The sequence below is a fragment of the Plectropomus leopardus genome, chromosome 19 (genome assembly GCF_026936395.1).
Source record: "Plectropomus leopardus strain MGB_pleo_1.0 chromosome 19, ASM2693639v1, whole genome shotgun sequence".
In the NCBI taxonomy this organism is placed as follows: Eukaryota; Metazoa; Chordata; class Actinopteri; order Perciformes; family Serranidae; genus Plectropomus; species Plectropomus leopardus.
In genome coordinates this window covers 9,841,678-10,394,427 of record NC_142194.1, presented here as the reverse complement: position 1 = coordinate 10,394,427, position 552,750 = coordinate 9,841,678, and the positions used below count along the sequence as shown (strand labels likewise).

General features: G+C 39.8%; 11 protein-coding genes across 20 annotated transcripts in view; 4 read left to right on the top strand and 7 right to left on the bottom strand.

Moving 5' to 3' along the window:
• Window positions 1–36,903: 36,903 nt before the first annotated feature.
• mmp21 (matrix metallopeptidase 21) lies at window positions 36,904–54,650 on the bottom strand. Of its 2 annotated transcripts, XR_015774949.1 has the most exons (9): window positions 54,272–54,650; window positions 53,295–54,198; window positions 52,372–52,511; window positions 52,153–52,294; window positions 50,824–51,081; window positions 50,553–50,725; window positions 48,922–49,516; window positions 46,127–46,261; window positions 36,904–37,786 (listed from the first exon to the last, which is right to left on the bottom strand). XR_015774949.1 is itself a non-coding variant. In XM_042508434.2 (7 exons), exons 1-7 carry the CDS (start codon window positions 54,422–54,424, stop codon window positions 49,211–49,213), a joined length of 2,076 nt encoding a protein of 691 aa, XP_042364368.2. In that variant the 5' UTR covers window positions 54,425–54,650; the 3' UTR covers window positions 48,738–49,210. The 2 variants fall into 2 exon arrangements, 1 of the variants encoding a protein (XP_042364368.2); XM_042508434.2 differs by lacking the exons at window positions 36,904–37,786; window positions 46,127–46,261 and having other exon boundaries at window positions 48,738–49,516.
• A 151-nt stretch (window positions 54,651–54,801) lies between these two features.
• uros (uroporphyrinogen III synthase) lies at window positions 54,802–58,941 on the bottom strand. The gene is made up of 10 exons (XM_042508118.2): window positions 58,727–58,941; window positions 58,179–58,253; window positions 57,975–58,058; window positions 57,782–57,878; window positions 56,878–56,952; window positions 56,411–56,485; window positions 56,229–56,312; window positions 56,012–56,097; window positions 55,836–55,934; window positions 54,802–55,196 (listed from the first exon to the last, which is right to left on the bottom strand). Exons 2-10 carry the CDS (start codon window positions 58,239–58,241, stop codon window positions 55,074–55,076), a joined length of 786 nt encoding a protein of 261 aa, XP_042364052.2. The 5' UTR covers window positions 58,242–58,253; window positions 58,727–58,941; the 3' UTR covers window positions 54,802–55,073.
• A 172-nt stretch (window positions 58,942–59,113) lies between these two features.
• On the top strand, window positions 59,114–62,244 carry bccip (BRCA2 and CDKN1A interacting protein). Its single transcript, XM_042508206.2, has 7 exons — window positions 59,114–59,292; window positions 59,690–59,764; window positions 59,871–59,951; window positions 60,038–60,124; window positions 60,217–60,404; window positions 60,642–60,810; window positions 61,507–62,244. The coding sequence occupies exons 1-7, from the start codon at window positions 59,152–59,154 to the stop codon at window positions 61,675–61,677; spliced, it is 912 nt and encodes a 303-aa protein (XP_042364140.1). The 5' UTR covers window positions 59,114–59,151; the 3' UTR covers window positions 61,678–62,244.
• A 435-nt stretch (window positions 62,245–62,679) lies between these two features.
• On the bottom strand, window positions 62,680–72,882 carry dhx32a (DEAH (Asp-Glu-Ala-His) box polypeptide 32a). Its single transcript, XM_042508205.2, has 11 exons — window positions 72,326–72,882; window positions 70,902–71,095; window positions 69,202–69,574; window positions 68,882–69,115; window positions 67,916–68,009; window positions 67,468–67,617; window positions 65,746–65,937; window positions 65,391–65,531; window positions 64,401–64,591; window positions 64,122–64,312; window positions 62,680–63,062 (listed from the first exon to the last, which is right to left on the bottom strand). The coding sequence occupies exons 1-11, from the start codon at window positions 72,566–72,568 to the stop codon at window positions 62,864–62,866; spliced, it is 2,202 nt and encodes a 733-aa protein (XP_042364139.2). The 5' UTR covers window positions 72,569–72,882; the 3' UTR covers window positions 62,680–62,863.
• A 2,163-nt stretch (window positions 72,883–75,045) lies between these two features.
• On the bottom strand, window positions 75,046–180,553 carry adam12a (ADAM metallopeptidase domain 12a). The gene is made up of 23 exons (XM_042508543.2): window positions 180,046–180,553; window positions 163,142–163,263; window positions 159,844–159,917; window positions 127,452–127,530; window positions 120,810–120,886; window positions 118,224–118,410; window positions 110,093–110,158; window positions 109,443–109,514; window positions 108,183–108,352; window positions 106,760–106,844; window positions 104,718–104,866; window positions 94,300–94,477; window positions 90,696–90,785; window positions 89,887–90,082; window positions 89,692–89,800; window positions 88,835–89,033; window positions 86,464–86,541; window positions 84,226–84,334; window positions 83,735–83,870; window positions 82,737–82,851; window positions 81,389–81,631; window positions 77,280–77,425; window positions 75,046–77,192 (listed from the first exon to the last, which is right to left on the bottom strand). Exons 1-23 carry the CDS (start codon window positions 180,137–180,139, stop codon window positions 77,123–77,125), a joined length of 2,844 nt encoding a protein of 947 aa, XP_042364477.1. The 5' UTR covers window positions 180,140–180,553; the 3' UTR covers window positions 75,046–77,122.
• Window positions 180,554–183,705: 3,152 nt separating this feature from the next.
• Window positions 183,706–210,111, bottom strand: c19h10orf90 (chromosome 19 C10orf90 homolog). Of its 2 annotated transcripts, XR_015775038.1 has the most exons (12): window positions 209,276–210,111; window positions 208,386–209,156; window positions 205,081–205,147; window positions 201,664–201,755; window positions 196,995–198,309; window positions 193,985–194,134; window positions 193,560–193,690; window positions 192,076–192,247; window positions 190,281–190,344; window positions 189,717–189,807; window positions 186,658–186,802; window positions 183,706–184,622 (listed from the first exon to the last, which is right to left on the bottom strand). XR_015775038.1 is itself a non-coding variant. In XM_088070300.1 (11 exons), the coding sequence occupies exons 2-11, from the start codon at window positions 208,977–208,979 to the stop codon at window positions 186,764–186,766; spliced, it is 2,715 nt and encodes a 904-aa protein (XP_087926426.1). In that variant the 5' UTR covers window positions 208,980–209,156; window positions 209,276–210,111; the 3' UTR covers window positions 183,706–186,763. The 2 variants fall into 2 exon arrangements, 1 of the variants encoding a protein (XP_087926426.1); XM_088070300.1 differs by having other exon boundaries at window positions 183,706–186,802.
• A 2,419-nt stretch (window positions 210,112–212,530) lies between these two features.
• Window positions 212,531–456,184, top strand: dock1 (dedicator of cytokinesis 1). Of its 3 annotated transcripts, XM_088070341.1 has the most exons (53): window positions 212,531–212,785; window positions 245,542–245,625; window positions 247,289–247,329; window positions 247,465–247,520; window positions 248,113–248,209; window positions 248,892–249,040; window positions 249,689–249,824; window positions 252,833–252,990; window positions 254,666–254,747; window positions 255,317–255,452; window positions 257,519–257,591; window positions 260,218–260,357; window positions 263,842–263,967; window positions 264,925–265,049; window positions 269,440–269,538; window positions 270,798–270,870; window positions 274,316–274,419; window positions 274,933–275,116; window positions 281,604–281,701; window positions 284,689–284,778; window positions 287,399–287,499; window positions 287,608–287,736; window positions 290,428–290,536; window positions 294,996–295,066; window positions 301,013–301,119; window positions 309,418–309,545; window positions 311,980–312,075; window positions 375,555–375,656; window positions 378,814–378,908; window positions 396,338–396,416; window positions 399,022–399,122; window positions 405,437–405,495; window positions 406,159–406,307; window positions 408,692–408,777; window positions 409,115–409,271; window positions 410,351–410,391; window positions 411,677–411,767; window positions 415,414–415,533; window positions 416,805–416,894; window positions 418,042–418,146; window positions 425,429–425,570; window positions 426,287–426,368; window positions 428,982–429,066; window positions 431,078–431,164; window positions 433,419–433,595; window positions 436,337–436,420; window positions 445,109–445,246; window positions 446,899–447,041; window positions 447,426–447,624; window positions 449,833–450,010; window positions 453,119–453,270; window positions 455,333–455,443; window positions 455,644–456,184. In XM_088070341.1, exons 1-52 carry the CDS (start codon window positions 212,743–212,745, stop codon window positions 455,426–455,428), a joined length of 5,673 nt encoding a protein of 1,890 aa, XP_087926467.1. In that variant the 5' UTR covers window positions 212,531–212,742; the 3' UTR covers window positions 455,429–455,443; window positions 455,644–456,184. The 3 variants fall into 3 exon arrangements, with proteins under 3 accessions (XP_087926467.1, XP_042363971.1, XP_087926466.1); XM_042508037.2 differs by having other exon boundaries at window positions 260,278–260,357; window positions 455,333–456,184; XM_088070340.1 differs by having other exon boundaries at window positions 455,333–456,184.
• On the bottom strand, window positions 312,448–358,902 carry insyn2a (inhibitory synaptic factor 2A). Of its 2 annotated transcripts, XM_088070342.1 has the most exons (5): window positions 356,400–358,902; window positions 342,608–343,844; window positions 339,212–339,325; window positions 333,573–333,644; window positions 312,448–321,842 (listed from the first exon to the last, which is right to left on the bottom strand). In XM_088070342.1, the coding sequence occupies exons 2-5, from the start codon at window positions 343,837–343,839 to the stop codon at window positions 321,659–321,661; spliced, it is 1,602 nt and encodes a 533-aa protein (XP_087926468.1). In that variant the 5' UTR covers window positions 343,840–343,844; window positions 356,400–358,902; the 3' UTR covers window positions 312,448–321,658. The 2 variants fall into 2 exon arrangements, with proteins under 2 accessions (XP_087926468.1, XP_087926469.1); XM_088070343.1 differs by lacking the exon at window positions 339,212–339,325 and having other exon boundaries at window positions 356,400–358,900.
• An 18,907-nt stretch (window positions 456,185–475,091) lies between the features above and the next one.
• Window positions 475,092–477,195, top strand: foxi1 (forkhead box i1). The gene is made up of 2 exons (XM_042508570.2): window positions 475,092–475,969; window positions 476,208–477,195. The coding sequence occupies exons 1-2, from the start codon at window positions 475,303–475,305 to the stop codon at window positions 476,735–476,737; spliced, it is 1,197 nt and encodes a 398-aa protein (XP_042364504.2). The 5' UTR covers window positions 475,092–475,302; the 3' UTR covers window positions 476,738–477,195.
• A 26,170-nt stretch (window positions 477,196–503,365) lies between these two features.
• clrn3 (clarin 3) lies at window positions 503,366–508,566 on the bottom strand. The gene is made up of 3 exons (XM_042507437.2): window positions 508,204–508,566; window positions 506,603–506,788; window positions 503,366–506,467 (listed from the first exon to the last, which is right to left on the bottom strand). Exons 1-3 carry the CDS (start codon window positions 508,433–508,435, stop codon window positions 506,196–506,198), a joined length of 690 nt encoding a protein of 229 aa, XP_042363371.1. The 5' UTR covers window positions 508,436–508,566; the 3' UTR covers window positions 503,366–506,195.
• A 1,352-nt stretch (window positions 508,567–509,918) lies between these two features.
• ptprea (protein tyrosine phosphatase receptor type Ea) overlaps window positions 509,919–552,750 on the top strand; it is an 80,989-nt gene continuing 38,157 nt past the window's right edge. For 2 of the 5 annotated variants that reach the window (XM_088069934.1, XM_088069930.1), the window contains exons 1-3: window positions 509,934–510,073; window positions 510,229–510,332; window positions 548,820–549,102. The gene's annotated coding sequence lies outside the window, so the exon portion shown is untranslated. Of the gene's footprint in view, window positions 510,074–510,228; window positions 510,333–538,188; window positions 538,347–545,955; window positions 546,211–548,819; window positions 549,103–552,750 lie in introns of those variants that run through there. The other 3 variants (XM_088069931.1, XM_088069933.1, XM_088069932.1) reach the window with 3 other exon arrangements.

Here is a 552,750-nt window from a genome sequence, read left to right as displayed (position 1 = left end):
TCTGTCTTAATTCAGTCTCACAGCTCTCATCAACATTGTAAAATCCCAGATAAACCCACTGCATGCTACCTGCCCAGCACCATACAGTGGAAAGACAAAGTTAAGGACTAACTGGTGAACATAAAAACAAGTCATGCAGATTTAAGCAGCACAAACGCATAATTTCATTCACCTCCTCTGTGCTGGAGCAGCATCAGAAACCCCAGAAACTTCTTTCAAAACCTGGGCACATAAAACCAAAAGTCCTCATGGACATATACCTCTGGAGAGTACTCTGAAATATGCAATTTGGTATTTTGGATGAAGTGACCTCTTTACTAATGACAAATTCTTACATGCCTGACACATGCGAGAAGTATGAAGATTAACTTTAGCTGTGTTGAATGGTGGCAGAAATATCTGAGATCTCAAAACCTGGACAAATAGAGCCAAAACTATCTGCACAACCAGATATAAGTAGGGCTAAATGAAAACAAATGTGTTGCATTTTTTGTAATTTGGCTGAACAGACACTTTAATAGGCTTATAATGTCCCCACATGGGATTATGTACATGTGTCACTGCTGCTCAAGTCTAAAGTTAATCTATAATTCATGGTTTTCTGTAGTACTCAGATGTTATAGAGGCCTGTATAGGCTTGTAATATCTGCGTTTCACCCTTTTATATTCTACATATAATTAATACTTTTCATTTGACCTGATCACAGTGGGAAGCTGCTGAATGAGCAGCTCATACAGTCAAGTGTGTAAGCCTTGTAGATGTAAGTAGAGTTGTCCTCACATTTTCTCTGTTTGGTAAGAACATATGTTAGGAGTTCATTTGATTTCCCTACAGGGATTATTCTGCAAGGGCAGACAATTTGATTCAACATTGCTAAATATAGTTTGACTGTGTTGCACATACTGGACCAACCCATGCATGATTGATTTGACGAGACTACGCAGCGAAAGCACGTGACCTTCCAGCGCTTTGTGAATGCATGGGGTCACGGATGACATCACATGATTGATATTTACTGTCCTTTTTTTTTTTTTCAAACTTGTTGCACAAAGAACAAGCATTGATCCACATCATTACATTAATCCATGAAGGGTTTTCCTCTCGCTCTTTGGAAGAGCGGCGCTGTGACAGATTCAAGTGACCATGGTGGCTTTCAACATTTTCATTTTCTGCCTCATTTCTGCACTTTGCGTGGTCACTCCGTGAGGTCAAGTAAATGACAGTAGATTGCGTGAAGTGCCAGTCAGGGTGCTCAGCGAGTTCAATTATCTATATCCCATTTTCCACTTTTCATTTCTATACTCTGCCTGGCCTCCATATGCTCCGATATTGATCTGTCCGTCAACGATTATCCACCTCCCGTCTGGTCACATGTGGGGGTGTGCAGTGTGGAGCACAAAAAGACAGCCCCATTGGTGGGATAATTATGCTGAAAATTGTTAGGGCAAAATTGTGTTTTTGAAAGTCGCAGCAATCATTTTATTGATGTTTAGGGTTGATTGCACATTGTATAAACAGAGTCAAGATCGGTGATTTCAGGCCTTCCGTGTTCACATTAGAAATCAAAAATATAGATAGTAATTATGTGAGGGCAACAACAACATTTAGGTGGCCTTTACAGCACTCTCTTTTTAACTGTATGTATTGTAAAAATAGTGTTGAGGAACACAAAAGCAGCTAATTTAACCTTTGTAAAGATAAAGGAAGAAATCTCTTTCACTCCAGCTACTCATATCCTCTCTGAGAATATTCTCAGTTTTCTTATAGGAACAGTGTATAAGAATTTGGGGGATTTAGTGGCATCTAGTGGTGAGGATTGCAGATTGCAGCCAGCTGAAACTTTCACCAGTAAGAGGTTTTTTTTTTTCTATTCGGGAGGTAAATTATCCACACAGGTCTCCTTCTCGCCAAAACAAATCCACCTGGTGATTGAAATGGGTAAAAACCCTAAATAAATCAGTTTTACGTGACACATAGGTATTTCTTTGACCCTGTATGGCACCTTGCATATGTGCAGCTAGCAAAGCACGTAGACTTCTGAGACGCCTTTATACCTGTGTCTATCGTGCATCTCCAGCTGAGCATTTGTTTTCAGATTTTGTTACTGCTCCGTGCACTGTTATTATGTCCACACTTAGCTATGACTCAGCTATTCTTGGGACATACGTTAGCAGTTGTGTCAGCAGAACTGGAAATACTGCTGTCAGCAGAATTCAAAATGTCCCTTTTCATAGGGCAAAATTAGAGATGATTACGCACCATTTCATCTAACTCAACATACAATGGGTAAGAGCATTAGCATACTGTCACCAAAACAACCACCACGTCCTGCACTGATGATGCGGTCCTTGTTGGGAGACACATCAGGCGGCATTAGCATATGATAAAATGCGTCCCAGATCACCTCAGAAAGTGTTTTGAAAGACTGGGATCAGAAAAGTGTTTTGGTGGCCATTTACACCTGTATTTACGATATCCAGTTGTCATCAGATCACCTGAGACGCATGCTGATGTCATGTCTAAAGAGGGCGCCGCTCTCGAAACAAACAGACCCAAACGAGAATGACCCCATCTAGAGCCAGTATTTGTTTTTTCCATTTTGATCTACTGTGGAAACATGGCAGTGAGACATGGCAATCTCCACTGACGAGGATACACTCCCAATGTAGATATAAACCTTCTTATTCTGTTCACTAAATAAAACATACTAATTTTCCACTTCTGCAAATATATTAACCTCAATCCTACATACTGAACCACAGTAGATCGCACAGATCTGAAGTTAAATCAAAATAGCAATAAACCTTCATAAATAATCTTATCCTTCCAAGGTAAAGAATCAACCTTTTCATCTCTGTTAAGCCAAATATCACAGACTTAATCAATTTTTTTTTACATGCAAAACCATAGCTCAGTGTGCCCTGAAGTCCATGTTCAATCCACTGCTGCATCAACATACAACATCTCGGTGGAGATGGAGATGAGCCTTGAGTATCGAATGGATTTCTGCCATAATAGAAGAGGAGGTGTGGGTCCAAAGCAGCGCCGTATCAGACCCTCTCATGTTGAACTCTGACCCCGATCTCCATACTGACAAATTCACGGGCCGAGTTCACAGCAAGTCTCTGTGGAAAGCTGAGCAACACTCTATCCACACTGCAGTCTCTGGGGACACACATCTATCAATCTCCAGATGAATTATTGAAGGCACATCACCCCCACCATGTTTCTTACATGGGCTGAAATTAGTGGCTGTTCCAGAAGTTCAAGGACCATGCTGCATTAGAATTCGAGGGCTGAATTTGTTCAAATTTTGATGTTTTGCTTGTGCCATGTGTGTGTGTGTGTGTGTAGCCTAGTCATTTTTCTGTTTGTCAATTCCCCTCTTATACTTTTTTTTTGCTGTCCCTTAGCACTCCTCTTCCAGCCTGCAGACTCTTATCAAAAGGATTTCCCTCCACATACTCAGCTGAGGCACTATTTGATGCACCGGCTCATCGCTACACTTTCCATTTCTTGGTAAACTACATCAGTTTAATTTCTCAGGTTGCAAAATGTCAATATTAGAATTACTATAGCTTTTATTTGATCTTTGTTTGGGTTTATTTGGTTTGCTGAGTTTCAGATATACCATGTCATGTTCTGTGTGTATCTTGTATATGTATATATAAATATACAGTATATATATATATATATATATATATATATATATATATATATATATATATATATATATACATATATAGATATATATATATATCTAATATCCAATAAATTACTCTTTCAGATAGTGGGCTGCCTGTCTTGGAACAACAAATTCTTATTCTTATATTATTCTTATATTTATATTTTAATTAATATATCTGGGGGACACTAAAAGCATATTTGAATCACTGACAATATATCTTATAATGACTGTCTTTTTGTTGACATTGTAATAATAGGTTAACAGAAAATACCATAGCATTATAGGACACAGAAACATGTAAAAAAAATAATTTTTTTAAAATCTATTTTTTAATCTTAAAAGAAAAAAAAATAGCATCAGTCTTCTTTGCTGTTGTCACAACGTGACCCAGTGATGCCCCTCACAATGTCGCAGCATTTGAGGTTGTTGCAGAGGTCAGTGTGCCACAATGATTTCACCCACCCTGCACTGAGGCTGAATCATGCCTTACATGCATGACGGCCGCGCGCACACACACACACACACACACAGTCGACCCTTTTTTGCTAATGAGGTGATGGGGCCTCACCGTGCAGGGATAAAGAGGGGTGGACGGCTCAGACCCCCAATGGGTCCGCTTGAACTTGTGAAATAGGATTGACACTGCACTCAAAATGAGCTCCCGCCACGTCGGAACAGCAGACTGAAGCCCCCCAGGAGGCTAAGTTGAATCAATTCTCCTAATGATGTTTGTAATTTAGGAGGCTAATGACATGCACTATGAACTGGAAGATTATGTCTAGGAGATGCCTCTCAGAGTCAAGTGTGAGAATAAATGCCTCACAGAATCACAAACCTGCACAGAAATCAAAGAGATAGCACTAGTGTACTGTTTACATGGTGTAATATAGGAAAATGTTTTATGTTTTATGCCAAGTCCAAGTCAAGTCTCGGGTCACAGAAGGAAAATCCAAGTAAAGTCACAATCCTTCATTAGCAAACTGCAAGTCTGCAAGTCTTTAAATGCTGGCCATGTAAGTTACATGAAACATTTGTCTTTTAATCATATTAGTCTAAGCTCGTAAACTCATTTCAATCCATAGGCCTAAAGATTTATCTGGGGATTTTAGTTTTTTTGTAAATAGTAAGCAGCTGTTTTGAGTAAAAAAGCTGTACAAAAACCACTGTATGATACCTGTTCAGCACCAAACAGCTGACACACATTTTGTGACTTACTAGCTGGTGAACATAGTGGTGCATCCAGCAAAGAGCCAGACATTTCTCTAGGGAACTGGTAGTGACCAAAGATAGAGCTAAAAGAGAGCGAGCGAGAGAGAGAAAAACATTAACACTCTGCCAAAAACATGACTCCAAATATTTGATAATGCTGCTCTGTAAATAATGGACATGTAAATTATAGCAACTGTTTGCTAACATTTCATTTCAACTTCAATGAGTTGTATAAAATTCAGAGAATATCTATGATCAGGGTCTGATTCAGGTTGTCTGCACACAGTTCTCAACATGGAGGTTAGCTAGTGACACACATGCTAGCAGCTAACGGTGCTAACAGCGCAAACAGTGCTAACAACAACAGTGGCAACAGTGTTGACCGAGCTAATGGTATTAACTTGGTGCTAATCGTAGGGAGGGCACTACGCTTTAGCAATAACTCTGTGGGTGAGTGTTATTAGCGGTAACCACTATATGAGTGCAGGACAGAGCAACAGAAATTAGCTTGCCAGTGGAATACACACAAATGCCACTGGACTGCCTACCACAACAAAAAACAGAGAAGCTCAGATTAAAACATACACAGTAGCCTGATTTAATTCTCTGGTTTGGGCAGGACACCATTACTCCACTGTATCTTCATATAGCAAATACACTGCTGTGTAAATGCTTAAAATGTCATAAACAGAACGTTGAAGGTATGCCAATGTTGCGCTCACAATTAGTTTCTGCTGCCACTAAAAAGTGACCAAAGTATCTGCTATTGAAAAGCAAAAAACTAGTCAAAAACAACTCAAGTTATTTTCTCAGACTTAATAAAGTTCCCTTTGTGACCCCGAAGGACCACAGCAGAATTTGCGCCACTTTCTGAGAAGTCTGAGAGGAAGTCTGACATGTTAAATTAGTCCAGTGCCCCTTAAAGTTTGACTAAAGTCCAAATCTCAAGTCTACATTTTTTGCATTTAAAGAAGTTTAGCTTCCAGGTTAAGGGCCATGGTCCCTAACTGGTCTAATCACCAGGCTCAGATTTCTCCTTGGTCATCAGTTCAAGGTCCATACATTATAAAAAACCACTTATTCAAATTAATTTCCCAAATTCACAAAGAATAGCCTTAATTGTGTTTTTACATACGTGACACAAGTCACTTCTGGACCTTGACCTACCAGTTGGAAACCACTGGGTTAAGGGAACTGCAATCTGTGTTAAAGGTTAAGCTATGGGATCTACCGGATGTCTTATATCCCCCTAGATTTGGCCCAAAGTACTCCAGAGCTGCTAATTTTGTATTTACCCTTTGGGTGTACTGAAGCCTGCTTCCTGTGGGATGAGAATGTCTTGTATTGTACAAGATGTTAAGTGCTGTGTGTATGTGGTGTTTCTGGATGAGTAAGTGTTCGTGTGCACCCTGCATGCTTATCTGTCTCATGTGCGGCAACAATACCGAACATTTTCGCGGGAGCAACCGCATTGGAGGCATGGCGACAGCACGCGGCATGATATGCATGCGCAACATGTTGATATGATTACTCCACAGGCTGCTCGCTGTGTTTTAGGCCGGTCATTAACAACCTATTTGAAGACTTTGTCAATAGGTGCCAAGACAACAAGAAGCTACACCGCCCCCTCCGTGCCCACCCCCCCCCCCCACCCCCCCTCCAACCACTTGCCTTTCTTTTCTCTCATTAATATGGAAATGAGTCGCTCATTGTTGTTAGTAGGGGAAGAAAGCTGTCATGTCTTTGGTGACAAGCTCAATGGATGTGTTTGGATTGCAGGGCTTGCTGTTTTCCGAGAGCATGTCTTATCTTTGTTTAGGCAGCGAATCAAAAATGTAAACATCACTTCATTAGCATCTGTCAGGAAGCTTAACGGTATGATTTTTAATACACGGCTAAACCCTCTGAATAGGCAAACAGGCCTCGTTATTCTGTCTCTTCTTTTATCTTCACTTTGTGTAGTAGTTAATTTCTCAAAGGGAAACTTACTTAATCCGCTGTGTTTGCCGGTGAAAGCCACATCTTGTAGCTCTGCTTTCTCCCTCTGCTTGAACATTACTTAGCAAAGCTGCTGTATTATACTTTTCCTGCTGGTTGGTGGTCACTTTTATATTTTTTTTTTCCTCATTTGCAGACCAAAAGAAATCACAGATTATTTTTTCAGTCAGATGAAAAGCAGCTTCCAAAAGAATTTTGGCTTTGGAAAAAGTCAGAAAATGAATAATACATAAATTACATGAACTATTCTTCACCTTTAAGAGAGATCAAAGAGACTTGTGTTCGAGCCAATCACTGGCACTGTCAGGATCACACTTCATCCACTTCATCAAGGCTTTCTCCACACCCAACATTTACTTCAAGTATACCTGCACATTGTGGGGTGATATCATAATTACTGGGACATGACCAAAAGCAGGCAAGATTAGTTAAATGCAGCTACTTATCTAAAGTAAGTGTTTTGTTTATATCTAGGTTTGCATGTTGCAGGGGTTTATGCACACCAGACATCAGGGGAGTCAGATTCTCTGTCTCTCAAAAGGATTTGAGCTCATCGTGGGCTCAGTAGGCATCATCAGTGGGCTGTTTTTGCAGCTGTCATCTCCTAGAGTTCATCTCTACACTGGAGCATCTCTCAGATTGGGTCATACTGCAGGCAAATATGTGCTAAAGGCTGAAGTTCTGTCAAAAAACAGAGGGCAGTTGTGGAGGAAGTAATCAGTTCATTTACTTAAGTAGAGGTACTAACACCACACTATAAAAATACTCTGTTACAAGCAAAAGTCTGATGTTAAAAATGTTGATTAGTAAAAGTAAGCGTAATCCGGAAAATTTACTTGATGTAGGAAAAGTGAAAGTACACTAATAAGAAAAATCTAATAAAAAAAAAATACTATTAAATTACTATTAAAAAGAAAGGAAAAAGAAAATAACTTAAATGCTTATTAAAATAATTTCCAAAGTACCCAATTCAGGAAAAATAAAAAGCACCCCAAAAAAGAAGAAAAAAAGAAAATGACTTTAGTGTTTATTAAGGTAGTTGCCAGTAACAAGTTCAGAAAAAAAACAAAAAAACAAAACCCATAACTATAAAATAGTTGCCAATTAATTAATTAGTCAATCAGCTAATTGATTAAGCAACTAATCATTTCAACTGTACTTGTATAAACTATTGGGTGGTTTAATTTGTAAACAACATCATATTTTATGCACTCTTCTCATGTTTTTTATTAAAATAATCATAATTTGTAAAGTAACTAGTGACTAAAACTTTCATACAAATGTAGTGCGGCAAAAAAAGTACATTTCCCTCTGAAATGTAGTGGAGTAAAGTATAAAGTGGGATTAAAAGGAAAAGACTCAAGTAAAGTAAATATACTTAGTTACATTCCACCACTGACAGACAGCGAGGCAGTGGCAGAGACTTGTGGAGGGGTACTGAGAGGATGTGATAGATTTAAGTGAGTAAATGTCAGCTGCTCCTTAGGGAGGTTTGTGGAATAAAAGCCTGTGATTTGAGCTGTGCACTCTTGTGTCAAAGCTTCGGGTCAATCTGTGAGTTTATCTCGAACAAACGGGACAAAGATCAATAGCCGTGTCTCCACAGCATGGTGCAGACTTGACTTTACTCACTTTCTCACTACCAGGTTCTTTTTCTCTTTGTTTTCCACTGCTGAAAAACTCCATCCTCCATCATGGATTCAAGCAAAGCTGCTGTTGAGCTGAGACCAGCCTCTCTCCCATTGTTGGCTGTTCATTGACCGCAGATTCTGTCCATCAGGTCAAACCAATTTCAGCTCTTCCTGTCCTGGTTGATGGCTCTATGATCGCTTATCAGTTTTTTAAACTTTTTCTACAAAATTGGAATGTCCTGTTAACAGTGTGCAGCCAATAGAGTCTCACTGGATCTTCTAAAACAAAACCCAAGCCCCCAGGAAGTGCGGCAGGCTTTGCAAATTTTCGTAGTGGCCAAACAACTGAATCACAATTGCAGAGTCCGTCATGTGACGCCATGGAGACGTCTGTAAAACAGTGAATACAGTTTTTGAGCATCACAACCACTGCAAAATGAACCGTTTCATTATGGGGATTTAAGCAAGCTGCACCTTGTTAACTAACCATGGTGTAGTTTTGCATGCTGCCATTTGTTTAAAATGCTTAAAATGTCAAACAGGTAAATGAAAAAAAGTGGTCTCTGTTGTCTGAACATTCAAAAATGGCAGGTTTCTACAGAACAATTTGTAAAGCAAGTGACGATTCTAATGATGATTCTCCCTGATGGCTCAGCTCGCTTACAACCTCGACTGAGACCGGTTACAAGGTAATATCTACAACTTTTTTTTCTGTTGGAAAACCAAAAAACAGCAAGTCCAATCGAGTCAAGCTGAGCTCTACCATGTAGTGGAAAAGGCGCAAATGATTACATTCTTCTGGCTGAAATGATACAGGTAAGTAGAAGGTGGAGGTGATGAAAGTGTCTTTCACCAAGTTTGATATTTTCAGGACATCTCAGAGTATTATCACGCTTTTAACAATTTATCACGGGAAAAAAGAGAAGCTTTGTTGAAATGCATCTTTTGAAAGTTTGTTTGTCATCTATTATATTCTTGGTTAATTCCGTTTCAGTGGTAAGCCGAAGTGAAAGCGGAGGAAATAAGACCTCATTCAAAAACACACTGACATTTATAACCTAAAAATAACTAAAATTCCATCCTTGGACTAAGCCGTCCTCAACAGCATGTCATATGATTTGCTTTAAATGCTTAGATAATGACAATAGTCTTTTTTTCACGCTATAAGATTTTGACAGAAAGCTGCCAGCCAATCAGGCACAAGTGTTATCCAAGGTAAACAGATTGATTGTAGGTGTTTGGGTGGAGGTTACACAACACTTACACAACCGAAGACAAATATAATTGTTGTCACTGTAATCAGAAATCCATGGCTTTGTCACCCTTAAACAAAGAATCGACAGCTTGGTCCACATTGATTAGCTGAGGCGAACATCCTGTGAAAATAATGCAACTCAGATGTAATTATGTACAAGAGTCCTCTCAGATAGATTTTTTCCCCCTTTTGAATCACTTCAGACTTTTGTTGCATTCCTAATTGTCTACTCAGAAGTTGTTCCAATTGCTGAAGTGCATTTATGTGAAACGAGGGGGAGACGACGAGGGGAGGCGATGAATGTGTGTGTAATGTTTTTGCATTTGTATTCCTCTATCCATCTCCCTTTTTTGTCAGAACAGTTTCATTTCCATGTCAATGATTTATGTAGGGAGATAGGAGAGAGCCTGTTAATGGGATATTTCTTTTGCTCTCCACATGAACAACAACATGTCAAAATAAAGATAAAAACCAAACCCAAATGCTTGCCGGGGGAACAAATTAGGTCTTGTGGCAATATTGAAAAAAAAAAAAAAGAGCTTTTCCATCATACCACTCTATACTCATAAACATCCAGGCATCTTAGATGTTGATGTGCATCTTCTCATTTAAAAACACTTGGCTGTAATTGAAACTTATGCCGTTTTAAACCAGAATATTTTACCTTGGAAACGCACTGTTCCCGATGAAGATGAAACAACAAACCATAATAGATTACAAAGCTATTTTTGGATATTGCCGACATCTAAATAGCTGCACAAAATACAATATATGGGTTTTGTTCTGCAAATAAGTCTAATTTTCATCTTTCCAAACAACTTAGGTCAATTTCCCTCAGGTTGTAAGGACGTTTGAATGTTTTTATGCCTTATATCTACAAATCTTTCACTTTGTGTCTTAAATTGTTAAGAACAGGCCAAATAGAAAAGAAAAAAGTCCTTACTTGACTAGTTTAAATCTTGATGTACCAGGGCTGTAGCCATGCAGTCAACATTTGGGCATACCCAAAGCAGTCAAGCAAGGTATTTTGCTGGGATGTAGCAATAGATGGATCACTGCAGGCGCAGGCCCAGGGGCCCAAAGTCTTAGGGCTCCACCCCCCGGCCTTCACCTGCAAAATGCCACTCAAACCAACACGCACTGAACAGGAAGAGACTCAAAATGACCACAATGAGATGCAAAGGAACTACAAAGACAAGTTCCTTTGCAGAGACAAAAAAGGGGCAAAAAGGGCAAAAAAAGAGATTCAAAATGACTACAAAGTGACACAAAACTAGAAAATTATCTGAAAGAGACAGAAACTAATCTTCATACAACACAAAATTATCACAAAGACATCCAAACGACAACAACAAACCCCCACAAAATCACCACAAAGAGATTTAAAGGAACTGCAATGGGGAACAAAATAACTACTAAAATGGGCAAAATAACCACATAGGAACACAAAATCACAACAAAATGATAAAACAAGACATCACTTCAAAGACACACAAAATCACCTCCATAGGAGAGGTGGTGGGGCTCTTTTCATTGTTGTGCCCAGGGGATAATTGTCATGTGATCCACCCATGTACGGGGACAACATTCACACAAATTGCACATGCAGAATTGTAGCACACTGTAATTCTAGAATCAGTAGCAATATTAATGGAAAGTTACAATTATGAGTATGTTTGGTAATTATATTAAGGAGTGGCTGTCTGTTGTTGTCATAATATACCAAATTTTGTTAAATTTATATTATATTTTGAAGGGAACATTTTCAGCATATCTGAAAATGGGGGGTGTCTTTAAATGGACTTTTATTGTTAGTTTTATTTTTCTTAGTATTTGTCTTTTGTTTGATTTCAGCTAGCACAAAGAGTTGGCATTTAAATAATCCAAATCAAGCCAATATTCTAGGATTATTTGAAAAATTCCTACAGGCAGGGATATGTATTTTTTAGGTTGTGTGAGTTTACTTTGGATGAAGAGAAAGAAATCACCCTGACCGACTGTGCGGCTGCCATCTTTTTTTTGCACTTTTCCTGAAGGTGGAGTGGAGTGCCTCGGATGACTGCGGGTGGTGCTGACAGAATCCGAAGTGGGTCGTCCACTAACCTCAGCCCCCCGGAGTACTGTGGGGTCTGGGCTGCAGCGGAAGGGAGCGGTGTCCTGCTGAGACGCAGAGTCTGGTCTGGAGGTAATGGGCAGAAGGGAAAAAAAGAGCCTTGCCTGTGGCGTGGCGCAAAATGAATTACTGCCATCTTTCTGCTCCTCTGCCTCACAGTGAGAGCAGAGTCTGGAGGGCCAGATAACAAGGGCACAGAACCACAAACTCCAGCAAAATGGAGAACTGCCCAAGAAAAAAAAAAAAGAAGAAGCTGTCTGGCAGAGTTAATATCATGTCATTTATGATGATTTGGCTGAACGTATGATGAGGTCATTCTCATTTTGGTGTTAATGTCGGCCCAGACAGTGGAGCGGGGTGGTGGCAACGACTGGAACATTTTCTTTTATTTCTCAGCTCCCTCTCTTCTCATTTAGAATAATGGTATGAGTCTTTTTTTCCAGTGGTGTGTTACAACACTCTTGGACCGGAGTGATAAGACTGTCATGGGCTAAAATTGCTGCAGAGAGCAGACGGAGCTGGATACAGGATGATAGCATGTCATACAACTTTCCTGTCTGGGCGTCATAAGTAGAATTTAAGTGTCTGAAATGCACCTTAGTTGCCAGAAGAAAATGCTGGCATTGTACATTTCTGCGAACCTCGGATATGTTACATATGTATGTTTTACCATACCAAGGCTTCTAAAGTGACGTGGTGGATAAGCTGACTTTGTCATTGGGAGGTGGAGGAGATACACCTGGCACGCTGCAGGTACCCTGTTCGAGATAAATAAACAACAAAGTTATTTTTTAGCGAGTCATTGCTGTGTTTTTTACTAAGACCTTGTTGCGTTTTCTGCTGGTATAGTACCACAAAGGTTGTTTTTTACGGTTGGTTTTGAATGTCCTGTCACTGTAGTTCAATGCCAGTTAAAGCAATTGTTTTTTTCACCAAGACATCACGGCATTTTCTTCTTGGAAAGTGTGAAGTAAAGCAATTATTTTTTAACCAAGACATCTCTGCATTTCCAACTGGGATAGCACCACAAAGTTTTTTTACTGAGATATTGCTGCATTTACTGCCAGGGTAATGCCACCAAAACTAATTGTTTTAAACAGAGACATTGCTACCTCCTCCTGCGGCTTTTTAACTAGCAAAAGAGGATGGTTTTTGGCAACCTGTCACTGTCTTTCCACAGGAGATATTACCATGAAAATTGGCTAATTTGTACAAAGACATCACTGTGTTTGCTGCTGTGATAGTACCATGTAAGACGGTTGTTGGTTACCGAAAGATTACTTTATTTCCGGCTAGGATAGCGCAACGGAAAGTGGTTGTATTTTAGGAAGACATTGCTTTGTTTCTTTCCGGGATAGTGCCACAAAAAACAGTTTCTTTTAATTGAGTACTTCTGCTTTTTCTGCCGGGATAGTACCACAAAGGTTGTTTTTTGCTTAGACATCGCTGCATTGTCCGCGTCTTTTTAGCTTGTAAATGTGGTTGGTTTTTAGCAACCCATCACAGAGTTTCCACTAGGGAAACTGTTTTTTACCAAGACATTGCTGACTTTTGCTGCCAGCAAAGTACTATGAAAAGCGGTTGTTGATTACTGAAACATCACTTTGTTTCATGCTCAGCTAGTGCAACTAAAAGCAGTAGTTTTTTACCGAGACATCACTGTGTTTCCTGCCAGGATAACAAATAAGAAAAGTGGTTGATTTTTTTCTGAGACATCACTACATTTCCTGCTGGGATAGTGCCACAAAAAGTGATTGTTGTTTACTGAAACAGTGCTGTGTTTCCTGCCAGAATAAAACCAAAACAACAGTTGTCATTTACAGAAACATTGTTACATTTCCTGCCAGGACAGTGCCATGAAAAGAGTTTGTTTTTTTACAATGACATTGCAGTGTTTCCTGATAGGATTGTGCCACAGAAACCACATATTTTAGGCCAAAGTGTGATCCTCTCGAACTATCACCAAGTTTTTTTCGTTACTAAACCTAACCACATTAATGGCAGCATTGTTTAAAAATTAAAGTTTCAACGTATCTGCCACATAATAACATACAAGAATAACATATCCGTGGTTTGCAGAAATGTTCAATGCCAACATTGTTCTGGTGATTGGGTTGTGAAATCTCTATTTATTCTGTCATATAAAGATCTTTAAGTAATTAAAATGACAAAGCCTCCAATTATTGTAACACATTCTCTCTTTTAGTGTCAAAGGTTTTGAGAAATAGAAGCTGCTTTGCTTCCTTACGCTGCAAAAGTACAAAGAATAAATCAGTGATCTACAACATCTTGTCACCAGTAGTTTATAGAGTAGATTTAATGTTACACGCATCAGTGTTTTCTCCCTTTGCACCATGCATGCGCACACGTTCATGTAGGTAGCTAAGCGTCTGTGGGGTGATCTAAGTAATTTCCTATAAACATGATTTAAATTTCCTCAGGGATCAATACTCCACCATCATGAATCTTGCCCTCTTTGATGCTCGTTTGGTTCACAGGAGTGTAGTCTGCTGCCCACAGGGTTTGTATGTTGTGGAAACCATGGTCGGGATGAGGATGTAAGACGATACGCCCAGCCTTAAGAGCATCCTGAAGAGGAAGTACTTACTAATACAGCCGATCGATAACGGAAAAGGTTTGTCTGGAGTTGTGGTTGAGAATTTCCTCTTGCAGATGTTTTAATACACTTTAAATCTTCCAGTAAATTCAATTGAAGTCAGCAAAACTACAGAGAAGCAGTGAATAAGCAGAGACATTTTTCATCAAAAACCAATCCTAGATGTGTTTGAATGAATATGACTAGCCAGTGAAAGAAGAATGGATGCATAATTAGGTCAAAGCATTAGGAAACTGTTGAGTTGCATTTTGATTCATCTCACCTTGCCCCGTTTGAACATGTCACCTGCATGCAAATGATTCCCTTTCTTGTCTACCCGAGAGAGGGGAAAAAAACTACTTGAATTCATTGATGCCATTGTCTGGTGTTAGATACAATCAATCTGGTGAGTGGGTGGGGAAGCAGGATGAGGGGCCCGCGGAGATTAAACAGAAGCCTCGGCATGTTCCAAAAACAAAATAAATCCATTCATCCAATTAGGAGCAGAGAAAAATAAAAATAAAAAATAAATGAAAAAAAAAAGAGTTGGACAAGCCTCTCTGCTAATTTACTGTCTGTTTCGATCTAAATATTGTAATAGACCGGACAAGATTACAGGCCACATCAAAGTCTGCAGGACTTAAAAACAAATAAGCCAGAGTGACTGGGTGGCACAGTGTATTAAAAGCAAGCCGAAAATATGCAAAACGGCAAAATCAGCTTGCATAATGAATCCTTGGACCACAGTTCATGTAGGACAACTGATTTTTCCCACGTTTTTTTTTTTTTTAACGCTATAATTATCCACGTCTTTATGTGACATTGTCTCATCATGCAATATTTTATTCGCAGATTTTCTATTCCCCCTTTTTTGCAGACAGAAGACGGAAGACAGAAGACGCAGCCTGCACTATTTCTCCCCTCCGATCCTTCTCTCTCCCTTTGGAATAAAATGAGTTTAGCTGTTCAACTTTGATTAACACCCAGCATTCCCCCCATCCTGCAGAGCAACTCCCTCTGTTTGATGAATCTGGCCCTGTTTGTTTCTCTGCTCCTCCTGGTGTGTGATGCATGACAGCACTCCCCCTCAAAATGCAGCTTTATTCCACACTGGGGAAAAAGGAGGCAGAGCAGGCAGCATTTTTTTTTCTCCCTGACTTCCTTCTCACAGAGCACCTGAAAACCTTGTGGAAAAGAAAGGAAGCATAGAGATGAATGCCCCTTTTTTTGCAGAGGAAGAAACGTGGTTTGCAGTAGCCATTCAATACCAATGTGATGCATATATGAGGAAGTAAACAAGAAAGGCATGTGTACTGCACCTCGGAGCTCTGGATAAACTCTTAACCCCTGCAGGTGAATTGCATCTGGTGGCCTTCACAGACACACACAATGCCACACAATATTAGACTCTCCACTCTGTCTTCTGTGAGCCATTTGATTTTATTTCGCCCACGGTTGGCTTATCTGCTGCTCCCTACCTGTCAAGGCAGTAATGGAAAGTGCTTTGTGATAAACATTGTTTATACAGGAAACCCTGTTGAGACCTGTGTCTCATTTACAATAGTTTCATGTTCATAGATGTGTTTTTGAAAATCAGATTAAAATGAATTGATGAAAGTACATGATGTTAAGGTTAATAAATACTTTGATAAAGGTGACTTCTGTTTATGAAAGCAATAAATAGTGAAAAAACAAATTAGAGATGCACTGATGATTCAGCCAAACATCCGCTATCGTAAATTAGGTAATATGCACCAATAGCAGGCTGATTTCATTTTTGTAAAGTGTCACTTCGATTTTCTGCAGGCTAAAAAGCGTGGCTCGACACTAACAGAGTCCTGCTGTCTCGTGAAAAATACAAAATGGAATAGGCATGAACAGAGATCTTCCCCAGGATGTAATGATGCAGTAAACTCATCAACAGGTCAAAAGACGCACACCATTTCTTCCATGATAATTCTATATTGTCAACCACAAATCTGTGTTTAAATTGGCAGGAGGAGAGCTAGTTAACATTAGCCCTTAGCTGTTAGCAGCCAGTGGCTGTAACTTACAGCTAATGAAGGTTGCACTGAGTTACATTATGATACTCTACTCACAAAAAATGAGTATTAGGCGAAGTCAAGGTATATCATAATGTTCTTATCATGTAGACTATGCTAAGGTTATGCTGAAAATTCCACAATCATCATTCCTAAAAACAACTGCAAAATGCAAATACTGAAATAAGAACAAGTTGAGTCAATCACTGCTGAAAGAAATGTGTCAAATGAAACAAGACTCTCTACTTTTACACCTTTTTGGAACGTATCCAAAAACTCCCACAAACCCCAACAACAATTACATTCATGTGGTATAATAATGAGGGTGTCCTTCCACCCGCAGAACTGGGGGGTAGTATATGTGTGTGTTTGTGTGTGTGTGTGTGAGGAGGGGGTCTTGGTGCACAATGAGCCCTCTGATGTCATGCTGCCGGTAATTTGTTCTGAAACAAGGGGGGAAATATTGCTGCGCTGTCACTGCAGTGTCAAGCCTCACACTGCAGGACAGATTTCGCTGACACACCGTATCCTCTGGAAAAGTCACAACTCAGTGCTATTCCCAACAGGGCTCAGACAACAGGGAGGAACGCACTTACTTACTGTACATCCGAGCAACAGTCACTAACTTTAACTCCCTGACTTGGCGCCGCATAAGCTGCCACCAGAATACAATAAGGCAATAAAGCAATTAGAATAAGCTGTGGCTGTGTCTCCAATGAGCAACCTCCCCTCTTCCCTGTAAAGGAGCCAAACACAGCCACCATCCAGAAATCAATGAAGCGCTCCTCATAAAGGGATTGTCAAATTCAAGTCTGTGCAATTTGTTTTGTGATAACTCTGCAGGCTCATGCATGGAATCAATATGAGGGCCTGTGGCGAAAAAAAAGAAGGAGAGAGGGGGGTTTAAATGTGTATTGATTCGTACTCAGAAGCATTAAAAGTACTGAATTCGGAAGTGTTAACCTTTGATTGTAGGTGCGTTCAGATCAGTTTTAAGGTTTATTTCGCTCTGGAGTGGAAGCGAATTTATTCTCCACAAGACAAAAAGAGGAAACAGCGATAAGTAGAGTTTTATAATACCGCCATCCACTCATTTGCCCTGCAGCTTGACCTTCTCGGACAACCACCCCACTGCCTTTTTGAGACACATAAATCACAGGGCAGACTCAGACGGCTAGCCTGTAATTGTGATTAAAAGCATAACCTGCAGAGCTGGCCTTATAAAAGCTGAAAGAACCACCAACAAACAACTTTGCAGGCAGGAGGTCATCGTCTAAATCTCCCGCTGAACTCACTTTGCCTGCTCCAGTTTGAATTTAATAACGACCCTTTGACTTCTCGCGTCCATCTGCTAAAATGTTAGGCCATAAACACAATTAGAGAATGAATAAAGAGCAGCTGAAGGTTGCCTTTACAACATTTACTCTATGGACTATCAGTACCAAAGGTGGGAGATTTAATTGACATGATTTGACTCAAGTCAGACTCAAGTCGCTAATTTGAGGACTTGAGATTTTCTTGACTAACACTGATAAGAGACCTGACTTGACTTTGACTTGGTAGCAGGGACTCAACTTGACTTGTTTGGTTCTCACCACAGTAATACCCCTTTTCCATCAAAATTAGCGCATGGATGCAGGTAATAAAAACACAGGTAAACTCAATAAAAAAGGCTAGACTGCTTTCCCATTGCCCAGAGAGCACAGCTGTGTACACAGTGATGCAGCAGGCAAAAATGTGTGTATGTGTAAGTTGTTTTGATAAAAACCTGTGTCTACTGCAGAGTCATTTCACCCGGGTGTGAATGCCGATTGTACACATTATCATTGCATTAAAAAGCCAGATGTTCGTGGGCGTTAGCATGTTTTATTTGCATTGGGGATGAGGCTTGAGACTTGTTTATGACTTGTGCATATGTGACTTATCCCCACCTCTGAAATGTCCCCTGTTGCACAGGCATCACAGCAAAGGTGTGTTTTGTGTTTTTTCCCCAGTAATTTGGAGATTATTAGTACACCATTTAACATTTCTGTTGTTACAGTTAATGTTGGGGCCAAATGCACATGCGCATAAGCAGGTTGGTCTGTGGGGCGTGTGGTAGCTCTGTCCTTGCGGCAGTGACTGTGGGTTCGATTCCAACCGTGGCTATTTGTTGAATGTCATCCCCTATCTCTCCTCCTTTCACACTAAAAAAGCTGTCCTAAAAATAAAAAAAATAATAATTTAAGAAAAAAGTGTTTTGGTTTATTATATTGTTATGACAAATCCTCCAACCCATATGACCGCTTGGGTCAGTTGTTCCTGCCCAATAGGACCCACAGGAGTGTTTCCTAAATTAGACTACTTGTGTACACGTACACAAGTTAATGTACTCTACGTACGTAACGTAAATTAAGTATTTTACATTACCTGATGTATGTAATAGCCAAATTAGTTTAACAAGGACACAAACAGCTCTCTCATTGGTCAAATTCCTGTTTTTGTTTAAACCATCCGTCCACCCTGACCTGTAGATTTTTAAACAGGACCAAACAAGAGTAACATTACACTGTCCCTGTGAGTGATTGTAGACAGCATGCTGGCATTGAGGAAGAAAAAGAGGTGTGACAAGGGTGACATCTAACACAACAGCAAGTCTCTAGTGTGACATAACATACACATCAGCAGCGCTTTTGTTCCCTGTTATGGCAGTTGATCTTGTCCTTTGCTCGGATAGTAAGGAGCTACCGCACCTTATTGGTTTTTCTAATTTGCAACCTTTCTTTCAGATGCTTTTCTCCTTCTTAGAGTTAGCTGCTAGCTTTTTAAATCTTCTGCCAGTTGGTTGCACACATAAGCTAACATGTCGTCAAAACGTCACACTCATCCTGTCCATGGTCCTGTCCTAACGGTTGTCCATTTTACACAAATGTTGATTCAGCACTATTACTACCTTAGCTGTTGGCTTAAAAGTGAGACCACTCTATTCCCTCAATCCATGATTGTATTTTTCATACAAAACAGCGAAGTGGAATAACGGCGGGATATCCCTACCTTGACCTATCCTTAGTAGCGGAAATGGCAAATGGTGGAACAACCAAACAGTGGAAAACAAAATGCAACATTCTGTGTTGTTGGTAGTTTCTTGGCTTTGAGAAAAACGGAAAGTGATCCAGTTGTCTTTGCGACACTGGCGCCAACAATAACACCACTTGGAAACGCTAGGGGGTAAAAGTTGAAAAGTTGTCTGTTTCCACTTAAAAAAAACTGCAATGAGAAATAGCAGACAGCCCTCCCTTTCGTGGAAAATCATTACACAATCTGAGAGAGAATAGAATATTCTGTGCCCAGGCTTGCCTCCTGTTATTGCACCATTAATAACTTTTGCTGCTGCCAACGAGACAACACCAAGCTTGGTTGGAGAGGAGCCGACTAATGCAGTCAGTAAATTAAAACCATCGGTGTTCGTTTTCATAAGACAGACCGATCCCTGTTGTCAGAGGTCTTTTTTTTCTCCTTTTTCTTTTTCTCTCATCCTCCTACCCAGTGCATCTATTTGTGTTGCACTATTTTCTTCTTTTTTTTTTGAAAGAATTACTGCGTTTCTCATTTCCCACAGAGCAAACAAACCCTTAAAACAGCACCAACATCAAACTACTGTATTTTACACTGCTGAAACTTCACCACAGGAATGAAAAGTTTTCAACAGTTGGAATTATAATGATTGTCTGACAAACACACATAAAATGCCTTTTTTAATGAAAATGAATTAACACCATGCAACCCTGTACACATTTATGTCAGGAATTACAATGAGATGGCAAACAAAAGCCTCGAGACAGTTAATCTTGCCAATCATCTCCACACGCTCATTAATTGCTGTTTCTCGGGCTTGATAAAAGAACCTTTTACAAAAGTTTTAACTTTGTAATTAAAAGCAAATGCCACAAAAGGCCTATATCCCATTAGCTTAGTATGTTCGCATACGTGCAATTTAATTATGTAGAGTCTCCTGCTTCATTATGATGTATGGTTGTTATAGAAACTACACTTGCTGTAGGAAGGTCTGGTTTATGGGAAATACAACAAACACAAAATGGCCTTCATAGACATTTGTGCATATTTTAAAGAGAGGACAGGTTAGATAAAAATAAATAAAGATTATATGTATTGCATGTATTTTCCCTTGTGTGTTATGTTGTTGTGTGCAGCATAAATTTAAGCTAGAAAAACATCAGGAGTGAAGCTAAATTTTGCAGAGACCACAACTCCTAATCTGTGAAATTGGATGAATTTAAGTTGCCTACCAAATGGGATTAAATTGTATTGGCTGCAGTTTGCTGAGAGGGGGGCATGTGTGAAAGGAATGGATACGGATGTTACGGTATTAAAGAAGGCCCCCATATATTCCAACCCAGCAAACACAGCGGTGAGGATCCAGTGGGAGTCAATGGGCTCAGGGAGGCTGAAGTGCCAGCTCAAGAGAGAAGGCTTAACAAAGGCTGTGTGGGAGGGCTTCTGTACAGTGTGTGCTCATGAAGTGGAGCATTGTCTCAAGTTTTCCCCCCAACTGCCAACCCACACGTGTAGTCACAAACCTACCACCCTAGATACACCTAATCACCATGAAACGGACTGCCTCCCCTGCACATCGGTAAAGCGTGTAATTTCACACATGTGGATAGTAAGATAATATGAACGTAACCTCGCTGAGTGCAAAAGGGCTTGAACTAAAACACTCAAAAGCACACTTTAAAAGGACGGAGCATTAATATGTTCTTGATTACTCAAAATAGTGGCATGTCTGGTGGTTCCAGATCTTGTTAGTTAGTGGTAATTTTTTGCAATTGCTGGCTGATGTTTGAAGGGGAAATTGATTTTTATAAATCAATATCACAATACTGGTGGGGAGTGCTGCTCAGCGTGTGAAAAAAGTTGTGAAATGTCTTCTGTGGCTCTCACGGAGCTTTGTTTAGTCTGAGAGAATAAAAGTTATCTAAGGGTTCTCAGTTTTAATAAAAGGCTTGTGTCACATATGTGTTTAACAGGCAGGGAGGGTTAAACACAGAGGCAAGACTCTATTGCATTATGGGAAGAGAAGGATCCAGTGTTTTTGGAGCTTGGCTCTAAGCCCTCAGGAATAGCACTAAGCTTTGAAGCTAATTTCACACAGTGGCCAAACCATGGAATTACAACTTCCAGGTCCATCGTTTGATGCCATTGGGCCCAAAAAGACTTTTCCCAAAGATTTACATTGTGACAGAGACATCTGTAAATAAATGGATACACTTTATTTTTAGCATCAGCCCCTGCAAAATTGTGAGTTTTCCTAATGGTCCGATAACATTAAAAGCCACACGCTGAAATAATTTTATCCCATTCACATTAGCGGAGTGCTAAAGTAAAAGTTAGCCGCTCAGCCAGCAGAAGTCTCCAATGGTCTATGGTCTCCAAAATGTGGATGATACGGGTAATTTTATACTCATTAGTCAAACCTTTTTTGCTTTATGCGCCACTGAACAACTTTAATTGAATGACTGAGGCCACGCCTCCAACACTGTATCCAGTTTTATCATCAATGCTTAACTCATACCATGAACTTACAGTTGGAATATTTCTTTTTAAAATGTCTTGAGAGTCTCCAAAGTTTAGTGTAAGTGCAAAGCCACTGCTCTTAAAATGGGTCAGCTCAAACAAATTATAAAACAATGCATTTTATTACCCAACCCCAGTGGTGTCTGGCTTTGTAGATTTTTACGGTTTAATGGCCCCAGGTTTTGAAATATACGCCTTTGCACCGTATAAGAGAGGGGAGGAGATACCTTAGATAATGTTGAATTTGCATCTTTCCTACAAAGATCACTGTGCTGTACTGTCTTGTCTTAAACTGATATTCAAGTGTTTACATCTAAGCCAACCTCTGGGGCTGAAAAATAAAAAAAAAAACTGCAATGCCCAACTTTACAACACCTGATACATAAAAGGGTTTTGCAATTCATGACAATTGTACAGGAGGTAATTTTTTAAAGCAATTCTCAAATGTACTTCCACATTAGCCAGCACCGAGTTTGAAAGACATGCTGGATAACTTATACATACAAAAAAGAAGTACTAGAGTAACATTTCTACTTGTCTCCATGTATCTTTCTACTGTTAACTAACCTTTTTTTTCTGGTGTGTTTGTAATGTCAAACTGAACAGTGAACTGGACCCCAAAGAAAAAAATGCAGAAAGGTATACTCGTCTACTGGCAATCAGAAAGAAGTCTATTGCCTCTTTTTAGCAGGTTTGCATTTGAAAAATCTGCATTTATGCACTACTTTTTTGTGGGAAAATGCCCCCCCTAGCTCCTTCACAGCTCTACACTCTGAAAATATGCTCACTTCTGGCTCCAAAAGTCCAAGATGGCGATGGCCATAATGCCAAACTCAATGCTTCAAATTACGAGTTCGCAAACCAATGGGTGATGTCACGGTAGCCACGTCCACTATTTTAGACAGTCCATGGTTTGAGCTCATGCTTTAGTGTCTTTTTAGGAAAATATTAACTGTAAATAAAATGTTAACCAAAAAAAGCAGCATGAACCCCCAACAACATTCACATATAAGGTGGGGCAGCTTTTTTGTGTAGGTGGTAAAAAACATGGCAAAAAAGTCTACAAAGCACTGAACTCTGTTGCCAAGCTTGATGCTTTTAGAGCACAATAATAACTGAAGGTGACTCAGATGAGTGCATGAACAGTTTTATCACGTCAGATCTTTTCTTATATGGACTTTGCTGGCTGTAAAATCAGAGAAACACTGTTTAGAAAGAATTTCAGAGAAGAAAATCAACCTTAAATTTCCACCCTCTGTGGCGGTGACATCCTGTGTAAGTCAGAAATTTCAAACCGTGGTTAATCAAAACAAAAACTATCTGAACGGCTAGATATTACTAGGAGTACATTGAATCAATTCATTTGGGTGAACCAGCCTTTTAATTAATCAAGAACACTCACTCCTCACACGCCTGACAAGTACCTTGACCAAAAGAAGCACCACATTCAATATGTTTTTTAAACCCCTATTCGCTTCTAAACACTGCAATGATTCAGGCTTTCATTCTGGGAGTAAGCAGCAGCTAATCCGAGCATCATAATTTGTAACACTCCATGCTTATTAGGTGGTATCTCAGGCATTATGGGCTGAAGTAATTAACTCGAGCCACCCAAGGGTAAAGGTGTTCATGGTACATATGAGGGCTAAGCCAGTCAAACTGGGGCTAATAATGAAATCAGATACAGTCCCTGTGGTGGGTCACGTGCTGCTCAGCCTGGTCACGGCTTGCATGAAATGCCCTGCTGTCAATTAAAACACGCATCAAATAGTGAAATAACCCAGCAGTAATTACTCCCTGCTCTTTAATGACACATACGGCACCGGATCATGAAAAGCATCGCTTTGTGTAGTTAATTCCACAAGCTGGAAAGTGAAAATATATAAATCATATTTTCTTCAGTGTAATTTTAACATGATTATTCCCACAATTAGCTAATGGTATTAAGAGATTTAAATCTCGACAAATGGACTTTGTCTGTTCCCTTCTTGTGTTATGTCAAAAAGAACACCAGCATGGGCATTGACTTCCAAAAATAATGAGTTTCTCTCCTGACTTGATAATTGAAGATATAATGAGAGGGAGAGAGAAAGATGAAGTGAGAGAAAGCAAGTGTGTGTGTGTGTGTCTGTGTGTGTGTGTGTGTGTGTGTGTGTGTGTGTGTGCTTGTGTGTGTATGTGTGTGTGTGTGTGTGTGTGTGTGAGAGAGAGAGAGTGCCCCATATTTTTTGTCATAGCCCTGGGGGCTGGGTACATACACCCCCAGCATTGCAACCTACTTTTTACACCCCTCCCTGGAAAAAAAAGGCCCAAAGTGTCCTGAGCCCAAATCCAATCTGTTTCTTGTGACACCATTGTCATTTCCACTCTGTGCCAACCCTAAGAGCAGCTCTGCCACTTCCCTAAATGTGCTCCGCTGCGCTGTTTGTCTTCATGTTCTAATGTTGACTGTGAGTACATAAATTACCACTAAGTAAACATGTAGACATGAAGCGAAGAGCAGATAAACAAATCATGAAACAAGGGGGCAGCTTAGTCATAGAGTCGGCGCATTTTGAAATTTCCTTATCTTTGAGCAGCGTCGGAAATGATTATTTTATGCCTCCACATGCATTCTTTAATACACTCGCTGATGCTGAATGGCTTTTTGTTTAAAATGAATGTTTTATCAGCTCGATTCATACGAGGGACATATAAAAGTGAAATTATGTTGCTTGTTTTTTTATTTTTTCCTGCCTTCCCTTTCTTGGGGATTAACCTCCGTCACACTTATCGGCTCTGTATCTGCATTGTAAATTAAATTGAACAAGGGCACAGCATTAGGATGCAAATTGAAGACCTTCAAAAAAGCATTCAAATAATGATAGGGAGTAGAAAACCAAGGGGGCGTTTAGAGAAGTATTGAAGTTTTGCTTGGCTGCCTTTATGAGGCCCTCGCAACCATATTGGAGGACTTCTGTCAACATGTTGATAAAATGTATTAGTCTCATTTACAAATGTCGTCCTCAGAGAGAAAAGTGTTGTTTCCGAGCAAATATTGTCTCATTTGAAATAATTGTTTGTGCCACGAATTGCTGGATTTAATCCACCGACATACATCAACTCCTCCTGCAGCAGATGATTTCCTGGGATTTTTTTGCACAAGATGACACTTACAATGGTTATATTTCCTACATTGTTCATTTTAGACACAATATAAAAACATATATATCATCTTTCATTATGGTCGATGTTTCTCATTCCTCTAAATGACGGTGCGTCTGCGTACTTGTCCATTTGATTTCCTTTCTGGTGAAGTGTTTCTCATGCACAGACATACAGATAGATAACTGAATCACAGTGTGATGAAGATATATCAGTTTTATGGATTGTTCACAGGTGTAATCTTGGCATCTTTTTATTGTGTTTGCACTCAGAGAGCCATTACATATCACTTTAAGCTTTGCACAAATATTGAGCTACTGCAACTTTAAATATTAGCTTTGCAGGGCTGAGATAATAGGTTTGATGATGTAATGCTGATACGTAATTAAAAATCTCAGTATAAATATGAACCCGGAGCTCTTTAGAAACAATTAAACACCAGTGATGAGCAGTTACAGGCAGAATAGATTCCTTTAATAACCTTATTATCTTAGACCTGTCTCCTAGAAATAGCGTTCATAAATAACTCATTTGAAACAGCAAATATGTTTTGAGTTATTCTAATGCTGAGTGAATTATGCTTTCTGGTAGCATTTCTGATTAAATGTTACTAGTTAACATTAAAGGTCACAAAAATGCTAATATCAAACATTTCAGCTAACAACATTGGCAACATATTTTAGTTGTTTTACGCTAAAGTAGGCACCCAAAGTGACTACAGCATTTTTTTCACCTTTTTTTAATTAACGTCTAACCAAAATCATGACAATTCCCTAGGCTTAACCAAACTGATTGTTGTATTGACAAAAGTCTTCATTAATATGTTTGTTGATCTTGACTAAACCTTAAAGGTCCAGTATGTAGGACATAATAATCACCTAAAAACAAGAATTATTGTGTTTTTGTTGCCTTAGAATGAGCCCTTTGTATCTACAAAGGGAGCGGGTCCTTCTGCACAGGGTCCACCATGTTGCACCACCATGTTTCTACAGTAACCCAGAATGGACAAACCAAACACTGGCTCTAGATGGGGCCATTCATGTTTTTCAGCCCTTCTGCGATGACGTCTGTGGATAATGCAGCTCCTGGTTAAAAGCTCCTCAATAATATAAACTGGAATTCTAACCAGAAAATTTTCAACTGGTTGCAATCTGCAGTCTTCACCACTAGATGTCACTTTATTCACCTATATCTTCCACTCGAGACCTTTAACTAAAGTGCTTGTGTCCTCCTAGTGAGGCTTGCACAATACGTGAGTGTAATGTTTCATTACCTGAAAGAAACGTTGTCTCTGAACATAATCCAGGGACAACAACATAATTAAGAAAGCACTTTAGTAACATACAAATATAATTTCCAGCAGACAGTGTTGATTATTTATATCTAAATCGCTTTTTATGACACGCCACGTCATGAGGGATCTGACAGTAATCCAATTCAAATGAGGCTCGGGGCAGCACGCTTTTTTCAGCGAGTTGTGATTTATTGTTTTCAAAAAACCCATTCCACGCTCATCTCTCTGTGTATATGCGGCACCTTTTGTTTACAGCAGCTATCATGTCTGTGTCAATCATGCCAGAGCTACGTTACTATCAGACAACACAATAAGCTCGAAAGAGAGTCAGCGAGAGAGAGACTAAATGTTTCTCTTCTTTCATCCGTTTTCTGTCTCCATCCATACCTCTCGGCACGCCGGTAATTGCTGCCAGCAGGTAACACATTCAATTAAACACCTTATTCTTGGATACAAGCAAAACATGTTTACTGCCTGATAGTACAGATGGAATTTGATGCATTTGAGGCACCATCCTGCATGTTTTGGAAGCTGCGTTAAGAGCATTCAAACAAAATTGAATCCCCCTTTTTTCTCCCTGCAGCAGCCGTGTACTTGCTTTAACAGTCAAGAGAAGCAATTAAAAGCTGGCAGAGGGTTAACTTACACCCAGTGGAGCAAAATCGATGAGCGGCATCCTGCTTGAACTAATCACAGTACTGAGGGTGAAGCCAGCCAGCAGACATGAAAAGTACAGGAAGCAATGACAGGGCTAATGGTTTGGAAAATGCTGCTGATGAATGAGGAGAGAAGGTTGTGACTCTGTCTTTACCCTCTTTTATTTACCTTGCTTCTGGGCACCTCAACAACTTGAGTCTGATACTAAAGCTTTCTTCTTGATAACATGGCTCACAGGATGTTTGGCTGGATAGATGGGTTCAAATGCTGCTATGAATGTCAGATACTTTTACTTTATACGTGTCACAACCAATGAAAGACTTGCCTGCACCAGATAAACAAACTGCCAGTTGCTTTTGCAGACATTAAGCCAAACTGTCATTTAGACAAAATGCTTCTATACCATTTTCTTTAATCTCTTCTCCGTAAATTACTACTTACAGCCTGTGAATTACTTTTTTTTTTCCTCCACCCGCCCCCAAGAGTAGCATCAGCTATCATTTTTGGAGCAACGAGCGAGCTAATGAAACCTCTCAGCATTAACAAATAGGACCACTGAAGAATGTTCTATTTGCATCAGGTCATTGTTTGATCCATAAAAGAAAAGGGAAAGAGAAAAAAAGATGAAGGCGCAGTAAAAGAAAAAAAAAAGAGTCTTTGCTTCCTATTGAAGACAGCACTCTTGGCAAAAGAGTAAACAATGCAGCACCGCATACAGCCTCGTGGAGCCATCGTCATGGCAACCCCATTTTCTAGTCATATCTTTAATGAAAAGGTAATGAGAGAAACATAACAGTCCCAACTTCATTACCGGAGTAAGATTCAGCAATAAAAAGTAAATCAGAGCGTCTGTCATTTGAGGGAGCAGCAGCAGCAGCAGCAGCAGCAGCAGCAGGTCTGCAGCCGTTATAAAAACACACTTTGGTCATTGAGCACAAGGAGACATATGCCGGGTCAGCTGCTGATCAGATGGCAGGTGTCTCATCTGAGAGTTCATCATGTCACATTTACTCACCCTTATAAAATCTTAGTTTTATGCCGTTTACTTATATTAACTTATAACAAAAATGCTTAATGATAATACTAGAGGTGGAAAGTGAATATTTCGGATTATACTTCATACTTTCAGCATACTATGTTTCCGGGGAAACAATGTACTTTTTATTCAACAACATTTACCTGACAGCTTTAGTACTTTGCAGGTTCAAATTTCATGTAAACTATAGTATTTAAATGTTGCAAAAAGTTAGAGGGGTAGTTCGTATTTTTTGGTAAGTAGGCTACCTATCCATATATAATAATTGTAGAATAAAATTGTATAATATATGATGTATATAATATGTATTATAATAATATAGTCAGTGTATTACCTTCATCAGCTGGCAACCAACCAATTGTAGAGGCAGGCAGGAGTAACAGAACAGGAGCTAAGCAATGGATGAGGACAGAGTAAAGGGACATATTTTCGCCACCTAAAGAAAGTCCCACCTAAACAAATAAATTTAAGCGTAATGTAAAGTATAAAGAGTCTATATTTAGTATTTTAGCATTTTACCTTGTCAGAAAAGCCTTTCTGACCGGGAACTGGAGCCATTTTATTGCTGTCTTCACAGCCACCAGACTCCTTGAACAAAAAGGGTAATTTTACCTCGCAGAACGCGGGAGTTGCTCGTCTGTTTCTGCCTTGATCAGTTAGTCTGTTTGCGATTTTGTGTGACTTTTGTGATTCTGAAATAACCTCTTAAACTGCAAAGTCACGCAATAGCACAAAGTAAAAACAAAGTAACTGACCTTTGGAGAGGGCTGTCTGACAGCAAGGAAAAAACTTTAACTGATAGATTTTTCTAATTTAGGTGGCTAAAATGCGTTTTGCTGCTGCCCCCATCCACAGCAGTACATTGCTCAGCGTCCGTGCTGTTACTCTTGCTGCCTCTCCAAAGTGGGGGCATGTTGCTGACTGCCATCTACTGTAGGTAATACACTGACTTCAGATATGCAACCCCATGTCAAAAAAATCTGAACTATTCCTTTAATGTGTAACAATCCAATAGAATAGAATAATTAACACAATATGACACCCATTCTGCTTTATAAGTACTTTTCTGTTTGATATTAAAACCTGCATTGGCTAATTTTTCTGGGCACAATGACATTAGGACATATTTCACTGGCACATTACATAACACTGAATACCTTTTAAATTGACATTGGCAAATTTGTTAGCAAACAGCCTATTTAAATATCCAGCAGATTCAGACAAACATTATCATTAATTGTAAGTCATGCTTATAGCCACCTGACGAATGATATACTCTCTCATTCTAGCTCTGATTTGTTCTCCACAAACTACTGAAGGCAATATGTGGCTCATAGGCTGCTTATGTTCCACTATCCCCACTAGTTAGTTGCAAGAGCTTGTCTGCTGAAAACAGCTGACTGTCCTGCAGAAAAATAAGGTTATCAAAAGCAGTAAAGTCGTGACTACAAAACCAAAACAATAAGCTAAAAGGACCCTGAAACACTCCATAGAGCTGAGAGGAAATGCGCTGCCCTTGTACATTACACATCATCATTTTACATATTATTATAAAAACATTGACTGATGCAACTTTAAGTAATGGGTCTGACTACTTCCTCCACCACTGTATAATCTAAAGGTAGCGTTTAGCCTCTAGGTTTGTATAAAATTCATTGCAGAAACATTCATTTCATATAAGCTGAGATGATTAAAGGTACAGTCAGTGAACAAAAGTCAAACAATCCGGATCACATTTCTTTCTCCATGAATACAGCTTTGAACATCCATCGAATGCAAGGCTGCTATGCAACCGCTAAAGACATGCTTTTTCTCTGGGCACTGTGTGTTAGCTCTCTTCACTTTCCCATTACATGCATATTTGACAAAGATTATATGTACATATATGAATGCAGGGAGGGAGAAAAGAGAATTTCAAATGATTAAATCCCGACGGACAGTGTTTGCATTTTTATACCAGGCTGGGGATCGCCTGTTTGCATTTTACACATGTAAGAGAATCCCACATTCCTCTTGTCTGCTTAATTGGATGTGACCTCTAGAAGGGGTCACCCTCCATAAAATGAGATCTGGCCACCCGTTTTCCAGCCCTATAAGGTAAATATGTGTCACATTTAAATCCACGTCTCACTGCACCAGTTTACCTCGTCGTCCTCTCCTCATTATCACAGTAACCTTGTGATCTGGCCAATTTGCCACTCGTAATGATGCATGATAATCTGAAAGCAATTTTAATCTGGAATGGGGAGATCCAGCTGCCAGGTATCAAAGTAGAGTTTGGCTGCCTTCAGCGGTGCACTCAAGCCACACAGAGCTCACCTCCTCCTCCCACAGCCCTCGGACATTTTCCATGCATAATTAAGTAGAGTCCACAGAGAATAGCAGAGATGTTTTTAAGATGAGGATTTAAAAGAAGCATATCTTAATGTTATATTATTGTTTAAAGGTGGCTCTGTTGGAGTCAAACACGCAGAGAGCCCATGTCATAAGATCAGCAAAATTTGGTATTTTGTCTGGCAGCGTTGAGATTTACTGTTACCATGCTAAGGGCTGTCACTTTTGATTAATTTTGCTGCTGACAGCCCAACACCCATTAAAGGGTAACTAAGCAGTTAATTTTTAGGATTAAAAAAAACCAAACAAAACTAACGTCTGGCACACTGCCTTTCAAAATGCTATCCATTTAGAGGTGGTGAAATTTTAGTGTTAGTGTTGCAAATGTCTTGCCTTTTATTTTAGTTTTTGTTGGGTTTGCCGACAGTAAGGAGGCTAGCTGGGTTAACACCACAGACTGTATACAAAGATGAACGACGCCTCCCCACTTACCCCAGCTATGCTTAAGTGAAGCTAAAGTATCCCATCTGACCAACTGTAAGCAGGGATATTGAATGCGAGCACATGGATTGGCTGTCACAGCAGTCAATCGTGGCAGGAAAGGGAGGGGCGGGCTTTATGACCTGTACTGCAGTCAGACACCAGGGGGCGATCCAGATTAAAACGTGACACTTTGAGGGAGCTGTCATATTGTCCATTTTAAATACAGTCAGTGGTCAAAACTTGTAAAGTCTGAGCTTCCACAAATTTTCCACTTACAAGATCTTACATACCACATAAGGGTGGCGTTCAAATAGACTCTTCTGGTGATCACTGTAAACACATCCCCATTTGAACACAGCATGTTTCTGTATGTTAACACAGCTTGCCATTTGTCACACCTTAGATCTAGGTGTTGTAGAGTACAGTAAACTGAAGGGTGGCAAAAGTACCCCACAGACATGCATATCTGGTCAAAAATACTCTCAGTGAACCATTGACATCCCCAACCTCGCTGCAATTTAATCTTAACAATCTCTCTTTGAGTACAAGCAAACAGGCAGAAAGGCTCGATGTTGTGATATCGGAGTGAGTTGAATGATAAGTCATGGCCAAATAAAAAAAAGAATGGTAAGAATGACACCCTGGGCTGCAGCCCAGATCTGCTATGAATACATTCAAGGATAATTGTGCGGAGTGACTGGACTACTGTGTTTACAAAGGCGCATTAACGCCAAAGCCAAGACAGTCCAGGAAGGAAGAATGTACAGAGCAGCAGAGGGGTCTGTCTGTATGAATACATTCTTTCCCTTATTGTCCTCTCAGACAGGAGGATCATTACTGGCTGGACACATGCTCTGGCAGCACCAGCCTTCATTATTATGCAGCAGTCGACACAGGTTTAACAAAGAGAAATTTGTCTAGCATTTGTTTATCTGGAAGAGCAGAGTCTGGCACAGTAACGCTGGCAGCAGCAGCAGCAGCAGGCCAAGGCGGATAGACACTCAAGTAAGTTGGCGGTCGCTCACAACCCTGCAGCCCACCCCACCCCCTTCTCTACCACCATCACCCTCTTATGCTCCCCACAGGTGCACAGTTTTTTCTACCTCCCACATCAAAGAGACGGCAGCAGAGTGAGAGACTGAAGTGCAGGGTGGCGCATAGTTTCATCTTCAATTGTATCCTGCATTCAAAAGAAGATGCTGTATTATTCAGTCTTGGTATATTTGGATTTTTATTCATGGGTGAAGTATTTGGATTTTGAAGGCCAAAACCAAAATTCAGCCAGCAGAAGTTTGATTGCATTCCCAAACAAAATCATTTCAGAAAAAACACTTAATTTAGTAGACAATCCCTTTTTTGTATTCATGACCCAAACAATTTTGTTATATAATGCCATGATCTTTTCGTGAACCTGAACCCAAAAGAAGTGTAAAGAGATCCACAAAATCAACAAGGTAAAGCAGCAATCGAATTGCCAAAAAGATTGCATGGCATTGTACATTTCTGAAAACCACGGATATGTTGAATGTTGTCCTTTTTTTGAGGAGTTATCTTAAAAATGTGTTGCTAGGTTTAGGCATAAAAACACTTGGTTATGGTTAGTGAAAGATCCTGTTTGGGGTTAGGAGGGTTAGATTCATATGAAATGCACAAATGTAAAGTATTGCCCAAATGTACAATGCCAACATTTTCCTCTGCCAAGTGGGCTGAAAGCAAAATATCAGAGTTGACTTTCTCCTCTCAGGAGTGGGTGTGTCAGCTCTGAGTTATTGACAGTTTTTTTCCCTCCTCACAAGCTTTGTTTCAGGAAGAGGGTGGGGCGTTTGGCTCGTCCTTGACCTTCCTGTGAACCAAATTCATCAGGAGTCTGTTGCTGAGGAGATTAAAATCATGCAACAATGGGACGTCGCAGAGGCAGACAAAAAAAAGGGCCAGGGTTTCATAAATACATGCAACACCAATCTAAAGCTGTCTGACAGTTTTGTCTGCACACAGTGGTGCTTTAATCTTATGTAAGATGCAGAATGTGCCTCTGTTGAGTTTTCTGTCAGGGCAACAAAGAGGGTCACTGTTGAGTCAGACTTTTTTTTTCTCTCGCTCTCTTGGAGGATTTATGGAGGAGATAAGAGATGTGTGCGCACTGTATCTCTTTGAGGCATCATCACAATCAGCCGCACCATCCCATCATACATCCAGGGAGCGCTGTGAGTGCTGCACCCTTGTCTTATTACAGACAGCAGGTGCAGATGGTTAAAGGCAGGTGCTTGGCGGAAAAAAAAGGAAAAGAAGAAGGGAAAAAAAGAACAAGCACCTGGTCTCTCTGTTGTAGCAGTCTGGGGCTGCTCTCAATATGATTAGCTTTGTTTCTCCAACAGAGCGCAGCGAGGAACAAGACCTACAACTTCATTAAGGTGGTGCACAGCTCCCCCCTTCTTTTGCTTTTGTCCTACACTTGACTGCACTACGTTAGAGGAGGATGGGGTGTTTGCAGAGATCGGGCTTTTATTAGGAGCTGCAGCTCTGTCACTGAAGTGCTGCCTCTCTGCGAGAAAGGAGGTATAACCTGATGTATGTTTCCAGTCACTACAAGCGAGCGTGGAAAAAGCACTGGCCTGATTTTCAGTGGTGGAAGAAGTATGCTGTTTTTTTACTTATGTAAAAGTACTAATACCATGTGGTGAAAATACTCTGTTACAAGTAAAAGTCCTGTGCTGAAAATATTACTTAAGTAGTACAAAGTATAAAAAATGTACTATGTAATATTAAAAGTAAAAGTACACAATGCAGAACAGGGCTATCAGTGTTAACACATTAATTGGGATGTGATTAAGGTCCGTAGTTCATTCATTTTTTTCATTCCTGTCTTTAAGAGGCTTTACCGGGCTTTTAAAAATAGAGATATGATACCGGTATCATATGAAACTAGAAGACCTGAAGAATGTCACACTAGCATCATAATAAGGGGGCGAAATAACACTCCAAAGTTAGGCTACATTTTGGCGATGGAAAAACAGCATGGTCATTTCACAGGGGTCCCTTGACCTCTGACCTCTAGATATCTGAATGGAAATAGGAATTATGGGTACCCATGTTTCTCTCCTTCATAGACATGTCCACTTTTTCATTTGATTCCCAATCATGAAAATCTGGTAAGAATTGCTTCATGTTGTTAGTACGGACTTCAAAACTGCTTTGTAATGCAAAACAATTGAACTGAAAACATGATTAAAAAATGCAATTACTCACGATTAAGTGTAGAAATTCTGCAATTAATCACGATTAAAAAATCTATCAGTTGACAGCCCAAAAATCCCTCAAAAATCCCCTCAAAATTATTGTATTTTTTTTTATCTAGAAAAGACATGTTTAGCAAAATCATTAGCAATTAATTTTCTGTCAGTTGACGAATTGATTAATCAACTAATCTTTTCAACTGTACTTGTGGAAAATATTTATTTCATAAATTTCTTATGTGTATTTTGCAGAAATCGTAACAAGTCAAGTAATTAAAGCCGTCAGGTAAATGTAGTGAAGTAAAAAGTACAATATTTCCCTCTGAAATGTATTTAAGTAAAAGAATAAAGTGGCATGAAAAGAACATACTCAAGTACAAATACCTGTAATTTGTACTTAAGTGCAGTACTTGAGTAAATGTACTTAGTTCTTGCAAAGAAAAGTCCTCCAGAGCCGACCTGACAAGCAGCAAGAAGTTCACTCCTACAAGAGTTTGGCTGAGATTCAGCGTGGCATCCTGACTGCCCCTCCTAACTTTGTTGTTTGAGCTCGAAAGTGCAGGTAGCGAGACTCTGTGCTCAGTGTGTAATCACCAACCCCGGCTCCAGCAGCGCTGCACTTTCAGGACGGTGTATCTTCAAGGACGAGCAGAGGAAATGAGTGCTAATAGTGTGTTTGTATTGTCAGAGCTCGTATGCCCACAGATTTGCTTTATTCATGGCCTCACTTCATCTGCCAGCCAACCATTGAATAATTGAAGGAATTATCAGGCTAGGGGATCCAAAGCCCCTCAGAAATGTGTCATGCCCCTGAGCAAAGCCTGCAGAAAAGAAAAAAAAAAGAGAGAGAGAAAGAGGGGCCTCCTAATTCAGAGCTGTGTGTGTACGGCCGCACAACACAACCCAGTAATGTTCCACCTACATACAAAGACACACATAGAAAGTTAAAACAGAGGTTGATGATGCCACAAATGGCAAGCTTTGACTGGCAGAATATCAATAGCTCATAACAGCGGGAGCCCATGCATGTCAGATAAATTTATGATTCTTTCCAAATGCTGCTCTCCTATTTTCCTCTGCATCAGAATGGGTGTTTTTGGAGTAGCAAGATTTCACCATGCAGTTTGGCTAGTGTCCCTCGTACAAAGAATGTGACTGACGCAACATTAATCTCCAAACAAAGAGACTGGCACAACTACTCCGCACAATTTCAGGGCTATGAGGTGGCAACGTCAGTCTCGATTTCTCACTGCTCCTTCACGAGCTGTTCCACTTTCTCCGAATTCTCATTTAGATCAAACAAAACACTCCAGAAAGGAGGTGAAACGGTACCGTTTAAATCCGTGACACACATGCACACTGGGGACCTCCTTCTCATTTTCTAAACAGAGTCATGGCAAGAACTTTTAAATTTGCCATAATAAGGTGTGACCTACATGGGAGAGAGCCAAAGCTCAAACTCCAGCTCGCAGCAAGATTCCTGCCTATTGAGTATTCCAAAATGTAATGCATGAACATTAAGGAGGAGAGAGCTTCCCCTCTAAAGACATAATTCTTTCACTTGGAGCATAGGTTAGAATGCATACCACATCCTTCAAGGTGAAAAGCGTGCAATATTTATTTTACTGATGTACTGTTTGGCACATTAAAAAAAAAACATTACCAGCACCAGCCAGAGGTGGTAACATAATATAATCTCTCTGACACTGACATATGAAATACATCCCGTAGCTGACATTCATGAATAATGGCAGCTGTTTGGAGACGAACAACTCCGAGGTCTATTTTCAAACAGGTTTCAGCTGCGGTGCTGCAAAACAACTACCCTGCTGGTTGTGTTGATGTCTGGAAATGCATCTTTCATGAACATGGGGTAGTGTATATTTAAGAAAAACATACACACTTACAGGAAGGAGACTTTTAGATTTGACTACACACTTCCTGACATATAAAGACATGAGTACTTCACATTGCAACATGTTTCGTCATGCATCGTATGATGGATGTTACATGATATTTTTTTGCAGGCAGCAGATGTGTCGAAGACTTGTAAGGCTTCCCCAGAATAGATTCTCAGGGGAGAGAGCGGCAGTCATTCACTCTGAGTCCAGTGTCAGTGTGAAAGGGTAGTCTATTCTCTGTGTGGGCTGGGGGCCTTGTTAAGGGTGGCAAGCATGCGGAGAGCTCCTACACAAAGTTCAGACAGAGCTGAAGCCTTCACAAGACCAAGTGAGGACAACACACCAGCACTTTCCACATGATTTCAAGGCATATTCATGTTCTTGTGGTAGTTTTTTAACATGGGAACATGACGGCATCACTAGAAAGATGTCTGATGCGGCAAGAAAAACGCCAATAAGTTAACAGTTTAGCGCAACAGGTATTCTCCGCAGAACGACAAACATTAGCGACACCTACCGACAGGACAACATCATTTGTTGGTGGCTTCCAGTACTGTTACAATCATAAGGAAATAAATCATACTTGTGATGTGAAAACACTATGGTAAAAAGGTTTGGTTAGGTTTTTGTCACAAAAGCATTAGAAAAAAATATGTTTTGGACTCTTAAAAAAGGACCACCTAAATCAATATCAGTTTCAGTGTATGCTATATTTTGAGTTTTTTCACCACTTTACTTTGCAGTCAGACAGGGAACTAACGCAGTTATAATGCAGACTCCTTTGACAAAAACAGTAATTTTACCTTGCAGAACACAAGTGCTGTTGGTCTACCACTGCCTTGAATGGTAAGCTTGTTTGTGTATGCCTTTTGAATCCAAATGTACACAGCAGTACATTGCTTAGCTTCAGAGCCAGTTAGAGGGTTAGAGGAATATCATTTGGAAGACTGATAACACACAATTCTCAAAAAAAGGTTTGGCTCAGTCACAAAAAAAAGCACATTAAGAGGAGCAGATATGAAGCAACATTATCATGCAGAAACCTACGGCAAGTCGTGGGAAAATGTTTTTAGAAGGGCTTGGGTAAATAGCATTATGACTCAAACACCTACTTTAACCATTGACATAAGCTAGTTACAATGAGCCCAGGTGCACACTATATACGAGATATGAGCACACACAGACACTAGTCAGCGAATATTGTATCGTCTTGACACAATAAAATAGTAACTTGACATTGAACAACATGATCCATAGGACAAAAATACCAAAGAAAATAAGAATATATATATATATATTGTTGTAGTTTTTATATCTTATGTTGAATAAACATGTAATTTTGTTACACATTGTTGAGGAGCCCACTCTCTCTGCCGCCCCAGTGCAACCGCACTGCCTGCAGAGTCTACATTTACACCCGACTTCCACCAAAATTTGAATGTTCAGAACTGAATACATAAGGAACACGACTAGGAAGACACAGAATAACTGATCAAATAAACGGATTCAAGTACTTACAGAGTCATGAGCAGGCAAGGGTTGAAACTGGGAAAGCAGTCCAAACAAATCCAGAAAGGCAGGAAATAAGTCCATGAATCTGTCAGATATAAGTCCAGGTTAAAGTTTGTGTTAATAAGATAACAGAGGGCTTGAAAACTTTAGCACATGACTGGAAAACAACGATTTAAACAAACTGGTGAGGAGCGTTAAGACAATGGCTGGATAGAATCTGCAGGGGCTGATGGGGAAAAAGGAAACAGGTGAGTGGGTAGGTGGGGTAATAAGGTGAAGAGGAAAGGAGGGAAAGTCTGAGGGCATCTACTGGAGGGAGGGAGAATGACAAAGGTTTCGTTTGGGGGAACAGAAATGTGGCTGAAGAGGAGGGACAAAGACACACACCAGGAAACCAAAATTGATCATCTGCAGGAAACTGGAAACAAACAGCAGTCTCCCTTATTGTTTTATTGTTTGTTTGGTTTTGGTTTTGGTTTTTAGGGGGTTTTTTTATAATTAAAACTATGGCCACCAGGAGGCTTTGTCACTTAAGTGTTTACAAATAGGTAAAACAAAAAATGAGTGCACCCGAAACATCTGCGATAATAACCCCTCACTGCACATAAAAACTGTTTATGTATGGTGCTTTAAAGTTAAACCAGGAAGTCTGTAATCTGTTGGGATAATTACAACTGACGTTTTTGGTAATAATTTTATTGTTTGTCTTAATTTTCTCTTCCATATTAGCTTGCCCTGAGTGCTCTATTTCTTGCTTTCTTATTAGCAATGTCCCCTCGGCGAGTACAATGTTGATATTACAATACTACAAAAACAAAGCCTGAGCTGTAACAAATCAGAATTATACTTGAAGTTTGCATAACATGCATTTTAGGTCCATGTGTCAAATCATTCTTGGATTATTTTATTTTTTTAACAAATGTTCCTACTACATAGCCCCTAAACTAACAAAGAAAAAAATAGATGGTGAAAAAAAATCTGATAGTGGAAAAAAGGTTGGTGGTGGGGGAAAAAAAAAGATTGTGAAAAAACAAAATATCTCTCAATAAAGTTTATTGTTCTCCTGAGAAAGTATCTCCCGTGAATTTTTTTTACCATCTAATTTTTTTTCCATTATCAACTTTTTTTCCAACATCTAATTTATTTTTCCCCCGTCTATCTTTTGTACCATCAAATTCATTTTTTTGACCATCTAATAATTTTTTTTTTACCATCTAATTCTTTTTCACCATCTATTTTCTCCCCATGTCCCTTTATTGTCTCCATATCCTACAGTCCAGAAGACCTATAATATATTTAAAAAATGTCTCCCAGACAAATTCAGGCTGAAAGTGAAACCTGGACACACACACAGATTGATGTATGTAACACAAAGTGTGACACCCTTCCCCCCAGTTAAGTAAGAACTGTTCATACCCTACCATCAAACCCCCCCCCTCCCCGAGTTAAACCCCATCTGTTCCTCTGGTAGAAAAGGCAAGAGAGAGGGTGGAGGGGAGAGAGGGATGGAGTGCTGAGGTGAGGAGAAAATCAGGGTGGGATCTGGAGACAGCCGTAGGAGAGAGATGGAGGAGATGGAGGAGGAGGAGGTGGAGGGGAGAGGAAGGACAGCCGATGATGGGGGTGGAGGGTGAGAGGAGAAACAGAAGCAAAGAGAGAGGAAAAAGAACCACTTGACGAATTCCTTGTTTGGTGCTCCTGAATGTACAAGTGGTCTCATAAGCAGGTGTGCCTCTGTGGCTCAGAAGGGAATAAAAAGGCTCATCAGATGAAGGCAAGACAGGTGGTAACAGCACCGTGCCATATTTGTGTGCATAAAGTTGGAAACAAATTGGGTGTGAAACTTTTCATTTTTGACAAAGCCTGCCACAGCGTTTCCTGTCACTTTCCCAGGCTTGAAACAGAGACAGCAACCGGGCAGTCTGTGTGGCCAAGCGTGGGGCAGCCTCCCCCCTCCCCCCCGTGACCTGCAGCTGCCACTCACACTGACATCACCAGAAAGCCCCTTGTTTTGTCTCTAAAACTCCTCCTCAGCCAAAGGTCAAGGTTCAGCTTGCGGCGGGTAGGAGAGATCCCTCCGCCACATATGGGGGCAAATTAGTGGGCCGATTGTTTGCGGTATGACTAACATTTCCCCTTTCACACCCACACTATTTCTTTATCAGCTATTTAGTCAATACATAAATGCTGCATAATGCATGAGGCTGCACAATACTTAATTACACTTGCATGATTTGGATTCCTCATTCAAATTAGTCTGTTTGATACATGGTCTATTCTCAAGAGAAGACATGTAATTACTGTACTATTTCCATTTGGCATTCTGACTCCTGCTTACATGTGGAACCAAGGAGGGATGTAAAGTCAAAGACACTTGTTCCATTGACAAAAAAAAACTGCTTTTTACCGCAGACTTACACATTTTTCCTGTCACACAAAGAGAGTTTCTCCTTCTTCACGGTTATAATGACGGCATGAAAGCTCGGGGTTTGTGAATTCCAAATCCTATTTACCTCTCCTCAACATTAAAGATCCTTAGTGAGGAGCACTTTGCTTGAAACTATTTGATGATAAAAGCTTTTGAAATATTGATTTGAATGTGAAATTGAGAGGCAGTCGTGAAGGCATCAGTCAGTGTTTTTCTCTTTTAATCCAAACTTCTTTATCTGAGGGCAAGAAGAGAAGCAGAGAGGAAGGGAGGGAGGGAGGGAAGGAGGGAGACACATGTGGGGGAACATCTGTGTGTGTGATTCTTGTACGAGCGCACATGCATTTGTGCAATCGTGGGCGTATGTTTGTGAGCGTGTGTGTATTCCCGTGTGTATTTTCCTGCATGTCTCTCACTGAGTGAGGTGAGAGACTGCTTGATTTTTGAACCACTGTAAACAAGCCAGAGCCTTGTTAACGATGCCACTCAGAGTTAATGCGCAAAACAACTTTCAACTCAAAATCCGCTTTTCAAGAAAGTCTGAATTCCTCGCTTATTACTGCAGAATAAATGCTGATCCGCGCTCTACCTCAGTATGGCGGCTGTGTCTTTGGCAGCAGTTACAAATTCCCTTTTAAACATAGTGAAACAGCACATAGAGCGTGTATACCCAGGTAAATGTATTTCCATAACCTGTCATTTCAGGATAAAAAACACACACACGTCAGAATTTCCACAGTAGGCCTTTGACAACAGGCGACATGTACAGAATGCAGAAACAATACTCCCCTTTCTTATTCTGCTCTCAAAATACACCTGACATATTCACAAACACACTGAAATGCAACAATGTAACTCAACATAAAACCACAAAGGTACACCCCAAAAAATACACATTAACCACCCAATATACTCTGATCTAAAATCCCTTATTTTTCATTCAAATGAAAAAAAAAACAGTACACATTGTGTTTAACAGTGTGTTTTTCATGTTGCAGCTCAGAACAATAGCTTAATCAAAATGTCAAAAACATTTGCTGGGTAAATAAAAAATGCAAAACATGTCTATAAACATGCGGAAAAAAATCAATACTTTGAAAAATGAGTACCAATGTGCCACAGAAAATACAGACTGATGATTATGGGTTAATACAGCAGGCCTGCGGACCAGTTGAACCATTGCTATGTGCTGAGGTTGCCCTCTACTGGTCCCCTTTTCTGCGGCATGAAATATTAGTTTACCTGCTTGAGGGCAGAATAATATTTATTCCTACATTTACATTTTAATACGGCAGTTAGAGCCCACTTCACAGATGCTAATGTATGGCCTGTCAAATGTGCAATGTAGCTTGATGCAGATAAAGTGATGATGTTTGTATAAATGGGTATGGAAGTACATGAAGGCTATATATGGAGGTATGAGAAGGTAATATTGTTTCCAATCTTCAGGATATTGTCTTTTCTGTTGTATTTGAGAATGTTTTAATATAATACTTTTTTTTTCATTTTTCTTGATGGTTAAGAAATGTCAAAAATTTTCAGATTATTAACCCTCTGAAACCTACAGTGAAATCACTTTACTTATGCTGCTTTCAAATGCCTTTTATCAGCATTTATAGCTTTGAATCCTGAGCATATTGGTGCTGTTTATTAAAAAAAAAAACAGGAAAAAAGGCAATGAGCAACTTGAGAAGAAATGTTTCATAAACTGTGAGAAATGTATGAATTTAGAAAATTATATTTTAAAAAGCTAGGGATAAATGTCTAGGAAAAAGAGAAAAAGGCTAAGGAAAGGTATATTTATTTTTAATTAATATAATTACACATTTAAAATTTAACGTAGTTACACATTTAAAAATGTGAAATGATTATAATTTAAAGCATTTTTTCTTTTTTTTTTAAATTAACTTTTTCATCTAATTTTAAAGTAATTTTCTTGAACTTTTTTTATAAAGTTGTAATGCTGGTTGCTCAGGTTGTTATTGCTTCTGTAGGTATGAACTTCTAACAATTCCACTCAAGGTCAAAATGCGAATCAAGATTTATCCAACTGTTGCTGTATACCACAACTTAAATTGCTTTAGACCCCATTAACGACAAGACATCAGAAAGATATATAGATTTAAATTTCAGCTGGTGGGTCATAATGAGTGAAGGATGAGGAAATATAAAGGTACGCCAGAGTGGGGTAGGGGAATGGGATGTAGGAAGCCGTTCCATCCTCATGAGTCCTCTCCATCCCACTGATCAATACTCCTAAAGTAATGGAATTGTTTATTCCTTTTCCTGATGAGGTTAGCACTTCACTCGCTCTGTTTCTACAAGGGCAGACAGGGCATGAAAGATTTTCACAGCGCTGCTGTGTGAATATTATGACATGTACAATGAACAATTTCTCAACTCAAGCGTACAGTAAATTGAAACTATTCAACATCCTTCCCACAAGACGTGACTCACAGAAGAAAATGCCATGATTTCTATCACAGGGGAAACTGTGGAAATGTTCTCTTTCTATGAGCATACTGAAAGTCATCCTTCCCATCATCCTTGAAGGCAACCCTGGAGAGGTGACAAGACACTAAGGATATCCTTGAGAGGCGGGAGCAAAACAACCAGAATCCTAAGAAAAGATTTAAATGCAACACATTATGCTATATCTACATGTCACAGTCTGTTAAAGGGATAGTTCACCCTAAAATCAAAAATTCATATTTTTTTTCTTTCCTGTAGTGTTATTTATCAATCCTGATTGTTTTGGCGTGAGTTGGCGAGTGTTGGAGATATCAGTCGCATATGTCTGCCTTCTCTCCAATATAATGGAAATAGATGGCAGTGCTCAAAGGATGTTCTCATGCACTGTTTATACGTACACCTACAAAAAGTAATGCACCAAAATCTATATATATCTCATGTAATCATGAGACAGTAATTCATATATAACCCACCTAATCAGGAAGCTGTGATCATTTGACCAACACGGAGTAAAAAAGGAAGCAGTGTAAACACCAAAGTTGCAGGGTTGGTGAATGGGTCAAACAACACAGCTTTCCCCTACAAGACTGGTATTTTTGTTTGAAAACATGTGAACTTACTATTGTAACCATGATTCTTTACCTAAACCTAACCTACATTACTTTATGTAAAGGATGTGACATCATCTATCAGGTGGTAATTCTTTAGATATTATACAAACCATTATATGTGCATTTTGTAAAACCTACAAACTACTGAATGACGATACATTACACAATAATCCCAGTTGATTATCTTGCATATATGGATCATGGTTTCTGTAAAGTGACACGGCTGTTTTGATTTTTAAATGTATGTTTAATTTTTTGGTGCTTTGAGCACTACAAGCCGAGTGCTATCTAGTTCCATTATATTGGAGAGAGGGCAAACATCTCTGTGGCTGATATCTCCAACACTTAGTAACTCAGAAAAAAAAACAATTTAGATTAATAAATAGTGCTACAAGTAAGAGAGAAAATATGTATGTATATATGTGATTTTCGGGGGTGAACTGTCCCTTTAAACTAATCCCATGGCACATACGTATATGCAATGTTTACTCCTCTGTTTTCACACTGCTCTGCGACAGAATGAGGCAACAGCTCTGCAAGTTATTTTCACGTCTTGGCAGAGTTTGGGAGATTTTGTTAAACGAATGTGCTGCAGGAGTTTGGTCCCATTCTCCTGTTTCTGAAGTGCCTCCCATGTGGATTCCTGTGCCATGACACAGGTTTTTGTATCTCTCCGAGGCTGCTGCGGCTTGGGCTCCATCAGCATGACTGATCTCATTTATCCCAGTCGCATCCAAAGAGGCCCGGGGTGTAGAGAAGGGAGCTTCAATAGCAGCACTGTTAGTGCAAAAAGCACAGATCATTGAGCTGTGCAGTGTGGCAGCCGGGGACTCGCATGTGTGAATAACAGTTTGTATTTAGGATTTCTCTGTATGGTTAACTCCAGGGTGCAGGAGATGTATGGTGCTTCATAATGGGATAAACAAACAGATCACAGGCCTCTGCTGCACTGCATCATCTTGTGCACTGGATTCAATATTAGTCTATCAATAATTCCTGCTGAGATGTCAACCACGCAGCAATGTACTGCAGCAACAAACATATGGCGTATTAGATTAAAACAAATGTGACTTCATGCTGAATTACAGCATGTTTATTAGTCCTCCTGGAGGGAAAGTATGACGGTAAATATTGTAATTAATAAAAAGAAATCTTTACATTTTTAGGTGGAGTGGAACCAAGAAACCAGAAATGATGACTGTTGCTATTTAGTTCTAAAAGTCCTATGAAAATTACAAGGAATATTATCTGAAGACAAGCACACATCAGCAGAAAAATATGAACAAGTGCTGTTACCGCCTTCACAAACAGAGAAGCTCATTGCCTGAGCGTACTCATCATCTCATGACATCTGTCTCTGTAGCCTCACTTACCATGACATTTCTTTTCTTTGCTTGTAATTGATTTCTACTTCAATTTATTAATATAGCCTATGGAGCGCCTGGAGCACAACGCTAGCTATCTGGGGCCCACCAGGAGCCTAATCTCCTAAAATGAGCAGAATTAATAAGAGTGTTCAAGTAACATATTGATTACAGAATCGATGTCTGTCTCTTTGCGCTGTGCTCAAAGATTACTAGAAAATGGAACAGTATTAAGTAATAAGGCGAGTCCCCTTTTTCAATCATTTCTTGCTTCTATTTCGGTAGGCTGTGTCTTGATTGATAATGTGTAAATCTTTAACCATACCTTTCATAACCGGGAGTAATTCAAAGAAAGATCACTGGATTGATGTTTTCCACCAACTCCAGGTTTTCATTGATAAAGCATGCGTTGTTTTGTTCCATGTCACCCCAGAAAGCTTGTTGCACTGCACGGGATGAATCATAACAGACTATTGAAGGGATTTTTGCAAAGCAGAAAATCATAGTTTCCAGCCCCTTGAGGCAAATTTGTGATTTGTGATACTCGGCTAAAACCGAGTTGACGTGATACTCTTTCCTGCCTGCAGGCTGCAGTTTCTGCAGGCAATTTAGTATGATTTCATACATTCAGTGCAGATGTGCAGTCAGACAGACAAGCTAATAAGAGGCCACGAGACCAAATGCCTCTACACTTCCATCATCATCACAGGATGAGTGGATCTGGCCATAATTTTGAATCCCTCCCTTCAACACACTGCACAAATAAACACTCTGAGGAATCTGGAAGAATACTATGATGATGACATACATCTAAATCATTATATACCATTTCTTTTTTTTTAAAAAAATCAAAAGATATAGGTTCAGTGTATCTTACATGAGATGTCACTCTATTGTCCTATATATGTATATTGTGACAACCCAATTGTGAGATGAAACTTGGAATTATACAGTTATGCAAGCCATGCAAACATTACATTAGCACATCACTATGTAGCATTTTTATGAAACTTTACATTTCTACAACACTGTGGTTAACGGGTGGTTAAATGTATGCACAAAATGTTATGGCTAAAATATATGGTTTTAGGGGCAAAAATCCATGCTGGAAACAGAGATGTCTCTGTAAAGAACATCTGCAATTTGAGGCACTATCCAGGTTTGAAAAAAGCTAAAGGGTCACCAAAAAACACCCATGTTTGGAGGCGTAAAGCCAGGAAAACATAGCAACAGGTCCATAAAAAAAACCATGAAAGGGGGCTGAATAGCCACATTACAAACAGTGATGGGTCCCTTAAAGACAACCATGATTAAGGGCTGAAAAGCCAGGAAAACACAGCAACAGATCCCTAAAAAGCACAGTTTTGTACACTGTGGACATAGGACCAATTGACTGTGATCATATATTTGGCTGCTATCACTGAATCACAGCTGTGATGATATACAACAGCACTCCCTCTTGTGTGATATTGCTCAAATACAACATGCACAAACTTTTTACATGAACTAGATAATTTTTTGGGTGAAAAATAAAAAACTGTAACACTTACAGAGTGTCGGCTCAGTCTTTACTAGTTTTGCTCTGCATTCTCCCTTCATGGCCTTTGGAAAGTGTACTTTGTAGAGTGGGTCTCCACCAGATGTTCTGGCTTGTGGTCAGTCAGCACATGGCAGCCAGGTAGAGCCTTGAACATAGACAATCAAAGATGTAAATAATGACAAACCTGACACATTTCACAAGATGTAAGGCTTGAAACACACTGCATGTATGAGTAGCACATGACGGCAACCTAGCTGAACTGCAGCGTCTTGCTCGCTCGCTTGTTCACACCAGCAGCGTTATTGCTGTGACGCTTCTGCGGGGCTGCCTGCTGCTATGAGTACTGTATTTCCACATTTATAAGCACATTTTCCACTCATTCATGACGTCATGCAAGCTCCTGCAATGTCAGTGACACAGTCCTGCAATAAAAAATATCTTGTGTCAACAACTGATGGGATTCTGTAAACAGAGACATTGTCACAAGACTTTTATTTTGAAATGTAAGCAGGGAAGTTTGAGGTGCAATAGATGTATTTGTATATCCTCATCTCTGTTACAGATGAAGACATTGAAACTGTAATAAAAGGTAGTACAGATTCAATGTAATAATCAAAACACCATTTTCGGTGTTTATTTCTGATGGGCGGCACAAGGAAAGAATCAGCAAGCCACTGTGTCTTTAGATGTGCTGTGGCTGAGACTCCTCTGAGACACATGTATTACAAGATTATATTCAAACATTATCTCAGAAACATACTGTACATTTAACGTTGTGTAATGGCATGTATCTGTGTGTATCACAAAATCATATTCAATACACACAGTGGCCAAACAATGCAGCTTAGTTGGATTTAGCAGTTAGTATTAGCTACTGGTAAATTAGCAGTTGGCATTAGCTACTGGTAAATTAGCAGATAGGATTAGCTACTGGTAAATTAGCAGTTAGCATTACCTACTGGTAAATTAGCAGTTAGCGTTAGCTACTGGTAAATTAGCAGTTAGCATTAGCTACTGGTAAATTAGGAATTAGTGTTAGCTACTGGTAAATTAGCAGCTAACATTAGCTACTGGTAAATTAGCGGTTAGCGTTAGGCTTATTAGCAATTAGCATTAGCTGGTAAATAGCAAGAGAAAAACACAGAAGAGTATTAAATACTTTCTTAAAAATACTCCCACGCCAGTTTCTGACTGGTATTGTCCCAGGTTAGTGAATCAGTCAGGTTAAAAATACTATCAAAAATAAAATTCAACGCCTCTGCTCTTTTGTCCTCATCAACTGGGAGTCCATGTAGAGACCTGTGCTCATCTTTACAGTTAAAAACAGAGCATTTAGTGTGCCTACCTCCTACGTTGGACATTGCATCTACCTAGTCAACTGAGATACATGGGGAAAAAAATGTTGTTCTGGGTACAGGTGTCCGGAAACTCTGGAGGCGGATCTCTTAGGGCGGTGACCTGGATCCTGATGTGACGTCGCATCGGGAGCAGTTTCTAAAACTGCCTGCTTTGGTACAGCTCCACAGAGCTGAATGGTTGGGTAGTCTTATGTCACAGTTTGTGTGTTACCAGGATCACTAAAATTCATACACACGCACTAATGTATTTTTCATAATAGGGCCCCTAAAACATCTGCAGTATTCATTGTCATTGCATTGTTATACAGCATATCGTTCAAAAGCTAGTTTCTCAAGGTGACATTAAAGTTTGACCATTTCAAGATACCCATCACCAAAGCAAACAAACTACAAACAAACCTATAAAGTGTTATTTTGACCCAAACATCCATTTTTGCTGCATTTTTTCCAACAGAGACACTGCTCATACAAAATGTCAGAGTGATCTAAATCCAGTGAAATATTTACTCCAATGTCATGGTCTTAGCTGAAGAGGGAAAGTTCTTGTAGTTTCAAGGTAGTAAAAGTGACAGCGACTAGTCGATCTCAGCTGAGGCTTATGGGTCTTGTAGTAAAGGACACTCTGAAGCACTGATGGAAATTTTTGCACCACAGACTGTTAGGCATGTATAGGAACGATTAACAAATAGCTCCTAGGTTGTTTTAAGGGGGGAAACAGTCTTTCTCATAAACTGAGGTTTTGTAGAAGGGCCTTTATATACAGTGAGCTCCTAAAGTGACATTTATGTATGTATGGATTTGTTTTTCCCTCATATTCACACATTCAGGGCATTGTTTTACTCTCTTTTTTTAAGCACCGGGGGTAGAAACCAAGAAAAGATGTGGGGAGAAAAAGGTTTATTTTGTGTGAATATTGTTATCTACTTTTAATTTGGACTATACAGACATTACACTATGGCCCCATTGGGTTTTTTTTTTCAAGCTAAAACCTCCCAGTTGTTGTCATCTGTAACATCTTCTCTAAAGATGATGCAGAACATGAAAAACATGAAACCAACATAAAAAAAAGATTTTGTTTCAGTGTGTTTAAACCGATATAACCCAATGAAAGTGGCTCATTCTGACTTTTGGGGAAAAAACTTGAACATGCATGTACAAAATGGGACCAAGAACATTTGTTAGTTTACTTTGGGTAAGCCTTAGATAGGAGTTTTAGGTGAATTTCAAAGCTGTATGGAAAAACGTTGATAAAATATACAAAACAACAATGTGGCGATTGGGTTTATTGTAAGGTTTGACATTATGTTATGTATTTGCATTAACATTCCCTTTTCTTTGTAAGTGTGCCATTTGAAAGCAATTTCTCAACAGTATAAGAAAAGGTGTCTGTATAAAGAACAAGAGAACATTATAAATGTAAGTAAATTCTCACTTAAGCTCCTAATACCTTTATCATAAGAGGTCCTCCAGGATTGTTTCCATGGCTGTATGCACTTGACACCTCGAAGTGAGAGACAGACAGTCAGCTTATATATAAATAACACACTTCACTAAAAGTAATCCAACAGAAATACAGAGTTGTTTTTGTCTTAAAGATTTTAAATAATTAAAACATTAACATAAAGTAGACAATGTATGCTACACAAATATGACAATATATAAATATACAACAGGTGAATCAGTGGACCCTATCAATACACATCAGTAGTGTTTAACGAATCTCTGCTTCAGCAAACTCAGCGGGTTAGTTTGAGTGCAGTGGGATGAACATTGCAGATGTCGAACCAGTGCTGATCCACCTCCTTGTGTGGCAGCAGGCCATTTCGTGGCAGAAAGGGCCGGCGCCAGCGATCGCGGCTGCCCACCACCTGCCAGAAGCGTGTGCCCTTGAGTAGAAAGATGGCATTGTGGGTGTAGGAGAAGTAGGCAGCGTCAATGTTGCCATCTGGATGGTCCCTGCTCACCACTGGAGGGAAAACATCTCTGATGTTTTTGGGGAAGCCTCTTGCCAAGCTGTTGGCTTCCACGTTGAATGCATACACCTGTTTGAACAGATAATTGTTTCCCCTCTTATATAGAAATCAATTCAATTACAGCAAGTAAACAAGCAAATCACAGAGGAAGTGTAGCAGGTTTGTTTGCATGAATATGTTCCCTCATAATGCTGAGAAACAATGAATTAGCCTGGGCTTTAGTCTCACCAGGACTTATGTATATATATATATATATAATAGTCTTTCTGTATTATGATTGTACCCTGTTACTTCTTGGTCACAGAGTATACGATTCATGGCAGCTTAATAATATGCACAGAAATGAACAAGTAGTCTTATGCTGTAATGAAGGCCTTGAGTGTGTCAGTGAGTTTGTAATTTAAAGCTGGGGTAGGTAGTTTTATTTTGGCGTCATAAATATACCTATAACCTTTAAATGTTTTCTAATTAAGACAGTCTGAGAGAGACTTCTGCACCTCTTTTTGGCTCTGTTTTCAGGCTTTTGGCCAATCACAGGTCATTTCAGGGAGAAGGCGCTCCTACAGTGAAAGAACGCAACACGCCATACCCTGGAAGCCACGGCCACCCGGGGGGATGGACTGTCGGCACGATAAAATGCCTAAAGCTTGCTAAAAACATTACATATCAGCTTGACAAAGGATTATTTCAGCATGTTATGGTCTACCAGAGAGGAAAAGTAATAGTTAGCCTTAACCGCTACGGTTTGTCTGGTCAGATTAAAAACATACTTGCTGCTAAGTGTCAGGATCCCACAGTGTTCCCCCATTCTCTCTGCTGACCCCTCACTATCCACTTTTCTCCTCTTAAAAGCTCAGTTCTTTGGTTTGACAGCTTGTAAATATTTTTTTTATATTGTTTTAAAAAAACTGTATTTTGTATTTTGTACTTTTTTTTGTTTTGTGCTAATTTTGGGTCATTTCTTTGCTCATTGCCTTCTTACCACATTTTTGAGCCAATTAAGCCAAATTGCTCATATTTCAAAAGGTTAATCTATTGCTGATTCTAAAAATAGCTAATATGTGTGTGTCATGTGTCAAAGAGAAGAGGAGGATGCAGTTCTCACAAGAGTGTTTCTGAAGAAGTAGATGCGAGAGTCCCTCCTGTCATAAAAGGCTGTGTCAATGGGACTGACCACCCCTGGGAAACCTTCAGAGATCAACTTCGGATAGCGGTGACCTTCAGGGTCCTGTCTATACGCCTGATCATTCTCATTGTCATACCTCCAGAAATGAGCACCTGCACATAAAAACAACATATATATCCAACTAAGTCTTCAGAGATATTCTATGTACATACAGTATTTATGTAATAGACTCATACTTTTTTAGGCCTACCTTTAAAGAAGTAAATGGCATCTCTTTTTCTGGACCACACATGCACATATGCATCCACTCCATCCATGGGAATTCCCCGCCAGCCAACCTGCAGTGCAACTGGGTCTCCATAACGTGTTCGGTTATTTCTGTTCTCATACAGCCAGTACCAGCCGTCCCTCATGAAATAGGTGTTAAAGCGAATGACAACCTCCCCGTAGGGCGTCTTCTCCTTTCTGATCCAATCAAATGCTGTGTTGAATCGACCCTTACAGCCCCCTGGGTTCAAACACAAGCACGTTATTTAAAGAAAACAAATAGGTTTTGTGAAAGTCTACTGCTGTAAGTGTTTCAGTGAACATGAATCAATGGGCCTCATGTAAGAAACGATATACAAGCAAATTTTCTTTTATTTTTTTCTTGTATCCACAATATGTTCTTATGTTGTTAGTACCCGTTAATTTTTGTGATTCACCAGTGTTTTGTTATTTTTGAGCATTTCATGACTGGTTAAGAGCACTCTTACCAGGATAAGAGAAAAACATCTTGTTTTCACAGACCACAGGTTGTTGCCCAGTGCAAGAAAAAATAAGTTTCACTTTTGAGTAACATTTACAAACTACATAAATGTCATTTAATCATATTTCGATATTGTTTTAGAGTAATTATAATAACTGCATTATTAATATACTATACTTGGAGCACTGATCCTAGTTACTGTACATCCCTCTGCTGACCAGAGCGAGAATGTAAATTTAGTACTGTACTGAAGTACAAATCTGAGGAACTTTTACAGTACTTGAGTATTTTAAAGTAATGCCACTTTCCACTTCCACCACACTGCACTTCAGAGGGAAATATTGTCCTTTTTACTTTACTACTATTAGAGAACTACTTTACAAATTAAGATGTTTGCACACAAATCATATGAAAGTATACAAGTGCAGCTAAAACAATTTGGCCATTAATTAGAAAATTACTTGACAACTGTTTTTATCTCATTATGTAAGTCATTGTGTAAGTTCATGCAAAAAACATTTCAAGGTTCCAGTTATATACAGTCTTTGCACAAGGCACAAAACCTGCCCTCATATGGTATTTAGGGAGCATTACCTGTGCTAATAGGTGACTTATAATCAAGTGGGATTCATCATTGAGCACACTGTGTAAGAGCTACTTTGGATGGTTAATAGCATTTGGTGCACCTGCAGTTGAATTCTCTTATATTTTGTCTTACCAGAAAATTGAGATAAAATATAAGAGAAATTTAAGAGAATGTTGCTGCATAAGGCTCTATGTCTCTCTGGGTCTGTGTGTATGTATCCACTAGATGGTGCTGTAAGCACGTACCGTAGAGGTGTTGTATGGCTTTCCTGTCCATCCAGTCCATCTCAAAGTCAGACTCCTGAGGCAGATAGCTGGGCTGCATTATAGAGCCTGATCTGTAGATGTGAGGAAGACCCAAAACATGGCCGATCTCATGAACTGCAACCTAACAGACAGATAAAATTGTTAGAATGAATTCTCTAATTATTCTTTTCCATCATAGATGTGATTTATTTTGCTTACTTTGAGGAGGCTGATCCCACTGCCAGCATTGGGAGCAGTGAAATGTTCATCGTCATCGAAGTGTATGTCACCCAGGAACCAGGCGTGGGCGAACTCTTGACCAGTGCCATCAAACCTCTGATTGCAACCCAGATGCCTTCCTGTGTGGAAAATATATTTTCACATGATTTTAAAAATGATATGATTGCACTGATTACTGTGGAAGCCCATTTCGACAAGTGTGATGAAAAAAATCCTATTAAGCCATTGTAATGAGGAGCTTTCTTGAAGTAATTAGTTAGTATCTCAAACTAAAAATAATAAAGAATAAAATAAATAAAAAATAATAAAGACTTTACTTAACTAAAAATAATGATATAGTTTCTGAAAATAATGAGAAACTTCCTCAAAATATTGTCTTAAAATATCTCAGCGATAGTGAAAAACTGTTTACTTTTTATTCTGAGAGTTTCTTATTATTTTTCAGATACTAACTCATTATTTTATGACTGTTTCTCATTATTGCAAAATACCAAGTCATTATTTTGAGAAACAGATTCATTATTTTTGACAAATGTTCTCATTATTTAGATATTAAGTCATTATTTTGGGTCAACACATAGTGAAATTATTACTTCACAAAATGGGCAGGTATAGTGAAAAAATAAAGCTTTTTTGTACAAAACCAACATATTTTTATGGAACATGAATGATGGCCATTACAGCTGAAATATTTGATTCCTTACATTAAATCTTTGAATTATAAAATGTTTGTGTATTTTCTGTAAATATCTGACCTGCCTCTATACTGTAATTTAGCTACTTTAAACTTCACAGAAAGTGATGTCATTTTGACACTCACATAATATGCAATATATAATATTACACATTTGCTCAAGAAAAAATTGTTATAATGAGTGCATTATGTATTGGTTCAGACCTACCTGTGCCAAAACCCAGCCTGATATCAATCTCCTCCAGCGGGGAACGTGTATCCTCCACAAAGTCCAGCGGAGACACCTCGCTCCACATCCTGAAGGCCATTCTGAAGATGTATCTCTGGTCTTCAATGGACAGCTGGCTGCTGTAACCTTCTCCTATCAGCCTCCATTTCAAAACCCTCTTAGAAAAGGCCATGTAGCCTGTTTCACTCAGATCTCTCTTGCGCCTGCTTTTGGACACAATAGTGGCGAGGTGGCGTTTCCTGCGTCGTACTGCTTCGCTCTGATGGGTGTTCACACTGATATTTACCATTTGACCATCTGTGTTGATATCATGTGAGCTGCTTGGAGAAGTGATATTGAAAATGGGATCATACAAGTCTGTGGAATTTCTGCTGGTGTCATTACCTGTGAGAATAGTTTCTGTGTCATTAACACTGAATATTTCATCGTCAAAGGAGTGAAGAGTACCAAAAGAGGTGTCATTGGTTGTATTACTTGCTGTGCTACTATCAGGCTGACTGAAAGTGTCATTTGTACTGTTTTCAGTATCTGAGGCAGTGCTGTTCTCAGGGGTGTCCAGGTCAATTTCGTTGTCAGGGACTCCACACCTTGGTTTGTTCATTGCCTCCTTGGTGGCCTCGTCAAACACGCCTGTGGCAGGCAGGCCTGATACCCTTTGAAACTCTTTAAGTGCTGAAATAAATGCTTGGCTCTCGGTTAGACTGTTGCGGTCATCTCGATCATCATCCAAATTGGCGTCCCTTGAGCGATGCACTGACGAACCTTCCTGGATTGTGTCTTTTAGGTCACCCAGGAAGTCATCATTAAAAGAAGCATCTGAATCTTCAAACTGGATCTCCTCCCAGTTCACTGGCTTAATGAATCCATATCTAGAGAGAAATAACTATAAAGACATCATAGATATTAAAGATAGTTTGAAAAACAGACAGAGATTTTAAAAATGGTCATGCTTTTACCTCTGCGGTGTGCTTGTCTGTTATAACCTTAGCTTGGTGAGAATTAAGCATCTGCACATCAGAATGGTCCCGATTATGGAAAAGTTTCTCCGCAATAGCTGAGCTAATGCTCGTCCAAAAAAGCAAAATCATCAGCTGGATGGAAGTCAGCATCGTGGTGTTGGTTTAGTCCTGTAACTGCATACAAGTAAGTAAGAAGCCGGGGAGCTTTAAAGGCAGATCCTGAGCTTCTCCACGCCTATCTAAAGGTGCGACTCTCTGGAGGTATCCCACTTTCCTCGGCTTTGTGTGAAAAGTAAACCCGTCTTTACTGTCCCCAACTCTTCAATCTGACTGAATTGTATTGATGTGTTATACATGCTCCATTGGTTTTAAATAGACTGTTGTTGACCTGTGGAAACAAGCAAAAAACATCTACTTTCATGTTGAAAATAACAATTAGGACAGTTACACCACCTATTCTGAACAGGACACACACACACACTTGAGTGTTTTACAATGATCAACCACTAATCAAAGCATCCACAATGTCCCACTTACTGAAGTTTATTTTCAAAAACAAACTCTATATTGACTTTCTGTAGCACACGGCTTAACATAAATAGCATTGCAATTATATTCACTTTGTTTTTTTAAACTTTTAAGCCAAAAAAAAGCTACCTTTTCCCCAGTGCAAATAGCTGATGTATGTACAAAAGTGGCACAAGAAAAACTGATAAATGACAATACATATAAATAATACAGAACATACAACAAGAGAAGAAGAAGGAGATGGATTTAAGAGCTTCAGCCTGCAGGTTGGTTACTGTAGAGCTTTGGCTATTGCTGCTGCCAGGTGTTCAGCTGTTGGCTTTTCTGCAGTGCAGCTGACACACAGGCCTTCTGCTATCATGGCATCTTGTGTAGTCGGTCCTATGGCTGCAAACTGGAAACAAAAGAAGTGACTGTCAGAGGCACTCAAGATTTGTTAAAGATTCAGCATGTAGGATTAAGGCAGATATATTGGACGAAACTGTATATAATCTGGGCTGCCCCCTGAAAGTCAGAGATTTGAATCATCAGTCGAGACTCCTCAGTCGACTGAGACAGCTTCAAGATGAGCATTTGTTTTTTTTCCTGCAAGTCAGCGTGCTGTGCATTGTGTTTCCTCGGGATGTGTTGGTCCCCTGACTTTGCTGCAGAGTGAGTGCTCTTGACTGTTATGCTACTCTTGGTAGAGGCTGTAGCGGACGCGATGCAGAGGCATCAAGATAACAGTATCTTCTCTCTTCTGCCGAGAAGTGGTGAATTTAGAACTCACAGCAACTTAATATGACACAGTCTCTGAATTTTGGTTTGATATCTAGTGTTAGCAAAAAATGTTGCGCATTTTGTGATCTGTTGTTCCCAGTAAAAAACCTCCTGAACAATGAACTCTGAAGTAATTCTAACTGGGAAAAGTTTCTGCTGGTTGCAATTTGCAAATCTCACCACTAGAAGCCACTTCTTCACCCTAAATCTTACACACTGATCCTTTGGGTATTGAAGATTTGTGCATTATTTTAGTGCCTATGTGGAGCCATACCTTTATTTGAGCCAGCTGTTCACCTGAAAGCCGCCGCACCACCTCCAGGCAAAACTTCACTCCTGATGGACTGAAGAAAGCAACACTGGCTGGCGTGCCCTGTTAACACAAACAAAATGAACACTTGCTACATTTAGAAAAGAATTACCTAAAATGCAGAAGGAGTAGAGTTTTACCAGCTCTGTGAAATAGTTCTTTAGATTTTTTTCCAGATCTGGATGTTCAGCTGTTTGATAGACAGTCAGCGTCTCTAGGGGCACTCCTGGAAACAAAGAAACAGATCCCCGCAGTGATAAAGGTAGCGCAATTATTATTTTATAATTAGTGTAGCCCCAGTGGGACTTTTATCACCTTGAGTCTTAATCTTGAGGCATAGTTGGGGAGAATGCTTACCATTTTCCCTTAAAGCCGTGGGCAAGACTTCTCTTTTGATTGAGCCACAGGGGAAAAAAAGTGGTGGGATATTTGTGTCCTCTCCTATGATGAGAAAGATAAGGTCATATTAGCTATCAGAACTGTAAATTATCTATTAAACAGAACTGTAAAGAAGGTTGGAGTTTAAAGTCATATCATACGTTCAATGATAAGACGTGATAGGACGTCTGCTGTCCCTGTGTCCTCGCCCAAAGGGTTCAGACCCAGACTTTGTACTGTGAAGGAAAAACCACAAAAATAAAAAGTAAAACACAAATTCCAAATAATTATAATGGCTAAATATACATCTCATAAAAAACTGACATTAAAGGGATCCACTGTCGCTAGAGAAAGCCGGTAAAGCACACAACAGGAAGGTGCTGCACCTGCTTGTTTTCTAAATACATTCAGTGAAAGTCACAGCAAACTGTCACTTGTGCACAACCTCTTTCCAAACGACTGAGGGTAGTAACATCACTTCACACACTTATGTAAGCACCAGGTGCCTGCCACACTCAGAATTAGTATTAACATAGCAAGGATTAATAAAAAGACCAATGCACTTTTTAAAATTTTATTTAGAAAATCTTTTTTAAGAGAAATTGGTTTTTATATGACAGTAACTCACCTAATGCAGCAGTTGCCTTCCCAACCACATAGATTGACTTGCTGTTCCATTTGTCTTTCACAGAGCTGTTCCATTCTGAGATAATAATTAAGAAAAAAGTCAGCATTTAATCAGGAAAATTGTTTCCAATCGCAGTTGGTAGTCCAGAAACACAGTACACTGGAGCTGCAATGATTATCTGATCAGTTGATAAATAAATTAAGAGCCAACTAATTGGTCAACCCTTTAAAACATGATCAAATTGGCTTGATTTTTTCAAAAACATAGCAAGAAGGTAATGAGAAATAAAATATCTTAATAATAATCTTGTAACATATTTTAAATATGTAATTATGCTTATTATAAATGTAGTTTTCCCCTCACGTTTTCCTTTTCCCTCGCTCTTTCAAAAACAAAAAAACTGAATCTAATAATTTCGTCCAATAAGTGGAACATTTCTTACCAAGTTAGTTATTGCCTTTTAACACGTTTTTGAAAGAAATCGTTCCAATTTGCTCAAGGCTCAGTGGTTTAAGTACTTGCGAAAAGCGTCCAAAAGCAGCACAAGAAAAGAGATATCACTCCAGAATTTATAGGGTTAATCGATTAATCATTTAGATTAATTTTTGAGAGAAAAAAAGTCAAAACAGTCTGATTCTAGCTTCTTAAATGTGAATATGTTATGGTTTCTTTAGTCCACTATAACAGTAAACTAAATATATTTAAGTAGTGGACAAAACAATATGAATTGAGAAAATGATCAACAGATCAATCAGAAATGAAATATATCATTAGTTTTAACTCTACAGTACATATAATTGATAGACATTTAACCAAACTCATGCATTTAAGGGATTTATCTGTGTAGGCACAGAGTGCAACAAGTATACTTATTTTGAAATACAATTCCTGTATATCCACTCACCTTCCCTTCTTTCTTGTGCTTCTAAGCACATCTTTACAGCCTCCACTGCTCTTGGACTGGTAAATATCAGACCCCCATGTTTTTCTGGTTGGAAAAGCTGTAACACGAAACAACACATGCATGACACAAATAGTAATGAATATGTAGATGAATAATACATGCACTCATTTAATACTGTAGCAATTAAATTTACCTTATCTGACAAGGTGTTTAATGCGACAAACTTAAAAGAAAGCACAGGAATAAGGGTTGCTTTATGTCCATGTGAAGCCAGCTCCTGTTAAATCAAAAGGAGAAATCCCTGTCAAAAATTGCAGCGAAATACAAAGCACTAAAAGTGGACAACTGCTGAGAATACATTTATAAACACAAAACCTTTACAAACAAGAGCATTTACCTTGATATAAGGATCAGGTCCAGACTCTCCATCTCTTGGCTCTTTGAGTAGCAGGACATGCATCTCGACAAAGACCTTACAATGTTGGATAAATAAAATAAATGGGAAAAGAATACAGTAGAACAAACTTGGGTTAAGTAAAAAGGCTGTTGTTAAAAGTGCAGCCAAAGACAGACACTCAAAACTGCAAAAACACTGAAGACAGAGGGTGTGAAGTCAAACAAGTTAAGCTACACCCTACAACTGCCATATGCAAACTGCTGATAAAAATAATGTTGAGTCACGGTTGTTGGGCTTTATGAATGCATGCAGTTTGTATATAGCATTAGCTAAAATGTGGTTAAAGTCTTTCCGTGTTATTGTTTACATTAGCAGGAGATACTAGATGACAGTTTAGCTAGCTAGTAACGTAAACCGCCCATTTAATGGAACCTGTCCGTAATGCCTAGTGATAATAAGCTGCTAATTTATCTTGCTTTTGTGATAAAATGCTATGAATTACGACGGTTATTTTGAAAAAGACAAAATATTACAAGAAATTCATGTACCTTAAGTTGTCACTACCGCTGAGAGCATAACGACTTTCAACCTCGGTCATGAAGGGGAGCGTTACATTGAATGAGTTGACCAGCCTCCCGAAAATCAAGTTAATTTAGACAAATTTCTATTTATTCCGACAAATCTTGTAATGATAATTCACTCTTTTATCGTAAACGCCTCTTCGTAACGAACTAACGGTCGTTTGGAAACACTTTAAATTACTTTACCCCTTTTTCTAAAATAGTTTATTCCATTTTCGTAACGGGCGACAAGCCAACATTGCGGCTCCGACGGTTGCTGTGGCAAATGGCAAGTCGTGTACATTTGGAGCCAAGATGGCGGCTTCAGACTTCCAGTTTCCTACCTCTGTGTAGCTGAACTTTAACATTTGCCCCGCCCACTCAGATGACACGCGTGTTGCCTGTTTGAAAGCATGGCTTCTTCTGCTAAGAGGAGAGCAGTGGGTTTGGGTGAAAATCCCGAGGAAAGCGACAACAGCTCCGATGAGAATCCGGAGGAGGAGGATGATTCCGGGGAGGAGGACAGCGAGGCATCGGAGGAGGAGATCAACGAGGTAAATAAACTAACATTTCATTGAATGCAAATAAATGCATGGCCTTGCTAGCAAGCTAGTAAGCTAGCAGCTGTCGGCTAATGTTATAGGAAGTTTATTTAGCATTTCTTAGTGTTACTGTCAGTAATGGAAATATTAGCCGAGTATTATGAGGAACTGATGTCAACAGTGTATTTAAGTGCTTATGGTCTTACGTGTGTATGACTAACTGTAGAAAGTATTTACAATTATTGCACGTTAAAAAATATACTGTAGTTGTAATATATATTTTATGAGGTCCTAAGATCACCCTTTAAAACCTAGATCGACATAAGTTTTCTTGAGCTGCAGTAAATTATTAAATACTTTCTTCACAGGCTTGTTGTGAACTGCTCTCTGCTTTGTTTTTGTTTGTTAGGAGGTCATGGTTGACTTTGAAGCCCACACTATTTCAGGCAACGACTTCAACGGTGTGAAGAAACTCTTACAACAGGTTTGAGGCACTATTTATATTTTGCATCTAATTTTCATGTCCATATTTTACATGCTGGGCTTAAGCATTGCCTCACTGGTGTCACTTCTGTTATGTTTGGGTACAGCTCTTCCTGAAGGCTCATGTAAACACATCAGAGATGACAGATCTCATAATTCAACAGAATCATGTTGGAAGTGTCATTAAGGTGAGTTACTCTTTAGTTCAACCACATCTCAGATTGCACAGGTGACTTTTCAGCTCTAACATGTATTCACCTTCACTCTGCTAAAGCAAGCTGAGGTGCCTGAAGACAGCGATGACGATGACCCAGATGAAGTGTTTGGCTTCATCACTATGCTCAACCTCACAGAGAGAAAGGTAACACCACCAGTGCACAACAAACTTACAGACTTAATTGGCTACTGTGGTCTCTGGGGAATTAACATGTGGAGTCATTTTCCGGTTGGCAGGGTGTGCAATGTGTGGAGGAGGTGAAGGAGCTGCTTGTGGATCAGTGTGAGAAGAACTCGACCCACAGCATGACAGAGCAGCTCGAGCAGATCCTCAATGACACCAGCAAGCCTGTGGGGCTGCTGCTGAGCGAGCGCTTCATCAACGTGCCGCCACAGATCGCCCTCCCGCTGCACAAACAGCTCCAGTGAGTTCTTCTGTCTAACATGAATACTTGACCTGATAGCGGTTTGCAAAAGGACAAATTAAATAGGTTAACTACGTTTTCTGAATGCGTTTAAATTTGGATTAGCTGAGTTTCTGTACTATCTCTGTTGGTTTGAATAGAAAAATAAAAAGCATCGTTGTTCAGGGTCAAATGTAAATCAGCCTTTTAAAAGTTTTGTGTACAGGAAAATAAACTGAATTTCTTTCTGTCCTCCAGGGATGAAATAGTCGAAGCTCAGAGGACAAATAAGCCAAGTGGGAGGTGTCACTATTGTCTTATGATCAGCAAGACCTGCAAAGAGGCAAGCAAGAGTATTCCAGCCAGAGGAGGAGCTCCAAAAGACGAATACATGTTCGTCAACGCAGAGGAGGAATTCTTCTATGAGGTAAAGTGACGTGAATGCAAACAGTCTAAGAAGCAAACAAATTGTTTCATAATGTTCAGGGAGCACTATACATACAGTATTAGCATAACATTAATATTATATCACTGTCTGAAACTAAAATAAAATAACCTCAGTAAGCGTTCCCACACATCGTTAAAAAGTCTTAAATGAATTCAGTAGTTTAAAAAAGGCCTTGATTGGTATTAAAATGTCTTAAATACATCTATCAAAAGTCTTAAAAATGCCAAGATGCCTGGAAGCCGGACTTATTTATATAATTGATGAAATGCCTCTCGCATCAACGTCACTCAGATCAGGATCGTTGAACCAACAAAACCCATTATTTTGTTTCCAAGCCAGCGGAGTGACACATGCAATGTAGGAAAAACGCATACACACATTTGGGTCAAAATTGTCCCTGACTCTAAATAATTTATTGGTTCATGTTTTTGTTTTTTTTTATTAAGTTTTAGTAATTGTCAAATAAGTCTTAAACATTATTTAAAGAGGTATCAAAAGTATTAAAAGGTCTTAAATCTAACTTCCTTAAGCTATAGGAACCCTGGGTTCAGACTGTATTGTTTACCTTCTAGTTATAGTTTTTAATGTATTCCCTTCAGATAAGAAACAAAGGTGGTGTGAAACATTGTCGAGATATTCTTGCTGATTTAAGCATCGTCTGTATTCTGTTTCCAGCAAGCCATCATGAAGTTCCACTACTCGGTCCAAGAGGAGGCAGACTCCTGTTTGAGCGGCAGGTGGTCGTTTGACGACGTTCCCATGAAACCTTTCAGGACAGTGATGCTGATACCGGCAGACAGAATGCCCGCTATTATGGACAAACTCAAAGAATACCTAACTGTGTGAATATCACAATAAACTCAGACACCTGTGCACACTGAAGACATTGGGGTTCATGGAAATGATTCAGTATAAGAAACTGTAGAAGAAAATGTTTTGGAACGGTGCGCTACTGTCAGTTTTTATAAATTCTTGGTTGACTTTAAGATACCCTGCTTACATATATAGAAATATATAACAGTTTTATCATGTGGAAATGAATAGAAATACAGCGTTTAGTTCTGTTTTTTTAAAGACTTTTTATAACAAGATTATGAATCAAGACAATTAAATATGATAAATCTTGTGTGGTTATGGAAATATGAGAGCTGAGAGTCTGCAGATGGAGGAGGGAGGGATGCATCATTGGTAATTCTGTTAAATTACTGAACTGTAAAGCTGTAGCAGATGCAGAGCTTTCCTTTGACAACTTCCTAGAAACCTGATTTTTACAAATTTGATCTGGATTGTTAACATGAAATTGAACATGCAGTATACATGTTTTATACATGCACCATTATAATGAGGATTTTCTTTTTAAACAGTTCTGTAGATCTCCAGCCACTGATTATAAATAAAAGTTATATATCTGCAGGCCTTGACAATCATTTCTTAATCTGGCAGCATGTGAACTCATACATAATGTTTCAGTCTCAAGATTAGATCTCTATATGTCTCATTATCCTGAAGAGAGTAGTATACCGACGCCTTAGAAAACAACAGATTTTCATAAGAAAGAACGGAAAAGAAGCACTTCTCCAGCAACTCGTACATGCATCAAAGTGTTGGACCATCTCTTTGAATCTGAATCTGAATGGTTTTGTGCGCAGGAGGTGTGATGGGATGTTTTTTGCTCCCTTTAAAGTACAGCAGCAGACAACATCCATCTGCAACCCCTCTGCTGCTCATTAAAATCTAAACAGCAGTCAAGATACTCGCATCTCCAGACAGGCAGTGTTGAAGGGGAAAGCAGAACGGGGATAAAGGTAAGAAACAAGACACTAGAATTCAGAAAAAGAGATGCACAGGCACGAGGAGGCTATAACTTGTATTAGACAACAACTAATATAGATTTTCATGAATTACTACATTTTGTGACATACTGTCATGACATGAGTTGATAATATTACAGTCGCTGGTTTGCGTTGACTACAAAACATTTAACATTTGGTGATTCGATTACAGCCCACATTTTCACGTGTATGATTCCAGATCACTGAATCACGCATCTGTCATAAGTCTGTGGCACAACCGCACAGCCGCTGTCTGCATCACTGGTGACTGTGATGGTTTTCTGTTTCTCATCTTCATGTTTTCTGTGTCTATCTGGGTCCAACATGTCTTGCAGTATGTCTTTGCTTTCACTGGGGGGCAGGTTGTAGAAGAAGTACAATGGTGCCATTTGAATGTACCTAAAATGAAAAAACGGAAATTATTTGAGAAAAAAAAAGATATTTCAGGGAGAATTGTTTTTTTATATCAAAGGTCCAGTGTGTAGGGTTTAGGGTTTGACATCTATTGGCAGGAATGTAATGTAAAATTTCTGTGTTCTTTAGTGTGTTACCAACTAAATAAAAGAATCATCGTGATTTGACACCTCAGAATGAGCTGTTTGTATGTACATAGGGTGCCGGTCCTCGTCTGTGGAGATCGAAAGCTTTTTACAGTCGCCCGAAAGGACATACCAAAGTCCCTAGATAGGGCCACTTAAGTTTTTGTGCCATTCACTATGGTTAGCACTGACAAATCACTGACAATAAACTTAATAAGGCAAGGTCCAAAAATTTGCCCAAAAAATAAAGGAATAACCTCACAAGAAAATAACCTGGAAACCCCAAAAATCAAACAAGAAAAAGACTTTAAACTAAAAAGTATATATGCATTTCTTCTTACCAAGTTGGTCATTGCCATTTTCCCCATGCTTTTATATGAAATCAATCCAATTCGCTCAGTTTTCAAAGGTTCTGAATGCAGCACAAGAAAACTGATGTTGATCCAGGTCTTAAAGGGTTAATAGGTGCTGGACCCTTTTCAGCATGCTAAACAGCATCAGAGAAATGCTGATTTGTTACGTGAAACTGCTTTATTCAGTGTTTTACCGGTTTAAATCACAGTGTCTGTTTGATTTGGGGAGGAGGAGAGCTCTGCAGATCATTTAGCTTCTCGTAAAAACATCCTAAACATTAAAAACTGAAGAAATTCTGACCAGGAGCAGTTTAAGCTTGCTGCAATTTGCAATCCTCACCACCAGATGACACTAAATCCCCCTAAATCTTACACACTGGACTTTTAAACAACAAAGACAGCTACAGTGAAGATTTTAAGAAGATTAATATATGACCAAATGGCTAATCTTTACTGTAATAACAATCAAAACATGTTTGTCTAACCAATATGGTGCATAAAAACATAATCCTAATCCGCTTGCACACGACATATTTGATAGTGAGCTGAAAAAGGGATGGACTTACACTTGAGGAGAAATTTCAGACACTATTCTCATGCAGTTATTCTCTGACAGGGTGTACTCGTGGAAAACGACCCACTCCGGCAGCCCCAGCTTGTGTGACTGAGCGCCGTAGCTGGAGAGCGGGTGCACCTGGGCCATGTGCTTGTGTGTCAGAATAAAGTAGTTTCCTGATCCGTCTACATCGCGAGCAATCTGCAAAAAGCAAAGACACTGCAAACTTTAATACAGCTGAATTGCTGGAGGTGAATTCATTAATGCTGACACTTTAGTTTCCATGTACCTGCATAAAGAAGCCAGCCAGCAGGGCTCTTTTGATGTTGTGGGTGTTGGTCTTGGTTCCAAAGGAGGGTTCAGAGATGGGAAGCTCGATCCTGTTCAGAGTGTCGGTCAATTCGGATCTAACGGCCTCAGCTCTCTTTAGGGCGCAATGATCCAGAAAATAGTCCTGGCACCATTTTTCAGCTGTGAAGTCTGATGAAAATGCATCCAATACAGTGAATTGTGGTCAAAAATAGGGCGAAAGTTTTGAGCTTCTTTAAAATTCTGAGATTAAAAACTTTATATTTAGATGCATGTTGGCACATAAAATAAAATGTTTTATTAAGTGTATTTCATGCATGCACCTTTTGGGCTTGCGCCCACATAGTTGAATGAACTTATTGGAAGTTGCTCAGGATAAAAGCATCAGCTAAACAAATGTGAAGTAATGTTAATGTTATGTTGAATGAAGTCCACAAGTGTCTCAACAACATTAAATCATATTTTTTTGTATCTTAATTTTCAAAACCCAACTAAAGACTATTGTGACTGGCTGAAAAAAAAAAATCTACTAGTATGTAAATTATTAATTCAACCCATCTTTTCAAGCAAAGTTACCCTAAAATTAATATTATTGTTATTTCAAAATTCTGACCTGCCAGAATCATGACTCAACCCCTGAACCCTAACCACTCAACAACTGACAAAACTCAAACAAATGTTCAATGGGTGCCTGGCACTAGGTTGCAGGTCACAGATTTGGATGGTTTTTAAAAAAATATCTCTCAAATTTTTTTTTTGTAATCCTGTTTCAAATTCCTCGTAAAAAGAAATGTAAAGCACTTTCAAAATGCCTAATTGCATGGATTTTCTTCTATACAGTAAATAAGCTTAACTTGACATGACGATACTTGAAGTATCAGGGTCAGTGCGGCACACTATATGGCCGTAACTTAAAAGATATATTACATAACTGTGAGTAGATTGGTTGTATTTACTTGCAGCGACTTACATTGTTCCCTCTGGCTTTGTTTGAAGGCGTTGTAGATGTTTATGAGGGTGAAGTGATCGCCTTCAGGATGCTGGAACTTCCTGCGACTCTGGATTGCCTCGTGGCTCATGCCAGCAGGTGGCTCCAGGAAGCAGCTTGATGCTAAAAGACAAGGAAACAACGAGGTCAACATCACTGAGACAAGCCCCTCTTACCAAACACCATCTGCTTCAGTGTCTGAGAGCAACTGCAGCCTTGTACATCTGCAAACGAACCACTACAACAATATATCCATATGGTGAATCTGCAAACCAGTTGAAGGAGCAAATCTTACTCTCAAAAGAGACTAAAGTTGGAAGACATGGCACATTCATACCTGAAAGCATTGCTGCGATGGTCAACATCTCGCTCACACAGTCAAACTCGCAGGATGCCAGCAGCGCTTTGGCCATCTGAGGGTCCAGAGGGATTTCAGACATTATGATGCCAATCTCAGACAAGTTTCCATCGTCATCTAAAGCTGCGAGGTAATCCAGCTCCTCCAATGCCTGCATGAGACCCTCGGGATCTGCAGCAAGGAATGACACAGCATGAGTTTGATATGAACTGATTTGAGTTTGAATACCATGAATGAAAATGAGAAAATCAGTACAAATAGTTAAGTGTCTCCTCTCTGCAGCAACTAATAGATTTTTTGGCTCTTGCTCAGTGTATGGTACTACAGTCTATGCTACATTTTTACATATTTTTACATATTTTACAGTTTTACCCTAAATTTTTGAAGAAAACCGACGCATACCTCTGGTGCACAAAGAATCCAAAAAAAGAAGAAAATTCTTGATGAATTAAAGTAAAAGGAGTCCGTCTTTAGCAACAGCAAAACACTACATCCAAATATCTGTTTATAAACTCGTGCAGTATAATCAGTATTAGTCTCACTTATCCAGGCATATGCTCAGTACTTCCCAAACAGACTGTGCTTTGTGATGAAAACTCAGCTAAAAGTAAAACTTACGTTTGTTCTCCTCAAAGCCAGACTCCATTGACAAGAATATTAATTTAACCTTGTTGAGTGCAGGAGCTGCTCTACCACTGCTCCGATCAGTTAGTTAGTTTGTATTTTAATTTTTGTCAATGGAGTCTGGCTTTAAAATTTCAATCGTAGCAAAAAGTATTTTTGATGCACTAAGCACACGACCAAGTAAAGGAGTCTTGCATTATACTACATGAGTTTTGTGAGAGTTTGTAAACAGATGTTTTGTGGAGTTTTGCGCTTCTTAAACATGGACCCTTTTACTTCAATTCATCAATATATTTCTCCGTTTTGGATTCTTCGGTCATTGTGGTGGCATACGAGAAAAACAAAGTTTTACTCATAAATTCAATGTAATACAGGGCGAGTAACTGATAAAGAAATGATCATTTAGGAATGAAGTATTCCTTTAAAGCCATTATATATGGAATTTAAAATTTCCCACTGGAAGGCTCCCAATGCCCCCAGTGGTAGTGTCCAAAAAGGACATGGTGGTGGACACTAAACAAAAACACCAGTTTTCACCAGAATTGCCTCATTTTTCTACCAACACAATAATTTTAAAGTTCCTCTAATGAAATAAAATCACAGCACTATAATCTTCCTAAATAAAGCTTAGAGAGAAAGCTACAAGAAAACATTGTGATGTTTGCATAACAAGGCAAGTAAGCTCCATGCGATATTCTGCAAGAATATGGAGATATTACAGTATATTTGGCCTGTACTTCCCCTCTATTGTACTCGTCTGGTGCTGCCCTAACGAGACATGTTGTGTAATCGTTAACGAGCTGGCCTCTTTTAGCCTGTTCTGTTCATGTTAGGGGTGGTTAGAGCTCAGACAATAGTTAGTCGCGGGGTCCTGTCAGCTCAGCTAAATCATGGCTGACTGAGCCCAAACAGCTACACTGAGCAAATTCATTTGTGCTTCCTCCGGCCAAAATAACCCTCCCGCGAACACCTCTCCGGCTGTGCTTTAGGGTGAGAGAGATGGTGTCTGTGGGAACCAATGAGATAAAAATGCTTGTTCAATGATGCCAAGCAATTTCCACTAGCAGGCTGAGTCACCTGGTCTGTCGATGAAATCGCACTGTCCGAGGCCGGCTATGTCCATTCTTTTTAGGAACAGGACTGTCGGGGTAATGTCGGACTCCAGGATTTGTGGGGAGTTCTCTGCAGGAAGCTGGCTGTCTTCTTGATATAGGCAGAAGCATTTACCTGGAAATAAATAAAGAAAAAAAGCCACTTAAATTATGCTTTTACATGACGCAGAATTTCGATTAACTCTGGCTACAACAACAGGATGTAGAACGATATTGTGACACTGGAATTTATCTAGTCCCTGCCTTTTTGGGGAATAGACTGAACTGTTGACAAAATGGCCACTTTTGAACGTGTTACATACAGAATAATGACAAGAGAAGTTATTTCTGAACAAATCTGGCCCTAATAGAGGGAATGTAGGGAATGCCTGACTAATGTGGCACCTGCTCTGATGAATTTGACTCAGACATACCTGTTGGCCCAGACAGCTGCTTGCGTATGTCAGCCTGACATTGGCTGATGGGTTGAAGCATCTCTGAGTTAGCTCTTATTCTTGGATTGTACACCTGCAAAGTACAAATCAAATGCTAATTAATATCATCCTATTACTTATTTATAGGAATTCTTCAGCCCCAAAATGTCCATTTGTGTATCATTTACCCCTACCCTGTGTTACACTGAATTTGTGAAGAAAACTGTTTTTCTTGCATGCCTCCACAATAAATGCAGAATCCCAAAACAGCAAAAATTATATCAAAACATCAGTTTACAAACTCTTGTACAATTTGTGCATTGTAATACAAGTCTCTTTCGTCCAGTCATATTCTTAGCACTTTCCAAACAGACAGCCCTTTTCGATGGGGAACAGATCTAAAAGTGCATGCTCTCTTCAAAACCACTGACCAAAACTTACCTGGCCTAACATGGGAGCTGCTGGTCTACCACTGCTTCAACCAGTTCTTTTGGGTTATTTTATGACTTTGGTGTTGTAAAGGGTTAGTTTGGATTCACCGAAATCACACAATATCACAAACTAACTACAAATCAAAGCAGTGATCAGCTCCAGTGTTCAGCAAAGCAAAGTGACTGTTTTTATTAATGGCGTCTGGCTTTGAAGAGAGCATAGATAAGTTTCACTGTTTGTTCAGTTCCCTGTTAGAAGGGCTGTGAACTACTGAATATACGAAATGAGCCTCTGGTTACACTGCATGAGTTGTTTTAGTGTAGTTTTGCTGTCGTTAAAAGTGGGTCCTTTATACTTAAAATTCATCAAGAATTTTGTCCATTTTTGGATTATATGTTCACCAGAGGCATGCGAGAAAAAGTTTTCTTCATGAATTCAACCTATCACAGGGCAAGGTATTGATAAACAGATGGTAATTTGGAATGTGAAGTATTCCTTCAAGATAGATATTTTGTGTTGAAAATAAATAAATACCATCTTTTTCTGGACTCCTGTATCAATGACAAAGTTGACAGACTCTGTGGCCCACCACATATCCTCCCCCTGTTTGGTAGAGAGGAAAACCCTCCTGCACCTCTCGGGTAGCTCACTGAGGGCGGGCAGGAGGCCTCCCCGGCGTGGACACAGGACCACAGGCACCATCTGGCCCAGCTCTGCTCCCAGCCTGGTGCCTTCTCTCTGGAGGATGCTGTGGGCACAATGAACCTCCTGCAGAAGATATTAGCAAAATAAATCTTTTAAAGCACTTTGGTCTGATTAAACCTCTCATTAAAAAAAAAAAAAAGATGACCTACCTCAGCCGAGGCAAAAAACACAACAGCATCTCCCTCCTCTTTGGTTCGATGGATCTCCAGCACCAGCCTCAGCGCCGAGAAGAAGTAGTCTTTGTTGCCGCTGCTGCTGTGGACCGCCTCAGCAGGAGACGAGGCCTCCAGACTGATGAGCGGGACGCCGTCGTAGTGGCTCAGCAGCTTGGCTGTCACGGGTGGGGTGGCGAGGACGACCACTCTGAGCTCAGGCCTCTGCAGCAGGATGTCCTTGAGGAGACCCAGTAATATGTCGGTGCTAACTGTCCTCTCGTGGGCCTGGTCGATGATAATGACCCCGAAGTGCTCCAGGAAAGGGTCTGACATCATCTCTCTCAGCAGCATGTCGTCTGTGCAGTACCTGAGCGATGAAAGCAAACGGAGGTGTCAACAGTGCTGAGCTGCAAACATAAGTGGCAACTTCAATATGATAACTATATTTCTACATTTCATCCACAACATGATGGAGGAACACCAACAAAGAACAGATTAAGACGAGGGATGTCCTGATCAAGTTCTTTTCCCCAAATCCCAGTCCGAGTCGTTTGATATTGCATATCTGCTGATACCAAGTCCCGATCCAATACTTGTCTTTACCAAACTTACTACAGCACAATGCACACTTGAAGTACTTTTAAGTTATTGAAATTGATCCACTGTGTAGCTTGAAAGTTTAATAGCTCTGCAATGCAATACAAGAAAATGTCTTTATTTTATTTTTACAAAATAAAGTAAACAAATTTAAAATATTTTAAATGTCTCTTATCGCAGTTCCGCTTGCAGCATTTGTTTTTTCAACAAAATAAAGTACAAAATCTAAAATGTGTCTTCAGAAATTGCTCTCAAATCAGCTTAGTGCAGCATCGCAGTTAAAGTACAGAACACTATAAATGAGTGATATAATCACAGTTTAACTTCACAGTAGTGTTATAGCTGAACTTTAACATTCCCAGTCAAAACAAATAAAAATCTGTCACAATTCTGCTCATTACAGCATTATAGTAAAACTAGCTGAAGATGAGATTTATTTTTGAAAAGTTGTATTTTACTTGGCAGATAACTTTATTCGGTTCTCTGATTTATTATATAAATACGTTAATTTCATCAATGCCAAATTCATACATTATATTGTTTAAGTTGCTCCTGCTATAAGTTAAAATAAGGAACTACTTTATGTGGTGCACCTTTCCTTTACAAGCAAAGATTGTAAAATCGCGGAGTGATATAAGAGATGCATCTTGTGTCTAGCTGAGTTGAGTTGTGGTCCTTCTGTTGCAGCGGACATTAAAAAATGACGATAACTGAGACGTCTCCGTGCTTTTCTTACCCACAACCTTTAAAGATAAGGCTGGAAGAAGGCGGCCTTACACTCATTCACGAAAAATGAACAACAGAAATTTCAATTACACTTAAAAGTGGTGTAGCAGCTTAAACTAAACATGAAAAAAGAATCAGTTTCTACTTATTGGAGAAGCAGCATTTCAATAAAAGCTTAATATCTGCTGCAACTTGTGCTTTCCATTTACAACACCTGTTTGGCAGTGGACATAAACAAAGGATCAGGTGGGGTGGATGCTTGAAATTACCAATCCCAATCACTTAAAAAATGTGTTGATCGGGACATCCCTAAGTGACAGAGATAGATGATATTAAACTGTCATTGAAGCTCGCTGCTGCTGTCAACAGACCTCAGAACAGTGTCGGAGGAGCAGCAGGTCTCCAGAGGGATGGTGTAGCCCACTTCATGGCCGATGTTGACGTCCATTTCATCGGCCACGCGTAAGGCCAGATCTACAGCCTGCTGTCTGTTGGTCTGTGTGCATACAACCATGCCGTGCTGATACTGGGCAGACAGACAGAACTCTGCACACCACTGAGGGATCTGAAAGAGAAAAATCATTAAATATTGTTCAACTTTCACTCTCCATTAAATGTCTTGAGCACCCTTTACTATTTACACAAACTCAGATTTAGTGGCTACCACCCCTGCAGGATTGTACCCAACAGCTTTTGTTTAAGCGCAAAGCAAAACAAACAGTGACAGGATATATCCTATGGTATTATCGCTAATAATGCAAAATTGCTTTGGCAGCATGAGGCGGCTCCAGCGGATCAGGGTTTAGCAGCAGGAGGTCCCCTAACACCCCTGCTGGAGCCTTTGTGAGGCATGACTGTCAGACTGGTGCTTGGACAGTCTGACGGTGACACAACAGCATCTGCTGAGCTGGCCGGCCTGTTCACACACGCTCACATAATGCTGCTCCCTCCATACGTGGGAAAAAAAATCCAAGGCAGAAATTTCTGAAAAACCTTAAAGTAACTGAGGATATTTTCAATGCGGTTGTTTGTTGTTGTTTGTCTTAAATTTTTTATTTTTTGTCATTTTTATTATTTTACTTATTTTTCTTATTTATTTATTATATTATTTGTTATTATTAAAATTAATGTTTAACATTAAGTTTTTTTTAGATAGGAGTAGGGTTCGATAAGAGTTCATGTCCTGCTCCTCCTTTTTGGATATTAAATAGTTCAACAGTTTGTTGAATATGTCTGCTGGGTATTCTTGTTTTGTTTGCTGACTTATATTTTTGCATTTTCAAAATAAATCTAAAATAAATTTTGACAAAAATAAAGACATTTCTAACAACAAATATATGCAGAAAAGGCTCAGACTGGTGGAGGATCCCCAGACCCCCATATGGGCCCCACTGTGTGTTTAAAACCAACGTACGCCCCTGAATCATGGCAAAGCTGTGCAGAAAAACAACTCCACATTTAAATCAAATTAAGGGAAGCAGAGCTCTCAGATCTGTTGTTGACTAAATGGGCTGGCCCGAGCACATGGCAATAAAACTAATGCAAGTCATACAAATTAGTTTTGGTTTGGTATTTGGCTTCAGACTGAAGGAAAATGTCTCTGAAAAGAGAAAAATACGGAAGTAAAGCGAAATGCAATATTCTTCTCAGATATGAATATGTCAATAAGGGCAATGTAAGCAGTTATTTCCATTTAAAATGAAGTTCAATGTAACTTTTCTTTAAAAAAAAAACTCTTAAAAATACACTTTCTTAACAAAACATGCATATTAATGACCATATAATGTGGTCTTACCTGTGTACTCCTCCCAGTCTTTGCTGTCCCGGACACAATAACCAGTTGGTTGTTTACCAGAGCATCTTCAAACTCACACCTGACCTTCCACACCGGCAGAGTCTTCCTCTCTTTCAGTAATTTGTAGTAACGCGAGGAAAATGGCAATCCATCAAACTGATTTAACTCTAGATCATCTCCAAATCCGAATGAATCCTCCGCAGGACTTTCAGTGTAAATGTCTGGCTCCGCTTCATCCGACATGACACATATATATTTTAAAACCGGACGAACGCACAAAGGTTTTCCTATAAGTCCATTTCGTTTTTTGTTTTTTTTAAATCGGAAATATTAAAAAAACAGCTTACAACATATCCTATATCCACAAACTTGGACGGAGCACGTGATAAGAGGCCAAAATCACCAATTTCGGCCTCTCACTTGCTAAACTAAACTCATGAAGCTGGTAAAAGTTCGGAGTTGTTCTGCTGTTTGGGGCTGGCGGACGCGCAGTGTGCGCACCGGCGCGTAATTGCTCCCCAGCGTGGCTTCACACGTGTTTTGATTTGCACAGAGCTTCACATTCACTACTGATCAGCGTCCACTGTCATAATCGCCTGATAATCCAAAGTAATCACGTGTAAAGTAGCGAGGGCTGTGATGATAATGCCCTCTAATATCCAATCCAAAATATCCGCTAAAATACCATCTATCTTCCCTTTCTAATGTCGTTTTTAGCAGAATAACGTGGGTGTTTTTCAGAAACTCCTTAATTATTATGCAGAATAATCTCTGCAGAAGAAAAGCATATTCCCCTAACTCAATGTAGGCTAGTGCACTCGTTACTATGTGTGTGTGTGTGTATAAATGATGATGTTTTACCAACCAGGTTTTCTTAGATTTTATGGTTTTGTATTGTGAAGCACTCTATAACTCTAGTTTAGAGAAACACGTAGAAATAAAGTTTATTATTATTATTATTATTATTATTATTATTATTATTATTATTATTATTATTAGTAGTAGTAGTAGTAGTATTACCATCATCATTATTATCATACTTGAATTTCAGTTCACCTGCTCATCTTTAGCAGGCTGCAGCCTCTCCACAGGGAGGAGCTGTTTTGTCAGTTCTATGCATGTTGACTTTTATGAATTGATCTTAACTGCTAGACATCAATGAAGCTTGTTAATGCAGTTGATCTTAAAAAGGCCCAAATGTCTCTATTCTGTTGTCTGTAAAATGTAGCCTACATGTCTGATAGTAACCAAGAACAAACAGATATAAATAATGTGGTTAAATAAATCAAGCATAAAACAAGTCAATCTAGGCCCACTATATCATGTTTAAATTGTTTTTAATTGCTTTTGGTCTTTACATCCCAGCCCCCCCCCTCATTTTTGCTGCAGAATAAAATCTGTCAGCAGCTAGGTCTTTGTAATTAGATGATTTGGGCTGAGGTTGTTTTCAGGAGCTTCTCATCAGTGACTGTGTGTCCTTGTGAACGTTGCTTCGATTTCTCATTAGCAATTAGACTTTTTTTCTGTGCTGTTGTTTTGAACATGGTTTTAATCACTCACTCACACACACACACACACACACACACACACACACACACACACACACACACACACACACACACACACACACACTTGACTCTATCGGTTTGGCACCAGTGAATCCTGATAGGCAACAGTAAACACACAATCCTGCACCCGTATTGATTGAAGCAGTATTTGTATCTCTTACTTCAACCTCAGCAAATTGCTTTTAAACAAAGACTCAGACTGCTGAAATGAGCCTCAAATGCCAGTGTTACATTGTTAAAAGCAATTTGAAAATTTGAAAAATACTGCTGTAAAATGTGAAATAACACTTATTAGGGTGTTCAATCTGGTGGCAATTTGGATTAAGCAAAAAAGAAATTTTACCAAAGGCTCTTGATGCAAAGGCTTCTTTTGTGTATAAAAGAAATGGTGGTTTTATCAGTATGAAATCTGTATTCTTACAAAGTAATACTGTTGGAGTGAAGTTACTTTCAAAGCACTTAATAAATACATTTGAAAAGCTCTTTCTTTTTCCATCAAACTACACCCGCCGCATCACACTGCAGGAGGTAAACAGTATCTGACCAAATATCTCTTGAGTTATGGTGTTGAATAATGGTCATAAAAGTGTATTTGCATAACAGTATGATGTCGCAGTGAAGGTTACTATTGACATTTAAATATAAAATGTCATCACTTTATCATTTTGTTCTTTTAGAAATTTGTGTGAAATTTAGTGATAATTAGTATAAATGAATGAGTTATGATTAAAAACTTGTTTTATGAGGTCACAGTGACCTTGACCTTTACAGAAAAAATTCTGAGCAGTTCACTCTGAGTGGATGTTTGTGCCACATTCGAGGAAACTCCCTCAAGGCCATCTTCAGATAATAGGACAGATGCAAAACCACAGTAACCTTGACCTCTGACCACCAAATTCATATCATTTTTTGCAAAGCCTAAGTAGATGTTTGTGCCAAATTTAAGGAAATTCCCCCAAGCCATAACTGAGATATCTGGTTCACGAGAATGAGCCTGATGCAAGGTAACAGTGACCTTTAACCACCAAAATGTTATCACGTCATTATTGAGTCCAAGTGGACGTTTGTGCCGAATTTGAAATTTCCGTCAAGGCGCTCTTGAGATATAGTGTTATATATATCCCGTTGTCACATATATCAATAACGAGAATGTTCTTAAGTGTTTGAAAAACTGTTTTACTAATACTGCATGAGTGTTAAAAATACCATGACTGGACACTGACACGTGTTTTCTTTACATATGATGATGTATCAAACAATCATTATATAAAAAAAGCATTCTCCATTGAAATGTGTTCACCTGTAACACAACATACGAAGAACATCTGGACATACGCACAGGTAACAGGACTCAAACACTGTCTATTAGTACATGGACACGTATGTAGCGCTGAAAAAGCAAAGTAAACAAAGCACTGAATGTAAAACTAGTGCATTATTAAAAAGATAACAGTATCAAAAGTAACAAAAGTCAGTTTTAAGCCATATTTGTGAACGAGAGCTGTAAATGAAATGTTACTCAGTGTGAATGAATATATGCTGCATTGCATTCCAGTAAAACAAAAAGAAGACACTGTTTAACGATTACAAATGATTCATGTAGGATTTTGTATCTGGCATGTTGATTTACGTAAAAAAAAAACTAATCTCCATAGCCAAATTAAAAAGGTACAAAAACTAGAAAATGAATATCTGCCACATAGTTTTGAATGAAACTTCACTTCAGTGACAGAAAGAGATCTAGAAATGTGTCCTTGTCACGTGAGTCTGTCCTTTTCCCATCGCAGAAAAACATGATTTAAAATCCACACATGAACACTGTGGCCAGACACTGGCGGTTTACTTGCGAGCGCCTCCATGACGCCTGCGTGGCTGCAGCTTAAAGAAAGTCCTCAGTGATTTTGTGATTTAATCACAGAGATCACACAGAGTCCTCAGTGTAGGCAGGCACATGGGGAAATACTGAAAAACACACACGACCTTTAGCAGAGCAATATTTCAGAGACGTTTACTCTCTCCGAGGATTGGACGCTTCCTTGATCTCGGCTCATTTTAGATCCGTGTTCAGTTCATACCTCAGTACCCAGATCCCTCAAGTGAGCCTCTTGGGTCTTGTTAATGAAAAAGAAATGGCAAATCAGTGACATTTCACAAATCGACTTGGTACCTTTCCGAAATATAAATGCAGAGGAAACAGACCTGAATTTCAGCTGTCTGTGAAACAAAAAAAAAAACTTCCCCAATTGCAGAACTCTTGCAGTAACACCACTTTTTCTTTTTCTGCAGTTGTTTCAAGCCTCATCAGATTGGCTCAAAGCGGCTACGGAGAGCGTTACCCCGCAAGAAACCCCCCACTGGGTTCCAAATTAACGACAGGGCCCAATCCCCTTTCTTAGTTTTACCCCTTGTTTTTGAGTGTCACTTTGCACCTCTGGACAGAGTTACAAAAAGTAGTCTTTGAAATTTTCCCCAATAAAAATAGCTGTTGAAGACTCTGATACAACATTGGTAGTCGTCAGTGTTGCCAGATGTACGATAATTATGATATTTGTTAAATAATTTTGCCCTCTGTACGAGCAATAATTCCAAATTTGCCATAACGTACGATAATTTGACCACTGTGACACTTAAAACAAGCACTTAGTTTAGTTTACACGTCTCATTTGAACTCATTTCCTGGCTCCACCTTCGAGGGTAAGTGGTTCACGCAAGGGAAATATTGGGATTGGGCCCAAGTATTGTCTGAAGTCATCTGTCATTGCACAAAACTCTTTTTCAACTCTTCCTTTGGCATACAGAACAAACCTGTAATATAAAGGGTTCCCTTCATTAAAACACATTTCACAAAAACATTTCCACAATCAGAATTTCACAGATTGCTTTTTTTTTTCTTCTAAATCTCCCGTCACTCTTCCTTGATAAAGAATCAGTCGATAAGAAATAAAATGGTGAAACTGATTCCAACGACAAATCCAAAAAATTGCTACCGTGTAGTAAAAGTGTCTGGCACAGTGCACTGCGTGGCAATAAATACAGAATATAAATACTTTACATGTACCTGAGCTCAGACTCGTAGCACCATTCAGGGACAGAGCACCAAAGGGACACGGCGCGTCTCCTGATTCAAAACTCAGAGAGGCCGCCACCTTCATGTTTAAGGTTTTCAGAGTTTTCATAGTGCAAAATTCTTTAGTGTCTTAACACAACATTGTCCCTTCCGGCCAAAGTCTCAGCTGCTGTATTTGACGTTGGCGATTATGCAAGGCTTTGGTAGTGTTGGAGGGTGCTTGGGACTGGGTCTAGAGGAGGAAAAAACGTGATGCAAATATGTTAAAACAGTCTCTGAGTGTTGTTAAAAAAGAAATCTGGTAGAGGTTTGAACTCACCTGTTGGGGCGTGGGACAGGGCGAACAGGTCTGGGTAAACCAGGTGCGACAGATGGCCCTTGGACTACAGAGGGAGTTCGAACCAGACGGGAGCTCCTTGGATCGGCAGGAAGGGGTTTCTGAGGAGGACTGGGCTTCTCCAACTCCTGTCAGAGATTGGACACATTAAGATAATACCAGAGAGTCTCCAGCAGGTGGCACTAACAGCTCAGGCCTGTTTGCCGTGTCCTCATCCTTCAGGCATCAGGGCAGCCCTGCCCGTGCATCTTACCAGGAGTGGGACAGTCATGTGGTTTTAATCTTCTGTAGAAGACTGAGATCATGATAAAGTCCTGTTACCTAGCCTCCATCTGGTCTCCATTCACCTCCTCCTCTTCTACTTTGTTGTAGAGAAGTCTCCTCAAACATGACAAAGGAGAGCTCAGACCTCACTCACCGGTCGAATCAGGTCTGCCGATTCAAAGCATCGTCCCTTTGTCAAAGTTAAATTATTAGATGTTTTCATTAAAAACTGTATGCTGCGCTCTGCATATGGACAATGTGACCTCTGATGAGAGATGTCTATCCAGGATCCTAAGAGCTGCCAGCAGGAAAGTCATAACAAGAAAGTGATTAAAACCAGCAACACCTACAGTGGATCAAAGCATTGATCATAAATGAAATCTTTAAGATGGAAAGCATTACTTTTGCTACTAGACTCCAACAGGACAAGTTCTAAAAAAAAGATGGGAAAGTTGGAAGGAGTATATTACACCTGTACGCTCTTCATTTATTTAAAGAGAATTTATTTTCATGTATTTTTGTATTTATCCATTTATTTCTTTAAATTATTTTAACGGTTTTAACACCCTTGTTTGTAAACTGACTAAAGCATCACGAGGACACACCCCAACACTCTGGTTCTCTTTATGAAGTGTACTGTTTAGCTGTAAAATGAGAACGCTGCTCCAGCTGGTCGGTCAGCTATGGCGGCTGGGTCACAATCTTTCTCATTTTACAGCTAAACAGTACACTAAAACATGTCTCTGAGAACATCTGAGGTGAGAAATAGGCAATGCAGTAACAGAATCTTGATTCATTTTCTATCAGCACTGCGTAGTTTGACAGTTTGATCGCAGTTATGGAGCAATGACTGAAATAGAGACTCCCGGCTCGTATTGGTTGTTTTCGTTGACATGCAGTGAGTTATTGCAAATATCATTAGAGGTAGTAGGAGGGACATCATTTTTACCATAGACCGTCTGTCTCAGCACCTCCTTTTCTTTTTAGACAATAGTGACAGCTTCACCACCGACGACTAAAAGTTATTGTAGCTTTTGACGAGCACAAACGTTACTGAGAATAACTTCAACCAAGTGTGTCTAAAAACTAACATCAGGTGAAGCTCTCCCATTGGACAACGCGTCCATGCCCCCAGCAGAGAGTGCTCACTGTGGGAGGAGGGAAAGGCTTTATCAACATCTCAAAGCTGCCAAACAGCTGCTAAAGATACTGTCGGTGGAGCCTGCTGCCAAAAGGCATCACTTTCAGTTTCACACTTTGACATTAAATAGCAGCAGCTGAGAGGGAAAATCTACTTCCTGAAGTCAAAACAGAGCCAAGAGCTGCTGCACTTCACCTGTTATACAGGTGCGTGACAGCCAAGAGCCTCTGTAAAACTAAAAGGAGTTCTGTCTTGAAAATGGCTCTGGGAGGTGGATATTTTTAAGCAAAGTACATAGTGAACTTTTTTAGAGAACAATTATTATTCATGCTGTACTCTGTTAATGTGTTACCAAGACTACTAATGTGCACTGACCCCAATAAATAAACAGTTAAGTAAGAAACATTACGAAAACAAACCTATCAGTGAAAATTGAAGGGGTAATTATGGGAGGCTCTTTATTTAATGCTGATATATTCCATCATATGCTGTCGTAACATTTATTAGCTCCAGAACAGAGTTTGCGTTTTAAAGCCAGACCTCCTCTGTGACCCCTCCATTAATCTGGACAAGACCAGAATGTCATTATCTGTTTAACACACCTCTAATTAGCCTGACACTGGCGTTGCACCGCTTTGACCTCAGCTCCCCCGTGGCGTCATTTTCAGAGCTGCCCTTAAAGGCTTTCTACAGTTAACTCAGGACTTGTTACATGCTGAAACTCATTGCTGATTTGTCTGCCCGCATCTCATTTTTCTTATCTAATTTCTTCTAATTTGTACTTCCTTTAAGGGCTGCAACAAATTATTATTTTTATGAGGGATTCATCTCTGAGTTCTTTTGTTGATTACCAAAAAAATGTCTGAAAATGTCAAAAATCACCGTCGCACTTTCCCCAGATGACATCTTCAGTTTACTTGTTTTATCCAAGAAACACTCCCAAACAAAAAAAACAGCTTACAATGAGGTAAAACAGAAAAAAGCAGCAAATCCAAACATTTGAGAGGCTGTAACTAGTGAAGACTTGCAGTTGCTTTGAAAATGACTTAAAGGTTCAGTGTGTGAGATTTATGGGCATCTAGTGGTGAGGACTGCAGATTGCAACCAGCTGAAACTTCTCCTGGTTAGAATTCTTCTATTTAGGTTTTTATGGGTAGCTGAATTATCCAAAGAGGTGTCTTCATCTCCAAAACAAACAGACAAGGTGATTCAAACCAGTAAAAACACTGAATAAAGCAGAAACATGTTATGAAATTATAGTTTTTGTGACACTGCATCACGGCAGGGCTGCTAATGTCCGCCTGTGTTTAGTTTATATATTCTGGGTTATTGCAGAAACATGGCAGTGTCACATGAAAAACTGTGGATGAGGACCTGCTGCTCATTCTAAGGTAACGATAATGCAACAATTCTTATTCTCAGGAGATTATAGAAAAAACACATACACACATTATATTCTATTCCATTTCTGACAATATATCCCTTAAATCCTACACACTGAACCTTTAAATATATTCATTTAAAGGTGGAGCCCTGCCATGGATTTACATACTTAATACAGTAATCTAATTCCTTTGCCGCATTAAGAATCATACATGTAAAATCATCCTCTCTCTGTATGCATACACACACACTAATTCCAAAACACTTTGTATTAGTATTCATCCTTTTTTTTCTAATTTGTACCTCTGTTCCACTCTGACCATTACGATCAATCTTTCAAGCTGAAGTGTTTTTTTTTATGTATTATTTAATTTCTTATATTTTATTCTATTTTCCCTAAACCATCTAGAAACAATATAGGTAAAAAAATATATTAAAAAGGTAAAATTGTGAATATGGTTGAATAAGTTGCTGATACTGAATTAAAAATGAGTAAAAATATAAAAAACACTTTAAAATTGTGAATATGATTAAATAAGTTGCAGAAACTGAATTAAAAAATGAGTAAAAAATTGAAAAGAAAAAAGACAAAAATTGTGAGTATGATTGAATAAGTTGCTGGAACTGAATTTAAAAAATAAGTAAAATTTTTAAGGACTTAAAACATGTATTGATTATCTTTGATGAAGCCACTGGCTCCCTCAAGCCTCCTTTTGTCTTTCTGTCTCTTGGACCCTCTCTCTCTTTCTCTTTGCCTCACTTGCCCACAGGGTACAAGTCAAACCGGATTAAAGCAAATAAGAGTCTTTGAGAATCACTGAGAGAGAGGGATTTAACACCGGGAACTTCTGGCTTTCTCTTCCGCTCAACTTTGACAGCCTGCGATGCCAGAACTAAACTCCATGGAATACCAGTGGCAGCAAATTTACCACCCTGTGATATTTGGACATAGCTGCTCACTCCACTTGCTGTTTCATCTTCCCTGTCTCCCCTCCCTCTGCAAGTCTGGCTCCGTTTTGATTATTTATGTGCTGGTTTGTACTGTAGAATTGAAGTTTCGCTTGGGTGACGCGAGCTCGCCGGCTAACCTCGTTATTTTACGGGACTGTGCGTAACTGTCAACATTCATATACTTTTATGGGGCGCAAAAGAGCCATGAAAACAGTCAACGTTGTGACACCCGTGTGAAGGTGCAGTGAACGACATCATTTCCCTGGTTTGGTATTATGGGCTGTAGTGGGGAGTAAAAGCTCCCAAGACCGAGCTGAGTAACATCATCAAATAAAAGAGGGAAGTCACTCACCATGACCATCCTGCAGGAGTTATGGCGTGACGTGGTGCGAAATGACGCCCCCCTTGGTGCGACATGGATGTGAGGTGGAGGCAACGGGGGTCTCGGCAGCCCGGGGCCGGGGGAGAGGGACAGGGTGAGAGACAGAGGGACAGGGTGGCTGAGGTGAACCGGAGGGCACTGGGGCAGTCTGCGCAGGCTGTGGGAGGGGTAGGGGGCCGGTGGGAGCACCGCCTCTGGCCCTCGATGAGGAGGCTGCGGAAAGATGAATATCAGATCCAAGAGAGTCAAAATACACTTTGTCTAAGAAGAAGACAGAAGAGAAACCGTCTGCTTCCTATCAGAAACAGCCATGTTAACGTCCTCCTCTTCCTGATGCTGTCAAAGATGAATAAATCAAACGCTCCCTCTTGCCTGCTCACTATCCCCTAACTCCTCTCCAGGTAACCCCTCAAAAGGGGAAGACTGTGCCATATTCTCCTTATTCGCTAAAGAGCCCACACACACTCCCATTGAGACGGATCAGACATAGAATAGAGCCAAAATATGAGTCTGCAGAGTATTTAGAGCTGGAAACATGTAACACACACAAATACACATGTGGCGGTTTAAACGCAGCTCCCAACAACTGGAAAATGACCTCACCTGCACTGTGCTTACATCAAACAGCCTTACATCCTTTCTCCTCTTACCCGTTGACCCCAAATGAAAACCACATGCTGCTAACTGAAAACACCAATCTCCCTGGAAATGCACTACAGCTTGCCTCGCTCGTGCTCGTGCGCCACCCCGCAAGCACAAATGTCACTGCGTGACACGGCTCCTCTTATCCCCGCACCCCCTGACTCGATCGATCACAGGGTCTCTTCCCATTACAAAGCATGTCGGGGCAGTAATGGAGTAGTTAAGGCATAAGTGGCCATGTAGACCCACGAGTCGCTACAGCAGAAATTCCTGCTCCGTCTTGCAATCATCAGCAACAGGATGACTTTGTATCTCAAGCCGCCGCATCAACATTCTTCATGTGAGAAAGGCGCAGATAAATCAATTTCTGCCTTTAACAGGCAGCTGTTAATGACAAGAAACGCGCCGTGAACACAGTGCGCACCGCAGACTCCATTATAACTATCTCCTCCACATGTCCACACGGAGAGGGATGATTTAATTGGATTTGAATGAGCTGCCATTTGTGTGAAAACAACACATCAATCCTTGAGAGAATTATTTGAGCTAACGAAACAGCTGCGGCATTCCTGGAAGAATACAGTGCGGATCATCTGCTGGTGATCCTCTGATTGTTGGACTCAGATACTGCAAAAAGATATGTGTGTGTGTGTGTGTGTGTTTGTGATTTAGTGACCTTGAAGATGGCGGTACTTTGAGGCAGAGGCGGGGCGGGTCGTGACGGAGATGTCGCGCTCAGAGAGGGAGGCTGGCTCGCGGTGGAGGGCCCGCTGATTGCAGCGCTTACTGATCTGGAATTTTAAAAAGGGAAATGATATATCTTTAATTATACACTGTATTATGTTAATCATACATCAGTTACAATGGTAATATATTTTAAATGATTAAATCAAAACAAATTACGCACAGCAATTGGCTACACAGTGTGACCAATTGTAAAAATGTTCCTACTCAGCAGGGTCTGACACCGATTTTTACCATTTAAAAACACATTAAAAATGTTAATGATAAGGGACTGCTTGTCATTTATGAGAGGAGGGAGTGGTGCAGAATTTAAAAAAAGATTTAAGAACTATGGAGGGAGTTATGTTTTATTATTTGGCTTAGGGGAGGAAAATTAAGCTTGAAATGGTCATATTTTGTATTTATTTAAATACCTTCAGAACCCAAAGTGGGTTTGAAAGACATGTTTTCCTGAATAAATACATTTTAAAAAGCCAAATTGGCACCAGCTGGCATAGTGAAAACAGAAATGATCATTTGACTTAAACATTTCCTGCAGTCTTTGACATATCTTGCATTATGAATTAATACTGTGCAATACAGAATATTATGCATTATTGTACATATGCTGATAGTTATTAAATTCAAGTCTCATTTTTTAAATAAATTTTATTCTATGTTTAAGGCTGCACTGAATCACTATAACAGGTGAATTTACCACTGTGTGTGGCTCAATAAAGGTTATCTTCTCTTGTAACTCTGATAACTCAAGCCTCTGTGCTGTCTGCTTGTTGCTTTGGCTCCATTCCTACATTTGGTGTGAACATATGGTTATTAATGGTAGAATGAACAACAAATAAAGAACAAAATTACACCCCAGCAACTTCTCTGATAAGTAAAGCACATGTCCCAAATCACAAAAAACTGAATTATCATGCTCTGCAAAAGCACCTGAGCTTCTCGACCGGGTTCTTTTTACTGGTGAAGAGCAGGCTCAGTAGAGTTTTCCTCTTGATGCAGATGATCAGACCGGCTCCCAGGACAGTGAGGAGCGCCACCAAGATGCCCACCGTCAGACTCCCACTGTCTGCTCAGAAACACACATGGAAATAATCACTCGTCTCAGAGACAAAAGTCCTCTAGTGCTGAAGACGACAGCCAGACTGTATTTGTCAACATTCCTGCAGACTTGATCAATTTTTAATGTTTGAAGTCTGAAATTCTCAGCAAATTTTATGCATCCAAAGGTTTTTTTTAAGCTTTTAAACTCCAGTATTTCCTGCCACAAAATGATGGTTTCCTGCAGAGAAAAAGTTTTAGGACTTGTTGTCATTGATATATTGCTGTTGAAACACACATACATTCCATGCCCAAAACTAAAAACATAACATGACCCCGGCAACAATAAATCAGCCGTTTGATGTACTTGAGTTGCAACTTACTTGTTAATCTGATGGGGCCACTGTCAACACTGCCTCCAAAACCTGCCTTGTCACAGAAGGGAGGCGCCCAGTGAGCCTCGCAGTGACAGTTCTTGTTGTTGTTGCACACCTGAAGTATATTAAAAGGACAATAAAGTGTTAGATGAGCCCAAAAATGCAGTCAACAGCTTGTCTTTTTCACGGTATGTTGGATTATTTGCCAAACACTATGCTCCTTTAAAAGGTAGCTTCAGCATTTTTTAGCCTGGACCCTATTTTCTCATGTTTTTCTTTCTTTTTTTTAATTGAATAACAAAGGCAAGAACTTTTTAAAATCTGACAAGTTGATCTTACTTCAAATAATCTTGGAAAAACAATTGCCTTGAAAAGTAACTATTAAATCGGATTAGTTTTACTCAGAATGTAGCTGTATTTACTTAAATCTGTGAAGTTGTTGCAACTTAAAAATAACAAGTGGAACTACTTTTTTGTCAGCAATGGTAAACCAAGTTAGAGATCGGCGAGTTTTGTTTTGTTAACATGTTTAAGAAAATACAAATATAACTGACTAGTTTGCAACCAGCAGAATATAGATAAATAGCACAGTAAATCTGGTTTACTGAAGCCGCTAAAACTTAGAAAGATTGATTTAATTAATCTTGTCATTTTTAAGTCACCACAACGTTACAAAATTAAGTAAATATAACTTCATTTTAAGTAAACATAACAATTAGATATAAAGTAAACATCACTTACTGCTTGCCTATTGTGTATGTGTTTCATGTTGTTTTAATTGCTATTTCCATCATTTGTGAAATTATTATTTGAAATTATTCCATGTAAATTGACATGAGCACTGATATAATAATATGAGATAAGAAATTCTCTCTTTGGCTCAATAAACAAGGTAAAAGGTGGATTTATTTTCAAATTATTTTATTATTTTATTTATTTATTTGAAACTACTTTAAAAAAATAAAATTCAAATTTGTACTTAAATCTTTAAAAGATTTAAAAGACATTTAAAGATATTTTTTGGGCATTTTTGCCTTTAACTGATGAGACAGCATAAGTAAGTGAGTCACTTTTACACAAAAACATGGGAAAATAGGGTCCAGGTTGAAAAATACTGAAGTTTACCTTTAATATGCAGGGCTACAGAGTGGGAAAAAAATGTCAGTTTACAAAGATATAAATCACAGTGAAGTTTTTTACTTCAAAAATGATTAAATGATTAATCAGTTATCAAAACTATTGTTAATTAATTTTCTGTCTGACTTGTTTCAGCAGACGCCACAGTCAACAGACTCTCTTGATGCAGATGCTCTATGTGCTGCATGGACAGAGTCGATCACCAGCCAGCACTGCTCCACATGGCAAACGTGTCTGGTATAAAAACCAGAACAGACTTTTAGCACATGGTTTTTATCTCTTCCTCTTGTCTGTCTGTCCTGCAGAGTGGAGCAATGGTACAATCTAAGAGGATTCCCCGGCAGGGTAATATGGAGCAGGTGAGGGCCTCTTTCCAAGGAAACATCTTGATCTAATCTGTGCACACAGAGGTCGCTCTGTCTCCTCCAGGAGCAACATCCTTTTATTTCTGCGAGTAAAACAGTCCTTAAGGCTTTATATACACGTCTTAATTGGAACTAGACAAACAAATATGACCGTGTAATATCTGGAGATGCTGCATTTTAAGAGATCATGAAAACTGTTTTCCTTTGATGAAGCTTTACCAGTCGGAGTCAAAGCCTTCGGGGACCTACCAGTGAATTTAAGGGTAATACCGCAAAGCCACATATTTCATCTCAAGCAGGACCACCCGTAGACGTTTGATGGGTGGCATTTTAGAAAAATCCAATATCCAAGCTACACAGCTCAAAGTCAAACTGCGTGTCATTGCTCCTAGCGTTTGACCAAATAAAGCCTGGCCTTAAGATTTCAACACAGTTTTTGGGACAAGGACGACTGCCTGAGACTATGATGAATGGCACTCAAAGCTGAGCATAAATGAAGCCATTATATCTAATTGATTGAACCTTTCAGCATCCAGAATGATTGATTGCAAGGCATGTAATGACTCCCTACGCACCGTATACAGGGCATTTTGAACATACCACAGCCAAAATGAGCTCCTGTGTGACGGAGGAATGGGATTTTAAGAACACAGCTAATCTGGGTGGGGGGCTGGTTTGAGATAGACAGCCATCACATCGGGTCTTTGTATCACCGGAACAGGATGAAAGGCGGCGTACTCACCCCTCGACCGCTGCACTTGGCTGAGCACTCATGCACACCAAAGACACTGACGTTCTGGCACTGACGATTCAGACACATCTGAAGCAGACAAAGACATTAAAAATTGACAATGTGAGCTCAAAGAGCAGATTCAGTATTATTCTCAAGCCTTTAATCTTTCAAGGGGAAAAAAAAAAACACATCCAGCTTTCTATTGCTTTTAATTTGCCACCGCTTCAGCTGTAAAACAGCATAGCATGAAATATATTTAAGTAAACACTGGGATTTTTCACGAATGTATTAAAGCAGCTGTTTAAAGTTGCATGATGTGGACTGTGGATTCCTTAAAGGCACCACGCCTAAATATATCCAGGCTGAATGTGAGGATGAACTCGGCAGCACTGGGTACAGAGAGCAATGCCAGAACCCCTGACAGATGAGGGCAGAGGCTGGATCCTCTCTAAGGGTGGAGGCTCTTGGAGAAGTAAATCACACTAAATGGAGTAACTGTATCATTGAAGTGACCAATGTCTGAATTGATGACCACTGAAGCTGCCAAATAGACTGAATAATGGTAAGTCAATTAAGTGTCTGAGCCTGTGCGAGTCTGAAATGACGAGACGACACACCCTGAAGAAGCTCTTAGAAAGTCTTAGTCATGGCCTGTCACTTCGCATCACTTTTTCCACTCTTATTTCCCAGCATTTGGGCAAATCGTTTATATTGTTTTCACACAGTCTTATGGATATCTACCATGGTTATTAAGCAGTGGTTTGAGGTCTTCAAATATTTCAAGTTACAATGTATGCCACTTTTTCAAGTCTGTCTTAAAACAATTCTCACTCACTCACACACACGCACACGCACACACACACACACACACACACACACACACACACACACACACACACACACACACACACACACACACACACACACACACACACACACACACACACTGAAACAGTTTTTGGTGTATGCATTCTGTCCCTCTTTGTGGCATTATCTCTACTCTGGAGCTCAATAAGAAATTACTGTCTGGAGATACACAAAGAGGGAATTTTGGACTAAAAAGAAGCTTTTAAAGGAATAGATTTGATTGCGAGTATAACGAGGAGGAATGATAACATCGACTAAAGAAAAAGGACACTTGGAAAGCACAAACCTGTAACATGGCCAACAGTCTAGCCTCATTTCCAGCAAGAAGTCTGGTTCGGTTCAGTTCACAGTAGAATGGCTATTTTTGCCTTTTCTTTGGTACTGATACAATGATTCTGGTTCTTACTGTTTTTTGCTCTGTTGAGGTTCCTAGCACCGTCCTCTGATACTAAACTGTGGAGAAACAGCAGAAAGCACTGCACCCTGTTCTTTTCTGTTCTGAAAATGTCAGCATGCAACCCTGTTCTGTGGATAATCGGCGTCGATACAGTGATGCGGCTTTTACTGTCCTGTAGCAACACCGTCTACATGTAAGAGCACTGTCTGCGGTAGGAAACACTGATTGGTTTAGGTACATGTCCATATGGTTACATACTTGTAGAAACACGGCTTATGATATGCAAATATGCAAGCACAACCTCTGTATCTGGAACTATTTTCAGAAAGACACCTGTTCACAATCAGTCAGGATTATTTCTTGTTTACATGAAGCTCAAAGTCCAAATTTTTTCTTACTATCTCTGATATTGCGGAGTCACATATTGATGTATCAGTATAATTGGTTGCATGATATGTGTGCATTTATGTTTTTGCAGCCATATTGCAGATCGAGTAAAAAAAGCTTTACAAGCGTAGTGGCGTGTTACAAATGTGCCTGTTCTCCCAATGAAACTCACTATCCCCGAGTGCTCCGAAACAAATTCTTTCGGTGTGAAGTGTACGAAACCCCATGTGTAGTCTAACAGAGGATTACTGGTACTGTTTTTTTATCTATTTTCTTTTTAATTTTTGGTTCACTGCGTGAAGAACAAAGTTTTCTTCACAAATTCATAGGGTGAATAACTGATATACAAATGATCTTTTTGGTCAAATTTGATCTTAAATCATTTTAAATTATCTTTTATCTTTGCACCTCTGATTAGCACCTTTGCTATCATTAAAGGTGATTTTTATTTTTTTAATAATTTAGTAATTTTACCTTTCATATTTTGTCTCTACTCTTCTATTGTAAATCTGTATCCTTCATTATGTTTTTATATTCTAATGCTCTGTAAAGCTCTTTGAATTGCCCTGTTGTATGAAATGTGCTACATAAATAAAGCTGCCTTGCCTTGCTTGCAGTATTCCTTTAATACTGTATTGAGGTACTTGAGTAAATGTACTCTGTTGAGAGCGATGAGTCAGTTGTGCTCTGGGTTGATTACTGTCTGTATTTAAGTGCCGCAGCTCTCACCAGTCCATCTCCACACTTGGTCCCAGTCAGGACCAGGCCGGGGTCGGGCATGTCATCACCCAAGTAGACATGCGTGCCTCTGCACAGTATCCTCCCTCCATCCTGCATGGGGATGTTTGTTTCTATGGAAACAGCGTTGGTGCCAATTACTGGGCGGTTAGCTCCTCCTTGACACTGGATTTTGCCACATTTAGCATCTCTGTAAACAGGCCAAACAACAGGGAGAATAACAATGTGATAATTGAATAACATGTCACTGTTTCCCAAATGTGTATATGCAATTATTTTTCCATTTCTATGTGTTCCTCTCGCTCTTGCCGTCCAATTAGAGGACGTGCAGAAGAGGCAGCTTGTTTGTGCTGCTTTCAGACCTCAACCTGAGAGATTTTGTCTGCATTTCACCACCGTATAACCTTCAATTAGGACTGTAGCTAATGAGTAATTCCATTGTTTCTCGTGTCAGTTAGATTTTGATGAACGCTTTAATCTTGGAAATGTCAGGAAAATTAGGAGGAAAGTACATCCCGAGCTGCAAAAACCCGGTGGAACATTTTTAAATTGCTTGTTTTATCTGATTATGTCAAATATCCAAAGATACGCAATTTACAATGATAAAAAGAAAATGGGACATGCAGCAAATTCTCACATTTCAGAGGCTGGGACCAATTTTTGGTCTTTAAACAACTAATTCATGAATCAACCGACTGTTTCAGCACTAGTCAATGACATCCATTCCAGTCTCTAGCATATAAACAGTCTTGTCATGTAAGACTGTTTACTTTTATGGCAGAGTAACTACATTATATGCTCTTTAGAGCATCCTGAAACTGACATATAATAAGAACACCGGGTCTTACCGTGCTTCACATTTAGCAAAAGACCCTTTAGAGTCCTTGCCACAGTTGCCATAAGGATCTCCTGCTGAGTTGACCCTTTGGAAACAGATGCCCGGAGCTGGCTTTGCCCCTACAAAACACAACGTAACACATGAAAAAGCTGGCGACCATCACTGGACCATTCAGTGCGAGCCAGCAAAGGGGCCCTCCACCCACCTTGGCCCCACAGTGTGATGCACTGCTGCTCGTGAGTCTGGCAGATGCCGTTGTAACAGTAGCCGTCCACGTTGTGGCAGGCGTGGCCGTCATGCAGGTAGACGTTGGAGGGGCAGTGAGGGCTGGTGCCGGTGCAGAACTCAGGCAGATCGCAGGAGTTACTGGATTCACGACATGGAGTTCCTGCTGGCTTCAGCTGCACTCAGATGTTAACATCAAGCAGCAATCATTAGGACAAAAAACTCAGAGTGAAGCTTCGATAAAATGAGGTGAGCTTTACGTTAAGATGAAAAAACTGTGTCATGGCTGGGTCATCAGTTTACATTAGGGGTCAACAGATTAATGGCCTGTCCGATTATTTGGGACCGATATTTGTCATTTTGCCAATTATCTGTAACTGCCTTTCATTTTAATGATCGTGGATAAAATGTTGAAAAAGTGCAAAGAAGTGCGTCAGCATGGGAGTAACTTTAACTTTGTAAAATCTCAGGATGTTATTTTTATTTATTCATTTTATTCAAATTTTCAATGAACTTTATTAAAAAAAGGTGCTGGGAACTTGCTGTATATAATGTTGAAATTTTCAGTTTTGATGAAAAAATTTGCTAAAGGCATTTAAACAAAGTTTTGTGTTGGAGTTTTTTATATTCCAAATGCTAAATGCTGACAGATAGATTTTCATTTTTGCTGAGGGCATATCGTGTATATCGATTCCAAATATCGGTTATTGGTCTCATTAATTACTAATATTTTGTATCTGTATCGACCCTGAAAAACCAGCATCGGCCGACTCCTGGTTTACATCGTACCTGACAGTCCTGGCAGCACTGTCCGTGTGCACAAACAGCATCCCCCTTCAGAGTGCAGGTGGTAGCATTGCAGCAGGGATTCACACATTCCTTCAAACAGAAAATAATGGAAAAAGAAGGCAGACGGGAAGTAAGTGAGGGGGAACAAAAGTAAAGAAGAATGAATTGAGCACAAAGAGATCATATTTCACCCCAGAGCAAACGCTCAGACTTTGTTATCAGAGGGGATGCAGCCCTCGTAGGACTGTTTACCGTAGAAACCTGGCAGAGGAAAAGAAACAGCAATTTCTAGTTGTCTAAAAACAACGTTTCCATCGGACAGGTCGTACATGTTCACAAAGACCCCTGAAACCATCAGCTGGATGGTGAGGGAAGTAAAAAGTGAGGAGGGGAAGAGAGAAGAGAAGAAGGACAGAGTGCAAAAAAACACAAACAAGCAAAATGTTGCACCATCTGGACAATTTGGCTGATATTAAAAAAATATATATTCTTTTGAATATAAATATCAAGCCATTATGTCAGATATTAAATGACCTTGAAATGAGTAAAAAAGTCTTGATATAACTAATGTAACCTCAGAAATTCAAAATGATGGTTTTGGAAAGTAGACAGTTTTTTTCTTTATTAAAATTTTAAGAAACATTAATAATTTGCAACTATTATGATATGCAAACATAAACGAGAGAAATAAAAACAATGTAATTAACTAAATAAAATGAAATGAAAATATTGCTTTGTAAACATGAATTAAAAATCATAAAAAATAAAATAAACATAAATGAATAATAATAATAATAATAATAATAATAATAATAATAATAATAATAATAATAATAATAATAATAATAACAATAATAATAACAATAATAATAATAATAATAATAATAATAATAATAATAATAATAATAATAATAATAATAATAATAAATACATATAAAACATATATTTAAAAAATTTAAATACTCCTCCTGGAGCTTGTAATCAAAAATGTCAAATTTCAGCTCGCCATATAGTCATTGGCATGCAAGTTCCATCCTGCCTCCAGCAGAGGAGCATATCAATCATCTTTAAATTTACTTAGCTCACCCTGTATACACTTTCCAAGTCTGTATGGTCTAGATAATTAATAAAAGTACCCTATACTTAAAAAAAAAAAATTGATGTTTTTTTTCTCAGAATAGGTTATTTTTTGTCTTTTTACATTTTCCATGATAGCGCTATCATCTGGTTTGTCTGCAACAGACAACGATCTAAAAGGATTTGCTCTTTCGTCCTTATTTTGTGTTCTTTTGGATAACAATCTAATGAGAAAAGGCACCGACGTTATTTGTATTGATAAAATCTCTATTATCATATATTTTGAACTAGACTATAGGAAACACTTCTGCTTTTTTACCTTGGGATGCTGATCTTCTCCAGTGGGTTTTAATGCACAAAAATATTTTCCCTCCTCTCCCCTGACTAATCACACAGCCTCTGTGCAGGTAGGAATAAGCCGTGCAGTGACTCTCGCAGTCGGGAATTAAACCCACACATGCTGCTCTGGCATAGCGTAAGGCTCAAATTATTTCAGAAATTTGCTAGAATCAAGTGTCCCTTTTCTTAATACCGGTGCAGCAGTCGGCTCAAGTCCAACCAGAGAGACACACACACACAGTATCTGTACCATCTCTGTAACATTTCCCATCTCACCGTGTAGGCCCATCTGTTTCATGTTAGCCTTTATCATGAGCCGAGCCCCGCACCAATCAGCAACTCTCTGCCTTTTGATACACATTGAAGCTCGCTTTTCAGACGCGGATCAGCGCATAAGATGTGTCTGCGTGTCTGCTTGATCACGTATGATCTCACACAGGGGCGCGCTGAACGGACCCTGGAGGGTCAGCCCTCTCCCTGAACACGCAACACAGCCGAGTCAGGAGGAAGTAGATGGACGGAGCTGGCAGGGGACTCAGCTGACATGATGGGCCTTCCAGAACTTCTTTCAGCCTGAAAACCATTAAGGGCCTTTCCCATGGTCACCAGGGCCAAAGGAGGCGGAGGAGTCGTGCTGAAAAGAAGTAGCCTGTGATTGTGAGGAATAGGACCCAGGCTTTTTAATGAGGCTTTTTAATGGCAGAGAGAGGTGCAGCCTGAGCACTCTGATCTGGCCTGGGGTTGGCATGACGCCGCTCAACTCTGTGGAGAGCTTTATTATCGCTGCTGGCTCAGGCCTGCGGGGCTTATGTCAGTTCTTTGTTTTGAAGGACAAGGCCACTTTGAGCCTGACCCTGGCTGAAGCCTGAACAGCTCGCAAAAAGCCTCACTGGGCATGAGGGTGTAAACAAACCGTGAGAGACATCACGGCATTCTCACAAATATATAATTCAAATAGTTCCTCCATCATGATAGATGTTTTTCATATTTCATAATTCTGCTTTTGTCAGCCTGCCTCTGCTGACTGTCAGCTGCATCATGATTAACTATTTTATCGTCGCAGCAGCGCGCCGCCATCACGTATGTGCACGCCAATGCAGATTCATTTAAATAATTCACCGGCTGACAGGGTGAAGCTGTCAGTGGTGTTTCCTCTCTGAGAATTGTATCAGACAACCCTCCTCCCAAACACCTCTTCAGTGCACAGAATGAATAAATTCACACTCATATCTCTAAGCTCATTTTCTGAAGACTGTTTGTATTACGGGAGCTCGGAGCCGTTTGCTTTGAGACCGGGGTGAACAATTTGTTTTTGCTTTGGGAGATGTTGGGTTGTGCTGTGCTTCTGTCAGGAAAGCTACAGAAACCAACACGAGAGCTTCTGGTTATTTTTAAAATAAGCATAATTAACAATGGTCCGTGGGCAGCAATTAAGACAGAGATTTGATTTGTGACAGACGGGGCAGAAAGCAAGACCGCTGACGAATTGCAGGAGATAAATACTTTGTTTGCACCAGTGGTTCCCAACTGTTGGGTTGTGGTCCAAAAGTGGGTCGCAGGTTCATTCTGAATGAAATGCAAGTGACTCGCATGGATTCCAGCACATAGCTTTAATTTTGAAGTGCAAATTCCTGCAGTTTTTTGAGAAAAGTAACTATTTAACTGCTGTGTTCTGGGTATTATTTGGTCTGTTAACATTTTGAGCCTTTGCACTGGTCTTGAAGCAATAAAAAGCAGTTTTTTTGTTGCAGTGTCCATCGGAAATTTGTAAATCCAACGATTATTTCTGTTTTTACAGTTTCTGGCAGCAATAACTGGTGTCATTTTGGCCATCTTCAATTTGGCAGTTTTTAGTGAAAAAAAAGCCCCCTTTTTTTTAAACAACAAAAAAAATTTAACGAAAAAGAAAAACAATATCTTAGGGGGAAAAAGTTGCCAAAACTTTTTTTTGAATTTACCAAAAATTTTTAAGGGAAAAAATTGCCAAAAACAAAAATATTGTTCCGATTGCAATATTATTGTTCATTGTGTTTTAAGCTCACATGTTATTTACATTTTATCAAATAAAAGTGAATATTATCATTTTTTCTTATGTGCGGACCCTGAAATAACGACTAAGGACAAATCTGGACCCAATAGCCGGACCAGTTGGAAACCACTTGTTTACAGTGACCTAAAGCACTCTCACCTCAAGTTCTCCACAGTCACATTCCTCTCCTTCCTCCACATAGCCGTTGCCACATTTCTGCCCACCGTAGAGCACCTTGACCTCAGGCATGTTGAACAAACACATCCCGACGCCTTTCTCGAAACTTGCCGTCAGGTCCTTCTTGCTGCAGCTGCTGAACACTGTGGGGAACGGATACCTGTAAGAAGATGTGTTCTGTCAGTGACACAAATGCAGAGAAAGGGAGAAGACAATTGAGATCCCCCCACAAGGGTCCTCTTCACTGTGATGTAATCAGCTCTAATTGCTGCTAATCACAAAATCAATTAACCACTAGAGCTCAGCAACCTTTCCAGGGCTCCATTAGCATGCGAGCAGCGCAGGGCCCCGGTGACGCCTGCCTCCGCAGAGAGGGAGGGATATCTGATAAGGCATATTTTACGAGAGAGGGAATCGTAAAAACTATAACCAAAAAGTGCTTCCCTCGCAAGACTTGCAACACCTATAAATTTGGGAGAAACGGGGGATGGTGTGTTTTTAATATTGTTTTTGGAGCGGACAGAGAGGGTGGTCTGCTCTGTGGGGAAAGCACACAGCCCAGGGCTCTGTCTGCCAAAAGCTTTGTTACAGACCTCACGTGGCTTTATTTCTCTGATAATATAGTGCCTCAGATAACACTGTGTGTGTGCATGAATATGTGCAGACTGTATCTTGTTCTCTGCGCGTCATGACAAAAAAGCACCATATGAGGTTTTTTATAACTCCACCTACACCATAAAACTCAGCCCAACAAGAGCAGAGTGGGTGAATATGTATGTTATATTCACACATTCAACTGTGCAAAGACAGCTGCATGTATGAGACATTATGTGGGAGATCCATCTCTTCTTAGATGCCCAAATGTGTCTTTAACAAGCACAACATGCTCAACAGTTGGGAGTCAGGACACGAAGACGCAGTAAAAACCCCATGTTTGCTTGTAAACCTTTGTAGGCAATAATTTTAATGATTTTCGATATAAATTGTGTCCGTTTCAGAGCCGTTTACAATTCAGAGCAGCAAGGAAAGTCCAGATAAGCAAACTGCCTACAGAGTAAATCAAACACATACCATATATTCAGTGCATAATGCATTTTCAAAATGACAGCAAGGGAAATTGGCTTGTAAGCCTGTGAAGTGTTTGAGGTTTAGAAAATGACAGTGTTGAAAGGACAGCAAACATCTCATCATGGTTGTAGCATAGCTGGTAACACCTGCAAATATTACAGTAAGCATATTTCAGGAGGAGCTCATGCATACGGCAATCAAAGGTCTATGGCCGGCTAGGCTGATTGTAGACTGTTGGTTGTATCTGGCCCCCTAGTTTTTGTAGAGTGTCCTGCACTGATGGCACCAGTCAGCCCTTGTCCACAGCTTTTTGACCAATTCTTTATGTAAGACTGTTTAGTTTTACACTTCCAACAAGAAGAGAAAGAGAAGCGAGAAAAGCAAACAAACAATTTGAGTCAAGTTGTCATCTGCCGAGGTTGAAAAGTAAAGCCAAAGCTGAAGTGTCAAAAACTGCAATCCATCAACTGGCCACTTGAGGCTGGCTTAAAAACAGCGTCATTCCCCATAGACCCCAGTGTTAAAATGCTAGACTTTACAGCAGAAATTAACATGTTTACAGCTTGGTACAAAAAATGACTTTCATCTTTAAAGCTAATGTCCACCTTCATGACAACTAGAGGTGAATTTTTCTTTTAACTTACTGGTTTGCATTGCATTAAGAACCAAGGTTACGCATATTTGAGGATGGACCACTTGATTGACTGGCTGTCTGCATCAGTTGCTGCAGTATGTGAGTCAGATCCACCCTTAACTCTTCCACAGCTCCACCCTCTCGTCCAAATATGGTTATTTCTGGCTCCAAGAAAACGAATATTATGACGACCAAAATGTCGGACTCAAGGCTTTAAAACAGCAGTCCACAAACCAATGGGGGATGTCACAGTATCTACGTCCATTATTAATACAGTCTATGTGCAGAACAAATATGCTAGTTGGCTGCTGGCTGTGGTCTTTGGGGTGTGTTCTAGTGCAACATTTTGGCAGAGACAAAGGTGATGTGAAGTTATGCAACAGTCTGCCTTCGTTTCCAAAAGTTCTTTGATGTTGTTTTGGTGTGTCTGGGCCTTGACCATCATGTAATGGTCCTTGGCAGCCTGAAAATGCAGTTCATTGAGGTGCTTCTATGAAAGATACATGAGTTTAAATGTGGTGGAGTTGTCAATTTGTTTTCAGCTTTAGGGCTGAGCCTTGAAGTCAGACCTATCGGCAGTATTGATGCAGGAGCTGTAAAATAACCACTTTCTTTTTGGAGTTTTTCATCTCAGAGAAGGAGTCATTCCTGTGTAGCTCAATGTCGACAAGTCTTTCAAACGGTGTTTTCTTTCTGATTGAGTTTCACATCTAATACGGCTCTAAATATGTCATGACATACTGTGAATGTTTTGACATGACCTCATTCTCGGCTTGTCTTTGATTCCCATCATGTGTGGAGGCGGCTTACATCAGCTCCTGCTGCTGACCCCCCTCCCCAAACACACAACCCGCTGCTCTCTAACGTCAATACTATCCAAAGGTTGTGTTAGGTGAAAGTGGTGTACCTCGAAGCAGATCTCTGCACACTTTCGATTAAAGCAAAAGATCAGAGTCGATTTTTTATGACATGAAAGTGCAAAAGGAAAGCGCTATACGGAGAGTTGTAATAACAGCCATTATTACGCCCTCTTTTCCCCTTCCTTCTTGCCGAGAGCCTCAGGGGATCTTACTATGATGAACAGCTGTCAAGGCTGCCGCTCTACAGGCAGACCACTTCCTTAGCAACTGCTGTTGTTGATTTCCTCTTTGCCCCCAAACCCTGTGCCAAAATTGCTTGCTCAAATTGCACCCCATACTTTGCTGCATTCATTCAATTTCCATGAACTCGGCCTTGTTCTTTAGTTACCGCTACGGCCCCGTGCAATCCATGACAAACACACACATCCCTGAGATACATGAGCGGCCCAGGATCCAGCTGTTCTTTATGAGACGCAATACAGAAATAATTGGTCTACCCTGCAACTGTGTGGGGGGTGGGAGGAAGGATAATAGCTATGCAAAGGCAGCGGTACCAATGAATTACAGAGGACGGCATTTAGCAGCTGCAGGCCCAAAGGCAAGTAAAACAGTGTCAGGGCCAGTCAGGGTGGGCACATCTGGGGCTCGTGGTGAACGAAAGACACTCCAGACAAATACTCATCCCATGGGAGTCTGGTCCACCTCCTCAAAACAGAAAAAGACTCAGCATGACTCTGTGACTTGTTCTCATCCGGCTTCATAAAGGAAGAGCCATGTTCACCTCTGCCTGGTTGCTATGACGGCTCTTTGTTTCGTCTCATACTGCTGCATTGTTTCCATCTGGTCCTGCTCCCACTTCCATTATAGGATCAATTCTTCTCTGTGTTCTTTGTTCGTTTCTAACCTACAGTCAGTGTTTGACACTCGGCTCCGAAGCTTCAGAGGTACTGCAGCTGATGGTTGATAGAGTGTACAAAGCAATCACTGCAACTAAGCTGCAGCAACAGCCAGACAAGGCTTTAATGGACCAATGGGAGGTCTGGTGATAAGGAATCATTCCCAGATCTATTACAGGCCCCTATGATCGGCCCCACACTGTGATAATGCAGTGCTGAAGGCTTTCAAACATCTCACAGCCCTGCTGCTTCAACAACAGAGTAGATTAACTGTGACAGGTAACCCAAATTTTTGTGTTGAGTTAGAGAAGTCATCAGCGAAGACATAAATAATGGATTAAATGGAATCTCTGACTATGCAAAACCACAACTGCATGCATTTCTTTTGGCTCTGTTCCTTTTATCTCATTGACCTGCTGTTTCTGTTCCTAGTACAATTATGTGGTTAATTAACAAAGAGTTCAGTGTTGATCATGCATATCCAAAAAGCTTTTACAAGGGTCGAAAAAACTGAAAGCAGAAATGAAGCAAAAAGCGAGATCAAAAGGTTGCTTTACTAAATTAAATTTCTTGAGAGCAGTATACTGGAGTCAATACAGTTTGCCTTCAGTGATGAAAAAACTTACATTTCTTGTTAACGGTTTAGTGGGTAGGATTTAGGGATATGTGTTGGCAGAAAGAGAATATAAGATTCATAACAATCTTTTCATTACTTTCTTATCACTTGAAAATGAGAATATTGTTTTTATTACTTTAGAATAGGCAGTTAATATCTACCTATGGACCAGGTCCTTCACTACAGAGTCTGCCATGGACTTCTACAGAAGTCCAACATGGACAAATCTTGTTCTACATACAGCCATTTGCATTTTCGAGTCAGCCACTAAAGATCTCCTACAAACTCGGTTCATGGGAGAAGTTTCGTGAGATGCCACTAAATCCTCCACAGTAAACCTTTAAATTGTTGCATGATCAACACATGAATGTCATGTTTTTATTTAATTTCACCTATTTCAACAGCCACTGGAATACTATTAAAGGGCCAGGTCACCCCAAAATCACAAATACACATTTGTATTCTTACCTGTAGTGATATTCATCAGTCTAGTCTGTTGGAGATACGGGCTGTAGAGATGTCTGCCTTCTCTCCAATATAAAGGAACTAGATGGCTCTCAGCTTGTGGTGCTCAAAGCGCCAATAAACATGTTTGAGAAACTCATCAGCAATGTCTCTTTCCAGAAATCATGGCCTGGTTGCTCAAGATAATCCACAGACCTTGTTGTGAGCAGTTTCATGTTGAAACTTCTTTCTTTTTACTGAACTACACACACAAATCCCATCAGTGTGAGAAAGGTAGTGTGCATCTACTGTTAGCTCACTGCTTTCAATGTTTAGTTGTCATAAGCACTGGAAGTGCACAGTGATACAGTTTATGGGTGTAGTAAAGAAAATAGTTCCTACATGAAACTGCTCACAACAAGATCTGTGGATTATCTAGAGTAACTGGGTCATGGTTTCTGCAAAAATGCATTGCTGTTGCCTCAAATGTATTTTTTTGGCACCTTGAGCACCATATGCCGAGTGCCATCTATTTCCATTATATGAAAGAGAAGGCAGACATCTCTATAGCTGATATCTCAAACACTCTGCAACTCACACCAAGACAATTTAAACTGATAAATGGCATTACAAGTTAGATGGAAAATTTGTATTTTTGATTTTGGGGTTAACTGTCCCTTCAAGGCAAAGCAGCACATCAATACACAGAGCCCTTTAACCCAAATTTAGCTGGGCAGGACTCTCTCCTCCCAGCCTGTCTGTCCTTGTGTCTCAGATCACACAGTACGCCGGGAAACCCATCCAGCACATCCTGCACAGCCAGTTTATGTCACATCTTTTCAGCCATAAAACACCGATCAGGCTATGAATCAGATCTGCCGGCTGTTCCAGTGACGCATCTGCCAAAACATTTTCCACCATCCTTGAGAACATTTTCAGAGAAAATATAAAATGTGCAAACACTGACTGTGGCCCTATCTTCATTCTGCTATCACAGTTTTATTGCATTTTGGAAGACCTTGATCTTCTGGCACGAATGTGAATAAAAGTTAATTCAAACCTGACTGTGACGACTGTAACTATGACAAATATGTCATACTTGCTTTAGTAATTCAAAACCACAGCTTCACTACACATTTAATATTAATTTTACGGCTTCCTTTGAGCATGTAGAGCCTGAGCTCTGGGCGATGACATTAGGTGATATGATCTGTTGCGGCCTTTGGTGCCTGGCAGTCTGGCCTACGTTGTAGATACTGAAAAGCATTTTCACATTGATTTCCCTATGGACCCAATTAAACAAGGCATACTAGAGAGTTCCTGTTCCTCAGCAGGGCACGGGTCACATTTCCATGGCATGCCTTTGACTCTGACTCACTTTCTGTGATTCCTGACTATTTTATGACAAGGGAAAAATATCAATGTCTTTCTGACATTGATGATGCCCTGCAGTCATCAGCTTACTAAGGTCTTGACCCATGAGTGAATTAAGTCTGTCTTCATAATGCTTCTTGTCAATCAACATCTTAGTTTGTGTGGCTGACTCAGATGGAGTCTGACTGCGTGTTTATTTTCATAGTAACATATGCATATGATATCACATATGGCATTTATAAAATTAGGATTAAGCATATTTTGATAACAAAGTAAACAATCATACCATGTTGTGCAAATGGTGTAACATCTTAACAACTTTTTGTGCAAATTGTAGTTCTGCCAGATACATAAAATACAGCATCATCTGCATACATCAGGAAACGAACTTCATAACACAATCGTTTTTTTCCCGAAGTCCTTGGTGCACATGTTTTAGCTGAATTATTCAAAAAGAATGCCATTTGTAACCTGAGTGGGAGAAAATTCATGTGCATTTATCAATGTTTGTTAACTTCTTTAACTTCTTTAAGCTGGGCTCCCTTGTCATGCTCATATGTCTCCACCAAAAGTCATCAGTCCCCCTATACCTCAAAAACAGGCACTGATCTTGTTTACTGGCAATGGTGGTAAACAGGCACACTTTCTAGGTGAAAGAACTCTAGGCAAGATGACTAACCAAGAGAAGAGGATCAGATACAGAACCCTGTGGAGTTCCTGTTTAAGTTTTTAAGGGCCCTGACACACCAAATTGACGCTCGGCCAGTGTTCAATGTCGGGCCATCTGTGAGTGCCTGTTACGCTAGTTTGTGCGGTGTATCTTGCACCTTTGGCATTAGTAGGCGTTATTTGGCATTAGCTGGCCCTTGTCTCCTTTTTTTTTGGCAAATTAATTATGCTGAGTCAGGCTCTGAGCTGGTAGAGCTGTTCAGTGAGTGAAATTCCTCTGATTTGCAGTTCAACAGAAGTGAGGACAGTAAAATAACAGCTTAAGTGAAGAGGGCATGACTTCGAAATAAACTCGTAACATGAGGTAATTATTAACCATTAGGTTCTGCAACAGAAACATTTAAAAAAATGTATTACTGTTTGTTATAGTGCACAGCAAATATCTGTTCTTCAACATCAGGTTTTGTAAGTAATGCGCTAACCAGCTAACTAGTGTCTTAAAAACGACCTGTCTGTGTTAAGGTTTCCTTGTTTGATTGGTTAAATACAGACTACTGTTGCCTGCTGGTATGAAGAGCTATTTCCTCAAATAATGGTGCAGAATGTAAATGCAAGTTGGCAGTTGGCTGTAGTCTTTGTGGTGTGTGTGCAGCAAGTGCAACCTTTAAGCCGAAACACAGGCAACACAACAGTCGGACTTCATTGCCACTAGTTATTTGATGTCAGTTTGAGGTGTCTGGGCCTTTAGAGAGACAGATCTCTTAGTATCATTGCGCACATTTATGAATGTTCCTCTGTCCATCGAGTACCTGGCAGCAGCTTAGTTGATGAGTGTGTTCCTGTGTGTTATAATCTCAAAGGATGGAGACACCAGCCTGTTCTAATTTAGAGCTAATAGAGGGGATAGTGGGATGGATGGAGAGGGAGACGTGACAATTGGCCGTGACCAATGTGAGCAGGAAACAAGCAGTGCTCTGTGCAGATGTCCAGCTGGCACTCGGACAGCTTGTAGTTTTACCGCCCCCCTCCACCTACCTCTAACCCCCCATCTGCAGACCAGTATAATCATGATGACCTGGCTCTAATTATCTTCAGTAGCAAGGCCAGCAAAGCTTGATGGGTATCCGTCTTTACATGTCAGTGACAATGAAGAAATCTCTGTACTCTACTTGATTAAAATGAAAGATCAATCAAAACAGAGACAACAAAACTCCAGGTACTCCTCACTGAGTGAGTGTAGGCGAGTTTTGCCAGTACTTTCAATTATTGAATGCAGTGGCTGGTAATCAGCAGGGCTTTTGTACCAACTCATCCAAGTCTCGGCCTTGTGAAGAGGCATTCTGTATAATCACATTGTGCTTTGAAAAGAGCTGGTCGCTTGCCTAGAAAAACATGGCAGTCAGTACTATAAACAAATAGCTGTAGCTGCTGGGTGATGAACAACATTCAGGTGACTGCAGCAGAGCCCGTGTGTGGCCACATGGCATTTTAAAGCATGGATCTACGAGGGGCTTGAGCTGGACTCATGGGAGATGTACCGCCTTTGGCAGAGTGTATGGTGCTGACCTCGGATTAACTAAGGAAGCAGAATGAGCCAATACAGAGTTCCTAAACATCCTTATTTAAATGTATTGCTTCCTTAATCCTGGATTAAATAGCAGAGCAGAAATATGGAGCAATAAGGAGGTGTAGAGGGGATTATTTCCAAACCAAGGGCAAGATCAGTTCTTTCTTTTGTCAGATGAATAAAAAAAAAGCAGTCTCTGTGGAGAGCAGAACAAAAAAAACTAAATATTCAGGTCTTTCTTTGTATTTCTTACTATGTTTGGTAAAAACAACATTCTTCCACATTTAGAGGTTCGTCACTGCTACATATGACTTCAGATAGAGTTATTTTAAGGGAGAGGTGATACGTTTTCCCTACATAAAAACTGTATAACAGACACTTTTCAGAGGTATTTAACTATTTATTTGGAGCTGCAGAGAGATTTTCAAGCATTAAAGTTGTATGTATGTCAAAGAATAGAATCACTCTGCTGTGAATAAGAAGGAAAAGGAGACAGCCAGGGGGGAGACAAGTAGGAGAAAGAAACAAGTATTTCTTGCTCTTTTTTTTTTAGTTCATCGTGTTGCCAATTTTTGGATAAAGTCCTTGACCAGGGATACCCTCAATCAGGGTTAAATATAAATCCTACATCTTGCTGCTGTGTTGTTTTATGGGGCTGTAATCAAGAATAGTGTTACCCTGTTTTTCATGGGTCCGCTCCAAACCAAATACAAAGCGGTGTTTCCAGGATAAACACCAACGGAGGCTCCCACAGACCGCTAGGCCTTGAGCTGGAAATGATACCCACTGCTTCAACCCAGAACATCTCTCTCCCTCTGCAGCATCTACTACAAGATATTAGACATATCACTCCATAATGAGCAACTATATAAGAACTTCACCTCTGTCTTTATATGTTGTTAGATGCAACGCAGTTGTGGAGACTTTATGTTTGCAGAACACATTGAAGGTCCAATGTGGAGGATTTAGGTGGATACATTGGCAGACAATAAGGATGTTTTCCTAAGTGTGTAATCACTTGAAAATAAGAGCCACCGTGTTTTTGTTACCTCAGAGTGAACCGCTTATATCTACATAAGGAGCGGGTCCACACCCATGGTGATTGCTATTTTTCTACAGTAGCTCATAAGGGACAAACCAAACACTGACTCTAGACAGGGCCAGTTGTGTTTTCATGTTGGCCACCATAGTGTCAGTCCTTTTAGCGACGAGCCAACAAAGCGTAAAAAAAAGGAAGAAAAAAGAAGAGTTTTTTTTTACGTGAAACTGCCTTATTCAGTGTTTTCACTGGTTTTAATCACCTTGTTCGTTTGTTTTGGAGAAAAGGAGATCTCTGCGGATAATTTATCTCCCCGTAAAAATCTCCTGAACATCTGGATCTTAAATTATCAGAGAAAAAAGGTGAGGACACAAAAGCAGGTGCTGGGCTGTGACAAGCCAAACACACAGGAGAAACACTGGCATGTAACATGAAACTGCTTTGCTCAGTGTTTTAACTGGTTTTAATCACTGGATGTTTGTTTTGGAAAGGAAGAGATCTGCAGATAATTCGGCTCCCGGTTAAAACCTCCTGAACAATGAACACTTAAGGAATCCTAACTGGGAGTTCATGCTTGGCACATTGGAGAAGTTTTAATGGTTGCAGTCTGTATTCTTCATCGCTAGATACCACTAAATTCTACACACTGCTCCTTTAAATGCAATATCTCATTCACAAACTATTTTCTTTCGTCGATTGGAGATAATCTACATTGTGTCAGGATAAGTCAGACTGTACTATTTTGGCCATGCACTGCCACTGAACCACTGACTTCCCATTCAGAATGAGTCATATTGCCTCAGGGCATTAGCACAGATGTTGAATCGGCCATAAACTTCACATCCCAGCAGTTCAATTGCGTTATTTGCTTACCGCTCAATAGACAATACATCACAAATGGTGAGCATGTGGAATAATGTTTACATATGATCACAATCTGCGCTCTCTTGAGCGACACTGCATTTAATAAGTGGCTGAATTAATGTAAACTTAATGATGGCTTGACATCATTATGATGCATTTCAGATGATTTTAGAGTTAGACGTCATTTATAAAGCCGAACCAAATGCAGCCTCACTGGAGCGCACTGAACCAGTGAATGATTGCATATGTCTTGAGGCTGATGAAGGCCAAATAGCTGAAATAAAACTCTTGGATATTCAGTCAGGAGTCAGCTATAGTCAGCTAAAGATCTATTAACTAATAATTGTCGAGACAGACTCTGGGACTCACCCTGTGGAGGGAGTCATGATGCAGCCTCCACGATCCACGGTCACCCTGCAGCCGCACCCCCTCTCTGGGGTGTCATGGTTCATTCCAAAGTTGTGTCCGAGCTCGTGGGCCAGAGTGACTGCAGCTCCCAGGGGGTTGTCCGAATGGTCCTGCAAAAAATAGATCAATCATGCAGAAACTGAGCCATTGTCTTTCACCAATAATGAATGAAAAACCTCTTTACCTGTATTTCAAGGCTAGACATGATGCTACAAGCCACGTCTCATAACAAAGTGTCCAGTTTACAGCTCTCTTGTAGCAAACAATAGCTAATTAAAAACAGCCGTTTCTGATTACATACTCTGAGGAAAATAACAAATAATAAAAAAACCTAATGCTAGCCAAATTGTACTTCCCCACAGGACCCACTGGAGAAACATTACTCAAAACAAGTGAGTGTAATTGCACGTTGCCAAGATTAAACAAACAAGGCTGTTGGATCTGTGCTTATCAGAGCATTTCCTCTGCTCGACGTTGTGGCACTGAAATGAGAAATGAAACCGCAGACTGCAGGCTGTCACCTTCAGCTTGCTCGGCAAACTTTGACAGAGCACAGATGTGCCGCTTCATCCTCACAAATTAAGACGCGGACCCTCCTCTGAGCAAAACTAGCAAACAGGGTGAAAAAAAAAAAAAAAAACTCCCAAAGGACAGCTTGAAAATCACACAACCAGTGCTGAGAAAAAAAATGTAAAAAGCAGACAGCGCTGGAGGATCCACTGTGAAGATGAAGCTACAGTGACACAGAGTGAAAGCTTTGCTGGCTGAGGCGCCCAAGATTTCCTGCAAGGTGTGTAAAACATGAACACATGAAGAGGGCGGATAAATAATGTAGCGGCAGCAGCTATCAGCTCTTCATGGATGCAGAGCTGTGCGTCAGAGCACCTTGCCTCTGGAGTCTCCCGTCACTGTGCATTATTCAGTAACGCCGTGCAAGTTGAGCTCAGACTGATGAACTGCTCTGCAGGGGGCTTTTGAAAGGAACGGTCATCAGCTGTCAGCACTCGCCGCGATCCAACTGCACTGCCTGGATTCATGCAAAAGATTTTGTTTCCTGGAAGACACCTTTACTGACTGGTGAAGTACTCAAACGGGCACTACACGCTGCTGTCTGTGCTCTGTTTCGCCACACCAATGAAATTAATGTAACGTTCAGGGCTGGTTAATGGATATTCCAGATGGTTTGAGATTTAACAGCCTAGAAAAATAACAATGACATCCATTGGGTTTGTTGGCTAATGAGTTCAAAGCGCTTTGTAAACGAAGGGAGACAACTGAGACAGTAGGGTCGTGATTTGCCCAGCAGAAGAGTCTGCGGTCGGAGACTAATCCTTTATGTCTCTGACCTGATGTATGTGCGCACTTCTATCATAATGACCCCACTTTACCATCTGGGAGGACAAGAGCGAAGAACCATCTGGGGACTCGCTGTAAACCTCACCGCCAGCCAACCAGACCGCAAGACAAACAGCCACTCAGGGACACGGAGTATAAAATAATAGCATGACTTGTGTTAATACAACATGACTTGTGCACATAGTGTACGGTTGCAGTTCTGTAATGGGTGATCATTTACGACGTGCCCCATTCAGGCGGGGGTTTGCAGTACCCTTGAATTTGCTCATTTGTTGCACTTCATTAAGAAGCACAGGTTTCCACTCGTGTAATCGATACACGCTCTGATTTATCAGCACTAAGTGGAGGGTACCATGCATACCAACTTTGGCCTTCCTGGAAAAAGATTCAGTGATGTGTGCGTCCTGAAGTTAATAGAAGTTAATATCAATGCTGGAATCCTTAGTTCAACCCTTACACAAGAGACGTAGAGGAGAAGTATGAGAGTATTATGTCAGACGTGAGGGAGGTGGAGGCAGAGGGAAATGATAAAATAAGTACATGGTCTCTTTTCTGGAGGTCACAGACACATCAAATATTTCTTTGTACTCTTTTTGCTTTAGGGCGGATTGAGGAGCATGTGTACATTCTGCAGTACATTTACATACCATGACGATTCCTCCAGACTGCTCTGCTGTGCACATACTCATGATGGGTGCCATGCCAATGGTGGTGCCCTGGAAATAAACCCCACTGAGGGGGAGGAATTAAGGTCAGTGGAGCTGAGCAATGTTTTTATGTCCGCAAAGGGTTGTAATGCAAATATGTGGTGGCTGCGAGTTTAATGTTAGCATTTCATTATTTAGGACTTTCTGACATGCACTGGAAACATTTGTTTTTTTAATGACTTAGTCTGCGCATCAAATCACCTTATGGGGTGCTTTGAGCTAAATGTTTTAACACATATGAGCAAAGTGGTAGCACAAAGGCAGAGTGAGTGACCAATTAATCTCAGAAGTGTCTGATGATAATTTGGGGTGACGATTCTGTAGGCAGTTTTTGGGGGTCCTGGTATGCTGATTTTTTATTCTGGCAAAGACATTAGAAGAAAGACTGTGAGGGTACGAATATCAGGCTAAATCAATCAGTGGAAGAGCAAGGTGGGTCATGGATTTGCCTAGAAAAAAAGAATTCTTGCAATACAGCCAGCGGATGTCAGCATGACGGATATCCCGTCAGAGATTTTCTCTTTCCGTAAGCCTGTCACTGTTTTCACAGTCTCAGAACCCATCCTCTATCATTATCGAGACAATTTAGCCCCTGGGCAATTTCTATTAACAGACATTTGAATGCAGATATATTTTTAAAGAAGCTAATAAAAACCTAAATTATTGTCAGAAAAGAGTCCACTGAAACCCTGTCTACCAGAATGCTACAAATACCAAAATATTGTCCCATTGCGTATAGATTCTGCATTCATGGGCACATATCTGTTTGTAGTGATTACTGACCGACAGAAAGACTGACTGACCAACCAACAAATAACTCTAAAAAAACTCCTGCCCCATCCTCCTCAGATGCTGTTCCACTAACATTTGCACATTAATAAGTTTGGCCTTTCTGTTAAAGTCAATACAATTATCTGATTTTGTCTGTCAAAATTCACAGGTATCTGCACTGGATAATAATCTTTTTACATGTTGTCACTATTTTTCGAGAGAAAGGTGTATTTTTTTGCTGCATTTCGTCAGGATCTCATGAGGCTTTCACAGCATGCACCTTCCTTGCATGGATTCAGAAAGGGTTTGCAAATGCTCTATGAGGTAAGAAGTCACATTTGTTTTGGTGAAACAAAACTGTCTGTTTGTTATGAAAAATCCACTCTGCAGGGCACCTTTGAGGGCGGGTAAAAAAAACAACAAAAAAAAAACCAACAACTCATACTCCAAAACATCATATTTCGTCACTCTGAAACTGCCATTCTCTTATTTGATGCTCTCAGTAACTTTGAAATAAAATCATACCTTTCAAACAGTGACGTGCATTTTGGAAGATAACTTTTTCATATGTATGCTACAATAGCAGATGTACCTGATAAGCTGTGCATTATCATGAGGCTTCTGAGGAAGCAGCTTGACTTTCCTCCAGTCTAGGAACTCATGCAAAGTGGTGAAGGGATCCTGGGTGATGGGACACTTGTCCACATCGCTCCACACCTCCAGGCCCACCAGGGCCACACGGATATTCAGAGCCCTGTAGAACTAAAGGTTGAGAGGAGAGAGCGATGAGTTATCAGGTTAAGGCAGGGATCCTACAGCTTAAGACAAGCGAGATTTAAGGCTTTTAAAGACTTTTGAAAACAAATAAACACAAACTGACATCAATTACTGAGGGTCAGGAAGAATATTGCCCAAATATTTATTGTTTAGTTTAGTTTGTTTCAGTCATTTTCCCACTCATACAACTACATAAAAGAAGAGAAAAATAACAAGAAATTATTTTTGAAGCAGTGACAAGCACGTTTTTCTGGCTGAAAATGTTTAAAAGGTCTGAGGCCTTAGCTAACTGCACCTACCCATTTTACATTAATAGTTTTATTCTGTTGTCTTGAAATTTCTACAATGAAAATGACAAGATAGATAGATAGATTCTTCAAAATTATTCCATAAATGAACTCCTATTACACACCGTTTCACATTCATTTTAATCTTTGTTTTTGTAAACATGCAGATTCATCTTGGTTTATACTGATTCTATAATTTTGTCACAAAAAACACGACTTTTTGGTGACATTAGTGAGAGAGGCATTTTGTAATTTTTTTTTTTTTAAAGTTACCATTTATTTTGAAATTTTACAATGCAAAGTTGAAAAAAAGTTTGAAAGATTGATTTTAAGACTTTTAACACCAATTAAGAACTTATTCTTATATATATAAATTCAATGCTTTTTAGGACTTTTTAAGGATCTGCGGGAACCCCAGGTTAATGACTTATGACCCATCCTTCTTTACATTTCTGCTCACTGAACATTACCTATAAAAACTCAAATGCTATACAATAGTCGCTTAAAAATGACAAGGGTCTCTAAACAAATCCTTTAACATGAATCAGTGTATGACTTTCCACATGAATAAATCATGTTTTGCTTCTGTTTTATTAAACTGCCACCCACAGCACGTTTTATTAAAGCGGCCTCTTCACAACACTCCTCGGCCGAGTTATGGAATTGATCATCCGTTCATAATCCAATCAGCCTCTGCTCGCAGGTCGACTAATTCTCAGCAGGCTCGATGTGACCTCTAATAAATCACACCGCCTGAACCACGTCCCCTCCGCTGATTTGATTGTTACCTTGTCCACGTAATTGGCGATCTCAGCCAGCCGCTGCTTGACCTTCTCCATGTCCTTGCCTTGCTTCTGAAACTGAGCAACACAAGCAGGCGGAATAAAGCAAGGAGAAAAAGAGGTGATCCGCCCTCTTGAATGTTTATCATCATCAAAGACATTATTTGGGGATGTATCAACACCGCGTCAGCTCTTGAAATGTTTTCGCAGGGTGTCGTGTTAATTCCAGCGGCGCTTCTGCTGCAGTTGCTATCATCAAAGAGCTCCTCAGTGGAGCTTCGGCGAAAGAGATAACCTCAACCACCTCGTCTTATATATCCAGCATTTATTCACTCTATAGCATGTGACATTGACCTATATGACTCCTGTCAGCAATAAACGCTTTCTTCTTCTTTGGTGTCTATAAGATCTTAAGTCTGAGATTTGAGATAAATCCGGGCGCACACAATGGAGAAGTCTAATTTGTGAGTCAAGTGGTACTGCAGAGAGCTGGACAGTGAAACAGACGAGTAAATCGCAACAATGGAGAGTTGGAGCCACTTTATCTACGTCTCAAGGGGACGGAGGGGCAGCTCAGCGTGTGATCTCTGAGCCCCTCTCCCGTGGGATTCAGTAGTAAAAGGTGAACAGGTCAAACCGGTGTGACCCCTGCTTACCTCTCTGTTGTCAGCCACAATGATCAGCTCCACATATTTGGTCGTAGACTGGACGTGGCGTTTATGCTGCGAGGGGTGAGTGGAAGGAGGTGGTGACGATGCGAGGAAACGGAGAGGGAACAAAGGGAGGTAATGACAAAGTGATAGAGATGAAGAGATATAAGAGAGAAGAGAGAGAGAAGAAAAAAAGGACATTAAGGAGGACACACTTAACCGGAGCTGTCTGGAAAAGGACAGCCTAAATTTAGCAGGTGGCCACTCAATATGGTTTCTCACCTGAACTACACTTTAAAAGGCTGCAGAATCAGCACAAAGCAATCAGCTGCACTTCACGTGTGACCGAATAACAGCCGCTAAGGTCACACGTATACCGATAACACTCTTACAGGAACCAGGTTATTAACTAATAAATCACTGTTTCTGGACAATGCTGCCTGCACTGCTGGCGGTCCACTGTGTAAAACACTACTACCCCGACTTTTCTTTCCAAAATTCAAAGAGCATGAGACATGCTCGGTATTGATTTATGTAAAAAACTTTGCAGCGACTCCACCAGCACACTTCCACAACGGAGAATGTGAGAGTGAGAGTATGTGTCAGGTTCACACTCAGAATGAAAAGTTTCTGAATCCTGTTTGTTTTTATATTTATCTCTTTATGCAAACATGCCAGTGCTAACATGCTGATGTCAACAGATCTGTTTTTCATGTTTACCATCTTTGGTTTAGCATGTTAGCATGCTAACATTTACTAATTGGAGCTAAACACAAAGTGCAGCTGAGGCTGGTGATTGCATATGTACTAATGGACTCTGGGAGGAGGTACAGGGCCCCTTTGTGTAAACACAAGCAGTACAATCACTCATTCATCCCTCTGTCAGTTAACTCTTTGTAACCTGAATCGACATCATTTGTATTCAGATGCTTTTCACAAGAATTTATGCCACTGCAACGTAAGCAAATTGGTTTGGCAAACTAAAGTAAAATATGACAGGAAAATGACCTGAAAATGAGCCAATAAATAGCGTACACAAGAGAGAATAATTTAAAAGATAAAAAAACTAGGGAAAAATATCAATAAAACTATATTTATAATTATATTTTTGCACTTGTATTTATTATTATCATTATTTCTATTTATTTTAGCACTTTTTAAGGTCTTTTTCCCCCTTTTTGTGCTAATTTTAGGCAATTTTCTTCTGACTTAATATTTTCTTGCTAAGTTTTAGAAATGTTTTGCCATTATTTGGATTCTGAACTCGACGTTTCGAGAGAAATGCATGAACATGGAATGTCAGGCCATCGTTTTTCTGCTTTTACGTGGACAGCAATGGAAAAAAAATGGAGCAAAGTCTCATTATGTTCCAGACGGGAACAGCAGCTGAGTCAAGTGCAAAACCGGGTGAAAAATTTTAGATTGCTTTAAAATTGAACCTGCTAGAAAATTTTTACTATTTAGGGGAGCACAGATGTCTGAAAACAGACAATTCCTAGGGCTACATTTCAAGCATGGCTAAAAATAAATTAACAACAAACGTTTACCATAAGTACAAAATTTAAAACAGAAGTTTGAAACAATTTAAAAAGTTAATAGGGAAAATAATAAAAGAGAGAGTATAGAGATGACATTGTTTTGGGGCTCTTCCAAACCAAGACAAATACAACCTCTGGCCATGGAGCAGAGGCTGCTCTCATACTGTGTGTGGGCAGCAGTTCACTTTCACCGCACGAGCGAGGGTCACACACACACACACACACAAAAGCTCAGTCTTTCTGCACACACAGATCCTATAGTACGCTGCTGGAGAAGAGTTCTGCCTCCACACTATGGCCCACTTTCAACCTGAGCCTCTTTATCCGTGCTGGCCTGGCCGCCTGGATCCTCTCTGCTCTTATCTGCCTCCTCCATAGATAAGCCAGGATGGGCAAGTGTGCTCTGAATGCACCCCGTGGTGATTACCGAGTCTCTGGGAGGTCACCGGAGAGGAGACGCACACAGGAACACGATCGTCAGTCAACTCAGTGAAGCACATCCCTGTTCTTGACTACAATCCAATGAGTTCCAGTTATAGACACCCACATGAAAATGGAAAGCATTGGTTTCAAAATCCACTTTTAACCCTGTGAAACCTTGATTGACGTAAGTTTTCTTGTGCTGCCTTTGGATGTGTTTCACAAACTGTTTAGCCCTTTGAAATCTGAGCAAATTGGTTTAATTTACTTTGAAAAAATGGTGGGGAAAAGCAATGACCGACTTGGCAAGAAATGTACCAACAATGGCAAGAAATTAATAAAAGGTGACAAGAAAAACTTAAAATTGAGTTTTAAAAAATGGGGAAGGATTATTAGAAAATTACCCCTAAAATATAGAAAATGTCCACAAAAAAACTGTATTCATAATTACAATATTTTTTAATTTAAAATTATGGTTCCACAAATTATACAGAATAATTGCAAATATTTATTTCAGGCCATTTTTTTTCTTTTGCAAATTTTTGGGCAATGTCTTGTTAAGTTTGCATTCTCTCCATGTTTTTTTTTTTAAGAGAAATCAAACCCATTTGCTCACATTTCAAAGGAATACTTCAAATATTTTTCTACAACCTCCTAAACATTTAAAAGCTTTATCTTCACACAAATGGCAAAAAATGAGCTAAATATTCTCCCTCCTCTTCCCTCAGCTCCCTTTTACACACCAATGCTGCTTCAACATCAGAGAATGAAGGTGAATAAAGAGGCCAGTATTCTTTTACAAATTTATATGATGAAGAGAATTTAAGAACAAAGGCCAGCTTACCAGCCTGAGAGCTTTCAAGCACGGTCTTCATTAGGCAAATGGAGCTGGCTCAGGTGTGGACGAAGATGAAAACTGTATAATTGAGCTCAGTGATTAGATTCTCTTCACCATCCACACTTTAGGCTGGCATCCAATACTTCATTTAATCCAAAGGTTTTTACAGCACACTTCAGAAATGATCCCTTCGGTCCCATTATTCTGTTTTTAGCCGTGACAGGGACGGCATTTTCAAAATGCCATTACATGTTGTGTTCGGGTTTGGACAGCGTTAGCTATTTGCAGGAACTGGTGTTGTTGACGTTCAGCTCCTGTCAGCTCGCCATCATATCTCTGTCCCCTTCTCCATCTGACTCTCATCATCCAGGGGCACTCTGCCAACACGCCTCTTTATCTTCAGACCCTCAAGCAGGGCACAGTGTAGCTTATCAAAGCAGCAGCAGCACACCTCGCTGCACTCGTGTAACAGGCTGAGGTGAGCTCGCTTGTATGCCACCGACAACCAGACTTTATGTTCTCACTCTTTTGTGTACCCCCTAACAAGACCTCTTGCTCCTCCGGTTGCAATTATTGTAAATATCCTTCACTATATTTCTATTTTTCATGTTGTTAATCACCTGAAGGATTCCCGTGTTTGACCACCTCCCTATAAACCACATCTGTTTTCACTTAGAGGTGTTTTCCCCTCTAACTCTGGCACCTCTTGCTGTGCTAGGAGGGGTAGGGAGGTAATATGTGAAATGAAACGAGACATTGTGATCAGATAAAACATATTAAAGTATGCTTAAACCATATTTTTCACACCAGTATAAATTATCAATATGAGCCTGGTTTTGTTATCTTGTTCCCTCCTGCGTTTCTGACAGCTGCTTGTGCTGTTGTCAGGATTTCTTTGCTGAATCTTTGCAGCCTTCTTAACAATAAGGACGTTGTTTGCCATTGACGCCTGCATTATAATCATCAACAGGAATCAAAAACAACAGTGAAAATATTAGAAAAACCCATTGCTGCATGAACAAATAAAAACTAACTATGTATAAAAGGGAATAATGTTTTAGCCAGCAGCCATATGTTTGGCGCGCTTCCTGAAAACACACTCAGTGTCAATATAACCATAGTGAAATGATTAAAGAGTTTTTGTTTTTGGAAGTTTTTATGTCATTCTGTAGAAGTTCCCAGAAGTCTTCCTTATGTATAAAAATTGTATTTTTTATTTTTTTATTTTAAATTTAATTTTTGGTTGAAGTTAGTTTGTTTTAGTGTCAAAAAGTTAGTTTCCAAGCCATTTTAAAAATGTTTTCCCACATGTCCTGTCATAGGTTTCTGCATGATGACATTGCAATATTTAAATCCCCTTGCCCAGGCATGTCCAAAGTCCAGCCCAGGGGCCAATCATGGCCCTTGGACACATTTTAAATGACCTGTTGCTCGTCTTTCAAAATATACTCTAAGTGACCCGAAACTCATTATGGGTTAATCAAGCAAGCTCGCTGAATCTTCTCCGTTTTTTGGCTCATAGCAGGACGATCATACAGTTGTAGACATACAGAACTAATGTGTTTTCATTAAGAGACGATAAAACGTTGTTCGACTGGCTGAGTGGGATGTGGGAGAAAGTAGAACATAGGTTCCTTCCAGACTTGCTAATTCTCATACGATGATAATGATCATGACGATTATTATTATTATTATTATTAAATTTACTTACTTTTTCTCATTTACTTACATGTTCTTTTACTATATTAGTACATGACACCTACATATATAATCGTCTTCAATATGTATTGTCTATTGTTTGGATTATGTATAAGTTTCAACTTTTTCAGTTATTTTTATACCGTCTTCTTTTGTCCTTCGTAGGAGCAAGTGAGTGATCTATGTAAACATATAAAAAACAAAGGTATATACACATTTTCTATCTGTTAGCTTAATTTTGTAAGTATCCTACTGTCACTTTCTCCTTCCTATCTGTACTGCTTGAGCTGCTGTGACAAGTGAATTTCCCCGGTGTGGTATCAATAAAGTTTTATCTTATCTTATATTAACACTGCTGTCTCTGGTGTCTGACGGAAACCAAAAAATAAATTTAAAATTGGAAGAAAAAAAAAGAGCAAATAAGCAAGCAAATATAGAAAGAAAGAGGCGTAACAGCTTCGACAGCAAAGGCTACCACTTTCAGGAGTGATGGAAAGTTTAATACTTTTTCAGTGGAAGATAAAGCAGCTGAATTTGTCTAATCTGTATGTGATATTTTTGAACTATATATTGTGGGAAGCAACTGCCCTCCCCTGAAATTTTTCACATTGTGTAATCCGGCCCCCTTTCAGAAAAGTTTGGACCCCCCTGCCCTAGCCCACCCTTGTACGTCGTTAGTGAGCCAAGCCTTCGCAAAGAACTGTGTGTTGCTGATCTTCTGATGAAGCTATATTCCTTGAACCCCCAAACTGACACAGAAGCTAAACAATGCCATGAAGGTCAGCCTGAGTTCAGTCAGGACCACTTTCTTTATCCTCCATTCATTCAATATTCTAACTCACTCCCTCTGCTTCTTCCAATCAGCTGATTATGACCATTCGCTCCTCCAGTTAAACCCATCAAACTTTGCCACGATCTCCCAATCAGCCGATCACGGACGTCAGCTTTTCCAATTAATCATTAATCAAGCAATCATGCTGCTACTGTCTACTGTTTAACTTTGAATCTCCTGTCTGCTGCCATCAGCTGTCATTTTAGGTGGAATCGTCACCTTCAGTCATCACCCAGCGCCCCGGTCGAACTCATCAAAAGTCCAATCCTCATCACATCCACATCACCTTATTCATCTCATCATCACCAAGCAGCAACCCCAGGTGCTGCAAACCGAAGCCAACAAAGAGGTGTAGTTCCTAAAATAGCCACTTGAGACTGGCTCCAAAAGTGAGTCAATCCCTATAGACCCCAATGTTAAAATACCCAACGTTACAGCAGAAAAAAAACATGCTTATAGCAAAAAAATTTTGGTCTCTGTAGCTACCTTCAAGATTTGTGCAACTGCACAGGAGGTGATTTTTTACACAGCTCAGCAGCTAACATTTTATTAAGGCTTAACATCACACATAATTAAGTCCCCGGCTTCTCAGTCAGATCCGGTCCTCGCTCCTCCACAGCACCAGCCTCTCACCCAAAAAAAGGTCACTTCAGACTCCAGGAAAACCACAATTGTGATGGTCAAAATGCTTAAATTGAGGCTTCAAAACAGGGGTCCACAAGCCAACGGGTGTCATTTTTACAGTCTATGATCACCACCGTCACCAGCGCTTAGACTCCATAGGGTGGTTTCCTTTTCTATTACGTCTTCACCAGCCCCCCCGAAAAATACTTCATACTGCACTTTTTACTGTGCAATTTGAGGTTACTTTTTTAAAGCAATTTCATTCCAAACTCCTAAAATATTCTCATTCATTTATTGACATTCTAGTGTCATCCTGGAACGTAAAGATGCACACATGCACACTCGAATGTTTGCATACACCCACCCACACACCCACACACACACACACACTTATAATTAGTCTTGATCTTTTTATTGTTTTTTGTTGACCCCATTGTATATTGCTCACATCAAAGTATTGTAATTTATTGTATTACTTGTATTAACCTTTGTTGAAGTATTTCTATAAGCCAATTTGGGTTTCTCACATTTCCGAAACCCTTGTTTTTTCTGTATTTTTTTTTACCTGATTTCTGTTACTGTTTTTAATGGTGCGAATAGATAAATCAAATGAAATCAAGATCAGATGGACAGGGATATCTAAAACATAATATTTAGACGCAAAAGTGAAGCTGCAATATGTGATGACTTGGGATGAGAATGTGTTGATGTTTCCGTTTGAGAAACCCAGAAAAGAACAGACAAGCCATTTAAAAACTTCCAATAACAACAATCAGCTTTAAGAAAATGGAAAGTCACCGACATTTATGCTGCATCACATCTCTGCGCCTTGTCTTTGTGGATCCTTGAACATCTATTTCATCTTTTACAGCGCCTATCTCTGTGTCTCTTTGTATTGACCTGATAAATCAGCCGTGTTCGTCCACTCCTGCCATCCTTCACCGGTCAGATAGAGATCACTGGAGTCTGTGTTTTCCACTTATCAGAGCTCATCATCTTTAAAGCTGTGTTCCCTCTGAGGAGAGAGACTCCCTGTGACCATGGCCCTGTGATTTACCCCGGCGCTCAGTGGGGTAGTAAGGATGCTGAGTGTAGGGTGAGGGATAGGGTGGAGGTTTCTAAAAAATAAGCTGTTTAATTCTGGATGGACGCTTGCTGAAGGCATGATGTACAAGCCTGCACTCTGATCTCGCTTTCAGAGCAAATGAACAGCCAATGTACTTTCCACAGGCGTTTATCAACCCCAGCTCTCCATACACTCCACATCACTAATGGACACCGTCAGATCAGATGGAAGGAATGAGTGAATAATTCAACAAGTAGTAGCCTCTGAAATATATAACAGGCCACTTACCGATATCTGCATCACAAATGACCTTTTTAAAGAGGGTTAGGTGAGCAATCTTTTATACTCTATCTGCGGTCAGAATCCAAATACAGGCTACAACAAGAAACATCATTTTTCACCTTAGCTGGCTGACCCCAGATTTTCTGACTTCTTTTTTTTCCTTTTAATATCACAGTGCGATTAAAACACCAACTCAAACATTCATGATGAAAACACAAAGAAAAGCAGAATCAAAAGGCTCAATGTGTTTTAAATGCAGGGAATCTGGGGAAACTTAAGGCTTGAGTCTAAAAACTTGGTAATTGGAAAATAATTGGAAATAAAAACATTCTTCCGCACACTTTTAAAGAGCAAACAGAGACGCTTTAAAGTTCCCATGAAATCAAATCCATTGTTTGGAAGGTTAGTTTTGAAATAGGTTACAGATCTCTAATTACCCTTTAAATATGTAATAAGTTATGACACTATTTTAATTACTTTATCGAAATCATGTAACTAACTACATTTGACAACCTTTTGATTATTTTTTTAAATAAATGTTTTAAACAGGCAATAAAGCTGAAAATGTCTAGAAACAGGCTTTATGGTGGTCTCATGCAGATTTGTATAGTAGTATAAATGTTATTTTCGCCTATTGTATTTTAAAAGTCCTGCATGATGGCACCCCAAAACAGAAAGTGCAAGCACCTACAAGCTGAGCATACAAAGCATATTTTTCAAAACAATAACAGAAAAGAAGGAAGAAATCTTGAGGATAGATGCGCTCTTTCACATGACATCGTCAGTACACAGTTTACTTATAGCTGGAGGTAAAATGCAGACAAGTTAATGATCCTTACCCTTGTGCTGAAAGCCCTGAACGGACTGCTGTCTGCATGATCAGTGGAATAGGATATGTTGAAATCATGGCCACAGGTGCCAGGAGCAAAACTGAGGTGTTCGGCTGTGTAGATCCAGTGAGTCCCATCGGTGTGATCAGCAGATGGTTCCAGTATGTAGGATTTGCCTTCAAGAGTTATGAAGCCCCTGCAGAGAGAGGAAATCTCTCAGAGGTTAGATGAGGTACCACGTTATATTCTATTCATTTTTCCAGAAGTCAAATACTGGAACTGCAGTGAAACACATTAGATATGCATAAAGAAACTAGAATGTTAATATTGATTTGGCTGAAATAAAAGGGATTCTGACTTTTGTGTGACTTTCTAGTGTTACACGAAAGATGATACATCGTCGTGATGAGTGCACTGAGGAGTTGTATCTGTTAAGTTTTTCCACTTTTCTCTTTTTCTTAACTTTTCTCATGTTTAAACAGTGGTCTCTGTAATTTAAAGTGACATCCTCATGCAGTGAGACTGGATAAAATGTGAGATTCTCACAAACCTTGCACAATATTCACAAACACATGAACTCACACTAACCCCCCCTCCCCGAGCACAAAGCCTGAATACTGCCAACCCAAACCACGAACAATTTGTCTTAGGTGAGCCAGGCAATGTGAAGCTCTCTGTCGAAAAAAGTTCTGTACATCTGTCATTGTGCAGAGACAGAAAAACTGAAATAAATAAATTAATATTAAAACCAAGGTCAACGGCAAGGGCTTAACAATCAGGTTAATCACTCGCCAAAGGGTGAAGACATTTGGCTGGTTTGTAAAAACATTCCTGATGGTGTCCAGTGATATTTCTGCAATCATCACTCCCGTCTGACATCTGCAAACAGCGTTTCCAACACTGGAATTCTTCACCCTTTCTGAGGCCATACAATATGTCAGGTTTACTGCTTTTCAACAGTACATGCAGGGTGTCATCTCAACATATTAATGTAGCAAAATTCATTACTTACTGAGGTCTGTTGACAAGCCATTCCTCACAGTTGTACACTCGAGACTTACGACTTGGCCTCAAGTCAGACTTAAAGGATAATTCGTTTTTATTACAACCTGGGTCTGATCATTATAATTTTAATAACCACTTTTATGGTTTTGATGACATTGTGCACACCAAAATAATTAATCAAGTTGTAAACAAGCCAACAGTTTACAGTCCCTCCAGGATTTTGCAATTTTGTCCTGAAATGCCTGATTTTAAAGCAGCTTTTCTAAAAAAAAAAAAAATTGTTGAAATGTTTATAGGGGTGTTTTTGCAATAAAATTGCAGGGCAAGATAAAACTGCAAAAATAGTTTTGATGTTGTCACAGATTATCGAGGATAATCAGCTTTTGCTGCCGTTCCGTCTCCTCCTGCTCTCTGCCCAATTTGCACAAGCTTACAAAAGCACATCGCGATCTCATCTCTGCTCATCATATTTTCCTGCTTGTGCAGAAGCCTTGAAGCAACGGTTATCACCCAACATCAAGCCATTAATCTCACATCTACACCCAAACAGCTTGACTCTGTCATTATAGCTCTTAATAACCGTTGGGTAACACTAGCTGCGTGATGCTTACAGTTAGCCCTGTAACTGTGTGTGTGTAACTCTGTCCCAGACACAGAGCTGCGATCCCGCAGCAGTAGTCTCATGATACAGAGAGAGAGGGGCTAAGTGGATCAATATGCATCACAAGCTTTAAAATAAAATGAGATCCATTCTAAATAGTCAAATTTGCAGTGAAGTTGTAGGGACTGGACAAAATTCACAGGGATTGGCTTCATTCGCATTAACTGTTGCCATCGCAACATCCTGGAGGGACTAAGTTTAGTCACATTACCTACATTGTTTTATTTGGAGGTAAAGTCAAAAGTGAGCACCAGAGATGTCACTTATAATCACTTTTTTGTCAGTGTTGTGGACTTGACTGCATTTTCACTTAGTCTTGTCTTGTTCTCAGATAAAGAGGACTCTGCATTTGATTTTAAGACCTCAGTTGCAGGGACATCACTAAATGGCCTGTGCAAAAAATGAGTGTTATATTAAGATGGTTAAGTTGATTTCAGCTTCTTGCTATTCACTTGTATTTGTTTGCTCATAGAAAACAAAGCAAAATTCCCACACATAAAATTCACCTCAGCAATATCTTTTGATTATTTTAAGATCTCTCATGGTATGCTTATATATACACACATACTGCATATATGGCAATAAAAGAGGTGAATAAAGAGTAATCTTAATTTGTTTTCTTTGGCTGTTTTTATAGGAATGTAGATCTTTTAGAGCAATTTAAGGAGTGCATGGTTTGCATGTTCCATGTTTTATAGTAAATGTGTCATGCAGTGTGGGACTCGCACTGGTCTTGGTCTTCACTTGTCTCAACTCCTCAAAGTCCTGTTCTTGTCTGTCTCTATAAATTGGCTTGTTGGTCTGGACTTGGTCTCAGTTTAGCCGGCTTAAAAAATGCTTCTTGTACAAGAAAAACACTACGCACTACACACAGTGCAGATATGACAAGTATTTGCTTTGTAACATGAAAACATCTCTAACACACTTACTTAATACCAGCACAGGTACTGAGGCTGACGTCTGAGTTGACATGACCCTCCACCTCACCGTGATAGTAGCAGTTTGCCTGAGGGAACACAGACAAAAAGACATAAGTATTTAAAATTCAACACAGGAGGAATGGGACCGGTGTGACTCCAAACATGTCTTTAGGTTTTACGCACAGATCAACAACAGCCGTCCCAGCAGATCACTGTGAAATATGAGCAAATTAACTCTTGGGGAATAGCCTTTTGCAGAGTTAGCAGCAGCCATTCACACTCATCACCACAGGCTGATGATGGCTGAAATCTGTGCGGAGTTTCCCATTTCCCAGAACAATCTTTGCATGCTGCCCTGTTCCCAGGTACCCGCTTTCACGGACCACCTGTCAAGCTGCAGCAGGGAGTAACGAAAGTGTATTAAGCCCATGTTTATTGAACCAGGCTTGGCAGCGTGAGGGCGGGGAGGAAGCGTCTGGTTTAGAGTGAAAACAGCCCCTCTGCTACAGTTTGACGGCCTCGCTCAGGTGAGGTCTGACCAACGGCTCCTTCTGCCACCCTGCTCTGGAAAACAAGGAAATGTGAGTTTTCCACCCCTCCTTGAATGCCTCTAAATATAGAGTGCAGGCAGTAAAACTCAACGTCCAGCCTCCTTCGAGGTGGCTACCCTTGAGAGGCTGCTGATTATGCATGTTGGGAGCCTGAATGAGTTTCTGGCATTAAAGAGGATCTTTGCTTCATCTTGCATCACAGCACTTCGTCACAGTAATTCTGCAATAAAACTATATTAATCAATTAAAGTTTTTTTTTCTTGCAGAGTCACAAGCCAGTTAAAACAGCATCGATTGGGTTATCCTTTTGTCAAATCTGGATATAGTATTGATCCCACTCACCGAACCCTTAAAGGGACAGTTCCTCCAATCAAAGATATGTTTGTACTACCCACCAACCTTAACATCACACAGGAAGAAGTGTGCATCTGCTCCTGGAAAGAATCATTACTGTTGAATTTTTCAAATGTTTTTTTGTCATTTTTTTTGGTACACCACAAGCCCAGAGTCATTTAGTTCCATTATATTTGAGAGAGGGCAGGCAGACATCTCAGTATCTCCAAAACTCTGTAACTCACACCAAAACAACAAATAGCACCACAGTTAAGAGGAAAAATATGTTTTTTATTACTTTTATTACTTTACCTATAAGGATCCCTTTAGTAAGATATTCCGTCAAATCCCTTTACTTTATGAAATGTGAAAAGGGTAGCTTAAAGTAATGAACCCTGAGAAAATGATCACCCAACTGTGTGTTTTAGCCTTGTTGAGGTTGAATTTGTTTTGGTTTTATGTCTCGCAACTTTAATTTCTTGGTTCTGTCTGCCAAAAAGTTAGTGACTCGTTGGTGAGCATCAAGGTTGGGTACTATCTGCATCTTAACCGATACCTGTATCACTTCTGGTACCTGGAATTTGGTACAGGTACCCAACGGTATCTTTTTACATAATTTAATTTCTCTGTAATAGCAAAAGTTTAATTTTTGCTTCGCAGGACTTCGGCCCCTTGTCTAAATCCTGATTCACTCTTGAGTTGGGTATCCAACCCTAGTCAGCATAGAGGAGCCAACACAAAAGACCAAAACAGAGCTAAAAGAGGAGTGATGGCTGGAATTACATTTAACAGTTCAAACAAGGACTGCACCTAAAGAAAATACTGGAGCACACAATTCATTTAAATATTTAATAAGGTGCAAACGACTAATGTTTCAATGCACACTGCGACTTCATGAAGTTAACACTTATCAAATATTTAAGTGAATCATGTACTGCAGCATTTTCTTCGAGTGCAGTCCTTTTGAAGTGGTCCATTAAACTGGTTGCTGTAATTCGTCCATTCTGTGAGCACCGACCTCCGCCTGTGGAGAGGCTGAAGTGACTAACATTTGTTGGACTGCCAAAAACATGACTCCAAAGGAATGATAATTTTTGCTTCACGTCCATTGGATGTGAAATAAGGCAACTGTCTGCTAATATATTTGCCATAACAACTTTAAACATTGATAATAGCGAGGCCAAAAAAAGAAACAAACAAAGAACAATAGTTAACATTCAAAGAACTAGAATGCAAATTTTGACATATCATATCTTTATTTAGTGAAATTAACAATTAATTATTTAGGTTTTTGTTGTTTGTTAACAAAAGAGTAGATACGAGATTGGGCAAGAGATTTGTTAAGATAGTTTACCAACTTGGAACTGCATCCAAAATTGCAACCCTGTCTCAGAAAATGTTTAAATACTACTAATGAAAGAAAATTGGACTACAAAAAAATGCTTCCAATAAACATAATCCATACAGGACTAACATTTCATCCAAATTGCATTTGGCAAAACACTAACATAGCATATAAACGTAATTCTTTAGAGACAGGGTTGAAAAATGGATTTGACTTTCGGAACCTAAACCTATGCCGTCGCAAAAAACAATATCTTATTCTGATGACATTCAAGAAGCGGACCCATAGCCTTGAAAGCCTTCATCTGTTTGGCTACTTTCCATATCTGTACCTGGAGGTGTACTGAAAGAGAACTATCCATTATAGCAAGGTAAAAAGGTGCAATGAAAGGACAGCCCATTACATGAAATATGAAATTTTAGTGTAGCAAGGAGGAGCAGGGCTGGATTTAGTGCACGGAGTTAATGCTACCACCTCATGTTTCTTTGATGAGATCATGACTGTGATGCATCGATATAAAGGATATGAATAGACTTTTTGTTTCTAAGGTTTCTGCAGAGAGAAATGAGAAAGGAAAAGTGCTTACATCTTCATATCTGCAATAAGAAAGATTAATATCTAATACCAAGATTATCGCGGGAGGCAACCCCGAGGTGTGAACATTACATTGTTTATCATATGCATTTATTATTCTAAGTTAACTCTTCAATACCCATGTTAGAGAGTCATATTCCCGGATGGCTTTTGTTTCAGCACATGGCACTCATTTATTGTATTGTATGAGAAAACAGAGAGGATGTAAAACAGACAAGAGGGAACTGAGGGAGGGCTGACTCACGCTGAAGTCACTCCCGGCAGTACCTTGCCTTTGACACACAACTGAACCCTCTAGATCCCTTGCCCAGATCACTATATCAGTCTCCTCCCTGCCGGCAGGACAAATAAATTAACTACGGATCAGTCTCAAAAGATCTGGCCCTTTCCAGTAAAAAAGACCCTCCCATGAAGAGTTAGCTGTGGTCATGAGAGAGGAATGAGAGGAGGGACAGAGGTCGAAAGATTACTTCAAACTCATTCTGAGCAGGTAGAAACAGGTTGTTGGCAGTGATACTCTGGTCCATCCATTCAATTTTTAATCCAGCCATCCATCAAGTGCAGAATTAATTAGCTGATTAATAAACCAGGTGCTTAACAGGAAATCATTAGGAAGTCATTTAATGCAAACATGAGGCAGAAATACCATACATTTGCTGGTTCGAGTTTCTCAAATGTTAGGATTCGCTGCTTTTCCTTGTTTTTTCACTTACATATTTTGGGCTGTTAATTGTAAAAAAAAAATAATTAAAAAAAGCAATGTAAGGGGCTAGGCTTGTTATAATAACTACTTTTGTTGGATGATATATCATCCAAGAAGTAATTACGATTAACGACATGGTTGCCACTTTGATTTCATTTTGCGCCACTGACATAATGATAATGTAATAGCATAATAATGCAGTACACCCTTTCAGAGAGCAATTAATAGTTCAATTTTAAGAATATTCAGACAACAGAATTGGAACAGAGCGCTGCAGTGACGACATTTTTCTGCAGGCCAAACTGTCAAATATTGATATTGAATAATCATATTGAACTGCCAAATCATTCGACTGGCCTAATTCTGAATCGGGTACAGCCCTACGTTAGTCCATATCGAGGCAGGCCTAATGAAAACATCATCCTGGGCTCTGGGAAATTGTGATGCCACTTTTCATTATCCTCAAATATTCTACAAACTTAATAATTAAATAAATGTATCTTGATTAGGAAAACAATCAGTTGCAGCAGCCCAAAAAAATCATTAATTCATCCACATAACCATCCATTCATGTGCTAGCTATCTGAGTTGTGGTCACCCTGTGCTGACCTGCTAAAACCCTTTCATTGTCTTTATGCTTTGGAATGGCAGCAATTCTGATGAGCTGGCCGAGCCCAGCCAACGACAGTCCAGCTCTGGTCTCACAGCAGGCTCAAGTGGAAAATATTGTTCATTTTACTGTGTGGGCTGACCATTATTGAATTATATTAATCTCCTCTTTGGTGGATTTCAGCATAAGTAGGCCAGCCATTTTGTACACAGACCTCACAGCATGTCTATTATTATGCTTTCTGGTTATCTGAACAAAAATTAGACGTTTAATTGCTTTCCAAACTGCAGATGATCAAATCACTGAAATCAGGCGAGCAGGTGGAAGCTCTGAGGCATGAAAAATGTTCCACATGGTGCAGCCATATCACACTCATTCATTACAGTGCAATGTACATGCAGTTTCCTAACAGCCTTTCTGTTTCTGAACCTCAAATAAAAATCCTTCAATATAGGGATATTTATGGATCCGTGGAACATGTTTTCAAAGAGCCATTGTATTTGAAAGCGGAACATATTTTGCTCGGGAAAAAAAAATAAAAAAACAACTAAAAAAAAAACAAACAACTGAGCTCAACGAAGATGATATTTAACACAGCACTGAAAGCAAATCATAAAACATTTAAAGAACACCAAAAACACAACCTTTTGTGAGGTAATTAACTCATAAACTACGATAAAGAAGATGTGATTAAAATTCAACCCACTGAAAGTAAATATTGGTAATATGTTACATTTCTATGTTACTGAGCTGCCGATATGTTGAAACTTTACGTTTCAAGGATGCTGTGGTTAATGTGTTTAGGCACAAAAAACCAATTGCCAATTGCTTTAACGAAAATACCCACTTTTGGTGGCTGAAAAGCAGCTGGAAACACACTCACGTCTCTATACATCTGTTTTTCATCCCAGCAGGTAATGCAGCAATGTCTCAGCAAAAATAAACTACTTTTCATCCCACTAAAAATGTGTGGTAGAAGATGCAGCGATGACTGTAAAAAACAACCACTTTTTCAAGCACTGATCCAGCAGGAAATGCAGTGATTTCTGGGTAAAAAACAATAACTTATGAAGCAATATTCTGGATGTAAACACAGCAATGACTCACTTAAAAATGTGGTCAAAATGTGGTCTGAAGCTGGGCAAGCGTCTTGCCTCGGTGCTACACCATCCATGATCATCAGTGACAAAGTCAGCTCATACACTACATCACTTTAGAAATGTTGACATTGATGAAACGTACAAATGTAACATAACCAATGCTGCAGAAACATACAATAGAGGTGTGCCATATCATATCATTCATGATAATACCAATATCATTTTTTATTCATATCGTGATAATGGAAATATTTTGACTTGTTGACATAATGGACATAATGAAAGTGAAACAGCTACTGCCTCCACAGTGGAGGTGTTAAGTCCCAGCTAACTTCGGTGGAGCAGAATGAGCGGCATCATTTGGCATGAGCATCCCGACATCTTTTAGCGCTTTATCGCTCAGAGTAAACTTAGTCAGAGGCTCTTCTGACAGCAGCACAGCGGGGGGTATTTCCTCTTTTTCTCTCTCTTCTTTCTGCGCATTTAGATGTGTAATTTGTGGTTGATCATATTTGTTGTAATCTTTACATTTTACACATAATCTGAATCTCACTGTGAGAGAGAAATGAGAGAATTTTTATTTATTTTATTTTAAGTTATGTTACTGTTACATTTATGTTGACAAATAAAACTGTTGCACTTATTTTGTTACAGTTGTATGTTTTTTAAATTAAATAAAATTAATCAAATATTCTCTCTTTTTGTCATACCATCGACAATATCTTTTGCAAAAATACCCTGAAATATCATAATACTATTTTAACATAAAAACACATACATTCTTCTTGTGTCTGGGCTGTTGTAATTATAAAGTAAAAAGTGCTGGCACTGCACGCTGTTGGAGGTGTGGTAAAAATATGTGCTTCTTGATGTGAACCCTCAGTCAGAATTAATGCAAAATCACACGTCATTTGAGAGACTTCACAGATGTATTTTAGACGGAGGCGCAATCTTAGTTTAACAAGTACGAGGCTCATGAATGCAATGACAGGTGCTGAATGTTTCGCAGTCAGTGTAACTTCTGAAGTGCACTTAGATGTATGTTCTTGCAGTCCTGCGTTACAAATCATTTTTGGGAGTGGTTTGAAGTTTATCCATTATAAAAGACTTGAGCTGTTCCCTAAAACTGAGTCTGACCTCTGTGCACCTTTTATTTCATCAAATATGAATCTGCTGGCAGGGAACGAAAATGGGCTCGCTCACCTATGCAGGCTTCTTTATGCATGAGACTACCCACTTCCAGGCAGTTTTAAAGTGGGTCTACCTGTGACATCAGTTTGTCTTTGCTTCCTCGCTGACTCTAAGAAGAGCACAGTGAAGCAGAACCAAGAGGAAGAAGGGCTGCACAGAAGATGAAGAATCGTGTAAGCCTTAATAATAATTTAAAAAAAGAAAATAAAGAGGTGTTAACATACCGTGAAGTTGTGAGGGCCTGTGACTGCAATGCCATCTTCCAGGTAATGGGTTTCTGTATAGTTACTTGCAAACAGCCCCCTGGAAAGGATAAACAAAGACAACAAACACTCAGGATTGACCCTAAGGGGCTTCTTCATTCTAAAAAAAAATCAATCGCAATGTCTCAAGTCAGACTTGCATGGAAGATAAACAGTCTGATGTGATTTAAAATGTAACCCTGCTTTAGTATAAATTGAATTGAGCAGCTGTAGGCACCAAGAAAGAAAGAAAATGTTTTCTATTAAGTTGCTTTCACACCACATGCATGCACCTTGAAGAAGCATTCAATACCAATCCATAACTCATTCCATGTGATACGGTAGAACAGTAATTAGTTTACACATTGCAGACAATAGCGAGTAACGAGCAGATGGACGTAATAGTCTGATCTGATAAGAACGGGAATGGGGAGCTTATGTTGACGGGAAAACAGTGAAGAAATCATTTTTAGTTACAGATGGGGATCAATAACACTATAAAGTGACTCTCTGAGGTTACCAAGTGATCCATTTACACTTTATATCTAGAAAGCACAAATAAATCAACAGTGAATCTCTGCTGCAGGCAGACAGAGGCATTATTCGCTCCTCTTTCCCTTCTTCTGTAAGAATTGATGAAAGAGAAGCATAAATTCAGGGGTCACTACCATTTAGAGCTGTGAAGATTACCACAATACCTGGGTAATGTGGCATCTTCTGCTTCCTCATTTATCTCCAAAGGGACCAAACTCACTTTTGTTATCACTGATTCACAATTAAAACTCTCCACTAGCAAACCACTGCAAAGCTTTTACTGTGAGGCAACAGCTCCCTGTGGGTGTTTTCACTTTAGGTGTGATTGTTTCAAACCGTGCCCCAGCTCCCCTCTACCCACTCCTCTACCACTCAGCTTTCATATTAGTATGTCATTTTGTGCTGGAGTACACTTGCGCATGTACACAGCCCGATACAGTGAGTGGCAGTATGCATGTAGTTGGTTTGCAATCTACCAGTGCTCACAAAAAAGAAGAAGCAACCACTCGCATCATCAGCTGGGCACATTTGATTATGTTCCTTGCGGAAAATGCACAGATACAAAGGTTTCAGAAGACAGTGTTGAGAAATGCCTTAACAACTCAACTCGCTTGTGGTTGTCCGTAAGGTGAGAAACAGACCAGTTGCTGACTAGAATCTTCTCTTTTGATTTCCACAGTGCATTTAAAAAAGCGTGGACAAGTTACCTAACCACTGACACAAGTTATGTTATAATTTCAGTGACTGCTGCACACATATACGGGCACGGTTGTTTTGACACCTCCTGTGGAACGTGCTCGAGTACACATGAATTGTGCCCGAGACCACCTTTTCAAGCAAACGCTGGCCTGTACACTTGTGTTTCGACTAATCAAACTAGCTGGACTTTGGGGTCAAGCCTTCTCAGATCCCGGCCCGGGTCCCTAATGTGAAACCACCCTTAAACAACAAGATGTTAGCGAGTGCTAACTCCTGTGTGTTTAAAGGTATGTCTTCTGTCAACAAAGATGTGGAACTTTAAGCATTTTTTCCCAGCAAAGATTTAAAAATGTTGAGGAGGAATGGGGAAAGAAAAAACAGCTACAGTAAACTCAAATATGTCATTAATACCATCATCAAGGTCTATATTGCTGATTACTTTCTGAATACATCAAACCACATCACATGGCCTTCTTCAGCTGAGGGAGTTGCTAAGTTGGCACAAAGATGGTTTAGATGATATCACATGACCGGAAAAAAAACAAGTAAGTTGGACCTTGAAAATGTATTTGTGTTTCAAAAGTCAAAGAATAAACCTTTAATATTTTGTCCACAAAGGAAACGCACTTGCAATTGTTGTACTTTTTTATGTGTCCATACTAAGCACAAATTATGCAAGTGAACAATGCTGCAAGATTTTAATGCATTCAGTTGTGCTGTGGCTCTGGGTCATCGATGGAATAGATTCAGCGGGTTTATATGTAAGTGTATGCAGCTGCTGTCCTCAAAAATGCTGCAAACTATTAACCTCACAGTCTCCTGTAGACTTTTTAAGCCTATAGGGGGATGATTTATTATGTGACACTCAAAAGATAGATTTTTGGTTGAGTATGCCACATAACCGTCGAACTGCGCTGACCTGTCACTGCAATGACAAAAAAAATCTTTACCGTCACAGCCATGTGACAATGATGGCTGCCCTTCTTGTCACCTAAGGAGGTTACTGAGCACTGCTCCTCTGTCTGGCGGAGGGAAGGACACTCAGCAGGGAGGAGAGGATAAACAGCGGAAATAGATCAACAAATGAGCACAGATCCGAAAGAGCCATGTGGACTCCTCCTGGGTTGATTATTAAAGCATGCGCATGTGTGTTTGTTTTCACGATTTTTACGAGTGTGGATGAGCGTCCGTGTATTGTCCATACAGCGAGTGCATGTACAGTATTACACTACAGGACACCAGCAGATGGTTGGCTGGTGCTAATCCACAGCAGAGGAACAAACCTCAGCAGGCAGCTGGATTCTCTTACTGACCTCACCGCTGACAACCCAGCTGGGAGTGTCAGCTGTAACAACCCGGGGAGGGGGGTTATTTTGTTTGGGAGCTGTCAGCATGAGACACAATGCCTCCCCGCCCTCTACTCCTCTGCAGAGCCAAAGACCTGGTAATAATCATCGGATCAAAGCGAGGCCAAAAAGTAGAGAGAGCCAAATAAAATGATGTGTTTCTTCAGTCTTAATTAGGTCTGCGCTCTCAACCTCAACATCTGCCCACAACAGACAATCCTGTGTGGTGAGTGTGTGTGCATGTGTCTGCCTCACTGCTAGCCTGTAACACTCTGGGAGGGTATTAAAGAACATACTGCACACACCCATGTGTCTGCAACACAGAACCAAGAAACACACCTTTGTGGGTCTGCAACATCAGACCAAGAAACCATTCCTTAGTCCACCTGAATAAGGTGGGCTTGGTTAAATGTATGTCAGTTTGGGTTAATTTTGCTTTCCATAAACCAGCGCCCATTAACCAGTAAATAAACAGGATATTTTTAAGAATATGCAAAAAGTCTTTTGTTCTACCACTGCTAGATTGGTGATTTATAGGCCTGTTTTAGTAATCCACTGGAAACGCGACTGATTTGGCTCGTAATTAGCATTCCATGGCTGCTAACTCACATGGTTAGTAGCTTCATAACATACCGCTTAAAGGGTGCCAAGATTAGATTGTTTCCTGGCAACGGCAGATAACCCTAGTGCATAATGAGGAAAGCCTCCCCGCCATCGATTACAAGCATAATAGGAAGGAATCTTTAAATGGTCAGTATGAACAGAAGGGATGATTGCAGCAATCAAAAGTTGTTCCAGCGTTCAAAGGGGCACCTGGCTATTGTTTTAAGACACACTTGAAAATAGGCTCAGGTGGTATGTATTGTATACCTTCATACCATCTTGAAATTTCACACATTATCATCGCTCCCCAGCAAGTGCGCTACTTGCTTTCAGCTCTTAGTCTAATAAATACACAATAGAAAGCCACACCTATTTTCCTTTTAATACAGTCTTTTCATGTAGGTTTTAGTATATTTATGATAACTGCTCATTTTAATATTTTATAGAACATAATCTATCCTAATATTGCTATATCATATAATTATGATGCACTGTAACACACTTTGGTGATGCACTTCATACTGTGGACTTTATATTGTTTCCACAATAGTATTGTATTGTGCTGGTCAAGGGGGCAAGAATCAAGAATTTTGCTCTTTTTATATTTTCAATATGAACAATAAAGTGAATCTCAATCTGAATCGGAAATACAACTTTCCCTCAGTCACTGAAGACTGACAAGGCTTAACTGCCTCACTAACTCAACGCACAACACACTTCATTCAAACTCGACAGAACCAAAATAAAACTCACCCAAACCTCCTTGGTTATTCTTGATAACAATCTAGATAATAAGCCCACTGTTCCCAAAATCACCAGCTCCAATCTGGTCGAAAAAAAAATCCATAATGCACCAAGTTAGATGTCTCTCTCCGTCGTTGATATTGGCTGGCCACCGGCTGTTTACAGTCGTGTATCTTATCCCTCCACAGCTACATGTTGCGGTGTCTGTCAGCTCAGCTGCATGTAGTAGACACCAGAGGTTGATGGTAGTGCGTGCTGTGCACTACATACAATAAGTTTATTATATGGGGAGCACCGGTATTTTTGACGGTTTAGAGAAACATACCTTGTGGATTTGTAAATACCCTGGTATACCGTAATACTGTGACAACACCCAAGCCTACTTCAAAAATTGTACCTATCCTTAACATGATGAACCACCAGATCAATACATTCATTCATTCAACATGCAAAAAAAAAAACTGTACAGCAGACAACATCAGTCAACAATGTGCAAAAACACAGCTACACGTATATAGAAAACCAATGCACATCACCCAGCTGCCAACACCTGTAGGTTCATCACAATCCAGCCACCAGACAACCACATCATGTGTCTAATTCCACAAGCCGCCCGCCCCGCCTGGCAGCAGCAGCTCACTGTTTATCAATCAGTGGGAAGTTAATGAGGCATGGGCGGAAGGGAGGGAACGGGGGTTGCGCCCCCATTTAAAATGCATTACCCATGGGACAGGCCACCAGCAGGGCTCCGTCTGACTGACAGGGAGTCTGCATCTGGAAGAGACACCATGAGACAACAGGAAGATGCCACAATCCGGCTGCTAATGCCACAGAAACCTGTCCCGAGTGTAGTCAGCCTGACACCCAAACAACCACAAAGACAGAAAGTGTGACACAACAAGAGGTAAATATCACAGAGATTTGTGCAACAGCTGCATGACCTCGACTTAAAACCCTGACAGAGAAATATTTGTTAACTTCTCTGCATTTGTTAGACAGGTGCAATACCTATTATTACGGTTGTGTTTACGTCTTGTCATGCTGTCTCCAGGCTGCAAAAGACAAAATAACTTTTTGAAAGAAAATATATTAGGTTGGGGGATAGAGTCAGATTAGTCTGTCAGTAGATTTGACAATGCAGACAGAAAGACAATGAAGTCACTTCAAGCTAATCCTGAATGCCAGCTACTAAATGCCACTTCTGTTCTTCCTGCATTAAATTAGAATATTTTTTCTGTTGTATCTCCGCTCAACATTGTCAGCCTCTTCTGTCTGTCTTTGTATAGGGAAATAACACCGGGATTTACCCAATGTCTTATCTAAATGGAATACTTTGACATACAGACATAAATGTCAAGGCTTACTATTTAAACACAAGCCATGTTGTTGAAGTTATAATTGAGAAAATACGGCCACACCGACCTTGGAAAATGAATCTCTTCTGTAATTTATCAATAAATTCCATCACCCTTTTACATGTGGTCTTCATTGTGAGTGTTTGTTCTGATTTAATGTGAGTAAAGCAAACGTTGCAGTGTGTGAGATGTATTAATTCTAACAGGCTTGATGAATTGGAGTTTAGTGCTTAATCAATCAACAGTAAACGGTGGTCTCATTTGTAGGTGTGTGCTGCATATGACCCAGAAGGAAAGGTCCTTTCCAGCATATAAACAGCTTTCATGTGCTGATGTCACAAAGGTTTTCTATTTATTATGACATACAAATGTACATCTTGCCATCTTTGTCGTGACTAAAAACTCCTGATGTTATTATGTCAAAAACCAAAAAGTGAAAGAAAAAAAACCCACATAAAAGGATAAAGACAGATGCTGAGCCAAAGTTATTCACAGGCTGTAAAAAGACATTCACAGTGGGAGAGAGGAGAGTTTAAAGTGTCTGGGACAGTTTTGAAAAAAGCTTGGCGGAATAACAAAACAGGGCATGTGACAGGAGAAAAAATAACTTTATTGTGAGAGTGACAGTGTTCTCTGCAAAATAGCTTGTCCATGCTGTAGGCATCAAACCCAATTGCCAGAATAAATTGCACATTTCTGCAAATCACAGCCACATTACATTTGTAGATTATTATGTTGTGGTTATGTTAGAACTTTACATTTCTTTGCATTTGAAACACTGTGGTTTGTGTGTGGTTAGGTTTAGACATAAATAACACTTGATTTTGGCTCGAAAAAAATATTGTTGTGGCACTATCCCAGCAGGAAACTCAGCGAAGTCTTGGTAAATAACAAATACTGTTTTATGGCACAGTCACTACATGAAATACATTGATGTTTCTGTAAAAATAAATAAATAAATAAATAAATAAATAAATAAATAAATAAATAAATAAATAAATAAATAAATAAATAAATTTTGCAGCATGATCCCAGCAGGAAACTCAGCAATGTCTCTAAAAAAAAGAACAGCGTGTTGTGGCACTGCAGTGATGTCATGTTCAAAAACAGCCACTTTTTGCTGCACTATCCCAGCTGAAATTGCAGCGAGGTTCCTGTAAAAGCAACAAGCTTTTTGAGGCATTATCCCCAGTGAAAACAGTGCCACTGGTTGCCAAAAAACACACGTTTGGTGACTAAAAAGTGGTTGGAAAAACAGTAATGACTCTCCAAGAATAACTGGTTTTGTTGTTTGTTGGTCTTGGCCATTGGTCCGCAGCTTGGTAGACATCTCACATAGGTGGCACTCCACCCACCATCCTCTCTACCTCCCAGTGACAAAAGTCAGCTCATATACTGCGTCACAAACGCTGATGATACGTTAGAAACGTACAGATGTAAAGTTTTTTTCGGTTTGCAGAAATGTTCAATGCAAACGTTTTTTTTGTGACAACTGGGCCGAGGAAATAAAGAGAAAGAGTTCTATTTGGCAGAATATGAAACAGTACATTTTTCAGTCAGTAGTCACAAATGGTTTTTCAACTTCAAGCTCTGCAGGACCCTCCCTTTTCTCTTGATAAGGTATCCAAGCAAACCATGTGTATAATCAGGTGAAGAAAACGTTAGTACTTACACATTCTGTGGCAAAAATGGAAATGCTTCAGTACATTAACTTCCTTTTTTGGAGTACATATAGTGAACATCCCTAATTGACTTGCTATGACCAGTGCACTGACACCACGGCCTTCATTACCATTGTTTGAATACAAGCTGAATCAATGTGCAGCAATTTCCCAGTCAAAGGCTCCGATATGTCTCATTAAACTCAGAAAACCTAATCAGGGACTCCTGGACAAATCCTACAGTTAACTATGATAAATGAGAAGCTAGGCATTAGGCCTTTGGAGAGCAAGTAGCTCTCTTGCACTTGTACGCCCTGTAACGGAAAAGTTATTTAGAACAGATGTAAATATAAACATTTAGAGCAGATGAAATCATCATCAAAGAAATACGGTTCTCGTAAAACCTAATCTAGGAGCTCCAATTAGTACACTACATTTCAATGGACAGACCCGTGAGGCAATGTGGTAGTAATAATGTCCCTTCGCTTTCATGTGGCGGGCGGCAAGAGCCCGGCTCTGCGTGGAAAAAGTGGGATCATGTGCGTGAAACCCTACAATAGTGCAAAGGCCCCCAAGCCAGAAAACCTTGTCTCAGTGTTAGTAACATTCTTTTTCCAGGCGCAAGGGAAGAGGGCCAGTCTTCCTGGCTGTGATCTGTCTGACATCAGGCAGTGTTGCAGGCCAGTGCCAAGTAGAGCAGAGAAGCAGAATTCCCCCTGCTTACCCTGAGCTCAATGCAACTCCCAGTCTTCACAAAGCATGTCATGAACAGAGCTGTTAGAGCATGCCAGCCAATGATTCCTGCTCAAGGAAGAGGGAGGAAGGGGGGAAAAAGTTGGGGCAGATGGTTTTGACTTTATTCATATAAGCTGCCATGTTCAGTAGCGAGCTAAGGTGCAGCTCAGTGGCGCCCCTGGCTCTAAGACCGAAACACTCAGTCCAGCAAGATAAAGCAAAAACACACAAAAGTTGGTCTTTGGCTTGTGTCAAGAAGGCCAGTTGTGTTGGAAATACAAAACTAAATTGAGACAGACGCAAGGTCACAGTGAACTTTAACCCCCAGAAAGTCTAAACAGCTCATTGTTGAGTCCAATGGAACGTTTGTGCCAAATTTTAAAAGAACCCCACAAGGTGATCTTAAAATATGACGTTCACAAGAATGAGACAGTCAAGGCCACAGACCGTGACCTCTGACCAACAAACTGTAATCACTACATCACTGACTCCAAGTGGACGTTTGTGCCAAATTTAAAGAAACTAAATGCCTCAAGGCATTCTTGAGATATTGAGATATCTCATTCATGAGAATGTGACGGACAGATGGACATCCCAAAAAGATAATGTCTCCAGCTTTGGCTGTTGCTGGCACAGCGGTATAAAAAACAAACAAACCAAAAAACCTTTTCATATTAGTCATTAGAGAAAGCAGGTTGGGCTTTATTGCGGTTTCAACTTATCATAAAAGCCTCATTATGATTCCTAACACCTGTGTGGTATCCGGGGTGGTTAATCGGTCAGCGAGATGGTCAAACAGAATAGCCATTAGCAGCATTGGCACGCAGTTATTGCAGTGACTGTCACCTAGAGATTGATGTGGTTAAGCCCAGGCATGCCCCGTGAAATCAATAAAGTGTCATCTCTGTGCAATGTCTGCGTGATGGATGACTCCACAGGATCCCAATTACAGAGACTGGATGATGAATGCTACTCCAACAATGGATAAGATAATTGGAATTTGGACAGAAATGCAACACTAATATTTGATAAAGTGTGAAGTTAATGATGCAGACGATACACATGTCTGTTAGTTACTATAAAAAAAAATAGATAATGTGTTTCAGTTTCTTGAAGGACAAAAAGTACATTTGAGGCGGTCCACTTACCAAAAGGAGTGCTGTTGTGTTTTTTTTAAAAATAACTCTACAGTTAGAATTCAGACATCCAAACTTGGATGGCTACATTTAGATGATCTCTAGTACAACTAAGAAAGCTGAGTATGTTCATCAAAAAAGGCAGTGTGAGCAGTGATTACCACAGTCATAAATGTGACCTAGTATTATGCTTATTTTCAAGCATTTTTGTAACATGTCTGCATGCTTTAATGTTTAAACACTTTAGTTTCCTCATACTGTCTGTACTGAAACATCTGTATTCTGTCTGAGATGCTTCGTTTTAGCCCCCATGTCCTTTAAAGTCCCCCTCCCGAAAAGTCCTGTCTGCTCTGATTTGTCAGCGTTTCCAGTTCTTCTCTATGTGCACTCTTGGCGTCTCTGCACTGTCGTTGTGGCCAGGGAATGACTGTAACAGAGTGTAGCGGCACTTTCTACCGCAAAAAATCCCCATTAAAAGTTCCTAAACCAAAATCTTCACAACTGGTAGGGATGGGAATCATGAACTGGTTCCAGATGAGAACGGGTTCCAAATTGTCCAATCCATTGGTACGGTATGCATCCAAGCTATTCAGTTCCTTTTAGCAGTGCTGGCATGTTTTTCTGACAGCTGCACATTGCAAGAAAAGTGAAGTCAAAGTCATGTGTCAATGCTGCTGGAAAGTTGCAACAAGAAGTATTCATGGTGAAGAGGAAGAAAATGGTTCATGAAGAAAGATGACAACAGTGCTGCTTATTATATCTTTAAAATGATATTAACAAGTAAGGTTGGGGATACCAGCAATATGCTGAAACATGTTTCTATGCAACAAGGGCTTAAACTCCAATTATGCCATTTCTTTGACACTATTCGCACAAACACCACTGTTTCCCATCCAAGCAGTGGCCATTAACGAGGGTAAATATCCTATTTTATATTAATGCTGAAAATCTGTGAAAGCCTGTTTTTCTTTTTCTTCTAAAGGTTGTACAAAAAGTTCACAAAAGCACACACATCCAATCGACCAGGGATCAATAAGGGAATCCATAAATAACTGGACGGATAAGCTTAATAGTATCTTTGGTATCAATAAAATCTTATGAGTTCCCATCCCTAACAACCAGACATGTTCCAGCAGGAATATGATCTGAAATTGGGCAACATCAGCAACCAAGATTACATTTTTCCCATGACGTTAGCATGTAGCTGTAGCAGTTAATCTAACCTCTTGCAGCAGTGTGCCTGGAGTACATGAGCATACAAAGAAATCAGTCAAAAGCTGACGTCATCTTGTTGTGAAAGTAGAAAAAATATTCAGCCCACCGGGATTACTTTTATCTTCATTTCCGTCATTTTTTGAAATTGTGGGTAAATTGAATACAATGATCTAACACTATAACATCATATATGGCAGAAAATAAGAAAAGGCACAATATGTCCCCTTTAAAAAGCAGTTTCAGTTGCTCTAACTTAATGAAACTTCAACGACAGTGGGGGCAGACCAGGATACATGCATTGCTTGGGTCATAAGGGTAATTTTTGCAAGGCGCGGACAAAACGTGTTATTTAGATATAAGTGGTTGTTTTCTCTCTCGACATAGTTGCATCCAGTGTCACATTAAGTACACATGCTGCTGCATCACCATATTATGGGAACACTTGTCTCTTGCTGCACCACAGTTCAGCATGGAGTGACACATAGGTCAGTGATTCCAGTCTGACAAGCACAATGAAACTTAATAAAATAATAAAAAGCCACATTTGTTTAACTTCTCACTGGCTGTCTGCTTAAACGAATTCTCTCCACATATGGGCGTGTTGCAAGTGACAAAAGCATAACTACAAACAGGGTAGCTACAGGAAAAGTGCAACTTTGAGTCAGATGTTTTCAAATAAAAGTGTCCGTTCCCTCTTTCGTTCCTTCGCCTGTTGTCATTTGTCGACATGCAACATCAAGTCACATCTGGCTCTCATGTGTTTTGCTTATAGCACAGTGTTTGTCACCCAAAAGCACACACGCCAAATGAAACAAATTGTGTCCTGCAAATCATGTCCTGCCCACTTCTGATTCACCGCAGTGCAAGCCTCTTTCATTTCTTCTAAAACGACATTATTATCACTTTATTGCTCATGATATCACAATCCCCAAACTCGAGAGAGAAAAGTAATCATATGGGACTTATCAAAGGCAGTTCATTGGCACAGTGTGATCCACTTCAGGTCAAGTGGAATATGAATATTTCTTATGCTTGCAATTAGACAAGTGATGGCAATTAAATCTAAATTGTAGGAAAACAAATAAAAACAGAGAAATCTTGGCAGTTTTTCGCAGGTGGGTTGTTTTTTTTTCTCTTTTCATTTCGTGGTACAGGCCAGTGACATTGTTATCTGAAACTAATTATACCGGGTGCTAAAGCAGCAGTCTCTCAAATCACCTTTGTTGCTGTGGATCACTGGAGGGGAGATCCTTCATCCTGCTTTCTACTCCTATCTGCCCCGGGGGCTCCTGCTCCTCTGTGGCAGAAAGCGTGCCTCAGCTCTGCCTCTTCATCTCCCCCAGGACGAGCTCCGCTTGTGTGTCAGTGCACGGGGGTGTGGGAGCGATGAATACAGAGAGTGTGTCACTGCTTGTGTGCGGGAATCACTGAAAATGTAGCTGGTAGCTTGGCTTGATTTATGCGTGTCTGTGTGGGAGCATGTGTGTGTGCTTGTACAAATGCAGGCATCGCTGCATGTGCTGTTTCCACAACGAGGGCTGTGTTTGTGCTCCACACACATCGCACTCATGGCTTATAGATCATGCAACACATTCTTTTCTTTCAACACTATCAGCAAACCACAACACTCCCAGGCTGTTTCCTAAACTACTTATTCAACCCTCAGTACATCCTGCATTGGAAAATCAGGAAGGCATTGAGGAACTGTAATGCTTTCCTGAAGTATTTTGCAAACTTGGAGACCAAATTTTAAAAGGGTCAGTTCATCCAAATTACAGTTAACAATTTCTAGCAGAACAACTTTCTAACAAAGAAATAGTCTCTATAAAATGTATTGACTGTAAGGTATTGAGGAAACATTTTTTTGGAATGAGATGATAAATTTAAATGTTCTTGTGTTTTGTTTTTTTTTTTACAATATGGCACCACAAACCTCTGCTGGTTGTAGCCAATCTAAAAGCCCATCAGCTTTGGTGTAGCCAACACGTATCATGAATGTATCATTAGATCTGGATACTGGACCCAAAGAAATATTTCTTTCTACCAAAGAAATAGTCCATATAAAGAAATATTCCCTATAAAATCTATTGACAATGAGGTAACAAGGACACAATTTTGGGAAAGAGATGTTAAATTTAAATGTTCTTGTTTTTCTTACAATATTGTGGGAACTAGGATCTTTGAGCATATGGCCAGTCTCAAAGCCCATCAGCTATTGGTCTGCCTCATTAAGCCTCTTGGAGTAACGTCCAATATTTCCAGGATTTTGGTCTAGCCAGTGGTCTCATGAATGTATAATTAAACCTGGATACTGGACCCAAAGATGGTGCCTATTCAGTCCAATGAGGATTGTTTGCCCGTGGCATTTTCCCTAAAAGGATTTAGCTCCTAGATTTACTTCCATGGTGTGCCATCCACTTATGATGTGCAGTAGTGCATCTCCCGCAGGCCATGCCCGCAAGTTCCCAATCAGCTCATAGACTTCACACTGTGATGACATCAAAGCTTGTCTTGGCTCAAGTCGAAATTGGTCTTGTTTGCAGTTTGGGGTGTCCTGTCAACAGTTTCACAGACATCTGTTTTATGATACTGGTTTATGGGGAAAGCGCTGGGAGTGTTATAGGAGATTTTTTTCCCCTGCAATACCACGAGTTGCCACTAAGAAAAACTGAAAGTAAGGCTGAAAGGGTCCTGGCATATATCCAGGCTTAGACTTCCTCTCCATGCACTGGTAATTTAGATATCTGTATATGAATTTAGATGAGCTTTAAAAAAATAAATAAAAGTTAAAATTTTCTGACGTAGCTGATGGGTTCTGAGATTGCTTGTCAGTCAAAGCATTCCACCTCTTTTGCCCTACACTGACTGTTTACCTGCCACTTAAACATGATTGGTAGTTACTGCTAAGAAATATGCGAATCAAATTGGATTTGGCTGTTCAGTACTAACATTCAACTATTTGTTCCTTTTTTCCATATGGAGTTTTAGTGTTTGACCAGGGTTAAGCGGGACGTTTTCAGTGACATTCACGTAATGTAGTAAAGAAACAAGCCCTCTGTGTTAATGTGAACTAACTATGTTGAAGACAGACTAGAAATGTGCAACAAAAGTTATTTTTGCTGACAATCGATGTCAAACAAAGTGAGGGACGCTCACTCTGCAGCAAAATCTGGGGGCCGAAACATCCCCCAGAAGTGAGCTGCACACAGAATGGAAAAAAAAGACTGCTCGACTTGGGACGTCTCCAACTGATAATTTAAAACCTTGATTTTCAGGGAGCAGCCCGACTACTCAGACTACAAAAGACTACAAACAGAAACCAGAATGCTTCCTATACCAAAATCTTATACCGCAGCCTGCAGATTCTTCATAAATATGCAGATTTCTGTTTATAGAGATTAGCTTCTAGCAAAATCAGGTAATACTGAAAGCCTGCAGATTAAAAATGACTACATTAAAGTCATATTCCTCTCTGTTGCTAGATACCAACAGTAGCTTTATGTGCCGCCTCAAAGGAATTAGTTGCATCACATCTTTCACATCATTTTTTATTTCTTTTTTTTTTTACATTATTATAAGGCTGAGAACGGGAGGACGTATCGAGGAGGGGTGAATGCAAAGTCATTTTCAGGACGGTTCATGCTAATACAACATCTTTGAGCTTTCCCATTAATTCAAATGGTTTGCAAAGAACTGGCCCAAGGCCCAAAGCTCATGCATCTATATTCATTGCAACCTCGTGCTTGAACTAATGAGCGACTGGGGAACTTCAGACAATCAGGGCTATCATTCTTTTCACAAGGTAAATTCACATGCAAAAAAACAGCAATTCAATTAATTAAATCTGTCTGTACTTGTGCGCCCTCCCCCCTTTTTTCTTGCCCTTCTCCCCCTTCATGCATGCCCTCTGGGAAATCAAACAATTAAGGGCTGAATACAAATTTACTCTCCCTCCTTTCATGTCTTTCACCCCTCTGATTATGTTAGTGAGGAGGTTGTCCTCCCTCTTTCTAGTAAAAGTCTACTTTTTATGTATAAGGTGGGTTTGGTTGTGTACCTTGACCCTGCGTTCTTGTATGGAGATGATTGACAGCAGAAGAAGGCTACGAGATTAGAGTTGGAGGAGACAGAACCAAAACAACTAAATTATTTAGAGAGAAATGAACTTTGGTGTAACGTGCAAGGTCAGAATCTTCATGCATTTGTAACAGGTGTGGTCCGAGCTAAGGCATGGAATTAAATGTCCAATTTATTAAGCAATAAAATACATTTCCCACCCCCATGAGCATTCGTAAATCTCTACCAGCTTTCATTAAAACCATTTTCTGCTGACAAAAGATTCTGTTATGTCATGCTTCTTTAAATCAGCTCCCGACATCATTTCACAGAGGTTTCTCAAGTTGGTGATTGATTTCCCAATAATGCACAACCAACTCATCGATCATCCGCGGTCCATTGATCCCTGGAAGGAATATAAGCTTGTGTTGTTCAGCTGATGCGCCCAAGAAGTGGAACATTATTGGCTTTTTCTAAGAGACTGTTTGTAAACATCATATCGTACATCAGAGCGTGCAGACGGAGCACACAGCTGGGACTCGTTCATTTTTATGACAATGATGACCCTTCGAGCAGAAAGAAAAGGTGAACGTGGCTGCTTTGCATTCACATCCATTTATTAATTTTCATCTGCATTTTGAACAAAATCAATTGGCAGACCAGAGCCAGAGTCAATAAAATTTGATGCCATGCGTCATGCACAACCCCCTAAACCCCTTTGGAACAAACGGATACCAAAAAACAAAGAGCCTGAAAACATTTTTAATTATTTGCATTTGTTATATTTTAAGCATTCAGTTAACTATTAAGTTGTATTTCCTATTAATTTTATATCTCAACATGAGGATCTGAATGCTGTTTCAAAGCTGCACACCTCTCTTGTGGGAAGATACTGAATATACTCAATTATTTATTTAATTATGAATTTATCGGCCAGTTTGAATATATTGAGACTAAAATACCTTTTAAAAATACATATATTTATTTGTCATTTTTGCTGAAACTGTTGCCATATTGTGTCTATAGTACATGAGACATATGATATATGGCAGAAATCAGCTTCTTCTGGCTCTTCTTTGTATTAATAAAAGCACTTGCAAGAATCAATTACAACTGAATAAACACAACCAATAAATGCCAAGAGTATGCTGCCACTCAGTGAGCTAAACATCTAGAAGTAGTGATACTCCTAGATCAGCTAGTACTAGAGTAGTATTTTCCAAAAATACGGAAACTTTCGGGATGGGGTTTGCAGGGATGACTGTCGCTGATTGGTAAAACACGCACAGCACGGCTGCTTCAAATCATGTACAGCTTCATTTATAAAACAAGGAAGTACTACAGTATCAATTAAGGACCATCTCAGGACGAGGTGAGAACGTTTGTCTTTGCTTGATATCATTAAAAGTAAAGTCAGGCTTTGCTGTCAGCTTTCGACTCATTTAACAAAAGACGGAGAATAGAGGAGAGAGAGATTGCACGAGCCAGCTGAGACACACAAAGAGAGAGAGAGAGTGCTGCGGTGCTCTGAATGAGAAAGCCACTAAGCGAGAGAAATAAAATTTTCTGATTGGTTTATTGTCTAAAGCAAAAATAAATAACCATCAAACACTCAACAGATGATTTACTGTGGAGACAGGCGCTCTTAGTTTCATTGTACTCCTCTGCATTTTATTCATTACATCGAATGTGCAGCTGTTAAAGTTGTTGCAGTGAGGGGTGCCTGGTACTTCGCCTGGTAGAGCGGGCACCCCATGAACAAAGGCTATTCTTGTCGCAGCAGCCACAGGTTGGATTCCAACCCCAGCCCTTAGTTGCATGTCAACCCCTTTCTCTTTCCCCATTTACTCTAATGCTGTCCTGTCAAATAAAGGTAAAATAGCCACAAAAAAAATCTTTGAAAAAAGTTCTTGCAGTGAGACGCAACCAATAGTTTCTATTTGTTCAAAAAAGGAGGAGGAAGTTTGACTTGTTATTTCTCATGTCAATAAGTCAAAACCAAAAAAATCCAAAGCACACTGTTTTACAAAAGTTAAAAAGTCTTTAATGAATGCCTACACATTTCAACATCGAGTCAGATATACCAGGGCTGATGTCAGGTGCCAGGCGATCAGAGGAGCACTGTAATTCTCACAGGTGCAATCAAGTGAGTGCACACACACTCAGGTTAACTTAAATGAACGTCAGTGTGCTAAAGACCAGCAAATTCATCACACATTCAACATCAGATACAAATTGATTTGTTCTTCGTTTTTTTTTGGGTGAAATGTGGGCACACTGAGGTGCAGGGTGCAAAGTGTGTTTATCCTGTGACCACCAGCCGTGGTCAATGTTGCTTTTTATATACGTCACTGATGACTCATTTGCCAAATTTAGACCTCATTGGAAAGGCAGACAACAATGGGCTGAATGCACTTTCCTGTAAAAGTAGTCAAATATTACCAGAAGCTTCTCGGTGGAAATGCGGCTGAAAAATGGAACCATTCCTTTAACTCCCCTCACCTTGCTAACCCCGCAAAATGTGCTGAAAAATATAGAAAACATGCCCTCAGTGTTCTCAATGGAGCTATGTTCCTGCATCAGACAACTGCATCTGCTCCCATCAACTGAATATATGCCTTGTTGTTTTTCAAGAAGGACAACTTAAAGCTTTCCCCTCAACTCGTGTGTCAACAAATGCAGTTTCCTGCTTAACCCTCTGTGAATTTACAACCTGCCCGTGACCCCGTCAAATGGAAACTTCGTTGATGATTTTAAGGCATCTGTGTCATGGACTCGGGCCTCGATTCCACCGAGTCCCTGCACCCCGAAGCACTCCACAGCCTCTTTATCAAAACCTGGCAGCTCCTATTGTTGTTGGCAGCTCGCTCCTGTCCCCAGTGCTGGAGGGATTAGGTGAGAGTGAGTGAGGAGAAATACGAGGGGCCGACCATAGAAGACCCTTCCGTGTCCCATATCCCAACGGGGAGTTACTAGAAGTTGCTGACGGTAAGAAAATACTAAAGGAGGGAGAGACATCCAGACAGGTAGACAGAGGAGGTGGAGGACTGCCTTCACACCTCATCTGACAAAGCAAAAACACCAGAAACCTCCAATGCAGTCATCACACATCCTCCCCCTGCCCTGTCTACTCCCTGTGTGTCCATCTCTCAGCACTGTGGGGCCTCAGACGCATAACCTTAATGACGAGTGGGATGGGAAACAAAAAGCATCTGCTTTCTGCATGACATGGATACAGAGGAAGAACTCCATGCTCCAGGTCCCTGACTTTCTCCGCACCATTTCCTTTTATCACTAAGCTAAATTTAGTGATGAAAGAGACATCTGAACTTTAACTCCTACACAGGTTTCCCACTGAGTAAGTTGCAGATTTGAGGATCAAATGAGTCAAAAGCAGAAACACACAAGGAAACTAGAATTAGTGCCTTGTGGTCATATGCCTCCGCGAACCAGTCAAGTTGCAGTTACAGTTAACATCCATGTCTGTCCAAAATATTATATAGCCATGAGAGCTGATAATGCTTCAAATATACATGTTGCTACAAAGAAACTTTATTCTAAAAGCTGGCAGCAACAAGCCCCCAGGAAGTGCACTAGGATCTGATGCAAACTTTACATAGTGGCCAAAAGTGGACCGTCCGGGTCCGTCACGTGATTCCCACTGGCCCAGAAAGACTTGACAGTGCGTATGCCTTATGAGCCAGTACATCTGGGTATTTTGTACCCGGAAAAAAAACCTTTTATTTTTCTTAGCTTGTGCTGTCATAGAAATGAATGAGGCCCAACCTCCATGGCTGTATCCAGACTTTCTTAATACATCCATGGGCAGCACAGAAGATCTACACAACCACCATAGTTTCAAGATGGCACCCACCCTTATCATTATTACTTCGGTATCTGTCTCTCCTTCAGTTCCTGAGTTATATAACTGAATAATGGCCATAAAAGTGTTTTCGTAGAACATTATGATCTCAGCGTGAAGTCATTGTTTTATTTCAGACATTTATGTGAAAGTATGTCATAATTAGGATATGAATTCTTGAGTTATGACCAAAAACATGCCTTGTAAGATCTCAACCTTTGACCACCAAAAGCTAATCATTTTATCCTTAATACTTATCGGACTTTTGTGACAAATTTGAAGAATTTCCTTCAAGGTGTTCCCAAAAAATTAGTTCACGAGAATGAGACAGATGAAGTCCCTGTGACCTTGATCTTTGACCAACAAATTACATCAGTTCATCCTTGAGTCCAGGTGGACATTTATGCCAAATTTGAGGAAATTCCCTCAAGACATTCTTGAGATGATGTGCTCAAGACAATAAGACAGATGAGGTCACAGTGACCTTGACCTTAAAAATCTAACCAGTTCATCCTCAAGTCCAAGTGGATGTTTGTGCCAAATCTGAGGAAATTTCCTAAAGTTGCTCTTGAGATATCACATTCACAAGAATGAGATACATGAAGTCCCAGGGACCTTTCACCACCAAAATCGTATCAGTTCATCCATGAGTCCAAGAGGACATTTGTGCCAAATCTGAAGAAATTTCCATTAAAGCTTTCTTGAGATATTGCGTTCACAAGAATGAGATGGAAAACCCCAAGACATATTGTCTTCAGCCACGGCAATCGCCAGCACGGCGATGAAAAGGTTCATCAGCAGAAATGCTACCTTATGGAGCAAGAAGGGGAAATGCTGCTGGAGATTTCTGCTGTGGTCGTCAACTGGAGCGGATGCTGTTTTTGCTTTCCATCCAGCATATTCATTTTCACAAGGACGCTGCTCTGCGTGAGCATGTGTCGGGCAACATAAGGGAGAAAAAACTCCTAGATCAGCTAAAAGAGACAGGCTTCCTTCAGCCCAAATCTGACCGTCTGACTGATGACCACGCGTGGCTTCTTCGCTCAGTCAGTGACCCCCACACACGGGGAGTGCTGGTCATAGGAAGGTCAGTGGACTGTGAGAACGGACAGAACAGGATGGAGGACATGTAGAGCGAGCATTCCCTCCCAGCCTAACTCACACTGTAACTCCGGCACGTCTATTTGTCTGTCTGTCAGAGGGAGGATGGGAGCCAGGACTGTGAGCCTGGACTGATTATCTTTATGGTCAGCAGCCGCAGAGGTCGAAAACTTTGGCTGCTTTTGTTTATTCCCTTTGGCACCCCAAAGCCTTGAGAAAATTAGATTTCACGACAATTTATGGAGACTGTTTGCTTAAATAGGTGAAAGGGAGAGATTGTGAGCCAGAATCCAAGACAGAGAGTCAAACAGTCTGATGGAAAGGAAGAAGAAGATAGACGGCCTTGGCTGACGAATGCTTAAAACTAACTTTTGTACTCAACTTCTAATAGAGCCACGTTTCCTAGCAATTGTCTGTCAATTCATTTTCGAATAAGTCCGTCTTACACTCCTGCTACTGTTTCTTGAGTGTAAAAACAATCCTTATGGGCATACAAGTCAAATATATAAAGAGAAAGTGTGTGTTTTTGCTCTACTTTCACAGCTGCATTTCAGTAGCACACGAGCCCCTGGAGATAGTCATTTTATTTTGCTTGCTTATTTCCCCCAAGTCTACAAACTACAACAACTATGACATTATTGCAGACATTTTGGGAAGACAACACGGTTACAATTTCGCTTCTCCAAGTTCAGTTACTGCTGTCATATATTAACAGTGAAAAATCCACATTAAAATTACAGTACTTTGTGATTTATCTTTTTAATTTCAAAAACAAAGCAGTGAACATAAAGAGGCATGCTTGTAAAATGTTATGTTTGTTTATTTATTTGTTAGATAAAAATGTTATGATCATAAAGACAAAACTTCTAATGTAAGTATGTACAGGAATATCCAGTATTTACACAAGTTAATGTTCCTGCAACAAGCCCAAGAAGAGAATGGGTGGTTTTATAGCTTTTTTTTTATTTTTATTTTTTTTTACAATCACTTGACTATTATGAAATTAGATTCAGATGGGGGGCAGAAAGTGATAAATCTGAAAACTGCATGAATTGGAAATAGAGGAATGTGACTGCATAAAAGGGTTGGATGAATCTGCAGGCAGCAGGTATTATCATAAAATTGAAACTGATATGTGATTCATTCAAAATGAAGAAAAACATTACTGATGTTAAATTTAACGCCGGGGCTGTCACCTTTTGGTTGGCTGGTTGATCGCTTGGTCAATATGCTCTTGTCCAACCAAATTCTCAATGGTTGGACAATCACTGGTGTTACTTTAATAAGGCCATGTGTCCACGTTTGTTTTCCCAGCTAAAAAAGTTGTTGTTCAGCACTTGCATTTGTCCCCTGTGGTAGTAGGTCTTTGTGGTATTTGTCCTGCCCCTTCTTCACTGTGATTGGACGACTCATGACAGTGATGATCGCAGCGTTTTCTCATTGTAAATGACATCGTCATATAGTGTCCAGTTTGTCATATTTTTCTCCTGTTCAACAGTGTTGAGACAGACTCTCACACTCAGCTCAGGTGGAAAAGTGTTACAGTGTGCAGTTTTCGGGATAATATTACAGTCATGATCACTTTTACTCTTTACTTGGGGCGTTCAACTTGTCTGAACACAGTTTAAACAGTTAAAGTGTTAATGTCGAGTCCTGTGACAGAAGAAAAAAGGGCTTTGGTGGACCCATTTTCATTGACCAAACGAATGGTTTAAAAGTAAGTAGAATTTCAGTCGCCCAAGATTTTCTTGGGTCGACTACATAGTCTACCAGATGAAAGCGTTCAAGAGTCTCAAGGACTACAACTTTGTTGTATGCGATTAGGTCCATGACTACAACTTTTTTTTAGTTATCACCTTTATGTCCTACTATATTCGGGACATCAGGTGCCCTCAGTTGTCTGATTTATTAAAACATACACATAAACAGAGGAAATCATAAGCATTTGTGCAGTGAGTGTAGTCTTTGCCTCCAGTTGTCCTCTATCTGGACAGCGTATGAATTTATGATGTCATATGCAAAAAAGCTACCGTGCTAATGTGAAAGGCAACAGTATCATAAGAGATCTAAAGATGACACTTTCAATATAGTTGTGGTGTGAAATTATTCCAGTATTCTGTATTCATAGTTCAAAAGCAACATTCATAATAGTGTTCAGAAATAGACATTTAGTACCTCTTCCGTCTGATTTAGTGGAGTCAAGAGCAGACATGTATAAAACATGAGGTCACGCTCTTATTCCAAGGATTTTTTCTTAACACATTCACAAGATGGATGGAGAGCTGGAAATAAAGGAATTAATACGTGCTTATACTTTATCAGCTGTCTGGAACATGTTAAAAAGTGCAATAAATATTCTTGCGGATAAAGCCTTGGATTATGCTCCATTAAATGTTACAAAGACGTTACATGAAGGTCTGAAAATTAAAAATATGGCCTGGTCTACCTTCAAAATCCCCTCTGTTCATATTTTTTAATGCAAACTTGCTTTACAAGATGCATAGGCGCCTGTTTAAAATGACACACTGGCTTTTATTGTTCTGACTTTGAATTGCTACTGTGTCTCTAACATTGTACACCGGGTTCATAATAATGCAAGGAAGGGCTCTTAACAGATGACTCATATGAAAGATGAAAAACAACAGGGGTGAGGGCTGTCTGGTTGTCTCTGTTTGCCAGTGTGTATTCCATAACTCTGATGTTTGTTCAAGTGATTGTTTTTATAAGTTTGGTCTTAATGAGTCATTTAATTCTACAAAAAGGTGATTTTTTTTTGCCATGATTGACAGCTGTATATGCCAATCCATGCATTCGCCTCCAATGGCTCTGCTTGCAACTGGTCAGACGGTTGTTTTGGCAGGAACTTCCCCACCATTGAGATTGCTGCTGAGCAGAATCTGGCACCGAATGACGTTACCAGTGCAAGATGGCAGCGGCCGTATCACAGATATTTTTGCTTCACTTAAGCATAGTGGGGGAAAGTGGTGGCGTGTCGTCCATCTTTATTATACAGTCTATATTGGTGATAATTACCAAATAAGCAGCACCACTAACTAGCTCTCACCAGACCCAGATGCACAGTGTAGCAAATAGCAAAATAACCTAATAACGACAAAAATATTATCGGTGGTCAACCAATTAACGGATAACAGTCAACATCCCTTTGTCAAATTGTATTGTTTTAAATGCATATATATATTAGACTGCTAAATGCAGCCTCAACAACACACTCTATCATAAAAACAGGGCATTTTGTATCTGCAGGACTCTCCGTAAGCTCTTCGGTGAAGGTAAGTAATGAGCGATGGCTCGTCCCCCAGAGAGAAACTGCTGCTTACAGCAGGTTTCATTTGGCCGTGTTCTTTGTGGAGAACGGAGGGAAGCTGACGAATAGATCTACCAGCTGGAGTCCTGAGACCCCTGTGGTCCGTCTGGTAAAAGGCTCAGGGTGGAGAGGGGAAGACCCCTATCACTGCACACAATGTCTTTTTTAACAAGCTACTGAGTCTGATACTCAATCTTCATTTTCTTCAGTTTTATACTTAAAAGTCCCCCTCCACTCAAGTGAATATGACTTTACTTGTTTGACCTTCACTGTGCAGAATGATGTATGTGCAGGATTTTACACTACAAGGTTTTCACATTATCTGCTGAGGAGGAAAAGTTTGTCTGTGCTCATGTTAAATCTGTGTTTAGGGTAGGTATGATTTTGTGATAAGACTAGTTTGGGAGAAAAATCCTGAAACATGAAGCCTGCTGTGAACAAACACTGAGAATGGACTTTTTAGTGAGGGGGTAGGCCTTACGTCCAGAGGTTAAATTTAAAATATTTGCATTTTACAGCGTACCCACCTATGAGCCAAAACGCCATTGGAATATGTAGGAGAGTATACCCACTTTCTTCTTGGTAACCTACCAGTCTCTCTAGTAGTACATCTACCTCGTCAACTATCTGCCGATCCAATGCAAGCATGGGTTGTGCACATACTTATAAAGGTTATAAAATATTAACACGGAGGCCCCGTAGTTTGAGCAAAAATGGCAAACACATTGTCAACAGCAACCAGCTCCACTTTATCCGTTACAAATGTAGGCCTATATGTGAAACAAAAAAAGGCAATTTATTCATTCATTTTCGGCATTAAAAAATATGCTCTGCTGGTGCAGCAGCCACCTTGGCCACTGCGTCAAAAAGTTAATTTCGGACACAAGCATGTCTATAGGGGAACAAAATATCAAATTTAGGTGAGATAGTTTTCAGTTTTCTTATGTCAAGCACATGACAACATCTTGGGAAAAAATGCCCATAAAATACTAGTTCATTTATATCAAAAGAACAGGGGAAGGACTGGAAAGCTAGACTAAAAAAAAGTGACACCAGGTGAGCAGGCTGAGTTGTTTTCAGGCTTTGAAGTAAGCTTGAAGGTTGGGTCGAGGAGTTTCTAACAATAAAAATTCCTTTATAAGACACATACATACAGGAACATTAAAAGGACACTGTGAATGTGCATCTCATTCTTCTTCATCCTGAAAGAAGGGACAAGCTGTTCTTAGAGCTTCCAAGTGTTAACTGGGCGCCTCCTAATTAATTAGGAACATGTAGTGGCGAGTCCACCTTATTAATTACTGCTCTAAGCTTGAAAATAATTGGAGCTTCTGAGAAGGCGATTCAAAAGAGGGAAGCTTCCTCCAAAAAATTCCCTTTTGAAAGAAGTAGTTGAAAGGCGTGGGCTCTGGACAGAGACGAGCCCATTTCCAAGGCTTGTCTTTGAAACTAATGAATCACAGTATATCATGGCCTTGCAGCCGCGAGGGTAACAAGAAAGGTACAAAGGCTAGAGTTAACCTCAGTGCATCCTTTTCCTGGAAGTAAGGTTTAGAAAATGCTGTGTGTGTGTGTGTGTGTGCTTGAACTTTGCTGATTTGTCCGCAGAAGAGAGAGAATAAATGAGCATTGGTATGAGCATGCAGTATTTCTAGATTTTGTGTGTGTTCATATATGCCATTGGTTAGTCAGTAGGCTGAACTTTTTCTGCCCTCCACACAATTAATTTCACTGAATTGTACAGTGCACACCTGCCAATGACTCATTCGACCACTGTCTAACTGCCCATGCATATCCCTTTTTCTGGAAATGCTGGGCTAATAGATCAGAGGACAGGCTGATAACTCACTGACAGGGGATACAGATGTGAGCTTCAGATAAGATAATCAGGAGCAAGGCTCTATTATAATGTCATGTCCACAGTGATTACAGGAGCATAACAGGAAGTGCACATCTCCAGCTTTAATGCCTTCGTGGATAGAGACTTGGACCTTTCTTTAAAATTGTCCCTCTTCTCCCGTCTTTCTCGTAATATACTCTTCTTTATGCACATATTCTTACTCCAGCTCTACAACGAGGGAATGTCAGGATGCAGAAAAAGCATGGAACTACGGTACTATGGGAAGTATTAAATGGGATTTCAACAAAAGGAAGCTTTTATTCTTATCCACTTAATCGGCAGATATTTGGAGACTTGTATGGCACAAAAAGAATTGCACTAATTGGGTTTCCATTATGTTGCAAAATCACATTCACAGATTATAAGAAGTCCTGAAAGTTTAAAACTAAAATGTGAACGTTTTTTGTTTTCTATTTAAAAAAAACAACAAACAAAACTAAAACCTATTCAAAACTCTCCAAATCAGTCTAGAGGCAGGAACAAGCCAGGGTCTAACTAAAAAGTGAAAAACTTTTCTGGGTCACAATTTTAATATAAGCCTATAATTATAAGAATTATAAACATAGTTGGACATAGTCTAGACATTTTCCCCAAGTTTTTTGGATAAGATTAAATAATAGCCCCTTCCGTATGGCTAATTTTTAGGTCACTCCCAATTCGCATGACATGTATTACTAAGTTTCTCATTATGTTTTTACCATGTTTTCAAAAGAAACTGTGTTGGATATGAGCTGATGCTGGTGTGTTAGCTTGTGCTAACTGGGCAGACGTTAAATGGACAGTAAACCCATGGAGAGCAGCTCAACAACAAAGGTGGTTTACTAATTCGCACAGAAAAAATTTAATTTAGGTATACTTTGACATTTCGATACTTTTTGTGACTGGGTTGTTTCGGTAAAAATGCAGCGTAAGATACCCATTGAACTTTCACGACTACCCTGTCACCGTGAGAAACACACACAAACGTGCACACATGACTAGACCGTCTGAACAGAGAAGCTCCGATAACAAGACACACAGAGGAAGCGTGACAATTCATTGCACAGATCACCTTCACTCCACAATATCTCTGCATAGGAAATAGCTGTTTGCCGCTTTATTCATGCTCTGATTGTTGCATGCAGAACCTTTAAACACTGTTGAATGTCTGCAAGCCGTGCTCAGAGACATTGTCCCCCGAACATTACGAGCATGAAGCAGTTATTATAGACTTTCAAATCTGTAATAAACACATTTTAAACTGTTCAGCTTGAGTGAGCTGAAGCTCAGACTTGTTGAAGGATTTGATACACTCCTTGACTCACTCCTGGCTTAATGACAAGAGGAAGGATTTGACACACATGGGACACACATTGAGTTTTGACGTTTCTTAAACAATCTGTGTGTGGCTCAGCAGCCGAGGACACTGCAACTCAACAAAAGAGCTTACAGGAGATGTCCATTTTCCAGAAAGGGTTGGTTATTTGTGCTGCGCATTTAGCCTTCTGTTTGTCCAGCTCCCCAGGAGAGGCTGTTTCCTGCCTGTGTTTTCAGTGAGACATGAAGACGACTTCATTGAGAGAAGCAACGGGTCACAGACCAGCAGCAGTCCAGCCTGAGATATGGAGTGAAATAACATCCCAAAGACCAAATATGCAAACCGGGACAAATTGTGTCTGGATCCAGTCCAGGCTGAATTTTATTGTTCTTCCGAACACTACAGAGATAGAAGAAGTTTGCAGCCAGGCCTTTGACTAAGTAAAACATATCCTCTGCCTGCCCTCTGTCCAGGGAAAAGGCCTGATTAGAGTGTGCGTGTTTGTCTCGCAGCACAACAGAGTCCAAAAGACGGATAGCCAAGCCTCTAGGCTCCTTATGCTTAAGGCTAAAAAACATGATGAGCAGGGAGAAACCTCAAGTGCACGCAACCGAGAACATCCTCCACCCAGCTGACGAGCCCCAGGCCTCCTCTCAGTGATCCTGCAGTCCATTAGAAAGGGAAACACGGATGGAGAGCACGCTGCCTGCTCAGCTTGGGACTCGTATTGATATGCCTGGAGGCCTCTTGTTCAAAGCCACAAAGCGGCAAGAGCTGCCAGAACAGCGTGATGATAAATACTTCCACACCCAGTGGTCAAAGCTCAACAACTGTCCCAACCACAGTTCAGATGTGCAAAAAAGTCAGGGTTTCTCTTATGGGTTCAGAGTCTAAACCTTCAGAACAAAGGTGCTATTTTACAAAGCAAATCCTATGTGAAGCTTCTGTTTAGTCGTCGACTGAAAGATGAGATGCCAACAGGGATTATTCTCTAGGGGAGTTATACTCAATTTATGGCCCCCCAATAGGGTGCCAGGTGGCCTGCCAACCGTTTTTAAATTCACAATAAAAATAAAGTGATTCACACTGGGAATTGTTTTTGTACTTTTAGTATACATAAGGTGAAAACGTGCATAAAACAGCATCAGAATAGAGACTGTTTTATCAAAAAAGATCCCCTAATGTCCTTAAATCTGAGAAACGTCCTAAAATCCTGGAAACATCATAAATTCCTAGAAATTTCCTGAAATCCTAGACACGTTCTAAAATTCTAGAACTGTCTCACTGAAAATGTCCTAAAATTCTAGAAATGTCCTGAAATCTGAGAAATGTAAAAAAATCCTTAGAATGTCCTGAAATCCTGGAAACGTCCTAAAATCCTAGAAATACCCTAAAGTCCTTGAAACGTCCTAAAATCCTTTAAATGTCCTAATATCTAAAATATCCTAAAATCCAAGATACATCCTAAAATGAAATTTTCTGAAACCCTAGACACATGCTAAAATCCTACAAACATCCCTAAATCCTAGAAACGTCCTGTAATCCTTATAACACGTATGGGGCTGCTGCAACTGGCCCCTGGCCACCTGTCATTTTGCAAAAGTTGTCCCCAAGCAAAGCAAGTTGAGTATTTCTTTTCTAGGGACGCATGAGCAATACTGCTGGGCTAAAACTGCTCTGAGGTTAATTTAAAGTTTAATTTTCTGGACTTGCATTTTATCATCAGTACCTTCCTGCTGATAGCATCATCATTACCACCTCAGCTAATTAATGTCCAGGGTAAAAACCTGAACTTTCTGCGCCTGCAGGATACAAAAGCCTTTCATACTTTGGTCAGAAAACTGACTTCATTCTGATCAGATCTCTAATCCTTGACATCTCCTGACACTGAATTTTCTGATTTATATGTTTGGCATTGAACTTTGGAATCAAACTACTAATTAAAGAAGTGTTTTAATATTAACATCCACTTCAGGGCTTTATTCACTGTTGGTTTTCCTGCATGAATGCTTTTCCACAGAGGACTACAGTAGCTAATGATCAAAAATACATTGCTTACAAAAACACTGGGAGCTAAAACCAACACTGTCTATAGCCCATGCTCTTTTCTTGTGGGTAATTTGTTGACTATTTCCCACGAGGCTTCAATTGATTAGGATGCAAACGAATATGTCCTTCGCGTTTGAGTTTAAATGAGGCTATCTGTAGATGCCTTTCTTTATGCGCATAAAAATGTCATCTTTTTACAAATGAGGGCAAGCATCATTAATTGCTGAGTCACACTAAAAATTGTTAATTTGATGTTCACACTCTAATCTAAAGCAACTGGATGCAGAACAGAATTAAAAGCAGAACTGTGAAGATACAGTAAAACGTGGATGTACAAAAAGGCAGCATTTCCACAAGAAGAGGGCCTTGATCTCTCAGGCAGCCGTCTCTTGAACCATCATTTGGAGCGCAAGTTCGCATGGTTGACACGTTGCTCCAGGCAGTGTGCGCCCTTTCCATCTCCACAACAGGCTGCTTTCAAAGGGTGTCCGGAAATGTAGGAATATCTGATGCCTATGTCTCCTGCTTCCGCGGTGCTTAATGCCAAAGAGCAGACACACCAAACACTGCTCCATATTGGCTCACAAACACACTAGCTTTGTACTATCGAGAGCAGTTTTCTTCATGTTACAGGCTTTCTAAATGTCATCTGTGCCACTGACACTACACAGCTCACCATCAAAGTAAGGAGCAGCGCTTTTAGTACAAGCAGACTTCTGAAACAGCATGCATTTGTGATTGGAAATACTTTAATAATACCAAAGACAAAGTAACAGTTACAATGTTACCCTCAAATGTTTTTTTTTTTAACTGAACACACCACTGAGAGGATGCCACAGAGAATTATTACAAATTCTCACAAATATCATGAGGAGATTTGATACAGTGTGGGCCTTATCTTACACCCCATTGCAGAGTGTACAGTGCAGCTGTCATTGCTAGTGTTAGACTGACGCAGATGACAGTTTCACGGCCAGCACCCATGTTGTTTAAATCACATATGTACTTGCGCCAGTGGGTCTGTGGTCAAGCACATTGTTTATGTATTGCTATTTTGAGGGAGCAGAAAGCAATTGTGCCATTGACCGAAAAAAAAAAACATGGACTAAAGTCAGACAGTGAGATGTCAACATAGGTGGGTTCACAACACGTATACTCTTGTTACACACACTGGGACGGGTTGAGGGTAAGAGAAATAATACATTATTAAAGTGGCAATCCCAATGATTCCAGTCTTGGTTGATTTGGCGACACCTGTAGTTACTGGTGGTAGCAGCGAATGTGGTTTAACATAAAAGGTCACAGAGTTCTGGAGGCAAAATAAACTACTGTTGTTATAATAAAGAAGTCAGGTGATATTTGGGATTTTTCCATTATTCTGTGAGCAACCATGATCTGATTTTATGCTGCACATGGCATGATTCTGTAGACAGCAGGGCACAGTGAAAAGAATTGGTTACCTCACTAAGTTGGAGGTGTGCATCTCTTCATATAACAGCTCACTGTCGCTGCTGACTGGTCCAGTACTCCCTGCAATATTACACTGATCCACTGTTAAGAAAAGCTGACGGTGGTAGAGGTGGCGTTGCTCATCTCACCGATAAACACATTGCATTTCCTGTGACTACGTCATAATAAAAGCCAACTTGTGTTTTACAAGTGAAATGATTTTAATGTGAAGCTGCAGCTGTAGGTAATATTTGCTTTGCATGAGCAGTAACTTAACACAGCATTTTTTCGAAAAAATGTTACCGACATGAAGTTCATCATCAGTGGGCCGTAGACTCAATCACCTTTGTGTTAATTTATTTGAAAAATGTTTGTGATTATTCCTTAATGAGGAAAATATTAATGTCATTCTTAAAAAATGTGAACGTAGCAGAGAGCAGAGCAGAGCTATTGTTAAACTCCCCGCTACAGAGAAGCTATGCACCAGGAGCAGCATAACTTTACTAATTATTTGAGAAGCTACACATTTAGTTATGTTTTCTCTTACAAGTTTATATGTTAAGTATTTAGTTTTGTTGCTTTAATGTCCCACGACAATATTGCTCTCTTAATGTATTCCTCTCGGCAGAAAAACACTTGCTTCTCCAATTTGCTGAAACCATCATGTACATAGCAGTGCACCAATTGAAGGAGCTGGGAGACGACACAGATTAGTTGAATTCATGTTACATACAGCTACGATAACTAAGGGTCTAAATGCAACTTCTTTGCCGCTTACACTTTACTTTTTGCCAAGATTATGCAAGCAAAAGTAGAGTTTGACACACCATAAATGAACTTGGAGCATGCACTTAAAACCATGCACTATAGATCGTTTAAATATTGCCCCATGAAGTCAAAAGCTCATGAGTTCTTTTGAAAGTATCTGTCTCTCTTAAAGTCACCGATTTGTCATAAATGGACTGACGGTATGTGACAGCTCAGCATGCCATTGGTGTCAAATGGGTTTGAAAGATGAGAATATCTGAATTCTTTATAAGAATATGAATAACACTGACATTTGCCGCTTAGAATTTAAGTTTCACATCAAAAGTTTCACATCAAATGGGTATAAAAAAGTCACAGATTGTAGCATAAAACGTTTCCTTCAGTGTGTAGTTCACTGAGGATGAACTTAATTCCCTAAAGCTGTTGACTGGGCTCTCTAAGAAGAAGTTTATTGGGCCAAAATTGTTACAGCGGGGATCAAGCTGAAGTTTAAACATAAGACCTTCAAATGTCAAAGTTATAATCTTAACAATAAGTCAGATTTAGTTTCAGCTATTTAATACACTGAGGTAAATACAGATGACTTAAGTTTTGCAATAAATAGGCTTTAAAATAGAAACAAATAAATGTAATCATTTCAAGCAGCTTGCGATAAACTTTTCATGCATCCCAGCCTCTCCAGGCGACCTCTACTCCTCTCAATTACACTGCAGGGGTGATCTGAGTTCAGACACACGCTGAGCATGTTCACCTCTCGATACAACTGAAAATGATGCCGTTCAGCTGTTCAGCACAGCTCGCTCGTGTTTAGTTGCCAGCGCTATTTATTAACAAAGACCTGGGCAAACAAAAATAAATCCGGGAGTTTAAACCAGATCATTTCATTCTGGACCATGTTTTTTTCCTCCCCGTCTACTAATGCCGGCTGTGTTTGAACAACTGGATTTCATCAGCGGCATGCAGCCAATCTGCCAGCAACCTCAGACAAAAAAGCCTCACTTAATGTCAGCACAGCAGGTTCGGTTCTGGCTCTGGTGCACTGATCCGCAGAGCAAACTCACACAATAAAGCACACATCCTCTTCAAATCCATGTCCTATTTGCAATCCGTCTTGTCAAACACGCATGGCGTAAAGCAGCTTCTATTTTGATTTTTTGAAGTGGTATTTTGACTTATCACAGAAGTGTGTGAGAATCCGCAGCCCTTGCCGGTAATTAAACCTTGTTATCCAGACCTGATGTAAGTGTTGAGAGTGAATTCTGACAGATCGGTATTTGGAATGCATGGAGGTTTGTTTGAGTAGAGTCTTGCCATCATGCTCAAGCTCATTAGAAAAATCGAGATTGCACCTCTCCATCGTCTATTTGTTCGTCTTGGCTTGATTTTTGCACCCAACTGTGGGATTTACATTCAGTGCTATTGGACAATGATGACAGTCATGCTGGATGAGGGCTTTGCATGGGAATGCAAGGTGTTTTTCCACTGTAGCTGATCACAGGGGAAAAGTTTGGTTCCCATTTTGAAATGAAATGTTTTTACTGTAAGAGAACGTAATTCCCTGCTATAAATGGAGCTGGTGAAAATTTGACAATCTGCAAGTCAGCTTTGCAAAATCCCCACCTGTGCAAAGCTGGAATGTTATTCGACAGAAGGACTGAGTGTGATTTCCCATCAAAATATTTTCAAAGTAGGTAAGCCATAAAATTGCGGTCGCTGGTGTTGAAAGCTTTGTCCCACAGTCTGCAGGTGGAATTTACATATATTAAGTCTGGGAAAACAAGTGAGATTCAAGGCTGACTCTGACATAAAAACCCATCCGCTCTCTCTCTCTCTCTCTCTCTCTTTGCCTCCCCCTCCTTTTTCTCTCTATCACACAGACAGCTCTGCTTGTTCCTGGTTGCTCATGTGTGGCAGCAGAGCTGGATGGAAAACATATTGCTCCATCAATCACGTCCCATTCTTCTCAGCAACACGGAGGTTGTCTGAGAACTGAGGCCACGTTCAGTCAGCTCTCGTGTAAAAATGCAAAGATGACAAATATTCCTCCAAAAACAGATCCAGACTCTGTCAAACTGTACCTATTCGGATAACCTGATCTCTTTCAAATGATGTTCCCCCTCTGCACCGGTCCCATGACTGACACTGTGTTGACAGTATCTTAATATACAGAGCGAGGAGTGTGTGCTGTGTTCAAACAAAGCCGCCTTCTCCCCTGTGTTATGGCAATAGATCAAATAAAAAGATAGAGGGAGAGGAATGAGGAAGATGTCGCTTTACATCAGTGTCTGCCTGATGTATTCAGGAATTCCTGTCTTTCAAGTCTTTGTTTCAGTACACCAAAAGGACCAAAGCAAGGAGAGTACTGCACTAGCGGTGCAAGAGAGAAAGATTTCCCCCTTTCCCTGGCTGTTATGTGTGACACACAACTTGGCTACAGCCCCAGTTGTAGCCCCTGGGCAGTGCATATGTCACCCATTTGTACTGCGGAAAGCACTCAGTTCCTAGCTCAGGCCAAGTATGAATGGGGGGGAACACTTACTCGTTTTTCTCCAGAGCCAAGAGCAGCTGCTCACCTTCCGCTTCAATCAGGAGCTTCAGTGATGCAGGGTGACTCTGAAGAGAAAGCAGACAGGAGAGGGGATGAGAAAGATTGGTTATGGAGTCGGGCAGATAGCATTTTGATTGAAGAGAGATGGCTTCGGTTCTCTGGTAGCTGGCATGGTTTAGGACCAGTGCGTAGGATTTAATAAATAATAATAACAATAAAGTTTATCCATTTATATTTATATTTATAATTTCATCAATTAAAAGACCGACTAAATAAACAAGTTTTCAGCGGTCATTAAAAAAATGTAGGGGGATGTATTAGCAGAAATGGAATATAATACAGTAAGTGTTTTCTTTAGTGTAAAATCCCCCAAAAAATATTGCTTTTGCGTCCCAAGACTGAGCTGTTTATATTTATATAGGCAGCAGAATCCCATCCACAAAGTCTGCCATGTTGTATTGTCATGTTTTTACAGTAACCCAGAACAAACACCAAACACTGGCTCTAGATAGAGACATTCACGTTTTTGCGTCGACTGTAGTAAAAAGCCCCCCCCCCTTGGAGAAGATGACACCTTTTGTTGCTTTAATGTCCCACGACAATATTACCTCAGAAGGTAATTCAGCTCCTGGTCAAAACCAGCTGAACCTGTGGGTCTTAAGTTATCAGAGAAAAAAAGGGAGGAACACATTAGCAGGTGCTGGGTTAACACCACGTATCCGACATGCCAAACAGCATCATAGAAACACTACTTCTTAACGTGAATCAGCTTTATTTCAAGTATTTACCGGTTTAAATCACAGGGTCTGTTTTTTTTGGGGGAGGAGGTGACCTTTGCGGACAATTCTGCTCACGGCTACCAGGTGCTGGGAAAGCAGCAGGTTTGCAATGTGTCAAACAGCGAAGAGGAAATAATGATTTGTCATGTGAAACTGCTTTATTTAGACTTTTACAGGTGTAAATCACCAAGTTCATGTGTTTTGGGGTGGAAGAAACTTCTGTGGATAATTTGGCTCCCACTAAAACCTCCTATACAATGACTGAAGGAAATCTAAGTTTCTGGCTGGTGTCAATCTGCAGTCCTCACTGCTAGATGTCACTAAACAACCCTAAATCTTACATGTTTATACTTTATGCGAATGAATGGGAGCTATGGGTGGCAATAAAATAAAAACTAGTTCTAAGAGAGTTTAATTACAATCCTGATGAAACTTTGACTGAGCCACCCAGCGCTGTGAGAAAACTTGCAAGAAGGCTGTTTTCAATTGAGAGCAATCCTTAAGAAGTGACTTTGTATCTTAGAACAAGAGCTGAGAGGATTAGCTTTATGTTTCTATTGCATTTGACATTAATCCCGCAGAAAGCCACGAGTCTTCGCACCCCTGAGTAACAACACAGAGAGAGACCGTGTGTCTCTGTCAGAGTCAGATGAAGTGGCACCGAGTCGTACATCACTTCTGTCGGTTGTGCTGTGCGCACACACTCATCCTCCACATGTCAGTGCACAACCTCTCTCCTCTCCTTTGCTGCGCTTTCACTCAGGCACAGAAACACACACGAATAAAAATCCCTCTGTCTCGCATTCTCCATCGCTCGGCAACCACACACACAAACACATCTAACACACATAGTTCAATCTGGGTCAACTGTGGCAAAGAGCGCCGCTCTGGGTTAAGTCATCCATCACCCCCCGTGGAGAAGAATGTCTAGTGGATCATAAGAGGATATGGAAGCAGAACACTTAAGGTTTTAGGCAGTATCGTCATTGCGCAAGCCATGCGGGACTTAACTTCCAGCTATTTTCTGTTCAGAAGCTTCCTATATGCATGCTTTGACCTCGCTCACCAAAAATAATGTTAATGACAGCTGCGATTTCTAACTTCAGGGAAAACATTGATAGGACACTGCCTGTTTAGATTGTTATTAAGGAACTAATATATTCAAATCAGCGCTTGATTTCACCTTCATTATGGGTGTTCTTTAATTCGCTGATGTAAAGTTTTGTTTTGTTTTTCGGGTAATAACGTCCCAAAGAAACCTTGTGGCACCATGTCTGTTTGGTTAAGCCAAAACAAATTAATTCACTGATGAATTGACTCAATAACACAACCTGGAAACTCAAGCTGTGTTTTTAAGTCTGCCTGGCAGCAATGTTTTTTTTTTTTTTTTATAAAGTCTGGGATTATAACACCAAACAGAGCCAAGAAGCCCAGATTTCAATCATTTCTTCCTTTCTAAAATGCAGATATTGTGCAGCCGCCTGTGCTTAAATTAAAGCACTCATTTAAACACAGTGAGGCAAAGACTACTATCTCTGTCTGACTGTATGTGGCTGCCCTTAAACCTTAAACTTAGCTGACTCTTGGTCCTGACATGAGAGCAGGATTCATTACAGGTGCTCCATACAGTTTAAGGATAATCTAAAATGTGCTGATCCAAAATTTTAACTTAAATTTGCATTAATTTTAAAGGTATACTATGCAGGAATTTACCTAAAAACAAAACAAACAATAAAAAAGTATACATCCATACAAAGGTAATCCCTCACCATTATCACTAATGACCCACTAGAAGTGTGTGGTGGTATATTTATCATTGACCACCATCAATTCATCGTTCATCGAATCCAAATTGACGTTTGTGCCAAATTTGAAGAAATTCCTTCAAGGCCTTTTTGAGATATAGCTTTCATGAGAATGAGACATGCACAAGGTCACAGTGACCTTGACCTCTGACCACCAAAATCTAACCAATTAATGATTGAGTCCAAATGGACATTTGTGCCAAATTTGAAGAATTTCCCTCAAGTCCTTCTCGAGATATCTTGTTCATGAGGATAAGACAGAAGCAAGATCACAGTGACCTTGACACTTGACCACCAAAATCAAATCAGTTCATCCTTTGGTCCAAATGGATTCTTGCACCAAATCTGGAGAAATTACTGAATGGTGTTCTTGAGATATTGCATTGATGAGTATGAGACACACCAGGTCACAGTGACTGGACCTTTGGGAACACCAAAATCTCATTAGTATATACATGGGAATTTTGACCTTATGGTGCTGTGAGTAAATCATGACCTGATGGCACTAGACCAAAGATGAGGAGGTAACCAGAATCTTTACAATTAATCTACAGGGGATCAATAATACAAATACCAAATTTCTTGACATCATTTATGTCAAAATACCTGGACCAGTACAGGATAGACAACTGGAAGTCTAGATGAAAAAACAGAGCAAAAGTGTTTTAAAAAAGTGTTTGATTTCATCAACTACTTTATCTTCACCTGATATTTGAGTTGGCTGATTGGTTTCCAGTCTTGTCCAACAAGCTGAAGAGGTACTGTCGTCCCATAGTGTTTTTGCTTCGCTGTCGGTCTGTGTTGAACAGTCGTGCTCAAAAGATTCCCTGCAAGAGAAAATACAAATACCATGTGAGAATACACAGAAAACTTCAAAGTGTTCCTCCTTTAATCCAAATTCTCCTGCATCTGTGAAACCAGACCGTGTCCATCTTTGTGAACACAAACAATGGGAACATTTTCTAATCTGATTTTAAACAAACAACTCTGATAATGAATTCCTCCCTGCTATTAGAGGCCTGAGCCTGGTGTTCATTAACAACATCAGAACACAACCTGACAGTACAGCTGCCTTGTAATATTAAGTGTCACTTATACAAAATCACAGTACTTGTATTTGTTGGCTTTTGTGCGTCAGCAGCACACAGTAATGATTGTTTTGTTTTTCATAACTGACAATTATCTATGCTGACAAAATGCACTTTCCAATACATCCTCGCCCTTCCTGAACATATGTTCCCTTCCTTTCTATAGGCTGTCAGTAGAATGAATCCCATCTCCTCTGCCATTAAGACATGACTACAACAGCGCTAATCAGCACTCTCAGACATCAAGCAATGAGAACCGAAGCCTGTGGTGAAACCGTAACCACCCCCTCTGCCACTCAAGCTGCATAAATCTCCACAGTTCAGCAAACGCAGAGTTTTGAGTGTGGAGCTGTGGTTACTGCTGCTGCTGCTGCTGTGATTACTCCTAACACAGGGCTAGTGTCCAGGATGCAGTGCAGGGATTAGACATAGCTTTGGGGCATTGTTCCCAGCATGCTTTTATCTCCTCTCTCTGTGTTCTGACAGGGTGTTAACGGAGCCTCCAAGAGGCTACAATTCTCGGAGCTCTGCTGCCTTGCCAGTCGTTTAAGAATATATTCGTCCCCAAATCCAATAGTGGCGTCCCCAAACGTGCCGCCAGGACATGAAGTGACAGAAAAACAGCAACTATCCTGAATAAACCAACCACTTAGAAGTGAGAAAGAAGCTGCAATCGCTCTAAACATACATCATGACTACACACAGAGTCTGAATGCAATAGCTAGAGCCACTGGAGGACGCTGCTAACAGGGTTCCTGCAGTAATCAGCTCCCTGCAGCGGGGAAGCTATTTCGAAGCTCGGGTCTCTTACTAAAACAGCAGGGGTTGTTAGCACCATTTGTTTCATTGCAAACATGCTAAATCAAATGTTTGCTTGTTTTTTTTCCTTCCACTGAAGCTTCATCGAGCGTTTCCAAACAGCAGGGTAACAGATTTAGTATGAAGGGTGATGTCAGAGGACTTGTGAGAAATGATGCTTGTGGTCTGGGCATAATTTACGGTATGTTTTCAACTTTTTCTTAATTTTGAATCACATTTCAAACACAGATAAACACGCTCAAGGGGACGCAGATGATTACTTCCAGCAGATTCAAGACTCTTCTTTCGAGGTTCACATCACTTCTGTCTCCACGCATGACTCACCCAGCTAAATTGCTGAGTCTGCTTATTATCCGGCATTAACAACCCAGGTCAGGCGCAGCCCCCCACCCCCAGCTGAGCTTTGTTCTGGTTCTCCTCCGAGGAAACCACCACTCTGGAGTTCATCACAGAGCCGCTCCAGCTGATAGCGGAGAGCCAGAGGTGACCAGCTCAGCAGTCCTCATCCAGCTCCAGCCTGATGATGAGAAGCAGGCTCCGGCGAGGAGGGGACGGCATCACACACACAACAGCAGGAGAAGCATCCTACCCTCATTAGTCCTAGAAAACCACACCGTCTGGGGGACGTGGGCATGCTGAGTAAGGGAACCGCATGACAACCTCTGTGAAAAGTACGGATGGATAAACACAACAGATGAGGGGAAAGCAGAGAGAAGTTTTGACAGCGAAAGGTCAAGTCCACATTGTGGTTAGCCAGTATATGAGGAAACACACACAGATGGAACGGCCTTTTCTGTGGCATGCTCCACATCAACTTTGAAGACGACATTTAGTGACTTCAAAGTCCACGAGTGAAAGACCATTTTGTTAATGTGGTGTGCTATGAGATTTAATTCCTGCTTATAAATGGCATTATATTAGTGGAAACAGTCTGCAGGCTCAGTTTTTTCCCCCCTCAGTGCTTGGGAAAGACATTTGGTAAAGTTGGAGCGTAGCGAGACTGTGGTGTGCTGGGTGTGTAAGTGGCTTTTGTTAGCTCGAATGTTATAAGAGCCACCAGAAGCATTAAGGGAGTGGTAAAAGTGGCACCAGAACCTAAAGTCTTATTTATATGTTCAATAAAGGAGAGTGTAAACAGAGGTCTTAATAAAGCAGAGTTCTGGCCATGATCAGCTCCCTTTATGCTCCAGTGTACACAAGGAGAGTTTGTGCCGTTTATATTGCCTCAATAAAGTCAATGCTAGGTGGGAGGATTGTGTGACTGTGTGTGTGTTTGTTCTAGTGTGGGTGAGTGAAATACAGACCTCTGACTGGATAAAGTAATTAATTTGGCTTCCTTTACAGTGTTGTTGGGAAAGAATAAGTCTATTATGTACTCAGTATATACAGTCATTGTTTGGTTGTTTTAGTGTTGTACTTGTAGCAAATTAAATAAAAGCATGGATTAAAGGGATACTTCAGCCACAAAATGATAATTTATACATCCATTACTCACCCCTTGTTTAGTTCAATTCAGGAAGAAAACTTTGTTTTTCTTGCATGCTTCCATGGTGAACGAAGAATCCAAAAACAAAGAAAATTCTTGATGAATTAAAGTCATATGCGACCACGTTTAACAACAACAAAACTATATCAAAACATCCATTTACCAATTCTCAAACAACTCGTGCAGTATAATCCAAACTCAATTTATCCAGTCATATGCTCAGGACTTCCCCACACAGCTCTTTCCAACTGAATCGTAATCTGAAAGTGACCATATCCATGTTTTCTTCAAAGCCAGGCTCCACAAACAAAAATCATAGTTTTACATCCCTATGACTTCAGTTCACCATAAATTTTCTCTGTTTTTATATTCTTCGCTCACCAGAGAAGAAGTTTTCCACACAAATACACACACACACATACACTTTACTGTTGAAAATACTCTTTCAAGGAAGTACCACATCTGGGCAAGTGCATGCCTTTGAACTCTATTCGTGTAACCCACTGAGCGAAGTTCAAACAAGTTGCCCAGGTGCGATACCCATCCGTGTGTGAGACTGTACGTGGAAGCATTTTAAGGTTTTTCATCAAAAAATGCAATGCGTTCACCATGGAGGCATGTGAGAAAAACAACATTTTCTTCATGAATTCAATATAACACAGGGTGAATAACTGATATTCAAATTATCATTTTGAGGGTAGAGTATTTCTTTTAGCGATTTGCAGGTCAAAAGGTGGCCAACTGGGATGAATTTGATTGCAAGGTGTTTTAGGTCAGAGGTTCCCAACCAGAGGATTGGGTCGAAGTAGATCTGCTTTGTTACAATAATAATAATGATAATAATAACAATAATAATAATAATGAATTTTATTTGTGGGTGTCTTTCAGAGCACTCAATTTGATTAACAGGAAAGAAGAAGAAATAACATTTCTAGTACACAAACTCATCTGAGTTTTACAAATCTCTCCTCTTTTGTTGTGAAATTTTGCACTCTTCAGGTTTAAAAATTATGATGACACAATCTGAAAAAGGAACATCTTTGTTTGAGCTCCTCATAGCTTACAGACATATCGAACTTGTGATGAGGGTAGTCACTGCTTTGCTTAGAGGGTCACAAGACAAACCTAGGTCAGCAAGTGGTTGGTTTTTAGTTTGTGGACCCTTAAAACAAAGCCTTCTTGTTGCCCATCATCATTGCCCTCCATCATTACCAACATGGCTGCTGTGAGCAGATCAGTCAAAGACAAATTTAAATACCCCTTTTCTACCAAAAGGGGTTTTGAAAGATGGTTTTTCAAACATGGATAAACCTGCTAAAAATAGGCTATAGACTGCTTTCCCTTTGCCATTAGAGTAGAGCTGTGTACACACAGCAAGAAAGTATGTGTGTGGGGGTTATTATGTTGTCTTCGTTCGACATCATGGACAGGCGGGCGAACAGGTAAACAGTAGACAGCAGTATGGACAGGGGTCTGAAAACTTTCCAGTGGTTACCTCTCTTTGTGAAGTACTTACTTTTTCAGTCTCTCTTTCAAACTTGTTGCAGCCTAATTTTGATCAATGTTTCAGCGCTGCTTGGGTAGATTAATTATTGGCGGCACTTATTGTACATTGCCGGTTAAGGGGCTAAAATTAGGATGTCACCTGGGTGTTGTGTTTCCATCAATGCTGATCAGAGGTGGAGGCGATAAATACCTGTGTCTACTGCAGAGTCAGTTGACCCTAATGAATGTCATTGTACACATCCCCATCGCATTCAAAAGCCAGGTGTTAGCAGGCTTTTTTGTGAAGTCAAAATGAGGTTTTAGAGACATAAAGAGGCAAACTTATCTAGTCTTTCACAAGAAAAATTGAGGATTTTGCAGACATCTAGCTATGATATGGCAGTTGTTGCCAAAGCATTGTCTTGGCATCTTTCATTTATCAACAAAATTCTGGCCCATTTTAACCTCAATATTTAGCCATTTAGCTGGCCAAACCAAATCTGCTGGGGTTAAGTTTGCTGGGGTAGTTTATGGTTCCTGCTGTTTTTTCACAGTTTACAATGTCCTTGTTTTATCAGCATTCTTAAATTAATGCATTCTCCACAGCCTACCAGCAGCTGGTCCAAGGGAACACATGACCTTCCTCATGTCTCTGCAGATGTCAAGACATCCTTTCTTACTGCCCTCTCATATCTCCAGACCTTCTCTCCCCCCCCTCTCGCTCTATACCACCAAAACAAATCAACAACTGTTCGGCTTTATTAAACCCCAGAGCCTGCTTTCTCGCAAGCAGCTGCAACTCAGTCCTTGATAGGCAACCATGGAATAATATATTCATAACAATCTTTGCTTTTCCAAAGAAAATGGCATGCTGTTCTTTTCATCTGCACACTTGATGAGGCCATGCCCCCCGCATGTACACAGGTCCTCATAGAGATGCGATACAGACTACACACACGTGCACTGCACACATCAATAAAAGAGCACTCCTAATCACAGTCACCCTTGCCTGATGGCTGGCACAGGAAAAAACACACAAGGACACACTCCAAAGTCACTTTGACAGCAATTCTCTCCTATCTTGAAAATATGTCACATTGAAAATGAAAAACAACGCCTTTGGCAGCTTGAATGACACTCTTTGACATATGAAAATCCCCTGAATGATACAAACATAAGTGCGGACGAGACACACTTGAGATGATTCCAGCATTGTTTGACACGGGTGGACACTGTTTAGTCACTACTCAAACCTCTAGAAGGAAATGGGCTTGAAATAAGGGCATGTGGAAATAATTAGGGCCAAGTGATGAGTTTAAAGTGGCCTGTTTCAAGCAGAGCTATGACACAACACAGATTTAAAAAAAAAAAAAGCTATAAAAGAAATAAAAATCCTGGGGTCCATGTGGAAATGTGTTTTTGATAAAGCAAATCTAATAAAATGATCACTTTTTCTCCATCAGCAGAGTGTATCCACGGCCATTTTTACCCATATTTGGTGGGTGTCTTTAATCAGAGCACTGACTGAATTGAGGACATAATCCAGCCAAAAGTTCGTTCTGACATCAGTCCATAGGGGGGAACTTCGTTAATGTTTGTGGCTATTGTGCATCTAATAATGAGTGATTGACAGGCATACCACAAACTCGATTTATCATCAATCAGAGTGGGCAAATTATGCTAATTCAAACAGAATGGTGATTGGGAACAGAATGATGAATGATACATTGGGAAGAGGCAGACGCTCTTTCATAAATGACCTCGGAGACTAAAGCAATGAACTCTGCTGCCTTTCCTTATCTCTTTCTTCCTTTCATCATATGGCCTGTGACAAATCACGATTGTCATTACTGACTCTTCCATCAACCCTCTTCTTGATTAAACGATGAATCTTTTATTCTAGAAAACGTCAACAAATAATGAAATGCACCTCTCAAGTCCCAAGACACCAAGATGTCTTCATATTGCTTGTTTTAATCAGGCAATGAGATCTGGGGCTGAAAAATGAAGCCAATTGTTGAAATGCAAAAAAAAAAAAAAACTGCAGTTCCTCTAATGGCCACTTGAGGCTGGCTCCACAAGCAAGTCAATGTTTACAGTTTGGTACAAAAACGTTTTTTTTTCTCTATAACTATTTTCCCTTTGTCCATATGGTCACTTCTGGCTCCAAAAAAATTCAAGATGGTGACAATTATTATCCCGAACTCGAAGCTGGATGGTGGTGACTAATATGCTGAACTGGAGTCCACAAACCAATAGTTATGTCACAGTGGCTATGTCCACTATTTCATAGTCTAAGGTTTTGATCAACCAACAGTCCCAAACCCAAACCTATTCAATTTAAATTTATTGACTCAGAAAGAATTAGTGAATCAAAAAGTTACTGATTAGTTGATTCAAAGAGAATTAATCATGAACAAGATAAGACATTTTTCCAAAAAATAAATAAATAAATAATTACTTACATTTCTGTGGTTTCAAGTGTCTTAAATTGGAGCATCTGTTGCCTTTTTATATACTTATAAAAAGAACATCCTTGAGGCACATGATTACACAAAACAAGCAATTTCACCTGGGGCTCTGAAAACTTGTGATGAACATTTACCCCCTTTTTTTTTATCATTTATGGACTTAAAAACAGATTTTAAAACACCAATTAATTTCTGATGAAAGTAATGATTACTTGTGCCTTTAATGATATAAAGCAGAAAAAAGCAGCAAGTTCTCATATTTTGGAAGCAGGACTGATATGGGTAACTTTGGTATTTTTCAACTCGAATCCTATTTTCACATGTTTTTGTGTGTAAGTGACTAATGGGAACAACAGTTTTTAAAATTGGTCCAGTACTGAGCAAGCTGCAGTGGACAGTGACAAAACAGGCTGCTATGTAATGTTAATGTACAGATGTGCACCATCATTTCTGTGGCTCATGTGAAAACCATTCAATATTTAATTATTTGAATGTCATGTACTATAACAGTAATTGTATGATTGCATGATTCATCCATGGCTGGGGTTTAAGTATTTTTAGAGGCCTCTGGAGCTCCCTCGCATGCCACATTCAAGCAATTATTATTGTGCCATTCAAATATTTTTAAATTGAAAAGTTTTTCTATGACAATCAATTCGCGTCCGATAAAAGTGCATGTTTAAATAAATGACAGGCTCTGATTATTAATGTTAGTGTCAGACAACCTTGCACAAAAACCATGCAGAGAGAGACCTTTTTATTAAAGAGCTTTTGTTTAACAAATAACAGCCCCCGAAATGGCGCTGTACACTTATACTGTCATATACCATATACCCCTGGAGATTTCAGGAAGGTATGAAGGTATGATATATTACATAGCACCCTAGCCTAGTCAACAGTAATAAAATAAAACTCATATAAACCATCTTAGTTCATCCTTTCACTGTTCCAATAATTATCAATTCTGGTTTGGTTGAAATAAACCCTTAATTCACCCAGTTTGATGTGAAAATATGTTGGCTGCATACACATTAAAATTACTGTTTATGGCAATAGCAATTCGGGGTTGGTTGATATCACTCTTTAAACAAAATGATTGATCTCTGTAAGGTAGAGCTGTGATGGTACGGATTTTCCCTCACCATCGTGAAAAAACAACGCGTATCAACGCAACTCATATCCCATATCTGTAACTTGCACCTGAAAAAAAAATTGCAGTTATGACGGTAATGAGCTCAATCCTGTGGTAGACATCACATAATGTTGTTGTCAGAGCTGAAAACAGCTAATGTTACCCGTAGAAAACAATGTGAAACTGTCGGCTACAAATACGAGCACTTTCAGTGGTCCGATATTGATGGTTCAGAATTGTTACATTGCAGCTTGTTTTGCAACTTTCGCCTGCAGCCCTCGCACTCAATACTAGACCAATTTAAAAAAAATGTTGTCGCCATTGGTCACTTACGAACAAAACATGGAAAAACAGGATCCAGGTTGAAAAACACAGACATTTCTCCTTAATGTTCTGTTGATCACCTGGAGGACTAATCTTCACTTTGCTCCCTGTCATTTGTTTCACAGTGCAGGGTTCATGGGGATTACAGAGCAAAGGTGAAAAGTGCCTGGTAATCTTGGCTTGACTCCACAGAAAACATCTGACCCGTTTGGGGGACATTATGTCAACACCCTGAGGGTCGAACTAGCAAATATAGAAACCTGTAGGTGACATCATGGTAATGGGAATTTGAGGGTCTACCTAAATCAAATCTAATAAGGTAGCAGTGTGTCAAAAGTCACAGCTAAGAGAGTTGTTAATGGTTGAATTTATAGGCGGATGACTTTTTTTTAGAACATATTTAGGGTTATAATCATGCCATTTAACACTGGGCTCCCTCTACTGGTAAATAGCTCTTTTGTGTGTTCTCCTGTCTCTCTCTTCCCCCACCTTGTATATTGAACTCATTTACTGTCACACTCACATGATGTCAGCACATAATTACTCTATGGGAAATAGATGGTCCTGCAGCAAAAATTCCCCTTGGCTCAGCAGGAGGTTAATGTTGTCCGAGAAACCGGTGCCGTTATGCCCCCGGCGGGTGACACTGTTACGCTCCCCCTGCTGCGAGGGCTGTGCACGCTGCCTGGCATGAAGCCCGTGTGCCTTAGCAACAAAGGTCAGAGTCAGACAGCTTCAGGAGCAGAGCTGTGTGAAAGCTTGTTAATATGGTCCCTATGATGGATTTCTTTTACAGCGCCCTGGAAAACCTCTCTGTCATGGGAAGCACATGTCTGGCGTGCATTCAAAGTGCAAAAAAACTACAAAACAAAAAACCTCAAGCCCCATCAGAAAGACAGAAAATGAGAGGGGAGGGGGGGGCAGCTCTCATATCATCAAAGAAAGATCCTCAAGTCTTACAGTATGTGGTGGCAACCATGTCATTAAATCAGAGGAGAAAGTGTCTTTAAAAGTCACATAGGATTGCAACGACAAAAACAACGTCAGTGCATCGATATTTCTATTCCACTCATTTAAGAGAGCGATATTTTATCATTATGGATTGAATGTCTTTGGTTTTTGGACTGCCGATCAAACAAAAGCAATTTGAAGACATCAGCTTGAGCTTCGGGTGTTATACTAGGTAATAGGTAATAGGTAATGGTACGAAATAATAATACTTTGTTACAGTGCTTTTTTTTTGGGAGTATCTATTTAGTTTTTATATTTCTGTCAACTTTCACTTTTACTTTTACACTACATTTCACCTAAGAGTTTTTGTTACCTAACAGCAACAGGGCAGGAAAGAAGGGACAAACAGATGAATGCATTTACTTTACCTTCATACTATAGTATTTAATACCATAAAATTGCTTAATTTCAGTTAATATCAGGCACTTTAACACTTTCACTCTAATAATATTTAATAGGCGACTTTAACTTCTACCAAAGTCATTTTCTGGTTAGATATTTAGACTTTTACTCAAGTGTGGCTTTCAGATACTTCTCGACGACTTATACTATAAACCATAGATTGTATTTTGCATAGACTGTACATAAAGATACTGAGGCTAAAATATCAGAGATACAGGCACTGCCACTGGTGATGTCATGGAGAGCTGGAGTCGGAGCACACCCGTCCGACCAATCGCGAGCAGCTTCATTGAATGCGAGAGCAGGGATTGGCTGTCAAAGCTGTCAATCAAGGTGGAAATCCCCTTTTTGTATCATTTAATAACTCATTAAAACCAAACTTATCATAAAAACAAACACTTGAACAAAACTCTGGGTGAAGAGAACTACCTTCAGTGTGAGGAGCCATATTTGGGAAAAATTGATTTGGCATGTACTTTGAGTTTTTAGTTTGGCCTGTGGCCCATTCACTAACAAGGAGGGGCAGGCTTTATGACCTATACTGCAGTCAGACACCAGGGGGCGATCCAGATTGAAAAGTTACATTTTGGAAGAACTGTCATGTTGTCCATATTTATGTATAGTCTATGTTATAAACCAAGAACTGCTATTTTCACTAGGTATAAGAAAACCCAAAAACAACCAACCCTAACATTTAACAATCTTAACTGGTTGAGTTTCTCCTTGAAACTTTTATCTATCTACACCTATTTGATGTGCTGCTTGCTCTGCTTCACTTAAAAATACATCACAAGTCCGCCTGTGGGACCTAACTCAGATAGACACAAGACAAAGAAACTAGCTGCAGCAGAACTTTGTTCAGGCCAATTTGTCAGAATCGTACTCAGGTATAGAAGCCGGAGGTGACCTGTCTTGTTCCTGCTTGTCCTTTCTCATCGAAGAATATGGGAGGTGAACTGTGGGCTGATGCTATATGCCAGGCTGGAAGATCAATGATCTGAAGCTAAAAAATAAATTTCTGTGTTTTAAATCTCAGTGGAAGACAACGACTTGAAGTTTTCATGGAGTCAAGCTATAAATGTTTCCCTTAGACTTACATGCAGTGTTCTTGATTCCAAATCTTTGCTGTGGCAGGATTATAAAAAGTTAGAAAATGATATTTTCAATTTTCAGACAAAATGAATAAATTAACAAGGACAACGTGAGAAATGCAATCTCAGTTTCCTGGTAATTAAAAATGTGTGACTCAAGGTGATGCCTGGTACTACCACTTAGACAGGATATTTATCAAAATCAATCTAAATTGAGGAGGTGATAATGGCTAAATACTAAAAAAAGACTTAAAATTCTGAGGGCCATTATCACTGTAAAGTTGACTTGATCTTCACCTGAGACATCCCGATAAAGTAAAACAAAAGCAAACACTTGGTAATTCAGGAATATTAAGGCTTCGTAAATGAATATTATTCCACAAAAAATGACTACATGTAATGCAGCCTAAAAGGTGTCACAAGCCACACAGGATTATCGTGCAGTTCCCTTTAGCTCCACAGAGCACTTTCCAAACTCTTTTAGCTCATTATAATGATTAGAAAGCAGTAAGAGCACATTTATTTCATTGTTCGGCCTCACCACTCACCAATCCTGTTTACAGTAATGTTAAAGGATGGAGCATTAGCTGTTTCCAGCTCTGAGCAGTTAGTATGCTATCAGCAAACATAACGTTAGGCTGATGGTTCCATTCACAGTCGGACTTTCCCATTTGAAAGGAATGAATGGGTGCCGAGTGAGTTAGAAACGGTTCCTGCGAAAGGAAACGAAAACACAACAATTCTTACTTTTACGTGATCATGCACTAATGAAAACATAGTTATGAATATTATATTCCATTTCTGCCAATATCCCACACACTGGACCTCTAAGTGTCCCAGTAAGCCATTTCAGTGACCCAGCACACAGAAAAGCAAAACCCTGGAACTGCTAATCTAAATGGAATCCAGTTGTTATTAGTTGTTCATGCAGCCAGAGAAAGAGCTGTCTGACATTATAAATGGCATATGTTACTCATTATGCTAAAAGTGCTGCAAAACAGAACACAAAAACTGACCAGAACAGGCTTATAAAATGTCCATGTTTTTTGTTTTTTTTTTCTCGTGAAACACTGATGGGGTGGAACTTGAACAAAGCCAGATAGACTTGACACTGACAGGAGATATCTGAGCCAACTGGGCTCTCCGTCCAGACGAGAGAAGACGCTCAGGGAGAGCTGCGCTGAGCTCAACTCTGACCTGACTGGGTGTGAAAGTCCAGTGAGAAAGTCCAGAGCCAGCATCGTGTTTCAGCTCTTGTGTTAAGTTTTTGATGGGAGGGTCAAACGAGTCCAAAGCAGCTTCGAAGAAATGAATGCAACACATGTAGGGTTAGGCCGCATGAGCACAGTCCAGCAATTTCCCCCCTCTTGTATAAATAAATATCCCCACTGTGGAACAGCAACTGGTTGATCGATCTGTCTTAATGCACAAGCACACATCGACTCTTCTTACCGGCGTCCTGGGTCTTAACTATCCTGAACAACTCATCTGGAAGATCTGACTCCATTCATACTGAAAAGACACTAAATGCCTCTGACTTGTGATGGGTCACATCATGGCGATAATGTCTCTCTCGGGGAGGACACTGTTTGCTGAAGGAATGTTTTACTACAGTCCAAAAATATATTCTCAGCTCAACTTTCATTTGTCTGAGCGTGCAGCACGCAAGCTGCATGCGGAGCTGGAGGCAGACAGAGTCATGTTGGTTGAAGCAGTACAGCTGGCTAGTAAATACTGGCTGACACTAAGTGTGTCAACCATCGGAGGAAATCATTCACAAATGATCCCCGGCTAGGACAGCAGCATGCATGAGACAGACAGGGAGAGGAAAACCATCAAGAAAGCTCAAGGGGCGGTGTCATGAAATATGTATGCAAACATGACGCTGCACGGAGCTGAACTGCTGCATCTTTTCTTAGCAGTCTTGGATTCCTGACAGCGAAGACAAAAGTCTGCACAGTCTGGAGACAGAGTAGAGACTCATAAAAGGGAGCATTAATGATTCACACTCATTATCCTTTAACATGAAGCAAGCTGCAACTCATTATTTCCATTAATTGAACAATCATTTTGTCTATAAATGGTCCAAAAGTGTGAGAAATTCCACTCACAAGTGAACGCCCAAGGTCACATCTTTAAACTGCTTATTATCTGACCAACAGTCCAAAGTGTTCAGTTTGAATGTAAGACAGAGAAAACCAGCTGAACCTCACATTTGAGCTGATTTAACGACCTCAATTGGCCTTTTTGTCTTTTACAGGTCCAGTGTGTATGATTTATGGGGATATGTGGGTAAAAAATGAAATATTATAAGTATGTTTTTGTGGTGTATAAATCACCTGAAAATATAAAACATTGTGTTTTTGTTACCTTAGAATGAGCCGTTTTACAAAGGGAGTGTGTCAGCATCTACAGAGTCCGCCATGTTGCACCACCATGTTTCTGAAGTAGCCCAAATGGGACAAAAAACACTGGCTCTAGCCAGGCCATTCACGTTTTCATGTCAAACTGCTTCATTCAGTGTTTTTACTGGTTTAAATCAATGATTAATGAATAGTTTTGTTCTGGAGAGGTAGAGAACTCTGTGGATAACTCGGCTCCCAGTAAAAACCTCCTCAACGTCTGGATCATTAGTTTTCAGAGAAAAGAGGTGAGCACATATTAGCAGGTGCTGGGCAAGCAGCCTGTCTGTGATGTGCCGAACAGCATCGGAGAAACACTGAATTTGAACATGAAAAGGATGCACGATAATGTCGGCACGTCATCTGTATCAGCAGATAACGGCTGTAAAATGAAATTTCAGCATCAGCCCAAAATGAACTTTTCTGCCAATATGACTGACAAGATGATGCTTTAGTTTTGCGACTTTAAGTAGTTTAAATAGGTCTGGTTTGGGCTATTTAACAGACTTAACAAGCCAGTTAAAGTGGGAGGAATTTCAAAGTATTGTTTAAAATGTATGACTTAAGAATAAATATGGCATTCTACATGTAATCTATGTTAAAGTAGCTTTTGGTTTTGCCCAATAAATGTGTACATTTTTATAAACATTGTATTTTATGTCTGCATTTGCCATCAGTGGGCCAAGAGTGAGGGTAATATGTAAATTCCACTACAGGAGAGACTTGATGTTCCCTGCAATTAGGTGGAAAAACGTGCATATATCGTCATCGGCAATTGGCCAAAATGAGTCCAAAAATATCAGAACATCTAATATTAGCAAAAATCCAATATTGTGCATCCCTATGAAACTGCTTTATTGAGTGTTTTTTTCTAATTTAATCACCTGGTCTGTTTGTTTCGGAGAAGAAGACACCTCCGCTGATAAATCGCCTCAATGAAAACCTCTAGAACAATAAACACTGAAGGAATTCTAACCGAGAGAAGTTTCAGCTGGTTGCAATCTGCAATATTTTCCACTGGATGCCACTAAATCCCCCAAAATCTTAACACACTGTTCCTTTAAATGTAACCGAATCTACTGAGCACTTACGTGCTCACACCGCTCGCTCCTTAAATTTATCCCAATCTGCCCGAAGCACCCCGGAGCAGTCAAGTATCCTGCCAATAAAGATCCTACGTTCCCAGCAGCACCCACACAGATGAACTGGCGATGATGGTTTTTAACGAGTTTAAACCCACGAGAGCGAACCGATCAAGGCCAACTTCGGATGATGACGAACTGTTGATGAATAAATGAACAACTTCCTCACGCTTTGATCCCAGTTTGAGCTTTACACATTTGCCCTTGCTGGTAATTAATTCCCAGGATTCTGCAGTGAGTGTCACGACTGGCAGCGCGTTCAGATGTAAAAGTTTTCTGTAGGCGACGAGTGCATCTCTTCCACCAAATACTGTAGTACTGTGTGTGGCGTCCTTGTTGAATCGCACCTGGGGCATGGAACACTGGTGACTGAGATGTCATGAGCCGCAACGCCAAAGGGTTGCGATCAGTGTGCGAGAAAAACACACAAACACACCCTGACATTACATTTGGATATTTCCCCAGAGCTCTGGAGCAGCTATTTTTTAATGTGTTGCTGGGATGTCACCAACATAACAAACAGCACAGCAGGGTTCTGATTTTCAAGGACCCATAATTTAAAAAATAATACATACAATGCAATACCTACTTGCCTAGTGTTTTTCAAGCATATCGGATTCAAACTCTGCTCAAAATTCACTGGTATGCTGCATCACATGGAAGGTTATCCACTAAAGATTACTGTAACTATTTCATTAAAACACAACAAAAGAAAATTCCACTACTTTAAAAAACTTTCACTGATTTCAACTAATTCCATGATTTCTCCAGGCCTGGAAAATTTGATTGTAAAATTCCATGACATTTCCAGGTTTCCCACACATTTTCATGCATAAAATGACTACCTACTTGTCTGGTGTTTTTTTAAGCAAATCCAACTTAAACTCTATTTAAACAGAATTTTAGACAGCTGGCGAACATGAAGGAGAGACCGTGGAGAGACGATGAAGAAACGTTCTCATGGTAAATGAAAAAGTGACACATTTCCGACACTTATCAGAGCAACGTCACATCGACAGTATACCGTGGTATGAAAGTTGACGGTTATCATATTGTGTAAGTTTATTTATCTACGATATTGAAAAAAAAATGCAGTCGGACAGAGAATCTCTTTTGCGCGTCTTCTTTCCCCCTAAATTACCTTTTGCACATACTTCCATTAAATAAACTGTTTCCAGTTTCAATTGGAGTAAAGTGTTTGTGCAATCCAAAAAAAAAACTTTCTGTTTTCATTCCTTTAAGGCTCATCGTAACTGATAATAATAATAATAATAGTATTGATGTAATGCCGTATACTGTGTGATATTTAGACCGTTATGGTACAATGAAAATCTCATACCGCTGCAACCCTAGTCCACAGCGTGAGAAAATAAATGTACTTTTATTCTCCATTACATGGAAGGTTATCCACTGAAGATTACTGTATCCATTTCATTAAATATAACAGAATTCCATCACTTCCAATGCTTTCCAATAATTCCATGACTTCTCCAGGCCTGGAAAATGTGATTGTGAAATTCCATGACTTTTCAAGGTTTCCAATGAAGGTGAGAACCCTGTCACAATTTATACACTGTAAAATCTGACAAGTTGATTTTACTTTGAAAAAAACTCTTCTAGTTCCTTGAAAAATGTAAGTAAATTGAATTATTAGTCTTAATTTATGTTGACTTAATATCTAATTGTTAGGTTTACTTAAAACATAGTTATATTTACTTAATTCTGTGAAGTTGTTGCAACTTAAAAAATGACAAGTTAAGTTAAATCAATCTTTCTAAATTTAAGCAACAAGCAACATGAAATATACCTCTATTCTGCTGGTTGCAAACTAGTCAATCACATTTGTGTCTTCTTAAATTGTTAAGAAAAGAACTTGCTGATCTCCTAAATTATCATTGGCAAAATCCTCTTTGTCATGATCAAGTTAAGTCAGACTAACTTGATTTCATCATTTTTATGCTGCAACAACTTCACAAAATTCAGTAAATTCAGCTAAACACCAAGTAAACTTAACACATAGATATGAAGTAAACATAAATTAAGATTACAGTTTAATTAACTTCCTTATACAAGGGAGTCGGTTTCAAAGATCAACTAATCAGATTTGACAGTGCAGGTTTCTAAAAAGCTACTTGACTTGTTAAGTTCAAACCAACAATGTGACTTTTATTTTTACGCTTGCCACTAAAATAACCCTGGAATTCATCCATAATTGAAAAATTGAAGTATGTTTGAAGTGCCTTGAAAAACTGAGGGATGCTTGAAGCACCAGCGAAATGCCTCAAGTGCTACCACTGATTACCAAAGAGAGTTTCAGCATCATCAATTATACAGCGACTCCTCTCCTCTGAGGTGGATGGACTGCAAGCTTCAGTTTTATGTTCTGCTTTTTCACACACACTCACACTGATCTATCGGAGAGAATAAGAGAAAGGCATGAATTTAGTGAGCTTGTTTGCCTCATTCTGCCCAAACATGTGTTACAGATCTGTTAGTCTGGTGTACTTTCACAGGCTTTCATAAAACATGATGTACCCAAAACAGCCAAAGGGGAGACATGAATAGAATAGAATAGACATAGCAGGCAAAATGCATAATGACAGATGCAGACAGGTTAATTTCAAGATGCACATAAAAGCTTTTTCTCTATGTTTTTAGGTGAAAATACTGTCAATTAAAAACACAATTTATTCATCACGTTTGCACATAGGTCTTTGATATAATAAAAAAAAAGCAAAATGCATTTGTCATCTTACCTTCTGCAGATCTGGGGAGCACACCGTCACACACCGAGACACATAAAGCCTGAAGTGCTGTCAAAATCACAAACTTCAGGTTCCCGAGGTTCATGATGCCCGGCTGAAGCGTGGACGGGACTGTCCAACTGTCTCACTGCAGCATCATACAATCCAACAACAGCTGATGCGCGCGAGCAACCCCCCAAAAATAAAACCACTTCCTGAAATATGATCAAGTATGTGAGCGGCTTGCCTTAGGAAATCCCGAGGACAGCTGATTCAACTCCACGGCTGCACTTTCCCCATTCACACACACACACACACATACACGTCCGAGTCAAACGCTGACTCGCGCGCAAAAGTGAGGGAAATGTAGCGCGAGCGCTGGAAACATTGACAAATTTCACGAGGCGCTGCTGTCTCGGTCGCCCGCTGGAATGACATCAATTCCAGGACAATTACTGCCGAGAAGTGTTGTCTTATGAGTGGGGACCATGTGCTTCAATGAGACGCTCCGCGAGGTCCTAAAGCCACCTACAGCGCCCATTTTTAGTGAGCGAGCCTTTATCAAACTCACAGGAACTACTGAAGTAAAGCTTCCGGTCACAGCTTTCAAAATAAATACCTCAATTGTAAATTATACTTTTCTTTTCCAATAATGGTTGTATAATCAGAGTAAAATAATAGTTAATGAATTATTATATCAAAAATATATGAATTATATAGTGCCTTTCCTTTGTTTAAGTAGCATTTGTTGTACTTTAGTCACGCTGTGTCTCTTATTTTTGTATATGTTTGTTCTCCATACCACGTGATATGGTCTTGCGCTAAATAACTAATTAAATAATAATAAAAAAATAAATAAATGAATGAATAAAAATAAATGAAATAACTTAAATGCTAGTTGTAATGTTGTTTTGTTTGTCCTCTACAATGATGCAGAATTTTGGGGGACATAGGGGACACATCCCCTTGTGCATTGCACCCTCTCAAAGAAACTGATGCAGGAGGGGTAAAAAAAATATGCATAAAACGTCCTGGGGAGGACCCCAAACCCCAAATTTCACGTGTATCTCCATTTTAAGACAAAACGTATGCCCTTGGTCCTCAGCTTTGGCCAATCATGACAACATTTAATTTATCAGACATTACTCATAAAAGCTCATTCTTGACTTTGGAAATGTTTATTGGACATAATAATATTGAATCAAGTCCTATCTTTCGGATGCTTTTTCTGTGAGATGCATTTGAAAGCTCATAAGAAAGAAAGAAAGAAAGAAAAAAGAAAACTATGCTACATGGACCTCGTTTTGGCTGTTTGATTAAAAAAAAAATTCAAATACTCGCTGTTTTCATATTCTTAAGAGTAAGGATTTGCTGCTTTTCTACGTTTTGTGTCAGTACAATTTAAATATTTGAACACAGGAGGCTATGTTTTGGACTGATGGTCAGACAAAAAAGACATTTTGAATCCTGCACTGTCAAAATTTGTTAGTGGACATCCCAAAATCATTTTGTCAAATTACCGTGGTTTAATGGATGCCTTTTCTCCTCAAATGCCCTTAAAGGTGCAGGACATGTAGCATGACCATAGCATTTTATTTTGAAGGCACACCACTTGATTTCCGGCCTCCCTATTGGAATCCGTTACTTAACTTGACCAAACGGACTCGACAGACGCACACTTAATGTAGCAGCCCACACAGAGTTTAAATTTGAATAATATAACCCACACAGCCCCTACTCACAGATGTTATTATGCATACATGTTGTTATTCAGTCAGAGTGAGCTGAAAGCAGCATTGTGTGGAAAACAATGGAGACTTGCAAATCGGGTTGAAGATTGACTCTATGCAGGCAGCACTTCTTGGTACATCACCAAAAATTGGACAATATGATCTCTGCGTGCAGAACAGACACCAAAAAGTGTCTTGACTTTCAACACATTAACATTTTGAATGGAGGCACTGCCTAAATTTAGATTACCAATGTGTTATTTCCATGGCCAAGGAAGGTTCAGTCAATACCTATGTGTGAACTTTCCCCTAGCTGTTCTCACTGCCATCTGAAACATTTTCCTAATTTATTGTCTATGGAGTATTTTCAGATTTTATATCTGATAACATCACAAATCAGAGTTTTAACTGTTTAGTTATTGTATTTGGGAAAGAGTTGTTCATATTTACTGATATTTTTGTATTTCGGACTAAGACAATTGGAATGACATGTCTGAATTTTGAAACATACTGTAGTTATCCTTAAATACTTTGAAACCCGAGCAAATTGGCTTGATTTCTTTCAAAAAAACGTGAAAAGAAGGCAATGGGCAACAAGAAATGACCCAAATATTAGCAATATATTAGTAAAAAGTTTTTAAAAAAAGGAAAGAAAGAAAGAAAGAAATAATAATAACAATAAATATCTTTTTTTCCCCTGTAACCTAATTTTAAATATATAATTACATAATTTTGGATAGAACATTTTCCTCTAGTTTTCTTTTTTGATAATGATAGATAGATGGATGGGTAGATTTTTGATTTTTAGGCAATTGTCTTGTTACCTTTTAATAAGTTTTTGCAATTTGCAGTATTTTATACGAAGTTGCTGATAAGCTGTTTTTGAAAGAAATCCACCCAATCTTCTCAGGTTTTAAAGGTCTAAAAGCTTGTTAAAAGACTCATCACAAAAGATCTGATGACGATTCAGGTTTTAAAAGGTTAATATATCAGCATCAAATATATTCACAAGACTCAAAGCCAACTCCACTTATCATCAAAGCTCTGAGATACACTAAAGGATTTCTGTATATGGACGTCCATATGGACACGGCCCACTCAAACACTGTGGCTCCTCTCAACAATGCTCTCCAGTGAGTGCTCTCGGCACTTCACCACATGGACATCCACTTCAGGAGGGGATGCAGGCAGGTGTCCACATGCAGGCTGGGTCCCTGAACGCTTTTTCTCCTCCGACAGGAGAAAATTGATACACAGCATTCGAGGTGATCCTTGCATGAAGACTCAAGGTGAAGTCACAGCAGCATATCTAATTGTTGCCTTACGCCGTTTGAAATAGGAACTATAGGGTGCAGCCGAGTGTCATGATGCTCAAAGAACCTCAATTTCTCAAAACTTCTTTCAGGATCAAATATGAATGGAAGTAAAAGACTACAGAGGGGTTTTTCTCTGCATGCGGATTTCACTGGAACTCAACATTTGGCTGAAGGGTGCTACAAAGAGCTGATCTTTCGCTCTTTTTTTTAAGAACCAGCATGCTTGAAGGAAGATAAGGTGCAGAGAGGAGCAGGCAGTAAAATAGGACTTTCTGTCTGTCTGTGTTTGTGTGTGCTAGGACAGATAATACATGATAATAAATCCCAGTTTCATGGAAATTATCCCATCTAATCTGGATTTTGGAAAAAAAAGCACAACTTCTTATTATCTATTTCTACTTCTTCGTTATCTATTTGTGGTTTTGTGTCTCTTTGTTCACCTTTCCTGTCTCCTTGTGGTTTTTTTTGTCTCTGAGGCAATTTTTTGTCATATGCGGTCTTTTTGCAGCTCCTTGTTGTTGTTTTGTGTCTCTTTGTAACTATTTTGCCTGTTTTTATTGTTGTTCAGACAAACATTTTACGGTCATATTTGGAAGAGAATTCAACATGTCTAAACACAACTCAAATATAAAATACATGTAATTTATTCAAATACAAAACACCTGAAGGTGACCTGAAGAATTACGTTACATGGTGAAATCTTTGAAAAGTTGAATAGAGACAACTCACAGGAAAAAAAAACAACTTTTTTTCAAGCAGCAGCCATGATCCATAGCTGTCTAATTCTATTTTCTAGTCTAAAATTACTCCCTTCAGAAAGAATAAAGTGAGTATTAATGATCTCAATTATGAACCATGTTATTAATGATCTCCCATCATCAAAATATACCCACACATGCATGTGCACTAACATAAAATAAGGTTTACAAAAACAGTCAGTGGCAATCATCTGTCTTCTCCCAGACATCAGTGTAAATTTAGATGGATGAAACAGCTGGACTGTGAAAGAACTCCGACTTAAAGGCTAATGAGTAAAATAATAATTAAGAATAATGAAGAGCGTCTACTCTGCTGTCTGTTATTTCAAAAAATAAATATCTCACACCACCACATCTCACTTTTGATTTATGCTTAGCACTCTGAGCACACTCACTTTGGATCACACAAATCTAAATCTGAAATGGCGGGCCCCAGTCCATCATGAGACAAAGACGGGGACAAAAGCTCCATTCAAATCAGCACTGTCCATTAACAGGGCATTTCCAGTGAGAGGAGGTCACATTCCTCCATCTTACAGTTAATAGCTGGCACTGAGCGATGGCAGAGCCCACTTCAGGCTTCGTTCTGCTTATTGGTTGTATAATGAGGATAACGGTTGAAGATCGTCCTGGAAAGGTCTCTGTGAAGCATAATGAATGATTCTGTCTTATATCACTGTTTCACATCACATGAGATCATGTGAAAGTGGCTGTGTGAGGACATCAGCGCTTTGAGAGCTCACTCTGCATCCCATTATATGAAGTATTCTGGAAAGAAAGGCAATCTGCAATCAAGTGAAAACAAGATTACGCCGATAAACAGCATACATTACCGGTTTGTATCTTACATCAAAAGCCAGTGTGTTTATGATGCTCAGTCATATTTGAGATATCATTTCTTACATTCATTTTGGCCATCTTCTTTTGTAATTGAATACCAAAAGGGCAGCGAAGAGAACTGATTAGCATCTGTTTTTACTCTAAAAAGACAAATCTATGGCAATCTTTCAAAAACCCCAGAAGGTCCTTTAATAACACTTAGCGCTATTTGAAGATATTTCCAGAATTTAAGGACTCCTCTTTACAAGTGAATTGAATATATTTTGTCCTCGGCACAAAAAAACCCAACTGCTGTTCACCTGGCCTGAACTGCTGTTTCTTTATCAAAAAATAGACATATCTTCATACTGTATTAGTGCAACACATTAAAAATTAAAAAGCTCCATCATAAGTTATTTTGTTGGATAAGGAAATACTATAGAGATACAACAAATGAAACAAGTTAGAAGTCTTTACCAGCTGTGACAACTGTGCAACAGCTCGTATTGTTTTTTGTGGGTCTCTCTGTGTCTGTGTCTCTATATGTCGGTCTGTGGACAAATTTTGACACCAGTATAGAGTCACAGTCTTGCAAGATGCAGACACGAAACCTGACAGGTATGTACTGAGATCAAAATGAAGCTCAAATATTGTTGTGATTTGAGTTTAACAGTGTTTGTTAGTATGTGATTCCAATTGCCATAATTTGTTTTTTGTGTAAATCTGTTAGCTAAAGGGTGCCCTCCCTTGGAAGTAAAAGATAAATAATGCCCTTTTGTGGTTTTGAAATGTTGCCAGTTCATGAAAGACGGGCCGGAGGTGAGTTGCAAAGCTGTGTAAAAATATTGTGTATTAATGCCACTGAGTGATAATGATATGCACTGTGACTTATGGAATTGTTGAAGAGAAGAGTTACAAGTACGTTGCTGTGCTTTTTAAGTGCTAAACTGTTTAATTAACAGCACAATGCGATCTCTTAGCTATCTGTGCTAAATTAACCTTTTGTTCTCTATTATCAAAAAAGGAAGAACAATGTGACAATTATGACAATAACAGTTCACAGTTATTGTGACAATTTAAAAAGTAAACATAATTTTCAAGTAATTTTCTTGTAACTTTTCTTTAAAAAAAGAAAACACTTCAATTCAAACCAATTTGCTCAGGTTTTAAAGGGGTTAAAAAGCAGCCAACTGCAGTTAGAAGCTGACTCAAAGAGTCAGAAAAGCAGCCCTGAATGTATTTTAATTGGGAAAACAATGAGATTTGGGAGCTGCTTATCCTTCGAGTAAAAGACGAGGTCAGCTGCCATATAACTGTCACACTTGATGCTGACGCTGTTGTGTTAAACGTCACACTTCTTTTACTTGATGCTGTCATGCTGTCTTTAATCACACACTGGAGAGGAATGATGCTGCTGTTTTTTGGCTCTGTGTACACACAAAAGGCGACATAAATAGGGGACTTTGTAGCGAACCTTTTTCACAATCTCCGCGTAAAAAGGCAACATTTCAAAACTGCCTGTGGCATTTATCCACTACCTCTAATCTACCTCTTATCCATTATCTCAAATCTACAAAAAACAGGAGTCACATATTATACAAACATCAATACACTAGCAAGGGTGCCGGAAGAAGGGGGGTAAGAAGTAAAGAGGGCCATTGCCCCCAAACTTTACGCCCCTGGCTGCTGTATTGCAGCTGGTGTGATCCCAATGCCAGATTGTCCTCAGTTATTGTTGTGCATCAGGATATACTGTATATATCTTTTATCCAGATGGGCAGAAGAGTCTTTGATGGTTCTGGAAAAACCTTCAAAACAGCGGTAAACTAAGCAATGTTAAATGACCGTCTGGACTTTTGAAAGTTGCCATGGATTTATCCTTCAGAAAAACAGATGTTAAGCTCCGTAACTTGAATAATAAGTAATGGTTGTAATGCATGAGAGAAACAAATAGGGGCTAAAGGACAGCTGGACTTGACTATCATGACTATCATGACCTACACTGATAGTTTCTCTCATATTCAGTACTGTCGAAGGTCAAAGTTCCCTTCATAAGTCTGTTAGGCAATGCTCCAGGCTTTGTCATGTCATCTTCTTCATCTGTTATTCAGCTGTTGCTCCTTTGAAGAAGCTGATCCAACAGTTTCTGCAAAAAGAAAACAGCATACTCAGATTACTAAAACACTCGGTGGCTATAGATCACCAGTCTAGTCTGCACAAAAACGTGTGGCTTTTTTTTTTTGCACTTGAGGCAATCACAGAAGCATTCTCCTCCAGGATGAAACTTTCCTGCACAGATACAGGAGTGAAGCCTTGTCTCATGCCGTCCCTTCACCCACATATTCAGGTTCTCACCCCCTCTTTCAGTGCCCTGCTTGATCTCTGGCATCGGCCCCTCTTCCTCATGTTATCTGCCACAGCAGCAGTATGGGTGGAGCAGCTGTGTGAGGGCACGTACACCGCCTGCAGCTCGGCTGAATGGTGGCAGTGCACTGTAGCTCTCTCTGTCACTGAAGGGCCTTTTGTTTCTCGGGGGGAACACGGGCCTCATGCACTCGGCACAATGAGACTGTTGACAGTTTCTCCTCATAATGAGGGAAAGGGTGGAGAGTGCAGGGTGAAAATGAGTCTACAATTCCTCCAGCAAATCAAAATCTATTCTGGGTGATAGTTATTGATATATTATTACACAAAAAACATCCACTTCACATGCAAAAAGAAGCACAGTTTTTAAAGATAAGCTGCTGTGAATAACTCTTGGGAGATATGCAAGAAAAAAAGCAAAAGTTTGGCAGCAGCGACCTCTAGTGGTATAAGAAGCTGACTGTATTAAAAGCAAAGAAACTCAAAAAATCCTTCATTAGCTTCAATACTCAGTGTAATGTGACTCTTTTTAGAAATACGCAGAATTAACAATAGCAGGAGAAAAAAATAACCAAAAGATTATTATTTGTTAATTTATTATCATTATCATCATCATTATTATTATTATTATTATTATTATCATTATTATTATTGTTGTTGTTGTTATTAATATAACCTTGTATAGGTATCTGTGCTCCTTGGTAAATTAAATATGCTGTTTCCTTTTTTAATTATTTGTTGATAAAAATCAATAAAATTTCAAGAAGATAAAAATAAGGAGACAATAAAAACTGCACATACTAAAAAATTCCCACAACCCTACAATTACGATTATTATTATCAGATTTGGGCAGATTTGATTAAAAATTGAGAAACAGTGACCAGAGACTCAATAAAAATGTGAATTCCTATTTCAAAATTGACCACAAAATTGCTTCATCAGAGCGCTATGACAGCGGATAAAGACCCAAATCAATCACTGTGCGTGAGAGAGTAAACATCGGGCTCTGTTTATATTATTTATTGCAATTTGTTATTCAGCCCACAAGGCCAACCTGTCTCCCTCAACAGAATAATATCCATACATACGCTGTGCATCCCAGCCGCCCCCTTGTGTCTGTATTTTTCATGTTTTTATATGACTGTCCTTCAACCTCATGTGTTACACTCAAAGATTTTTCAGTTAACCATGATGGACTCAGTAGGCGATCTCAAGCCATTCATTTTTTTTTCAAGGGCTGCACTGCTGTGAGAGGAATACATTGTTGGCCATTACTGAAAAATGTGAAGGTGTGCTATTACTTGCTCAATTGCCTGTGGGTCATATACACAATTAATGTTCTGTTCAGTGTCTAAAGTACTTGTTAACACTGTGGCGAGCTGTTTTTAGGTGGTTTGCTTTCATATTTTCCGGGTGATTCGGTACATCACTTCTGCATACATATTTATTTAGAAGAACTTCAGGGAGATCAAAATAGGCAGGCGAGGTGCTTAAATATTAAGAGATGACCACTAGAACATATGAATCTGTCTGTTTACACTAATTTAAGTGTATTTTCTTCAACCTCTTAATATACAGTTTTTTTCTCCCTTACATACTAAGGCAGGAAACTCATCTTATTCCACATTCTCTGTTACTACAGGTGTCGAATCGAGTCACATGACTTGGACTCAAGTCAGACTCGAGGCACAAATTTATTGACCTTAGACTTGACAAAACCAAAAAAGACTTGTAACTCGACTTTGAATCTAAATTGACACAAAAGACAGTTGGACTTGTGCCTTTTGACCTAAAAATACTTGACACCTTCCCCCGAGCCAAAAGATTAAAAATGTATTTATTCGGTTATTCAGAAAGTGTCACAAATCATTAATTTACATTAATTTCCTGAATCAACTGACGTTAGTTCTCCAGATCCACTTTGTTTGAACAAATGTGATGACATCCAATCAAGCTGCAGGAGAACCACGAAGAACTAAAGTTAAGTCACTGAGCACCAGTTGGTAAAAACTATACCAAAGACAATTTCATTTGTCTACAAAAACTAGAAACTGCAGTATACAAAGTATGCAAGGTGGAGACGCAAAGACTTCCAACAAAGTTGTTGTCACAATCCTGTGTTTTTGTTAATATTCAGTTATAGTATGGAGTTTGTTTTGAGTTGAGTCGTGTATCTTCTGTGTTCCTTGTTGGCTTTATCTTAGTTTGGATTCGTATTTCTTTTGTACTTTGAGTTTTACTACCTGCATCTCTTTGAAGATTTCATCAGCATTAAAGCTCACCTTTGTTTAAATTTACAATCTGCCTGCCATTCTGCATTTAGGCCCACATTCTGAAAACATTCATTATTTCTGTAAACTGTGTTATTCCTCTTGATGCTTGAATAATTACTTGTTTAAGACTTGAAATTTAAAGTTTAGGACTCGGGACTTGACTTGACACTTGAAAAACAGTGACTTGGTCCTACCTCTGTCATATACAGTCATATACTGTATATTCCACTAAAAGGAATATTATACACACACACATATATATATATATATATATATATATATATATATATATATATATATATATATATATATATATTTGGCAGTTTGGCATGCAGTGGGGTTTGAATGATGTTTGACCACAGGTTAGTGAGGTTTAATGGGTTTTATTCATCTGTGTTCTGACAAAAAGATGTTGAGATTACCTTTTTGAAAAGTTCAACTCGCTGTCTGTTGCTCAAACACACCTCCCTCTTCTTCTCCTCCTCTTTTTTCCTCTTCACCTCTGCAAGCGTACTGTAACAAAATGATAATTTTGTGACTCTTATAATTTTAAAAAATGACAGTATAGGGTTGATATTTTTACATACAGCAAAAAAAGTATATTATCCAAAAATAAATAACAAATTTAGTCATGTACAATTCTTAAAATAATCCACTTTTTTATTTAAATTTAGTTGTTTTTTTAATTGATAGGGTACAGTCATACACTATTCATGCACCGCTTTATTCTATATAAATCCACCTTAGTCTAAAATTTCTTCCTAATCAAAAGGAATATCTACCACAAAAAAAAAATAGGAAGAGAGAAAACATTTCATTAGTGCAAAAGTCTTGGCAGATGAATAAAAGTAACATATTTTGCATAGAGATGTCACTGATACAGGCTCTACCTTCACATGTGAAAGCACTGCGAGATAAGGCTGCGTCTGCCTACAAAGACGAGGCATCTGACAGCGAGACGAGGTAGCGATTGAGACGGAACTCACCGCTTAGATTTCGGCAGCATCTCTTTCCCTGTAATGGCTCTATCTCTGGGTTTGAAAAGGTTATCTGGAAACAAGAGCATGTACACACACACACACACACACACACACACACACACAATGCTGATTGAGTTGAAGGCTCAAAAGCATGGTGGTAAATCATTCTAGCTTTTTCTCATGTTTGAGGAGAATGAAAACCACCTCTCTTACATAAAAGAATGATCATATTGCAATCTCCCGAAAGATCAGACAAAATTATTTTAAATAAGGACATGAATTCAACCTTCTCTAATAGATTCTTAAGACATTTTACGAAATATGACTTCACTGTCGTGCCAGAACTGTGAGTTCCCATATACACGTGCACAGTGATAAAAAAAAAAAAAGTCACTTTCACTGCTGTTGTTGACTCACTGATGTATTTTTTCATCACAGCCAGTAGAGGGCAGAGAGAGCTACAAAATCACTGACACAAATCTTTAAATTCTTTATTGTTTATTGTGAAGCCGGGCACTACGGATAGAAATCTTATCAGACTGAACGCTGTGTCGAGAGCTTAATGACATTTGAAGGTCACAGAAATAGATTTTGCTGAAATCCTATGCCAGCAATTATTCTGAAACCTTGTTATTCAACACAGGAGTAATTGCATAAACAATATATATACACATATATATATATGTGTGTATATATATATATATATATATATATATATATATATATATATATATATATATATGCAATAAAGCCATTTGTTTCATATCTTATTTCAAGTACATTTTATTGTTTTTAGTCACAGCTTTGCCTGGCGTGCCAGTCCTCTCTTTTTTTCTCCCCTTCAAGTTTTTCCCCTTACATTCAGCCTCAAATTAGTTTTGATGATATGTCAGGCTGGAAGCGTCCTTTAATTACATTTTAGATACTTGGCATGTTATGTGATCAATCCCAAATATTATATATTCTTGTCTTTGTGCATTTTATTCAGTTTGTTGATTCATTTAGCTGTAAATCAATTTATGTACTTAAACCTTTGAAACCTGGATCAACATCACTTTTCTCGTACTGCGTTCAGAAACCTTTTAAACCTTTGAACCCGAACCAATTGGTTTGATTTTTTTCTTGAAAACATGACATAAATGTCAACCTGGAAAGCAAGGTCCTGCAAATTGCATAATTTAGTAGATTTAGAATTTAAAAAAAATAAAAAGCTAGGTAAAATGTTCAGAAAACTATATTTATTTTGATCATAATTACATATTTAAAATTATGTTACAGAATAATTAATATTTTATAATTAATATTTTTAAGCACTTTTTTAAGGTCAATTCCTTTTTTTCCTTTTCTTTCTTTCTTTTTTTCTGGTAATTTTCAGGTATTTTTGTAACTTTCTACTAATTACTTGGTAATCATGATAATTTTCTGGGTAATTTCTAGGATTATTTGAACGAAATAAAGCCAATTTGTTCAAGTTTCAAAGGGTTTAAAGTATAGACTCCTTTCACTGAGCAGTTTTGGTAGATCACTGAGCTTGCTGCTAACTCATTTCATTAGAGGATTTTAGCAAGCAAAACATAAGTGTGAATATTGTGCAAATTAAGCAAAATGGTACCTATCAGCTTAAATCCCAAAATACTGGTCTTGAAAAACAACCCATATTGGCTGAAAATGACCTCCGCTTGCTCTTTGTCCAGTGTCTGTATGTGTGTGATTATGACGTGGCAAACGGCCACTGCAGCTGCATTAGGACAATGGGCAGCACAGTGGATGAGAGAGGTGAGGGTGGCTGCTGGCACAGTACCGTTCAGAGAGGCACATCGGGCTTTGTGGGCTCTCCTCTGCCTGAGAGCAGCATCCGACCGTGGGTCTACAGAACACGCCAGCTCCCTCCTCTCTTGCGCCCTTCGCTCCAGCTCTCGCAGTCTGTCCTGGGAACGAGTGATGAAGTCAGGTCTGGACCTCTGCAGTGCGTCCTGCCAAAACCAGAAACATATTGCTCTTTGTGACAAAACACTTAAGTGCAACTACCCAGTTACAACTCCCTGTGCTCTAGAATATAGCTTTGGGGCACCCCGTGGACAACTCTTAAGCCAGTAAAAAAGTGTCATTCCCTTTCGCTGACATTGTAGTGTACTTCAGTGGTTGGCAGCCTGAGGGTCGATATGTCCCCAGACGATTAAGATAAAACTGAAGGGTTAGATAATTAACAACATTTTGAAAACAAAAAAAAATTCTTCTTCTAAAAATAACTGCTTTCTCCAGTGCAATTCAAGAAAAAGGAGTCTTTGGTTACAGTCCAGTTGCTGAAAGAGACTGTTCATATGGCACATTTCTGTTATGTATGAGTTGACCTTTGGTGGATGGTATGACACCGAGGCAGGACGCTTTCCGAGCTGCAGAACACTGTTCAAGACAAACACCACAGCTGGTTGTTTAGTGAGTTATTGCTGTTGCACCAAATGTTGGTGATTTGTTGCAACCTGTCAGTGTTTTTCAGCAGCTTTTTAGCCACTCAGTGTGGGTGTTTATTAGTGACCTGTCGCTGTTTTTCCAGCAGCTTTTTAAGCACTAAATATGGGTGCTTTGTTGCCACCTGTCGCTGTATTTCCAGTGGATTTTAAGACACCTAACATGGGTGTTTTGTAGCAACCTGTCATTGTTTTTTCCAGCAACTTTTTAGGCTCCAAACATTGGTGTTTTGTAGCAACCTTTCACTGTTTTACAGCAGCTTTTTGGTCATTAAATGTAGGAAAGGTATTTTGTAGTGACCAGCAGATTTTTAAGCACCAAACATGGGTCTTTTGTAAAGACCTATTATTGTGTTTTAGTGACCTGTTCTTGTATTTCCATGGTCTTTTAAGGCACTAAATGGGATTGTTTGCAGCGATCCATCGCTGTTTTTGCAGAGGGGATAGTGGTATAAAAACTGATTTTTACAGAGACATCAATATTTTCCTGACTGTGCTCCCAAAACTGGGTACTTTTAACCAAAACATGATTTTTTTTCCCCTGACTATAATCATGTTTTTTGTGCTCCACTCTAACCACATGTTAACAAAAGCATTGTTAAAATGTAAAGTTTTGACCATTGGGCTACATGCAAATGTAATGTATCTGGTTATACTGGCTGCAGCACACAAACATATCGTACAAACAGACACAGGATCTGCAGGATCTCACGCAAATCTTCTTTCATATCTGAATGCCAAAGACTCTTATTTGGAGAATTACAGTAAATTCCAAACCTTTTGTTTTATTGGCTATGAAAAAAACCTCTGAACTCACCTGAAGAGAAATAGCTTGAGGTGACCTTTCAGGGTCAGGACTGAGTGCAGCAAATGCAGCATGAGGCTGGTTGCGGCGCTGCATTGTTCTTTGATCAGGTTGTGGCTTCATACATTTCCCTCCATCTGTCACTACCAAGGCAGAGAAAATCAAATTGTTTGCGTCTCATTTACACCTGCCATGACTTCAAATGCCTGGCGCAATGCGCCACAGCCCTCTGGGCCTGCCATGACATATTAGTTCCTGGTATGAGTCAAATCTGCACAGTATGTAAGCACCAAGGAATTTCACTGGATTTGTATTGATGCAATTAAATATGTAGCTCTGTAACACGAATTTTCAGTTAACTGCAACAAAGATCAGTGCTTTATTAGGGTGAAAAATTACGAATACATGTAAGGGGAAGAGAGAGAGAGTAATAATACCTGTATTTTCCCGAGGTGATGTAGTGGAGTCCTCCTTAGAATTGCCATTTGTTTTCTTCTTACTGAGTTGTCTTTGGAGTTTGATATTTGCTATGATGGCAGCCGCATTGAGGGCAAGCACTTCCTCTTGAGACTGATTTGAGTGGGGATCTGAAAGGCGAGAGGACTTTGATGTAAGTGAAGAGTAAGTAAAACAGTGACACCGGCTGTTGTTGAGCTGCCATTTTGGCTGCTGTGCACCACAGGAAGATATTAACACCATTTCATAATGTCCTGCCTCATCTGGAGGTTGACTGTATCAAACGTTGAATTTAAATTATGTTGCCTCAGGCCTCTGTAATTAATTGATGACACTCTTAATGAATGTGATTAAGGAATAATTAATAATTTCATACAGAGAAAAGACATCGTGACTGGAAAAACACACACGCTCAGCAGAAAACTCCTTCCTAGTGTAACTAATTCACCTGAATATTCAGAGTTCCCAAACAATAGCTTGAGCTGACCATTTTGGCCATAGTTTTGCATCATCAAAATACATTTCAATTGTGAGGATATTGTACCAACTGAAGAACTGTGGATTTAAAAAGTTGACTTCAGTGAGAGTGAAGTCACAGAAAAAGACTTGTGACTTGACTGCCTAAAGAACTGTCTTAAAAGTTAAAGCAAAGATATTCTGGAGCAATAAAAATAAAATGAGAAAGCACCAGTCAGGCCTTGCATGGCCCAACATCTTATATTTCATTATTTAACTAAAGCATAGAGAGAACTTGCATCTTAATGTGCAATTTACTAAGACTTGCACTTGCAGCCAAACATTTTAAAACATCTCTGCAGCCATTCCATAGAGGTTTACCTTAACTTGAAAGCAATAAGCGTTGACATTTTGGGAAATATTCACTAAGTTTGCCAAGATAAGAAGATTGATCCCGCTCTTATATTTCTACATTAAATATGAAGCCAAAGCCAAAAGAAGATTAGCTCAGCAAAACATACAGAGAGGAAGCAGAGGCAAACAGCTAAATTGGCTCTGTCCAAATCCAGGCTCATCAGTTAACATGTTTGATTGTACCCGGCCAAGAAATAGTCCAGCACATAACCCTGTGTGAAACCACAAATAGTCACATTCATTTGGATTTTTGTGCAAACTACATTATCATGACATAAAACTGAACTGTGGAGGTGCTGGGAGGAGTGTTTTTTCAATATTAAAACCAACTTATTACCTTTGGATTCTTCATCACTGTGGAGTCAGTGAATGAAGAATCCAAAAATAGAGAAAATTCTTACAGATTTGGAGTAAAGGCCCTTTAACTTAAGTAAGATTAGCCATTGAACTCTTTAGAAGAAGCATTTCCTGATGATTTGTGTTGTTATTTACTGGCACACGGTAAAAATGTTTTGTTCTTTCAACACCGGATTGTGTTGTTAATGGGCTAACTGGCTAACTTGCATCATGACAGTCTTCCAGTTTCCTTTTTGAATGGAGATTACAGACTAACGCCATTTGCTGGCATGGAGAGTTATTTCCTCTTACGCTGGCACAGAACGAACAAGCTGACACAAGTGTGTCTGCAATGCACTGCTTGCCTCTTAGTTATTTGATGTTGGTTTGGTGTGTCATCCGCATAAACACCGTCTCCGTCTCACACACAGACGAGTAGCATTTCTACGCTCATGCATTTGATGGAACGCATGAGCAGAGTTTAACTACCCAGGCATGCTAGTTGCATGAACATTTGTTTAAAATAGTGATGTTTCAGCGAGATTATACTGCACAGGTTGCGTAGAAGTTTATAAACTGACGCTGTGATAGAGTTTTGCTTTTGTTAAATGTGGCCCTCCTTTTGCTCGATTCTTCAGAAATTTTCTGTTGTTTGATTCTTTACAAATTCACCATAACACACGGTACATTTACATGATGTTAGAAATAATTCAATTATTGTGTCAGTCTGACTAAAACGTAACTTTTAAAATTCATGTAAACATGTTAGTCTAACTGAAATCGCACTAAATCGAATTTCTTGAAATTGGACTAACACATCCAGATATGTCGACTGAAAGCTGAGTAATTCCATCGTGTAAACACCTTAGTAGACTTTTACTGGATTAGATGATCTGCATGTGCTTGTACTCGCTGCATTGTCCTCCCCAGGTGTTTATGGACAGGGACTGTTTGTTACTTGTGAGGGGGGGAGGTATACTGCAAAACAGGTCAGGCATTTTTTTTTTTTAAAAAAGTAAGCACTGCGGAGGGAGTTGTGTTTTTAATTTTGGCTTAGGTAAGGGACATATATTATTCCTTTAACATTGCTTTCCTTAGTTAAACCTTAACCAGAACAAAAGCCTCAAACCTGAAGTAAAAAAGTAGCTTTTTGAGACTGGATTTTGGCCCCCAAATGGCTGATGAGTCCCCCAATATGACTATGTAAAGAGATTTTTTCCACACAACATGATTACTACAAAGAAAACACCCAAATCTGATAGCTACACTGCAGGATCTGGATGCTAAAATTGATTCTAACACATCCTGATACTTTATTTTCACCATGTTTAGCAGCTTGTGATTTCTCTTCCTCCCCTGTGCTGTCAGTGAAAACAGGGACCAGAATAGATTATACATGCAAAGGGATGCGTGGGAAAATGAAAGAAGGTGAAAATGAGAAAGCGTCTGTAGGTGCCAGTGGGCCTCTGTGTCTAGGCGAAGCAGTTTGACATCGCCACAGATATCTGGCATGACTGTCAATGGCGCTCAAGGCAGCAGATAAAGGAATAATCTCAACGCAATCTAATAAGGCCTATCAATAAGACATCAAAGGTGAAAGACAATATCAAACCTGAGAGTTCGGCCCCAGAATGCTACAGAGTGTAATAACTTGAAGCTAGAACACGCGAATGGCACAGAGGAGGTGTATATTTAGACATCGCCATCCTTTGAAAATGTAGATCAGAGACAAAGGGAGCCTGTGTGCTGACAAGAAGACTGTCAGAGTGGGACAGAGAAACCTACCCGGGGCCTTGATGAGCGTTAGACAGGGGGACACGCTCCTCACCGCATTCTCTGGCGGCGATCTCTCTTTCTGGGCTCCGTTTGGCTTAAGGGTGTCTGCCACTAGCTGACCTGCTTCTTTCACTGCTGTTTGACTGCTGATGAAACTACTGTCGAAGTTCACAGGGTTGATTTTGGTCTCTTGTGGAAGCCCAAAGCTCCATTTCCTGGCAGCTGGTTGTGTCAAATTCTCCTTGCTGGGCTCAGTGTGTCCAAACATATTGCCATAGCAGCTCAGTGGTCTGTGCGGCCTGTCCGATCTCGGTCCAACAGCCTTTGGAGAAACCCCTGAGGGAGCGGGTGCTGCTATAGCAGGGGGGTTGCTCACAAAAAGACTCAGCGTGGATCTGTGTAGTGTTCCACTGTTTTTTGCGACATCTGAAGTGTTTGGTGCGGAGTTTGTGGAATCCAGACTGTGATATGAAGGTGCTGCGTTGTGGTGATTTCCCTGACTCCACGTGCTGTTTTCCTTGTACAGTCCCTCTGAGTAGCTGTGTCTGTACTCTGGGTGCCTCGTCCCAGATCCTGCCTTGGCTGGACTGTAGCTCTCTCTGTGCTCTGTCACTTTGATGATGGTAGCCTTTCGTCTGTGCACCACTGTATCCAAACCATGGCTAGCTGGTGGGGTCCCTGCTGTTTCTGTGCTTTGGACAGGGCTGGACATCGTCCTTTGCTCTGTCACTTTGACTATAGTGGCCTTCCTCTGCACTGTGACCTGCTGGGAGTTTGCATCCATGGATTGGTGTGCTAATGGCGGAGAAGGGGATTCACTGGAGCGGGAAGAGTGGCTGCCGGACCCGGGCAAACTGGCCGATCTGCTTACTTTCCTTGATGAAATGGTGATGGAGGAGAAGCCGGCTTTGTTGTGAGGGATGAGTGTAGTTACAGCAGAGTTTGTCTGTATATGTGAAGGCTGTGAGATGCTGTTTGTTTCACACAGCGGGGCTGTTGCTCTCATTGGCTGAACACCGCCAGTTCTCCGCAAAGGTGACTTGTACGTATCTGTGTTATTTGTCCCTTGAAGCAGAGTGTTTGGTTTGCAGGGATCAGCAAAAGTTGTTCGCTGCAGAGGAGTATGCTTGAGGGGGTCTGTGTTGGTTGCTTTCATCAGAGACGACTTCCTGTTGGGGTCTGAGCTGGTCCCTGTGGGGAGCTCATTGGACCGGCTGCCTCCAGGGAAAGCCGACACCCTGTTGGTATTCCAGCCTCGCCTCAGAGCTTGCCAGCCTACAGGTCTGTCCCCTTCGTTAGCAGGAAAGCTGCGTTTTTCTGGCACCTACAGCATGTGGATAAAAGAGATTCTATGTGATAAATATCCTTAATTATGCATGGAAACCCAGCCCACCCTTCTGTTGTTGCTAATGTCTCCTGCTAAATCTTTTGTCATTAATGAACACAATAAAACATATGCTGTATGTTTTGTACTTGCCAATTTGAGCTCCTGTGTTCAAGCAGCAACTACAGAAAATGCAGCATAACCTCATTGAATACGGCGTGACATATTGACAATATGACATCTCTCTAATATAACGTTTCAACAGCGGGTCAGCTGTCTCGTCTTTCTTAAGGGCTTTGCTGTTTGTTCTTTAGTCAGATGACTCTCCCTATGCTTGACACAGTGAATGCCCCAGTAGCAATGGAAGCAGCAGCAGGCAGAGCCAACACACAGCGTGACTTATCCCCCACAGAATCACAATGAGACTCTATCCTCAATAGAAACCGAGAAGTAAAAAGCAAAGATTCTGGTTCTTGGGCTAGAATCAGTGGCGCCACTAAGGGGTGGCCAGGAGTCCACAAGTTCCCTGATACAATCGCTAATCACTTAAACTTGAGTAGGCTTGTTTCCAGTAAATGTTTTGTTCTTTACAATCAATGTACTCGTTCAAATTAAAGTTATTATTGTATAAGGAACGAATGACAACTAGCCTATTTGAAAAACAATGAATTACACTAAAATATATACATAAAACATTAAAACAGGGTTATTGTGGAACTCAAAATGTTACATTAGATGATTAGAAACATTACCTATTAAAAAAGAAACCATAGTATATCAGCATGCATTTTTGTAACCCTTTGAAACCTGGAATTACATCGCTTTACTTTTGTTGCTTTCAGACGCCGTCCACAAGTATATACACCTCTGAATGTCCTTAATTATGGCTACGGATGACTGATATAAAAATACTTCCATTTTTTTGCACTTGGCTGTAAACATGTTTATTTCTGCTGTAAAGTTTGGCATTTTAACGTGCCTTTAACATGAGCCAGCCTCAAGTGGTCATTTGAGGAACTGCAGTTTTTGGCACTTTAGACATTTGCTTGATTTTTGCTGGTTGCTGCTTGATGCCACCATAAGATTTTCAGTAGCCCCAGCTGCCCACCACTATAAAAAAATTCCGTGGGTGCCGCTGCAGAATATTTTAATGGTGCTTTATGGAGCGTGGCGATATGTCTAATCACCAGCAGGCTTATGATGTGACATACTGCCCTGATTCCTAATTTGTTAACATTGCATGAAGCTCATTTCTAAACTAAGAATGTAATTTACAAATTTATGTTTGAGAAAATTTAACCAGCTGTGCTTTTGCATAAAAATACATAATAAAATATATTAACCAAAGAGAACAAATTTTGAAGTAAAAAGACACCTACTATATACCACTGATGTATTTCTCATATGATCAAAGTCAAACGTACACAAATCCACTCATTAGATAACTTAAAATTATGACAGTTAGTCAGTACTAAATAAAGCTGCAGACAATTTAGCGCACTTACATCCAGTATAAGGTGACAATTAGACATTGTTTGCCATCTGTACAAATATCTAATTTTGCAAAGTCCTGGGTAATTGCAGCAGCAGCAGCAGACAGGCAGCATACAGACACTGACATCTGTGCCGATAATGATCCATAAAGCAAAGAAGTGTGCCATCAGCCAGTTGCCTTTGTGTTGATCTAAGTCATTTCTCTTTTTTATTTCAGTGACTGCTCTGCATTCTGATGACCTACTGAAGCTTTGACCTGATATATTTTTTCTCTGATTTTTTTAGCCTCTCTTCCAAGTTCTGCAGATGGTGTTTTTTGTTTTTTAATCCTAAATTCAACAATCTGAAAAGCTGTAATTAATCACTGATCCTATGGGATGCTCTATCATAAATATGTGTCATTTCCCTCAATTTTAAAAGTGATGGCTTGTGAACACAAGTGATTATTTATTGTTATTTCTTCATGTAAATGAGACTCTTGTCGAAAAGATATGGGTTCAGAATATGTAGGAAGCAAGCGACTAAAAATGAATAACTTTCCTCTGTTTGTATGAAAATTTAAATATTTTACCAGCAGGAATGAATTTTGACCTTTTTTTCAACACAGTGTTGATAAATGGGGCCCTTTGTTTGTCTTATATTATGAGTGTTACCCAGCCAACACTGAAACATTGCATTTATCATGGTTACAAATTGAAGACACTGGCCCAAGCATCAGGAAGGATGACATAAACATAAAACCATAGACGACTTAAAGGAACACTGTGTAAGATTTAGGGAGATTTAATGGCATCTAGTGGTGAGGACTGCAAAATGAAACCAGCTGAAATTTCTCCCAGTTTGAATTCCTTCAGTGTACTTTGTTTAAGAGGTTTTTGGCAGGAGCCGAATGATCTGCAGAGGTCTCCTCCTCTCCAAAACAAATGGACCCATGTGATTTAAACTAGTAAGAACACTGAATACAGCAGTTCCACATTACAAATCAGTGTTTCTCCTACGTTGCATATGGCTGCTGGCCTAACACATGCTGATGTGTCCACAGTTTTTTTATCTGATAACTTAAGATCCAGACGTTAAGGAGGTTTTTACCAGGAGCAGAATTATCTGAAAAAGGTTCCCTTCCTCTTCAAAATGATGATTTAAACTGGTAAAAACAAGGAATAAAGCAGTTTTACATTTAAAAAAATCTGGTTTTTTTTTTACATTGTTTGTCATGTTGGAGACGAGCCATTAGTCTAGCACCTACTAATGTGTGCTCACCTTTTTCTCTGATAACTAAAAAAGTAGAGCTTCGGCAGGTTTTTACCAGGAGCCAAATTATCTCCAGAGGTCTTTTTCTCCTCAATGGGTGATAGATGGGTGATAAAGTAGTAAAAACAACACTGCATAAAGCAGTTTCACACAAAAAATCTGTGTTTTTTCTATGCTTTGCTATGTTGTGCAGAGGCTTCAAGTATGCCAGCGGATGCAAAAACGCCTATAAAGGAAAAAAAGCAAATAAATACCAAAACACGAATAGCTTCAACTAGATCCAGTGTTTGGTTTGTCTGTTCTGGGCTACTGTAGTAACATGGTGGTGCAATATCATCCTATGTAGATGTAAACGACTCATTCTAAGGTACTGAAAGCACAACAATTTATTATTCTCAGGTGATTACACGCCAAAGAAAACATACATATCAGATTATGTTTCGTTTTTGCCAGTATATCCCCCTGAATCCACTGGAACTTTAATGTCCTCTCAGTATGCTGACAGACTTATTATGCACTCCCTATCACACACAGATCCACTAACATCCACCATCTCCTGAGCTGTAAAAAAATGTGAAAAACAATCACAGCAGTTGGGTTATCAGTTACCTGTTTAAAATTAGGAGAGCCTTGATCAGATGTCTGCCATGTCTTCACACCCAAAACACTCGGACTGGTGTGACTTCTCTCCACCTCTCCATCTATGTATAAAGGCAAAACAAATGATCCCCTGTCACATTCCTCACAAGACATGCCCCCCCCTCTTTCTCGCTTTCTCTTTTACACACACACACACACACACACACACACACACTCCTCTGACTGTGTGGCAATGTTGACACTGTCAATAATTGACGTTGGCACAGTAAAGTGAATCCAGCACCACCCCGGAGCCACTTCTCTGCTTCCTCAGGAGACACAGTGACTTGACTGGTCTGCCTCTTAGCCCTGACTGATACTCTATTGCCACCCTCACTCCCTGCCTGGCTGCATTTCCACCTGCTGCTGTTACCATGGCGACTGGCTCTCACTTTGGGATAACCCCTTGAATGCAGTGTGGGTAATGTGCGGTGTTTTCCATTTTAAGGGGAAAAAAACAAGAGAGAATGTGACAATTGCACCGCTTTGCAAATGTGATTACATCCGGAGAATAAAGGATCGTCTTTAGAGGTGGTCTGGGGTTTCTGCCATTACTGCATAAAAGGCCCCACACCGACTTGTGCCCCCTTGAAAAGAGCCTCTCTCATTACCTTCACAGCTGAGCTCAAATAACCTTTTTTTCTAAATCAACAGCAGCTTCATATCCAAGAGGAAAATAAAGAAGCAAGGCCATATGGCAAATACCCTCTAAAGTCCCCACCCTCCCAATTTATTCCCCATCCTCGTGAGTTTTATCTAAATTGTACGTGTGAGCAGGGTGAAAATTGGTCTGCCTGTCTAAACAAGAAGGCCCTTGGAGCACAAGATCCAGTTTTATTATCATTTTCTCATTAACATCAGGCCGTTTTAAGTTTGTTAAATGTGATTTTTGTGGAGGGAGAGGGCACTAAGTGTCTGCAATAAGACCCCAAGCCTGATTAAAACTACTTCGGCAAGGGTTGTCAGCAACATCCAGAAAGAGGGAGAAAGAGAATGAGAAAGAGGTGGGATCATTTGCTAGCTGGAGTGTAACCGAGTCAGCTCTTGTTGGAATAATTGCGGTTAGAATTTCTGATAGTTTCATTTGGTGTCGGGTGTGGAATTGCGGATTTAAATGTACTGACAGCTGAGTAAAGGCAGCAAGCATCGAAACAAGACATATTTGGATTCAGTCCTGCACAGAGGTTCTTGTTTCTTGTTGATCATCTGTCTTCCGCTTATGACTGGGATATCAGCCTCGGCCAATTTGTTGTGTACATGCACCTGCATAGATTTATTCCCTGTGAATTCACTGAAAATATGAACATTTAACCTGTATTATATGGAGCTTTATCAACATCTAATAAGACATGATTATACTTTTCATTGTATTGACACAGCCTGTGCATTTATCTTTTACATAGCAGTGATGTTAATACGATTCATGGTATTTAAAGGAACAGTTCATCCTAAAACAAAAAATACATGTGTTTCCTCTAACCTGCAGCGCTGTTTATCAATCTAGATTGTTTTGTTGTGAGTTTCCAAGTGTTGGAGATATTGTCCAGAGATGTCTGCCTTCTCTCGAATATAATGGAACAAGATGGCACTCGGCTTGTGGTACTCAAAGCGCCAAAAAATACATATTAAAAACTCAACATCGATGTCCTTTTCCAGAAATCATGACTCAAGATAACCCACAGACATTGTTGTGGTCAGTTTTTATGTATTAGAACTTTTTTTTCTATCAAATTACCATCTGTGTCACCATGCAGAAGGAAGTGCGAATCTACTCATGGACGAGAGGCTTGCGCTCGTGACAGCAAGAGATGTAAACATTACGGGTGTCCTAGCTAGCTCAGTGGTACTACATGAGCTGTCTGTACTGTAATACAGTTGATGGATGTAGTTCTGTGGTAAGACAATAGAAGAAAATAGTTGCTGCATTAAACTGCTCACAACAAAGTCTGTGGATTATCTTGAATCAACATATCCACATACATCGGTTTGTAGGTTATCTTATGAATTAGTGCCCAATGAATGGCGCTTTCATGCTATGTACTTGACGTAAAATTACACAAGGTAGGTTAAGGCAAGAAAAGTTACATAGGTTAGGTTTAGGAAAAGAAACACGGTGACAACATACCCTACAATAACTTCACACAGGACACAATCACCGCTCTCCTGGGAGAAAGTCCTGTGTTTTGTGAACCATCCACTATGCAAACTGCCTCACTAGACAGATTTTTGCTCTTTATACAACTTTCTCTTTATTTCCATCAACACATTGGTCATGAGAAGGCAGCCTTCCCAAGTACATGGATTCTACACAAATTGTTCATGATTGAGTGCTATATATATATTGCGGTGCATTACTTTTTGTAAGTATAAGTACAAACAGTGCATGAGAACAGCCTGCTTGAGTAACCAGGACATAATCTCTGGAAAGAAACATTATTGTTAAGTTTTTTAAAATGTATTATTATTATTATTATGCCACTTTGAGCACCACAAGCCAAATGCTATCTAATTCTATTATATTGGAGAGAAGGCAGACATCTCCAACACACTGCAACTAACACCAAAACAACCTAGATTGATAAACAGCACTACAGGTAGGAGGAAGAATGTTTATTTATGATTTTGGGGTTAACTTTACCTTTAAAACATCAGTCCTTTCTATCAAAGTTCCTTGCTGCCATGGATGGATTACTTTGATTTCTGCAAACTGCCCCGAACCTTGCAAGGATAATCTATGTATAAACAAGGACAGGGTTGAAAGATCAAACCTCAGATCAAACTCAGCGAGTGTGGGGCTGCCATGTCCAAAGATTAACAGAGCTCTTTCTCCAATCAGTCTGCATCTCTCCTTATCATTCTCCCTCTCCCTCCTCCTCCCTCTCCTCCGCTTTTCAAGCCAACCAACGTCTATTTCCTTTACCTGCAATCCTGCCAGAATACTGAGGCACAACAGTCGGGACCACTTGTACTTGAAATTGACTTTGTTTTGCGGGGGTTGTTTAAAGTGTTCATACACTCTGTCAGTGCGGAGTGTTTGAAAGAGGACAGGGGCAACACTGCTGCAAGGAGCTGATTAGAGGCAGGTAAACTGTGTGGCAAGTCAGCCCTGAAATAAGCTTTTGTTCTGCCTCTGGCTAACCCGGCCCCTGTAGTTACCCCACGGTCATATTTGTCCCTGTGCTGATCAGGCACTAAGCATCAATTGAAACAGAAGCTTTGTGTGTTTCTGAGAATTCTCTGTTGTGCTTCATGTTTTTAATTTTGGTTTGGTGTACTTGCTTTAAGGTACAACTCTTACATAATGATCACTCTTGCATAATTGTGCATGTGTTGGCAGTTATACAAGTGATTGTACACTGATACGGCAAATTGCATGGCATTACATACCCTGGTGCCTGTTGGCTGTTCCTCGATTTTTCTGAAATGTTGGAGTGATCGCTTGTTTCAATTTCACCTGTAAGAAAGGCTCATTAGAAAATGTGTTTTCATACAAAAAGTACCTAAAAAAATAGACTTTCTTTGTTAGAAAACATGGCATCTCACACATTTACAAGAAAAGTTTGATAATTTGTTAGAAACACGTTCTTGCTTAGCGTTAGATGAGAAGATCAATAACACTCTTACTCTTGTAAATGGCATCAATCCTCTCATGTAAAGCTCTGCAAAGAAAGTGAGGTGTATTCCACCAAAAAACTATTCCTTTAAGTGTAATCTTTCAGAACTTGCGCTCATAAATATCAGCTCAAATCAACAGATTTTTAATTTAAGTTACTGTGGAAAATACAAAAAAAAAACTCCACACCAACTTCACATAATGTTCTCTTTTCATTGAGGAGTCACAAGGGAAGGGATGTACTGTGTGCATCAATTCAGTCGAACCTCTGGTACAGCGCAGCAACTTATTGATTTTGAAGTCACATTATCAGTTCACTGGGTAATACTCCCACTGAAGTTTCTCTGTACATTGACTTGCATCCTCTCAGGGCACAAAGCTCAATCTCTGCCACCACAGCTCCAAATGAGTCGTAAACCTTTCGAGAATGCGTGGAGTTCCTGCAGAGTAAGCTGTTTTCAAAGGATGCCGGAGCTCTGCCTTCTCCCCGGGTAACAGAGACTTGACTACAAATGGCTCTCTGTGGCACTCTGTGTGTTTTAGTCTGCCTTGCCTGGCACTACACGCGCCATCACCTCCATTACACAGCACTTTACCTTCAGACTTGCAGAGCTTACACTGTCTCACTAACAAGTCAGAATCACAGTCACACAGCCTGAGAGGATGTCAGAGCCAAATCCAGGGTAAATCAGTCCAGAGGCTCTGCAAAGGCCTGCTTTAACAGGTTGATACCCTAAAGCACAGACACATATGTTGTGCCAGGAGGAGTCTCTGAGAAGAATTCTCAGTGCTCCAAAATAAATCTCCTATAAGAGTAGTGAGTAAGGGTGTAAGGAAATATTGATACACTTGTAGATTTCAATATTATGTTTTGCGAAACTGTATGGATTTTTTTGTTGTTGTTTAACCCTTACACACTAGATGGCAGTGTTGTAATCTATCTACAGCCATTTGAATGAAAATGAAGCCAACAGAGGAGTGCCAAAAACTGCAGTTCCTCAAACTGCCACTTGGGGCTGGCTACAAAAGTTAGTCTCCATAGACACCAATGTAAAAATGCAAACTTTGCAACAGAAAAAATACCAAACAGACATGTTTACTGCCTTGTACAATTTAAAAAAAAAAAAATTAATAAATTAAAAAATAAAATAAAATAAAATGCTTTTAGCTACTTTCCCATTTCATGACAATTGTTTAGGGGATGAATTTTTGTGTAAGACTCATCTTTTTAAATGTTATTGAGGGTTAAAGTTATGCATAATTAAGGGCCACCTTTATAGTTGAATGTCCATTCACAAGTTACTACCACTGCCACAACGTTGTTAAAGTAACATAACTGTGGTGATATCCTAGACTCAATTTTCAATTTCAGTTCACAAAGTATAGGCATAGCCTTAACTGTCGCTATTTCAGTGTGTTTTCAGATCACTAAAGCTAACTGTGATATTTTTGTTGTCTTTTTTTCAGCATTTGGTTGTGCTAAAAGACCCTCTACAGCAGGGGTATTCAACTAAAATTCAAAGAGGTCCAGGTACTAAAACTACTACTAAAACCTCCCAACAAAGCTCCTAAACCTCATACTGTCTATCAAATAAAACCAACAACATAAAATTCCATATCATTTCAACGATAATTATTGTCAATTTTCATCAATTTTAACATACAGACACATTAAGGCACTTGCATGGAAAACAAATAGCTGCCTCTACATAAAGTTAGTCCCAACACAATGAACTTCAGGCCTCCATTACAAAGAAGACAGACCATAATCCCTTTAAAAGTGCAAACAGCCTCTTTTCTCTCTTTTTTTCACATTATTTTCTACTGCCTTTACTTTCCGAGCAAAATGAAATTAAGGCTTACAGGGTGGAGCAGCCTCTCTCTCTTTTTAAACAATTATTTTCTACTTTCCTTGCTTTGGAGCAGGCCGTATCCCATGGAGGTATTACAGTGAAGTCGCCATATCATCTCACTTTCCACATTTCTCTTCCGCGGTTCTGCGCAGCAAAACGTCAACAATAGATATTATTGTCTAGTTTGAGGCGGTAAACGCTTACCGTAATAACTGGAGTAGTGGCGCCCGTCGAAAAAGAAAATACCGCTCCGTGAACGTAATTGTTCCCATTCTTACATTTTATTATAACTTAGCCACGGGTCCGAGGTCCGTCTGTGATGCTTGCTCTGCAGAGTAAGATGCTTCATTTTTGCGGTAAGTACACTTTGTTTTAATTGTTTTAAGTCTTTCGCTAGCACACATTAGCAATAGCATTGTCGCAGTTAACCATAGCTGTCAATGCACTGGGGTAACCCAGCTAGCAACTTGCACCGGGGCTGCCTCTTTGGGCCAAATAGGGTCACTTTGAGCTCAAATAAACCAAGACGGCGAAGGCTAAAATGCCAAAGTCTAGGCTTCAAAATGGGGGGCCACAAACCGATAGCTTAGGTGGTCATGGTGGCTAAAAAGATATATCGCCTTGCTTATCACAATGAATTGTAATCCCCGTACATATCGGGAAATATATTCTCCTGCTAAAACACAACCCTAGCATTTTGCTAGCAAATTACTGAATTAGCATTATAACGGTTAACTGTGCTGTTAATGCACAGTGCTCACAATGCTAACAGCTAGCGTTGGATTATCCTCGCCTTCCTAAAGTAATATGGTCACTTTTGGCAAAAAAAAAAATCCAAGATGGCGTAGTCCAAAATGCCAAATTCAAGGCACCACAGTGACTATGTCCATTTTTTTTTTGAAAATACTGTTTATGACCATGTGCATATTAAACAAAGAGTCATAAAGGGTGCACCTTGCTTACTGTATTGCAGTTTAATGAATCATAACCCCTCTGAGGTGACATGTATCATATCACAAGATTCTCACCATATACAGCTCTGGTGGTGAGGCCTGCCAAAATGAACAGGGTATCTTAATTTCATAAGGTAAAAGGTTGCAAATGTCTGTATTTCTCTTAATTATTCGAATCTTATTTATTTAAATGTAGATAGAAGATTTTCAGTAACTTTAAAGATTTTTTGGAGTATATGCTTGAGGCTTTTGTAAAAGTGTTTTATGTTTTACCTGGCCAGCAGAGTGGTCCAAAAACTGGTTTTGGTTGCAAGCATCGCCCACCATCATCACTCTTCTTTGGATCGGCAGCCATCCAATTTTGACTGGAGCAAGATTACTAAATTGAGCCTGCTCCTTCTTTGGGGTCTGCATCATATGAGCTCTCTCCCAGCCTCCTCTTCGCTCTGGGTGGGGAAGAAACCCAGTTTGGAGCGACTCCTGGCTTCCCAGTGAACTGTCACACAGGCTGGGACTCCCACATGAAGATGAACCCCTGCTGAAGGAACGAATCCCCGGCTCTCTCCAGGCACGTCCTGTCGGCTCTTTGTCGAGAGCAGGCATGGATGTTGTCCGATCACTGAAAGCTGGAACCTGATCATGAACTGGGGCTCTGAGAAGTTCGCTCTCTATCCTCTGCAGGTGCTCCAGCCAGCCGTCCAGCTGGCGCCCTTCAATTGCACTCTGGGGCCGAGGTGCATGATGAGGACGAGAAACACGGGGCAAAACTTCCCCCTCTGGTATCAAGCTCTCCCAGTAGGACTCATCTCCTGATCTCCGCCAGCTCGGAGCTCTTCGTAGGTGGGCAGCTGGCCTGCGGAGAGTCATCCCTCTGGAGCTCAGGTAACCACTCACAGCTCTCGAGTTGCAGCCCACAATAAAAGCCCTTTACAGTGGAGGTATTAGACTCCCCTGGCTCAGCTGGACCTCTTACCACGAGGCATGCCAGAAATACTCTGCAAGGAATTAGTAGCTACAAGAATGCTGGAGGTCATCGTAACAGATCTGTTATGAGAAGGTATCAGAATACTGTTAAGACTGAAAATTATTCTAGATCATAAGCCATACTACAGTTTCAAGCTTTCATTACATTCCTCCACAGTGCTGCTGATACTATTACTTACCAAACCATCCTTTTTCACTTGCTTCCAATTCTTCTGTCCTTGGTGTTTAGGAAGTAAACACTCTCTGTCTTGATATAAACTAGGTGCTAGTGGGTACTGTCTCCAGTAAGGCATGTAGCAATGTGAGGGATGCTCTGACGAACAAAAGAGTCACTGAGCATAAGGGCTGAACATCTAATTCAGAGAGGGAGACGGGAAGAGACAGAGGGGTGGGCGGGCTGAAAGCGAAAACAAACACTTGTTGATGCAACACTTGACGTAACAAGATCTCTATTTAAACAAAGAACATCATTAACATTCAAAACTTTAATTATCAAACTGTCTCATTTTGGGTTTATGCAAGCCACAATGTTTTAAAAGAGCGAATCAAACTTCCTGACATTCAGACGTCCTTACAAATGATAAAGGATCACTAATGAGCAGATTATCCGTGTTATTCCATGAGTCACTTAGTGCTCCAGAAATCCTCTTTGTTGAATTCCCCGTTTCTGCTCGTCCCTGTGATCTCGTGGTTGGTGGCTGATGATGAGGCGCTGCTATCCTCAAGCCTCTAACCCGAGCCATGTGACGTTTGCAAGACTGTCTTAAAAAATGGGCCAGTGTCCTCTCTGATAAGCAACCGCGACCCACATGATGTCCCACAATGCATGAGTGAAGGGTATTTACAAGACAGAGGAAACTTGCCTCTAGCCATAGACAAGATTCTGCTTTAGATTTTATTTAGAGGCAGTTTAACACAGATCTTCAAAGATACAAGTTTGTGTGAAATAGAATTGGCAGTTGCTTGGATGTTTAATGAATTTCAGTGTTTCTCAGCGGATTAACAGTCCCCAGATGTCTTTCAAAGCAACTTCAGTCTCACTCGGTGGTATAACGTTTTCCACAAGCCGTTCAAAGTCAGAGATAAGACAGAGATAGCTTAAATATCAATGGCTGTGACCTGTTTTAAGACACCTTATCAAGCTGAGAAGCAACACACAGAAGGAATATGCAATAGTGTAAAGCAATTTGCATCTTTTTGTCTGCTCTGTCAGGAAGATAACATTAAAACCAATCAAATGAGCAAGAAGGAAAGACTTAAACAAGGTTCAAAGAATAAGTTTGAAAGCAGCACTGCCCTCTGCTGGCAATACTCCAGCATGACAAGGGAATAAAGAAGGGCACGGGGTCACACGTTTGAAAGGAGACAGGATGCAATCATAGGATGCAACATTGTGCAAATAAGATAAATAAAGATGAGTGGATTCAAATGTGTGCACCAGGTGCATCCCTTCGATGTCTTTTATTTAGCACCTGCAGTTCTGAGGAAAAACTCTTATCAGTTCAACACATCACAGCTCAGACTAACAGGCTCACTTGGGCTCCTATAGCTTCACTATTAAGCAGAAAGAGGAAAGGAAATGGACAGAGACCATATGAATACTAATTCTGTGGTTGAGCCAATCAGAGGAACAATCTCTGTGTGTTTTACCACTGAGTCACACTGACACATAGAACATGTCTAATTTTGACAATAGCTCCATTATAGCTGTAAAGAAAAAGACAGACAGACTACAACAAATTGTACATAATGCACTACATCAATACCATCTTACATTTTACTTATTTTTAGTTGTCCATATGCTGTTTCAATATCTCTATACAGGGGTACATTTTGAATTTCTGTTTTTTAACAATAAAAATCCTGCTTAATAAGCTACTGTTTGACCAAATGTCAGATTCTGGTTGAAAATGTGAATTGAGCTGCTGACTTTGCTCTGAGGCACTCCAAAAAAATGCCACAGAATATTAGCTATTTAGTGCTATTCTAGCAGAATTTAGCATAATGACCACTTTCATTATTTCCTGAATTTAGTTTTGGTTACCGTAGTTACGCAATGTATGTAGAAATCTAAGAAAATTGGATGCATATCGCATTTTTCATTCGGCAAAGAAAATTGCATCCTTTTATTTTTTTATTTTATGTCTTTTTAGACTCATTTTATTTCCTCCCTCCCCACTTTTCAAACCAAAGATATGCCTTTGGCTGTATACATTTACCATTGCTATTAGCAGTATTAGTGAAGCTCATTCTTGTCTCTAAAATCATAGATATTAATCCCATACTCAACTGAATTCTTCATTTTGAATATCTATGTTTTGTTTGTGTTGTGTGTTTTTTTGCAAATATTTTATAGTACAACAGAATAAAACCAGGTGAATTAGTCAAGCATGAACTGTTCTCTATAAAACATTTGTCTTTGTGTAGCAACGGATCCTGCCCTTTTTTCTCTTTTGACCCCTGAAATTAAAGTCATGTCATCTTGTAACCTCTCATCACATGGACAGGTTGCCAGACTATCACAGGGCTGACACAAAGAGACAGACAACCTACGGGCAATTTTAGAGTCCTCAGTGAACCTAATCTGTTTGTTTTTGTGCTGTGGGAGAATCTGGAGAAAACAAAAAGCGCTGGGCGACCCTCAGATTTATCTTTTGACCCTATGGGGGGACCGGACCCTCATGCTGAGAACCACTGTTCTAGGTTTTGGCCTGGTCAGCCAAACTTTTTTTTTATTTCTTTAATATTTTGAGTTGTTGTAAGTTACATTTTCCAACATTCTGCATGAAAATAAACTCAAAGATTAGAGGAAAAAAAGAGAAAAAAAAAGTTTAGCACCCTCAAATTTATCTTGTGACCCCATAAGGGGACCTGACCCCCATGTTGGGAAACACTGGTTTTGGAAGGGTCGACCAAACTTTCCACCTGCTTTTTTTTCTCAATAAGTTGTAATCGGGTACAGTTTTCCAATAATTTACATGAAAAAAATCAAAGATTAGAAAAAAGAAACAAACAAAAATCCTGTTTGACAACCTCCAGATTTATCTTGTGACTCCATGAGGGGATTTGACCCCCATGTTGGGAACCAACTTTCTCCCAGTTTATGTGAATAAGTTATTCCCAGAATTTAATTTTCAAATAAGCATGAAAAAAAAAAAATCAAATATCAGAGGGTGTGAAAAAAAAATTCGACCCTTACATTTTATCTTGTGACCCCTTCAGGGGCCCAGTCCCTCAGATTGGAAACGCTGGTATCCGTGGATGTGATTTCCAGTGATTTAATTTTACGTTTTATTTTTCACCCTTTAATTTCATATTTATAAAGATATGCTCCAGCAGATGCATGTAGAGTCAAGACATCATGCATATAACACTTTGCATCGGTCCTGTAGCAGTTTCCGGCTCAGTATAAACAGCAGTGTGAGTTCAGCAGGACTCCCACTGTCTGAACGCCTACAGGCTGAAAAAGTTGTGTTCCCTTCCTCCCCCTTGCGGAGCGTCCTGTCACTGGTGGAAAATGGCTGCTCGGAGTGGCTTCCCAAAGCTCAGAGAAAACTGAAAAAAGTCCACATTACCAACCAGAGGTCACATCTGGACCTTTATCTAACCGGATACACGACAACTCGGGGAAGCCTCGACACTGAGAATGTCTCGCTGGGTGCCCACTAAAAAGGAAAAGTATGGTGTTGGTACGTAAGAAAACTTGCATGCTCCATCGCTAGCTCGTCCTAGCTCTCTGCTCTCAGATTTGCACAAGTTTTTAGGAAGGATTGTGGTTAGAAAACGACCGGCTGTTTCGTTTCTCGTGTGGGGTTTGTTTTCAAGCGTCAAATCTGCCTTAACTGTGTGAATGCAAATCTCACGTGTCGGGGATTTGCCAGCTAGTTTTGCATGAAACGCAAAACAAGGAATGTGTGTCTATTGTGAGGAAGAGGACTGTGTGTGGATTGGGAATTGTTAGAGGCGCGCCTAGTTGTAGCGCTGTTTCCTGTGTTATGGGGCCTCCGCTGCAAACTAACTAGTTACAGGCTACTTTCAACTTGTAACTGTGTATTTTGTGAGTTGTGTTTGTATGCCGTCACGTTTTACACACTGGGAAAGTCTGTGTTTTGTGGTTGGTTTTGCCACTTCCTCAAAATACTTTGAAACTAGGCGCCCTGGCCTGAGAACACTGTCCCGTTCAGCTGCCACTTTCTCCTGTAGGCGATTATTCAACACTCAACATACAGTATATCATCACTTATAGCAACTGTAGCTTGGTGGACAGTAGGGGAGACTGGGGGTGATTGTAACACTTTTTGTCTCAGCGCCTATAACAGAATTTTTGTGTTAGAGCTCTCGAACTTTGGCCCAAAGTACCCTTATTTCTTGACTACAAATAGCAACTAAAAAAACTTATATCACGTAATTCCTTATTATTATTATTTTATTTTATATTTTATTCATTTGTATGTTTATTATTATTATTATTATTATTATTATTATTATTGTTGTTGTTGTTTTGCATTGATTTTATTTTGAAAAAATAATATTTGTGTTTTTTTCCTTTTAATAGACAGGACAGCTTTTTTAAGAGTGAAAGGGGAGAGATAGATACATTACTTTATTATTATTTTATTTTTATTTTCTCAATGTCACATGGTAGAGCACATGATATTTTGGGGACAGACCATACTTTCCCTGCTTCAAGCACACTGCTATTTTTTTTTCACCAACTCTCCTGGCATGCTGAGAAAAGTAGTAAGATTGAGAAAATTTGTTTAGTTGTCATTGGGTTTAGTTTCTTTTTTTTTTTTTTTTAAAGGTGTTGCAACCATCCCCGTCCCTATCAGTCGGTGTTAAGCTTGCTGTAGCAGCATAATTGTTTGAAATCATGAAAGATGAAAGCAACTTTCACTTGTATTTGAGCAATATTTGATCAGGAGTATCTTTACTTAAAAGATTCAATAACAAAAACACTGACAGGCCAACAATGTGCTCTGTATGCCATTGCAAACATGAATATTTATGTTTAGGCTATTTATGTTTTAATCACTCATCTCACTGTCAGCTTGTACAATACAGTTATAGCACATGCTTTTGCATCATGACTGCAGGCACCGAGAAACCTTATCTTTCAAGGAACTTGATATAATTTTTTTGCATCAACCCACAAGGTTTCATTTATTTAAATTTTGGCCCCAGGGACCATAAAATCTGTTGGCACTCTTGGCATTAGATGTAATTTTTGAATACATTTCCATAACAGATGATACACATGTTTGTGATTACAGTAAGAGTGTTGTTATTTCTCTTGTGAGAACTGATGGATTGTATATAGCTAAAGAAACTGGAAACAACCTTGTAAACCAAACTGATAAAGACATGATAGCCAGAAATGTTTAAAGCATTTTATATTGGTTAAGAGCTATTTAAAGGGGCACTTTACCCCAAAGTCCAAAAAAAAAAGTTTTTTTCTTACCTTTAGTTTTATTTATCAATCTATATTGTTTTGCTATGACTTACAGAGTTGGAGATATCGATCGTAGAGATGTCTGCCTTGTCTCCAACCTTGTCTCCAATTTAATGGAACTAGATGGCACTCGGTTTGTGGTGCTCAAAGTGACCAAAAAAAATACATTTGAAAAACTCAACAGTGATGTCACCCGTCTCCTGGGGGAAAGTCCTGTGTTGTTTGACCCATCCACTAAATCAACCTGCCTGCTAAAATAAAACCTGTGCTCTTTACACAACTATTTTCATTACTCCCTTCAACGCATAGGCCACGTGATCGCAGCCTTCCCTAGAACGTGGTTATACATGCATGCTTTCCTCTGCAAGTTGATAAAGTTGGCAGATGTATTTATGAGGAGAGAAGGTCTGTGGACTATAATGAGTGTTTGGGTCATGATTTCTGGAAAGAGACATTGCTGATGAATTTTTCAAATGTATATTTTTTGACACTTTGAGCAGCACAAGCTGAGTGACATCTAGTTCAATTATAATGGAGAGAAGGCAGACATCTCCACGGCAGATAACTCCAACACTCTGCAACTCACACCAAAATAATCTAGATTGATAAATAGCACAACGGTTAAGAGAAAATTATGTATTTTAGATTTGGGGTGAACTGTCTCTTTAACTTTGATGGACTGTTTGAAATATGAGAGTAACATAGTCATGGATAAACAGGCTCGCTGTGCTGTGCTTGAGTGCCTAAAATAATAGTGTAATGGAACTAATCCTGATTTTTCTGGGGATCCCCTGGAACATCCTGATCCTGTTCAGTCAGCACAAGTCACATTATTTTTTTCCAGAAGAATCAGGTTTCACGACAATGGATTGTTATTTTTAATGTGTGCGATGTACCCCGCTGCATGCATACTTAATCCCCTTTTAGCTGTGTCCATTACTGAGGGGCTTGCACCTGTATGTGCACTGCTGATTGATGGATGAGTTCAGCAGGTTACACCAAAGCTCTGATTGGCGTCTCAGACTTAAGCTTACAAATGAGCTCTGTTGTTTCCAGGCCAGTCAGCTATATGAGCCTGTGGTCACGTTATGGTTGGCTGTAGTTCGTATGAAAATTATGCTATTCTGATGCTAATGATTGCCAGGGTATATTCTCAAATATCCATGAGATCTTCAAAGTGGAAGGCCTTCAAAAATCTTCTCAAAATTCTCACGGGGTCGACTGAACGCCAGAGCGGATGAGTCATTAGTCGAAAGAGAGGCAGCGGCCCCATCACTGCTGCAGAGGATTGATAGGGTGCACAGCTATTGCACTTTTAATACTTCATGTGTTGACCAAGTAGCACTAATGAGCACTCTGTGAGACCTCTTATGCAGGCAGTACTCACTGTGGACCTATTTCTGTTTCAGCAAAACTTTTGTCATACCATTTACTACTTTCATAATGGCTCCATGGCTTTATTAGTGGATGCAGAAAGATCCTCTCCTTTAGTCTTTTCACAGCAGTATTAATAATACACGCTACTGTCTTCTTACATGGAGCATAGCCGTGATAATAAAGGGCTTTGTTATCATACCAGCAGATTTACATTACAATATGATTGTGGAAGCATGGCCTTGCACAACAGCTAGCTCATGCACAATATCCAATATTGGGAATTAAACCATGTTAGATTTGTGTCAAAGTAATAACTGAGAAAAAAAAACATAACTCAATGAAATATTTATGGTTTTAGTTTTCTCGTCTTTTTCTTTTCTGTTTTTTTTTATGCTCTTCTGTGTGGCAGCAAAAGACCGCACCAGCTCATTAGCTTCAGCAACATCAGATGAGCTCTTCAGTGAACCCAAAAGAAGGGTGTAGTCAGCACTGGGTAGTGTATTTGTTTATTATAATTTTTTTGACTTAAGACAAACAGCTTTGATTTTATGGTAACATCATGATTAGGATTGCAACTATGGATTATTTTTATTACCATTGAACCAATCAGTTATTTTTCAATTAATTATTAATTATTAATTATTTAGTCTTTCAGAAAGTACAGATAAAAGCACAGTTTTGTTTAACACTGATACAAAACAGAAAATCCTCACAATGAAGAAGTTCTATTAATCATTAAAATGGTTGAAAAATCAAAAAGAACTACTTATGATGTAAATGTGTATTTTCTGGTGTTACAAGTTGTATTATTTTATGGCTGTTGGGCTTAATTGTTGAGCTCTTCTCCCTGGGTAAAACAAACATTTCATGGCTCTACCTGTCTGACCAAATATCAAAGTATTATTTCAGGAATATGTAGGGCTGTCCTGAATACCATTAATCAAAACTTCTTTGGGGAAGGATCACATATGTCACTTTGCTTTGGTGTATCTGGCACATGACTTTTTGGGTGTCATCATTGTAAATTTTGAAACTATTCCAGACGCCTGACGTTTTGACATCTTACTAGTGGATCTTTAAACCTTTCACAGTAGTTAAACTGTCTGAGTCACAAAATTAGCTTTATCAATACGTTTAAATGAGTTTATCTGAGAATAAATAATAATTGATGTTGATGCAGAATAAATAAGTGAATTTCTGTTTCCTAATATCTTGGCAATTTGGGATTTTTAGGGTAATGGCAAAAGAAAAATGGAGCAGTAGAGTACTGATTTGGACATTGATAACCATGGCAACAATCATAGCTTCAAAGCATTTGCATCAGCCCTAGAAATATCATTTTTGATTTTGTTAACACTGCCATGCCTCAACTGTTGTGATGTATAACAACCGGAAAAGTGAAAATTGCCCTTAAACAAATATGTAAATATACAGCAGCAATAGTGGAATGTACATTTATGTACGTATAAGAAAGGTCCTGCAGAGTTTTCTTGTACTTTACATGAGTATTTCCTTTTTGTGCTTCTTAATACTTGTACTTGATTACATTTCTAAGGCCATACATTTCTTAGACACACCAAACCGATATCAAATAATTAGTGGCAACAAAGGTCTGTTGTTGTGTCGCCTCACAAGGCCTGTGTAGGGTTGCACCTGAACGCGCCTCAAAGACTACAGCCACTGTCTGACTAAAATTCAACATGCTAAAATCACTCACTTACAGCCCAACATTGACCAACTGCAGACCGTTGCCGTGGAGTGTCAGGGCCCTCACGAGCTAATACACTTTTAACTTAACTTTTAACTTCTTCTACAGTTACAGTTAAAGTAGTTCAGAAACCAATTACATTCAAAGAAGAAAAATGTCACTTATTCTCATAATTAAAAGAAATATAATCTATTAATTATAAGAAAAGATCTTATAATGAAAGCTTTTCGTAGCGGTTCAACTACTTCAGCATGAAGAATGCAACTTCCAGCAGGTCAGACTGGGCTTTCCACATGAACAATCCCAATGACTGAGATGCCTGTGCAGTGTTGACATACTAATATGTATGGCGTCCACGTTAAGTAACATTTAAATTTCCCGCTGTCTCATAAAGAAAAGGAAATATAGGCAGATTAAATGTGATATTGCCATAAGTGGCCACTATCTCGTAGCCAAAGTTAGCCAATTACTAGATCCTATTTATTAGATCTCGATCTCCTAATTATGAGATCTTTTTTGTAACTACAAGATAGTAGCTCATAATGTCAGACTAAGGGGACTATTTTTGCCATTTTTTGTATGCAGTGTGCTTCCTGACAATACATCTTACTTTGCCAGGAGAGACTTTTCTTTCTAAACATGACCATTTTGTAAAATTTGGTGCATTGTTATACACTATCCATGTGTATATAAAGTAGCCAAAATGAGCCCCATCTCAGTAATAAACTCTAACTTGCACATAAATGCAACGGTAATGAAAATTCATTAATATATAACAACATCCAGCTTAAGGGACAGCCATATTTTAGAGAATTTTAAGTTTATGCCATGAAGACAGTGTTTAATTTTTTCTCTAATTTCATAAATGACAGAGCTTCCTTTATCCAGGAAGTATGAGAAAAGGGGGGAATGGCTCTTCCACTGCATCAGAAAAACACACCTTTCTAGCAATGTGAGAAATGCTACAAGTTCAACAAAATAGGATGGCAGAACAATTTGAGGGTTAATGGAAATCCGCTTTCTACCCATAGAACAAGGTTTGCTATGTGGGCACCTTGACTTGATTTTGGGGACTCATGTTCTTAATGCTCAAGAATCCTCCTCACCCCACCAAAGGCAACTGACTTTATTGCTTTTTTACATTGTTTCTCAGGATAATTGTTACCCTGAGGCTTTAGCTCCACCTCCTAATCCAACATTGTCTTCAGCTCTACTGGCATTTTCAGAATGCTGCCTATCAGCTCATTTAACTCAGCTGATCTGTTGAATCGACAGAAATCATCCGCATTCATGAGGCAGTCACACACAGAAAGTATTATTGGCCAACTTGAAATGGAAGTTGAGGTTTTGGACTTGAGGCCTAACTTCATTCTTTGACCCCTATTCATATCTTAAAAGAGGAGAATGGCGATCCATTCGTCAAAGAAATGTTACAATCATATCTCTCTTGACCTTGAACTAATTTCATTACACTGCTCTTTTCTTGTCAAATGCCAAGCAGCCCGGCATAAATCAAAGGGATCAGGAGTTTTGAAGCCTAGTTATTCTTGTGGCATCTCAAAAGTGATTTAACAGGGCCTCGGGGAAATGTTTTTTAGCTGTCTCCCGGCTCAGTGATGAATTAACCAGAAATACTTTTTGATGCTAATTTCAAGTGTTGTCTCATTAATTCTGTTTCATCAGGATGTTGCTGTTCCTTAAGAGAGACTTCAGAGGGTTGTGGTTCTAGAAAGCAAACCAGGGAACACTAAGCAACAGGACTATTTACTGTATCTACATGTCGCTGTTAAGACTTTGGCACAAATTACCCTTGTGAGCTGTCATGAGAAATGTTTTCCACCTCTCAGTGCCTTTCACTTTGTAATTTAGCTTTAAGTAATCTAACATAATACCAGCTCAGAATGTTAAAAAAATTGCCATGATTGTACAAAATATTTTTAGTCTTTTTCCGGTTACAGTTAGTTTGGACAGTAAGGAAAAAGCTACTTCCTGTAGGTCAGATCACAGAGTGGGAGCTTATCTAAGACGACACTTGGACACACACACGTACACACTGAGCTCTAAACGTCACACGCTCTGGTGTGGCTGTGATTCATATTTTTAAACTGGTGTGTGGCAGGCAGACTGAAGGCCAACAGGACTGACAACTCTAGACAGCTCTCATTTGGAACAGGTTAGTGGTGAGTGACACATTGGGAGCAGAAAATAGAGACGCAGTCGCTTTCGTCTCTCTACTGAGGCCGTGAGTAATTTGTGAAAGCCCCCGCCCTGCACCCAAGAAAACTATCTCCCACCCACAAAGTGCAGTAAGCTAACAAATATGGTTGCAATTAAAAAGCAGTCTCCGTTACTTCATAAATTCTGCCCATGAAACTCCCTACCTTGTATTTTCTTATTTGGCGTAAGCTGAAGCTATTTGGTGTTGGAGTGAAATTTGTGTCATTCCCTTTTATCAGTTTGCTTCTTGGTTTCATGTGCTCGGAGTTATTTTCATTACATTTCATTCAGAAAACGCCTCGTCTCACGTACGGCACAATAAATATGAAAAGAGGAAAAAGTGTGGCTCTTGTCAGAGCAGTTCTCTCTGCCAGATATTGCAGCTATTAATTCTGACATAACAAAGCGTTCAACAATATTAACTACACAGCTGAGTTTTTAGAAGAAGGCACCTGATTTCTCTCTGCCTACACTTAAACTTTGTCTGGGGAAAAAAAGCTGAACTGACAAAATCAGAGACAGAGAGCTTTTACCGGAGTGAAACAAAGCAGCTGATTAATAGGAAGGAGCCAGGAGAAGGAAGGAGATGCTGTAGAGACGAGCAGAGGAGGGGGGTATTTTTTTTCTTGTCAGGAGGGAAGCCAGGGGTTTCATTTTTGTTTGTTTGGTCTGTGTTACAACCAGGTCGTGTTAATGATCAGCCACCTTTGCTCATAAATAAAACAGCACAAACAGAAATTGCTCGTCTTTTGCAGTAGCAAGTGAAAGGCTGCACAGAGTGTGAAATCTTAGCTTTTTTTGTGTCATCGTCCTTCCTTTGGTGTGATAACCATTATGTGTGTGGTTAGAAAGTGTTTTTATTAAGTGCTGCTGACTGAGACTCTCTTGAGCGATCACCTGGAGCCTGAAAGCTAAGCTAACATAGTTATTTCCACTTTTATGAGTTTGTGCATCATGCCGTTGGATTATTTGTTTTTGTCGGCGTGCAGGATGCTGCATGCAGCCTCCACCTGGGAACTCATCCTGCTCTAGTTGTTTTTATCCCCTTTTAATGTCACTGTGCTGCATTTATTGAGCTGTCCTGCTGATCTGTAAACAAAAAACCCTCTCTGTTATCATGCTTTGTATAAACATAAGTACAACTTTGTGACTAATTTATATTCACTGTCACATGTTTGGTGCCAATTACATCACAATTTGAGCTACCTGTGTGCTAAACCTGATGATTCATACCTTATAGGGCTGCAAGATATGAAGAAAATCATATTGCAATTATTTCAGCAGATACTTTAATTGTGATTTAAGTCCCAGTTTAAATAATTTTTGCATTTAATTCAACTGAAAAAAATATAAAAATGATTATGCGATTTTTGCTGCAGTTTGTACCAAACAAGTGTGTTCCCTTATGTCTGGAATATGATATGTAGGCCGGAGCATCTCTGTAGTAATGGTATGTCGTAAGTGGGGATGGGCATTTAAAGTAATTAATATTCAAGTACTCACAATAAATACATTTAGAATACTTGTGTACTCATCAAACATCTATTGTAAGAATAGGAATGTAAATTGGCTGGCAACAATGAGAAGTGCAATTTCAAATGTATTAATTAACTACCAGGCTTCAAATAGCCTACAAAACCATAAATTCAAAGTTAAAATTAGAAAAATCATCAAACTCTATGTTGTTGCCTTTACATAAATATACAGAAGAACTTCTGTATTGACTTCCTATTGAGTTTTTTTTTTTTCCTCAGCAGCAGTTTTTGGAGTTTGAGTCCCGGGGGGGATGATTGATCTGTCGATCCAGTTAGAGCTGATCATATCTATGGATGAGAGGAGCAACTGCTGCAGACCTTTAGAGTACATGTACCGATTTAGTTTCACTTCCACTGCGCCTGGCGTTCTGCTGCTTCATTTTATATATATTTATTTGAGTAACCCTCCTTATAAACGGTGCAGCTCCAAAAATCCAAAATCAGTGTGTGGCATCAGATGTTTTAATCATGGTGAGCCACCACAAATGAATAAATGTGTTCAAAACCCTAATCTTAGACCAAAAAGTTTATTGCTGACTAATCATGCATTGATATTAAACTGCATGCCAAAAGGGTGGTCAACTTTTAGGCTCATGGTCATCTTAGGAATATAAAGTGGTAATATGGACAAACAACACAAAAATTATTTTGAAACTCGCATTGCCTTTGTATTCATTAGACACTGTCTCTTAGTCTTAGTCAAAACTTTGGCCGTCATCCTTCTCTCTTTGGAGGTCAGTATGACTTTGCTATTATTCATTCTGAAAGGGAATTATATATTAACTATGGGCCACGCTGCTTGGTGAGGCAATTCTAATAGTACAGCTCCCAATGGCTTGCTGTGAGATGGTGGCTAAGACAAATGACAGCTGGCCTATTTAATCAGTGCATAGCTAAGTGGTTCCACACTATTCCTTTTTGGCTCACCACTGAGACAAAGCTGGAACACTTCTACATCTTGTTTCAAGTGTCACTGTCATCCAAAAGGTTGAGGCGAGAAGGGGGGAAAGCGGTTGTGAACAAGTTAACCTCGGACTTACACAGGTGAAAATTTGATCCGTCTCTTTGCTGTGACCATAGTTTTTACAAAGCAAGAATGTTTAACGGTTTGACAACAAAATGTGGAGCTGCTTCAGTGACAGTTGAATAAATCTGGAGAGCTATTAAATTTTAATGCCATGAATCACAAATGAGTCAACATCCTGTGAAGTCATCATTTGTACTCTTTGTAAGGACTTTTGGTGCTCATTCTTAATGTCAGCTGTTTTTGTTTTTACTTGTCTAGTTGTTGCTGATATATGTCATCATTGGTATGAAGCCTTAATGTTGATTTAGCAAGATGTTTCTCTGTATTATAGGATACAGAAATATGTCGGTTACACCTGTAGAAATGAAGGAATGATTTGAAGTTCACCTTCAAATCAAATGTACATATTTTTAGGGCTTCCCCTTGACAGTTGAAGATATGATATATGAATCTAGATATGAATCAGCAGTCAGACCCCCCAGTGGACTGAAATTGCGTCAAGTCAAACAGTCGTTTTTTTTGTTATGGTCTCCTGATTTTGCTGTGGAGTGAGTGCTCTTGATTGTCAGGATACTCTGTTTTAAGCAGCTGCGGACATACAGGCAGCGGCACGGAGGGAGAGAGAGACGGCACCATAAGGCTCTGAGATAACATTTTCTTCTCTATTCTGAGAAGTGGTGAATTTAAAGTTCACAGAAAGTTAATACAACAGTCTTTGGTTTTTGTTGTTATCTAGTGTCGGCCAAAAATGTTGCACATTTGCAATGTGACGTTAGTTCCATTAATTGGTTTACACACTGAACATCCCACTGAGCCATAAACTTTAAAAATTATATGCATGAGAAAAAACTAATTGTCCTCAACTCAACAGTCTCCTTCAAGGAATCATGTCCCGGTTACTTTGAGCACCACAAGCGGAGTGCCATCCAGTTTAGTCTATTTAAAAGAGAGCAGATATTGTTATGACCGATATCTCCTACACTCTGTAACTTACACCATAGCAATCTAGATAGATAAATAGCACATAAGGTAAGAGAACTTTTTTTAAAATTTTATTTTGTCGTGATCTGTCCCTTTAAGAGCAAACCTTTTCTTACTGTCTGTAAATTAGTGCAGTCTCTGACTGTCAAGAAAACTGATTTCACTTCCTGATGCTGAACTATTAAAAGACTCATGGTTGCTCAGTAACTTAAATGTAGTTGGTTTTTGTTGGTGATGGTGGCAGACAGTGACATAATGCGACTTCACAGAGCATCTTTGTAGTGAAAGGTGACTCATGTAGGCGAGAGTGTGCTTGGACCTCCATTACAATCACAATGGACCGTGATGTTCCTTAGCAGTTTGTCAAAGGCACAGAGACATGAAGACGAAAGGACACACACACATACACACACACGTGGGTTGATCATGTATGATGACGCCGTATGGTTGAGTGATTGATGTGGGTCGTTCCTGTTGCTCTGCTACACAGGCAGGCGGTCTCCAGTGCCCTGAGTATTGATTGCGGACATGCCAAGCAGCTTGTGCATTGTGGGAAAGGAGTCCTGCTGTGCTGCTTTTGCCAGCTTGACAGATGGCTAATGATGTGTAACACGTCAATGTGAAACAAAGGTCACTGATGTAGACGTGTGTTATTACATAATTCAAATTCAGCTGGTTGAAATTAATACATAAGAGCCTTTCAACTACCATATTGTATCAGGCAGGCACTTAACATGGTTGTATGAAGTCGTTGACTCATACTCATTGACTTCAGCTTAGTTTAACATCTTTAGACTTTCATCTAAAATGATCACCAGAATTGAACCAAATGCAATTCGCTGTGGATTATTAAGACAAAGCACTTTTCCTCTAAGACAAAGTTTTAAAAAATGACTTTATTAGGTTGGCATAGGAACAATGTCATTTTTAGCCACAGTTATTTGAGCACTGTTATTAGAATTTAATATAAAGGAATGAGTAGTGATCAGTCAGTCAGGGTTGCCACCATGTGTGAGGAGAGTTTAACAAATGGCACAGAAGCCACCCTAATCCTAAAGGATCTCGTCTTGTAATGACTTAAACTATGATGGCCTGACCAATGACCATGCTTAAAGTAATTGTTTTTGCTGTATCCTACCTGTGGATTACTATAAATGTTTTCTTGCCTAATTTGTCTGTGTACACAAAAGACTAATTTCTTGATAAATTTTGTTGATAAGTTTGTTTCAATCTGTATCACTGAGAACTTCTCCAACATAATACATCCACCTGACAGGTGCTGTGTATAAACATGCAGATTAAATGGCATCATTATTACACAGGTGTGTCTTGGGATGGTCACAATTAAAGGTTACTCTAAAATGTGCAGTTTATGACACAATGCAATGTAACAGATGTGGCAACTGTTGCCGGTGCACTGAGTGTTCATTTCTCTACCATAAAGCTTAGTTCCAAATGCACAAAAAAACAGCTAACATCCAGGTTTTTAATGCAATCCACACCTGGATCAAATGACTCTGCAGTAGACCCGGGTATTTATTGTCTCCGGCTGTGATTGGCATTGATGGAAAAACAACACCACCCAAATGATTGCACTAATTTCAGCTCCTTAACCGGTGAGATGCAATGACACCCCATCACTAATTACTGTCCATCTCCACCTGAGCAGTGCTCAAACATTGATCCAAATTAGTCTGCATTGAGTTTGAAAGAGAGACTGAATAAGTAAGAGATAACGAGAAGGAACCACTGTTAAGCTTTCACAGACCTCTGTCTCTGCTTCTGTCCACTTTTTACCTGTTCGCTGGTCTGTCCATGACGTTGCACGAACACACACACACACACACACACACACACACACACACACACAGAGGCACACAGACAGACTTGTCTGCTGCCTGGCTGCAGAGCTATGTACTCAGGTCTGCCACTGTCAGTGAGAATGCAGTCTATAGCCTATTTTTAGCAGGTTTACTTGTTCTTGAAAACCTGTGTGTATAAGCTAATTTTGGTGGGAAAGAGGATTAAGCTGTCTTCAGTATAGTTTCTGAGAATTTGGCAGTAGCCAGCCGAGGAAATCCACATTCACCTTTCTTACTCATAAGATCGCCTGAGACCAGTTTGTGCAGACATTCTATGGTTGTGTAAACAAACTGTTGCATTAGCTTTTATAGTTGCTGGTCTCAGATGGTTTCGGAGGTGCTGGGCTGGCATGGTTACACATGGTCTGTGGTTGTGAGGACGGTTGGATGTACTGCCAAATTTTTGAAAATGACGTGAAATGAACACTCTTGCGGTCCGCATGCCAATAGCAGGCTCACCCAAAAGTTGCTACACCTGTGGCATTGTGTTGTGAGATCAAAATGCACATTTTAGATTAGCCCTCTATTGTGACCATCCCAGGCACACCTGTGAAATAATGGTGCTGTTCAATTTAGCATCTTGATACGCCACACCTGTCAGGTGGCCCAATTATCTTGGAAAAGGAGAAGTGCTCCCTGACAGATACAAATAAACACGCGACTAAACGTTGAGTGTTGCGTTCTACTTTTATTCAGTGTATTTTGAAGCGTGAGTTGTACTTTTAACATATTCAGCCATAAACATCAAGAAGCATGTATTTCCTTAGATTAGTGTTTTCTTCAGAGTAGACTGTATTAAGAAAGAACAAGCAGCGCATTTGCTTTGTGGAAACCAATTTAAATGTCTTGGAATAAAAAACAGTGAAAAGAATTGGCAATGAATATAAGGCTCTAAACTCAGTCTGTATTTAGTATTCTTAACAACATCTAGCTGACCACTCTGGTTGAGGCTTTATTCTACCAGAGTGATGATGAGCTTGCAGCTGAGCTGACGCTGTGCCAAGCTGCCAGTGGGTGAGCTGACACCGGACGACCTGTCTGTTTCTGTGGGTCAACATGGGCTAAAAGGACCAGCTCCCTGGGTAGAATCACTTCCCAAGTACCTCAGAAGACAGAGTCTAGCTGTGAGCTGTTGGCAGGTATGACTCGGGGTGTATGCATAGCTTAAAGATGAGCGCTGACGGCATCAATGTGCAAGCTGTTATTAAAGTCCCATAAGCTGAAAGACATTCTCCACTGAATATACTTATTTTGCCGAAGTAAACTTCCCTAGAGTTATGTTTTTTCCAGTCATTATACTGTATTGGTTTTGAGTCTTGTAATCCCACATGCTGAGATTTATGCATGGCAGAAATCATTGGGTTTAACAACTATGAGGCCATTCAGGTTATAAAAATGTCAACATTAATATCAGCTGCAGCCCATATTAATGTTGCATTTGTCACCTTTCAAATGTCCCTGGGGTTGTTTGGGGACTTGTAATGGAGGTGTCAGTCATTGATTGTGGTTGCGCACAGGCTCGGGATTGCCACGTGCAGCAAGAGACAGCCTTTCAGTACGCCTGGCATTTGATGAAATGGCCTTTTGTGTGTTTATGTGTGTGTTTGTGTGAGTGTGTGTTTGTGTGTGTCTGGCTAAATACTTGATAAAGTCAGAGCGATGCAGCTCAGATGTTGGTGGGCCCCTGAGGCAGTTTTAGATTTCAGTGAGTGGCAGCTCTACTCTGTGATCAACCTTTAGGGATTTAGATGAAGTCGTCTCTCTGCCGTAGCTGACACCTCAGTGTCCCTTTTGTTTTAAAAAAGAAGACAGAGATTGTGGAGACATGCAATGAATTCTTATCTGGTCATCACATTTTCTTCCTAACTTTTAACACTGAACCCCCTCATCTGTATTTGCTTGTGTGTGTGTGTTGATACAACTAGAACAAAACTGATAAGCGTATCTAGCTATTATTGTTTTTTTTAATTAGTCTACTCATTACCTTCTCAATAACTTTTGATTCATAAAACATCAAAAAATGGTGGAATTTCATAAGGCCATGACTAAAATGAGCTGATTTAGTGTTTGTTCAAAGTTGAATACTGTTTTTCTGTCAATTGTTTCAGCTCTACTGAGCATAAAAATTCAAGAGTTTGTAGAGGTTGACCGACCAACCAGTTTTTAAAGGCTGATTAAACACCAATAATGGAATATTGAAAAGACAATCATTCCTGACCCCACACACAGTGGAAAACAATTTATTGTCAAAGATGAGCAATCTTTGATTTCATTAAAACTAGATAGCCTAACTGCTGAATTGAATATGCTAGTCAAAAGTGATTAATACTCAAATGAATTAATAAAGATTAAAGAAGTTCTCAGGTTAAAGGTCAAAACATGAGAGAACTAAGAATTTGAAACAGGAAGTGACAGCATTCACCCAGTCACAGATTCAGGAATTTAGCTTTTACAGTGCTGGGACTGCTGTTTCACTTTAGCAACAAACTTCATGTAAATGCATGAAGAACCAATTAAAAAACCCAACTAAAAAAACTGAACGACCTCTAATAGGTTTAATGCATCTGTCAACTTGTTCACTTACAAGCATTTTTGTACAGTCAAGTATACAGTCCAGCTGATAGAGACCACTGAGTGTTTGTTACAATAATAATATGTGCAATGCAAAGCCATTTTGCAGACTTACTTTGAGCTTCATGTGTTTGTTGATAGTGTCAATTAGGGGTTGTAGTATACTTGAAGTTGAAGTGTTTTCAAATGATGCTGAATGTGGGGCTTGGTGCGAATACCAGTATGCTCTGTGTGATGGAAGTGTGTCTTGGCCAGTCTGAAAATTTTAAGAAATCCTGATGGTGAAATGCATCACATTTAAAGTCCCCAAATAATTGTCAGTCACTTAATTCTGTTAAAACTGTCTTTGTATTGCTATATTGTAGGTGTACTCTGTATTTTACACTGTGTATGGACCATGACTTATGCCCAAACTTATGATAATTGAAGGTATCTTTTGCATGATCAGAACAGCACAATCATGCTTTTGCACATTTCAGGAGCAATAGTTAAACATATCTCCCCCACAATTGAAACGCTCAACAGTCATTTGTGAAACCACAAGCGTTAGCTCTGAGCAGCCTCGTAACCTATGAGATACTGAAAGTAAACAAATAAAAAAAGGCTCAGCAAACACGGCAACTGAGGAACCTAGCCTATAAATACATCATTAGATGCGTGCTGTTTGGTTTTGCTGCAGGCTGCAAATTGTTTCCGAGAGCTTGCGTCTGGCCTGTGCTACTCCAATTAAGTTATTAAATGAAACAATTGATGGGGCTGTAAAGGTGTTTGTTAAATTTAATTCAGGAAAGAAGGAAATGATTACTCCTCAAACACTTTTTTTTTTTTTAAATTTTCTCTTTGAAGCTTTTATGCAGATGCATAATAATGGCATCTTAACTGAACTGTTGCTTTGGAAAGATATGGAATCAAGGTCCATCAGCTGTTTTGAGCAATTCAGCAAATATAAAGAAGAGTCATTAATTCGGAAGAGGTTCAGACTTCCCGGCTTTGGTGCTGCAGAAAACCCATTGTCCGCTGCTCATAGGTTAATTTCTAAAGGCATGTTGATGATGTTGTCATGGCAGGTACACCACATTTGCTTTTATAAAAGCTTCCTGTTGGTTTCAGAATTGATTGCAAGATCTTATTGATCACCTTTAAAGCTTGTCTGGCTCTAAGCTACATATCAGAAATGCTGACCCCATACAAGCCTGTTTGCAGACTTAGATCTTTTAAGTAGTGCCCATCTGACTGTTTCAAAGTTAAGACTAAAATCTAAAGGTGACCATGTTTTTGCCATAAGGGCCCTCGGCTTTTGAGTGATCTGCCTGAGGAGATGAGGCTTACAGAATCAATGACTTCTTTTTAAATCACTTCTTAAAACCTATTTTATAGAATTGCTTTTGTAAGTCAGTCAACTTTAATACATCTATTTGAAATTGTCTTTGAATTTATCTTCGATTTATTATTTTATTCTGTCTTGAATGTGAATGATTCTATTATCATTACTATTATTTCCATGTTTACTGCTTATATCATTTGAATTATATTTACTCTTATTGGTATGTGTTGTTATGTTTATTTTTGTTTTTTGATTGTTTCTATCTCATTGACTTGACTCTCATGACTCTTCTCATTATCATATGCCTTCTCTCTAATATGTTTTTGCCTCATCACATGTTTAATTATACCTTCAATTTTATCTGACTTTGTAGTTTGGCATTATCGTTTGGCTCTGATAGTTAAATTGTATCTGTAAGAAACCCTTCTTGCTTCTGCTTTGCCTTGTTTGTCAAAGCATTTTGTAAACTCTGTTTTTAAAGGTGCAATATAGATAACGTTATTTTTATTATTATTATGATTATTATTATTATAAAAAATACTTTATTGCAACAGGGACAGCTGGGTGGTAGATATTTTCAACAGCTGAGGCAAAATTAATTGTTAGATCTTTGTGTTCTCTGGGTGACTAAACTAGTTGGGAGGCAGAAAGGGTCAGTGGATTATACTGGGAGATAATTGCCGTCATCTATTCCAGAAATTAAACAGAACATTTAAAAGGTGATCTGAAGTAAGCGGGTAGAGTTGACAAAAATTAAGAATTGCCTTCTGCAGCTAAATTGGATCCTGTGTTGGTGCTGCAGTGTCGTCTGTATGCGCTCATTCACCAGTTGTCTTCTGAATGTTTCTTGCTGTGCAAGAACGCCTGCCTAGCTTTTAAGGCTGTTTGACAGTTTGATGTTGGCAGTTAGAAGCAGTGGGTGACTGCAGGCAACCTTTTCCAACATTATTACTGATCTTCCCGACCTTCTTCTTTTCTGTAGGACATTTCAAAGCATTGACGCCACGCTGCTCTCTCATTGCTGTCAGTGTGACTTCTGCTTCAGTAGAACACAGGCTCAGCCTTGTGATTATAAATAACATTACGGAGAACAGATCCTAGGCATTTCCTGTTGCATATGGCTGTTTTTGCTCGACTCGCACTGCTAGTTGTGGCAAATACCATCTGACGAAGGTCAAGTGCTGCATCATATGTTTGTCAGTGAAGCCACATTTTTGGCAGAGTGCCACTGTAGAGGTTTCAAAGCAAACTTGCTGAGTCAATTGCCGAGTTTCTTCAAATATTTGAAGGTAATTATGCACTCATTAGCATGCGTATCACAAGAGATGTAACACAGGGCAGGAAATAATTAGCTACTTCTTGCTGTGCAAAAGGCTAATCTGTGTGGATTCTGCCAATTTACTTCTCCATGCTGTGTAACGGGGTATAGATGGAATAAATACGACCCTGCGATCCGTTCGCATTGTTAAACAAAAGATGCATTTACTGTGGTGGAAAAATGTCTTGGATATTATTTTCAGGATAAATTATTTGCACGTTGAATCAATGTGTCATACAGAGTGTTTTCTTATTCTGAAGCTCTTGAGATGTTTGTGCAAAGTGCAGACAGGTTTGCTTTGCAGAGCCACAAATAACACCAGAGACCGCTGTGTGAGAAACTCTGTGTGAAAGAAAAGCTTCGCCCGGTGCTCCGTAATGAGCCACGTTCTGCTCTCCCTCCCAGTTGTATTGGGAAGATGATTTTCAATTAAAGGCTCTGCAGAGGCATTGGAAGCGGAGGCAGAATCGGCCTGCGTTAGATTGCACCCTGAGGCCTGTGCTGGAGCTGGGTGCATGGCAGGAAGTTCTGCCAAAAGGTATTACTGCTGTTGGCATCCAGATCTGGCACGTTGTAGTTTTCCTCCACCTGCTCCTCCCTTCACCTTTCTTCTCTCTTCATGCCCTGAACCCACACACATCCTCTGTTGTACACTATTATATTTTTACACTGTTCTGTTTACCTTATCTTTTTTTTAAAGAGAGGTATTGTTAATCTTCCTGTAGCCATGAAAAGCATCAGTATTTCCTTCTGGCCTACTGGAAAGGTCCCATCTATTGTGATACAGTATTAATCTCGAGTGGCATTTCCTGCTTGTTTCCAGTCAGAGGGAGGAGGAATCTGGTCCTACCAGTGAGCAAGAGTGCAAGAGAGAGACCTGGGGCTTTCCTCTCTCCAAGCTCAGCTGCTGTCGTATTAATTTCAGGTTAATTACAATAGCATTATCTCTACTTTCCAACTGCAGATAAAGCTAAAAGGCTGTTGTATATAATTGGTTTAAGAAGAAACGTGGTGATTTTGTTGGTATTTCACAATCCCCGGGTTCGCTGTCTGCATTTGCCTCTAAATTACAACCATCGGGCTTCCGTCTGAACGCCTAAACCTCTTATTAAACCCTATTAGAGAGGGACTTGAAATTAATTATCATGTTTTCCCCTGCTACGAACATGATGCATAGCTGACACCAAATGTATTGCAAGCAGCCAAACCCCCAGCGGACAACATCACTGTGTGTCTTAGTTTTGGGTTGTTAATCACATGTTTCATCATGATACAATATTATATTAATTATTTGGACAACTGTACGATAATTGCAGATGTCATAAAGTCTGCCACAGTACGATTTCGATTCAGTTCGATTCAGGGGGCTGCGATAGATATAAAACAATATCATCTGCCCATTCAATACATTCTGTTACAGAACAAGCTGCCTTTTCCCCTTTCTGTACAATACATACAATACATACATAATGTGAATATCTGTAACTGTTCAGTTACAGTGCAGTAAAATTTAACTTTAAATTAGCTCCACTAACACACATAAGTTAACCTTCAAGACATTCAGTCAGAAAAGTGTTTACTTTATCCCAAATTATGATTTTTTTTCTAAAACTTAAGGGCAACCCTCTTCCAACAACCACCAAACATGGATTATCAAGAACATATAAGAAAAGTAAAGACTTTGGCCCAATTATAACAGTCAAGTTTCATAGAAAAAACTATTTCTTTTTTGCCTGTCACACAGTATTAGCTGAAGCACTTTTACATTGTATACATTAGCCAAGCAAAGTTTAGCTACCAATTTACCTGTAGTATTTATACTTATTATATTTATACTTATTATCGTCACTGTATCTCCTGACAGAACAGCATGGTTCAATTTCAACCTGCATGAATGTTTTTTTAGTCTAATATTGTTGAAACAGAGCAGCTAATGTTGCTACAACAGGTTAGCAGATGCCCGTCCAGGCAGGTATGTCCTTCATATGTATGTGCTGTTATGTGCTCTGACCTTTATTTTCTCAGAAATCCAAAATTTTTTCACACTGCTGACTTATTCCCAAGTAAATAGCGTTATCCTCATCGTCTTTCTCTTGGCTACTTGCCATCCTCCTGTTCCAGAATTTCAAAATAAAGGCACATCCTAAAGATGATGTTATGAATCGATGTTTTTAATACTTTGCATTGTTGAAATCGATGTTTTATTACTTTGCATCGATCACATTACATTGTTGTTGATTAAATAGGTATAACGATCCAGATCGATTGATCTTTACACCCCTATTTTAAATAACTTACTTATAGGCTTTCATTCCTTTTAAGTGTTTGAAATGATCTCCTTAATAATAGAAAACAATTTAAGCAATGAGAATAATTGTAAATTCCCAGTCTTTGAAATATCTCCAGACTCCTTCAAACAATCTGAAGACTTCTAAATCACAGCCTGCAATTTTACCTGAGTGCTCTTAGCTTTATTAGTCTTTAGCTGATCCTTTTGTGTTCACCTTTTATCTTGTCAACAATTGTGCTGCAGGGGACACCTGAGTGTTTGAACTGTTGGAGATCATTCATACAATTATCCCCTGCTAATGGGCTTCGTTCACATTCTACTTGAGACAATGAATCTGTGGCTCTGACAGACTTACCACACACAGAAACATAAAAAGCCTAATTGTAAAAGTATCATGCATGTAAGAATAAGTTTAGGTTATTGCCGAAACAATGACTTGTCCACATGTTTGAATATCAACTAAGAGTTTCTTTTAGGGCTGTACCCAACTCAGAATTATGTCAGTTGAGCCCTGTTTCTGTTGGTGCCAGTCCATGTGTCCAGGAAGATTTCAATGCGCAGACAAATGGGAGAAATTAATCTCCAAGAGTTGCACAGTGCAGCACCAATTAGACACTCTGGTTAAGACAAAGTTAATGAGATTCAGTGCAAGCGAGCATTTCAATTATCATGGAAACAGAAGTTCAGGTTGGTGCTATGAGAGAATGTGGGTGAGACTCTAACTATGTATTGTGCAGTTTGCTACTAGTTTGAGAGCAAGACGTATCAGACGATGGGGTAGTTTTTTTTAACGCATGTCAAGTTTCCCAGAAACATACCCTTACAAGCGCTGACAGCATCTCTCTTGCATGGCAGCTAAGAGGGCTGCTGACAACCTCTCCTTGGAGCCTCGCCAGTGCTTGTATGAAACATGAATGCTAAGGAAAATCATGTATTTGCAAAACTGATTACTACAGCATATCATTTCCCAAAAAACAGTTAACAGCAAACAATTTTATTAGAGACAAGTGTAAATTGACTTTGGGCAAGTAGGTTTTTCTGCCACTTGATCAATCAGCCAAGTGAAAACAAACAGACAAACAAAAACATTAACACTGAGCCGTGCTCGTACCTATCAGCTGTGCGCTCCAGATCAGACTTGAGATGCAATGTTTTATAAGATGGGCGAGTCCTTGCTGTTTTCCTAAGTTTGGATTTTTTAAACAGAAAAAGCATGTTTTATATTATGATATTTACTGGAAAGGATACACAATTCAGCCAACAGCAACTAGGTTGTTATTAGTGCCAGTCATTTAAGAGAAACGTTCACAAACAAATACAAACAGGGCATCCATCAAAAGTTCAGCTCACAATGGCAACACTGCTTTGCTTGTAGGCTTTGAGGACTCTCCAACAAAAAAGCAAGGCAATCAAATGGATTTGGTTATTGGCGCTTGCTTGTGTTGCATTCAATTAGGACATGGCAGGAATTATTTTCACTGGACAGTATGAACAGAAAAATTGAAATATGTCAGACTGATTGTCCCTGTCAGAAAAACAGAAAGGTCATTTGCCACATTCTCTGGTTCTTGATTTTCTGTTTTATAGAATTTAAAATGGATTTATTTGGGTGTAGTAAAGCTAGTCAGAGTAAGCAAGACATTTGGTTAGGGCTCTTGGAAACAGATGTGAATTTTTCCACCATATATTCTGACTTTTTACAGGCCAAAGCATAGCCTGAAGAATAGAAATTTATGAAGTATTAAGTAATTTGGGGCTTCTAGTGGCCTTTTTCATTTGGTTGAAAGTAGAGAGATGACGGTGTCTGAGAGGAGAGAGAGACAGAGAATGAGCTCCCAGGCTAGACTTGAACTGAGGACCTTGAGGTTTATTGTAACCACGTTAACCTCCGGATCATCAGAGCGCCTCCCTCTCCTTCTTTTTAAAGATTAATATGTGAAACACTCTTTATTTAGCTGAATATCACACCTAGTACTGTATCTGGAAAAATGTAAAAATCTGAATATATTGTGAATTTGATTGGAAGTGCTCAACTCCTTCAGCTTTTAAATATTTAAGGTACCCTGTGGAATATTTAACCTTTCGGGAGACGTGATTCACATTCCTACCAATGATTTAACATTATTTCAATGAATTTAAGGTGGTGGTAATTTGCAAAAAAATGCAAAGGCAGAGAAGAAGACAGCAAGCTAATAAATTTGGCTGTAAGCATGCAGGATTTGAAAAGGCGTTGGAGGAAATGTATTCATCACGTTTGTTTGACCTCAAGGATACACACAGTAGGTCTCATTCATGAAAGTTAGTAAATCTACAAGCAGATTTGCACATATTGCAACTAATTTGGCTAAATGCATTATATTTCTACTCTAATGTTTAATTTAAGTGTTTCAAAGGCATCTGTGTATTATGAATATAACAGTGCAAAATATGAATTAAAACTGTAATTTCTTATATTGACAAGCAATATTTATCAGCATTCCTTATTTACGCAAGCACTGTGAGTGGTCAGCGGCAGGTATAGATTTTGTTAGTACCTATGAACACATTGGAGCTACTAACATTGATGAATGCCAGAATACACGTGAATTTCCTTCTGTGAATGCTTTACACACAAATTTGCTCTCCTCACCCCGCTCTCCCATTGACTTTCTTAAGTGTGTATCATTGTATGTTAGTCTATTGCCAGCCTTTAGAGCCCTATTTTGGACTCGGAAATGTTGAGTACCCCAATGTTTTATGTTATAAATGTATAGTATGGCTTCCCAACATTAAGAAGATGATGGAACTTGCATATGTTGGGCAATTTGCACAATTTACACTAATATGTCAGTTAGATAGTAACGGTCTAAAAATTAGAATTGTTCTATTCATGTGTTTATAAAGATTGTACAATTTCTAACTGATGTGAAGTTATTTCAATTATTTCAAAAACATAAAATAGATGGACCAACATACCTGTCTAATCGAGTCAATTTAGTGTTCTCTAAAATGTCTAAACTGAATAAAAATTAATCAAAACCAGCCCAACTGCAGTTAAAACATGCAGACTTCTGGTTTAAAAAATCCATTTTGAATTTTGAAAATATCAGAAATGGATTCAGCATTCTCAGTAATCTCCAAAAACCACCCAGACAGTGTCCAAATTGGCCAAGCAGTTGCTTAAGTGCTGTCAATATATGTGTTTCTGCAAATATATGCAATTATGGACATTGCCCAACATATTTTCTTAATGTTTGGGACCCATACTATACATCTATAACATTAATTTGGGCGTACTCAACATTTGCGGTTTGACTTTGCTGGCAAGTAGTCTATGTGGTGAGAGAGTCCAACAGAGGAGTAAGTTAGAGGGCACAGGCAGTGCATAGATTCAGTAGAAACACCCGGTCCTTTCGCCCCCCAGGCCGATGTTCCTCACGTTACCTTAACAGCATTTGGCAGATCCCTGAAGAATACCTGTCAGCTCCACAGCTGAGCTCACCGCAGCCAGCTCTGTCTCACCACCAGCAGGGCTCATCAGGAAAACACAGTAAACACCTGCAACGGCACCTCACTCAGCTCACATTTGTCCCATACAAATGACTTCAGCAGGTTGATGTCAGACAAGGGTATGCTTGTCTTACTACACCAGTCGTGTCCTCTGAAGGCTTATTTAAAAAACGTTTTGCCCCTGCTGGAGCCAAATCCGGCCCCTCACAGGAATTCATCATATTCAAAATCTTGCCCTTGAAATCATGCAGATACTTGTGACTTTGGTGGGTAAAAATGTAGCATCATCAGCATTACAGAACCAGTCTCAAAAGACACCTTTCTGTGTTGTTAAATTAGGGAACATTTTCAAAAATGAGACTTGCATGATGGGTCGTCTGGATGTTGCCATCTTCTCTTCCCAGGAAGTTTAATGCACTGTGTAGGGTGAAGCTTTAAAATGAATAAGCTCCCTAATGAATCCATTAACATATATACATTAGCTTTAAATGGTCAGATGTGTAATATAGTCATGCAGTCTTATGTTCTAAGTAGTAAGAGGTATATAATTTTACATATTTTAAGTCAGTCAGTCAGTTGTTTACAGTCAGATACGTCCTTTAGAGAATACTGTGTGTGTGTGTGTGTGTGTGTGTGTGTGTGTGTGTGTGTGTGTGTGTGTGTGTGTGTGTGTGTGTGTGTGTGTGTGTGTGTGTGTGTGTGTGTGTGTAACCTCTCTCTGCTGACTCCTCTGTCTTGCCTCGGAGACCCGTAGTGCAGCTGGAGTGTAATAATCATCCTCTATTCAGTCCTGCTGCCTGGAAAAGGGCGTTCTCAGACCGCTGTGTGCTTATTGAACTCCTCCTCATTCAGCTTAAGCACTGTATTAAATTCATATTCCCTTGCTCTTTATTACTGTGTATTACTATTTTCTCCACGATTCCTTCACTTTGTCTCATACGTGCTTGGGATGTTTTGTCCGCAGTCTTTGTTTGCCCTTGCTCAAAATGAGGCAAAACAAATGGGCACAACTGGTATGATACAAGAACTTATTTAATTGCTTACCAAATAATCTACACTTCATTATTCTCAGTTTTGAGGTCAGTGTCATATGTCAGTTTTTTGTCCATTAACACACCATAGACTCAAGAACTGAAAGACCACAGGATCAGGAACAGTTTTTAAATTTTGCTAACAGTATAATTAGGGGGATAATGTACATTAAAAAATTCTGTATATTTGAAAAGGTATCATTACTCATTTCCTGCATTATTGATAACTGGTACCATATTTACCAGCCATTCTGCTACTAACCCCAAAAAAGTCATCATTGTTATGTTATAGTCTTGTTATATTTATCTAATTATTGCTTATATGCTTATATTGATATTTTTCCAGGTACTATAGCAAGGTTAAAATGCTACTTTTAGGAGCCAAGTAAAGCTGCAACTAATGATCTGTCATTACAGATAAGTTATATTGCCTCAATTCATTAATTTATGTCATTATAATGTCACAAAATAGTGAAAAGTCCCTTTTAACATGTCTTAAGGCAAGGGTGATCTAATTAAATAGCTTTTCTTTAAAAAATCTTCAATTCATCATCATATGAGACAAAAAAGCAGAACATTTTTACTCAAGGCCTTTTCCACAGAAGACATTTCAACTTGTCACAGGTGGAAATTGTTAAATTAATTATAGCTGAATTAAATTTAGCTGTTTTGATGTCAGGGTCCTGGTATTTGTGCATGCTGAGTCATTGTCACACTAACTGGGACTCTCTTAATAGAACACAGCCATCGTTAGTGTTATTAGTAACACCTGTGCTTTTCCTCCAAGTCAAACTTTCTACTGTGATAAAGTTCTGTCGAGAAGCTACAAGTAGGTAATGTTTGGTGTTTTTTAAGCAATGTCAAAGTCGTTTCTGATCATTTTTGTGCCAGTTGACCTTTAGCAAAAGCTCTACCAAGAACAGCCACTATCCACTTCTACGTTAGCAACCGTAACTTGGCGCGGAAGACCAGAACAAGGGAAAATACTGAAGAGGTTGGATTTGTTTTTTTCTGAAGCCAAAAACACAAACAGAGAGATGTTTGATATGGAATAATTGTTGTAGAAAACCTCACTGACAGCTGAATCCATTAAAGATTTAAGAAAACCGAAAACCAACTTCTTTTGTTGCAAGGTAAGATGCTAACCAACGTTAGCTAGCCTAGCATAGAACGTTAGCATCAAAGACAGTTTAATATTAATTTTTATTTATTCATGTTATAACTTTAAGTTAGGTAGTTGTACACCATTTGAGGTTGTTTACACTTTACATAAGTGAAAAAAAGAGTGATAAATTCAGTATTTCTTATTTCTTAGCTAAAACAAAGCTACAAGGACTAAATGTAACTAAATGTTAGCTTAAAATAAATCAGTATTGATAAGGGATGAAACAGTTAGCCTAAACAGTGCTTTGGGAAACTCACAGTAAATATATTAATATTGATATTAATATTAATAATAAAAACAATAAATTTAATTTGTATAGCACATATCATACAAGAAATGCAGCCAAACATGGTTTACAACAAAGAAATTACATGCACCAAGTGCTTCACATTACGCGCAACGCGCGCTAAAGTGCCCTCTTGGGAGCCAAAACATGTCTAAAGTGCCCTCTTCAGTGGCGAGGACACGCTATATGTGCCCTTTTTTTCCTTTTCGCCCCTGCCCTTCAAAAAGTCTGTGCACGCCACTGATGCTGCAGTTGATCAAGAGAGTAATCGGTCTCTCTGTTTCTCTCAGACTGAAATCTGATCAAACGGTAAAAGGAGGTAGCGCTGATCGATCATAAATCAAGTTTGTTTCTGCACTGCTTATTTCTCTCCTAAAATGTTTCCAAAAAATTTTTAAACGCCCTGTTTAGCTGTAATAGTAGGAGATTGTGAACAGGGAGTGGCCTCCACAGCGCCACCCTGCTTTTCTGCTTAGTGAAAATAGAGGCTGGAAAATGGAGATCAAATGGTAAAACTAAGCAGAGCTGATGAAATATAGAATCTACATGCAAATATGCAACCAAGTTGCATATTTCTCACCTCAAATGCTTAAAGAAACATGTTGTAGCTTACTGTTCACTTGGACCAGTCCACATTGCATCACCCATTAGTGAGAGTGTCTGGTAAGGTGTGATGCATTCTGGTCTTGGGCAAAAGCACCCTCGTTTTTCTCTGTTTATCTTTCTATTGTAGAAACGGACAACTTTTATGTGATGACTCTTTATATTGGTGAAATACTCCTTTAATTCAAAATTCTTTCCAGTTTGCAAAAAAATTCTCTCAGGATGTTCACTCTGGCCAGACAGTTATGTCGTGGCTGGTCAGGGCCCTTGATGTCACCTACCTGCTGCTTGACACTGCAGGATTTTCTGCTTTTGAGGCTCTTCAAAAGGCCAGCCCTACCAGACTGAGCATTGCCTCATGCTCCTCTCTGCCTTTTCCTCCCAGAGAATCCTCTCGTCTGGGATTTCCTGGCTGGCTCTCTCTGTGGGCTCGCAGCCCGCGGGGACTTCATACAAAACATCAAGAGGCTCAGTCTCTTTCCAGTGAGCATTTTCTGTGCACTTCTCTTTCTTGCTTTTTTTCCCACCCCTCCTTCATCAGAATACTGTATTCTTATCTGAGTGTAATGATATGTTATACTCTGCATGGATTAGTGCAGGTTATTAGTGAGCCCAAAGTGTAGAATTACAATCAGAGCAGTGTTTATATGAGTCTGCTTATAATTGTGGAGAGGGCGTAGACGTGAGCTGGCTAAGTGGATAGGTCAGTAATCTGATTCCTGACTTGTTTCCTCTGATGATAATGTTCTCTGAGTTTGCACAGCCTTATGCAAGAGGTTATGTATGGTAATGAGCCCCCGGCAAATGATGCCACTGTTTATCACGTTTCCAAAAAAAAAAAAAAAATCATTTGCATTCCATTCTCCAGGGACAATATGGTCCACTTCCTCATCCTCTTTGTCTTTTTCCTCCTGATGGATTTTCTCTTCCTCACTGCTTCCAAATTGACATCAGTTTACTCTTGGGTATGCAAATACAGGTTTATGAGTAATCAGAGCTGTCAGTCAACCCCCACGCGACAAGAATCACTTTGGTTCCCGTGTTAAATTGCACCATCATTGCCTCACATGTCAGGCTTGTGTTTGATGGTTGTCATTTACTCAGCATCTTCCCAGGGTGTCATTTGCGCTCATTTTGTGATTGCACCTCCTGCCCAGTGAGAATCTCCCCAGTTCTCTGAGCTCCCATTTGTTTGATGTAAGACCTAATCTCATTTGCAGTGATCACAGGGGCAGTTTTTCATTTTTAGATGAAATATGATGCTTTATGTATCTATCAGAGCGCTGTTTGTTTGGGCCGCTCCCTCCCAGCACCTGCCATTTAGATAACATGCTGCATCAGCTGGACCTGTGACCCAGTTCCAAACAAATACACAGATACAGCAGTTGATGGCTTTGCAGGCTTTTCTGGCCACTTTTAATGATAGTTTAATTGAGCACACCCTGCTGCACAGTGACTAGGCTGCTCTCTGATGGCTGCTCGCAGATTAATCCCACCTCCCTTTTGATTGTTTTGTTGCTTTCTCCCCCTGTAGGTACCTTTTTGTATCCCAGTGTGCTACCACTGAATTCATTTCCTGGGGTCTTTGTTCCATTGTCAGCGCGTGGCTCGTGTTCTGGTGGATTCGCTGGGCTCGTTGGATTGTTCTGGGATGGCGAAATGCATTGTGGTCATGCACGTGTATATGCACATACACTTTGATAACAAAACAACACAGGGCTGAATGAAACAGGCTACACACGGCATTTCCAGCCCTCCACAGTGAAGTTGTTGGCTGCCTAACGTATGCTATACATGCTGAACTTCAGCTACAGACAGTCGGAGGTATTATACTACTGCACAGACATTTTTTTAGGCAGTATTTTCTGTAGTGTTTAGTAAACATGAGAAGCATAGTAGTCACGCATGTCAAAAATGCGGTGCTGCAGAGAAGCAGTCAACAACATGAAAAAGTCTGCACTCTGAAGCTGCTTAATGTGCAATTTATTTACACATCCACCAGTGGTGTAAGACTTAGTTTAATATGAAAAGGCGCCATCTTTAAATACCAAAGCTGGATCACGTTAATCATGTGGTGTACAGGTGAAAAAAAAACTTATAATAAACTCCCCTCAAATATTTATCCCTATATGTACTGTATCTTCAAATACATTAAAACAGTACACGACACACGAAACACATACAACAAATATATACCCTAGAAAGTTTTTCCCTGATTTATGCATAAATTATTTCTATAAGACACCCTAATGAAAAAAAAAACAACCTATAAAATAAAGGGAAATAAAGTAAAGCTCCACAGTAACTAATGCAGTGTCAGCCACCTTTAGCCTACATGTTAAACTAAAAAACAACATAAAGGAATAGCAGATGCTAACTACACCATTCTGACACATCTGTTAGTTGCCAACTTTGGTGCACAACAGACTCCTCATTTAAGCCTGGGTTAATCTTGATGCACACTGCTCTTTCAGTGGTCAACCTACTTAGTCTTTCGTAGCCACACCTATCTCCACACTTCATTTTAGTGCTGTGCCGAAGCTGGAGAAAACAAAAATGACTGCAGGCAACGTTGGTGGGCAGGGACCAAGGAGGCCAGATCCAGAATAAGTATTTTTTAAGCTACAGTTGGTAACTTTAAAAAAATACATAAACATTTTTGTCATATTTGCTGAAACTTTCACGACATCCACTAAGTATTAAATGAGATAGTCTTTCATCTCTTTCCTCCTCTTCCTATTGCGTCTCTTGGCATTGGCTAGAATCTACCGCGTCTCACCTGGAATAACCAATAACCAAATAGGGCCAAGGAGTCTCTAATCCAGTTGTCAATCATGTCAATCTCTGCTGATTAACTAGTCACACTAGGCAGCGTTGCTCAAATGTGAATCAAGATTCGGTTACTGCATTGCCTATTTTTCACCTCAAATATTTTCAGAAACACATTTTAGTGTACTGCTTAGCTGTGAAGTGAGAAAGTTTTGGCCTGGCCACAATGTTCCAATTTTCTTATTTTTTCAGCTAAATAGTGCAATAGAATATGTGTCTGGAAACATTTGAGGTGAAAAGTTGGGATTGCAATAACATAATCTTGATTCATATTTGATCGCTGCCTAGTTTGACAGTAAGACTGCAGTTCACATGCAGTTATTGGCAGCTTTGTTAGAGACTCCTCAGCTCTGCTTGGTTGTTTTCATTTAGGTGTGATGGGGTTGTTAGAAGCAATAAGAGGAGGCAGAGGAATAAAAGATATGTTTCTCATGTACTGCTGTATGGATATAGTGAGAGTTTCAGCAAATATGGCGGAAAATTATTTTTTTTATAAAAGTTACCAACTTTAGCTTTAAAACGTGTCTGGGCGGGGGACTTATGTTATTTTTTTTTTTTACCCTGTATAGGATCAGAAATCCAAATAGTTTGGTGGTTATTTTTTCACTGAATTTATTAATTATTTGGTCTTTGAAGTTTGGATCATAGAAGCAAATACCCAGGATTTGCTGTTTTTTAAAACAACACAAAGTAGAACTGTTGACTTCACATACTTTCAGATGATCTGTTACAGAAAAGACTCCCGTGTGGGAGTAGAATACATTAAACGATTTCACCCCAGTAGCAAAAGCGACAAAAACAGAAACCCTTTGTTCTCGATAATTTTCCACCATAACAACTTAAGAGCTTACTATTAACAAAAAAGAGAGTGCCACCTGATATGGTAATGAAATATAATAAGCTCCTGTGATTGTAGGAGAAAACGGTCGATTCACTTGTACCATTAGCAAGCTGGGAAGGCTCTAGTGCCTGCAGGGAGGGTCCTTTTTAATTAAGTCGTCATTCACCTCTTGAAACCTCTGTGGAAGTGGCCCTGCATGCATTTGCCCAGCACGACATGCACACACACACACACACACACACTTACTTGTGTCATTCCTCCCTGCAGGTGTCCTCGCAAAACGAATACCTCCATCAGCACAGCCACCCCTCATGTTGTCAGTGTATAGGTTGTGCGTAGATTTTGCTTGTGCTTGTGTGTGTGCACGTGTGTGTCGGCCCTTGTAGGAAAGACAGGTGTCGTTCATGGCTGGTTTGACAGCAACATGTTGTTCACCTCTCACTGAATGAGAGAACAAGTGCCACCAGTCAAGATTTTATTGTTGTTATGTCATGACCTTGACATGCTGATGGAGCTCTGACAGTAGATGGAGAATAGCCTGAAGTGTATTGGTAGATCTGCAAGAAAATGGAGTCCACAGTGGTCTTAATGAAGTTTTTTTTGTTAGCAGGATATTGCAAATATGTGTTAACAGATTATGCTTGAATTTGGTGGAGAGTTAAGTAGAGCAGCCCCTTGAAAGTCAGAGCTTTAAATCATCAGTCGGAGACCCTCAGTGGACTGAGATTGCTTCAAGTAGAGCAGTAGTTTTTTTTGCTGAGCAGTGCACTTCTAGGGACCTTTTGGTCCCCAGATATTGCTGCGGAGTGAGTGCTCTTGACTTTCACGCTACTCTTTGATACATGGAGGTGCATACATGCAGGAAGTGGCACAGAGGAGGAGAGGAGTGTGTGGTGATTTTAATTTGAAAAAAGAGGTAAATTTAATGCTCAGAGCAATTTAATGCTAGACTACTACAACACTCTCTGGCATTTGATTAAAATCTAATGTGTCAGTAAAAAAGGTTGTTGCACATTTACGACCGGTTGTTAGTGCTGTTAGCTTATTTCTGTGAATACTATTGTCAGACTGAATGTCTCATGGAGCCCATCCAGACTTTAAAACTTTGTACGGAAAACAAAATGAATGGTTAAATATTCGTAATGAACAGCCAAGTCCAACTCGACTGGTATAATTCTGAGTTGGGTACAGCCCTAAAGTTTAGTTTATTTGCACATGTGCCTGTATATAAAAAAGACAGCAAGTATTTTAAAGAAGCTTTTACATTGTGTAGGCGAGTTTAGAATCCAAAAATGGCTTATGATGATACCACACAGAGTAGAAACCAATAAATGTGCACTCCAAGTAGCCCTTGTTAAAAGGATTTTAGTGTGTGTAACATTTCAAGTCAGCAGGTTTTCCCAGGCTTCTGACCCTAACCTCGTACCCTAACCCACACGTCTAGGTCTAAGTTACTGTTGAAGTCTGAGAGAGTGTCATAGGCTCAAAACAATAAACAGTATTAAAATCTTTCTAAGGGGAAGATCAGTTTTTTTTTCTACTCTGCCAGAAATTTCTTCGATCTACCACCCACTTAATAGGACACTGGAATGTGCATCTCTCTCTCTCTCTCTCATTTTTTTAATACACCCCCTATGAAATAACAACAGATTTATTTAAAGAAGAAAAAAAGTTTTAGAAAAGATGTCATAGTAATATAATTACAGATCCCTCAAGTATTAGTAATCTTTACAAATTAAAATCCTCTTCAGAGGTTTTTTTGAATAACGATAATAAAGATGTTAATTGTAGTGATGGAAGTAGGTTTCAAAGAGACAAGCCTCTGTTTCCCAATAAAACTGATTAAGGTTAGGCCATGGAATGAGTGATTTTTTTTCTTATTATGGACTATATATATATATATAGACCTGTCCCAAAAAGAGTTGGTTTGTTGTTGCTAAAATGTATTCCTTACAGTGAATTTTGCAGGTGCCAGCACACTTTTCCTTTTTCTTTTTCCTTTTGGCAACATCATTTAACTCCCCAGAATGTGTTGGTGATTTGCCAGCCAATTTTGGAAGCCACCTGTAATGTGCTCTATTGATTCCCATTCATTTAGAAGACAAACACTGCAAACAGAAATATGCTGTTGTAGTGTTGGTGAGAGAACTAAACATCTTCATGTCACCGGTTTGTTTTGTCTAAAAACGTCTCAGAAAATCAGGAACACCAACATTTTAATATCTCTTTTTCTCCATCTTGTAATTCTGAGCAAATCTGTTCTCCACTGGTGTTATTGTTGTTTTGGCGTTCTCCCTCATTATTGGTTTCTTTGCAGTGGGCGGTAAAAGTGTGTTGATATTACAGCATCGATGGTGCCAGGCCCAACCATCACTGTGTCAGACTGTGTGGGTGGACATCCTGTCGATGTGTGATGCTTCTATTACACATTGCAATGGCACACAATTAGCGCCACAAGGGAGCCAAACGCTTTATTGCCTTTTTCCTCCTCCTGTAATATCTCCTCCTCCTTATATTGTCCTCTCTCATCTCTCTCCAGCAATCTATAACTACGATGCCCGGGGAGAGGAGGAGCTGTCGCTGCAGATTGGAGACACAGTGCACATACTTGAGACACATGAAGGTGAGAACGGGCTTACTGATGACATGCATGATCAGAGCTGACACGCCACTGTTGGGCATTATTTTCCTGTCATCCCGAGTACCTCTTTTGTTTTGTCAAATGTTTCTACATGTGTTCAATAACATAAAATATATATAGAAATGATGACTATGATGGTGTGTTCCTGTAAATGAAGGCAGCAGCAACCCCTCTCTCTCTCTCTTTCTCTTTCTGTCTGCTACTGTTGCATTGTGCGAGGCATGCTGTATTCACAGTGTTATTTTCAACTTTTATTGTCTTTCTCTATTGTGAATTGATACATAACATGTTAAGGGGAGACACTACTGGTAAATTTGGTAAAACTTTTAGCTAAATGATCTCACTGTGAAACTTCCTCAGTTGATTACTCACATTAAGAGAATTATGCTACATTCACATTAAAAGCAGATATGACCCAAATCTGATTTTTTTTTCTCTCTCTGATGTGATACAGATTTTATTTTATTCAGAGGACACAGAAATCTGATTTCTTTCTTCTTTTTTTTTTATCAGATCTGAGCCACTTTCTATGTGGTTCTAAATGTGATCACTGGCCACGCAGCCACTGTAGTAATGGTCATATTGGAAATCATATGTGTTTTTCATACATCCATGGTTTTTCCATACCATACTGCACTGTGCAGGTGCAGATCATTTACCATTAAGAGTCAGAGCAGTTCACTGAAACTACAGAAGGTTGCCATAGACGTACCGCTGCAGTAAGCAGCCCTAGTCCTCAGATAACAGAGCTGGATTGCTGGACACTTTCTGACAGGCAGAGTTTGCCCCCATGCTGTAACAGCGCTGTCGTGAGGCGCAGACAGAGTAATGTAGTCCTTGACACCCTAAAGTTTTAGAGAAACTATTTTTCTGTGAAACCCTCCACATTCTGGCCTCACAACTCCTGACTCCTCCTGCACTCGCTCTCTCGCCACAGAGCTATCTCTAGTAGCTGCTAATAGAGCTATAGCTAGGACTTTTGCCAAAGGTTAGAAGTTTGAGGAAGAGCTGCTGGCTCGAGGTCTGTTTCATACTTGCTGTCCTCTCAGCATCATGCCATTGTTTGGATGGCTTATTATGCCAAAGCCTCAATAATCAGAAAAGTGTCTAATTTCACAACAGACCGGTATCCAGAAAGACAAACAAAGGTCCGATGATGTTTTTCTGCACAACAATTAGCGATGTACTTCTGTTGCAAATCATGCTCTGCCCTTTAGAGAAGTGGGCAGTCCCTCCCCTCAACGTATGATCATGATTGTCATCTGTTGCTGCAGGAAATCATTTGGTAGATGAATGTTTGCATGACTGAGTAAATCATTTTTCAGTATTGATAATTAAGCCCTGCAATATAAACTTTTTATTCAATTATTCAAATGAGGCATTACCTAATTAAGTATGTGCTTTTTGCATACATTTCCAGAACATAAATCTGAACGTAAACATCTATATGTGTATTTTGGACATTTTCTTATGTTCTAGAAGCAAAAACACCTCAAATCTCACAATTGACCAGTGCATGAAAAAATCTGTTTCTACCTGTAGTGTCTCCCCTTCAAATGCTGACTTTAATGCAGAGTTTTTAAGTCTTCTTTTACTGTGTATGGGAAAAGCACCTTAAATGTAACACAATTTTGTTCTTCGTCAGACTGGTACAGAGGGCATCGGCTAAGGAGAAAATCCAAGAAGGTGAGTGGCCACTAAACAAAGGTTTCACACACTCACATCCATTACTGAAAGGTTACTCTTTACAGCCTCAGTTGTTTAACTACTGGCCCTGTTATATGATAATGTTATTTGCATTGTGATTTCTTCCTCTTCTAGGGCATATTTCCTGCTTGCTATATACACCTGAAAGAGGCCACAGTCGAGGGCTGTGGGTTAGTACTTCTCCACTTCCACTTTTTTCACGAACAGGAAGATTCCCTCTACTTTTGTTGCATTTGTATATAAGATTATTTAATCACTGTTGTGTATTAGGATAAGGATGAATTATATTATAATATAGTCATGCATTGAGCTGAAGACAGCAACATTAAAAACAAATAGGAAACAGATGAGAAGTTTGTTCTCTCAGCTTACTTTCTGACCTACTGAGAAGCTTGTTGGCGAGACAAAATGTAAGTTGTATGTCGGCGCCCTCTGAGGTTGTGTCAGTGAAGAGGTCTGCTCTTGATATGATGTGACATGTGGGTTTGTTGTTGCACAACTTGTGGCACTGTTTTGTTTTGATCTGTCTTCTTTGATTTCACTTGCACAGCACAAAAAAGGAAAAAACTCCAAACTTCAAAGTCATTGAATTCAGCTGAGAACCTAGAGAAACAGATACTTGTTTTTCCATAAAATTGTAAATAAAAGATAAAAAATAAACAAATATACTTGGATAACGGGCAACATGTTTAATACTGTGTCTCGATTTGGGGAGGAAAGGGCACAGATTCACTGTATAAAATTTGTTCCCTGTCGCTGCAGGCAAAAGGAGACAGTCATTCCCACTGAGCTGCCTCTGGTTCAGGAGGTTACCACCACACTGCGGGAGTGGGCCACAATATGGAGGGACTTATATGTGGTAAGCAAGCCTGTCCAATCTCAATTGGAAGCACATATTCATGTGAAACCTGTGGTATTTTGGGAGGTAAGACAATGTGTGGATGTCAAATGGCAAAGAAATATCAGGGCTTATTAGGTGGTTGACCTTATGTGGTGTATGAGCTTATTACAGATGTATCAGTATTGACCTGCCATCTGGCAAACTTACAAATTTCAATATTTTGTAGGCTGAATTTGTAAAGTTTGTGTATTTGTCCCTTGTTTTTCTTAATTTAATTTTAATATATTTTGTCGTATTTATGTTTTTATTTATAGTTACATTTTCAATTGCAAGATTTTGTTATCTCTGTTTAAGTGTTTGTTATCTTGACAGAAAAACAACAGATAAAGATATTAGCCAGTGAAACATATTTTATAGTTAATAGTTTTGGCCTTAAAAATTCAGTATTGGCCCACCTCTTTTTGGATGAATTTTTTCATTTCACAATCTATTTTGTTGAATTTGGCCTAAGGTAAATCAACCTGCTCTCAATTATTAAGAGCTTTGATCACCTTCACTGTCCTGTACCAGCTCCTGTTGAGATGTCTGACCTGCCAGCATTAACAAGTACTCTTACAAGTCAACAGCTCAGACACTGGAGCATTTGTATTCTTTAAATGTCTTACCGTTCACACGTTCATCTGTCTGTCTCTGCTGTCAGGGGGACAAACGCGAGATGTTCAACTCTGTCCGTGATATGATCTATGACCTCATCGAATGGCGTTCCCAGATCCTGTCCGGCACCCTCCCACAGGACGAGCTCACTGAGCTCAAACAGAAAGTCACCTCCAAGATAGACTACGGCAACAAGTGAGGATCCAGTCTTCAGAGGCTTTCAGCCTCCTCCTTGCCTCCCCAGAGCTCATATCCCTTTATCCTCATATCTATCCGTTGAAATGACTCTTGTTGGAATAGGTCAGCAGTGTCAGTCAATAGAAAATGACAGGTCATCACTTAGCTTGAGGACAAACTAGAGGGATTTAGCTTCAGCTAACTGTACTGTATTCCATCATGAAATGACAGCTCCTGCTGTGTCTGCAGTGGGCCTAGAAAATCGGTTGAAAATGAAAATTGTGAAGCTCTATTCTCCTCCTGTGATGAAACTTTAAAACCTTTGGCCAGGTAAAGAAATGGCTTTTGGCTCTGCAGAAGCAGGGAGTGATGAGTTGATGAAATACATTGACTGCATGTTCGGCAGCATGCTGTGGTCTGGACTCCCTCTGTAGAAGAAAGAGCTGAACAAAGTAGGTGAGCTTTGAAAAAAAAAAGTGGAGCTGAATGGAGTCTAATATGAGGAGAAAATGAGGCAAAACAGTGGCAGCATGCACTTAATGTGTACTGGTTTCCACCCTCATAAATGTGACATATTCACAATACTTACCTTGTCTCTTGTGGCATGCTATTGTTTTTTTTTCTCATTATCCTGCACTCATTGACTCTTTCCCATTTTCATTCAAGGTATTTAGATCTTGATTTGGTGGTCAGAGACAAAGATGGAAACATCCTGGACCCAGAGCTCACCAGCACCATCAGCCTGTTCAGAGCACATGAGGCGGCCTCCAAGCAAATCGAGGACCGGATTCAGGAGGAGAAGGTAAAGACAGAAAGAATTAAGTCCTGCCTCTTGGTCACCACCTTTTCCTCCTGAAGCTAAACTGTGATCTTTATCCAGAGAGAATATTAAAGAAATGTAGAAGCATATTAGTGTACATTGTGAGTGAACAAAGTACACAGTGTGATGTGAAAGTAGTCGCACCCTCGATCTTGTTCTTTCTGGCTCATTAAGTCTCAGTCAGAGTCAAACAGGTGCAGTTACAGTTTCTGCGTTAGGAAAACAAAACCAGGGCAGGGTAGAAGGGTTAACACTGCTCATCATACAAGATAATTGTTCGACATGACCCCTCATTTGTCTTCATTTGAGACTGCTCCCCTCTGGTGAGGAGTGTCTGCTCCATCCTTAAGTCTCCTACAGACTGTGAGATTTTAGTTTAACGCCTACTGAATCGCGGGATACGATGTATGTCCATCGTCGATACGCAAGAACAAAACATTGTCGGTGTGCATCATCTATTTACACCGCTGTTGTGATAAGAGCAAAATGTAAACAAACATGAATCATGCCCTCGGTATTGTGGCATTTATGTGTTTCAAAAATGGTTAAGAAGAGGAGACGGAGGAGAAAGTGGACGCAGTTGTGGCTGGGGAAAAGAGGCCAACTTGCAAGCATGCAAATTTTGCAACGAGAGCTCAAAATATCCATTAGCATTAAGCAGTGTCATGCTGATTGGTGCGTAATTTCATGCTGCATTTCTATTGGTTGGTTTGTAGACGTAGGTCATAACAACAGTCACAGTGAGATGGTCATCCCAAATTTCTGACACTGTCAGAATTTGATCATAAGACCGTGACAATGACCATCCTTGAACCTCTCTCCCTGTGCGACGTAGGACCACCATTTTAGAGCCACAACCAAAGATATCACCATGTTTCTTTCACATTGGTTGTCTTTCGTTTGGGAAAGCCCAAAATCGCACAGGGTATACAGGGCCTTAGGCACAAGAATAAAACAAACTTTTAGCCACACTAGCAGTGTGGCTCTGGTGATGTCAGTGTAGGTTGGTCGGTTCAAATAGAAATATTCCAGCTCCTGGATGGATTTCTGTGAAATCTGGTGGAGATATTAAAGGCCCATAGAGGACAAATTTCTCTAATTTTGTTGTTGTGAATTTATTTTTATTGAAAACCATCATGACATCAAAATTTCAATTTGGTCAGTACTTTAATTAATGACTAAATACCTGCAAAACTAACGTGACATTTTCTGTGCATTGTATTTTCAATTAGATTTAGTTGTTCATATGTAGTCTGACTTACGCAATGTTGACGTAGCTGTAAGTCTACCACTCTCTGGCTATTTAAGCTGGCATTCTCTCCCATTCCCCTGCTCCGCTATGTGCATTTTACCATTTTTCCAAATCCACTTTGTTATGGGAGACAACAAAAACAACCTCTTAGTGTAAGCTAACAACCTACACACTAAAAATGGGACATTTTGATTAAGATTTGGGTTGTTAAATACACATGCCTGCTTTGTTCTTTCAGAGTATTGTTGTAAAAATCTATAATGTATAAAACAACTTGTGAACGCACCTTGGAAAAGCCCAGACTCCGTCTCATAGGACTCTCAAGCCTGATGTAGATCTGTTTTCTGACACAGCCTATTGGAGTTGAATTGCAGCGTGTTTTTACCCTGGCAGCAGCATGCATCAAAGACCTTGACTATACCAATGTACTGATCCATTCCACTAACAAGAGCATTTGTTGTGTTGTCATAATAATGTTCTGCAAGAGCAACATCCAGTTAGCAAATCTAATGTCTATCGTGGGTCCAGTGAGCTTCTCCAGAGCTTATGTGCAAGAAAAGTTAAATCACACAGTTGACATCTGTTTGTTATTGTTTTTGCGGAAAATTTGCCATTTTAATGACTGTTCCCATCTTGCAAATTCTCCAAAGCAAGTTCCCCTGACACTATTTTACCGTGGTGATGTTGCTGTGTCCTGGATGTTGCTCCCCCCAAGATGATTGTGATTGCTTTAAGAAATACCAACATAGCAGAACTATAACGTGTGCCTCCAGACGCAACACTGTGGAAATAGGTCTGGCTTTACATGTGACAATAATCCCACTGCTTCAAAACCATGAATCAAGATATCCATTTGCATAATAATAATAATAATAATAATAATAATAATAAAATAAAAATCATAATTTAAGGAAAGATGACTTGTTGTTTGAATGACCACTGTCAAATAATAACCTCACAGGCTATTAAAAAATCAAACTAATGGACAAATTGTGTTTGAGGGTTCGAAAAATGCACAGAAAATAAACAGAACCCCTGTAGTCACATCTAAAATGGAATTGTTGGCATTTGCACAACTTCAGTATAGAGGTGTGGATAATGAGGCCACTGCTGGTACACAAAGACGCTTGACTGCTTCTACAGAAAGTCAGGAGCTCAGCCAGATTCTTTGTCTATTTTACTTGGCGCATCAGTGGCATCCCTCACCTGAATGTCAGTTGGCAGTATGTAGGACTGTCAGACGCTAAGTGCCCTGCAGTTATGTGGTCTCATCTTACGTGACCTTCTCATCCAGAGGTCTTGATTGCATATGCATAGGCAATAAGAAAGTGTCCAGGTCAACTTGATAAATATTAATGATATGGCCCCGGCATATTTTTGAAGGGCGTCCAAGGAATCATGCAATCAGTCTTGCTTTTACTGCAGATAGATGCAGTTCTGGAGATCAAGCGATTGTTAAGGCTCTTTATTCCAGTGGGGACAGAATATATTATAATAAATTCTTAAGCATTTATAGACATTGTTAAATCTTGCTCCTGAACTTGTGAAATTTTCAGAAAGACACAGAGGCAGCGGCTGACATTCAGTAATCCACACGCTGATGTTGTCCTAGTAATCCTTAGATCTTCTCCTGGGCTTATTGTTTAAACCACGCAGGCCTGAGGTCTGACTGCATGTGACAGAAAGCTGTGGAAGAATGCCCAGTATTGAATGCAATATCTCTCTTTTCCTCCGACAGTCTCAGAAGCAGAATATTGATCTGACCAGGCAAGCAAAGTTTGCCTCCACACCAGCATTTGCCCTCTTTGTGACTCTAAAAAATGTGGTTTGTAAGATCGGAGAGGACGCAGAGGTGCTCATGTCACTCTACGACCCAGTGGAGTCCAAGTTCATCAGGTAAAACCATGAGTGCATATTCACTTATCTCTCGCTCTCTCTCTCTCTTTTTTCTTTTTTTTTTGGCTTTTTGCAGCATTTTAGTTTTACGATTTATATGTATTGTTGCACTGGTAATTGAAATCCAAGTCTGTGTCTGTTGTTAGTGGGAAATTGTATAGATGATGTGCCTGGAGCTGCAGTCTGAACTGTGCATCCATGTCCTGTATTTGACTGTAGCTCAGACAGTGGAATTTCTTTTCATAGCAATCATCACAACTCACGGTCAAATACAGTCAGTGTTTCTAAATTGAGTGGTGATGAGTTTAGATTTGCTCTTTGTAAGCACGGCACTGAAACTAATGCCCATTATGGACCAGATAATATGTCTAGATGGCTTTTGATGTTTGAGATTTACGCATACTTTCCAGAACAATCAAGCATCAGCAAGTACAAACACTGACAGACACTTGGAAACACACACACACACACACACACACACACACACACACACACACACACACACACACACACACACACACACACACACACACACACCATGCAGGAACGTGACCAGAACGAGTGCAGCCTGCTTCCCAGGGATTTGCCATTGTTTTATGATTGTGACAGCAAATTATCACAAGTAGAGCAGCTCGGCTGTGGAATGTTTTCTCTCGCATCCAACATCAGTCATGTATTTTGTTTCCCAAGCGGATCGGTGTCTGGATTAACACTGAGGCTTCCGCAGCTTTGAAGGAAATTCGAGTTAATGCAAGCCAACTGATTGTCTTAATTTGCTGTGTCATAGATGTCTCTGCACGAATCTGAGAAATTGCAGTGACAGATGATGACTGGGGGTGTAAATCACTAGTTTCACCATGATATGATATTATATCAATTATTTGGACAACAATATGATATTTGCCAATATCACAAAGTCTGCCACAATATAATTTCTATTCTATTCGAGGGCCTACTATCGATTTGAGATGATTTCATATCCCTATTTAACACTTTACAGAAGAGGCCGCCACCCCTTACTTTGTTGTTTTTGGCCGTAAAAGAAAAGAACGTCACATAAATAATTGTAAAAAATTATAACCAGTTGAGTACGATAAAGTTTACTCTAAATTGACTCCAACAACACACATAAAACACGACTTCAAAGCAAGAATATTTAACAAATTCAGTATTTCATTACATAATGGCATTGTTTGCATACAGCACATACTCTTGTCTGTCCACCTGTCTTTTCTCCGAGATCTAAAATGCTTCAACACTGCTGATTTATATCACTGTTGTCTTTTCCTTGGCTGCTTGCCATTGTCTGCCTGGCGCTATGTGACGGTGACGCAGATATGCTGTGAGACTCTCAAAATAATAACGTATCTTAAAGGTGATGATATGTGGGGTGACCTCTAGCTCACCTGGTAGTGTGTTTGCCCCATTTAGACTGAGGCCTCCGCTGCAGCCCAGGTTTTGTTTCCAAACCGCAGGCCTTTGCTGTGTGTCTTTCTTACACCTTTCATGTCTATCTCAGCTGTCTGCTAAATAAAGGCAAACATAAGAACTAATAATAATGAAATAAGAAATAATAGAAAAAAAGATTATGTGATCTTTGCATTGATGACATCACAGATTAATGGACCGCGACACACTTAATATCGACGAGTTATGTGTCGTCTTTTCCCCACAGTGAAAACTACCTGGTGAAATGGTCAAGTTCAGGTCTGGTCAAAGACATAGACCAGCTTCATAATCTACGGGCGGTCTTCACGGTGAGTGTGTTTGCCTGTATGAGTGTCCTTGTGTTTGTGTGTGTGCGCATGCTCGCCTGTGGTAGTCCACTGTTTATTCAGCCATGTTATGAGGCATGTGGGAGCCTGTTTGCAGAGCCTGTATTTGTTAAGCTCTCTCAGAAAGAGCTGGGCTCGCTGTATGTATTTACCAAGGCAGTCACCTCTATCTAATGGAAGCCCAAGGGCAGAGGGGTCAGCGTGCACCCACTGGGAGCACTTTGCTAGTTTTGGAAGGGATTGCCCACAGGAAATGAATCTGTGGACACAATCACAGATGTAGCTGAAGCAATTTGTGGTGAAACGTTTGCCCTCAACACAAACTCATCTTCACCTAAGAGGGTGCCTCTAATCGATCAGTTGTTGTGCACCCTAGCATTGCTGTGACCTGAAAAAATGCTTTACATCTCAATTCATTTTTCAGGGGTATGCATGTAATCTGATTGTAATAGTTTTGAATTTGTCTGCCTAAAGTATAAGTCATTGTTACAGACGCTTAGGCAATAACATCAACAGTTTTTTCACTGCTTTTCTTTTTTTTCTCTCCTCAGGACTTAGGCAGTGAAGATCTGAAGAGAGAGAAGATCAGCTTTGTGTGTCAGATTGTGAGAGTGGGGCGCATGGAGCTACGAGACAACAACACCAAAAAGCTGACGTCAGGACTCAGAAGACCCTTCGGAGTGGCAGGTGAAGCAAACTACACAGAGACTCAGTGGAAAAAAAGCGCTGCAAGGCATGAGTTGTGTTACTGTAGTCGGAGGTCACCTTTTAAAAACACTGATTATTTCAGAACTTCATAGCCCTGGCTCCGCTGCAATATCCCCATGAGCGTGAGATCAGATCAGAGAGAACAGTTCCCCTGTTTTGCCTTACACTTCAAAGTAAGTGTTGTGCAAAAGTCTTTGCCCAGATGAGTCAATGTATTTGGCTAAAATTCATAGCTATCCAGCAAAAGTGGAAAGAAGAATTAAAGTTTGATTTATCTCCTGCTGGCAAGGTGCCAGGCATATCGTAAACTAATTAGATGTTTTTTTAGATGTAGACAGTTTTGCCCACAGTTCTACAACAGAGAAAATTATACCCCTTTTTCAGTGTCTTTCTCCCATTGCCACTTAAAGGGGTGGTAAATGACAGCCTGATTTATGACGGCTTATCTTTAAATGTCATCATCATTGCAGCAGTACACAGTGTGATTTTTGAGATTTGCTCTTTTAGAGACACAGTAATAACGACCTTTATATGATTGACCTCTGGCTTGTAGGTAATAGAGTAAAGGTGCTGTCAGTACAAATATGTGCTGGGATCTCTCTTTCACTTCAACTGGAACCAGTTCAAGAATGTGTTTTCTGTTTTGGTGTCGGTCTCTGCTGGTCAAAGTTCACCTTTGGTCATATTCAACCCGTGAATTTGCACGCTTGGCAAATAGCAAAAGTATTTATGCATTGTTTGTTAACACTGGAGTCATTATTCTAGCGGTGTTATGTCACCCCATTTTGTATTGTGTTAGTCACTGAGGCTGTTAACTAAGATCCAGTTTTGTTCACTGCTGTAAGTGTTGTAAAAATGTAAAGACATTTAAAGAGGCTGAATCCAAATATCCTGACCTCACCACACTTGCAAAATTACGGACTTTGCGGATGCATTCCAGGGACGTCTGTGACCGCTGAGGGCTGTTCAAATGCTCAACTCAACCAGTCCACTAGGGACCTCAAGCAGACTTTCCACAGTGTTCCAGAGACTTCACCAGACTTCACTGCTATTATTGCCGCCAATTACCCCAAATTCATATGAATACGGACCTGACGTTGTGGTTTTTCCAGTTGTCAGCTTAAAAAAAACGAATCAAACTAATTGTGTATGTGTGAAACTACTATTTTATTCATTCATTATTCATTTTTTGAGGCAAGAAAAAATGTTCAACCACGTCATGATACAGAAATATTTAGATTTATATGCTTTAAAGGTAATCAAAGTGCATTTTATTTTTGGCAGCCTACCCTATAAAAGTTGTGCAGTGTAATGCCTAGTATACAGGCTAGGAAATAAGATTGAAAACAACAAAGGAAGTAACACTATATAATACATTAATAATACACTATTTACAAATTTACAAACATTTCTGTATATGAATATGTGTAGCATATACTATGTTGTAACCTATGTTCAACCTATGTTTAACTGAACACCAGACTGAAAAGCAGCATTTTGCCACCCTCTCTGGTTCAAAGTTTGAAGCCCGGTTCACCTAACCACACCCTGCTGTGGTCAGGTGTGGGCGAAGTTATAACCACATCCAACAATGACATCACAGGGTCCCAGAGCACAAATGTATGTCATTGCAGCAAGTTAAAAAATCAAATCAGTGGAGGTCAGCAAAAACAAGACTCTCTGGGTGTCTTAAATTACTCTTACAGCTGATATTTGATTACCCTTTTTTTTTTTTTTTTTTTTTTTTTTACATGAAATGTGTATTTAAAGTCAGATCACTGTTTTTTCAGCTTTTTGTGATCTCTGTGCAGTTCATAGAAATCAGGATTAACTTGATTTCACCTTACGTAGGCACCACCATCATGTTTTTTTCCACTGCAGTCTAGCATCTGCCTTAATTAGTGCTCATTGAAGAAAAGCTGTCATTGCCTGCTATAACCTGCCGATGTAGCCTTGCCATGCCATTCTCTGTAGCTCTTTCAAAGCCCTGCTCTCCTCTGAAGGCCTTGAGAATGTTTTAACCCTCTCTTCTTGTTTTTTCACAGTAATGGATGTCACCGACATCATAACAGGCAAAATGGACGATGAGGACAAGCAGCACTTTATCCCATTTCAGCCGTAAGTGGATTGTTCAGCTGCACAAAATCAATCACATTCACACATAAGTGGGCACAGAGTTCCTTTAAACTTTGTATAATGTTGCATAAAATAGCAAAGCTGATATATTTCTGCTCTTACACTTATTTCCATTATTTTGAGTATGTACAGCATGTCAGAGACACAGCGGTTGTATTTTATTTCATTTTTAAAAAGTCTTGAATTTTTGACACCTGATTAGCGGGGGTTTTAAGACAGTAGCGCTCCACTATTCCCTGCTGACTCAATTAAGGCAATCTCATTAACTGCTGCCATTCTCATAGGACTGCGTACAGAGCCAGAGTAACCTTTTCCTTAACGTGATTTCCTGCATAATTGGAAAGGCTTCAGATTCAGGCAGTTTAGCTGGCAGATCACCTCACTTAACAGTTTTATCTGTGAGCATAAATCATGGAAATTAGTGCCCTCCTGTGTGAAGAGAAGAACAGGTTCTACAAGGCGTTATTTATGTCCCAATTGTGAATATTTGCCAGTGAAATTTGAACTGATGAAGTTTTGAAATAGCTTTTCCACCACACAGGACTGCGCATGTTTTCAAGGCCATCAGAGGCAGGAAGTCATTTAGCGGGGGTTTGACGTAGTGATATAATTGAGATAGACTCCTGGCATCCAAACAGAAATGGAAATAGCTTTCAGAAATGGACCAGATAGATTGAAATCTTGCTGAAAAGTTTGTTGTTCTTGTTTGTTCCAGACACTCCTTCATTAAGTCTGAGTTGAGCTCATCTCTGGCATGTAATCTGGAATCAAACCAACCGGCATTTAGATAATGCTTTCGTTGCAGAAGTTCACATTGTGCCGAAATGATCAATTACTTGCCTGACCAAAAAAAAAAAAAAAAAAAATTAACAACACCTGACTAATTATTTAAGCCATTTTATGACAAACATTCAGTGATTGTAGCTTCTTAAATTTGAGGACCTGCTGCTAATGTCCGTTTTATATCATTGCTGTCAGTGGGACTAAACCAGCATTTTGAAGATGCCACCTTGGACTAAGGGGAGGTGTAACGGACATTTTTCCTTCTTTTCTGACATTTTTTAATCAATTAATCTGAAAGTGACAGTTCGCCTTAAAACAAAAATACATGTTTTTCCTCTTAACTGTACTACTTATCAGTCTAGATTGTTTTGGTATGAGTAGCCAGTTGTTGGATATTGGCCATAGAGACGTCTAGCTTCTCTCCAAAACAATTGAACTAGATTGCACTCGGCTTATGATACTCAAAACATCAAGAAACAACATTTGGAAAACTCAACAGCAATGTCTTTTTGCAAAAATAATGAGTCCGGTTACTCAAGCTAGTCCACAGAACTTGTTGTGAGCAGTTTCATGTAGGAACTATTTTATTGCCACTGAACTACACCTGCCAGCCGTATCACAGCGCAGAGGAAAGCAGGCAGTCTATTTCTGTTGAGTTTTTTAAATGTATTTTGGTGCTTTGGGCATTTTGGAGTGCCAGCTGGTTACATTATGTTGGAGAGAAGGCAGACATCAATACAGCTGATATATCTACCACTCTGCAACTCTCACTAAATCATTCTAGGCTGATAAATCGTGTTACGGGTAAGAAGGAAAATAGGTATTTTTGATTTGGGTGTGAACTGTCTCTTTAAGTAAAAATAATCAGCACAGTTGATAATGATCATGAAATCAGATTCTTCTTGCCGTCATGTCCTGAAAACCGTTTCAGCGTCCCACTGCGTCCAACTTAAAAAACAAAAATCTGATCCAAATACTTTCAAAAATGTTATTATTGCAAATTTGTGGGAGAACTTGCCTTGTCCCTGTTGTCGTACAATGTTTTGTCCCGTGAATGTAACTTGTGTTGTCCCTTATTCTACATTCTTGCTTGGATTAGTTTTGGATTCAAGGCTGTAGGCGCTGAAGACAGCCTGAGTGACAGAGATCCTTTACTGCTTCCTCCATGCTGACATCACCACTGTCTTCTCCTCCATGCTCTACTTCTTCTGCTTGTTTAGAGTCCCCTATTACTGCAGATGTCTCCCCCTGCCCACCTCAGACATTTCTCTCACAGCTGCCACACATGTGGTGCTTCCCAGAGCACATCTGTTACTTTCTTATGCGCTGTACGTCACTCGTCTCAATCAGTATGGTACTGTCTACACCTGAAGCCCTGTGGAGAGCAAAACATGATGTAATATTTTAGTTTGCACTCACTAAAGCAGAGAGTTTGCTTCAGATTGGGAACAGTCTGGAGTTTACAGCTCGGGGTATTAAGTAGTTCTCTTTGAAGTCATTTAAAGGTCGTATGCAGGTCAAGCCTCCCACCGCTCCAGAGACGCTATAAATGCAGACTGGGCATAATTTCCTAAACGATGATTTCTCTGTGTGTTTCTTTCATCACCCATCCTGCCTCACTGTTAACTGCTAACAAGCGGCTTTGTGTCTGTCACGGTACTCGCGTCACTCTTCGGTGTGTCTCTTTCTGTCTCTCCCGTCTATTTCATCCCACTCCCCTCCTCACAACCATCACTTTGTGGCTCCTCTGCCTCACTCCTCCTCCTCCTCTTTCTCTGCCATCTCTTCTTCTCTGTGGTGTTTGCCTGTCGTGTGCATACTGCAGGCTAGCGTTGGATGACGCCATTCGCCACAAGCAGCTGAACATCTCCCGTTTTTCACCCAGGGTGGCAGGGGAGAACGACTTCCTCCAGACAGTCATCAACAAAGTTATCACCGCCAAAGAGGTCAATCACAAGGGCCAAGGTACAGTGCAAAGTTCAGACACAAGAACCAGCCTCAGGAAGGAAACTCAACACTACTGTCAGACTTTTATAAATAAATGTGCCTTCTTCATGTTATAAGATGATTTTAGCCAGCTGATAAAAGGCTTATGAACATCGTAAACTGTGTTTCCAGCAAACCTCTCGGTGTAGAGAGGTTTGGTGGAGTGTAACCTATATGGACTTGTACGTTAACCCTAAATCTGTTTAGCTTTCCACCAAAACAGCACCCTTAAATGTAGGTGAGGTTGTTGCTACTCTATTCTTTATCTAGCTCTCATTGTAATTCCTCTTCACGGATGATGCCTCTTGTTGATCATCCATGCAACAGGATTGCACCCCAACATTTCCAGAACAAAAAAGAATGTTTACAGTCTCTGTCGCAACCAGTGGGGTTTTAAAACATAAAGGGTTTGTGCATTGAGTCATTGTAGAGAAAGAGTGACAATGCACTCTTGACCTGACAATGAACTTTGGTGTTTCTAGCTCTACAGTTTAGTATCAGATCAGTGTGCTAGGTACTTACACAGATGTGTGACAAAAAAACAGGACATAATGGAGCGTAGGGCTACCTTTTAAGGTATCGACCGACATACCCTGGTACCAAGAAGTATTGAAACACATACAGTTAAAATATACCTCAGTTTGATCTTTTTTTGCTCGGGGGGTCTGGTGGTCCCATCTCCCCGCCGGATCAGCAGACTTTCTGTCACAGCTGTGTCCAGACCTGCTATCTTCCCGGTTAACGGTCACTTCAGCGTCTGCCCGTTAAGCACAAGCCACATAGCTACAGCAGCAGTCTCTGCTCCGTCATTAAACTTGTTGATTTAATTTTTTTTAAACAGTGCGGTGTTAAGAGCCCTGTCACTGAATGTGTGCGGCTGGGCTGACTCATAACTTTCCTCTGTATGAAGCCAACATCCAGCAGCAGCAGCAACTGCAGCAACTGCTTTAATGTCATTCGTCACCGTACGTCACAAACTCAACAAAATCTCAATGTTGCACTCTGTTTGTGGTCAGCTAATCTGTTTTAAGAGCATAAAGAGGTATTGTGTCGTTATACCAGGTGTCGCAATCCTTCCCTTTCCATCTTTACCTCTTAACTGATTAAAGCAAATTAAGGCCCAGGCTATTAATTGAAGTTTTATGGTAAACATGATAGTCCATTCACATTATGGGTATTGAAATAAAGTATTCAATAGGTATCGGCATGACATTAAAGGAACTGGTATCTGAATTTTTCAAACAATACCCAGCCCTGATGGAGCAGTTCTTTTGCTACCATCCACAACTTTTGTCAATAAAAATGCAAAAATAACTGTTCTAAGATGTTATGAACTGAACTGAACTGAACTGGACTTCTTGGTGGAAACAAGGCTTTGTAAACTAGGTCACTAAATACCCAGTGGTCCTTAGTTATAAGAAACTTGGCTTGATTTTGGATTTTTGTAGACATCAGAGTTGGTTGACATCAAAGTAAGGAGGGGGAAGCCACACACTCATAACGCTGATGCAATCTTTTTGTTTTCAGTTCTAGAAATCTGTTATTGGCACATATTGCTTTCGACTGGACACGGAGGAATGTAATATCGGCCAAAAAATAATAGAATAATAATAAAAAAGTTTGTAGTTGTGATTGTGTATTTTCCTCCAACTTTTCTTTGGTTATTCTCAACATTGGCATTGATTCTTTATAGAATTGCATCTGTTTTGAAGTGCTGTTATCTATGTAAAAAAAATTTCAGGGAAGGATTGTAATTAAGATGAGAGGGTAATATTAAACGTGACAAATTTTCTCTTAACAGCACTCTGCTGTACTAATGTAATTTTCTTTTATACTGTGTTTTAGATTGCTTCATATAAAGTACCATTACCCCCAATTTACAGGCAGAGAGTTGAAACTGTTCATCTTGCTAATAAGAACAGAATTCTTTGTCAAGTGCTCGCACTATAAATCACAGCTCATACTATAAATAGTTGCCCTCATCACCATGACTACAGGATGTAAGTAATCCTGCTGTTAATTAAGCTGGTGAGTCTTCGGCAAAGACTGGATGTTATCAGTGATTTGACATGTCTGTGGCTAGACGAATAACATTAGCCATCGAAGGGATTTGTGCGGAGAGGGGGGACAACATGACAGCCTCCGTGGTATTGTCATGCCCTATGAAGATGTACTTGGATAAATGTCAGGCCTGCTCCGGCCCACACTGGGAAGAACAGCAGAGCACTGAGAGCAGCTGTTTCGGTCACGCTCGCATATCAAAAGGCTTCCAGCTTGGCGAGTGAGAGATGTGTCACTCATAACAATATGGGGCCTGTAAAGTGAAAGTGAATTAAGCCTCAGGGTTCACAGGCAGCGCTCACTTTGGTGGCCTGTGAAGGTGCGCACTACAGGATCACTGCTTTAATTGGACCCCCCCCCTATTTGTCAATTTCAGTCTTGTTCAGCGGTATGTGTCTGTGCTGCTTTGTTTTTCCTGAGCAAATATTAAGAGTGTGGTTGCAGAGCTGAAGCTGGCACACCATGCAGTGTCTGCAGAAAAGAGGCAGCAGCTGATGCAGAGCAGCTTCTGGTGTTAAAATTGTGAGAAAATATGACCCATGAAAGACCCCTTAAGGCCCTTTGTTTCAGAATTATTCAAAGTTTCTTCTCAAGCTTTGCACTCTCAGGTCTTTCCAAGACCGATTATGTAAGTCTGGGAATTACTGCATGATTTAAATATTCTACAATAAATGTCACTTATTCTCATATTAGAATAAAAAGTGCCTAAAGAAAAAGTCCGGGGCATTGGGGACATTATCATGAATTTTGCACTGGAAAGGAAAATTTTAAATTTTTTTGTTTAAAATTTTCCCATTTAGGCTGCTGAAAAATGTCTGTTTGTTGTGTTCTGTGAAACATTTACCTATTTGTTTTCTCCAAGCATTGTTGCTAAGAAGTAGACCTTTTATTTGAGCCCATGTCTGTGTGACTTGTTTCGCAGTTACAGTAACAATACATTATGTTAAGAACGATGAAAACGACAAAAGTACTCCACAAAGGAAATACATTGTTCATATTACAATTATTACTTTAGATGTCAAACTGGCATCAATTTTCTGGGCTCAACACATTTAAATATGTTCTGTGATATGTATGTGTTGTTACAATAACAAAGCTCTCTAATGTCACCATATATTTGTAGTAATGCACAACCTACACACTATACTGCACTTTTAACCGAGCACAAGGAAAACACACACACACAGTTTTCTCTGTTATTATGTTTTCCTAATCACATCCCTAAGGGCAGCATCTATTTAGTTTCTTGCCCTCAAGCTGGTAGATGTCACTCTGACAACTGACACCGCAAAGCACAAGAAGAAATCTCTTTTTAGTATTTTCCTGGGGCAGTTTGCTCTCACGCTGTCTTCTCCTGACGTTATCTCTGTCCCTCCCCTCCTTGCCTTGAATTCATCACCAGGCCTGTGGGTGACTCTGAAGCTGCTTCCTGGAGACATCCATCAGATAAGGAAAGACTTCCCTCACCTGGTGGACCGATCAACAGCTGTGGCTCGCAAGATGGGCTTTCCTGAGATCATCATGCCAGGTTGAGTTTTTTTTTTTTTTTTCAAAGCTTTACCTTGGCTGACTCTTTCTGCAAGTCGTCTTTTTCTAGGCTGAACACATCATAATTTCAAAAAGAGATTGAGAATTAAGAACTGTGCTTTCAATGGATGTGAGGGAGAAGAGAACATACCACACTTTATTAAGGTTTGATGAAGACATTAGTCATTTAATGGACTGAAGTCACCCATGAAGTAAAGGGTGCCAAATATCCAATTACGCCAACTAAGATTGAATGAGTTGTGCAGTAATATTCATATATATCGCAAAGTATGAACCTGGAGCTCCACAAAGACCATTGAGAGATTACTTCACCCATTTAATGCCCATTTGTATATCAGTTACTCACATAATGTTATGTTGACTCTGTGAAGAAAATTTTGTTTTTCTTGCATGCCTCCATGGTAAACGAAGAATCCAAAAAGGCGAATATTCTTTATGAAAATTTGGAACCATGTTTAACAAACGCAAAACTATATCAAACATTAGTTAAAGACTCTGCATTACATTACACTACATTTTTGCTACAATGCCTGCATTAGCTTATTGGAGTAAGATTCTCATTAATGTGCCTTATGGCCACTATAAAGTCCTGAATGTACCCAATATAAACTACTTACCATCAATATGTGCAAAAATATTATCAGAAAGTTTTGAAAATTCATTGGTAAAATGTGTGGGACTTGGACTATCCTACATGACTTGTGTGAGTGTTTAGGAACTGATGTTTTAGTTTAGTTTTGCCGTTATTAAATGTGGACCAAATGATTTCAATTCATGAAGAATGTTTGCCTGTTTTGGATTCTTCGCTCATCATGGAGACATCAAGAAAAATAGTTTTCTTCACGAATTCAAGGCAGCACAGTGAGTAATTGATATACAAATGGTAATTTTGTAATTATTTCCTTCCACCTGACCTGCTTTTTTCTGTTTGCTAAAGGTGATGTGCGAAATGACATCTATGTAACTCTGGTCCTGGGGGATTTTGACAAGGGGAGCAAGACCACACCCAAAAACGTCGAAGTGACCATGTCTGTTTATGACGAGGACGGCAAGAAACTGGAGGTACGACTGAGGAATGTTAACTTACTTATTTGGTATTTCTCTTGGGTTCAGCTCATTCTCAGCATTCAGGACACAAGTGCTACAGCCGATCGGTCTCTCAGACAGTCTGTGATTTACCGGGCTTTCTTTAATCTCACACAGCTCAGCACGCTGCTTAACTGACCAGGACTCCTATAAAGCAATGTGATACACAGGCCAGACTGTGCACCTTTGTCACCCGTCAAAAAATGACAGAATGCAGTATTGGTGCTTTGTGGTTGACTGACTAGCCTAAGATTTGGCTCACCACTGAGGGAATTAACCTTTATCATTGTCAGAGTACAGATGCAAGCATGCGGACAGGAAGCATAGTTTTAAACTTTTAAGTAATGAGAGATGTAAAAGCAGCATTTCCCTTCTGGTATTACTTTTGCAAATGAAGTTAGAAGGACAATTTTCTTCCCTCTCTGTTTGTGTATTAGCAAGCTGTCTCAAATTGTTGCATATTTATTTAGATGAAATCTGCAGCCCTCGGCCCAGAGGTCGTTTAATTATATTTTGGTGAAGGTCAGCAATTAATTCTTTTAATTTTAGTCATACCTGTGGTAGGCTTTGATGGGAAAGTCTGACATCCAGGTTTGCAGCCTAGCGCCAGTAATTGCATTGACATTCTCTAGAAAATCAAACAAGGTGGACTCAAACAATGGACATAAATCATCACTGTGGCTGCTAAATTGCAAGTTGGAGCACGTTTCATGGACTTATGCTCCCTAGTGCTGTCTACTTTTTAATCACGTACTAACCCATCAGCATCTTATGTCCAAATAAAGCTTTTGTTTCATCTCGAGTCTCGAGCCTGTGACCCCTTTTCTCTGATGTTTAATTATTGTAACCCTTTACCTCTTGTTCTGCAGAGGCCATCAGTAAATGGGGGATATGAGACGTTTAGAGTGGTTGGACACGAGAAGTATGTAGGAAGAAGTGGGGCAGGAGGTGTGTGTCTGTGGGAGTGTGTGCTCTTGTGTCAGTTTTTGTTTAGACTATAATATAAAATCTCTTGTGATTTTTGGGCCACTGATTGTATTAGTTTGCATTAACATGCAAGTTCAGGTATATCTAATCATTTTTTGCAAGGCTGTTGTATTAAATTCTGTTTCATTCAACAGGTATTAATGCTGTTATGTTCACACTCTGCTCTTCGAGTGAGAGTGAAAGTTACAAGGACTGATGATGGAGGAGTGATTTGGAATGACACATCGGTGGTCGTGGGGAGACCCCCTGCAAACGGCCAATTAGAGGAGAACGCTATTACCCATAGCTGCCTCAATTATACACATTTGTCTTAGATGGAAAGGCTTCCTCTGTGATTTGGCACAGCAGGCAGTGGAAGTGTAAGGATCAGTGGTGATTATACTGTAAAAGCAGTCCTGAAGTCACAGAAGGAAAGCTGTGATGATCCTGGCTTCTGTCAGATGGTACAGTATCTGACAATAGTTAGACTAGACAGTGCTTTGTGGTCTCATTGCTGGCTCGTTTTTTTTTTTTTTTTAGATGAGGTGAAAAACAGATGTTAAGGACTCTGAATGTTTGAGCTGCACACTTGTTTTTTGTATATGTTCTTGATTGTCTTACAATTTATTTGCAATTTTATATATATTGTAGACTCAGAATAAGCATAGCATGTCTGCTAGTCTATTTTGAATATCTCCCAGCAGCTACACTGTGTTTATTATATAACAGTGTTGTATACATATAGCCTGTTGCATCTTCAGTGCAGTAAACAAGTTTGTTTCACTGTCTTGGTCTTGTGCCAGTATTGTGCCTAAATTATGGTTCTGATACCAAACTAAATACTGGTGAGTATACACATATAAAAAATACAATCAGTCATTAATTTAATTTGTAAAGAAGGCTGTTTAAGTTCTCCTGCAGTAGCTATGACTTAGTGTTCAGCAATTTTGATTTTAAACACAGATCGATTGGTACAATTCGGCAGATTCAAAGCCCCAGATATACTCAGTCAGCAGCCCTGTTTTTTTTAAGATGCTTAATCATGGCTCTACTTTAGCTTCATGCAAATGAGGTTTGTCACAACAAGAAACTCAGATCAAACTGTTAAACTAGGCAGCGCTGATCAAATATAATTCACTATTTTGTGACTGCATTGCCTGTTTTTGCCTTACATGTTTTCAAAAAATATTTTAGTGTACTCTTTAGCTGTAAAGTAAGAAAGTTTGTGATCGTGGCTATGTTTAAAACAGCAGAGCCAAACCAAGTACAGCCTACCATCTGAAGCAAGCCGGACTGTTTTTTGTGGATTTGTTATATCTACATACCACAACAGTGTCTGCATCTTGTGTGACATGTAAGATTCAAGGCACTTTTTATACAAAAACAATGGCATAACATTACTCAGCCTTTTAAGTGGTGGTTAATCTCCTCCTCTGCTTGGAGGGTGAGGAGCTCCCAGACTTCATACCTGTGTTTTAGTGTTGGGTCGCAAAGATAAAACAACCTAAAAAATGTCACACTCATATTATCCTGCTGAGCTCACACTTTCTCAAAAAGACTTCAATTGGGGCGCCTGGTGGCTCAGTGGATAGAGCGGCGCCCTATGTGCAGAGGCTGTGTCCTTGCTGCAGCGGCCGCAGGTTCGAGTCCGGCCTTGGCCCTTTCCTGCATGTCTCTCCCTCTCTCTCTACCCCTTTCACGCTCACACTGTCCTATCGATTAAAGGCAATAAAAGCCCGAAAAAATAATCCAAAAAAAAAACCAAACACTTCAATTCAGTTCTGTAACTACCTCCGCTGCTGGCTAAAACGCGGAACAACTCTGCCCCCGATTCTGTGTTCGTAGGTTTTATACAAAGGAGCGAGGCAAAATGACAGCAAAGCTGTCGAAGCCTTTGGGCTGTAATGATTAGAGTCAGTGACAGCCGTTGACAGTGATCAAGTGACGTTGATCACATCTATGGATGTCATGGTCGTGTTGTCCTGACAGTGCTCGGGCTCCCTTCAACATCTTGTCCTGCAGCTTTTCACAGAAGTGCTCAGTCTCATCTGTTAGGTTCTCAAGGGATCAGTGCTAATTGGTTAAATTCTCCCTCTTCCTTCCTGGATTTTAATTGGCAGGAAGGAAATTCTGTTTCTGAGATGAGAGAGATGCTGTCACTTTAATGTCTGATGTTGGTTCAGCATGATCTTTCTCTTTAATTCGCCCTAACCTTAGATGGGGTCACAACCATCGCAATACTCAAAAGGACAAAAAATGTGCTCTCATCCAGCCACTTAATTAATGAAATAAAGAAATCCCTATACACAAGGCACTTGAAAATAGCAAAATGGAGTTTAAAGTTTCATAAGAGGTTTACTTTGCCAATTTTTACTTTTTGTGGCTTTCTCTCTGGATGTGTCTGTCTTAGCCTTCTTATCTCCTCCATTCTTCTCTGTTCTTTCTCCCCTGTCTCTGGGTTTTGCCATCCTTCTCCTATCTCAAAAAGGATTTGTGATGTTGTGTAGTCAGAGGCTGGACAGTGACTTCTCATCACCTTGACATATTAGCACATTCCCACAAAGCCCCCCTCACCTATGGCTAGACCTCGGCCACACTCCCTCCTCGTCTCTCCAAAAATCTGAAGCTGTCATAAATCCTGGCCTTTCAGTGAAAAGGGGAAGAGTTGTTACAGCTAGCACCTGCCCCCCAGATCTGCTCAGCATGGCTGGGGGAGACAGGGCCTGTTATTCCTCATAATTGCTGGTTGTCAGAAGCCATTAGTGTCGGAGCATTTTAGCAGCACCAGGCCAGGGAGTCAGCTGGAGTAGTGGGAGGAGAGAGGAAGGCTGGCTGAGCGCAGATTGATAGAAAACAAGGTATGCGTGCCATCAGCTGTCACTCCAGCCCTCGTGCCAAATCCCCCAGGGGGCGCGTAGTATTTTACATACACACCCTGACCTGTTGTTGAAACTCAGGGGACCCACCAAGAAGACCAATTTATATGGTTGGATCCATCAGCACCAGCTGGTCCGCTTCCCTGTGCCTGGCTCCCCTCCACTTCTCGATGCATGGGAGCCACAGTCCCTCCTCCTTAAATAATTAATTTCTAATTTATTTCTTATTTCCACAATGCTGTCACGAGAGTGGCAGCCAACAGGCACGTTCACATGCATAAAGTGCATCCAGACTTTAAAAGGCCATTCTGCTTTCTGCCCCAGGGACTACATTTTATGAAACAAGTGGTAGTCAATTTTCCATATGCTGGGAGCATGTGCTAATGTTTTGACAGAGCAATAATAGCTTAACTATCTCGATTTTTACCAGCTTTGAATGTGACTTACAGCTCCATCCCGTATACCCAGATAACCAGTCACATTGTTTGATCTGTGTGTTGTCTTCCTCTGTTCTGTTTTTTTAGAATGTGATCTTCCCTGGAGCTGGAGATGACGGGATCAATGAGTACAAGTCTGTCATTTACTACCAAGTGAAGCAGCCACGCTGGTTTGAAACAATAAAGGTGCGGCTCTGTCCTTACTCATGGTTTCTTTTTCTTATATTCTTCTATGAAGCTCTGAAGCATAGATATACAGTGATGATTATTTAACCATACAGTAAATCATATGCGTAAGGTGGTGGCAGCAGAAATGATCCATGTCCCTTTAAGAACTTTGCCAGGGTTTTGCATGTTTTTGCTCACATATAAAAATGGACAAACTTCATAAAGGCTTAGTCCCATTTCACCTCTTTCCCCTAACACATACCACTTACTCTTTTATTGTGCAGCTTCATGCCCAGGGTTAGGATGTCAAAACCAAGTGAGACCATCATCTGTAAGATGGCTGTATAAGCAACAAAAGAAACCCTCAAATGTATTTTAAGTATGATAACCATTGTATTATGTAATACAATGTAGTTTCAGCCCTTGCTATATCTCAAGCATAATGAAATACGCTGGTTGTATGCTAGTATCTCAGCAGCTAACTAGCTAGCTAGCTATCATTACATTGTTATGGCTGATTTTTGCATGACAGTCCCACTTTTTTGTAATATTTCCAGGTTGCATTTCCCCCTTGGTTTGCAAATGGCACCAGAGATTTACTTCAGTTTTTGCACTTGTTACCGCTCCTCTAATATCAGTACAGACAGAGGAGTAGCACAGGCTTGTACTGTTAGCCTACAGGTCACTGCTAATCACCTGATAAAGATCATATTTAGGATATTTTCACCACTTCACCTTGCCGTCAGACAGCCCTTTCTGAGGGGGAACTGACGCCATTATCTCAAAGCCAACAGACTCCATTGACAAAAACAATGATTTTACTATACAGAACAGCAGAGTTGCTGGTCTACCACTGCCTGTATCAGCTATTTTGAACACTTGAAACTAATTTTGAATTTTTTGGGTGGCTAAACTACACTTTGCTGCAGCACCATCAACATTAATACATTGTAAATCTTTCGTGTCTGTAGATTGGGTTTATAGATGTTAGCAAAGCAGCACAGAACATAAAATAAGCACAGCAGACACATCAGAGAGATTTGACCAACATGTTTAACTATGTATCTTAAAATTTTACAGTTGCAATTCAAAACAGTTGCCATTTTCTTTCTCCGGAAGTAACTTGTTGTAAGGGTGACGTAGCAGTATTTCGGTCTATACAGTATAAAAATCTACAATTTGGGGTTTATTTTGCCCACGGTGTTGTCTAAGAATCTGCTTTGTGAGTGTGTGTTCACGGCCATACATGTCTCACATACTCCCCCTCTCGGTCTCAGGTTGCTATCCCTATTGAAGACGTGAACCGGAGCCATTTGCGGTTCACCTTCCGCCACCGCTCATCACAGGACTGTGAGTACCAATGTCAGCGTGTGAATAATCAGTTTTGCCGATGACCAGCTGCACAATTGGCCGCCTATCTATCCAAAGCAAAAAAATAATGGAAGATATCCAATCCAAGCAGATGTGTTGCACTGTGATAAATACTTTCAAGCTCACCCTTTGTCACATTAATCAGAGGTATTAGGCTGCCCCTGCACAAAGCAGCATCATGAAGTGTCAGACAATACAGCTGGGATGTGAAAAATGCCTGAAGGGACTCGTTTGTTCATTGGGACCAGCGTGTAGCCAAATGTAGCTAGTGTTGTATGTCCTTCTGTTTTTTAACATTCTTTCTAATTTTGGGGGTGTAGAGGGCAGGGAAGTCTGGTACTGGCAGCCTTGCCATCCCATCTGCCCACCACATGGCGAGGCCATCCCTGCAGCAGCCGGAGCGGCTCAGGGAAAATGATTTTGGTGGAGTAGTGGGAGCCATGACAGGTGTATATGTATTGGACAATCAATTCATATGGCACAAAGACAAGAATTGAGAGGATATCAGCACGGGGAAGTGTACTGTTTCCCTCGTAAAGTAATCTGCAGCTGCTGTAAGCCTCTAGTTCCAAAATCCTTCAGCTCTGTTTGCTTCTCACCTGCATGCAGGTGGTTTGGTGGAAATGGCAAGGTCTCAGAGCTCAGTGCTGGCTTATAATCCACTTGGAGAGCCTTCTTGTCATGCTTGGGACCGTGCTTCTGCAGGGACTAATGCTGTTAGGAGGCATGCCTTTGAAACTCTGTGGCTTGCTGTTATCTTGCTGTGACGGTTGCTTTAGAAACTGGCTCACCTCAAGTGACTCTGGGACGGGAGGGACATGCTGATGCTCCCAAACTTTAACTTGTCACTGGCAATTAACAATATAAAGATATTTTACAAAAAGTGTATTTGCTGGATTATATGGGTTAGTGTGTGGTGTATTTATCTGTTAGTGAGTATGTTTACACATATATGCCATCATAGAGACACCTGGTCATTCATATCCCTATGCACATGAATCTAACTGTATCCAAGTTTGTGATTGTCTGCATCTGTTCAGGCATAAAGTCATATTCTGTCATTTCTGCACTGACTGAGTTACCTTTTTGGATTTTTGGCTTCCCGCAAACACTGTGGAATCTGTTGCATTTTCCACTTTGCTGGATTTCGCTTTTGGTCGTTGATGCAATTTATCCGCCTGTCACATGTGCAAACACATTGCAGGGACACTCCAGTGCCTAACCATACTGAGGATACTAGTGTGCCTGTGAATGCGCTCTTTACCGACTCTGTAATCAGTGACTTTGTGATATTAATCATATATCATATCATATCATATCATATCATATCATATCATATCATATCATATCATATCATATCATATCATATCATATCATATCATATCATATCATATCATATCATATCATATCATATCATATCATATCATATCATATCATATCATATCAGCATATCATATATATATCATGATATTTTACAATATTAATAAATAAATAATAATAATAATTCCAACAATCTTTATTAATAGAACTTTTTCCCCCAAACAGCATTACAAAGAGCTTTTTTACAAAGGCAGTTAAAGATATTACTTTAACAATAAATTTTAGTATCGTTATAATTAGATAAACCAAAGCGGGACCCATGGTACTTTTATTTTGAAGGACTTGGCTCATCTTGGGCCGGAAGTGTTGGTGTTTTTGCTGTAGACTTTAAGCTTCCGAACAACAGTGTTGCAACACATAGCTGGATGCAAGCTGCAGTCCTCACTGCTACATGACAGTTAATCCCCCGAAATCATACATACTGCTCCTTTAAAATATATTCTATTGGCCAAGCTCTTTTCTCGGTAATAGGGTAATATGAACCTCTCAACATGTGAAAAGTTCTTGAAGAAAAGCAGAACAGAGATGGTCTGTCATAAAGTCCTTTCAGTTGTCCGCCTCTGCCGTCATCTGCTTGTGTCCTTCCTGCTTCCTCCACTGCTCCTAGCTAGTACTGAACTTTTAGTGGAAACACAGAGTGACAGAGCTGCTCATCAAGGCCACTACTGGAGCTCATTCGCTCAGTATCTCAGCCCCCTGGTTCAGAATCAGGTCAGCTCTTAACACAGTGCATCAGACTAGCACTCTAACATTGTCAGGCCTCATCAGACTGATGGCTGCTATCACGGATGCCGCCGCGGCTGTAAGAGATCCCCGCCATCTTTTCACTTCTGTTTCATCTGTCATTATGCCACTACCTGGTGAGTGGGGTAAAGGGTAGGCTTTAAAATGTGGCACAGTACACTCAACATAAATCTGAAGTGACAGCCCACCTTAGAGGTGGAAGTCTACAGAACTTCCACACAAACTTTGATTGGCTGAAAAAAGTAGCTCTGTCCTGAAAGTGACCTTTTTTTTCCCCAAATGCAGAGTTTCTCCTTTCCTTAGGAAGTCACTTAAACATTTTTCTCAACTGGGTGGCATGCGTACAATGTTTTCCCTCCACTGGTTCCTCTCAAGCCTGCCCAGCAATTATTCACCGGCGAGGCTGCAGGCAGCAAACCAATGAGGGGATTTATGCAGATAGAATGCACGAGATACTTCCATGAATCATGTCTTCCCTGCACGTAAATTTGAGCTTGTTGATCCACAATGATGATATATTTGGTCCTATCCAATGTGCTTGGTTACAGGACAAAGTCATAACTCTCTCGCTTGTTTATGCAGCGCTCCCCCTCAAGAACTCCAAAAACAGTCATACATGTGTGTGTGCACATACACACAAGCAATGAGCATCTTTTCTCCTGCATAGCGGGAGTACACAAACTGTTCACAGCTGCAGCTGAGATGGTATATTCATATGCAAACAGGAAGTGGACACATGTGATATCTAAATCTAAATTCAAACCATGTTGCCTGAATATCAGTCATAATAAAGAGAATTATTCCTTCATTTTATATATTAGATTATTATTGAACTTTTTTTAATCACTGCACCCCCCACTTGCTCTTTGCCTTGCACAGTTCATTCACAGCCATGCATAACTGCTCTTAATAAAGTAGAAAATAAGTAACCGGCTCATGCAAAGATACAGTCACAGCATTACCGAAGACATCAGAGGGGAACACTAGATTTTTTTGCCAACCGAGGAGCTGACTCAGGGCCTGTAGTGTTGACATTTACATTTGGGATTATCTGTTTTATTTGTCCGTTAGCTTGTTAATTACTTGTTGTAATGCCAACCTTTCCGCCTGGTTTACTGCAGTTGAGTCTCTAACAGCTCTTATGTTGTCTTTGATTAAGTGAAGATGCATACTTTTGATAAACACACACTGTATATATTGGTGAATTTGTTTGCAAATTTATACACAGTCAGTTTCAGATGTAAACAACAATGATCAACATCTCCTCTGTCCTCATGTGTTTCTTTTCATCCACCCGCAGCCAGAGACAAGTCAGAGAAGATATTTGCCTTGTCTTTTGTGAAGTTGATGAGGTATGATGGGACGACTCTGAGGGACGGAGAGCATGATCTCATCGTGTACAAGGTAAACGTGAAATAGGCCATAACACAGCCAGAAGTCAGTGTGTGGTGTTGTGGTGTGTTTATAACTGGCTGCCTACCCGCCAGGCCGCCCCATGTTGACACAGCGGGGATGAGACCAAGGTGAAATATTGGCTTATTAGTGACAGCCGTAGTAATAGCTTCACTGCCTTCTATGGAGAATTGTATAGTTGGCACACATCACCCCCTCAGTGAAATGAAATTACTTTCCAATTAAAATCTCTTGTATAATGATACCTTTGCGTTACTGTGCCCATTTATGTTAATTAAAAAGTTAATGTGGGAAAATTTCCCTAGTTAAATTTTTCTTTCTCTCATGTTTTGCATTACCATTCTCCGTCAAGACTGCCGTCAAAGATTTACTCTGACATACAGCAACAGGCAGAAAAGTTAAACACTTCATTACAACATTTCTGTTATTCAAAAAAATGAAATCGATCACTGAACTACCTCAGCTGTAAATATGCTGATAAATTTCCGTTTCCTGGAAAACCAGGCAGAGGCTAAGAAGCTGGAGGACTCTTCTCTTTACCTGAACCTTCCTGCCACAAAGCTGGAGCTGGAGGAAAAGAGCTACCCCACCACTGGGAAAAACACCCAGAACCTGGGCAACTGTACCATCAGCAAGGACTCCTTCCAGATCTCCACCCTGGTCTGCTCCACCAAGCTCACACAGAACGGTAACAGCATTTATTCATTTCTGCATTTAGTTGTCTTTCACTTTTTTCTCTACAAAGGGGCTTAAATCTGGACTTATGTTTTTACTTACATTATGGTTTGCTAAATATAACACTGCTTCCTAGTGGACACATATCCCAATCTGTAACAGAGAAATTAGGGGTGGGCCATATGACCCAAAATTCATATCATATCATTTTTTGTTTTTGTTTTTGCAGTAACTGTATTGTATCACTATTAAGGAATACTAATACAAATAAGGAAAAGATGATTCTACGGATGCGTCCTCTTTCTAATCTGGTAGAATACTTTGACAACGACAGTGATGGCATTGCATAATCCACATTGTGGTAGAACATGATCTAGGCGACAGTAAAAAGACCAGCATACCACCCTTCCCTTCAGCGAATATGTCCTAACGGCACCTGTGAATGTATGAAGCCCAAAGAAACACAATTCCAGCAGGCTCACATTTTTTTCTAAAAAGCACTCTTGCTGAAAGAAAAAAAGAAAATATTTCTCAATGTAGTTTAGCCGAGTAGACCCTTGATTTTGAAACCAGCTTTGGGTCACAGCCTCTGACTCTGAAGGACAGATTATCCATGCACAGTAACTATATATCACTTAAAGTAGGACTCCGGGACGTCTGCCGTCCTTCACTCCTTCCACCTGCTTTCTACACGTGTCCACATGTTGGACGTTTGCCCTCGCTCAAGGATTTCCCTCCATCATTTTCTCCTTCTAACCTACTTTCTCCTCCTCAACTCTCTCTATCAGTCAATGTCTGTCAGTAAATTTCAGTCCTTCTCTGCTGAGCGGACGACAGCTCTGCTCTGTTTACCGCTGTCAGTCTGGCAGAGTATTTCCCATGGTGCTGAGAAGATCTGCTCTTATTAAGCTAAGGAAATCCCCATCTCTGCCCTGTGGCGCACGGATTAAGGATTTTGGCCTTTTGTGTTCCCCCAGCCTTCATACATGTCTATAAATACCAACAGACATGACTGTAAACCCTCCTAAATGTTTTGGTTTTTCCAGACTGTGTTCATGACATAGTGGTAGTCTGAGTGTGGATTGTGTGAAAAGCTGGTCTGCTGTGTGTGTGTGTGTGTGTGCGTGTGTGTGTGCGTGTTTCTGAGCGGTCGAGTGCTCCTAGCTCTGATTTCACAGTTACTCCAAACACAACCATCCTAAACGTCTGCTCTGCTTTCCTCTGCGCTTGATGCATTGTGCTTCCTTGTTGCATTTTTTTTTTTTTTTTGGTATTCAGGACTGAGTCACCATTTTAATTAGAGCCAAAATAAAAGCTTCCTCATTCCTCTCTGTGTTTTTTGGCCACGCCTGAAAGAGAGTGAGAATGAGGAAAAGGACAGATTCACCGCAGGCTAACTTTGACTCGAATTGAAATTAATTGTTTTACATGCCCAGAGCAACACCCTGATTAAGTAAGGCGTACATCGTGCCCTTATGTTTTTATTCATGGTAATGCAAAGATAATTTTAAATAGTCAAGCAAGGGCAGCATGAAAGGAAATATTTGGACTCAGCTGTTGAAACAAATTGATGCTGTGTGTGGTTTAGCACTTTGCAGTCTTTTGTGGTATTAGAGTGTTCACCGAATAATCCTTTTATATCTCTGTAAAAAGTAGCACCAAAAACCTGTTTTTGACTTCTACAGGTGCGGAATATGTTATAATCCTTTTCAGTATTTAGATCCTCCTCAGGAATATGTGGCTTTATATTTCAATTTAAGATAAGGCCAGAGAAGATCAGCAACTTGTGGTCTAGTAAATACACCTAGGTCTTTTCCAAAATATTTTTTTTAATAAAATTATACTTCACCATCCAAATGAGCATTTGTGTATGAATTACTAACAGTGCGTTATACTGAAGTAGTGGAGAAACATTTCTCATGAGAAAATTCTTGATCAGTTGAAGTGAAAGGGGTCCATATATGACAACAGCAAAACTACAGTAAAACAACAGCTTTCAAACTCTCATCCATCTTGTGCAGTTTGGTTTAAGTCTCATAGTTGTATGCCTAGTGCTTCCCAAAAAGACAGTCCTTCCCTACCTGCTTCTTAGTTCACCATGAGGACATGCAAGAGCTTTCTTCAAGTATTAAGTATTTTTAAAGAATAATTGTGCGTTATTACAGTTTTATCAATAAGTTATGATGACATTGCTCACCAAAATGACTGCTTTGATCTGGGAACAGCCCAATCACTCTGGGGCATGGAAAATTATGCTCTAAAAGGTTGTAAACAAGCCAACAATTCAAGCAGATTATCCAAACCACCGTATCTGGTGGTAAAGCTGAAAGCGAGCTCATGATAATCCCTAACTTCATACAGGGCAACTATGCATGCACAACTGTGGCAAGTACAGTAGGTCAGAGTTGAACCAGGAGTTTGTAAACTATGACGAATGTTTACAACAGGCTTCCATGTTTGACCAGTCTGGAAGTTTGTAAAAAAAATATGTCGACTGACAGCTTGTGTGTCTCACTCACCTCTTGTTGTTTTAGCAATGTTGTCGTATTCCTAGTTCTCAGAAATTAACTGTACAAGTTTTTACATCAGTAAACAGAGGCGTTGCATTGTTCACGCAGCATTTGAGGTTATAAACTCCAAGATACGTGACTTTAGTGTCTCTGCTCACATTGCAAGACTGTCAGGGTTACAAAGGGTTTATGCCTCTTGCACTTAAGGAACCATCTCAGGACCTTTTGTATGTTAATCTTGATTCGCTGACATTTTGGAAACACAGGATTCTCACCTGACTGGCTTTGATCAAGAGGAGCAGCTGTCTGCGTCAATCATCAGTAGAAATCATGTCTCTGCCAGCCACTTACTAATGCAGAGGCCTCGTGTGGCCTTGTGATAAATCTTTGCTGTCTAACAGAGACCTGCATGGAAGCAAAGTATTTTCGTTGTTGTTGTTGTTGCTCTCTTAAATTAGGCCCCAATAATATGCACAATAAACGTTCATAAAGCCAAGTAATGAGGTCACTGCAGACCCAGAACAGGCTTTGGTTGGATCTCCCCTGGTCCTCTTGTCTGGGACAAGAGGAGAATTTTGTTGCAAAGTGCTAATGCTTATATTGTGTGAAAGAGGGGGGCGTTGTGTGTTGTTACAGTAATGTTCCCTTTGAGGGTTATTAAGTTTAGTCTGCGGTCTAAGTTGTCATTTAAATACAGTCGTGTGTGCCCTCCTACTCTGCTCAGTGGGTGGTGATGTCAGCAGCCTCAGTTACAGAAGCACAACCTGCCCACACTGATTACACCAGAAAAGGAAGTAATATCAGTAGCTCAATCTCTTGTCTAAACTGTAGATGTACAGTATTACATACAAGAAAAAATCAGTCAGCACCATCCTTTCTCCTCATTTGTCCATCTTGTTTTCCTTTCTGCACTTTCTGTTTTTACCTTTGTGAGAGACATGAGCAGCAGTGTGTGTCCAGGTGAGAAGATTCAGTCCGGTAGAGCAGCTCCACTGCTGATATTTACCTGGCACTTTGTGGTGGTAATTTGCAAGGCACCAATAGGTGCTTGGGGATCAGGCCGCCTCGTCACCGCACACTGAGTTTGATTAAACAGAGAGGTTTGTGTGTGTGTGTGTGTGTGTGTGTATGTGTGTGCATGCATGTGTGTGTGTCTGCATGCGTGTGTGTCTCCCACGGGATGTCATCCCACGCCAAAGCTCTAGGAAAAGGTTTGAGTTCTTTTAATAAAGCAATGCAGAGAGCCAATCTCTTCGACTGTGCCGGAGTCTGCCTGCTTTATTAAAACCTAGAGGCTCTTTAAAACTTCCACTTAAACAGCTTGATCACTCATAAGCTCGGACACTCAGTCACTCACCCATCCCTCCATCATCATGTTGAATTTGTTGGGTTTTTTTTCTTCTAATTTCCCTCTTTTTAAATTTTAGACACCTCATCACCCCCTAACAGTGTTTGTAATTTACAGTTAGTTGATAGTCAACAATTCTCGGCTACATCTGACAATCATGAATCCTTAAAATCATTCATCAAGCAAGTGTTCCTCATTCACACCTTTGTTTCATTTTTCAAATGTGAAGATGTGCGTCTTTTCTCTGGGGTGTATCATTGTCACGATCCAGGTTTTGGAGTGTTGATCGGACAATGGTAAATGGACTGAATTTTTGTGGCACTTTTATCTAAAGTGCTGCCTGACCATTGTGATCGTTGTAATTCAGCATCTTTCCCAAAGCACCCAGCCATTAGTTTGACAACCCGCTCTACCACCTGAATCTCTGCCATCCCAACCAAAATAAGCGATTTGAAGATGTCACCTTGGGCTCTGTGGATTTTGAGATGTTTTTTTGTTATTTACAAAACAAGTTAACAATTGATTAATTGCAAAATTACGAAAATAACAACAACAACAACATATTAACCAATGATGAAAATAATCATTAGTTGCAGTGCTAAGTGTGTCTACACTGTCCATCATTGCTCAATTTATATTCACCTCAGGGTAACTGGTTCCTCACCAGACTTTCTCCTGGAGACTTACTCAGGGATGGCAGTAAAAAAAAAAAAACGGCCCTTGAATGCTCCTTGCAACAGACTGCTTGCTTCATACACATGACACCTCATCCCTGATCCCCACATCTGAGATGAAACACTCTTTTTAATTAAGCTAGATTTATGCATGCGGTCTCCCAGCTCTGGGAGCTTGTGTGAAGTGGCTGCTGGCTCTTCCCTGGGTATTTGCAGAGTGCTTCACTGAACGGAGGCTGGAGGAGAAGCAGAGATCTAATGACAGCAGAGCTGGGAGGGGGCCTTACCTGGTGAGCAGTGTGTTAAAGGGGACCTATTACGCAAATTTTCAGGTTCATGCTTGTCTTTACTAGAGCATGTTTACATGCTTTAATGTTGAAAAGAAAAACACCCACTTTATTTTCCTTGCACTGTCTGTGCTCAGAATTCACCCTCTGTCTCTGTTTTAGCACTTTAAGCTGCCCTCCTGAAGTCCCAGCGGTACATTTCTACAGGGAAAAATCACCAATTAAGTCTTTAAAATCTATCTATCTATCTATCTATCTATCTATCTATCTATCTATCGATCGATCTATCGATCTATCGATCGGCATAACGTAGGCATAATAGGTCCCCTTGAACATCTTGTTTCTACCTACCTTAGCTGTCGGGGGGAAATATTGCATTAAAATAGTTTGAGTAGAGAAGTGAGGTTTATACTGTGTGTTAAGCTTTTTTTACATCACTGTGTTTAAAAAAACTGCACTTTTCAACTTTATAATCAAAAACAAGGCTGTTACCATTAAAGCAAAAAAGAACAAGCTATTAAGACTACTACTTAGTCGTTGTTTTTACTTGAAAAAATGAACAGAAAATTCTCGTCAGGCAAGATGAACTGTAAACAAACATTCAAATGGTAATGTGAAAGTCTTTTGCATTTTAGCACTACAGTGACAATGTAACCTATTCTCCCAGAATTAATTATTCCAGCACTTTCCATCTGCCAGCTTTTATATTTGACAAAGACATCCATTCTTAAGCAGATATAATTTGTCTTCTTGTAACTCCCTTGCAAACTAGATCCCACACACGCTGTCCCATGTGCTACAGATGGTGTGGCCTCTAACAGCAGCTCCCTGATGGGACCAAGCTGCCTGATTTATTCTCATTTCATTACATTTGTCTCTCTGAGCTGCTACACTGTCAATTTTCAAATCTATATCTCCTTGTGGAGGGAGATCCTGGTAGTTTAGACGGGGTCTTGTGACTAAACCCAAATAGGTTGTCAGCTCTGCAGATGATAGGTATATATCACTGTCTCACCATGCTTGATTGGCTCTCCTGTAGCCAATCAGGCATGGCGAGCAGAAAGAGGGAGCAGCTCGAGGTGAAGGTCCCAGGAAGAAGTCAGGCAGGGCTCATCTGAAAACCATGGATCCCTGAATTCAGCTGCCTTTTCCATGCATGCTTGGCTTATAACAAGTTTCTCTTCATACTTTTCAATCGGACTGGACTATAGTTTGAAGGATTAGTTGGTTATCAATTATCATTCAAATGTCTTTTAACTTTAGAAAAGGTCTGACTGTTGTTCACAGGGCTGGCATACACAATGCCATAACAAATTGACATGAGTGCATTTTTAAAGCTCCCAATTTGATAATCTGCCAAAGGTGGTCTGAACAAGCGCTCCCCTGAGCGTGATTAATCACATCATGACTCATCCTCTTGTGCCTAAATTCATTTTCCGTGATTAAAGTGAGAGATCTAATAGAATGACTAACGCTGTGTTTAGGAAATTTATAAACCGACGTGTGTGTAGGGGGGAAACATCTTAAACAAATGGCCTCACAACACTCATTAAATTCAAATGTTCAACCTTAATTGTCATTTCTGTCTGCCTCTCCATCTCTCTTCACGCTGTATTACCAATGGCAAGGCGAACTTCACGCTGTGCTTTTTGGTAATGACTTGTTTGTTTGTGTTTTTCAGTGGACCTACTCGGCCTGCTGAAGTGGCGGTCCAACACCAGCCTGCTGCAGCAGAACCTTCGTCAGCTGATGAAGGTGGAAGGTGGCGAGGTTGTCAAGGTCAGAGACGAAAGTCATCCTGCAATCTGCTGACTACCCATATCTGTTGTCTTTGCTTTAATGATGAGTCACAATAGTCGTCTGCATACAAAGCTGGAGCAAAAACCAATGATATTGACCCTTTTTGGACGACCACGTTCGTTGTTTTTAGGTTCCAATATATATAAATCTAAAACAAAAACTATAATTCTTTTTGCAGCAGAAAGCTAAGGCTTCTGTGGCATCATGGCTGTGGTGACGTTACGTTGCGTTGCATTACATTAAAGTATGTGTGGTGGCGCCAGAGAAATGAATAATGAAACTATCCAAACCTCTTTGTACTCTGCTCATAAAAATAAGCATATCTCAAAAAACTAAATAAGGTACATAGTTCATATAACTTATGGCGTGTTTAAAAAATGTTGTTCATGTTTTTCCACATTTAGAAATTTTTGGTTCAGTATTTCAGGGATGTGAAGCATTCAAAGATACTAAAGAAATTATATCACAGTAAGCAAAAATACCAATGTAGGCCCTTTTATTGTAGAGTTCTCAACTCACTTTAAGTTTTATCCTTGAAAATGTACCTCATCCGTTTGTCTGGATACAGATTAACAACACAAAACATAAAAAGTCTCAGCAGCTGGTGACATAAACAATGCAGTCACAAACCTTAGTGCTCCTTAAAGTTACAGCTTCTCTGAAGCAGTTTCACAAATAATTTCACTGCCTGTCAGAGGGAACAGGGTGATAATTTTTTGAGTTGTTTTATTTTTTTCTAGTGAGGATGGAGCACACAGAACCACACGGTGTACTGAAGGGCAGGCGATGACCTGCTGTCAGAAGAATAGGCAGGCCCCTTAAGAGCTCAGCGTGGGGCAGATGAATAAATCACTCTCTTGATAAAGTTTAGCACGGACTAGTTGGGGGGTCAGGCACATTGCAGCGTATCTGACAAGTCCTTCACCCAGACAGTTTTGATCAGACCAGATAGATGTGTCAACCACAGCTGGACCAGTTCATTAAACCACAGGGGTGTGATTATTATTATTACCACCACATTAGCACTCAATCTCCCCAAAGCGCTTGAGGCTGCTGGTGTGCAATTAGATAACACTTTTAGCTTGGCATTTAAAAGACAATTTATCAACAGGGGTATACAGTACATTCTTATAGGTGTCTGCTGTACATTAGATACTATGCATAAAGATTAGATCATAGATAAATCCTGGGAGGTTTTAGAGCTGTGTTTTTATCATAATACCCCCTTTATTTAATCTCCCAAATGTGATCCTGTTTCTGTGTGAACAGGTCACTCCCCCCTCGTCTCTGTCATGCAGTCTGGCCTTGCTTTGTGAGATCGAATCGTGCTTTAAACTCTGCATAGTGCACACCATGTTTGCTTCTCGTTGAGAGCGTGATGAATCTCATCCATCCTGAGATGACAGAGCAAGCACAGTATAGAGTGATGGCTCTGTTTCCGACACGTTTACATCTGTTTTCACATCGCCTCAGAATTGGCTGAGTAAATGGAGCATGTTTCCCCAGAGAAGGAGGGTGTATATAGTTAGTGTTTCTGAAGGTTCTGCTGACAGTGAAATTATTGCTGTCTCTTTGCAACTGTATTGGCTCATGTTAACAGCTGTAAAGGTTGTGTAATGGGTGACACATGTAGTAGCACTGTCAGAGCAGGAGTTCATTAGGTTACACCATACATGTTACTTGGGCTCATATTCAACATGTTTGAATTCATATTACTTGGGATTAGAACTTGATAAGAATTCAATATTATTGTTAATCATCTTTCAGTGAATTCCTCGCCTGAGGGTCATATAGTACCATGTTGGAAAAAAAATGAACAGCATTTTCCAAATCAGTGATATCTAACAAACACTGATTTAATATTCACAAAATTATTAATTAGGTTTAAAAAAGCGTTCACAGCTATTTGCTATGTAAAGAGGAGAGTAATCGTGTCCTGGGCGCAGAATAAAGGCACTCTCTCTGTGTGTATTGTAATCCGAGCTTCTCCATTTATTGTACTGACAGACATTTCAACTGCATTAGTGCATTCAAATGCTCATTTAAACGCTCACTTTTAGTGATCTAATGTTGATAGACTAATTTAGACATATCAGGATGTGTTACCTTCATTATAAGGCTCAAATATGTTGTGTGGCTCCTGACAGATTTTTTTGATAGTACAGCTGGTTGCAGACGCCTGGGCTCTGCACTGTGTTCGTAAAGTGGTTATTGTCAGTTACTGACAACACCCACCCTTTGTTTCCCCCCCCATTGTTAACACCGTCAGCTCTCTCAGCACAGTTACCGCTGTTAGCACCATTAGCCGCCAGCTCAGCCACCTCTATGTTGAGAATCCACGTACAGAAAATCTCAGGATAGACTTTGACTCATAGATCTGCCCTGAAAGTTGTATACTGCTCCTTTAAAATGTTTTGTTTTACATTTTTTGTCTTTATAACAGAATTTATTGCACTGAACATCAACTACAACATACTTTTGCCATGTCTTAAGATACACAATACTTTGAAAAAAAATTAATGTCAGTATTAAGATAATGAGTTGAACTGTTTTATCCAGATCCCATGGGGATGTATTTGTTCACCAGATAGCCTCAATGCCAAGGTTAAAGCTTAGTGCTACAGATTTTCTGGTTCCACTCTCTGTCAAAGATCCTTGATTTGAATGATATCATGTATTTCATTGGGTCTTATTACATCTCACTCTGTTATCAGGATTTTTATGTCTTGTTCCTCTTGATATGACAGATAAATTCACTTGGCCTAAGGTCATTTTTCACTTTAATGTCACCAGCTGGATGTGAAATGTCTTTCCTAAAAGAAGGAAATGACTATCAATTTGACTCAGTTTGATTTAAAGAGCAGTAAAAGCCATTTTGCTTTGAGACTGAGACATTCCATATCCATTTTTTAGTGCTATGTTTCATTGTTTGCCTGCCATAACATGCTGTGCATCTGTTATTGCAGTTTCTGCAAGACACACTGGATGCACTCTTCAACATCATGATGGAGAACTCTGACAGTGACACTTTTGATACTCTGGTGTTCGATGCCTTGGTAAGCAAAGAAGCAAACAGCAACAGTAGAAGAATTCATACCAGCAGAGGTTTTCATGCCAGTGGGGATAAACACTTAGATGCATTCACAGCTCAGATGCAAATATAATATGTTGTCAGATCTTTCATATGCTAAACACTTCTTTTGAGTGGCATCTTTGCTCTGTGTCAGCCCTTTTGATTTCTCAAGAGAAACCCGTTTGTCTGCAACAACCTGTATTCTGTTTTAAGCTGTTGCTCCAAACTAAGTGGGTAACAAATCCATTTGTTTTGTTTCGGGATAAAACTGTAAACCATCAAAGCATCTTAAAAATAATCTTCTAATCTTTTCATATGCACTGTGCGTTTTATTTATTTATATCGTAAAGAGTCGTTATTGACTGCACAAGTTTCTAATGTGCAAGAGAAGAAAGGCACAAGCTAGTTTTGTGACAGGATGTGTTTAGAAGTATGCAATGTACATACTTTAACTTCCCCCAAGAATGCTGAGTTTGTGCCAGGGGTACGCCTCAGAGAAAAATGCCTCAACTGGGACGCCTACCTGCATTTCTCTTAGCAACATTGCTGTGCAGTCCACAAGGATTGGGATAGTCACATGTTTTTGTTGTTCTAGCCCTGTACTTCAGTACACTGGATTTAAAAAGAAAAAACTTAACATTGTGGTCGACATGTACGTTTAATAATATGTTAGAATGCATTTCTGGTTATAAAATAGTTGCGATTTCTCCATCTTAAAGGTCCAGTGTGTGGGATTTAGGGAGATGTATATTGGTAGAAATGGTATATAATATTCATAACTGTGTTGTCATGAGTTCATAATTACCCATAACTAATAATCATTTTGTTTTCATCACCTTATAATGAACTGTTTATATCTACATGTGGAGCCCAGAATAGTCAAGTCACGTCCATTTTATTTATAAAGTCCATTATCAAAAATCACAATTTTCCCCAGATGGCTTTACACCATCCAACATCCCTCTGTCCCTGAACCCTCACAGTCACTAAGGAAAAACTTCCCCAAAAACCCTTTTAACAGGGTAGAAAAATCAAACACTGGCTGTAGATGGGGCCTTTTGTGGATTTGTTTTGGCCACCATAGTTCTCTTACACGCTTGTCACACGGGAGAAGTTTCAGTTCTGCAACCTCACCACTAGATTCCTCACACTGGACCTTTAAGTTAGTGTGGATGCTAACTCACTTAAACACTAATTTTAAAACTTAAACATTGTTCAAATATTTTTTCTTTTAAATTCTCAACAGTTGGGTTCCCCTGATAACTCACTAGGTAAACCATGTACCATTACATCTGAATTCTTACTGGAGCAGACACGGCTTGAGTCCTTTGCTGCCTGTCAGCCCCTCTCTCTCCTCTGCCTGTCCTGTCTTTCTTTCACCATCAAAATTTAAAATAAATTAACAATTACAGAGAAGCAGTCGTTGGCAATGAAAGTCTTAAGCCTCAGGCACTCACCAATAGTGCTCATTAAATATCTCTGAAAAATAAAATCATGCAAGGAAAAAAACATCTGAATCGTAGAGCTAAAATGGTGCAAATACGGGTCTAAAACATAAATAAATTAATATAAATTGATGTAGACAGTATTGGAAATTCATAAACTGCATGTAAACAGGAATAAAGTAAATGTAATGAAAATAATAATTATATACAGAATGTAAACAGCAGTAAGCAAGTATGAAAAGGTAAAGTGACAGAAAAATGCATCATTTGACCCTAACCAATTTCACTCCTCCCGCTTAAACCTACCCAATCCAACCAACAAAGGCAATGCGTACAAGCCAATCAGAAGGAGAACAGGGCGGATCATGCCTTCGCTAGCGAGGGAAATGCAAATTGACTTAGGGTATAGTTCCAAGAGGCTTGTTTTACTCTGTATATGTTATATCTGCCTACTACATTGTATACATCTATGTGAAATTTAAATTTTGGGGCTTCAACCTTAAAATTTGTTCGGGGTACTCTGTGTCACACATGAGCACATCAGTCATTGTCTCATTTTACACCCCATGTGCTAGATTACCAAACCCAAACAATATAAAATGTGTGTAATGCAGCACATAAATTGTTCGCTATTGTTTGTAAATAAGAGCTGGACTCATAATTTACACGAGGTAGTGCAGACACGCCGCATCTTATGTGGTATCACTGCTGCATTAATCTGCATGAATTTGTAGCGCCCGGGTAGCATTTCATTCGACTGTTTGTTGAACATTAAAGGTCTCATTTTCCTGCAAGATGGAGCACGGAGAAGGCAAAAAGAAATTGGCCTTTGTTATGTATTAAACCAAGTATTTGTATCCAAAGTGCCGACAAAGTGTCTGGCAGAATCCTATCTACCATGTCATCGCCTAACATTGTGGGGTACATCTCAAAAGAACAGTTTTCTTGTTCAGAGGAAGGAGGTTGAAATTGTGTTGTCGGGGTCTGAGATTATCTGCAGGCTAGCGATTTGATAGAAAATGGTTTTCTGCTCAAATGCAATCTTGTTTAATTTCCCAATCTATTTCAGCATATTGAGTAAGACAGGCAGTTTTTGCTGCTCTCCATTATGAGCCATGTGGTTCACATCTTAATGAATATGTCTTTGCTCTCTGACAGGTGTTCATAATTGGGCTTATAGCTGACAGAAAGTTCCAGCACTTCAACCCTGTTCTGGAGACCTACATTCGAAAGCATTTCAGCGCCACACTGGCGTACACGTGAGTTAATTACCCTCCGTACAAACAGACCAAGGACATTTACAGGAATAAATTATGTCCCATATTGTGATTAGTAGATTTAACAGACTCTGATGATTGTGTTTGTAGGAAGCTGACCAAAGTTCTGAAGAACTATGTGGACAACGCTGAGAAGCTGATGGAGCAGCTGCTAAAGGCCATGAAGGCTCTGGAGTACATCTTCAAATTCATCGTCCGCTCTAGAGTCCTCTTTAACCAGTACGTCCTGATGCACATGCAACACGTACATATTGTGTGACAAAGGCCAGTACATTAATAATAATTTGGATACATTTATTGTCATACAGAAATATTTCATATACAACACGTCTATATTTGCACACATGCATGCAGTCCTACTTTCATTATGCACACTAAGGCCATCAAAAGTACCTATGCTTTCTTGATACCCTATTTAAAATGATACGAGCGTCTTTAATTAATCGTTTCATAGTACTGAAAGTACCGAAGCTATTAAATAACAGATATGAGATCACATTTTCAAACCGAGGCTGCAAAGATGAAACAGCAGACCGACCATGTGAGTGGAGGCGTGTATTCAGTGGCTTTTTCTGTACCAGCACTGTGTGCACATTGTTATTAAAAAAAGGAAACAAGAAAATTGCGTTCAGTCGAGTTCAGATCTCCATCTGGTGGCTGCATTCTGGTGGTCAGAGCTGACCCAGCAACTCCAGACAAATCTTGTTATACCAGCAGACGCACCGCGGAGTGTTCCAGAAGATACAATTTAATTATCAGGATTAATGTATTTTTAATAACTAAAACACAGCCACACATCTTTGATCTATGACATTCATAAATTGGCTTTTTTACAGTATTGAGTTTGTAGTGTACAGAAAGATAACGAAAGTGGGGATTTATTTATCTTGTATCATGACCAATTTCACATAAAATAGTAATTAAAACAGTTGTTCAACAATTTATTAATCATTACAACCACAAGAGATTCTTGAGCATAGTTGTCATAATTGTGCACAAAAAATATCAGGCTGATTGATCCAGTAGTTTGTGAGATTATCTGTGGACAGGCAGATACACACACTCTCTCATGCACACACACACACGCAACCAACGTATGATCCCCACCATTTCACACAATATTTTTTGGTTGTTTCTATAAATATTTTCATGCATCACTTGTTGATTTCTTACTAGTAGTTTGCATTTCTTTCTTGCTCTAGTTGTTTCTTAGATCAGACTTTGTTTCATTAGCTTTCATAATAGAAAATCAATATTATGTGCAGTGTTCTCCGCAGTATGCCACTGCTGTGGAATGAAGTTGAAACTGGTAAAAGTGAATAGTCTTTATGGTGAGGTAATTTATACGGATGTGTTTATAATTGGCTGTGGAGATGTTAGATGGATGATAATGTTGTAGAGCCGCAGAATGAAGCTGTTGGCGGCTGAAGGGCTGATGTATGATCCCGGTCTAATTGAGTGTGCAGAGTTTGATTGGTTTTCCATCCAATGTCTGGAGGACGCTTCGTCCTTTACCTCACATATCACACTACAGCAGTGTCACTCTCATGTAGAGCTGTCCATGTTCACAGTGTGTGTCAAGTTGTTTCTGTCGCAGGATGAACGACAGCTAAACCTTAAAGTGGACCTCCTGTCTGTGTGTTGTCAATGAATCACTCGCTTTGGTTGGTTGCCAGTATCAGTGCTGTTGTTGCCAGGTTAGACTCAGAGTTAGAAATTCTTCAAAGCTGTGAAGCTGCGTTTGTTGAAACCCTTCCTGCAGCTCTGACTAGAAGGTGCCAAGGCTACATCAGCACCTGTTCGGCTTTTCATTGCGAGCCAGTGGAACATTTTTTGTGAAACGGCAGAGGAGATGCCCTAATCACACACTTCCCCCCTGTGACTTGAGACTGGTGTTGCTGTCAGGAGCTCACTCTGCGCCCTGGTGCTGCAGGTGAGAAGCAGCTTTAAGTAATTGTTGTTGTGGGAGCTCTGAGACGGATGCCTCTAATCCTATGATTTCTGTAAGCCCTCAACAGTGACTATCCTGGACCATGTAATACCCGCAGCCCCATGAGAGATTGTAGCACCACAAAACCCTCCTCTCTGGAAGAAAGCCAGTGAAATCTGATGCGGTGGAGCAATCTAAACACTTCACCCCTCTTTGACCTGGCTCCTTCTGCTCCAGTGTGTGTTTTCAAACATTTTCAATTTCTCTCACAAATCCTAATTTTTAATTCATTAAATCTGAGTGCTTGACACACTTAATTACCTTGCAGGGAGCGCAACGTGGCTCAGCTAATACCCAGTTTGTGGAGATTTATGGGCTCTGCAAGTGGGATAAAATGCATTTGCATTTTTGGGGGATTATGGAGGAAACCCTGCTTTGTGTTCCCCATGCACTTAGAAATTGGGGGAAGTCTTTTCTGCAATTGTTCTGTGATCACTGGCTTTTACTCGCTGCAGTCGCTGGGCAGCATTTGCTCCACACCACCAAAGTAACAGATGAGACATCAGTAATACTACATCCCAGACATTATTAGAAATGATTAGAAAGTAACGCCACTAAACCCTTACATGACATTTGCTTTCTGTTCCTCGCATAGTATTCGAGGAGAGCCATTAGCATAGATCATTAATTTTTCTGAAATTTTGTTTCCACATGACAGCAGGCAGGTGCTTCAGGGTCTTGTCATGTTGTTTTAAATGCTAATCTGGCTGGCAGCAAGAGTGATGTCTGTGGCTCTGATCCAGTAATATTTGCATTGATAACACACACGGGCCATTCTGCTGGCTGCTTTTAATGATTTAACAGGGAAGCATCAAACTCTTGTTATTTCCAGTGCGGGTGGGGCTGTTTACACAGGGATGAAACAAACAACAGCCTTGTGATCATCTGCCAATGTAATTCTCTACTTCATCTCCTCCCAGGCTCTATGAGAACAAAGGAGAGGCCGACTTCATGGAGTCCTTGAGGAACCTTTTCACATCCTTTAATGACATGATGAACAGTAATTCAGAGAACACTGGCATGGTGAAGGTAGGCCGACTATCACACAAGTCCAACTGCACACTATCGCTCAAACTAACTCAGTGCCAAGAAAAATGCTGCCGCTGCGTGAATAGTAAATAACTGCTGTTGTGTGAGTAGTAAATAAATCTGCTGTGACTTCTCTTGGATGACATGCTCTGTAATTGGAGATGCATCTGTCTTGTTAGATGTAACTAATACAGCAGCTTATGAGAAATTAATGTTTGGGCTCTGTGTGTTGTTAATGTGATGCCTCTTCTTACTGACAGTCTTTATCTGTTTTCTCCTCCTTTGTCACATCTCTCTGTGCAGATTTTCCTGATCTTTACTGTCATTTGCTCTTTATGTGACCTTGTTAGGGCTGCACATAAAAAAAACCCAAAAAACTATGTATATTATAGAGCATCTCCTATAGGTACTCTCTGGGCATCTATTAAACCCAAAAAAGCTCATCTCTGTTCTTTAAATTGCAAATGTATTTTTTTTACCTTGAAAAAAATCACTTCATGTCCAAAATGGTTCAGATGTAACTTTTACTCATGTAGGATGTATGGATCTATGAATATGCAAAATAGCTCCATCCATTCAGCGCACCTGCTCATCGCACACACAAATTTCTACTTTACTAGATTGTTAAACCACAAATAATGTGTTGATAATGTTAGCTAAACCTTATTCCCCGTCACCATTTTTTGCAGGTTGGATTGAAATTGAAAGTAAGCCTGCAAAATACCAATACGTAGCTTGGCTTCCAGTCTAACACTTTAGCCGCTTTTACACAGAAACCGCACTATAGGGCTGCAACAAACCCCAAAATATTTCTTCTTGGAATTATTCGTTATGTTAACAGCTGCTTTTGAATCTCCCACGGTGGGTTGCACAAATAAACATGTCGTCAAAACGTTACACCCGTGATGCCCAGGATCATGTCTTTCTGGCCTTCTGTTTTACACAAAGGTCATTATGGTGCTGTTACTACTTCCTATCCTGGCCTAGAGGCAAGTCTGTCCCCCCTTTCCGCGACTGTACGTCATTTACAGAACGGCGAGGAGGCATAACGGTGTGATATTCCCGCCTTGAACAGGCAGTGTAAATGCGGCCTGTGTCTATTGGGCATCCACACACAACTGATTTTTATCGAGGACATTCAGTTTTCCCTAACCAATCATTAGACATCAATATAATTTCATGTGTAGCAATGCCAAGATACTGGTTTTGCTGGGGTTTTAAGAGTTGAGCTAAGCAAAGTAGAACAAACTACGATGTTAGGTGATATTGAGAAGACATGCCGATTCTGAACAGCCTTGAGACTAGTCTTGTCTGTAACACTCGCCATTGTTGTTAACACTCCTCATTGATTCCGTTGCACTGCTTGACTACAGTGTTAGTCCTGCTTGTGGCTGTAATTGGTTAGTTTTTCTTTTTTCAACCAAGAAATTGTTTTTTCATTTCATGATGTCAAGGGAGTTTTTCATCTCAAACTAGGATGAGTAAGTGGATTGCACAGTCTAGACCTGAGCAATGGCTCTGATGCCACTTGTTTCAGAACGTTATACTGCTTATTCGCTCATTACTTAACTTGTAACATATATAAAACACCATATGGACCTAATTCTAAGGTTAAGAACTACTAATGTCTACTGGCTGTAGATTCATACAGTATTTACCGCACATTTATGAGCGCTGTATCGATCTTCTCATCGAAATCTCACCAAGAAAGTGAGTAAGTGTATTTACCAAACTATTGAAATATTCCTTGAAGATTAGGGCTAGTCTGGAACCTCAAAATTTTTGTAGTTATTGACCAAAAAGCATCTGCAGCAACAAAAATCAAACATTGAATCATTCAAGGCTTTTCTGTGCAGCCCTAACCTTCCGGATTTTTCTAGCATCCACACATGATGTATATTTGTTCTGTGTTGTTTTCTTTTGTCTGTCTGTACTTATATGTGTGTGTGTGTGTGTGTGTGTGTGTATATCTGTATATGTGTGTTTGTGCTTTTCCTCTCTCTCTGTTTCTCTCTGACCTTGACTGTCCTGTGGCCTGGGGCTCCTCTGGCCTTTAGCTGCTCCTCAAGGTATTTATTTCAATGCCTTGCTCCTTGCGCCTTTAAGCTCTTTTCCATTGTGTTTGCATTTCATTGTCCTTGACCCAAAACTCAGTGACTCCAGATACGAAGCAAGCATATATTTATTTTGCAGAAGCACTCGAAACCACACGTGCGCACACACGTTGATGTGCACACACCTATGCTTTTAGAGATAACATAATCACAGTGAGCATGCACCTTGGCACACCTACAGTAGATCCATGTGCACGCTCAACCATAGGAGAAGCTCAGGAGTCAATTAGGAGTCAGTTGCTGTGTAATTGGGTGAGATATTAGCTTTACTGTCAGTAAATTAAAAACTGATCTTGAGGAACGGGCACGAAAGCGAGGAATCCTGGTTCCTTCCCAAGTCCGCCCTTGTGAAAGCACTGTGACAGGTGGAAGCTAATGAGCAGTCCCATCATACCTCAAGTCTGAATCCTGATGAACATCTGGACAGACCGACACACACAAACACATGGGTGGAAAACTTTGATAAACACACAGTCACACAGTCTCACACACACACACACACACACACACACACACACACACACACACACACACAAACACAAACACAAATGAATGCATGCTTCTGGGACAGGAGCAGGAGGCAGAGCTCCTCTGAGACTTGTTTTGACACTCCACACATCACATCCCTGCACAACAGGTGGGAATTAAGTTGTTGCTGAGAACAAAGTAAAAAAAGAGGTTCTGTTAAAATTGCTTCTTCAAGGAGTAAACAGATGCAGTTGAGCAGAGCCGGGATTTCTAATTGAATCAAAGTCGAACAGCAACTTTTGAAATCCAACTTTCAGTCTCCCTACCCCTTTCTGTCTGCAGAGAGATGTGAGGGTATTGAGTTATGCATAAGTACTAAAAAACTTCTATTGACAGGGTTCCCGCAGATCCTTTAAAGTCTTAAAAGGGATTGAATTCATTAATCTAAAAGTAAGGTCTTTATTGGTATTAAATTGACTTGAGTTATTTCTTTAAAAAGTCTAAAGAATGCTCAGATGTGGAAAGTAGGATTTTATTAATCATTTTTTGCTTTGTAAATCTCAAAATAATTGGTAACATATATTTTTTTGTCAAATAATTTAATAAATGCCTCTTCCTTCATTCATTATGATGGGAATCAAAGTAGTGGAATCTCACATGCAGATTGAGACACACAAAATAGCCCAGAAAACCATCCAGAAATGCCAGATATTCCCTACCTCCTTTGGTAAACTAAATAGATACTTCATGTCTTTCATGTGTTCTAAAAAGGGTTGTTTTTTTTTCAACATTTGACACAAATAATCTAACTAATCCGCCTTGTCATAAACTGTAGGAACCCTGATTTAGAGGCAGGATTTTTTTTGGAAGTCATAACTACATTCATGTTTGAAAAATAAAGCTTCAGACCCGGCACTGTGTTCAGTCTCTGCTCGTGTCTGCAGAGATGTTCAGAAACATCGTCTTCAGACAGAATTTCTAAGTTTTTGTTCACATCATTACATTTACTGAAGTCTGTAACAAAGTATTTTCTCCTCCTTTGAACATTGCTAATTACCTTTCACATATTTTCCGAAATAAACCATGCACAATAACAAACAGTGGATTGCAGCGGGTAATGTTCAGTGTGCTGTATGGCTAATCAACCTCTGTGAGACAGACTGGCACTGCTGCTAATTTGCACAGATGCCGTATAAACACCCCAACCCACCTTGGCCGGCATTTAGCAGCAGGCATTTAGAGAGGGAAGTTTCAGCTTGCTTAATCATTCCCATTATTAATGGATGGCTCTGTAATCAGCCACTGGGTGCACACAACTGATGTCTTTATTATAGTATCGATGGGTAAATGTAGATTGTATCAGGCTGTGTCTATCAAGGTTTCATTACAGAGAGATCTTCCTTTGGTCCCAGTTTATTTATTACGAGTCTTAACTACACCCCCTTGCCCTCAGCTAGACTGAATGAAATAAATGAGGATACTGTTGGAAGGAGTTGATTAAAGTATAGCCACTCATAGTATCATTCAGTTCAAACATTATGTCAAAATGGTCCAGCAAAAACATATTGCTCATCTATAAAAAAATATTCTTGGTCATTAACTGTTTAATTCTTCTAATTTATCACCCTCAGGAGGCAAAATGTGTACTACAGTTTGTACTTAATTATTAAGAGGTACACTATTTTCATTAGTGAAACAGAAAAGGAGGACACAGAATTGGACAGATTTACAATTAACTGCACAAAATACAATGACACTATTCTTACCTTACTTATAATATGGGATGGTTTATCGTACTTATGTCGATCAGTGACTGAATTAATTACTGTGGAGCTGAAAATGACCCAGTAATGGTTTCTTTTATTTTTCTTCTTAAGGGTGCTGCACTGAAGTACATTCCCACCATTGTCAATGATGTCAAGCTGGTCTTTGATCCAAAGGAACTAAGGTAATTTCAACTGTCTTTTCTCATGCTCTGTTACAAATACTAAACTAACATGCACACAGTATTTCACCTTTTGCCCTGATTCAGAAAAAAGACATTGGCCGTCATTTGCAGAACTAATGTATGACTAAAAACTTGGTGTACATTCATTTCCATGCATATATTGATGAACTGTATTCATGTCTTGAAAAAACTCTGAATAATACCAACATAACTCACATGTTGGAAAAGGGCCTTATTTGGTAGATTCAGACTGAAAATGCTGTTTACATGACCCTCACAAAACTCAGAATATTGTCATATTTGGTGTAATAGTGGAAAGTCAGTTTGCATGTAAACATACCCACTGGCACCTGCAATACACAATTATAATGTGAGGGTAAAGTATCCAGTGGCAGAGATGACCTGAGCTCTTTGTGGATTAGTTGTGCTATTTTTTCTTTCTTTCTTTTTTTGGTAAGACTTGACTTTAATTTGCATCTTTCTGTGAGTTCCTCAAATCAAGGGGGTGTTGTTGAAGAGCATCAGGGCAGCACATTAAAGCAAATGTTTGGAAAATGTCTAAATTGCACTTAAATGTCATTTTGCCGGAGAATGAAAGGAGAGATCTTAATTGCTTTTGTTTTTTCGAAGCGTCCACTTAAATTAAAATTTCATGTTTAGATGAATCCCTAACAAGCTGATGGGATATTGTTCTGCTTCAAAGACTTTGTGTCTGGCTCTCCAGGCTGTTTTTATTCAACAACTCAACATTCAGTAGCTGTACTGTGATGGGCAGCGGTTAAACATGCTCAGGTTGCCTTGGAAACCCATCGACTGCTCCCCTCAAGTGTCCATTTCAGTTAATGTTGTCTACCGTGAATGTCATCTGCCACAGCTTAATGCTTGTCTTAATAATAAATGACTTTTGGAGTATCACACGCTGATGTTACGGTGGTACAAAATTATATATTGAACAAAACGGAAACAAAAATGAATCCATCCTTATCACCTGAAAGAGTCTTTCTTAGATTATAGAAGTGATTGGACTGTAAAATTCAAGTGACCAAAACTTAATTTCCATGTATTTTTTGGGCAGCATTCTGAAACTGAGAGGACCTTTCATTTGTGACAAAGGCCTCATGGGTGTTCCCATGATTTTCTGCCCCATTTGAATATTTTTAATTTGTTATGCTATAAGGACACAGCAGAAAAAAAGAGAATGGCCTCATTTATGGAGCTTTATATTTATAAATATATGAAGAAAGCTTCATTAATGTATTCAGTGAAATACTTTTCAGCTGCAAATGAGTCTTTAAAAAACACATATTTCGTTCAGACATTTTATCATCTGTAAATATTTAGTTCAGACTAATATATTCATACATGAGTCACACTGATTTTGTCATGATTGTCTCATAATGAAATTTGCATCTGTACACAGACAGTTGCATCAATAGGACGAACACATGGGGAAAATCAGCAGGTTGCTTCAGACATGAGTGTCTGAGTGTAATGTTTGTCGGTAAAAACAACATTACTCCTTTCCTATGAAATTCAGAATAGAGGTTGTATTAAAAGTATTTTTGTAGAAAGTGGTGGAGCCAAAAGAGGCACACTCGCTGCTTTTTCTTGGGTCCCTTTCAAAATAATTGAATCATTAATCAGAGGCTTTACATGCTGGGTTAAAAAAGGGTGTGTATTTGGGCTGGGTGTCAGTACTAAGTACCAAGTAGTATCGAAAGTCAAGTGATACCTACATTTGATACTACATGCACGCAGTGGGGTCTGATCCCAAATCATGCCGACTCATCCCTGGATCAGCCGACTTTGTGTTGCTGCCATTTCAAAATCGCTCTCCTCCTGGTCAGTTCAACATCTGCCCACAGATACTGCAACAGAGGCTAACGGCTGACACCGAGCTGTTGTTCAACCTTTTAACATTTGTGAGTTAATGTTAGCCATGTGTTGCCATCACTTAGCCCTGTGGCTGTGCGTGTGCAGCTGAGCCGACTCTCAGAACTGCCCTCAGCATGGAGCTCACGCTCCCGCTGCAGCAGCTACATCCAGTACAGTGTGTGTGTGGTGAAGCTGAGCTTGGTGTATTTGAGTTGGCAATTCGGCATGCAGAGATTCCACCAAAAATGTTCAAAATTATGGCTATACTTCTCGCCCTTCCATTATGAGTATCGAATGAAGTACGCTATTGGTATCGGTATAACTTCAAGAGTACCGGTATTATATTTTTAAAACAATATCCAGCCCAAGTGTAAGGTTCTCTACTATGGAAGCATATTGCTGCCATGCCAGGAAAAAAAAAAGTATCTTGTTATAACATGAAAAGTTTCTTGTCCTGACAAGTTATTTCCATGTTCTAACAAGATATTTACTTGTTCTGACTAGGTATTTTCATGTTCTAACAAAAAACTTCTCTTGCTCTAAAAACAAACTTTTCTTGTTCTAATTAAAAAATGTACTTGTTCTTACAAGACATTTTATGTTCTTTCTGTTTTTTAGTAGAAAAATATAATATTTTGATAGAACATAAAAACAAGAAACTGTTCTTTTTCTTTCTGGCGTGGCACTAAAACGCTTCTGTACTCTACAGCCGAGAACATAGGGAGAAATGAATACACTTTTTTGAAATGAAATCACAAGTTAATTTTCACACAACAAAGGCCACATATTTGATGATTGAGACAAGTGTTTACAGCATCATCTAGTTCCCAGAATAATCAAAGAACGTGAGATGAGATTCTGACAAGATCTGTCCACCTCCGCTTAATCACATGTCTGAGTCGAAACCTCACATTATTTCAACAAATATTTTAATCTTATGAAACACTCTTGACACTGGGATCTATTTTTATGACAGCACATGTAGTGCAGCAATGTATTTTTCCAGACCTTGAAATGTGCTTTGCCTGTTCATTTGCAAGCACTCAGCAAGAAGCCCCTTCCATTTGCCCATGTACAGCAACTGGGCAGCAGCCATTCCCATAGCAGATTCTGGGCCACACAGGACCGCCGATCCTCGCCTCTGGCCTCGGCTCCGCTCTACTACTATCGCAGCCACAGTGAAGGGAGGTCTTTTGTCACAGGTGGAAGACAGTCTTTCAGTCCATTCATCCTGTCTACCAGGCACAGTCTCTCCTTTAAGCTCTCACAGCTTCTTAGAGTGATATTTTTTTTCTTCGTTCTCGATTTATTTCAGGATGTCCTTCTCAGTATGTGATGCAGATTCTGATTCATTTCACTTGAATCAAAGTTTTTATTCATAATTGTGCTTTAATTATAAGGCACACTCAACAATTGGGATTTTTAAGATAACTGATGACTTCCCCCGCACTGCCTTCCTGTAGTGTGCAGTCAAAGCATCGATATGCTGTCCAGCTATATTGTGAAGGGCAGCAAAACACAAATTTGGCATGTCTGTGGTGTTGGAGAGACCTTTTGGATGGCTATCAGGAAATTTTGATTGAATTATTGGGTCACACCTGTCCTGTTTGACAGTTCCAATAGAGTAAATGATAAATAGTGCCATCTTTACTGTAATTTTAGAGGAATCAACATGAGAAAAGCCTTTGATTTTAGCTCTAATTGTGAAAGCTGTGGTTCTTATGAACCATTCACTTACCTATAAATCACAGGCCTGGCTTTTTTTTTATGCCTGAGCAAAGGTGGCATCAGCTGTTCCTGTTGTTGGGGCAAACCTGGCTGAGCGTCTGAGCTGGAGGCGACTAAATTGAAGCCTTGGGGGTGGGGAGTGTTTCATCCCCTGCCAGAACCTTTTTTCTCCTCCTTGAGCCTCAGCTTGCCAGCACAACAAGCATCTGGCCTCTTCATTGAGGAGAAAACTGTCGGCTTTATGTGTGTGCATGAATGCAGATTTATCTTTCAGGTTCTGAATTGTTACATATATACAGTTTGATCTTGGGCTACATGTTAGTTGTGTTAAAAAAAGCATAATAAAAATATGTATTTGAATAGTATGCACTAGAATATAAGGCAGTATAGAACTAGAAATCCTTCAGCTTTGTGAAGAGAGAAGCAACATTTAAAGTCTAGCGAAGCCATTGAAGGTGAAGGCCACAAACACCCACACAGGTGTTTTCACTTATCTGGGCTGATTAGACTCTTCTCAGGACTGTGTGGGTGTCCAGACGGTGCTTGATCGACATTTCTTTGACTCCGCTGTTAGTTTTGTTAAACCTTTTGGGAAATTTAGACTTTCATTTTTCGAGTATATAAAGTCTTGAGATCTTAGCAAGTGTCTTGCATAAAAAAAAGGTCAAATTAGCCAACATGAGGTGTGGACCGTATGAATGAAATCCTTCATTCAGGTACATATAATTTCACGAAAACTTCCTGGCTCAAGATCAACTCTTAAGATGTTTTGTACAGCTTTCAGCCTCATCTTGTGGCCTTCATCAGCACAGGGAGTCTGCTCAGTTGTTGTCATGGTCATCTACCAATCGTAAGGAAGGTTGGTGATTCAGTCCCTGCAGTCTGCATGTTGAAATGTTCCTTGGGCGAGAATCCGAATCCTACATTTCTTGTGTGCTTGTGTTGTAAAGTACAACACAAGTGGTCTTTAAGGTTAGAAAAGTGTTGTAAAACTCCTGTCTGTTAACCATCTAAGTGGTCACACACTGGATGATCTTCACGCAGGTCAGTGAAACATCCTGGCACTGACCATTTTTTTGAGTTAGCCAGGTTCATGGAGCTCAGTCTCATCCTGCCTGTAAGGCATTAGAAGATGCAAGCACGACCATTATCGTTTATAGTTTAAATTTTTTTTCTAATACCTTTCATAAAAAATAATAATCATTAAGTTCTCCTCATTTAAATGATAGCCCGACACTAACATTTTTGTCCTGTAAACAATTGAACATACATTTTGTCAAGCATTATTTTTAGCTTGTCAACATCTCATCTTCATCATTTAAAATAAGGTAGTTGACAAACAATTTTTCACCATAATTGTCGGTAGCAGAATTAACGCAGCACTACTGCAATGCAATGCAGTAACAATGTTTTCAACAAACATGACGGACAGCTGCGTAATCTCAGTAAAGCTTCAATAAATGACAAGTTACAGATTTTCCTTTGCTAGACGCAATATATGGAAGAAATTATGCTCATCATCAGGTATTGCATGTGTTAGTCATGCTGAGGTTGGCACAGGTTACTATAGTGACATGCTTCCAACTATCAAGGAGGCTCTCAGAAAGTGACGTGATAATTACAGCTCAGGTTGCCAGAAACACACACAGTACTGTTGAACTATCATACGATATTGGGTGGGTAGTGCAGAGTGTGTGATCTGATTTCAGTACATGTGCTGATGAAGGACATGAGATGTGGATGAAAGCTCCATGAAAAACGTCTAGTAAGAGACTTTGTGTTGAGATTTTATTGTCAAATTAGTATTTGCAAAGTCAATAATAGACCTTTTAGCTCAAGTTATATCTAATATTTCATTACTTTAGCAATAGCAATATATTTTGTGATATAGCACATTCTCTGGATTTAGTCAATTCAGTCAATTAGTCATTTAGTCAAGATCTTTTATAATAAAAAAAACAAACAGATGAATAAATATGTGAAGAAATACCTGAGAAATTAAGAAAAATCATCACGTAAAACTTCTGTGAAACAATCACGGTCCTTGTTATTGATTTGCCACATTGACCTCTATCCTCTAATACACTGATAGATATCTCTGGTGGCAAGCTTTTCTCGTAGTTTATCCCACGCTAGTTCCTCTGGGTCCATTGACAAATCTCTGTTGTCTCATATTGTCATTTCCTCCAGCCCTTGCCAGAATATCTGAAAAGTACCTGTGTGGGTGTTTGGGGCCTTTAATTGCGTTTTGGATGATTGCTCGTGATGGGAAGCAGTCAAGCAGCCCAAGATGCCTGATCAGTCTGACCTTTTGTCTTTATTGTCCTCCTTCTGTCTCCGTAGCAAGCTGTTCACCGAGTTCATCCTGAAGGTTCCTCTGGGTCGCCTGGTGAAACAGAAGCTAGACTGTCTGATTGACATTGTCCACAGTGATCTCTTTGCTCATCACGGTAAGAACACACTCTCACACACACACACACACACACACTAACACACTCAGACACACACACACACACACACACACACACTAACACACTCAGAGACACACACACACACACACACACACAAACACAAACTGTACTCACAGTTATTCAGTGCATGCACCTTCACTCATGGTGCAATAATATAAGCAATCACACACACCACCTGCCTCCTCTTGCCAGCTCTGTTTTTAGCCCACACTAAAGGTCATTGGCGAGGCGTAGTGGAAATCCCTATTGTTATTTAAGATAGTTAAGCAATCCCACTGCTAAAATCACCAGAGCTTGTCTGTATTAGAATATCAGTATTCCCATCTGCCCTGTCTTCAAGTCTTAGCCAGTCATTCCCTCTGTATTTTACTGTTTAATCCTTTTTTTGTATTTATCAGGCGTCCTTTCACTTTCTTTGCCCTCCTACCTTTAGCACCTTTGGAACCATCCACATTTTTGTCACCCCTCCGTTTGGGGTACCTAGCACACAGATCAGGTACTGAAAGGTGGAGCTATAAACACTGCAGCCCTTTCATTGGTCAGTAGAGAATCAACACTCTGTGCTCAGGGCTGAGCTCTGGCTGGTTTAACCACTGCTCATACCATGACAAATTTTTCATAAATCAGTAAACTATAACTAAAATGAGAGGATGTTTTGCAGCCTTTAGCAGCAGCAGCCAGAGACTGACAAGAAAATACTTAAACTTACTGCGCTGACTGCTGGCATTTTTTAAAGTGGAACTTTCACTTTTTATGTTACTCAATGCCTGAGTTGACAATGTTAATTCATCAACACACCTTAAATTTCGATAGGACAACTTAAACCACTTCATCTGTTTTTATTGATTTTCTTGGGTGACATACATTTCAAGTAATGAGTGGATCTTTAAGCTTTAAAAAAAAAAAAGTATATTAATAACAACCAGATTGTGTGAACTATATTCTAATCCTCACTTGGAGAAAAAAAACTTGGCAGAGCGTTGTCTTCCAGGTATGCTTCACCAGCACTAAACCCCTGCTCTTGCCCATGGATGTATTAAAGAAAGTCTGGATTTAACCATAGAGGTGGGGCCTCGTTCATTCCTATGAGAGCTGCTCATTGGCACATGAAGCAAAAAGAGCTTTTTTTCCTGGAAAAAATAATCTTGCGACTCTTTTAGATTTACCACAAGTTATCAAACTGGATGGCTTAATCTAGATAGTAAAAGGAGTCGTTTTGTGGGTTTTGATGCTCACAAAACATTATTTACTGATTTACAGATGTCTCTTTCAAGATGTAAGTCAATGGGGAAAAGTCATTCTGGGCCAGTGGGCATCACATGACCGGCCCTGACAGTGTAATTCCACTTTTGGCCACTATATAAAATTTGCATCAGAGCCTGGCGCACCTACCAGGGACTTGGTCTTGCTTGACAAGGAGTCAATACACAAACCAGCTATTTATACATATCCCATAGAGAGAGAGAGATACTTTTACTCTAGCCTGCTCTTTTTTATTCTGAAAATGTCACAGTGCAGCCCTGTTCTGTGGACAATAAATGGGGTGAAGACTTTATCATGGCTCAACAAGGAAACACAGTGAGTGCTGCTGGCCGGAGCAGCCAGTGATAACAACCCTGACCACATGCAAGAGTACTGTCTGTGGTGGAAACACTAAACAGATCTAGGTACCTGTTTGCAAGTATTACTTTTGGTTCTAAAGGTACTATACTGAAAGCTTTTGGGGGAAACTCTGCTTAATATCATACAAATTCACACTTTCGCAGTACACATGAGCACTACACTATTGTGTATTTTGGGCATTGTTGTAGTAGCCAACATACAAATATGAACTGCAGGGATGTTGATGACTAGTCCAGCCTCTACTCCCCGCAGCCAGGCTAGCCTGCGGCATCCTACAAATAGGGCCTTGTCCCAATGACGGTTGAGGGGCCAAACATTTTTGCTAGAGGCAGCAGCCCTCTGGGGTCATGTTAGGTTAGGTCCTAATTTAGAGACAAATGCACTAACACACACACACATACTGTCCTGTGGTGGTAAATTAAATGCAGAGTTCCCTAACCCAATGAAATAGCAACAGTGATTTAATGCGGCTGGCAGGACATGCCTCAGAGCGCTAGGCTAACGTAAAACAAGTGGACAACAATTATCCACTTGCATGGCTGCTCTCCGCCTCTGTCATCAGTAGCATGTTCAGTTCAGCTTAAATGTAAAGAAAAGACATTATGAAATTTAAGTTTGGACAAGGTGTGAAGGCACATTTGTATTAATGAAAAATCCAGCCTGATATTGAACATAGTGTATACGTCTCAGCCTTAAACTTAAAGGGACACTTTGCTGTTTTTCAAGCAGCTTTTTATCATAACAATGTGAGTAGCCTGTGTAAATGAACTATGGTATACTTCCCTCCATTTCACCAGCGCCTCGATCTTCCCATTCATTTGCTTGCAAAACTCAGTCAGATGATTGCTGGCTCTTGTGCTGTTGCTCTATGTATTGTACTTCCTTATTTTGGATGCCCACAGTCACCATGGACACAACAAGTGTAGAAGCAGATCAACAGTTAGCCATCCTCCTTTTCTCTCTCAAACTCAGACCAAAATCTCACCAAACAGTTAAAACAAGTAGTGCTGAATGTAAACCAAAATTCCATTACTGTATTACCTTTTTGTTGCCTAAAATGTCTTCAGTCAGAAACACATTTTAGGGCAATGTTTGGCTGTAATACAAGAGTTTGTGACCATGAAGTGGGCGCCAGACTGTTTCTTGTATTGTGGAAATGGTGGAAGAATAAAAACGGATCAAACGGTAAAACTAAGTAGTGCTGATCAAAGATTCTGTAACTGTGTTGCCTATTTCTCGCCTACAGTGCTTTCAGAAACATATTTTCGTGCATTATTTAACTGTAATATGAGATGGTTTGTTACCAGCCGGCTGCTTTTTTGTCTTCCAAAGGGGAACTCACATCATCAGCAGGAACATTTATTGGTCCAGTGTGGCACAGTGCTTTTAGTTGTAGGTTTTCTACCTCTTAACAGGGTTCCCATAGTCACGGAAAACCTGGAAATCTTGTCCATGAAAATGTGTAGGAACCCCTTTCTTAAGCAATAGTGAATGCCACATCCCATATTCTCAGTTTTCTCATTTCATCTTGCACTGATTTTAAAAGTATTTGCGTCTTTCTACTGCACAGGCACCCAAAAAACATCTTTCCAGCAGTGAAATACTTCTCTAATGATCCAGTCCTGTTATATTTTAGCCACATAGAGTTGCCTAATTGGTAGTTTGGTGAGTTTCGTGAGAAACTATCGAAGGGGAATGCTCAGTGTGTGGTGCTCTGGTCATTACTATTGATCTGTTGGTGTAATTGTGCACAGGCAAGCCTCCCTGATGCTTGCGAATGGCCTGCTGATCAGCTGGAGGACTCGTTGTTGTGATGTAGATATAGGCTACCTGCTGCTCAGTTCTCACAACAGCTCCACACACTGGTGCTTCCAGTAGCCGATTAGGTGCATGCGTGTTTTTAAACTGTGCAAACCAGTGATGGAGAAGGCCTAACTGCCAAGTGAAATCATCCTTTCGACATCGCAATCAAGCTGAGCTCTACTTTGGAGATGTTTTACTACAGATAATGATCACTGCGATGAGGAAATGACTCAGCCAGGCAGCTTTTTAAGGTAGTCTAATCAGCTGTAGTGAGTGCACATGCTCTTGGGACTCATCGTTAGATGCATCCTGATCCCCAGGTGGTCCCTGAAAGGTTCCCTTGGCAGCCAATCCCAGAGTGAAATGTACTGGAATGTGTGGAGCCAAATGAAAGGCACCAACCTGGGTGCTCATACCTTTACTGGGAGTTTCTTAGCACCACACGCTCCATATTAAACACTGAATGTGTTCACTGTTCGTAGTGTTTTCTTTCCTGAAGGCTGCACAATGATTAACATATTAGCTGTTTTTGTGTAAAAGCACGTCTTAAATTAGTATTTTCCGGTCCCCGATGGGCTTATTTCTGCTCAAAATGTCGACTTTAGACAATAAGATGACATCCCTTTCTCCCTGGGTTTCATCTATATGTTTGAAATTGAAATGCTGCGCTGGATGTGATTGGTATGCATCTGCAATTCCCTGCTGCAGATGGAAACTTAATGAAGTCAGAAAAGAGGGAAGTTTTTTGTGTCTTTTTATTCATTTCTGAGCCATAACTTTGTGTCACCTTAACTGTTTATGATATAAAAGGAGAGAGCGGGGATGGGCGCATAAATCACTTGCAAATGGGCTCATTGGAAGAGAACAAATATGTCAGCTGCTCTCCTGGTCTGTGTTAAAGGGGAAAATCACTGTAGCGTCTAAAATCTGTTTGCGCTGGAAGTTTGAGGAGAGCGCACATGGACTAGCTTGATAGTTCCACTCTGCTTGTCCCACTCCCCGCCCTGCTACTAGTGTGTGTTGTACATATACATGCACAGTGAGTGTGCGTGTATATGTAAGCTCACGTGTCTATGTCCATTTATGTGCAGTGTGTGTTATTACCTGTGTGTATTTTTAGAGGAGGAGGCACAAAGGGAATGAGGGCCCTGTGAAAACAAGGTATTAAACACTCCACACAATGTTAGACGCCCTCAGATACGAGATTTGCTTTTGTGTTCAAATCCTTGAAGATTACAAAGCACACAGCTTGGCTTTTAGCGGTTATCAGGCAGATAGCTTGGTGCTGTACCACACACCAAAAATAAAAACGGCAGACATGGTTGTCACTTTGTGTCAGGGCGAGCCAACACGCGACAGGGCAAACTCTTTACATCCATAATATTCCTTTTTTAAGATTTCCAATGGACGTTATATGTGAGTAATGGCTGTAATGTGGCAGACTGTTCACAACACTGCCTTCAGACATCTGAGGCTGTTCACTAATGATTTGTGGAGCTTTTTCAGATGTTTAGACAGAGCATTTGTCCACGCTCTAAACTCTGTCGATGCATGTTTGGGTAGAGCCTCTGAGGAGGGCTGGGTTATTGTTAACTGGGCTCTAGGGGTGGCAGAGTCGACAGGTCCAATACTTTGGAGCAAAGTAAAAAATCTTGACAACTACTGGATAAACTCAGAGAAATCTTTCTAACTTTGCTGATTCTGTGAGCTTTCGTCAATTTCTCCTTGAGACAGTTGTTTTTGTTAAATTTTCTAGTTAACATCTAAACTAAATTTTACAAGATCATACTGACAGCACGATCATCATGATAACATTTTAATTTATCCTCGCCCAATATTAAATTTTTACTCAGCTTGAACACATCATTGACCTATGCTAAGCTTGAGCATTGACCTAAACTAACAACATAAATATATGGTTTTAGTGTTGTTTTTTAATTCCTTGCAAATGTCGCCGGCTTCATCTTGATGCTTTTTGATTTTCTTATTTTTACATGAACAGTTTTGAAGCAACTTTGTGTATAACTCCATTTTTAATATGATTGGAGAAATGATTTATGATTCGAACCCCATATTTAGTTCATATACTCTATTCAAGTACTTCCTGGTAATTATTTTTGAATTACTGTTATTAAAAGCCATTCAAAAGAAGTCCAGCAGCTTTGTGAGATTTCCTAGATTGCTAGGAGAGAACCATTGTGTAATTGATGCACTAATCAATGTCTGAGTCATTAAAAATTAAATTTTAAATTCTCCAGGAGTCTTTATTTGTTAAATTGCTAGTTACTACGCAATGCAGTCATTACCCTTTTATCACAGAGCCTCATCATGGTCTCCATGTGGGTTTATGGCGTATTGTTAATTCCAGTAATACTGACAGTGAAATGCAAACGGCTTCTGAAGACATGAAGGCATTCACCTCAGTCAAAAAACATGTAGCTCCTTTAGGAAACACTGAAATGATTCATGTTTAATTCCTCTGGGAATTGTTTATGAAGAGGTCATTGTAGTTCATGCTATTCATTATGGGTTACATCCTGCTGTTTATCAATTGGCCCTGAGCAGTATTGACAGTTGGCAAAGCTTTCTCTGTGTGTACGCGTGCGTGGTGTGCGTGGTGTGTTTTCATGAGTAATGAAGTTTTATTTTGTCCCAGCTGATTGGCTTATTAAAGCTGTAACGTTCTCCGTGAAGCAGAGAGATTGTATTGATTGTGAATTGAAATCTATTGCTGGGTGGCCCTTTGGTGCGTCAGCTTCTCCACCCTTTCATTACAAAGATTGTTATTTGAAGAGTAGTTGTCCCTGCAGGCTGCCACTGTATCAGTGATGATTTCACTCACTGCGCTTTTGTTCTCGTTCTTTTCTTTTAATACGACATTAATATCAATACTTGTCTCTGTCAGCTCACTGCATTGGGCCTTTGAAAGGTGTTTTTTATTTTTAACGTCTTTTCTTTTCCTTTCTTGCATAGGGGTTATCAATTTATATTCCCCCCACAAATCCAAAAGATATTCACTTAACTCCCTCACCAATACCCCTCCATCATTTTATTGGACCAACCTAACTCCAGTATTTGTCCCCAGGCTTTAAATACGACCCCCACACGCATTCACAAATACCCCAAGATTGGAATCAGAAAGTTTAATATAAAATATGATAATTTTGAAGCCGTCTGCCTTAGGTTTACCTTCCATGAGAATACTCTCTGGCTTATCTCTGCTGTCCTCCATGTCCGATTGCCAGCCAAGTTCTCTACCCTCTGCATATGGAAATTCACTTTTTGATGTTACCGTCTACAGCAGTTGAACTCTTTCTGTGTGGTTGCATTAATTGTAACTTTCACTGTAACATAGTTAGGAAGAAAGTTGTTGTCTTTTGCTGCTCTGACTTGCTACTTAAGAAGTTAGGTTGCACAATTAATCAAATATTAATTTCATTCCCGATTTTAGCTTCCCACAATCGAATGAAAATGACCAACTTTGATATATTAACATTTAAAATGTGTTCTCCAGTCATAGAAAACTGCACATCAAATCAAACACTGTCAGGTATCAAGTCTTGGTTTCCTTTTTCTGGGGCTCTTGTTTTGCTGGTCGTGCACCTGCTGTGGATAAAAAAAACCTCTCTGAATGTTGCGTCTGCAGTCCAGAGTAGAAGAGTTACATACAAAAGAGCAGACGGACAAAAGAAAATCACATATCTGGAGCAGAGAGTAAAGAGCTAGCCCCCTGAAATGGGTCATCATCTCTTGTTTGAGTTCGAATTTAGGGCAAGTGATGTTAAGCAAAAACAAAAGCGCAAGAGTGCATGAAACATGCCCGCCCGCAAAGCAGTACAACTTCTAGGGATGCAATACAGCTTCTCATGGCTGATAACGATAAGATAACATTTTTGTATTTTTAAAAAGAGGTTTATAATTTGTAGTTTATTTACACCTGAGGATAAGAAAGGCTAAGATGTAGAGAGAAAATATGGATGATTTATCTCAGTTGACTGCAGGTCTCGGACTGATGATTCAAATCTTCAACTTTCAGGGGGCAGCCCTAATAATTAAATTTTCTGAATCCTATATAGTGATGAATATCCTATTATTGGCCACTGAACAGTTGGTCCTGGCCTATTCAGGAATGTAACACAGTGTGACAGCGAGAGCAGTGCTTGTGAAATGATTTTATCTCTAAAACCAATCAATGAATGTGATTGTAATCGTGGTCCCAATATTTGTCAAAATAATAGTGATCATTATGTTGGCCATAGTTTAAAGGGGACATAAAGTATGTAATTTTCTATCATCTATAGAAAATTAAAGTTTTATTCAACATGTTCATACTTTTCTTTTTCAAAATGACAAGGTTTGACATTAACAGCAGTACAACTACTGCTGTTACCGATTGGGGCTGTAGAGGCATTGATTCATGAAAAACAATAATTATACATTTTAAGAGCACCACAGCAATGGGCAATATTGGACAGGAATCAATTTAGCTAGATTTTTTTTCAAGATATGATCAACTTACATGCGGAGTCACTAGGTGGTCTGGTAATTGTTTATCATTGGCTGTGCTCTGAAAATGTTAATTGCTCTAACTGGCTTTTGTTCCAAAATTCATGCTGTTCCATTGTAACTATTCTAAATCATTTGGGGAGATTTTACCACATTCTGTTCAGTTAATAAATGCATTCTGTATATTGCTTTAATTTAATCCTACGAGCTGTAAGGAAGCCATCAGCAGGCTGCGTGCGTCTTCATCGACAGTGTGTCGACGACATATGCCGTGTGTGCGATCCATCATCTGCTCCGTGTGTTTTGAGCGGTTCTGAATGTGTGTATTTGCCCGTGTCCCTGCAGACTGCCGTGAGATCCTCCTGCCGCTGATGACAGACCAGCTGAAGTTCCACCTGGAGAAGCGTGAGGAGCCGAAGGCTTGCTGCCAGCTGCTAAGTGACATACTGGAGGTGCTCTACAGGAAGGATGTGGTGAGAAACACGACTCTTCAGCTTTCTGTACTTTTGTTTCCCTCTGGGATAAATAGCAGCATAACAAGGGGATCCGGGAGTCCCTCCATAAAGAAAGAGCACGCTTCCACTGTGATTATTTTACTGAATAGCTACTAATCAGTGTGCTGTTCTTAATTTATTTTATTGCCCTGCTTGCCCTGAAAGGAGCACATTTTACAGCACCGTTAATTTACTAACCTGTAGAGTTGGCTGTGCTCAGTAATTCATTGCTCAGTGTGGCTAGAGGCCATCTTCAACACAAATGAATGTGCTCCAAGAATATGGTGATGTGCTCCATGGTAAAGCAGAGCCAGAATACCTTATAGCAATGCCGTCTACATCATAGTTCCCAACCTTTTCCTTTAAGGGACCCCCTTTTTTCCATTGAATAAACAGCTGACCATCGAATAAGTGACATAATTTATGGACAACAACTGATAAAATGTACATTTAACCACCCTAATAGTGCAGGATGTTTGTGTAAAATGAGTGATTTGGATGGATCTTGAGCAGATTATTTTCTCTGAATATTACATCAGAGATGAGTTTTCCTAATATTTTTAGGAGCTTTCTATGCAATCCTCTCTCTCTGTATTGGGTTATATTAACATACATTTTTTGTTTAATAGGCTTCTTTTTCGACAAATTCAGTGTTTTCCTCTCCCTGATCCTTGGCTGTTGTTCTTTGAGCTCTTTGGTGTTTTAACTACGTACTTTTATTCAGGGCGATGCTGTTTAGCAGAAGGTGAAGGCTCTGTGATTTATACACAGACCTTAAAAATCATTAAATAGTGTTACATCTGAATTTGTAAGGCCTTTTGCCAAAACACTTTATCTAATTTAATTTATCCATCTTTCAGTTCCTTTTTTGTCAAAATGAGTCAAGCTCTTTTGTGTGAAAGTTCATGTTTATTATGTTAAAAGTCTTCAAACATATCACTGGATCTAATGCTGTCTTTTTACTTTATATTTAAACAGCCCTGATTGCAAAATGTAGATTAACTCAACTCACTCTAGCAAGCATATTTCAGTGTAAAACCTACCTCTGAACAGGACCACTGATATATATATACATTCATACTTACCCACAAATCTTGAATGAGGGAAAGACAATTGGTCCAAAAATAATTTTCAAAAGGTCTGAAAAGTCTAATAATTAAGTGTCTGAAACACGGAGACACCCTGAATTAGCTCTTTAGTTTATAAAGTTGCAGAAAGTAGTTAAATAATTCTGATTAGAGTTCTCAGAGCCCAAGGTCACTTTTTCAAATTACTTGTTTTGTCTGAGCAACAGCCTCCAAAAACATTCAATTTACAAAGGCATAAAACGGAGAAAAGCAGCATATTTCAACATCTAATATTTTTCCATAATAAATGATCACACACATGCGCCCAAACACTCAGCTGCTTCACGGGTGTGTTTCATCCTCTTCCATGCTTGGACTCATGATGTCCTCCCTCAGGCCCTCTCAGACTCCTTGCCATTGATCACCACAGCCCGGCCTCCTACACTCCACCCTGTGAGGGATTACCTCCCACTTTCTCTGCCTTTCACACTCCTTCTGTCTCTCATTGTGCTGCTTCCTCTCCCTGCCTTGCCCTCTCTTTCATACCTTCCCTTCACTGCAAACCTTCATAGACTTCCAAGCACACAAAGACCAGGAAACTTGAGTTTCTAAGTTATTAAACAACTTGTACCTTATTAGAAATAAGGATCTAATTTTATATTCCCCCATTAAATAGTAAGACTGCAAGGATCAGGATTTCATGTGCTTGGTTTGTGTAGGAAGTTTATAAAGGCTGGATTTTTTTTCTAAGAAAAGTGTGGGAATGATGTGGGTTTTCACGAAAGATGTGCATCACACTTGCTGCGTTGGAAGGCAATTTCTGTAACTCCCTCCTCAAATAGTTTATTCTCCCCAGCGCTCCACCGCGATCGTGTGAATGTTTGTGTGTGAGCGCATGCACAGAACGACGTGCACGAGTTCTTCAACTGCAGAAAGAGCTGTGTAAATTATTAAAAGTTCAGGTTGACGCTGCAGAGCTCGGTCTGCTTAGAAGATTCCCCCAACAGACAGGTAGAGACAGTGAGAAACAGCCCTGTGCTCACTCAGACTCACTAATAAGCAAGTCCGTGGAAAATCTGCCCACTTATGACAACGGTGCAACTGCCCCATGGGTGTTTTCCCTACCAAAAGCTTGGATTTGCAGTGTATAAATTATCTTGGCTGTATCGGTCACATTTGTCAGGTTCCACAGGTCCTCAAAGCATCTTAAGACGTTCGTTTTTGAAGAGCAGTTTTAACATTTGAAGTGATGAGGATGTAATGTAGACGCCAAACTCTAATTATGTTATGGTGCTGACGTAAACATCTTAAATCTGAGTTGTCTGACTGAACTGTATTTTCTGCAGGGTCCCACACAGTGGCATGTGCAGATCGTCATGGAGAAGCTGCTGAGGACAGTTAACAGGACAGTCATCTCCATGGGCCGCGACTCCCCTCACATTGTAAGTTTGTCTAATTTTCTGCAAATGCTCTCTGTGTACCTATGACTAGCTGCCTTTTTTTCTGTTCATCACACATATACAAACTGGTGTGCACACACATGCGCATGCACACTCCAATTTCGAGGCCTCTGTACCGCAACCAGCTTAACTCCCACAGGCCCACTGCAACTCCAATCCCATTCCAAAGCTATCATTAAAGGTAAAGTCTACCTTGGCAGAATTCTTTCACACAACCTCAATCTGAGAGCGCCTTTGATCTGCTCATATCTTTCTCCAGCCGGTTGTTTGTGTGCCGATCTGTGTGTGTGTGTGTGTGTGTGTGTGTTTGTTTTGCTGTTTCAGGACAGTTTTTTTTTTGTGTGTGTGTGTGTGTGTGTGTGTGTGTGTGTGTGTGTGTGTGTGTGTGTGTGTGTGTGTGTGTTTCTTTGCCTGTTTGTTTGTATCATCACTCACTTATTAGAACATTTCTGATGCTCGCTGCTGTAATTTAATCACACTAACCGTGTACCCTTCCACTGCCGTTAGCATCCCTCTGCCAGTCACTCTCTCAGCTAGAGCTCAGTAGCAATTAACTCACTTATCAGTCATAGTATAAATATTTTGCTGTCTGCTTTATTTCTGTGGCAATGCCATCATCCATTTTTATGAGTCCGAAGAGTCCAATGAATGTCAACTCTGGTGTTCTTTGAGTCATGAATATCAACTTCTGTATTCTCTGACTCATCCTATCACATCCTGTTGATGCTTGTATTTGTTCAAGCTGCACGTAGCTGGTGATGTGACTTTGAAAGTCAGACTTGGGTAATAAACATATATAATTTTTATGCAAGGCTTTATGATTGAGGGCATTCCTCTGAGGGCACTTAAAGATACTTTTACAGCTCACTTAAATACAGCAGAGTGATGAGAGAGGCATTTTCTCTGGACTTGAAGTCTGTATAGGAAAATGGGGAGTCGTATGATTCTGACTCATTATATTGATGCTGTTGCTGGTTGGCGCTGCATCCTTTTTCCTGCTGTCTTGGGTTATTTATCGTGTGTGTGGCGAGCAGCAGGAAACAGCATCACCTGTTTAAATGAAAGCTTATCTGCTTTTATTACCAGCCACCGAGCCACACCAGCAGAGAGTGATTTAAAAAAGCCAGCCAGAGTTATCACACTAATCATCCGGTGTGTGTTTGTGAGCGTGTGTGTTATGTCACCGTGCTATAATACGTCCTCATCCTTTGTCCCCTGTGTCCTCACTTCTTTATTCTTCTCAGAGCAGGGATTCTCTAGCGGTTTCTTCATTCCATCTCTCCCTCTGTTTAAAGATGTTTCAGCAATGCACCAAGCTAATCGCGTAAATGGGGAGCCCTCTGTTGTGTAACAAATCACCAGCGTGCCTCGCACTGCATAATGTAAAGCTAATGAAGCTGTGAGTTGAGCTGAAGCCTCCCCGCTGCCCATTCTCTCCCAGCCAGCTGCCCGGAGGGGGTCTAGGACTCCCACTAACTCTCCTGCTCCAGCTCTCCAAACTATTCATTGTTATGCCACAGCATACACACTCTGCACAGTCCCGCCTGGCTCACGCTCAGAGTTTGAAAAGTCGGATTTGGAAGAGGGATTGTACGCTGGTAGATATTTTGTCAGAACTCGGACCAGCAGCCTCTGCAGCTCACCTTCCTCTCCTACAGTTTTTTTTCCTCCTGTTATTTTTCACTGCAGTGAGGTTCTTTTGATCATCAGATATAAAACTTAGCTCTTTATCTAAAAGGCTTTCAACACTCATCAAGCAGCCAGGCGGCCACTCCTTTCATTTGTATTATAGACATGGGTGGTATCACAGATTTACTATATACCAGGGTATTTAGAAATCCTGACTGTGTGATTTTAAATACCATCAAAAACATGGACCCTCATCTTTCTATTAACTTCATACTGAAGAGGCTGTAATGAGGATGTTTTGCATGCAGTGCACATCATGTGCTTTGGAAGTTATGCCTGGGCCACACTGTGTGTGAGCAGTGTGTGTTCACATTGGCAGCGTTTGTTGTTGTGGCGCTGCTGCAGTGCTGTTTTTATAATTACTGTATTTTCACAATTGAAAGCACATACTCAACTCACTGAAAAAGCTGACAAACTACTGCATTGTCAACAAAATGGCCCTGCAAATGTTTTTCAGTAAAATGCCTTGTTTCAACAACTGAAGGGATTCTGCCAACAGCAACATTGTCATAGGGCTTTTATTTTGAAGCAGAAACAGGAAAGATCAAGTAAAACAGATAGATTTGTATTTCATCATCTCTTTGTCAGATGAAGATGCTGAAACTGTATTAAAAGGTGTTATAGAGGCAATATAGTTATCAAAAGATCGTTTTCACTGCCTTTTTTTTTCTGAAAAGTCCTGCAAGTCATGTAGAACACAATGGCAAGACTCTGTAGATGTGCTTGAGCAGCGCTGCTCGCGCCGTCAGTGTGACTGCTCTAACCTGGTAGCATGAGCCTTGAAAAAAAAATCAACAGTTTACACGTTGGGAAGTCTTAGATATGGTAAAGGAGAGAAATGTGAATTCAAAAGCTGTATGGTCGTATTTCTGTGTTAAATAAGGAAAATAGGTGCAAGAATATTACCTTTTTTTGGCATGTCGTGAGTGTGTTGTGTATTGAGTTGACTGAAAATGGAGAAGGCTGCCTGCAGAACATAGCGAACTCGCCAGGTTGGCGCCGCACACCGATACTATCATGTTCCACTTACCCAGGTGAAATTCCAGAAAGGTATGAAGGTAAAAAAAAAAGGGTACGGCCCAAGACTGTTACTAACAACCTTTTCAGCGACCCCACCTATGGTGCTAGTGAAATGGCATTCCCTGCTTCCAGCTGTGGCTGCTGAATGGTGCAAAAGCAGAGCAGCCTGGTTAATGAAACTGCTTTACTAATGACCTCCTGCTGCCCTTATTGTAATTATCTACTCTGTATACATGTGCTGCAGCTGCTCCTCTACCTTACTTCTCTCCCCTATGTCCAGCTTGCTTTTATTGTCCCTACTGACCCCTACCTTTTGTCAGCCGCTAGCTGGCCGCTGCACTTGACATTTCTAAGTACCTGTATAATATGAGTGTGCAGGGCGTCCTTTAACCCAGTGGGAGTTTGAGGTCACAGCTAAGCCTCTTTTTTTCTCTTTTACTTATACACTATACATTATATAATAGAGGACAAAGGCTGCATTTGAAGCGTCTCCCCAAATCACCACGTAATAATCAATATGGTTGGTGTGAATTTCTAACAAGGGCTGGAAGCGTCGTAGCTTTCTAATCAGAGGACTGTTGTTGCAGCCGCTGGGCACTACTGCCTACTCTGCAAGCAGATTGCACGCCGCTGCTCACACAACACCGCAGCCAACCACCGACCTTGTTCTTCTAAGTGGCAGCCTCTTACATTTAGATTTATGCATTAACGTTCTACTCTGTCTCCCGCCACTCTCTCTTTCTCTCTCTCTCTCCTCTCCTCTCTTCTGGAGGTGGCGGACACAGAATGTTGATGAGAATGATCACAGTGACGGCTCAGGGGCGTCGTTTTTTTTTTTCCGTTGTGTGTTGTCACCGCAGTGCTACGCCTGTTAGCGACTCACACAGCATCACCACACATTTGCGTTGTCGGACATCCCAGCAGGCTGTATCTTTATATTCATGTCCAACCTCACACAGGTTGAGATGAGTCCTTGTGAATACATTTACATTAGGGTGGTAGCAGAATCATTTTTGGCTGTCCCTGCTGAAATTACCAAGTTCTACCTGTATGCCCTTGATTTCCATTTTCATCTGGTTTTAAGCAGCTGGATGAGCCCTGCAGATGCACACGGGTAAAAAGCTGCAGCAGGAAAAATCAATGTGTTACACTCTTTTGCTTTTAAAATTCCAACCAAACCAATGAAACAAACCTTGTTTTTCTCTGTCATGTTAGCCACCCTGACCGTTGCATATTAAATGTCAAATTGAATATCATAGTATTCCTAACAGACCTGACGATATATGGGAAACATTTCTAGACAGTTAGCTTTACCTTAATGTAATCTAAATGACCAATTAAACTTTTCATAGCTGTAGTTTTGACAACAGGTTGTGGTGATGGTTAGCTGCAGCACTCCACGGTTACTCTGCTGTTTCTCCTGCAGTGTACAGAAAGAATGGAGTGCAAAGCTGCAGGGGAAGGACTTGTGCTATTGATTGACAGTATGTAGCTGACCAGTTATAAGGGCTGGGGCTTGTTCTGTGCTGAATGCACTCTCTGACCGAATATATTGCAACAAAGCCCCCTCAATGACGTCTATTCAGATCAGAATCCTCTCCTGTATCCTTGGCTCTTTGTATCACTCACTCTCTATATCTCTGCCTTTATATCTGTTTCTTTCTAAGTATTTCTCCCAGAATCTCTCTCCGTCTCTCTTTCTTGCCGGCCAGACTGCTGCAGAGCTCTTACAGAAAAGAAGCATAGTGAGATATGGCACTGCATCATAATGCCTCAAACGTGCACTTATCACTCACTCGCTGCACCTCGCCTCTCCTCTTCTGCGCTGAAACTTTGACTGAGCGTTCTCTTGGGTTTATTGACCCTGCGACAACTCATGTCAGATGTGTGCTTACTGACAGTGGAGTGTAAAAACCACAGAGACTCACGTGATGGTGCTTAACACCTTCAAACCGCAGTGGACTGCGGTTAAAGAGACTAAGAATGCGAGATGCTAAGCTGCACCCGGTGTCTCGTTTGTACCCTCAGTGCTGTGCTGTAAACATCCACCCGAGGGAAGCCCTGTGGAGACGGCCTTGCCACGGGTGAGAGGAGATAGGGCAGCGTTGCCCTCAAGCAACATTGGTTCCTGCAGCTTTTTGCATGCATGTGAGGGTGACTGTGGGGCATTTACTCAGAGTTTTGTCCCCGGATTACCTCGTGGTTTTACCTCATTGCTGCTCTGCGCCAACATCAGGCAGTTGGCGTTAAAGTAAGGCTGGTGAGGGCAAGAACTGTGCTGTGGGTGTAAGCTTTGGATAAGGCAGGTTGACTGCTTGCACCAGAAGCCCTTTGCTGCTTATCCCTCTGTTGTATTCTGCTCTCGTGTTGTGCCACCCCTCTACATCAAAGAGATGCAAGCCTGATTTAAGGTGGATTTTTCACCTTATCTCCTGCTTTTGATCACATAAGATTAGAGTTGATTGTTTTGCATACATAATTTTCAAACTAAGCCTAAGTGAAATCCTGAATAACAGGGTTGCCTCACCCAAATTACAAAATATCGTATGTCCTAATTTTCTCATAGCAGTGTTCATCTATGTAAATTGTTTTGTTTGCCCAAGTTTTGAGATATTTATCTCTGAGATTTCTACAGTTGAGGTGAGTGATATTTAACTTTCAGTGCGCACAGCATTGAGAAAAACAAACAAACAAACATTTATGAGTTTCAGGGTGCTTTCACACTTGTAGTTTGGTTTATTTGGTCAGGACCAGGGGGAAAAATAATCCATTGTTGCTTTTTAGTTCTTGTCCAGTTGCTGTTCACGCGGACGTTTTACAAACCAAACCAAAGGAGTAAACATGAGGTTATAGCGACTGACCTGTAACTTGTTGTTTTGACTTGTTGGAGTTCTGCATTATAGACATGGAGAAATCAAATTGTGGTGACTGACAGTAATTTAAGCAGCACTTTGATGCACCGGATGTGCATATTTGTTTGGTGTGACAAAGAGCTCATGCAGAAATAAGTGATTATAATTGTCATTAATGGGCTATTATTAGACTGCAGTTGGATTGCACATTATGAATTATGACTAACATAGAAACAGAACCAAAAGATTTAGAGCTTATTACTGTGGGATTGCTGTCACACACTTCATAATGGACTTAATGAACTGACAATGTACACTGAGTTGTTTACAATACTGACAGTTTTGATAGCTTTTTAATCAGGGAAACTGCCCTCTCTGAGGTGCATATGTGCTACCATGGTTACATGTATGCATTAACTTAGATACATCAAAGGCTATAGATGGACTTTAAACGGTTCAATTATAAGATAGCAGACAGATTTCGTGATCAGCAGTTTGATTTATTTGTAGTTTAGATTTTTAAAATGATGCTAAAATGACATTTCGTCTATCATTAAAACCTGTGCTTGGTTTGTTTGCTTTCACACCACAAACAAACCACACCAGAATCTGATTTCAAGCAAATATCAGCCTGAACGAACCGTACTAACTAGGCTAGTGGACCTGAATTTGTTTTAACCAAACAGGGTATGTGTGAAAGCACCCTCAAAAGCAGCATATCGATTTTTCAGTTTTTGTTTTGTTTTTTTTTTTTATTGTAATTTTGGTGAGCTGACCCTTTTTTTGCCCTGATGAAAGTAACAACCTACTATGCTACGCAAATGATACTCAGTCTTCTCCAGACTTTGAGAGCTCTGTAGATGTCTTTTTATTTTTCATATTTTGCATATTAAATATCTTTATTTTTTCCTTTTTTAAAAAAAAACAGTATAAAATACACAGTATTGCACATATTAAATCAATTGCACTTCTTTAAGGTACAGATAAACATCTAGTTCTCTCTTGATGCTACAGCATAACTACTGAAAGAAACCTACTCGGCATGTACAAGAGTGGAGGTGTGAACCACATGTAGCCAACAGAAAGCAGCATGTTTGAGCGTGTGAGGGTAAAACCAGTGACGTCTAGTAGTTTGCAAGGTATTGTTGTGACAGATAAAGACCCTTTTTTTATCCCCTTGAAACCACTTTGGTGCATTTCCTGTCTTTTGGGGCAGTGTTTTTGGCTTTGAGAGTGACTTCGGTTTCATGCTCCTGCAGGCGTACTGTTTTCTTTTAGTTATTGGCTGCTTTCCCACTCTTTAAAATGGTATTAGCCCTATTTGATGCTATACAACATATATTTATATATAGTAAATGCAAATATTATTTTGGCTGTACATAGTCTTTGAACCCTGTATAGAGTTATTACATGAGTTTTTACTTTACAGTCGAATAGATGGGAAGCGATGAGCAAAGGCTGGTAATTACAAAAAAAAAAATTGTGAGAAAAACAAACAAACAAAAAAAGTCATTCTTTTTAAAAATTGTTTCTTTAAAAGCTAGAAAATATCCTGCAAAATTGAAGGGTTTTAAAATGCATGCAAGGCTACACGCCTGCCACCCTGCACTGTAGAAGCCCTGGTTGTGATCAGAAGTGGCACATTCAGTCTTTCTGGCTTTGTTTCAGTAGCTAATGGAGTAGCTGATGCAGGATACTGCAGCAATACAATCACAGCTATCTTCTGTTACCCCTCACATGTGCTAAGAACCAACATTGTTTATCATACTTGGTTTGGTGACTGAAACAATAAAAGATCTTTAAAGAAATGCTTCACCGCCCATATCACTATTTGTAAGTCAGTTACTCACACCATGTTACATTGAATTCAGGAAAAAAAATGGTTTTCTCACAAGCCTCAGTGAACGAAGAAACGGAAAGCATAGAAAATTCTTGATGAAACAAAGTCATTTGGTTCCACATCAGCAAACTATATCAAAACATGAGTTTGCAAACTCTCACATAACTGGTGCAGTATGATCCAAGTCTCATTTATCCAACTGTATGCACAGCACTTCCCAAAAAAATTTATCTTCGCCATCCTCTCGCAAACCTTGCTATTTTATACTGAGCTTAAAATGAAACTTATCTGTGCTCTCTTCAAAGCCAAAATCCCATGACAAAAACAGTAATTTTACCTCACGGTACACTGGAGCTGCTGGTCTACCACAGCCCCGATTAGTTAGTTTGTGTCACTTTTGTATTTTGAAAGTTTAGTTTGATTCACCAAAGTCACACAATAACAAAAAACTACAAAAGGTGGCAGTGGTAGACCAGTAACTTCTGTGTTAAGTAATTTAATTACTGATTTTGTCAATGGAGTCTGGCTTTAAAGGGAGCATAGACAAGTTTCACTTTCAGTTCAGTTCCCCATTGGGTTTTGTGAGAGTTTTTAAACAGATGATTTGATGTCCTTCTGAGAAATTTAACTCTGAAAGGACATTTAATAAATGTCTGTTATATGCTTATCTGTATTTAGATATTTTGGTTTCAGTTATTAAAGGTTGAAAAGTAAAAATTTGTTGACATCTAGTCTTAGCCTAGATAAAAGAGTAAACAAAATCTGTGTAAATGACAAAAACATAACTATTCAGAATTTCAACATGGGGTAACGATTTTTAATGAATTTAATGATTGTTTTGAAATATCATCTAAAATCGTGCTATATGTACCCATAAATCCTATTTTGCCTTAGTTAAACACCGACCCCTTCTTTTTGTATTCATCAAGAATTCTTCTCTGTTTTTGGATTGTGTGTCCAACATGGAGGCATGAGAGAAAAACAAACATAACATAACAAGGGGTGAGTTATTGATATATGAATGATCATTTGGGGGGGGGGGGTGAAGTAATCCTTTAAACCTGTTTTTTTATGAGCCAGAATACTCTATTGTGTTACTGATGAAGTCTGAATGTACAGACGTAATTTAGGGTATTGGTTTACAGTGACCATATGCACTGTGAGGTTAGTAAGAACTAAGTTCAATGTATGAAAAGGAAGTAAGAATCATAACTTGACCTCCACTGCAGTGTAGTTTTTGAAATGCACAGCCCCCTTCACTCCAGCTCAAATAAATATATCCCCCTTAACCTTAAAGTGAATGTATATAGATATATATTTATATAGAAAAAAGTACATTGACGTCTAACTTTGCAAATGTTATTAAGAAAATAAGTGTTATTTATTCATTCTTTACTTCAAAGTCAGTTGATTCAAGGAGACATTTTAGAGATGGATAGAAAGTTGATCACAGAATTCCAATAAACATCTCTGACTTCTTTGTCCTTTAGGTCTCTTCTTTAGATATTATGAAAGTCTTCGATCTGTTCTGGTTAGTAGATGATCTACATGTGTGAGATGATACTCAAAATAGTTCTTTTTAATTACTCTGGAGAAAAATGTATCCTGAACAGTGTTAATTGTGCTTTGCAATACGGTGATATGCTGTTGATGTAGACCTCAGAGCATCATGGTTGAGTTGCCAACCTCTCCTGGAGGCTGGGAAGAAAAGTCCCAACTGGTGAATAGAAATGCGACTGTCACTGAACCATTATCACAGAGTAGGACCCCGCAGACGTCAGCTAGAAAAATATATGCAAATAGGGAGAGGGAAATCAAATTTTGTCTTCTCACCTTGCTGATCTCCAAATATGTTGCTCTGGTGTAATTTCACACCCTGTTTGAAGAAATTAGTTCAAAATAACTCTGAATCCATTTTTGGTAAGCATGACATTTTTGAATTTTCCATGGAATCCACACTTGTGTCCCGTTATGCATCCTGTCAGCTCCGAGAACGGGCTCAGTATCCAGTGTTGGAGCTCTCCGTCGATACTGGTCTACAAAAAAAAGCCAAGATGTGATAAAACAGAAGATGACGGATAAACCAAACTGAAATGGACGACCAGGCAGACACATAAATCCTGTGCATCTGTAGCAGGGGAGGGGAGGAGACGGTCCTGTGTTTTCACAGGAACCAAAGTTTCCAGCGAGCGTGCTTCTTGGAGTCAGCTTTGGACTTGCGTTTTGGGGTGGAGGTGAAGGCCTCCTGGGGGTAAGGCAGGGAGGGGAAGTGGCCTTCCTCCGTAGGGCAAAGCCTTTTCATCAGCGGCTGCAGCTTGTCCTCCTGCTGCTTGAAGTCCAGCTCCACACTGCAGCAAAGAAACAGAGACACAAAGTCAGCTCAGACACTCACTGCATGCAGGGATTAACACGACCTCATCCAGGTGCTATTACAGCACACGCTAAACATCATCTGTCATATTTTTTTAAAATGTATTTATTTTTTTTAGTAGAAACCCTCCCTGTTTATTCACTTTGTTTTTACTGCTGCCTTTGTAACTCAGCTTTTAATGCAACCCAAACACTGTCTTCACATGACTCATATCAAAGACCACCATGCTGTGATAATCCCTGCCATTTCAAGGAAGACTTTTATATTGAGAAACAAATATATGTTTCAGCATAACAAAATGAGGTATACAAAGATGTATGTAAACCTGCATAATACTTTGCTTTACACTTTATACAGATCCACACTTATGCTGTTACACAGTCATTGATGAACCATAAAATGAGATAATGAGAAAGAAAAAGATTCAGAAAAAGAGAGAGGCGGTATTGTGACTTAAAACAAACCTAAACACCTAAAACAAACAAAACAAGATGAAAAGAGAAAAGGAAAATTAAATTTTGGCCTGAAATAGTTTATTCTATCATATTTATATGCTTTTGATAATAACTTATTAATCCTCTTCAAGTTCTACCATGTACGTGTTTGTTAGTTTCTACCATATTTGCAAAGGAACAGACACAAAATCAGCTCAAACACAAGCTGCTTGCATGTATTCCCTGTTTTCTCGTTCTGTTTTTATGGCTTGCTTTTTTAATTTGCTGCTGTTAATGCGACCCAAACACTGTCTTCACATCAGTCATATCAAAGCCCCCCATGCTATTATAATCCTTGCCATTTCAAGGAAGACTTTTATTGTGAAACACTTGCAGAATTGATCAGAATGAATCACCAATGGGTAATAACTGTATTTTCCTTATACTCACCGCAGAAGAAAATCTGGATTTTATATTCAACCAGCCTTTATTTCTTGGAGCAGGCTGGCCATTATTTGTAAACGGGCTTTTATTTGATAGCTTTAACCATGCGTATTCTTCCTTCATCACCACTGAAACCACTCAGGTTTCTTTCCCCTTCACGCTTCTTTTAATCTTGACATGTTTTGACTGCCACACTCTCCCTCTAACCGTATTAAGCATCTACGTTTGGGCCCGTTCTCATTGACCCCTGCTCAGGCATCTGTCACAGCATTGCTCAGTCTGGTACAGCGACCTACATTTCTCGCTCCCTCCATCCTCATTTCCCAGTAAAACCTCCCAATTTAGATCGTCTTTGATTGCATGTGGCTGCCCACTTTGGCTGCTGCTGCTGCGGCTGTTGTAGTTTTTGTTATTTGCATTCTTATCGTGATTCATAAAGTGAGAGGGAAGCCCATTAGTATTTTTCCCACTGAGGAGTGCTGGGTCACTGGAGATGGTTGAACCGAAGATCATTTGCTTTGCTAAAACTGAGATCAGAGCCTGGGTATTGATGCAAGCTTTTTAGGACTTTAGTTTATATCATGTTGCTTTGATCCGCTGCACAATATTACAGCATCAGCAATAGGTAATGGAGATGCAGAACAAATTCATTTGTGGGATTTTTGCACAAAAACACGGAGTCTTTTCCTTCTCAGTGTACTCCACGTTCCCCCAGGGTGCTAGGGGATTTATCTGGACCAGCCATCATTGTAATCCCACGCCCGCGCACATCTGACTACCAGGTTCTGTTAAGTGAAACTCAGATTACAGCCTCAGCTGTGGTAAGTGTAGAGGGACTTTAATCTGCTAAAGCCTCCTCCAGCCACTAGCCTGAGTCGGGCTGGTGGGTACTCTGACTTACATAATGGCAGCGGGATCCACTTCATGAATACTGCAATTTGCCTGGCTAGACGCTGCAGTTAACCATTGTGAGAGATTATGCAATGTCAAGGTGAGCCGCTTGGCTGCCTGCTCTGATTGAGTACACAAGGCATCTGTGATTATTGCCTGTGGCTACATAAGACATCTTTTTTGAGAGATTTTTACAGAGTGGCTATTTTTAAAATCTACATTGAATAGGACTTCAACACAACATACCTCACTTTTTATTATATACGTTGATGCTTTTGGTATTGTTAAGAACTCAGCAGACGTTAATGTGGGTGTCTGCCAGTGACTCCAGTGAATGTTGGGTGCTGAAGCAGACACTCAGCACTTTGCATTTGTTTGACTCAGGCCTTTACATGGGGCCAAGAACACTGCAGCTATTAGCAATAAATCACCGGCTGTTAATTACACTAGTATAAATCCGCTTCTCTTTGTGTAAAGTCTGTTAGAGTTTGTGTCTGCATGCACGTTTGTCTGCATTTGGAAGCGGTTGCATGTTTGTATCAGTAAGTTAAGTTCACTTCCAACCTGTTTTGTGCAACTTAAATAAATGGGTAAATTCCTTGTATGGTTTTATTTATGTAAGGCTGATAAGAATGCTACCATGTAGGGCTGGGCGATATGGGATGGATATTATATTGCAATATTTTTGTGCTATATCACAATACATGATAAATATATGGATATTTTTAAATCTTAAAAGCACTTAATTGGTGCTGGAAATGAGAGACAGAATAGAACATTACTTTTTTTTTGGTACCCAATTGCGTCTTTGATGTGACAGTATTGTAGGATTGACTATTGGTACTTTGAAAAAATTGATAAATTGTGATGTTCATACTGCTTTGAAGTGGAGGGCTTTCATCAGGGCAGATATTCTTGCAAATCTGAACTAAATCCAAGCAACTAAATCCAACTGTCTCCATAGAGGTTTTATTCTGTACATTTCACCTATATTGATGAATTTAATCAGATTTGTGCCTCTACTAGCTGTGTCCCTCCCTACCTTTGAAATCAAAATTCTACAACCGTTTACAGATCTTGTTTTGTTTGTGAACCAAGAATTGTAAATATGTGTGAATCTGAAATAAACTACAACTAAAAGGCAACCATAACCTCCCTTGCGATTCAGATATGTAGCCCTGTGCACACAATGTCTTTGTTTTGTTTGGCTGAGAATCTGAGAATTTTAACGCTCAGGAAAATACATTTTTCATGAGGTGTCTTTACCAATTCATGCCTGGATATTGTTTCACTGCTGCAGCTCTTTTTACTCAAAGTATTCAAAATCTTTCTGCCATACAAGTGGTCTGAAATTCAGCCGCCAGGCCTTTAGCAGGTGCCAAGAAAAGAGACTGAATTACTCATTTTTTGTTTTGTTTTGGTTTTACCCTGCACTGGTCTCCAAGTCTGCCAATAAGCTTACCTCATTTTCCAAAAAAAACCCAACCTTTTTGTGGAGGGTGATTGAGCTCTGGCAGTCAGCGTCAGCCTTTAGACAGTATTGCTTAATTCCAAAAAACCTTTTGCTATAAACATGCTTTTACTCAATCTTTTATAATTTATCTGGACTGTTCTATCCAATCTGTTTTGGATTTTATTATCTTTTCACTTTCTTATGACTCATTTTATTGACACCCTCTTACTGTTGATATTTTTGTCTAATATATAAAAGCACTTTTATACTAGTTTTTTTTTCCTTTGTCAGGCCCTAAAGTGTGTGAGCACAGCCCTCTGCGTCATGATGTATAATACTGTATGATCATGTCTTCTGAAGTCGAGCTCAAGCTCAAATATTAAATGTAATTCATGGACAACCAAATTAACAGGCTCTTGCAGCTCAAATAACTGTAGTAACGCAGCATCAAAGGATTCTGTGATCAATGACTGTGTGTTTGTCAGAGTCTAATGAGTGTGTGGTGGTGTCATAGTCTAGGTGAAGCAGTATGCTGAGTATTTCATTGCTTCTTTTTCTTCTCTTTAAAAACCTCCAATTAAGACTGTATAAAGGCACAGAGAGATGGATCTCTGACATTTTTTAGGCATCTTAGGGGAAGTGCTGTAGCTCAATGCTGCATCTGTTTTGTGGGATATGTGTCTCAGAAACACATACAGTACACTGTAACAGCGATAACCTGATAATAAAACAAATATTGTTTGTATAGGTATAATCAGTAGATGTGCTTTTAGTTTATGCTTTAAATGTTTTCTGCTTATTATTAACCTTGTGTTTGTGTGCCTCTTAGATTTATTTTAGAATTGGTGTCTTTCTTATTTGTAATTAACTTTTATATTCAGAGATGCTTGAAATTGTAACATCAAGTTTGAAAAATCAAGGTGCTGCAAAAATTACCAAAAAATGGCTTTATGCAACTTTTTACATCTCCATGCTGGCGACTACCATGAACAGAGGCATAGTTTTCTGGTTGTCTGTCTCATTCTCATGAGCACAATATCTCAGTAAAGATATTCCTGCTAAAAGGAATTTCTCCAAACTTGGCACAAATGTCCACTTAGACTCAAGTTTAAACAGCTTAGATTTTAGTGGTCAAAGGTCTCTGTGAACACACAAAAAGCCTTTTTGGCCATTGCTCAAAAATTCATGTGCTGATTATGATTATTTATTTATTAATTTTATTCACAAAAACCTCTTTTAGGATAAAATGGTGAAGTGATGACATCATTAATCCAATAGGTCAAGGTCAGCTTCACTCTGACAACATATTGTTCTGCAAAAACACCTATCTGGCTATTATTCAACGCCATAATTTAGGAGCATAACTAGAGAGGTTTGATCCGATACTGAATCAGTGACACTTATATTGAAACTTGAATCTACACTGCTGATTGTGTAGATCTTTTTAGCTGCTGGCAAGCTGAAGATGTGTGTGAAGCATCCATGTTTTAGAATTTGTAGCTCTTTTGCAACAACATCCATATTTGAAGCAGTATCTGCTGTCATGGCTATATGTGAGTCAAGACAAACATGAATGTAAACTGCAACTTGACTGATTAGCAGAGGTATACAACTACAAGGTGATAAATCTAGTTTCACATATCAAGTAGCAGTTGTTAAAACTTAAAGAAACATTGCTGTCATAGTAATGACAAACCAACACATCTTCTGTAGCAGTGATGTGTCTAAGCTCTAGATCTTGAGTAAATGGCATTGGCCGGGGTTTAACCTGTGAGAGCTGTCTCAAATTGATGGCTCAAACAACACTGTGAGCATTGCAAGTTCGAATATGTGCTCCTTCAACTTTTGTTGCGTGTCAGTCCCTCCCACTCTGCCATGTTTCTTGTCAGATCCCACGCTACTCTGCTCAGTCAAACACAAATGTCATGACTTGTTTTCAAAAGATTAAAGTTCACACTGACAGCTGAGCTCAAATGCAGAAACGCTGTTTGTACATCTCCATTTCTAGCCTTTATTAAACATTTTTACATGCCTCATCTGGCACATGTTTACACCATTCATCCTACTTGATACCATGTTTGTGACGCCAGATTAGGAATCATTATTCATATACAATCGTGTGTGTCCTTTCAAGTCTGCATGCTACGTGTATCGGTGCTCTATCATAGTATTTTTCAGGCTATACAAAGCTCATCACTGTATTGTAGTCAGCCTAAATCCTTAAACACCCTCTCAAAGATCCACAGTGTACATATTTAAACAACCTGTAGATTCCTGGCGCTCAGAGCACAACTGTGATCCCTGTAGCTGTTTATTTTATCTTAACTTTTGTTATTTTTGTGCAGCTCTTTAATTAAATTTGCTACTCTTATCAAAAGCAAAGCTTTCAATCTGCCAGGAGAAGCATACAAAGAAGAGGTAAAGTGGCCTGTGGCTTGGGAACAGCATAGGAAAAAAAAAAACCTTAAATGTCACTGAAAAGAAAAAAAAATCTGCATAACTTCATTTGAAGAAAAAAAAAAGCTGAGTGAAAAGATAATCATCTCATCTTTGAAACATACTCCAAAGGCCTTTTAATGAAAAATGTATTAGTCTCTACCCGGCCCAGTTATCAGCATCTCCTTATGAAACTGTCACCGTCCCTGCTGCGTCGCTCCACATTCAGATTTTTAGCTGAAAGCGGATTTTGTTGGCATTTTCCCGTCCCCTAGCTGCCGCTCCCCTGAGTGGGTTGTTGGATCGGAACAAATTGAAGACGGCACTTTGGACCTTGTCAGTCTTTAACCTCTCTCCCCCACTTGTTCTGATTCCTGCTTTGTCTCTGTCTTACTCACTCGCGCTCTTTTCCTGTCATGTCCCCGCTCTCCAAAAAAAGCCTCATTCATCGTCATACACACCTCTCTCCTGGCCTTTACCCCACTTTAAACATCTGTGAGTCTTTATCTATTGTCGTCACCTTCATCCTTTCTCTGTCTCCCTGTTTCACATTCCCACCCTGCTTCCCTTTCTGTTGCCTTATCTTCTCTGGTTGTCCTCACTGTCCCTTCACACTGTCTGTCCTGCCGAGGATCACTTTTGTAACTATGGTTACCGGCTTGCCACCATGTTGGAAAACATCATTATGCTTGCACAAAAAGAGATATCTTCCCCCAGCAGAGTCGTGCGGCAGGACAGCCTCGCTGCTCAGTAATTTCCATATGTTATAATGTAATCAGCTCTTCAGCCTTTAGCAACGCTTAATTGATTTTCATAGCCTTGCACAATAGATTGGAGATCCCCCCTCCTTTTAAATACCCATTCCTTCGTCGGCTTCTTTTCTCTTCTATTATTTGCACTGCAGTGTTATTTAAAGAATGTTTTACCATCAGATAGTGAGTTTAATGATCAGCTGTTGCTGGATTAATCGCCAGATATGCAAGCTAATGACAAAATTGGACTGATGGGGTATAACTACAGTCCATTGTAAGCAATGATACCCAGTGGTGGGGACCTCCCCAATCGCCTCCCTTAATCACAAGCACTTAAATCTATCTCCCTGTTTGATCAGCACATTAGCCCATCTAAATGCAATGTGAAGAAAATGAGATTACAGGGTTACTGCGTCAAGACACATCCCGACTTAAGGCCCATGGTTTTGAAATAAGCGGAATTCATTTCAAACCCCTGGCTTTTTTGCACCATCCCGTCTGTCTCACTCTCTTCCCATCCAGCCTGTATTTGTCTCTCATGCTTACTCTCTGACTTCTTAGTTTCATCCCTCTCCACCTTTCTCAGTAATATTACATCACCTGGTAAGATGGAATGAGTTGCAATAATCTTTTCATCCCTTTTTCTCCTATTCTGTTTCAATGTCATGAGCGTTGTATTAAGCGTCGGATCCCCAAGTTCATTTGAACGCACACTGGTAGGAAGAGATAACGTGTTCCACAGAAACAGTGCGATAGAGAGAAAGTTACTGAGGGAGGATAAAAGAAAGAGTTCATGATGGTTCAGACTGAGGAAAGTGGGACCAGACAAGGACAAGAGACAACAGGAGCTTGTGTATTCTGTTTAAAGTCCATGCCCATGGGCCACAGCAGCGTATTGATCAGGTTCTGTTGTTATGCTAAAGACGGGCTCTGAGATGATGCCATACACTCTTGGGCAAATTGATTATACTGAAGAGTGCATGGCTGGCTCCTCACTGGGCTGCATTAAAAATGATTTATGGACCCATATGTCCACTCCAGTCATGAGACCTGCTATATCATAAACACAAGTGTTAGGACTTTGACCATGGCACAAAGGCATGAACACACTGACAAAAAAAAAATAAAAATAAAAACACTAATAGATATTATAGACAGCTATTCTTCCCACATACAGTGCGTTCCTTCACAGCTCTGCTTCCCATCCTGTGTTCCTCCACCTCCGGAGAGGTTGTTTTCATGGAGATCTAAGTAATTAGATTGCCATTTAATCCTCCTGCCTGTGTGAATACAACTGCTATATTTGATTCTGTGTCCAATCAACACAATTTACCATGCCAAGCAATACTCTTAAAGGAGAACCTGGGTCAATTTAACAGATTTCAAACATCTCACTTAGAAATTTCTGCCCTTTATCAAGTTGAAACCTTGCCAGGCAGCTTTGTCAAAAACAAATCTTCTGTTTCGTATAGAGTTTCTGTTTTTCTGCACTTCCTGCACAGATGAAGCGTTTCAATTGATTGTGGCAGATTCAGGGAGCTGAATGTGGAGATTTGATGTTACTATGGCACCTGTTTGAAGTGTTATTGAGTGCATTTACATGGGCATGAATAACCCATGTATGAAGTTTATCGAGGTTATGATTGTATTTGGGATATGGTCTTTACATGAGCACAGAAAAATTTAGTCATCCATATTACCTGTATCTATGAAAAAATACTATACTGGTATACTAGACACTGATTACTGCGGCCAATATGAACCTGTGATGCTTACAAAAAAAAAAAAAAACGGCAAAGGGAGATTACTAACACTTGACAACTTCACTGCTGATTTCATCTCTGCTCTGATAGCCAGCAGCTGTCTGCTTTTAAAGCCGCCCACCGCCCCTTTCTCTCTCTCTAAACCACACACACACACACACACACACACACACACACACACACACACACACACACAAACACACAGCGTACTGAGTATGTCCTGAAAGGAGCTAATGTAGCGATACTCTTATATCACTGTCCCCAACATAGGGGAACTGTCCCTATCCTCACATAGGACAGCGAAACAGTGGATGAAGATTCACAGCCTCTTTCATTAAAGAAAGACAAACTCTGTTTAGTTAATTTGTCACATGCACCAGTTAAGACCACACACAATACACAATAACAAAAAGACTGAGCCGATGAATTAAATAGAGCTATAGGCAAGACAAAATACAAACAAATGACTGGAGCAGGTCCAGTTGCACTCCTAATGATTGGTCAAGCTCAAAAAATATACATTAGTGGTAGCAGATGTTCAGATCGTGGTGAATGTGTAGGGAACCCTGGGATCATAAACAGGATATTTATGTACATATAAACACACACATTGTATGGCTAAGTATGACCAAGACAAGGGACAAATCTGACCTTTGTCTGTGACCCCTTTATATAATATTCTTATAGTGTGTCTCATGGGATTTTAAAGTGCAGGTAAGAAAAATCTTGATAAGATGGATGGTAGGACCTCTCAGTGATACGTACGTATAATTGGCCCATATTCAAATGAGCACATTTTACCATAGCTTTTATCGCAGCAGCCTGCATTTTGCATATTTTAAATCCTCATTGGGAATTCAGGTCATGGCGATATATATACGAAACACCTTTCCCAACACACTAATGTTGAGTATAGGTACACTCTGAGCTGCCAAGAATATCTTGACAAAAAGAAGCGTAGAATGGAATTACTGATATTTCTTTTGAATATTGACGTGTTGTCACACTACAGTGTGTGCTCAAGCATTTGGGGGGGATTGTAAGCAAACGTCTCTAGTGTCTGCAGAGGCTGGTACAGCAGGGCAAGTATGGCCAGTCTTTACTCATGCAGGCAGAGCTGAGTTGGAGGATAAGTTGCCCAGAGAGAACAGGGCCTTCTCTTCCCCTAGGGGCCAAATCACATTAAACATGGTGCTGGCTAATTTATAACACCAGGCGAACTCCCATCTCAGCAGCTTGTCCTATCATCCAATCCTTTAACCCTGTACACAAACCAATGTTGTGCTCTTCCAGTGTCCTTCACATCATGTACCATAATTCAGCTCACCTCACCGCATCTCGCTGTCATTGAATTGTTGTAAAAAGCAACCGTTCTTGTTGTCCACCCTGCAGCCATTGCGGGCGGTCCTGCAGGATTTAAACACACTTTGCTTTACGACACGATGCACCTTCCTCAGTTCAAACATCAGAGGGAACAGAGCTGCGCCCTGCTCCTTCATTTTCAGGAGCCGATTGAAGTTTGGCCAGAGGCTTATCAGTTATTGAGAGCAGTAGATAGAAAATGATTTAAATGGTTCTTCAGAGGCAAACACCGGCTGAGTGGAACAGCAGTGTCCACTAAAAACAGTTTTATTGATCGCCTCTCACCCTCCTACTCTTTAAATCTCTTTTCTTTCTCATATTTCCCGCCTCCTGTTCTTTTACTGTTATACTTTTTCTGAGCACCAAACAAAAAAACACCCAGACACACATACAAACATGCACGCCAGGTTGTGTCATGTAATTTTAACTGTGAGCGAAGAGCCCTCATGGGGCTGCAGGCTGTCAGTCTCGCTGTGTATCAAAGAGGAAGGCTCAAGCCTGACAGAGGTGTTAGGACCTGCGAGGCTCTGTCAGGAGGTCAGGGCCACGGACTGATCCCACACAGTTCCACAGTAGGGCTGTAAGTGGTTATTTTTGTTATGATTAATATATAGATTTCACATGTGGCTCCAGGGATGGTTCACCACTTTAAGTCCAGACTGAAATATCTCAACAACTACCAGTGGGATTGCCATGAAATTCTGTACAGACATTTATGATGCCCAAAGGACGCATCCTAATAACTTTGGTGATCCCCTGACATTTCTTCTAGCACTATCCTGAGGTTTAATATCTTGATAAGTATTTAATGGGTTGCTGAAATTTGCTCGAAACATTCAAGATCCCCAAAGAAAAAAGTCAAATGACTGTGGTGATCCCTGACTTTCATTCAGTGCCATCATCAGGTCAGAATTTAAATTTGTAAAAATTTAAACTCTGAAACCTGAGCAAATAGGTTTGATTTATTTTTTCAGAAAACATTGGGGAAAGGCTATGAACAACTTTGAAAGAAATGTTCTAGAAATCCAAAAACGTTAGTAGACTTTGATTTTTTTTTAAAGGCTAGGGGGAAATTTACAGAAAGATATAATTTTAATTATTGTAATTATATATTTTAAATTATGTAACAGAGTTGTAATTTTTTAGCACTCCTCTTTGTAGTTTGTTTTACTTTACTTTTTTCTTTCTTTTTTGCTCATTTTCAGTTAATGTTCTTGTAACTTTTTATTAATTTCCTTCTAATTTTGGTCATTTATTTTTTAATTGCTCATCACCATCATCCCGTGTTCTTTTAAGAAATCAAGACAGTTTACTTACTAACCTTACTTAAAGGGTTAAGGTTATTGGTATTGGTACTGGTGTGATTATTTTCAAATGATACCCCATCTTAAGGAATACCCCAAGGTTTGAAAGCCCTACAGGACAACCATTCAAAAACTGCAAACTTTACTGCAAATCTCCACATCTGAGTAGCTCGAACCAGACACAGTTGTCCCATTTTCTGGATAAACTTCAGAAACAATTAATTATCAAAAAAGTATGCCAATTAAGTTCCTGCTGACCGACTAATTGGTAAAACGACTTCTTGTCTCAGCATTATTTCACATAACACTAAAGAAACTTTGGCAGAAATTTACATATATTTACAAACACACACACACACACACCTTCATAAAGAGAGAACTGTAACATGGCAGACTAATGACTTTGGACTCACGTCCTTACTGGTTGTCAAATCAATGAAAGGGAATTTGAAAGTATGCAGAGGCTCAGTTGGCTTGGCAACAGCACACAGTGATAATATTTCATGATGCTTGGATGATAATTAATTGCACCTTTCATGGCCTTGTGCTCACTCATTCTATAGTGTGTATCCTCTCTGCTTTTCAACCTTTCTCTAAGTCCAGCCAACCATTCACCTGTTACAACCCCTTCAGTGAATCAAAGGGTGTCAGCGGACAAGGAGAGAATCAAACAAAGATGTATAGATTGAGAGAGAATGAGAGCAGTGTGTAAATGTCACACCTCCCTGTGTGCTCATTAATAGCATCCACATTAGTCTTGCATCTCCTTCTCTTCACTGTTCCTTTTCCACCTGTTCACTTTCCCCTCAAGGAGAAAGGACAGGGCACATTTGGATCATCATGTCTTTGAAGAGGAATGGCTACTAACCTGTAAATAATGCATGCACTGTTCCGGCATGTGTCGCAGTTGGCCGTGTCCTGTCCGGTTCGATAGGAGAGTCTGCGGGAAAGATAAGAGTTGTGAATGAGTAATTACAGGTCTTGTTAAGCTGCTCCCCCCCACCTTCCTTTCTCATCTTGTTTGTCATCCCTTGTTAGCGGTACCCAAGTAAATGAGGGTGATGAGGAGTCACGCTGCCCTCCTGAGTGGCCTGTGCCCGGCTGCCGTGGCAGGAAGAGCACAGTGTCGGCCATTAGCTGTGACTGACTGATTTGAGGTCAGATAAGGCAAAGTAGAACACCAATAGTAGACGAGTTTCTGGGCTGCATTGAAAGTAATTTTCATCAAGGAGTTACCGTCTAAGTTTACAATTAAATTACAAATACTGTGATAAAATAATAAAAATAGGTGTGACTGCAACTAATAACTATTTCATTATCCATTAATCTTTTGATTATTTTCAATGTTTTATTTTATAGTGATAGCCATGGCCAGAGTATTATGTTCAAGAGGTTGTCCATGCGTGTGTCCCATTCTCGTCAATGTGATATCTCAAGAAAGCTTTTAGGGAATTTCTTCAAATTTGGCACAAGCATCCACTTAGACTTATTGATGAACTGATTAGATTTTGATGGGCATACGTCAAAAGTCAAGGTCACCGTGAACTCTTTTGTCTCGTTCTTGTTAAACCAATATTGCAAGAATACGCTGAGGGAACTTTTTTAAAATTGGCAGAAACGTCCACTTGGACTAAGTAATGAACTGATTAAAATTTGGCGGTCAAAGGTCACTGTCACTGTGACCATGTATCTGTCTCATTCTCATAAACCAGATATCTCAAAAACACCTTGAGCGAATGTCTTCAAATTTGGCACAAACATCCATTTTGAGTCAAGGATGAACTGATTAGAATTAGGTGTTCAGGGATCAAGGTCACTGTGACTTTGCATCTATCTTATTCTCATGAATGCAGTCTCTCAAGAACACTTTGTGGGAATTTCTTGAAATTTGGCACAAACGTCCACTTGGACTCAACAATAAACTGGTCAAAGGTCACTGGGACCTTGCATCCATCTAATTCTTTCAAAGGCGATATCTCAGGAAGGCCTTGAGAGAATTTCCTTAAATTTGGCAGTAACCTCCACCTTAACTTAATAATGAACTGAGAATTTGGTGGTCAAAGGTCAAGGTCACTGTGACCTCACAAAACATGTTTTTGTCCATAACACAACATTTCACACAAACGTCTGAAGGATAAATGATGAAGTGATGATATTTTATTTCATCTAAAAAGTCAGTTTCTTATTGTCATCTTCACTGTGACATCATAAAGTAATGCATAAGGTTCTGTTTATGGCCATTATTGAGTGCCATTACCAAGGAACAGAAGAGGAGAAGTTTGGTCAGATTCTTAATTGGTGACACTAATCCTAAAAATCTGCTGAGCCCTCATGTTTTTACAGACATTATTGTAAACTGTACCTTCAGCTTTACTGGTTGAAGGAGGCAACAACAAGCATTAACTCTAACCTTGGATGTAAATGTGAGAAAAATGCCTAACGCAGTCTCCCAGAGTCCTATATGACATCTGTATCTACTTTTCTTAATATCAAGGCTTTTTACTCCCACTGGAGAAATCCCATTATTGATTAATCCATTCTGTACTAGGTAGTGTTGTAAAACACACAGTTATAGTTATCCTCAGTAAGAACATTTTTATAACCAGTTATTATCTGAAAAATACAGAAATGGAAATGAGATGGGACCTCTAAGCAGATAAAATTTGACAGTTTTGCTTAGGACAGCAGCCATTCGGCTTTATACTGTCGGCTCGTCTTAATTTTGTTGATATTGATTCACCGAACTCTCATTCAAACTCATCAATATCCTATTATAATACATCCTGTGTCTCCTTATATATCGTTCTATTATCAGTTGCCTCTGAAATAAAATATTGTCATTGAACCAAGTCTCCATTTTAGATTCCTATTTCCCTTGGGGCAGCTAAAGACCATGTTATGGCCCTGGAGGGATCTACTTGGTTACATGCTTCATGGGCTCAATGGCTTTTTTATTGGATTGGCATGTGGAAATGTGCATATTGATTGACAGTAATAGTTTCCTCCTATAATTAATGACATGTTAAAATGGAAGTACTGTGAACTCACTTCACCAATGACAAGTAGGAGATCTTCTGCTCATTTTTGGTGGGGTTACACAGCTGCACCAACAGAAGCAGTCTTGTAAGTAAAACTGGCCTTTTTGGAGCTGATATTTACCCAGGTATCATGCTTCATCAACCACTCTCCTTCACAATGAAGTGGTTATATAGAGTCACACAAAGACGCTTCTGAAAACAAGTGTTCCTTTACTAAAGCAGTTTTTTAGCAGTCTTCACAGTGGTTGAAAGGTAAAAAAAATCTGTCAAAAGGTCAAATTGTTTCGGTTGTATTTGCCCCATTTTGGGGATATCTATTTTAGACATTTATTTCCTTTCCCCATTTCAGTGGGTGTCAGTAGAATTTAATTTTAGGTGCTCACAGCAATGGAAAACTTAGAGCAACATATCTTTTCAGAAACTATGTCCTCGTTTCTCTGGATCTCAGTTCAACAATGGAAAAACCATTCACTATGAGGTAATGGGGATACTGTTATGAGGGGGGATGTTGCTGTTTAATTTAGGTTTTCAGTGGTTTTTTATTTGTTTATTTTATCCCTATTTATATTTAGACAAAAAAAAATAAACAAACAAGAAGCCCCAACTCATTTCTATGAGAGACCTGGCTAAGGTAACAGCCATGCCGAATCACAACATATCAAAATACAACATGATATATAAACCTTCACAAAAATTAACACCCCAAACGAAATTCCATTTACCTTGGGTATAGGCAAAAATCTTAGTGGCCACAAGATGTAAGAATTTGTGTGTGTGTGTGATTATTTTTTATTTTTTTATTTTCATTAATAGCAACCAATATGATACCCACCTCCCTTCCATGGATATGTATAAACACAAGAGGAAAAAAACATTCAAAGTAAGACTTTTTAAGTCTTTCAGAATTTTTTTAGAGTGTTTAATGCTCTGATCATAGATTTTGAGAAAAACGCCCTCAAATTTATATCAGTGGTTTCACAAAATTGCCTCTTTAAAACAGTCACTCAAAACACTCAAAGACACTTAAAAACTATTATTCAGTCTTTGGTCAGTGTAGTTTAAATATCTTTACTTACAGGTAATTCACAATAATTTAACATGACTAAAATGTTTCGTCCAGGAAGAGATGGTTTTTCCATTGGTGTTATGCATTTTGGTCACAGAGAGCTCTTTATTAACTTTGTTAAGGTAAATATTAATCCACTGTGATTCTTGTGTGTGTGTGTGTGTGTGTGTGTGTGTGTGTGTGTGTGTGTGTGTGTGTGTGTGTGTGTGTGTGTGTGTGTGTGTGTGTAATTTTGTCAACCAACCCTTCGCTGTCATTAGTTAGTGTTTCTGAAATGAACATTGCTGCAAAATCCATCGGATTCTTCTCCTCATTGACGTCAATGTGCTAACTTTAACATTTAGTTCTTGTCTCTAATCTTTGCAGTAGCAGAGACATTTTTCAATTCTCCCTCTCTTGTCACTCTAGTCACGCTGTCCATAAGGTGCAGCACCAATAAAAATTAAGCTGCTATCATAAATTTCTCTGTATCTACTCCTCTCCGTGCTTCATTCTCTGACAGGTATATGAGCGGTGTTGATATCAATATTGTTACTTAAGGATGAGGTAATGGGGAGAGTGTGAGAGGAGGATGAGTGCAGTGATATGGGGAAGTTTGCAGCTTGGATTAATTGTAATTAAGGGTCTTGCCATTAGAGAGGGGTTAATAGTGCAGTGCAGCGGGGATGTTCAAAGCCGTCCTCCCAGGTGAGCCGATCAATAAGCAGCTGATGGGGTTCGCGGGCAACTGGGTCACGTCCTTTAAACAACTCACCCTTACTCTCTCTATCTCTTGCCCTCACGCTGTCTAGATCTCTTTCTCCCTCCATCTTTTGTCCCTCCCTGCCCCCTCTCTCATGCTGAGTTGATAAGAGAAAATAAGAGAGCAGAGCTCATTTCAGCAAGCCTCCCTGGGGAGAACGGAGCCAAAAGTGCCATTAACAGTATATTTATCCATCCTACCCCCTTTGTGCTACTAGGTAAGATCCCCCAAAGGTCACTGAGTGGGTGGGAGGCTGAAGGCACAAAAACATGCACACATACACAGCGTTAATAGACAGGCTAGCAACAAGTCCCCCCATGAGAGTGATTAATTGGGTCTAGCCTGCCAACACTGGCTGATGATGCAGCAAATTTATTCCCGAGCTTTGTGCTGTTGGATGCAGCCAATGATGTACTCTGGAGCTGCATCACACCTTTCACACTGTGCTGTATGCCCAGGGCAGAGCTGCACCCGAGGGCATTGTGTAAGTGTGTGATGCATGCATGGCGTGTGGGGACATAAGGTGAGTCAGTGTGCTCCAAACTTAAAACTTTTTTCCCAGCAGCTTTGTAGGAGCTGCTCAAGCAATTTCTAAAGTTCTGATAACACAATAACAAATGGAGATGTGGCCTCGCCCCTCCTTTTCACCCTCACTCACTTTCTTTCAGATGCTTGCTTTCTACCTGTTTTCCCCCTTACTGTTTACATTCTCGTTGAGTAGCAAAGTGGGAGATGTTATTTTGGGTGTTTGAGGTTTGGAAGTCCTGTTCATTTTCTGCATTGAGGGTGTTAGGTGACACTGGTCACTGGTCACTTCCAATATATGTATTAACATAAATAGGGCTGCCCCTTGAAAGTAGTACATTGAAATCATCAGTGGTAGACCACTCAGATGACAAAGATTGCCTAATGTAAGCCGTTTGTCTTTATTATTATTACTTTTTTTGTTAGTCAGTGTGCTGTACAGTGTGCTTCTAGTGACGTTTTGCTCTCCAGATTTTTTCTGTGGAGTGAGAACTCTTGACTTTCACACACCTTGCACATACATAAGGCACTTTGCACCATGTACTTATATTGTCTGTTGTCTGCTACCTGCCAAGGGACTACGGATGTACATCAGTGGTCCTGCAAACTGTGGCAATTTACAATTGTATTTTATACTGATGTTCATTAATATGCTGTGTCCCTTTTCAATAAACATTATATTAATTAAAGACTAAATTGATTAACCATCTGGATACCTATATGAGGACATGCTCACTGAGTAAGGATGCCAACACACAAAGGCCTTAAATGCAGCTGAATTATACTGGGCAGAGTTTGTTGTTTGGTTGTTTTTTCTGGACATGCATTGATTCCTTGTTTCACAGTCAGTGTTTTGTCTATGTTCAAAGTAAAATTTAAATAGGGCTGCAGGGTAGCATTTTCTCCCTGTTGAGGTGGAGAGGAGGGTACGGGATACACCAGGCCTTTAGACTGGAACTGTACCTTATATGGTCACATGTGACAATATAAATTGATGGATTAATTAAATCACAGAGCCTAAATTCTGATTCATCACTTTAAATTAGTTCACTTTTTGATTCTGGCTGCATTTGCGATGAAATCTGCAACTATTGTTGATTTTTTTTTCAGTTGCGATGATGAAGTGAATTTCCTACTGCATTGATTTGCGCCTCTGACTGGTGTCTTCACAATGAATCCTTAGATTGAGGTTGCAACTGTCGTTCTCTTTCTCCCTTTTTTTCCCATTCCACTGACTTGTTTTCTTTCTCCTGAAGCAACACAGAAAAGGGGAGAAATAAAAGGAAAAATTTAAAGATCATTACTATGGCTAGTTGAATGTAGAACAGATATCAATGGAATAGTCGACTCTGTTTTATTAAGACTACCAAAGCCTTTTTTTCTATGGCTTTTTTCTTTTTTGCATGTGTGTGTTTGTATAGGGCAGAATTGTGTTTTTCATTGCTCTCAGCGTATTGTGGCACATTGTTTTTGAGCGGCATGCCACGAACACATGCGTCATGATGAATGCACACAGTGTTGCACTTCCTCCCTTGAAAAATGAATGTCATACAACATAAGCAGTTATATATCACACATAATTGCACTCGCAGTATCTATAGCCGGTGGGCACTGCTATTTGTTGTGTCAGTGACATTTATGTAAGGGGAGCATGAAGCTAATGTAGTGTGACTAAAGCAGCATTAGAATACTTGCTTGGTTCACTTAAAAAAATGTAAATATGTACAGGAAGGCGTGCTTGTATAGAAAAGTGGAGGTTTTGGTTTGGCTCAGATGGATTACAAGAGGCTTACACTGCTCAATGACTTTAACTGCAGGCTTTGTAATTAACGTATGGAAAGACTGTGATTGTTTCTTTATGTATGTGACCAGATGGCACAATTAAACAGCAGTCACCAATTTTTATTTACAAATGAAGTCTCTCCTCTCTTTTCCTCTCCTCTCCCTCCTGCCACTTTAGACACATCTGATAAGCCAGATGTGCTCGGCAACACAGAGAAGATGGCTCCCCATGCTGCACCACATGTCCGCTCACTTTTTCACTCACACAGCACACTTTTATGAGTGTGCTGATAAGGAGATTAAGGCTGCCTTGTGTGAGATTGAAAGAGGATAATTGCTTTTTCAGATGGTGTAAACTCACACCGTTGAAGGATCTGCCTCTTGCTTGAGCTCCGTTGAATAGTTTTACACTCAAGTTGATATTGAGAGTTGCTTTCAAACACTTTGAAGCATTTGTGGTCGTATGCTGTAAGCCTGACAGGTGTGTCTGTGTGGTTAATTCCCAAAGGGTCTGGACTCCAGGTTGGTATGATGTTGATTATATGGATTTTCTCACTCCGTACCTCTCCACAGTGCCGGTCAAAACAGATAGGGATCTGAGTGCCGAGCCCCAGCAATTCACTTCAGCAAATTGGCCATTTTGTTTGCCTCATCCCTTTGGATAGACAATCCTCTATTTCAGCGGGCTAGATGCTATCTGCAGCCCTTTTGTATATACTCAGTATCCATTGGACAGTAAATGGCTTTTTCACAGGCCATGGCTTTTTCAAAGGCCTTGGACTTACTAGATAAACATGGCGAGCGGCTCGATGAGGCCAATTGTTAAATTTCTACTTTTTGTTCAAGCAAGTGTCACTCTGATATGATATCCTCTTTTAATTAAATTCCCATGTTTAAAATTTGATATATTGAAAATATATAAATAAATACATAAAAAAAGTTCATCCCCAAATCACTTTCCCCTCCTACCTGTGATGCTATTGATCTATCTAGATTGTTTTGATGTGTGTTGCCAAGTGTTGGAGATATCGGCTGTAGAGACGTCTGCCTTGTCTCCAATATAACAGAACGAGATGGCACTTGGTTTGTGGTGCTCAAAGCACCCAAAAAATTAAAGAAAGAAAAAATTCAAAGAACTCAACAGGAGTGACCAAGATAATCCACAGACCTCTGTGTTAGAGGTGTTGGAACTTTTTTCTCTCTACCAAGCTGCACCTGCTAACTGTGTCACCATGCAGAAGGAAGCGTGCATCTACTCATCGACAAAGGCTGGTGGTCATGACATCCTGAGCTGTAAACATTAATGGTGTCCTCCTCCGCTGAGCTGTAATGTTAGCTAGCCCAGTGGGGATAGGTTAGCTAGAATTTCATGCACTCCTCATCTTTTGCACATTGGCGGATGTAATTCAGTAGAAAGTAGTTTCTACATGTAACTGCTCACAAAAAGGTCTGTGGATTATTTTGAGTAGCTGGGTCATGATTTCTGGGAAGAGACATTGCTGCTAAGCTCTTCAAATGTTTTTTTTTTTTTTTTTGGCCCCGAGCAACACAAGCTGAGTGCTATCTCTTTCCATTATGTTGATGGAAGACAGAGTCCCTACAGCTGATATCTCCACACTCTGCAACTCACACCAAAACAATCTGGATTGATGAAAAGCACTACAGGTAAGAGGAAAAATATAAATCTTTGATTTTGGGGTGACCTATCCCTCAAAGTATTCTTATTAATTCTTGAGGAAACTACTGGCGGATGCAGGCTGCGTCATCACTTATACTGATCTCACACACATCGTTATATATTTAGTGGCTGAATCAGCTCAATTTTAAAAATAGTGACAACATATCAGCTATTTCCTGGCCTTGGGTTTAACATGGTTGAAAGGCCACATTCATAGTGTGTCATACAAGGGGTCATCAAACCACTTGGATCATATTGAGGGAGATGAAATGTCTGTAAATGAGTTTTCAGCAGGTCCGTCATATCTGGAGGGAAATCATCAAAGAGACACTGCTGTAATAGCACTGCAGGGCACATCCAGGTAAAAGCCACATCATCCCAGCTACATGCAGCTGTGATCTCTTCTTCAACACTCTGTTCTCCAGTCAGGGTCCGACTGAACAGCTGTCACAGATACAAGCTTGTCCCTAAGATCTAGAAATAATGTGACACATCAAGAGGATACTTTTCCCGCTCATGCTGAATGATGAATGTGCTCTGTGTCTCTGATGTTTGACTTGGCTTAACCCTGTGAACACAAGGCCAGGCCCTTCTCTCAAATGGGATTTCTCAGTATCCTCACATTTTTATTTATTTTTTTGCCAATGAATACTTGTCACCAGTGTAAAGTAGGGAGGCACCAGTCCAGTTCACTCAATCAGTATCGGCCCCAATACTGACCCTATTACGGAGATCAGCCATTAAGTGACAGATCCACACTTTCTTAGTCAATGTTATAAGAAAGGTCAGTGTTCAAGCGGTCAGTACAGTCACGTTTGTCCGCCAACTCAGTTTTAAGTGTTACAGCAATCTCTGGCTTCTGTACCGTACATTAATATGATTTAAACCAGTTCAATTTAGTGATCTGTGCAGATTTAAATTAGGGAAAAAAGAGGGCTACAAGTATTGGATAGGTACTCATTCAGTATTGGCAGGTACTTTGAGGTGAAGTATTGGAATCGTCATCGACAGAGAAAAAATCTAATTGGTGCATCTCTAGTGTAAAGCACAGGCTATTAGTGAGATGTCTTACCCTTCTCTGTGGGCCTCCCCCTTCTCCAGCTCCTGGATGACCCCCAGCAGCACCTTGATGGTCTCTTGACTGGAGCTGATGAGATTTTCCATGGCCTGGAGCTGTGCTTTAACATCCCCGTCCTGATTCATAGGCACTATTTGCTTGCAGGCCTCCTGTGTTTGGTTGGGCGGTGCCCCACCAGCCTCACCACCTCTGCAGGGTGTCAGAGGCTCCTCCATGCCCCGTAGAGGCCGGGCAGATAACTGTCCGGTGTGGCACTGTGCCTGTGTTGTACAGCCTCCGCTGGAACGTGGTAGCGTTTCACTCTGCAGCCCGTTGAGCTGCAGGGCTTTCTTCCGCTTGCTCCGCACAGATGGACTGTCCAGGCACTCCACCTGCGTAAGGGAGTTCCAGGCGATGGGGCCTGTAACCTTGGAGGCCCTGTCCGGCAGGGTTCGGGACGAGCCCTCCTCCAGATTGAGCAGCTGCCTCTTGGCCAAGCGGTCTGTGTCGGCCTCCCTGTGTTGTAATCCTGTCCTGGCTTTGGATGGGACACTGCAGAGCTGGTACTCTGCCTGTGCTCCGGCTCCGCTTCCTCTCTGTGTGTCTGCAAGGCAGTCTGTGTCTGCAGAGCAACTGAGCAGCAGAGCGTCAGAGCACAGGCCATCAGGTGCAGTGTGCTGCTCCACTGTGGCAATGCACTCATTAGTATGGAGCAGAGCCCTGGTCCTCCGGACTCCACTCCCCCCGCAGGCTCCCTCCTCCTCCTCTTCATCTAAACCCTGCTCAGCAGCCTTGGACTGTTTCACCTCCATGACAAAACCGTTATTCTGACCTTTATAAGTTTCCACAGCCGCCACGTGTTTAAAAGTGTGACCTTTCTTGCGCTCAAAGGGAAAGGTCTGATAGCGTTTCTTCAGGTCAGGGGATGTCTGCACACCCGTGCTCCTTGTGACGTTCGGGATAGATCTGCGGGCAGGGACAGTCATGTACTTGCGGTACGCCACTTTGTATGAGATCGGCTTGCCGCCTTTCCCTGCTGCCTGCAACTCCGCCTCCCTTTGCTCATTCTGTGCCTCACAGATATCCTTGAAACGCACTTGCAGGGCCTTGTTTCGCTTCCTCACCTGTCGACTGGCTTCCAGGGAATACTTCACCTCCAGTGCCAGCGAGGTGGAGGGCAAAGGCGCTGCCTCCGAGTCAGACTCTGAGTTGGTGAGCATGCATTTGCCACCCTCCTTGCTCACCATGTTTCCTGAGGGACATGGAAAAAGACGCTGTGTTAATCATCAGTAATGGACGGCTTAGACAAAGACCCTGGCCTCACTACTACATCCCACTCGACAGAACACACCCGCTGTCTAAGCTCAGGGAGAAGGGAGGAACCTGTGCAGTTATTTAATGAATATTATTAAAATGTGCCTTTATCACACACTTGTCATTATGCATGCCAAAAAGCATAGCAAATATGAATTTTAAAGGAGCAGACCTTTCATATATTTGAATATAGTATAACAGGAATCATTGAGTTTGACATTGGAGTTTCCACAGTTGACACTGAAGGCGTGGCGATGCCATGTCTAAAGATTCCATATGCATACACTTTATATTTACCCTAGAAAGAAAACCCTTTCATTTCCTTTTTATTGCCAGTTGGCGAGGGTCTTTTGTGCTTGCCAATCCTTCTGTGTTTATTTACTGAAAAACTGCAAGCGTTATGGTTTAAGCGTGCCCTAAAAATAATCTTAGCAGATATCCGTGGTGCATTTAATCTTCTTCTCTGTGAAAAACCAGTAACTCCAATTTCAGCATCATTTCCATCCATTTATCGTTGCCAGTTAAAGCTGCTTTGACTATCAGTTCCTCCTGCTCGTAGTTGATGAGCGTCTCTGTTTGTATGGGAGCTATCAGACACTGCGCTTACAATCATACACACCCCCCAACACACTTAGTTAACAGAAGCAATATACTGTTGACTCCTTTGAAGAATGTGCCTGAGGTCTGCAGTTTATTTCTATGGTTCATTAGGTTCAGCAGGATTCTTCACTGTCTGACCTTTCTCTCATACAGTTAATAATAGAGCAAAAATAGAATTTTGGGCCTATTTGGAGGCACATTTTCACTACTCTGGCATATGTGAGCATGCCATCTCTTCATTTTGAAAATTTTTAATGAACAGAAACAGGAGAATACGCTGACAAAATGGGGATGATAGCTGCAAACTTTTTGACAGAGAACTGTACAGCAACCTCCTGAGGAGAAACATCCCAAGCCGAGATATGAACCTAAGATATGAATTATCTTTACTTCCGCTCCCTCAGGTAATGGTTGCAGCATCTCAACTCTGCAGTTTGCCTCTGATGCTCTGACAGGAATATAATTCTCCTTTTGCGTGCTGATTTACAATAAGCAAACACTCCACATGCTCATACAGATTCTGAATCAGATAGGACAATTATCCGTCTCAGCTTATCCGCCATGACTGCTCTCTGTCAACAGGGAACCACTTCCTATTTCAAGCCTGTCTGTTTACTTACCTGGGAGCTATAGAATGGACATTTTGTTTCACTGTCTCCTCCATCACATTATCGCTTTGGCTCTGCATTATTAAATTATAGTCTCCGTTTCTGCTTAGAGAGAGACAGCCACCAATCTTTATCTATCACAGCTAAGATCTAACATAACAGTCTTTTAGATAGACATTGATAGCCCCTTGTAGATGTGCAGTATCATCTGTAAATATGGTAATTTTGAACGTTGGCATAATCTTTCAATAATGTTCAGGGATTTAGCAACATTTTCACAGCAATATATGAATAAAAGCCATCATATTGCCAACTAGCATGCTCAAAATTATGATGTTCTTGCTTACAGTGTTTGTAAAACTCTTTTAAATCCACCATAGACCTTTTTTTTCTTTTTTTTTGGCATGGACAGAGGAACTTCTTTTGGGGGGGGCAGCAGGTCAACAGTATATGTCACATGAAGTGGTATCACCTAAAAGCTGGAAACCTGAAGATCCATTTTAGGGACACCTCACCACTGTGTGTCAAGTTTTTCTCATCGTCATAAATCTATATAATAGTCATTGTGTTTTGGCTAGGCACCTATTTAAACTTTGAAAGTTTAGAGTGTATAGCACTTTACAGCATTATGATGGACATATGTGATGACCATTCCCATCCTCATAAGTTATTGCATCATCTTTTGGGTTGAAAATGTTTGTTACACAGGTTTATTGAGTAACTTAAGCATTTTTTTACCACTCAAAGACTGATACAAGTCGTGGAAAAAAAAAATTCAAAATGCCACATTCAGGTCTTGAGGTACACGACAGAAAAATTCATGCTGTGATTTGGTAGCAAAAACTGTTGTTTTGATATTTCGATAAGAATTGCATTTTTCTGCAATTGGATGGCGAGCACTTCTGTTCAGGAAACTGCGGAGAAACCCTTTATTGTCAATATACCCAGGAAAGTAGCATATCCTCTCAATGCCTGAGGCCTCTAGTTTATGACTGTAAGTTGTTTCGAGGCTGTGATTGGCCAAGAAGTCAAAACAGGTTATTTTATACAGTGATGTCCATTTCAAAAATATGGTTTCACTACAAAGAAATTACTACGGGGACTTACATCCATTTCCATTAATACCCAATTTATGCAATTCCAAAACTGTTCAGGCACCCTGATATGCAGAGATATTCAAATACAATATTGTAAAGTAACTTAAATGTTATAAAATGAAATAACTCATTTCATCTTAACCTGAAAGGTCAAGAGACCCCAGTAAAATGGCCATAATAGGTTTTCCCTCTACAATATTTAGCCCCATTTTGGAGTGTTATTTAGCTCCCTTTCCAACATGCTAAGGCACATCATAACTTTCAGTGGCCTGTCTCGTGTGCCAGATACCAAATATCTCATAAGCACTGGGACTCTTTTTGTAAAAGTTCTGTCAAAAGAAACCCGCAGTCGAATCTTAAAAAGCCATTACAGACAGATGGGCCCAGCAATGTTACAGATTGACAGTCCACCCCTGTAACTATCCAAACATTTCCCAGTAATGTCACTGGAAAGACTTTTGTGAGAACTGCACAGCATGCCCATATAGACAGGTTAGAGATGGCAGCTTTCTGCTGTGCAGGCAGATGTTTGTTTGATTCTCAACAGACAGGTAATTACGGATGTGTCCAAATGACCAGGGAGTACAGTGCAATATTTGTCGAGGCTGACTACACGCCCAACACAGAAGACATTAGGAAAGATATTCTGCCAGCAGTAACAAGGCTATGAGAGGCACTTCTGCAATACATAACAGGAATCAGTCATACACTTTTTGTTTTGTCTCACCCCTAAAGACATACCGTGACAACATATCCTCAAGAAAGTATCAGTCCCAGTCAGTGCAGTTACGAGCAGAGAAAGGTCAGGGGAATATGAAAAAAGCACATAGTAAGTGGAAACACGGTGTTTTGATAAACCTCTCCACCTTGTATTGTATGCATAAAAGCACTTGCCGACTCCTGACCTCCATTGCCATTGTGTTGATTGAGCTGTGAAAGCAGAGTGACGTACCACAATGTAAAGGGGAAGAGCCAAGGCTCCATATAGCACAATCCAATACATAAATTTTCCAATTATTCCCGCTGCTGTGCAGCATTAACATCATTTCAAAGATTTTTTTTCCCCTTCCTCTAACTGTTTGACCATGTGACGTTTATTCCCAGACTATTATCTATTCACCAGCATGACTGTGCTTTCCTGGTCCATCACTGTCAGTGTCCTCTCCATGTTTGTGCAAAGGATGACATTTTGAATAAGAGATTAAACTGTTACCCTGCACGCCCTCTCCAAATGAGGTCAGCGAATACTTCTAAGCCAGACCCAAATCAAACATTATATTCAATATGTGCAAAATTATATCTGATTACAATTCAAGATGCCACACTGCTCTGAACCATCAAATCTAGAGACATGAATTTGGTTGGTCAGGACAAACAGCAACAGTGTTTTCTGTACTCCCTACACACAGCCTCCACAATGCATACAGTTTCACGGTATTGTATCATATCCTCATTTAAATTTGATCCTTTTTGACATGTCAGTACTGCAGGCTGAATGATGTGTCCCTGGCTCCACATATCTGATTTGTTACCCATTGGGTTTGGGCCCGGGCGACTGTAGCAGCACTCGTATCTCACCTCGGGCTGGAACACCACCCCCTGGCTCCTTGCATAAACAGCATGACTCATCACGCAAGGCTGTGACAACTGCCCCTTTACAGGGTGGCCCTGATCCTTTTTTTTCAATTCAGGGGCAAGTAAGTTATGTGAACTGACCCACTATTTTCTCCCTAGTAGGACAGACCAAAAACAGACCTCACAGGGTCATGTGCGCATGGCAAAACACATCAGACACATTCACATCTGACCTTGTTTTAGCAGCACAGCTCACATGGTTGTCATACAGGGACTAAGGGTCATTATTTGTGTTACTTCTAGGCACACAAGTGCATTTTGTCCATGATGCGAGCCTGTTTAGCACAGTTAGTTCTCGGGAAATCTTCTCTTCTAGTTCAGCCATTGTTTAAACCTTTGCAGTGCTGCAAGGACAATCCAGATTACTGCAGTAATGCAATTTATTATTCTTTGATGGAAATGGTTCTTATGCTCAAAGCACGTGCTCATTCAATGCAATACACCTTGAATTTAAAAATGGGTCCCCATTACTAGCATTATTTTAAACTGCATATGAGTCGGCAGTTTCGTGAATGGCAGTCGCCTAATTGAACTTTTGGTTGCCGAGGGTAAAATCTTGAAAGGTGGAGATGTCTGTGTCCTGATTCAACCTGGGGATTGAATGTTTACCGTTTACTTTGAGCCTGACTAATTTTGTTTTATCGCTTCTGCTCCACCGAAGGGAAAATTCATTAATATAGCATGCACCACAAAACCAGTGCGTTGATTAAACGCTGAAAATATGGCTATACATGTCAATTACTGACAGCAGCCTAAACAGCCTCCCTCGTTTAAGTATTTAACCGGGTGTTTCTTTGAGCTTTTCCATTATTGTTTTATTTTAAATAATATAATAAATTAATACATCTTTCCTGATGCATGTGCAGCATGTGTTTTATCTGTTTGATAGGCAGCTAAAGACAAATTAGTTAGAGGACAGTTTGGGGAAGGCTCTTTCCTTTTTCAACATAACAGTGCCCCCATAAACAAAGTGATGTTTTTCTGATTTTCGTGTGACCTTGCTTGCACGGAGTCCTGACCTCATACCCATCCAGCATCCTTTGAGACTGTAAGCCGAGCTTTATCTCCCAACGTTAGTGCTCAGCCTCAATCATGCTCGTCGCTGAATTGAAACAATCTTTGTGCCCCAGAGGAAAGTAATAGTAACATATAAATGGCCAAATTTAGAGTGAGATGTTGAACAATGTCAGTCCTTGCCTTCTCTAACTTCCCATTGAGGGCTCAACTGTGTTTTTATGCCTCCTCACAGAAGACAGACGTGGCTGGAGGCATTGTGCTTTCAGATTGCCCATCTGTCTGTCCTTTCCATTTTCGTGACTGCAATATCTCATGAACGCCTTGAGGGGATTTCCCTCCAATTTGACACAAACATCCAGATTGACTCAATGATGAATTTATTAGATTCTGGTGACCTTACATCCATCCATCCCATTCTCATAAACGCGATATCTCAGGAACACCTTGAAGGAGTTTCCTCAAATTTGGCATAAATGTTCCACTTGAACATGGGAATAAACTGATTACATGTTGGTGGCCCAAGGTCAAAGGTTACTGTGATCTCAGGGCCATCCCATTCTCATAAACGCGATATCTCAGTAATATCTTTAAGTAATTTTTTCAAATTGGGCACGAATGTCCCTTTGGACTCCTGGGGGAACTAATTAGATTTTGGTGGCCAAAGACCAAAGGTTACTGTGACCTCACAAATCACAGTTTCGGCCTTTACGCAAAAATTCACACGCCAATTATGACAAAATTTCACAAAAATGTCTGACATTTTATGTCTAAAAGTTCAAAACTCAACTTCACTGTGTGATCTCAATTTTTGGCAGAAACACTCTCCTGGTCATTATGTTTTATCATAACCCAGGAACGGAAGGGAAGACATTTGGTCAGATACTAAAACAGTGACACTTATCTTGAAACTTTGACAACTGTATAGATATTCTCTGCTGTGTGAAGCATCTTGTTTTAGAATTTGTAGCTCCTCTGAAGCATCGTCTACTTTTATGGCCACATACGAGTCTATAACTGCAACTTGACTGGTTAGTGTAGGCATACGACCAGGCAGTGGTTCTGTGAATAAAAGTCAGAGGGAAATACATGACACAGACAGAGTGAGCTTGAAGTTTGCCCTTGTGCTACATGATTAACGAGAAAAATCCTGCTCTTCTATTGCTGCAGTTCTACATTACTCCAGCTCAGTGTGGCTCATATGCTGCTTGAACAAATGAGTGGAGCAGTATCATCACAGTCATGGAAGCACCAAACTCTACTGTAATCCAGCTTTATCTACTCATGTTTTGTTTTCCTCTTTTCTCTCTTCTGTCAGCTTCCGCTCATAATTACACGGGGCTTAGTAGTGTTTTGAAAAGTCTTTGATCTGTCTCTTAAAAGCACACTGATTATGCAGTAAAAAGAAATTGAGGCTCGTCGTTTACTTTAGTCTGCGTTGGTAAGGTCATTTGACAGTGTGGGTTTATTTTATTTTCTGTCTGTCTCTTGTGCTGCAGCATGTGAGCAAGCTTGGGTGCAGCCATGCTCTCAGGGTGTGATGTGAGGGTATATATAGCCGAGTGATTGACTGTACAGGTCAGTGTTGAGGGATAACTGCAGCACAGTGCATTAGGCCGACACCAAACGCAGCAAATCCTTTGTCAGTTAATGGTAGCTTAATGCCGTAAGATAGAACGGTACTGGAAATCACAGGATTTTAAGGGATTGTCTCTCTAGTAATTGTTGCTCAGTCATCATGGACCGCTGCACCGTTGCCTAGCACCATTTTAAAGATTTTGCTCAGAATTGTCATGTAGTGTTGCAGTAATGACTAAATAAGACCTGGAACATTTTTTTGTACCTGTAGAATGAAATGTCCTAATTACAACAGAGGAGGGACTGTTTTTACCCTGTCACATATCACGTGCTATAATATAAGATTCTACAGCAATTTCTTGAAATTCTAGAAACCTGCACACTGTCAGAATAGTTCAAATGAAATTCAAATATAATTTATTTGGTTTATAGAACCTTCCTTTTAAGTTGTGGTTTCAATAGGTAACTTTGGTATTTTCCAACCTGGACTTTATTTTCCCATAAAATTTGGAAATCGTCTAGAATTGAACAGAGCACTTTAGCACGTAGCCCGCAATATAGACTATAATCGAATGTTTTTACCACGGACAGGCTCAGATATATTGATATATATATATATATATATATATATGATATTCTTATTGTCTGTCAACATTATTGAATGAATTCATACAGAGATAGACCTTTTGTCAAAGCAGAAGTTGCTTTTGTTTAACCAGATATGGCCCTTATATTCTTATCAACAAAACCACCAGATTCCATTTAAAAAATGACAATGTTATCATCATAAAATACAATACATTCACAGTTTTCAGAAAGAAAAAACTAAAAAAATCATATTCTTTAACATAAGGTCTGTCTCTGTAGGGATCCTTTATTGTTAGAGGCTTACAATAACAATCTGAGTTTATCAGTGGCAAAAACCAGCATTTTGGTGGACGTAAATGAACGGTGTGTAATTTCCTGAAGTGGTTACATTGTAGCCACTTTTGCAGCCACAGCACTCTTGCTCAATACTGGACCAGATTCAAAAAAATGTTGTTCCCATTCGTCACTAAGACACAGAACAGGGGAAATATGGGCTCAAGTTGAAAAAAGCAGGGCTTACTCTTGATGTGATATCGTAGTAGTTATGGATATCTATATTAAGGGTTCATTTTAATGTCAGACGTCATATACTGTGACAGGATGAATCCAGATTTGCTGTTAATCCACAGCACTCAGGATATGCTTATATTTTAAATTTCAGCCATATGCACAGCATTTATGGAAAAGCCATGTGTGCATATTGTTAGTGTATATTCATACAACATTTAAATGATTTTGCTCTCAGATGTTCGCTTGGAGCTCACACATAATAAAACGTGTGTGTGTGTGTGTTAAACAGCCTCTAGTTGAGCCTCCCAAGCCTCAGAGTGTGTGCTGCACACGTCATTAGTATCCTTCCCTACTGTGTATGATGCTAGAAACTACCACCATGAAAGAACTCGGTATATGTTAGCCTGCTGCTGCGCTCATGGAGGACTTCTTATCCTTGGACTATAGCCTGCGGACATTGTAGCCTTATTATTTTTTTACTCACTTTGTCCCAAATGAATTGTACTTTTCTTTGTAATTTCCTTAACTCACTGAAGTTAGTTGGCTTTGTGTGCTTCGCATGCACCCAGGTGGGTTCTCCAGAGCTTGATGAATTCACAGGAAGTCTGTAATCCATACGTCAGTGAACATGCAGGCTAGATGGAGATCAGACCTCAAGAAAGGATGTGCTGCTGCAGAGGCTGCCTGCTCTAATCAGAATGCATCAGATCACTCTCCTTTCCTCTCCTCTTCGTGTTCCTCCAGAACATTATATCTCTTTTCTGTTACTCATTTTTTTGTTCTCATTCTCTCCCTCTTTGTTGCTTTCTGTACCCGCATTTTTCCTTCTCTCCCTCTCTCTTTGCCTTCTAGACAAACTGAGGTTTCAAAGCTGATGGGTAACTAGAGAACTCCCCTGCTGCTCTCAGATTCCTCCTAGTCATCCCTAGCAAAGAAAAAAAGACGCACACACACACACCACCACCACACACAAGCATGAGAAAGAAGAGGAAAAGACTAGAATAAACAGGTGCACAGATGTAGATGTAGAGTTTTCGCTCCGCTTGACTCGAGCAGAATTGAACATGAGTAAAATAGACAGCGATAATGACGAGAGGAGGCAGGATGAAGCCATGGAGAAGGATCCATGAACAAGAATAGAGACCCTGAGACCGAGAGGGAGAGAGACAGCGAAAGCCATCCTGTCTTGACGATAAGATATATCATTTTGTCAGCTCAACTGAAGCCCATGAAAGCTGTAGACTGGAGGGAGAGAGGGAGATGCTAAATGAGGCTACTTCGCATCAACAAATGCTGTAATTTGAAGATTTTCACATTTCCAACCTTTCTAAGTTGTCAAAGTCCTATTAGTCTTAGATGTGCATAGAATCAAAAATACACATCAGGCTTTTAGATAGATCGAGTGCCTGTTTGAAAACCTTTCAAAGTGACTTTTTGCAGGACACATACAGTAATTAATATGCTGTTAAGATCCTTCAAATGTTTCATTTCAAGTTTGCGTTCTGATATATTTTTTAAAATAAAATATTGAGCACAGACTCAAAAATTACCTGTGGCGTTTTAGACCTCTTGAAAGGGTTTGGAGCATTTTCTATGAGTAGGTCCCTGTTTTTGCAAATACATGAGGATGCACATGCACACCTACCTAGGTGACTGATGCAATACACAATCCTACGAATGCTGTCACGCTAAGCAGCAGTATGATGCAATAGCCCAGAAAAGTCAGGGAACTAGAAGACTACAAGTTGGTCAATGTGGATGTTTAAAATGCTGAAGGTAAAAACATAAAAGAAACGACTTGGCAAACGATTTATGCGAAAGGAAATGCACTCTGCATGGTTGTTAAACCTCAAGAATAGAGAGAATGCTACTTATTGAAAAACACTGAATGCAAGGCTCCCGCAGATCCTTGAAAAAGTCTCAAGAGACATTGAGTTTATTAATCTAAAAACAAGGTCTCAATTTGTATCGAAATGTCTTAAATCAATCTTTCAAAAGCCTAAAAGAAAAGCTTAGACATGGGATATGGGATTTTTTAAAAACCATTGATTCCTGATGTCGCATTGTAAAATGACAAAAATTGTGGCATTTAACATCTTTAAAAGTCTTTAATTTTACTTCCTTTAATCTGTAGAAACCCTGGAATGTGAACATAACTTTTTCTTTGTCACAATGAAACTGCACAGGGTTTCGTTCACCTTTAATGGTTCGAAATCGTATCAAACCTACCTGCGTGCTTGACATCTGACCCTGACTTCTGACCTCCATCTGCTGGGTTCAGTAATTTGTATCAAAGGATAGTCACAGTGTCATTAGCAAGAACCTCAAGCCACAGTAATTAGTGCTGAAAGATAAGTCAATCCATAGAAACGTATTTAGCAACTTTTGTGATCGTAAATTGACAGTTATCAAGTAAAAATGCAAAACATTTGCTTGTTTAAGCTTCTCAGATATGATGATTTCCTGCTTTTCTTTCTCTTTTATTAAATTTAATATCTGTGCGGTTTAGACTGTTGTTTGGAACAAAACAAGTAATTTTAAGTTGTCTCCTTGGGCCTTTTTCACTATAGATAAAAATGTTTATTGAAGGAACTGTAAACAGATCATTTTTATATCAAAAGAATTATTAGTTGCAGGCAGCACTAAAAGTAATGAAACAATAGATATTTTGGTACCCTAGACTCTACTTTTTCCTTTTAACACAGAAAACTGCCATCTTCTGTTCCTCTGCCTCAGGGCCTGTTGGAGCCCCAGCTGACTGGGCCCCTACGGCAAATCAGTGGGGAACACATGCTTTACACACACATACACCGGCGCACACTGACAACTACAACCAGGTGGGATTGTGTGTGAAGAGACTTCTTCTGCATGCAACAGAAGTACGAAGTGACTCACACACATGCACCTTCCCCTCTTCCAGAACAGACGCATGCGATTCACCTCAACTGCTTGGCGATGTTGTGGCGCTCCCAGGGAACAAAATCACACTCTTAATGAATAATCCTATTAGCACATGAAAGGTAACATCTGGCTTGTTCCAAAAGCAGTCATTCTTTTATAGGAGAGCGGTTTGTTTTCTGGATGAATGAATACCCCTCCCAGCGAGCAGGGCCATGGGAGGTAAATGCCCACTTCACCACTCGTTTGGAAACCCTGCACTCTTCCTCATGCTCGTTCCCACCCTTACACCCTCTGCCATGTTAGCTTGGTTTTGGGAGACACGTGCCGTGCAAGTTTCGAAAAATGCGATTCGTGCAGACTATTACATTCCACCCTGGCAGTTCTCGCTGTTGATGCACGACATCTCCGTGTGTAAAAGCATTGTTTTTTATTTTTCATGTACCTCTGAATTTGGAGTGACTATGCACAGAGGTGGCGAGCACACACTTGCGCGTGCACACGTGGCAGAACAGTCTCTCTAGAGTATTACAGAGCGAGCAGCAGACTGATGTGACTGATTCCTAAAAATAAAGATTGGCTTTGAAGCGTCGGGCCATCACACCCATCATTCCTGGTCGGCCATGCCCAGCTCTCATAGAGGCGGCACGAAGGTTAAACGCAGACAGGGACTGACGGATGAAGGGGAACATGTCATTTCTTTTCTTTTTTTTTCAGCAGAGACATCCTACTTTTATCCCTATCCTGTCATTTTTGGTAGTGATATTTGCGTTACATAGATGAGGCTGTGACAGCAGGTATGTACTTTTCATGTCACTCTCAAGTGTCAGCACTTAACGCCCTACCATTGTAAAAAAAAAAAAGAAAATTCAATATCCTCTCCTGCCTCTCTATTATTTCTCACAGATGATGTCTTCTCCCCTTGCTCTATATATCTCTTCCTCTATCTTTATCTGCTTTCCTCAGTCCTCTTCTCAGTGTCTGCGCAAAGTGAAATAGAGCAGAGGGGAGATTGTATCAGAGCGTTGATGTGAGATAGGGTTGAAGGGGAGATGGAGAGCGATGGCAGGAGGTTTGTGGAGATGAGTGGGAGTGACATGCGTTTTGTGTGGCAACTGAAGGACAGTGGAGATGTGAGGGTTCTTGGCAACCCTCTCTCTCTCCCCCTCACACACACACACACACACACACACACACACACACACACACACACACGCTCCAATAATCTGTAAGGAGATGGTGACTTCACCCAGTCCATTAATCTAGATTAGTCTTTAGTTAAGGACCTTCATCAGCTGCAGCCAACTGTCTGATGCTCAGCACTCATTACCTATTCCTCTGCTGCCTCCGTACGTGGGACAGCAGCTTCATGCAACAATTTTTTCTTTTTGCTTTGGATACCAGTGCGTTTTATGTAACGCTCACTCAGCTGCAAAAACTGAGAGGAAATGCAGCATCATGCAAGCCCTTGTACGCACGAACTGTTTCAGCTTTGTATGCGAAGCCAGTCAGGTTAAATCTGGATCACAGTGGTCTCAGAAACCGAAAAACTGACCCGCCACATCTGATGAACGTCAGCCAGCGGTGGCAGCGAGCCCCCTCCCCACCTGAGATATAAACATTCGTCACGTTTAAAGTTTTCTTAACTGACTGAAACGTCTCTTAAACTCACCACATTCCACAGCCGCTGCCTGAAATCTCCAGCAGCAGAAGCAACTCAGCCGAACTCAAATCAGTCTGAGATTTACCTCCTTTCATCTGACACACGTATTTGATATTTGATCAGCCGACTAAAAGGGAAAATCTCCAGTGAAAACATTCCCTGTGGATTATCCCGGGCTCAGTCTCACATAGCGAGCAGATCCCCTGGATTCCCCACCTCCAGAGGTTATTTGAACAGACTTTGCAGTTGCAGCCTGAGAGGTGAAATAGAGGAGAAGACAAGAGCAGAGAAGAGCGACTCACCTCAGACTGTGAATTACTGACGTAAAGGATGCGTTAGCCTAGATCCCCGGTTGTGCCCGTGCATGCCCGTTTCCTTAACGGATTAGAGGCGAGCTGTAAGAGGAGGCTATGCCATGGCAGAAGTTGAGAGGACAGGCAGGCAGCGGCACGCAGGCGGAGCAGCAGCAGCGGCAGTAGTTGGAGTAGTTGTTGCACATCTGCGTCCTCTGATCCAGTGGCGCGAGGTTCCTCTAAGCCCCAGTCAGAGTCAACACTCCCCCTTCTCCTTTTCCTCCTTTCCACCCGCTCTCCTCTGTTCCCCTTCTCCTTTCTCCGCACGGTGTCGGCAGGGGCTCACACTCACTCACACATGCATACACACACACTCACACAGGCACACACACACACACTCACTCACACACAGTGGCTGAACTCCGGACGCCTCAGCGACAGAGCCCACGCAGGCAAAATATCCCCATCGTGCCGCCGCAGTTCTCCTCTCTGGCTTTCTCCTCTTTTCTGCGTGTGCATCTGAGTGTGTGTATAGAGAGAGAGAGAGAGACAGACAGAGAGAGAGAGGTAGAGAGATTAAACAAGAGGGGGAGGGAGCATGGGAGAGAGAGCAGAGGGAGAGAGGGAAGGTTGCAGTGGAGAAAGTGCAGCTCCAGTTTTGGCTACATCTGGCAGGTTCATGCATCATCCCTTTATCTCATCATCAGTTAAAGCAGTTTTATCAGCGACCTCACTTCCTTGGAGACCATATGCTCATCAAAACTTGCTTTGCTGTCTTTGTCAGGAGTAAAAGAATTAAATTCCAACTTCGAATGGATCTGTGTGTGCACTATTCCCTCACAGCTCTGCAGATCGTCATGCCATCGTTTGTCAATCTTTGTGCACCGCTGTGTCTTTAATTCATCCGTGTGTCTCCATAGAGTGACGCCCGTCATATATTGTCAACCTTGAGAGTTTCACCACAAGTCCATTCACCTTCTGTCGTCTCAGTTTCCTCTCAGCTCTTTTCTTTGTGTGGGAAGAAGATTCCATCTGCTTGGTCCGCCTCTTCTGAGTTTGTTTGCCTGATCTCATCTCGGCTTTTTATCCATCTGTCATGAGCTAGTTAGCAGTTAACACCGTTTGTGCAGAAGACCTTTTTTCCATCTGGGAATGTGCATTTTCCTCTTAGACTTAATTGGATTTGCGATGAACCATTGTAGCACTCAATGAACAAAATAAGGAGGGATGGGGATAGCACTCTTGGTGAGACCTTGATCACGTTAAAGTGAAGCTGTATTATATGCCTGGTTGGATGTTTTCGCAGCCACAGCTCACCCTCACTCTCTCACAGGGAAACCCCTCGTTCTGCTTTAAGCCTCAGGTACCATGGTAATGAGCTGCAGCTCTGCAGACGGCAGCTGCTCCTACTGTGTGTGTTTTTGCATTTAAGTTTGTGTTTTAGTATATGAGCTTTTTTTCTCATACCTTTTATTTACCAGTGAGCCAACCTATAAACAACACAAAGCTTAATGCATATGGTAAAGATTAGAAAACTCATTCACCATTCAAAACCTAGGCCTGTCACAATAAGTGCATTGCCGACTTATTCAGGTCAGAAAATATTATCGGCCGTGTCCATATAATGTTTGATATTGGCTTGAGTGTATATGAGTGTTTGTTCAGATAATGATAGCAGAAACAGAAACAGCAGGGTTATTCCAACCATTATAAGATCTGGGCAGCACCTAAGCACTATGAACTGAATAGAAACTATGCTGAGTCCTGTTTTTTTAAACAGTATTTTTATATGGTTTTTCAATATATCAGATATTTAATAAAAATAAAATAGCCTTGACAGCAAAAATCGTATTCCAGAAAATGAAAAGGCAGGCCAAAAACAAACCAAAAGAAAAAAATATATAAAAAACAAAACATAATTAAAATAGAGGTGAACACAAATATCACTGAAATTACAATGTAAAGAAATCTATATGATAACATTGGCTACAATACTTTATATGTATATTTCCAGCTCCTTATCAACATCTTGTTGACTTGTTTCAAAAAGTCCTTGAAGCTCCCCCAGATATTTTAAAAAAAACTGCCAGCTTTCCTTCTGTAATATATCAGTTTTTCCATCCTAACATATGTTGATGAATCCTTAATATATTGTTTTGTAGTAGTTTGTTTACATCTTTCAATCCTATAGCTATTGCTCTCTTAGCTTTTAAGATGCACAAGCCCATTAGCCCATGGTTACCCCTCTTGGTAATAAAATCACATGGATAACCATGTCAAGAACCTCCTTTCAAAAATATTGGGGTTACAGTTCTACAGTTTTTATGGTGTCATATGTGTTCTTAAAATCCAATTTTATTGATGCAGCTTTAACCTTGTGTCAATTGTTTGTGTTTGAGCCTTTAGACATGCCTCAGACCATTCATTCCTCCTCTGAATAATCTCCTGTAAGTCTAGCGTCCAGCTGTTAAATATATCTTCTGAGGACCGGTGACATGTCTATGAACATTTTTCTAGAACAGCGATACTGCTGAGTCATGTTTTGCTGTTATTTCGGCTCTCTACCTTCTGTGTCGGAGTTTCACCATGGGCGGGGCCAAGGTCCTCCATGCACGCACTCAGGTGGTAGATCAGGTCGTCCACTTTTCCAAAGATCAGTGGCTTGATACCCGGCTCCTCCAGTCCGCAAGTCGGCTTGGGCAAGATACTGAACCTCACATTGTGCCATCGTTTGATTTCCTGTGTGTGTGTATGTGTGTAACTGAATAGCAGATGGCACCTTGAATGCTCTCGGCCATCAGTGTATGAATGTGTGTGTGTGTGTGTGTGTGTGTGTGTGTGTGTGTGTGTGTGTGTGTGTGTGTGTGTGTGTGTGTGTGTGTGTGTGTGTGAATGGTTGAATGTGACATGTAGTAATAGCATGTTGAGTGGTTTGAATACTAGTAAAATTTTATGAGTGCAAAGCCATTTGCTATTAAATATTACTTATATTTTATTTATTCAGGATATTTTAATTTTTTGTCATTTCCATTTTAGATTCATTCAAGAGCACTTCATTGCTCTCTGAAAGGGTGTGCTTGCGTTGTTATGCTATTTTATTGTAATTACATCAGTGGCATAAAATAGTCTTAAAATGACACTAATACTGTTTATCGCAATCATTTATGGGACATTATATTGTCCACCAAAAGTAGTTAAAGTGGCAAGCCTACTCGGAGTAGAGGTTTGTTAACTGGCATTTATGTTAAAAATTAAATTCCTTCATCAAAAGTGGAAAAAGTGATGCATAGTAGTATCAGCACATTATCTGTATTGTCAGAAATTGGTTTTAAAATTGGCCAGTATGCTGATTTCTGACATTTTTTTATTGACAAAACATCAGCCCCAATTTGAAGTATTTTTCTTATTATTAATACATAACTAATGTGGAGACTGATGATGTCATTGTTCTATAGCCAGTATTGTGCAATCAACTTTACTTCATAAAAATAAGAAAAAGCAAAAACCTTGTCCATTTCTCTTTTAGCTCTTGTAAAGATTCCAGTTATGTCAGGATCATTTAAAAAAAACAACAACATTTTAACCTCATGTGGCAATCAGCTTTAATCTATTCAAGGCCATTAGCTTTCAGATACCAACTAAGATGGAACCACAGTGCAGTCATCTGTTGATTAATAAAATCAAGCTTTCTTGTAATAACATTTCTAACTTACTTCTTTTTCATAAGCCACTTCTCATTATTACATCTTGTTTATGCCACTTTTTATTATGTTGTTTCTCATTAGTTATATTCCCATACTGATCTGAAAATGTTATTCCTTTTTTTTCTCTGTTGGCTCATTCCTTATTATTAGATAATTTTTCATCTCTGAAATATTTTCTGATTATTCTAAAATCTGGTTTGCTTTTATGAGGCCTTTTTTTTGCTGTCACAGTTATTTTTTAATTCAGCAATTTGTAGCTGGTGTGAAACAAATTTAGAACACAGGCTATCTGTCATATTTGAGACCTAAAATGGTTGAATGGTAATTATGAAGTTTACAGCAAGCATGTCGGTATGAAAAAGTTGTAATGCTTATGTATGATAGCAGCTGTCTAGATAAGATGGAAGCTAGACATTGAGAGCAAAATCTGCTCCAAATACTGTACCATATTCAGTCCAGTTGATGATCATGTTTTGGACTTTTACTTCTATCTCAATCCTCGCTGGACAAAATTTTAAAAAGGTGCCTTAGATAATTGGTCTGTTGAAAAAAACAATGTTCAAACCTATAGATCAGTATTTTAAATGACAAATACCATTTCCATCAGGCTTAATTACATTAAGATGTGTATTAAATTGACATCTGAAAGGTTCTATTATTTTAGCTATATTAGGAAAGCATATATCACCAGATGGACCAAAGCTATATAATACTATACAGATAATAAATTGTGGAAAATTAAGGATGTTGTTCCCAAACATGTTCTAGTCTTAGTAGTATATCTTAAAAATAATAGATATGAATAAGGTAATTCTTAACTCTTTGAAACTTGAGCAAATTGGCTTGATTTTAATTTTTCAAAAAAGGCAATGAGCAACAAAAAGAGAAATGACCCAGAAATTTGCAAGAAATTAGTTAAAAGTATTTATTACTTATTATTATTTATTACACAAAAATTAAGTAAGAAATGTAAAAGAAAACATATTTAAAAATGTATAATAATTTGGGATATAATTTTAAATCTGTAATTATGGTCATTTTTAAAGTATTTTTCTCTAGCTTTTTCTAAAATAATTTTCAAAATCTACTCATTTGTGAAAAAAAAATCAAAGCTACTTATTGCCTTTTTCCCATGTTTTCGAAAGAACTTGTGTCAATTTGCCCATGGTTTAAAGGGTTAAATATTTGTGAAAGACATCTGAAAGCAGCACAAGGAAAGTGATGTCGCTCCATGGTTAAAAAGGGTCAACTCTTAAAATCACAAGAGTTGAGCTATGCCTTTATGACTTTTATATTCCATACAAAAGAGTAGAAGCAAAAGAAACTGATAAGCAACCTAAAAAAGGAAATAATAATGCGAATTGTTTCTCTTAAAATACAATAAGTGTCAGTGTCCTCAAGCTAATGCTGAAAAACAAAACAAACATATGATTGACAGCACTGACTGCTAAATATACAGACTCAGTTGCAGCCAGCAGGACAGCTGATCCAGCTGTGGGAGAAAGTGCTAAAACATCTTGGTGAATGAAAGGGGAGAAAAGGGGAGATGTGACTGAATTACAGCTGAGTCTCAGGTTCACTTCACACATAAATCCATTAGACCTCCTTCCCTTGTTTATCACCGTCTCACTGCGTCACAGCTCCTGCAGCCAAGCTCTTTATGACATGTGAATAACCCAAAGTTTTGTTAGTCTTTGCTCGTCGTCTCATCTCGCCTCTCTACAACGTGACATAAAATACCCCTGCTTTCTGACTGACTGACTGCGCCTTCGAGGTGCTGAACACCGCACTCACACTCACAAACACAGTTTTATGAGACCGGCTTCTTGTTTCGGAGTGACAGTAACACATCTGCTTCACAGCCTTGTTATTGCTCTGCTAGGCAACGGCAGGCTGCAGGTTTGACACAGGTGAAAGCTGAATAATGTTTGTAAAGATTTGACCTTGGAACATCTCGGTGCTTGGCAAAGGGTGTAGATATGAACCCAGGGTTAATGGCATTTGTTTAATGGATAGAGCTCCTCTGGGAGGTGATGTCTACTGTATGCTGGGTTGGAATGGGCTTTGCTGTTTTCTTTTATTGGAATCTGCTCAGAGATGTGCTTGTGTAAGCAAACAGCTTTTCAGATGGATAAACCGGTGGCAGTGGACAAGGCACTGGAGTGACTCTCGTCTATTGATTTCATTACCTCAAAGCCAGGCCCTCAGGGGACTCCTATTTGATGTCCTTGTCCCCCTGGATGTATGCTAAAATCTCTGCTGTGGTTAAAGGACGATGCAAACCCAGACCTCCATTTTTGCTGCTGCTGAATTTCACAAAGTGTCTCTACTGTCACCATCAAACACAAGCAGAATAGCAAAGAAATCTTGCAAAAATATTTCCTAAGAATAAGATGACCTTGACTGTAAGACGGCTGCCTCGTTTGTGGAAACAGACTTTTTTTAAACCCTTATCTTGTTTTTATAAAGAAAATCATATTAAATAATGATAATTAGAAAATGGAATAAAACATGGTAGGCTTTTGTCTTTTACATCTTTTAAATTAAGTCATGCAGTGCATTTACATGACATAAAAAACCTGTTTATGGTTTTTTGAGTATTTCATTTATGTGTTTGAGCATGTAAACAGCATATTCCATTTAATGAGAAACCCGAATATGCTAGCTGGAGTGCTCAGAAAAAACTGAGATATATACACTGAATGTGAACAACCTGATTTCTCTGTGCTCATGTAAAAACCATATCTCCAAAACGATCATAATCACGATAAATCCCATAAATGATTTTTTCATGTCCATGTAACTGCAGTCATATTTTCAATATCTTTTAGATGAAATTGTTGCATTTAAATAAAACAAAATGCATTTACTTGTATTTATTATTTCATAATGTGACAAATATTGGCATGTCAAATGTTAAAGGCATTCGATCAGAATTGCCCACAATCCAGGGGAAGTTGATTTTCATCAAGTTGATCACATAGTGCTGATAAAACAGTAGCTTCTCTCTGAAGTCTGAAGGCAGGAGCTGGACAAGACTTGTCTTGCGTCACCGCGGTAGTCCATTAAGGCCCTTTCAGACAACACACATTTAGAGCTGAGTTGTGCGCACCGTTTGCTTGATGCACCAAAAAGCCAGCGTGGCCCAAGCCATTGGAATCAATGGCCTTCAGAGCGCACTGGTGGCATTTACACGTTGTTTCTGAAAGGGCCATTACGCTGCATCATCCACACCAGCTAGAGGCTAGCTTTGAAGTCGGTGACAGGTAATATCAGCTCTTTTGGCGATTTCCAAGGCCTTCAGCTCAGTTACGGCTCTGGTAATGGGCATTGCATTGGGAAAATAGGCTAGCTGTGAGGGACGATGGTTCGCTTTAGTCAGGATGGGAACAGTCATTTTACCGATATTTAGCGCCATCTGTTGTTGTGAACATATGTTGTAGTAGTAGTAGTAGTAGCAGTAGTAGTAGCAGTAGCAGTAGTAGTAGTAGTAGTAGTAGTAGCAGTAGTAGTAGTAGTAGCAGTAGTAGTAGTAGTAGCAGTAGTAGTAGTAGCATTTTGTCATTGACCTCCATTTAATCTGATCTAATCTTCTTTTTTAACTGCTAGAGTCACCCCCGGCTGGCTTCACTTTTCAAGAGTGTTGTGTTTCCTGATAACCTTTTGATCAGACGTGACAAGTTATTTCATTAAAGAGCCCGACCGATAATGGATTTTTAAGATGCATGCCGATACCAATATTTGGAAGTAAAAAATCCCAATATTGAAATATCCGCTGATATTCTATCCATCATTATGTAGAAGCTCCATTCTGATGCTTTTTTTATGCACTCTTTCACCATATTCACCTCTAAAAACTTTTTTTTTTTTTTTTAACTTTTTGGATTAATTACGAAATGTGACGTTAAAAAAAATTGGTTCTTAGTAATTAGTATTACTCTTAGAAACACAATACTCTACAACTGCTATCGTTAAAAATGCATTGACTAGAGTTGCAAAAATACTTAATAAGTGATTTTGATCAAAGATATTATTTTTGAGGTCTTTAATGCATGAATGGAATGACATTATTTGAAATGGGGATTTCTGTTATCTGTCTCTATTTATATTATATTTTTATCTACATAAAGCAATTACCCTCCTTCCATACACTTGAGACAAATATATGGAGGCAGAATATATTACAGTTTAACTAGAAACTTTATTATCACAAATGACCTCAGTACACTGTCACAGTGAACTTATTTGAGAATTTAATTGTTATGAATTATATAGATTATAATTACAAATTACTTCTGGCATCTTTTTTTGGATTATGTCATGTGGAAAAAAAAACTTTGCATATCAGTGCATGTGAAACAACATATACCAATACCGATATATATCTGTGAGAGGCCAATATTGGTTGATGAAATTAGTTGAAAGTCTCAATCGGGCTCTAATTCATCATAAAACAACTGTCATCTTACATGGGAAGTTGTGATGAAATCCAATAATGTTTTGCGTCATTATTGCATTACTGGTGCTTGATTGATCACATAATCGTTTTACATCCTCTTGAATTATATTTCAATGGTCACGTACCTTCTGTGGTTTTAGCACAGTGTTGTTATGAACTAGTGTTCTTCTCACTGTCACCTTTAATGCAGCTTTTTGGCAGGTCTGCTGTCACACTCATGTCAAACTGCTAATTGGTGTTATTGGTCATTTGTAAAAAAAAAAGAACCCTACATTAACATAATAAATAATCTAATATACCTAAGCACCTAAACTACTGATTCCCAGATTACATACGTATGTACCTTTCGTTTTAGTAGCCACTCCAATCTTTCCCCTCAGCTCCTGAGTGCATTCATCCACACAGAGTGCATTAGAGTGTTGAGTGTCATAGCTGTATGGAACCGAATTACTAGATGGTGAAGAGAGCTGTCAGTTTATTGTAGCTTAGATCTCTCAGCAATCATGAAAGAGAAAGGGAAGATGTTGTGTGCGTGTGTGTGTGTGTATTTCAGCTGACAGGCTGATATGATGTGTCTGCTGCACTGCCCCAGCAAGTCTCTGAGTGAGAAGCAAAGCTGAAAATGTGCCTTGCAGATACGTCGGCGAGAGCCTGTCCCCATCTGCTGCAGTCTTTTGGTCTTTTATCAAACGTATATGGAAAGATGGCTCTTAAGTCGGTCCAAAAAAAAGCATCCAGAGTATAAAGCGGGTTAAAAGTGAAGTTCAGCACAAGTTTGCTTGTCATGCAAGTTATATGAGGAGGGATATAATGTGAAAATTTGATAGATAGGATGAAAGATGATAGAAGGTGCCTGCACTTTGTTTTGAGCAGTGGTATCATCAGCTAACTCTGTGGCCTGTCTCCAATCACAAAATTTTAAGCTGAATGTGACCATAGACTGAATATAATGAAATGACAGCTCCCCCAAATTGAAATTCATTTTTCCCAAAGATGGTTTCTGTTATTTTAGGTAGTTCTCATCACATTGATTTAAGTTCAAGTGTTTCTTTTTCTTTTTTTCTTTTTCAGTTTTAATTAGTTATTTGATTTAGGGCTAGGCAATATGGTCTATAAATAATATTTTTAGGCTCTGTTCCGAGACTCAAGAAATATCTAATTTTTTTTTAAAATGAGATAAAATACAGAACTACTAAACAAACTGTAGTTGCAGTAAAGTTAAATGGAGTAACTACTGCTGTTTAATAGAGTTAAATATTGCACTGTGACCATGCTATCAGTTAAATAATCTACTGTTGGAATAATGTTAAACAAAGTACCATTATGTTAAAATTAAATAAACTACTGTTGGAATAGTGTCAAATAAACTACTGTTTAGTTAAATGATGTACTGTTATAATAAAATTGAATAAGGTACCCCTTATAATAAAGGTAAATGAAGCACTGTTATCTACAATTCTACAATTTCATTTAGCAGACGCTTTTATCCAAAGCGACATACAAATTGTTATTGCTATGATAAAAGTTAAATAAAGTATTGGTATAATAAAGTTAATCTACTGTTACAATATTGCTGAATAAAGTACTGCAATGTTAAAATGAAATAAACTAGTTTCAACAATGTTAAATACAGGACTGTTTTGATAAAAGCTAAATAATGTACTGTTATAATAAAGTTAAATGAAGTGCTGTTATATTGAAGTTAAAGTACTGTTACAATAAATAAATTTAAATTAAATCCTCCTATCATACAAGTTAAGTAAATTAGCATTCAAATTAAATCAAACTACTTTGACAATAAAATTAAATAAACTATAATAAAGATAGATAAAGCCCTGGTATTATTAAGTTAAATAAGGTACTTTTATAAAGTTATATGAAGGACTGTTATAAAAATGTTAAATAAAGTACTGTTATACTACAGTTTTTTTCTGAAGCACACAACTCCACCAGACATATTTTTGCATTGTTTTTGTTCAGTGGGAGGAAATGGAGAAGTGTTGTCCATCTTTATATATACGGTTTTGATCTGTATTAGCTGTCTGGACATTGTGTTATAGCCTCAAGACTTGATGACACATTATTGACCCGGTCCCCCTCATGCTCCAGTCCATCCCCACACATTGCCACACCAGGCGGGCAATAGTTGGAGACATCTATTTCCTTTCCAGCAACTGATGTATGATTGACATTGGATACGCAGAGATTTCTTTTTCTGAGAAAGTGGCCTTGGCTGAATGGAGTTTCCTGTGTAAATGAAGGCGTCTGTTCATGGAAGTATAATGCTTTGATGTATTAGAGTGTGAAAGTGCTTTCTCAAGCTTGTCTAAGTTGGGTGCTGTCTGAATGAATGGCATAACAGGTCACTTTCATGGCTGGCTGCCCAGGTTTTTCCGTGCTTATTATTTATCCCGATGTATTCTGAAGTGTTTATCTGGACGTCACAATGCATAACGGCAAATTCTGCTGAAGAAGAAAATGAAGTGTGAATGGTTTCAGCTGGCCTCGAACAGGTCCTCCACTCGTTCCCATTGGCTGACCTGCCTGCCTGACACCTTGTTGGCCCGATGTTGGAGCCAAGTGGGCTCGCTGTTGAATCCTGCAGCAGTGGCCAAGTGCCTCGCATGTGTCAGCGCTGTCTCCCTTTGACAGGCCCGTGTGAAAAGTGCTCAAGTGCTGACGCCTTTCCAGCCTCTCTGTTCTTTGACGGCGCTGTTCGCGTGTGTGTATGTGTGTGTGTGTGTGTGTGTGTGTGTGTGTGTGTGTGTGTGTGTGTGTGTGTGTGCAGGGAAAAAAGAGGTGGACTGATGTATTTACTCCTCTTAATAATGGGATTTTAGAACAACTGCAGTGTCCTGTCTGTCCTGTCTCGAGTCCTGTCTTATGGAACTCGTAGAAGCCGATCAGTGCTTTGACTGACATTAATATCGGATTTAATATTGTGTATAATTGTGCGTACTGTTATGTTATATTCTGATAGTCCGCAGGGCTCACAATCACCAGAGACCCCAGGATACAATTTTATCACGGTACTTAAGTCACAATACAGTATTGTTGCTGTTGTTGCTTAAACATTTTGTGATATTCCGAGTATTCCATTAAAAAATTGCAATTTATTACCTTTTCACAACTTTAATTATAACCCTCAAGGAAAACATTATCAACATCTGTTTTATCAAATAAAATTTTCACTCTGCTCATCTCACTTTAATAAGTTTTAGTGAAGCAAAATGTATCAAATGGACTGAAAAAGAAGTTGAAAGTTAAATTTATATTTTAAATATTAATAGTTTATATAATAAAAAACAAAATTTAAACCTGGTGATAAAATATTGCCATGCAAAATACTGCGGCATTGAATGAGTACTGTGCTGAATCAATATTTATCTCCCATCCCATATCGTCTGTCTGCTGATATCTGTAACATTTTAACTTATTAGGTAAGTTTGGACTTTGACTGTTATCATTTATTGTAGCAATTTTTAGCAAGTTATTCACAAAGTTTAATGACAATATATGAACATACCTACATATTCTCAATACATTAGTTGAACCATTCACTCAAGCTATGTAGCATAAATTGAGTGAATAAATCAATTCCAGCTTAATTATTCTGAAAATATGTAGTTTTATTTGTCACATTTACTCTATAGATCATCATAGAAATTACTCATCACTCATAGAAACATTACATTGTTTAATCTCAATCAATAAGCTATGCATTTGCCATGTCATGATATATATTAATAAATTTAAAAATATGTTTTGATTTGAGTGAATTCTAATTTTAAAAATATATACATGAATTGACAGTTTGTGTTTGTGTATTCTCTTACACTTTAAATGTTAATCCACAGATAGTTCGTGCATTTTTATATATTTTTTTGTCGCTCCCTACTAGGTTTTTTTTTTTCAAACTGTTAATGCTGTTTTACATTTTCATTTGAATTCTCTTTAGAAAAACACCTTTGTTGAAATTTTTGAAATGCAGTGCTTTCTCTAAGGAAAATTGAAGAGAATGCAAATTGAGATCTTTTTAAGATCTCATTGTGTGATCTTGGTTGCCTCTGCCAGCAAAACCCATCATCCCAGTGTAAATGCTTCACGCACTCAAAGCCTCCATGACTTAGCAGTGTGGATCGCTTGTTTTTGCATAGTGTCTTCTTCCCTCTCTGATTGAATGGCATTGTGAGCATGTGAGGCTTTCTTTGTGCTTGTGTAATTTCCGCTGTAATGAGACAGCATATTTCATATTTCATCAGGCCTGGAGCTAATAGAGAGAGAGAGGGAGTCATTTTTGTCCCTTTTGGTCATCCCCCTCCTCCTCAACATCTTTCTCCATCCGCCTGTGTCAGTTTTCTCTCCTCCAGAGACGGGCGGAGACTCTCAGTCTACATCTCTCTAGAGACCGACGTGCCATTTCCCCACTGGCTTAATTAGAGGCTTAAAACAATGCTCTGTTTATGGGGCAACCCTTCACTACTAGAGCAAACATCAATTTTTGCTTCTCTGCTGTCAGGCGCTAAAGTGAGATGAATTATCAGAGAGATGCGAGCTACAGAGCAGCGTATGATGGATCTGGCCCTGCCCTCTAATCACCGCTTTTTCATTTCCGCTAAGATTCTGCCTCATTTGCCCTCGAGCTTAAGATGGATATGGAGGGAGGGTATTCGGAAATCTGCAGCTTCTGGACACCGTGATAGATATCAATAGTAAAGTTTCTGTTTATTGTTGTTTAGCCTGAGAAATTGTCTGGGTAGATAAATGCCTGAGATTGATGACAGCTCAAGTGGTGGGCCATTAGATGATTGACTTCCGTAAACATCTCGAGCATTTTTTTGTCCTGTCCTTCAGGCGCTTCATCATCTCCAATAGAAGCTCAATGGCCAATCTATAAGATTTGCCACTTTGTTCATGTCCCCCTGGATCTCTTCATGACAAACACTTAATAGGGCACTCTATTGGGCGTAGAAAGTTGCAATATCAGACACTTATTTAGCATCATTTTGCAGGATTGCTAACAAGTTTAATGTTTTACAACTGAAATTTATTTGTTTCTCTCTCTGTCAGACACAAAGGAGCATTAGATTATGAGATTTTTAGCAAAAGGAAGTGTATAAAAGGGATGTTGACAATGAAAGAATCGTTTAATTATAACCTGACAATAAGAATTTTGACTGCTTAAAACTGTCAGTTAAACAGACAAAAATATATACTAAATATAAAGTACTGGTGCTATAGGGGGAGATGATGAGGCAGCAGAGGCTCCTGCAGCCCAGGCCAGAGTTGCACAACTCCAACAGGGCAAAGTTCCCGGGAGGCGACACCCCTCAACAAGCTAATGACCTAAAGCAGAGGTGGACAGCTATATGAGAGACGATTTTAGGGCCGCTTTTTTAAAGTCTGAGATTTGAATCATCAGTTGGAGACCCCTAAGTCGACTGAGATTGCTTCAAGTTGAGCAGTTTTTGTTATTTTTTGCAGCTGCGTATATGATGCAGTGGCACAGTGGAGGAAGAGACTCTGCACCATGGGCACCGAGATAACATTATCTTCTGTCTTCTGCTTAGAAGTGGTGAATTTACAGCTCACAGCAGCTTAATATGACCCAGTCTCTGGCTTTTGCTCAATATCTTTTGTCTGTTGTAAAAATGTTGTTGCGCACATCCAATGTGCCATTTGCGCCGTTAGCATGTTTACGTGAATGTCGCTGTCACACTGAACATCCTGCTGGACCCCTTCAGATTTTAAAACTTCATATGGAATAAAAACTGTTGATTAATAATATTGAACAACCAAGAACAGAAAAAAAATCTAGGGAAAACTGTATGTATTTATTTATTATTTAATTATAATATAATTAACATAATCACATATTTAAAATTATGTTGCAGAATAATTTAACAATTTTAAGCACAATTTTTGCTTATCTTATATGCTTTAAAAAAAACCTTTATTTTTCTTCTTTTTACTTTTTACTAATATCTCGCTAATTTTTTGGCCATTTCTTCTTTCTCTGCTCATTGCCGCCTTCTTGTGTCTTTGAATGAAATCGAACCAATTTTCTCAGATATCAAAGGGTTAAACATGTCATTTTGTGAGGGGTTGTGACATTAAATATTTATCCATTTTACAGACATCTCTTTAACAATGTAAGTCAATGGGGAAAAAACTTTGTGGGCCACAGGGCATCAGGGGAAAGACTTGGTAGTTGTAATTTCAAGTGTATGATGAACATTAGAGCCTCACACAGCTGTTAACATGGTTTGACATTTTAAGTCTTGTTTATTTCTCTTTGATGGGTATCAGGTGTCACGTTCTGTCTACTGGCACATTTTCCATCACAGATGAAGAAATTCTTTCACACAATCAAACTTTAAGTAACCTTGTATATTCAAAGCAATAAAAGGAGTCATGTTAGTATTCCTTAACCTTTTTCTTTCTTTATCTTTTGTCTTTGTTTTGTTTTTTTGTTGTTGTCAGGTAGGCAGCAAAAGGAGTACTTTCTGATCCTCTCTCTGTACTACCATTCTTCTCTGCAGCTTTTGAGCGTGTCACATACCTCCGCCGCCCACACCAAAATCAGAATTGATAGGCCCGTTTATGACTAGTGAGGAAGAGACTTCTTTTTTTTTTTCCTTCGCTGAACCCTTCTTTTCTTCGCCTGCTTTATTTGATTTCCTACCATCCTTTCTCTCTGCTTGAAAAAACATAAAATAAAAAAAATGTGTTGTCATGGTTACACCACAGGGGTTTATCCCAGCGATAAAAGTGGAGAGATGAGCCATGAGAGGACAGGCTGGCCTTTGAATTCTTCTGGTTCACTCCAGACACCGCTGGTCACTGTGATGGACCTGTGGAGTCAGCTGCATGACAGCGAAGGCTATCACGCCGTGCTACTTTGCACTGATCATCTTAGAGCCGCAGACCCCAGAGCAGCACACCTGAACCTTTCCATTTTCCGTCATGCCCCCACATCTCTATTTCTCACATTAGCCCTTAACAGCTGGTGTGGCATGTGTTCCTGTTCCGCATTTAGATCTTAATCGTTGCACAGTGAAACATCTGAATCCCTTTTCGGGGAGAGATTTTCTGTCTGTATCCTCCACTCTGAAACCTGGTCAAGCCGGGAATATGGCAGCTAGACCCTTCACCTGTATTTAATATGCCATCAGGATTTACCAACTGACCCCGCAGCCTCTAGCAGCAATTACATTTGTTTGTAAGATTCATTCATGAGCAGCACATCACAGCAAAAAATCAATAGTAACACTGGCGTACGTACGCTTGTGTTGTTGGCAGTCTTGATTGAACGCTGGGAATAAGCTGAAGGGGCTTATGCTACTGTAAGCAGAATTGGAGCCTTATGGCAAGTCCCGCACTGAGGCTTACAGCTTGTAGAGTTTGCTCTGAAGGCTCCTTCTCTTGGGGATTCATTCACAGCTGAAGAGAGAAAGAATGAACGAGCGTGGGATACCCTCCAGCTGATCTAGTCTGCGTGGGGAAGGAGGTGCTGCAGCAGACGCCAATGACTTCTAAAGACTGCTGCCTGCTTTGAAGCCCTTGCTCCTTTTATTAATAAAATGACTGCCCAAAGTGAAGGGGATTGCAGCAGCCAGTGCCCATCCCCTCACACCAGTTAGACTCCTGGATCTGGGAAATTAAGAGTTTGAATGAAGAAAGATGGTTTTGACATCCTCAAACGAGCCTTTGAATAATGGTTCTTCTGCCAGGGAGCTATACGTCAAATCTTCCCCAGTTTGACCACTAACCTACCTTTATCAGTACCAGAGGTTTTTTGTTCTGCAGATCAGAGAATAAGACGTTACAGAAGTGTGACAGAACCCGCCTCTTTACACACTCAATACACACTTGTCTCTTTGGTGCTTTCTAATCAGGCTCTGTCTAAATTTGTTCTCCATCTTTTAATGCTGAAGAACTGAGGCTTACATGCCCTCACAGATGAAAGAGTCTTGCCCTGTGTGCTTTAGAAAAACATTTCCATATTAATATAACATGAGTCAGGCTGGTTTCTGTGAAGCATTACTGAGAGGGAAGTGAAGCAGTCATCAGCTCCACGCAGCATAACAAAGAAAAAGTGAAGGGAAGATAAATAATAGATGTTTGCATTAGTGATTATAAGGTGATTTTTTTACATAGTTATGGGCAATATATTGATATTATATCAATATCGCAATATGAGACTTGATATCCTCTTAGATTTTGAATATAGTAACATCCATTCCCATAGAAATTAACAGTAACAATTTAAGTCTCAAAAATAAATATTTGCAGTGAGTGTGTCACACCAACAAAATGATGTTCTTAATCACCCAGCCAAATTTGAAATATTAATAACATTGGCAAGTACATAAAAGTAGGTTTCAAATTGTGAAAAATGAGTATTATTCTCTCCTCTGAGATGCTGGGGCTTGTCTTCGAAGGAGCTGAAAGTACGTCACGGTTACTAGAACCGCTAGAGTTCGTAGCATTGTATTATGTATTGTTATCATCACGTTCACCCTGTGTGTGAGCTGTGAATTCAGTCCTCTTTGCTTTTTCAGTCTAAAATATACATGAATAAACAAGTCTGCTTAATGCCACAATCCTATAAACAAAAGTAGAATAGCCCTCATTTACTACCTTCCAGTCGTTTTGGCCCAAATGCAGCTACCTCGTCTGTTGGCATTTGCTGCTCACTGCTGTCGGTGTGCGCTTTGTGCTGATGTTAGCTGCTGCTAGTAGCTGAACAAGAGTCTGTCGCGAGATTATGTTAAGCATGGCTGCAGTCCGTCATCGATTTTCAGCAAGTCTTTTCGAACATTTTCTAACAATTTTAAAAAAACGAAATCACTTTTTTGCTTTAACAGGACATTAAGCTTTGTCTTAAGATATTTTAGTGTTACATACTGTAAAACCAAGCTAACAGTGACCACTACGACATCAGCAGAACAACAAGAACAGAACTGAAGAGGGGGTCAGGTGAGGGAAGAGTGTGTGCGTGTGCGTGTGCGTGTGTGTGTGTGTGTGTGTGTGTGTGTGTGTGCGCGTGTTCAGCATTGTTTCTGCTCCGCTGTGTTTTGGCGGGTCAGGCCTAATTACAGCTCAAGGAGAGGTTCTCCAGTGAAACAGAATGCCTTGTGATGATTAACTACCATGAAGCAGCTGAGTTATATCTGTCGCATGAGGGCTGCATTAACAGAGTCCTCACTTCACTGAGATAGTCCCTGTCTAGATTAAACACCCAACCAGGGGTTTGTTCAGGTCATTAGCCACGGAATGATACTTGTGGAAAAGGTGCTGGCATTATTTTAACCAATTCTCACTGCTGCTCAAAATAAACGTCCACTTTGCTCAAAGTCATTCTGTTTTTCAGATGGCAGGAAAACAAGTAAACTTTCCACTTCTTTAAAGTGTGTATCAAGGCTGCCTTGTGCATCTGTCATTTTTAAAGACAGTCAAAGTTTGAAATAAATCAATTTTAAAATTTGTCTTTAAAGAGATATCAAATTAAAAAACTTTACTTAGTCTTATTTGTGTCTTCACTCTGAAATATCAGTTTCCAATAAGACTTTGTTTTTGTTATCTCTAGTTAAATATGTATGTGTATAATACAGACAGTCACCTGTAAGGCATCTCAATGCTTATCAGACGTTAGACTTTTTAATCTGGATGTGCTCTCATGCATCCTCTGACAAAGCAGTTTTAATTACTTTCTCTTATCTTTGCTACATTTTCTTCAGCTAGTTGAGGTAAAACTATGTGCGCGTATTTCAGTAATAATATGTATTTTTTTTCTTCAAAGTATTTATGCAAATCTTATAACTTATTGTTTAGATTTATTTTTAATTAGCAATACATATTTGTTAGTCCAGGGCATACACTTACAGCACCATCTCTCTTCCATCTGCGTCTTTCTTTTGCTCTAGTATGAGTCTCTTGGTAGCTGATAATCATGATTCTCTGTATTAAGTCTGTTCTTGAATCATTTATTCCTGTGAATTTCTCACACAACCTAGCTGTCAGGCTTAAAGGGACAGTTCACTCCAAAATCAAAAACAAATATTTTTCCTCTTTACTGCTAGTGCCATGTATTGGTGTAGATTGTTTTGATGTGAATTGTAGAGTGGTGTAGAAATGTCTGCCTTCTCATATTATGAAACTTGATGCATGATTCGTTTGGTGGGTATAGTTTGGTAGAGAGAGAGAAATAGTTCCCATATGAAATCGCTCACACGAAGGTCTGTGGATTACTTTGAGTCATGATTTCTGGAAAGAGACACTGCTGTTCAGTTTTTCAGATGAATTTTTTGGCTCTCTGAGCACCACAACCCGAGTGCCATCTAGTTCCATTATGTTAAAGAGAAGGCAGACATTTGGGCCAATATCTCCAACACTCTGCAACTTAGCACCAAAACAATCTAGATTAATAAATAGCACAACAGGTAAGAGGAAAATATGTATGTTTTGATTTGGGCGGTGAACTGTCCCTTTAAACAGTATGTACTTGATCCAGTCCAGTTAAGCACTCAAGCAGGGCCCCTCTGAAATCTATCGATACATCCCCAGTTTTCTCTCCCAGTTCTGTTCTGCATGTCTCGGCCTTTGTCCAAACACCCTCACTGACAGCGGCGACCTCTCTCCACCCAGCCTACCAGCCATTTGCCTTCCCTTATCTGCTCTCCACAGCACATGCACGGCGTGCTAACCAGCGCCAGGATATCACACTGTAAAGTAAAGACAGCGCTTTAGGGACCTCACAGGCATTATAATCAGTGGAGACAAAGAGGTGGGGAGTGGAGGCCAACAGGTTAATGAGATCAGGCACTGAGCGAAAGCGCCTACCTTTTCAAACCTGGGAGGCCAGCCCGGCTTCAGCATTCAGATCCAATCAACTTAGCTAGTCACTATCTATCAAAATCACAGGCGCAGAGTCAATCTATCCTCAGCCCTCAATTTGAACTTGATTGTGAAGTGAACATGCTTCTTTCTCTTCTCCAGGGAAGCTTCGTGGCCAGCATGACTGCCACACTGAGACAGATGGACGACTATCATTATGCTCATCTGATCAGCACCTTTGGCAAGATAAGGAGCGATGTGGTGGTGAGTACCCTTTACCAGTGTGTCCATGTCGACTAGATGAGACACTTGGGACTACATTGTCATGTAATAACTTACAGGCCATTAGCTCAGTATCATTTTTGCTCTGTCTTTCCTAGACATCAAACGTTAGATTAGATCTGTTAGGAAAATGTTTTTCCTCCACAATAAAGTATGAAATTGAATTTCTGTTAGTGCTCGCTTTCAGGCTGCTTCATGCACAGCATGCTCTTGATGATAGTAACTCCTAAGGGAAGCAGATCACTCATTGCAGCCAACAAGTTGTGGAGGAGGGATAAATCTCATTGATGTTATGGATTTCAGCTTTGAATAATTCCTCCCTTAAAGCGGTATTTCTCAAGTATGTGCTACCAGATTAGCGTTATGTTACTGTACTTTGACAAGTGGGGAAATCCCACTGTTTGCTTTTATCCCAGCAAACAACTTTTGAGCTTCATAGCAAGGTCAAGAATCTGGTTTATATAACAGGTGAAGCTTTATAATCCAAGTAGCAAGAGATTACAGCTACGGTTGCTGCACATACTACTTTTATTTTGTATTAAAGCTCAGGTAGGCAGTTTTTTTGTGACACTGGGCAAAAATACCATAATAAATTTTAAGCATATTTTAATTTATGTGAACTGAGAAGAACTCGACTTCTTCGCCTCCTCTTGGCTCTGTTTTCAGGTTTTTTGATAATCTAGCCCATGCAGAGATTTAGGCCAATAACGGGTCATTTCAGTGAAAGGGCTTTCCTATTTATGGTTTTATAATAGCAGATGTGGGTGCACATCCCTTCAGTGAAAGCCATATTCATTGGCAGAAAATCCTGCAGAAAAAAATGCTATTCCAATATTGATAACAACAGCACTGGAAAGCAACCCAAAAAGAGAAGACAGACTTATCAAAAAGAGAGGCTGAAAGAGAATCTGACACAGTCAAATAAACATGACATGAAACATGTCTTGATATTGGTAAAGCGTTGAGAAATGGAGGCAAAATGTTTCTAAAAATTAAATTTCTAAAAACATTCTGCTAAGCTGTGCCAAAGGCTCACATCTGTTGCTTCAAGTTCATGTTTATTTAGCTAACAGTAGCTGGTGTCAGTAATAACACTGGCCGTTATAGCTCACCTCATTTGGAGGAGAGCTGGTTCCAAAAAGGACCTCCAGTTTGCAGTTGCAGCCACCCAAATCCAGACAGCACAAACTTTAGTTCCATGGAACCGGACAGCCCCGACTCCTCACTGGATCAGCAAACTTTCTGTTGCTGCCATTACATGGGTACGACCCGGTGCAGCTGCTGGCAACCAGCCTGCTCTGACACCAGCGCTGGGGGATTTGCACAAGCCAAATTCAGGCAGCTATTGCCATTAGGGGTGTAATGATACACGTATTTATAACGAACCGTCACGGAGTACTTTCTTTTCGGTCCAGAGGTGGGCCGCGGTCCGTAAATATTCATAATAAATCATTTATAATATTAGAATGGCTAATGCACAGAATTGTTTTCATTCTGGAACTTAAGAATCTGAAAAGGGAGAAAGGCAAGTGGACAAGACAAAACAGTGTGTCGACATTGTTCAGTGGCATTTAGCTGTTCATCTGGCAACATGACAAACTTGCACGCGCATTTGAAAAGGCACCACCCGAGTGTGACTGTCACCACTGAAAGGAAAAAAACGAGTTGTTCAAACACTGCTCCCAAGAAGTATTTTATTTATTGGAGAGCTCAGTGGTTCTGAGTATTTCAGTAGTATTCTACTGTATTTTTATATATTTTTAATTTTGTATGTTTAATTTAGTTTTAAAACACTCGCTGAGTCACTGACAGCTGACCACTGTGTAACTGTCATGTATATCTAGATAAAATAATGTTCTTGATTAACAACGAGCAGTTTTTTTGCATTTTCCTCCTTAGCTGAGCATGACCTCAAAACCGAGGTACCTATCAAACCTTGATTTTTGTGTACCGTTACACTCCTAATAGCCATCAACTGAAGGTTTGTCTCCAAAGCTGGAGAGGCCTTGGGCTACCTTGTGAGCCAATTCTTGTCTGGTGTGGTCTGATAAATTGATAAATGGCAAGTTGTAGGCTGAGCGAAGGAGCTGTAGGCAACTCTACCAGGAATAAAATAAACCAATGTATGGGAAGCACGTGAATATGCCTCTGGTGGTCTGGGTGGGGCTGCAGGTGGAGGGTGTATTTTCAGATTCTGGTTAACTGAATGGATGCCCCTGTGAGAATTTTTAGGCTTAGTAAGAATCCCACTTATTTGTGTTTATTGTTTTAATGGGCTTGTATATGCTAGCACTGTGATCAGTCTGAACATCAGTATTTATTCATCTACACTTTTTATCAAGGCATTAGTGATATTTTTCCAGCTGACTGTAAAAAGAAATCAACATGAATAGAACTCTAGTGACCTTCATGATTGTTACACAGGGGCTTGTTTGAGGCTGCCTGTCTAGTTCCCACAGCAGGATAAACAATCACTGTGATGAAGCAGGATCTTCCCACAGATATATTGTTCCTGAAGCTGGCGTGGGCCATATCCACATTTCAGAGCTGGCTGCAGCCCAGAGGACTTTGTTGTTTTGCAGTTGTTCTCTAAACACGCCACCGCAAAGCACAGGGATTCATCCAGGAGTGAAACCAGTGCCAGAAATAGATTTACATGCATATTTATGGTTTTGGTATTTAGCTGAAACTCATATTAAGAGAAAGCTATTGTAGGTGTGATGAAAAGAAAAAAGTTGATGACTTTAAGGAGGGAGAATTGTAAGTCATGTTAAGCTGAGCTTCTATTAGTAGTACAACTGAACCTAGTTATCAAGTTGTCATGTTTTGCTTTAATAGCTTATAATTATGTATTCAGTCAGTTAACTAAATATCTTAAGAATGGTTTTCCTGCTAGAAGTGAGACAGCTGTATTCTCATTGTTCTACAACATGTGAGGATTAAAAACACGCTGCATTATTGGTCTCAAGAGCCACTTGCAAAAGGAAAATATGAGTGTCACCTTGACCTTAAAAAAACTAATCTTAAAGCTGTTTCTGCCTGAAAGCCACAAACTCCCAACAGTTCATTTCAGATTGCTCTTATCTCAGAGGTGGGAAGAATAACAGTTTTCATTTTGAAAACTTTCTCTTTCTTGCAGGATTTCCTAATGGAAACATTTATCATGTTTAAAGATCTCATTGGGAAAAACGTCTACCCCTCAGACTGGGTCATAATGAACATGATGCAAAATAAGTAAGTACTGGACACACTCACGCACGCACATAAACACGCACATAAAGCATGCTCCTCTAAACTCCCTACACTGTTGTTGCTAAGGAACAGCAGTCAGGAGTGGGTAAGGATATTTTCTAATGTTTTTCTCTCCATGCAAATATCAGCACAAGGCCTCAGCAGTGGAGCAATCAGATGAGCAGTCAGCGCAGCCGCAAACAATCACATGAATTATAGATGCTCGGGTGTATACTGCCTGCTAATCTCCAAACTTAGTCTCAGCATCTCTTTACTTTGTTGCTTGTTGTGCTGCCATGGCCTTCTGTTTTATTAATGTGAACCTTGCCTGATTCCATTTTTGCTGGAAATATAAAAAGAGATGAAATGTGCTTTGCAGTTTAGGAGTTTAGTCAAGAGCTGTGCTTTTATGCACTTGTCAGATGAAGTTAGATCCAAAAAAGGTATTTAAAGGTGCTTTTGTGGGTTTTTTTCCTTACTTCCATTTGTATCTTTTCAAAAGAGACATGTAACAGAATGAGTTGTAGTGCTCTATTATGCAATGGCACAGCAACAGCTTTCGGTTGATAGCCTCATGTAAGTTTTTCGATAAAAAAAAGAAAGGAACCATCCGTGCATTATTGAAGCTGCTGGTGTGTTTTGAACCAAGGTCAAAGGTTCATGGTCAGTGTGAAATTTACATATTTACATATTTGTTAAATGAGTTCAGTGATTTACCACTGCCTTGTTCAAATATGGCACTCACAATATCCAGAATGCAACTGAACCACCACCCTGTGAACAATTTGGGTGTGTTGAAGCGTTTAGCAGATGGACGATGATATTGGGGATCAAAAATAGTCAGAGTGATCACTAGTAACTGATGCCTTTTCGAATGTCAACCAGATGTTTTGCTCATATTCATATTAATGTATTACATTTTTATTATAAGGAGTAGTATTAAATTAATATTGAATTCAATTTGCCCCGATATACTTTCACATCAGCGTCACCTGCATACAAGCTTCAGCAATGCGCATAAACACACTCCGACCAACTGACGCTGTCTCCATTTATAATGGAGCAGAGAAGGTTAAGCCCCTTTTACACTGCTTGTTCAAGGCGGGAATGTTGCACCCTTATTACCACTTGCTTTTCTGTAGAAAAGGTACGAATGAAGGGGCAGAGCTGCCTATCCTTGAAGCCAGCAGCGCAGGCAGTAACAGTGCCAAAGCAATGTCTGTGAAGAAGGGATAGTTAGCAGGACGGGACAGGTGTAAGCTTTTGTCGATGTGTTATGTGTGTGAGCCACTGCTGGGAGTTTTCAAAAGCTGCATTTAGTAGTTGCCTAAAAGAAGAAGAAGAGAAACCAAAAATGTCCGTAAATTAATTGTGCATTGTGTATCACAACAGTCTAAAAAATATCATAGTATTTCTTTTGAAGCTGTATTACCCAGCCCTAGCTCGATCAGACGCTGACTCAAGTGACATCACTTTAGGCAGCATAGGTTTTCATACAGCTCCCTCTGGAGCCATAAAAGGCTTTATACAACTTTTCCACATTTGCAGAAGTTCTCCTAAAAATCTATAAACAGACTTCGATGTGTAAAATCGGGGGAGTTGAGATTGAACACCTAATTTGAAATAACAAGGCTTTTCACATTTCATCACAGTACCTGTAGGTGTATATTTTGGAGGGCTGCCTCAAAGTGGCCATTTACGGCAGGTGTAGAGCTCACAGAGGGAGCCGCTGGTAGACTGTGAGCTGTTTGACTCCCTGCCCACTCCTTCCAAAACCATTCCAACATCATCACCAGCGAGGATATTTGACTAGAGATTTTCATTGCTACTCAATTTTGATTCTATTGCTTTCATCAGTCCATTTGATTGCTACAAGCCAGATTCCTTTTGGATTTAACACCGTCGCCCCTAAAAACACCATCAACCACCTGGGTCACAATGCAAAGACACTGGTGATGACACTCCCCTGCGCCCTGCAGGTGTGCAAAACACATCTGTTCTGCTGTCGTCTGAGCTGCAGCATGGGGAGTAAAAACATGCTGTCCTGACCCTTAGAAGCCACAAACACGCACACACAAACACGCATGCACACACACACACACACACACACACACACAAACACACACATCAACAACACATGGTCTGACATTCATGCACTGGACTAACTAGCTTGTTCAAACACTCCACAGCCACTGTAATGCTGTATTTTTTAAAGCAGCTTCGGGGATGTGATGAGCATCTCTGAGCGCCCAGCAGTTCATCCTAAGATCATGCTTGTGGTGAATGAAATGTTTTATTTTTGACTCGTAGTCAAGAGGCAAATGTGTCATTTCTAATGCCCAGAAAGATCTTTCCTGATCGAGCCTTTTGACTTTTGTCTGCTTGCACTTGTTTATGACAGTCAGTCGATTAAATCTGCATTCCAGTCATTGCTTTCAGCCACTTGCTGGAGTTAAATCATTGTAAAACTCAATGAAAAATAAGCCTGTCAAACTCTGACTCATCACACAGTCTTAATACTTGAGCCCATTTGAATGCAGCAGGTTTTGACTTTGCGACCAATTAGCCAAACTCTTCTATTTTTTGTCATCTGTCAGAGTGTGTGTTTGATGGGGTTGTTTCCTGCTCCACACACTGAGAACCCAAGGTGACACGTTCATTCATCCCATGAGATGGCTATAAATGTTTTGCATTAAGGGCGTAAAATCTGTGGGTGTGCATCATGCTCTTTGATGCCAGAGCAGCAAAAACTGATTGAGCTTGAATGTCTCAGCGGCTGTAGTATGAGGACCTCCCCTCATATTTTTAATGCTGTGTTTGTGTCTGGTTTTGGTCATTATAAACTTATAAAACTGGTCTGGCTGATATGGTCGTTATTGGATGTTTCTTCTTTACATTTTCAATAGACATGGAGCAAAGTTAGAACTCAAAAAAAGTAAAATATTTACTCTTTTTTTGTTTTGGTCCCAACAAGTCCTGAGAAAAATATTTGGGGTTGCACCAACAGACAGGTCTTCAGCTTAGTCATTCGTATCTTGGCGTTCTTATTTCGGCCTTATGGTTACACCCGTTGTATCATCAAAGCATAACGTTTCTTTAAGACTGGGTCTCAGTGAGATCTTAGGTCTCGTCAGCAGCAGGCATGAAGGTAAAATCTTGGCAATTTTTGAATATCAGCGACATGATACACAACATGAGAGCCACTAACTTTGAAAAACAACCCACATTAGCCTTCCTGCTAAGGTCTTCTTTATATCTAACCCACAAACATGAGCACGTCTTGTCCTTCGCCTCAGCTTTTTGAATGAACACCAAACCAACAGTCATCAGTGAAAAGTGCACTGCCCTGATGTCAGTTATCAAGCTAGATAACTAACTAATAAGCTTGTTAGCTGCAGCATACAGCAACTTAAACACATGTAAATGTCACTTTCATCTATTGGGACACTGGTGATGTCCATAGTGTCCATTAGTGCTGTGCAGGTAGTTGTAGAGTGGGTTTATCAGAGCTTGTTGGCTGGAAACAGATTCCTGCTGCTGCGGTAAAAAGAATTAATGAGAGCAGTGGGACTGAGCCATGCAATGGTTTTGCCGTAAATCCAGAACAATTAGCTAAAACATGCTGAAAAGCGTCATGGCTCAGGGTAAACATAGTATTCTGATCCATTGTAAATCTTGATTACTTGACTTTTAATATAACTGGTTGTGTCTGTTTTTTTTTCAAGTGCTTTAAAACATAAAACAAAACACAGTTACATATATTTTAGAACTTTATAAAATACATTTGAAATCCTCACAAAGCATATTTGAATATCCCTTAGTCCTTCCTCACAGTGTCCTGTTTCTGGGCAATCTAAACATGCCACATTCAGCACACAGATAGCCACCCACAGCACCAGCAGACCGTTCTTTCATGTCCACACATTATGATCGCACCACTAATGAGATGGGCATCAGCAGTAGCAGAAGTCGTTTCCTCCCACTCCTTCTTCTCCACCCATCGCCTCGTACTTCCGCTAGGTTGTAAACTGATTTATGGGCTCTAATTGCCCCGGGGACAGCAGCATCAGGCTGGTTAGCCATTGACTTCCATTTCCCACAAAGCCAACTGTCCATAGCTTAACAGTGACAGCTAAATGGCAGCAGAGATGGACCCTCACTTGTTCTCTGAAGTGACAGAGAACAAGTTTGGTCACTGAGGTCACAAAATTGCTCAATATTCTCTCCATACAGATGTGTGAAGCTGATGAGTGTCAGGCTTTTAAGGATCCTGACCTCAAGGTCTCACTTGTTGTTCTTGCTTTGTCTGGTATTAAGCAAGAGAGATTATTTTTTTGGAATCTAAAAAATTTAGACTTCTTTGTTGCTGATTCATAGTGAAATTTAATAAGAGGTTTTGACTTGAATCCTCCATGTAGAAATTACTGTATCAGACAATTAAAGCTCCTCCTTAAACATGGCAATATTGCAAAAGCTTCAGGAAAGCAGATATGACGCTCAATATGAATTTATTCTTGCCATTTTTAGAGGCACAAGTGCCCTGTAGATAAACCTTTATTTTTGTTAAAGAGCACTTACTGAATTAGCACAAGCTGGCATTTGCTTAAGCACTATAGTTAATGTCGTGTTTTTTTCTCCCAGGGATGAAAAACCTTGCATCACATTTTTTGCCACTCAACAGCTGCTGGCTGCTTTGTAAAGTCAGCTTAATGTGCTCCCTTACAGAGTTGCCTAGTAAACTTTTCAAGAGCTCTGCGCTCTTCAACCTCGTACCCCAAGATGTGCTGAATCACTGCATACTAAGCGCTGTCATCATCATCATCAATCCGAACAATGTTCATTGGCAATGTTCTCTTTTTTCTTCCACTCATAAGGCAAAGCATTTGAACAGCTGTTAATGTTGCAGGCACCAAAAGACTTAATTAACAGACTGAGTAAAAGTGATGTTGATGATGAACCGTAATTAGTTATTTAACTAATTGATAATGTGTTGAATCTTCAATTCCCCCGGTATAAAAACTTGACACTTAAAATGTTCATATTACTGAAGTAACAAAAGGACAGTCAATATATCAAGCAAATGTTTTATAATTATTGCAGAATAGATATAGTTATTGATATAGAACAGTATAGATAATAGTTATACTGTTTTGTGTTCTCCAAACAAAACACAGAGATAAACCAAACAGCGATTTGTATTATTTTTGTCTTTGATCAACATGAAAAAGATGTCTTTTTCGTGCCTTACAGGCTTATTGGGACATGTGATCAACTCTTAATGTATTAGATTTGAGTTAACATCAGATGACCTTCTCAGAATCAGCTCATTTTCCCAAAGGACGCCAAAAGTTTCTTGCAGAGCTGTTAATTATGTGTAAGAATGGTAGATTGGGAGATGAATGGGGAGTTCTCAGAGAGCCCAGCGTGGCAGATGAAAAGATGAAAGCCCAGGCGAGCTGAAGAAGCAGCTCTTTAACTCGATAACCCATGCCATCAGTCCCTCACAGACTCATTAGGAGAGGGTTTCTGAAGCTGGATGGCTGCTGTTTGGAGTTCTCTCCATGACTAATCCAGGACCTGGAGGGCAGCTCTGGAAGGCAGTAAAGAAGGAGGACTCACAGAGAGTGAAAAGACTGCCAATGATGTTGTGATCCTGTTTGCCCCCGTACAACCCACCACCCACCAAGATAAAAAACACACTGCCTGTGGGCTTATGGGTATCTGACTTGACATACTCTCCTCCTAAAGTGGAAACAGACAACTTTTCCCTCCTAGTGTTTCCAAGTGGTATTATTGTTGGCACAACTGTCGCAAAGACAACCACATCGCTTTCCGTTTTCCTCAGATTGTTTTCCACTGTTACTTTGGTTGTTCCACTGACCGCCATTTCTGCTTCTGGGAATAGTACATGCAAAGAACTTACATTGGTGACTGGTGATAGCTTCCGATAGCTTCCGAGGAAAACAAAAGTGATATTCTCTTTCCGTCTTGATTGTGCACTGGTTGTCGCACTTCCTCTTTGCCATAAGTTGAGCCTTTGTGTTCCCAGGAGATCGCACCCAGTGGCACACAGAGTTACAAAGTGAAAGCGAGGCTTATAGCAAACCAGTCTAAACACCAATGCTGTCATTATTCTACAGCCATTAGATTGTGCAATCAACATTTACTTAAGAATGATAAGTTAGCGCAAAAATAATGTGTCCATTTCCACTTTAAAAAGTGTCCTGTGGCAAAAGAATGGATATTTCCTGCACCTACTATATAACTGACTGTTTATGTGGGCGACTTATTGTTTGCCAGTTTGCGTAACTCCAACAAGTTAAAGAAATATCCAAATTTTAAATCAGTATTTCTTGTCAAGTTATACTTATCTTTGTTAAGTAAGTTATTTCAACTGTATATTGGCTGCTTTATATCAAACAGGGCTTTCACTTCGGGGTCTTGATAACCCCGTCTGCATTTGTTTTGCAGGTACTTGCTGGTGATTGATTAGGAACTTGACACTTTACATTAGCCTCAAGCGAGTTCAAGTTTCACAGCACTGTGCCTGGTTCAAAAACTGAAGACACAATCCCAAAACTAAAATCTCATTGTATATAACTGGCACAACCTTATGTCGTATGTACACTGCAGGTGTAGCCAGGAAAAAGATAAATTCAGCGGCACATTTGCTCCGTCCACTTTTGTTTCATCTTAAATGTAGCCAAAATGTGAGATAGGTTAATTTGCTAATTTGCAACAATGTTTATCTGTTTACTGCTCAAATGCAAAGAGCCATGACAGTGCAGCTGCACCACACTGGAGGATTACCTATGACCTGCAGCCTCTGCTATCATCATACATCATCATCCTGTTTAACCACCAACCTTGTCTATCAAGCTTTGAGCAGGAAATTAAGTTATTTGTCTAAAAATATTTGGCAAATAGTGAAGCTAATCAGCATAGTCAGAAAATGACTAAAAATACTAAATATCATAAAAATGCTAAAATGCACTGTCGTGGGGCTTTAAAATCCTGTCAAGCTCCATTAGGTAATTTCAACGAGGCATCATTGTCAACCTAAAAATTAAGCATTAAGCATTTTTTAGTTAGTAGTGTCATGTACACTGTCAGTTTATAGGTGCATCCAACCAAGGTAGGATTTGCAAGACCGGTATATTAGACCGCATTTGAACTCGGTATAAACATAAACTGTCAACAGAGTGTATATTTCTGACATTTTATTATGAATTTGCATTAAATGTTGCACAAACATGTTTGACAAAAAGCCTCCAAAATGATCTGCACACACTCACTTCATTGCACACTGCCAGTGCTTCTCAAGCCTCAGCTTTTTGTGAGCTGAAAAGAGCAGCTTGACCTTTACATGGCTTTCCTACTATGTTGCTTTGTTAATGCGGTGACAGTTGTCCACCCTCTCTCTCTTGTGAGTGATTTGAGTAGTAATTCTGCAACAATAAGATTAAGAAACAGCTTTACAGAGGAACCATGGGAGAGTCATGAAACATGCTGTAGTGCTGCATATTGCACTTCGTCACCAGCTGCTGCTTTATGTATGAGTATTTGTTTGCCAACATGCCAGTGTAGGTTAGAAGCCTTACGTTAATCTTCCTTCCCCATACATACTCGAAGAGCTTTGATGTGAATGCCAAAGACACCCCCTTCACAGACTATAAAGAGCATACTACTTGGAATATGTGTTCATGCCTGTCACTATGAGTGCATCTGCCTGACGATGAGCCTGAGCACAGGCAAATAATATTGTGTTGCCCATGAAGTGCAGCGCAAGTGGCTGTGATCGTATCCTGTCAGCTTGCCTTTAAATAGTGCCCCCTGAAGTGCGATAACATCCAATGTGATTTCTTCAACATGGTTTTATCAAAGTCATTATCAAGTAGCAGCCGAGTGACTCACTATGTAGGAAAACTATCCGTCAACTGGACCTACAACAATGGAGCCCTGAATGGAAGTATTCAGATCAGTAACTGCCACTGTACTTTTTGGCTTTCGTACAAAAGTGAATTGTACTGAAATCAAAGTACTAAATTTACACAGGGCTCCCACGGTCATGGAAACCCTGGGAAAGTCATGGAGTTTCACAATCACATTTTCCAGGCCTGAAAAAGTCACAGAACTAGTAAAAATCATTGAAAGTTTTGAAAAGGATCATGGAAGTGTGTTGAGTGTAAACTAAATTAATGTAACATAGCAGTGATTTATTGAAATAAATAAATAACAATTGCATCTTTTCTTTAAAAAAGAGAATCTTCTCTTTGTAAAAAAAAAATGTATGCACAGTAAATTGTTAGTCTGTAAAATAGATTAAATTCTTAATCCTTAAAGTAGCTAATGATGATAAATGAGAGATGACTGTACTGAAATACTTCAAATTTGTGCTGCACTTGAGTTTTCCACCTCTGATTTTAAGATGACCCCGACTTTAATTTCATTTTCACTGACATACAAGTGAAATAACATTTTTTGGTCTTTTGTATATAGAATAAGGCTGAGTTACTACACTGAGGCAGATGCTTCATTGGAGACCCAGTGAATATGCTGTAGCTCATTTCTGTCTTTCCTCTCTGAACAGAACTGACATGTTTGCTGAAACACTTGCTGAGCTCCTTTCACTTTGATAACCTAGTTGCTTCTGTCTGTAGATCAACAGTGTATCAAACCAAACGGCCCCATTTCATGAATGCATATCTGTTATGTATTTAATTTGGCATTCATATTAGCATTGATGCATAACAAAAAACTGCACCCACGGCATGAAAATAATCATTTCTAATTTGCTGGGTGTAACTGCTGTTTAGAAAATGAATCCAGGTAAACAGTTTCACTGCATGAAATATGGTTATATCTTTATCAAAACATTGTTAGAGAGTGAACATTTTCCACTAAATGTGTAAATACATCCAAATGCTTTTATTCTTCATACTCTCATTTCTGCAGGCAGGTCATTCGTATTCCAAAGAAATGGTGACAAAAGACAAAATGTTAAAGGTTTAGACTGTTAAAATCACTTTTAATTGCTTCATGATTCATCTGGTAACTTTGAAAATGCTTCATTATCTCACCCATTGCTCAACATGAACTTCGCCAACACTCTGACTCCAGTGCAGAAAGTGGGTGTTTTCCTGCTCGCTAGTATTTGGAGTTCCTGTGTGAATCAGCCCGTGTTGCCTCATTAGTAATCCGTTCACCTCTTCACAAACTTTTGGCCTGGATGAAAAGCAGCCTTTTGCTGTCATTGTTACATCTCTGATCCCTGTGTTTATAGGCTGGCGGAAGCTAGCACTCTTCAGCTCTGACGCTGGCACCGCACTGCCTGGTGCTGCCAAGTCAAAGGGATTGCGGCTTTTTTCATAGCATTCGCATGACAGATGGGGCCCTCACTGGCGTGTGGGGTCAGTCAGAATTCATGTCTTTTTTTTTTGCTGTCATTTTATGCAGAGGCACATACACTTTGTGTGTGTCCCAACTGACAAACACACATATCTAAAGTAATCTTTTACTTGGCCTTTATCATTATTTTAGAGTGCTACGCAACAACTCCGCAAAATACTTTTGAGTGCCCTCTGGTTCTCTCACTAACTTCCAAGAGATATCAAGTTAATCACTGACCATATGAACCTGATATTAAAATATTTGTATATCATCTTGCTTGCAAATAATGCTGTTATTTTTTCAGCCTAGACTCTGTTACTTCAAGTTGTTGTGATGAGAACAACAATTTTTTAATTGAGTTCAGTGTTGAGCAAGAGTGCTGCAGCCAGCAGCAGCAAAATGGGCTGCAGTGTAACCACTTGGGGCATGTTTGCTCTTTCGTCCACTAAAAGTGCTTGTTTTTGCCACTGACTGAGCTCATTGTTTCAAGTGTCTGACAACTAACAGAAAGGTTGTCTGTAATTGGGCTGTAACTCATAAGTTTTATTGTAATTCAATATTAAATTGATTATTTGGACGATGACACAATATTTGCTGATATCACAGTCTGCCACAATATGATTTCAATTTGATTTACTTCAGGGGACTGTGATTGATGTAAGATGATATCAGTAAATATCCTCACTGTCTTTTTCTTGGCTGCTTACCGTTATCTGCCTGGCCGAAGGCCATTTGCACTGTTGAATGTTGAGGAAGGACATGTGCTCGTACAGAAATGGTGACACAGACATGCAGTGGGAATTTCAAAATAAAGGCAAATCTTAAAGGTGAGATATGTATCGATGTTTTCACTTCGCATCGGTAAGATTAGATTATTGATTAATGAATTGACATATCGATCCAAATCTAAGTATTTTTACACCCCTATACAAAAAACACAAATTTCATTCAAAGTTGACAGTAACAAAATAAAACTCACAAAATTAGCTTTGGTTCATCTCTCTACTGTTTCAGCTCAGTAATCAGCTCCTCTGGTGTGGTTGAAACAACTCCTTAACTCACCCAGTTAGATTTGAAAATATACTGACTCTACACACACTAAAATTATTGTTAATTTACATGGAGTCTGGTGGGTTTGGCGATAGCAATTTTAGGGCTGTTTCTAGATAAACAATAAGCGTCTTACTCTTTAACAAAGAAAAGCTATCTCTGAAGGGGATACTTTCCATAATGTTGTTGAAAACATACAATAATAGTTTGAGCCTGTCAGTGGCAAAAAAATAACTTTTAGTGGATGTAAATAGACTATGCACAAATGCCCTGAGTGGTTACATCGCTACCTTTTTAACCGCTTCCGGCTGCTGCGGTCTCACTGAGCATTGTAGTCACTTAGACTCAAAAATACTGGAAAACGTAAATACATTGAAAAATACCAAAGATACCCTCAAAAGGATTTCTTCTTGACATTTTGTATCTGATTTTGTATCTGGTGCAAATATTGTATTTTGCACCATGATCCCAGCTAGATTTAAGAGCTCTTTATTGCTCAAAGTGGTTTTAGTGTTAAAGTGGAGTGAGGAAGTGAGCGCTATTTTTTGTGTCATTAGAGCTTCCTGCATCTTCCCCTCGGGTGTACGGCTCAGTATAAGTTTATACTGAGCCCAGTTTATCTAAAAAGCCGTGATAAACTTTATCAAGAGTTTGATTGAATTGGGTTGAAAATATGTTGACGGGTAAATCAATCTAATATTAAATCAGGGGTCTGAAATAAAGGTAATCTAATTTAATAAATGGGTCTGATAATGAAGGTTTTTTTGACCTTGGCTTATCTTTGAGCACAGACAGATACGCCAGCTATTACAGCAATAGTATGCAAATAGATTGTGATCATTATCGGGGATGCTCTCTGAACTCAATTAGCAAGTATGATCTGCTGATAACTTTTCATTAGCATATATGCTAGGTGTCTGCGGTGCACATCATCCGTCAGAGCTCAAGTCTGTGCACCACGGCTGTGAGAAGTTAGCTGATTAAAAAAAAATTAACAAGCAACAAGAGTATGAAAAACCTCTGTTGTCTGTGCTGAAATTTAAATGTACAGCACACCCATCAATCAGCAGTAATGGGGCGATTTTTCTGACACTGACAGTTTGATGGAGCATATTTATCATAATGATGCCGTATGTATACAGTATCAGAATGACTGTGATGTGTAGGAGCCTCTATGCTGCGCCTGCACTGCCTAATTAAAAAGTTAAAGGATCTCCAAGTTATGTTTTTGTCTCCTTAAGCAGAAAATGGGGAACCCTGTGATTTCTGAAGATGATTAGAGCTACCTTGATTTCCCTGCTGAACTTTAGATGAAAAAAAGAAAAAATAGAAAGCATTAAGAGGGCAGGCTGTTTTCAGGAATTACACATTTCCAGGGTGTCCGCGGAAATGCTTGATGTCTTAGCTGAAGGCATAAAGCAAACACTAAATCCGCTGGATAAGTCTTTGATTACATTTATAGCAGCAGCTTAAATTTCCCAGTCATTAGCATTTAGCTTGTAGTTGCAATGGAGTTATAAAGAACTGGTTTGTCTTTGTCTCTCCCTCTGCATCTGCATCTTATTTTCCCTCTGCAGCATAATGACCAGCCATCACAGATGTTGCAAAGTAGCCAAGCATCTTCCCCCTGGCATTTGGCTTTGTTAATAATGCAAGCTCTAAAGAGCAGCGGCACCACAGACTGTTTTACACGCAGTTATGCAAACAGCCCTGATTCACACTCATATCGCTGCGTCTGTGCAAAGAAGATTCCCTGAAATCAATATGGCAATTAATTAAAGACTCTACAGTAATTACATCTTTTTTATGAGTTATTCCTCTTGGACTAACTCAAATACAGACAAAGTAGAGCTTTTGTTAGTATATCACATTTATTTAAGGAGCACAATTTTTAAATTTCATACTTTTTAGCGCCACATTAAAAAGATATATTCCAAAGTTCAAGAAATTATCTGTGAGTGCCTTTAATCTTGTTTGAAATGGCCTTTTTGGAGTGTCTTAGTCTTAGTCAGAGCCCACTGTGAGGGAGAGTATTTTCTATTTTCATCCGCCTCATTAAGTTTTTCACTTTAATTAATGGCAGGATGTGCTCACAGAGGAACTGTCCTGTCTGTTCGTTAAAGCCCATTATATGTCTGAGCTCAGGCAGACTGCTGGCTTCAAATAGGCTTTTAGGTAATAGAGTTTACATTGTCATGTGAACTGCAGTATGAGAGAGAGGAACTCGTGTAACATGTATATGATAAAACATCTCAGTTACTGCAGATCAGTCATGTAGAGAGCATAGGAGATTTCATCCACTAGCATCGTCAACCAATTGTAGTGGAACCGTGAAAGAGTGCTGCTACTAGAAAGAGAGATCTGGCAGAAATGGTTGATTACAGCTGCATTTTGCCTGTTGAGTCATATTTAGCCAGAAGCTGTGAAGGGTATTGATCTCGCTCTTTTCCTCACTGTGTGACCCAGCAGTGGGAAATGTGTGCTACCTTGATAATGTCTGTAGAATTGGAGTGCGATTGGTGAGTACAAATGAGTTCAGTTGGACCCATCTCACCCTTCACTTCTAAATTAGCCTCTTTCAATGTCGACAAATTAAAGGGATACGCAGTCAGTTTTTTAACCAGCTTAGTGTCATAACAGTGTGTGTAGTAAATAAGCAATGTTAAACTTTCTTCTGTCCTACCAGCCCAAATCTCCCTGCTCATCTCAGCTCAAATCCACCGGGCAACATGTTCTGCACTGGCTGGAGGGCTGAGACTCGAATTACAGATTGTACTTCTACATTTTCATATGCCTGCCACCACAGACACAAAGCAAATAGAAATTGTATGAGATAAAGCAGCCTCTCTCTCTTGCTCAGTCTTTGACTTAACTTTGGAACAAGGTTGTGCTGATCAAATCTATACCAAGATTCTGTTATTTAATTGCCTGTTTCTCACCAAAAATGTCCTCAGAAAACTTATTTAAGTGCACTGTTTGACAGTAATACGAGAATTTGTGACCATATTATGGGTGCCAAAAAATAAAAAAAGAAATCAGATGGTTAAACTAAGTTGTGCTGATCAATATGAGCCAAGATTCTGTCACTGTTTTGCCTATTTCTGCACAAAAATGTCCTCAAACATATTTTAGTGCACTGTTTGGCTGTAATAGGAGAATTTGTGGAAAGGAAGTGGGTGCCTAATAAAAGAGATTGAACAGTAAAACTGTTTTACTGTAATTTGAGATTGTTTGTTATCAGCCAGCTGCCATATTGTTTCCTATGGGCAAGCTTGCATTGCATGAATCACCAGTGGTAGCATTATTTTCATTTGGTGCGGTGCGGTGCATTCTGATAATTTTCGGTTTTCTACCTCGTGAGCAAGAGCAAATCCTGTAGCCCTTTCTCTCTGTTTTCTCTACTTTTATGAAAAGGCCATCTCTCCATCAGTGGAATACTTTTACTTTACTTTTTAGCTGAAGCTGAATGAAGACCACAGCCTAAGCCTTTGATTACCGATGATTCATTACCATTTCTGAGTACTGCTTAGATTTTGTATAATGCAGATTAAGGTTTTATAGGTCAGTAGTTGTCCCTTTGGCCATACACATAGGGCCCATCCTTTTTTTTCATTGATTTTTCTATGAAAATTACTTTTTTTTAATGAGATTGGGTTACTTTTCTGTCCTGATGCCCCTTAAAGTTATGCATCCTGCTGTAGGCAGACTTGCAAACTTATTTTCACATGGATTTTTGTTTGTTGATTTTTTTAAAATCAAGTGTATTGTATTCTCTATTTCATTTTATTGTTTATCTCACAGAGCCAGAGCACAATACTTGTTTTCTCTTCAGATATACAGTAGCTAAAAGCAATTTAGATTGGTGGTCCCACAGCAGAGACTGTCTGAGATACGGTAAAAACAGACAGTTGCTGTTAACCAAAAGCAGTGGGCTTCAAAACAAACACAATACCGTTAATGCCAATTATTAATACAAAAAATACCATTAAAAAATTCATAACATCCTCAGGGTATAGCATAATAAAACCATACAATTTAAGCAAATAAAACTTTAAGTAATAGAGAATTTCCACTAAGTATTTATGCACTTTTTGAGACTGACCAATGTAACTAACTTCAGTAACTCCTGTACTGAGTTTCCCCTTTTCAGTAGTTGTTGTTAAAGTATCTTTTATTTTTTTAATGGAAGAAGCTGTATGTGACATTCAGAGCATGTCCATGACTTAAAGGTTGTCTGCACACGGCTATCAACATGAAAGAGGTTGAGTTTGTGGCTAGCAGCTAACAGTGCTAACAGCGTGAACAATGCTAACAATGGGAAAAGTACTGACAGAGCTAACAGTGTTTACCTGAGAGGGAACCACTGTTTTGCCACAATGGGCTAGGACTGAGTTGTTTGTGGCAACAGCCAAATGAACGCAGTGCAGAGCCACGGCGATTACCTAGCCAGTGGGATACACACACAGGACCATCTACCGCCAAAACAAACACAGAAGCACACACAGGTAGCGATAACTTCATTCTCTGCTTGGGACACATTTTCTCCACTATAGCTTTACTAGGGCTTTATGTTCTCTTGGAACCTTACAGTGCAGAACGTCTCTTCCTCTGAGCTGCTGCATCGCATCCGCTGCAGGCTATATCAAAGAATAGCATGACTGAGGGGCCATAACTGATGATTCAAATCTTTGACTATCAGGGGGCAGCCCTAAACTTTACATAGCAAATAGTGGTTGCTTAAACATTAATGTTCTGAATTGTACATACAGAACCTTTAAAAACTGATCATAATGAGCCCCACATCTTGAGCAGTAATGTCTCTCAGCCCACAGGTGCAAAAACAAAAAATAGGAACACATTCTAGCATTAGTCCAGTGTTAAGCGTATCAACTATATTGACATGTTCACAGCTGCAGAAAATTGAGTGAGGTGTGTGGAGGGGGAGCCTGTGCTCGTGCAGACAGGATGGTGGTAATAGGCTGTCTGAGTGCTTAGGAGACGGGAGGGGGGGGGGGGTCCCCCACTCTGAGGCCAGAAAGCCAAAGAAATGCACTTCTAATGGCTTGTCCAAAGGTGTTCAATGACAGTTAACCTTTCCAGCTAATGATTAAGGTGACTCTTAATATGTATCACACATCGGCCCCGGATAGCATTTAGTCAGCAATGGAGATAAATGTGGGACATTAATATTGTATAGCTTTAAAATACCCTCGATCCCGCAGCATTGCCGTCTCAACAGTGATGGTTATTCCTGTTCAAGGTCAGTTAGACAAGGTGGTGAGGGAAACCCCAGCCTAGTCTCTATGCCAATGAAATTCAAACCTTTCCGTGAGCTGGGTGACTTACTGCGACGCAGCTGAAACATAAAGTAAGAGAGGTGATATGTGAGGAATTCCCACAGTGAGGCCCAGTTTGAGTAAGGGCTTACCTTTGGTCACAGCGAACAGGGGGAAGGATCTCTTGGCGCTGGCTGTGCAGCAGATGTCTGCTCACCTGCCAGTGCCAGTTACACGAGTGTTACATCTTCATGCTGCTTTAATGCTCGCTCATGAAACCCCTGATGCAATCCACTTTAGTGGCATAACAATTGTCCTTGTTTCACCTTGCCAATTTTTTTTATCACACATTTTAACGTACCTTTTTGTGCTGCCTAAGGCAATCATTTGTTGTAGTTTGTTTACTGATTTGCGAGGAAAGTGCTCACACCAACTGAAGTAGCAACTGAAATTAATAAACCATAAAAACCTGGAGTGTTCCTTAAATAAAGTAACCCAGGTTATTGAAAATGCTGTGCTGGACATTTTTTTCCCCTATTCTCATGATAAGGTTATTTTTTTCTATTTTTCTCCGTGGGTAATTCTTAGAGATTAGTACACACATTGTTGTATGGCTGGTTCCGTAAGGGAATGAAGTTAAATAGCGAATGGGCCTCTGACTCTGTAAGTAGCAATCATAATTCCCCTCTAAAAGCTTCATGCCACTTAAGTTATTAACATTTAATTCTGCAACATCAGAGTGGATTAACCCATCAGACAGTGTTCTCATTAAGATCTACTCATTGCATCTTTTTTTCGGGAGTGCCTCGAGCCCCTTCTGTACCTCAGTCTGCCAAAGAGAGAGATTGAACCTGTGTTTCACCTCTGTTCTCTGAGTGCATATTTTTCACAAGGGCAAACACTCTCTTCTTGTCTGGCTGCAGCTTTAAAACTACTGTTCAGTCTACCGATTAATGAGTTCATTTTGGGCGATTCTAAAGTATAGGATGTAAATCCAGTGCCAACATTTAGGTCTTGTGCAGTTAGTAATGCCATTTATTTAGTAAAAGATAGAACTTTTAACAACAAACACCGTAGTTCTCAAAGAAAATCAATCATCTTTCCCCACCTACCTACCCCTACCCCCAGCCATGCCAAGGAAAAACATTTCTATGATTGTGTGTATTTTTGTTTGGAGCCCAGTGTTCCTCATATATAAAGTCAAAATGGACACATTGTTTTGTTTTTTTGTTTTTGTGTTGTTAATTTTAAAAAAAAGAAAATAAGTATTCTATTTTGTCTTTGTTATCTATTTGCCATGGTATTAAAAGAGGTACCAAGTAATTTTTTGAAATTATAATTATTTTTTATATTGAAGTTTAAAATTCTGGTGTTGTAACAACATTACATTGTATATTCCTTGTAGCATTTTCTGTAACTGATTTATTCAAACATGGCACATTATTGAGCCTTTATGCTGTATGTTGTTATGTGACAATTTGTTGTGAGTTCAAGCGTCGGTGCACATTGGTGTTTGCCGTGGGTGTGAATATGACTATTGAGGAGCTACTTGATCACTGAGCACTGTGGTTTCAATAGGGGCTGCACAGAGTTTGTCTGAAAGCGACCTTTAAGTCCATGTAATTAGAAACTATAGAATGTGAAGACCTTTATTTTAAGGTAGAAAAAAAATCAGTGTGAAGACTAGATCTAAACTCTATCCTCTTATCTTTCCAGAGTGTTCCTGCGGGCCATTAATCAGTATGCAGCAGTGTTGAACAAGAAATTTCTGGATCAAACCAACTTTGAGCTACAGGTAAGAGCTCTTTTTTTTCTTTTAACAACCTTGATAGCAGCGCCCCCACCCTCCCAAAGGCGGAGGTTTTTTTAGTCCTATTAACAGCAGCTTTGGATCATCACTTCACTGCAGTCTCACACTGAGACTGTTTTTAATGTTCTGGATGTAGCATTGTTGGAGTTTCTGAATAGAGAAAGAGATAGAAAAAGATCACTGAAGGCAGTAGACATAAAAATTGTGGAGCAGGAACATCAATTACTGTGTAATGGCCAGCAATTTGATGTGCATTTCAGAATATTTTAACCTGCTCCCCCGAGAATAGAACAGCTTTTTTTCTGCTTGCTTTTTTAAATGTCTGACATATGGAAGAAAGTTAATGTTGTCAACAGCTAAAATGCTGAGCTTTTAAAGCCTTCATGGATTGATATTTTTAACAGGGTTTCAGTGTGACTTATAGCTCTTGCAGTTCTCTTTATGGTGAATGAATTCAGTGTTGGAATTTCTTTACTTAAAACTAAAACTCAATTGTATAAAGATAATTTAACTGGATAGAATTACACAGACATTTTTACTGCTGTAGCTTAAACTGTCATGTAGTTTAGGTTATGGGTATTCTCATGAGAAAGTGTGTGCTCTTTTTGCATTGGAAACTCATCATGAGGAGACGTATTTTGTATACATTAATGGTAGGAGTGGGAATCTGGAGGCACCTCAAGATGTGATTCTTAATCAAAGCTCTACAATGTGATTATAACATGATAATCGATGAATCTCGATGCTTCCTAATTGTATCCATCTACGGATGCTCATGCCCAGCCATCCTTTTTTGATGCTTGTTTTTTTAAAACCTGACCAACCTGGCCTTTTATTAGAGGTAATCTGCCCTGCCCGATCCGTGAACATCCTTGCATTTTCATCCACTTATTCTGAGCTGGGTCGCAGGCTGAGCAAAGTACTACAGATGTCCCTCTCCTTAGCAACACTTTCCAGCTCCTCCTGGGGAATTTTAATGTGTTACCAGGCCAGATGAAATGTATGATCTCTCCTGTGTGTTCTGGGTCTGCCTCTGTGCTTCCTACCTGTTTGAAGTGCCTGCAGCACCTCTAACAGGAAGCACTCAGAATTCCTTCCAGCCCTCATCTATGGTCATGAGCTTTGGGTAGTGACTGAAAGAATGAGAACACGGATACAATTGGCCTTAATGAGATTCCACCAAAGGGTACCGGGGTCAGCTTTAGAGATAGAGTGAGGAGCTCAGACATCCGGAGGGAGCTCATAATAGATCTGCTGCTCCTTCACGTCAAAGGGGGCCAGTTGAGGTGCTTCAGGCATCTGATCAGGATGTAAACATTTATGTAAATAAATCACCTGAACCTGAACCCGAACCTCAAGCACACAAACCAGAGCTGCAAGTTTCTGGTAATGACCATTGCTAAGGACAGACTAGCTGCTGGAATTATTGTATGTCATTTCCAGTAAATGTCACAATATAAAATGTGTTTTCTGTTTAAAAAGCACAAATGTGAAAGACGGCAAGTACTCATCCATGTTTTAAGTGGTTATGTCTTGAGTGTGAACTCGAGTGCACAGCTGATTGGTAGAGTGGTTCGTTTACTTGAGGAAACATAAGTGCATATTTAACGGGTTCAGTGTGGACAGAGAGCCCCTCGCTTGCTTTTAGGGCACAGTGTTAGGCCTGCATATTTTCTGTGGGAATTATTTTTACTGGACATTATAACCAGAGAGATTTTAATGTCACTTCAACATATTATCCTGGTCAAAAACATGGAAACCTTGAGTAATGCAGCACTGATGATAAAGCCGGTTGCTGTGTGAGAGAGACAAAGAGAACAAGGGAGGTAGAGAAGGTGAAAGATGGACTATTACACATGGTTTCTATACGTTTTTAATGACTTACTCAGAACGCTGCTTTGTCACTTGATGACCCACCCACCTGAAACCAGTGATATTTTCTAATTAGCTTGCCCGATCTGCTGGTTGTGTGTCAACCTGCGCCTCACTAGTGGCTTCTGTAGCACTTCTGTTAGCTGTTGTCATTGTCTGATTGTGAGTGCGGTCTGGAGGCCAGTGGCATAAATCACTGGTCCTCATCTGGTGGGTCGGGGTCCAAAAGTGGGCTGCATTTTCACTCTGAATGGACTGCAAGTGACCTTTTTAAGATGTCAGGTTTGTGAAAAACACATTTAATTTATGGTAAAATTCCAGCATAGAGCTTTTATTTTGAAGTGCCATTTCTGTTTATTTTGCATTATGTTGTATTTCTTTGTGTTCTTAGCTAAAATGTTGTTTTTCTTTTTTGTGAAATAAAACTAAATATGTTATCCTTGAACTTATGACTTAAGAGAAATCTTGACCCTGTGACAGGACCAGTTGGGAGCCATTGGTCTAAATCATCATCTGTCCAACCACTAGGACAGCTTTCTAACACACAGCTTCACCCATCACATCTAAACCTTTTGATTAAATGAAACTATAAAGCTTTCCAGCCCACATAGTGTGGTGTGGTACTGAATGATAACTGCTTTTTGACTGTGAGGTCAATGTTCTTTCATTATTGTAACACCACACTCTTTGTCTGTCGCTCTGTTTTTATGTGCATCAGCTGTGGAACAACTACTTTCACCTGGCTGTAGCCTTCCTCACCCAGGAGTCCTTGCAGTTGGAGAACTTCTCAAGCGACAAAAGAGCCAAGATCTTCCACAAGTGAGTGCGAGCGCTCTCTCTAAATCCACATGGCCTGCTCATTGCACACCAACACGGCCCAAGCTCCCTCCGCAGCATGAGCAGGGGTTATATAATTCATCACACAGAGGCTCGCAGGGATACCCTGCACACTATGGCTCCAGTGGAGCACTAGTTATTCGCCCTTCTGAACATAGTAGAACAGCCTTGAGGTTAATGGTTATGGAGAGCACATCAAATTCCAGGTATCAGGCAAAGTTGGGAATCCCCTCTTGAATTGTTGGATACAGGTCTTTGGTTTCTTCTCTCTTAACAGCTACAGGGGGAAAATTCTGAAGCACGCAGCACCAAGTTTTTAATCCACAAAGTTTAGATACTATTGCTTCCCAAAATCTGCTCTAATAACTACACTGTAAAACCTGTTAAGTTAAACTTTTTTTAAAAAGAAATCTAGCACACTGATTGCCTTGAAAAGGGTAAATACTTGAAACCATTAATCTTGGGTTATGTTTAGCAAATATATAAATGTAAAGTTTACTTAGAATTTTGTCGTATTTGCATAATTTTGTGAAGTTAACTTAGAAATTACAATTGAAAGTAGTTTGTTCCTCCTAAGTGTCAGCAATTTCATTAAATCAAGCTAATCTGACTGAACTGACAAAGAGGATTTTGCTAATGATGAAGTTAAGAGATCTTGAAGGTCTGTTTTGTCATCATGTTTAAAAATATAAAAACATGACTGACTAGTTTGCAACAACTTCACAAAATTAATTAAATACAACTATATTTCAAGTTCACTTAACATTAGATAGAGAGTAAACATAATTTAATTTTTAATTACAGTGATTTTTAAAAAATTAAGGTACCAAATTAACAGTGTATCCCTCCTCTCAGTTATAAGTTCAGCGAGAGCTTTTGTTTCCCGTTCATCCGCTGCCTGTGTCTACAAAAAGCCATTCATCAACATTAGTATTTCTCATAGACTCCAGTAATGCAGCCAAACGTGTAAATGCTTTCTGGGCAGACATGTAGCATATTGGCTCTCATCTTCATTTGGAGGAGCTTTTGTCACTAAAGCATTCATCACGTTGGCCCGTGCCTGACAGCGAGGCTCCTCGTTGGTCAGTGCTTTATTATCGGACCTGATAAGCTCCCACACAAACAGCTAAACACAGCAAACAAGACGTTCCCAGCCACCCCCACCCTGCCTTTTCTCCACTTGTCAGCCTTCCCCGAAAGAAACAGATTCACATACACAAGAACTGCCATTCCTGGCACAGAAAAAGGACTGATCTCTGCCATGCTATTTCCAGACTGTTTATTTGACATTCCAAAATATGTCATTCAAATACAACCAGGTAGCTTCCAGAGCAATGGAAGAGGATATTATACAGGGTTTGCCAATTTCTTTTTCACCCACTTTTTTTCTGACTCTACCCGCCCACACTTCCTCTGCATCTTTCTCCCTCCACCTACAACTCACCTTCTCTCTTTTACCTCTCCGTCTCTGCATCCCGTTTCCCTGTGTGCTGGCGCATGAACTGTCAGTCCTGCCTGCAATACCAATTATTGTGCCTCGCTTGGGAGCAGAGAACAGAGGGGAGAAATCAGAGTTGTGTCGAGTGTGGCTCTTTAGCATCGGCTTTTCTCCCTGCATCACACGTCTCCCAGTGCTGCTCATGAAGATCTGGACCATTACCAGTGCCGGTGTGATTCTCATTTCCTTTTCACATTTAGATCAGGATGCTGACAACAGACTAACATGTCTTTACAGCCCAAATAGATGTGTAGCCGTGTTGATGTGTTTCCAATCTTCAGCAACTTTGATGGATACAATGTTATAAATTTGATACATTTCAAAAATAAGACCAGAGTTTTAAAGGTCTAGTGAGTTGGCTTTAGGTGGATATATTGGCAGAAATGGAATATAATATAATAAGTGTGTTATCTTGGGTGTATAATCATTTTAAAAAAGGGATCGTTATATTTTCGTTACCTTAGAATGACCCTTCATATCTACTTTATCTTTTCTTATCGGGTTTGCTATGTTGTTTCTACTGTAGCCCAGAATGGACAAACCAAACACTGGCTCTTGAAAAGGCTGTTCAGGTTTTTGCATCAACCACTGTAGTTAGCAGCCTTTCCGTGATAAGCTGGACATGGCTGAAAAAACACAGTTTGTAAACATGAAACTGCTTAATTCAGTGTTTTTACCAGTTTTCCCATTTGTTTTGGAGAGGGAAAGACCTTTGCAGATGACAGAGCTTCTGTGAAAAACCTCCTGAACAGTTGGGTCAGTGAAAAAGGTGTGTACACATCAGCAGGTTCTGGGCTAGCGGCCCCTCTGTGATGCACCAAAAAGCACTGGAGAAACAGTGTTTTTTAAACTGAAACTGCCTTTTTCAGTGTTTTTAGGTGTTTAAATTAGCAGCTCTGTTTGTTAACGAGGAAGAGACCTCTGTAAATGATTTGGCTCCCTGTAAAAACCCTCTAAACATCTGGATGTTGAGTTATAAGAGAAAAATGTTAAGCACACAATAGCCAAAACTAGGCAAGCGTCCCGTCTCTGAAGAGCCAAACAGCATCAGAGAAACACTGATTTGTAACTTGAGACTACTTTATACAGTGTTTTTACTGGTTTTAATCACATAGTTTGTGTGTTTTGGAGAGGAAGAAACATCTGCACATAATTTGGCTCCCAGGAAAAACCTAAAAAAGCTTAACCGGTAGTTTGCCCATGGCACATTAAGAGAAGTTTCAGTTGCAGTCCCTACCACTAGATGGCACTAAATCCCACACACTGCTACAAAAAAACAGAATTTTCCTTTGTCCATTCATGTAGAAGGGCTTTGGCCAGAGGTCGTGGAAGTGTAGGCACACAGAGAGCTGCATAAATGAGCATGCAGCAATGTCATTGTCGTGATATGCACAAATGAGTGATGAGAAGAGAGAGTGTCATATTGTCAGGTTGTGTGAATATCTCACACTAGCTTTGCTTCAGGCTTTGATCACATCTCATCTGCTCTTACAGGTCGCGGCTTGTCAATCACTTGTGTGTTTTGTTCTCTCTTGTTCCATCTGCCACCCTGTCCTCTATCTCCTCTGTCTCCACCAACTCATGTCTCCACATTCATTTCCTCCTGTCTCCTCCCAGTCTTGCTCTTTGCCCCCCTTGACCCTCTGGCATTATACAGCAATGGCTGCCGATAGCCCCAGATCCACTCTCCACTCCCCGCTGTCCCTCTATTCTCCCTCTGTTATTCTTAGTCAACCTCTCTGAGAGCTTTACGCCCCATAGCTGACAGGTATGTGTTGTAGGTCCTGACAGCCGACAGTCATAGCTGCCTGTCTCGCTGCCTACAGGAGTGTGACAGAACAGCACCCTGCATCTGCCTCAGCTCAGATGAGGACACGCTGCCTCCCGAGCAGTCATCTGCACTCCCAGATGTACAGACAAACCTGCATGCTTCCACTGGCACACATGCATGCTACGAGAACAATCATATAGTAACAGATGTGCGCAGGAATAAATAATAAGCCACACCGAGATGCAAAGTGTAGATGAGAGGCAAAATCACTCAAAGATGTAATACATAATGCATGCAGCTTTACAGTAATTTATAGAGGCAGGCATCTTTTTATACTTTATCATCTTGCCAATACTCTGCTTAAAGCTCAATCCCTGGGTAATACTCCCTCCCTTTGACAGCTAACTGTGGTAAATTGTTTTGACCTGGCCAGACTACAAAGAGGTGACGCAGCGTCTTCGTTAAGGATTCTTTCAATGCTCTTCTCCTCTCTGTCAAAATACGTTAGTGTGTCTTTGTACAATATTGGAAAAACAATCAGTTGGGTTTTCAGAATTCTGTCAGGGCCTCAGGGTGCTCTGAAATGTCACAATGTGTGAAAGGGGCGCTGAATGTTTATTAATTAGAGGTCAGGAGAGGTGTCACGCTTAGACTTCAAACTCTTATCTTTTTACTTCTCTGCAATGTCATGCAAAGGTGTCATACCATCAGTGTGCTCAGGAGAGGAGACAGTGCCACCAGGCCTCCATCAGTCACTCAGTGTGATAGTCTGATGTCAGATGGGACTCTTCTTGGCATACGCAAACAATACAGTCACCTGCAGCGCCACCAGCTGGAGAGGACATGAGACTGGGGGGAGGAGAACGTTAATACCACAACTAGCTTTAAATGCAAAGTGGTGTCAGATAATTGACTTTTATGGTGTTTTAGTCGCATTGCGATTGGAGATTTGCATTTACACTTTGATGCACACCTTCATTAACTGGATGTTGTTAGAGTGGCTTAAACCAGTGGGGCTGTAACAAATGTCATTTTTTACCATTCAGAACTTCAAAAGTTGAATTTTTTCAGCCCACCCTTATTCGTAACCTTCAAAAAAATTAAAAAGAAAAACAAAATCCTCAATTTGAACAGCGATTTTTTTTTTTTTTATCACTGATTAGAAAAAGTTAGTCTTTCTTTATAAAATTGACTTTCTTTAATGAATTAATGTAATTTATGGTGCTGTTGGATCGCTGCTAGACTGTTCGCTGCAAATTGATCTAATATCAAAGCTGTTTTGTATTATCACCACTAACTGCACCATCCAGGAGGCAACCATGGCTACCTAACCTGCACACATAGGCCATTCAACTCTAATATAAAACCAGATTTTGTACTAGGGTTGAGGTAGTTTCAACCAAATAAATACAACCATTTTTCTACCCAGCATTATGAGGTGATCTGTTCTTTATTTTATGATGCATTTTAATCTCAGTTAGTGCATAAATGTGTTATAGAACAGTGGGTGACATGACTTGGCATTAAGGATAGAGTTATCCATCGACTCCACCAGCCAGCCACATGGCTTGGTTGAGGGCAGAGACTGTGGCTGTTTGGCACGCCACAAAACAGAACCACAATATTGTGGTTCAGTGCAGTTATTCCTCGTGGTGAGCCAGCAGTGAAAATACATCTGATTACCTCTCAGCATGCAATGCTGCAGCTAGAGCATGCAATGCCAGGCCAGTGGAAATACGGTAAAAACGATCAGAAATGGCTCTCTCGGGACTGTATCTCCATTGTGTCCCTTATATTCTTGATCTTAAAACAATTTCAAGCTTGAACTTACTCTCTTTATTATCTATTGTCCAATCAGTTTTCAAAGAACTAAATCCATTAGTTTGGTTTCATGTGATCACTTACACAGACATGGTCTCACTTCCTGCCTCTGTGCCCACTGTCTCCACTGCTGTTAGTCTCTCCATCATACATCGTCTGTCTTTCTCTCTCTGTCCTTTCCGCTTCACAATTTGTCCTCTCTGTGACCTGGGCCTGTGTGGCAGGCGGGAAGACGGGGCTCCAAGCTGCCGTGCAGATTGGTTCGCGACCTAGACATGGCAGAGCTGATCAGCTTACAAGCCCTCATTCAGAAAAAACGAGACCCAAAGTCAGGACGGAAGTGATCCTTCCAGCTTCTTTTGCAAATCTTTGTTTTATATAAGGACTCTTGACACCCTGAGTGGACCTCAAGGAACTAGTACCAACAGAGACTGTCTAATCAAACACTTTTCCTCATGTCTTCTGTCCCCTGTCAAATGCATATACACAGAGCAGAAGTCAGACCACAGCTGACAGCCTGCCAACTGCCGGCATGTGTGTATTTTGCAAGCTTGAATTAGGAGAATTAACTCATCATTGTGTGTTTGTATTCATAAGAACATCATGAAAAGACAAAACAAGCCTGCCATTGTCAAGGCACTTTGAATCTGTTTACTTTGTGCCCTGATTATGAGCTGTTAAAGCGGCAAAGTGGAGTTGAACATGCCTTAAATGCACTATAGACTGTTTAAAATAGGGTCCGTTGTGTTTAACTTGGTCATTGCACATTTGGACCTCCATCAGAGCAAAGCATTTCTCAGAGGGGCTATTAAATATTTATTTGAATGTGTGTTGTCAAGAACGAACAAAGATATGTTTGATTTAGTTAAAAAAATCAATAGCAATTGTCACTTGGTCATTGTTGCATCTGCATCCACTGTGTGTCAGATGTCCAAAGGAAGCTTAAAATAAGCAGCCTGGTTTTTAGCGCCCACATAAGTGTTGTGTTGAATTCACTTTCCCTTGATTTTTGGGCTACTTCTCTAATTCCTTCTCTGACTTTGACTGAAATCTTTGTAACATTAACATTGACTTTAGTTCCAACAGGTGCGGCACAGCTAAAAAACATGACACAGCCGCTCACACAAACTGTGTGTTATGTTGCATTAGGGATTTATATTAGTCAGCGTGTATTTTTTGTAACATTTGATCCTGTTTGTATTTCAGGTACCAGGACATGAGAAGACAAATCGGCTTTGAAATCAGGGACATGTGGTACAATCTGGGTAAACAACTTTTGTGTCTATACTGTTCAGTTTCGCTAGTATCCAAAGAAAGTTTTTATATTTTTCTTAATTAATGCACTGAAGTAGAACGGCAGCACTTGACGTGTTAATTCATTTTTATGATCATCTGCAAACTAAGTGCTCTCGCTCTCAGTTATTACAAATCAAATCAGCAAAGAACAGCCGCTAAATATAGACAACCATGTGTTAATTAGCTTTATGTCGTGTGATGAGAGAGTCAATTCTCAACGGAACGAGATTGTGTTTTGGGGATTGAGGTGTTATATTTGGGCACCTGTGCCTCCCTTAAAGTCTTCTCATTGTAACCTCCACCATCTGATCCCTTAATTAGAGCTTTCCACCAGATTAGATTGACTCATTCACTGTTTTCTAATGAGCTTCTTGCTATTTTTTACCTGAGGTGTTTGGTTCGAAGTTATTTACCGCTTGATTGTCATGGAAAATTCTTGATGAGAGACTTGATAAACACAGGGAGACAGATTTTTTATTTGTTTGGAGCAGCTAATTTTAAATCTGCAGATCATTAAGGATTATTCATGCCCCGTTAGGATCATCATGTTGTGCTTGAAGCACACTGAAGTCTACAAATGAGCTGTGTGTACTGTGCATTTATATGTAAATGTCCTTTTTTCCTTCTCTAAGGGCCCCACAAGATAAAATTCATTCCAGAGATGGTGGGTCCTATCCTGGAGATGACACTAGTCCCTGAGATTGAGTTGCGAAAGGCCACCATCGCCATCTTCTTCGACATGATGCAGTGCGAGTTCCACTTCACATGCAGCTTCCAGCGGGTGCGTGCTCTGAAATATGACACAGCAAAAGGGCTGTAACAAAATGACTCTGTGAGACGCAGCGGGTGTTGGTGTGCCAAACGGTAAAACAGACAAAGTTTCATAGCCACAAGCTTATTTGTAATTCTGCAAATCTCATTTTGTTGTGCTCTGATTATCAACAGCCACGGTAAGTGGAACTTAATGTTATGCCCCGTTACAGTGCAAAATTAAGCCTTTCTGCATGAGGAAATCCGTTTGGCTACAGCTGTTCAGCCATGAGATGTCTCAGGCAGTTTTCAGCTTTGTGATGTTTATGTGGGCGCGCAAAGTATGTGATGCTTATTGTGCTTGGATCAAATTGTAAAGCAGCACAATGGCTTCATGTCTCTGTTGGCTCTTGTAGTCCTGTGAAGTCACTCGTAGTTTAACCAACATCGTTTTCTCAAGTAAAGTGCTGCTAATCGAGTCACTGTGTCACTCAGGATCTGGCTCATTGGAGGTGAATGCCACTTTACTTGTTCTTTCTCTTTAGGAGAGACACTACAGGTAAATAGGGTAAAACTTTTAACGGATAGATAACACCATGAAACTTCCCAAGTTGATTTTCTCACATCAAGACATTTATTTTTTGTGATACAAATATTCTCATTAATTCAGATTTCTGCTGCCAGGCTTTGAACCAGAACGAGAAAGATAAAGCATATCTAACCTGCACTCACCCCCAGTGTCTTTTAGGATTAATTATAAAGTTGTTTTACTTGATTATGATGCCCCTAATTGTTGAGACCTGCCTGCATTACCAATTCTTTATCCGTTTATCATCCTTCATGGACTGTTTTCTAAATACAAACTATCACACAAATGAGAATATGGGCAGCTCAGCCTATTTTTAACTATGCATTGAAATTATGGAGTTCTCTATCCAAGGCAATAAGAAATTCAAGCTGTGTGAACATTTTTAAATGACACTTGATATCTTACTTATTCATCATCGCCTTTATTTAATTGCCACTTTTCCTTTGTTTTATTCTCATCTTCTACATGCTTAATCCTTCATATGTCTTTCTTCTTTTTGTCTTTCAATTACTCTACACCATAAAACTACCCCAGCTGATTACTTACATTAAGACAATCATTTTTTTTAGCACAAGTTTTCTGTAACAGAAAAAAAAATGATTTATGCAAATAATGCATGATCTAATCAAATCTTTGCCAATTTGCATACATTTCCAAAAAAGAACTATGAAAATTGGATAAGAAGATCATAAGATCAGAAGATACTGACAACAGCCATAAAAATATCTGTTCTCATCATGTTTTCATGCAAAATATGTTCTAAATCAGTCTATTCATGATATAGAAACAAACCCCTCTTAAGAGTATAAACAGTCTTGTGTATGTAAGTGCTACTGAAGATGATCTTTTTGGGCGCGCAGGATGGAAATAACGGAACGAGAGATATTTATTGTGAAATTCTATACATTTTGACCATAAATAAGACCTTACAGATATATGGGGTAACAATTTTACCTAATAGATATCACTATGAAACTTTTCTGGTTTATTACTTATATTAATTATTGTTTTTACATATTGTTTTTCTGTTTGTTTGTTTGTTTGTTTGTTTGTTTAAATATGCAAATGATGCTTTAAGATGATTTTTTGCATGTATTTCCACAGCAGAAGTCTGAACTTTTAAAGCTAAATGTGTGTTTTGTATGATTTTCTTTCCATGGAATAATCATGGAAGCGAAATTGTCCAAAATGTAAGAAAAATTCATGGGAAAAAAACCCCTATGTTTTCACCTGTGGTTTCTCTCCTTTAGTGACGTGCTCAATTTCAAATCGCCCTCACAGCTTTTTTATACTGTAAGTCAGTCATATTCCCTTTACTGGGTCTCTCTCCTTCTCTGGGTGTGTTGGTTGTGCAGAGAGCAGCATTTATATCTTTTTTTTTTACTTGGCTGCACTCTCCTCACCTGCTCTGTGTTTGTGTCTGGCCAACACAAGGGCATATAAAGAAGTCAGGGAAAATTGGGTTGTCTCTGCACAATAAAACCTTTTTTTTCATGCAGCGGCTACATACAAATATCAGATAAATTAAGTCCATGCATCACTGTCAGAATCTACAGCAACAACAGAGTAAAAGTAAAGTGGATGTGTCTCATGATGCAGCGTAATTCTGTGTTCTTACCAAATTTCTACAGACAATAATGAGATAAGAGAATAATGAACACCAGCTCACAGCCGGCCAGACTGCAAGATGCGGACACATTAAGTCAAAGCACAGATCGCCTCAGCCAGGCCCTGATGCAAGGAGAGAGAGTGAGACAGGGAGATGGCGTTAATTAATTGAAAAATTAGCCACACTGATTATTTACGCCTGCTCTGTCTAATTGCAGTTTGAGAACGAGATCATCACCAAGCTGGATCACGAGGTGGAGGGGGGCCGTGGAGACGAGCAGTACAAAGTTCTCTTTCAGAAAATGTAAGTGCTGATTAATGGGCAGGATTACGCCTGAGCCTCTCACAAGTTAGGTAATGCTAATTGCAACATGGCACTCCTCAAAATAATCACAGTGTGCTGATGATCACACGACTATCACAGCTTGCCACTATTCGCTTTCAGCGCAGTTGGGTGTTAACTCTGATTTAATGGGCAAAGAAAAGGTTGTTTCTCTCAAATCCTTAGTGGGAAAGTCTGACATTTTAAATTGACGGAAAACTTCTTATATATGTTTCATTTTTGTTTTCCTCACTGCCCCTGGCTTCTCTCCCTTTACAAAACATCACTGCGCTCCCTCCGCTCCAAACAAACACACCAGTTTACTGGAGCACTGCAGGAAGCACAAGTACTTGGCCAAGACAGGTGAGAACTTTGTCACTCTGGTGGTTCGGCTGCTGGAGAGGTTGCTGGACTACAGGACCATCATGCACGACGAGAACAAAGAAAACCGCATGAGCTGCACCGTCAACGTGCTCGTAAGATTTAACTTTTTTCTCAGTTGCTGAATACTTATTGTGACACGTATAGACAACAAGGGGAAATAAATAATCCCACTATCAATAGTTACACTCTAAAAACAAATAAATAAAGTAAAATGAAAAAATGATACATTTATACACCATATGATACACTTACTTAATAACTGAAAGACTAAACACAAGGTTTTAAGTGAGAAAATGGTATTTGTTTCATGGTTGTTTGGCCTACAGGTCCCTAACTGTCTGAATTTGACGAGTGAGCTGAAGGTGGAGAAAAGTTAACCCCAAATTATAAAGTCAGTTTCATTAGGTTTTTAAAACTTAAATTAGTTTTAAATCAGTGAATGCAGAAATTTGAGTATAAATTGCGCACAATATTAACCTGATGTAATTATCAACATTATTATGTCAACACAACTCATCAAAACAATGTTTACAATTCAAAAGGTTTATCTAAATTAATACATTAGAATATTTTTCCTGCAACCATTTAATTAGGTGGTGGTGAATTACTTTAACGAGTGATCAACAAAATCTATGTGATTAACACTTAAGCGTTGTTTACAGGCTATTATCGTCAATAAAGTGACCATAATGGCATGAGACTACCCACACACAAGGAACAACCACATGTAAGCGCACATTCAGATGTTATCACAGAGCAGCTCACATGAGACACCTCTCCTTTGTGAAGTGACATTTCATCTTGGAGCACTGAAATGTCACTTTTGTCTCACGTGACTGTGGCTTATAGTCAGCATTTATCTGGGTCACGTTCTGGTAGACTGTGTAAAATCAAAGTTTAAAGTTTTAGCCAGGGGAACATTGCACACCACTGTATTCTGATGTCAGCCAACTTTCTTAACTTCACGTCTGCCTGCTACAAGCCAGGACGTTGGTTTTCATCCATATTTTAGAAAATTAAGTTGTCACACCGCCAAAATGTTGTTCTTTTAAAAAGATTAAAAAATAATCTACAGTTCAGTGATTTCTAAAGTTGTGCGATGTAAGCATGATACACTGAACCTTTGTAAACACCACAAAACCCATTTTAATGATCTCTTTCCTTCCTGTAGAACTTTTACAAGGAGATTGACAGAGAGGAGATGTACATCAGGTGAGTCATATCCTGCCTGTTAAGTGTGTTCAAATTTGTGGACATTCACTACTTTAGAGGCATTTTACACACAAATTAATGCACCGTTTCCACTGCATGATAAAGTATGGCTCTACTCAGCACAGACTGCTCTGTTTTTGTTTTCCATTTTTAAAGTTGCAGATACCTGTTACTTAAGGTTCAATCTAAAAACAGTGTGCACCATTTCGCTACAGTGTTCAGGTTGAGCAACATTTTTCGTTGAAACAGTGTGCAAAGGGCTTTGTGGTACATTTTCTCTCATTTTGTGGGCATGTCAGAGGTGTTACCTGATCTGCAGCGATGTGTATATAAACCAGATTCTAGTAGCTAATCTTAACTTAATGTACGTGCATTTTTTTTTTAACTTCACACTTGCTTTGGCAATGTTAACATACTGCAAGTAGGAAAGAACTAGATTTAAAGAACTGAATTAGAATGAATGAAAACCTGTTGTATTAAAAGGCAGCGTGCTTCCATAATACAACATCATGTTCTGTGCAACACTGTTTTCATTAAAATAAACGTTTTTCTACGTTTTGAGGAGTCTGTACTCTTTTTGGTGCCACCTTAATTAAGGTTCCAAGTGAGCTGAGCTGAAACTACAAGGTTAAAAAGCTGCAAACCTCTGATTGGTCAGAGAGAGTCATCATTACAACTGTCACTTTTGCAACAGGGGACATCCTAAACAAACCCACCATTTGTAACTAGCCAAGCTACAGTTTACAGCAACTAACGGCAAGTCGCACAGCTACACCATACAATTGAAAAAAGCGCAGACGTTCCAGTGTGTCGTTGCCGATTAAAAGATTCAGCAGTCGCTGTGTTGAAGATGATGTCATGGCAGTTTCAAGCTAAGTCACTCTGACAGTCGAATGCCTACACTGAGTTAAGTCAAGTCGAGCTGTACAACGCAGTACAAATGAGGCATGAGGTACTTTACATTAGGCACCTTGGGATTGTTGGTGCTGTGACATCCAGTTAAGTTAAATCTTAAACTGCCAAAGACTGATTGCTGTACATTTTGGCCCTTTTCTTTCCAGCGAATTCCTTAGAGATCCAGAATGAAATATTAGATCTTGTTAAAATACATTTCCATTCCCGCAATCTCTCCAGTCAGAGCTCTCTATCTGTCTGTCAAGTTTTATTTAAGGTAAAACAGGCTGTCAAGTAGCATCGGTCTAGCGGACTTAACTTTCTGACTGTTGTTAAAGTGTGAGAGGCCCACCCAGACATGACCCATAAATCATTGCTTTTTTCCTGCCAGGTACCTGTACAAGCTGTGCGACCTCCACAAAGAGTGCGACAACTACACCGAGGCTGCCTACACTCTGCTGCTACACGCCAAACTGCTCAAGGTACGCACACACAATATCGACAACAAATAAATGTCAAAGCACACACTAGTAAATTCTTCAAACGGAAACCCAAATACACCATTAAGCTGTTGTCAGGCAGATGGCATTTAACCTCAGGCATTAAACAAGTGTGTATCTGTGAATTTGTATGTGTACAGGATCTAGAGAGATAAGGCCACATCCCTTTAATCCCACCATGGCATGAGATGGTTGCAAAGAGGGCAGACTTGCTGAGCTGCATCTTTTTTTCACCTTGCGTAGTCGATGCAAATCACGGCCAGTATCTGATCTTCCCTGAAAAAAAGCTCAGACATAGTTTAAAGCAGAGGATAGAGCAGCAGCAGCCACCTGAGGTGCTTCAAGATAAAGGGGTACTTTTACTGTCCTCTTTGTCAGCTGGAAACGAAGAATCCTCTGCTATAAATCACAGTGTAGGCGCTTAGTTTGCGGTGGAAACGGGGCAGGTACCACACTTTCAGTGCAATGATATCTTAAATTAGATGCATAAATATTTATGGGATATCATGAAGCATTTCTTTTAAGATCACACCTTTTTGTTAACTCAGGCCTTCTCTAAGTCTTGAGAGTTTTTATCTTTGCCAAAAATATATCACATCCGCACACACAGAGAGCACCTCACACAAAGAGCTGCAATGTCTATTCCCAGTCGGGGTTTTGGTATACCCTGAATTTGGAGTTGTTCCTCTCTGCCTTTTATCCAAAACGGTTGCACCCAACATCTCATCTATATTTGCATAAATAGCTGGCTGCATCCGCCTTTGTTCAGGTCCCGACAGGGGAGAGCAGGCTGTGACTGAATCACATTTTCCTCGCCGAGCAGTCACAGTAGCATTTGCAGGAGTTGTTTTTGTTATTATTATTTTAATTCTGCTCATCTCTCGGCAGCTGCGGCGTTCCTGATCATACCGTCAGAGAGGGGATTCACTATTATATTGAGGAAATTGGTTAATTTTGTTCCACCGGAGTCTTGATAAATCCTTTCTTCTCCAATAAGCGGCCCTGTGTAATCTTTAAAGTCACTGTCCTCCTTTTGTATTCACACACAGGCACGTGTAAACCAGCTTGAATGAGGATGAATGATGATGCATAATTCTGCATCCACCAGCAGTTTTAGAGTAAAACTGGCTCCTGTAGTAATAATTAGTCCTCCAGTAGTGTACCTGCAGCAGTATAATAATGGCTGACGAATTTAGTGGCGCTTTGTGTATTGTCAGAGATGTATCAGCACTTTGGTTCCGTCAATCCAGCCATCCGTAAATATACGGAGATCTTTTTTACCCCGTAAATGCTGCAGTTCAGCTGTAAAGGAATCAATAACGTGGTCCAAAGCCTCCCAGCATCCCTCCTCATGCCACAGCAACAATGTGTAGGGCAATTACTTTTTCCACCCCTCTCCAGCACAAGGTATGCAAATTTCTTGGCTTTGCTATTCAAATGTGGCCCTCACACAAAACTTGGTCCCATTTTCACAGAGATCTTAACTCCTCAGGTTACTCAACACACCACAGAATCCCAATTAAAAACTGGCCGGTAATGAATCGGTCCTGGCAGTACGCATGGGATTATGCTTCCTCGACACACACAGGCCAATCAGATTGTCCATCTCCCTGTTAGCCAAGCTGCTCTAGCTTGTCAGAAAGCTCATTATTCTCCATGCTGGGTGAAGAAAAGGCATGATGGTGTACATGGTCAGCACAAAAGGAGAAAACCCCCGCAGTCGGGTTGTTTCTGTTTTTGCATCACTCCTTCCTCATCTGCCATTCTTTACTAAATCAAGCAGAATTTGTAATGAATACGATTACGCTGCTGCTGCGTGGCTCTATTCTATCTGATGTTTATTATGAACACGAGCTTAAGTGATGCTTCTCTCCGCTCCTCTGGTACCACGTCACCAGACTGGAAGCCATCCAGTGGGTTGTACTATATTGGGTTATGGGGATTCTTGAGCTAAATACTACAACTGCAAGTGTTAGAAGTGGTAGTTAGAGTACAGAAAATCTACATTAAAATTAAAGTACAATTACTCCCATATAAATGACTAAAGTAAAGTGAAAATTACCAGGTATCTGTTACAAGTTACCAGGTACAAGTTACTTTCCTGTCAAATATTTTTAAAGATTGTGGGCTAGAGCACAGTTTATGAAAATATTATGAAAACTGCATTATGGCCAAGTGTAATATCCAGTTAGTAGGCGCTGCAATTTTTGACAAAAGTAATTATGTAAGTAAAAGTAAAATGTGTCATAACATAAAGAAAGCATTGTGGTTCTTGTAGGCAGCACAGCCTACAAATTATATTCCAGACAAAAGGGAACATGCTTGTTTGGTACCAACTCCAGCAAAAATCACATCTTTATCATCATTTTATACTTTTTTAGTGAAGATTAAATGCAATAATGTCCATTTACTCTAAAATTGTAACTCATGGCAATCACAGTATCTGTCAAAATGCAAAAATAGGGGGTCAAAACTCAGCTTTTTCTTTTTCAAAATTTATTTTTGAAGAAAACCATGGGTTTCAAAGTAATTTAAAAATCTGCATTTTTTGTAATGTATTTGATATTTACTTTTTAGATTGAAAACTGAAAAATTATGTCAGTTATTTCTGTAGTTATTTATTTAAGAAAACAGGTTTGGAAGGCTTTCTTTAAAAATTACCAAAAAATGACACCCTTTATCACAGCCAGAAACTGTAAAATCAGAAATAATAGTTTGATTTTGAAATTTTGTCCATGAAATATTGCGGAAACCCTTTATATGATAGAGATTTGAACAATCTTCCTCTCTCTGTCCATCTCCTTCTCTCTACTCCTCTCTTCCTCATCATAATATGAAAGATTAATGTTACACATAAAAAATGAATATAGTTCATGCTACATAGCTAACTACATTTTCACCTATAGTATGTGCAACTTACTCAAATGTGCTTGCGGAGGTTAAGAGAGGAGTTTTTAAAGGCAGAGATCTCATTATTTTTTAGGAGGCACAGCAGGCATCCTATCATGTAACTGTTTTGGGTTTTTTTGTAGATTTTGGTATAAAAAGTGTGGCCAATTATGATCAGGGATTGCTGCTGGAAGCAGCTTCAATTTTGGGTTTTGCTCCATCATGATCACATCATGGTCAAGGGTGTAATTTTTTTTTTCCAGGCATCTGCAGCCTGGCATCTGCAGTGAGGTGCTGCGTATGTGCTCACCCCCCCAACGCTCAATCCCCCAGTTTAAATAGACTTGTAACTAAGGAAGAGATGATAAATTAATTACTGAAAAAATTGCATTACTGGCTCAAAAATATACTCGAATGAAGAGTAGAAGTACAGTTTAAACAAAGGTACTTCTTTCGTACGTGTTCCTACCCATCCCTGAGTCTTAGCAACAGAAAGCTACGTATTGCACCGATGCTCCGGCTGAGCCATTCACTATGTATCGACACATGTTTCACTGCCCATGTCTCAAATTTCCATCTCACCCTGCCAGAGTGCAGGGCAGCTTTAAAAAGAATTACACATCAATCTCACCCATTTGCATTGGCCATAACTCAGTGATTGATTTCTTGTCACCTGTTCCCCTCTTGCTCTGTATTGTATTGCACCTCGTTGACCCCGATGCTAACTCGTCCTCCGCAGTGGTCAGACGAGCCTTGCGCCGCCCACCTGACCCAGAGAGACGGCTACCAGGCCACCACTCAAGGACAGCTTAAGGACCAACTCTACCAGCAGATTATCAATTACTTCGACAAGGGCAAGGTAAGAAACACACACACTTTGTGGCACACACACAGAAGAGTGGTCATAATCACGATAAATCCTGGACTGTGAGGATGCTATTTTTAGAGGCTGTCATCTCTGTTAAATACCTCTTCTGGCATGAGAAGGCAGGTTTTGAAGAAGAGCTGCTGAATGGAAGTTTCATATTCCTTTCCTACAGAACAGGGATTGTAAATAATCCTCTTCTTTTAGCTGATGCTCTTATGGACGAATGCGCATATCAGACCACACAAGCATTAATGTAGCTCTTTTATGTTGTCCCCTACCTTTCATAAAACCCTATTCCGGTTAGCTTTCACTTTCTCCTTTTCCTGCATACCACTTCAGCGAGGTACTTGAATACCATCTGGGCTTGATACCACCTCATTGTGAAGTGCAGAAAAGGCCGTTCATACGTACCTCAGATTGTGAAAATACGTGTGCTATTCTTCACCACTCTTCATATTTTGTTCCAGGGGAGAAAACTGTTTTTCAGGCTGTAAGCTAAACCTGGAATGGGTCTGCAGGACTGCAGCCAGAGCTTGTCAGAGATGGTGTCCCAAGGCTGTGTATGTGTCATCAGTGTTGGGATGCAGCCGCCACACTTGGTTCTCCGGCCAACTGTCACTCAGCAGGATATGGCCGGAGAGACAACAAATTGAAAAAGCGTTGGCTAAACATACAAACACGGCAGAGTGTTCAGGAAGTGTTACAGTGGCTGTAAGAATACATCAACACTCCAGAGAGGAGGGGGCGCTTTAACTGAGGACAGTTTCTAAGAGTGTCATCGGAGTCGTCCAGAAAGCAGTCCCAGATGGTGTTGCCATCACCACTCTCACTGATGGCAGGCTGATCTGAGTAGCAGCCTGGACTCGGTCCACCTCTAGCCTGGCCCAGATCAGTTCAGCCCAATTGAGTCTGTCAGGAAGCCACTCAGAAGCCTTTCAACATGTTTGAGTGCCTCCCATCTATCCGTGACACCACTCCACTGCATTGGAAAAGTCTTGAGGGGAAATGCAACACTATAATAAATTTGTTTCTCCCAAAGAGTATGGCATCTGAGTTTTAGTGTTCAGATCGAATAAAAAAGTGACGAATATTGACATAATAAAAACGATTCACATTTATTTTATTCTAAAAGGACTTGTATTGAATACCATTGCCTGGGAGAGATCATTTGCTTCATTCAGCTGTCTGAAAATGGAGTGCTTTATCTTAGTTTGAATCTTGATAATTCATTTACTAACTGCCTCTGTGTGTGTGTCCAACAGATGTGGGAGGAGGCAATCATTTTGGGAAAGGAACTCGCTGAACAGTACGAGAATGAAATGTTTGACTTTGAGCAGCTCAGTGCATCCTTGGTGAGTAATGTTTTTTTATTTGTTGAACTTAAATGTCATAAATGGAGTCGTGTTAGTGTAAGGACTATAACTGTTCTGAAATGAGACATTCAGAGCACATTGACCTGCGATTTTAAGAGGTAGAAATAAGACTGTGATGTGATTTATTTGATATATTTAACCAGGAAAGCCTCATTGAGAATTAAATCACTCTTTTCAAGAGGATTGTGGCAGCAACATGAAGTAAATGACACAAAACATGACTCAAGTTCAGAATTAAAGGAATACTTTACCCCCGAAATGATCACTTGATCGTCACTTATTCACTCTGTGTGAGGTTGAATTTGGAAAGAAAACTTTGTTTTCTTGCATGCCTCCATGGGTGGGAGGGATCCAAAAACTGGTAAAATTCTTGATGGATTTAAGTCATAGTGGTCACCAGCAAAACTGTATCAAAACATCTGTTCACAAACTTTCACACGGATAGTGCGGTATATTCCAAGTCTCATTTAATGTTCACCACTTCCCAAACAGCCCTTTCCGATGGATAAATGCACTGAAGGTAAAACTAATTTATGCTCTCTTTGAAGCCAGTCTCCATTTACAAAAACAGTAGTTTTTGTAAAGGTCAGTTTATATTCAGCAAAGTAGCACATTAACGAAAAACAAACTGTGGGTCGAAGCAGACTCCAGCAGCTCCCATGTTCAGCGAGGTTAAATTACTGTTTTTGTCAATAAAGTTTGGCTATCAAGAGAGCATAAATATGTTTCATTTTTGGTTCAGTTCTCATCAGAAAGGGATATCTGTTTGGGAAGTACTGAGCTTATAACTGAATAAATAAGACTAAATGAATTACACTGCATGAGTTGTGTGAGAGTTTGTAAACAGATGTTTTCATATAGTTTTGCTGCTGTTAAACCTGGGCCCCTATGTTTCCACTTCATCAGAAATGTTATCAATTTTTGGATTCTGCATTCACCAGTGGAATTCTTCCAGAATTCAGCCTAACACAGGCTGACTGATTTATAAACGGTTATTTTGGAGGTGAAATATTCCTATAAACAAAAAGGCACATTTGTAAAATGTCCTAATGAAATCACCTAAAAGGATAATTTAAAAGAATGCGTTTTCTGTGACTCTGAAGCTCTCCATTGTATCCCCCAACAGCGGAAGCAAGCCCAGTTCTATGAGAACATAGTGAAGGTCATCCGGCCCAAACCAGATTACTTCGCCGTAGGCTATTACGGCATGGGCTTCCCCTCCTTCCTACGTGTGAGTACTCACATCAACATCAATCCCTCGCAACTCTCAGCAGCCCACACATGGCTGATAGCAGAGCGTGGGTGAGCCACTTGTCAAAACAGATGATCAATAGGTTTACGAAAGCCTGCTTATGTCTGAGCCGTCAATAGATATGTGCTTCACACGTCTGGCTCCCACGAGTTTCGGATGTTTCGGCGGCACTTGATCAACATCCCACCTGGTCTGGTTTTCACTTACAGTTCACTTACTCACTCACTGAAAACAAACTGTGAATCATAAGTAGCTGTCCCATGTGTGGGCTATAGAGAATTTCCAGAATAATGTGCTGGACGGATGCCCTACAGTGAGGGAAAAGTGGGACTCCTGTAAAAAAAAAAAAAAAAACAGCTGTGAATAAAAATCTCTCCCTCACAGACTCATGCTCTTTCATTCATAGTCTATTCCTCCCAGCTCTTTTAGCCTCTCTCCTTTCTATATAGCTAATATCTGACTGTATTAGCATATACTGTGTTAGTCTCTCTGTCTGCTGGTCAGATGGTCAATCCTAAAAATTCCCCCAAAATCCACCATTGCAGGACAATTATAAAGTCAGGAGCTGGTATATGTATGCATGAGTGTCCTTTGCATATCTCGAGAACCGTTCATCCGATCTACTTCGCGCTTAGCAGATATATTGCTGGAGACCTAAGAATGTGCAATGTTTAAGTTGGTGCAATTTGGACGTGAGGCAGGGCTCTCTTGAGTGTTGAGCATTCCTTGCTAATGTGTATTTTACCAGTTTTTATGACCCAGAGTAGCCACAGCCAAGCTGTGTTTTTTTCACACACTAACTTAAAACACTAATAATGTTACTGCCGGCAAAACAATGTTACATCCACAAATAAATCCATGCTCTACATTATAACCGTGGGACTGCGGTCTGAGCAGAGAACGCCTTCACCTGCGTCATTCATTTTTGCACACTTTAACACAAAATACTTCAACTAATTCAGTCTGTACTCTATGTTATAACTGTGGTTGCTAAGTCAAAGCAAGTAACTAATATGCCTATTTGGAAATTAATATATCAGCTTACTGTGTCTCTCTGATGTTTCTGACCATGAGTAGCCATGACTTGAGTGTGTTTTTCAGGGGCAGATTAAGTGATTTGGGGGATAATTGCTAACATCTCTCAAAATAATTGACAAAATGCCTCTCACATTAACATCACGCAGATCAGGATAACAGAACCAACAACTCTCAGCTAGCTGTTACGGTACTGTGGAAGACATGGGAAGGGAAAATTAAATGTAACATGCCTTAAGTTGTAACAACCCTGTGCGTTATTTCGGGGTACAAAGATTTGGAATAGCAACATTAATCAATATTTTTTATGTCTAAACATCATAACAAATCTAGTTATTTGGGACTTTTGCTTAGGACCCAAAGAAGCGCGGTGTCGAGTGTGAAGTTGTTTGTATGTGCAGTTTTCGGGATGCAAGCAGCACTGCAATAGATCCTCCAAACAGCCGTGTTTTGGGGGGCACTGCACCAGCAGCTTCAAAGAGCTCAGACGAATGACCAGAAGAAACGACCCAATCTTATTTGTCCCATCAAAAGGCCGATCACGCTTCAAACACTGCCTCTAATTCCATCACCTGAACTTCATCTGAACACCCTTTTCTCCACGCCGTGAGCGTGGCCTGCATCACAAGGTGTCCCATCACAACCTGCACAAAAAAAACAAAAAAAAACATGTACTCAATACAAAGTGAAAGGAAGCGAAATGGTCGCCTCGTAAATTGCTTTTGGTGGCTGTTGAAGCGTGGGCTATAATCCCAAAACACTTAGACCTTTAGATAGTTGGATTTTAGTGGTGGGACATCCTGAAATGACCACCATTAAGTGGCCTTAAATCATTATGAAAATGAACACTTAAACTCAGGGAGTCTATTTTAGAGCCACTACCAAGTACACTTGGCTGCTAAACCTGAACTGATGTGAACTTCCCCTCTGGATGTCCGGGCTGGCCTCGTGCCAATCTGATCACAGCTAATCACAAATTTAGCATGCGTTTAACAGGATATCTTCTCACCGGCCCTACTGTGGACTTATCAGACCTCTTTTTCTCTCAGTCGGTCATGGCTGTCCTGCTCTGTCCACCTATCAGTTTTTATTTAAACAGAAAATTAAATTGTAGGAATTTCTCTGTGTGATGCTGTGTCACAGTCGGTTTAATGTTAGGACAGAGCGCTTTATTCCCACACGTCTTGTTCATAAGAGGGAAAATTTCAGTGCTGACGATTTCTGTGCATTTGATATGTTCACTGTTAGAGCTTTTTTTAGGCTGTCATTTGACATGCTACTGAATGCATTTTTACACACTTTAAGTCTTCACCGTATAAGATATTGTCAGATTGCAGTTTCAAGAACAAACTTCATTTTAGCCTTTTCAGTGTTTTGTGAACAACAGCCATTATACAGGGATCTTTTGCTGCTCTCAGATCTCCATATGCCCCTCCTAACCCCTTTCATCAGGCAGAGCAGAAACTCCATTACTGTCAGGGCAAGCTGCAGTGTTGTAATCTAATCTAATCTTTAAAGAACAGCTCTGACTTCTCTTTTTTCCTTTTTTTATGTTGGCGGAAGTTTACCTGTAATAACCACGGCAAGTTTGCTTATCTTACCAAAAGGAGTCTGTCCTTAGTTTACCACTTTACAGTTGTTTTTTTTTCACTGATGTTCTTTATGCTACAGTTTGGGAGGTTACAAATATCCTTGAAGTTTAAATGGAACTAAAAGTGAGAAAAAAAGGGTTCTCATGGTTATAGAAAACCTGGAAAAGTCATGGAATTACACAATCATTTTTTCCAGCCACGAAGAAGTCATGGAATTAGTAAAATGCATTTGAACGTTTTGGAAAAGTCATATAATGTTGTTGTTTAAGAAACTGCTCATTTTCCGTAGCTGAGGACGTGACGTAGCTCAATATGTGTGGATTCTGATGCACATTCCTCCGTTTTCTCCCCGTGTTCAGTCTCTTCCTTAAAGTATGGCAGCTAGCTGAAATTATGTTTGAATAGAGATTGAATCTGATATGTTTGACAAATTTCAGGCAAGTGAGGCAAGAAAAAAATATCTGTTATTATTAAAGTTTTGAAATTTTGTCTAGGACAATGTATGGGAACCCTGATAGGTTTAACCAACCGGTTGTTCTTGTTCCAACTGGCGACGGCAGCAACATCTAATCATCTAATTTTTATAGCAGCACAAATGACAGACGATGAAGATATTAGCTAATGCCGTATGACGTATGCTCAAGCGAACTTTCTCTCACGTAAACTGAGTATGTGTACTGATAAAGTGAAGATGTCTCTGCTCAGAGCATGTACACCACTGTGTACTGCTCACTTGTGGTTGAAGTGCAAAAAGGCAAGTTTGCAGAGGTTGCAGGTAGCTTTTAATAATGCCATGAGAATATTACTCAGGAGACCTTTATGGTATAGTGCAAGTGAAATGTTTGTGGCTGCAGGAGTCAGTGCCTTCCAAGCTTTTTAAGGACTCTCATGTATGTATTTATCTGCTGGCTTAATGACTCTGAGAATGAAATAATAAGAGCTCATGCCGATAGCAGGTACACGTTACTGATCCCAGCTTTGGGGTCATATAGGGTAGCAGTCTCTTTGTATGGTGTTAATGTATAAATGACTGATTTATTTCATACCAAGATTTTATTCTGTTTGTCTCTAGTGTGTGTGATGTTTGTCTCTTTTACATGGACTGGACAGAGTGTGAAAGAAAGGATTGACTGATTGATCGATCTACTAGTTGACTTATCGCCCACATCCATAACTACAGTTGATACAATGTAGTGAACAAACAGGTCTTGAATACTCAGAACAGTCAATTTTAAAACTGCAGTATTTTCCCCCTAATTATTTACCAGCTTTTTTTACAGCTAAACACATCTACAGCTTTTTATCCTCCCTTGCATTATGGCTCTTACACTGTCTCGCTATAAGGTTTCTGAGCCTGTATGCCTCCTTGATATATTTCATAATTATGTTGAAAGATTTCTGTGTGAGTACAGGGGGAAGTGTTCAAGTGTGGGTTACCTATCAAGATAAATATAGTTCGGAGGCTTTTTGTTTCACACCCTGTATCACTGTTTGTGTTGCAGCCTCGCTGTGTCCTCAGGGAAAAGTCAATTATGTGAGAAAATCAATACTCTGATAAAGGCATTTTGTATCCACCCCCTTAAAGAATTGATTTTATGCAAGAGTGCTTGATTCAGCTGCTTATGATTTATTAGTTGTTGATATGGTTAGACACTTGTGTACTTGCTAATTGTGAAGTTATTAGTTTAGGTGTGTAGCTTGGCCATTAACTTTTTTTTAATGTAGCTCCGTTTGTTTACATTGGTGGGTACTTTTAGAGACATTAGTTCAAGTTTTCTGTTATCTACCAAACAAACATTGCAAAGATGTGCACAGAATATTTTCTTAAGTCTTTATTTTAACCTTATAAGTCACCATATGTTGTGAAACAGCTTTGAAGCATAACTGAAAGCTCCTATTGTATATGTTTGCTGTATAAAGAATCCTGAGTTACTTTCAGTTTTCAGAAACATTGAAGGTGTTCTCGGTATTTCAAAGACACGTTTGTTTCTCTCACTTTACTTCCAGTCTGCGTAATTCTCCACCTCTCTTCCTATCAATCCTAAACTTTACTTAATCCCCGTATTGAGTTTCCTGCGAGCGCTCCGCTTAAAGAGCAGCTGAGGGTGTGTGAAAGCCGGTTTGAAATATGTATCCTAACACACCACATTCGGATATGAGCTGTCATGTTCTATCATTCAAAATGTTCCTCAGACAGACCCCTGAGCACACTCAGGGAGATGAAGGAACGTTCCTGGCTCATACATTTTCAGGAGCACTCTGTGAGCACTCTTCCCATATAACTTATTTTTGTTTTGGAATAAAACAAGATGACCTTTTTTATCAGACTTAGTGTCTGTTAAACATTATGTGATTCTGCAGTAGACTGAAAGGAATTTTCCATACATTTTATAGTTTTTTTTCTGGGAAACTATCACTGCCAAGAGATGAGACATTGGTTACCTTTACATGCACACTAATATTCAACTATTATTCAGAGTACGACAGTATTCTGATTTTGATACTTGAAAAAGCATATTCCATTCAGATATTCTGAATAAAGTCTTATTCTGAACGAAGCAATTTCCAAATAAGACATGTAGAATATGCCAGTATAATTTGGGTTTTTGGAGCATTCTTTGGACAAGTATTGTGCATTCAGAACATGCGTTTCAATTGGTATTTTTACCGCAGTTTGCAACACATGGCCTCTTGCCTGTTAACAGTCGGTTCTGTGCTTTGCACCACATTCTTTGTACACAGACCAACTTGTCAGCAGTTTGCAACGCTCTGGGGTAGAGATGTATGTCTAAAACAAAAGCCTGCATTTCTGGGCAGAAAGAGAAACACACCTACTTTTAAACAATATGATAGATTTGGATATAAACAAGTTGTTGGAATTAGTTGAATAAGATTTGGTTGTTCAATACAAATATGTGACTATGCGTTTCCCTTTTTTCCATATAGAATTTGAGAGTTCGAACAGGGTTCAGAGGGACTTTCAGTCCCACAGTGACAGTCACTTCATAAAGCAAACAAGCTAACTACGCTGAGACAAAAAACAACTGCTCGACTTGAAGGAAACTCAGGAGTCTCCGACCGATTCAAATCTCAGACTTTTCAGGGGTTATCCCTAATTTTTGGATATACAAAAATATTGTAAGGCAGCCCCCCCATTCATTCAATAGCTGTGTAAACAGCTTAGTAAGAATATTGTCTTGTTTGGAGTAAGGGCAAAAACTGGAATATATTGTGCATGTAAACGTAGTGATTGTCTTTCCCCGTTTTCGCACATACATACATTGTTTCCCCATATGTTGCAAATCTTCTACTCTTGCTCCAAGCACATCAGAGGAGCTCTAATCCTGACCGTGTGTGTTTCATTTGAACTTGATAACATTGTGGCTATGTGAACTGGAGCTGCTTTGTCACTTGCCTGTACAAAATTGCCTTTTTACCCACCAGCCGAGAAAGAAAAGACCATTTGAGCATGAATTATTATCTCAATGACAGTGATTTTCTCTGCCAGAACTAGCCCGTGTAGGTTTGAGGGTAATGAAAATGAGAATCGTGACATGGAGATTACTGTACACACAACCTGAATGCTTAACAACATAATGCAAATGTGCTGTCCTCTTATGAATAAGCATATGATGGAAAAAGATTAGATGTCCTCATCAGATCTGAATGATTTAGGAGAAGTATTGAAAGTAAATCTCGAAGTTGTTCACCATCTGAAAGTTGCAGCAGTGCGTTGTTAGGCAGATTTAGCAGAATCTCCCGCGGCTTGATGGAACGACTCTGGAAATCAACGTGCTTTTGTCAACTTATCTGTCAAAGCAAATTTGAAAATGGCCCCAGGCATATTTCATGGCTGCAATTCCTTTAATTAATTGGGGAATTGAGATGTGTGCTGTGCATGAGCACGGGGCCTGCTGTGTGCGAGCTATTGTACAGCGATGGTTTATGAAAGAAAGACGGAAATGTTAAATCAAAAATGGCTCAGCTCTTCTCCCTGGGTAAGAGATGAAGCTGCTAAGATGTGAAGAGGGCCCATCCTCAGCCGCCAAGATCTCACCACACTGATTTAAAACTGGCAGGATGTCTGAACCATTACAGTGGCGGCTTCATCAGTAGCTGCAGTTAGCAGGCTGTGAAAGAGCCCCCAGTAAAATGGTAGTGGCCATGTGCAGTCTGTCAGTTTGCTAAAACTGAAGTCCTCCCCAAGCAAGCCCACTCTGAACTCAGCTGGGATTGACTAATCACTGAATCGGTGCCAAGAACTTCCTATCACCCTCATTTCCAAGTATTTAATATGGAGATTATGATAATGTATTTTAACCCAGCCACAGTACCAGGCCAAGTAGATTTACAAATCAAAGCTGCTCTCATCCATGTAACTTCCTTTGAATATTACTATTTTGTCATTGTCCTATGTCTGTCCTTACTGACATCATTGAGTGATTGTTAGCTACAAGGTTTAATCTTTTGTGAAATGATCTATGAAATGACCCTGTATGCTGTCAATACTGCCATTTTCATAATAATAGGGACAATGTACCTTTTGTCCGTGTAATGTGTGAAACCTGCTTGCATGATTGGGTGCCTTCATGGAAATGCCCCAAGGTCTCACTGTTTTTTTTTTTGTCCTCCAGAACAAGATGTTCATCTACCGTGGAAAGGAGTACGAGCGCAGAGAGGATTTCGAAGCGCGTCTTCTTACGCAGTTTCCCAACGCAGAGAAGATGAAGACCACCACACCACCCAGCGAGGACACAAAGTGTTCTTCCGGACAGTGTATCCTCAGCACAAGTCTTTGATTCATTTTTAACAGTGGGGGATATGTTTTTTTAAATTTTTGCTTTTAAGCAGGCGTGGTTAAAAATCCTTGGGTTTATTTGTACCTGAAGGTTTATTTTGTCTGCAGTAAAAAGTACAAGGCAACCATTGACACAGTTTCACACACCACAGACAACATGCTGGATAAAACATGTAAAAAAAAAGATTAAACACAAAAAGTGCCACAATAGTAACCAAAATGTAAAATTTGAAATAAATACCAATAAAAGCAATAAACTAAATAATCAAACCCTAAAATAAAAACAATCCTATGAATAAATGATCATAAATACACACTTCCAAATGATCTTGTGGAATGTAACTACATTTTATTTACCAGTGTCCTGGCAGCTGGATCAAAGCTGGTTAACATTTGTGAATTTGAGGAAAAAATCAAGGCCTTTAAAGTTTTTGAAAATAGAATTTTTTTACTCAGTGTAAGTCAGTGCACTACATTTTGCTTTCTGCATTTTGCTGCTTTTTGAATTTGCTAAAAAATGATTGATTTGGGCAATAAAATTCAGTGAAACAAAAAGACAATATCGTATTTTAAAAGGTGATTTTATTGAATGTCAGTTAACAATAATATTGAGTTATCACCAGCACCTTGTTAACTGTATGTCATTCATTTGAGTTCAACAGTTTCATTTATTTCCTTGATGTTTGTGCTGAAGACATCCAGTGTTTCACAGTTAAACCCATCCTCGACCTGCCTGCCAAGTTCCAAAACAAGCCTGTCTCTGAACAAATAGTGAGGTAAGCAGGAAATCCCCGCTCCGCACACATTCATTTCTTTACAATTACAGAATGTGTTACTCAAAGTCACACAGCATGCATTTCAATACAGCAAGCCCAATTTACTTTCCCCAGTCACTCAAAAGCAATTTAGAAACCTTGTGTGACATGCAAAAGTGCATTAGCATTTTTTTAGTGTGGACCGCTGTGGTGAGGACGATTAAATCTGGATGTAAATGCGTGCCTGCGTAGAACAAACAGCAGTTGACCTTCTTGTCGTTCTCGTGGTTATTAACTCGCACCAGCCATCTGCCATTAGTCACTGTGCCAAGTACAACATTGTTTCTCTGACATCATTAATACCTTTGTGTTGCGCATTGGGGCCACAGCAAACAGCGGGCCCCCTGCACTCCTACTTGTTTGCCCAATCTGTACGCCAGCCATGCACCGCATCAGTCAGCTGTGCAAATTCACTTTGATATGCCACCCAACGCATCAATGGACATAATTAAAAGAAGACATTTACTTGGAAAACCTTTAGGCAAATATACCTGCGCACTGATCTTATCACAAGTCTGCACCATTGGTCACATCCCCCTGCAGCAGCCTGTTGGCTTGTTTGCTAACTGTGTCTGATTGGAATATGTAAGTCTGTTAATAGTCTAGATTAGACAGCCATGTTTAGTGAGTGATAGAGGACTGTTCCACACCGTCTGCCTGTCCGTCTCTTTTTCTCCGCCAACTCAGTTTTTTTTTTTTTTTACTCCAGCTCTCACCGTGCTTTTCCCCGGTTGTCTCTCTCCATCCCTATCTCTGTGTTTTCTCTCATTTATTCTCTCATTCAGTGCAAAAGAACAGCAGCGCATAGCAATGAGGCTGAGCTGTCTGAGCCAAAGGGTCACAGCAGCAGGCAGAGCACACACCCCCCCTTCTGACCTTGCTTTGTCCACACGGTGCGACTGCATCGTCACCAGCCCGCCAGCTAATGACATGTAAAAGGCTTAATTGGGATAGCGCTGCTGATTTAAAGCTGCTTTATTAATCTGTTTATTAGATCAGGAGCTGAGGATCTTTTTTTTATTTTAAGTTAACACCGTGCTTTCTCGGCTGCTTTGGGAATGGTCCTCATCATGTTCATTAAATAGTGTGCTGCCCTTTGTGACCAAGCACAGATGGGAACAGCTGATTGTCAGTAGAATATAAATGTCTCAAGTACCAGTAAATTTCCAAGTGGCCATGAAGGCCGATTGTTGTGTCACCTGACATTGCCTATGTCGCTGCCAAAAAAGTTGGGCTTAATACACCTTAAAGACCACACGCAACAGCCAACTAGCATGTATGTTTTGCACCTACATGAGAGAAAATTACTCTCCATATCAGCAGGCAATGCTAGCCTTTATTCAACATTCAAAAGAGGGAAACTGGAAGATGCTGATTATCCAGTTTGCGCATTAAAGGGATAGTTCATATGTTTTGAAGTAGTTTTGTGTGAGGTACCATTGACAGTTTATTACATACAGTAGATTCTTCTCTTGAAAATTCATGGAACATTTCTTGCCAAGATACTTATTGCATTTTTTCCCCAATTTTTTCATCGCATTTTTAAATACAGCAAATTTTCTACAATTTCACGGATTTAAATGCTTATAAAAGGCGTTTAAGTGCAACACAACTGAACTGTCAATCAAAGTGATTTCAATCACCCACGGGCTCCGCTGTCTCTAACTCTGATTGAACATCCTGAATCGGCTTTAAATAGCTGACAAGGGTCCACTACTGCCAACAATGAGGAACACACCACAAAAACTAGTGCGACAGACACTTACCTGCTGCCCAACATTAACCAACAGCTGACTGTCAGCTCGGTGTATCAGACTCCTAAGACCTTAGCCCGGTTTCTCTGTGTAGTTGGAAAGCTCTGTGTGGTCTGTTCATTAGCAGAACATAAACAGGCCTTAGTAGAAAAGTTGTAGTTGTAGCATCCCATCTGCACACGCTTATTGCTGCTACAACAAACATAAAAGGGCAGCGGCTTTGGAACAGCACTGATTCCTTTCATATTTTATTCATAATTGTTTGCTAATAAAGGCAAAGCGTGCTCCTCGAAAACATATGGCGTTGTTTTAGGAATGCAATATGCTTTATGAGGAGAATTTTTCTGCACTCATTTCCCTCGGAGAGTGTGAATTTCTGTAGGCGAGAGAGACGGATAGAAAGGTGGAAAAAGAGCCGTCTCTGTGGGAAACCATGTATGTGTCCAGACAGCTGCTCCCTCAGCCACCATGCAACACCGTCATTTTCCTAGTGTGAAAAGTCTATTAACCTGATTTGGCAGAGTTCATCCCCGCTCGTCACGTATGCTGCAGCTTCTCTACATGTCTGACTAGCCTCAGCAGTTTCCAGTGACGTGTGCGACCCAAAAATGAATTTATTTAGCATGTAGATTAAGCCTTTTTAGTCAGCTGGTCAAAACCAACATGCTACATGTAAATGCCACAGTTCCTGACAGAGCCTAGCCTGGAGGGGGGCCTGTCCTGTGTTTGACCTGAAGCAAAGCAATCAACCTTTGAATCAAGCTGTAGATTGCCCATAACAGTTTTAATTTACTCAGCCGCTGATTTCCTCTCTCCCCAGCTTCTACACAGTAAATGAAGTCCATAAATTCCAGTATTCCAGGCCAGTGAGGAAAGGAGAGAAGGACCCCGACAATGAGTTTGCGGTAATTGCTGTCTTCCTTTTTTCTTTTTCACCATGACTTAGCTTGTCCATTTAACATTTTCTGAAGTATTTTCTGAATTATTTGTTAACATTTGCATCATCATATGCATAATTTTCATGTTTTTTTAATTAATCCAGTTTGAATTTATGAGGAAATGATGAAATAATTTCATCTGAATTAGAATGATCCAGATTTGGAAATCCCATGTTTTGTTATCCAGAATCAGCTAATCCATTTTACTTTAATGCCTTGTTTTTTTCAAAGCAACATTAGATTAAATAAACCCGATCCAGATTTAGACTTTTCAAGATAACCGAAACTGGATCAGGCTCACTTCAATAGTGGATTAAGTAATGAAAATAAACAATTTCCCATTTTTCTGGCGATCTCCTGAAAGAACATTTAGGTACTTCTGTTTGCAAAATAAACAAAATAGTTATAGCATTTAAATAATTAAAGGCTGGAGGGATAACGATCCCGTGTATTTATATCCCATGTTTTAGTTTTGACAAATCATACCTAGAATAGGTAAACAGATATTACATAACAAGCTTTGTTTTTCTCTCAAAGATTTCTTGTTTGTCTCTCAGCCACACACTCACAAATAAACCCCAGACACACACACACAGTTATATTCACAACAGATTTCTCTTGGAACAAGTGACTCAGCTCCGCTAACAGGGCAAAACATTGCACATCTGCAAGATCATGTACTTAGCTGGCTAAGTTACAATAAGCAGAAAAATGATCTCCAGGCCTGATCAAACAGTTTGTCAGTCTTCTCTGATACTGAGATGCAGCAGACAGAGTACAGCTGAAAAGAACTTTTTCTTTTTGTCAGTTCTGATCAGGTTCTCTTTGTCTTGGTATCGCTTCGGCTGTTTTGAAATTCGTTACAGAATTCTGCTGTATTATTGTTTAGATTTATGTAGCAGAATACATCAATAGGAAATCAGAACTCTCATTAAACACATGAAAAACGGTTGCCAACAAGAAGATCCAGACTACATAAAATTGTTGACAGTGATGCAAATCTGGTTGCCTAGTGCAACTATTACTGTCGAGTTCTGATTTTTAGTACGTCTTAAGCATTATATTTTGTGCACATTTAATTACATCCAGGCAGCAAATGACAGGGGAGACAAATTAAACCCATTCATACTTTTCTCTGTGTTAACGGTGGCATCAATTCAGCTGAGCGGGATGATGTATTTAACTCATTTTAGAGTGAGTGATTGGACTCTTTCTGTCCTGACAGTGAGGTGATGGGTACCTGTTTCAAGTAGTGAGGTAAACGTATGTTAAAGTAATCCCTGTGAGCAAAAACCTCAGGCACCATTGAATCAATGAATGACCTTATGCCGAACAAAAAATTAAAACATATTGTAAACAAACAAAGTACAGTGTCTGAAAAGGAGTAGGTAGAAGTAAAACTCTTATATCCCTAGCCCTTCCTCACCTTTTTTCTTTAATTCATATATTATTGTAACAAATTCCCAAATTCCCTTTCTTTATATGGTCATCTGCTTTCAGGTTTGAAGAGACGGTCACTAAAACAGAGTGTTTGTGACAGAAGGCGAATACAGGTGTTCCAGCACAGACTGTGTGAGAGGAAAACCGTGTTTTTTGACCACGGGATGTTGAAACCCTCTGCAAGTGAAATCATTGCTTCCTGTGGTGTATGTTTTTCTTCTGAAGATTTAGAGTCATTATTTGAGCTCCGTGATGTATTAGAGGAGATTCCATCTTATTGGGGCTGTCAGTGAGCGGGCCTTAATGAGCCGCCGTCCAGACAGAGAGATAGTGCACACACCTCCATCCCACCAGCTTCCCCCCTACAATGGGCTTTGATTGAACAACCATTACATCATCTTCCTCTCAATCTCACTACAACAGTCTAAGAGCTTGTTTCAATGTGGTTTGGCACAAAAAAAGCAGCAAATTGATGCTTAAAGTGCCTTGTTATTTTTTCTGCGCTGTGTTCTTATTTTGTGTCATTTTTTGTCAACAGAACATGTGGATTGAGAGGACCACCTACACGACAGCATACAAGCTTCCCGGCATCCTACGCTGGTTTGAAGTCAAGTCAGTCTCCACAGTGAGTATGAAGGGCCTGTGTGCCAGGCAGGCCCGCTAATCAGATGAGGATCTGCAGCCTTGCTCAGAGGCAATCGATATGATTTGTCCACTTAAACTGTATAGACAGCTGTGTGGACGCAGGCATGCCACTCCCCGGACTAACGACGGGGCACGTTCGCTCTCTGCCAGAGGGCCCACATTGATTCACTGAGCACTCCTCCAAGACTGTTTCCAGTGGAAATAGCTACACAGCACAAATACAACCAGAGGAGAGTTCAGAGCTCAGTCACTCACTGTTTATTTTGCTGTATATATAAATACCTGGACGCTGTATTGAAAACCCGTTGATGAGAGAACGGTTTAACAGCTGCAGCAAATGACTTTAAGTGTTTGCTGTCGCACTTTGAATGGGCACATTTTCCCTCCATCCCACTGAAACTACATTAAAATTTCATTATTTTAGCTCTGTTGTTTTGACTAATTAAAATTGCTGGTCTGGTGTCCCCATTTTGGGCCGGGATGTTGTCTGGTGGAGGAGGCAGTGTTAGAGAAATGAGTGCAGTAAAATAAGTTGGAGCACAAGAGCAGGTTACAGTATCACTTAGAGCCAAAACATCCCGTCTCATCCTTTTAATGTGTCATTAGTTTGTCCCAAAACAAATGCACTACTTAGCGTAATTAGCTCGGCAAAGTATTGCGCAATCAATTACTCTTTATTTGTCGCCTTGATTAGTCACTTTCATGTCTGTGTTGGTGACAGCTTAAGGAAGAGGCACTTCTGGGAGTCTGTCTTCAGCCAAGGTGTTACCTACAGTCTGCTCTCTCAGCAGCCATTTATTTAACCTTTATTTAACCGTAACAGTTCCATTTAGAATAAGAATCTCCAGTGTCTAAAATTCAGTGTGCAAAATGTGGGCAAGTTCCCCCTCTTTAAAGGAGCTATTTGTAATTTCCAGCCACCCAGTCCAACCGAATTGGGGGCATTATTTCACCCTTTAAATGTCGGTCTACTGTTGTGTCCATACAACTGCAATTTACAGTCAAATCATACTTAAATCATCCGTTTGATAACTCAGCTCCCCGTTAAAACCTGTTAAACGTTGAACACCGAAGGAACTCGAACTGGGAGTTCAAACACTGCACATGGGAGAAATTTCAGCTGGTTGCATTTGCCAATTGTCATCACTCGATCCCACTAAATCATACACGCTACTCCTTTAAATGTGTCTAGGAATTTCCCTCATTACAAGCACTAAATTTGCAGAAATCAATGAAATTATGCACAAAACCCAGAATCCTGCAATGAAATACAGGCCCTGATCTCTTTTTCATAGCTGCAGCACAACATGGCAGCCTCACAGCAGGCAGCTTGGACATTTAGCTCAACAAAATAGCCCTTCTTGTTGCTACATCCTAAGCACAATCATTTCATCCCAAAGATTTGATCCCACCCCAAACTCCCAAGTCCATGTAGCGAAGTGCTACTCTCCATCACCACACTAATTCAAAGCAGAGGCCTCTTCCTTCAGGCTGGGTTGGAACATACTGTCAGGAGCAGCTTGCCCTCCAGATGAGCCAGGGAGAGGCCAGGTCCCCTAGGTTAGACTCTCTATTTAAAGCTTAATGACTGGGCTGAGATTCACCAAGCTAAAACCCTCCATCTGACAATGCTTTTTATCAAGCTGGACTGAGACATACCAGCACAGATTGCAGATTTGTCTCCCTGGCACAACATCTTTATTTTTTTGGCCAGGGTCTCAGTCTGACATTTACTCAACAATCCACTCATGTTTCTTCGAAATTCTTACTAGCAAGCTGCAAGGAGGTGATTTTTTTCCCGTCCAGAGTAATGAGATTGCCTCCACGTGGAGTTACGCGGATTAAGTTGGAATTTTCTTTCTTGCGGTTGTGGAATTAATGTCGGTATTTTCTAGCATTTTATTATTTTTTCACAGAATTATATTTTGTTGACATGGGAACTTAAATTCCCAGACACCAACGTGCCATTCATCTTCGTTTGACAGTTGCAGGTTCATGTATGGGCGCATAGGAAAATGATTCATTACTTCACTATCCTCCAAGATTTATGTGCGTAGTTAACGCTTTCCAAGCCCATCGTCTAATAACCTATCCCTAGTCAGTGAACGCAAAATGTTTCCGCTCGACTGTTGGGAGGACAGAGACAGTGGTGATCTATGTGTGTATGTTCACTGAAAGAGGTGAAGAAGTGCTGAGAATATTTGATGACGCCTTCATTTAACTGTGCTGCACAGGAGGAGATCAGTCCGCTGGAGAACGCCTTGGAAACGATGCAGCTGACCAATGAGAAGATCAGCAGCATGGTGCAGAGGCATCTCAACGATCCCAACCTTCCCATCAACCCCCTCTCCATGCTGCTCAACGGGATTGTGGACCCAGCTGTCATGGGAGGTTTTGCCAACTATGAGAAGGTAGAAAACATGAAAAAAATCTCAGAATCTATTCTATCCCTGACATTACCCTGCCCGCCTTTATGACTGCATCATGTTTTTAGCTTCGCTCTACTTTTACAGGAGGAATAATTTGACAATTTTGGAAATACGCTTCTTTGTTTAAGTTAGGGATAAGATTAATATGATTAATGCATGATGATTTTATATTTAAAATTACTTGACAGAATTAATACAGTTTTTTTAGGTTATTTCGATTTCATTCTTTGCCATTTTAAGTTTGCTTGGACAATTGTTTTTTGTCTTGTTTTGTATTTGTTTGTTTGTTTTTTGGCTTTTTTTGTTTGCTAATTTTTGCTGATTTTTGGGTCATTTCTTCTGAACATGCTCATTGCCTTCTTATTATTTAAAGAAATCAAGCCGATTTACCCAGGTTTCAAAGAGTTAACTTCCTTTTCGTCACAGTGAGGTTTCCAGGAAACTTCAGGAAGTCACTGCACCAACCAAGAAGTAGTTCAAAACATCAACCCTGTAACACAACTTTTCTCAACTTGTTTTTTACACTTCAGTTTTTACGCAGAACGTGCTAAATAGTGAGCTTCAGAGGTACCGATGTTGTTACCTTTGGACAGAGCCAGCCAAGCTGTTCCCCCCCCGTTTCCATAATGCTTCATTTATACTTCTGCAGAAAAGCTTGCAGAGAGCTTCCACAGAGATGGTTTTAGGGCTGTAGAGACATGGCACACACCTCCTAAAAAGTGTGAATACATGCCAGGGGCTGCAGACGAGCCGTGAACTGGGCTGTCCGCACATGTATCTCACAAATATTACTACAACAAAAAAAAATCTTTAGCAGTTTGAAGAAAGGCTAGCCAAAGATAGAAGATATTATCCCCAGTGTTGCCAACTCTTCATCAATGAAAGTAGCTAGCACAAGCTCCAGAAGTTGCTAAAAGTCACCAGATGACATCATACACTATTTTGCATATTAGTGATGTCATTGCCCAATACTTTGCTATAAAGGTAACGGAAGCATTAAAACTTTGCTGAATTAGATCAAAAGAAAAATACTTAATGAAACATTTTAATGGCATGATAGCTATGGAGCCTATACTACAGGAGACCACTTTTCTGCATTTTCAGTTAAGATAGGGAGAGCGACAGTGTAACCATAGAAACTCACTACAGCTGAACTCCCACGCCAACTGGCGTCTTCTAACTGTCCCACACCTACTGCATAGCGCAAGAAGAGAGAAACAGAAAGATCCCATGCTGATGTTTGAAAAGCCGTCGTCTGTGATTACTCTGAGTAACATGCATTTGAATTAATTAACATAATGTTTTTTTTCCCTGGTGGTCTGAATACGTTGCTAAATATGTTGCTTTTTAGAAATGAAGTGCTTAAGAGGGTCTGAGAAGTCGTTAATCTACCGAGAAAGCCGCAAATTTGGCAATCGTCACCTGTATGATCACTCTTGTAGAGATTATAGAAAATAAATCAGTCAAAATTCCTGGAAGGAGATCACTGAAGAGCTGGAGAGTGTACCTGAAAATGGAAGCCTCTGAGAGACAAACTGGTAAAAATGGAAACAGCGGGGACGTTGGGGGGGAGAAGAAGCCAGCGTGTTATTTAATGCTGTCCTGGCTTCTCCCTTTGATCAGACATAAGGGAAATGGAATTATTCAGCTACAGCGGCGCTAAGTTGTGCAAACTTCAATAGGAAGTCCCAACATGCATGTGTGAAATCACATGCAAAGTGCAATCTGCTGCAATACTGGCACACACACGGAAGGCAGAGGAGCAGCTACAGAGGTGTAAATTAGACTTAAGAAAACCACCTGCTGTTTCAGCTTCATATCTATGAGAGCAGCATCAGTATCCTCATCTTACTCTCAGAATCAAAGTGAGTTAGCAGTTTTCCCATAATGTCAAACACAAAATATTTTGACAAGTTTTGATTTCCTAAAAATGTCTTTAAATTCCTTATATATTAAACTTAGGTCAAAGCTAATTCAAATGAACCGATTCTTCCCCTGGTTGGATTTCATGCTGTGAAATGAAATCATGATCTCGTGCATATTTTAGGTCCTAGAAGCTCTCATTCCATCAGCCTCAATATTTTTATCAACACACTCGTGACCACTCACTCACTCACATATTATTTGCCTCTCATCATAGATCACTATAAATCCATTTTTGTTTGATGTGACCCTCGCCTTTTTTACTTTTAAAACTCAGTCTTCCCTGTATTGTGTTTCTCAGCACATCTCTAGTTTACTCTTTGGTTTTGAGCTGCACACTCTATTCACAGTAACACAATAGCAGCTCATGGAAAGAGTATCTCCTTTTACATTGTATTTGATGGTAAAAAAAAAAAAGGTGATAGTCTGTTGTATCCCCAGCATATATCACAACCTGGAATAGATTCATATTGGTCTCGTGAAACGGTGCAGTATGAGTCAGAGGAGGAACGACGTGAATTCTTTGCCCTCAGGTCACTCCTTCGTCTCAGTGAAATAGTGCAGGTGTTGGAGGAGAGACGGATGTCTCGACTAAAAATTTTCTCATCTTAACAGCCCCTCCCAGTGCTTTATCCCCCGACTCTCAGGGTTTTTTTTTCACACCCGTTTCTCATTTTATTTATATTACAAACTTCTCCACATTTCACATTGTTCGAGCCGTCTTCCCCTGTACTTACTCCTCCTTTTCCTCCCTTCATATAAACAGACTCACTCCAGTATTTCCTCTCCTTCCTCTCCAGGCCTTCTTCAATGATAAGTACATGCAGGAACACCCAGAGGACCTTGAGAAGATAGAGAAACTGAAGGACTTTATCGCCTGGCAGGTGAGACTGAACTTCATACATCTGCAGCTATGTGGAGTGCGTATAATCGCAGTGTAGTTTGTAAAGCAGGGCGATTTAATTACAAATTCAATTAGGTTGTAAATTTTGATGGGCCAGACATTTTCAGCAGTGAGCAGCCTATTCAAAACCTTTTTTTTTTTTTTTTTTAGTTTTTGGTAATGCAAATTTTAAAATTACAAATGTTCATTGTTTTACTTTGATAAAAATGTGATAAAAACTTAAATAAAAAATAACATATTTTTGGTCACATATTTGACCCCAGGCACATCACAAAGTGCAGAAACAAAATTTTAAAAAAAAGAAAATGCATAGAACCATAACAAGTGACAACAACAGTAACCAGTAACACAATGTCTCTCTCTCTTTCTCTGTACTACTATCTCCCTCCCTATTAAACCATCAAACATGTACTCTGTGTGTGTATGCGCGTGCGTGCGTGCGTGCGTGCGTGCGTGCGTGCGTGAGAGAAAGAGAAGTCAGCCCCCACATATAGAGAGGAGGTGAGAGGCATGATAATAAATAAAACTTGAAAAAATACCAATTAAAAAACGATTGTCAGAGCTTAATAATAATCATAACAGCTTAATCGTAACAATAAGAATAATAATGGTAATAATAGTATTGATAATAATAAATAATAATAATAATGATAACTGAATTAAAATATTTAATAATTTAGCCCTGGGGTGTCTTTATACTAGGTTGTGGCACCCATTCCTAGCAGGGCTACAGGGAGGTTGCTGATTAAATAGGCCCATACTAAAGCACCCGTCTATCTCAACAAACATGTTAGGGTTCAAGAAAAGTGTCATGGCCATCTCATCCCAAATTACACACTCATTACCTTAAAAGATGACATTTTTCATCATATTACATGGTATTTCTTTTTCCATGGCACATGAAAAGAGCAGAGGAAGGCATAGCCCACAGGCAGCCAAAACACTGAGTGTGATTAGATGGTTTGGAGGAGCATGAGATGCATGAAAATGTGAATTCATGCCACTTGGCCTTTCAGGTTGAGTGAGCTTTCTTAATTTGCATGGATTTGCTTTGGGCCATTCACTTAGCCTTCCAGGTGCTGAAAGCATAATGGCCTTACATGTATGGTTTAAGTTATTAAGAAGTTTATTAATGAAATCTCTATAAAATTGGGGACCATGCATGCACAAGTGTAGACACCAGGCATTGCGTTTTGACATCTGAAAGTCCTTCACATACACAGTGGAGAGTTTCTAAGCTGAAGGATACCTGTTTGGTTTTGTGTATTATGGCATTTATATCTGAAATGTTGTCCCCTCACTAAAGTACTGCAGCTGCAAAATGAAAACTCAATGTGAAAGGTTACAGCTGAAAATATAATATCGTTTGAAGAACTTGTGAGTGCACTGCCAAGAGTATCCAATGACAGTAAGTGAAGTGAGCGGGGGGAAAAGTGTGTTAAAGAGTTCAGTGGAGATAATAGCGAGGGAGAGTGCTGAAGCAAACATTCTGAAGTTAAGGAGGACGCTCCACTGCGTGGAGAGACAGCGAGAGATCAGCACCGGCGGTTTTTGCGAGCTCTGCACCCTCGCTGAGCCCGGGGGAAGTGCACACACAGCAGACGAGAAATGCTCATACACACATATTGCTCGAATACGTCGCAAAACGTGCTGTTTTACAGCTTACTATGAATCTCTGAAGCTCATTTGTGGCTCATCTTTGATTAATAAACTTCTGGCTTGTCGTGGCTTTCGAGTGGAATAACAAAAAACGCCCTTAGAAAGCTGCACTGTAAGTTTTGTTTTGCTTCTTTTACGACTCTGTCTTAACTCTTCAGCTCTGAAATAAGGGTCATTTTAATAATCAGTAAGTCATTGTTTTCTGCCTTATGGTTAACCCAGGAATCGAGCACAGACACAAGAAGTTTCTCTGTCTGCTTCCTATCGCTAGCTGCAAGAAAAGGAAAGTTAATTGAATTTGCAGTAGTTGTTCCCCTCTCCGTTGTTGTAAAATAGGTCAACTTTGTGCTTTGCATCTCTGGCGGAACTCCTCCGAATCTGAAAACTTCCTCTGTATTTGTGAAACCTTTTTGTCTTTATAAGGCGCAATGATTCACACAGGAATATATTGGCTTCTTATCCAATGTAATTTGTGATGCTGCCCACATATTTATTTCTCCTTACACTGTTTTTAGAATTACTATTATCCACTGAAGCTGTTAATCTAGTGTGTTCATACTCGTTTTTGACATTCAGATTGTGTAAACATAAGAAAATGTAGGATATCTTTGACTGAAGTAGAGGTTGACAGAGCAGGCGAGGGTAGCCTAAAAATAAACTACTTCATTACTCCTAGAAAAAAGTGAATATCACAAGTGCATTACATCTGTCAAGGTTGAAGTATGCAACCAGATTTTACCTTCAAGACCTATCAGATATTTTTATATCCATCTGGAAGCAAAGGCGCTGAACAATAATGCCTGTAAGACTACTTTTGTTTTGCGTTGGTTACAATGCGATACTAAAATGTGAAAGCGCCATAACCATTTCAGCATCAATTTGAGATTTCAGCTCGACTCAAAATAGTGTTAGAAATCAAGCCGCAATTTTGAAATGATCCTCCACCCACGTTCCACAGTACTAATTAGCAGGAGCTCTGTTGTGCACCCCAGTCATACCAGTATGAGATAAACGCGTTGCTCAATCTTGGCAGCTGGTTTAAAAAATGTCCCTCACATCAAGCTAACCAAGTGTTTGAAATCACGGTGGTATGTATCTTTCACAAGCACAAAAAGACACTATTGAAGTCGTTTGGTGTGATCATCACAGAGACATGTCATAGAGAAAGCAGAAATATGTTTGCAGAGCCCACGCCAAACATACACACACAGAACCCTTTTTAAAGAGATGACTAAGGCAGAGTTGTTGATTTGAAATGGTATCAGCTGTCTCCGTGCCAGAGCCAGCATGCTTGTTTATCTCGCATCTTGAATGTGTCTAAATGAGACAAATGAATGCGAGCCTGCTCCAATGAACAAACTAAACGTTTCGAAATGAGCCAGCGTGCACTGTTATTCTGAAATACCCATTGTCCTCATCTAGTAATTAGAGAGGAAATGAGCAACTGGAAATCAGGAAATTAGGATTTGTAAAAAGCTCCCTGGCAAACATAAAGTAGGTGTTTTCTCTGATGTTTCTGGTTATAATTAGCAAACGCTCCAGACAGATGCCTAAATTAGCAGCTTTAACTTCTCACTGCACCATGATCCATCCTATTTTAAAGTTTTTAAGGGTAACTCAGTGATCAATAAATTGAATCACAGACCTAAGGAGGCAATTTCCACCAGGGAACTATCAACATGAACAGAATCTTTATACCCTTTCCAAACTGGACACAAACCAACCAACATCTGACTTTTGTTTTTAGTGGTTACAGTAGTTACAATTTGCATCAATTCCCAGGACAAATAACTCTGCAGTAGTCACAGGTATCAGCTCCAGCTCTGCTCGGCACTGATTAAGTGTGGCACTCAAAGGACACGCTAGTTTTTCTCCCTTTTCCAGTGCGACCGTCAGTAACTTCTGCGACATCTTAGCCAGCAGCATCCAAGCAGCGCTTGAACATAATTTGACATTAGTCGGCACTAGGGCTGCAACAAATTATTTTCATTATCGATTAATATGCAGATATTTTACTAATTTTTTGATTAAAAAATTACAAAAAATTATGAAAAATGCTCTTCATAATTTCCCAGAGCCCAAAGTGACGTTCTTTTGTCCAACCAACTGTCCAAAACCGACTCTTCATTTACTATTAAAATTGACAAAGAAAAGCAGCAAAATATCAAATGAAAGAAGCTAAAGCAACCAGCAACTGTTTGACTTTTTTGCTTGAAAAATGACAAACAATAAGCTGATTATCAAAATCCAGTAATTAGCAATATATATATTTTCTTTTTAATGACTAATCGATTACTCGACTAATCATTGCAGCCCTTGTAGGCACCACGTTTGAAAGATAGACTGAATACATATAAAAGAAGATGTATCTTCAGTAACATTTTCACTGGTCTCCATACTGCGTAGTTACAGCCGGGACATGTTTTGTGTCTTTACTGCTTGGTAAAGTGCTGGGTGCTGTTCTTGTTTTTATCTTTCAAGGGCATGAAGGCCGGTTGTATCTGACATTTTCTAAGTGAACTTAACCAACACAATATTATTGCTTATTTATCAAAGATCCTGAGTTTGTCGCTGATCTTCTTCAAGGTGTTGTGTTTTAAAGTGAAAATTAAAATATTCACCATGGGACAGATGGTAAAGCTCTGCATAGCCCTGCACAAAAATGATCAACTTGTCCATATTTACCATAGACTGGTTTGTAAGAAAGGAAAGGAAAAACCAAGGAAAAGTTTGTTTTTTCCACGTCACATGACATGGTGGTGGATTTCAAAAGTTGAACTTTATCTCAAGATGCAGCCGTGCTGAAAAACAGGCACCACCCTTGCTTTTGAGGGCACCTTATGGGTAAATTAATTGACATTAATGGATTTTAGGGTGCGAAAAACTCAGCATATGTAAAACCCTAACCTTGTTTTCCAGCGTGCTTTTGACATCTAATGTGGCAAGAAAAAGGCATGCTCGTTTACTGGCAATGGAAAAGGAGTTTATCATCTATTTTTAGCAGGGTTTCTCACATTTCACCAAAAAAAATCACATATATGTGCACTTTCTGAAGGAAAATAGGTATTTCAGTGAAAATTCTTTTTTCTATAGTTTTTCTTTTGATTAAGGTTTTTGCTTGTGCTTTTGGTCCCCTCATCTCATATAGCAGAGTCTGCCTGCTTATTAGTCTGTCTGACTCACCACTGGCTGTGTACTTCTCAAAGACCTTTGTGACCTTCATGAAAGGTCTTAATATGTCATCATAGCCTTAATAACCAGCTTCTCAAAGGAAATGTGGCTGCTCCAGCACCTCAGGGTGTGGCTCAGAAGTCTTCTCACTGTGCATTAGAGAGGGTTAGAGTGACAAGGTTCAGCTAAGCACACAGGGATCGGAGAGACACTGCTGATATTAAGCAGCTCTGCCATTTCTTTCATACTTCATTTGAGATGGTAACACTGGCATTCACCTGTTTATAAATGGGATTGGGGCTTTATTTGCAATCACAGCATGCCCACAAAGTGCAGCTTGAAAGGTGAATGTTTAGTTCAAAGTTGTGGTTTGCAAGGAAAGATAATGGGAGATTGAGCATATATACAAGGAGACGTGAAATCTGCATTTATGTGTTATGGAAGTAAAGAAAAGATAGACTTTGATGGTGAAGTAGTGATTGTATTGCAGAGAAACCCTAAGGCCAAATTTTTTATCTGCTGCTTTGTGCTTTGTTGGTAATGCTGTCTCCCTATATACAATAAACTTTAACCAGCTTATGATGTCCCAGTTATGTACACCAAATTTAAAGCTGCAATCAATGATTTCTGACCACTAGGGGCACAAAGACTTATAGAAACGTAGCCCTGGATAATTTACTGTTCATCAAGGGGCTGTAACATGAAGGTTTGTTGAGTCTAAAGCCAGGGTTTTCTGTCCTGCAAAGGTGACTGTCTTTTAACCTGGCTAGACTGCCTTTGTAACTTTTATAGCAAACTTCACCTGGTCGGGAGCAGGTTATGATTCGTGTTTCGGCTTGAAACCAGCTGAAAAGCTCCTTTTACAGCTTCTCTTTGAGTAGCGTCGCTCTACAGTGTCCTTATTAATAACAAAAAATAACAACAAATGTAGGGCTGTCAGCATTAACACAGTAATCGCGATGTGATTAAGGGCCATACGTAACATTTATTTTATTTAAATGTTATTTAAATCACGCTGATCGCTAGTCGATATTCCAGTCGACCTTTAAGAGGCTGCGCTGGGCTGAGAGTGATGATACTGGTATCATATGAAACTAGATAACCCGAGACATCCTGTGTTACCAACCAGGTCATGCTAGAGAATGCTCCAAAGTTAGGATGAATTTTGGAGATGGAAGACCAGCATGGTCAATTCACAGGGTCTCTTGACCTCTGACTTCCAGATATCTGAACAAAAATTGGTTCTGTGGGTACGCATTAGTCTCCCCTTTACAGAAATGCCCACTTTATGTTGTCATTTGATTCTCAATCAACACAATCGGGTAAGTATTGTTTTACCTTGTCAATATGGACCTCGTAACTGTTTTGATATGCAAAATAAATGGAACTGAAAACATATGATTCAAAAAGCGATTAATGGCGATTAACTATTCAAATTCTGCCATAAATCTCGATTGAAAAAATCAATTGTTTGACAGCCCTAAAAGAACAATAAGAAATACATTTAAAGTACAAGTTTGATAGGCAATATCTGTAACAATAGTCGTACCATTAAAATTTTAACAATACCCTTCCCTAGCTTCAGGTCTCCAGTGCCTAATTATCTGGTTTTAACATCAGCCTCATATGAGGTAATATCTCACACTGATATCACAAACTTTCATAGTCTCTCATAGTTAGACTGCTGGAGCAGAATAAAAGCTGTTTTAAAAAGTTGGTTTATGTAATTAAACTACTCAACATGTACAGTGTGTGTGTGTGTGTGTGTGTGTGTGTGTGTGTGTGTGTGTGTGTGTGTGTGTGTGTGTGTGTGTGTGTGTGTGTGTGTGTGTGTGTGTGTGTTAGCAATCTTGAGCCTGAGTCTTTTCCACAATGGGCTCATCTGTGTGCAGCCACCAAGCAGATTTCTGTTGCCATGCCACCACTCAGTCACACTCAATCATCCTAAGGTCTATAAAAAGATGTGGGTATCCTGAGAGACGTGAATCTTGCCTTAGCTTTCACTCTCGCCGCTGCTTCTCCCCATTTCCGCCTTCTTTTCGTCTCACAACACTTCGCCCTTCAGCCTCTTCTCCTCTCCCTCCCCTCTTTCTCTCACTCCTAGCCCTTTTCCACTCTGCCTCTCTCCTCTCACCTTTTCTCTCTCAGCCTCCTCTGCTCTCCTCTCTCCTCCAAGAGGTCCCAGCGGTGATGATGAAGGTGCTCAATATCAGGGGAAATCCTCATAGGGTGTCTGTAGCCTTTTCTCATTTATCTTTCTGTGCCAGAGCTGTGGTTTTGTGGAGCACAGTAACTAACAGTCAGTGAGTGAAATATCCTGGATTTTCCACACCATGATACATGCTCAGCAGACGCTCACTATGTGCTTCCTGTCATAGAGTGCTGTTTCATGTGTCTGTGCGGTTTGTTACATGACTGAGAACTGGTTTTTCAATCAGCTTTTTCTGCATCTCAGTATTCATTTTTTCTCCGTTAATAAGCCCACCATGTGTTGAAACGTGTGTAAATAAAACATGCACCGTTTGAGATTGTTACAAAAGGTTGCATCACAAAACGGAGCTGGTGTTGTGTGCCAGCTGAGTGAAGTCGGTTCGCGCTGTAGCCTGCTGCGGAGGGGCAGTTTGTCCTCGGAGGCGAGGAAGAAAGGCGAGCTGTCTCTAGAGAATCTGAGGTTAGCAGACACACACTTCCTCTCTTTACTGGCCCACCTATGGCAGATGCTTTGTTCCATTTTCTCAAGGCTTAGGTGAATTTGTTAGGAGTAAAAGCTACTGTACTTAAGATGAGGCAGAAGATGCACTCTGCAGTTTAGTGTTGTTTTTGAAGTGTTCAAATGCACCACTCTGAGGCCGATTAATATAAACGTTTGAATTAAATTCCCTCTAATGTGGTTTGTTTTTTGTTTGTTGTTGTTTTTACTTATTCATAAGCATAAAAGCATAAGCTGCTTTCCTTTCACCTTAAACAGTATTTCTCACTTATAGCAGTGAGACAGATGGGGAATATTTTTACAGTTGCCATGGGAAAGAAAAGGTCTGTTATTACCACAGCTGAGTGTAACAGCTTTGCTGGTTTCTGACTAGTTATTGTGCAATCCTCCACTACTTTACCAAAGATGACATGTAGCACTACAACACCAGGTTCTGAAAAAAAATTGACCTGTGACTTCAACCAGAGGAGAAGACAAAAAAATCACTCAAACACTCGCTTCCCAAGGGATGACGCTTCCTCCTCTTGCCAGATTTAGTCAGCAGAGCTTGCTGACACTGACTGTGGCGCTGGGGTTTCCTAATTACTAGTTTTCAGCAGTTTCAGACTCTCCCTGGCTCTCTCCGTCTCCTCGTCTCTCTCTCCTTCTACCTGAGATGCTGCTGTTTTTTGTTTTGCTATTCACCACCTGCCTACAGTGTGCGACACAGAAGTGTGCTGGAAAAAGGGTGCATTGCGTCTTTATTTACGTCACAGGTTGAGGGAAAAACATCCATCACATGCTGTACATGCCTTTTCATGTATTCTGCTCTTGTTTAATATGAGTGTCATAATGTGTTGATGTTGTAGGTGGGTGGCAGTGGGAGGGAGTGTCATGGCAACGCTTTTTTCTATAGTCCACCTGGATACGGTTGCAGTTATGTTTCCTATTTATGCACTGATGTACATTCACTGCTTGTGCTGAGTGTGCACAGCAATGGCCCACAGGTCATGTAAGTTAAATTGGATGTATGTGGCGAGACAGGAGCGCATTCCTCTGATGAATGGAGAACCGGCATGCCGCTAACCTCTCATCTCTCCAGGGTATGTTGGATGGAGTTTTCTCACACTGCCTGTTTTGCCCCGCCAGATCCCGCACCTCGCCGAAGGTGTCCGCATCCATGGAGAGAAGGTCACAGAGGCGCTGAGGCCTTTCCACGACCGCCTGGAGGCCTGCTTCAAGCAGCTGCGAGAGAAGGTGGAGAAACAGTACGGGGTAAAGACCCTGGTAAGAGCTTTTGCTTGTCTGTGACCTTTCTGGTACATGAAAAGTGCTTTGTAGCTCAGTGTGGTCATTTTTAGCAGGCACTGATGGAATCTGCAGCCCGGTGTGTTTGGCCAAAGATTTCATACCAATACGTTATTGTTATACCTCCCAGAAATCCATGATATAGGATTCCCACCATCCTGTTCCTTTGTTTGGTTTTACCATTTGTTCCACATATTTATTTTTATATTTCAGAGACATTGCTGTTGAGTTTTTCAAATGTATTTATTTATTTATTTTTGCACTTTGAGCCCCACAAGCTGAGTGCAATCAAGTTCAGTATTTTCAAGAGTCGGACATAAGAGACATCTCTACGTCTGATATCTCCGACACTCGGTAACTCACACCGAAACAATCTAGACTGATAAATAGCACTACAGGTAAGAGGAAAAACAGATGAACATCGCTGAACTGTCCATTCAGGAAAAATATTGAACATAATTAGAATAACAATTAACAGCATTAAATGCCAATTTTAAAATGTGATATCAAGACCACAATCATAATTAGCACGTACATTATTTAGCTCCTAATTTCTGACTCTGAGTTCCTTTGCAGTATGTCCTCTAAATGCACTTAGAACATGTATGTCATACTTGCCCTTTACTTTCAGCTACAGTCAGCTTGTTTGCAGTTGGATGCTGCTGGGGACTGCCCCCCATCTCTCCCTCCTTTACAGATTTAATTGTTGCTTGGCCAAGCTTTCCCTCAATCTTGCCTGAGGTAACAGCGCCCTCGCTCAATTTAAAGGAAGAGGGTGGTGACCTTTCAAACGAGAGAAAAGCCATCGCTTTCCAGGGTGTGATAATAAGGTTATCCTATCAGATATGTGATGGCCCCTTTTCTTCGCACGGAAAGACTCTTTAAATGCAGAAGGGTTTATTGTTAGAGCTACTCTTACCAGGATTTTCTTCCTGCAGGTTCTTTTACAGAAATAAATGGTACCACCGGGGTTTGTTTCCCCTAACTTTATGTTCGATCATGTTGCTGCGTTTGGAGCTCTGTGTGGTACATAGGATTAAGATAATACTAAGAATGATCTTCCCCCTTACAGATTCTCTGTTCCTCCAGATATACCATAAACAAAAATAAAAATGCACAGAACAGGAAAGGCACTCAATAATTTTAATTAGGAAGTTTTAATATATCTTTCTGTGTTTGTAAACAAAATAAGTCACAAGTGAAAGTGTATTTTTCTGACTTTTCCTGTATTATATTATATTATAAATAAATTTATTTTGTCTTTACTTGGGACCTAATTGATCAAAGTGGGACTTAGATTTAAAGTAATCCTTCACATAATAGAGATGGCTGTTTTGATTAGGAATCTAACAGAAATGGCCTTGAACCAAGATGTTTTATCTCCCCATTTTTTCCTTATTATTATTATTACAACTATTTATTTCTTTATTTGTCTATCCCTGTGTGCTTTTATTTGTTTGCCTGCTAACTAGTTTCTTGGCTTATTTATTCATTTATTAAGTTTTTGTAACTGTGTTTTTTGTAAATCTCCTGGCTGCCAGTAAAAACAAAATTTAAAAAAAATGCACAGAGCAGAGTTTGTGACTTTTAAGATTAATTTCTTCTGTTTTTCTCTTCCTCTGTGGTTTCAGCCGGCAGTGGACGAACGGCGGGGGCCTCGTCCTCACTCCATGGTGCGCTCCTTCACCATGCCCTCCTCCCAGAGGCCGCTGTCAGTGGCTTCGGTCACCTCCATCTCCTCAGACAACTCCCCTTCCAGGCCCGGCTCAGATGGGTAACACCTAGTTTAGAGTTCTTCAGGGCACGAAATACCTCTTTGGGTTTTGGTCATCCTATAAGAGCAGTTTAAAATTTGTTTTTGGATTACTGTCTTGTTATAATCCCCCTCACCATTATCTCGATAAGTCAGACTCAGGCTTCATATTTAACATTTGTACAGAGATTCCATTTTCATTTCAAACCTAAGAGGATTTCTGAGGATGTTCTTATGAGATTTTTATTTAATTAACTCAGAGTTCATGAAGACTGTGTACCTGTCCAACCTCAATCCTTAAAAACTTTGTCTAGAAAATGTGAATGAAACTAGCATTTATGCTTTTAACAAGTTATTACTGCTTGACTGTTTGACTGGACCATCATTGCATTATCTTTATTTTAGTTTTGCCCTGGAGCCTCTCCTGCCAAAGAAGCTGCACACCAAGTCTCAGGACAAGCTGGACCGTGATGAGCCTGAGAGGGAGCGCAAGGAGAAAAAGAAGGAGAAGAGGAACAGTAAGCACCAGGAGATGTTTGACAAAGAGATGAAGACTACGGAGATCCCACTACAGCCCGCAGAAGCTGTCATACTATCAGAGACGGTACTGAAAAAGTGACCTGTATAAGAAAATTTTCTTTCTTGCTCTTCCTTTCCTTTTGTTGTTTTTACTTTGACTTATTTTCCATTGTTTCCCTGAACCATTCTGTATTCTCCTGCTCCTCTCTTCTTTTCTCTTTTGTAATCTATCCTACGCAAGTGCAATGGCAATTTGCCGTGGGTGTTCATGGTTCACAAAGAAGAAAGCAGGGGCGATGTTCAATGCATAAAAGTTAGAATATTTAATATGCAAACAACTACAGTCACGTATTGGCAGGAAGAACACAAAAACGTTAAGACTGCCAGCATCGTGATGCTCTTTCTTCTTCGTTTGAGAAGCCTTTTTCCACTGTTTCTTGTTGATTTCTGTATGTTCATAGTTCCTAAGCATTACAAAAGGTGACTCCTGACCTCTTTTTGAGTGCCACCATCATTCTTGAACACAACAATTAACTAAATCTAATGGGCTTGTTACCATGATACTCGAGCACAATTATGCTTCCAAAGGCTGAATCATTTTCATATTGGACTCTCCAGGAGCTTTCACTCTTTTGCTTTTCCATCAGACAGCCCACTCCAGCAGGGAGCTAAATCTTTTATTTTTTATTTTATCGCTCTCTTCAAAGCCACCAGACTCTATTGACAAAAACATGATTTTTACCTTGCAGAACACAGGAGTTGCTTGTTTACCACTGCCTGGATCGGTTCATTTTGTATGTGTTATTGTGTGACTTTGATGAATCCAAACTAACCCTTTAAAACACCAAAGTTACGCAATAACACAAACAAACTGACTGATCGAGGCAGCGACTCCTGTGTTCTGCAAAGAAAAAAATACCGTTTTTTATCAAAGAAATCTGGCGGCTTTGAAGAGAGCATAATTGGATGAAACGCCTTGAATTCCAAGTCGGAAAAGGCTTTCTGACGACAAAGTCAAACGGTGAAAATACTCTCAATATGGCGTACACTTAAATTGATAATAATGTGGCTAAAATGTTGATCTTCTGCCATCGTCCACATCAGTACGTGATTTAGCATCTGTGTCGACATTGCCTCCAAACTGGGAGCGTGCCAACTGTCATCTACTGTATGTAATATACTGATTATGGATAAGTACTTCAAACAGCCACACTTCAAAAAATCCGAACTATCCCTGTAATGTGCCACAGAGCAGTGGAAGACCTCTGTAGTATAATGGGGTGCAGTTAACATTGTATCTGTAGCAGGGTCTTTACCCTTTTCACTCGCTCTTTATTTTCTCCTACCTTCTCCTCTCTACATCACATGTCTCACATTTATGCCTCCCAGCTGCTCCCCCTGTTCTCTTTGCACTCTGCATATCTTCATCTCCCCCCTCTCCGCTGTTTTCGTGTCCGTCTTCACCACCGCCATGTCAATTACAGCAGAGAAGTATCGCTGTGTTCTGCATGCCCAGTGGGAATGCTCACTGGCTAATGGCATTAAGATAAGGGTGGGAATGGGAATCCAAAAGAGGCCCCCAGCAGTGGTGGAGCCGTCTGGCTTGTGATAGGAGCCTGTTGCCTCGGGGGTCAAGGGTAGAGCACCTAGAGGTCTCTGGTAGTAAATAGGCAGTTGCAGTTTAATCTGGAACGCATAAATCAGGAAAATTGCTTTTTCACCCTCAATACAAACGTCAGTTGTGTTTTAGTGCTCTGTAAAAAAAGCATTACATCCCTGAATGAAGTGTGTTGTTATTTTCAGTGTCTCCCTCATGGCGGACTATTTGAGTTTAGCCAATTACAAAGATGTTTGTTAATGTAGCCTACAGTGTGGAATAGCCCTGAGGACATATCTTTTCATATTCAAATTCCTGCCATAATAAAACTGGGAGAACACGGTCTTGCATGCAAACAGTGATTTGTAACCACAAATAAGATATTGCAACCCAGTGAGCACATTTATCCAAATGGTTTCTCCTTTAGGAATACAAATAGTCGACTCATGTGCGTGTGGATCCACACACAGCAGTCCCTGAGGAGATGTGAAACAAGTTTTCTCCTTTAAATGATCTTTTATTGATCTCCTGTTATATCTCACCATAGACTCAACTTCTTTGCCAGATAATAAATTCTGTTCTCACTTCTGTTTTATTGACTTGTTGTGTAATTAAGGCTGTTTTACTTTGAGCACTCAGTAACGACTCCATCTCTGATAGTGTCTGATTCTTCTTTGTTTGTGCATGATCACTCAGATCAGCCCACTGCGGCCTCAGAGACCAAGAAGCCAAGTTCTCAGCCAGATTGGGGGTGACCGCCGCCTCTCCGTGTCCCCTGGACCCCCTTCTTCTTCGTCCAACTCCTCCTCCTCGCCGGGCCCCCCGCCCATCACACCCAGGAACAAACTCTCCTTCAGCCTTCACACTGTGTCCAGTATGAGCAATCTTACTTTTCTCTCACTCCCATTCAGACACACACAAGATAAAGAGGTTGTATCATCTTTGGACTGCAGCTACAATCCCTGCAGGCCCTCTTTGCCTCCCTCTGACTTCTTGCATCACTCTTACCCCATGCTGTGGTATACACAATGATGCTCAGTTTGATCTAGCCCAGTGAGTGATGTTATCAACGCTTCTGTAAATGGCCATGCAAATCCGAACTGTCAGCACCACACATTTACCTCTAAATTTGTCTCTCTGTCACAGGGCTGGCTGCTAACACCAGAATCTCTCATAATGGGCTCAGTGTGTTAACGCAATTATCAAGCGTGTTCACTGCTGCTTCAGAATTGAAATTATTTGCATTGAGACACACTGCTTTAAATTCATATGCATTGCCTCCTCTCTTAGAGGCTTAAATGAAACATTTTCACCTGATGAGAGATGCTCAGATGTAATTTGTTACTTGACTGGATCAGTTTCATCCCATTCTTGTATAAAAATCTGTAGTTTGTTGCAACTGAAAAGAAGCACTCCATCAGTTTAGTACTGGACTCCTGTAAACGAGGGGGAACATGCAAGAGAGGCATATTAAACAAAAAGAAATGGTCAATGGAAGTGTAGCAGAGGAGATTTCATGACTTTTAGTTGATTGGTCTTTGAAAGATGACAAAATGTTGCCATAACCAAAGTGTATTGTGGGTCTAATCGCCATTTTAAAGGTATTTTGCATTTCTTTGCGTTCGCTTTCATGTTAAATCACATAGCAGTAATTAACTAAAGGAATCTTAAGTAATTACACGAAAAAAGGGGGACAGGATTAGATGATTTTGCCTCTTCCTACTCCCTTTTAAATATGTGGTGTTTTTTTAAATCAGTGTTAAAGCATTGGTTGTTTTCCTTTTTAACAAATTATATTAGCAGTTAGTCTGCCTTTCTCCATTAACATGTTGTTAAATCTGATGGAGGCGATTGCTTACTGTAAACATCTACTCCTGCTAGAAGATGCTTTATGATGTCTTAAGACTCAGACAATAATGGCTTTTGTGAACATTTAACATAATTTGATTCTTTGTTTTTGTTTTTTTTGGCTTAACGCTTTTTTCATCACTGTTGAAATGGGAGTTCAACAGAGTTATAGTAGCCGTTCCAACATACCATAGTTCTTAGGCCGCTTAGTTTGCAAGGAGTCTCGGTTTTGACTCGTGCTCCAGCTCCATTGTGTAAAATCCAAATACTCACGTGAGGCAGGAAAATCTTTAACAAGGTTTATTTGGGAATGCAGAAAAATGCACAAAAATACAGCAGCCACACCTACACAGACACTAAACTGCCCTACGGCACCATAGCTTTAGTACACAGCGTAACCTGCATTCTGACAGAAACACTGTAACAAGTAATGCAAATATAAACATGACTACCACTATACACTCAAAACACACAGAAACTGTTATGTAAACTTAAATAAAATCAGAACCCATATTATATGCTATATACCAAAACAAACATAATTACCAAGTATAAAACATGTGCTCAAGTGGCTCTTACAAGAATGAAACATGACGCAGAATTTAGCAGAAGACTTCAGTAATATAAAGTAGTAGTAATATCAAAACCTTTAGCCATAAAATTGATATGATATGAAAGAGATCTGGTCAGTCAGTAAAACGTTCTCAGCCAAGGTTATAATGTAAACAAACTCTGCAGCCGGCCAACGGTGAAATGCCTTTGGACTTCAAGAGATTGAAATAGTTTCTGAACTGTTCACAGGTATGCACACTTACTGTACCGTGAAGAAGATAGTCGGTAAAATACAAGTAGGAGGTTGGAGGCAGCATTGCGGGGTCAGCACTCCGACTTTTACATATGGATCAATGTTGTTTAAACAATAATGCAGCCAAAATATGCTCTCTGGCTTTCTGGCTCAGTTTGTCTCTGAGTGGTATTCTTACAGTTTGCTTCTGCTTCTCCGCTTTGATGATTTAACTGATTTGGGTAAATTATTTACTTGTGTTTTCTGTACTGCTCACTGTAGTTATACCTTTAAAATGGCTCCTCAGTGACGTCACATACAATTCACACACATGACTCTAAAAACAGTAACACCTCCCAAATTGCAACTCTACTAGCATAGCCACTAATAGCATTTTTATACAAAAGCTAACTTTTACCCCTCTTTAATATTATAAACAATGTTTATATTGTGCTCATAAATGCTTAATTTGGGGGTTAAAATAAAGTGTGAACCCCCTGAAACCTTAGCAAATTGGCTTAATTTCTTTCCAAAACATGGGAAGAAGTCAGTGAGCAAGAGAAGAAGTGACCCAAAACATTTAGCAGATTATTAAAAAAATCTTACCTGAAAATTAGTTAAAATAAAACAAAGAACAAAATTAAAAAATAAAGTTAAAAACACGCAAACAAGGCAAATAAGACTTGGAAAAGGTGCTTTAAAAATTCTAATAATTCTGTAAAATATTTTAAATAATAATACATTTTTAAAAAATGTCACTATACATATTTCCTTTTAAATATTTTTAAATTAATTTTTAATTAATCTACTAATGTCTTGCATTTGATGGAACATTTTTTACCAAGTTGCTCATTGGCTTTTTTTTAACCATGTTTTTTTTTAACTGAAATCAAACCAATTTGTTAAAGGTTCAAAGGCTGAAATACTTTTGAAAGGCATCTAAAAGCAGCACTAGAAAAGTAATATCGCTCAGGTTTCAAAAAGCTTAACCAAGAAAGTCTCAAAGCCAAAATAACCCTGCTGTGGTCAGCACTGAAGTTCAGACTTAACCTTGGAAATAATGTTTTGACTAAAACAGTCTTAAGTCTCTGAACATATTATGTAGTTGAGTAAAACCTGACATGACTACTGAACTGATCTTAATGTCTAAAATCATTGAAGTTCCTCTTGTCCTCTTGCTTTTGTAATTGTCATTTTCTCTGATTTTTTCTGGTTTCTTTAAAACACACAATTAGTCTAAATGATCATCACCAGAAATGGGGCATGTGATCTATTTCGGATCCCAGGCGTCCTGCTTATGATCATGTTTGATGATGAATGTGAGCTGATGAGCGCCCTCTTGCCCATCAGGTCTGGAGCTGAACGGGATGGGCTGTTCTGACAAAGGTGAAACTCCTCCTCCGCTGCCAGTGAAAGGCAGCAACGCTGATTACGGCAACCTGCTAGATAATCAAGACTTGACGAGTCCCTCGACGCCTCCTCCACCCCCGCCACATCAAAGGGTAGGTGTTTTAATTAGGGCTGAGAGGAGCTCCTTAATGATGCGTGGCACTTCTAATGAAACAAGAGGCCGCTACACACACTTGACATTCAGGTCAACCTCCTCCACTATCCCCTACCCCTGTACGTCCTGTACTTATGTGCGTTCATGTCTGCGTGTGTCCGTGCATGTTTCACACTAACATTTGTGCTTCATTTTTTGTAATGTGTGTCACAGAAGAGTGTAGGCATCAGTCAGTTAGCAGCAAGGGCCTACGCACGCCTGTCCACCCCACTGTTATTTATACTTGCCCCCCCCCCGCCGGCCCGGTGCTCAGACGTGATTGATTGGATGATTACTTTACCTCTCACATCCATCAGGAGCCCTCCCGCTGTTAATCAGCGGCTCGTCTCTCCACACTCACCGGCGTCGACGCTAGCCATCCTCTCGCCTCGCCACTCCGTTAACTAATCTTATTTATCCACTGTCACGGCCCGTGGACAGGTAGTAAGACGGAGTCTCTGCAGACAGTGTGGCAGCAGGCGGACAGTAGTGTAGTGAGAGCAGATGTTCAGAGGCTGAGTGACAGCCGCTCTTCATTTACCGCCCGTGATGGAGGCAGAGGTGAGGTCATTGACTACTACTTCTTCACTGTTGTCTGAAGTGCACTGAGGTGTCTTAGGAAGGGCATTTTGTGGACAGAATAGCCTTAAATGTAACTTTTTGACAACATAAATATGGATTTTATTCATTTAGTTTGACTCACTAGTTTGACTAATTGATAAATAACAATTTTATGTTTCTCAACTAACATCCACCTGTTTTTGTGTTGTTTTTTTAAATGTTCTAAATTAAAAACATGATTAACATGAGAAAACAGCTTAGATTAAGGCGTCTAATGTTGCGTCAGGATCAGACTACATGATATCAGCCCAAACGTGTCTAGAAGGGAAATAGCTTCCATACAACAATCTGTGTGTCGTAATGGAAGGCAGCATATTTTGCTGAGGAGCAGTGGTGTCAAACACATTTTATTTCACAGCCACATACTGCCCAATTTGATCTCAAATTGGCAAGACCAGTAAAGCCAAACCGCATTGCATAATAACCTCCAATTTTTTCTTGTAGTGAAAAAAGGTGCATTCTGAAAACATCCGTTTGTTAGCAAAACATGAAAAATACAATATTTCGAATGTGGAATGTAACAAACTTCATCACAAAACTTTGTTTAAATGCCTTTGGCAAATGTTTCATCAAAACTGAGACTTTCAACACCAAATTCAGCAAGTTCCCACCAACGTTTTTATAAAATCAAGTGAAAATTTAAATTAAAACAAAATAAATAAAAATAGCTCTCTGAGGTTTTACAAAATGAAAGTTCCTCCTGTGCTGATACTTTCTTTGCACTTTTTAATGAATTGATTTTAACAGTAATCATTAAAATAAAACGCAGATACAGATAATCAGCAAAATGCTAAATATCAGCCCTGATAATTGGGCAGGCCGATAGTCTGTCGACCCTTAGTTTTAATGTACTTTTTGGTTCGTTACAACAGCCGCGCTCTTGGAGTGTCACTCTGGGTACTCCAGCTGGGGAGTCTGAGCAGGCGAGTGCCGAAAAGAGTGAATGTGTGATTAACTACACTGTTCATTAATCCACGCTCTCATTTTCATGTAGAGCGTCACATTAAATTGGTTGGAAGTTTTAATTTGATTAATTTTGATATGAACTGGGCTTTTTAAGTTTTCCAGCAGGCCAGATTTAAAACTCTGGAGGGCCAGTTCTGACCCACGAGCTATATGTTTGGCACCCCTGTTTTAGAAAGTCTGTCTCTTGCCCTTCCTGTTACACGAACTGCAAGATATGTTTGAGTGTCGTCTGACAATTTAAGGCGCCACAATCAGCTGATCTGACATAGTGACGGTCTTAGGAGACATAAATGTTGTGTAAACTGATCCTGACGTTAAAACACCTGTCAGTCAGAGAGGGAGCGATAGCAGATTTTATATTTTGAGTGTTGGATTTTGGTGGAAAGCCGCGATATCTGAGAAAATTTCAAGGTGACTGTTTTGTTTGTTCGCAGCACATTCCACCTCCTCTGCCCAGCAAGACCCCTCCTCCACCTCCCCCCAAGACCACCAGGAAACAGGCCTCCATCGATTCAGGAATTGTACAGTGAACAAAGACGCTCACAGTAGGACCAAACTACACACTGACAACACAACAAAAACAACATCAACAGTAACCGCTCCCACCAAAAAAAGCGGCTGTTTTTACCCACACATTCCTCGCTCCCTGTCCCAGCTTGACAAGATGAATACCTCACTGCAGCGCGCCCCTTCTTAGCATCTTTTTTTATTTTTAAATCTATTTCTTATCTTGTTTTGCCTACAGTTTGACGATGATGCAGTCAGCAACAGGGAGCATGTTGCACAGATGAGTAGTCACTGAATTTAAAGACGCCCGACGCCACTTCAAGACTTTATCAGGACCAACAGCTTTCCAATACTGACCCACTCTCAAATATACGAGAGCACATTAAAGAATAATCTCCTTTTATTCATATTCCCACTATGTACAGAGGTTTGTATATATGATTTTATTTTATTTCAGGGTTTTTTTTTTTGTATGTGATTTGACTCTTTTTGTATTAACGTATCATTAGATTAAGTGGCATTTATATGAAACAAAAAAAGGGCTTGTAGGTTTTGAATTGACAGGGACTTTACAGAGTTGTGAGAACCTATCACGGATTTTATTGGTAAAAATTTTTGGAGTGCACATACAACTAACTCCTACCGCATTGTCATATCTTGTTCAGACCCTGTCCTAGATTGCTGTAACCTTGGTTTCCAATAATATTGACTGTTCCCAATTCACTACTGACATGACTTCTGAATAAACTTTCAAATGTATGTATTTTTAAAAAAGAAAATGTCTGCCTCATTATTTTCGTCTACAGCGAGAGAGGCTTAAAATAGATGTGAGGTGTTTCCATATTTCTGAAATCCAAAACAAACCGGCAATCTGTACACGTTTCCTCCCTTCACACACTCGGTAACGAAGCTTTCCATCTGCTTGATTGACAGCCATCACAACAGCAAGCATCATTATCAACACACAGGCGTTTTATACGCGGTGTGTTACGCCACGGAATGACTTCTATATAGGCTAATGCAATCTCATTTACATAATGTGTCCGCTCAGCAAGCGCTCATTTCTCTCTTTCAAAGCCGAAAGTGCGGATCTGGAATGTGGCCCATATTTGAAATATATATTATAGCAGCCGACAAACTGCAGGTGCCAACTTTGTTCCGCTTCGTGCAGCTTTTATACAAACTGCTGAAGGTCGCACTTAAATCTCTCCATTAAAAGTTGTGGTTTCTTCACACTGCTGCAGCGCAATAACACGTCATGTGGATCATTCTTTATGGTTTTGTTTAATTTTTGCGTTTGAAAATTACAGATTGGGTGTCGTGGGACTCCCATGCAAAACACGCGGGCTGACAAGTTTGTTCTCGGCTTACCATGCTTGATGGCTTTAATGTATTTTGACTCCAAATTAATGATAGGAGTTTGAACCATTAAGTCAGTGTATAATTATCTGTTGTGCAGCAGCTTTAAATTGAATTAAACTTTAATTAGTTTAGTAATATGTGCTTCACTTTGGGTGTCGGTAGAATAACTTATACTAAAGTTAAGTGACGGCAATCAGTTTGAGGCTTTTTGGAAAGAAAGTCTACCTACAGAAATGCCTTTCTGTAGGTAGGTCGATAGATAGATAGATAGATAGATAGATAGATAGATAGATAGATAGATAGATAGATAGATAGATAGATAGATAGATAGATAGATAGATAGATAGATAGATGTATATCTATTAATATATTAATTTGCAAGGGGCTGACATGTAACTACTTACTTTTTCGAATTAAGTAACTTTTGAAATTTAAATGTGCTTGTTACATATGTCTTGATCATAGCAGAGAAAAGCAGTGTTTTCGCTGGACTTTTGATGACTAACTTATTAATTTTAAATGCAGTAAGAGGAAAGGAATTGAATTACTTTTGAGAGAAGTAACTAGTAACTGTAATTATTAGATGTATAGATAGATACTGTAGCTATTACTTATTAGTTAGATAGATAGATAATGTATCTACTGATTATTAGATAGATAGACAGACAGACATACATAGATAGACACTTCCTTACAGCTATTACTTTATACAGCAGCTACGTCTGCAATCAGATACAACAGGAGACGTCTAAACACAGAACATGCACGTCTACATCTCATGTGGTAAAGCAGTAACAAGTTTTAACGATTAAAAGAAAAATCTGTGATTTTAACCATGCAGCTTTATTGGTTGCTTTTCTTCCCTTATTTAAGGAATACTTAACCCACAAAATGACGTTACTCACCCCGTGTTAAGCTGAACCTTTTTTTTCATGCACAGTGAACAAAGAACTTAAAAACTGAGAAAATTCTTGATGAATTGAAGTAAAAGGGGTTCTGTGTTTAGCAACAGCAAAACTATATCAAAACATTTGTTTGCAAACTCTCACACAACTTGTGCAGAATAATCTAGTCTTCTGCTGATCATCTGCAACCTTGATCAGTTAGTTCATGTTTTTGTGTGACTTTGATGTTATTAAGAGTTAAATCAGATTTATCGAAGTCACACAATGATACAGACAACGGACAGATGGAGGCAGCAGTAGACCAGCAGCATCCATGTTCAGTGAGTTAAAATGAATGTTTTTTCTCAGTGGAGTCTGGCTTCGAAGAGATTAAACATAAAATTCACTTAAAGTTCGGCTCCCCAGCAAACAGGGCTGCCTGTTTGGGAACTACTGAGCATACGACTCGGTAAATAAAGCTTGGATTACACTGCACGAGTTGTGTGACTTAAATTGATCAAGAATATTCTCTGTTTTTGGATTCTTCATTCAACGTGGAGGCATCCAAGAGAAACAGTTGTCTTCAGGAATTTGGTGTAACACAAGGTAAATAATTTATATGCAAATGGTCATTTGGGGGATAAAGTATTCCGTTAAGAAAACTAAATACACATATTTAATTTTTTTAACCAGTTTCCAGCTGTTATCTGTGCTCCAGTGGCTCAAAGCTGCTGTAAAATACTGCTGTTGAACCTTCAATTTCCGAATCCTCATTTGCACATTTTGTAAATGTATTTACAGGCCCCGCTGTGTGTACCATAAAACCAGCTTGTGGGACCTTTTTGAAGTGTTTGCCCCGGGTGGCTCATATTCCTCTGCTCTCTTATTCTGCTGACACTCTGTGAGTGGGTGTCCGCCTGAGGAGAAATGCTCAAACTGTAGCATCTGTTGTTTGAAGGTGTTTTATTTTTTTTGTTGTTTTTTTTTAACATCTCAAGAAAGTTGTGGCTTATGAAGCTCTCTCGTCCCAATTAGGAACACTGAATGACATCTTTTCCCTTGGAGTTTTATGTGGGAAACAGTCATAAGAGACCACTTGTAATGCTGTAGCTCATGGGTGGTATTTTGTCAGACAATAAAATGTCTCATTAGTATGTTTGGCATTCACCAGCTATTCAGAATGCAGAATTAAATGTTGTTAATTCATCAATAAACCAAATAAATGATTCGATTTGTGAGTATAAATCCCCACAGAGCCAGTCTTCTGAGGGGTTGGGATGAATCAGAAAGGTAGTAATGCTCATCTGGAATCTATTTTTATTTCCTGTCATGCTCCCTGTACCAATCACTCGAGCTCCCTCCGTCCTCATGTGTATAAAGTAAAATCCCATTAATCCTGGCAAGGGCCAATCATTGTTGTGTACATGTTACCACTACTGAATACAAGGTACAAAATTTGCTCCATAGGGCCTTCATTTTACCATGAACTCTCTGTCTAGATGATAAATTGCTCTCCAAACACAGAAAGAAATGGAGTAAGTAATATTCGATAAAAATGCGAGTTTTACTATCATACCAATGTTATTTTCTCTCATGGTTTCCCTCTTTCCTCCACTCTCACCCAGGGCTCGACTCCCTGACTCTCTAAGGACCATTACTCTTTGCTTCAGTGCAGTACTCTTCTTACAATAACAAAAAACACGATGGTGTTCATTAAAGTCTTTTTTCTCAGTGCTAATGCGCGTTCGACCCACTACTTGAGCATCAAACTGTTGGAATTTATGGTTTCCATTGATTGTAGGTAAAAACCCAAAGGAATGTAGGAGGTGCCACATGAGAAAAATGACTGAACGTTAATGGCCTCTAACTTAACAAGCACTCCTAATCGCAGATCAATGCTGCAAACCAAAGCATAGAGAGCTAGAGTGTGGACATCCACACTGTGAAAATAAATAAATATACATTGATTCAAAGCATAGTTTTTCTGCATGCATTGCTCATGAAAAGTATTCATCTCTCCCTTTTCTGACTTTTCTGGACTTTGTCTTCATTTACACTATTGAATCATGCTGAATGTAAGCGGGAATTGTTTTGGCACTAAATGAAAAAGACAAAAGATGTAAAAAAAAAAACAACAACAATGAATTAAGTCACTGACTATGTTTACATACACAATATTCGGCTATTATTCCAAATATGACACTTTTCTGAAGTTGATCAGTTAATTTTGGATATTCCAAATTAAGCGTTTTTCCAAGTTTATTATTTTCAGTTTAACAATTGGGTTACAACGGTATTTCTGAGGTTTTAGAAGAACTCTAAGTATACTCTGAGTATGCGTCTCAATTAGGGGCGCAACAGTATGAGACATTCACAGAACAATAACTACTACCTCAGAAAATATTGCAGAGTGACTTTGTCTTGGTATTATAGAATTATAATTATTTTTTAAATTATTTTCCATCAGTGTCAAGGAAAAGTTCTTAGGAAAAGAATGTTTTTTCTTTTAAACCACAGCCCAAGACCCTGAAACTGATGCAGGTAAACTGAATTCAGCCATTATGTGTATAATCATTTATACCTGTGCTTTTTCTGCTGTGACATGTCAAATATCCTCTGTGAGAAAAAGGCCTGTTGTCTGGGTTTTCACTGCCTGCACTGTAACACACTCATCACTGCTGCAGCCAGTTGTTTCTAGAAGTCCTGTAATTAGTTGGATTGAGAACACTTGTGTGTAATCAACAAGTTTCTCTAGTTCAGTAGCAAAAAGACCTGAATCTGAAGGCTGTTCAGTCAATATCCTGGCAAAAACGAAATGATGAATACAAAGAAAACTAATCTACAGCAAGAGAACTGAAATGCAGCAAAGCACAGCGAGGTCAATCAAAAAAAAAAAAAAAATCACTGCTGTAAATCTTGACTTGAGCAGGCCGGTGGACTCTGAGGGAGCTACAGGCTTCTATGACTGAGGTAAAAGACACTGTGTATGCAAAAACTTTCACTCTGGTGATTCATCAAAAAACTGGAACAGTGACAAGGAAGGGAAAAAAGACATAGCACAAGGTGATGCCATGTGGTGTCATGCTGTGAGGATGTTTGTGAAGGAACGGGGAACTTGAATGCAGCAAAATGCACAGAAATCCTGGAGGAAAACCTGCAGGAGAAGTGCGATTTGGAAGATTTATTTTCCTGCAAAATAATGACCCCAAACATAAAGATACAGCCACACAGGAATGGCTTCAGAACAACAATACTAATGTCCTGAAGTTGCCAAGTCAGAGCCCAGACCTCAGTCCAATATATTTGCAGCAACAAAAAAAAACTCTATAGTAAACTGAACTGAGAGTTTGAGGAGTGTTGCAAAGAATAAAGGGAGAAAATCGCAGTGCCCGGCTGCTACAGATCTATCTGCATAGACTAAAAGATGCTGCCAAAAGGTAGCTCTACTAAATATTGATCTGAGGCGGGTGAATCTTTATGCAATCAATCACTTATTTACTTAATTTAAATCCATTTTAACAGGTTTGTTTTCACTTGGGTATTAAAAAGTTTTAGGAAGATGAGTGCCAAAACTTTATTTCATCTGCAGCGATTTAAAATTGTAAAACAATAAAACTTGAAGTCCAAGGGGAGGGGTCCAATATATTTTTTTTATAGTCACTGAAATCTGCTTATTGCATTGCAATGATAAGCACATTATCTCCAAACAGCGAGGTGGGAATAAAAAGTTCCATCAATGGCATAATTCACTTATCAAGAATACCCAGTGCACCCTCAGTATCTAGCCCTGCAATTGAAAAGGGATAAAGGGTGAAGCATTTCAGCAGTGGTAATATTACATAGTTAACTGGCAGCTATTTCAATAGGCTCTCAGTGATTTGTGCTCAGGCATTATGCTTCGCCCTCTCTCTCCTCAAAGCATAGGGAAATGCATCGCTTAATTGAGAGGATTTCCAGAGGCTTTGTGGAGGGGGAAGCTGTGAGCTACTGGAGCTCCTTCTCTCCAGGAGAAATATATTTACAGCGCACTCTATCCCCATCTCATTTGTCATTTCAGCCTGGAATAATGTGTATATTTTCTTTCCCTCTTGACACACTTTCATTTGCTGGGAGGCTGCAAATGTGCATGCTTCTCTGTAAATGTCTCCCTTCGCATAATGAAAGAGGACAATATTACCATAAATCACCAGCCTTGCATATATCCAATCACAGCCGTCTGTGGGATTCCCGTGGCTTTTTTTTTTTTCTCCACTACAAGTGATGGACATGAATACTGGTTTGCTGTTACACTGTTGATGTCGCAGAGAAAACATAGCTTTTCATGTTAGCTGCTGTACAGATTCCTTTTTATTTGAGCTTATTGTCTGTCGCTTAATAAATTGCCATCAGAAATGTATAAATAAAAAAAGACAAACATAGGCTAGGTTATATGTTCAGTGTAAATTCTTCTTCAAAAACCCTTGGCAGTGAACATTTTTCATTATGCTTATTTTTTAATTTACATTTTGTACTACAAAAAAAACACAAAAAAGCTACACACAAAACACAACACAGTACAAATACACAACTCAGACAGTTTGCCAGAGTAAAAAAACAGTATTATGATACACTTGTGACATGGTTATGAGAGTGTTTGGATTCAAATTAAATTTTACTGGCTTATCTTTAAAAAAAAAACATATCTTGTAGTAAATTATATGCCTCCTGTTTATATAAACCTTGACAAGCGTCTGTAGTACATCTACATCATCTAAACATCTAAAACATCCCAAAATGTTCTTATTTCTGGGCAGTGCCATAACATATGTATTAAGGATCGTCTGTTTCCACACTCATGCCAGAATAGATCAGAAATATTATGATTCATTTTATTCAGCTTGTTATATATGTTCAGTGCACGCATTTATTTGTTTAACTAGCACAGGGGCTCTGTTTGCACTCTAACATCTTAATTCAGGTTGCACGCACTGTGCCTTTTATACAGTAAAGTATTTATTATCATTTATTTATTTTATCACAGACATCACATGGTTTTTATTCCACTCTTTGATACTCATTCTTTGGCTCTTTTATTATTGGGATTTTTATAGATATTCTTTTATATCCTTTTTATATTTTATACCTCTTTTTATTGTTTGTTGTGGGTGATTTTTTTACTCTCCTGTTTTTATGTCTGTACAATAAGATACTGAGCTGCTGGAAACCTGAATTTCACAATGGGACTGATAAAGTTACTATCTTTCTAACTATTTTAATCTGTATAAGTTTATATCTAATGCATTTTTGAAAAGTATGTCGTATGATCGTGTCTCTTTGTTCAAGTGGTAGGTGTTTATCCAGATCATGTTTCCATTGTTCTTTAACTTTATTCATATTACTACACGAGGAGAGAGAAATAATTATGTAAAGTTTGGATTCTGTGCCTCTGTTTGTAACAATGTATTTTAATTTATTATCGATGAATTATCTGAGGCCAGTGCAGCACCTTGAGACATGAGCTTCTGCAGCGAACATTTTCTGTTAACGAGTCGTGCGAGCATCTGTGAGGCTGCACTGAGGGGGAGCGCATCCATTGTTCCCCAGCTCAATATCCTCTTAACATGACTCATTAAGAAGAACTTTCAAAGGCTTTTATGTTCAGAGAAATGTTTTTCCCTTGTTCAAATGATCAGTGCATGTTTCCCAGGGTCAATATGTGAATATCATCCGCCTACAACCTGCAGAATTTGGAGCAGTTTTCTTGACTTTAGATATTGGTATTCCTGCAGTGACTGAACAGATTTTTACCATTCAAACTGCATTTGAAACATCTATATCTCGTCATTCTTTTGCAATTGCTAGCCCATATCAATTGCCCACAATGTCAGTTCATATTAAGAGACCTAAAGGCAGTGGTGGATGAAGTACCCGAATGCCATACTTGAGTATAAGTACAGATTTCTCACAAGAAGTCGCCAATTAAAACATAACCTGAGTGAAAGTCTTAAAGTATCTGTAGTATATTTGCTTTACCTAAGTATCAAAAGTTATTGTATGATATTAAATGTACTTAAGTAGTGAAATAAAATAAATGCTCGCACTACCTTAAAAATGGAGTGCATATTACACAAAAAAAATAAGGCCTTTTTTCTTTTTTACAACTTGAAGGATTTAAAGAAGAAAATCCAGTTTTTCCAAACCCTCCCATTTGTTCTTTAGTCGTCCCTTCTTTTCTTCCTCTATTCCTTCCCTATTTTGTACTAAGTAACAAAATAGTTGAGGGGAAATGTATTGAAGTAAAAGTATGCATTTTATTTAGGAAATATAGTGGAGTAAACATAAAATATGACAGAAAAACTCAAATTAAGAACAGATACTCCCAAAAATATTGAAGTGATGTAACAAAGTATTAGTATTTTTTTAGGCTTTTAGCAAAAAGTGTCAGCGTGCTAACATGCTGATATCAATAATATTTCATGTTTACCATCTTAGTTTAGTGTGTTAGCATGCTAGCAAATTTCGGCTGAGGCTGAAGCAAATACTGCAAGTATTTACTCATGAACTAAACTAATGTCTGCATCAGATTTCATCCATTCAAGAGTTTTTGAGACGTTTCGATCATAACCACAAATGTCCATCTGCAGGTGGCGCTGGAGGAAAGGTCAGGGGATCACAAAGGTCATGATTTGTCATCAGGGGACCTTAACAAGGAATGTGAAGGTACGTCACACTTTTTTCAGTTTTAACAGATGTTACATATAAATTAAATAGTCTTGGCAGCAAATATGGTATATCAGAAAATCAATAGGCAAGCCAAAAATTAAACAAAACAAAAACAGCAAATAATTACAACATGAGCTCCAACAGGTTATATTCTGATTTCTAGTTGCCCAGACCCCAGTACTGTCTTTGGTTTTATTGATCTTTTTCAGAATTTTGTTTCAAAAAAGTCCATTAATCTCCCCCAGATATTGTCAAAAACTGCCAGCTTTCCTTTTGTAATAAAAGTCAGTTTTTCCAAAGTAACAAATCCTTCATATTTTGCTTTATACTTGGTTTGTTCACATCTTTCCATCCTATAGCTATTGCTCTCTTAGCTTGTAAGAGACACAAGTCTGTTAGTGCACAGTCACTCTTCTAGTTAATAATCAGAATCAGAAATACTTTATTGATCCTTGGGGGGGGCGGGGGACTGTGGTTCATTACAGTCACTCTGATGCCAAGCAAAGAAATGTATAAAGAGCAGAAATAAGTACCAGCACAAGTATGTAAAAAAAGTAAACTTTTTCTACTCAAATTGTATGCATAAGGTGGGATGGTCTTTATGACAGTTTTCCTTAAAATTAGACTTAAAAAATCGCCCAATATGTCACCCTGCTTACAGTATGGCAAAATATCACAGTATATTGGAGCGTAACCTGTTCATCATGTGTAAGATTATTTCATCGCCAGATTCTTGTTAATACTGAGCCCTAAAGCAAGTCGACAGTTGTCTCATTTTTTTTTTTCTTTAAATAACTCCCATGATGCCAGAAGCAGCTGGCCTCCAGAAATTTTCTCATTATGTATTCCAGCCCTCGTGCAAAAAAGTTTAGACCCCTGCTCTAATCTATACCAGTAACTCCAGTATGACAAAACTGCAGTTTTTCATGCAAATGTAAAAGTTTCTGGTGGTTTAAGGTAAACATTGAGTAAATATGATGCCCCCTGTTTCAATCTAGATAAAAGCACATTGTCCTCAACTTGTGATGTGAGCAACGTGTGATTGTTTATCTTTTTTTTTAATATTTTTTGAATTGTGTAGATTAGGAATTTTGGATATTTGTTTTTTGATGTTTTTTGTACTTTTATATTCCACTGCAACTTCTGCACATCTCACTGAGGACAAAAAAAAGTTCTATCTTATCTTATTATTACAGTATGCCATCCCGCTTCGGTTCTCCCTCTGTTTACTGATGCTATTTGTAGTTTAACTGTCTAATAAATGAGAAAATGTCACAGTAGTTGCCACTGTAAATGTCAACCTGGATCCAGAGACTAAATGTACAGCTGCCTGTTAAAGCCGCCTGTAAACAAACATGCAGCTCCTGCAGCAGTCAATAGATGTCAACATGACAGTGTAGTGTTGTGTGTAGCTGTCACAGAGAGCCATAAGAACCCTTTCTGTCTCCCCTGAGTTGTCACAGAGGTTCAGTAAACTGAGTGAAAGGATTGTGTTCAATGACGACGCAAACATCACAGCAAGGCTGCTGTTATTATACTCTATTGTGTGAGCATCTGCATCGCTCTCCAGAAACATGGACTAAACATTGAGTCAGTGTTTACTGAAGATTATCCATTCGATTTCTTTACAAAAATCATAGTAACAGATGAATCAGCGAGGACACAATACTGTGGAATTATTTCTGCGAAACAAGACGAAGTCATCAATATGATGATGCAGTTTAGGTGGCTTGTCTCTAAAGCAGAGCTCCAGCAATTAGCTGATAAGTTTTCTAAAAAAAAAATCATCTGTAACTATTTTCATAATTGATTTTTTCAAGTCAAAATGCTAAACAGTTTATGAGTCCAGGTTCTGAAATCATAGTTATTATAATTTTGTATGTTTTTCAATAGCTTTTATTTGTTTATTGTTTTTATTTTTATTTAGTTCAGTTTGTTTGTTTCCAGAGTGGGTTTGCTTTTTTCAGTTTTTATTCTTATTTTTTTATATTAAGTTTCAATTAATTTTTTTATGAGTTTCTGTATTAGTTTTAGTTATTTTATTATTTTAACATAATATGGAGATTATAAATCAGGGACATTCGACTACTGTCCTTTTCCCAATTTACAAATACCAAGAGAGAATCGATTTATTGGCAGAAGTACGTCGACTCTGCCACAGTAGGTGGCGATATGCCCCCTTCCTGCTGGTTGCTGTCGGAGTGGCAAATGGGCTGCATGTCAAATGATGAAAACACGGATATTTTCGGTACTGTTCATTTTGTATGTAGTCTACACTTTCCTTTACATGTTGATACTTCTGTTCTTTGTCTTTTTTGTTTTTCCTGGATTTCTTCTACAAATTTATGCTTTTTGACATCCGGGTCAAAGTCCGGTGTGACGACTAGGAGCATGCGCAGAACGTCTCAGCCAGTTCATATCCGACTAAAGTGTATACATGAAAGAATAAATCGACTCCCAACCACATTATCTAGATGTATTAGTCCGACTTCAAGAAACTCGATTTGGTATGATTTCAGCCGGACAGACGTGTTAACACAAGTCCAATTGTAGTTGAACTGACACAATTGGACTTTTTCTAACACGTGTAGATGTACCGATTTTTGGTGGACACGGTGCTCTAGAGATGAAATAATTGGCTAATTAATTGGGCTCCAGGGGGTTTGGGTAGTTGGTGGTCCAGCCTAAAATTTCATTGTTTTTTTTTTAATTCAAAATAATCATTGGTTGCAGCCATACTTTAAATGGACAACAGTCATTTCTGATAGAAACAGATTTTAAGTTACTTTTACTAAAGTTTTAAATGTCTTCATACCATTAAAGTGTGAGATTCTGCTGGTAGCAAACTGTCCTTTGAGCACATTTCCAACGTGTCGAAAGTGAGCCAAGCCTTTGATTGAACACTTTAATGCTGTTTTTCTGTACTGCCTCCAACTTTACACACTCCAGACAGACACTCCATCACTCTCTTATCAAGAGCGGCTGTCACAAGCAGCTCTTACAAGCACAGAGACCAGTCGACACCAGACTATAAAGCACAGGAGGAACTGCTGGCATTTTAAACCCGGGCTTGTTATTTTGTGCTGCATTCAGCACTAAATACAAAATGTACATTCGGTACACACAGGCTTATTATCTTGGTTTGAGGGAGAGAGAGCCAAGTGGTGGTGATCTATATTAGCTGAGGCTATTATGAAGCACTGGGTTTTCCCAGGCAGTTGGTGCGACGTGTTGCTAGGAGACATACCTACAGATCGGGGGTGGAGAGCTGGTTTGATGAGGAAGCAGAGTTCCCAGCTAGCTTCACACGGAAATAACCAAGAAGTGCTACAGGCAAGCTGTCCCAATAGCGGAATATTGATTTGAGTCGGTTAATTAAATCTTTGTAATTTGGTCTTTTTGATCTCATGTCTAAATTTTTGGGCTGCTTCAAAAGTTTTTTTGCAAGTATAGATGGAAATGTTTTAAACTCATAACTTTACAGAGAGCAAGGGACTTTTTTCATTATAGTTCTGACTCTAAATGGCAAAATGTGAATAATTATACACACTTGTGCTTACATCTGACATTATAACACACTGCGAACTTGTCGACCTCTTCAGAGCAGAATATATGCATAGTAATATTGTCGGTAGAGGAAGACTTATTTAGAAACCACACTGTGAAAATACTCTGTTACAAGTGAAAATCAAGCATTGAAAATGTTACTTCAGTAAAAGTGATTATCAGCAACATGTACTTGCAGTATTAAAAGCCCCCCTAAAACTCAACATTATTTAAAAAAAAACACCCCTAAACTCAAAATTATTTATAAAAAGTATATATAATCAACAACACCAACTTAACTTTAAAACTTAAAACTCATTAGATCATTAGATCAAAATCATTAGAAAAAAATCACCACCCAAAACAAACAAAAAGATTAAGAACACAAACAGAAAAAAAACACCCAAAAGATTTGTTTTAAATGAAAACAAAATATGCCACATAACCCAAAATTATATTTAAAAAAACAGATTTATATTTTCATCAAAATCATTTGCAATTAATTTTCTGTCAATCAACTAACTGATTAATCAACTAAATGTTTCAGTTGTACTTGTATATTGTTTGGTCCTGCTTTATGAACTCTCATGTTTTTATACAAAAAATCTTAATTTTAAAATAAACTAAAGCTTTCAGATGAATGTATTAAGTAAAAAGGACAATATTTCTCTCTAAAACATAGAGTGGAGTAAAAGTATAAAGTGGCAAGAAAAGAAAATACTCAAAGTGCCAGTACCTCAAATTCATACAGTACCTGAGTAAATGTACTTAGTTACATTCCACCACAGAAAACTGTTAATATTTCTAAAGCAGCATGCAAACAGAGAACCATAAAGGTTGTAAAAACTCTTGTGCACCAACTTGCAGACAGTGAAACATATTTATCACTTTCACTTTAAATTCCAAAGCCTCGGTATTTCTTAAATTCTACGTGATTAAAATCAATACACTGATCAGATTCTGGGTTTTTGATGTATGTTGCCTCCTGGAAAGCTGCACAGCGTGGTTGATAGATGATAGGTGTTGTAAAGATTATGGTTTGTTGAGTAATTCTCAATGTCTAAAGCAATGCTGCCCTCATCTGGATATCACTGTCAGTGCGTCCTGCCACATCACGCAGCCTGCATGAGTAATCACCAAAGTGACACAAACCTTTGGCTTGTGTATATATAATTTTAAGGTCAAATTAATAGTCTTGATGCCACCAGCACCCTGCTACATCAAATGATGTCCACAGAGTCTTTGCACCGCTGAATCGAAGCAGCAGTTATTTAATGGCTGGTGGAATTTTTAGAGTTGAAATATCTCTACTTATACTATTCCCATTTCATGACTCTCCCGATGCCAAGTTTCTGTATTTTAAAGACCACGGCAGGAAACAGCGGGCAGAGTATATTTAACCTCTCTGCAGCTGAGCCCAGCAAAGTGTGATTTTTGGCACTTACAGAACAGTAACATCTGATCTCTCGGAGGACGTAATCAGGAGCGGAGGTGTAAATCTGCCCAGTGCAGGAGAGCATTAAGCTAATTCAAGCAGCAGCAGCAGCGAGGCAGAAGGCCGGGGCTGGTTGTATTTCTCCCTCGGTCAGCGTGCTGTCTACAGGGCTGCCTCCCTAACTCCTGGAGACGGACTGTCAGGGCCAAACAGTAATTGGTCAGAGGGGACTAGACAGGGAGGAACGTCTAATTACTAAGAAACATATTCACCTCCCTCGGGCCTGGCAGGTAGACAAATACCTTGAGATATTTATGTACTAATGATAGTTGAAGTTTGAGTTGAAGCTTTTGACCCAAATGCCTTCAAAGCAAACTTAAAGTCCCCCTCCAAAAATATGGTTTGCTTGTTACTTCACTTGGATGTTTGGACTTCACTGTGCAGAATGATGTGTGTACCTTTTTCCGCTGATGGAGAAAAATATCGCGATGCTCATCTTAAAGTTTGAGTCGTGTATGTTCGAGCTGATTTTGTGACATCTCAAGTAGTTTGAAAGCCCATCGCAATGGAGCGTGCAACTTTGGGCCCTGATACGCCAAGACGACGGTCAGTGGTCAGTCAGTCAGTGTAGAGCCGTTGGTGATCGTCTGTCGTCCTAGTTTGTCACCCTGCTGTTGGCACTAGCCTGTTTTTTCTTTCCATCTGATGTAGCATGTTGAAATGAGGGGTGAAGTATCCTTGGGCAACATACTGAACTGCAGAATGCTCCCGATGCTGCGACTTCAGAGTGTGAATCGTGTGAGTGATCACTGAGTAACAGGTGGCACCATGTACGGTAACCTTGGCCACCAGTGTGTGAATGTGTGTGTGAATGGGAGAATGTGACATGTAGTGTGAAAGCGCTTTGACTGGTCAAAAACACTTGAAAATCGCTATACAAGCCCAGTCCATTCACCATTTTTACCACATTAAATTGCTCTGATTTGCAATTCAGCTCCGTAGAAGAGACGACAAACGGAAATGATGAAAGCAAACAAATGGCTAAAGTCAAGTGCATAATGTTATCGAAGCAAACTTGTATATCGATTTTTTTTTTTGGCTGTTCAGCAGAAACAGTTCTATTTGTCTTTTGGGGGTCTACTAGAATAGGTTTACATGCTTTAATGTTCAAAATGCTCATTTTCTGCATCACCTCTGTATGAAAGAGTCTGTCTGAGCTTATGTCCCGCCTCCTGAGAATCTCAGTCTGCTCTGATTGGTCAATTGGCTCTCTCTGTGCACATTGTATTCTGTTTGTTACATTGTGATATCACCAAATCACAGACGTAAACTTTTATATATGAGTCGTCCCTGATGTTGAAACAAACGCTCGCCCTTGCTCTGAGTTGACCTTTCAGTGAAGTAAAAGGCGTCTTGTGTCTACAAGTCAAACTTTTGAAATGGAAAATATTTCCATATTTACAGATTTTTGGATTTTTCACTCAGAGGAAATGAGTAAATTTAATTTTCAGAATGTTTAATTTGAGTTTTTTTTGTAGAAATATCAGAAACAAATTGCTATTCCAAGTTTTCTATATCATGAAATATGTCTGAAAATGAAAATTAAATTTGTGCAATTATTATTACTATTACTAAAATATTGTTACCCTATGCAACAGCTAAATTGAGGTTTAAAAAGCTGTAAATTATATTTTTTACCAACTATATAAGTTGTCATAAATGAAAATGTGAAATTTTAACGTTTCATTCAGAAATCAAGGTGATCGTTCTTTTAAATACTCCCCTTTAAACTCTTTAAATGTCTTAAGGAAAAGCGCAAAGCTCAGCTGGAGACACTATTATAAATGTGAAAAACAGTAGATGTGTCTTTGCCATCTTGAAGAGTAAAGACCATCGAGTGCAGAGATGAAGGATGCTCCGAGGCCAGACAGCTTCTCTGCCTGCCAAGTTTCACATCATAACACTTCAAGCGTCTTTAATCTGCTGCACAGTCTGAGCTGCCGAGGAACTAACTTCCTGCAAAGCATCCAGCTTTTATTTTCACGTGTCTCTCTGCGCCCAGGCTGTACATTAATTAGCCCTCAAATTGTTGTCTCTGCTTTGCTTTGTTCCTCCACTGGGGGGAGACTCTGAGAGGGGCAAGCCGCTGGCTACAGAAAGGGATCATTTTGTTTACACAGTCAGAATTAATGACTTTATCAGAGCCTCTCATGATTTGATTGGCCTTAAGTGCATCTAATAATTTGGTAATTACTCCAAAGCAATAACAGTTAGATGTCAAACTCATACGGCCACATGCTTAAAGCCAAGTCTGCATACAGAAAACGAGCTTTTTTAACCCTGAGGGTGTGTCGATTCCAGCGAGTGTTTAGCTGTAATCCCAGCAGTAAACTGTGCTCACACACACACACTGACTGGAGCAGCAGCAGTGTGTGTGATTCTCCCATCACCTGCAGCAGCCGTGTATGGTTTTCTCTGCTCTCGGTCTGATGGGGCCTGCGGTGGTTCAGCCGTGACTCTCTGACCCTGCCGTGATTGACTTGATCTCCCAAAGAAAAGCTCCCATGACCTCCAAAAGCTTGAGGAAACAGGGGATGAAGACAGACATGGCAGAGCAACAATAGACACCCCCTCCCCTTCCCACACAGTCAGCATGTTTGAATTATTACTTTGCAATGACACGGGGGCTTGAGGTTGCCATGTCCAGCCACATTTGACGTCTCTGAACTTAATCTGAGAGGGAAATTGGGGAAAATTGTGACTGATGGATGCTAAATCAGCCCCGATGTAAAATAGCAAATGCTGATAGGATGATAAATATAGTAAAATAATTAAAAAGTCATTTTAGTGCTTAAAAAAGTATTTGCCCACATAAATGGGGTGAAGTCAGATAAATTGGGACACTTTTTGGTAGATTATCAAGAAACCACCTAAAACGTCAGACTACCTTAAATATTACTTTTATAACTTGTTATGGTTCTTTGCTATTTCTATGAAGAAAACATGTTAAGTAGAATAATTTAGAAACTCTGGACCTCCAAACACTTCAAGGACCCCAACATCACTCTGATGTCATGTTCAGGTGAAATGGGACAGCCTTTTGATGTAAAATGGGATAATCATGTTTGGTATTTTTTTAGATGGTTAAATCCATTTATCATTTTAGTCATTAGTTTAGCAAATCATAATGTAACCTGTGGCAATTTATCAGAAAAGATTGTTCCATTTTTCTGCCGTGTTTTCCTCTTTCATTTGTTGCCTGACTTATTGGTGCCGCATTTTCTACAATGGACATGCATGTGTGTGACAATTATGGCTAATTCTGGAGTATTCTGACGGACATGGACTCACAGCATTAATATTTAATATTTTTTTCAAGTGTAAAAATGTATAAAATGTCTGAAATGTGACAGAGTGACACACGATAGCACAAGTCCTAATTTTATGGCACCTGGTATAAAAACATAATGGTTTCACTTAAAAAGTCTTATTTTAGGTTAATTTTTTGTCTCCTCACTCAAAACCCTTTTCTAAAAAAAGTAAAGTGTATTGTGAAAATGTTTTGCTTATAAGCCAAACAGTAAATAAAAAGCAACACCCTATATCATTTTTTGGTGCTATACTCTTATTGTTTTAGCCAAAATGAGAAAAATCAACATGTCCCATGGCTTACTTTGCAAGTTCTGCCCTTTGCTCTGCCCAACCCAGTTATCTCAGATCAATAAAAATAACTGTTCATGTAAATCACATTCATAGCAACAACTCAAGAACATGTTTGGTGACTCAAACCTCATTTGTCTCATTTTACCTGATGTCCCACATTACCTGTCTTCACTTTATATAATAAGTTAGATGTAAAAGTCATAAGAGCCTTTGATACCTCAGCACTACAAAACCTCCTTTAGATTGTGAATATTTAGGTGTCAGGCTGCAGGATTATCATTTCACATCCACATAACCAGTCAGCAGTCAGCAGTAATTAGCTGTACTGGGTGTTAGACACCTAACAGGTTGTGTTGTTTTCATCTGGGGGTTAAATGCCACTTCCCCCCCGTGGAGTCTACTGCTTGCCACCGCTGTACAGCCCTGTGGTCGGGACAACACCTTGGAGCCAAACAATTACATCAAGGTCATGGAGAGGAGGAATTTTCGGCCGATTAGTGCCGGACTCCTGCAGCAACCTGCAGAGCCCACTCTACACAGGGATGGCCACAGACTTGAACATGGGGGCGACTAGTCATTTACAATTTAAAATGTTGTCCTTGGGCTCGCGTGTGAAGATAAACTTGAGTTGTGTAAATCCTAAACACCATAACGAAGTCGTATTAATGGCATTATAGGCCTATCATGAGGGGGGAAACTCAAATGTGCCCTTATTAAAGCAGCATATTTCAAAATATGAGCAGTAGTTCATAGCCACTTTATAATAAGTTTCAGACGTGCTATTATAATATCATGATATCGTGGGAGACAAACTGTTAAGTCAAACTTTTTAAAACGACTGGAGTATCGGTGCTATTATCGCCTTTCTGTTACTCGAAACTCGGACCATCTGCCTGCCAGAGGTCGGCTCTAGAAACCAGCAGCAGCTCTTTTGTTACCCTAAATGAATAAAATCAGAATACTTTAAGTCTTTAGGAGGACGTTTTTATTGGAGCTCCCATTAGAAGCTCATTATCGTCACTGTAATCTAGACATTTTTGCCTGGTATTTATTTCTCTTTTCTCTTTAACTCTAAAGATGAACCCGCATGTTATCATGTTTGTCTATATTTATAATAATTCTACATCGTGTTGCTGTTATTCTACCATATTTTTTCTTTCTACTTCCAATTTTAATTATCTGGGCAGATAAAAGCACTTTTGTTTGTCGAATTTAAATGTCAAAGTTTGAGAAACTGTTGAACGCTATTAATTTCAATGTAACAGATTTTCCCGTAAAATTGCGGTAAATTACAGCTGCTGCTGTTATTTTACAGTGTCATCAGTGTAAATTCCCTCAATAGCATATTAGTGTTCAATTTATGACAGTATTCTACAGTAGCATGTTATGTTTTGTAATTTTGACTTTAAATGGCAACAGGATGTATGTTTTTACTGTATTTGGGGGGAAGCAAACATTACTGTTAGAATTTGTCTGTATTTTTACAGCAATTTCTCATTTTATTCAACGAGGCACATATCGCCTGATTTCTTCACGAGCCTGCTGGGTGTGGGTTTTTTTGTCCACGAGACACTTGTTGACACTAAACTTTCGGCACTTGTGAAGTGTTTATTGCAAACGAATTTCTCTGAAGAGAGGGTGGCTTTTTATAAACATACACGGGTCTGTGCTGTTTGGGTTTGACACTTTCCTGCAGAAAAATCAACAGGTTCTAACCTGCTGACAATCAGTGCGCAACAATGTGTGAATCATAGTTGATTCTATTTTTTGCAACCCTTATTTATAGTTCATCTCTAAAAAAACTGGACTTTAGACTTTTATCTTCAAGGACTTGAAGTTTGTAAAAGGAAATCATATCCATCTGTGGGAGCTCTCCAGTCACTGCTAAAATTATATCTAGTTATTCAACAAAGATCATTAAAAAAACCAAACAAACTTAATTTTTTATAAGAAGTCTTAAGTGTTTAGAACAAATATATACTCTTGTGACCCTCTAGAGCCATAGCGTGACTTTCAATTGGTCTTTGTTGTCTTTGTGTATAACAAAATCCTCTATCCAACTCAAGCTTCAGTGCGTAATTACGCACGGATAATAGTCATGCCTTAATGGGGATATACCTTTAAAATAAAGTAAAGCTCATCGTTGCAGTTGAAGTCAGTATCGGTGCTCATTGACATGGAGATTTGGGTCAATACCACTGTGCTGTAGCAGGACAGAAAAGAGGGGTGTGACCAACCCAAAAGTTTTCAATGGGCTACCTGTAGAGTCTCCGAGCGCTGCGCATAAATACTCCTCCCTCTGAGGATGAAATCAGTCCTGAGGGAGAGACGCAGAGACGAAATTAGGTTTTGGGGAATCTGGTTAGGGCGGATTATGAACGCTTTTGGACACCAACCATCCAACCAGCAGACCAGCCCCATTCAGCACCACAGCGCGCAGGAGCTCCTGGACATGGCCGTGTACTGCGATAACTACGGTGTGTACCAACAGAACCTCCACCACCATCACCCCCAGAGGCCGCCGACGCACCCCTCCAGCTACGGCCTCGGAGAGTACACCTCCCCGTCCACGAACCCGTACCTCTGGCTGAACGGACCCAGCATCAACTCCTCTCCGTATCTTCCTGGAAACAACAGCTCGTCCTACATTCAGTCTGGATACGGGTCGAACCAGAGGCAGTTCTTACCGCCTCCTACCGGGTTTGGTGGAGCAGATCTGGGCTGGCTGTCCATATCCAGCCAGCAGGAGCTCTTCAAGATGGTCAGACCACCTTACTCCTACTCAGCGCTGATTGCCATGGCCATACAAAACGCACAAGACAAAAAGTTGACTCTGAGTCAGATTTATCAGTACGTGGCGGACAACTTTCCTTTCTACAAGAAGAGCAAAGCTGGATGGCAAAATTCAATCCGACACAACTTGTCACTGAACGACTGCTTCAAGAAAGTGGCACGGGACGAGGATGACCCCGGTGAGTCAAAATATATATACATATATATTTGCGTAAATCTTGGCTTGAATCACATGTGCTGTATTGATGATGTTTTTGTACACGATAAACTCTTAAAACTGATTAATAGCACCTTAAACAAATGAAATAATTCCAGTTTGACTATATTCGTAAAGATAAAAACATCGATTGTTAATTCCATTATGTGCCGAAAAAAGTTTTCCATCTATATTTAACCCTCATTTTCTTTGTAATCCAGGTAAAGGGAACTACTGGACTCTGGACCCAAACTGTGAGAAGATGTTCGACAATGGCAACTTCAGGCGAAAGAGAAAAAGGAGGTCTGACATCAGCGGGTCTGACAGCACCGCGCTCCCCGTCAAGTCAGAAGACGGCCCGCACAAGCTCTCCGACACCGCCAGCCTCCTGAGCTCCTCCCCGCCCAGCCTGCACGGATCTCCGGCCTCCACCGAGCCCAAGTCGTCCCCGTCTCCCTCCGCGGAGCACAGCCCGTGTTACAGTAATTTTGTCTCCAGCGTGAACTCGCTGTTGGCGGGCAGCAACGAGGGCTCCCGGGGCGGCGTGGAGCGGGACTACGGCTCCGGGCATCTCGGGGGACTATCTCAGAGCAGGGAGGGCATGTCCGGACTGGGCTCCTACTCGCCTACTTTAATCTCTCCTCTGAACTCTGAAAACAACAGAATGAACTATTACACATCAGTACAGAGCCTCTCCAACCACTTCAGTGTTAATAACCTCATATACAGCCGGGAAGGAACAGAGGTGTAGACTGTAATTATCATTAGTTAGTCTTCACATTTCTGTTATTACTTATTACTCATTTTCTGGTTAGTAGGCCTCATTGTAAAAGTAGCACTGGAGATAAACTGGTATTTTTTTCACACAACAACCCCTCCAAACTGGGAAAATATATTCCAGTGTATTAAAAAGGAATATTTATAGTTATAAACGGCCACTTCTCAATGATTCAAGTGCAACAAACATGTTTATTTGTAGAAAATTATTCCGTTCACAAACCAGCCCACGCAAAAATATGAACTGATGGATGCTTTTACTTATGTTTTTTCTTTTGTAGCTGCTCGATTGGGCCAGCTCCCTGTCTTATTAAAGAAGACACATGTACAGAAATTATTTTTCATAAGAAGACGTGTATTTTAGACTGAATTGTGTTTTGTGTTTTTTATTTAAACTCACGTTGATGTTTGAATAAAAGTCATTTATTTTAACTCAAGGTTTATGCGTCATTTTATGGTTTGTGGTAATTTTCCTACCTATCTTCACGTGTTGGATTTTTTAAAAAAGGAGATAATTGTCTCGGCCAAGACTGTAACACCTACTAATATCTACTTCATATTATTATTTATAGGATTGACTTTATTTATCTCGTACCTTATTTATCTCCCGCGAGTGGGGTCAGTCGAAAGCTGTGATTCCGTTGTGTTTTCATAACTGAATGATTTCTGTGTAACTCACCCCTCGGAGAGGTCACCATTAGTACTTTATTTATCTCTTACATTATCTCCTACATGAAAATCACTTTTATTCCTGTTGAGGGCATGTTGGGTCAGTTGAAAGCTGTGGTTTTGTTGTGTTATCATTGCTGAATGATTTTGGAAAGGTCTCTATTGGTTCTTAACTTATCTCCTGTGTTATTTGTCTCCTATTTGAAAGTCACTTTTCTTCCTATTGAGGGTGCGTGCAGTCATTAGAAAGATTCTGTTTTGTTATCATTTATTGATTTCTGTGTAACTAACCCTTCGGAGAGGTCACTATTAGTACTTTGTTTATCTCCTTCGTTATTTATCTCCTACTTGAAAATCACTTTTACTCCTATTGAGGGCGTGTGGGGTCAGTTGGAAGCTGTTATCCTGTTATGTTATCGCCACTGAATGATTTTCTTGTCATATCCTCTGTGGTGAGGTCACTCTCAGTACATTATTTATCTCCTAGGTCATTTATTTCCTACATGAAAATCACTTTTATTGAGTGCGTGTAGAGTCAGCTGATAGTAGTGATTCTGTTGTGTTGTCATAACTGAATGATTTCCTTGTAATTTACCCCTCTGAGGGGTCACCATTTGTATAATTTTGTATTAAGATAAAGCACAGCATAGTCACCTAAGCCCGTTTTTTTTTTTTGTAAATTTCCAAGTAATTTGTCTGTTCATCAAATTTTGGAGACCCTGCTGTGCTTCTTGTCTCCCACAGAGCCTTATTTATGCCACAACAAGTACATTTTACAAATATTGATGAGATTCTTAATGTCCCACACTCCCACAAAAAAAGGTAAATAAACCAGTATAAGTGCTTCAGAGCCTGTCAGGAAATCTGAAGTCAAGTGGCTGTAAGCAGTAAAGTGTGTAAGACAGAGACATTTTCCGCTTGTCACTTCTAATAGCCCAGTTTCATCAAGCAATCAGACCTTTAACTTACTTCCACAAGGTTCAGAAGTTCAGCTTTTTGTCTGGGGCTGGATTTGACTCAGACTGCAGCCTGTTTGATGTTAACCTGTTTGCTGGATATTCCACCTGTCTCCATCTATTCCCAAAGTCTTGTCACGCAAAACGCTGGCTGCTCTGTGTGTGTGAATCTGGTTAATGGGATTTGTGTGTTTTTTTTGTTTTTGTTTTTTTGTATTGGGGGAACCACTGTTGGAAGAGCATCCGCTGAACAATTGACGAGAGAGTTCAACGGCATGTAATGTTCTTTTGTTGCGCCTGTGACCCGGGGGACACAACAGAAAGCCTGCAATTTGGGAGAAAATATTAGGCAGCCCATGCAGAGGAAATGTTCAAGTGATTCAACACCCCCGCTCCTGTCTTATTTTCAGACAATATGGATACGCACGGAATCAAAGCCTGTAAATAAAAGGAAACACCTCTTAATTGGTTGATAATTGAATTCACTCAGGCGCTCTGTGGTCTGGAATAAAAGAAAAATTAATTGACAAGACTTTCGTGCCCCTTGTTGGAACACAATGGAAGCTGGCAATTCAAGGGATCCCCTCCTGGGCTCAAATGAAAATATTGCGATCTGAAGATCTGGGAACAAATTATCTCCCTCAGGCCACATTTTGCTCTATTATCTGTGGAGCAGGGCCACGGCTCAGACAAAGAGGATTTTTGTCATACAGCAGCAGGTTCTCACAGTAACAAGTTTTCTGTTGAAGTCCTCATCATGTCCAGCGAGTGGAGTGTAAAGCCTTCACATTCAGAGGCCTTTTACTTCTTATTACTGTTATTTCCTGATCCCTCAACTAGTTTGTCACTCAGTGTGTAGTTTTTCAAAATACAATAACTAAATATTTCATAAAAAAGGTAGTTGTGTGATGTAACTGTTCTTGTGCTTCACAATAATATTTCTATACTATACGACTATATTATTTCCATTTAATGCTACTTTTTACTACATTTTGGTGGCAAATGTTCAACTTTCGGCTCCACTACATTTATTTGGCATCTTTAGTTACTCTGCAGAGAATACAAAATATTATCAGAGCTGGAGCAGGAGGGGGACTTCTGGGGCCCGAGCCCAGAATCTTTTAGGTTTGTAAAAAAACACTCTCAATAAAAAAAAGTGTGAAATATTTTGTAGTTGTAACAAATGGTTAATTGGCTCGTCATCATCGGGGAACCTGTTCTGGTGCTATATCGCACCCTTGACTTGAAATTAGAGCATCTTTAATTATTTGGGATGAATTTAAATGTAGCAGATCAGCTGAACTTTCAGTCTGTGAACTCTACTGCAGCATGGTATAATAAAATACGTTTTAATATTAGTAATGCTGTTTACACCTAATTCCTACCCTTCCTATGTTATACAAGTTTAAAAAAGTAATAGCAGACTTTTTTGCCATTTTTTAAGGAGCAGAAATCAAAATAAGTAATCTTCAACATTTGTTGTCTTACTGTTTCAATTCTGAAGTCCTAGATAGACATTAGATACATAAATTGGATGTAGACTCCACATAATGATTTTTTTCTTGGCAGCTGTTGGGTTTTTTCTCAAATGATATACAGATTTTTAGTTATTCTATGATCTCAAATGTCTTAAAAATACTGCATATAGCTGCTTTAAATGGACAAATTAATACCGTCTTGACCCCCTAGGTTTGGATCTGTCTCAACTCCTGAATATATTCAACTGATAAATAATGACATATTATTAAATATTAAATAACCATGCATTGATTAAGTGTTTAAATGAAGACTACATTTCTTCAACAATACTGACGTGTACATATTGTATTAATGCATCTGTAATTTTAATCTAACGATATATAGCCTATCATTCTGTAAAAGGCCATTCTGCGTGATGAGTAATTTTACCTTATTTTGCTGCTTATTCTTACGTGCTTTTCCTTAGGTAAAATGTTGAATGCTTGTGCTTGTGACACAGTATTTCTACACGGCGGTATTGCTATTTTTACTTCAGTAAATGACCTGAATACTTTCTCTATCACTGATATCAAAGTAAAACTCGAAGCTTGCATGCAAAGCAAACAACAGAGTATGCCTCCTAGCTCTCCAAGTTCGATTCGGTCCTCTCAGTTCTCGGAAATGTAATGCTCCAGTGCCCCGTGCCTGAAGGGCACATTTATCCAGCCCACATGAATATCAGTCAGGCCACCATGTCTCTGCTCTACCTGCTCGAGGGCCCCTGGCTCCAGGGCTGAAGGCCCAGCAGAATACCTCAGCATAAGCGTGGCCCCGGTCCCCACACATGCCTAGTGGGCTAAACCCATAATGATGGGTTTCGGCCTCAAAGGGTCATCCCTCTAAAGGTAAATTTGGCTCATCGGTGTTTGAGAACTGGATTATTTCAGTCCTCTCTCTCTTCACGGGACTAGATACACCAGCAAGTCATTCGATGCCAACTATGCAGAGCAGGGGTGGCTTTTTCCTCGCCTGCAGTTAAAGAGAGAACAAATCTGCCGTAGAAAGAATAAATAAACCACACATAGTGTTTTTGCTGTGTTAAAATTAAGGCATATGTTCGATTTAGGATGTCACAGTTTAGATACAGCAGTGTGAAAGCCATAAAAAAGAGTTGTCTGCAGCTTGAGACCTGGAGGCTTGTCCATGTTAGCGAGTGAGTGACATGAGCTGGAGTGATGAATCACTGCAGGATAAAGTTGCACTCAGCAAAGTGAGGAACTGAACTCCCATTAGTTGTTGAGCGAGATCGCCTCAACTGATAGACAAGCAGCTAGGACCAAACTTTCAACAGTTCCTCGCTCCAAAACCTGTTTCTAAACGTGTACCATTCAAGCTTTTTGCCATGTTGTGTGCAGCAGGCTTATTTGTAATGGTGTAGAGCTGTGATACTCAACCAGCCAGTCGCAGCAGCCACATGCATGTTTCTAGTATTTTAGGATATTTATAGGATTATTGAATGTGTCAGTGATTTTAGAATGTTTTTAGGATTTTAGGACGTTTTAAGGATTTAAGGATGTTTCAAAGATTTCAGGATATTTTTTAGGTCTATTTTTTAGGACATTTCTAGGATTTAAGACATTTCCAGGATTTTTGGACATTTCTAGGATTTTAGAACATTTTTACAATTTTGGGACATTTCTAGGATTCTAGGATGTTTCTTGTATTTGAGAACATTTCTAGCATTTTGGGATGTTTCTAGGAATTTATGAAATTTCTAGGATTTCAGGGCATTTCTAGGATTTAAGGACTTTTGGTGTGTAGCTATGACCTCTGTCGGGGGTGCAGTGGATCCTCTACTGACACTTTTATCGTTTCATGCACTCTGGCACCTTATGTATATTTAAAATACAAAAACAATTCCCAGTTTGAATCACTTTATTTTTATTGTGTATTGCAAAATGGTTGGCGGGGCCACTCGGCACCCTATTTGGGGCCAGATTTGGCCCACAGGCCATAAGTTGAGTATCACTAATGTAGAGTAACTTAAAGATGAGCTTTGTGGGTTTGTAAAGCATTCAGGATTTCAAATAAAAAGATGTGTCCAGAGCCTAATAATTCTCCACACTCCATATAACACTGCCTTACAGACAAATCTGAGCGGTGATATGAAAAGCGAGACTGTGCGTCTGACCCCAGTGCAGAACATGATCTCTTGGCCATAGGGGGGCTGATTACAGTCTGGGCCTACCCTGAAATTTCACATCTGTTTGTAGCAGTCAGTGGGCATTATAGGGATAATTTCTTATATTACAGCTCAATCTCTTGAGGAAGTTAAATATTTTCGAGAACAATATGATGACAGCTTCTGGGGAAGCCACAATACGGCTGCAAGGAGGGGGGGCTACTGCGCTTCGCTGCACTTTAAAAGGATTGTGTGTGCAAGTGATAGCTGAGGAGAATGTCTATCAATTGGCATGACCTGATTCGGTTTCATCATTCCCCATCCGAGGCCCATAAAAAGCCTAACGTATGAGCCGGTAACGGCATGGGATCCCCGCTCCGGACGAGAGGCCATATGGATTATTTTATATAGAACAAGAGCCATTTTAGCGCAAACTGCTCGGTTGTTGAGAGCATGTGAAAATATGGAAACGCCTCTCTCAACATCACTTATCATACTCTACACTGAGCTTTGTTCTGTTTTTTTTAAATTCAGATAAAGATGCAGTTTTGAAGTGTATACTTTTGGAGAGAATAATATAGATTCTGAGAGGCAGATATGATCCGTTTAAGATATGAAAACTCTATATACGCTATGTAGACTCTCTCACTCTGCAACATATTGACCCACGCTGATGCAGACTACTGTAACTTTCATAGTATTGTCATGCTGATTTTTTAATTTTTTTTAATGTCTTATTTGATTTTGTTTATTTGACCTTGCTGACACGGTTGGCATTAAGTCTGTAATAAGGGGTGAGGGGTGGCAGGAGGAGGGAAAGGGTCTGTTTGTCTGGTTTTCTATTCTTACTTTGTTTCTTAAATCACAAAATGTGAAGAGATTATTAAAAAGAAAAAGAAAAAAGAAAAAGATGCAGATTTGGGCATTGTTACTCCGCATTAAAATTACCAAAACCAAATGCAAAACCATCCAAAAACATTAATCCAGCAGGTTTCCCACCATGCAATTTGTTGTTTTTGGCATGCATATAATTTTCTTTTATCGTGTCAACCGCATAAGCTTCCCTCCAGTCCTGCAGTGGAAACAAGCTTATTGGGATACCAAGACCTAGAATTATTGGTGAGCACAGGAAGGGCAGCCACTTCAGAGCCCGTGAGGCTTGCCAGCGGAGGAACCTGCTGAAAGAGTCAAAGAGATACAAGGATTAACGGACTAGAACGAGTCCCAGTAAATCCACAGCCAGGGCCTGTCTTCACATCGCTCCGTCTGGAAAACCTATCCCCAAAACAATGTAACTTATCCCCCCCGCTCACTCTATTGCTGGAATATATTTTGACAAAGTCTTTGTTCTCACATTAGGGAACTGTAGGCAGATCATCCGTTATCCGTGACCTTTGTCATAACAAACCATGGCAGTGGTTTTACACACTGCTGGGAAGCCGGTTCACATCAGCCGGGCTGGTGTTTCAAACAAGTTATGGGTCATTCTGACTCACTTGAAGACAAAACTCTGTGATAAAAAAGGAAAATACTTATCACATTTATATTTTTCTAACTATATTCTCTTATAATCTCAATAGAGTGAGCGCCTTGCTCTTAAGCTCCTTAATAAATCATCAGCCATTCATCACCTACATGAAATTCCAGACCGTGACCTTATGAGAACAATATCCAGGGTTCATGGAACATCAATTTCTATGTGCAGCGCGGCAGAACAAATATCTGAGTAACGGGCAATATGTAATCATTTTAGCTCGGTTCAGGGACCACTTTAAGTCTTGTGCATGATAATGGTGCATTTGACCTGTCTGCACACACTAAAACTCCCCATGCTGCATTGTGTGAATAAGTCGAGACATTTTTTTAAAAAATTAAAGCACCTGAAGCAAACTGTTTCTGGAGGGAAAATAGCATGTTTTGTGCCGCTGACACTCGCAGTGATACCACCCGGCTAGCAACACCTGCATGCTGTCATTACCTGCTCCTCACAGACAGGAAGTGGTGACAGATGACAGAGGAAGTAGATACCCAGGGGGAATCCTTTTTACCCCTCGAAGCCTGGACTTTTGGTGGCAAGACGGAAGTGAGGAGATCATTTTGTACTCAGGGGATCCTCAAAATAGCTGCTTCTGTGTCAGTCAGTGGAAGTTATCTCTCAGTGTGAGCGTTACATCGGGTGAAGTTCCTGTTGTCAAAAGACGCAGCCCACCTGGAGCACTCTTGTACTCGATGCATGTCATTCGGAAATGGTGCTTTGTTTTGCTGCAGAAGCAAACACACTGATCTACTTTCAAAAAAAAAGACAACTTTTTTCTTAAGTTTATTATGTAGATCAAGCAAGACTGTTCTTTGTCTCATCTAGTTAATTTTTGTATGTAAGAAAAAAAAATCCAAGTAAAGTCAGCTTAATTTTGCCAGTAAAATAACTAAAGTCAACTTAAATTTACTTGTAAAATTAAATTAACCTTACATGCAAAAATAAGTTGATTTTACTTGAAAAATTAAGCTGACTTTGCTTGCAAAATGTATTTTTTTAACATACACAAAATTAGGTAGCTCATACAAAGACCAGTCTTGCTTGATCTAAATAATAATCTTATGCAGAAATTTGTCTTAGTTTTTTAAAGTAGAACAACCAGGATATTTTTTATTAGTGCACTGTAAAATCAAACAATTTGATTTTACTTTTAAAAAATGTAGGAATGTAACTGCCTTGAAAAATGTAAGATCAACCAGTCAGATTTTTACAGAGAAGAAGAATCGACCTCATGTGTTTCACCTGTTCCCATGATGCATTATTCAGCTTCAATACTGTATGATGCTGGTGCATCTGCCCCAAGGAATTCATGACTGCTCCCCCCCAAAACAACACTCCCCGGCCCCTAATGAGACCCCCTACCTCCTGCCTCTATTATGAGGGATGCATACCAATAGAGAGACAGGAGAGGGGAGACAGACTGAGACCTCTGAAGCCCTCCCTGGCCTAAACCATCAAACGCACCCCTTGCAGAGAGTCAGATAATGGCCCTGATCAACATTTAACCAAGTTTTCTCCATGTAAGCCGCAGATGATCTATAGCTGAAGGCTCTAAATGATAGGCTTGCTAAAGGGGACAGGCATGCCCCCTCCAAATGCTCCTTTTGTGTTTGCCTCTAATCCCAGTTTGCGCTTCAAGGCCCCGCGCTCACTTCTGAGGCAGCTGCTATCATCTTAAAGAGGAGGGAAAGAAAGGCAGCACTTTTAAACTGCTTTAATCAAGAAGATGTAATACCATGATAAGGTGATCACCCCCTTAAGCATGTAATTATGCCACAATCAGCTATTAATTTTATTAACTCTTTTGTTCATTCTTTTATTGCCTGGAATAATTAAAGAAACAGTTCACCCAATAAGAAGATGAATACACTGAATTTAGCACAGTTTTAGTGTTACAAAAGGCAGAAAAATTATCTGTAATTTTATACTGTGTAGAAATTCCAACATGTTAAAGGGACAGTTCACCCCAAAATCAAAAAATACATATTTTTCCTCTTACCTGTAGTGCTATTTATTTATCGGCCTAGTTTGTTTTGGTGTGAGTTGCAGAGACATCAGCTGTTGAGATTTCTGCCTTCTCTTCAATATAATGGACCTTGATGGCACTCGGCTTGTGGTGCTCAAAGTGTCAAAAAAAATCAAAAAAATGGATAAACTTAACAGTGATGTATCTTTCCAGCTCAGCTGAGGAGGACGGCATTAATGCTTCAACACACTGGAACATCTACACTGTGTAAAAATACAGATCATTGTTCCACCTTTTGTAATACCTCAAATAAACTGAGTTGGACTCAGCATATTAATTTCCTTGTGGAACAGCGGGGACTATTTTAGGAATACAGAGACACCATGCACATGAAAAATCAGCCCGGCTTGTGCGGCAGCAGCCTAGGAAACAGGGAGAGGAGATGCTTATTTGCCAGACAAGTGTTCAAACAAACATCAGCGCACAGCAAGTGCTATGTGTTGACTCTGGTATTGGAGTCTATCAACCCCAAACAGCTTGTGTGTCAACTATAAACACAAGACGTGCACCCTGTCTGGGGAAACAGGCTTCCTCACTGCTGCTGCGAAAGCTCTTCTGTTAACACTGCGAGCTGCACTCAGTCTGCCATTGTCACTCGTGCTGCGTTTCGTGATAAAAACAAGCAAGTGTTGTGTCGCTCTAACTCATTTAACGCAGTCTCTTCCCTTTTGTCATGTGATGGCATTCCAGTGCTGTGACATCATCCAGGATGCACATGCACATGTGCGGCCATGCATGTTTTCATATGTGCATGTGTATCCACTCCACACTGATGCTGACAGCACCACTGAGAGGCCGACATCATCCGCACAAGTGTGTTGACATGCCCCCACTTGACAAAGAGGCCCTTTTTTGATTCACCATGAGGGAAAATAGGTTTTTACAAGCCTCGGATAATCTGAGGCGCACAAAGGCATAATTAAAACAGCGCGAGGGAAGGACTGTATTTAGCCGTGAAACAGAGATGGTGCTGATTACTGTGTGAATCACTGGGTCACTCTCATGCCTCTGTGTTGACTTACATTTAAAGGAGAAGCAGAATAGACTGGCACATTAAAGAAGCAGGAGAGCATCTGTTTTCCTTAACCTGAAACCTGATTGGAAACATTTTGCATGATTCTGAACTACAAAAGATCCGAATGTCATAGTATCAGTCTTTGTCACATGTGTATTATTTACCTACCAATTTTAAGGTATAACTATAGTCAGCAGTACAGTAAACAGCACAAATGTTATCCATCCCACTGAATCATCAACGTGGTGAAGCAGATACAAACAGAGTATACAACACAAAGAAAAACTCAGTAAGGATGCCAAGAACCGTTATTTGGTTTAATTTTTATCAATAAAAATGTAAAAACTATGTTGTTAAGGCGGACATTGTTTTCCATGGAGCTAAAATTAATATTAAAAAAATTCACAAGTTCACCAAATGAGTTAGATTCTGTTTTGTGAGTTGTAAGAAATCCCAAATAATCCTCTAAAAGGAGTGGATGTTAACTATAAGCAATCTGCTCTGTTAAATTTAGCAATATTTATCTGAGCAGGGCAAGGTAGTTACACCACTGGTTTCCGTTACAATTTAGTCATGAATCAAAAATCATTGGCAAAATCAACACTGATGAAGAAACCACCACATGTTCAAAAAAAGAGTAGGAAGGCGTCAAATTATGTAACCCTAACCCGTTTTTCATTTAATTATTTGAGGGAACAGTCTGTAAGATTTAGTGACATCTAGTGGTGGGAATTGCAGATTGCAACAAGCTGAAACGTCTCCCAGTTAGAGTTCCTTCAATGGTCACTGTTCAGGAGGTTTCTGAGGTCTGCTCCTCTCCAAAGCAAATGGACCCGGTGATTTCAACTGGTAGAAACACTATATAAAGTAGTTTCATGTCTTTAATCAGTGTTTCTGTGATGTGTTTTGATGTGTCAGATGCGGGCTGCCCAGCACATGCTAATCTGTGCTCTTCTTTTTTCTCTGATAACTTACAGACATTCACATTTTTTAGCGGAGCTTAATTATCCACAGAGGTCAGTACAAAACAGTGAATGAAGCAGTTTCACAATGAAAAAATGTATTTTTCAGACGCTCTCATCATGGATGGCGGCTGACGGGTTTGTCTGCTCTGGGCTACTATAGAAACGTTGTGGTGCAACATGGCGGACTCCCTGGAAATAAACGGCTCATTCTAAGGTATGAAAACACAACAAATCTTATTTTCAGGTGATTATACACTAAAGAAAACTTACTTATTATATTACATTCAGTATATGCCAAAATATTTCTCAAAATCACTGGTCCTTTGAGCATCCTGATGTTATTTACTGCGCCAATATGAAAATAAAGAAAATGCAGAATACCTCAAAAATGGCCTTTAAACCCAGAATGAACTTTGGTTATAGCAACTTTTACATCATCTGCCAAAGGCTGTTACATTATAATTATAATATTGCTTGTCTTAGCTCTTGCATGGGGAGATAATGCTTTTTTCTGTAATAAAAACTTGGTCTTAAAGTATATGAAAACCAATACAGAGTTATGATAATATCTCACAGTGTCCCTCTCAGTTGTCTTCTGGTGCAAACTAAGCTGTGACTGAGAGAGCCTTGTTTTTCTTCCCCCCTACTGTTCTCAGCTAGGAGCAACATTTTAAACCCTTGTCACTACAACAAGAAGCTAGTCAATAGTTTCTGTAAAAGGTCTGTGGAGACATAATCAAGTTTTCTTATAGTTTCTGTGTCATAGTGAGAAAAAAATGTTCTGTAAAACCTCTCGACCACTTTATGAGCCTAAATGGGACACCAAAAGAACAGTCGGAAGACACACTTTTCTATTTACTTTAACTAAGTGACAGGGACATCAAGATTGATGGGACACCGTCTTAATTAGGTGGGTCAGGCCTCGGCCAGATAGCTTTGTGCAGCTGTCAGTGCCCCTCCCTATATAAATTGTGTAATTATCCCTTTCATTACACTCAGCTTTCAGGCTACCTGATAGAATTCAAAGGGAGGTGTCACTATCTCTTATCATTATGCTAATGGCGCTTGTGACCAGCAGTTAAATCACAATGGAAAAGGGGGGGTGAACAGTAGCTAGTCTGCCAGTCTAGTGGACGACCCCAGTCAGAGACCTGTCTGTCTGCAGGGTGATGGGCCGTGACATGTCCACAGGCCCACGGGGAGACTCAAACCAGTAGGGGGAGAGCCGCTTTAGGACAAGTCCTGGAGGGCAAGCCCAACTGACCCCCATCTGCATACTGGCTGCTCAGACACCTCCTCACGAGCCATTTGAATACGATTAGACATTAATGACCTTCACAAATGAGCAGACAGAAGACGCTTTGTTTGGGTCTGTCTCAGGACTTGTGGTGTCTGGGCATGCATGTTTAGCCCTTACAAACCCCCCCCCTTTTTGTCTCGTACCTGTGATAAGAAGCAGTTAACGGTGCCAAATGTGGACCCAGAGCGCTGTAGAAAGAATTTGATGAAGGGGGAGTGACAAGTGGTTAATTTCCATTCTGTTAAATAAGCCAGGCACACTGCCCTCTGCGTACATGTCAACAACGGGGGCTTGTGTGGGTCACACACTAATGGCTGAGTTTACAGTTTAGCGCTCTTCTCTCACTCAATGGAGGAGAAATACTGCAGATTGCATTATCCTATTGATACTTTTACTCTGAGAATAACCTCATAAATCACACGTGGCTTTATTTCAAATTAATTTATCAATCCCTCATTAAGTGGATACAGTATTTTTTCTTTAATAAAGTAGAGTGGCTGCAAAATGATGACACATGTTGAACCATGAAGGGGTTGGGCCACTTCTACAATTAGATCAGGCCATCTATCCAATAAATATAATGAGGATGAATCAGAGAGTTGTGCTGTTTTTAATGGTGTGTAATGGTATGAGCGCTGACAGCGTAATAGCCCCGGCCCTATTGACTTTTCTCATTACGCAGCGGTAGAGGCCTCGTCCAGTCACTATATTTAACCACCGCAGGGGCAATCATCTCAGGCCCATATTACTGGACAGCCCTGTAATGAAGAGCACAATCATCAGGCGTTTAAGTTTAATGAAAAGAGCCACCTGCTAAAGTGCACCGACAGACCTCAGAGACAAGTGGCCATTTAAAACGATCCTCAGATGAATCATGCTACTCATGGACGTAAATGCATGCAGTAATCAGATGTGATCTGCAGATGCATGAAAGCTTCACATGCGTGTCCTACATTTTGATTTTTAGCTGTGAAAATCAAATTTACTATCGTAAATTAAATATCAGCAGACAAGAAACAAAGTGGGGAGGAGATCTGCAGGGGGTTCTTATGTACTACAGAACTACTTAACTCATAACTTCTATTACATAAATAAAGTACAAAAACTAAACATGCAGAGCAACTTAACATAAAAGTAAGAAAACACTCAGAAAACAGTCAAAATAAGCACAATTTAATCAGCAGTACAAAATCATTAATCACATTTTTTGATAACCAAATTATATTTTAAATGCTGCTCAAACGTATGAAACCTTGCGCCAATCATTATGAACATTAACCCTTTGAAACCTTGACAGACTGGATTGGTTTATTTCATAAAGAAGAAGGCCGTGAGCAACGAAAAAAGAAATGCCTCAAACATTATCAAGAAATTAGTAAAAAAGTACAAAAACGTAGCTTAAAATTAGACAAAAATAAGAAAATTTTTTTTAAAAAGCGAGGAAATTACCTGGAAAAAGTAATATCACATGAGAGGGAGTGCTGTTGTAGTGTATATCATCACGGCTGTAACTCTTTTGACCCTCCTTGCACTATATAGGAAAAGTAAATTCTGCTTGGGTACGGCAAAGCCCCTTGGACAAACAACATGCAGACTAGAACCAAAAGAATGAATAGTCGCATAATTTGTTTAGTTTATGTGTGATTGCGATCACATTCACTAATGATTATTTCGGCATTGGGATATTAGACCATATGAAAAATACCTTGGAGCTAGCTGCTTCTCACATCAAGTGGCATATTTTTTTTTAAAAAATGAGACAAAGGCAACTGTTTCATCGGTCAGTGAAAAGTATATAACTGTCCACCACTCCTGGAAGCGGCGGTCATTGCTGTGGACTTTACGCTCTTTTGCTGTGACCGTGTCTGCTGCCTAGCAGCAAATATCTGCTGTTAGGTAATTTTATTCGCTTGTTTATCATCTATTTATGAAACCAATTAATCCCACATGCGTAGTTCCTACTTGTTGCATGTCTACAAATGTATGATAGTCCTGCAACTGTGAGGTTAGGGGAAAAAATGCAAAGTGATAATGCTTGATTAACCAATATTGTGTGGTGAGCTACATATAGTATATTTTGAGAGTCAAGCTGAGAGCGAATTAAAATTGGTTCGAGGGCCACAATTGGCCCCCGGGCCAGACTTTGGACGTGTCTTTTATAAATACTGTCTTGCTGTCATATCACAGCACAAACTGTTCTGGCTCTGGTGTGAACAGACTGATCAGGTGTTGTTTCTGATTAAAAGCCAAGCTCATGCCAGAGCCAGAGAAGCTGTCAGCAGCTTTGTAAGAGAAAAAAAGCTGCACTTGCAGACAATGCATCCTTCATTAGATCACTCTGCCAAAGTCCATATCATGTAACCCAACATTTTCCAACAAAGCCCAATCCACTCACTGACTCTAAAGGCTGCATAACAAGCTGATATGTATGAGGAAACAAATGCCTGATGTAAGTGGCAGAGAGGATTCTGCAGATAAATTGAAGTGTTGGCTCCAGCTCAACAAGCTTTGTCTTCACATTTACCTAAAAACTTCCTCAGATATAACTCGAAGTGTAAAATGAAAACTTTGCTGTCTGTCAAATTGCTCGTCTCACTTTTCCTCAGTGACTGTCGGAGGGTAGAGCTCCTGTAGGTCAGGTTGGACTGTTTATTTACAGTCAACAGCGCTGGAGATCCACATGTGGGATCGATCAAGAGTTGTGAATAGTAATCACCTTCGTGGCTGATGGTTACAGTTGCTGCACTGGTATAAAAGTGCAAAATATTAAGGACGTCTTGCTGCTGATTCACAGAACTTTTTTCCTTATGTCTGTGTACAACATCAACACAGTGAGATCCCTTATATTTTGTACAATCAGTGACAATACTGGTCACACTCTAGCAGGAGCAGAGGCACTGTTCTCATAACATCCTCAGCTCACACCTTTGATTATTGAGTTTTGGCATAAAACTCACATAGATACTTATTTTTTTATCTCTTTTAAAAAAATGTATTCTGTTTTGTTTGTCTTACTTTATCCTTATTGTCTTATTATAACTGCCCACCAATGATGTTGGACATTGATATTTGGCTTATAATAGGTTTTGATGTCAGGTGACCAAAATTTAACGTCAGGATAACTTACTACTATTCTGAATACTGATGACACATAACGCTGATCTTTTTGTTGTTTCAAGTTGTGACGTTAAGTAGCCAAAATCTGATAACTTCCAAACGTGTCTCACCAATGTCATCTTGTCGTAGAATAACGACATTTAAAAGCAGAAAAATGACAACCAACAACAAAACAGGCTTTAGTGCTTTGGGTTATTTTATGTGCTGAAGATTGCCATCAACTTCTTTGAGTCCCCCAACTTTTCCATTTAAAGCTACTGTTTCCAGTATTGTAATGTAACTAATTACATTTAATCAAGTACTAACGTAAGTACAAATTTCAGGTACTTGCACTTTTGCTTGAATCTTTCGTTTTCATGTCATATTTTTACCCCACTACATTTCAGAGGGAAATGTTGTACTTTTTACTTTGCTACATTTTTTTGTCATAAATTAATCTACCCAAAAGTTTATACAAGTGCAGCTGAAATTAGTGGTTGATTAATTAATTTGAAGACTGACAATGATTAATTGGCAACTATTTTGATAAACATTTGAGTCATTTTGTTCTTTTTTTAAAAATACTTTTTAGTTTTTTGTTAGTTTTATTTTTTGTTTTATTTTTTAACATTTCAGTATTTTTTCTTTATTTTCTGAAAATAGTTTTGAGTATTCATTTCTTAAATTATTTATTATTATTATTTCTTAATTGGAAACTTTTGATAAACATTTCAGATTTATTTATTTTTTTAGAAAATATATAGTTTCTGAATTGGCTACCTTTCATACTCCATGTACATTTTTCTGATTATGCTGACTTTTTCTTAAGTAACATTTTTAATTCAAGACTTTTACTTCTATCAGGGTATTTTCAGAGTACTTTTACTTAAGTAAATGAACTGAATACTTCCTCCACCACTGACTATATGTCACTGGGTGTTTGTTTTGTCTCTGTTGGTCCACTGCACTCACAGACACAGTGTTGTTTTCCTCCGTGTCCTGGTTGCAGACTCTGGCTTTGTCATACATGATGGCCGGCCCTTTGAGGCCGTGCCAACTCCTGAACACTCTGAGCTGATTATTTTGACATCTTATGGCAAGTAGAACTCTCCTCTCAGCGGGTTGCGCTTAAGCACAGCGAAGAAGCATTCCTTTGTTAAGTGTTTGTGTCACACTTAAAGGATTAGAAAGCGTTTGAAAAGCACAAGGAATAATGTTTGGAATCACCTACTGAATAGTTCTTCTGCTCAGGTTATCCAGGCAATGAACCGCACATTTATTTGTTGGGTAAGATTAGCAACTTCGCCCGAATACAGGCAGCCATCAGTCCCACAATCGAGGTTTGGGCACTGTTCCAGGAGCTGGCAGGGGTTCACTGTATGGAGGAGTTTGTGTTACCCCTATGATATTTTACCCATTTGACAGAATGTACATTTATGTTCCCATATTTCATACTTTCTTGCCAGGGTCATTTTAAATCCCCTCACCTGTATCTCACATTTAAATCTTCGCATGTCTGAGTCTAAAGTGGGAAAGGCGTGCTGGGATAAATCACTGCAGACATTTCTACCTAGATGGTTCCCATACATCTCCGATTTTATTGTGTCTCAGGATCCTCTGTCTTGATATTGCTTTGGTATGGTGACAGAGGTTTTTGGTTTCTGGCTGGAGGGAGGAGAGGGGATGAGGGCCTCTGCTGGGCAGGTTGTGCCACTGAGTACTTCAGCACAAATACACTAAAGACAAACAAGATAGAGTAATATATTTTAATCTGACTCTTTTCATCATAAGATTAGTTTCTCTTTTTCTCACTTTCTCACTTTACAAATAATGAATAGTTGTTTCAGATGGTTGTCTACAGGGGTGAAACAAAATCCTCAAAAGGGACAGCTTCAGGGAAATGAGATTCAAGGGTGTTAGAGATTTTTAAGTGCCATTAAAAAAAAAAACAACAACTTGTTTTGGCCTGTGACAAGGGTAGAAAAGAACTGGGAAATAAGTGATTTTTGTTGGTGAGTTTTCTTGGCAATTTTGTGTAATTTTACTGCCTTAATTCCTATCTTGCATAGTTTGAGAAATGTATTGCATAAAATACGCCAAGCCCTGTATGCATTGCCTTGTACCGGCTTCAGCCAAGCCACAAAATCTTGGTTAAATAGCCTTTTTTTAAAAAATAAATAAATAAATGAATAAATTTGCACTTCCTTGTTATTGTCCAGGGCACAATGACAGCGAGCTAGTTGACAAGGGAGCCTCTGCTGAGAGTTGTATGATTCACTGTGCAGATCTGTGTGACATTAATGTGAGAGGCATACTAAATTAAAAAAAAAAAAATACATTAACAATTATTGTGATTGGTTTTTTTTTCAATTTAGCATCATAAAAAAGAATCAGTTTTCAAGACTTATCGGTGGGATCTTGAGGCCTTTGGTGCACCATAGTAATAATATAGTTGTACTGTATGGACTGTAGCCAGCTCAGTATGCATTATACTGTGGCATTTATTTATTGGTGGATGTGTATTGCAAAAGAAAATTAGTCAACCAACATATGTCCCTTAAAAATAAACTTCTCTACTATTTATTTACAACATTTAAGTCACAACTGGACCATTTACTAAATTACAAAAGAAAGATTTTCTTACTGAACTCTTTTGATAAGTAGCCATGTTTTGGTTTTATTGGCCAATATTTTGAGATGTATCTGAGATTCCTGCCACCCCAATTCAATGGACGTGAATGGAATTACTATTGAGGTGCTCAAATTTTGAAAAAAAAGTAAAGTAACATATTGACTCTTCTCTTTTTCTCTTATGCAGTTACTCTAAATTTATCCACAGACAGTTTTTCATTGAAACCACTGTCTACCAAAGCAATGTTTTTTCATACTTTTTTCTGCAACTAGACATTTCTGTTGAAAATGATCAAATGTAATTTTCCAATGCTTTGGGAACAAATATATTGGTAAAGAGAGATATCTCAAATAAAACCCGCAATGAAACTACCTGCATTGCTGAATACCTCAGCGTGTAAGGGAAATTTTGACCAACCCTTGAAACACACTCCTGGATGCAGATCAACAGATTGCTTTTAAAGGATCCTGAGTGAGACAACTCAAAGTGTCAGTCATGTTCTCCAGTTTCAGCTCTCTGAATGACTGAGGGGAGATGGACATCACTTAGGGATCCCCAGGGGAAGAAATTCCTGCAAGACTTAGTGTTTTCTCCCGCCGCTCTTCAACAAATGAGTTCCCAAACCATTTCCATTAAGAGACTCGGGACGGGCTTTCTGTGAGCTTCACAAAAAGTATAACCAGCCAAAGGGCACGGTTTTGTCCGACAAACCTCTGAAGGTGTAATCCATAGTGTTAAAGCAGAGTGTCTGACCTTTGGTTTGATCTGATGTCTGTCTTCTTCACTGTGAACTTCTGTATAAAATAAAATTTTGACCTCTGGTGCAGCTTTGATTTGCACACATGGCTGCCGGAGTGTCCAGTGTGGTTATAAATCACCTGAGGAGAAATGATTGACACATCTCAAATGTTTACGTGCGGCCCCTATTCTTCTGCTCAGGATCTGAGAGGCTGTTTGGCAGCGCAGCGTTCCCCCCCCATGCCTTCTCAGAGCTTGTGTTACTGCGTCCATACATCACCCTGACATGGGTGCACTCACTGAAACGGCCCGGCCAGACCCTGTCTCAGGATGATGACATATTTGCCATTCCACTCGGTGAGGTGTGTGAGCATCTTATCACTTATCACTGTCATAGATCCACCAGCTCAAACCTTACACATCCTCTGTCCAACTTTAATACAAATGAAGGTGATTCACTTCTTTAACATTTTAAAGTCCTCACAAAAAGCTAATAGATTTCTTTTTCTTTGCATTCTTTTTAATATCCTGTATCTTTTTAATACACTTATTTTTTTTAACAGATCCCATAGTTAATGTTTTTTTAAATATATGGTATATTATAAAATATTAAAAAAAACAAAATTACTAACCATGTACTGTTATATCGCTTGTATTATGTTAGTATACTAACATAATAATTTTATGACCATAGAATTAGTAGTATTACCAGTATTCATATCATTTCCATGCATGTATTCCAGATATTTACCATTACAGTACTTTGGAAACATCTCAGAAATGGTGAAAAAAGTCATTCTGATATAATTTTTTTCATCAAATCATCAACTATATAATATGATAACATTGAATATATGGTATCCACAACAGTGAATATTCATCCTGTTTTATTTAATACAAATTGTGAATTTCTTATCTTAGCATCAATACCTTTACCATTGTATACACACACACATATATATACACACACATATATATATAAAACGGATAAAATTAAATGTTTAATTTAACAGCAAGGAATGATCAGAAATGTATTAACAACCTAGCAAATAGTCCATTTTAATTTCATTAGCTTAGCTTCACTATCTTTACCATAAAAGGTCAATTCAACCATTTGGTAGAGCATGTTTTTAAAAAATAATTTTGTATTAACTTACACAAATCTGTTCAGTGAGACCTCTGAAACTATAACATGTTAAAAAATGACATGACTATTTAAAGACACGGTGACATCTAGTGGAATTTTTTAGCATAACAAACCTAAACCGAATGATAGAGATAGCTCAGTCGGGTTGAGTTAAGTTCAACGCATTTTCATGAAGATAAAGTGACTCAAAATGTGCTCCACTAAACAGATGAGCAGGACGTTAAAGAAAGTTATCTGTGGAGGCTTTAAGTCTTATAGTGCCTTATGGATGATTCCATTAGTGGCCACATTTCGGCTCCGACATTGATACTCCCCTGACCCTGCCTGGGAGTCCCTTTCGACACAACTTCCTCTGCTCCTCCTGGGGGTAATGGAGGGAGGAAGAATGTGGAAGGAGGAAGTGAGTTTCCTCCAGGCAGATTGCTGGATGGAGAGGCTGAGAGACGGACAGATGACAATGGCGGGGAGGCCGGGGCCTGAGTGTCGCCTCAGGCGGACCTAAACCCAGCTACGTGTTGGCTCCAGCCGCTACGCTAAGTGCACCGAGCTGAGGCCTTCACAGCGGATTTGGCAAGGTGATCCCTTCACCCCCCACATCCATCTCCTGCTAGCTGCTCCCCTTCTCCCCCCTCTCTCCTCTTCCTCCCTTCACTGACACCCAACCAGGAGGTGATGAGTTGACACAGAGGGTGAGGACGGGTCTGGGAGTGTTATCTCCACCATTTCCACTTTTGGTGGTGATCTAATCATTTATGGAGGTTTTGTAGGAAACAGCACAATAGAAAATCGATTATTTTTTTCTTTTTAGTTTTTAAGTTGTTTCATGCAAAGTTTTTATCTATAATTTAATGTCTATCTATTCATGCATTATAGTATAATACAATATAGTATAGCCCAGCTGCAATTTTTGGGTGTACTTTTGTTGTTTCTTGTTTTTGTTTTGTTTTTGTTTTCCTCAATTGTGATTTGTCATATGCAAAATAATGAAAATACTGGAGGTGCAAACCATTGTTCAAAATCAACAACGCTGCCTGTTGTAACCCTTTGCTGCATTTTTACCAGTCTTTGTGGATCCAAAAACGTACAATATGAACATTTTTTTGTCTCGCAATTAGGTTGCTAAATGATCTCAAACCTAGTTTGCCATCTCTGTGCTGCAAGTTCTTGTAACTCGTCATCAGAGATATAGACATATACCAATATATTTGGATTATATTTTATTATTATATTTCTTTTACAATTTATTGCTGTAATCTGGCTAAACTGTCTGATCGACTCATGATTGTATTTATGCCCCATTAGACTTTATTTGACAATGTTCCCTAATTTAAGCAATTACTGTAGTGAGTATAAAGATGCCATAGACAAGAGAAATGGTGGCAAAAATGATTTTAAAAAAGGCCCAAGTTGTAATAAACTACATTTAGCCTTTAATGGAAGGAGGCCAGGTTTGTGGTGAGCGAGGGGTCAGCTGGTTATCGAGGCTGACAAATTGTTTCATACACATGCAAACAGGCCTGAGGCACTTGTGATCCCTCCAGCCGTCAGACAGTGTGTCTCCACGTCGATGGTGACTGACACTGAACATTGCCTCCTGTAGAGAGGCTGCATTGTTTTTTATGCAGGCTTTACAAAGCCGATATCAAATTCAGCTCCGTTCAAAGAACCTCTGTTTTATTAGAAAGACAGACAGGTGATTGCAGCTTTTAAGACTTTGCAGACTTGCTGAAATGCCAAAGCTCAGAGGAGAGGTGGAAAACGTGACGAGGTATACAAGTATTGAGTTGCAACAACATTCCTGAAGGTAAACTTCAGGTATTTAGATGCTGTGGTAATTTGTAGTGTCTTGTATCATGCTTACAATCTCTCTCTCTTTCTTTAATTCCCAATGCTGAAGGTGTTGATGCCAAAGTGAATGAGTTGACAGATGAAGTTATACTCTTCATGACAACAGCAGCCCCAAGGTTTTTTCTGCGGTCAGCGCAGTAAATTTCAGGCGGGTGTGACAATGATTGACGGCCTTATGACAGAGCTTTGCAAATCCTTTAATCCGTTCATAAAGCTCAATAGGGGGGCACTTGATGCACTTTATCCTAGCACCTCTCCCCATCTGGCTTCTGTAAAAGACACTCAGCACCGTCAGATGCTTGACAAGAGCTGATGACATGCAGCGCTGAGAGCTTTTACGAGACCTGATGTTTCATCACAGAAATTCACTCAGTGTGCACCTTTAATGTAGCATATAGATAGAAGAAGGCACTTAATACACACTTTTTCAAAAAAAATACACCTGAATTCCTTGCCCAGACGAGGACAAACAAGGGTAAGGAAATACTGTGCAAGGCAGACTAGAATTTATATGTGCTGTCCGTGGGTGCAGACTGCTGGAATCTCTGTAGTTTTATGGCCATATGGATCGGAGAACAGCTTGCGGTCTGTGACTGAGTGTCTTGGTTACAGTCGAGTGTGTGTGATCTATGGATTTGTGTCCCGCTCCAGTGGCAGTCTGAGCGCCTCCTTCACACAGAAGCCTTTCATCTCACAGATGAACCTGGAAACTGCACAGAGATATAAACTCACATGTAAAATAAGACAGTTAAGTAAGCAGATTTTACTGAGGCTGGTAGTGTGATTTTTTTGTTTACTTTATGCAGTATTACAAGTTTTAATGACATAAGACATATGTAAAGAAACAGCAGCCCTGATTTTCAGATTATTTCAGATTAATTCCCAGTTATTGCGTCACAATAAATATAACTTCTCCTGTGCTGCAAAATTCAGAGATTATTTTAATCAGTTGATTCAGTTGTGAAATGCTGCCACCTGCTGAAAAGTCAGAGTAACTAACTCTGCTGGGATAATTCTCATTCCTGAGAGAAATATATACTGATGTAATGTGTGTTGCAGAGGATTCGGGCTAAACTGTGACTGTAAAGTTCAATTTGAAAAAGATATGAATCTTCTGTGCAGTGCTCGTATACTTCAGGGATGCTCGAGTGGCTTTGCTTCTGGGCAATTTTTGCATAATGTCATGGGGCCAGAGTCAGACGCAGCAGCCCCATAGGCTACATGTTTCTAGAATTTTAGGATATTTCTAGGATTTTGGGACATTTCTGGGATTATAGGACATTTCTAGGATTTTAGAACATGTCTAGGATTTTTGGACACAGCCACTTAGAAAAAAAGTGACAGTAAATCTTGAAATTACCTGAACAAAATGATTCAAATCAGAAAAATGATTTTTGATTTCCATCTCTATCGGGCAGACAGCCTCCTGCAGTGCAACTGCTAGAAACTGCCCAAGCCGAGGAGTCTCTATAAATCTAAAAGGTGTCTCCTGCACCACCAGCTGTTGTAAAGTGAAAAGAAAAAGTATATACTTTAAATTTTTATCCTCATTCTCTGCTGTATTGTACAGTGTTGAAACGCTTTTATCGATTACAGCATGATGCATGAGTATCTGCAAAGTTAAAAACTGTTTTAAAATAAAGAAAAGGTAAGAGAGATTTATCTGCAGGAAATTACGCTGCGTTGTGGTAGTTTGTTTACGTGTGCTGGAGGACAGGAAATGTCTTCATGCCCCAATTTGACATTTAGAAAGGACGAGTTTTTATAGGCATCTAGACAGAAATGGGTCACAAACAGCTCTGCGTTCAAGATATGCAAATATGTAGCTAATGTGAGAAACAAAGTCAGACCCAGTATCATGTCAGCATAACACCAGAATGTGTGCATTTAAAAGGAAACCTCTGCAAATCTTTTTGTTACACCGTCTGACATCTTATTTGATCTCTTTATTAATTTTATTCTATGATTCTTTTAACATACAGCACAAAAAATATATATTCTCTATTTTTTTTTTTTTACAAATGTAAATGTTTCTGTGTCTGGGTCAAATGGCATCAATCCAGTTAAACAGTATGTTGTGTCAGTAGGTTAACTTTGTGTCCGTAGGTGTTGCACCCACTGATATCTATCAGTCCTGCCAGTCAGAGGTGCATTAATCAACAATGGTGTCAAGCGGCATGGGGCAGAGAAAGTGCTCGGCCCTCCCTCCATCCATCACTCTGGCTGTATGAGACGTAGTTTTTTTTTTTGTTGTTGTTGTTGTTTTAACCACATGTATGGATTGGTCAGAGAGATTCTGCACAGATTGATTAATTCAGTTTGTCTCCATTCTTGGGCTGTGGGACCAGGCTGATACCCTCTCTGTCTTTCTTTCTGTCTCTCTGTCCCAGCCAGGTAAAGTGGAGAATTGGCTTCAGGTGATTTGGAGAAGATCTTATCTTCTGCTAACAGTGGAATGACACCATAATGGACCAGCAGGGGTGCAATTACCTTCTAACCCTCCTCCTCCTCTTTCCCTCCGCCTTCACCTCAGCCTTCACTGACAAATTAAGATTAATGACGGAGATAAGTAAGGAGCCTGCCTGCCTTCCGATATCACTCGGTCAGGTTGAGTGTGAGAACACCTCACGAGTACAGCAAGGTACGGCTTATCACTGGGTGTTATTCTCTTATATCTGTTCACTGTAAATCCTCCCTTTTCTTCATATACACAGTCATGCCTACAGTGTGCAGTAAAGAGAAGGGTTGCCTTCTCAATTTACTGAGCAAATAGATGTAAAACGTAGATACTTGATGTAACATTTTATGACACATATAATTTAATTTAGCATATTTTATCTTTATTTTTAAAATCTATTTCCTTTCAAAAACAGAAGTTGTGTGAATTTGAGTCATTAAAGCTGCAATTGGTAATTTTTATAAAATAACGTTTTGCCATATTTGCTCAAACTGTCACTATATCTGAACAGTAGATCATGAGACAAATCATTTGTGAAAAAATCATGTTCCTCTACCTCTTAGTGCTTCTATTGGCATTTGCAAGAATCCACAGAATGAAAACGACGAATGAAAATGAGTGAATGAGAACAACCAATCAGAGCTGAGGAGTCTCCACTGCAGCTGTCAATCAAACCGTGGTCAAACTAGGTAGTGCTGATCAAATATGAATCAAAATTCTGTTACTGCAATGCCTGTTTTCACCTAAAATATTTTCAGAAACATATTTTATTGTACTGACTAGCTGTAAAATGAGAAAGTCTGAGACAAGGTGCAAACAACTTGAGCTAAAACGAGGCACCACCCAGCCGAAATACATATTCTCACTTTACAGTTAAACAATACACTAAATGTGTTTCTGAAAACATTTGAGGCAAGAAATAGGCAGCGCAGCAATAGAACATTTAGTTGTATCAGATCAGCGCTGCTTATTTTAACTGCGGTTCACAAGCAGTGATTGAAATGATTGACAGCTGTGTTATATATCTCTTGGCTCCAATTGGTTGGTTAGATTCTGGCAAATGCCATCTGACAGCCCTGTGTCTTAGAAATTGCATTTATAGACGACTAATTGAAAAGCAAATATGTTTTGAGGGAAACATTAAAAAGAGCAAATTACATTTTCTAAATTCTGCTAATTATTGAATCAGTTGCAAAATTGTATTGATTGATACGTAACTGATACTGAACATGTCTGCAAAATGTTCACAACAACGTATTTCAGTTATTTTCACCTAAATCAGTAATCTCACAGCACAGTTTCTACTCATGGTGGCTACAGCACTATTTTTTAAATACCCTTTTTTAGCACTAAACTGAAATCACAATATTGCCAAAGACCAGGATACTTTTTTTTACATTTTCTATTAAATTGCAACTGAAATTACAATCTTGTCCTATCATTAACCAATTTGGTTTTGTTGCCAAACCCTAAGACAGAAATGTGGACACGATCCCAAGGTTTTTGGTGTCCTGCACTGTACGTCCAACACCCTCCCTTGCAAACCCAAGGCAGTACATGAATGTAGTATTTAATTACCTCACAAAAACGTTGTCTGTGAACATAATCCAGGCAGTGATTACATTGCCACAACAATGTAATGGGGAGGACGGTTTAGTAACATACATGATTTTTTTTTCCACAGACCCTCTGCTGCATTACTGTGTGGATGTAGTGACAGTTTCAAGTTATTTTTTTAAGTTGCCAAACTGTATCTTTAAGTATGAAGGGTGTGAAGACCCATTAAAAAATACAACAAATAATTGACAGTGTGGAGAAGAAAAATATAATGCAAAATATACACAACCATTTACATAGACAGGAGTATGTGTGGTTGTGCATTGTGTAAAATGTGTTATGTACTGGATCCCAGCTGTTGCTAAGCTGTGACGTCAAGCAGCAGTGCCATAAATGTTCATAACCTCATAGGAAACAGGGACACACATCTTGAGGGACACACCTATTGCCACTGTGGAGGGAATAGGTCACTTATAGTAGTGATAAGGACATCAAATACAAAGACTTTGGGGCATGATTGGATTTTTCAGGTTGATATGCTACGTATTTTCCCAGAGGAATGTCCCAGATGTGTTTATAGTCTTGGCAACTGTGTATTACTACCTTTTCTTCCATTAGACTGAATGTATTGGTAAAATACTTTTTAATGTGTTTTTCAATGTGTGAAAACAAGTGTTGTCACCCCCTACATATATGCAACTACCCATACCTCTCAGTTTTCGCATTGTTGTCATTGTGAAATTAACTCCCAAAGGTTGAAGAAGACCCTTCCCCCAATGCACCATCAGAGTGGACTCTATGTGGCTGAATGTGTGCCCCCCCTGCCCTGCAGCTGGAGGTGTCTGTTTCACAGGTCTCTGTAATGCGGGACCTCGGAGGATAAGGTTTCACAGGTACAAAAGTTTCCGCTTTAATCCTATCACACAGAGTGAGTGGTCAGGGCTCAGGGCTTCTGCATAATCCCGGGTGTATCTATTCTGGTGAGCAAAGAGACACTGAGTAAGCAGAGAGGAAGAGATTACTGCCCATCTCTGATTTTATTCAATCAATGTTTGCACAGCAAACGGCGAGAGGGATCTCTCAATAGCAATTCAGCTATTCCATACCTTAATGCACACAGGAGAAGATGGGCAATAGATACAGTTAAATATTTCCTCAAGCAGCTGTTAAACAGGTTGATGTTCAGAATCAAGGGATCCTGCATGAATTCAAAATGTCTTTATTCATGTCTATGAGGAGCCTTTTATTTCTTATGAGGGCTAAAAAGGAATGATTAAAGATACATACTGCATTCATTTGCCAGTTTGCTGGAAGGAATATTTTAGAAATTGTTAAGTTAAGTCAAGTTTTAGTGTTTTTTTCTTGCATGTCTTTTTATTTTAGTGTCTGGCTGCAGTCTGTCAGAGGTCAGACTGGGTCAATGGTGAATTTCAAAGGGTGAAAAATAGCATGAGAGGGTCTCTAATGGCTGACAGATCTGTGCTGTGTTGTGAGGAGCTTATCAATTTCACAGCAGGCGATTTTGTGCTGAAACAGGGTTTGACGTGGCCTCCTCTGGTGAACACAACCTGCCCCGGCTTCACACTGAGTCCTGGTCACAGCTGAAGGGTTACATCAAACTGCATCATCCTCCATCATGAATATTTTGACAGTAGTTCAGTGACGGGTCAGAAAGTTATTGTTAAAATTCAAACATAGATCAATGTAATTCAGTGTCTTCAATCCTTTGAAACCTGTTAACTTCTTTGATTTTTCTTTTAAAAACATGGGAAGATGGCAATGAGCAACTGGACACGATTTGGCCCAAAATAAGTAAAAAGTTACAGGGAAATTATCTGAAAGCAAAAGCAAAACAGTATAGTAAGCAAAACTATATGCAATAATTCACCTGAAAATTAGCAACAGTTAAAAAAAGAAATTAGTAAAGAGTTACAAGACAGTTACCTGAATACAAGCACAAAAAGCAGAAATTACTAAAAAAAAAAAAAAGTTACAAGAAATTTAGCTGAAAACAAACAAAAACGAGGTTTCAGAGGATTAAATGCTTGTGAAAGGTGTCTGACCGAACCACAAGAAAACTCATGTGGATCTAAGTGTTAAAGGCTTAATAGACTGGAAAACAGAAATGTGTTGGACTACACTCAAGTCTCATCCATGAAACTTTTGCACCTCAGAAGGCATGGTGGTTTACTCTGCCTTAAATGCTTTTGATTCATTGTAGAAAGCATGCATCCTGAGAAATTTAATACGTATTCACACTGACGACCACAAAGCAGATTGCTGCATCCTTCCACAGGTCCCTTGAAGTGTGAGACTTGAAGGAAGAGTGGTTCTTTTGAAGGCAGGTAGAAGGCGTTGCGGGGCTGAGAGGAGCTGGAAAGGGCATGTCCAAACAGACTTTAGGCCCTGAGTGATGGGACACGGGAAACGGTAAGAGGACACCTCGTCCCTGCTCTCATGTCAACACAGTCATGTGAATCACAGCTGTGAGAATGTCTGAAGATCCAAGAGACAATAGATGCTGACACTCAGAAAGATCTCTGTTTCTATACAATCAGCAAGCTTTGTTTCTATCACTATATACTGTATGTCAGCATTCCTTGTTTATCTGTTTTTTTTTAATCCTTTGAAATGAATCAAACAGATCTGTAATACTTTTTATCTCTCATCAAGGCTTTTCCAAGTTGATCCAACATGGAAGCCGATACAGTTAAGATGAAATGCATCACTGGACTTAAAAGGGCTCAAATTAAACACCACTTCTATCACAAATTTATGAATGTATTCAGTGTGTACTGGCCTACCCTAGAGGGTACTTTTGCAGTGGCCAGGGTATGCACAAAACCTTTATGAAAGGAGCAGACTCAGCTCATAGGAAAAAAAAAACAAAAATTATGATAGCTAAAAGTAATTCAAACAGTAATTGAAAAGGGAAATCACTGAAACAAAGGCTGAGTAAAGAATAATCAGCTGAAATTGTTAGCTGACAGTAATGGATAGAAAGTTGAAATAAACAGTAAAATAATGAACTAAATAAAAAGCAAAATAATTAACAAATAATAAGTAATTAGCTAAAAGTAATGGATAAATTGGTTTGAACATCCAAGTTGACCCATTAGGAACATGTCAGGTGGTGTCATGAAAACATAGTTGGTTTGTAAGGCCTGAACCACTGGCCTGTGCCAAGTTTGAAGTTTTCTAGTTATGGGAATAGCTGTGACAAGTGGGCCTACGCGAGTCCAGGGTCAATGCTTTTTCCTGAAGATTTTAATATTGCAGCTATTTTGCTTTGCATAATGCCGCTCTTTAGTCAGACCATTTGACAGAAATCACCATGCTTAAAAACACTAACCAAAGGGCAATGTATTTGCTCATTTACTGCTGTCTCGGGGAGAGGTGTTGACTTGATATTGAGGCATCTTTTGCATTTACGTCATTTTAGAGATAGGGGGCAGCAGAGATTTTTAATTCCTATTCTCTCTTCCCAATTCATTTCATCCCCCTTACCCTTTATTTAAATTTAACCTTTATCAACTGATGTTTTCGTGCACATTTCTCAATAACCTGTCTTCCATTCTTTCTCTGAATCTGGAACATTAAATAACAAAAATACATATAAAAGATGGCTGTAATTCCATCCTTTGAAAAAAAAAAAAGAAAAACTTCTTATTTGTTTATTTTCAATTATTTTATCCCCCTGCAAATTATTTTTCAGATTCAAAACACAAAAAAAGTCATCAGGTTCATGTATAGCTGCTGATTTTGGTCTGTAATTCTCCATTACAGTAAGTTACTGCAGAAAGTCTTTATGAGCAATTTATGAATGTCACTGACTCCACTGCAGGCCACTAATACATCATTATCTCCTTGGGTGCGTCCTCTGTAGGCCGCTGCTGTTCTCTCCTGTGTGTATAGGCTGCGTGGTCGTACATGTAGATCACAACAATGGCAGTGAGAGAGAGCACTATGTAAGGGATTATCAGGAAGTATCCCAGCTTCATCTCTGAAGACGTATTCCTCAGGTCTGCATCGTCGTACATGCCCTTTACCAACTCTTCTGCCATGTTGGTTGCAGCAACGTTCACTGCATATATGATGAGCACCACAACGGCCAAACATGCTGCAGGAGAAAGAGAGAAAAATTACATCCCAACCACCACTGAAACATCTTCATCCGTGCAATGCAAAAATATGCTGATTTGTTTTTGACAATTTACTCCAAGATGCTTGGTGCTCCAGCATTTGTGTCACCTACCGCTGAGCGAGCTGCAGACGTAGACGCCAACAGGCCCCATGTATGTTGCATAAGGGTTGCTCACACTGTTGTAGAGAGAGATAAGGATGCTGCAGGCAGAAAACAGCAGACACAAGGCCAGGAGGCACAAGACTGTACCGTGCAGAGCCACAAAGGTAACTCCTGCTTCTAGCATTGCAGGAATTACTGCAAACACACACACACACACACACACACACACACACACACACACAGAGTACATGAATATTATGGTTATATACTTAAGCATAGTCTACATACATTTTACTTTATTACAGGCTAGTGAAACCATTTGAGCACGTCTTAGCTTTGTGAGAAGAACAGTTATTACAATAATGTCAACTCGAGCGATGGAAAGGTTACTTTTGAAAGGTAAATGGTTACAATTTACAAGTTACCGAGTTACATATGTAATGAGTAAGGTAACTACTTTAATTTTAAATCAATGTAACTTATTACATTTGATTCATTTTTTAACTTTGTAACAAATGTTTTAAACTTGGTAATAATGCAGAAAAATGTCTGGAAAAAGGTCATGCCAAAAGATGGCATTCCTGCACAATTTATGGCAGCAGAATGGTATATTGGTATGGTATATATAATGGTATATTCTACATGTAAACTTTTTTTTTGCGAAATGAAAACTTTTTAACCCCTTTGTAAACAACACTTTGACTAATAACTGTAATTTAATCATTTTTTTTCTCAGTGGCTGTACAAAGACATTTATTTTGTGATTCAGTTACATGTAACTAGTAAATCACCAATATTGGTGATAATGTACAATATTTCTGTCCACTCTATTTATATATATATATATATATATCCACAGTTATTTTACAAAAGTTAAAAGTGTAGTATGTAGAATTTGGTGACATCCAGCAGTGAGGTTTCAACTTTACAACCACTTGAAACTTCTCCAGTGTGCCACACATGTAGGAGAACTACAGTGACTGACTTGAAAACGCAAAAACATAAGTGGTCCTATCTAGAGCCAGGGTTTTTGGTTTATCTGTTCTGGGCTACTGTAGAAACAACATGGTGAACTCCATGGATGAGGACCCGCTCTGTAGGTTTATACAATCATGTCATTCTAAGGTAACCAAAACACAACAACTGTAATTTTCAGGTGATTAAACACTAATGAAAACATCAATATTAATATAAAATTCAATTTCTGCCAATATATCTTCCTAAATCCTTCACACTGGACCTTTTTAAAACATCATAATTCCTCGTTTACAAGTATTCAAACAAATGTCTGTCTCTGAGGCCTCTTTGGAAGGTTTTTCTGTGGAAATACTTAATACACAAACCAAACATTTGATGGTGTGTTCTTCTGACTATCTAGAGTAACTCTAACAGGGGCATGGCATCTGGAAAGACATGCTGCTGTTGAACTGTTTCAGTTTAAATTTTCAGTGCTTTTTTTCTGTTTTTTGTAGGCATGAATCTCAAACACTGAAAATCCTGGAAAAATATAACCAAAACTGTCAGCTTCGATATATTCTAGAGGTATGTAAGAGAAAAAATATCTTAAGCTAATTTCTGTGAACTGGCGCTTTGAGAGAATGAAAAGTTACCTTCAAAAGACCCCTCACCCCCAAATGAGGGGCAAAAGACTCTGTACAAATACCCATCCAAAAGCTGCCAAGTGATCTCAGCACTTCCATTAGTGAAGTCACTTCCAATTCTCGTGCACTCCATGGTCGTCGTAGCCCAGTTTCCTGACATGCCAAACCCCATCACGCCAACAGATACAGCAGTAACCAGTGCACTGGATATGTAATACACTATCTTCGTATTGGAAGGCATTATCGCTGTATTCCAGTTTGTTAAATCTGAATCCCAGCGTCTTTTCTCTAAAGCTCTGATGAAGCCTCAGAAGCAGATTAGGACCCTCTGATCCTCTACAGATTCTCTGTATGTGTTACCTTCCTGGGTGGAGTGAAATGTGGACTGCTGGCCATAAAATCTCTTGATTATGGCAGCGAGTGACCTTTGGTTTGAAAGGAAAACCAAAGAGCTGGTTGTTATGGTAAGGACGCTAGTTTCCCAAATGCTTTTGACATGATAAATTTGTCAGTCATTTGTAGTCTGGTATCAGACTACAATTGCAAATCATACATGTTGTCTGAATTCACAGTGAGGGTTCTGAAACATTTCCTGAGAGTAACAATGAATACACGATTAAAACTGAACAAAACAACTTCAGGACGTATTAAAGACGCTTTTAAAAAGACACTTTTTGCATTTCTAGGTCCCGATTTTGTCTACACACACTGTTTGACGCACTTTGAGGGAACTAGGTTGTCTTGGGTCCAAAGTCCTGTTCTTGAAAATGTAGGGTCATAAAACATAATGCAGATTAATTATTGACCCGTCTCACTAAAAACAAAGTTACTGGAAGAGGAATGATAATCTGATCACATGTATGTGTCATCAATTACGCACTAAGGCCATGGTGGAGGGTTGGCACAGACATGAGGATATGAGACATTTATATACATAATAACATGTATGAAGAGGAAAAATATGGAGAAAACATGCTCTCCAGTCCTCTATAGCTGTCATTGTACACTCTATGCCACCTGGTTGGTGGCACAGATTTATGGCACAAAATGAAGACAGGAAGAGCATGCTCTTTTTCCAGCAACAGTAGGGCTAAAAAGCTTTAGGACTTCCTGATTCTTTGATAATAGTAGATAAAAAGTGATTAAGAAACTCTCTTTACGCATTAGCTAAAATATTTTTATCAATCCACTTAACTCTAGGTGTAATAAAAATTCAGCAACGTGTTTATATGTAGTTGTTTCATACATTACATTAAAGTAAAAAGACTAAAAAGTTCATTTATACATGGTTTGTGTGTGTTTTTTTAAAATAATTTAGAATTTTTGGGTGTCTGTTTTTTTCTCAATATATTTAATTTTCTACCTTTTTTTAGGAGTTTTCTAAGATTTTCTTCACTGGGTACTTTTGATACTTTAAGAACATTTCCCACATAAAACTTTCTTACTTAAGTAACATTTTTAATGCAGGACTGTTACCAGAGTATTTTCTCATTTGTACTTTTACTTAATTAAAGGAGGGAATACTTTTTCCCACCACTGCAAATCACAATTAACAATTTCTCAGTAGAGCTAAGTTCTGACCAATAATAATCCGACGTTTTGTTCCAACAGGATTGAAATGAAAAAAATAATAAAGACAATCATTTCTAAGGACACTCTGGGACAATCACACATGTTGTAATAAAATATGTGGCCAGACTGTGGCTCCCTTTCTTCGCCAAACCAGGATGGGCTCCCTGTGCTCGCTGACAGCCAGTTGTGTGTTATGTTGGAGTAAACACAAACTCCTCCTTCCCGGTGACAGGCGGCAACACTGAAGCATCGCCTCGCCTTTTCCCAACACAATCTGCGCTCAGGACTTAATGTCGGTGCCACTGAGGTGAGTGATAAGATTATTTCATGTCACTGGCGTGTTTTGCGTCTTGTTTGGCGCGCGAACCGTGTCATATTTTCAGTCGTTTGATTTTCACGAGACGCCGTGTTACCTGTCCGTTACGCACAGCTGCACGCGGTTGAATTTTTCGTCCATTTCAGGTGCTTGTTCAGCTTTAACGGTGGATGCATCCCTCGTTGAACCGGCGATGTTTGCCGCTTAAAAATCTGCGAGCTCTGTGTTTGACAACCTGCAGCGACTTAAGGTAACCCGGCGTGTCAATGTGGGTTAATGGAGCAAGCGGTTGGAGTTTGCGTCCTCCCCTCCTGATTTGATTTTTCCCTCGTTTGAATGTTGTGTTTGTCTTTGGGATCAATCACAATAAGAGTATCAATCGTTTCTTCATTTTCTGTGGCTGGATGTTTGTGTATGTGCGCAGCAGTTGAGCCAGTTTCAACATGTCGGTGAACAGAGGCTTTATTGGTACTTCAGATATCATCGATGTGCTCAGACTTGTGCCTGATGGAAGACCCTTCAAGGTTTTTGAGTTATATTTTGAGATTTTGACTCTTGTTTTGCTTGCTAACCATTGCGTTGTGTGCTTAGATTTTAAATGTGTGGTGGTTTGTAATTCGGTGATCATTGGACTTTATTAATCTCCAAGGAGAAGGTCTTTACCAGGGAGGTCGTAGGTCAGAGGTAAGGGTCAGTAACTCATCAGCATCCTTTCTGCAGATTGCCTTAAATGGGGTTCTGAGTAAAGAGAATGAGGCATGAACTGAGTCTGACATTTGTCTAATCAAACCATGGAAATGAAAAGTTTAATGAACCAAGACACCATCAAGATTGCGCTCCACTCACCATTAACAAGAGAACAGGATTTGACAGCCTTTATTCCCTCGCAGACTTTAATTTAGACATCTTTATGAAACACGAAATACACTCATAGTCTCATAGTGAAAATAATTCTGCATGCGTTTGTCATTTCTTCCTGTTTTTTTAGACCTGTGTGGACAGATTCAGATGGTTTAATCCTGTGCAGTTACTGTATTTTTGACAAGTACATGGCAAAATGTTGTACAATGAGGTGAGGTCAATAATGTCAGAGAGACACTGCTTAATTACTTTTGACAAATCTTGTAGTCTGTCTCAGGGGTTCCCAACTTGTCCAGTTACGGGGTCCAGATGTCTCCTTAGTCTTCAGTTAAAGATCCACACATTAGGTAAAATACCACATTTTCAGTTTTATTTCACAAAATGCAAACATGTTGGCTTTGAGAACAGGGAAATAAAACATATTGCAAGAATAAAGAAACAGCACTTAAAAATAAAAGCTCAGAGCCAGAAATTGTATTTCAAAGTAAAGTTGCTGTTTTACAAACATGACATGGTTACAAGTCACTTGCGGTCCATTCAGAATGAACCTGCAGCCCACTTTTGGACCGTGACCCACCAGTTGAGAAACACTGGTCTGTCAGGCGGGGACAGGTACTACAGAATGGGTAAGGTGGCCTCTGGGATCAACAGATGAGAGAAGAGGACAGATTTGAATGACAAAGTTAAATTTCTGACTCTTCTGACGATAAGAAATTGCTCATCTTATCTTCAGGACTGCTGACAAGATTCTAACAAGCAAAAAACAGCTTTACAATCAGCCCACGGCTGTATATATGATACCATGATCACTGAAATGTGTAACAGGTTGCTGTGACTCCCAGTTTTTGCTAAACAGTGATGCATTCTGCTTCTTACTTTTGCAAAGCTAAAATTCGCAGATATACCTGAGATCTCTTCAGTTTATACTCATGCCAGCAGAGGACAACCTCTTAAAGGAAAATGTTTGAATTTTTGTTTTATGTGGTCCCTATTTTCCCATGTTTTTGTGTCTAAAGGCATTTTTGGACCAAGAACTCCCATTTAAATTGTGTCTGCACCTTTTTAGTTAAATGTGCCATTTTTAATTTTTTTTTGCCTTCTTACTATTTACTTATGTTTAGTTCAGCACCTGCTCCAAGTTTTGATTGTGCATGCATCCTTTTGCTTCTGTGCACCTTTTTTTTATTTCTAAACCAGTGAAAAAAGCACTTATCATAACACACCTGTCTGCTCTGAGCTAGTATTGTATTTTTATATTCATGTAGCAGCCACATCATCTTGATTTACTGCTTTTACTCTTTTGTCTCGCACATTAACAGTCTGTGATATTTCAGTGTGAATTCCATTTCAATTATACAGTATAGACCTTGGGAAGAATGGCAATTAGTGTGGCAGAAGCTAATGAGGATGCATTGAAACAAACAAATAGTGCTCGCCAAGACAAATGAGACTGTGTACGGATGCAGGGAGAAATTACATTTAACTGTTGAGTGCTGTCGGCAGATTGATTCGGCTTTCATCTTGTTAGAGTTCATATCTGACTTCAGTTAATTTCTATTTTCTTAGTGATGTCTCTGGAGAGAGAATATCAGCTGTATATAATGTGAAAATACGTATTTCACTGGGAGAAGGCAGGTTGTTTGTGGAGTGTCAAAGTCTCTAAATAAAAAGGTGCCAAAACGCAACAGGTTTTATTTTTGCAGTTGCTATTTTCAGCCTGCATTTAATTGGTGTTTAACACCCTGCCAAGATGCTCTTTTCTAGTTTTTCGGCTATAGTTAGAACTGTAAAAAGGCATATTGAAATGGTTGTGAGGTGCATGTTATTTGAGCGTGGGCGCGCTGTGTGAAGCGAACAGATGTGGTGATTAATGAAATCCACAGCGAGATGGAGAAGGAGCGAGTTGCGCATACCTGGAGTTTCTAACAGCTTGCTGGGTATAAACCTCAAATTGCCAGCCGGGAGTAAATCCCCGCGGCTCGCCCACCCTCTATCTCTCCGCCACCTCTCACTAAGTCTTGGAAATGCTCAGATTCCAACTTTGAGCTGAGAGACGGCACGCTGTGCTGTGCGCTTTCTGCGGCTGCAGCCACATACTATGCTCTGCTTCAAGGTATGCTTTTTTTCCCTCAAATAGGCGGAGAAGGGACTAATTGGTATCAAGTCACGACAATTAGGGATGAGCTCGGTCTGACCCAGACGTTGTCAGATATTTGCCGGCTGAAACGTTTTTAGCCAGCCTTGAAGATGGGTTCCTGAATTAGGCATGGATATGTCACAGTAAGAAGTTCCTTTTGATACAAACAACATTTGTATCCAACCTGTTATTTTTCTGCTTGCCTTAGTGGAAGCTTGTTAAAGCACATTAAGCTGCAGTATGTTGCAACTGCAGGCTTGTTTGTGCTTGCGGCAAGTGTTACAGAATGCAAACCCTGCAGTCATTCTTTGGATTTTTGGCATCATGCTCAAATGATTTAGTAATGATAAAACATACTCTAAATCATTCAGAGTTAGGAGATCAATCTTTAAAGGGACAGTGCAGATTTTTTGGAGTGTGGTTGTATGGGGTCGTATCCATAGACAGTATGTTATATACAGTAAATATCGGGCAGCACGCTCCCAGTTTGAAGAAGCAGGCTGACATGGAAGCTAAGCTGACTTCCTCTTTGGAGAGGGCAGCAGCATAGTGTATTTCAGCCACCTAAAAAATTCCCAACTAAAAAATTTCAGTTTAAGTGTAAGCTATGGTACAAACATTTACACCGCTTCACCTTATTGTCAGACAGTGATTTCCTAAGGTGAAATGAAGCTGTTGTAGCTTTCTTTTCAAAGCGAAAAAACATTTGAAACCTGGGCAAATTGACTTGATTTCTTTCAAAAATATGGGAAAAAGGCAATGAGCAAGGTGGGAATAAAAAAGAAAATATCAAAACATCTGTGATTTTAATCCTATGCGAACTGGCCGGGTCCATAATTGCAAACACAGAGGTCATGGGATAATATTAGTCCTGTGTGAAATTGTGCATCTCTGAATTTTTTCAGTTTTGTTTTTTTTCTCTCTGTGCAGAGAAATTATGTCAGTAAATTTAAGTAAAATACAGACATCTCTTCTCCTGTGCGAATGTGCTGCATGAAACACAGATGTGGGGGGGGGTAATTTCAAAATTACACGAGGTTACCAGGTAATACTAGTCCTGTGCGAGTAGGACTTTAGACTGATATTGATCTTTTTAGGTGGCTAAAATACCTATCGTTGCAGACCCCCATCCACAGCACTACATTGCTTAGCTTTCATGTCAGACTCCAGTCTGCTTCTCCAAACTGACCTCACTGTCTATGGATAAGTTCCCAGTACAGCCCCACTTCCAAAAAATTCAGAACTGTTCATTTAACCTTCATCTATCCAGGCAATTTGATAAAAAAAGATGTAATGATTAATCGGAGAGCTTTTATTACATGTGACTTTGTACTGAAACAGAAACTTTGAACTATGAAAAAAGCAGCCAGAAAAGCAACAGTGAGAGCAAAAGCAGGGGAAAGCAGAAACGGAGCATGTGAGCCGAGTATTGCTTCCTGTTTGGAGGATAGGATCCGGAAAGCCCCGCAGCGTCACAGAGAGGTAGGACCTCAGTCACGCAGAGAAGGTGTGTCACCATTAGAGGAGGGACTATTAAACACTTGCCAACCCCGAGGACAGTGTGGCTGTTACCAGCAGCCACACACACATTCCCCCTCACCATCTGATCTGTGTCACACCCATGGTCAGCCACACTGTTGCTGCTGCTGTGTAAGGCCAGCGAAACACTGTATGTACAAACTCAAGCTGCGCAGATTTGTGTTTGTTGACTATCGGCGGTGTTTAAAACTCAGCTGGGCCACTGCAGCGCGGAAACAGCTGGACAGAGATCAAGGTTTCTCCCTTTGCAGATGCGTCAGAACTCACCCACCATCTGCTCAAAGGAGGCATTGTAAGTTGCTCCTCTGAGAAAACAGTAAGGCCGAGCACATGAGAGACAAAGAGAGAGTCTTTGAGAAGTTAAAACCAGATGTATCTGTCATTTCAAAATAGTGCCACGACTCAAACAAAACATTTATGTATCGACGAAGGAGTCAACCAAAGCTGCAGCAGTTAGTGGATCACTTGATTAAACGTATACTGGGCTGCTATATAAAGATCTCCCCATGCGCACTTAACTCACCATCTCTACTTAAGTCAACCAGAGGATTATAGATCAAATGCCCCCAGATAACAGTGCTCCGGTTCATCGGCCTCAATCGTTATCTGCTGATATTCATTCATAATAGTTTGACAGATCAGAGGAGCTGACAGGGTTTACATTTAGCTTAGTTTTGTCCTGTATTGCGCCCACGTGCCCAACATGGCATCTCTATGCGTACCAGCTCTTTCTCTGCTGCATTTCTCCAGGATTTGAGTTGTTTTTGTCTCTGTGATTAGAGACGCAGGGTTGATTAGGGGAGATCAGGGGCAGTTGTGACAATATTTGGTTGTGATGTCATTACTCAAAAAGCTGTTACCTCCTACTTGGATCATTTTGTATTCTGTAGGTAACTTATATCTGTTTTTTGTTTTTTGTTTTTTACATTTTTTTAAAAACTTTTTTAATGGTTTCAGCAATGTTAGACTCACAATATTGATTTAAACTCTGGTTAATGTTACATTGGCCCCTTACATGCAGGAGCAATCGTACCAGCATATGGGGTATGGGAGGTATTTTTTTAACATAATTTTACACTTTCAACAATATCCAAATATAGTATGTGTGAAAATGCCTTCTAGTGTTGATGGATGCATTAAATATCTTCCAGCACCACTGCTAGAAAACATCTGAAGTGAAACACCTGATTGATTTAAATCATATTATTAGCAAAAAGGCCAAATATGTGATGACTCCAGATGAAAATATTGGGGATTTACTCCTTGTCTTGGTCTTACATAGTAGTGAATTGAATATTTGGTGGTTTGAACTGTTGCTGGGACAAAATGAGACGCTGGGTTGCAATTTTTGGAGATGGAAATGTCTGTTGTGCTATGTTGTTTGTCAGCTGCGGTGGTAAATTTAAATCCAGTGAATGACAAGGGAAGGAAATGCTTGTGACCAAGTTATGACCTTAGTGTGACCCTGGATTATGAAGAGTTCAACCAGATTTCTGTCTCCACCTGTTTTTCTAGAGGCCTGAAGAGATGAAAGTGTCTAGTTTTTTATTTTGCATTTTTGAAGACAGATGCAGAGACAGGACATTCAAACTTAATTTTATGCGACAGAAACATGTCTTTGTTCCTGTAATCAACTTGTGACCCCTCAGTGTTATCTTGGGACTCCTCAGGAGATCCCAAAATCCAAGGTTAGGAACCACTAATTCAAGCCCTTCTGGTTTGAATAAGAGCTCAGGGAAGTACTGCATGATGTCACTCCAGAACAGCTGCCCAATAGTAATATGGGTGTTTTCTTCCCCCCAGGCAACACATAGTTTCTCTATTGTATTTCTGTCAGTCGCTCCATGAGCGCATTACAAAGTACACCATCAAGCTCTTAAAAGACATGTTTTGGAGATTGAGCTGGTGACCTTGCACCTGTTTTATGAGTCTCCAAAGGCAGAGAAACACATTGTTGAAAACCTTCAAGATCTGTATGTTTTTGTCTGTGTTTTTTTTTTGTTAAAAAGGGCAGCAGACGGCCAGAAGTTGTTTGTCATAATCTCACAGTCCCGTATTTAACATCAGCTGCTGCTGGTGGGGTGGGGGTGGGGTGGGGGTGGGCAGCGTGTTGACAGATGTGATTTTAACATAACTCGTATTCAACTGAGCTCTCTTCCTTTTTTTGAGCCGAAATATGGCAACCTAATTTGTTGACCTGCTCAGGGAAGGCAGGGTGGAGCAGCCCAGCGGAGATTAACTCCCTGCGCTACGTGGCCTGATTTAACTTGAGTGAAAGCAAACATCTCCAGCTCTGGCTTTAAACATGTTTCAGTCCACTTTATTTTATCAGAATTAATGAATAGGAAAAACAAATATTAGATGGAAAACAAAGGAGAACCCACAGGCTGAGAACATGCTTAACATTGCTTTGACAGGCAGGAAGAAAAATATTCAGCTATTGTGGATATTTTTTTCCCTTGAAGGCTGTTTGTTTGATGTTGAAGCTGAAATGCAGTCATCTTATATGCACATAAGAAGTCACACCCACACGTTCGTTCCTAGATAGCCTGATGTTTACGATAACGTCTCTAGGGTTAAAAGATGACGCAAATAGTGTGAAACTGAAGCTTACTATTACTAGAACACGGGTTCACGCATGGAATAACTGTTGTTTCTTAAAGGGACAGTTCACCTCAAGATAAAAAAAAAACAACATATTTTCATCTTACCTGTAGTGCAATTTATTAGTCTTATGAGTAGCAGTGTGAGGAACAGAGTGTTGGAGATATCGGTGAGGAGATGTCTGCCTTCTCTTCAATATAATGCAACTAGATGGCACTCGGCTTGTGGTGCTCAAAGCGCCAAAAAGTACCTTCAAAAAAAAAAAAAACTCAACCACAATATCTCTTTTCAGAAATGACCCGGTTACTTGAGATAATCCACAGTCCTTGTTGTGAGCAGTTTTATGTCGGAACTACTTTCTTTTTACTGAACTACTCACGTTAACTGTTAGGCCTGTGGCGTTGAAAAGATTTCCCCTCTCTCACTCTCACTCAGCAGCGTGATAGGTGGTATAACTGACATTTTTTGTAGTTTTTGCAATTTACATGATTTATTCTGATTTTATTGCTTTATAAATAAGCTTTATTGTTAGATTTTCATCAGGTATATTGTTGTAAAGTTGCTACAGTTGTAAAATAAATTAAACACTTGTTCAGAGGACAATAAGGCGCAAAAAGAGACGCATTGTTTTTCAGAGTTGCTTTGGTTGCATCTGGATGCTATGATACAAAGTATTCACAGAGGTAAAAATGTCGGCACAAGGTAGAGTATTTAATTGCACCGGATGATGAGAAAGCTGAAGCATGCAGGGAGAGAGGACAGATTGGACAGACTGTTGGTCTCAGTATTATTTGTTCCGCCCCTACTCCACTGTGATTGGTTGGCTGGGTAAAAGGTGACAGCAGCTGCAGCGTTTTACCCCAAATTACATATTTCTCAGTGCAGAATGGATGCTCAGTACCTCATCACACTGCTAGCACTCGTAGCAGAGTGTAAATACTTTGCGTTCCCATGCAAAAAGAAATCACATGAACATGTATTTGTGGTGGTTGCTTGCCATCTCCTGCAGTTGTCTTGTCAGTAGAGCAGTATGCAATATTGCCATTATTGCGACAGCCCCACCAACTCTATTCATGGATGAGAGGCTCGTGCTCACGACAGCACGAGATGAAAACATTAATGTCGTCCCCCTCGGCTGAGCTGCAGCACTAGCTAGTTAAGGGGTACTAGATGATCTGGCAGTAGATGTACGCCTCCTTTTGCATGGTGATACAGTTGGTGTGGTTTGATAGAAAGAAAACAGTTCTTACATTAAACTGCTCACAACAAGATCTGTGGATTATCTTGAGTAACCGGGTCATGATTTTTGGAAGGAATAACAGCTGCTGAGTTTTTAAAATGAATGTTTTTGGTGCTTTGAGCACCACAAGCCGAGTGCCATCTAGTTGCATTATATTATAGAGAAGGCAGACATCTGTACGGCTGATATCTCCAACATAGATTGAAAAATAGCACTACAGATAAAAGGAAAAATGTGTATTTTTGATTTTGAAGTGTCCCTTTGACTTATTTGTTGTTTAATTTTCCTCTGAAACATTCCCCCTCAGACCATATTAAACATCATTGTTCTTGCTTGGATGCAAACATGTAAAGTGGCTTTTTTTAAAAAACAAAACGATTCCAAAAGCAGTGGGCTGCATCTCACTCGAGGATGCATATAGAAAGAGTGATTATCTCCCTTCATTTGTGCAGCACCATAAAGCCTGGCTGGAGATGCATCAAGGTCCCACCCAGGCTTGTGACTCATGATATCAGTCTCTGCATGTAAGGTCAGATCGTTTTGTGCAGTATACCAGCATGTGCAATGATTTTTCCCTTGTGCCTTAAGAAATGACACAACGTCCAGCTGCGTGATCCTTTAAGTAGCGTGACTTCATAGCTGTATTATAAAGTGTTTTGTTGGATGTTTTAGAGTTTGCAGGCTGTTAACTGGCAGCTGATAATATATGAGATGAAAGCTGGGTGTGACTGAATGAGACAGAAAGGAGTGAGGTAAAGAGCAAGTGAAAGAGGAAATAATGGTTTGGCTATGTCACTACAGAGGTTGTTGACATGGAGGAGTACAGTTCTTAATGAATAATGGATGCCTACTAAAGCAGCACATTTCCAATTCATTCTTTCAGGGCTGCAACACAGGGAGTTGTGTGTGATCATCATGTCAGCCCTTCAATATTTTCATTGTGTTCTCAGTGACATGATGCAGTTTGAAAGCCCTGGAGTATTTCCAATAAACATTTTTACACAAGTACAATATAGAAGGGCTGCTTATTTTGTTTGATCACTGTGTCAGATAAATACAGAGAAACTATTTGAGCACACCACGCTCCCATTTTATTAATGTGGAGACTCCTTATCTTCTCTGCGGTTCCTTTAACATCAGTATTCCTCAGGCTTGTAATAATTAAAAGTGCGCTGATCACATCACAAAGGCCTGCAGTGACGGCGACAAGCATTAATTCAATGTTTGCATCGTCACTTTTTGTGTTGAGCTGAAAAGAACGTGACGTGGCGAGCCGGTTCAAATCTGTTTCTTTAAAAGCACCTTTTAACTTCTGACTCTTTGGGAAGCTTTGTTGTGTTAAGGCTTTTTTTGGGGGGACTGTGATGACTGTGTCTAAATGAGCGCAGTTAAATGCAGCAGTGAGCCCACAGTCAGGGGTTAGCTTACATGCCCTGCATGCTGATAGGCATGTAAGGCTCAGGCAAGCACCAGAAAGGGCTAATGTATGGGACGATAATCAGAGCTGTCCTGCATGATATAAATGACCAAGGTTAAAGGCAGCCTGGATCATGCAGTACGTTCGAAATGAGATGAGGGGACGGACCTTGAACATGCTTCATCTTATTGAATTTCTGTCTGTGTGTAATGATGTATTTTCAGCTACAGTTATGTGATAGTATGGCGTAACTATCTCATGTGGGGTCAAAAGAGAAAGTGTAGACAAAACACAAACGCCTAAACAAGGAAGAATGACAGACAAATCTCATTTATGACTGCATCTTACAATAATAATAAAAGCATCAATATGCAGCCCAATCTCAAAAAACAACAGCTTTCAGTGGCAGCAATGTCTGTGTTATTAACAACTGCTTTCCATGACTGTCCTGGCAGGAAATGCAGCAAATTCTCTGTAAAAAAAAAAACAAAAAACCAACCAATTTCATGGCACAGTACCAGCTGGAAACACAGCACAACTGCTTTTTGTGGCACTATCTTTCGTAGATACACAGCAAAGGGTTACTAAAAAACAACCAAGAGAAATGTCACTGATAACACAGAGATGACTCACTAAAAACTACCGTTTTTGTTGGTTGGTTGGTTGGTGGTTTGTTGGTGTCAAACAGTGGTCTGCAGCTTGACAGGTGTCTCACTTAGATGTCATTCCTTCACCATCCCCTCCACTTCCTGTTGTCAGCCTATATACTTGCGGTACAAATATTATGTAGCCATAGTTTGCAGAAATGTACAATGCCATCATTGTCTTGTGGTGACTGGGCTGCAATATTTATTCGTATTAGCCATGTATGTCTCACGATGTTGTTCTGTTGGTTGGTCAGTTGAACTTTGATGTGTACTCTCAGTACCCAACATGTTTACTTATGAACATGTCTGTAATTGGCTGCCGTTTATCCACTCATTTTGTGGAGGGCAGATTTTCATGGCTGCTGTCATGACTGGATGTCTGTCATGTCTTGATAAATAGGCCGCTCCATTTTTATAATACTGATCAAAGATGTTGTTCCAGATATCAGCTCCCAAATAAAATCCTCATATCTCATAACTGAAAAGTGCCCAGCATTTTATTAACGCAATTATGCTCTTCAGACAAGTTAAATGGCCACTTCTGCCCTGTTTATACTGTCACCACATAACATCTGAATATAGTCATCAATAATAATTTGGAGGAGATAATATAACAGGCTTTGTCCTCTTGGGAAGATTGCATTGATTCATCCATGTAAGAAAATACACGCCACACCACACACTTTGTCACGCTGACCTTCTGCTCTGGAGTTGTAATCTATAGGTGCTGTGAAATGTTTTCACTGCACAGCAGGGTGTTGTGTATGAAAAACACTGGTCGTGACTCGACATACATGCTTTTTTTTTCACATGTACAGTTTTCAAGCCAATTACCAGAAGTAAGCGATGCTGTATGTTGCTAATCCTTGCAGCATTTGGTCATACAATATGTTTTCCCACTGGGAAAGCACACTGTTGACAATCACACTTTTCCAAACACTGCAAAAGCCTCTCTTGTGCTCAGCCAGAGACAATGCCAGATCCACACCATTCACTTACTACGATGGGATATTTGTTTATCGTAATTAGAGTCTGCCTGGATGCCAGCAGAGATTCAACCATGAAGAGCCATTTGGTGTTTTTACAGAAGTAAGAGCTGGTAATTAGATGACAGCGCCATGTTCTGTATGTAGGGCTCATTTTCAGCCGTTTTCTCCCTCCCCTCTTAAAACGTGTTAATTGAGTGTTAGTAAAGTTTTAGTAAAATTGTGAAATTGCTTGTAGTTTTAGCAGTCTGGTGTTTCTTTAAGGGCCATTAGTCAGCAGCTCATTTACATTTTCATTTAATTTTTCTCCTTATTTTCTTTTACTTGAATGTTTTTGTGTATCGTGGCTTTTGCTGCAGTCCCCTTACCACAACAACTTAATGCTGTGTGGGTGCATAAAGTTTTGAGTGAAATCAGTTTAAACAAGGACTGCAACTAATAATGTTTTGGGGATTTTTTTTCCTCAATCAGTCAATTAGTTTCTTTATCTGTAAAAAGTCAGAAATGAACCAAATATGCTTTCCAAAGTGCAAGAAGTTGTCTCCAGGATAGGGCTGCAACCAGCAATTATTTGCATTTTCAATTAATCGGTTGATTATTTTCTCAATTAGTCAACTAGTTGTTCAGTAAATAAAATGTCAGAAAATAGTCAAAAACATTATGTTAAAGTTTCCCAAATCCCAAGATGTTTTCCTCAAATATCCTTTTTTGTCCACAAACCAAAGATATTCAGTTAACTGTCATAGAAGAGTAAAGAAACCATACATTATGCACATTTGAGAAGCTGGAATTAGTGAATTGGCAATTTTTCTTTAAAAAATTACTCAGCTTTTTGAACCAATCTTAATTGACATTATAGGCATTTTTCCTTTTAAATGCAGGTGTGTTCATTTGTATCATTAAATATCCACTCTCTAAATTTGTTTTATTTTTTTGTGGGTCTGTGACCACAGGGCAGGCAGAGCTCTTCATGAGTTTAGATGTTTTCCTCAGCTGCTATTTCTGCGTCGCAGTGCGGGTAATTTATCTGTTGATCCACTTAGAGCTAATTAGATCGATGGATAAGAGGAGCAGCTCCTGCAGAAGCAAGTGAAAGCAAAATTTTAGACCCAGTGCAATTGAGGATTAAATTTCACCTTGAATGAGCCTGACGTTTCGCTGCTCCGTCTGCGCCCGGGCTATACTCTGCGCTCCGAGAGTGTGGTGCAATGCGTAACCAAGTGGTATATATATTTCATCAGTGTTCCTAATGAATGGTCCAGCTCCAAAAAACTAAAAAATCAATTAGTGTGAGAGGATGGTTTGGAAAGCCTGCACTGATTTCTGGCTTCAGGAAAGAGTAGTTCATTTTTATCAATACTGTTTGAGCTTGCCAAGGTCATGGAAATAATATACTGGCATTTTTAATTTTGGTGATGTTCCTCTTTAAGGCATCCCACTTCAATTCCAAATCCATAAACTAAGATATAAAGGAAGTTGTTACAGTTTACACTGCAGATTTTGCTCTTTTATTAATGCACCACCAGTCTTGCAGATATAGTGCTGGTGATGATAATTGAGCAATGTGTGCTAACAGCACAGTTCCTCCTATTTCCGCCCACTCGTCCACTGGGCCTCCTTCCATCTCTCATGGCACCACATACAGTAAGACAGTTGTGCACTGGATAAGAAGGAGCAGAGATCACAGGCAGCCATCGTCAAACCCTGAGTGTTTTCTCTGCTGCTCGTAGAGAAGACATGGAGGCAAATGAGGTTAGAGATCACGTTAATCATAATAATGATGTGTCCCAGGGCTGAATATCACACAGTGTTGCTCTTTGTAGGCCCAGCCTCGTCAGTGGGTGGCTCTCCACACAAACATCTATTTCACTGCTGGTGAACTACGAATTGCACGAACCCTCCCTTCCTCTTTGCTTTCACTTTCTCAGCATCTGGAGCCTAAACAGAAGACAAATAAACATTATAGGATATGTATTTTTAAAACTGGGAGTCTGCGTCCCCCCGTGGGCTTCCTCCATGTGCTGTGTCTTTGCACAGAGACTAATTTGCTATCCTGCTAGAAATTACACGGCCGCTTTAGAAAACAACCACACAGGATGGCCTCATTTGTGTCTCTGTGTTGTTTTGATTTATAAATCACACCACTTTCTGCTCCGCTGTATTTGTGGTTTACAAATCGCATTGAGAGTATTTTTTATTAGGGGTGCTTTGGGGTGTTTTTCAGCTGATACCAATAACTGATGATTACCTGATTCTCATGACCGATACAATAAATTATAATGTCACATTTTGTATTATTGGAATAATGCATAATTGTAGGAATTTCCCATTATCGTCTGATAATTCATTGGCCCCATATACACTGTGTATCCATATTTGTTATGATTTATTCACCATTACCAGGTCAGTCAGTTGATTGGCATTGCAGCACAGTTAGATTAGAAATTTTTGTTAGATTAGAATTAGAAATGTGTGTTTGGGATTGTACACATGGAATTTGTCTGTAATTAGTTCCACATTTATTTGTTTATGTTTTGCAACTACAGTCTCTCTGGGCTGTTCATATTTAGGCCTTTTATCAAAACTTGTGGGCAGCGGAGTGTGACACGTGGGAGACCCTCTGTTTGCTGCAGAGCGGGGCTCAACAAGGAGACAGGAAAGGATTTGATCATCAGATCTGTCCTCCCCAGAGAGGGAAAACGCCTTGCTCTCTTGAAGGCACTCCCTCATTTGCAGTCTTTTATGACTGCCTGGGATGAGCTGGCGTAAGATGTGGATGCAGACAGTACTGGCGGCTTTATTAGAACCACTGCATGCTGGGAATGTGTCTCAAAACAGGGATCTGTTTTGTATTGCAGTGTTTATTTGTTGTGTTTGATTTGAGACAAATGTTGAGTGCCCCAATTTAAACCAAATCCGACACGTGGACACAGCTCTGAGCCATCGTTGTCTGACTTGGCTGAACTACAACAGGAAACAAGTAAAAGGCTCTGCTATCAGTTCATTACTTTACTGTCACATCCAGCAGCTGTGCCCCAGCAGGGAACTAGTTAGCCGCTTAGTTACCCAGAAAGATGCCTTCAGTCTCTTTGTAAAAACTCATTAGTGCAGACTAGTTTGAGTCCATTCAATTTCTTATAATGCTCAGCTCGAGCTGCACGCTGCTTCTTCTGTGTGGCTGCACCAGTGAGCAGTTGGTCCTTCAGCGCTGTGCACTTTTGTCCTGAAAACAGCCCGAACTCCCGCGGCTCTGCATGATTGTTTTCATTAGTCTGCCGGCGGTAGCTTGGTACTACCAGCCGCCACTATGCCTGTCATTTTCCAAGAGCTCCAAAAATATGTGAAGGTGAGCCAGAGGGGTGTTTTTATAGCTTCCCCACCCATGTTGTTACTATCATATCAGTGTGGAGTCTAATATAAAACCTACATGCTCCAGGCCACACATTTCCCCTGCATTCCTGCGCCTGTAATTGGTTATTGTGGAGATACGTAAGGGGGGGTTGGGTGTAAGCTGCTGAGGGGAAATGAAGAGAAAATGGGGGGTGGGTCTCACTTCAGACTACAACCACAAGCCCAGCTGGGAGAGATGAAACACAGGGAGCTTGTGGTTGCTGGTGCCAAAATACATCCCCCCATGATGAAGAGGAATCGCTAACACATCTTTCATTTGCATGTGTTCAATTAGGTCTCCTTCAGATCCTGCTGAGGATGATGGTGGCACAGGCTGCTTCTGAGATCTCCTCTCTTAAAGCATGGTGGTTGCCAAAGATGACAAGGGTGTGCCAGAATTAGGGTTCTGAGCTAATTTGTTTAGGTTTAATTTTTTGACAGAGAGGTTTAGAGGAGGGGAAAGCCCACATATGCTCTGTTCCTTTCTTTTTATTTGTAACTTTTACCCTTGAGCTGATAAATCATAGCGTATATTATGATGCAGCTGAAATGATGTCTTTTGTTAAGTAAAATGCATTCTGGGACAATTTTTAACTAACTTATTTTTTATAGGCAAAGTAAGAGTAGAACGTGTCTGAAAGCGTCCTAACATGAACCAGGGCAAAAGAGTTATCATTATTTTATCTGTGTTGCTGCGCTGTTACTGGTGTTATCTGCAATGGTTATTCACATTTCCACATTGTTGTACAATCAGTCAGTATGAGTTACTGCAAGTTATGTTGTGTGTTTGACAACTGAAATTGTCACCCTTTTACAGTTTCCCGAAGATTCAATGCAAAGGTGATAATGAATTCTCTTCGACAATTGCTATGCCTTACGTGAGAAATTATTTTATTGACAAATGTATTTCGATGTTTGTCAATACATAGAAATTCCATGATTCTAAACACCCAACTTGATTGAAAAATAAATAAATAAATAAAATAATATATATATATATATATATATATATATATATATATATATATATATATATATATATATAAACATACACTCCCTCAATAAAAATATTTGAAACCTTTGATTCTTTGAATATATCTGGATGTCTGTCTTAAAGGTACTTTGCGAAGTTGGAGGTGTTTATCATTGTCTCTCCGTCTCCAGCGCAAGTTCAGCTTCACTCCCACATTTATTTATTTGTGGCGGGCTGCCACAATCAAACATCTGTCGCACAAATAGATTTTCTTTTTTTGGAGCTTGACCGTACATTAGTAGCACTATTGGTATATATGTACTGTGGGGTTATTCACTGCACCACATTCCCGAGCCACAGAGCATAATGTTGTCACAAATGGAGCAGCAGAATATCCAGTGCAGTGAAAGTGAAACTTAACTGTTCATTGTGCTGGGTTTAAAAGTTTGCTTTCACTCACTCTGCACTCATCATCTCCTCTCATCGATTGATCTGATCAGCTCTAGCCAGATCAGCTGATCAGTTATCCACGCAGCAACTCAAACTGCTGCTGAGGAATGTAAATAATTCATGATGAGTTTTGCCTGCGCTGTGTTCATAGAGGGACCTACAGCTGCAACATCGCCATCTTCTGTGTTTTGTTGCTGGTAGACTTTCATCTCACTTGTAGGCCTATAAGCTTCTCTTTCAGGTCCGGAGGAATTACAATCCTGGTACCTATGGCACTGAAGAAAAACAACTACTGTCGCACTTTTGGCATTGACTCGGTACTGAAATATCAGTTCTTGTGACATCCCTGCAACAGAATGTGTTTTATCTTGCAACGTCTACTGCAGTCTCAGCGTCAGATATATGGTATTAGACATGCAACTGTGGTGGGCATTAGTCTGACAGTACATGTGTGTCTAGGTGATTTTTTTTCTGTGACTTTAACATTCCTGCAAAAAAGACCACGTGACCTCCTTGCAGGCACACTGGTTGTTGACATTTGATTATAGTGATGCCTGCAAAAATACAACGACGGTAAAAGATTTGAAATTTTAAAATGATCTGACCTTTACTCAATGTTATGACTTTAAACTGTGTCTATGTTTAAGCTAAATATCAGAAGCAGTGACCACTATAGGAGTTAAGGTGATTTGTGCAGGACACAGCAAGCAGGTTCAGACTAAAACACTGGTGCACTTTAAACCACAGCTTGTGAGGACACAGAAATGCGGTTTAACTGATCAAGTGACTTTGACCAACTCAACACAGGTTTAAACCTGCCCTAAACCAAAAACCACAGCTAAGCTAGTGACAGAACAACAGCTTCATAGTTGTCATCACATGATGAATTCACACCATTTTGGTTTGTTATTTCAGCTCTTTTTATTTTGCTGCCTCGCAGACAGACCTGGAATCCGCCGATGTGATCCAGTGCATTATAATGTTTCACATTTGTGTTTGTTTCTGGTTAATATGTAGCTCAGCATTTCATCGTGTGGGCTCCGATCACAAAACTTTGTTCAGATTATTTTGACTGGCACAGATCTCTATAGCTGTTAATCTAATAACAACCTTATCTATCTCAAACAGACTGGTTGTCATTGGAGAATGTTACTCGCTTACTGTCCAGATCTGTCCCCAAACCTGCTGATTTGAGTCGTTTCTGTTAGAAATGAGCCAAAAAAGACGTGCTTTGCATTGGAAAAGCTTGTGTCCAATGCTGTGTTGTTTCAGACTGAATTCAGATGCATACGTTGGAGAATATATTTAATTTATAGTGCAGTGAAATCAGAGAAAGGCATTTTTAACAGCCATTTTTAACACCTTTTTCAGAGCCTTAGGAATGACACAGTGTCACTTAAGGTCTTTGTATATGTTTCATCATTAAAATCAATATCTGTCTACTTTGTGTCATAGAAATAGATAATTAAATACAGAGTTTAAACTGTTGTTCTGCAACAGTAGGTGGGTTGATTAACAGGAGCACACTGCTTTTGACCTTTGTACGCTCACCAGATTTGAAATGATTTTCTATCAACACTCTCCAGTGTATGATGCCCTGAGAAGTGCCTCTCTTGTTTTCAAAAAGAAAACAATACACTCGTTTCTAGTCCAAGACCATCGTCTCTGTGGGTCGAAATGAGTCCTTACTCCTTACTAGCTATCTGGCTAATTAAGATAACATTAGTACAACAAAAATGCTGTCCCCAAACAGCTTTATAATGTTTTAATCCTTTACAAATGCTTTTTAATGTTATTAATTTTGCATTTAATGGCTGCATAGATGATATCATGAGAGAAGACTGAGGCCATATCCCAAGCAAGAAAGTTTCAAATCAAATTATCTTTCATACTTGGACAAGCAAGACAGAGGTTAGATTTATGCTTCATTTCTAGTATTTCAAACAGTTGGTTTCAGTTTTGATGTTTTAAGAGGAAAAGCCCTGTGGACTAGCTGATGTGGTGCGAATATCTCGGGTAGTAATTAAATTGCAGGGGAAGCTGTAGTGTAAATTACTACAACTTGGTGACCACCAATATACATAATCCAAAACATTGTTGTCAGTTAATGATATGCTGAGCCCTTGGCCCTGTAACATTGGGCTCGGTACTACATAAACCTTAGCTCAATATGATCATAAGAAATACACAGGTTTACTCATTCCTTATAGTTTCATTGTGTGCTTTTAAAAGCTAAGGCCACTTTTAATATATTGAGTACGTACAATGAGGAAGGGGTTTAGTTTATCACCTATTCAGTCGAGAGGCTAAGTCCCTCCACTTGGGACCCCATGGGACCTTATTTTAGAAAAAAATATGTATGCTATTCAGCGGCAAGACATATACATTTTGATCCCCTTTGAATTGTGCCATCAACCACACATTTGTTTTTTGTCAATTTAAAACCTAATTTTGTTAATCAACAAATTTCTGAGCCCAAAAGGACTTTTTTGTAATCGTGAGCACCAAACCACCGCAAAATGACTGGTTTTACTATCTGGATTTGATCTATTTGGTCTGATATTTTTTTTGTGAGTCTAGAAGAGCAGCATGATTAAATAATTTTAATCCCCATTTAGCAGAGCTCTTAACTGAAAGTCAGCGGCTCAGCTGCCATAAGTCTCTAGGACACTTCCTCCATGGGCCTTATGTTGCGGGAGATTTGGGTAATTTCATATTGCAGATATCAAGCATTTTGGGCTTCATGCACCACAGAGCAACTTTCATAGGATTGAACCGGGCCCACACCTCAAACGCTGTATCCAGTTCTCTTTATACATCCGTGGTTTTATCTGGCGACTCCTCTTTATCTTATCATCTGGAAAGCAAGAGAACAAGTCGGACCTGTCGCATGTGTGAGTACAAAATACACAGACATCGTAGCTCTAATGAGAGAGAATGCTCTGACCTCACATACGCAACTTGTGCAGTCTTTCTTATAACATTTTTCACAGACTTAAACTGTTTTAATAACAAACTATGACTTTCTTGACTTGTAAAATTATCTTTTACACTTACAACGTTCCATTGACTAATGTACATATTAGGTTCTGGTGTTATGTTGTATTTCATGCCTTCAGAAATTCCTGAAATTTCAGCGCCATATGCAGCATATGAGGGTATAAGTTTGCGGCACTGACCAAGTTAGATATAAAAAACAAGTCGTTATTCCCCACGGTCACTCTGCCATTGCTGGCCGCCAGCTGTTTACAGTCCTGTAACTTAGCCCATCCCTCCAACCCAGCTGCCTGTTCCACCAGTAAAGACTGGATACTGAGCTCTTGTGGTGTTTGCTGTGCACTACATACAATGAGTTTTATACTTAGAGGAATGCCTGTATTTATGATGGTATGATGGTGGAACCTAACTTCAGGATTTCTCAATACCAAGGTATACCATAATACCTTGCTATCACCCAATCTAAGTTCATACTGTATTTTTTCCAAAATATGATCTGACGGTGGTCCAAAATCTTGTTTTATTCCACACACTTAATTTACGAAGTCCATAGATTCTTAATGTTGTTCGCTCTAATGACAAACAGCGATTCCACTCAATGAGGGCGTGATGAGATGCATCGCTTGCAGCTCTGCCATTTGTAATGGTTTATTCCTCGTCACTAAAGATGCGTCTAATTAAGTTCATTAAAGCCAGCCGTATCAACCACTGTAATTGCTTTTAAATTTTTCCCCTAAATTGATTCTCTTTAATATGGCTGGGATTGAATTAGACTCAGGTGTCTTGCAGAGTCACTTTAATGAAGGGAGATTTTTACTTGAGGAATAACAGGCTGTGCTTGTTTATTTTCTGAAACCAGCTGCATCAACCGTCACTGAAGTTACATTGAAGAATTTATAATCTGCATTAAAACATTATGTGAGTTTTTACGAATGCGGGGTGCCATTTCAGTGAGCAGTTTTTTTCGCTTTTGATAGGGTTATGGCAGATTGTCAGAAATAAAAGCTGAAGTGAATTTCCAGCAGCCTCTCTCTGAGCCACGTCAGCTGATTGGCAGCTACTCTGATGTCATTTGTTTTTGTGGGGCAAGGACAGGTCACGCTGGCTGATCTGTATTCCCTCTCTCTTTCTCTTTCTTTCTCTCTCTCTTTCTCTTCTCCACCCTCCTCACTCTCCAGATTTTACTGCCTTCAGTTCTTGTTTACGCTAACGTCCACTGACCCTCTGTCTCTACTTTGTGTATTTCTCTGTTTCTTCCTTTGAAATAACGATACCTAATTTTATTGTGAATGAAAGAATGCTCAGGAAACCCAAGTTATCAGAATATCTGTTTCCTTAATCTCTCAAAATGAATGTTAATGCCTGAAATAATATTATTCCCTGCTGCTCAGATTTCTCTTTAAAGCCATAACAAAGGAACATTTAGTACTGTTTGCGTCAGAATAACATAATACCGCAAATGTTTACTAATCACTGAATTAGATTTTCTTAAAAAATAGCTGAGACAGCAGGAGACCTAAATAACTCTTAGTGAGTTTCTAGCTTTGGCTTGAAGTTGTATCCAATTAAATTAAACATCAATTAAATTAAACATCAAATTGGATTGAAGCATTTCAGTTTTGTTATAAATGATGTTATTTGCATTTACATGGACCCTAATATATTCACTAATAATGAGAATAATAGCCCTGTCAGGATAAAATTGCCTCATCTGATCACTTCAGTTGGAAGAGACTGGTCCGATGCGGTCATATCGTAAGGACTTTTTGGTCTGATTGTTTATTGTTACCAGAGACATTTAGGGAACACTGGCAAATTGTGGCATCTGTTGATAGTCTGTATGTGAGCTGTTAAGGAAACAAATGTAATTTGTGGTTTCAGAAAATAAGCTGGGTCATACTTGCATTACTTACTATGAAGTTGTATTAACAGAAAAAAACAAAAAAAAAGTTTCTGTTATATTTCTGGCCGGTTAGATGCTTAACAGTGGGCAGAACCACTGTGCAAGTCTTAAAAGTTAAATTTTGATGAAATCCTAGGGTCACGTAAACTCATATTTTATCTGACCACTTTATTTAGTGTCCATGTAGACGGGCAAGTCTCATCTCTAATCCGAATGATTTAAACCTGACTGAAGAAATATTGTCCTTGTGACTGCAGCTACTGATACCAATACAACACTTGTGTTCTTTTCTAAAGCCTGTGTGGTCTAAGACTGGGTGTAAAATCTTTGGCTTGTTTGTGGGGGGGCCAATAAATTATGCATCAAAGCACAACAGCGCTCACAACAGCCATAATGGGTAGGCTGCCATCACAAGATATGTAAAAATGTCTAGACTGTTGGGTGCCATTTGTTTATCACTGTTAAGTGCTCCTCGTAACTCTGATGTATCCTGCAAAGATTTACTCCCATAATAATGAGTCTTTTTTTTCTCTTTGATCCCATCTTACAGTGATATATCTTGTTGCAAGTCGTTGCCTACAGACTATATTGTCATTTTAACCCATTTTACAAGATCTAACTACACTAATAGGCTAATTGGAGTTGGTGTTGGAGCCGTAATCTGACAAATCCAGTCTGATTCTGAGGGATTCTGGGGGATCTTGGGCCTCTCTCTGGGCTGCCAGGCCTGCCGCTTGTCTAATCACTCCTGACCCTATTAGAAATGAGTCCTCCTTTGTTACTGTGCGGTACTGTCAGTTCTGGGGGAACAAAAAGTGCCATTGTCTTCCATTGCTGCGGCTGGGATAGAAGTAATCTGTCGCCGTAGAGCGGCCTCAGGATTGCTATAATCCAGATTCAGTATTAATGACAGTCTAATCCGCACATTTTTGACCCTTTGGAGAGGCTGACATGGCATCTCTGTTGTTAGTTGCTTGTGTAATGTCACTGATTCTAAAAATGACGGGGGCTGCTCACGGCTTATGTCACGAGGGATGCAATATCCTGTTCAGATTTTGTCTGCCGTGTATGCCAAGATGCTGCACTTGTCTGATACCGGCACAGACAATGCAGCGCTGACACGTTGCTGGATTTGTCAGATAGATTCACGGATTCACTTTGAATTCAGCTTTCCTGATGGCAAATTGTTTTGTTTTTTTTTTTGGTTTTGTGTTCCTGAAAATATTCATGCCTCAGACCACAGTCTCTGACAAACATAATAATTGCATGCCTGTGTTGAGCACACCAACGGACCACGGGGGTGTGTTTGTTCGTCCATGCACGACATGCAGCGAGGGCAAATGACACGACTGGCAGAATGGTGTGATCCTCCGCTGCGTGCACTCAGAAGGGGCTCTTTTGCTCTTTGTTCGACACAAAGGGATGCAGATGTAGATGAGTAGATGTGTGCGAAATCCATCACACAGCTGCTAGCTTGGCACAATGATCAGTGACACTCCCCCTCGCCCTACACCTTCTTATCTCCTCTCCTCAGAGTTGTGCATTTGGGGCTTTTGTTTGCAGCTCTTTCCAATGATCCACACCAGTAATCCCCGTGACAGGTAGCTGGACTCTGACAAGCCCCCAACCTTTCATCCCTTTATTGATGGCCAAGACTGATACTGGCCAGACTAGAGCCAGCACTAAACCAGCTGAGGAGCTCCTTCCACACTTAACAGCAGGGAAAGCTCTTCTTCTTCCTCCGCTCTTACTGAGCAAACAAAACAGTCAACCAGCCAACATCTGTTAAAGAGTGGAACAGACAGTCTGGCTGCTCTGCTGAGTCTTAGCTGATTGTCCCCTCCTGCTTTCCCCATAACTTTAACTGTTTCATGGTATAATAGTTCTCATGAACATGTGTTTTTGTTTAAAACTGAACATCCAGGAAAGACTGATATTATTTGATTTTATCATAGAGAAGATGTTTCACACAGAATTAGAAGCTATATGTGGCAGTAGCTGAATGTTCTGTGACCTCTCTCTGAATTCAGAGTTTTTTGGGGGTGTCCATGAACTCAGCACAGGCAGAACTCTTTATGAGTTTTTATTTTTTTGAGTTTGAGTTTGGATTGGACATTTAATTAGCTGATCAGATTGTTGTCATATCAGTCAGAGGCGATCTGATCAGATTAGATCGATGGATTTTGGGAGCAGCTACTTCAGAGGAGAGTGTTATTGCAGCTGGTTTTATTTAAATACGTTGGGAAGGGATAGACATGACTAAAATGAGAGCGCTGTTATTCTGAGAAAGAGAGCTTTCTATTTCTATAGAAATTAATTAAAGGTATATTTTCACTCACTGCACCTGGCGTTCTGCTGCTCCGTTTGTACCCAGTGTACACTCTGTGCTCTGAGAGTATGGTGCCCTGAATAACCAAACAGTATGTACAACAGCACTCCTAATGAATGGTCCAGCTCCAAAAATAGAAACTCAATATGAGAAAGCAGATGCTGATATCGCTACCAATTGGTGTGCTTGTCATCAGTGGTCCTGCTCACGATTGGTTGGATGGCTGTATGGGCGAGAAGTTAATACTGTAGAGATTTGCTCTTCCAGACTGGCTATGAATGACATCAACATTGCAAGATGGCCTATCTGGGATATTTTGGCCTTATTTTGGCACAGTATGAGAAAGTGGAGACGTGTTTGCCATCTTTATTTACAGTCTATGGTCTCTCTCTCCTCACTTTTTCTGTTTGTATGTCTACAGTCACAGCCAAATACAGGCCAAATGCCAAAAAAGGCTTTGAGAGATTGATAATAAAAGGCTTTCCAAATATGTAAGTGCTACCAGTTAACCAGGCTCCACTAAGATGTCCATCAAATTCCTGTTTTATGATCATGAAGCAGTTTGACAGCATAAATGCTGGTTAATGACAGCTTACCCGACACAGCAGCTGGATTGTCACAATATCATGAGACCACATGAGAATTGCAGGATCATGAGCGTGATTTAGGTGGTTGTGTCAGTAAAGAGAATCGACTATTGGTTCAAAACAACAATTTGTCTCCTACAGAGGTTAGCATAGATCCTGTAATAACATCAGTTATATCAGAACTGGAGATTATTTCTTTATTGAAGAAGATCAGTCCTAACATAATCTTTTGATATTGCAATAATCCGTCTGAAGGTTTTTCTCAGTGGAGAAGAAGTTTTGGCTCCTCTCCCGACTTGCTTTGGTTGATCTGATTGGTGGAAGTTAGCCTGTGATATTCAGGTGTTTTATCCAATCAACAGCCGAGTATTGTTTGAAAGTGCCTTGTCTTTTTCTTAATGGCTGCTTATTAGATTGTTGTGTAAACCATCTGGTGCATCGGGTTAAATGACAACATCCATACTGTGTGATCAGTTTAGTTCATTTAATTAAGTATTGTCTTCCTAAAGGCATTAGTATGGTTAAAATGAACATGTGAAACCCTTTCTGACACCAGCACTGGGAACTTAATAGTCTTTTTTGGAAACTTCCCAAAAGAATGCAATACTTTAACTTCTCACAGTATACTGTAAGACAGCCTCAGACTGTGTCTAAGCAGACAGAAAGTCATGTTCCCTATATGTACTTACACTGGAGTTATTGGATTTGTCCAAGCTTTCCAAAAAAAGGGTTGTGTAAAGCTTGTGTTTGTGTGCGAAAATCTGCGGCTCAGTGTGGATTGAAGGCTAAAACAGAGAGAAAAAGATCGTAAGCTGTCTTGATGTGAGCTTGGTCGACTGTAATGTGGGTAGTTAAAAGATAGAAGGTCACTGAATATCACTTGAGCTGAGCACAGGCAGTGGCATTTACTGTTGCTTTCGTCTGATTTACAAGCAAAGCTAAGAAGGGCATTGATGTTTCGGATCAATTGAAGCTAACAACAGAATCACAAAGGGCCTCAGTTTACATCATCGTGATGAACTGTGAAGCGGTAAATATTGTGAAATGTCATTAAATGACGCTGTGGTTCACTTGGATGTACACTATTTGACACTTCTAGATTTATTTATGACAACAGAAGACAGCTTCCATTTCCTCAAAAGGAAGACCAGTCTTATGATGGTTTGCAGCCTTCTCAATAATCTATTTGTCTCTAAAAGCCTGATACCACATCAGAAATGAAAGAACGCATTCAACGATAAACTATAAATAATGTGCATCATCCAGACGTTTGAGTCAGTGCCCTGGAAATAAATCCCACCTGTCAATGTTTCCTGAACTCATTTATCAGTTTCGCGAGCTGAATTTATCACCACAGTATCACAGCAAAGCCTTTTAAAAATGTAACATTATCTTGAATCAGCAGTCTTGGGTTGTACGCGGAGAAAATCAATGGTGTCGCAGCTCGAGTGCGACTTGCCATCCATCAGTCCGTTGGCTGACTGGAGCAGCTACTGTAGATGATGTGCTGAATGGCCAATTTCCTGTTACCTGTTCAAGATAGAGCAGCACAGCAGGGGTTAGCTCTCTGAATCATGATTTCCCTCTGGGTTGCTGTAACTGCTAGGAAATAGATTAAAGTAACACACCAGGGTATTTGCATCTGTAATTTGAGACCTTGGATAATTTGCAATCCAAGAAGAAATCCTGTGTATGATATTGTTTGAAGTGAGACACACAGAAACACTATGCTCTGAAGAATTCTCTCGAGCCTGTTCGGGGAAATGCACAGCATGGCAGAGATGTTATTCCATCGTTACTGTGTTTTTTGGGGAATATCGAAATCAGTGCATCTGCCATCAGCCTTGCACATCTGATCCTTTTGCCCTCCAGGCTGCATCCAGTGGCCTTCAGCATGTTTCAAGTTACATGTCAGCAGAGCATTTACGGAGTATTTACATGGCTACTTCCTGGAAAGAGGGTCCGTTGGGGGTGCAAGTTCCCTCCGTCTGATGACTAGATTACAGTATTTACTTGTGTGGCTTTAGATCAGCTGAAGTGATGCCTTTGAAGAGAATGATACAAAGAGGTTTGAGGACCGTATTTCAGGCCTATTTGGTAACTGCCCCTGAGTGCAGTGGATGTTAGCCTGTAAATCATCCGTATCCTGTTGATTTAAGCTTACAGGGCGTTCTTCCTATGAGCGCCTACTTCCTGTCGCAGGCAAACTTTCTATAGGACAGCAAGGATGTGTCCAGCTGTGGTAGTGAATCACAGTTTACATGAACTTTGTGATGTAATGATTAACTCCAAGGCTGCACACTTAAATGGGAATACTGAAATCTCAATATGGCCAAATGCAACATCCAATTTACAGGAGCTTTACAGCAATTTTTTGATAAAGGTAAAATGTGTTACAACATACCATTAAAAACGAGACTTCTTTTTGCTACAGAGATGCTCAGACGTAAAAATAATATTTCAGACGTAAGGTAACATGCTTATTTGTTACCCAAGCAAAAATCACATCATCATTTAAATCTTTTTTCACTGGAAATGAAATGCAAAACTTACCATTCCTACTAAAATTACAAACCTTATTGCAATTTTCAACATTTGTCAAAATAATCACACTTTTACACTTTTTTTTGCATACTGTGCAGCTGTTATTAATTCAAACCAAACAGTTGTTTTCGTAGCTGTGTTTAAAAAAATCCAAAATGAACTTTTAGCTTATGTGAGGGTTCACTCATAATAACAATAACTTTTACCATCCAAATGCGCAATTCTTCTCTTTTCTGTTCCCCAAATTTACTCTTGTGGTTCACTGTCACCTCTCTCATAGTGTTGTTTTCAGCCAAAAAGTTTGATAAATGTAGACATATTTTTAAATACAACATATTGTAGGGATATGAGATGGTAGAACAGAGAGGGTAACAGGCAGAGTACAAGATGTGTAGGTTGCTTTTGATGGTATGACTTTGTTTTCTGTTTGGATGGTTTTCTTTGTTTTCGTGTGTGTGTGTTCAGATGGTTCTGTTCTTGTTTGATTTGATAAAGGTGTGTACTGTGAAAATTGGGTCAGAAATTGAAAATATTCATGTTTAAAAATGTTTAAACAATTTAAAAAAGAGGCTGGGATTGGTATTAATTTCCTCCTACTCCTTTTTCCACATGAAATACTTGCATTGTTTACTTAATATGTCCGCTGGGCATTCTGGTGTTGTTTTTCTTGCTTATTTTTTATTTAACTCCCCCATTTTATTTGGCATGTTCGAAATAAAGATCTCACTGATCTTATTTGTAAATCAAGGAGTGTAGCATCCTAACAGGGGCTTCACACAGGCCAGACCAAACAAGCTTTTAATTTTTTGCCCTATTAGGAGCTAAGAAAGGTTGTCTCTCTATACTTCATCCTTTCAACATTTTGTGTAATGACTGCTGATCTTGTGTGTGTGTGTGTGTGTGTGTGTGTGTGTGACTAAGCCACTGGTCTAAGTGAGCTGGTCTGGGTTTTTTTTTTTTAATATTTATTACAGCATGAGTCATTTTTAGCAAACTAATATTTGGCTTATATGTTTGAGACACACCCACAGTAAATGTTCTGGGTCATAGCACACAAATATGCAGTTTTAGTGTGCGGTTTCCTGCTCTAATCTGGCTTAATATGCCACCCAACTGAGCCAAGAGATGACATCTGTGTTAGTGTAGCAGGAGTTGTCGCACTTGACAGGAAGACGACGCATGCTGACTCCGACTCTTTCCCTCCCAGTCTTTTTTATGTGAGTGGGGGATTGAGTCTGTCCGTTCGCTCTCTGTCTCTCCAGTTCTCACAGTCCGGCTAATTTTATATCCCCCTGTGTTTGGCTGTAAACCACAGTTCACACACAGGATATGATCTAAACTGTCTCTCTTCCTGCTTGTAGACAGCAAGTCTTCTGACTCAGCTTCACACAATCACAAAGACGCGAAGCGGGGAGAAGGAGTTCCTCTGAACATAGCCAATGGTGTTACGGACAAGAGGGACGGTGGAGTTGTTTTGTGTTTTATTATTGATAAAGCCTCTCAGGTCTGAAAGTCGTGATGTGACGGCCTTCAATTTGTGGGTCCAATCCTCTTGTTGTTTACAGTATAATGCCACAGTGCTGTGATTTTCGACGATATTGTCATTTTACTGCTTTACTATCAATGAAAAAGAGAAGAGCAAATGTCTTCAGCTGATGAGGTAAGTTACAATTCTTAAACGAATGAAGAAAAACAAAGTTTTAGTGCTTGTGCTAACTTTAGCTAATGCTAACTGCTAACTGTCAATGCTAACTGTTAACTGTTGAAATTAACTGAAATCAGTTGCAAAAGCTAAATCTAATCCTTGTGGATATTCCAGATAAAAGCTATGGACTTTATACTGTTTTTTTTCCTAACTGAGAGCACAGCTGATATTGCTGTTTGCAGCCAGTTAAACTTAACATTCATTAACATTCATTCATTATAAAATTATGTCAACCTCCCCATCTTAACCAAAACTCCAAAAAAAAAAGACTGACACATTAGTTTCATCTTGATTTTAGTTCAAAGTTTAATTCCTGTCCTGTCAACTAACTAGCTAGCTAACCGCTAACGTCTAAGTCACCTCAACCCCGTAAACTTTCTTTTTCTGTAATGCCTGGACATTACAGTATATTATACCAACTGGCAGGACATCTAACTCTGCCAGGTGTCTCACTGCAGAAAGATGTGATTTTAGTCATTTTAAAGGGTGTTAGCACTAGCCTGTAGCGGTAAAATTTTGTTGTTGTTTTTTCATTCGTTTAAGAATAGTAACAATAGGAGGCTTGGACTTGGTAATAGTATTTTGAAAGGGCGTTACACCAGACTTAACGAGGAACTAAACCCTCCACTTTTAGCTTGAGTGCCTCTTCCTTAAAATGTGAAAAAAGTCAAAAAAAACGGGCAGTGGTCTTTGAAAACTTTCCAGTTGTTTCATCTTTCTCTCTCTATATATATATATATCTTACTTATTTAACTCGGTGCACGTGTATTTGGATCTGTGTTTTAGCGCTGCTTAGGAGGAGATGGACAGTAGTTAATGATGTTACCACGTTCACATGGGTGTTGTAATCCCATCTAAGCCGATCAAAGCTGGAGGCTATAAAGACCAGTGCCTACTGCCGAGTCATTTGACCTGGGTGTGAATGCCAATCGTACGCCTTCTTACTGCATTAAAAATCCAGATGTTAGCGGGTGTTAGTGGGTTTTTTTGTGCAGTGGGAATGAGGCAATAGAAAACAAACCATAGAAAACAGAGGAGACTGTAACACTGAGCTGAAAAGTAATACGTTTTTTGTAGGTTGGTTGGTTAGAGGGTGGCAACGGAGCAGCGACGGGGTCTTGGTTGGTGATGTAAACCAGCATGCTGTGAACCGATCAGCCAGTGGCAAAATTCAAGTACAATAGCCAGGTTTCAACCTTTAGAGGTTAGTCACTATGCTTTACTTATACACTATAATGTAGAATTTTAATACCTTGCACTCAAATGTCAAGATTAGGACCAGAAACAATCACCAGTTGTACTAAATACCAATATACATTGCTTTGGGGGTTGAGTTACACTTTAAAGACCGGATAGCAAAATCTTCCAAAGCCAAAACAATTTACCCATGTCTTTTTGTTGCTGTATGTGTTAATCATCCAGTAGACGGCCTGACCTTTCTGTCGCGATGATCTCAAGCGAATAAATTCGCCAGTTCCTTAAAAGAGAACACCGTTTCATGTGACTTCACAGCCAGATTTTTGTTATGATTTCTTATTCTGGTTCCCACTTTTGGCAGTTCTCTGTGAAAGAAGTGGAGGCGTTCATGGCTTCCTCACCAACGTGCGAAACATCTCTGTTCCCAGACAAGGTTGTGCAGACAGACAAGACATGTAGCCTTGGGCTGTAGCCAGATATACACACAGAAAGCTTGAGAAATCCACAGGGTGTTTTTTTACCCCCTTTGTGTGGGTGTGCATGTTTCTTACTTGCCCATTAATGTCAGTCTATATGTGTCTTTGTGTGTGTATTAGAGAATGGTTTGTAGCTGTCTATGTGTGAAGATGTGTTCGTGTCTACCCCCTTGTCCTGGAATATCACTGTTTCTCTGTCATGAATATTTACCAGGTTGGGTTCATGGAGTTTAAGTGTTGCAGGGAATCTTCGTCTGGGGACTTGTTTAATCCCAACCCCGTTCTGTCTGAGCTGCTCCCAGGTGCCTCGGAGAATAAGCTCTGGGAGGGGATGTGAGAGGAGGAAGGGAAGAGAGACACCACCGCTGAGGGGATGCGTATCGGATTGTGTGATGGAAGGCTGAATAATTTCTGTTTTTACATGCTGCAGTTATAATGAAGTGAGGATTTTTAAGGCCTCTGGCCAGCTATAAGTGAAGTCTGGGGCTTGTGACTGAGAATTGGATTGACAGGCTGTCTAAAAAGTTCAACCAAAATAGTATATAACCTAATGCAAGCCCATAAGGCAGGTGTGTAGGAGGATGGAATAGAATGAAAAAGTGGTGGACTCTCCCACACACTGTCAGCACAGGATTTGATTAAAGAGGCTACATTTCACAGACCTTCACTGAAACTTTAACAAACAGGCTGTAACACTAAAGGGGTGAAATCATGAGAGCAAATGAGACAATTGGATATTCAACAATCAGCCAAATAGAAGTCAGAATACATCAGAATCAGCTACACACTTACTAGAGTAAGTGTGTACCACTGACTAGGCTTGGCGGTATCAGGGTATCTCAGTATACTAGGGTATTTAGAAATCCCAAAGGTTTAATTTTCAATACTCACATAAATATAGGCACTCCTCTTTCTGTTGAACTCATTGTATGTAGTGTGCAACATGCACCACCAGTGCTCAGTGTTAGCACCACACACTTATATCGTCAGTATACCCCTGTGAAATTTCAGGAAGGTATGAAATTTTACATACCGCCCAAGCCTACTGTATGACCTTAAGTTTGGCATTTCTGTTGGTGCCATCTTGGATTTTCAGAGCCAGAAGTGAGCATATTTGGATAAGGAGGTTGGAACAAACCATAATGCTAAATGCTAGTTTGGTTATGGCGCATAAATGGGATCAAGTGTCCAAGTACATTTCCACAGGGGTTACTTTTGGATCCAAAGGTACTATGGCGATAGTTTTTGGTGGAAATGCTGTTTTAGCCTACAGGGGATTGACTTGCTTTTGGAGTCAGCTTCAAATGGCCATTCAGGGAACTACAGTTTTTTGCACTTTGCATTGGCCACATTTTTCAAGCCTTGGAGGTTGCTGCCTAACTGGTAGACAGACAAAGAGTTTGACTTCAGTTTTTGTTATTCTCAATACGCTTACACAGAAAAAGACAAAAAAAAGACATAAGAGGTCACGGTCAAGGAGAACTTAAAAATTTGACTGATATGCAGGTCAGAATCCATGGAGCTAAATGCAAACTTCACAATGACAATGCTAGCATGCTGATGTTCAGCAGGTAAAATATTTACCATTTACCGAATTAATTTAGCATGTTAGTATGCTGCCATTGGTAATTAGCACTAATTCCCTAATGGACATGTCATTAGTTTTGCAGATATTTGGTAAAAAGAATACTTTGGACTCAGTACATAAGGCCTTAGCAGCAGTTTCTTACTTACTTACTTCTTACTTACACTCTCGTTGAACTTAGGACATTTCCTACATTTTTAAAGACTTATTCCATCACTCTGTTGGTTATTGATCCAAGAGAGCCACAGGTGAGTATTAAACCAGGGTTCTCATTTAGCTACCCACTAAATAAATAACACTATTGACGCAGTCTGTCACACACACAGTCAGTTGGTAAATGATCTAGTCCTGCCTGGGCCCTTTAGGAAATTTCCAGATATTTGATGATAACAGCGATTGCCAAGTTTAGAAGAGCAGCTATATGATATTATCACATTCACATCCTGCTTGCTTTGGCAAACAGCCACTCAGCAGTGCTCAGCAAAACCTGGATGCCAATATACACCAGCGGTAAGGCGGAGAGGCGAGGGAGTCTAACAACATCACACTCCTAGTTGCCGTCTGTCCTCTCGCTCTGGAACATTAAGCTCACAATGTGTGGACTGGACAGCTCATCGAGGACACGGCTCTATTCACATCTGATCACAGAGACATAAAGTCCGCGTGCATGCATTTCTCTCCTGCAGTGCCATTTATTATAATTTCCTGCTGCTGCAGTTTTCATCTTGGGGCTGATTTTGTCCCTTCCAGGTTTGCCTGTAAACACCATAAATCACAATGAGCCTCGCCACTTCTCTCATTTTTACATCTCTCTAACACTGACTGTGTGAAGCAGGTGCTAAACTGCTGCTGCTGCTGCAATATTCTAATTAAAGCCTCGTCATTAAAAATTGAACACCCCCCTATTACGGTGTAGCTTATTATTTTCCATTACGCAACATTTAGAAAATAGTCATGCACTCATATTTTACTTTTCTTAAGAATGAATCTCTTTATATTTGTACTTTCTGACCTTTTTTTATCATGTTACCCCTTGAAAGTCCAGTTTGTAGGATTCAGGGGGATATATTTGTAGAGATGAATTATAATAAAAAATGTTTTTGTGTGTGTATTAAAGAGCCTTTTACATCTACATAGGGAGGAGATCCTCGTCCACAGAGATCGCTATTGTACATCTATGTTTCTAAAGTAGCCCAGAACGGACAAACCAAACACTGACTCTACATTTCTCCAATCTTTTTTGCTCTATTATGTTAATGCCACTGTCACTCTGAACGAGCCGCTGAACCTCATTCAACTCTCAAATGCAAAATGGAAAAATATGGGGAAAAAAGGCACCAATAGTTAAATGTTCATATTAAATACGGTACAGCCCCAGAAATTGCTTAATTAAGTGTTTTACTGGTTTTAATCACCTGACCCATTTATTGGAAGAGAGCTCTGCAGATATTTTAGCTCCTGAGTTCATGCCTAGCATGGGAGAAGTTTCAGCTGGTTACGATCTGTAGTCCTCACTTTAAGATACCACTAAATACTACACACTGCACCTTTAAAATATTTAATTGTATTTAATTGAACCCTCTCAGCACAGGTTGCATTGTAAATTTCCCACCTGGATTTATTTGTATAATTGTTTTAAGCCTATGAAAGTGAAATAATACAGTAATTTGTTCCAAAAAGGCAAAGATAGTGTTGGAGAAACAACACTCTGCTTTCCTGTCTCATTAATCATGTCATGACCTTTGAGATTCATCTTGGGACCCATTTTTGGGTCCCTGGAGGCAGTGTGGCTATGGAAGTGACACCGCGGCAGGTCAAAGAGGACTTCTGTAAACACAGTGTTGTGCTGAACTGATTCTGGGGCCCAATAGCGACTCAGATGGCTTCTCAGTGGGTGAAGTGACATCTCTCTCTCTCTCTTTTCTTTGGCTGTGTGTGTGGCAGCGGTTGCCCTCAAAGCTTATCTCTATAAATGGATTTGTGTTGGTGCTCTCGGAGATCTCGGTGTGATGCTCTAATCTGATTGACCACAGCCCCGGAGAGGTGGATGAGTCAAAAAGCCAAGTTTGTGTGTGTTTGCGTGTGTGTGTATGCATATAGATGTGTGAGGTGTCCATCCATCTTTGAGCTGGTATTTGTCACCTTGGTTTTGTGTGTTTTCAGCTGAGCTTAGCGTCTTGTCAGGGGAAATAACAGCTGTATGAGACTTTTGGTGAAAGTGTGTTTTTGAGTCTGCAGCTGTAAATCTTACACATGCAGAGGTCCAGGTGTTGGACGATCCATTACGCTCTCAGACGAAGCACAGAAAGGTGATATAAAGAAAATACATCACCTTCACATTCACACAGACCTCGCATCTAGCCTGTGTAAACCATACTTAAAAGAAAAACAAATACTTAAACATACACGAAGTGTGATAAGAACTACCATAAATGAGAGATGTAAATAAATCTGTGGGAGAAATTCATTTGACATTTGAATTTTTAGTTTGGCCCAAGTCCCATTCACCAACCTGAGGGGGCGGGCCATTGGCCACAGTACTCCATTGGTATTGGCATTGGTATTGTAATTTTTTAGATGATATCCAGTCCTAACATTTACTAACCACAAACAGCGTGTGCTGTGACTACATGTATTAGTAGCTGTTATGGACTTTATTTCAAATCTTAAGAAATACCATGGACTTCCTCTTGTTGTTCCTCTTCTAACTTCAAGATAAACACCAGTGACTTCACCAGAAATCCTCAACATTTTTGTCATTTCGCTATCTAAATGTGGTATGAATTTTGTTTGAGTAACGCCCATATTTATGTAATGTTAATCACATACAGTGTGGTAGTTAGTGTATGACTGTGAGGAAGTGATACACTGATAGGTGTGGACAGGCACCGAGCGCTGCCTTGTTCACCACGTACTGTCAATGACAGCTTCAGCTTTCCCTGACATTAACTTTTAAATGAACATAGTGATGATTGTGTTATTGTAGCCCAGAAAAGATGAGAAAATTGGCAGTTTTTTTGAATAGAGATAAGAAAGCATGTGAGAAATGTCATTGAGGTGGGTGTTTTTGTTTCGATTAGTCAGTTCACCTTAAGGGCACAACCCTGGGAATCACAGTTGGCAGGTAATAACCTGTTATACGCATTACATTTTTCTGACTCTCGGCTATCTTTTCTTACCTTTTCAAGTCCAGTAGCCATTGGCAGGGTGGCTATTTTTGCTGCAGCAGCACTGCCCAGTCAATGCTGTGAAAGGGCACAAATGGTGACCCTTTTTAGATGGACTACAGCTTGTTTCAGTCTAAACACAGAAGGGACATTCCTATGTAGATGTAAAAGGAAAGTTAATATTTTTTCAAGTGCTGTTGTATGAGGTACTTCCATCAGATGTCAGACAGTAGATGTCAGTCGGCATGCCTCCTACTTTGGAGAAGAAGGCAGGAGTACCACCATGGATGCTAAGCAATGTACTGGTATGCATGGGGTCAGGAACAAATGTATTTCAGCCACCTAAAAGAAGACCCACCTAAAAATTAGGTGTATGCTATATGGAGAGTCATTTCATTGCTTTACCTTTCCATCAAGAAAGCCCTGGGTTACCCCCAGCTTCAATTCAACATCTGGAATGGACTAAAGTCACACAATAACGCAAACAAGCTTACTAAAGCAGCAGCTACCGTGGTCAGTGATGTTAAATTACTGTTTTTCTCAATGGAGTCAGGCTTTGAAATAAGGGATATAATGTTGGAAACTGCTGTCTGACAGAGCAGTTATGTTGTGAAAATACTATCAATATAGCATAACCTGATATTCGTTGTTTTGGGTCAGACTTTTTCAGGTGGTTAAAGTTTGTTTTATTGCTGACCCAATCCACATTGCTCAGCTCACGTCAGACTCCAGCCTGCTTCTCTGAACTGCGGGCGTGCTGACCGCCATCTACTGTATGTAATACACTAACTATGGAAGTCCTTCATACAACAAGTTAAAAAATCCAAATTATGCCTTTGAGGTCCTGTCTAAAAGTATACAGGTATTTTTGAAACATTTTTACAAAAGCATTTGTCCACATGACCTTCGTTTTACAAAATATCCACACAAGTATGCAGAATTGACTAGAAACTCAGGCTGGGTGAAACAAATCGATTCATCAATGCATTGCAATATGTTTTTTGCCAATTCAATATCGATTCATAAAATCCTGAAATCCATTATTTCCGTTGTAATGACGCCCCGCTCCTGTGGGGGGCAGTGTGAGTGCCGCAGGAGTGTGATTGACGTCGTTTAGAGGCCCCGCTTGACCCCCAAACAACATCTGTTGTTTACTCATTAAAATGGCGACAGCGGTGCGAGCTAGCAGTGTGTTAAAACCACCGCCGACAATATTAAAAGCCGACGTTTGGATACACGAAGTCGATAGTGGTTACGTCGTGCGTGAGCCTCGTGAGTCAGTGTTAAAACACCGCAACAATACGATGAACCCACGTTACCGTTTGAGCCGACACCACGCAGATGTTTCGCAACCTGTTGCTAACGCTAAAGCTGTGGATCACACGCAGATGCAGGTAGACAAATCCTGCATAAATGTTTATTACTTTTGTTAAGTTCGGCTCAGGCAAAAATATGCACTTTTCTGTACTTAATATTCATTTTAGTTTTAATTTTTGTTTAATAAAGTATAATGGTAAAAAAAAAAGTTTTGGTGTTAGTTTGTTCTAAATCAATACAGATAATGCACGCTTTATTGAACACATATCGGAAAGTACTCTAATGAATTATCTGAGTATTTCTGACATCAACACACATAAGTGAATTGATATCGAAGCAACTGGATCAATATCGAATCGTGACCCAAACAATTGAAATTGGATTGAATTGTGAGATTCTTGATAATACCCAACCCTGCTCCAAACACTCACCGAGCAAGAGGTGTCAATAAAACATAAACAGAGCAGTAGTCTGCTGCTGCTATTGTTTCAGGCTCATACTCATTACACAAATCATCAGTGGGCATTTGCAAATTGAGGAAATGATGACATTGTTTCTCTGTTTTACATGTTCACATGGATACAAAGTAACCAGAGTTTTTGAAAAATGTGCACCTTACAAGACATTTTAAAAGTAATCTGTTTTAGTGAAGTAAAACTCCACTTGCGGTTGGACAAGGCCAAAACATGGATGACAGTATCAATTTAAAAAATATCTGTATGCGTGTAAACAAAGCCTTATACACACAAATCATATTCTACATTCAGCAGCTCAGTGTTGCTGTGTTTTCCCCGAGCCTGATGCTCTGCATCCGATTGCATTAGAGAGAGCTTCTTCTATTATTCAATAGTTTGCTTGATCTGATTCCACACTGTCAGACCTCATATTATTTATTTATGAACTGTGAGATGATATGTGATTTGAAATAGTGCCTCACAGTTAGGTGTAAATTGAAAACTATATTACGCAGGATTAACATTATAATCTTTTTTTTTTTTTTTTTATATTATACTCTATCTGGCCTTCTAAGCACGGACTCTTGTAGTGCATGCCATTATTTGGCTGTCATGGAAATCCTCAAGCATGACAACTCATTTCCCAGGATGTCATAGAGCAAATGTTGACTGCCTGTTTTCATTGAGCTCTGGGAGGAAAAGGGGTGTAGATGGGGAGGGGCTGTCGGAGATGTGTCCATTCATTTGTCGTTACAGCCTGGAAAAAGAGCGAAACAGGGAGGGAGAGAGAGAGAATCCCCCTCCACACCTCCCTTATGCTCGGCTAGACAAGAGCGTCGCCATAGCAACCACTCGGCATGCTCCCTGCTGCTGCCAGGTGAAAACCTTGTATCTCCAAAATGTCAAACTTACAGAAGCAGAGAAAACAGTTGTATTTTTTTTTTGCAAATTTAGAAATGGTTTTATATTTTAAAGACTGTAATCAAAGTTTTCACCTAGTATCCTTTGGTTAAAGGTAAAATGGTAATTACGAGGTTTCCACACTCTGCCTGCAGATTCTTTGGCTGCTCAGCGTTCCCAGGTAGATAAATTGTGCTCCTTGTCCCCTTTATTTTCTCACACACCCCTCTCCTCCCTCCATAACCTCCTTTCAGGCCTCCCGTGGGGAAAAGCAGGGATTATATATTAGATAGCAACAACCTGCCATCTCCACTACAGCTTTTTATGCATAGTATACACCAGTATTTTCTCACACAAACAGACTGAAATAGTAAAAGAAAAGAGCAGCCAGAAATATATCTATCTCTCTTTAAAAAATGTTGGCAACCAGACAGAAAGAGGCTTTATGCAAAACTCAGCTACAAATCTGGGCTGATATGCAGATTTTTGCCATCTGCAGATTTTCAAAATCAGGAACCCAATTTCTTTTTTTGTTTTTAAACTAGGTTAGCCCCGATACAAAGTGATGAGCCTTAGGAGTTGGTGTCTGCTGGATTTGCATTATAGGCACTCTGTAAAATGTTACCCCCAAAACAAACACATTTGACTCCACTGACTAATTCCAAAGTCCTTTCTTCACCATGGTTACATTTTATGACCCTCTGCATTAGAGATGCACGGGCTTTGAAATTGTGGGTCATTCCCAATGTTTAAAACAACAATTTGGCCAATAGCCGATGCTGATATCAGTGTTTTTTAGTTGTTGTTTATATTGTGTTTGTTGTTATTTATTCCCCCTTTTGTGCCAGGGAAATGTGGAAATCTAAAAAAAAAAAACGTTTAAAATAATTACCTTTCCCTCATGTGGTTATTTGTGGCGGTCTAAAAGTTTCACTCACTCTGCAGCGGCTACTCCTCTCATCCATCAACTATCATCTCTATTTTGTGCCATCTATACCATTCCTTTGATAATTAAAGACATTTTTAATACTTTCTACTGATTGTAATTTCCCCCAAAGCTTAATGGGATCATTATAAGTCATGGGTAACCTATAGAGGGTATATGTGCTGTTTCACAAAGCTCTGGAGTCTCCTTATTACCTCACAGCTTCTTCCTTTGAGGAAGCTGTCCTTCACTCTGAACTGCACTCTCCTCTTGCCACATACTGTTCCTGCACAACACAGGAACTGCATCACACCTTCCCCCTCCTCCTGCCTCTCCTCCTCATCTGTCTTCACTGTGTTGTTAAGTGTCTAACATGCTCTCCCTCCTTTTTTCTGTTCAAATAAAGCTGGTGATCAGCATCCCTTTAAGGCTTGTGGTGCCAGGCTGGCTGCTGCTCGGTGAGCCCCTGGAACTGAAGCGCTGAGGCCCGCAACTTGTCACCACCTGGGTCCTGGGATCGTCTCTCTTCACTGGGCCGTGAGAGAACACCTCGCTCCCCCACCTCCAGTTTCTGCACAACCTCTCACTGAAGACGACAAGGACAATGTGACTACTGGACTCTGTTAACACCATGTGACCTGCTATTATGGATCTGAGACTCAGCATACATTGAATCAAAACTCATCCAGGTAAATTAGCACACTGCGGCTTGCATACGTAACACTGCATCAATGTGTTTAGCTGCTGATAGGAGCTTTTTATGAGGTCATACTTGAGGTCAGTCTGGGGATCTTTTTGAGAATTCACTTGGACGCACAGCTCCCTTTCATTTGCACAGGGCTGTTTATTTTCTTTGAATATTGACAGACTTTTTTTTTATCACAAGTTCCCGGCATATTTGTGGCCGCTCAGTCACTTCCTTAATCTGGAGATTCATTGCTAGAGCTTGTTGTGTATGTCAGCTGTTACAAAAGGAAGGCGAGACAGGAAGTTGGACAGTAATGTGAAACAGTAGTGAGAACAGAGTACAGTACAGTTTACAGTAGTGAAACTGTCATCAAATTGACTGTACATGGTGTAGCCTATTTAAATCAGCAGTATGGGTTGGTTTAGAAAATAGCATGGTTTGTATTCACACTTGTATCAAAGATTAAGTTTTGTATTTTTTCACCAGGGCACTATTTTCCCATGTTCTTTCCCATGTTTGAGTAACTAATTGGGAAAATAAATTCGTCCAATATTAAGCGATAGGGCTGCAGCTGGCAGCGGCCAAACATTCTGCGATATCACCACTCTGGGCATGTTTGCAATCAGTCTATAGACATCCAATAGAGTGGTTACATTGCAGCATATTTTTTGCAACAGCCGTCTGCAGCGCTCTCGCTTTTGGTTTTGGTCTGATGTTTTCAACCTGAAGACTTTGTGTTGCTCTGTGTGTGTTAAACATATTGTCATGCTGTAACTAGCATACTAAAATAGGTTTTCATGTTGTTTCACATGAGACTTAGCTAACTACTTTTGCTGACATTACAGAGGCAGATTTTTCCAAGCTTTTAGCTCCTTTAAGCATACTGTGACATTTAAGTGGCTGCTATAATTAAGACTGAAGAGTTCCAGGTATCACTGTGTAAGGCGTGATGGGAAAACTAAAGCAGAGACAGAGATGGAAGTAAATCCAGACATAAAGCAATGACTTTTTTTTTTTTTAATCAAGATTTCTTAATTTGTAGTCTCCGCCATCGACTGAAGTCACTGGGGCTTTCCCAGCTGGAAAGTCTGTCTCTGTAGAATTATAAATTCTTTCACATGGCTCACTTTCCAGTTATTACAACCCATGCTCTATGGCTAATAGGAGATTTTATAACTGCAAAGGCCTCTCAATATCCATGCTTTTGACTTCTCTTGTATTTAACAATCCCCTTTATTGTTGCTCAATTCAAATAATTTGGTCCCCACCAAGCTGTTTAATGGCTTGCAGAGGTGTTAGACCATGAAACAATAAAGAAAAAAGGTACCTACAGTAGATGGGGGAATCGAAAACAAAGCCAGAAGTCTAAGACGGAAGGAAAGAGAAAGGAGAGGAGACTGTGTGTGTTTTAAAACGTGCGGCTAGTTCATTGTCTGTCCACATGTGTCTGCATGTGTACGTATCTTATCCAACATTTTTGTCAGGAGTGTGTGGCAGTCTTGCTCCCATTTCCGCTCTGGAGCAGAGCGGTACAGGAAGACTGGCTGGTTGGCTGGCTGCACAGGAAAGGAAACAGTCTCTATCAAACAGCAGATGGAGGACAGCATGTGCTTACACTGCAGAAACACACACACACACACAGGCGTGCAAGCATGCAGTCCCACACACATAAGTAACTGTGTGGAAACACAGCAGCTTTTGTCAAGAGTGTGACCCAGATCGCACATCACAATTGTTGTGCCGCGGAGAATCAGAAGTTTTCACTGAGCTGTAGTTGAATGAGGAAGCTAGAGGACACTCTAACGTTTCAAATGCACTTTTGAAATGTTTTTATAATAGCAAAGACTTTTTTTTTGTGTGCTGGAAGGTTGTTTTGCCCTCTTGACTTTTCTCAATGCTGTTTTTTTTCCTCATTGTATTTATACGTAACATAGCAGCTGTAGTCCCCTGTAGCTGTTCAACCTTCAAATCCCTGCTCACCTCTGAAAAGCAGCGCTGGGTCAGAGTATCTGTGCATGCAGTTGGCTTTTTCTCCACCTCCGTCACCAAATTGAAACAAAATCATGTTATGTATGAAAATGACTGTCTAAACCTTTTTTTTTTCAGTAAACCCAATCTCTAGATCCTCCGGGCAAAAACAGTCAAGTATTTCCATTTAGCGCCGCAGTGTAGTTACTTTTCTCATCTCGTAGGTATAGCATAAGCAGCAGGGAAGAAGATGCCAAAGTTGTGGAAACCCACCAGTACTGCAGGCACTGTATGTATCAGGGTTTTTTTGTTTTTTTTTTTTTTTTCTTTTTCAGAAAATCAGTTTTTACATGGAGTAGCAGTGTTACAATAACTCTGAATATCTGCTGCAGATTGTGCTCTCTGTTTATGACACCTGTGTGAAGGTGGACCTAAACTAAGGATTAGGCAGGGCACATGCTCAAAATAACTGATCCTGATCAATTAAAAAATGCGTTGATCGGGCCCAATACCAATCCTTTTGATGCGACTGAAACATCCCTAAAAAGAAATATATTAATGTATTTTTCTGCATGCATAAAATGTAATTAACCCTCTTTGCATTTGAGGTGAATCATCAGGAATTAAAAGTTTTTTATTAAAGGAGAGTACATTTAATTTCATGTAATTATGTAATTTTTTTGTTTTGTTTTGTATTGAATTGGATTTTAGAGAATTGTGGAATATCGCTGGTACTAATATCAACTACTCAGTTTCTGATCGTGACGTGCCTGATAAGCAGAGCTGAGATTTTGACCCTTGTGTTACCTCTGTGGCCTGCAGGTCAAACACATTTGTCTGTTGTTGCGATTTAGTGATACTCAATATGTCATCACCTCCTCCTCCTCCTCCTCCTGGTGCCCCCCGCCTGGTGTGTATGCCCATGATTTCTGAAGCCCTGTCATGCCTCTGTCAGGAGCTGTTAGTGACGGCCCAGGTCTCCCCCTGCATGTCTCGCAGAGCTTTTGTCAGCAGTGTGAGGACTGGATGTTGCACTTCCTTTTTCCAAGAGGGCAGCGAGTTCTTGGAGGCCGTCGATGCAGAATTATTCGCTCTGCATATGTGTGTGTCCTTTCTCATTCATGCAACGCGCCTGCTTAGGAGGGAGGACAATGAGGCTCACTATGGTTCCCAAGGCCTTGCTGAGTGACTCATATTCCTATAGAATCCAGGCAGAGACCAAACAACAGGGTTACACAATCTTAATCAACAAAGTGCTGCTCATAATGTGCTCAGCGGGGGCCGTGATCCTGAAAAAGAGGATTGTGAAAAATGTGTTAGGTTGGGGTTTTGGATTTGGGTAACACAATTACTGTGCTACCACTTCCAGTTTCTCTGAGGAGGCAGGCTACTGTTGGAATCACTGGCTACTGTTATTTATATATGTATGTGTGTATATATATATATATATATAGATATAGATATAGATATATAGATATATAGATATATATAGATACATATATTTTCCCCTATTATTCCTAATATGACAATATTCTGAATTGGATGTGAGTCATGTAAACAACATATTCTGTTTTTATATTCACAGTTAGGTTTTCTTTCTTTAGCATTTTCTGATTAAGACATGTGGGATATGGCGTTATTATTCAGGTTTTAGGAGCATTATTCGGAAATGTTTACAGAG

What these genes read in the sequence shown, in the direction of transcription:
- mmp21 (XM_042508434.2), bottom strand. Translation starts at nt 54,424, where the DNA reads ATGCTGACTTCCATCCAGCTGATGATTTTGCTTTTTTGGACGAGCATT. An exon ending in CAGGCTGGGTTTTGGCACAG is followed by an intron (nt 52,512 to 53,294) that starts GTAGGTCTGAAC and finishes TTTTCCACACAG; the next exon opens with GAAGGCATCTGGGTTGCAAT. An exon ending in GTGGGATCAGCCTCCTCAAA is followed by an intron (nt 52,295 to 52,371) that starts GTAAGCAAAATA and finishes TCTGTCTGTTAG; the next exon opens with GTTGCAGTTCATGAGATCGG.
- uros (XM_042508118.2), bottom strand. Translation starts at nt 58,241, where the DNA reads ATGCATGTCCTGCTACTCAAAGAGCCAAGAGATGGAGAGTCTGGACCT. An exon ending in ATCACGTCTTATCATTGAAC is followed by an intron (nt 56,313 to 56,410) that starts GTATGATATGAC and finishes TTCTCATCATAG; the next exon opens with GAGAGGACACAAATATCCCA. An exon ending in AGAACTATTTCACAGAGCTG is followed by an intron (nt 55,935 to 56,011) that starts GTAAAACTCTAC and finishes TTGTGTTAACAG; the next exon opens with GGCACGCCAGCCAGTGTTGC.
- bccip (XM_042508206.2), top strand. Translation starts at nt 59,152, where the DNA reads ATGGCTTCTTCTGCTAAGAGGAGAGCAGTGGGTTTGGGTGAAAATCCC. An exon ending in CGGAGGAGGAGATCAACGAG is followed by an intron (nt 59,293 to 59,689) that starts GTAAATAAACTA and finishes TTTGTTTGTTAG; the next exon opens with GAGGTCATGGTTGACTTTGA. An exon ending in ATGTTGGAAGTGTCATTAAG is followed by an intron (nt 59,952 to 60,037) that starts GTGAGTTACTCT and finishes ACTCTGCTAAAG; the next exon opens with CAAGCTGAGGTGCCTGAAGA.
- dhx32a (XM_042508205.2), bottom strand. Translation starts at nt 72,568, where the DNA reads ATGTCGGATGAAGCGGAGCCAGACATTTACACTGAAAGTCCTGCGGAG. An exon ending in AGACTGGGAGGAGTACACAG is followed by an intron (nt 71,096 to 72,325) that starts GTAAGACCACAT and finishes TTTCTCTTTCAG; the next exon opens with ATCCCTCAGTGGTGTGCAGA. An exon ending in TCTGAAATTTCTCCTCAAGT is followed by an intron (nt 63,063 to 64,121) that starts GTAAGTCCATCC and finishes TTTTCATTTTAG; the next exon opens with GTACATTCAAATGGCACCAT.
- adam12a (XM_042508543.2), bottom strand. Translation starts at nt 180,139, where the DNA reads ATGAACCTCGGGAACCTGAAGTTTGTGATTTTGACAGCACTTCAGGCT. An exon ending in TTGGCTCTGGAGAAAAACGA is followed by an intron (nt 127,531 to 159,843) that starts GTAAGTGTTCCC and finishes TATCCTTTCCAG; the next exon opens with GGGGCTGTTTGCAAGTAACT. An exon ending in CCAAGTGCAGCGGTCGAGGG is followed by an intron (nt 84,335 to 86,463) that starts GTGAGTACGCCG and finishes AATATACTTCAG; the next exon opens with GTGTGCAACAACAACAAGAA.
- c19h10orf90 (XM_088070300.1), bottom strand. Translation starts at nt 208,979, where the DNA reads ATGACTCTCCGCAGGCCAGCTGCCCACCTACGAAGAGCTCCGAGCTGG. An exon ending in GCTCTCCTAATTTTAAACAG is followed by an intron (nt 198,310 to 201,663) that starts GTAACTGATAAC and finishes CACATGCTGTAG; the next exon opens with GTGCCAGAAAAACGCAGCTT. An exon ending in CCGATGTGCCTCTCTGAACG is followed by an intron (nt 190,345 to 192,075) that starts GTACTGTGCCAG and finishes TCTTGTTTCCAG; the next exon opens with ATAACCTTTTCAAACCCAGA.
- dock1 (XM_088070341.1), top strand. Translation starts at nt 212,743, where the DNA reads ATGTCTCGCTGGGTGCCCACTAAAAAGGAAAAGTATGGTGTTG. An exon ending in AGAACACTGGCATGGTGAAG is followed by an intron (nt 290,537 to 294,995) that starts GTAGGCCGACTA and finishes TTTCTTCTTAAG; the next exon opens with GGTGCTGCACTGAAGTACAT. An exon ending in CTGTCATACTATCAGAGACG is followed by an intron (nt 447,625 to 449,832) that starts GTACTGAAAAAG and finishes ATGATCACTCAG; the next exon opens with ATCAGCCCACTGCGGCCTCA.
- insyn2a (XM_088070342.1), bottom strand. Translation starts at nt 343,839, where the DNA reads ATGGTGAGCAAGGAGGGTGGCAAATGCATGCTCACCAACTCAGAGTCT. An exon ending in GGGGAGGCCCACAGAGAAGG is followed by an intron (nt 339,326 to 342,607) that starts GTAAGACATCTC and finishes GTGTTGCTTCAG; the next exon opens with GAGAAAGAAAACAAGTCAGT. An exon ending in CAGAGGCGCAAATCAATGCA is followed by an intron (nt 333,645 to 339,211) that starts GTAGGAAATTCA and finishes TCTTTCCCGCAG; the next exon opens with ACTCTCCTATCGAACCGGAC.
- foxi1 (XM_042508570.2), top strand. Translation starts at nt 475,303, where the DNA reads ATGAAATCAGTCCTGAGGGAGAGACGCAGAGACGAAATTAGGTTTTGG. An exon ending in ACGGGACGAGGATGACCCCG is followed by an intron (nt 475,970 to 476,207) that starts GTGAGTCAAAAT and finishes TTTGTAATCCAG; the next exon opens with GTAAAGGGAACTACTGGACT.
- clrn3 (XM_042507437.2), bottom strand. Translation starts at nt 508,435, where the DNA reads ATGCCTTCCAATACGAAGATAGTGTATTACATATCCAGTGCACTGGTT. An exon ending in GGGTGAGGGGTCTTTTGAAG is followed by an intron (nt 506,789 to 508,203) that starts GTAACTTTTCAT and finishes GTGTGTTTGCAG; the next exon opens with TAATTCCTGCAATGCTAGAA. An exon ending in CGTCTGCAGCTCGCTCAGCG is followed by an intron (nt 506,468 to 506,602) that starts GTAGGTGACACA and finishes TTTCTCCTGCAG; the next exon opens with CATGTTTGGCCGTTGTGGTG.